Source organism: Ochotona princeps, chromosome 26 (genome assembly GCF_030435755.1).
Source record: "Ochotona princeps isolate mOchPri1 chromosome 26, mOchPri1.hap1, whole genome shotgun sequence".
NCBI classification, from domain to species: Eukaryota; Metazoa; Chordata; class Mammalia; order Lagomorpha; family Ochotonidae; genus Ochotona; species Ochotona princeps.
Genome location: NC_080857.1, coordinates 30,480,491 through 31,010,645, shown reverse-complemented (window position 1 = coordinate 31,010,645; position 530,155 = coordinate 30,480,491). Strand labels below are relative to the sequence as shown.

The window sequence follows — 530,155 nt, the reverse complement described above, 5'->3', positions numbered from 1 at the left end:
TACCAAAGCAAGCCTTTTAATTTCTACTTGCACTAACAGTTGGATGTTTCCTTGTATATGTGCTCAGTGACTGTCTAGGATGATGAGGCGGAATGCTGAGCAGGATGCTCTGGCCCTCGGGCCTGGAAGCAGGTGCTGAGCCTGCTGTGCGTGCACACTGGCTGTCTTGGTCCCAGCGTATATGTGAGCGGGGGGTCACTGTCTTTCATAGATCCGTATTGAATTTCACGATGAGATGGTCGTGGTCCACTCTGGTAGAACGGGTGCCTTCCCTCGAATATCCTGAAATGGTTGGTTCTGAGTCACCAGGGATCCCCTAATTGCAGTCCCGGGGGGGGGGGCAGGATGGCCTTTTAGCATTTATTCTCTTGCAGCTTTTTTAACCGCAATGCAACTGGGACCAGGATCCTGCCTTCCTGCGTGAAACCCGACTCCTCCGCAGTTGCGATTCCGTGGGGTCTTCCTGTCTGGCTCCAATGATGGTTCAATCCCTCTCCTCGGTCATTCATCTTCATCTGCCCTGCAGACAGCGCTGTGTCCAGGGCTCAGCTCTGGCCCCTACAATGTCCCAGGGTCATGGCTGCAGCAGCCTCATGGCTCCTGAAATTACATTGTCAGCCTATGCCTTATCCTTTGAGCTTTGATTCTCGTGTTCAGCAGAGTGCAAAACATCTGGATGGGAAGTCTCAGAGATGATGGAAACCAAATTAAAAAAAAAAAAAAAATCTTCAGTCCCAACTCAGGACCGCTTCTCCCATTCTTACCCAGATGACCCACTTTGCCTCCCAAGCCATGGAATCATTTTTTCTGCCTTGGCATTTTTTCCCTCTCCCGCGATATCCTCAACCCACCCTCCATTATGAACTATTAACACACAAATCTTGGTGCTCCAGCTACTGAGCTCAGGAAGTGACTGGCAGCAGATGGGAGGCAGCGGCTGCTGGGCTCCATGTGCAGATCTGGAATGTAGGGCCCGCCAGAGCTGCAGGGGCGGCTCAGAAGCCCTACAAAAATCACCTGGACTCCAACTTTCAGCAGTCACAAAAAGGGACTGACTCATTCTAGATCAATGTCTAGATGACTTTCCCAAGTCTTACCAACAAGGTGATCAGAGCTGGGACCTAAGCACTTGCCTTTCTGAGAGGCCAGGCAGCATAACGAGTCCTTTTAGCATACAGTCAACAGCTTTTTTTTTTTAAAAAAGATTTATTTTTATTACAAAGTCAGATATACAGAGAGGAGGAGAGACAGAGAGGAAGATCTTCCGTCCGATGATTCACTCCCCAAGTGAGCCGCAGTGGGCCGGTGCGCGCCGATCCGATGCCGGGAACCTGGAACCTCTTCCAGGTCTCCCACGCAGGTGCAGGGTCCCAATGCATTGGGCAGTCCTGAACTGCTTTCCCAGGCCACAAGCAGGGAGCTGGATGGGAAGTGGAGCTGCTGGGATTAGAACCGGCGCCCATATGGGATCCCAGGGCGTTCAAGGCAAGGACTTTAGCCACTAGGCCACGCCGCCGGGCCCACTCAACAGCTTTTAAAAGAATTAATTAGTTGACTAATTAATTATACTCGAGAGGCACAGAGAGAATGAGAGAGGTGGAGGCTGTTTCCTGTCTTCTTCAGGTTCACTTACACTCAGCGTTCTGGTCCTCTTCTCCTTGGGGAGGTCCTCTGACCAAGGTCACACTGATACCAGACTAAACTTCTTAAAATCCTGCGGATTTTTACTCCTGCTGTTCAATGCTGCATGGCAGGACAGGTCTTAATTCCTATGCAGAAATAAGCTCCTACAGTCTGAGCCTTGCTTTCCCAGCGGCCATCCCACTCTCTCCAAACCCACCTGCCGCGTCTCGCAGGTGTCCCAACTGGTCCTGCATCCCAACTGGTGCCTGAGACCCCCGGGGTCTTGGGCTGGCCCCTCATCGTCTCCCACTGGTTGTGGAAGCAACCAGCCTTCCTGGGCAGCCACAGCCTCTGCTCTGTGTCTGCCTCTCTCACACTAGGTGTGTATTCATGTCACCCAAATGAAACACGGGAAAGAGCTGTTAACCAGCGTTGTGCCTCGGTTGCCGCACCTCAAGGAACCTGACTTCCTTAGGCTAGCAGTTTGAGCCTGCTGCCACCAGGCTGCAAACGTTTATTTCCTTCTCCTCAACTCCTCGCTCCTACTTCCTGCCTTGAACACCGTATTTTCCCACAAGGCAGCTGTAATTACTCCAATTCTCTGCAGCTGAGCTGCCCAGTCACAGCATCATTCAGACCAGGACTCACCGCTCGCTGCCCAGTCCACCTTCAAGCTCCGGCGCGAAGGAAGAGCGCAGTCACGTGACTCACAAGAGCGGCTCTCACTTCAGACAGGAAGTGGCGTTCTTGCTTCCGTTGGTTCTGACTGGCCAGATGTGGTCACGTGGTCCGCCCACAGTGCATGCGCGCTGATGTAGGGAGGGTACGTGCTGAGCAGGACAGCGTGGTAGACCTTTCGTGGGGCTAGTTTCCTGCAGGTCAAAGGTAGGATACTTTTACTAGTTGGAATGCGCCTGAAGGGTGTGTCCCGCATGGGGTCACCTGAGTGCTCCATGGGCCCTGCTTTTGTCCTGGCTGTGTCTGGGAGCGATGATGGAGCCTGTGGCCTGAATGGTAAGTGTCGGTGGAGGGCTTGGAGACGTCCCCTGCTGCTCCGGGCACGGAGCCCCAAGACAGCATGGGCGTGTGTGAAGGGAACCAGCTTGCAGAGTGGGACCGGGGCTGGAGCGGGGACACCACGCGACCCGCCCAAACTCGGTTGGATTTCCTCCTAAGTGCCTCTAGGCCACCCGGTTAAATATTATTATTATTATGTTTATTTTATTTTTATTGAAAAATCAGATATACAGAGAGGAGGACAGAGAGGAAGATCTTCTATCTGTTGATTCACTCCCCAAGTGGCCAGAATGACTAGAGTTGAGCTGATCCAAAGCCAGGAGCCAGGAGTCTCTTCAGGGTCTCCCATGTGGGTGCAGGGTCCCAAGGCTTTGGGCCATCCTCGACTGCTTTCCCAGGCCACAAGCAGGGAGCTGGATGGGAAGTGGTGCCGCCAGGAATAGAAACGGCGTGTTAGAGGAGGACTTTAGCTACCGCACTGGGCCCCCGCTTAAATTATTTAAAACTCTAAGTGTAATTGATGCTGCATTGACTACTGGGTACAATGGAAGTAAGAGTGAAAAATGCATTTTAATTGAGTTATTAAGTGGACTACTTTGGAAAACTTGGTGAGAGCAAGTTGACTAAAAATCGACTGACAAATTAGATGTTCCTGATAGAAGTGTAGGAGAAAGGGGCAGGAGAGGATTAAAAAAATAGAACAAAAAAAATCAGATTGGAATTGTTACAGATGTGTCTTTTGCAGCAAGGCCACTGGAGGGCCTTGATCGAAATTCACAAGATCAGCAAATACGAGTTTTAAGTTAAAATGGCTATGTTTGCACGTGTATTTTTAAGCGATTCCCCCCTTTTTCTTATTTTAATGAATCAGTCAACCAGGGGTCAATATCAAACAAGATGTGGTCACATCATATTGGGGCCACAGGTCTCTGTTGGTAGATGGTTGATTGACTTAGCACTGCAATTTCCTGGAACACTTCTGGTTCGACAGCATGTTTCTGGCTAGTCATTAGTGTCTCTGGAGTGGTCGGTACTCTTGTGTGCTTTTGTCTCCTCTGATATAGTGAAGGCCCCCCCAGAAATCCTCCCCAGGCAAGGGCTGGGGTGCAGCCTCCGCTCTGACCATTTCTCCCCTTGCACACTGTCTTTGTGGGTCACCAGGAGAGATGTTGATTTGTTTGCAGGTGTGTGGGCCCCATGATCACTTGTAGGTGAAGATCCACATTAATGCTGGGTAGATGGAAGAAAATCGACATGATAGTCTCTTCTATGTTGTCTTAAGGGAAAAGAGATGTTTCTCTTTGAGTGGGAATGAGTAGATTTCTCTCATTCTCGTGTGACCATGAGAGCTGTTGGGGGAACTGTAAGCCTGCCAGCAGCCTGGTGGGAAACTCATGTGTCTATAGTGCAGGACAAGCTGACCACACCAGAGGAACTCCGTTTTCATTTTTTAAATAATAAATTTATTTTTGCTGATGTTTATATAATTGAGAGGGACACACGCCCATGTGGACAACCAATTAGGATGGTGAGGAATGGGTGAAAGTAGATGAAACAACTGCCTCCAATATCCTTTCTTCTTATGGTGTCTGGAGAAAATGGAGAGAGAAGGGGAGAGGGCCGCTCCCAGCAGTTCAGTTGCGTTAGTACCCAGGAATGGGGGAAGGCTACCCGATGTCATCCCGGGGTCTCCGACGTGGAGCGTTTTCCAAGAATGCTGCTTATGAGGTTCTGAAAGTTTTGAGATGCTGTTGATTTTGTTGCTCCGAGGTTGGGGAAATCCTTCCAGCATCCTTTGCTGACCGTTCACGTTAGAGTCTCGATTCGCCCAGATACTCTTCCAGGAGAGCTGTCCAATTTGTTCTGCCCTCCACGGTTCTAAATGTTCTCTGCAGACCTCAATGAACTGGTTGTCATGTCCCCACGAGCATCTGGGCATGTCGTTTACTACACAGGTCTTAGCAACTGTGGAAACCCAATTCTGACACATGCATTTTATGGTCAGACCACATATCCTGTGATTTTTACTGTGGTTGGAATTCTGAGTCACCAGGTCAGCTCTGTCCCCAACCCCATCTCATGCAAATCAATGCAGGCTGTGGCCCAGCCTAACCCTGCCCAATGCACACTTGGCCCTCATGTATACCAGCAGGAACTGCAGCCTGGTCAGAGCGACCCCTGATAACCCTCACTAGGTCTGCCCCCATGCTTGCTCCTACACATGCCAGTATGTGCAGCAAACTACTCCAGTGTGTCCCACATCCCATTCAGCTTTCATACGCATCAATGGGCATTGGAGCCTAGCTCAACCCGACCTACTCCAGTATCCAGGCCACACTCACGCCAGAGGGTGCCACCACCTGTCTAGCCAAGCCCGACTCCAGCCCTGGTTCTCATGATCACCAGTGGGAGTTGTAGCCCATCAGAGAGGGGCCCACAGTTTTCCTACTGGGCTCACTCCCAGCCCCTGATCTTGTATTTTCCATGTGGTTCTGCAGTCTAGAGTGCCAGGACTTGCCCCCAGTCCCAGCACTTGCCAGCTGATGCTGCAGCAAAATCCAACCAGCAGGCACTTACTCTGGCTCATGCATGCATTAGTGAGTACAGTCAGTTAGCCCAGCCTTGCTTTCCTCCTAAACTAGCTCACATGTGGGCCAGTGGGTATTTAGTCATGCCTGGTGTGGTCTGCCCCTAGTCCCAGCTCTCACATTCACCAGCAGGAGCAGTGACCTAGCAGAGGAGCTGTGTGGGGAGCTGTTTCAAGTGTGCTGGTGAAAGCCACAGCCCAGACTGGCATGTACCAGTGGTTGCTGCAGCCTGACTTGCCGGGTCTTCCCCCAGTTCCAGCGCATGCTGGTATGTGCCACCTAACCCAGGCCAGCCAGTGCCCAGTCCCGGCCCTAATGTGAACTGGCTGGTTTTGTTGCCCAACCAGCCTGTCCTGGTTCCCATATCTGCTAGGGGGTATCATGAACTGAGCCAGCCTGGCCCACCCCCAGACCTAACCTACACATATGACGGTGGGTACTGTAACCTGGTTTGGTCTGGGTTGCTCCTTGCCTTGGTTCTTGCGCTCACGTGCAGGTACTGCATCCTGACAGAGGAGTTCCCCAAGCTCCTCTATCAGGTCTCCTCCCAATGACAGATCTTGCACACACTGGTGGATCCTTGGACCAGGTTGACTTGGCCTACCTCCTATCCTGGCACATCCCAGACCCTGTCCACACCCATGCCGAGGAACATTGCAGCCATGTCCAGCCAGTTTGCCACCCCCATTCCAGCTCTTGTGCTTGCTAGTGGAAACTGCAGCTCAGTGGGGGCATCCCTTTAGCTCCCTGACCAAGCTTGCTCCCAGACAATGATCTTGCACATGCCAGTGGTTGCTCTGGCTTAATCCATCACCCAGTTTGGCCTTTGCCATCAGATAATGCTGCCTGACCTGGCCTGCCCACCGCCCCCCACCCCCCAGTCCCAACTCTTGGTGGTGAGTGCTTCAGGCTTGCCTTCCCAGCCTGTCCCTACCCTGGCTCTCATGCAAACCAGTGGGTGTGATAGCCTAGCACAGCATGGCCCACATCCAATCCTGGCTCCTGCATATGCCAGTGTGCTATAATTTGGTCTGGCCCTACCTGGTCTGCCCCCTACAAAGCCAACCTACACACTAACTGACAAGTGAAACAGCCCTACCCAACCTGGTCAACACCCAGCCCTGACTCACATGCTTGCCACTGGGAGTGATGGCCCACCAGGGGGGTTTCCCAAGTTCACCCGCCAGGCCCATTCCCAGACCCAGATCTCACACATGCCAGTGGGTGCTAGGCCTTACCTAGCAGTCTGCCCCATAGTGGTGGCCTTTGTGTGTGCTGGTGGATGTTGCTGCTCACCCTGCGCCACATCCATTTCTTGGGTGTGCTTGTGGGTGCTACAGCCTGGACCAGCCTGGTCTGTGCCTAACCCCAATAAACCATGAGTGTTGGCGAGTTCTGTGGTCATGCCTGGCTCAGCCCATCGAGCAAGCCAGTTGGTATGGCAGTCCCTTAGGGATGAGTTTAGGATCCCTCACAGAATCCGCTCTCAGATCCAGTTCTCTCGTGAGTTGGTTAATGTTGTGGCCCAGCCTAACATGGTCTACCCACTGACCCAACACTCAATGGAAGGTACTGTGGTGAAGTCCTGCAAGACAGCCCTCTGAGCCATGGCTTTTGTGTGCACTAGTAGTCGATGGTTGATACCAACAATGCCAGCTCAGGTCTCCCACATGGGCGGGTGTATTGGTTTGGCCCTGAAAGGTCCTCAAGTTTCCCTCCTCTTAACCACCCAGTCTCAGCCCCCTCGTTTACCTGTAAGTGCTATAGCCTAGTTGGTGGAAGTTCCCCCAAATTCACTCATCTGTCACATTGTCCCTCAGCAGTCCTCCCTCCCAAGCCTCTCCAGACCTGTTTCCCTGAGCAACCCACAGCCCCCCACGGCTGGTCCTCTGGTGGTGTGCCGTGCCAGCCTGGGGCCCTGCCTGCCCACCCAGGGCCCATACACACTCATGTGTGGGTCTCCATACGTACCCTGTCTGTTGGCATGCTGGTGTCTGCTCCATATATCGTAAAAAAAAAAGTAGCAGACATGACTATACTGTGCTGGTACACTGGTATAGTTAACATAAATTTGGCATTAACCAGGCTCAGGATGCCTGCCTGTTATAAACTGTTTTTCTCCCAGCAGTGTAACATTTGCCTAGGTACAATGCAACCTAGGCCATTGCCTATAGCTGGGTCCCTTTTCATACTTTAATTGTGTTTTGAGAGTCAATTTCTGTGAAATAAATCAATAGGGGGAAACTTTGCCTGAAGAGGTGAAATTAACCCAAGGGCAGTCCAAAAAGTTCTTTAAAAAATTGTCATTAGAAGATACACTTATTTTCATGCAAAAAGTTTTTGAAATCCATGCATTTTTTCATAATTAGCATAAACTTATGGAAGATCCCCCTCATAGGCATGGGCTTGAAAAAAAATTCTTTGCACCCAAATACCATGTCTTTGAATGCCATTTTCTTCACATCTTTTGTGGTACCGTTGTATTTTCCCCAACCCTCCACTCCTTTAGAAACCTTTTGTACCTTCCTCATGACCCTTACAGTCATCTGTGTGCTCCCAGATGCCCTATTGCTAGAGTGTGAAGTCAAGGTTAGTCTCTGTCTTTGATTCTCCAAATGGTGTATAACGGAGAATGTTAGTACCGACAGGTGTGGAATTAGTGAAGGAATGAATGGACCGCGTGGAGGTGTGGAGGAGTACCAAGACAGAGGAGACTGGGCTTCAGTTTCCAAAGCATGCTTAAAAATCAGGGGAAGAAAACTTTTGTGCTTTCTTATAACCCATCCCTGGGATAGGACAAGGTCAGACCCCTGAGCTCTTGTCCACAGTTCATCCTTCAATCATAGCGCAGTGCTAAGGAATGGCTCAGCACCTGCTGGGTCACAGCACAGTGCTAAGGAATGGCTCAGCACCTGCTGGGTCACAGCACAGTGCTAAGGAATGGCTCAGCACCTGCTGGGTCACAGCGCAGTGCTAAGGAATGGCTCAGCAGCTGGCAGGAAGAAGCAAAGAACAATGCTACCTTTGTTTTATGTGAAATACTATTGACTTTCTATAGAGCAAAGGAAAAAAGATACCCTGATTAAGTGGGGACTTTTTGTGATATGAGAGCTTAAAAATGATATTTATTTATTTTCTTCTATTTTACAAGAGCAGTCTGGGCTTGTTGAAGGTAATCTGGAGAATTTAAAAATTAGTTTATCATCTCACCACCCCAGATCACTACAATTAACTGCTTGATATTAACTATCTCAACACCTTTTTTTTTCTGTATGCTGTTTGATTTCATAATCACAACCACATGATAATGTAGCTTCATGTTTTTCCCTGCTTCAGCTCTCAACAGTTTGAGCAGTTCTTGCACCATTTTGTATTCCTTGGAAATGTAATCTAACTGCTCCATGGGGTTTTATCAGCAGCACACACTGTAAGGCATTTGACAATTCTAAATTCAGATATTGTGAGTGGATACTTCCATTCAAAACAAAATGCTTGCTGTATGCACTTTTTTTTTTTCTTTTTAGCAGACAGGGTGTTTTGGTCCTTAAAATCTCATGAAGTCTACCTCTTTCCTTTTCCTTCTTATCTTTTGAGGCAGCTACTTTCTCCTTCTTCTTTTAGTTCTTCTTCTCCTCCTCCTCCTCTGTTTACTTTGAATCATTTCAGTAGCATGCTTATTTCACTACATCTCAAACCTTAGCTACAGCTATTGCCTTCTTTCCATGGCCAATGATCATCTAGCTCTTGTTCATTGCCACTGTCTTCTGCTCCGGCCCTATAACACAAGGGTACTTCAAAAAGTCATGGAAAATAGAATTAAAAGTTACGTTTCTTTTGGTGTAAAACTTATGGAGATATGGGCATTTTTTTGTACTGTGCATTTTTGGTGAGCCTTTTTTGTTTTAAAGATTTATTATTATTGGAAAGCCGGATATTATTATTGGAAAGCCGGATATTATTATTGGAAAGCCGGAGGAGAGACAGAGAGGAAGATCTTCCATCTGATGATTCACTCCCCAAGTGAGCTTAACGGGCCGGTGCGCGCCGATCCGAAGCCGGGAACCAGGAACCTCTTCTGGGTCTCCCACGCGGGTGCAGGGTCCCAAGGCTTTGGACCGTCCTCAACTGCTTTCCCAGGCCACAAGCAGGGAGCTGGATGGGAAGTGGAGCTGCCGGGATTAGAACCGGCGCCCATATGGGATCCCGGGGCGCATTCAAGGTGAGGACTTTAGCCGCTAGGCCACGCTGCCGGGCCCTTTGGTGAGCCTTTTAAAGACTACTTCCCATCTCTGCTTTCTCCACAGTTCAGCTCATTGACATACAACATTTACATTATTGTGTGCCTCTGTTGTAGTCATCTTGGACTGCTATAATAAAATTTCACTGACGGAGTGGCTTATTTCTCACAGATCTAGAGGTTTGGAAGTTTTAGATAAGGGGGCTGGTTGAGTCAGTTCTTGGTAAGGGATCTTTAAAAAAAGTTTTACTCATTTCTTTGAAAAGCAGAGTGATAGAGAGAGGGACTGACAGAGAGAGACAGACAGATATAGCTTCCATCCACTGGTTTACTCTCTAGATGGCTACAAGACCAAGTCTGGACCAGGAAAAAGCCAAGATCCAGGCATCCTATCCCAGTTTCCCAAATGACGGGGGCTCAGCCGCTTACTTAGGCTGTTTCCTGCTTTCCCAGGTGTCTCCAGCTGGGAGTTGGGTTGGAAGTGGAGCAGTGGGAGACCCACACTGGCTCTCTGATATGGGTGGCCAGCACCACCTGGGTTGGCTTAAGCCATTGGTCCACTGATGAGGGCTTTCTTCCTGATTTACAGAAAGCTTCCTTTTTGCTGTGCCTTCATGTGGTGGAGAGAGGTTGTTTTCATGTAGTTTTTTCTTCTTACAAGGATACACATCTTATCATGGGGGTTCCACCTTCGTGATCTCTCAGCCCAATTAGCTCTCACCTCTAAATACCAACACCCTGGGAGTTAGGGCTTCAACCACCTTTCTCTTCTGCACCTCTTGGCTTTGATGGGGTAGAAATTGCCTAGAATTTTGTACAGCTAAGGAGGAGACAAGGAGCAGCTAGATGCTGTAGCCATGTTGCTTCTAGTTAGCAGGTAGGTCACCGAAAAAATGGATGAAGGCTACAGTAGCTCTTGGAATTGCACCCCTCTTGCCCCCTTTTTACCACTTAAGAGGATGGCTACTACTTGATTTTTACTTTTCCGGGGTCATACAGAATGTCTCTTTGATCAGGTTCATATGGAACTATGCAGGAAGGGCATCCTGTGGGATGGTCATGAATTGTGCCTCTGGCTGTGAGGGAGGAAGTTCTTGGGGCTGCTTGTGGGCTGTACCTGAGTCCTGGGCTGGTTGTGGGCTGAACCTGTGGCTGTGCGGGAGGAGTCCTGGGCTGATGGTGGGCTGTACCTGTGGCTGTGTGAGAGGAGTCCTGGGCTGATGGTGGGCTGTACCTGGGGACTGTTGCCTGTTACTGGGCTGTTGAAGGAGGGCATTCTGTGGACTTTTCCTGGGATGGTCTCTGCATTGAGTGAGTCCTTTTGCTTTTTTTTTTTTTTTTTTTTAAATAAGACCATTTGTTGGTGTCTATTTTTTATTTTGAGCAGCTCCCAGGAACGATTAGGGAGTAGGAGTTCAGAGACAGTACATGGCTGCTTTTGAGGTCCTGAGTGTCCGTAACGTCTTCCTCTTAATTTGTGGTTTCAGGGAGTGAGAATATAGGGTGAGTTATGTTCTGAAGTACTCAGGCTTTTCATGTTGAAGTTGAGAAGCTCAGAGCCACTCTGGTTCTTAGTTCTTGGTTCTGATTCTTGGTCTTTGTATTTATGTTCCTCCTGCAGACTCTTTTCTTGAGTTTTGGCCCCAAACTTCTGGAATTTTATATTGACATACTGCAGCTTGATTCTATTTTCCCACTGTTTGGGCACTTGTCAGACCTCATATCATTGACAACTTCTTCTCTTTTTTTGATCTTTCCTCTCTCCCTTTTTAAAGTAAAAGATTGATCTATTTTTTATTCAAAAGGCATACTTTATAGATCGAGAAGGGAAGACACAGAGAGATCTTTCATCTCTGGTTCACTGCCCAAATGGCCACAGTGGCTAGAGCTGAGCTGAAGCCAGGAGCTTCCCCTGGGTTTCCCACACAAATGCAAGGACTTCCAGAACTTGAGTCATTCTCTGTTGCTTTCCCAGGTGTAACAGGGAGCTGTATTGGAAGTGGAGCAGCCAGGACTTGAACTCCACATGGGGTGTCACTGCGTGCAGGTGGAGGATTAGCTTCTGCACCACCGTGCTGCCCCCTTCTCTCTTTTGAATATTTAATTTTTTTTCTCAAAGACATAGAGATAGACCGACAGTTATCATTCATCTACCAGTTGATTATTGCCTATAGAAGCTGAGATGGAGCCAGGCTGCAGTTGGAGGCTAGGAATTCAACGTGGTCTCCCTCACAGGTGGCAGGCTTCCAACAACTTCAACCATCATTACTGCCTCCAGGGTGTGTGTTAGCAGTAAGCTGGGCTGGAAAAGGAGGAGCCACTCTGCTACGCGATGTGAGCATCCCAAGTCAAGTCCTGATGCGCCAAACCCTTGCCTCTCGCTCTCTCTTTTTTGCTTTCTTTCCTCTCTTTCCCCTCCCCATTTTTTTTCTTTGAAACTTGCTTGGATTTATGTTTACCTGTCTGAGTCAGATTTTTACAGATACAGAAGAGACCTGAGTGTTGGTAATTTGTAAAGAAGAAACATCTATTTAGCTCATGATCCTGGAGGCCTGGAGTCTGAGAGCATGGGGCCAGCTTCTTCTTGGCTCCTGGTGTGGGCCTCACCAGGAAAGTAGAAGGCAAGTGAGAAAAGTAAAAGAAAAAATTCGAAAAATGCAGTATCCCTTCAGAAGACCTTTGACCCATGACCTCTACACCTCCCTGTAACCCACCTCTCAGAGAAATTAGGATTCTCTCTAAACATAGAACTGGCTATAAGTTTTTTTTTATTTCTGTGATATTTTAAAGAGTAATTTTGGAGGGGGGTAGTGATTTAAAAGGCAGAATATAGTGAGAAGAAGAAAGATAAGGAATCTTCCATCTACTGATTTACTTACCAAATGGCTGCAGGGGCCAGGGCGAGGCCAGGCCAAAGCCAGAAGCCCAGAGCTGGGAGCTTCTTCTGAGTCTTGAACTTGAGCCACTTTGCTCTGCTTTCTCAGATGCATTAGTAGAGAGCTGGTTAGAAGTGCAGCAGCCAGGGCTTGAACCTGTACCCATATGGGATACCAGAATAGCAGGCATAATCTCAGCTGCGCCACAATGTTGCAAATCAGCCCCACCCCAATTTATTTTTGATGTTTTTTTTTTTTTTTGGTGGTTGTTCTCTTGTCATTCTTTCAACACAATATTATGTTGTTGTCTTCCTTTCTGAGATGTAGCACCCCCTCTTCTGGAGGCTATTAATAATAGTGTCTTTCAGCCACTCGCTTCTGTTTTTGATGTCTGGTTTTGTCTCTGTAGTTCACATTTCAAGTTTTTCTAAGGTATCTGGTTATATCTAACCATATGGTCGTGTTGAAGAGTGGGAGATTATAAATATAAAAATCTCTGAGACTTATGGCCTTTGGGCTATATATTTTTTTATGATTATTTATTTATTTATTTTATTCATTAATTACATTGTATTATGTGTCACAGTTTCATAGGTACTGGGATTCTCCCCACCCCTCCCCAAACTTTGGGCTATATTTTATGATGACAAAGCAGAATCACTTGCTTGGGAACTTAGAATTTTCAGTGTCCCCGTGAGCTTGTCAATTTTCCCCAAGGAGGATCTCTCAGTCTTCTGGAGGGCACAAACTTGACCGCCGCGGTGCCCAGGGCTGCCTGGGAGAAAGCAACCGGAAGTTCTTACACTGACAGTGTTTCTACTGCCACTCTGCTTCTATTTATTTTTAATTGTTTTTTAAAATATTTGTTCATTTTTATTGGAAGGGCAGAGTTATAGACAGAAGGAGAGACAGAGAGAAAGCTCTTCCATCCGCTAGTTCATTCCCCAGGTAGCTGCAAATGGCCAGAGCTGATCCAACCCAAAGCCAGGTATCTGGGGTTTATGCCAGGTATCACACACAGGTGCAGGGTCCCAAGGCTTTGGGCCATTCTCTGCTGCTTTCCCAGGCCACATGCAGGGAGCTGGATGGGAAGTGGGGCAGCCAGAACATGAACTGGCACCCATCTGGGATCCTGGCACTAGAAAGTAAGGGTTTAGCCATTGAGCCATCACACTGAGCCCTGCCACTCTCTATCTTTCAACGCCCTGGTCCTGCCCAGTACCTGATACCCCTCAGTTCCAAGAACCTCTGCAGAATAAAGTTTGCTTCACCTGCCATTCCCTTGCCCTCCGCCCAGCCCCCCCACCAAGCCCTGGGTTTCCAGGCAGGAGGAATGAGGAGAAGATAGGGATGTTAGTTGCTTTGCTGGTCTTCTTTCCAACGCTGCCTTGAATAAACAAATCACACAGCACGCTCCTGTTGTCAGCCCCACCTGCACCAGGCACACCATTGCCTCAAGGTGCCACCTCACAGACATCTGGGAGTTCTGCAGGGCAAGTGGCACTGTGCCCTGGTCTTTGTGAGGCTGCTGAATGACTCACCACTCACTGCTTGCGTGCCTGCACGGTGCCTGTCACGCTGTTAGGGTTGCCTTGTCGCTCACGCTTTTTGTCCCAGTTTTGAGGGGGTCCATTTTGGTGACATTTGGGAGGAAACAAAAGCGTGCAATCAGGTCATATCTTTCACAGCTACTGCTCATCTGACATGGTACTTGAAGAGTCATCCTTGGAGAAACAGATTCCATCCAGGGGTGGATTTAGCTTGAAGAGGGCCCAGGGCTCAGGCTTCCTAGAGAAGCCTGGTGGCTTTTCTGGGCAGGGCCCCTATACCCCTTCAATTCCCTTTAGTAGCGAGGATCTTTATATGCTTGGGGGAGAGTTGCTATCACCTGCCAGGGCTTTTGAGGAAGGCTGAGTGGTGGGAAGGTTCCTGCTCACTGTAGGTGCAGTGGAACAGGTCTGACCTCATTTCCTTCCTGGCCCAGTTGGCATGATCCGCAGCAAGCAGCCCGTCTTTGACAACACTCGCAGCTCACCAGTGTCTCGCAGTTTCTCTACCTCAAATGTCAAGTTCCTTACTTGTGCAAACAATCACTTATCAAGGACATCCTCCTGTTTGTCTGCTCGCTGTCAGCCAGGAGGTGAACCTCTGCAGAGACGGCCCCTGAGCTGCTCAGCAGTGAGGGCTTAGTCACTCTCTTCCATTCTTACATTTACATCTTCCCCCGACCTCTGTGCCTTTTATTGTCTTTTAAACAGTTTTTCTTTGTAATATTGCTTACACAGATGGATTCATGCCCATGTGGGCCTCTGATCAGGATGTGAGGGTAAGGTAGGGAGGAAGGTGGTGGGAATGTTTCTTCTTTTTTTTTTTTCTCTCCTGCAATTACTGTATCAGCAGCCAAGGATGGAAGACGGTCCTTTGATGATAGCCTGCAGACCCCAATGTGGGGAAGAGTTTTCTGAGGGTGTTACTTGAGTGGTCTTGGTAGCCCTGAAACTTGTTGGTTTCCTTGCTCCAGGACTGAAAGAAATCTCGTTTGTTTGTTTTTTTAATTGGAAAGGCAGATATATACAGAGAGGAGGAGAGACAGAGAGGAAGATCTTTCATCTGATGATTCACTCCCCAAGTGGCTGCAACAGCCGGAGCTGAGCCAATTTGAAGTCAGGAGTCAGGAGCCTCTTCTGGGTCTCCTACGCGGGTACAGGGATCCCAAGGCTTTGGGCCATCCTCAACTGCTTTCCCAGGCCGCAAGCATGCTGCTGGATGGGAAGTAGGACTGCCGGGATTAGAACCAGTGTCCACATGGGATTCCAGTACATTCAAGGCAAGGACCTTGAGTGCTAGGCTATTACATTGGGCCCGAAAGAAATCTTTCCAAAGTCTGTTAGTTGACCAAGTCCACCTTACTGCATCCATAGACCCAGAAACGTGCTACAATTCTTGGTCAGGAGAGTGGTCTATTCCCTTCTGCTTTCCATCCTCTGATGAGGCACTCAACATGCATGGCTGACCTGGATGAGCTGGCTGTCGCGTCACCATGTGCATCTGATCATACTGTCTATAGCACAGGCATTAGCAGCCTACAAGGCCTGGTCCTGACACTTGCACTCCAAGATCAGATCACACGTCTTGTGATTTTTCCTGTGGCCAGGGTTGGAGTCCAGAGGTTTGGTTGGGGAGTCCTCCGAGAAACCTTGCTTGGGTGAACTCAAACTTGACTCTATGTGTACCAGCCAGTGCAGGGTCAGGTTCAGTCTTCACCTGCACCAGCCAAGGTACATACTGGAGGATGCAGCTCCCTGGTCAGTTCTGCCCCTAGCCCCATCTGTCATGTGAACTAATGCGTACTGTGGCCTAACCTAGCCGAGCCCAAAACAGGCCTGGTCTTCACACACACCAGTGGGTGCTGCAGCTTAATCAGAACAACCTTTAATAAGCCCTACCAGCCTGACCCCAGCCCTGGATTTTGTATATGCTGGCATGCGCAATGGCATAACCCAATCTGCCCTGCATCCCATTTGGCTCTCATGCACACCCATGGGTGTCCCAGTTTACTTCAACCCAACCAATGCCAGACCTGGCTCATGCATGTGTTGACAGGTGCTGTTACCTTGACCAACCTAGACTGCCTCCAGCCCTGGCTCTCGTACTGACCAGAGGGAGCTGGAAGTAAACAGGGGAGTGCACACAATTTCCCTAGCAGGCCCACACCCAGTTCTGGATCTTATGCCTCTCAGGGGTTATTGTGGTCCAGCCTGAATGACTTGCACCCAATCCTGGCATTTGCCAGTGGGTGCTGCAGCCTAGCCCAGCTTGGCCTGCCTACAGACTGGCCTGTCTCCAGTTCTAGGTCTCATACTCATTAGTAGAAGTAGCAGCTCAGCAAGGGAGTCCGTAAAGTTCCTCTGCCAGGACACTTCAAACTTTTGGTCTTGTGTGTGTGCCAATGGGTGCTGTGGCCCAAAATGACATGTCCTGTCTGCAGTCTTGGCATTTGCCAGCAGGTACTACAACCTGGCTCAGCCTGGTTTGTCCCCAGGCCCAGCTCTCACCAACAGGTGCAGCAGCTTAGCTCAGTCTGGCCCACCTCCAGCTTCCATGTAAACTGGTGGGTGTTGGGGTTCAATCTGTACCCCATCCTGGCTCTTGCTCATTCCAGTATGTGTTGTGGATTGGCTCAGATAGTTCTGCCCCCAGACCCAGCTCACATTATGCTGACAGGTGCTGCAGCCAAGCCTGGCCTGGCTTGGCCTGACCCCAACCTTGGCTCTTGCACTCACAAGCAGGACCTTCATCTTAGCAGGGAAGTTCCCCCAAGTTCTCCTATCATGTTTGCTCCCAACCCCAGTTCTAACATGTGCTGGCAGGTGCCGTGGCCCTGTCTGGCAATGGTCTATCCTCAGTCCTAGCCTTTGCATGTGCTGGCTTGTGGTACAGCCAGCCCAGTGTCCTTCCAACCCTGGCTTCCATGAGTGTCAGGTGAGTTTCATGATCCAGCCTGGCTCAATTTGTTACCACTTACAGTCCTCTGCACCAACTGGTGGTTGGTGTAGTTCCACAGAGGTGAGATCATTAGTCCCCTCCAGAATCTTTCCCAGATCCAGTTCTCTTGCATTTTGGGGAGTGCTGCAGCCCAGCCTGGACATGGCCCACCCCCTGCTCTGACATGCATGGATGGGTAACTGTGGCCTAGCCCAGCCAGGCATGTCTTTAAACTGCAGCTTTTGTGTGTGATGGTGGGTAGCAGGTTGGTGGGTGGCCCAGCCCAGGTCTCCCACATGGGCAGGTACCTTGGCCTGACTCAGACATGTCCTCTGGTTATACCTTCTAAACCACTACATCTCAGCTCCCTCAACTACTTTCAAGTGTCCCAGTCCATGGAAGACTCCAGGAATCCTTCCTTCTCTGTCACACATATCCCCAAATGCTCCCATTCTAATACATTGCTAGGCTCCTTCCCTGGGCAGTCTGCAGTTCCTCTCCTGACCCCACCTGCTTCGGGGTCAGAGTGGCATGCCCCAGCCTGCTGTTACCTGTTACCTACCTCACAAATGTAAGAACATGGAATTGGCAGCTACACTGCCACACTGGTATAATTAACACACATTTGGCATCAACTAGGCCCAGAATGCATGCCAGCTATTGGCTGCATTCCTCCCAGCAGTGTACATTTGCCTAAGTACAATCAACCTAGAGCGTTGCCTACAGCTGCCTATAGCTGGGTTCCAGTCATTCTTAATGGCTTTTATCTCTTCCAATTTTGGGGTTGTTACTGAAGTTTGTTCTCCACTCTTGAACAACGGTGGAGATACTACACTCCTCAGTTTACCAGATAACGCCACAAAGTCAATTAGAATTCAAGTATCTTTAGGGCAAACTTTAACATTTATCTAGGGACCAGCAAGCATTTGGATTCTACAAGTACCTTCATTTATTTAGCGATAGACAAACACACTCTCAGGCATACACATGCACGCCCTCCCATCTGGTGCGTCACTCCTGTGACAGCTGGGCCAGGCCAGAGCCAGCAGTTGGGAACACAGCCCCGTTCTTCAACATGGATGACAGAGTCTTGGTGACTTGAGCCATCGCTGTTGCGCCCTGGAGCCTGCGTTAGCTCTCAGTCAGAACCGAGAGACAGAACCAGACATTTGGCTCCTGTAACATGGTATGGGATGCAAGCATCTTAACCACTTGGCTAAATGTCCAACCCAATCACTTATTTTTTTTTAATAAGCCATTGGAATAAATTTTTTTTCTCAAACCAGATAAGGTCACTTACATGTCAAATCAATTTTACTTTTAGTGTGGCTGCTCAAGCAGCTGTTGCTTCGGAAAAACAGAGGTTGGGAATCACCAAGGTCTAAATGGGAACACGGTGAGAGGGGCATGCCATGATGAAGATCTTGCAGCAGTGCCCACAGCCTGCTGTGGACATTCCCGGCCTGTGCTCCTGGGAGGGCCAGTCTGTGAGTTATACTTCACTGTCACGGTGGGCCTCTTTCCTTGGCACCTGTGGTTTACATCCATGAAACGCAAGGGCAGGCACTCATTGCCTGAGGAGCATCCTTATGATACACAAAAACAGAACCATGCTTTTGAGCCATCTTCTGTTAGGCACCACCACTGGGACAAAACAGAGATAACCTTTATTCTTCTGGACAGTTCCCAGTAGTCAGAGCCCAGAGTTACAAGCTACGTGTTTGTGATAGGCTCTCCCAGCGCCCTGGGCCCGTTCCTGCCTTCTCTGAAGACTTTGTGTTGCACTGTCCTAACAGGGCTCAGGAATTAGGAGTGGGAGATGAGCCAGACATTGGGCTCATCAGGGGACGCAGCTGGGCAGTTGCTTAATGCCTTTGGTGCACACACTCCACTGCTGGGAACAGAGAGTACTAGGAGGGCTGTGAGGGAAACCACAGTTAATGTGCAGCAGCATACGGAATGCATTTCTAGAAATATCGTCATGGTTATCCTAACTGAATGGCAGGAGGCATCTTCTTCCCAGCCTTCTCCCACCTTCCCTTGCGACCTTGAAATCTCTCTCCTAGGGGTGAGCTGGATTTCCTAACTCCTTGACTCCAGATCTGACCATATGGTTTGCTTTGCCCTATGGTATGTGGTGCTATGTGGTTTGGTGGTGCATCCCAAGTCTGAGTGTGGGATGCAAGGAGTATTCTGTGTTTAGCCTGTGGACCAAGAAGATCACTAGCTCTCCTGCAGGGTGGGAGCAGGGGAGACACATGGTCAGGGCTGGACCTCACCTGCAGCTCAGAGCCAAGCCCAGCTGGCCAGTTACCTCCTAGTCAGGGGACACCTGAATAACCCATATAGATGAGGGAGCAGACGCTTGCGTTGAGCTCCGAACTGTGGGATGGATTTTTATTTTGACCATTGTGACAGTCAGTGAAAGACACAATAGGAACATTAGTTAAAGTTTATGAACTATTGTGGAGGGGATAAAAAAAAAATAGAACTCAGTTCCCCTGATTCTCATGGAAGTACAAGAGTACAAGGAGGAACCTGGTCCAGGTGTGTGATTCAGGGCAGGTGTACAAGGGATGTATGTGGCAGTTCTGAGCCTGCTGAGAGCGGAACTATTTTTGCGAAGCCCTCAGTTTGCTCAACATTTAATTCTCTTGACCGTGTTCTTCCTAGTCCTTCTTTCACCTGCCTAGAAATGCTTTGTCTTGCCCTTTGATTCACACTCAGTGGTAATCCTGCCTTTCTCTGCCTGGCAAAGCCTCTTACTGCAAATTTCAGATCCTGGGGGTGCTGTGTCCATCCATTGATGCTTGAATGTGTCATTGTTTTTGTTTTTGAAAGGAGAAAATGAAGAAAAGAGAGATAACTCCCATTGGCTGCTTCACTCCTCAAATGACCACAGTGGCCTGAACTGGACCATGATGAAGCCAGGAGCCGGAATCTCAATCCAGATCTCCCGCACTGGTGGCAGAGATCCAATCGTTTGGTCCCTAAGTACCGCCACTCAAGGTCTGTGTTAGTCGGAATCTGGAATCAGGAGTCAAACCCAGATGCTCCCATGTGGACACGAGCATCTTCATGACTGTCTTAACCAGTAGGCCAAATGCTACTCCCTCTGTGTGTGTGTGTGTGTGTGTGTGTAAGTGTGTGTAAGTGTGTGTAAGTCATGGAATGTGAGTAGCTGAGTGATTTAAGCTCTGGTAGAAACCTGAGAGCCCATCGCCTTGACTCTGCAGTAGAGTCTGCCTCTACTGTTAGCTTTAGACATGAGGAAAGAAGGGAGACTAAAACGACAGCCTTGGGAATCCCAGAATGGCATTGGGAGGACCTCATCCCTGACCTGGTCTCTTCCACTTCTGGCCTTTAGCCACAGCAGCTTCTTGGGGGCCGATTTAGAGAAAGCCTTGTTGGAAGTACAGGGAGGCGTCTGAGCTGATCCCTTGCAGGGTGTCATTGGGGCTGCCTGTTTTTCCTTACTCTTTCTGGGGCACTTTATGCTGCAGAGCCTGTATGTAGAGCTGGTGGCTGTTTTGGCACATCCTTCTATCGTCTGTGCACACATGTGGCCGTTGGCTGCTGGCAGACTGTGTTCACACTGGATTTTGGCAGTTTGCTAGCGCAACCGCATGGACAGTCATTGCTTCCTGGGACCAGAGGCCAAAGGAAGGGTGTGTGGCTCTCCTTTAAGCCCACCCCTGGAGGCTGCTGCAGTGGTGCATCAGGCTACGCCTCCATCTGCAACATTGGCATTCCATATGGAACATTCCCAGCTGCTCCACTATTCTTAAAGATTTTATTTTTACTGGACAATCAGATATACAGAGAGGAGGAGAGACAGAGGAAGATCTTCCATCCGATGATTTACTCCTCAAACAGCTGCAATGGCTGGAGCTGAGCCGATCGGAAGCCAGGAGCCTGGAGCTTCTTCCGGGTCTCCCACATGACTTACAGGTGCAGAGTCCCAAGGCTTTGGGCCATCTTCAACTGCTTTCCCAGGCCACAAGCAGGAAGCTGGATGGGCAATGGGGCTACCTGGGTTATAGGATCAGGGCTGGACCTCACCTGCATATGGGATCCCAGTGCGTGCAAGGCGAGGACTTAAGCTACTAGGCTATCGCGCCGGGCCCTGCTCCACTTTTGATCCAGCTTCCAAGATGGTCTGGAAAAGCAGCAAAGGGTGGCTTAGGTCCTTGCATCCTTGTGGGAGACCCAGAAGAAGCTCCAGCATCCTGGTTCCGGGGTTTGGACCCGCCTCCCTTTCTCTCTGTAACTCTGCCTTTCAAGTAACACAAATGTATCTTAAACAAACAAACAACAACAACAAAAATAAAACTGCACCCCTCTTTAGGGTTTTGCATGAAAGTTCTTCCTGTTCTGTTTGTACTCATATCACCCTTCGAAACAGTGCACTGGGTTTTGCCCAAGGTGGTGCAAGTGGTGACCGAAGTGGAAAGAATTTTAGTTACAATATCAGGAAATGCATTCTCGTCTTTCCCATTTCAGAGTTCCCACTAAGGGATGTTGGTGTTGTTCAGAAAAGAACTTTTGCAATAGGAACTGTTTTCACAAAGTCAGACTATGGCTTGGACTGAGAATCAACAGAGAACAGGCTTAGATAGTGGCGTCAGAGTGAGATCTCACACAGAATGAGTTCAGGCCCAGGCTCAGCGTAGCATCCAACAGAGTCATGCATCAGACCTTGGCCTAGATGAGAACCAACAGAGAATGCAATAAAGCCGTGGTTCAGAGGGAGAATGAATACAAGAAGGAGATCAGGCCGTGGGTCTTCAAGCGGTAAAACAGAACGGGACCTATCAGCAATAACTGAACATGCAGTGTTGCCCTGAGTGAGCCAGGGGAGGCTTCTGGAATGGAGCAGAACCTTAGGTGCTCTCCCAAGGAATGTCATTGGCAAGTAGAATCAGGTTGAAGATTCTTAAAGCAGAATGGAAGCTGCTTGCAACATGGCTTAGGGGAGGTTTTATCTCCTTGCCCGGCTGTCAGCCTAGGTTCCCCGCCTTTACTGGTACTTCAGCCCCAGTGCACGTTCCATTCTGCACCTCCAAGGGTCTTTCCCAACACAAAAAAAAGGCCTGCCACCCGCCTGATTAAATCTCTTCAAAGGCTCCCCGTTGCTCTGACAGCCAAATTCTTCCCTTTGCTTGCAAAACTTAGCCTGGTCTGACCCAGTGCTTGTCCTTCCAGCCAACACCACTGGTTCTTGCTAGTATGTGTTCTTTGGTTTGATCATGTTTTTCCCCTCATCCACCCCAAGTTCCAGGAGGAGAGTAAGGTTTTAATCATCACTGGCTATGTCCCAAGCACCAGGACAGGGTTAACATGCCACTTGGACTCCATCAAGGTTGACTGAGTAACGGAAAGGGGACTTCAGCAGCAAATGCACTCAGAACATGCGACTGTTGTCGTACAAGCGAATGTTCTAGATCAGACCGTGATCGCAGGAAGAATGCTGGATGCATCGTAGGTATAAGCCGTATTCTATGCCTGGATTCAAACCCCCATGACAGTCAGGTTGCACAGCCTCTGTTAAACTGCACAGTGCCGCTGCGCCTTGGTTTCCACATTTGAAAGATGGAGATGGTGGTGTCTTGATTCAGGCTAATGGTTTGAGTAGCATGTGTGTGTGCTGTGGGTTCTGCTGTGTTGTATGTCTAAGGACTGATGTGGTGAATTTTGAACACTGCCCAACTTTTGAATGGGATAGATTTTTGTTACTGAGGAAAGAATTTGAGGGGCTGTTTCTGCCAGGGCCCACACCTGCATCCTGGGAACAGTTGAAGTGGGACATTCTGACAGTTTCGATAGTGGGAAGGGCTCACCTGCTTGTCCTGCACCTGCAGGGCAGCTTGTCTGGGGCACCTGCCCTGCCTCCGGGGACCACAGCATCATGTTCTCTTAGAATAGTCTTTCTGTGGTGAGACTCACGGCAAGTACACTTTGGTTGTATACAGTTTAGAGCGCATTTTGAGTTTTCACTCAACAATTTTTACCAATATGCAGTTTCTACTGGGGTTCATCTCTTACTTTTTAAAAAAGTTGTTTCTTTCTCTCTCATCCATCCGTTCATTTCCTTCAGAACTATCTAGAAAATAACACGATTGTGTTTGGCTTACTCAATCCACATTATAATAAAAGGAAGATAACATAAAGAATTAGCCTACTCAGGGGCCCTGAGCTTTGTTCCTATTCAAACTTTGATTCAAGTGCTTCAAGTGGTTCTTAAGTCCTTTAAATCGGCACAGTTTCTGTGCCCTGAGGGGCCGAGCTCTGAGCGTGCCCTGCTCCAAGTGAGCCGAGGTGCTGGGCTCAGAGCACAGGTGCAAAGCTTGGAAGACAGCAGAGTGGGGTCGGATTAGGGGACAGTGTGTTGAAAGAATGATGATGTTTGAACAGAAAGCCATTTGGGACATGTTTTTACACTAACTTTTCCTCTGATACGTTTACTTTCTTTCATGAGTTCTCCCCCGTTAACCTTGGGAAGGATGGTTCTGATGGGAGGCATGGCATGTTAGAAAGACGGGCGGCCTTGTAAAGAACAAAGATGCCCGTGAGCAGTGAGCACAGGCACAGTAAACACCAGGGACACTTGCCAGCGCTGGGGAAAGATTGGTCATTAAGTGGAACGTGGAAGACAAGCCCCTGCAGGACTGCACGATAACCCTTCCTCCAGTCTGTGAAACAGGCCGAGATCAAACAGAAGGGCCAGGGTTAGAATTACCTAGATCAGCCCCTCCGATTGTACTCCAGCAGAGGAAGTCAAATAGTGCTTATAGAAATCAGGGCTATTTTTAGAAAACACAAAAAAGCCTTCAGAGTCATGAACTGTAGACTAAACAACGGTTGTTAGATGACCTTGGTTTCAGACGGCAGAGAGAGAATACCACAAGGCCATGAGAGACACAACCCAACAATGACAGTGACTGTAATCTAACAATGAGGAATTGATAAACCAATGTGAAGGACATGGCAGGTGTTCAGGGAGCCTGGCTGAGTCCTTGCCAATGAGAGGACTAAAGTCATAACAGTGAACATTTTTGGGTTTAACGGTTATGGTTTGCAAGCAACTGTAGCCAGTAAGAAGCATTTCACAGAGGGGAGACCTTGGCTTTCCAGGGGCTAGTAGTTTGTGGGGTACTGTGGTTTGGGTGCATCTTGTACAATTCATTAGTTGGACATTCAGTCATGTGTTGGTGACATTTACAGGTGGGATTGTTGGGAGGGAATTAGAATGAAATGAGGTCATGAGTGTGGAGCCCCTGTGATGGTTGTAGTGGCTTAGTAGGAAGGAGACCTGCGGTTCAAGTTTGTTTTAATTTGCCATGCATTGCCTGTACAGTATGTGATCCAGCCCAACCCTGTAATGGGGTTGTCAACCCTGCTTTTGACCTCTCAGACTCCAAGACTGCAAACTAAACTTTTCTTGTAAGTTCCCTTGTCTGAGGTATCTTGTTAGAGCAGCAGAAAATGGACTGAACAAGGAGAACAGGGAGGCAGAATTGTGGAGGTTGGAGCAGGAAGACCATGCTTGTCTGTCAAGGGAGAAGCAGTGAGCAGGGAGATGACAGCCCAGCCTGAATCTTCCCATCTCAGAGGGCACCCGCAGAGCCACACGGACAAGGTGTGCTGCTTCTGGATGCAGCATTCATTTTTTAAAACACATTTTTAGGCAAAATAGGGCAGAATGGGATTGGTGGGAGCCCTCATTGAGCTGGAACTGTGCAGAGGGCTGTGTTGCGTTCTGGACTGTGGCCAGTTGGTGAGTGTTACCAAGGGAGCAGCAACACCCATCCTCAACATGTCTCTGTGTGAAAAGTGCTGGCAAAGAAGGACTTTACCTGGCATGGACAGACCTTTGCAGGGTCGGAGGAGGACAACGGGCGGGAGAAGTGGCAGGAGGGTGTTAGAGAGGCAGCAGAGAGCAGAGCTGTGCAGAACTGGCTCTTGATCAGCTCTCGCCAGTCCTGCAAACCCAGGAGCAAGCCATGACCAGAACCTTGAATTCAACGCTGGCATCATCAGGGATCCCTCAGGAAGGAGGAGAAGATGCAGACAATTGGGTGTTTGGAAATGTGAGCCAAAGCCTTGAAGGATAATTTCCCCTTCCATGCAAAGACATGACTTTCACCTTCCAGCAGGAGAGAGAAATGCTCTGGGGGTAGAAATGACCCTGGAACCAGGCAGGAGTGCAGCCTACCCCCAGCTGTGGCATGCGCTCTTACACAAGCTCCCTTTGACCTGCAGAGCTTACACAATTTGCAAGCTTTCTGGAGAATGTGCCTCTGAGCCATGGCCCCAGCTTGTCTGTTATGTCTGGCAGTCAGTGGGCACTGCAGAGCCCTGCCCTGCGGCCATCGACACAGCTGCTGCACGTCTGAACCCCGGGGTGGTGGAGGAGGATGGGGCCCCAGGGCAGGAGCCCAGCAGCACAGGGAGGTGACAGCCTTTGGGTCTGCCAGGACACCAACGCCCCATTCAGGGAGCAGACTCTCTGACACCAGCTATGTTCTCAGCTCTAAACAACCTTGTAAACACAGGCAGTGGTCTCCCTGTGGTGTTGTCTGCCCTTGGCACCACTCTGCCCACAGCTGTGTACCCAGTGTCATGAAAATGGTGTCCCCCCGGGGGAACCAGCTACTCGGGAGGAGGATTTTCTAAATGTGCAAATGGGTCTCCTTTGCACTTAAAAGAATGTGAAAAACATGTATTCTTTTTGATGGAAACTTTGTGATTTGTTGAAAATCTTTTGTGAATTACTAAGCCTATGTAACGTAGCTCAGCTCATCACTCCACACACGCAACCATCCACCGCAGCGTTAGGTCAACAGTGATGCCTGGGGCTAACGGGGCTTAAGGAGCTGAGGCACCCTTCAGGGGGAGATGCTATACTCCAGGGCCAGAAACACAACCTAGAAAGCAGAAGCATGCGAGTTTTGAAACTTTTTTTCCCTGATTCTATCAGTCATACATATTCACTGTAGGAAACTAATATGTATTAAATGATGAAAGAAAACGGAAATAATGCAAGTGAGACTTAAAATACGTTGTGCTGCTTATTGTGACAGTCACTATTTGCTAATGGCAATGAGTACAGCTGTGCAAAGATTCCTGGACCAGTGTCATCTGTCGTGCGATCATCCCGTGTGAGCTCTGGTCTAGTCCTGGCTGCTCCGTTTCTTCCATACAGCTCCCTGCTAATGCACCTGGTCCAGTATCTACCTATGTGGGCTCCTGGCTTCAGTATCTCCCAGCCCTGACCATTGAGGACATTTGAGGAGTGAATCAGTAGTTGTAACAAAACCTCTCTCTGCTTCCCTCCCTCTCTCTGTCTCTGAGCTCTCCCTATCTTTGTAACTATGCTTCTCAAATAAAAAGATGCTTTCAAGAAGTCTGTGTCTGGGGTGGTCACTGCGGTGCAGTGGGTTGAGGCCACCTCTTGGGATCTCCTATCACAGTGCTTGCAGTCAATTCCCGTTTCTTCCTGCTAATGTTCCTGGTTCCAGTACTTAGATTCCTGTTACATACAGTGGGAGACTCAGATGGAGTTCCTGGCTCCTGGCTTTGGCTAAGCCACTCTTGGCTTCTGGGGTATTTGGGGAGGAAACTGGTAGAGGAAAGACCCTTCTCCCTCTTTCTGCGTGTGTTCCTTCCTTTCTGTTAGTCTTCCTTTCAAATAAAGAAATCATTTTTCAAAAACCTTAGTTTTTGCTGAATGGTGCTGATCTTGACCTTGAGGTAATGGGCCTTTATTTTGTGACTTCTGCTTTTATCTGGGTGAAATGAATTTATAAAACTTTTTTTTTTTTTTTAAGTTTGTTCAATGAAAACAAAATTGAGGGCTTGGGATCAGCACTGTGGTAAGTCAGGTTAACCTTTCGCCTGCCTTGCTGGCATTCCATAAGCACTGGTATGAGTCACCAGCCACTAACCCCAGGTGTAGCACTGCAGACTATGGCACACAGGCCTTTTCCTGCTTTCCCAGGCACCAGGGGCAGAATCACAGCATCCTCACAGGGAAGGTGGCCATGGTATTGGGAAGCCTGCCCACCCTTCCAAGAAGTATATCAAGATGAGCTGGAAAGGGAAGCAAGCATTCCACAAAAATCGAGGATGAGGGTTTGACGGGGAGGCCAGGTGAGTTTGTCTTCAGGACTTGGATGGACAGACCTCCTGGCCCCATGGCAGCTGCTGGGGGCTTCTGAGCCAGGTTGGATTCAGTGCTTGGGGCCCTAGCCTCAGCCACCGCTGCCAAGCGGTGGGCAAATCCTGGGCTTTCCTGGGTCCCAGAGTTTTCTCCCTTCACAGCAAATACACTGTGAGGGGAACTAAGCAGCCTGGGTCCCTGGCCTGGCCCACAGTCACCATCATGAGGGGGCCAGATGAGTTCATCATTGGGGCTTGGGTGGAAGGGCTTCCTGGCAGGATGGCGACTGCTGGGGACATCTGAGCCAGGTCGGACTCAATGTTTGATGCCCAAGCCCCAGCCTCTGCTGCCAAGTGGCTGGCGAATTCAGGGCTTGTGGACGGCCGCAGTGCCAACGGGTCACAGGCTTTGCCCTATGGCCACCTGGCAGTGAGCTCTGGGCTCTTGAGGTGGTAGAATTACTGCTTAGAGACATCGATGGATAAGGCCACTGTACATGTACATCAGGAACAAATCCTGAGGGACTCTCAATGACAAGTCCACTGTACTTGCAAGTAAGTGAGGGAACTGAGACCTGGTGGTTTGGAGGGGAGAGACTGGAAGATCTATATGGGTTAGACTGATACACTAGCCTGCATAGAAGTCCTGAGTAGGGTTTGTTATCATGGAACATTGCTGACCATTATATGCCGGTCCACGTGAAAGCTAGGGTTGGGGACCTGTCTAGCAGGGCTAGATCCCAGTACCAGACTGATTGTTGGAACAGGGGATGAGTCACATTAGGCAGGGTTATGACCCTAACCAGCATGCAAGAGAACCAGGTCTGGTGGTATTATCTCTGGGGGAATATATGGGCCAAATACTGTGGAAATACAAGTCCTGCTGGTTAGCTCAGGAGTTGGGATGATAATGGGCTGAGTTAGATGTGACCATGGAACATGCCAGCACTCATAGGTACAGGGACCGAGAATAGTCTGGGCAGATCCATGCTGCAGCATGCGCATGTGCATCGCAAAACAGGGTGTGGGGGGGCCAGGCTTACCAGCTCGTACAAGACCAAGGAGGAAGGGCAGGCTATGCCAGGCAAGGGCCTAGCACCCACTGGCATACATGAGCTCTGGGAGTCGGCCAAGTGGGGGAACGTGGGAAACTCCCGTAGTGGGTCATAGCTCCTGCTGATGAACACGTGGTCCAGGCCTGGGGGTTGGACAAGCTGGGCAAGGTAGCTCCAACTGATGGCAAATGTATGGGTTGGTTTTGGAAGGGGGCGGATCAGGCAAGGCCGAGCAAACCTTAGCTCACTGGCAAGTGCAGAAACCAGGTTGGAGCACATGTCATGCCGGGCTAAGCTATCATACCTACTGGTTTACATGAGCCAAGGATGGGAGCAGACTGAGCAGGGCCAGGTTGCAGCACCTGCCAGTGAGAGTTGGGAATGGAGGCAGGCCGGGTCGCGCCAGGCAACAGCATCCAAAGGCAAAGAAAGGCCAAGACGGGGGAGGAACTATGCGAAGTCAGGTCAGAGCAACCACTGGTACATGCAAGATCTATGGCTGGGCTTGAATGCCCTGGGATCCCATATGGGCGCCGGTTCTAAACCCAGCGGCCCTGTTTCCCATCCAGATCCCTGCTTGTGGCCTGGGAAGGCAGTTGAGGACAGCCCAAAGCATTGGGACCCTGCACCCGCGTGGGAGACCCGGAAGAGGTTCCTGGTTCCCGGCTTTGGATCAGCACGGCACCAGCCATTACGGTCACTTGGGGAATGAATCATCCGACGGAAGAGCTTCCTCTCTGTGTCTCCTCCTCTCTGTATATCTGACTTTGTAATAAAAATAAATAAATCTTTAAAAAAAAAAAAGATCTATGGCTGGGAACAGGCCAGGTTGAGGAGCTATGGAAAGCCTCAGTTGGGATTTGGTTTTCACTGGTGAGTGTGAAGAGTGACGGTCAGAGTAGGGGCTGCTATCTGGTCTAGACATGGTTGCAGTGTCCCTTGGCACAAGTGTGGACTGGGTCTGGGGTGTGCCAGACTGGGCTAGACTCCAGCATCCACTAGTGCTCGTGAGAACCAGGGTAGGTACAGGACAAGCTCGGCTAGGTTTATGTTTCTGCTGAGCCAGCTGTGTCTGAGTGTGGACCAGGCTTGGCTGGGCTGTAAAACCCAACAGTGGAAACCAGACAGGCCACTTGTCCTGCTAGGACAGGAGGTGGACTAAGTAGGACTGGCTCATGGACCCACCGATAGGCATGAGATCTGGCACTGGGAGAGGTTCTGATGGAGGAGCCTGATGAACTCCTCTGTCCGGACACAGTCCCTGCAGGTGAGCGCAAGAACCACAATAGGGAGCAGCCCAGACTAGGCCAGGGAATGGTACTTACTGGCATACGTTTGGCACAGGTCGGGGGTAAACCAGGCTGGGTGAGTTCATATCTGAGCACCAGAATCTGAGCACCAGAATGGACTGTGGTTTGGGCCAGATTGGGTCGCAACACAACCCAGCCCACATGAGGGCCAGGACTAGGACCGGCTGGGCTAGGCTAGGCTGCAACTCCTACCAGTGAGAGCTGGAATTGGGGGTGGGCTGGGCCTGACCAGGCTACAGCACCCATTGACTAATGTCGAGGGGAGACGGGCCATGCCAGATTGGGCTGCAGTACCCAACCAACACATGTGTGACTAAGGGGGGGGGTGCTGGTAGGGGGCCTGCAAGGGGATCCCCTGCTGTACCATCTCTCCCACTGGAAAGCTTGAGTTGGGATGGGGGCAGACCAGGCCGGGCAGGGCTGTAACACCTATTAGCCTCATGTAAGCTGGATTAGAGAAATGCCAGGCTGGTTTGACTGTTTCTTCTGGTGCATGCATAAGTCAGAGTGGGTGTGAGTTAGCTGGGCTTTGCCACAGCATAGCTGGCAGATGCTACCACAGAGGGCAAATTCTATCAAGGTAAACTGCAGAACCACCTGGAGAGTGCAAGATCCGGGAATGGGACTGGACCCATTAGAAAAACAGTGGGCACCTCCCTCTTGGGTTGCTACTCTCACTAGTGAGCATGAGAACCAGGACTGGGGTAGGCATGGCTAGACAGAGAGTGACACCTGCGACATGTGTGGGCTGGATAGTGGGGCTGGTTGGGTTGAACTAGGCTTCAATGCCCATTGACATGTATGTGAGCTGAATGGGAAGTGGGACAGACTGGACCAGTCTACTGTTCATACTGGCAAGCATGGGAACCAGGGCAGGGGGTGGGCCTGGTGGGGGTTATTTTGGGTCGCTCCGACTAGGCTGTAGCTCCCACTGGTGCACAGTGAAGACCGAGTGTGTGGTAGGCAGGATTGGGCTGGGCTGAAGCACCCATTGGTTTGTGTAGGAGACAGGGCTGGAGACAGAACTGACCCAGCAATTGCAGCTGCCAGCATGTACATAAACTGATTGGGGAGACAGACTGAACCGGACCCTGTATTGGCAAGCACACAGAAGACTCAGGTCTAGGATCAAGTTTCTTTGGGGATCTCCCCAACTGAATTGCTGGCCTCAGAACCCCAACATTGGAGGAAATTGCAGAGCAGTGGACAGCATATCCAGGTGCACATGGAGGACATGGCAGCACATTAGAGTCTGCAGAGAACACCTGGTACCACAACAGCAGAAGGAGGACAGAGCACATTAGTCAACTACCCCAGCCAAGTTTTGGCAGTGAATATTTGGGCAAACAGAGACTCTAAGGTGGACTAAGTCAACGAGTGGATTCTGGAGAGATTTCATCATGCTTGGAGTGGCAAGACTGGCAGTAATTCAGAACTGTTGAACTCTTGAAACCTCTTGAGCAGGACCCTCAGAGCATGGCCCACATCGGGCACCCAGGAACGATGTCGGATGGTTGCACCTTGGGTGCAGAGGTGTTTGAGAGGCTGGATGTGGCTTCTTTCCTTATCTTCTACTTCCCCCAGATACAGGAAGGAAAAAAAGAATGTGGAAATGGTGATTTCACCCACCTTCATATAGCCCTTGACCTTTATTACCCTAATCAACTATGTAAAAATCATCAAAAATAAAAACAATAATTTAAAAAAAATTGAGGAAGAGGGCCTGGTGTAGTAACTTAGTGGCTAAAATCTTCACCTTGCATGTGCCGGGATCCCATGTGAGCACTGCTTTGTGTCCCAGCAACCCCAGTTCCCACCCAGCTCCCTGCTTGTGGCCTGGGATAGTAGCCAAGGATGGCCCAAAACCTTGGGACCCTGCACCTACGTGGGAGACCCGGAAGAAACTCTTGGCTTCTGGCTTCAGATGGGCTCAACTCCAGCTATTGCAGCCACTTGGGGAGTGAATCATTGGATGGAAGATCTTCCTCTCTGTCTCTGCTCCTCTCTGGAAATCTGCTTTTCCAATAAAAATAAATAAATCTTTTTTTAAAAAATGAGGACAAAGGTGAGCCTCGGTGAAGCCCCTCTTGAATGTAGGACACACCTACAGGCCAGCAGCAGGAATAAATGTGACCATGCCCAGGAGCCCGGACCTTTGCATGGGTTTCAATTGCCAGTTCCTGCCACCTGGTGTTGGTCTTCACATCTGACCACTGACAGGTAAACTGGAGAAGATGAGCATAGATGGGGCATGCCCCCTCATGAGGATGGGCCCTGGCACTATTTTGCTCATCTGTCACCCTTCCAGGATGGCAGGCTACAGCCTTGGGCACAGGCACCCAGGGGGACATAGACACTGTGGGGCCAGGAAGGAACAATTAGAACTTCAGCTGACACTTTGTCTCTAAAATATTTCATTTTTCATTTTCTTTTATTGTGGCAACTTACGTATAGATAACACAGAGTTTGGTATTTTAATTTAATGCTTAGAAGTGTTTAATTCAGTGTCAGTAATTACATGCATAATGTTGTGAAACCATCACTATTATTTCCAAAACATGTCATCACCCCAGGCAGAACCTTTGTATCCGTTGAGCAATGACTGCCTGTCCCCCGCCTATTTCCTGGTCTTTAGAAACACGTGTCTATTCTTTGTCTGTAGGAGTTGGACCATTCTAGATGGTTCATATAAACAGAATTATTCAGTATCTGTCTTTTTGTGATCAGCCTGTTTTACATGGTGTTCAGTGTTCCTCCATGTTGTAGCACGTATCAGAATTTCTTTCCTTTTTAAGACCAAACAATATTCCATTGTCTAAGTGTACCATACTTTGTTTTCCCATTCTTTCACTGATGGACACGTGGAGCGGTTTCCAGTTCTATGAGCAGTGCTTTCGTCTGCATCTGCAGAGGTCTGCTCGTGCGCCTGCCTTGCTCCCCCATGGCATCAGGCCGCACAGCCCCATCGGGAGTGACCCTGGGAAGTCTCGGAGGTGGCGGAAGGAGCCCTCCTCCTCCCGCCTTCCCTGCAGCTGGCTGCTGTTTCCTCTTACTGGACCAGGACCTGCGGCATCCCCGTGCCCATCCTAGCTCCTTTCATCGGTGTCCTGGTCTGCAGGGCAGGTGCTATGCAGACGCTGTCAGTCTGCATGACAGCCTCTTACGTTGCTCACTGGGCATGTTGTTTTGAACAGGTGCATTTGCTGACAGGGTTCTGGTGACTATCTCTGCTGGTGGGGCCTGTCCACTCAGCCAGCGTATTGCTGAGAGCCCACCGGTGGATGCGGGTAACAAGTTTGTATTTCTCTTGACCTCTTTGTGCAGACAGCATCGCCTACCCGTGACTTGGGTCTACTGGATGTCTTGCTGGTGCGCGCAAGTTTTCAAATCAGCCTGGATTCAGGCTGTGTGAAGCCGAGCCTTGGCCTGTCATTCCACCCCTGACGTCAAACCCACCAGCGCAACAGGGGCTCAAGCTTTCTTGCCCTATCTCATGCGCTGACGTTCCTTGGAGTCCTCATTTCTTCAGAATGCCCTGTTTTCCCTCTGACCACATTATAGTGCACTCTTTACAGTTCTTTAAGTTTCTGTTTGAAGTGAATTTCAGAACATGACTAAAGCATATTTTTAAAAATGAAAGGGAGTGGCTATTTTAAATTTTTTAAGTTATGAAGTGTGCTATAACCCCTCAAACGTGGCATTGCATATCGTAGTATCTAGCATGGAACCTGGTGTGATGTGGGTATGCAGTCAATATTAGCTGAATGAATGCGTGAATGAAGGGGCTCTGCTCTCTGATGGGGAGGGTCTCCTGCAGGAGAAGAGGGAGAAAGTGGTTCCTTGCAGTGGTTCCTCTTGCCAGGCAGTTTGTGGAAAAGAATGTTCGTTTGATGTCTTTTTCTACGCACATCAAAGGTGAGCCTTTCAACACCTGCACTGGACTTTCTGAGTCATTTTGGGGTTTTGGTTTATGTTACCAATTTTTCTTATCCAGAATCTATGTTTTGACAGTTTTTTAAAGTCTTCTCTAATCTCGATGTTCTGCCTTGTAATATGCTTTAACTAGTAGAGATACACTAGGTATGTGTGTGCCTATTCATACGAATGAATACAGTATGTGTGGATCAGACATGTGTGCCTTTCGTCTCACTGCCTCTTTGTGACGCCAGAGAGCTAGCATCCAGGAAAGGCCTTTGTGGCTAAGTCATTGCTGTGACTGCTACACAGTGAGACCCACGGGTCCTTGTCTTTGGCTGCTCCTGCTGCAATGCTAGATTATGCACTGTATGAAACAGATCTTTATTGCTTGTAGTTCTGCAAGTGGGGAGTTCAAGGTCAAGACATGAACAGATTCACTGTCTGGTCAGGGCCAGTTGCTCGTGGATGAGGGCTTCTTGCTGCCTATTCATCTGACGGAGGGGGCGCAGGCTGCCCTCCCATGGCAGGAGCCAAAGAGGCTAACAGGCTTCTGGGAGGCCCTTTGTAAGGGAACTGATCACCCCAAGCGGCCCCCATCTGAACTCTGTGGCCTGACAATGAAGTTTCTTTTCATCTTCTTCTTCTTTTTTGTTAAAGATTTATTTATTTATTTTTTATTGCAAAGTCAGATATACAGAGAGGAGGAGAGACAGAGAGGAAGATCCACCATCCGATGATCCACTCCCCAAGTGACTGCAATAGCTGGAGCTGAGCCGATCCGAAGCCAGGATCCTGGAGCTTCTTCCAGGTCTCCCACGTGGGTGCAGGGTCCCAAGGCCTTGAGCCATCCTCTATTGCCCTCCCAGGCCACAAGCAGGGATCTGGATGGGAAGTGGGGCCGCCGGGATTAGAACTGGTGCCCATATGGGATCCTGGTGTGTTCACGGAGAGGACTTTAGCCGCTAGGCCACCCCACTGGACTTGGGATTGAAGTTTCAACATGGCGGTGTGGGGGACACACTCAGATGGTAGCTGTCCCAACACTCCTGCTGCCTCGGCCAAACTCTGACCACAAGGCAGGGTTTCCTAGCGGGCTCTGCCATAGTGGGGCATCTCTGTGTGTGAAGAGGGATACAGAGCTCCCAGGACACCCTCTGGTGCTTTCCACAGCCTGGTGGGACCAGATGCGTGCAGAGCCACTGAGGCAGTGCTGTTGGCCTGGTAACCTGGGCCCTGCCCTGGGCTGGGAACCCACATGGGCTGTGCAGGCTCTGCATGGGACAGTCTGGTTGCATAAAGCAGCCAATTTTAGTGCCATCCCTCCCCCACTGCGCCCCAGTTAACAGAAGCCTCCCCGACACAGGTTTTCTCCAACAACCTTGCTTTTTATTTCTGCTAAATTTCTTTTAACATGAAAGTTGTACCCACTTACAACACGCCCCCCCCCCCCCCACACACATCCGTTTCACTGTCTTTGACCTTCTGCCAAAACCCTTCTTGATGCTCAGCCACCCTCCTCATTTCCTTACCGTCTGTGCATTCTTGCTGCTTAAGCCCCTAAGGTTACATAAACAGTGCTTTAAATTTATCTTCTCTCACCTTCTGCAAGGCTTTGTTGCAGGTTCATTAGGGACTTCCTCTGGGCGTAATTACGACGCTGCCCACCTTCCCTGATTTTGTTAAACATGCCATAGATCTTCTGAGATTTCTTTCACTTTTAAAGTTATGACCTGTCTGCCTGCACATCCATCTTGTTGATTCTGTTTCAAGACATTTGCCACAGTAAGCCTCTGTGTAAATGCCTTTTCTGGCTCCGCACATTTCAGGAAGGTGAAATAGGACAAAGGATCAGCGCTCAGAGAGCAGACAGAGCCAAGACAGCCGTTGTCGGGGCCCTGTCTTGTAAAACTGTCAGGGGTGTGTGTGTGTGTGTGTGTGGAGAGAGAGAGAGAGAGAGAGACTTCCGTAGATGCTGTCACCTTTGTATCATAAGAGTATTCACCTTTGGCCCATCAAGGCTTTCCTGCACCTGCAAGTGACCCATTTCCTCCTTCCTTTCTTCCCTCCTTCCTCCTTTTTTCCTTTCTTCCCTCCCTTCCCTTTCTTTGTTTCCCATGATACAGTTTCCTATACCTACAGATGTGTAGGTTTGGGATTCACACTCCACCTCCCCTTCCTCCCTCCTCATTCCCTTGCCCCACTATTTCAGCAACAATCACAAGACCACTGTTTCGCTATTTAGTGTATCATGGCATTGTAACTTCAGACAACGAAAGGAAGTCCAGCATCCTATTGTCAACGTAGATTTAACAGTTTCATTGGGGGAGCTCTCCTTTTATTCGGGAGTAGAGATCCAGACTGCAACCTATCTTCACGTCTCCATTATTCACTTCCTCAGGGTGAATATATGTATATATGTATATATGTTCACCTATCTATCTGTTGGTTTTGTATTTTGCATGAAGGTTGCCTTGTATCAGAGAGAACATAGGATATTTGTCCTTTGAGACTGCCTTATTTCACTGAGCATAATGGTCCCAAGTTGGGATCATTTTGTTGCAAATGGTGGAATTTCATTCTTTTCAATGGTGAGTAGTATTCCATGGAGTAGATGTTCCCCAATTTCTTTATCCATTCCTCTTTCAACAGGTCTCTGAGTTGTTTCATATTTTTTGCTATTGTGGATTGTGTTGTTGTAAATATAGGATTACAGGTAACTTTCTCAAATGCAGATTTCACTTCCTTAAGCTATAAGGATAACTAACTGATAGCTTACATCAACTTTCACTTGTCTTAAGACAATTATACTGACTTTCATAGTGGCTGTCCTATCTTACATTCCCATCAACAGTGAAGTAGGTGCTGTTAGTAGAATTCTTCTTTTAACATTTATTTTTTGTTTTTGATGATATTTGCATAGTTGATCAAGGTGGGAAGGGTAAAGGATTAGGGAAAACTGGAATGAAACCATTATTTCCAATTTTCTTTTTCTTCTTCCTGTATCTGAGGGAACGGGAGAGACAAAGGCAGAAGCATCTTCCAGTCTCCCAATGGCCTCAGTACCCAGGGATGGAGAAGGCCACCTGATGTCATCCCAGCACCCCCAACATGGAGCACGCTCAAAGGTTCTGCTTAATTGGTTTAGGTAGTTCTGAAATGCTATTGATCTTGCCAATGAAAGATGAGGAAATGCTTCCAAGGTCCACTGGCTGATATAATCCACCTTAGAGTCTCTAGGTGCCCAAGCATTGCTGTCAGTGCTTGGCTATGGTAGCTGACCAATTTATTCTGCTCTCCTTTCTCTGCTATGACACCAGATGTGCTCTGCAGGCTCTAATGGACTGCCATATCCTCCATGTGCATCTGAGTATGCTGTCCACTGTTCTAACTTTTCCACTGAGGAGGCTCAGCTTGGATACATGTATTCCACAGTCAAACCACAGATACTGCAATTCTCCCCATGGTTGGAGTCCAGTGGTTCAGTTGGGGAGATCTGCAGAGAAACCTCGTTTGAGGTGATCCCAGACCTGAGTCTTGTTTGTGCTTGTCAGTACAGGGTCTGGCTCAGTTTGTCACCCACATCAACATATGTACATACAACATGAAATTGCTGGATCAGTTCTGTCTCCAACCCCATCTCTTACGCAAACCAATGGATACTATGGCCCTGCCCAACCCTGCCCAACACACACTAGCCCTCACATACACCAGTGGGAACTGCAGCCTGGTTGGAGAGACCCACAATAGCCCCCACCCAGCCTGCCCTAAGCCCTGTTTCCTGTGCTTGCTAGTATGAACAGTAGATTGGTCCCGTCTGTTCCATATCCCGTTCAGCTCTCATACATGTCAACGGGCATTGAAGCTTTGTTCAACCTAACCTGTCCCAATATCCAGCCCACACTCATGCCGGTAGGTGCCACTGCTTGTGGCCCGCCCCTGGTTCTCATGCTCACCAGTGGACACTGCAGCCCACTAGTTCCCTACTGTTCCCACTCCCAATCTCACACTTTCCATGTGGTTCTGCGGTCTAGCGTGGCAGGGTTGCCTCCCATCCCAGCATTTGCCAGCTGGTACTGCAGCAAATCCTAACCTGCCTGCATCTATTCTGGTTCATGCATGCACCAGTGGGTACAGTCGGTTAGCCCAGCCTGGTTCTCCCCCTGATCCAGCTCACATGTAGGCTAACAAGTGTTGTAACTCTGCTTGGCCTAGTCTGCCCCCAGTCCCAGTTCTCACGCTCACCGGTGGGAGCAGTGGCCTAGCTGGGGAGCACACTCAGACCCCCCACCAGGCTCATGCCCCTGCCCGTGGGTCTCATGTGTTCTGGGGGTGCTGCAGCCCAGTCTGGCATGGCCTTACCTTGTAACCTGACCTGGCAGGTTACAAACCTGACCTGGCCCGGCCTACACCCAGTACCAACTCATGTTGTTGGGTACTGCAGCATAACCCCGTCGAGCCAGCCCCCAGCCCCAGCCCTAATGTGAACAGGCAGATATTGCAGCCTGCCCTGACGCATCCTGCACCCCATCCTGGTTCTCAGATCTGCCAGTGGGTGTATGAATTGGCCTAGCTTGACCCACTCACAGGCTTGACTCCCATGTATACCAGCGGGTACTGTAACCAGGCCTGGTCTACGCTGCACCAACCTCGGTTCTTGTACTCACCTGCAAGGACTGCTTCCTGACAGAGGAGTTCCCCAGTTTCCTACTAGTAGAGGATATTGTGCACACTGGTGGGCCTTAAGCCCAGGATGACTTAGTCCATCTTCTGTCCTGGCAGAAACAGTGGCCTTGCCAACTGGCCTACACCCATTGTAGCCCTTACTGCTTGGTGCTACAGCCCAGTCACACCTGATCTATGCCTAGATACAGCTCTTGCATGGTTCAATAGATGTTAAGACCTAGCCTGACCCATCCCACACCCACCCTGGCTTTCATTAGCCCCAGTGGGTATTGAAGTCTATCCCAGTCAGCCGTATCCCAGACACACATCCATGCCAAGGGATACTGCAGTCATGTCCAGCCCAGATTGTTGCCCCCAATCTGGCTCTCATGCTTACCAATAAGAACCACAACCCAATTAAGGCTTTCCCAGCCTGTTCCCAGCCACAGATCTTGTGTGTGCCAATGGTTGCTCCAACCCAATTTGGCATAGCCTATCCCCTGTTTTGGCCTTTGCCATTGGATACTTCAGCCTGTTCTGTCCTGACCCATCCCCAGTCCCAACTCTCGCTGGCGGGTGCTGCAGCCCAGGCCTGCCCAGTCTACTCCCACCCCTGGCTCATCACTGGTAATTGTGATAGCCTAGGCTGGCATGACCCGCACTCCAGCCTGACTCTTGCACATGCGGATGTGCTAAGATTTGGCTTAGCCCTGTCTGACCTGTTCCCCCTCCAGAACCAAACCACACACTTGCTGATGGATGGAGCTACTTTGCTCAATCTGACTAATAACCAGGCCTGAATCGTAGCTCACCAGCAGGAGCTACAGCCCATCAGGGGAGTTTCCCAAGTTCCCCTTCCAGGCCTGCTCCCAGACCCAGATCTTACATGTGCCATTGGGTGCTAGGCCCTTACCTGGTGTAGTCTGCCTCCTTTGTCCTAGCCTTTGTATGAGCTGGTGGATGTTGCTGCCTGGCCTCCGCACGCCCTGTTTTTGAGTGTGCCTATGCATGCTGTGGCCTGAACCAACCCAGTCTGTACCCAACCCAACTCATGAGCATCAGAGGGTTCCATGGTCATGTGTAGCTCAGCCCATCACTACCCAAGCTCTTAAGCAAACCAGTGCACATTGCAGGGGTGGGCCCATGTATGCCCCACAGATTCTGCCCCTAAATCTGATTCTCTAGCATGCTGCTTATTGTCATGGCCCGTCCCCTGTTCTGACTCTCCCTGGCAGGTACTGTAATCTAGTCTGGCCAGGTAGGCCCCAGCCGTAGCTTTAGAGTGTGTTGGTGATTGTTACTCAGTGGTGATCCATGCTAATTAAGCCATTTCAGATCTCCCACATGGGCTGGTGCATCAGTTTGACCCTTAAAGGTCCTCCTGTTCCCCCTCCAATTATTCAGTCTCAGTCCCCTCGCTTACCTGCAAGTAGAGTGACTTTGTCGATGGAAGACCCTCAGAAGTCCTTCCTCACTTGCAACACACTCCTTCAGTGGTCCTCCCTCCAACACATCCCCTTAACCCCATTTCTTGAGCAATCCAGTCCCTGCACCCAGGAGTGTATGGCTTCCCCAGCCAAGTTTTCCAGTGTGGTGGTGTGCTGGCCTGGAACTCTACTTGCCTGTTAGTGTGCCAAGCTCCTGGCATGTGTGCTGGCCTGTTACCTTATCCCTCTGCCCACTCAAGGTCCTAGCTTATTCAGTTTCCCAAGCTCAGGGAGAAGAGCTTTCTCTGTCCTTACTTAGTTCCAACTTTGGATCCCCACCCTCTCTTGCAACGACCATCAGGGTCGCTCCTGAGCCCCCCACCCCAAAACACACAGACAAACACACACACACACACACACACACACACACACACACAAGAATAGATAGAGAACAACAAGGAAAGCTTAGAACCAGACAGGAAACGGTCAGCGTGGACTCACACATACCTTACTAGGTAGGACACAAAGATTAGTTACTCCTCACTAAGGTATTGAAGATTTCTCTGCACACCCTTTCTAAAACTGTTTTGCACTTCAACTGTTGACATATGCCTTGTTAGAGTTATAAGCCAGGGGCCCGGTGGCGTCGCCTAGCGGCTAAAGAGTTATAAGCCAGTTTAGACTATTCTAAAATCTGCCAAGTTCAGCAAAATTATGCTTCAACACTGGAAACTGCTAAATACTAAGATGAAAATAGACATGAGACAGCTGAATAGTACCCTATAGCCATTTTAAGGTATATAGAAGCCGGTTCTGAGTATAAACTAAAATTGAAATGGCTATGAAGTAGTCACAGGATGTGGTTAAGGACTTGCATTTTTTAACATATTTGTTACTCAATACCATGTCAATTAATTCCATAATGTTGTAAATCGTTGTTGATGTTTTAAAAAAAAAACAGTTTCCCAAGCTCGATCCACCAGCACGTTGAGGCAACATGTTAACCTGTGGCTTTCCCCTCCCGTTCCTGGGACCAGATGCTGCTGCCTTGGCTTAAGCCCCCAACTCCCCACATGCCTTGGCTGGTTCTATTGCCTAGGTCCCCTTCAAGCACATATCCTGGGGCCCCATGAGTACACAGACCTGTGGCAGGTGCATTGGCAGACAGTAGAGTTTGAATGTAGGCCCCTCTCACTGGAATTAGGTGCATCTCAGCATGGTTTCTATTTATGTGTCCCTGAAAGCATTTTTGGGCATTTTTTTCATATGTCTATGAGCCATTTGAATTTGTTCTTTTGAAAAATGCATGTTCATTTCGATTGCCTGTTCCTCACAGGGTTATTTGTTTTGCAGTTATTGAGTTTCTGAAGCTCTTTGTAAATTCTGTAGATTAGTCCCCTGTCTGTTTTGTAGTGTGCAACCCACTCTGTTGGTTGCTTCTTTGTTGACCGTTTCCTTGCCGTCAGAAGCTTCTTAGTTTGATGGAGTCTCATTTGTTTATTTTGGCTTTGACTGTGCGCTTGGTGACTTTCCTAAGAAGTCTATATATTGTAGAGTGCTTCCTATGTTTGATGGATTCTGGGTGGATAGTTAAGTCCTTTATAGATTTAGAGCTGATTTTTGTATAAAGCTTGGGATTTTGTGTAAGGTTGGGATTCCATTAAATCTAGATTTGGAGAGAATTGCCATGTTTCTAATACTGAATATTTTGATCTGTAGATATGGTATTGCTTTGCTCTGGTTTAGGTAGTTTTCAACTTCCTCACTAATGACTTTATTCTGGAGGGCTTCACATGTTCCTTATTAGAATTGTCCCTATTTTCGATGTTCTTATGTCTCTGAACTTTTGCATCTCATACTTCTAATTTCAAGTATTTTTTTTTAGTTTCTTACAGTATACAGAAATGCTATTGACTTCTATTTAACTTTTCTTGAACTCAGTTATTGATTCTAAGTTTACCTGTTTTTTTAACTTCTGCATTTATTGCACTGGCTAAGATCTCTGGATCAGTGGGAAACAGAAGCATTAATAGACAACTTTCTTTTCTTGATACCCCTTTCTTTTCTTTTTTTTTTTAAAGATTTATTATTATTATTGGAAAGCTGGATATACAGAGAGGAGGAGAGACAGAGAGGAAGATCTTCCGTCCGATGTTTCACTCCCCAAGTGAGCCGCAACGGGCCGATGTGCGCCGATCCGATGCCGGGAACCTGGAACCTCTTCTGGGTCTCCCACGCGGGTGCAGGGTCCCAATGCATTGGGCCGGCCTCGACTGCTTTCCCAGGCCACAAGCAGGGAGCTGGATGGGAAGTGGAGCTGCCGGGATTAGAACCGACGCCCATATGGGATCCCGGGGCTTTCAAGGTGAGGACTTTAGCCGCTAGGCCACGCCGCCGGGCCCGATACCCCTTTCTTTAAAAAAATATTTTAAATTGCTTCTTTGAGGGGCAGAGAGACAAAGGGAGTTGCCATCTGTTCGCTTGTGCCCTTAATATCCCATTTGTTGGTACTAGGTTGGGGCTCAGTGGGGAGCAGGGAACTCAACCCAGTGATTCCTATTTTGAGAGGAAAACTTTCTACATCTCATCCTCTGGTATTATGTTTACTAAAGATAGCTGCCTTTTATTTGTTCTTTGTATTTCTAGGTTGCTGAGGACTTTAAGAACATATCGTTAGTGGATGTTGAACATTATCACAAAGTGTCCTGCGTGTGTTGTGTTGAGCTGTTTCTGTGACATTGTCTCCCTCTTTCTGTAAATGTGAATTCTTTTTTTTTTAATTTTGATATTTATTGTACAATTCTGTATAGTCTGGGATTTCTCCCCGCCCCCCCAGTTTCCACCCCTGACTGATTTTTCCCATAATGTCGTAACTCTTCATAAGGAGTTACAATTCCGTCAATCTGTTATTGAAGTGTTCCCCGACATCGCTGCTACAGACAATGTCAGACAGTCCATCATCCTATTGTCTAGATATATCCAACACTTTCATTGGGAATCCATCTTTTATTTGGTAGCAGATTGTTTTTTATAACGTTAGATCTAGCTTGGATGAACAAATGCAAATTTCTTGTGATATTTTTGCTTTGTTGGATTCGATTGTATTTTGGTCAAGGGTCCTAAGATCCTCATGAGCGAAACTGTTTATCTTACTTTCTCATAATGTCCTATCCTTGTCTAAGTTTGATTCACATTTATGCTTCATTCATTAAGTAGCTTATCTCTTTTCTTAGTGTCTGAGTAAAGTGCCCTAGGAAAGCAAGTTACTTGGTTCCAAAGCATTGAAAAGGTCATTTTATTGTCTTTCACATTTTTAAAACATTTATGTATTCTTGTTGGAAAGGCGGATATATAGAGAGGAGGAGAGACAGAGAGGAAGATCTTCCGTCCAATGCTTTACTCCCTAAGTGACCGCAATAGCCGGAGCTGAGCCAATCTGAAACCAGGAGCCAGGAGCTCTTCTGGCTCTACCACGTAGGTGCAGGGTCCCAAGGTTTTGGGCTGTCCTCAACTGCTCTTCCAGACACACGCAGGGAGCTGGATGGGAACTGGGGTTCCTGGGACACAAACTAGTGCTCATATGGGATCCCGGCGTGTGCAAGGCGAGGACCTTAACCACTACGCTATCGTGCCAGGCGCTGTCTTTCACATTTTATGATTTATGTTGAGAAGTCTGATGGCAAATGCTTAAAGGTAACCTTTGTTATATTTTCAGGTGTATTATGCTATTTTTCTTTGTTTTCTGTTATTTTATTATGTAGTTACCTATTCTAGTCAGTTAGGTATCTTGGATGTATGTGCTGGAATATTATATTAGTTTTAATGAATTTTCAACCATTCTTTGTTTTTATTTGAGAGGTACAAAGTCAAGCAGAGGGGTGAAGAGAGCGAGGGGAAGAGAGAAAAAGAGAGCATGAATGAACCTCTCCAACCCCTGGCTCATACGCCCAAAGCCCACAACTCCTGAAGGCGACGGCCAGGAACTCAATCCAGGTGTCTCATGTGGAAGGAAGGAACCTAATTCTTGAACTATCTTCTCTGCCTCCCAGGGTCTGCATTAGCAAAGAGCTAAGTTTGGACTGGAATCAGGAATTGAACTCTACTATGGGATGTAGGCATCTTTAAAAAATATATTTGAAAAGTGGAATGATGGGAGATGGATTGATGAATCAGTCAACCAATCTTTGATCTGGTGGTTCGCTTCCCAAGTGTCCACAATAGCTAGGGGCTGGGCCAGGCATGTGCCTTTGGGTGCTGCTGCCCAGGCTGACATGGCTGACCCCAGTCTTGGCACTCACCAGTGGGTACTGCTATCTAGCTCAACTGGCTTACACCCACTCTGGCTCTCACTGGTGGGTGCTACAGCTTAGCCCAGCCTGGCACACCTGTAAACCTGGCTCTTGTATAACCCAGCAGATGCCATGACCTAGCGGGTGTCTACATCCATTCTGACTTTATGGGTATCAGCAGGTGTTACAGCCCAGCCCAGACATGCATGCTGAAGGGTGCTATAGCCTTGCCCAGTCCATCCCATCCTCTGCCCTGGCTATCGCACTTCCCAGTGGGAGCTACAGCCCAATAGTGGAGTCCCCAGAATTTCCCTACCAGGCCCTGAATTCCCAGCCCTGGGTCTTGTGTGTGCTTCAACTCAGGCTGGCATGGTCCACACCCTATTATGGCTCTCATGTATCTCAATGGATGCTAAAGCCAGGCACAACCCTATTTGTTCCAAGACCTGGCTCACACAAATGCTGATGTGTGCTGTAGTCTTACCTGGCCTGGCCTGCCCCCAACCCTAGCTCCCATACTTTCCAGAGGGAGCTGCAGACTAGTAGGACAGTTCTTCAAGTTCCCCTACCAGGCCTGCTGCCAGCCCTGGATCCCACATGTTTCAGTGGGGGCAATGACCCTGCTTGGCATGGGCTGCCCTCAGTCCCAGTCGTTGAATGTGCCAATGGGTGCTGCAGCCTGGCCACGCCTGGCTTCTTCCCAGTCCCAGCCACTGTGCGTGTTGGGTATGTTCCTGTCAGGTGAATTCCACGGTCCATTTTGTCTTGACCTGTCACCATCTCCAGCTCTTCATATAAACCAATGGGTACTGCAGGCCCACAGACTTGAGTCTACAGAATCTGTCCCCAGATTCTGTTCTCTCACATTTTTGATGGGTGTTGTGGCCCAACCTGACATGGCCCAATCCTTGCTCTGACACTCATAGCCAGGCATGATCCCCAACTCCAGCTTTTACAAATGCCAGTGGGCTTATTTATCTCTGCCCAGGTCTCCCATGTGGGCAGTGCCTTGACCTGACCCAGACATGCCCATTGGTTTCCGCTCTAAACAACTCCATCTCAGCTCCCTCACCTACCTATGAGTGCAGTGGCCCAATCTGTGGAAGACCCCAGAAGTCATTCCTTCCTTGTCAAACATGTCTTTAGCGGCTCTCATACCAGTACGTCCCCAGACTCCTTCCTTGGGCAGTCTTCAGTCCCCCACTCCAACCTTGGGGCCAGGGTGGCATGTCCTAGCCTGTAGCTCCCTGCCTTCCTTACTCATCCTTAAAACGAATAAAGAATAAGCAACAATGCTGGTATACTTGTATAGTTCACACAACTTTGACATTAGCCAGGCCCAGAGTGTTGTTAGTTACTGGTTGCTTTTCTTCTAGCAGTGTAACACTTGCCTAGGTACAAGACAACCTAGGTAATTGCCTATAGCTTGGGACCTTTTACTATCTTTTATGACTGGTTTTATACCCATTTATCTACCTCTGAGAATTTTCTAAGTGATTTCCTCTTATTTGTCTTCTATTTCATAAATTCTTTCTTCAGAAGTGTCCATTCTTTTGTTAAACTTAATCATTTGGTGTCATATTTTGTTATCTTTAGTACAGTTACTTTGTGTGCATATGGGAGTTTATATTTCATGTTTATTTTAGGGTTTTATTTTAATTTTCCAGTATGTATAACATCTGTGGGTTTATTTGTACAATGCATTGGTTTTGCTATTATTTTAAATGGGGCAACTCCTTTTTGATTTAATTTTGATTTGGTGAAAAACATTGTATTTGTGTAAGAGCAATTTGAGACCTTGAGGTTATCTTGCTTCTGGGAAATGTTTCCTTTATTTTGTCATGCTTTTGGGATCCCCATCGTCCAGCTGTAGGGTCTGAGACTTTCTGGATTTCCCAGAGGATGAGAAGTGGTTGGAGGCTTTGTGAAAGCTGGCTTAATCCTCCCTCTCCTTGATGGCTAAGTCTCATTCCAAAAACTTTGTGGGAGGGCTGCTGTCTGGACCCGGTCCTTTAAAGGTCTCTTTGACCTTTCTTTAGCTGCTCTGGCCAGGAGCAGCTGTAGAGGCTGAACCTGATCATCTGAATTTTGACATTTTCCTGGAATTTAGTCTCATAATCCCTGATTATGTGGTTCATTTCCTAATGTCTCCAAACATGCCTTAAAAATAGTTCATGTAAGAGTTTCAAGATGGAAAAATAGAGTGAGGACAGTTGCATATATTGGGATTTAATGGCAAAGGCTCTGGGTATGGACAACAGTGAGCTGCACACGTGTTAAGCAAAGAGAAAGTGTACTTCTGGCTCAGTGCATTGCACTGATCCCACCAGGAAAGCAATACCGCTCAGCACCCCAGAGCTTGCATCTAAACCTAATTGCCAGCAGGTTTTGGAAAGAAAAGGAAAGAAAAGCAGTACCACTGGTTGACCTAGATCAAAGTTGGCATCTCCCTAATCCTGGGTACTTCTGGAAGCAGGAGAAAGGATGAGCAGACAACGGTGCGGCCACGGCACAGGATCATGGAAGGGTGGAGAGTGGTGAACCAGGAGATAGGGCTGCAGAGACTGTGGTAGAAGTGCAATATGGGAGCCTGGGACTAAAACTTGCTGGAGGGAGTAGCACAAGTGATGACAAAGAACCAGGCGCTGAGCACGATCAGTAACATCTACTGGTAGACCTATGGACAATACAGAATGCACGTTTTTTTTTTTTTTCATTAGTACATGGAACCTTCTCCAGGACTGATCATATTATAGGCCACAAAACAAGCCTCAGCAAAAATTTTAAAATTCGAGTCATACCATGCATCGTCTCAGACCATCACGGAGTGAAACTGGGGACCAACAAGTCAAAATACCCCAGAAGATATGTAAATATTTATAGACTGCTAAATGAACAAGGGTTTACAGAAGAAATCAAAGAGGAAATAAAAAATTGCTTGAAAGAAGTGAAACCATCAATACAACATATCAAAACTTACGAGACAGGCCCAGAGTGGAAGCCCAGTGACTAAGGTCCTCACCTTGCAAGTGCTGGGATCCTACGTGGGCTCCAGTTCTAATCCCAGTGGCCCCACTTTCCATTTGGCTAACTCCCTGCTTGTGGCGTGAGAAAGCAGTTGAGTATGGCCCAAGGCCTTGGAACCTTGCAACTGTGTGGGAGACCTGGAAGAGGCTCTGGGCTCCTTGCTTCTGGCTTCAGATTGGCGCAGCTCTGGCCGTTGCAGCCCCTTGGGGAGTGAATCAACAGACAGAAGCTCTTCCTCTCTGACTCTCCTCTCTGTGTATCTGACTTTCCAATAAAAATAAAATAAATCTAAAAGCCTTATGGGGGGCCCGGCAGCGTGGCCTAGCGGCTAAAGTCCTCGCCTTGAAAGCCCCAGGATCCCATATGGGCGTCGGTTCTAATCCCGGCAGCTCCACTTCCCATCCAGCTCCCTGCTTGTGGCCTGGGAAAGCAGTTGAGGACGGCCCAATGCATTGGGACCCTGCACCCGCGTGGGAGGGCCTGGAGGAGGTTCCTGGTTCCTGGCATCGGATTGGCACGTACCGGCCCATTGCGGCTCACTTGGGGAGTGAATCATCGGACGGAAGATCTTCCTCTCTGTCTCTCCTCCTCTGTGTATATCTGGCTGTAATAAAATGAATAAATCTTTTTTTAAAAAAAGCCTTATGGGACAATATCAAGGCAGTGTTAAGAGAAAAGTTCAGTTCAATCAATGCTTACATCAAGAAATTAGAAAACACCAAATGAATGGGTTAACCATACATCTGAAGGAGCTAGAAAAACACTAGCAAAGTAATATCAAGATTGGCAGGGAACAAAAATAATCAAAATAGGGAAGGAAATAAACCAAATAGAGATCAAAAGAACAACATAAAGATCAATGAAGCAATTAGCTGGTTCTTTGATAAAATCAACAACATAGATTTCCCAATAGCCCAAATAATCAAAAAAGGAGGGAGCAGATACAAATTGGAGATAAAGGGAACACAATAAAGATAGCTTGGACATACATAGAACCATCAGAAACTATTATATGCAGCTATTTGTAACAAATCTGAGAACTAGGAGAAACGGATAGATATTTGGACCCTTACAATCTACCCAAATTGAATCATGAAGCAATTAATAATCTATAACCAGGACAAAGACTGAATCAGCAATTAAACCCCTCCCAACAAAGAAAAGTCCAGGACCAGGTTATTTTACTGCTGAATTCTATCAAATGGTTCAGGAAGAACTTACCCCAATCCTCCACAAGCTATTCCAAGCAATAGAAACAGCAGTAATCCTCCTAAACTCTTTCTATGAAGTCAATATCACCTTAAAACCAAGCCACATAGACACAAAAGAGAAGGAAAACAACAGACCAATGTCTCTGATGAACACAGATGCAAAAATCCTCAACCAAACTTTAGCCAACAGATCCCATAATACATCAGACGGATCAATTAGTAGGGTAGTTGGGATTTATCTCTGGCACAAAGGGATGATTTTTTAATGCAGATCAATAACTGTGATACATCCCAACAATAACCTGAAGACTAAAAACCATACAATCATCCCATTAGATGCAGAGAAGACATTTGATCATGCTAAAAACCATAAGCAAGATAGGCATAGAAGTAACATTCTACAACACAATCACAGTAATATACAAAAAACCCAACACCAGCATCATACTGAACAGGGGAAAACTGGAAGCCTCCCCATAAGATTTGGAGTCCAGCAATGATGTAAAAACAAAAACAAAAACCAAAAAACCAAAAATCTGTCACCTCTGCTCTACTCTTGACGTAGTACTGGGGTTCCTAACCAGAGCTATCAGGCAAGAAAAAGAAATTAAAGGAATTAAAAGTGAAAATGGGGCCCGGCGGCGTGGCCTAGTGGCTAAAGTCCTCGCCTTGAATGCGCCCTGGGATCCCATATGGGCGCCGGTTCTAATCCCGGGAGCTCCACTTCCCATCCAGCTCCCTGCTTGTGGCCTGGGAAAGCAGTTGAGGACAGCCCAAGGATTTGGGACACTGCACCCACGTGGGAGGACCTGGAAGAGGTTCCAGGCTCCTGGCTTCGGACCGGCGCGCATCGGCCCGTTGCAGCTCACTTGGGGAGTGAATCATCAGATGGAAGATCTTCCTCTCTGTCTCTCCTCCTCTCTGTATATCTGACTTTGTAATAAAAATAAATCTTTAAAAAAAAATAAAATAAAAAGTGAAAATGAGGAAGTTAAATTATCCAGGCACACAGACAATATGATTCTAGACATAGGAGAACCAGAAGACTCAATCAAGAGACTTTTGGAACTCTTAAGAGAGTTTGGCAGGGTGGAAGGGTACAAAATCAATGAACATTAAATTTATAGCCCCAGTATACACAAACAACAGTCCCCTCTAAAGTAGTGGAGAAGAATCTTTTTAAAAATAATTTTAAAAATTCTATTTTTGATGTTTACATAGTTGATTAGGATGAGAAGGGTTGAGGATTATGGGAAAGTGGATGAGATCATTGTTTCCAAATTTTCTTCTTCCTCCTGTGTCTGGGGTAAGGGGAGAGAGATAAAGGCAGACACTGCACCCAGCCTATCAATCACTTCAGTACCTGGGGATGAGGAAGGCCACCCGATGTCATTCCAGAATCTCGACAAGGAGCATGCCCCAAAGGTTCTGCCTAAGTGGTTTCAGGAGTTCTGAAATGCTGTGGATCTTGCCAATCCAAGGGGAGAAAGTCCTTCCGAAGTCCATTGGCTGACATAGTTGACTTCAGAGTTTCCACTTACTGAGATATTTGCTGTCAGTGCTTGGCTGTTGTAGTTGACCAATTTATTCTGTCTTCCTTCCTCTGCTATGGTGTCAGATGTCTTCTGCAGGCCACAGTAGACTGCCATATTCTTGTGCATCAGGGCCTGCCATTCACTGCTCCATCTTAACCATTGAGGAGGCACAGTTCTGACACACGCACTCCAGGTCAGTCCACAGATCCTGTGGTTCTCCCCACGGTTGGAATTTTAAGTTCAATGGTTCAGTTGAGGGGATCCCCAAAGAAACCTTGCTGAGGGGGCATGGTGCAACAGCCTTGTGGCTAAAGTCGTCACTTTGCATGCACCAAGAACCCATATGGGTGCCGGTTCATGTCCCAGCTGCCCCACTTGCCATCCAGCTCCCTGCCTGTGGACTGGGAAAGCAACCATGGTCCAAAGCCTGGCAACCTGTACCCACATGGGAGACCCAGAGGAAGCTCCTGGTTCTTGGCTTCGGATTGGTTGAATTCTGGCCATTGTGACCACATGGGGAGTAAATCCGTGGATGAAAAATTTTTCTTTCTGTCTCTCTGTGAATTTGACTTTCCAATAAAAGTAAATAAATCTTAACAACAACAAAAAAGACTTGTCTCATGCGTGCTTGCCAATTTGGTGTCCAGTTCAGTCAATCACCCAAATCAGGTTATGCACACACTGGTAGTTGTGATTGCCGGGTCAGTTCTGTCTCCAGCCACATTTCTTATGCAAAATAATGGATGCTGTAGCCCAGCCCAACCCTGCCCAGCACACTCTCAGATCTTATGCACACCAGCAGAAACCACAGCCTACAACCTAACCTATCCCACTATCCAGCCCACACTCATGTTGCTAGGTGCCACTGTCTATCTAGCCGGGCCTGTCCCTAGCCCTGGTTCTCATGCTCACTAGTGGGAGCTGCAGTCCATTAGAGAGTTTCCCTGTTGGGCCCACTCTCAATCTCAGATCTTGCACTGACCATGTGGTTCTGCATTCTAGCATGACAGGGGTTGCCCCCATACCAGCACTTGCTAGCTGATGCTGCAGCAAATCCTAACCCACCTGCACCTATTCTGGCTCATGCATGCACCAGTGGTTCAGCCCAACCTGATTCTCCCCTTGACCCAGCTCACATACAGGCAAACAGGTTTTATAGCCCTGCCCAACCTGGACTACCCCCAGTTCCAATTCTTATGCTCACCAGTGGGAGAAGTGGCACAGCAGGAGAGCTTCCCATGGCCCTCCTACTGTGTTAGCACCTTCCATCCCCCAGATCTCAAGTGTGTTGGTGGTTGCTGTGGCCCAATCTGGCATGGCAAACCTCACCTTGACATTTGCTGGTCGGTACTGTAGCCTGCCTAGCCCAGCCTGCCTCCCGGTCCTGGCTTTAATGTGAACTGGTTGATGTTATGGCCTGATCCATCCTGTCCTGAACCCCATCCTGGTTCTCAGATTTGCCAATGGGTGTTACTGCACTGGCCCACCTTGCCTGCCCTCAGATCTGATTCACATGTATACTACATCAAACCAAGAAGCATCTGACAGCAAAGAAAATGATCAACAAAGTGAAGAAGCAACCAACACAATGGGAGAAAATCTATGCACACTACACAACAGATAGGGGACTCTACTATCCAGGATTTACAAAGAGCTTCAGAAACTCAGGGACAGCACAACAAACAATCCTGTGAAGAAATGCATGAAGGAAATGAAAATACATTTTTCAAAAGGACAAATTCAAATGGTTAATAGACATATTAAAAAAAATGCACAGGCTCCCTAGCTTTCAGGGAAACAGACAAAAACCATTTTGAGCTCCACCAAACTCCAGTGAGATGGGCCTATATTCAGCACCTACTTCACTGGTGGTTAGAGTCTAAGCTAGCAAGTCATCATGGAAGTCAGTATGAAAAGTGCCAAGACAACTGAAAGTTGATATGTTGTTATCACCTAACTATCTCAGTATATCTAAAGGAAGTGAAATCTGCATTTGAGAAAGTTACCTGTAATCCTATATTTACAACAACACAATCCACAATAGCAAAAATATGAAACAACTCAGAGACCTGTTGAACGAGGAATGGATAAAGAAATTGGGGAACATCTACTCCATGGAATACTACTCACCATTGAAAAGAATGAAATTCCACCATTTGCAACAAAATGATCCCAACTTGGGACCATTATGCTCAGTGAAATAAGGCAGTCTCAAAGGACAAATATCCTATGTTCTCTCTGATACAAGGCAACCTTCATGCAAAATACAAAACCAACAGATAGATAGGTGAACATATATACATATATACATATATTCACCCTGAGGAAGTGAATAATGGAGACGTGAAGATAGGTTGCAGTCTGGATCTCTACTCCCGAATAAAAGGAGAGCTCCCCCAATGAAACTGTTAAATCCGCGTTGACAATAGGATGCTGGACTTCCTTTCGTTGTCTGAAGTTACAATGCCATGATACAGTAAATAGCGAAACAGTGGTCTTGTGATTGTTGCTGAAATAGTGGGGCAGGGGAATGAGGAGGGAGGAAGAGGAGGTGGAGTGTGAGTCCCTATACCTATAAAGCTGCATCATGGAAGAAAAAGAAGGGAAGGGGAGGGGAGGGGAGGAGAGGGGAAGGGAAGGGAAGGGAAGGGAGCCTTTCCCTGCGAGCATTCAACCAACAGAGCTGTAGTCCAGCAAGTGAAGGGCCTTCGTAGCAGCATCAAAGTGTGGGAGCTGGACAGCATTTCCTCACCAGCCCCAGTGCAAGGCCTGCGTGGTAGGGCAGGGTTGGCAAGTGGAAGAGAGAGCTGATACAGTCAGATGTAACAAGGAGGGCTCTCTTGGGGGAAGGAGAATAAATACAAGTGGAGAGGGTGAGAGGAAACCCAGAAAGTGAGAAGGAGAATGGGGTGATGAGGTCCTCCGGCACAGGCAGCACCGTGGGGACAGTAAATTATTTTGGCAATTATTTTACACTCACCTGGAAAATCAGGTCAAAGCAGCCGCAAGCACACGGAGGTCCAAGTCTTTATGTGCATCACATGGATGACCGGGGCCTTGCTGTGCAGTCTGTAGGCTGTTGCCAGGGGGTCGTGGAGTAGATCCTGCCTGTCTAGGGTCCCCCATCCTGATAGAGCAGTTGCACGGAAGTGGCCTGAGCCTCAGAAGCCTGTTGTGCTCTGCTTACTCTTTGGAGATGTTCACATTCCTCTTTCCGTAACAATTGTGAAAAGTGAAACCCATCCTTCGGTAATGGGAATCGCTGGAGGCTGCCGTCCCTAACACATCCCCCTGGCTGCCTCCTTCATGTTCTGTGTGGGCTGAAGAAACCATGAAGAAACACACATCTCCAGGACAGGGCCAAGTCATATAGTTTCTCTTTTCTTTTTTTTTTTTTAGAGAGATTTATTTTATTTTATTTTCATTGGAAATCAGATATACAAAAAGGAGGGGAGACAGACTAGAAGATCTTCTGTCCATTGATTCACTCCCCAAGTGACCACAATGGGTAGAGCTGTGCTGATCCAAAGCCAGGAGTCCAAGCAGGTGCAGGGTCTCAAGGCTTTGGGCCATCCTGGACTGCTTTCCCAAACCACAAGCAGGGAGCTGGATAGGAAGTGGGTCTGCCGGGATTAGAACCAGTACCCATATGGGATCCCCCAGAGCTGTGCTGATCCAAAGCCAAGAGTCCAGGCCGGTGCAGGGTCCCAAGGCTTTGGGCCGTCCTTGACTGCTTTCCCAGGCCACAAGCAGGGAGCTGGGTGGGAAGTGGGGCCGCTGGGATTAGAACTGGTGCCCATATGGGATCCCGGTGTGTGCTAGACTATTACTTTAGCCACCAGGCTACCACACTGGGCCCTGAGTCATCTATGTTTTCCATGATGTATTTGTCGCTGGACCATGGAAACACATCCAGAGCAGGTTCATGAACCTGAAAACAGCCCGAGCTGTCTCATTCTTAGACTATGGTGATGCTTCTCCTGTTTCCGTTTGAAGGAAGCTTTGTGTTTATGGCATTAAGTGTGCCGTTTGTGAAGAGCGTGGGGAAGAGGGAGAACTGTGTTTCCTCAAGAACCCACAAGGCAGGAATTTCAAGCACTGATGTTTTTCAGTCTGAGATATGTGGGCCTTGGCTGGGGAAAAGCAAGCTCTTCCGACCTGTTTGCAGGCTGGTCCTGAAGTTGATGGGCCAGGGGAATGTACAGTTGCTCCTCAGCCAGCCGTGCTGGGGGCGGTTTAGTGGCTGCTGAATTCACAGAAGGGCTGGGGAAGACACCTGCTCTGGAGGGTGGGGTCTCCGCTGTGTCTTCCTGATTCCGTTTCTTTTCCGTTCTTGCCTCCCCTTCCCCTGGCCTTGTTTGAGCTCCCGTGCTCCCAGGAGCTGTGCCTGGGTATATTTTTAGTGTGCTGTTTTCTCTGGCACACAGTTGTCTCAGTGGGGGTAGTTCAGAGAATATTCATGGTGTGCCCTTCTCAATTCCTCCTGCTTCGAGAAACCCTTCGAAACCTCTGCAAGAGCCTCTCACTGTCCCCCACAGCTCCTCCCGGCCTCCACCCCCCTGGTACTTGCCTTGAGCAATGAACACCTCTGTGGTCAGGTTGGCTGCAAAAGATCTTTCCCTTGGCATCCGAGGACACAGATGTGATGAAGGTTCTTTCCCTCGTGATTTCATAAGCTCCGTATGATCTGATTAAATTGCTTTTCCTATTTATTTCCATCAGTGTCATCAGACTCTCATTACCCAGGTACTCACATCAGCTCCTCACATCTGAGCGATTGCTTCCCTTCTCTGTTAAGTGTTTTTGGAGCCTGAGGATCTATGGAGCATTTAAATAAAAATCTTTAAATCGTATTAATGCAACAGTCATTGTCAGAAAAATATACTGAGACTTCAGCTTTTTCTCTTTGGAACCATTTTTCACTTATAATGAACCACAAAGCCAAGAGTATTGGGCCAAGAGTATTGTTTTGGCCATTAATAGCTTCTGCTGTCTTCCATGCTGTTCTTTTTTTTTTTTTTTAATATTTTATTATTTTTTATTGGAAACCCGGATATACAGAGAGGAGGAGAGACAGAGAGGAAGATCTTCCATCCGATGTTTCACTCCCCAAGTGAGCCGCAACGGGCCGATACGCGCCGATCCGATGCCAAGACCAGGAACCTCCTCCAGGTCTCCCACGCGGGTGCAGGGTCCCAAAGCTTTGGGCCGTCCTCGACTGCTTTCCCAGGCCACAAGCAGGGAGCTGGATGGGAAGTGGAGCTGCCAGGATTAGAACCGGCGCCCATATGGGATCCTGGGGCTTTCAAGGCGAGGACTTTAGCCGCTAGGCCATGCCGCCGGGCCCTTCCATGCTGTTCTTGTGTGTGTGAGAGAGAGAGAGAGAGAGAGAAAGAGAGAGAGAGAGAGAGAGAGAGAGAGAGAGAGAGAGAGAGAGAGAGAGAGATGTCAGCAGTGTGAGTTCCAGCCACAAGCCTGCTACTACGGCTATCGGTCCTTGGGGTATGGTGAATGGTGTGTAGTGTTTAATGAATTGAAGTTGTAATGTCCTTTATGTAAAATGTACACTTGATCTTAAAGACAAAAATTTAAAAAAATAGAATATCTCAGTTTTATAATTGATTGCACGTTGAATTAATGCCTTTATATGCAAAGCTAAATTAAACATGTTAAAATTAATTTAAATCTGCTTCTTTTAACCTTTTTTTTTAAAGATTTATTTATTTTTATTGGAAAGGCGGATATACAGAGAGGAGAGACAGAGAGGAAGATCTTCCATCAGTTGGTTCACTCCCCAAGTGGCCGCAATGGCTGGAGCTGAGCCAATCCAAAGCCAGGAGCCAGGAGGCTCTTCCAGGTCTCCTATGTGGGTGCAGGGCCCAAAGGCTTTGGGCCATCCTTGACTACTTTCCCAGGCCACAGGCAGGGAGCTGGATGGGAAGTGGAGCTGCCAGGATTAGAACCGGCACCCATATGGAGTCCCAGCGCGTGCAAGGCGAGGACCTTAACCACTACGCTAATTGCGCCGGGCCCTCTTTTAACTTTCTTAATGTGATTACTTGAAAATGAAATTCTATCAGTGGCTCATGTATTTCAACTGGACAGTGTTGGTGTCCTAATTCATTTTATGTTGCTATAACAGAATACTGCAGACTGGGAAATCTATAAATTATATTGCTAATCATTCTGAAAGATGGGAAGTTCATTATTAAGATACAGGCATGTGGTGGGGCCCTGAGTCATCCTGTGGTAGAAGGGTGAATGAGCAATAGAGGCCCAGATTCATTTTTATAATTAACTACTGTGGACACAATGCATACTCGGGGCATTGACACTGAGCCACATGTCAGCCCTGATGCAGTGAGATTAAATTTTCCACATGTGAACTGCGGGCGCTCCCTCAAACCATAGCAGCTGGTATAGGTAGCACACTCCCTGCCTAAAACCAAGACAAGTGACATTCTGTCTTTAGGCATCCAGCACTTGGCTGCAATTAACATCTTACATACAGCGGCACCAATCTGTGTTTTGGCAATCCTAGAAAAATGTTACTTAGATGTCGTGACTATTATAGACTCATTCACACTACAAAAAAAGAGACCATCTTTAGTTTATTGCATATTGGGATATGTGCAGCCTGCATGTAGAGATAATTATTACACATGAAATATGGCTTGGCAGGTAGGAGCAGGTTGTGGATACAGTGTCATAGTTTGAATGTTAGTTTGAGTGTCCCCCATAGACCTGTGTGTGAAGGTTTCGTTTCTAAAGTCTTAGGTTATTGTCTGATGGGGTAAGGGTGGAGATTTAATCTTCTTAGGGTGTCTGAAGGTGGGCCTTTAGGAAGTGATTAGATTACCCTGGTTGCTGGGGAAGGACCTCCGTGGTAGAATCCTGGTGGCTTTGTGAAGAGAGAAGCTAGGATATGGATAGGCTACTCCCTCTCTGCTTCCCGTCTTGCCATGTGGCCATCCTCTACATGCGTTCTGCCATCCACTGCCTGCCTCAGGTGCCAGATCCATGGAGCCATAGTTCTTGCACTGAAACCCTCCAAAATTGTAGAGTAGAAACAAAATTCCTTGTGTCCTAAGCAGCTCATGTCAGGACCTTGCTTGGAGTGATGGAAAACAGTCTTAGACATCTTTCTCTGCTCTGGTTTTTGTGTTATTTGTCTCATGGGCCCACACTGTTTCCAGCCTTTTCCGTTCTGTTCTGAAATGTTTACTTCCTAATGCAAGGACTTTGAGTCCCTTGAATTGCTCAACAAGAGAACTTAAAATAGAACATCTTCAACACATTTCTGTGACGAGCTCTGTTTTTCAGCAGCACGGGCTCCAAGGGGCTGAACTCTACCCACGCTGCTCTCGGTGGAAAATCTCTGTTGGTTTAGCAAGTGGCCTGATTCTCTCTGCATCAGACCCAACCTGAAAACTCACTACGGCCTCCAGTTTTTCATTCTTTCTTGCCTTCCCTGAGTTGAGGTTTTACATGAAGCCTCACACCTCATCCTAGCTCTCGGTGAGAGAACACTGATGCATGAGTTGGAAAAGGCTCCTCTGTTGGTGCAGAGAAATCTCTGATGTTCTTCTGTGTTGCCTGTGAAACATCCATCCACACCCAGCAGCAGGTCTCCCAAGTGACCAAGCTGTGCAACTCGTTAGAGTCTCTCCAATTGCTGAGCTTTCTTACCAGTGCTGTGACCCACACTGAGGTGGAGGTAATTCTACAAGAGTCCACAAGGTGTCCAGGTACACACAGTATTACCTAAGTGTCTCAGGTCAGGCAAGCATTTGGTAGATCTTAACATCGAAGTGATGTTACTAAGGGGGAGAGGGGTAAACTGGGTAAAAACTGTGTTTTCAAATTTAAAAAGAAAAATATATAGCTCACAGACTAAGATAGTCATGTCTGATTGTAATCGCTCAAGAAAACTTAATGCTTGTGGTTTTTCTGTTCTTTTGTTTGCATCTGAAACTTCCAGGAAAAGTGCGTATGAACAGCTTCTGAGTAGCTTGAGACAGCAGAGACAAACTTTGTGAGCCGAGCTGGCTAGAGGCGTTCTGCTGGATTCTTCAGCACCCCAGAGCTGCTTGTTGTCTGGGCCAGGATTCAATTGCTGAATGAGAAGTGGAGTTGATGTTCAGCCCAAATAACTTCCTAACAGATTGTTCGGCCCTTTGGTCTTTTTTTTTTTTTTTTAATGTGGGGCACCTGATATACAGAATGATGTGGAGGGATGTGTTCATTCACTTTTGGGTTTTATTTCAGCGTTGAACTTTTTTGTTGTTCCTTAGAGACTGACACAGAAATGGACAGGTGAAATCCTAGTTGCTGGTTCACTCCCCAAATGATCAGGGCTGGGCGCTCAATCGAGGCGTCCTCTCTGCGTGGCTAGGTCCCAGCTGTTTGAGCCATCACGTCTACTTCCCAGGGTACACATTGGCAAGGAGCTACAATCTGGAGCTGGAGCTGGGACCCATACCTAGCCACTCTGCTGCAGGATGCAAGAGACCACTCTCCCTTCCACCCCCACAATGCCAGGGTTGAATTTTAGTCAGATATACTGAGAGGAGGAGAGACAGAGAGGAAGTGGAACTGCCGGGACAAGAACCAGCGGCCATATGGGACCAAGGCGAGGACCCCAGCCACCAGGCCACGCTGTCTAGCCCCGACAAACCAATTCTTAATTCCAAATGTTCTCTGGGCAAAAATGGCAAAATGCAGAAAAATCTCCAAGGTTTTTTCTAGAGCCATTTCCGTGTGCTAGTTCTCACTCCTTGTGCATGTGCTGTGACAGAGGTGATCCAGTGTCGTATGACTTCCTGCAGGTGTTTGTACCTGCATTGACAAGAGAGGTGGAACAGACACAAAGTAGGGGGGGTTATCTGGACCCAGGTGGTGAGGTTCATTTGACACACTGTGTTTATCCATTGTGAAATCTGCTAATAGCCCTGGAGTGCCAGATCCAGCCAAGGTTTTCCTGGCAAAGAAGCAAATGGCCCCTCAGTGAAACAGTTCATTTCATGCTTGTTTTGCAGTCCAGAGGTGACTTGGGGTTCCTTACGCAGAAAGCGCAGGAGATGAGGGCTCTGCTGGGCTCCTCCATGGGTTTCCAGCATGGGGGTGGGCTGGACAGAGAGCCTGAGCAACCAGGCATTGGGGCGCTGGGTGCCAGTCTGGGACATTTCAGGGTGCTTAGGCTGTTCCTGGTGATCAGGGTTACTCTGGGGGCCTCAGTGTCACCTCATAGTGTATTGTCTGCTCATGGGATGTTTTCCATTCAGGTCAGTGCCTCCAACTCTAAATAGTCACCCATCCCGAAGCTTTGGTCAGGAAGAGCCACTGTCATTCCTGCTGTTTGAGAGGCCGTGGCCAGGTGTGAGGGGTGCTGCTGGTTCCCTGCCTTCTCATTTGCAGTTCTCAAGAACAACTAGAACGTGTTGGAAATCTTCTAGAAAGGGAGGGGCTAAAATGTGGGAGTGTTTAGAGCATGTCTCTATCACCTCCCCACCCCGGTCCCATTTTTCAGCGTCTTCTCCCTAACTGGAGGCCACTTGTTGCCAGGGCAAGTCAGGAGACACCATGGCTCATGTCTGGGATCACATGAGGTCTCAGAGCTCCTTCCAGGACCCATGTCCCCTATCTGCCATCCCCAGGAGGCACTGATGCAGCATTTTCCACCTGAGACTGGGCCCAAGGCCACTGTAGCTTCTCGTGCAACAGTTTGGGGAATGTTTTTTGGGCTGTGGTCTCTGCAACCCCAACTGGAACATCTTTGTTCTCATTCTCAGAGAGCAAAACTATGCGCAGCGTGTGGGGAATGCCAGCGTCGCCGGGGAGACACCCAGCACCCCATCTCCATGCCTCTGTGGAGTTCACCTGCTGCTGAGTGAGATGATCTGTTGTTACCGCCAAACTACGCCAGCCAAACTTCAAAATCTAGGGACGTACATGCCTTCCCGCCTCTCCTGAGGGCAACCTGTGTGGATTTGCCCACTCCTTGCCTCGCATCTTTCTTTTCTTAATTGGAGTATAATTTACATAAAATCAAGCACCCAGATGTCAGGAAATGGTTGAGTTTGGACAAATACATTCACTCGTGTAACCTCTCTCACAGTCAGCATGGAGCATGTTGCTGGTCTGTGGGTTGCCTTGGGCCCCACCCCACAGGCATCCACACTTCAATGCCCGTCACCATGGCTTTGTTCTTATTATTCAATTGTCACATGTATTTCACAGTCAGGAAGCACTTGTGAAGTTTACCCATGTTGTCCTGAGCTTCGGTAGTCTTTTTTTTTTTTTTTTTTAAGATTTATTTATTTGAAAAGCAGAGTTACAGAGAGATGGAGACAGAGAGGAAAGGAGGGGGAGAGAAGAAGGGAGGGAGGGAGAGAGAGAGATGGAGAGAGAGAGAGAGAAAATCCATTCAGTAGTTCATTCCCACGTTGCCTGAATGACGAGTGTTGGGCCAGACAGAAACCAGGAGCCAGGAGCTTCTTCTGGTTCTCCCATGTGGGTGCAGATGCCCAAGCTCTTAGAAGGAAGGTAAAGGAACTTCCCGAATGCCTGTAACCTGGTTCAGGAACCTTGGAGTCCATATCTGGCCTCTCACATGAGCAGGGAGGGGTCTAAACAGTTAAGCATAGCTGGCTGCCTTCCGGGAGGTTTGAAATCAGAAGTGGAGTCAGGACTCCGGAATAGGGTCCCATGTGGGATGCCAGCACCCCAAGTGACAGCGGTTGTGGCAAATGACCAAATATCAGTAGTGTTTTTGGACTTACGTCTCATGCATGCCCAAGGAACTGCTGTATTTTTTTCTCCCTTGATGGCGGAGAAGTGGTTTTCTGATCAGGTGGATCTGCGACCATCGCGTGGACACTTTGCTCATGTTGGACGCATAGGAGGGATGGTGCTGGCTTCTGGTGTAGAGGTACGGTTACTTGCACAAGTTACTGCTGCACTTCCGCAAAGTGTTTTGTACTGCTCTGAATTCTCGCCGGAGGTGTAGAACAGTTCTGGTCACCCCACAACCTTGCTGCTACTTGGCGCAGCCAGTCCTGGTGAGCGTGCAGTGCTGTCTCGTGTTTAAAAAGCATTTCCACAAGGACTTGTTACACTGAGCGCCTTTTCGCTTGATAACTATTAGCCTTCATAAGAGCTCACACTTGCCTCTTTTGAAGAACTGTTCTAAAAAGAGTTTATTGGCAACAGTAGATATTGCTAGCATTTTCTTTCATTTGCTGTCTTGCTTTTTCATTTCCTTAATGTTTATTTATTTTTATTTATTTGAAAGGTGGAGTGACAGACTAAACAGAGAGATCTATTCACTGGTTTATTCTCCAAGGATCTGTAATAGCCAAGGCTAGACCGTGCCAAGCTGGGAGCCTAACACTCCATCCAGTTCTTCTCCCTGGGCGACAGGGAAACAAGTGCTTGAGCTGCTTATTGCCTGCCTGCTAGGTGTGCATTTAGCAGAGCTAGGTCAAAAGCAGGATAAGCAGGGACTCACTGTGGGATTGTGGGGGTCCCAAGTGGCAGGTGACCTGCTGAGCCACAGTTCCTGACCCTGTCATTTTCTAAAGTTTCTTCCTATTATCTTTTACTCTGCAGTTTCAGAAATCCTTGCAGCTCTGATATGATCAGTGATGATAATTTAGCACTATGGTGTTGCTTACAATTCACATTAGTTTTTTTAAATTGAATTTCAGCCTCTTCCCACGTCATGGTCAGAGCTCAAAGTTGGTAGGTAGACTTTGTTGTCTTATGCCTTTGATGGTTGGCTTGGCTGAACTGGTAGAGAAGCTGAACAGATGCTTGCTTTAGTTTCCTGTAGAATTGCAAGTCAGCTTTGTGAGGGTGGCGGACTCTGCTTTGCCAAGCACAGCATCCGAAGGCTAATTGCTTTCAAAACCTGATGCATGTGTTTTGTATCTCAAAGACCCAGGAAAGTGAGGCTGTTGTTCAACTCTCGCTCTTAGCACACAGTAGGTACTTAGCAGACACCACGAGTAGAGTGTGTATGCCCTAGAAGCATATGGGCACTGCCACGTTGAGACCAAAGGCAAGGGACGGCTGGGCTGCAGCATGGCTTGCCTGTGCGACATCACCTTCAGAAGTTGCGTAGAGAAGGGAAGCGCCTGAGCAGGAGAGAATAGATTGCTCTGCTCCTGCTTCTGTCTTTTGGGTTCAATGTTTCTCATCTTTGATTAGAAATCAAGCACTTCCTTATGTGACTTTGATATTGCCCAGTTGTCTTTTGAGATGAGCTTTTAAATACCCATGGTTTCTGGGGGGTTCTGGCACGGCATTTCCAGATGTCCATTTCTGTTCCCACAGTGCTCACCGAAGAGAATGTCATTATGCATAATTAAGCCTCATTCAACCTCTTCAATCAATCTTCTGTGTCCTTCCCAAATCTGCCACTTTCGTCCGTTAAACTAGAGCCATTTATTTTTCAAGCAAGGGGTCAGCATGTTTGTTAATTTGATCTATGGTACTGTGTGAATAATGTAAAGAGAAACCGGATTTCCACATACCCTGTGATGTAAATGACATGATGCCTCAGATCACTGCTAATGGATCTTAGTGATGGATGTGAGCTCTGTCCTTTAACTATGACATTTACAGTAGGGTAATTGCCATCTAATAAATACATGTGCCTGAGAGCAGTGAGCAGATTGCTAAGCCGGGGAACAAAGCTGCGTTTGGCACATGTCCTACATTGAATCCCATAAGAGAATGGAACTCTGGCTGTCCAGTGGCCAAGCAACCGTGGAAGGGACCAAGATGACATCAAGCCTAGAGTCTTGCAGTAGCCTTTTAAGAATGAACAGGCAATGACTTCCATCATGAATAGTTCATGAAATACAGGCCGGTTCATCGTCCCAAGGAGTTAGATACCCACGGCCACTGGATGATCAGGTGAAGTGTGAGCTAAGAGTCCTTCTTGAACTGTGTTCAGGGCAGGTGGCGCAGCTGCTGTCTGTGGGCCTAGGACTACTGTACTGCTGCCTACTGCAGCCATGGAGCTTCTGGCACATGTCAGCTGGCGCTGTGCGTTATTCAGTCCAGCTCATCAGCCCTACAGCTATAGAATAGGGCCTTTGCCTGTGGGGCGACCCCCATCTGAAGAATACAGGAAGACTCTGATCTGTGCATAGAGCCCTGGGCGTGGAGTCTGGGTGGAATGATGGCTCCAAAGTGCAGAGGTGATCCTGGACAAAGCTACCAGGCCCATTTGCACAAGATGGCAGTGTTCTACAGCCTCCCAGGCCTGGTGTGGTCACAGGATGGAGGCAGCTGCAGCTTACAGGCCTGGGCTGGACACAGGGTGGGGGTGTCTGCATCCTTATGGGCTTTATGTGGGTATGGGGTGAGAGTATCTGCCATCTCAGGGGCCTGGTGTGGCCTTGCATACCCAGTGGTTTCCACGATTCTCCCACCTAGCCTCACTCCTTGGCCTTGTCCGCTCACAAGGAGCATGCATCTTTGAGGTTCATTGAATAAATTCTCAGGATTTTTTGCAGTTATAGCTAATGAAAAGTGGGTTATCAGGGGGCCAGCATGGTAGCATATTAGGCTAATCCTTTGCCTGTGGCACCAGCATCCCATATGGATGCTGGTTCATGTCCCGGTTGCTACACTTTGAATCTAGCTTCCTGCTAAGAACCTGGGAAAGCAGCAGAGGATAACCCAAGGTCTTGGGCCTCTGCATCCATGTGGAAGACATGGAAGAAGCTCCTGGCTTCCAGCTTTGGATCAGCACAGCTCTGGCCTTTACAGCATTTAGGAGCTGACGAACAGATGAAAGCATTCTCATTGTGTAACTCTGACTTTCAAGTAAAATAAATGAATGTTTTGGGACCCTGCACCTGCGTGGGAGACCAGGAGGAACTCCCGGTTCCTGACTTCAGATTGGCACAGCTCCCGTTGTTGCGCTCACTTGGGGAGTGAATCATTGAACCGAAGATCTTCCTCTCTGTCTCTCCTCCTCTCTCTATACATTTGACTTTGCAATAGAAATAAATACATCTTTTTTTTAAAAAAAAAAAAACAACATGTATTTATTTAGATATTTCTATTTAAATCATTTTCAAGCCTGAAAGGCAGAGAAGGACAAAGAGAACAGAGATCTTCCATGCTTTGGTTCACTCCCCAAATGTCCACAACAGCTGGGAGTAAGCCAGGCTGAAGCCAGTGTCCTATATCTCAGTCTCCTGTATGGGTGACAGGGACTCAGCTACGTGAGCCATCGTGCTGTCTTCCAAGGTTGACATTAGCAGGAAGCTGGAGTTGGGAGCAGAGCTAGGACTCAACCGTAGTACTCTGACATGGGTTGCAGGTATCTTAAGTGGTACCATAACTTACTGTGACATACACCTTCCACTTCCCAAAGTCTTTTCAGATCCCTGTGAACAGATGAGGCTAAGTTTCCTAAATTACAAAGATAGAGTAAGATCAGCTTGGGTGTTGGGCAGTGGTGGCTTGGCCTGCGTCCTGTGCCTGGGTGAAGGCTGCTCTCCAAGTCTGCAGATGCCAAGAGCCAGGTGCCACCACAAGATAATCCAGTTGCTACACTGGGCCTCAGGGTCCTCACATGCCGCTCAGGCCTCTACTAAGTTTATGAGGTTTTACGATTTTCTCTGAGATTAAAAAAAATTCAGTTATAAATGTAATATGTGCATTACATACTCATTATAGAAAATTTAAATGCTAAGAAAAGTAGAAAAACACCACTCATAGTCCCAGAACCTAAGGAAGTCAGTTTGATATTTTTAGAGCCGGAGGATCCTTTTTTAGTAACGTGATTCTTCAGCCTTACTCTATAGGTAGAAAAACCTGCTTGTCCTCTATATGAGGCCTTTCTTTCTTGAGGGCAGGCTTTCTTGTAAGCTGTGACCTTGGCAGTGGTTTCTGACACCATCAAACCCGCTCAGACATCCCGAAGCCCACACTCCCAAGGCTATCTGCTTTCTCAATGCCTTTGCAGAGCTGGGAGGCTCAGCGGCCCTCCAAGCTGTTGCCTTGGAGCCCGAATTCAAGGAAATGCGGAAGAAGACAGCATCATCAGATGTTTTCACACGTTCTGTCTTCTTCATTCTTTTGTGTTTTTAGACTTCCTTGGAGCTCTTGAGGTGTTGCTGAGCTCATGAGGCAGTGCTCTGGCAAGAGCCACGACTAATGACCACCCGTCTCAGCTTCAGGTCCTAGGGTGCGGGAATCCAGACTGGCTGCCTTGACCACAGGCTCCCGTCACAGACAAAGGCTTTCCAGGATACATGCGTTACCTGTGTATCCTCCTGGGAGGGATAAAAATTTCTGAAACACTGACGTCAACCCTGAGCGTCTGGGAGATTCTGGGGCAATGCAGTGTAGGTTGAACAAGTCTCCTCGCTTTCTCTTTCCTTCCCTCCCTCCTCCCTCGCTCTCTTTCCCCCCCCCTTCCCTCTCTGTCTCATGCCTTCCTTCCCTTCCGCTCTCTCTCTCCTCTCTTTCTCTCACTTCTTCTCTCTCCACCCTCTCCTCTCTCTCTCTCTCTCTCTTCTTTGCTCCTGTCTCTCTGTACATTTCTGTACAGACTCTCCAGCTCAGACAGAATCACCTCTCAAACAACAGCTCGGGGGAATTGTAAGTATGTTCATAAAAATCAACTGTAAGGGAAAGCCAAGTGACTCAATTAACACAGGGGTGATTTCTTTACATACTGTAATATTGTTCTTTTAGGGTTGTCTTATTCATTCCTCTGTGTGTGTGTGTGTGTGTGTGTGTGTCCAAGCAGCCTATAGCTATGGAAATTTCCCAGCCCCTGCTGGATGCACAGTTTCAGGGCAAGGACAGGGAGGCACTGGTGTTTCCTACAGACCCAATCCCTTCATCCTCATACTTCCATTGAGCTGTACCTCAAGCGTTAGTTGATGTCGCCGTAACTAACAAGTGGAATAGTTCCTTAAATACTTATTTGTGTGAAAGGTAGAGTCCCATGGAGAGAGGGAGACAGAGAGCAATCTTTCCTGAGCTCACTTCTGTGATGCTCTCAATAGTCAGGACTGCATGAGGCTGAGCCGGGCGGGACTCAGAAATCCATCCAGTTCCCTCATGTGGGCAACAGGAACCCAAGGGCTTGCGACAACCATCTGCTGCCTTCCCAGGCACACAGGAAGGAAATTACATTGGAAGTAGAGGAGCCGGAATTCTAAACGTCACTCTGATATTGGATCTGGTGTCCCGAGCGGTAGCTTAACCTGTTGTATGCAACATCTACCTGATTAAATGCTAGCATTCAAAAATATTCCTTGGGATAGACATTTGATGATGCAGCTAAGACACCAGTTAGGATGTCTGCATTCCATAAAGAAGTGCCTGAGCTCCAAAGTCTTGGTTCTAGTTCCTTATTCTAATTTCCTGTTAGTGTGCATCCTGAGGGGTGCAGGTGATGGCTCAAGTTTTTGGGTCCCTGCCACTTGCCTGGGTTACCTAAATTGAGTTCCAGGATCCTGTCCTTGGTCTGACCCAGTCTTGGCTGTTGTGGGAATTTGGCAAATGAACCAGTGGAGAGGAACAGTTCTCTCTCTGTTCCCTTCCCTCCTCCCCTCCTTCTGTTTGCTTCTGCCTCGTGAATAAAGAAAAATATTAAAATAAAATATTCCTCAATTCATATTAGGTTTAGATATTATGAACTTTCTACTTCTGTCCTGTGGTGAGGGGATACTATTTGGAGCATTGCAAAGTAGTCTACATTCTCAAAATGTGGACCACTGGCATCTTATCCAAGTCAGTAGTTCCTGGCTCAGTAGGCCTGAAGATAGGCTCCCTTTGGGTGATGCAAACAGAAGCTACACCCCAGCTGAAATACAAGCTGTCTACCCCAGGGGTAGACAATATGTGGCTGCCAGGTGATGTCCCCACCCCTTGTCCAGATAACACCGTCCTTGCAGCCCCCTGCAGAACTGCTGGCCAGGGACACATGGATGATCCTTCTTTCTCAGTCTCCACCTGTCCACTGCTTCCAAAAAGCCCCTAGTCATCAGGAGAGTTTTCCCATATGGTACCCCCAGGTTGGAGAAGGTAAGACACAAAGCCTGGGCGTCCTGGCACAGTGCCATACCTTCTTCCCCAAGCAAATCCTTTCTTACACTGCCCTCTCCCGTGGGCCCAGGTACAGTGCAGTTCTCTCCAACAACTCTTGGAACTGGGGTGGGTACGGTTGCGGGGGTGGAGGGTGTTGGCAACCTCTTGCCTCTGCCTGCCTCAGGGCGACCACCTGTGCAGAGAGATGCTGCCAGTGTGGGCAGCTCACCCACCCACAGTGCTCCTCTTCCAGGCAGTTCTCGGGGAGGAAGGGGTTGCTGTAGATGGGCCTGGGGCACCTGTGCCCTTGTCTCAGGACAGGAGCATCTTCGAAAGGTCTGCTTCTTTCTGTCCTTTGGGCCACCAGCTGAAGTGTCCGGCTCCCGTGCCTGTATGCTAACTTATATCTTCCCCCAAGGGGCCTTGTAGTCACATCCACTCATTGGCCTTGTGCCTGCAGGGTCCCTGAGCGAGACTTGGAGATCTTCCAGCTGAGCTTGTATGACCCCAGGGGCTGGGAAGGCCAGCCTGAGCCACCTACTCCACAGGCTTTTGATCTTGCTTCAAATTACAGGTCAAACCTTTGACTATTTCCTGGCTCTTACTTTTACCAAATGTTCCATGCTGGCTTTTCCTTTTTTTTCTTTTTAGGAGCTACAGGGCATTTTGCCACAGTGGGGCCACAATAGAATGCTTGCTTTTGCTGCAGTCTGTCCTTAGCCACAGGATGCCCTCACCAGACTTAGGAAATGAGTACACGGAAGGCCAAGGTGGCAAGGGCCCCTAATCACTGCCAGCTTGCCAGAAACACCTGCTGTTTGCCACCTCCATATATGCAAGGGGGAAAAAATCCCAAGGAATCTTGCTCAAGCACTACTTACAGAGTTGGCTGGTGAACAAAGACCTTGCACCCTGCTTCAGGCACCCAAATACACACATACACACATACACACACACATGCGTGTCCACACACACTGGAGCCACAGATGCTCAAAGTGGCACTGCAAGTATCTAGCTGATGAAGATATGTATAATTAATGGTGATTCTCATCTTCTTAGCAGCTTGAATTGGAGTAGGCTGGCCAGAGGTGCTAACAGAAATAGTACGTAAATGTCTTAAAGAAATTTTTCCTTTCCTCACCCAGTACAAAAGTGTAGCTTTGGTTTGGAGGTTTGGTGACAAGGTGATAACTGCAGTTGGGCTTATCTTTAGCTTGCTACTGTAGAACTACAGAGTGGCTGTCTTAGCTCCAGCCATCACCTCGTCTCAATGTGGCTAGGTTGAGCTTCGACGGGAAGAAACCCTTTGCATTCTCAGTGCTAAACATGCTGCCTGTTGACATTGTACTACTTAATCCTAGGGTGGCTCTGAAAGGCACCAATATTACTCCTGTTGTTATTATTACTTTCTATTTTATTATATACTTATTGGAAAGGCATATTTATAGAGAGAAAGAGAGGCAGAGATAAAGACTTCCCATCCACTGGATCACTCCCCAAATGGCTGCTTTGGCTGGATCTGAGCTGATCCAAAGCCAGGAGCCAGGAACCCCTTCTGGGTCTCCCATGTGGGTGCTGGGTCCCAAGGCTTTGGGCCATTCTCTGCTACTTTCCCAGGCCATAAGCAGGGAGCCGATGTTGATTCCATTTTAGACATGAAGAAAGCTTAGACTAAGAGCTGGTGAAGTGGTACGGCTTGTATTTGAGCCTAACTGTCCTGTTGTAAAGTCTATAACAAGTTAAGTGCATTCTAATGGAAAGGCAGAGAGAGTGCTGTGGAAGTCCTTTATTTATTGATTGATTTTCATTGTTCATGATATAGTTCCTAGGCTCAGGGGTTTCTCCTCTCCCCCACTGTCTTCCCCTATATTACAACAGTAGAGTCTTTCAGCAATCGTCACAAGTCCATCATTTTGCTATTTAAGTGTATCATAACACTATAGGTATAGACAATGGTAGAAAGTCCAGCATCATGTTGTCAAGATATATTTAACAGTTTTATTGGGAGTCCATCTACTATTGGGGAATAGAGGTGCATTGTATCTTCACTTTTCCGTATGCTAACCCATGGGGATCCTTTAAAAGTAAGGATTCCAGGGCCGTGTAATGGCACAGCTAGTTAAGCAACCATCCGCAACACTGGCGTCAAAATGGTTTCTAGTTCAAGGCCAGCTTCAGTTCTGATCCAGCTTTTTGCTAATGCATCTCAAGAGGTTGGGCCCCAACAACTATGTGGGAGACCCGGACGGAGCTCTAGGCTCCTGATCTCGGACTGGTCCAATCCTGGGCAGTGAACCAACAGCTGGAAGAACTCTCCTTCTCTGTCTATCTGTCTCTGTCTCTCTCTCTCTCTGTTATTCTGAGTTTCAAAAAAAAATCTTCATGGCAGGTGTTGTGTAGTTGATCACTTAACCTTGCAAACAGACAGCTCATATGGGTGCCAACGATGTCTTGGTTGCCCCAGTCTTTGTCTAGCTCCTTGCTAGTGGCCTGGGAAAGGAGCTGGAGGATGGCCCAGGCACTTGGGTCCCTGTCACCAATGTAGGAGACCTGTATGGAGCTCCTGGCTTCTTCCTGGCTCAGTCCTGGCTGTTATGGCCAGAGAGAGAACGAACCAGGGGAGGGAAGATCTCTTCATCTGCCTTTCTTCCTGTATCTCTTTCAAATAAATAAATTTAAAAAAAATGTTTTAAGAATTTTCCTTCTGTTGAAAAAGTAGAGTTTTAAATAGATACATCAAGGCAAATTAAATTAATTTTAGGAGTACAAGCTTCTGGGATGTCAGATGTTTATGTGGGCTAAACGTACCCACAGAACCAAGGTTATTGGAGCACAGGCCCTGGTGATGCGTCTGGGGTTCTGTATGGATTCCTTTAATCAACAATGTTAATCAACGATATACTAAAGGAGACACACACATGATGCTGTAGAGATTACAGAATGCACAAAGAGAGCTTATGAGCTGGGTAACAAAATGATTCTGTCATTAGGTTTTCACAGTCATGAACCTTGGGGCATGCATAAGTAAAATGACATATAACAGATATTTATGTGATAGCTAGCACTTAGATCGAAGCAATGTACTTTAGATGTATGGGTTTGGGCAGTCCTGGCTTTCTCTGAGCTGCATGAGAGGGCCTAGCTGACTACAAAGCAGTCCAGCAAATATTATGGGCCAGGGTTCTTCCAGCTACCATCGGATGGTCTAGTGAAAGATCGCTTGAATGTTCTCTCCAGTCTGTGCTGCTGAAGCTTGTGGTCGGCTGGTCATTTGCAGGTTCATGGAAATGCTCTATTGAAGTCACTTTTGTCTTGAGCCAGCCTTCACTTGTTGGGTTTCATAAAATGAACTTGGGCAGCTTTGGCTCACTTCTATGTGCTTCTGAGAGGAAGGGTCTTTTGGCTGGCACTGCTCTGTGCCTGCGGCTTCCCACATACAATGCCGGTCAGACTCACGTCCATCCAGCCAGACTGCTGTGTTGTATGTTGCTCCAAGTGCAGGGGATTAACCGGAGGTGGGTAGGCCGGTGATGGGTCATAACATAGTGGTCCTCACGATGACTGTGTTAACACCGGTAGAGTCTGACACTGCCAGGGGGAAAAGCGAGTACCTTCATGGGAAGTTTAGACACTGATGTCAGAGAAACATGTGCAGAAGGGAGGATCCAGGGGGTGCTGTGCTGCCTGTGCATTTCAGAAGATGTGGGAGCAGGATACCTGCCCAGGGGTCCTTGCAAGGGATGGCAGTAAAGTCCTTCCCATCCTAAGACATGGCCGTTTCTTTCCACTCTGGTGTTCTGCTTCTGTTGCCTCATTTTGCTAATTCTTGTCTGGGTCAAGCCTTCTCCTGCCCTCACCTTGTCACCAATTCCCTTAGAGACCAAAGCACCACCCGTCTCATTCTCTTACCCTTTGCAGTGTATGGTACTAGCTCTCTTGCCCATATCTGCCGCGTCTCATCTGCTCTGTTTGTTCCTGCTTCCCACAGGATCAATTCTGATTCCATTTACCACTGACCCCAGCTCTCTTTACAGCTGCAAGGTCCCTGGGGTCCCACCCCTCTTGCAGGGACACTCAGACCCTATGGTGCTGGCAATGCTAAGGCCATGTGTTAGGTGCCTTAATTGCAGATCTGAGAGCAGGGGTTGAGGCTGTGGCAAGGCTGCTGGAAGCACACAAAGTGATGACATCAGAGCTGAGCCAGAGGAGTCACCAGAGGAGAGGGAGGGCACACTGGGATTCCTCAGCAGCACGGATATCGACCAGGGACTACACATCCGTGTCTCAGTCTCCAAATTGAGGCACAGAACGGAAAGCCTTGTGTTTAGCCCAGACAGCTCAGCACGCTGCAGAGGCACATAGCACACATCACAGAGGCAAAGTCAGAGGGAATGCGGAAAGGCTGATTCTGATGTTTCTGAGGTTGTGGGAGAGGCAAGTTGGGAAGAGGGGGCTTGCTCAGCAAAAGGTGCAGGGTGAGGGGGACACTGCCAGTGGCACCTGATGAAGTTCCTGATGTACTTTTCTGGGTAACATTATGCTTTAACGCGTAGGGGGAAAGAAGTAGCCACTTTTGTTCTGCTGTGTCTAATTACTTCTCTCTAGCCTTGAGGAATTAAAGCAATTATTCATCCTGAAAATAACCATGGGAGGCAACAACTCCCGAGACTAATGGTTGTGTAACCTTTGAGCATCCTCTGGGTCCTGCTGTCTGCGCTGACTTTCCCCGGGGGCGGCAGAGGAGCCACTCAATCATCATGCTGTCAACAGGACAAAGCCCGCCCTGCCTCTGTGGCTTGGAGTCTTTGGAAGCAAAGTGGGGATGCCATTGTGCCCTTCTCTTGGGACATGGGGAAGGTGAGTGTCTATCGAAACGCCAATCACTGAGAATGCCTAGCAGATGTCAGCAGCTCCCCATGAGAGCCAGTGCAACTTCTGCCCTGCCCGCCAAAGTGCCAACAGCCTGGCCTCTGCAATGCCACCTGCTCACGAAGGTAGCTGGGATCATCCTGTATTCCACTCTCCCCTTCATGCCAGTGTTTAATACCCTGACAAATGCAGCTGGGTCAGAAGCTGCCCTGCCCCCTGTGTCTGCCACTACCATCCTGTTTTGATCTCTGTTCAAGCCCTCGACCCCCTCTTCCAGGTTCACAACCCCGCTATTGCATGAAGCGAAGTGGCTGGAGGTGCCACTGTGACCTGAGGCACTCTATACTTCTTCATCCTTTTCCTGGGGGTGCTGTGTGCCAGACTTCTGCTGCTGACGCTGCCCTCCTGCAGGCTTGCTCCAGCATCACTTCCTAATTCATTCCTTGCTGCCCGCCACTGCCCATGCTACCCAGACGTGGGCACCTCCACTGTTCTGCTTCCCTGTCCTTCTGCATGTCCTTGTCTCTAACATGCCATGTCATTTGCTTTTTTTCTCTTTGGCTTATGCTTTCTGACCTGATTTTGCCTCTAGGACGGTGGCTGCCAGTTATGGGGAATGGCCAGTGACTAGAAATGTTTAGGGTCATATTGGATATGGTACTATAGACCCTCGTGGGCAAAGGTGGAGGAGGCAGCTCTGTGATGCAGCCCAACGACCTCCCAACATGATGGTAGAAGGGCAGAGGCCCGACAGTCCTAACGTATACTGTGTGGATTTTCTCTGCTGTTTTCCTCCCAGCTCTACCTACAGGTCCAGGAAAGAGCTCCATGCAATATGGGCTTCCTGTAGATTACCCGAACAAAGACTAGCACATTCGCAACACTTGGAGAGAACTGGCTGCTAGTATTATTGTTTACTGTGAGTTTGTGTAGTTCCCACACCTCAGGTTTTTCAGAAAGTGTTCTGCTTTCTCCTGGGAAGGGTGACAGAATGGGAAGAGTGCTGGAGCTGGAGTTGCTCCCAACTTCAACTTGTCTGAGCCTCTGGTTGGCCCCTGTGAGCTGTGTGCCTCTGCACAGTCACTTAACCTCTCTGAGATGCTGTTCCTTTACTTGCTGAGCCGGGATAATGGGTTGAGTGCAAGGAGCCTAGTCTGTGGCATTTTGGTGAGTCCTATTTCTGCTCACAAGGCACTCCTTCCTTAGGCATCCTGAAGGAGGGAAAACGAACAGGCAGTTTTGTAAAACACATTGCAGCGTCATGCATGGCGCTGAACAGCTATTGCTTTAAAAGTCAGACCTTGTGCTCAAAAGAGTACTACAAGACAAGGACACATAATTACAGAAAATTCCAGAAGACTGGAGATCGTATAAAAGGAGGAGGGTGAGGGATTACACACCAAGAGCACCAGTTTGCAGCTGTGTCAGGGCTGCAAAATGCCTGGTCATTCCCGCAATGAGATTGTGTTCTCAGCAAATGAAACATCAAAAGGCACAGCCAATAGTGCCAACACGCTTTCTTGGAGAGTAGAAACAGCCAGTGGACGACACTCTTCATCATTCACAAGGCTGTTGGATGGGAAGCTGGAGGAAGGATGCCCTACCCGACTGGCACTGAATGGTCTCCTGACATATGGCCCACAGCCTTTGGCAAAGGAGCCATAGCCTCAAAGCTGTAACTTCATGGCCGGTAAGCCACTTGACATCACGCACTTTGTTTCTGAGCATGCTTTGTGGTTCCACCTTTTGGCTCAGTGGGGATTAAAACTGAAAGAGTCTTTTGAGATGTTGATATCAAATAAATGTAAATGTTATTCACTTAGCAACATAATTCACATACTTTCCGTCTTCTTCTTTGGCTCCTCTAGGGAGTCATTATTCTTTCTTTGAACTATGGCTTCATCCAGTTTTTCACTCAAAAATTACTTGCTGAATTCTCTCTTGTGCTGGTAAAAAAAGGCAGACAGTTTCCCTGCCCTCATAAGGCTTACAGTTTAGATACCTGAAATAGTTCAACAGAACTTACAGTGCAAGAGTGTTTCCAAAAGTTCATGGAAAAATAAACGACACGTCTACTTGAAATGAATGCAGAGCCTTTGTGTGTGTGTGAACTTTTGGAAAACTGACATAATTTCAGAATGTTCTCAAGGGGAGAAAGCACGATGTGACTGAGTTTTCATTTCAACAAAGGACTGTTAGGAAGAGTCGACCAGGAAAGGTGTATTTGATGTGTTGGGGATGTCAGGGAGAGGGACTGTATGTTTCAAGGATCCAAAGCAGCAGAGTTTACCGTGTGTCTAGAGCAGAGCAAAGAGGGAGAAGAAGGAGAGGCAAGGGCCAATCAGATGGGCACTGAGGCCTAAGCCGCACAGTGAATTTGTATGTTAAGAAGAATAGACTGTGGTTATTTAAATATGGGAATGAGGTTACTCTGAATTTCCCTGTGAAAACACTGCCTAGCTGTGTGGAGAGAAGGGGGTACGGAGGCGAGAGAGGGCAGAGCAGGGACACCTGCGGGGACTTAGAAAAACAGACTCTACTGATAGAGTAGTCACGTGTTATAACAGAAAGAGAAAAATCAAGAATGCTTCCTGGGTTTCAGATGCAGATTGGCAGGTGACAGGGAGGGTATTCAATTGTGCACAGAGTTCAGCCACATGGGCCAAGGGGCAGCGTTAGCCAAGAGAACGTAGGAGGACGTGCAGGCACACTCACACGTAGCGGGTGATGGAGAAGAAGGAGCAGTCAGGGCAACAGGAGAGGAAAAGATGCAGAGTGGTATTATGGAAGGTTGGTCACAGAGAAAGTTTCAAAGAGAAACGTGTTTGTTTGACTGTAGCTAGAATGTATTATAGCAGAAGCAAATGCAAAGTACCACGGGAATACTGAGGATGTGTGGCTTAAAGTCGGAGGGAGCAGGTGTTTATCTTAGCTTTTGAGACACCCACTTCGCCCACTGAGTGCCCGAGTGTAGTTTCCAGCTTGGGCTTCTGATTTCCTACTGGTGCAGATCATAGGAGAAGCAGTGATGTTCAAATGGCAGTATCTGTACCACCACATAGGAGACCTGGGTTGTGTTCTTTGGCCCTGACCCAACCCCAGCTGTTGCAGGCACCAGTGGATGGGAACTTGCTTTTCTGTCTCTTTTCTCACTTTCTGTATAGTTCCGGTTTTCAAATAATAAATCCATTTCAAAATAAAAATAATGAAAATATGTTGCAAATTCTCTCATATATGTGGGGTACAGTGGTTTATCAATGAACAGTAGAACAGCAGGCGGAAAAGGTGCTTGCATAGTTCTTTACTGGCCAGTACGTGCACTTGAGGGCAGTTCATTCCATGGCCAGCGTGAGCATATCATTTCAAGTCAGTAAATCACTGTCACCCTTGAGACTCCCGCATGACTTCATGACAGAGATGACAAGAGAGCCAGAGTGAGCACTCATTCTCCAGGTTCCATTGAATGGGGCCTTGTACGTTCAGGCATCTGATCAATCAAACATCTGAAGTAGAAGAGAGTGATTCAGAAGTCCCTTGTTTACAGACATCCAGCTTCTTCTTAGAAGGAGTTGGACACCTCTTCTAGAGCCCCACTTTTCTGGTTGCTGCTACTTGAGAGTCTAGCCTGTAAGCTGTGTGAACCATGTGAATGCCACTGGGCCGACATTCACTGGGATCTTATGGATGGCAGAGACTAAAGCAAAGGTTTGAAAAAACTTGTGCCGGGCCCGGCGGCGTGGCCTAGCGGCTGAAGTCCTCGCCTTGAAAACCCTGGGATCCCATATGGGCGCCGGTTCTCATCCCTGCAGCTCCACTTCCCGTCCAGCTCCCTGCTTGTGGCCTGGGAAAGCAGTCGAGGACGGCCCAAAGCTTTGGGACCCTGCACCTGCGTGGGAGACCCGGAAGAGGTTCCAGGTTCCCGGCTTCAGATCGGTGCGCACCGGTCCGTTGCGGCTCACTTGGGGAGTGAATCATCGGATGGAAGATCTTCCTCTCTGTCTCTCCTCCTCTGTGTATATCTGGCTGTAATAAAATGAATAAATCTTAAAAAAAAATCTATGAAAAAACTTGTGCTGTAGATGAGTATGAAGGCATTTGCTGTGAATTCTTTCACTTGTTGAGTGCAGAACAAGTGGGTGGTAACCTCCAACTCCTAGCTTGGATCGCACATCTAGCACCCCAACTTCTAATTGCTACTTGCAGGATTGTCTCCTTTCTTACTTGTGGTAGGACACTGGTAGAACTTAGTCTGTCCTCCTGGAAATTAGAACAAGGCAAATAGTTTGGTCAAACACAAAGGTGTGAGAGACATCAAGAATCTTTGGATGGGCTGATGAGTGATCTTCTTGTCCTATTTGAAGCCCAACTGTAAGAACTGAAAAGGAGTGGCTATTTGATCCAATGTCCGGAAACTAACAGTCAAGGTACTTGAGGAAATAAAAATACGTTAAAAAAAAAAAAAAGAGATAGATCTCCAGAAACTAACCCAAATAGGATTGGGGTATGTGATTTACATGACAAATATTACTAAGGATAGATCATAGAGCTGATTGCAGTAACCAAACTGAAAAATTCAGCAAGGATTCCAGTGGCAGACTAGATCAACTAGAGGAGGTTAGTGGAAGTCACCCAATAAGAGCAGCGAAGCTTGCTTCAAAGGATCATGGGAAGCAGGGCTCGGCAGCGTGGCCTAGTGGCTAAGGTCCTCGCCTTGATCCCATATGGCCGCTGGTTCTAATCCCGGCAGCTCCACCTCCTCTCTGTCTCTCCTCCTCTCAGTACATCTGACTTTGTAATAAAAATAAAATAAATCTTTTAAAAAAAAAAAAAGAATCATGGGAAGCCGACATGCCGACCCGTATATACATATTCAGAAAGAGAAAAGTTAGAGGGAAGAAAAAGAGGGAAGCAAACTTATTCAGTAAATAATGACTTAAAACTTCCCAAACCAAAGAAAAAAAAAAAAAAAGACATGTGGACCCAGACAGCTGAAGCAAAACCTAATCGGATACACATTGTAATCCACTTGTCATAAGTTGAGGACCAAGGGACTATTTTGAAAGTAGCAAGAGAAAATGACTTGTGTAAGGGAACCCTTTGTAAAAGTCATTTTCAGCAAGAATTTTACAGAGCAGAAAGGAGTGACATGACTTATTCAAAGTGCTGAAAGGGGAAAAAGAAAAAACCTGCAGGGGCTGGCGCAGTGGCATAGCAAACTAATCCTGTGTGTGCAGTGTTGACATCCCATTTGTGTCCCAGCTTCTCTACTTCTGGTTCAGTTCCCTGCTTATGGCCTGGGAAGGCAGAGGAAAACAGCCTCTGCACCCACCTAGGAGGCCTGGAGGAGGCTCCTGGCTTCAGACTGGCTCAGCTCTGGCCGCTGTGGCCACTGGGGAGTCAATCAACAGGTGGAAGCCCTCTCACATCGTCTTTCCTTCTCTCTGTAAATCTGCTTTTCAAATAAAAATAAGCAAGTCTCTGAAGAAACCCGGTAACCAAGAATACTGTACTGAGCAAACCTGTCCTTCAAAACTGAAGTCAGATAAAGGCTAGGACCAGCGCAGGCTGGGAGAGCGCCTCATCACCAGGCTTGTTTTGGAAGAAATGCTGAAGGATGTGCTCCAGGTTTAGACAAGAGAACAGCCAGCGCCACAGGAGCACAAGAAGGCATAAAACTCACTGGTAGGGCCCGGCGGCGTGGCCTAGCGGCTAAAGTCCTCGCCTTGAACTGCCATGGGTGCCAGTTCTAATCCCGGCAGCTCCACTTCCCATCCAGCTCCCTGTTTGTGTCCTGGGAAAGCAGTCGAGGACGGGCCAAAGCCTTGGGACCCTGCACCCGCGTGGGAGACCTGGAGGACGTTCCTGGCTCCTGCCTCCAGATCAGCATAGCACCGGCTGTTGCACTCACTTGGGGAATGAATCATCGGACGGAAGATCTTCCTCTCTGTCTCTCCTCCTCTGAGTATATCTGACTTTGTAATAAAAATAAATAAATCTTTAAAAAAAAAAACTCACTGGCAAAGGTAAATACATGGACAAAAGTATAATACTTAATAAAATAATAATTCAAGTGAAAAGACATTAGTATTTAAAATAAGTAAATTGCATGGATGGCTATGCAACATAAACAGATATAAATTGTAATATCCTATAACGTGGAGGGAGAAGAGGCAAAAGTGAGTATAAATTGTGATCATTTTAAAATAGAATGCTAATAATAGATATTTTACTTAAGTGCTACGTAAAGAAATACCTGTGGAAATTCTGACAAAAACAAATAGAGGAAATAATTGCCATTAATTAAATTTATGTACACAAAAAGGACTACAGTAGAAAGAAACAGGGATACGAATAACTACACGACAAGCAGAAAGCAGTAAACGGAAGCACATCAGTAAATCCTGCCATAATATTTCAGTGTAAATGGACTGAACAAAGAATGGCTACTCGGATGGAAAACCAAGGCACAGCTATATGCTGTCAACAAGAGCCTCACTGTAGATTGAAGGACACAGAAGAGCTGCAAGTGAGAAAATGGTAACCAAAAGAAAGCAAGTGGAACTATACGTATACCCGATAAGTAGAAATTTTTTTAAAACAAACTTGTTCCTGGAGACAAGGGAAGTCATTATATAGCGATAAAAGAGTCAGTTCAATAGGAAGATAGGACAATTGCAAATATTGACAGATTTAAAAGGAGAAATTTACAAAACAGTAATAGTGAGGCAGTCCTGCATTTCCTTCCAATAATGGGTTGATAAACAATAAGCAATGCTCCAGTGTAACAATGTAGGCCGAATGAACATAAGAGGCATGCACAAAACTTTTTGCTTAACAGCAGAGTAATCCTTGTTCCCTTTCCATGCTTGGAGATCAAGAGTTAATCCAAAACCAGTTTGGGAGCAGCAGGTGAGCTCACAGCTGGCTTCTCTCAGCTTCTACATACACCTCATTACCCTCCTGTGGGGCACCACTGTGCTGTTCGCACAGCCAGACCTGCAGCCATCCTTCTGGCTGATGGAGCCTGGAAATCTCCAGCACTCTGCCCGGGCTCCAGGCACTGCTCCCATGGAAGAGTTAGAAACTAAACATAGGTGCCTCTAAGTTAGACTTGTTGGCTATGATCTGGTGCTAGAATCTCACATCATTGGTGCTGCTTTGCAGCTGGATGAACAGTGAAATGGTTTTGCTAGTACTGTTTGCATCCTAGCAGTTGTTAAGAATAAAGCAGAACCTCATAAGGAAATTTACCCCCATGTCATCCAGGAACCAACCTTACATGAACTGAGATCTACTGCACAGCAGCTGGGCCTTGACAAAGCCCTTAGGGTTCCCAAGACTTCTGGTGTTGTTACTTGATTGTAAGCATCACCCAGAAGTACTGATGATAACTTATTACCTGATTCACACAAGTTTTTTCTTTATTGAGTACCAACCCATGAAACAGTTAAGTTGGACCTTAGTAAATGGAAATTAATTTGAACTGGGGAAAAAAAAACCCTTAAGAAATTCAATAATATTAAAATTGCATCAAGTGTATTTTCTAACCATAATGGAATCAGTTTAGAATTAATAACAGAAATAAAATAAGAAAATAAACAACATACTTTTGAGTAACCATTAAGTCATAGACGGTATCAAAGGCCAGTTGACGAATACGTCTTAGAATTAAAAATGAAATACGGCATATCACAACTTACAAGACACAACAAAAACATTGCTGAGAGGAAAGTTCAGAGTGTGCAACACCTATATCAAAGAAGCAGAAAGTTCGTCTGATTGTTACTAGAAAAAGAACACCAACTAAGCTCCAAACTGGAAGAGGAAAGAAATAATAAAGATCAGAGCTGAGATAAATCAAGCAATGGGAAAATATCAACAGGGAGTTGTTTTTTTAAGAAGATAAAATCAGCAAATACTTACCTAGACTAAAGAAAAATAAACACGGAATAAGTGAAAGGCTCCTATACAATCAGATATGAAAGAGGAGACATTCCATTGGGAGGCCTGGAAATCAAAGCACCTGGGATAATTACGAACAACTATATGCCAACACATTAGTTAACACAGAGAAAGTGCTTAAATTCCTGCAAACTTGGGATCAGCCAAAACTAAATCAGAAGGAAAGGAAGTCTGAGAAGCTCTTAAGGGAAGTGAAGCAGTATTAAAACCCCAACAGAGAAAACTCCAGCAACACAGAGCTATGAAGACGAATTTAACCATTCACAGAATAATTAAAAGTTAACGTCAATCCTCAGTTTACTCTTCCAAATAACCAGAAGAAGAGGAAATATTTCCAAACTAAATTTAGGAGGCCAGCAGTCACCCCAATACCAGTGCAAAAGACCCAACATGAAAAGAAACCACAAGAAAATAACTTTGATGAACACAGTGATAGCATCGGTCAAATACTAGTAAGCTAATCCAACAGCGTTTACAAACTGTGATCAAGCGAGATCTAGCCCGGCAATGCAAGCTTGGTTCAACAATTGATCAATGTAACACCTGGCGTTACCAGAATAAAAGATAAAAATAGAATCATCATTTCAATTCTCACACACCAAAACAAAACAAAACAAACCCTTTCCAAAGCTCAACATCCATTCATGATGAAAATCAAATTCCTCTAGATTAGTTAGCAAAAGCCTACAAGTAGTGTTGGGAAAGCCAAGAGATTTTCTCCTGAGAATCTAGTATGAGGCAAGAATGTGGTGTCCCACCACATCCTTCTAGCACAGTACTGCACATCATAGCTAAAGTGATGGGACCAGAAAAAGAAATAAAAGGCATCTAGAGTGGAAAGGAAGAAACAAGATTAGTTGTAGAAGACATGATCGGAGAGTGAGAAAAATCCTACATAACCCTTAAAAACTGCCAGAACGAATTCAGTGAAATTTCAGGAAATCAATATGCAAAACTCAGTAGCATTCTTTTACACCAACAATGAAATACCTGAAGAGAAAACTGAAAATCAATTTCATTCACAATCACAGAAGAAGGTACTTAGGAACAGATAGATCTAAGGATTGGGGGCTAGGGGGAACCCTGCAGGTTGAACAGATATCCTGTCTTCACAGATCGGAAGAATTAGTGCTGTTAAAATGTCCAAGCTACCCAAAGCAATCTACAGACTCAATGCAATCCCTGTCAAAATTCCGATGGCAGGGCCCGACATTGCTTCAGGTAAAACCAGTAATGCCAGCATCCCATATAGGTTCCTGTCCATGTCCTGGTTCTTCCACTTCCAATCCAGTTCCGTACTGATGGCCTAGGAAAAGCAGTGGAAGATGGACCAAGTGGGTGAGCCCTTGCCAGACACGTGGAAGACCTGGACAAACTCCCTGGCCCAACCCTGGCCTTTGTGGCCATTTGGGAAGCCAACTAGCAGACAGAAGAGTTTCTTTCTCTTTCTAATAAATAATGAAATTAAAAAAGTAATAATTTAAAAGGCATTTTTGACAAAATTCTAATTGCTTTTTTCACAAAAGTGTAAAAAAACGTGGAAATCAAACTACAAAGATTTTGAGCATCTAAGACAATCTGGAGAGAAAGTTGGATGCATCGCATTTCTTTTCCTTTTTTTTTTTTTTAAGTATTTATTTAGGGCCCGGCACGATGACTCAGTAGCTAAATCCTCTCCTTGCAAGTGCCAGGATCCTGCATGGGTGCTGGTTCATGTCCTAGCTGCTCCAGTCTCAATCCAGCGCCCTGCTTGTGGTCTGGGAAGGCAGTTGAAGACGGCTCAACGCCTTGGAACCCTGCACCCATGTGGGAGACCCAGAAGAAACTCCTGACTCCTGGCTTTGGATTGGCTCAGCTCTAGCTGTTGCGATCACCTGGGGAGTGAACCAGCGGATGGAAGATCTTTCTCTCGGTCTCTCTTCTCTTCTCTGTAAATCTGACTTTCTTAAAACAAATAAATAAATAAGTAAAAAAAATCAAAAGTGTAGCAGTGAGATCACATTTAGACCCATGAGGTAGAGAGCTGAGAAATAAATTCAAACATGTATTAAAAGGGTTTATCAATTATCAACACAAATAATTTTCAACAAGGGGAAAGAACAGTCCGTTCCCAGAATTGGTGTTGGTAAAACAGTATATTCACATGCAAAAGAATGAAATTGGGTGATGAGCATGAAAATGTAGAATGCCTCTCTAAGGCACCAAGTCCAGTGCCTGTGTTGCGGTACAGTGGGTTAAGCTGCCAGGCTTGCCATGCTGTGGTAATTGGAACTCTGGTTTGAGTCCCAGCTTCCCTCTTCCATCCACACGGGAGGTGAAAATGGAGCTTCGGCCCAGCCATCTGCAGAGTGAGCCAGCAGATGGAAGATCTTTCTCACTCTCTCTGTCCTTGCCTCTGACTATGTCACTTTGCCTTTCAAATAAATTAAGAAAAATTTTAAAAAATATTTGAGTTTCTTTCCTTTGGGTATATGCCCAGAAGAGGGATTCCTGTATGTTACACCATATGTAAAAGGGAACTCAAAATGGATTAAATATTTAAACATAAGACCAAAAACTGTTAAACTCCTAAAAGAAAGCACGAAGAATAAGATCCTTGACACTGGTCTCGGTAATGACTGTTTTTGGATATTACACAAAAGCCACAGCAACAAATGCAAAAATAAGCATATGGGATTGCATTAAACTAAAAGCTTCTACACGGCAAGGAAAACAATCAACAAAATTAAAAAGCATCCTATAAAATGGAAGAAGACATTTTAAAATCTGATTGTGGTGAATATCCAAAATATATAAGGAATTTATACAATGGAATAGCAAAGAACTCTGCAAATACCTCAGTTGATAAGTGGCCAAGTGATGGAATAGAGATTTTTTTCCCCTTCAGAATACATACAGGTGAACAGCAGGGATACGGAAAGGTGTTGGACATCACTGACATTAGGAAATGCAACTCAAAATTATGATGAGATTATTAAAATTGCATTTTTATTTATTTTTAAAATTTTTTAAAATTATTTTAGAAATTAAAAAAAAATGATTGAAAGGTGTATTGTTACAGAGAGAGGAGAGACAGAGGAGTCTTCAGTCCATTGGTTTACTGACCAAATGACTACAATGGCTGTGTCTGGGCCTGGCCAAAGCTCAGTGCAGGAGCTTTTTCCAGGTCGTGGGTGCAGGGCTCCAAGGGTTTGGGGCATCTTCTACTGTTTTCCCTGGCCATAAGCACTTCTGGATCAGAAATGGAGTAGCAGTGCCTACATGGCTGCTGGCACTGCAGGCGAAGAATTCGCTTGCCAAGTCCCTGCACCAGCTCCTTTAATGAGATCTTTAACACCTGTTTATGACTGCTATCAAAAAGATAGGAGAGACTAAGTGTTGGTGAGAATGTGAAGAAAAAAGACCCCACGTGATCCAGCAATTCCTCTTTTGTGGTTTGTATCTAAAGGAAATCAAAGATCTGTATCCCCATGTTTATTGCATCGCTATTTACCACAGTGGCAATGTGGAAGCAACCATGTGGCCACTAACAGATGAATGGATAAGAATATTGATTCATATTTATCAATTGATGTCTATCTATCTATTATTTATCTAATTCACCATTTAGAAAGAAGTAAACCCTGCCATTTGCTAATGCAGATGACACTGGGGACATTATGCCAAGAGAAGTAAGTCATATTATTCCTGTATGTTATCACATCAGGGAACGGTGAGGTAGGCCAGATCAGAAAAATGAGATTTGGAGTAAAGAGTGCAAAGCTTTGGTTACATGTGATGAGTAAGTCTAGAGATCTGCTATAAAGCTTGGGGACTACAGCTAGTAAGTATTGAGCAGTTTAACTTTGTTAAAAAACTAGATTTTAATGATTCGCACCATGTACAAAAAGCTAACTGTAAACATATGGAGGCAATAATTAACTTGAGTACAGCAATCAGTTCATGGTGCCAATGTATATAGAAACATGTTTATTTATTAAATATATCCTGTTTCAATAAAAATATTTTGAAAACAAATGAAAAACGTTTTTGGTTTGGGCTCATGGGGAATCAGATGATGCCATTAATGTGATCTGGTCCCAACCAACAGAAGGGACTTGGGAAATTTCAGGGGGGGCGTGGACCCCAAAGCATGGCATCTGAGGAAGGGGATCTGCTTGTCTTGATCTAAGGGCACTGCCAGCTGGCACAGGGACTTGAAGAATGCTTCACAGAAGGAGTGATATACTATATTAATGGCCCAGACAAATTGGCCCTAACCCTAACCCAACTGGCACCGGGACTTGAAGAATGCTTCACAGAAGGAGTGAAATACTACATTAATGGCCCAGACAAATTGGCCCTAACCCTAACCCAACTGGCACCGGGACTTGAAGAATGCCTCACAGAAGGAGTAAGTGCATGGGAAGTCATCACTGCAGGCATCTTTGAATAGTCTCACTTCATCCTGCGCATTCCCAACACTGTGACCCTGCCTTCCCAAGGAGAACGCCAGAAGTCTTGCAGCCACTTACCCATTGCAGTCATGGGTCACGGAAGTGACTAGGTTATGACTTTGATTTGGAAACAAACCCCAAACGGGAGTCTCAGGGAATCGTCTCTGGGTGGGAGGAAGACTGGGTTGTGGAGCCAGTGACCACGGGTGTGCCCTTCTGTCAATCTCTATAGCTATGATGTGGGGCTAAGAAGAATACAGCTGGGATCCGGCACGGTGGCCTAGCGACTAAAGTCCTCCCCTTGAACATGTCGGGATCCCATATGGGCGCCAGTTCTAATTCAGGCACTCCACTTCCCATCCAGCTCCCTGATTGTGGCCTGAGAAGGCAGTTGAGGACGGCCCAAAGCCTTGGGACTCTGCACCTGGTGGGAGACTTGGAGGAAGTTCCTGGCTCCTGGCTTCGGATCGGCGCAGCACCGGCCATTGCGATCACTTGGGGAGTGAATCATCAGATGGAAGATCTTCCTCTCTGTCTCTCTTCCTCTCTGTACATCTGACTTTCCAATAAAAATAAATAAATCTTTTTTTTTTTAAAAAGACACTCATCAGGACACTCATGACCACTTGTGACAGAGCCAGGAGCTGCCCTTGGCTACCCTTCATGACTGTAAGGAATTATGCCAGGAGCTGCCCTTGGTCACCCCTCATGGACATGCATGATCATGGCAGGAGCTGCCCTTGGCCACCCCTCATGATTGTAAGGAATTATGCCAGGAGCTGCTCTTGGTCACCCCTCATGACCATGCGTGACAGAGCCAGGAGCTGCTCTTGGTCACCCCTCGTGGACATGCATGATCATGGCAGGAGCTGCCCTTGGCCACCCCTCATGACCATGCGCGACCATGCCAGGAGCTGCCCTTGGCCACCCCTCATGACCATGCATGACCATGCCAGGTGCTGCCCTTGGTCACCCCTTGTGACCATGTGTGACCATACCAGGAGCTGCTGCGGCTGGCCACTCCTACTCTTCTGACATTCTGTTATTGACATGTCAGTTTTCCACCTTGTCCTGTATGCTGCAACCTCAAGGCATGGGATCTGATTCTTTGACCTCTGTAGATTCATAACGGGTGCAAAACATTTTCCTAAACGTTTATTTATTTTATTAGAAAGCTTTATAGAGAGAAGGCGATACAGAGGTAAACATATTCTGCCCACTGGTTCACTCTCCAAGTGGCCACAATGACTGGAGCTGAGCCTATCTAAAGCCAGGAGCTTCTCCCGGGTCTCCCACACAGATGCAGCATCCCGAAGCTTTGGGCTGTTCTTGACTGCTTTCCCAGGACACAGGCAGGGGGAGCTGGATGGGAAGTGGAACAGCCAGGACACAAAGCCCATATGGGATTCTAGCACTTGCAAGGTGAGGATTTAGCCACTGAACTAGCAAAGCAGGCCTTCTGTACTCCTTTTTGAGGAATAAACTTTGTCTGGGCCATTAATGTAATATATCAAGTAAAGCTACCTGTTCTGCCTGCATCCCGTGTGGGTGCCAGTTCAAATCCCAGCTGCTTCACTTCTGAATCTTATTGCTGCAAATGAATATGGTGTGTATCCCTGGCTCGGGCACAAGCTTCTCAATTATTTTTGCATGTGGGCACTTATGTGGGTAGTTACTTGTAGCATCTCACATGGGAGCATAGGTTGGAGTTCTGGCTACTGTACTTCCAGTCCAGCTTCTTGCTCATGTGCCTAGGAAGGCCACCTGCAATGGCCCCTGCCACTCCACAATATGGAGCTCCTGGCTTCTGGCCCAGACCTGGTTGTTTGGACAGTTTGGAGAAGGAGCACACAGATAGAAGATTCCTTTCACCCTCACTTTCCCTCTCTGTCCCTCTGTCTATGTTCTTTGCCTTTCAAATAAGTAGATAAATCTTTTGAAAAGTTGCTTGTTTCGTTCAAAAAGTTTGGAAAGTCCTGCAGGTTTTTCATATCAAGCATTTCCATGACCTTTTTGAGATTTCCCCATACACAGAGACTTCAACGCTTGGTGCATCCGGATAAGCTTCTCTTTGGAGTCCCTGATCCACACACACCTCCTGGACTATCCTTGCACGCCCGTGGAGCTGACTTTGTGAAGTTTTTCCATCCTGTTGTCCACATTAGCTGCCTAGGTGACAGTCTCAGCGTCGTGTGTCTCTATCTTTGGCCTGATCTCGTCACTTAGCTTTTCTCATTTTCCCCAACAGCTTTTTCAGAACAGTTTTGATTTCCTAAGCATCTCTCTTCCATGCCAGACCTCCCCATCCCCACAACATCCTTCCCTTGTTTAACAGACAGTTTAACTATCAGTGAAAGGACTGTCAGGGGCCTAGTGTGGTAACCTAGTGGCTAAAGTCCTCACCTTGCACATGCTGGAATCCTATATGGGAGCCGGTTCTAACCCTGGCAGCCCCACGTCCCATCCAACTCCCTGCTTGTGGCCTGGGAAATCAGTTGAGGACGGCCCAAAACCTTGGGACCCTGCACCCTCGTGGAAGATCCAGAAGAATCTCCTGGCTCCTGGCTTCAGATGAGCTCAGCTCTAGCCGTTGCAGTCACTTGGGGAGTGAATCAGTGGACGGAAGATCTTCCTCTCTGTCTCTCCTCTTTGTCTATCTGCCTTTTCAATAAAAACAAATCTTAAACAGAAAGAACTGGCAATGTGGGTGTTTCTGAGTGACCTACATTTCACTGGTTAGCCCTGACTTTAATGGTCTCTGACCTCCTCCCCTGCTGTTTGCGGGTCTCCAAGCCTGTAGATTGCCAGAGGTTTCTTTTTTTTTTTTTTTTAAAGATTTATTTTTATTTTTATTACAAAGTCAGATATACTGAGAGGAGGAGAGAGAGAGAGGAAGTGGAGCTGTCGAGATTAGAACCAGCGGCCATATGGGATCAAGGCGAGGACCTTAGCCACTAGGCCACGCTGCCAAGCCCAGATTTCCAGAGGTTTCTACAATGGGAATTGACTCAGGAGTTGGTAGTGACACCTTCATTCTGTAGGACTCGAAAAGTGCACATCTCTTCAGAGGTGAGGGGGGCCCAGTGGACTTGGTCGGATGGTGCTGAGTGAGGTCCAGGTCCAAATTAAGCTGACGCTAGTGAGAAGGTTAAGTTTGACCCAAGAGGGTATCCCTAATGCTGAGTCTTATGAGGGTGCCCATGGGCCCTGGGCAGTCGGAGCGCAGAGCCATCAGCCAGGCCCCTTCTGTCACCGTACGTGGTCCTCAGCCAGTGAGGCCAGATCTCTGGAGCATAAGGAGACTCCAGCACGCTGCAGTGTGCAAAGGCACTGTGAGTGTTAACCATGGGGAAAAGTGCTTTCAGGAACTTCCCGATGCTTCCCACAAAGTAGCAGCTTTGTCCTCCAGATTGCCGTGGATGCTTTTATTCTGTGTCCCCGTGAGGCGTGAGACCTGGCCAGCAGGGACACAGGTGTGGGGGACGCAGGAGTTGGCAGCGATGAGAATGAGGCTGGCAGGAGCTGTTTGCCGCTTGGCTGTGAGGGATTTGGGCAGCACCGTGACGGAGGGGCCGCTCTGCACAGTGGAGGCCGTTTCTGCTCTCCACTGCTCGTGGTCGTAAAGCATGCAGGGAATGCGCCATCTGCGCCTGTTTGTGAGTGGCCAGTTCCGTGGCATCGTTATTGCTGTGCAACTATACCACCGCCCAGCTGCAGAATCCCTTTCATCTCACTGTGCTGGAACTCCACGCCCTTGAACTCTAACTCCCTTCCTCAGCCCCTAGCAACCACCCTTCTGGCATTCACCCCTGTTAAGGTTGGACACTGGTGTAAGTGGAATTGTACCGCATCTTGTTGTGTCTGACTTATTTCTCTGAGTAGAATGCCTCCAGGGTTCATCTAGGCTTTTGCACGTGTCAGAAATCCATGCCTTTTGAAGGGCCGAGTGTTACATATTATTTCTCCACTCATCTGTCCACAGGCACTTGGTTGCTCCCGCTGCTGGCTGCTGCCATTGAGGCTGCTGTGAGCATGCTGTACGTGTTGTGTCGGACTCGTCGGGGTCTGATTTTAAAGGTGTGTGTTTATTCCTGCCGCCAGTGGAGTTCCTGGAGCTCTTGAACACAGGGACCTAGTATTTTTTGATGATCAAGTGCCAAACACTGTGTGAAGCCTTTTACATGGGTGATCTCACCGATTTCTCCAAACAGCCCAAGAGGCAGGATATCTCATTCCCTTATAGAGATATGCTTAGAGGCCCCGAGGTACAAAGTGGCAGGTTCTGGTTGCCAAGCAAGACAGGCTAAGCCAAGACCAGGCTACACAGACTTCCATGCCTATCAAGGCAGGCTCTTGGGACCTTATTTAGAGTGCAAGATGTATTCCAGCAGGTCCAGACCTGTGGCTCTGAATTTCACTGCCAGCTGGGACTAGGCTGTGAGCGCTATGGGTCCTGGATGGCTGAGTTACTGACTTGGCCAGGCTTCTCTCACATCTTTTGTCTTGCCACAGAGGGTCCAAGAAAGGGGTTTTTGATTTAACCAGGAGCTGTATGTTAGACACATACCACACGTCATGTTTACCTCCACCTCCCAAAGCTGTATGGAGAGATTCACCCATATTTCCCCCCAAACAGCCCTGTCACATGGTCATGCCAAGTTCCTCCAGCACGAGCAATAACATTTTCCATCAGATAAAGGAAGAATTGCCACTTGATTGGTTGAATAGTTTTTAAAGAAGCTCTTTGAATGCACCTGCATCTTCAGAGAGCAAGTTGGTACGGTGACTCCTGGAAGATAAACTAGTGAACTGGAAAATACAAACTGTCCCTGGGCCAGAAAGAGCCCTCTTGTTTTTCCCTTTTGGGCCCCTGAAGACAACGGGAGGTGTGCCTTCCTGCTGGAGTGGCCTTGTGACACAGCACATCAGGGGCTCCTCAGCAAGGGGTTGCCCTCTCTGCCACCTCAGTCTGCCTTCCTTGAAGTACCTTGTCGAACATTGTCACCACCACCCAGGAGGGGCCATCCTCTTCATCACACAGATGAGGAAACAGGCACTGAGAGGTCAGGTCAGTTTTGCTTTTCTGGAAAGTCCTGGTCTTGCATCTCTTCAGTGCAGGACTCTCCCCTATATATAACGTCCTTGAAGGGCCCGAGGTGCTTCCACTGCTGGGCAGCATGGTACAATGATCAAAGCCTCACAGGGTCAAGTCTTCACACTAAAACCCTCCGTGCTATCTGAGGCGAGGTGTGGCACTCTTTGGGTCTTGGACACAGTTCTTCATCTTTAAAATGATAATCCCCAATTGGCACTGGAGATGGGGTGTCAGCACAAGGGGAGCTGTCATAAGAACCACATGTGGATTTTTTGGTGGCTCACTTGATTTATTTTAAATAGTGAGTACTATGTGTTTATTTGAGGATTAGACAGAGAGGTACAGAGAGACATATTGGCAGGTAGAACTTTGGCAGATGTAGATCTCCCATTGGTTGGCTCAGTCTACAAGGCTCGCCTGAGCCAGAGGCAGGAGCTGGGAACCCAATCCGTGCTTCCACATGGCTTGCAGGAGCAGACACCTGCTGTCTCCCAGGGTGTGCATTAGCAGGAAGCTGCAATCTTGAATGAGAGCCAGGCTCTCTGATGAGGGATGCGAATGTCCCAACCAGCATCTTGGCTATAAGGATAAACACCTGCTCCCGTGTGACTCTGAGTGCACTGAGTGAAACAGGTGAGCTGCCGCAGCCCACGTGGGAGTATCTGGGTTTGATTTCAGCTCCAGCTCCTGACTCCAGCTTCCTGATAACACAGACCCTGGGAGACAACAGTGATGGCTCAAGTAGCTGAGTTCCTGCCACCAGGTGGAAGATTCTAGTTGAATTGTTAGCTCCTGCCTCTGGCCCCAGCCACACCTCAACTATTGTGGGCATTCAGGAAGTGCTCTAGGTGACAGGAGAGCATTCTGTCTGTCTCTCTCCACCCGTGTTTCTCTGTCTTTTAAACAAACAAACAACTATTATTATTAAGAAAAAGGGGGAATGATAGATTCAGGTGTGGGCTTGGTGTTGGGCAAACTGGTGTGTGAATTCCCACTTTGTGTGGTAGATTCTGTTTCCTCCTGGGTGAAGTCACGTGTGATGTTAGTCCAGGACCCTGGAAGACAGACGAGTGCCTGTAAAGCACGACCCACAGCACGGTGACTGCTCTGCAGGAACTGTGACTAATCCTGGTGCACCGTCCTCCTCCATTCTCCACTTTCACAGTGGCTGGTGATCAACCACAGTCTGAAAGCATTAAATGAAAGTTCCAGAGAAATGCAGCTCAGCGCGAGTTGTGTCATGAAATCTTGTGCCATCCCACCTGGGGTGTGATTCACCCTTTTGCCAGTCATTTCCACGCTGTGTGAGTTACTTATGGTCAGTCACCTGGCAACCATGGCAGTGATCACACACACTGCTGTGGTATCTCTATGCTCTGCTCAAGGAACCTTTGGTAACTACACCGTGTCACCAAACCTATGCCATTCACCTCTCACTTCATCTTGCATTGGGACCTCTGCATCACTTCACCTTGTCCCAGGAAGAGAGGTGAACGCAGGGCAACGAGAGAGGGAGAGATGGCGTCCACATAACTTTTATTACAGCACTGTTTTGTTGTAACCGTTCTGTTTTACTGTGAGTTGTTAATCTCTTATTGTGGGCTACATTGTGAATTAAGCTTTATCCTAAACATGTATGTGTAGAAAAAAATCAGTGCATGCAATGCGCAGTAGTAGTTGCTTTCTCTGGCATACCTGGGGATCTCAGATATGATGGGATAACTGTGGTTGCATCATTGTTAGACTTGTGAGAGATGCTCATGGGACAGGTGCATTTACAGATTCTGAGGTGGTCCTTAGGAGAGCAGGGGAGATTCATTTAGAGACTGAATCCAGAAGGAAAGGATCAGGGAAGAGAAATCTCTGCTGATGGTAGGGTTTTAGAATCCAGAATCAGAGCCCGTTGAGGTATAGGCAACACATCAGCAATGGAAATCAGATATCTCCTCTGATAAAGTTATTTTGGTAGCATGACCTGTTAGCTGCACTTGCCACGATGAAAGGGGTCCGATGTCCTCTGGTCAGAACCCTGAATGCGAATCTGGGCTACAAGGAGGCAGGATGGGATGAGGGAGGGAGGGAACAGAGAAATACACATCCCACCTCCAAGCAGGTCAAGGCTTAGGACTTAACCATTTTTAAGGTACAATGGTACAACTACCCCCAGGGAATCAAAATGAAGAAACTGAAGTGATGGATTTAAGGGCACAGACTAAATGCTGTAAATATAGGATTACACATCCCCTTCTCATGTGCATTTTTTCATTTCCTTTGGGTATGTTCCTAGGAGCAGGATAGCTGGGTAATGTTGGGTCATGCTTAAATAACCGATTGATGGAATTATAACTCCTCATGAAGGACTATACTATTGTAACAATATGGGGAAAATCAGTCAGGGGGTGGGAATTTGAGGGGGGAATCCCAGACTCTATGGAATTGTATCATAAAATCCAAAGTAAAAAATAAATTAAAAAGGATGGATGGGGATCAGGGGATATTTGGGAACATAATGGGCTCAGCTGATTGACATGTTGCAAGGTGGTGGCCCTTTTTGTTTTTTGTCTTGGTTGTTTACAGTGGAGTGTCCAGTTCCAGGCTAGGTCTTGTGATTGCAGCCATTTCCCTGACCTGGTGTGTGTCCGTTAAAACATAATTCTGATTAGTTTCAAGTCTAGCAACTAGCTTTTGTCAGAAAGTGAAGAAGCTAAGGAAAATGTCTTGATACATCACAATAAAGACAGTGGGAGAAAAATGAGGCAATAAGAAAGTTTAACACACATATCTGCGAACCAGAGGCTCATGGCTCAAAGGAAGGGTTCTAACGAGGTGAGCCTGCTGCTATCCTTATCCGACAAAGCTCAACTTTGGCTGTGTAGTCAGCATTGATAGGCACAGCAGCAAAGATTTAGGTCAGTCACCTAATACCATCCAGCTGACCAGTTAAAGAACTGACAACAGTGAAATGGCAGAGTAGGAGAAGGAGTGGGGACTGGAGGAAGGGGACTGAATCCTTGTAATTTCAGGTGTGTGCCTCGGGTTCAGAGGCAAGACATGGAGAGCAGTATGTGTGAGCAGGAAGAACAAGGCCAGGTAAGGAGGAAGGGGGTCTAAGGTGGGAAGGTGTGTTAAGGCTGCTGCTCCCTCAAGGGCTCTGCCCTCTCCTTCAGTTCTTTCATTACCTTGTACCCATAGTTTGATCAAAATAAAAACTCAGAAAAACCAAATACCAATAGTATTCACATAGTTATTATGTGCCACACAGTGTTAAACAGATAAAAGACACAGTGGTAGTAAAAATCAGAGGAGGAAAGGGATATTTTGTTGTAGAAATGGGGTCAAGATGACAAGATAAGGACAGCTTACAGCTCAAACGAGAGCAGACGCACACCAGGTGTCTTGGAAAAGGCAGGAGCAGGTGGTGCTGGCGGAGTAAGGAATGGCCCACATCCAGGGATGCCGTGTGCTGCTCTAGAGGGTTGTAGACCCCGTCAGCCCAATTTTGCATCCAGAAGGTGATTGTGTCAATGCCTGAATGAAAGCCTGGATGACCTGGAGGCCTGTTCAGGCTCCAGCAGGACACTCGACTACCCTCAGTAGACTGGGGTAAATCTGTCTGCAGTTCCTAAAGATCACACCAAAAAGTTGAAATATGGGCAGAGCAGCCACACCCACCCACCGCTCAATGTCAGAAATGGCACTTATATAACTGAGGCGCCAGCAATGTGACACAACAAGTTAAGCCCCAGCCTGTGATGCTAACATCTAATCTGAGTATCTGCTGGAGACCTGGCTGCTTCACTTCCGGTCCACTTTCTTGCTGATGTGTCCGGGAAGGCAGTAGAAATTGACCCAGGTCCTTAGGCCACCTGTGCTCATGAGGGACATCCGGATGGAGCTCGGGGTTTGGGTTTTGGCCTGCCATAGCCCTGGATCTTATGTCCATTTGGGAAGTGACCCAGCAAATGGAATTGTTTCTTTCTCTCTCTCTCTCATTCTCTCTAACTTTGCCAATCAAATAAATAAATCAATAAAATATAAATAAATAAACACTAAAGCATTGCATTTGTTAAAGAGGTCATCCTCTTTAAAAACCCAAAACAATTCAAATGAAACATTTCAGAATGTCTCTCAAGAAGAAAGTTTCTGCCAAGTTCCCCAAACACAACAATCATTTCCTCGGAAGCACTGGGAGTTGCTGCTTCCTCAGTGTAACTCTAGTGATTAGCCCTCACACTGTTGAAGATGTGGAGCAACTTCCTAGAGGTCCATCACCTGTCAGAAAGAGTCGGGTAGAGCCAGAGGGTGAGCTGGGATGAAGGCATCTGTCAGCTGAGTGTGCAAGGTGTTCCACCTCCCTCCTCCCCGTGACCCCCTCCTGCTCAGCCGCTTCAGGACATCATTGCAGAAAACGTGGCAGGAAGCAGACGATAATGAGAGCTAAGTGCTTGCTGAGAGGACGAAAGGAGCATTCCAGTAAATTATTTAAGGCATCACTTTGCTAGGAGCAAAGCCATTTGGGGAAAGGGATTGACAGGTTGAAGCACAGCAGGAGGTTTTCTTGTTACAGGGAAGGAGTCACCCAGCCAGGAAATGGTTCTGCGAGAGAGCGATGCAGTAAGATCAAGACTTAAGGAAGAAGAAAATGAACATTTATTGAGCACCAGCTGTGTGCAGACATTGTGCCAGCTTGGACACACAGTGTTCAGCTGTCCGCTTCCGTGGCCATGGATAGCTGCAGTGATAGCTAAGACAGGTGGCTTGGTTCTCACCACACTGCTGTCTTAATGAAGGAATGATCTGATAGTGAGTGATATTCAATATTGTGTAGCACATGGTGGAAACTAACTGCCCACCAGACACACCCACCCCCCCCCAGCTTTGAAACAAGCACACAGGAGGTGCTGGGGCTGTTCAGTATCACAAATGAAGACTTGGGGACCACTGGCTGTAAAATTAAGTGAGCCATCAACTTAGCTCGAGAAATGCACTGTGGGCTGTCTATTTGGCTAGTTAGGGCACCTGCTTACCCCCCTGGGCTTGAGACTTGGCACTGCTCTCAGTCAGCTTCCTGCTAAGGAAGCAGTGATGGCTCAAGCAGTTGATTTCTGCCACTTACACGGGAAGCCTTGCTTTGGCCCACCCCAGTTCTGGATATTGGAGGCACTTGAGGAGTGGACCAGTGGATGGGAGCTCGCTGTTTCTGTGTCTCTGCTTCTCAAATAAATGAATTAAAAAATTTAAAAGAAACACTGTCATGCTGGTCAGGATTCTATCTTGTACAAGATCACCACCAAGGTCATGGCACATCTGGCAAGTCTCCTAACAGTCTTTAAATAGAGTGCTGCCTGCGCATTCATAACTTCCTATACGGGGAGCATCTTCTGTTGTCAGCTTAGCCTTCATATGGATTATCCAATTCCTCAGTCTCTGCCACAACACCACACATTGCTCCTGTTGGTGTTTTGTGGGCCATTTTCTTCTAGCTGCCGAAGATGGAGCCCAAAGGACCATGAGGGGACCCAACCAGGATAAGCTTAGGACATAGTGGACAGAAAGGCTAGTGGAGCAAGTCAAGTTAAGTGTTCTCCTCTGGGGATTGATGAATGCTAAGAAGGAGACTGCCTGTACTTTGTCACGTCCAGCATCAGTGGATGAGATGTCATGCCTCTGCTGTGTGGTTATCTCCAGCTGGGACAAACCAATGCCATTTCTTTCTTTATCTTCACTCAGATATTCCATGTGATCATTCTGACAGAGTTCATAGGATCTTAGGAAAACAGGATGAAAGAAACTGAGCTCCAGCCAAAAACCTATTTCAACCTAAAGTCTTTGCCTCTCTTTTTTTCTAGAGCAACAGGAGATTTAATCCACAGAAATAATTTATGAAGTCCCATGTTTTTTCATCAGTCAGTCATTTGGTGGACATATTGTTCATAACACAATACCAGGAGGAAGTCCGGGTCAGGCTGTCAGCACAGCCTCAGAGGTGAGCCTGAGTCGGAGCAGCAGTAGCCTGGAAGAATGGAGTTGCAGAGGAGAAAAGCCACAGACTGTGGAGAGAAGGACTTCTTCTACCCTCCACCCCAGCCACAGGTGACATGCTAGGACACCCATGCCTTCTGTGCGGTGTTACAGATGCCTGGCCAGGACAGATGAGACCCTGGATAAGCCATGGTGCTAGCCCCAGCCACCCACAGCACATCAGAAAGCTGACCCATTGCCGTACTCTTCTTCCAAAGCATGCCTGCTTTGATCTGAGAACATTCAGGAAAGGGAAGTCTCAGAACCAGACATCTGCTTAGCAAAATGAACACTGCATAAAGTCCCAGGGACAAGGCCCAGTGATGGGTGATGTCTCAGGCAAACCCTGCTGAGCCACAAGCCCCTTTGCTACTTGCCGTTTTCACCTCCTTGGATGCACCTGGATGTCTGTGTGTGCCTTCCACACCATCCCCACCCCCCATTGGGAAATTTGAAAGTAGAGAGAGAAAGATAGACACATACAAGACACATGTATACACATACACACACACACATCCTACAGAGCTCTTATCCACTGGTTCACACCCCAAATGTCTGCTAAGGGCTAGGATGGACCACTCAGTCCATATGGGTGATCTCCCACAAAGGTGACTGAATCCCAATCACTTAGAGGCATCATTGCAATTTCCCGGGATCTACATTAGCAGGAAGCTGGAATTGGGAGCCAAGTCATGAACTGAACTCTGGTAGTCCCATATGAGACGTGAATATCTTTCCAGTATCTTTACCAGGCTAAACCCCGAGCCCCTTTCTGCTTCCCCTACAAGTCCCTTTTATTGCTTCCTTTTCCTCTCCTTGCTGCATTACAAAGTTTGGGGACATTGCTCCAAAGCTCTCTGTGAGAGCACTGATGGGAAACACCTGGAGTTCTTCAGCATCCAGGGAGAGGAAGGACCGGGGGACGGAATGCTCAGACACAGGCAGTTCTGGCCTGTTTGTGTCAGGATGCCTCTGATGGTTCAGGCTACCCAGTTCTCACTGAACACCACTTACACATGTGACTGCTTCAGAGAACTCACGCTTACTTAATGCCTGCTCTGCGGGGCACTGTGTACTTCCTGTGCCAGGAGGGAGGGATGTTATTTTGGTGGCAGTCCTAGCCTCAGCACGCTGCCTCATCTTGCTCAGTCAGTCACTTGGTGGACATATCTACTGTAACATTTTATTTTGTTTGAGAGGTGGAAAAAGGTGGAGAATGAGAAAGAGATAGATAGAGAGAGAGAGAGCTGTCTGTGAGGAGACAGTGTGAGAAAAAGCCAAAAGGAAAGACAACAAGGCAAGGGTTCACCATTCAGTGTTCCTACCATGGGGGGTCTGAATGGTACTCTAATTGGACACACAGCTAGGATGGAGTTTGTGTGACATCTTCTAGGAGAGTTTCATGGTGTCTCCACGTGGAGCTCTGTGTACACATGCTCACCACGGCATCTTCTTCTTGATGACGCGGGGGCTCAGGTGTTTCACTCAGCAGCATACTGGACTGGCATGGAAGAGGGTGGAATTAAGCTCAGGGCCAAGGACAGAAGTTGTGGACAAATCTTCCAGTTCTTTTATTCCTATCTGACTTTCTGTCCCTCCCTGCCCCCGTGTCAGCCGGAACCCAACTTTATGAGCCATCACCACCCCTCTCAGGTTGCACACGCTCAGGTGGTTGAAACCGGGTGTTTGAGTGGGGTCTCAAATGCAGGTGTTCTGATATGGGACACAGTCAAACCACGGGACATCCTGACCACTGCCTCCTCAGAATGTCTGCTGAGTGAAGGCATGGGCGCTGAGCTGTTATAAATCACGTTGGGCTATGTGACTGAAATGTGTAACAGCTGTGAAGTGCCCACAGGTAACACAGGCCACAGCCTGACAACCTAAGAAGACAGGGATAAGATGAGGACGCCAACTCTGACTTTAACTGTAAATGCGAATTTAATTCAGGACCTTAATGGCATTTTAAAATAGCTTTTGTACTTAATTATAGATAACTTAGGTAAGTATAGGCAAGCAATTACTTAAAGACACACAGACACAGGAAATTCACCAACACTAATAGGTTTTTAATGACCGGTTATTTATTGCATTGCTAGTTTAATTAAATTGCTTCCTTAAAATATAACTCATTGTTGATTAATAAAAATATTTTCTATTATGTGATACGAATGTTTATGCTTGCTATCCCATCCTACTTTACAGGTGGAATAAGACTTAATAAATGTGTGTGCAAATTATGTTTAGCCTGCATGATAGAGATTCAACTGCGTACACCCTGATGCAATTAAGTGAACTGAAAAGGACAGTTGGTCAATTTTCTTTCATCAAGAGCTTCGTCTGGGAATGATCTTTACATTTTCTTGTGATCCCTATGTTTTTTTCCATCAGAAAATGTGCCTTTGATCTTGACGTCTGCCCCCATGTGCAGAAATTGAGCCTACCCATCTTCCTCAGTTGTGTGCCAAATGCTACCTGGAACAGGCTCTGAAGACAGGCTGGCCAGGGTCTCTCTTGTCAGCTCCAGGTGAGTGGAAGCACCCTTCACCTTCTCATCTCTTCCTAGGTCTCACTTGGGAGGAAATGTCAGGAGTTAGATCGGGGTGCTGGGGTCTGACATACACAGGCATGTTGTACAGAAGCGCAACAGGGAGTGCCTGGGCTCCGTTCTTCGGGGACACTGGGGGCGCGGTATTGTCTGCCTTCCTGGCAAACAGAAACCGTGAAGGCACACAAAGCTAAGGGGTGGCTTTATCACAGAAGCCAGCAGCACTGTAACTGATCCTGCCTGAATACTTAGGCTGGAAAGCTCACTGTACACTTAGGGGACAGGCTTCTAACTGGGGCCCCAGAACCACCATTCATTGTCATGAATAGAAATCCTGCCTTAGTTCTGTCATGAACAGCAGTTCACAGCTCACTGTTTATAAGCAGAGCCATGCTTCCAAAGATGTCTGGTTGTTGATAGTTGAAATGCGGCTTTATTATGGGAGTACAAGGACTAGGAATTAGATTGAACACCCATTGCACAGCTGGACATTTGAGTATCAGGCAGGGACAAAAGTTGAGCATATGGCTGAAGCCAGATGGCAGTGATCATTGCACCTGTGAAACATACAGGCTCCATCAAACTCTGCCCCATGTCAAGTCTCTCATCTTAACGTTTCAGAGAGAGCCCATCTCTAGTTGAAAAGTCTCTGTTTGGCAGATGGGATAATCCCAAAGAGACAGGACTACAGCAATATTTTCCATCTCGTGTGTTCTGAAACTTCACCTTCGTCCCTCAAGGTGGGGAGCCTAGGTCCCCTCCTCTGTGCAAGGGTCTCTTCCGTGACCAGCTTGGTGAGAATACAGGGAATGGTTTCTGGGCTGAAACTGGGCAAGGTGGTGAGTCTTCCACCTAGCTCACTCTGTAGGTGTGAGTGACAGCCCCATCTAGCATCAAGCCGTGTCAGTGACCAGGCCTGGTGTCCTCCAGATGACCCAGTTTTCAGCCTGCAGGCTCTTCTCACTGGATGCTGTCCCAATGCTTCAGGTTGCTACGTTTTGGGGTCATTTTCACGGAGCAGGAGATAACTACAGTATCTCATTCTGACCTTCTCAGACAGACACAGCCTTATACAAATATCCCTGTCCTGGGTGTCTTAAAGCAAGCCCCGCAGCCGACTTTCCATGAAGCCCACCAGATGACTTTCTAGCAGAAAGCAAACAAAAAGTCATGATTGCAAATATTTGGAGAACCTTGTAGGTAAGGGGTCAGATCCATTCCTGGACAAGGGAAAGCAGGAAAGAATTCAGGGAGAACTTCCCATCTTGCAGGATCTTTATTGAACCAGGCTGCTATTTGAGGGGAGGAGGTGGCAGCTATGGTGTCATCCATGGAGGTGTCCATCCATAGCAATCCAACCTGAGCTACGTGGCCTCCTTACTGCAAGGATGGTGGCATTTAAGTGTTAGGGCTAGGGCCTGTGTTGTGGCACCCTGCAAAGCTGGCATTCCATATCTGATTGACTGAGATCAGGCTGCTCTGTTTTGGATTCAGCTCCCTGTTCATGTGTTTGGGAAGGTAGTGAACAATGGCCCAATTTCTTGGGTTTCTGACACTCACATAGGAGACACAGTTGGAGTTCTGACTTTGGCCAGGCCCAGCCCCTACTGTTGCTACCATTTGGGAAGTGAACCAATAGATGGAAGACCTCTCTCCCTCTCTCCCTCTCTCTCCCTCTTCCTCATTCTCTCTCTCCCTCCTTCTCCTCTCTCTTTCTTTATCTTTGTCTTTCTCTCTCTCTCCTTGCCTCCCTCTCACATATTTTTTTTATTTCCTTTCCTCTTTTCTCTCTTCCTTTTTCGTCTTTACCTTTGCCATTCAAACAAATAAAATAAATTTTGAAGGAAGGAAAGTCAGGACTAAATGAGGGAGGGAGATCCTAAATTTTATGTTGTAATTCTTTTTGTCTTTGAGTATCCATTAAGTTTTTCTTGGAAGGCACAGGTGCAGAGGGGACTCTGTCTTAGCTTCTCCAGAAATGTCTGAGGTCCTTCTGCTGCTGTTGGTTCTGAGTTACGTCTGGGTATGACGCCCATAGAAGCCTGCGGAAATGTAACGTCGAGTTAGGAAAGTCTTATGTTTAACCATAGAGGGAATGAAAACAAGTCTCGCGAGAGTCAGCATTCTAATCAAACAAACACCATCATGTCCATGAAAAGACCTCATTTCTCTTCCATGTGAGATGAATTATTCTACTTTAGCTCTGTAGCTTTCCTAAAGCATTTCACATTTTTCTGGAAAACACATCAGTATTGGTTATAATTGACAATCTTTGCTTGTATGATTTAGGATGTATTTCTGCCAAGACATGAATTCAGATATTAGATATTATTCAATGTCAATTATGCTCTGATTATTCTGGAAGCTTTTTTATATTCAATTTTCATTCATTCTGCTTGTTGTAATTTAAATAAGGGATTTTTCTTTATTGTGTTAAGTGTATTATCAATGCAGCGCTTTAGCTTAATAGCTGTACTGAGCATACTAGTTTATTTTCCAAGATCTTGAGACAAACTCAAATCAAGTATGTCTCCAAGTTGGAAGGCAGAATTTCTTATAATTCTTCTGAAAACCGTGAAAGAAAATATAGATAACCGCAGGATTATTTTTAATGCCACATAAGAATCTGTGGTATTTTTGTCATAGTGCTATGGAAACCGCAGTGAGTAACGAGGGGCTAGCTATTCCTCTGAGTAAAAAAGCACTTTGCTTTAGAGTGGAGGAACCTGTAAATGCTTATCACCATCTCAGGGGCCTCAAAGACACATAACGGAGTTGCTGGAGCAAGTTCACATCCAGGGTATTCAGGAGGCCTGTCCCAGTGCAGATCTCTGTCTTGGGGGTCTCCCTCTGTGTTGTTCTACAGTAAGGAGAGCTAGGGATGGGATCATCCATCTGAGGTCCTCGTGGTCTTCCTATAGGCTGGCATTCAAAGCCACCTGAAAGGGCAGATCCTCATGCTCACTCATCCCTACCCACTCTGCCAGGGGCCTGGGCTCATCCCCTTGAACGAGTAGTGCCATAGTGAATGATCAGGGACTGCTCTGCTGGTCCTTGACAGGCAGGGTGAGGCACCCCAGGTAGCCCTGGCATACTGAGCTCTTGCCCCAGGAGGTTGGATGGGGTGGCCTCCCAGCCTCTAAGCCATGCTCAGTTATCTCAGCACCTGGTTCCCTGGACATCAGCCCAACCTGCTCTTCTCTTTGGGTGAGTGATTACATGGCATACTCTCAAGCTCCTTAGGGAAGGGTGGAGGAAACTGCCTCTGTGCTGTACGTGCCAAGAGGTGTGGATGCAGTGGGTTTTGTTAAGTCACAAAAACGACCATCCCTTGGCAGTGCATGCCAATCTCTCCCTCATGTCTAAGGCTAAATGGAACACTGCAGTGCTTCCTCCAGGGCCACAGAAGCCATGTTCCTAGGTGCATTGCAGCTGACGTATAGGGTAAAGACACTGGGTGTCTAGGGCAGGTTAAAATTCTGCTGGACCAGAATCTGGAATTCTCACAGAAAGAAACACAGCTGAGCCTGTGGTGCAGGGGAAACTCCTTCACTCCTGCTCAGATGTCTGCATTGCCAATACCTAGAGTGACTGTTTGTGGTATTTATTTTATGCGCCTCAGAACCTTCCTATACTGCCCTGGCTGCCATGGAAACGACTTGCATGCAGAGAGCTCTGTCACATTTGTAAGGCATTTTGTAACCTGCAGATGGAGTGCTTGGAGCAGGTGACTGATGACGCCCCTTTCCAATCTTAGCCAGTGGGAAAGGCTCTTCCTGGTTTGCAAGCAATTTTCCTCTCTCACCACCAGAAAATAAGCCCCAGATTCGCTCTCCACCAAGCATTCCAGTGTCTCAAACTTCTGTCTAAAATAAGACCCTCTGCATGTCCCTGTCAGGCCCCGGGTGTCTATGGTATTTTCTGCTGGCTTTCCTCTGGAATCTAATCCGTGACTCAATACGTCTATACTTTTTGGTGTGTCCATGCAGTAAGTGTCTACTGAGTGCTGTTTGTGGCGCACTCACAGGTGGAGAGGACAGAGCTAGAATCCGGAACTTACGGCATTCAGATTCGGGAAGGGAGACGAAGCAGATATGTTCTGTTGGTGGGAAGGATGAAGTCAAAGTGAAGAGAACAGATACTCACCAGGAGTGCACCTGTGAAGGGGTTGAAGCACAGCATCCCCTCTCCCTGTTTGGTGCCCTGCCCAGTGCTGTGGATTCTCAGAGGCAGATGCAAAGAGATGGATTGGAGGGCAAGTGTTCATGAAAGACAGGATCCAGGAAACCTTAGCAGGTGCATGCAGAGGGACACAGAGCAAGGACAACAGCCCATCGGGGGATCCAGGGACTGCAGTGTAGAGGGTGGTGAGGTAAATGTAGAGGTAAGAGAAGCTGTGATGGCCTCACTACCCATACAGTGTCTCACTGAAGTCCCATAAGCAAGGTAAGGTTGGTTTAATTTACCACATTTCACCCTGAGTCTTAGGCAACACAAGAACCAACCCTGAGAGAAATGGAATTGATCCTGCCTGGTCATCACATGACTGGGAGATCAGAGAAGACTGCATGGAAGAGTTGGCATTCAAGGGGAGCCAAGGATGCATGTAGCTGTCCTGAGGCTGTCAGCAATGGCCCAGAGCTAGGAATACTCTCTCATCCTTGTTTCCCAAGGATACAGATGAGGCAGGTGGCTTGAGTTCTTCCCTCCCTACCCCCACCTCTTTATTTATTTGAGAGGCAGAGAAACACACACACACACACACACACACACAGAGCTCCCACCGATGATTCACTCACCAAACGCCCTCAACAGCTGGGTCTGAGCCAGGTAAGAGTTGAGAGCCAGGAATTCCACCCAGGTCTCCCACGTGGATGGCAGGAATCCAATCACCTGAACTGTCACTATGCCTTTTAGAAAAGCTGGAGTCAGGATCTGGAGTTGTGTGTCAAAGGCAGGTGCTCCAATGGGGACGTCAGTATCTTAACCAGCATCTCAACTACGAGGCCAAACACCCTGCCTCATGCATTTGTTTTTTTTCTGACTCCTTGGCCACTGTTCAGCTTTCCTGGGCCTCCCCTGAAGTGTGGTGCTTCCTACCCTGAGAAAGCTTTCCTTTCTCCATTAGTGGAAGCACCCCCTTCCCAGAGTCCTCCCTCTGCTGTGAGCCGATGACCCTCCATGAGTGGGAGACCTCCTCCCAGAGTCCTCCCTCTGCTGTGAGCCGATGGCCCTCCACAAGTGGAAGACCTCCTCCAAGTCCTCCCTCTGCTGTGAGCCGATGGCCCAACACGAGTGGGAGACCTCCTCCCTGAGTCGTCCCTCTACTGTGAGCCGATGACCCTCCACGAGTGGGAGATCTCCTCCCCTGAGTCCTCCCTCTGCTGTGAGCTGATGACCCTCCATGAGTGGAAGACCTCCTCCGAGTCCTCCCTCTGCTGTGAACCGATGACCCTACACAAGTGGGAGATCTCCTCTCCTGAGTCCTCCCTCTGCTGTGAGCCGATGACCCTCCACGAGTGGGAGATCTCCTCCCAGAGTCCTCCCTCTGCTTTGAGCCGATGGCCCTCCACGAGTGGAAGACCTCCTCCCGTGAGTCCTCCCTCTGCTGTAAGGTGATGGTTCCAATTCTCCATGTTTACCTCTGGTCCTACGCATGAACTCCAGGAGTTAGGGGACAGGACATGCACTCTGTAGACAAATCCTGACCATCTCCTTTAGTAGCTGTGTGACCTGAGGCGGCTACCTAGCTACTGCGTGCCTCAGTTTCCCCACTTGTCAGATGGCGGTGCCATGTTAAAGCCTCACTCACGGGGGCTGTGCAGGGGCTGTGTGGAGAGGGTCAGCTGTGCCTGCAGCTGGTTCTTCCTCCGTGTGTGCACTCCTGTTCTGCGGCATCCCCTCTGCCCTCAGGATGCCTGCATCTCAAGGCAGGTGTGAGGACTTTGCTGGTGTAGAACTGGTGGTCACTCCACGGGTATTGGATGAATCTTGTGCATGTGACTGAAACCAAGGCCCTTTGAGCCCAATTGCAAACTCGCAGATTATTTTCAAGTTTGATTTCTGTTATTTATGGGAAAATACACAAAGCATAGAATTAGTCGTGTTAACCATTGTGAAGTGTACAGTTCAATGGGGTTCAGTACATTTGTACTGTTGCCACCCTGTGGTATTTTTTTTTAAAGATTTATTTATTTATTTATTTACTTATAAGAGTGTGTGTGTGTGAGAGAGAAAGATCTTCCATATATTGAATCCTTTCTCAACGGCTGCAATAGCCAGGAGCCAGGAATTCCAGCCTGATCTTCAATGGGTGGCAGGGGTCCAAGTACTGGACTATCTTCTTCTATCTTCCCAGACACCATTAGCAAGGAACTCCATTGAAACCAGTGTGAATCAGACACTGATACTCTAAGGCTTTGAAAGTGATAAGTTAACCTTTTTTTTTTTTTTTTTAATCTATTTTATTATATTGTTGTTGACAATCCCAGAAGGAAGCAGGCCCCGCACCCAGGCATGTCCGGGTCCAGCCCGCCATGAGCCATGAGCACTCCCAGGGCTGCTCTATAAAACTATCCTCACACAAGGCCCCGGCTTGACTTCGTAGGGCATCTGCGCAGCACCGCCAACTTTCCTAGTGCTCCTGCCATCAAGTCTTCTCTGATGGCTTTGTCACCTAAACCCTGCACATCCCCTCGGGCTGCCCTGGGGCCTATTCCTCTTCAGCCCAGGCACGCCTAATCCCCACGAGGCAACACATTTCTGTCACTGGCCAGACTTCACACCTCCTGAAGCTGGGCTTGAGCTCTCTTCCTGCTGCTTTCCTGGCCAAGGACAGCTTCTGCCATTGCCATGTCATGATGGCATAAGCAGTGTTACCACGTAATACCAGTCTGCAATGCTTGATTGCTTTTTTACAAGGAAGCACAGTAGAAAGTCAAGATTCAGCTGCCTAAAAGCATTCCATATGCTCTTTAACCGTCTTGGAATGACTCTATAAGCTCAGGTTAGTCTGATGTTACAGCTGCTCATCAAACATCTGCTCTGCTGACGGTGTTTCTTCGTGGAATTTGATGACCAATAACACACAGTCTTTGCCCTTGAGGAGCTTGTGGGTTGCTAGGGGCTAAAAGAACATTAAAAATAGAGGAGGCTAGTGCCATGGCATATCAGGCTAAACCTACACCTGCAGTACCAGCATCCCATATGGGTGCAAGTTGAAATTCCAGCTGCTCTACTTCTAATCCAGCTCGTTGGAAAGGCAGCAAAGGATGGCACCCATAGGGGAGACCCAGAGGAATTCCTGGCTCTTGGCTTTGGACCCATCCAGGTCTGGTTGTTGTGGCCATTTGGGGGAATGAAACAGCATGTGGAAGACCTCTCTCTTATTGAAAAAAATTAATAAAGTCAGCTCATGAAAGACATGGGGAATACAGAATCAAATGATTCCAAAGAGAAGTCAGGAAGGCTTCCTGGAGGAAGCAGTCTAAGATGGATGAGGCAGATAGTGTTTATACTTAGAGGTGCACAGCATGGCGCAGGCCTAGAAAGTGTGGAAGGTAGAGAGGCGTCTCTGCCTGTAGTGGCGCTGGGCTTCAGGGAGCAGGTGCAGCCTCATCATGTGGGACTGGGGGCAGGAGCAGGGGTTGAGCACACATGAGCCACACTCCAGTGGAGGTCACAAGGCAGCTGGGGGCAGCGTAGAGGACACCCAGAGGGTTCCACTCTTGCCAGAAAACTGCCAAAACCACAGTGAGGTGCGGGGTAGATGTGGGGATGGGGTGATCTTAGACGCAGGCTCCTGAGGTGTAGTAGGCTCCATGGTGTGGTAGATCAAGGCTTCACCTTGCAGCCCCAGCATCCTATATGGGCTCTGGTTCATGCTGTAGTTGCTCCACTTCCAATCCAGCCCTCTGCTCACGGCCTGGGGAAGTAGTGGCTCCCGGGTTCAGATGGGCTCAACTCTGACCAGTGCAGCTTAGAAGGAGTGAACCGACAGATGGGAGACTTTCTCTGCCCTTGGCTCCTTTCTCCCCAGTGCTTGATGTAGAACACACAAAAGAAATGATGAATGAATGGCGCTCTGAGTCCTTCCAGCTTATAGGCCAAGGAATCCAATCTTCAATGTGATTGTAAGTAGAGAGATAATGGTCCCATACTGAAGGGCCATGTGTGTCAGTTAGGGTTTCTGGTTCCAAACAACAGAAACTAGCTCTGGCTGGTTTTGAACAGGAAAGGAACTGGCCCAGAGTCAGCAGGACCATAGGTCAATAGGGCGGTTGGCAGTGCAGTGGAGGCCACAGCTCGGGCTCCCCATCACAGTTATATCCAGGCGCCTGGGGCCCAGAAAGCCTGCATTCGCCCAGGATGTTGCTATATTCAACAAGCGGGCACTGGGTTGTGGGTATTGCCGCTGGGCACCTGCCTTCCTCCCTCTCCTCTCAGAGTGTGGTGGACAAGGGGACATCTTTGGATAGCTTGAGCTTGAGTCAGATGCCTGTACCTTGGGTGGGAAAACAAACATCAGATTATCACCATGTGGAGAACCTGCCAGGTCCAAGGAGTTCAAATCTGGGGCAGCCAGAAAGTTGACGCTCAGTCACCCCATCTTGATTCCTTGGCGCCTTCTCTGCTCCTTCATCCACAATTCACGTGCAAGGTCTCCAGGCATTCTACCACTGTGCCATTAATTTCTGATACCTGGAATTGGAATTAATGTTGCAAATGAAGCCTGATAAGCCCTAGGTGCAATGAGGTTATTTCTTTCCAGACCCAACCGCTTCTCTTCCATGAAGGCATCTTAAGATTTCATCACTTTTCTAGGCAGCCATAATACACTGGTGACTCACTTTGGCTCCCAGCGCACTTGTGGTTGACTGAATTCCCCAGGTCTTTCGCTATGAATGGCTGTTAAGCCAGATCCTCTGTCCTTGACTTACATAATTGGCTTATTGAACATGTGCAAATATAACTGAGTAACATGAAACTGCAGTTGTAATACTTCAACTATTTCGATCACACCCTTAAATTCCCTCACATTGTAGAACATCACACTTGGTTATTCCAGCCAGAAACTGATTGCAAGCTGGTGGCCTGTGGGCCAATTTGGCACACATTTATTTTGTTTGGCCAGTGGGTTTTTCTTTGAAACTGACTTGGACACCAGGAGACGTCGTGCAGAAAGTGGGACTCACAACTTCTCTTGCAATGGTCGGAAGATGGAGCAGGGCTTAGTTGTGGCTGAGTAAAAGCTCCTTCTGAAGGTACAGACACTCCCTTCCTCTCAGCTGCTTTAGCCGACCCCTGCCCAGGGCTTCAGTTCTGCAGGGGCTGGAGGGACTCAGTGGGGACAAGGCAGGGTTGAGGGCTCGTGTGTGAACTCTTACTTGGTTTGCTGTGTGTGTGCCACCAGGGCTGCTGGGGGCAGAACTATGCTTCTGTGCTTTGGTGTTGGCACCTGGCACTCCGAAGGGCATGCCCCTCCTGCTGCCGTGCACTGTTGGGTTTCAAATGCTGCTGCTGCTTCTGTGGCAAGGGCAACGCTGGGGCAGGGCTTGGTGATAGGAATATGGGATTTGTAGCCCAAGACAGCATGAGATGAGACTGTGGTCGGGGCTGATGGTGTTGGAGCCTTGACCACGTTTTCTGTCCTGTGGGCTGGGAAGCAGAGGCAGCTGGTGCCGGACAGAGGAGGAATGAATCACTATGGGAAGTCGCAGAGGGCAAGTCTCATTGCACGCTCTGTGTGCCCAGGGCACAGTTCTTAGCCTTAGTCCTGGCTCCCTTGCCACTGACACCCTCAAGCCCTGCCAGCAGCAGCCCTCCTCTCTGGGAGCACTCACTGTGCCCGAGGGGCTCCCTTTCCCACTCCGGCCTCCCCTGAGAATGGGCCTTGGGATGGGGTGCAGTGGCTCAGTGTGCCTGAGCAGCCAGGCAGCTCAGGGATGCCTCCCTCTCACACTGCTGCCGTGTGTGTGTGTGTGTGTGTGTGTGTGTGTGTGTGCGCGCGGGTGGAGGAGGGAACACCCCCACACCGGGCGGAAGGCTGGGAGAGCCACCTGCAGTTATTGGGAGCAGAATGTCCAGTGTAAAGTGAGCTCATGATGTGCGAACTGAGTTCCTGAGATTTGGTTTCCGGTGATCACTATGCCAGGCCGCTGAGGCCTTCCTGAACAAACAGGTGTCCAGGATATCCAGGACCTACTAGTCCTGGGCACTGCCCTTGGCTTTGAGGCGATTCGGTGCAGACACATAGCTTATAAAGGCCTATAATCCAATGGCCTATGATGACCCTGTGCTAGGTCCTGGGGATTCTAACAATGAAACCTGAGCCCTAATGGCTACATAAGTATGAGCTGCATCTTTCTCACCAGCAAAACAGGAGATCGAACAATAATTTCACCAGGCCTTTAGAAAATTGAGCAGAATGACACATAAGTGTCATAAGCAGATGGAGCCGTCTCCTTGGGGGAAACAAAAGAAGTTCCATTTCACTTCTCAAACCACAGAATGGCTCGCGGCTTGTCCTGGCAGGAAGCGTCCCGCCCGTGGCGTGCCGCGCCGCGCCGGGGACACGGAGCGGCCACGAGAGGGCAGCGCGCGGCAGGGAATCTGCGTCGCCGACCCCAGCCCACCAGCAAACTTCCCTGCGGCTCCCGGGCCTCCCGTACGTACTTCCGTTGCTCTGACGCTCGCAGAAGCCGGGGCGTCAGGAACCAGAGCGCCAATTCCCCCGCCTCTGCGTCTCCTGAGGAGAAACTGGAGCGGGGTTCGTGACACCGCGCCGGGCAGGCGCTGCGCCGCCAAGGGCGCGGCGCGGTACGGAGCAGGGGGCCGGCGAAAGGCTGCGGGCGCGGCGGGCAGCGGCGCCAACCTTGGACCTGAGACTCTGGCGAAGGCGGGCTCCCCCCACCCCGGGGAGGAGCCGGAGCAGCAGGCCCCCAGGGCGTCCCGGCCAACCAGAGCTCCCTCCTTGCCAGACTCACGGCTGTCCCCACACCCACACCCGCAGCTCCAGGGCTGTCACTTATGCGCCCTGCCTGGAGCGAAGACGGGGCCGGGAGTGCCCGGGTGGCTCGTCGGGGAGGATGCCCGGGCGTCGGCTGTGTGACGGAGCTGCCAGCCGGCCACGGCGAAGGCAGCAGTCGGGATAAAGCTGCCCAAACTTTCGTCCTTAGCTGCATTGGAAGAAGCGTCCCTCTCTGAGGCCCAGAGGAGATCCCCAGGAAGACTGGGGCGCCGGGAGGTGACTGCGCCCCGTGTGCGTAGGAGGCGTCCTCTGGAGTCCCGGAGGTGGCCGAAGAGGCGAGGGCAATCTCAGGCGTGCGCCCAGGCAAAGGGAAGTCCAGCGGGTGCGGCGCCTTCTTCCTTCCCTTGGCTCTACTGCGACCGTGACCTCCGAGGAGCCCCCCGCACACTTGCTCGGCCAAGGAAGAGGAGCGGTCCGGCTGACCGGGTGTGGGCAGCGACTCGCGGGCAGGCCGGAGGCGCATGGAGGCGCCGCGGAGGCGGCGCGGCTGGCCAGCGGCGCGGGGGAGCGCGCACGCCGCGCCCCGGCCTCCCCGGGGACCTGGCCGGCCACTGTGTTTGCTTCCTTGGGCTGGGCTATTTGCGGCTTGCTATTACCCGGAGCGCGGAGCCCGCTGAGCGTACGCCTGACGCGTGGCGGGACAGGTGTAGCCTGCAGCCTCAGGAGCCGCACTCAGAAGGACTGGGCGGGCTCGGCCGGCCCGGAGTTGGCTTTTGGCTCAAGGAACTCCAGTCCCCGCCACGCAGGCCGAGTGGCCTGGCACTTGGGGCTGCCAGTCGGGTCTAGGGAAGCCGCGGCGGTCCCCCCCCCCCCCGGGCACGGTCTTGATGCCCGTTGCCCGCGGCGGGCCCCGGGCCGGTTCCAGGACCTAGCCGCGCGCGGTCCGCTCCCGGCGCCTCCTTCATGCTGCTCGGAGCGTCCTGGTTGTGTGCGTCCAAGGCGGCCGCCGCTGCTGCGCAGAGCGAGGGCGACGAGGACAGCCCAGGCGAGCGGCGGCGGCGGCGGGCAGCGGCCGCGGGCGAGAACATGGACGAGTCGTCTCTGCTGGACCTGCTGGAATGCTCCGTGTGCCTGGAGCGCCTGGACACCACGGCCAAGGTGCTGCCGTGCCAGCACACCTTCTGCCGTCGCTGCCTGGAGAGCATCGTGTGCTCGCGACACGAGCTGCGATGCCCTGAATGTCGCATCCTGGTGGGTTGCGGCGTGGACGAGCTGCCGGCCAACATCTTGCTGGTGCGCCTCCTGGACGGCATCCGCCAGCGGCCGCGCGCGGGCGTGAGTCCTGGCAGCAGCCCGCCCGCGCGCCCTGGCTCCAGTCCCAGTGCGGCCCCGGTGCTTGCCGGCGGGGGTGCGGCCGGCAGCGTCCCGGGCTCCCCAGTTTTCCTCCCCGGGGCTGCAGGAAATGCCACAGCCGGCTTGTGCGAACTGATGAGCAGCAGGAGCGCGCCCGGGGCCAAGGTAGGTGTGGGCTTCACGGCTGTTTGGTGTGTGCAATGTGAGTGCGCTAGGGTTTCGGTGGGGCGGTGACGCGGGAGCCAAGGAGACAGGACCTGCTTCTTCGCCTTCAGTTTCAGTTTTCTGGTATCCGTGTGCCCACAGTTGTTCAATTCTCCCTCAGTCCTGGCTGCTGCTGCTCCGTGACGGGTAGCTGGACCTGTCCTTCTGTGCGTTCACTTCCCGCCGTCGTCCCGTGGGCAGACTTGAGCATCCTTGGCCGTGGTACTGCCCAGCCCGCTCCCCTGTGCTGTGTGATGCCTTTGCCTGGCCCCATCAGCCTCACCCATTGCACCGTCTGGAGGAGACTTCGTGCTGAACGTTTTCCGGTTCTGAGGGGGGGGCTTCTTGTATGTGATCTGGGAGGAGAAGCCAGAGAACCTGCGGGACCTGTGCAGAGGAATGCGGGTAGCAAACGCCTTGTAGCAGCTGGGAAGGCGTTGACTCCGAGGCCCCAGGATGTGGCCCAGTGCTTCCAGAAGTTGGCAGGGGCAGTCACTAGGTCCATGGACTTCTCTTGGGCTCTTGGCAGGGATGCAGTTCCGCTTGAGATGATGATGATGATGATGATGATGATGATTGCAGCTTCCTTGTACAGACTTAACTGTGTCAGTTTTAGGCACAAGGCCTTCCCTAGAGAGCCTCAGCTCTTGGGTTTCCAAAGCTTGTTACCTGTCTTCTCACACACCCTCTGCCACCTTGGGAGCTGTTACAGGGAGGAGGGTGGCCTTTGGGTGCAGGTTGAAGGGAGAAACTATTAATGTTTTCCAATCACTGTATATGGAATGCACTTCAAAGAAGGAAAAAGAAGTTGTTGCGCTATCGGAATCTTTGTTTTAGAAAACACGACCTTATTCCTCTAGTTGTGACCATTTAAAGAGTTGATGGTGCATAGTATTTGCACTGTGTATAATTCTGCAATGGTGGGAAGATTCTAGCATTTGAATCACTCGGTCCTACAAGATCTCTAGAACTCGAAGCATTGGCTGTTGAGCTTGAGTGAAATGTCAGGTTGTGCTGAGTTTCTTTCCCCCTGCCCCCCATTGACGGGCAAGAAGAGTCAAGGAATTCTCAAGTAGAGGTCACTGCTGAGAGCGAATTTTGACATTGGCCTTAGCTGTGATCGACGCCAGCTACAATCCCAGTTAGAGATGTTCAAGGTTTTTCTTTCTGTCCTTGTTTCTCTTTTCTAAGTTATTAGAACTGTGTTAGTTATTAAACGGGTTGCCTCCTCCTGCTCCAAGAAGTGTGTGGCTTCTGGATTGTGCTTCTGGGGCGACGCTGGGATGTTTGGATGACAGTGTGTGCACAGGTCTCCTGAGAGAAGTGTGTCGACAGGGAGGCCAGGAGGTGGCCCCAGATGTGGTCCCAGATGTGGGAAAGGCCGTAGCTTCAGGCAGCTCTTGGAACACTGGTGTGTATTTCCAGTGGCTGGGAGGTTGTAATATCAACGATGAGCCTTAATAATGGGGAGTTGGCGTTTTGTTGACTGGGTTTTGAGACTCTTACTGGACTTTCTCTGTTGACAAATTGTGTCATGGCCATGTCTTTCTTCATTTTTTTCAGAACCTGATTTCTCTCTTTCCCCTGTGTTAACTTAGCATAACACCAGTGTTTCTTCGCAGGCCCGCCTCAGAGGAGAGCATTCATTTCTAGAAAGAGTCCAGATTAAATCAAGCCTTGTGGGATAGAGATTAGGGCATCCTTCATCATCAGAGTACTTGGATCTCATTACTGTCCCAGGACTCCAACTTCCTGCTGATTCCCTGGGAGGCAGCCTGCCACCTGCTGAGAGAGCTCAGTGTGAATATTTGGGGAATGAAGCAGTAGATTGGGAGTGTGTGTGTGTGTGTGTGTGTTTCTAGTAAATATAAATCTAGTCTTATGGTCAGTTTCAGAGTGGAACAAGTAATAATATCCAGCTTTTCATCAACCCGTTTCTCAGTCATGGGAGTCTTCTTGGTCAGCCAGAAGTTCCTTGTGCTGTAATCCTGCGTCATGTCCTGGTTCAGTCCCTGGGCAGACAGGGATGGGCAGGGAAGGGGGAAAGAGAAGGGTTGTAACAGAGTGTGGTCCATTAAGCAGCCTTAACCGTTTGGTAATTTCAGCTGACAGTTACTTCCAAATATGTTTTTGGGTACTTTGCTGTCCATTGGAATTGCACTGCCTGCTGGCAAACCTGGATGCTATATATTTCTGCTTGGTATTTAATGGACAGATACTCCTTTTAAATGTCATATGTGCCTTAATAGCAGGTGAATTACACATATGGTGATATATTTTCCTACTTTCTTTTGGCCAGCTGGTGTATGTAAGCTTTTTAGGTATGTATATGCAATTATTCGCTTTGCTTATTTACTTTGTAAATTAGTTAGACACTGAGACTGCCTGTTGTCTAACCTGTGTTGATGCTGGGTTTTCACTTGCAGGTCATAACTGCTTTCAGAGCTCTTTCATGGCCTCTGTTGGTCGGGGTTTGTCTATTACCAGTGTGCTTCGAGTCCAGTTACCTGTTTTTTGAAGCTGCCTAGCTCTGCTTCCACGTGAGCCATTTGATACAAGGGTTTTTTGTTTTATCATTTATTTGAAAATCATAGAAATGATGAGAGAGAGAGAGAGAGAGAGAGAGAGAGAGAGAGAGAGAGAGAGAGAAATTTCATCTGTTGGTTCACCCCTTAGATAGCCAAGGTGGAGCCAAGCTGAATCCAGGAGCCAGGAGTTTCTTTAGGGTCTCCCATAGGAGTGTTTTGGGCAATCTTGTGTTGCTTTTCCCAGACCATTAGCAGGGAGCTGAATTGTAAGTGGAACAGCCAGAATATGAATCAGCACCTATAGGGATGCTGGCATTGCAGGTGTGTGCTTTCGCTGTAGTGTCATAACATGGGCCCCAAGATAAGATGCTTTTTGGAGACACATAATTATGCTGCCCCTGGAAATGCTATACCAAGTTATAGGTATCCATTAGGACTGTGAATCTCTACATTTGCCCTTTGGCAAACTGTATTATCTGTAGCTTTGTGAAGAAATCCTTTAAGAAATATTATTTTAATGGTAGCATCCAAACCTTTATAATTGCTAACGTGTGTTAAATTCCTCAGCCTGACTCTTCTGTGTTGTTTTCACCGGTTTTGCAAGGGAAACCCTTAAAAATAACATGGATGGATTTGTTTCAGGATAACTTGTCTTGTTAAAAGAACTTGTGGTTCCAAACTGAGTAATCCAAAGAGTGCTTTTTATATGGAAGATTTAGGGACTCAGATATAAGGCAATTCCACTTTGGGCTGAATGATGCTGTTGTAAGTACCCCTTGCCTCTTCTGTGGGCATCTGCAGAATGGCCTCAAACCTCGGGGGTGCTGGGTCCTGTCTTGTTCTGGGGTTCCCGGTATGCAGTTGACGTTGGACGGGGGAGACACCTTCCCTTGCCTTGCAGGAGGTGCCTGTGGGCTGGCGGATGTCAGTCTAGACTTTGGGGGTGGCTGGTGCTAGGAGGAAGTGTCTTTTCACAAATGAGGGAGCTGTAGAGAGCACCTGTGGTGCCTTCAATAGTAAAACAGTAGGCAAGAGGGCCTCGTTCACTTGTTTGTATCGTGTTACTGAAAGTGCCATGAGATGTGCTTATGTTGGACCCATTTGAGATTATTTTCTGTGTCTTGCAGTGTGACTGGGACATGGTAATGGAAAAATGGGAAAAGTTGGAGAGTTGTGAAGGTCCCAGCTTTGGAGTATTTTATCCAATGGGCACACTCATGATTGATTCTTTCCCCGTGGTTTGGATGTTGGGTGTTCAAGTTGTCTTTCTGGCTTTACTGCAGCTGCCGTTTGTGATATCCTATTCGTTTCTTTCAGAGTGAGAACTGAGAGGCTTTTGAAGAATTCAGAGGAGCACTATCCTTGTAGATTTTAAATCATTCCTTCCTGGAAGGGTTTCATGTCCTTGTTCACACCTGATTGGAGTGTTTTAGAGCAGTCTGCCTTATTACATTTTCTGTAAGCAAATTTTTGCGCTCAAGCTTCCTTGTTTACATAACATTTAATTAAACTACATATTTGCCAGTGTGAGTGCAAGATGATGGATTCCTGACCAGCATCGTCTACACTCCCCGCTGGGAGTGGACAGCTTATCCCTGCCAGTTTGCAGCTTCTGAGTAAGGGCTCCTTAGGCTGCCTTGCTAGCTTAGGCCAGTTTAGAGTTTGTCTGTGGTTTCTGGAAGCTTCTTATTGTGTTCTTTGGTTCCTGAAGGTGAGATTTTCACACGCTAGGTCCAGTGATGTGTTCATGCTTGGCATACTGGCTAATACAATGACGATATTGAGGCCCAAGACACTGTGCAGATTGGAAGCCAGTAAGGGGTCAAGGATGTGCGTCCCCTCCTCCTGAACCCCTCTGCCCTTCTGTTCCTGCTGGCTATCTTGTGGCCACAGTGGGGTCTTAGATGTGGTTTAAAGGCCAGCTCTTGGCAGGCGCCTATAGAAAGCAAGACAGATCACAGAACAGTACGTGATCAGCTGAGGTGACGGCTGATTCACATGAAGGCCTTTTCTATAGGCTGTGGCTGGTAGAAACGGCACTTTTGACTCTTCTCAACAACACTGGGCTTCGGGCCCGGCGCCGTGGCCTAGCGGCTAAAAGTGCTCGCCTTGAACGCACCGGGATCCCATATGGGCGCCGGTTCTAGTCCCGGCAGCTCCACTTCCCATCCAGCTCCCTGCTTGTGGCCTGGGAAAGCAGTCGAGGATGGCCCAAAGCTCTGGGACACTGCACCCGTGTGGGAAACCTGGAAGAGTTCCTGGTTCCTGGCTTCAGATCGGCGTGCACCGGCCCTTTGTGGCTCACTTGGGGAGTGAACCATCGGATGGAAGATCTTCCTCTCTGTCTCTCCTCCTCTCTGTATATCCAGCTTTCCAATAATAATAAATCTTTAAAAAAAAACACAACAACACTGGGCTTCCATTGGCAGCCAGTTACTCAAAATCCGAATTGTCATGTATTGAGTGCCTACTGGATACACCATCTGCATGATGGAATGTTTGCTGCATGCTAGGGCTGAGTTAGAGGATTTGATTGTCTTGTCTGTCCATTCCAGCTCAGTCAGGTAGCTGCTTACAGAGGCAGCACAATTGAACCCCTTTTCAGCCATGGCTTGCTGCTGGCTGAGTGGCAGGCAGCCATATCAGAAGATGTGTGCAGTGTGTCCACAGAGTGAGAGGCTCCGCTCTGTCTCCAGGGGCCTGTGCTTGTCCACCTGCTCTGTACTCTCAGTCCCACGCTCAAGTCTCAGGTAGAGGCAGTGGCTTCAGGTGCCCTCCTGGTGATAACCAGAGGCAAAGGGATCAGAGCCTCTTCCCTTCCTGCGTCTTCAGGGCAGCCTGTGACCTGCCACCACTGTTCTGCCAGCCTGGGGGGCCAGTGCTGCCCCAGCTGCCACCCTGGAGCTTCCCCTCGGGACCCGCAGAGTCCCATGAGGAAAAGGATGGAGTGGAATGTGCTGGGCAGCTGAGGATAGCACAAGACTGTGCAGTCCCAGCTTGCCACTTGCTGTGCGCAATGAGTGCATGGATTCCTTCTGTCGAGCCTTCCGATCTGTGAATGAGGGGCTCTCTCTGCCTCATGGGATCTAGGAAGTGACATATGCAGTGAATAGCACACCTGATTGATTTTCAGGATAGCCTGCCACAAACAGGAAAATTTCTAAGTCTCTTAGACCCAATAGGGAGCTCTTTGCATGACTATCTGTTGGTGGTTTCTGTTGTATGTCAGATCCCCAGTTAAGGAAGGTTGTATGTATATGTACATGTACTGTGTGTGTGTGTGTGTGTGTGAGAGAGAGAGAGAGAGAGAGAGAGAGAGAGAGAGAGAGAGATGCCAAGCCATTGCTGTGTGATAGAGACTGGGTTGTCAGGTGTCCATAGGCATCCAAGCTGAGTGGTGGCCTGAGTTGGTCACACTTTGTAAATTGCTCCAGGTCTTATGCTTGGTAATGGAGGCAGTTACAAGCTGCATCCAAGTGAAACAAAATATCCGCCCTGTAATCTGCCTTGAGAAAGAAAGCAAGGGACATGATTTGGCGGGACAGTCCCAGTCTTGCAGGCACTCCTGTGCTGCCTTGGCCCTGGAGGGGCAGGGTGCCTGGAAGCTAGCTGCTCCAAGCAGTAGAACTGAGCCATGTCCTAATTGATCTTGCTGGGGCTTCAAGCAGCCTTGCTACCTGCCTGCCAGAGCGTGACGGAATTAGATCTCCAGTATGCTGTTGTAGTCCGTGTACACCTGATTGCTGTCTGTATTTAATCTCTCTTGTAGTGCGTGTTTTTCAACATGCATGTTTGAGCTAGCACTTCAGAAGCAGTTGGTGAGGGGCCAGTGCTCCTGAGAGCATCCCTTGAAGAGGTTAGGGCCAGATTTTCGTCATTCACCTTACTCAGGAGATCTTTCGAGGTGATGAATGAGAGTGGCATGCTTGACACGTATCCTGTTGGGCTTTAATTGGTCCTAAGAGAGTGTCAAGCTGAGCTGTTGGCAGTGGTGACTGTTTTGCAAGTCACGCTAGAGTACTGCAACATGGGCCCGCGGAGTGATGCTTGAGTGAGAGTGTTTGGGAGAGGGCCTGGTTAGATTTCACTGTAGGCTGCCCCTGCCTCCCTACAGCTCCAACTTGGCCCTCGCTGGTGGCTTGTGCCATTTAGAGCTGCAGCTGTCCCTTGGGAGGCCTGGAGGTGCCTCTGAGAGAAGGGTGACATTTCCTGTAGGGCCACACTTCCATTGTGCTGTTTGCTAATACAGTGGTCATTTGCAAACAGGAGGGTATTAGAGTATTTGCATTTCTGCTTAATGGAATGTGTACATAGCGCTCACATGAGTTTACTTGAGTTTCAAGGAATTGCAATTCACTGCAGGAATTTGGAGCAGTGGAAGCGATGAGAGAACTTAAAGACACGCTCACTCCAGGGCAGAAGTGGATGAGGTGAAGCTCTGAGAGCCAGAGCAGAGTCAAGGGCGTCAATGCTGTTCCAACAGGGACCTGACCAGGCACACGAGGAGGCCCAGCCCGACCAGTGGTGCTATTTCAGGACATGGCGTGTGGATACCTCCCTCCTTCCCTTGACACAGGGCAGAGTTACTGCTATGTGCCAGGCACTCAGATTGGCACTGGGGTACCTGGGATAAAAATTACACTTTTTTTTTATAACAAAATGTCTGTTTTTTTAAAAATGTAATTGTGTGACCAGATTTGCTGCAAAGAAAAACATGTCTATATTCTTTTTTTTTAAAAAAAACTACTCAACTCTTTAATTTTAATTTAATGCTTTTTTCTTTTTTAAAATAGATTTATTTATTTTTATTGAAAAGTCAGATTTACAGAGAGGCGAAGAGACAGAGAGGAAGATTTTCTGATTGATGATTCACTCTCCAAATCACCGTAATGGCTAGAGCTGAGCTGATCTGAAGTCAGGAGCCAGGAGCTCTTCCGGGTCTCCCAAACGGGTGCAGGATCCCAAGGCTTTGGGTCGTCCTTGTCTGCTTTGCCAGGCCGTAAGCAGGGAGCAGGATAGGAAATGGGGCTGCTGGGATATGAACCAGCACCCATATGGAATTCCAATGCAAGGAAGGTGAGGACTTCAGCCACTAGGTTACCATGCTGGGCTCTTAACACTTTTCAAGGGACAGCTCCAAACCCTGGTGCAAGGCATGTTGTACAGTGAGCCCCATATATCCATCACCCAGCTCAGCACTTAGAGGTGAATGGCTCATCTTTGGCACCTGTATCTTGTTTTGCTTTGAGAGTTCTCCCGATCTGCTGGTTTGGTCTCTAGATGCCCGAAATGGCCAGGGCTGGGCCTGACCCAATCAGTTCAGCCATCACCGCTGCCTGCCAGGTTTGCGTGAGCACAAAGCTTGAGTCAGGAGTGTCAGGTGGCTGTGGAATCAGGGACTATGTTTCAGGATACAGGTATCTTTTTTTTTTTTTAAGATTTATTTTTTATTTTTATTGGAAAGGCGGATATACAGAGAGGAGGAGAGACAGAGAAGAAGATCTTCCATCCGATGGTTCACTCCCCAAGTGACTGCAACAGCTGGAGCTGAGCCAATCTGAAGCCAGGAGCCAGGAGCTCCTCTGGGTCTCCCACGTGGATGCAGGGTCCCAAGGCTTTGGGTCATCCATGACTGCCTTCCCAGGCCACAAGCAGGGAGCTGGATGGGAAGGAGGGCCGCCGGGATAAGAACCAGTGCCCATATGGAATCCTGGCACGTTCAAGGTGAGAACCTTAACCACTATGCTATCGTGCCAGGCCCAGGATACAGGTATCTTAACGGCTGGGACAAACATTGGATAAGGAATCATCATTGTGATTTGGGGCTCAGGGGGTCGGCATCTGGTCTTACCTGTTAGCTTTTCTTCCGTTGTCTGTTTTTGCCAGTGTGAGGACTTTGCGTCTTCTGCCCTTTCGTTTGGGACGTTGACGCCTTGCGTTGTAACACATATGCTGTTCGTTTCTTGATGTCAGCAGCAGCTTGGCTGTGCAGGTGGCAGTTTTTAGAGAAGGCATCTGCCTGTGGCTGATTCTTTTTGTTTGAGAGAGAGAAAGGTAGAGAGAAGCGAGGGGAGGGAGAAGAAGGGGAGGGAAGGAGCAATCTTCCATTTGTTCACGCCTCAGATGCCTGCAACAGCCAGAGAGCTGGGATAGACTCAAGTGTGGAGTCTGCACATGTGTGCAGTGCAGGTGTCTCGCGTTGGGGCAGTTTTCAGTATTTTCCCTGGTGCATTAGCAAGGAATTGAAATTCGAAGTGGAACCCCCAGGACTTGAACTGACCCTCATGTGGAATGTCAGTGTTCTGAACGGTGGCTTCGCTTGCTGTCCTATAATGCTGTCTACTCACTGCCGGTTCTTGAGGTGCCATGTTGATTGGGACTATTAGCACTTAGCTTAGAATGATGGCAGTCAGGCGTGTATGTCCGGCACATTTTTTTTTGGAAGCTCCTTCTAATTTTTGGAAGTAATTTTTCAGCATTACAACCACCTTCTGTGAGAAGTACTTGGATTTATCATTTGCGAGCCAGGATACTGAACAGAAAACTGTATTTGAATGAGTCCAGAGATTCTGAAGACAAGGAAGGCACCTGACGATGGCCAACACTTGTCCGTGAGTGGCTAGAGGTTGACTGAACTCATCCACCATGTCAGTCGTGATCTGCAAAGCCAAGCTGCTTCATTCTCTGCAGCTTTGCCTGCCAGTGTTGTTGCTTGGTTTGATGGGTCAAAGAATTCCTCTGTTACTAGCTGTTCAGAAAATCTCAACAGGGGCTCATCTTGAGGTGTTGCCAGTGTGGGTTCTTTCCCATGGGTTCCTGGACAGCCACGTGGAGTTATTTGTATGTCGGTATTTCTAAAGATATATATAGAGAAGCAGGTGGTGCTTCAGGCTTGCACACGGAACAAATGATGGCTCAGAGTTCAGTTGTCAGAGAGCTCAGGCACTGTGGTAATTGAGACTTCCAGGTTATTGCACAGGAGAGCTTGGAGCTCTGTGACCGGAAGACATTGAGCATGTGCTGAGTAGTGTAGGAGTTACTGTGTTGTGTTGAACTGGCTCTTCTCATCTGAATGCTGCCGATCCATTCCAGCTTCTCTTTCTGTCCCCAGGGACTCCTTTTTTCATGTGAGGGAGTGAGGGATCTGGCCTCCTCTTCCTGAGTGAGTATGAGAGCCACATGGGGATGTATCTGCCACACACGCGCACAGTGAGAGGCGGTCATGTGGCCAGGGTGGGGAGCTCTCAGCGGAGGGCTTCTCCTGAAGACTGGCCCATTTTTTTTTTTTTTTTCAGCTTGTAGTTTGGTTTTGTTTTGGCTGCTCACTTAATTATAAGCATCCTGTTAGTTAGGCACTGGGGTACATGTTGGTCCGTTGCTTAAAACCTCGCAAGAGATCAATGCCTTTCATGGATCTGACAATTTAGAAGATGCTGCCAGTGTTGCTGCTGCAGCAAAAGAAGGGAAATGGTGAGTCATGGCCCAGTAGCAGATGCGGCCTCCCCTGGTGGCAGTCAGGGTCGGTGACCCTGGTCAGTCACTCGCTGTGCTTAGCTAGCTGTGCATGGTGAGCTGTGGCCCAGCCCATGGCCTTCCCTGGTGGCAGTCAGAGTTGATGACTTTGAACAGCTCACTTACGGTGCTTATCTAGCTGCGAAGGGTGAGCCATGGCCCAGGAGCAGCCAGCGGCCTCCCCTGGTGGCAGTCAGGGTCGGTGACCCTGGTCAGTCACTCGCTGTGCTTAGCTAGTTGCATCCACACACTTACTGTTTGTGGATAAACCACTGGATTTCTTAACTCTTTATCATTATCCTGCAGATTCCATAGCTTAGCAAACTACACCCTGTTTTCCCTCCTAAGGCTCACCAAGAGGTAATTAAAACCAGGTGTGCCCAGGGTGGCTGCAGCAGAGCCGAAGGACACTGCTGGGTGTGGCTTGCTCTGGGTTCCTATCCCCCTGGTGGAGAAAGCTGAGGAGACCAGCCTTGTCCTGCTGAGCTCACTGTGCCCGTCAGCTGCTGCTGTCACTAGCTAGGATTGCCTGGGCTGTCTGTGCCCTCAGCATGTAGAGAATGAAAAGTTGGCACAGAGGCAATCTCTGTGCCCCATTTGGGGGGACTTGTCTCAGGTCACAGAAGGGAATGTCCTGTTAAAACCATTTTCCCTTCCTTTAAAAAATACAGTTTTTGCGGTTTCTCAGTTTGGACAAGCTAAGCTTTTAATAAACAGAGTAATAAGATAATTTGGAGTCTTTGTGTCCCAGCTTTTCACAGGATGTGACTGCTGTCGGGTCCTTTGGAGGACACGCACCTGGGGGTGAGCCTCACTGTGGAGAGAGGGCGCCTGGTGTGTGTCTCAGCAGGCTACACACAGTGGCTCAGGGCTCTGCTTTGCAGGTGACTTCTGCCAGAGGCCAGTGTCTGTTCCATGGCAATTTGAGGTCTAGAGTTGTGTGGAGGGGGGCCCAGGTCCGAAGGGGCGGCGTCTCTGCTGCGTAATGAATGAGGGTCTGTGTACTGCCTAAGGTGCAGACTGCTCGACGGAAGTATGGCTACACACAGGGGTGCTGATGACCATGTGCCCACCTGATCCACATGCCGAAGCTGGGGAAGAGGATGGGCTGGTGGTGGGCTCCTCATTGAGGCCCAGGATGGGCTCCTCCTCCTCCTGTTCTTGCAGGCCCCCAGCATAATCATGGACTACTGGCATGTGTTTTGTGAAGCCTGCACCTCGGGGTGCCTGGCCAGGCCTCGCTGTCTCACGCCAGGTTTCACTCGGCCTCTGCGATTCTGCTCACGATGCTGTAACAAACTGATGTTCTGTTGCCTGCAAAGTCTGCCATTTCCTGCTTTCAAGAGGCACATTTGTGCACCTGCTGGGGGTTAACATCCAGTGGAGTGTGGTAGGTCCTGATCGTGACCCTGCACTCTGACTCCTGATCTGACAGTTTTCCACTTAATGCCCTCACTGCTCTTACCCACCCCATGGGTGACTCAAGCTGTCCATCTGCTGCTGTGAAGAGGTGGACACTCCCTGGTCATCCTGACAACCAGTCCTCCTTTGGCGGAGGACATGGGCTGTCCCATGGAGTTTGCGTGAGTGTAGGCAGCGAAGGGATGGTTTTATGTTTGGACTTGGCACTTGCTGACCCCCTTTCGGTCAATTTCATTCAGGGGGGAAATGTTGGACGCAACCCACCCTGCTCGCCCATGCCTGGGTCTCCCCACTCAGTGCAGGTACTGGTCTCAACCTGACCTCCTCAAGCTATGCTCTTTCCCCTTGCTTCCCTCCTGTGGCAGGTGGATTTGTTACTGCTTTGTTGAGCTGTTTGAGTCGGTAGCATCAAGCATTCTGGAGGTAACAGCTAACGAATGCGCCTCTGGCTTTCTCAGTGACTAGCAGGGTTCCAGCCATGTGTGGCCACCCTGCCTGCCATGCAGGGTTCAGGGAAGGGGCTGCACTGTTTCCCAGTACCCTGGACAGGGTATAGAACTGAACCTTGCAGATTAAGAAACCCAGGTCCAGCCAATAGGCTGCATGGTCAGGGGAGGTTGGACTGTGCTTGGAGATAACTGCCTGTCCTAGGAGGACGGGTAAGCCTTCAGAGTCATCTGCTGGCAGGAGAAAGTGAGAGTTACTTCCTGTCCCCAGGAAGACACCTCCTGAAGGTGCCAGTTGCAGGGGGAAGTAGGAAGGAAGCTTGGGAAGCAGGCCACACTGCCTCCCCTCTGCAACCTCTCCAGCTGGCACCTGCTGTGCCGGTGTCACCCCAACTTCTGTGTTGTCTGCACAGTGCTCACAGCCTTTGTTCTAATGCCCTGCCTGGCTGTCTGCTGGGAAAACCACTGTCTGTTGGGTGTGATCATCTCAGTGGTGCCCACTGACCCCCCCCCTCCTGGAACTGCAGGCCCCTTTGCGTGCATTCTTGGTGGTTCTGTGACCAGGGGTCCTGTCCATTCCCATCCTCTTTGCCAGCTGTCCCATCTCCTGCCCAGACCCTTTCCGCTGGGGCTCTTCCCAGGAGCAGGTGTATCTCCTGGCCTTCTGTTTTCTTCCTACAGATTTTGTGCATATTATGCTGCGGTCTGGAATGCGGTCTTTGTGGTGCTAACATCACACTGGGGTCATCCCCCCAGATGTGGACTCAGAGCTGTGTCCCCTGACTTCCCTGCGCTACCCCGGTTTTCAGGCAGAGTGTGCTGAGTATGAGAATCAGCAGTGAGGGAAGGGCGCCGCACAGGGCTGGGATGTGTTGACCAATGGGTGCCAGTGATGTGCACTAATGGAGAGAAGCAGGCTTAGACACAACTTATTTTTGTTTAATTTTTTGAGATGTAGGAGCTGAGGTGGGGAGAGGAGGCGGGACATTGACAGAGATGCTCGCAACATCTAGTCACTCCTCCGATGCTTCCAGGACTGGAATGGGCTAAAGCCAGGAGCCAGTAAATCAATCCAGGTCTCCTGGGTGGCAGAATTCAACTGCTTGAGTCATCACTGCTGCCTGTGAGTGTATTGGCAGGAGCTGTCTGTCTACTAGGTACCACTGTGGGCTCTGGGTGTCTTAACGGAAGTCTTACTTGCTTGGCCAAACACCTGCCCCACATAAGGCTCTGCTCAGTAGGCTGGGGCCATGTTGGAGCTTTGCTCGTTTCTCTGGCGGGAGGATGGTCTTTGCCAGGTCACCCCACGAGGCTCCACATTCTAGAGACACGGACAGAACAATCAGCCAGCTTGTCCAGGGAGGTTGTTCTCTGGGGCTGCGGAAGCCGTGTGTTTAGACCGGTCAGTGCTGTGAGCTGTCCAACTATGTGGGGAAAGGCAGCTATTGCTGGCAATGTTTCGCTTTCTGGGCTCGGTGGCAAAAATTCTGTTTCTGAAAGGTGTTTGAAGTGGTAGTGCCCGTGGGACACTCTAGCTGAGTTCCCAGGGCTTCTAGCTGGTGTCCAGGCTGTAGAAGGTGACCTGGTATAGAGGACAGGGAGAAGTAAGTCGCACCCACTGGGTGCTTCTGTGGGACCCGGGATCTGGAGAAGTCAGAGGTGGACTACAGCTGTAATAGGAATAAATTCTGGAGACCCTAAGCATCTACAGCCTGGTGTGCAGACTGTGGGAAGTAGTTAATGGGATTATTTGCCTTGTCACCGGACTTCATTTTTTTCTCACACACACAGAGGTGACTGTGTGGGGCACAGCTCAATGGTGGTAATTATTTCACAATGTCTATCAAATAATCATGTTGTCCCTGTCTAATTATCTATGTATCATTAAACATTACAAAATAGACATACCCCTTATTTATCAGCTGCTGCTTGAGATGGCTGCATGTCTTAGTAGGTTCAATCCTGGCTCCGCTTCTGAAGTCAGCTTCCTGCTAATACACATGTCTTAAGAAGCAGCAGGTGACAGGTTAGCTTTGGGTACCTGCTCCCAGATTGGGAGACCTGTATAGAATGCCCAGGCTCCTGGCTCTGGCCTGGCCCAGCCCCACCCCAATTTTTGTTTGTGTTTGGCAGTGAACTTGCAGATAGAAGATCTCTGTCTCTTGGCTTTTCATATCAATAATATAAATAAATATCTTGATAAAAAAAAATAGCTCACCAGACTGGCCCAAGGCATAGAAGAACAGACTACATATTCCTGTAATGTTCCTTCACCCATCATTTCAACAGTTTCCTTATTTCCTGTGTAGCTTAGATGCTCGCACTCAGGCTGAGAGGGCCCGAGGATTTATGAGATGGAAGAAGGCTGAATAGAGTGAACATCAGAAACATGCAGCATCTTATGCTTGGAAGCCAGTGTTGGGAAAAATTACTTTATTGATTTTTTTCACCCCAGATAACAAGTGTGCAAAACACAGCTTATTAGATGTCCTGGACTGATAGGATCATCGGGTACCCAAAAATGTTAAGAGAGACATAGGTGCCTGCTTTGGCCCGGTTTGGACTGTCCTGAGACCCAGTTTTAGCTCCTGGTTGGGAACTGTTTTCTCACCTGTTTTTTTTTTTTTTTTGGTCTCGATTTATTTATTGCGATACAGTAACGATACTTCCATTTTGTAGATAAGTGAACTGAGATACAGGAACATAGCATAACTTTTAGAAGGAATTATTTCCCATAGGTTAGATGTTGCAATTCTTTTTTTTTACATGTATTTTTTATTGCATTTCATTTTATAACAGTGTTTCTTGGGCTCTGATGTTCCCCCATCCCCTCCCCGCCCCACCCCACCCCCCATGGTGGATTGCTCCACCTTATTGTAGCATTACAGGTCAAATCTTATCTTGCTTCTTTCAGTGCAAGCATGTACCATGCATAGAGTCCAGTACCTTATTGTCCAGTTCAATTCAGCAGTTTCTTGGGGAGACCAACTCTGGTCTGAAGACATAGCTGGCAGAATATCATTCCAACCAATTAAATGCCATAACATAACATCAACAACCGTTTCCAACGTTATGGGGTTAATTAACATTGTATTGACTGACTGATATGTTAGATGATGCGAGTTCTTAACCACATCCTGAGACTACTTCATTAACATTTCAATTATAGTTTGTATACAACTGGCTTCTATCTACCTTAAATTGGCTATAGGATACCTTTCAGCTATCTCATGTCTATGTTCATTTTAGTATTTAGCAGTTTATTGTGTTGAAGCATGATTTTTACTGAACTTGGCAGATTTTAGGGTAGTCTAAACTGGCTTATACCTTTAGCAAGGCATGTGACACCCGTTGAGGCATAAAACACTGTTGGGAGGGGTGTGCAGAGAAATCCTCCATACCCTAGTTAGGGGTAGTTTATTTTCGTGTCCTACCTAGTCAGGTAAGTGTCTCACCTGTTTTAATAAGTCAGGTGCTGAGCTAGGACCTGCAATACAGGTGAGTGAAGATGCAGACTGCAGAACGAAGAGATAGGCTGGAGTAACAGGACTGGTTAAAGGGAGGCAGTCACACCTGCTCTTGTTCTTGGGGCTTGACACAGGTGAGCTCTGGCCTGGGCCCATGCACTGCTGATCTCTGGTCAGCAGAGATGTGCACTGGCTCAAGGCTGGAACAGGTGGAGTGTGAGAACTCAGGGCTCCTTGGGCCAGATGGGCTGTCTGGAGAAGCTGATAGGGGAGTGATGAGCATTCAGGGTCTTACCTAACATTGACCCTCTGTGGGCCTTGAGCTGTCTTACATTGGCTCTGTCTCTGTTCTCATGTTTGATGATTTCTGTCTCTTGAAGGGGGCGATGAAATCCTACCGTTCTGTTTCTGTGAGATGACACCTGCTGGCTCCAGACCTGGCATGTCCTTCCCAACCATGCTTATCTCCGTTCACTTGTGCCCATGGCCTGGATGGTGGTCCACAAATGCTGTTTGGTTATTAGTCATCCCTTGGTTTCCCTATGGCCAGGCTTCAGGCCAGGTTGGAAGTTCCAGGGTGCTGCTCCTTCCCACCCCACTGCCACCTGGCATTATAAATCCTGTGCCTCTCTCATTCTTCCGTGGTTTTTGGCTTATTGCTTATGGAAAACTATCAACTTAACTCTGTATCTTTCCATTCTTGAAGCATGGGTGTCTTCCTCTGAGTGTACGATGTTGTGGGCAAGCCCTTTATGACCCATGATAGTGTGACCCTGCTTCCTACACTCGCTGCCAGATGGTCCCCCGGAGGCATGCACCTTTATCTATGCTGTTAGCCATACATGGCCGCACTCTCCTCTCTGTGTACCTTCCTGTATTCTCCTGGAATGTGTACTTAACTTCTTGGTTGTGATCATTTTCTGGGTCTTGGGCTTTTCCACCTGTGCACAAAGAATGTGAGTTGCCTGTGTCATGCATGAAGCTTGTCCCCTGCATGATGGAGTGCGTGTCCTGTTGCGGTGTTAGTCTGTTGGTTCTCACAGGTTCAAGACTCAGTCTGCTTCTACAGACTGTGCAGCCAGGCAGGGACAGGCAGGCTGGGGGAGGAATAGGGCTTCTCAGGGCTATGAGAGGGTATAGAGCCAGAACTGGGCTCACACCTCCCTCTCCATGTGCCTGAGATAAACGTCTGTGCGCCAGGATGGCTGGGGTCCACAAAAACTCTCAAGATACCCTCTCCCCAGGACTTCCTTGGTCCCAACTCCACCTCCAGCCAGTCAGAGGGTCCACACCACAGCTGGCTGATGACTGCTTTCCAGGGTCCCACCATGTCAGGCTGGGCCCTAGAGGAAGGACGTGGGGCTTGGTTTGGGTTCTGCAGCTGGTCCGCAGGTGAGAACCTGCTAGGTAGTCCTTTTTTCCCAGTGTGGATGTCATGCTTCCCTAGTGCCTTGGCCCTCCACTTCCTGCTTCTTCTGGTTTCCTGTCAGGTCTCTAGCACCCTCTCTGGACAGCCTCCACCCTAGCACTTAGCTCCCGGAGCTTTCCCCGGTGCCTCATCTTGCACTGCCACAGCCTCTTAGGCTTTCTCTTAAGCAGAGGCTCTCATCTCTCCACAGCTCTCTGAATTTGTTGTTTCCTGCACATTCCTTTTTTCCTGTGGGGACCTGGACTGAGGAGGAAGGGAGGGAGAGGAAGAGGGAGAAGGAGAAAGAGAGGGAAGGATGGAGGGAGATGGAGGAAGAGAGAGAAAGAGGTTCCTGACTGAATCTTCCGGTTAGTGACCAGATACCCGTAAGAGCCAGAGCTGGGCCAGGCTGAAGCCAGGAGCCTGAAACTCCTTCTGGGTCTCCTGTTGCAGCTGGTAGGAGCTCATGCACCCTGACCGTCACTGCTACACCAATGGGAAGTAGGAACTGGGAGTGGAGCTGGAACTCCAGGCCGTCAGTTATCACATGTGACCGTCCGGAGTAGCATCTGAACAAGGGCTACAAATCCTGCCCATGAGTTTCTTTTCTTTTTCCAAAAGAGAGATATTGGCTGGCAGCTTCTAGAGGTGTCTGGAAGAAATACCCGGAATGTCACGTCCCTGGAGTCACAGCCTACAGCAGCCCCCAAGGTGGGCTCTTGAAGGAAGTGAGCACAGGGCAGCCAGCTCCGCCCCTCCCTGTCAGGGGCACATCAGATGCTCTGGGGGATCTGGATTTGGCTGGGAATGAGTGGTCTTTGTGCCTCTGGGGCCTGGGGTGGTTCCTAAATAATTGCTCCAGTGTGCTGCTGTGCACCGGGAAACACTAGCTCTGTGTATATTTGTTATTTCCCATCGGCTGTGTGGTCAACAGTTCTGATAAGGAGCCAACACTCGGCTGAATTATTTCGTAGCACTAAATGGAAAGCTAAACATAGTACTGTCAATGGTTCAAAAGCGACTCCTTGTCCGTTATTCAGGAGGGCATGTCATGGTCTCTCATTGCTTGCTGCTGACTCCCAGTCCTCTAACAGATGATTTATTTGTCCCATAGCCTTTCTGGTATATTTCCCTGCCTCTCTATCCTGAGTACTGGGTTTTGTTGTTTGAATTTCTCAAGTAAATAATCACACACACACACACACACACACACGTGTATATACATATGTATCTACACATTTTGAGTTTTTATAATTTTATGCTGGTAAATTGGTTCTTCCCTTTGAGTTACAGTTAAGGGGACTCGCTGATTTTGGCTCATCTTTGTTTGGTTTACTTCACTGGACCCCTCAGCTAGACTGCGTGGTGGGGAATGCTGGGGAAGGTGATTGTCACATGGTGGCAGGCACCCGATCAGAGCCCCTCCTGCCAGTGCATCCAGCTGCAAGCCCTTGTGCGGGCACCGTTTGCTGCTCTGCTGGGATGGGACTTGATGCGTTGTCACTGCAGGTGGAATGCTGGCTGTCCCCCATTGTGTGGTTGGACCCTGCTCCTGGTGCAGGTGTGTGCTAAGAGGCTCAGGGACACATGTCCACGCCGGTGCCAGCACCAGGGCCGGAGTCTTTTGTGTCACATTCTAGAGCTCATTCACAAGGCAAAATGTGAAGATTTCTTGTGAAGCCAGTTTGTGTTTTTTGGGCGCATTGGCCTCGATGCCACAGTTGTAAACTGTGCGCATATTTCTGCACGTGCAGGCTGGCACTTTTAGGGAATGAAAGAAAGTCTCAGTAATTGGCTCTGGGGAATATTATTGCTGACTGGTGCCATTTTGATGAGTAATAGAGCCCATTAGATCACAGTAAAATTCACAATTATGTATAATTAAAGATGGCATTAGTCAGGCAGAAGCCACAGCGTTTAAAAATGTGAAAGGGATCATTTCTAATGTGGAAAAGTATGCTCCTGACAGCAGAAGCAGAGCGTGGAGGGGTCTGGGCCCTGAGGTTGCCAGGCTGGGGCACAGGGAGGGTGCCATCGCTGCCTTTCAAGTTGCTCAGGTGTTTGTAGTGAAAGCAACCATGGCAGTTTATAAAAAACGTATTTTAGGTGAATTCACAGCATGTGCCGGAGTTCTGATTGGTGGTTTTTGTCAAAAAAAAAAAAAAAAAAAAAAAAAAAAAGGAATCCCCTCTGTTTTATTCTTTGTGGCTGGGAGTCTCTATTTCCCAGTGTGCATTTTCTGGCTTTCATCCTGCCCTCCCCCTCCCTGTCCTTTTCCACTTGTTGGGCTCTGGGAAGGGCCGGGAGCCCTGTAGCTCCCTTCTTGGCCAAGCAGTCTTCAGCCCGTGCTAACCTGATTTTGCTCAGACTTCTCAGGTGAGATCCTGGGAAGTCTGCCTGCTCAGAGAGGGGCTGCAGCAGCTCCTGGGAACTCTGCCTGCTGGGAGAGGGGCTGCAGCAGCTCCCCAGGCTCAGTAGTAAGCATCTTCTGGGTTTGGTTTGAGCTCCTACACTCTGTTTAATCAGGAGTCAAGTGTCTGGCAGACAACTTCAGTTATTAATAACATTGTTATTAATATTCATATTGACAGTCATTTGCACTTCTAAACCCCTTTTCATCTCAAAGGTTACCAGGGCTTTTCATGAGCCACAGATGAATGGCTTCAAAGGAAGGCAAAGGCACTGGCTTCTCTCCTGTAGCTTTAAGTGTGTCAGGACAGCTTGGCTGGGCCCTGTCACTGGTCCTACATGGTGCAGTGGGAGGAGCACTGGGTGATCCCTCAGTGCCAGTGCCTTCGCTAAGATGTGGTGGGGGCTCCTGTGGTTTCTCCTAGTGTTAGATAGTGAAGTCTGTCCTCATGGCACCTACGTTCAGTCCAGGGTATCAAGGGGATTGGGTCACAGCACTGATTCAAATGCAGTTGAGTGAGTCTAGATTTTTCTTTTTAAGATTTACTTATTTGAAAGGCATTGTGATAGAGAAGGAGGAAGGGAAGGAGGGAGTAAAGAAAAGAGAGAGAGAAGAGAGAATCTTTTGTCCACTGGTTCATTTCCCAACAGTTGGGATTGGGTTAAGCTAAGACCAGGAGCCAGGAGCTCTCTCTTGGTCTCTCCTTGTGGGTGGCAGGGGCTCAAGTCTTTGGGTTGTTTTCCCAGGTACAAGTCAGCAAGCTGAATGAGAAGCAGAGCAGTAGGGTCTTGAACCAGCACTCCCACAGAGGACACAACGATCCATGCTGACCACCTAACCTTCGGCACCACAACATTGGCCATTGGGCGTGTTTGTGCTTTGTGTGTGTGTTCTAATTAGACTTAAACTAACATTAAAAGTTATTGAGCTTTCACAGTCCTGTCTTTGTAATCTCATTGCAAGGTCACAATCATCTTTTTTTTTCTTTTAAAATATGTATTTGTTTATTTGAGAGGCAGAATGGCAAAGAGAGGGGATTGATCTTCTACCTGCTGGTTCAGCAGCCAGGACTTGGGCCAGTAAAATCCGGGAGCTAGAAACATTCTACAGCAATCTGCAAAGGGGTGATTAACTTGTTCTGGTGTAGCATGGTTGGACCTTTGGGAGCTGGGAAGCTTGGTGGAGCAGAGGCAACTTCATGGAATCCCGTTCCCGACTTGCAAAGAAGTGTAAGGGTTGTGAGAGATATACCTGGAGCCAGAACTGCACCTGTGAGGTGAGTAGGGCTTGGCCAGGCGAAGAAGGGATGTTGAGCAAGTTCCCAAAAGGCAGAAGAACCAAAAGGAAGTGCTGGGGTCATCTGTGAGGGATCCTGAGTAGCCAAGCCAGGTGGTGCAAGGCCGTCCCAGGGGTGCTAGCCTTTAGGCTCATGGCAGGTGAGGCCACATTATTGATGAGCCTGACACTGGTCTCTCGTTCATTCACTTACAAGAAATTCGTTAGAAAAATAGTTTCTTGGGGTGGACATTTTGGTGTAGTAGGTTAAGTTGCTGCCTGTTTGTGTCTAGGCTGCTATACTCCTGTGTGGCTCCCTAGTCACGTGCCTAGAAAAGCAGCAGCAGATGGAGTGCATGCGTGGATACCTGCCACCTGTGTGGGACACCTGGCTGGAATTCCAGGTTCTGGCTTCGGTCTGTCCCAGCCCCCCACCATTGTGTCTGCTTGGGCAGTGAAGCAGCAGATTGAAGATGGCACTCTCTCCGTCCTATTTTTTTCTGTCACTCTCCCTTTCAAATACATAAAAGCAAATCTTATATAAAAATGATTGCTTACATACACAAGGTTTTCACCCCATTAGTGCAACCAGTCCTTGTAACAATAGTTGTAAATAGGTGGTATGATTATCTTAGTTTTGCTTGATAAGAAAATAAAGCCCAGTGAATGGAGCAGTTCCTCACACAGCTCGGGGCTCTGGGGCTAAGGCCTGGGCAGTGATTTCCCCTTTTGTGGAGTGGTACATGACCCTCGCTTCATAGAATAGGAAACTGAGGTGCACAATAGGATTAGAATTCAATTCTGAATTTCTTAACTAGGTTGTCCAGGTTAGGGGAGACATTACATTGTGGTATTTTACTATATTGTAAGTAGAAAAAAATCACACGCAAGTCATGGGGAGGGTTCCATGGTTAAACAACACAAGGGGAAGCTGTGTGTTTGCAGGTGCTGAGGGAGGTGGGAGAGGAACAGGAAGACAGGGCTGGTTTGTGGGGTGCCGTGTGTCAGGATCAGTGGGACACAGCCCTGTACCAAGGAGGGGGTGTCCTTGGGGCCTTGTGTTTGCTGGGTGCTTGACACTGTATAGGCAGTGACTGATGGATACTGTGTGCAGAGGGGCTGGATCCTCCAAAAGGATCCGTGCTGTCTCTTTTCCCGAGGCTGTCTCCCGTGGTGCCTCTACTTGCCAGCTGGGCCTCCCTCCTTATGACTGAGGGTTGACGTCAGCCCAGATGTGTGCGAGCTCTACATTTGTGTCCATGGAGACAGACTGGATACAGACTGTTTTCCTCCCTGGAAATCTGTGCCTGCCTGTCTTAAAAAAAAAAAAATCCACGAAAAGCTCACAGTTTAACAGGTGTGCAAATAAGCTGTCCTCTGATGGTTTGAATTTATAATTTTATACTCTGAAACGACGCTGTCCGGTAGGCGCAGAAATCAAGCGAATAAAAATTTTCTGGTAGTCACACTGCAAAAGCAAAAAGGAACAGGTGGAATTAAATTTAATAACGCTCTTCGGGATGCTCTCTCTGAAGGTCCATGTCTCTTAGGGTTATGGCTAAAGCCTGTGAATGGGCTGTGTTGCCCTCCGAAGTCTGAAGCCAGTGTGCTTCTCTCACTGTAACATATTTCGCTTTGGCCTCATGCCATTTCCAGTTGCAGCTCCCACATGGGGCCACCTGCTCCGAGAGAGCCATGGTGAAGTTCTGATGCCAGAATTCTTTACGTGACTGGTGAAGATCTGTCCTCTGTAAGGTTTTTTTTTTTTTTTTTTTTTTTTTTGCAGAAGGTTTGTCAGCTACAGCGTGGAGTTGCCTCTGGTTTCCCACGTGCCATCATGGATAGAATCTGCAAACAACTGCAGGAAATTTTGGCTTGAACTTAACGCAGTAACAACCTTCAGGGCTTGGAAAACACACGCTGAGAAATCGGTCTGAAACTCAGAATGAGCATATTTTTCATACCCAGCTGATTATTTAAACTTCCTGATGGCAAGTTATTACTTTCCGACAAGTCTCACCAGCAGTCTATTTTCAGTGGCCTTGATGGACACAGAATCTAATTTTGTTTTGGAAGGGAATGAAATTCAGAATCTAGATTTACATTGCTTCTGGAAAAATGCTTGGTGTCTTAGACATAAATGATTACCAGCCCGTTACCTGCCAGGCTGTTCATTTTCTGGGGTGACAGACAAGTACCTGTTGTAATGGGCAGTGTGTTTTCCTCTTGTCATGGATTATGTCTTTATAGCTGGGGAATGGGAGTTGGTGGTCTACCTTCTTCCTGGTGGTTTTGGCATATATGCATGTCATGCTTTTGTTAGCTGACACGCACAGTAAACTGAGTAAATAATTCTGGGCTCAGATCTCAAGTTGAGAGCAAGTATGTAATAGTCTTGTTCCGGGCCCCTGACGTGCCTGCGGCAGCTTTATGGTGTTCTCTGAGAGAGGGCTAATTTACTGGAAACAGCCAAGTGTTTGAAAGTTCACCGCATGGAAATTGGATTTTTGCCTTTTATTATTTACATTGTATATTATCAGATTTATATTTAAGACTGTGGGGATTATCATGCTCTTTAAACGACATTACTTAATAAAGAGAGCAATGGACCTTGCTCATGATTGGAAATTCAATTAGCGTGTTCCCAGCTGGAGTGGGCCTGGGACGTCTCCTTGTGTGCTTTGCTAGGCCTGGTAGCCGCTGGTGATTGTCATCTTCGCAGTGCATTGGCCCTGTGCAAATGTGACTCTTAGTATGCCATGCCACGCTGAGCCTCCAATTCAGGCTCCGGGTACCCTGGTTAAAGCATTCACCTGTGGGCTGAAGGCTACCCGAGGGGAGGCAGTGCCAGATAGCCATTGCTGTTGTCGTACAACTGGGTTAAAGTGCGTTTTGATGGGCAGAAACAGACCCTGGCTATCAACAAGTGACAAGTGACTTGCGTCATCAAGATGCTGTTGGCAGAACACCTGCTCCCAACAGACTGTGAGAATGAGTTGGGGTGCAAGTTTGCAGTGAGACAGAAGTATAATGATGTCTAAAGCCTTGCACTTGGTGTTGGGACCTGAACTTACTGGTGAGTGAGCCTGGAGAAGTACGTTCATTTCTGATCTCAGAAGCTGAGTTCACCCTTAGTGCTAACAAAATCTATTACTGAGAAAGAGCTGCATGTGTAGGTGTTTCCTAATTTCTTAATGACTTTTTTCTCCTGCTGATGTTTGGAAAGGCAGTTATTCTGCTTTGCCTGAAGTTTGGGCAGATTGGCTGCACTGTGTTAAGGCCCAGAATAAGGGCAGGTAGGACTCAGTTGACGCAGCTGGTTATGTGTCGTGGGGCTAGGCACCAAGTCTGTGTGTTTGGAAGCTGCTGCTATGGATGGACATGCCCAGCAAAAAATAAAGCCACCCAGAAAACTTTATTTCAGCCATTGGGAATGAATCTTGACCTGGCCCCCATCTGATGGATTTCTCGTTTTTTCGCACTCTGTTTCCATCCTAAAGTAAGCCCTGTCTTCGTTCATTTTGTGTTGATGTGGCAAAATCCTGAGGCTGGCAGTGTTGTAAGAGGTCTACTGTGGCTTATGGCCATGAAGGCTGTGGAGTCTAGGCTCAAACTGTCCTGTCTGGTGAGGTTTTCCTGCAGCAGCAAAGGGCAATGCACGGGGAGGTGCTTTCAGCAGAGAGCAAACGCGTGGCTGTCTTCTGTTCATGACCACCTGCTCTGATATGTCCCCAGGAATCCCTCGCAAGGGTGGAGCCTGTGTGAGCCAGTCACCTCTCTCTAGGCCCTCCTCAATGCACTTCCAGCACATGAACCTCTGGTGGACAAGCCACGGGCAAATGCGCTGTGATCTGCTGCAGGCCTCCCCCGACCGCCACCCCAGCACACTGGGAAGGCCACAGTAGACCTGCTGTGTTATCTGTGCAGGTGAAACGCTAGTATAGGGTTACACAGAATTTGTGACTTAGCCACTTGGAATTCAACTAAGTGTGGGCAGTGCAAAGCCAAACTTTGATCATCTGTGTTTAATGATGGTTTTTTTTTTTTTTAAAGATTTTATTGTTATTGGAAAGCCGGATATACAGAGAGGAAGATCTTCCATGTGTTGTTTCACTCCCCAAGTGAGCCGCAACGGGCCGGTGCGCGCCGATCTGATGCTGGGAACCTGGAACCTCTTCTGGGTCTCCCACGCGGGTGCAGGGTCCCAAAGCCTTGGGCCGTCCTCAACTGCTTTCCCAGGCCACAAGCAGGGAGCTGGATGGGAAGTGGAGCTGCCAGGATTAGAACCGGCGCCCATATGGGATCCTGGGGCTTTCAAGGCAAGGACTTTAGCTGCTAGGCCACGCCGCCGGGCCCAATGATGGTTTTTAAAGAAACAAACAAAACTGTCTTACAGAACTTTTGTCTTGTCTCAGTGAGGGTTCAGCATGCATGAGGTTCAGCCAGTAGGTGTACCTGAACCTGGAACTCACGTGGCACCTGTTGTCCTTTGTTGGGTGATCTGATGGAGCAGAAGTGGGGGAAATGTGGGGGGATATAGGGATAGCCCCCGTTCTGCAGCCTAGGGAGGTTGTGCAGCCTGTCGCAGGGGCAGCCGTGTTGGGGAAGCTGCCAGGCAGGGCGTGCAGATGGGAGAGAACCTCCCTTAGCACCAGTGCCTTTGCCCTCCAGCACTGAGGAGGGGAGTTATGCTAATTAGACTGCTGGAATGGGACCGCTTGCCATTCTCCAGGGGCAGGGTCTACATGGCCATCTGAGCTGGTTTTGGTTTTCTTTTGTAGGGAAACTATGGCTCCTTCATTTATAATTGGAAGTTGGTTGTGTCCAGAATTCCAGCTGAAAGCGGTAGTATGTATGCCCTTCTCTCTGTCCTAGCCTTGCTTGCTTCCAGAAGGAGTCCTTTGGTTTTTGGTTGTGCTGGCCAGTATTTGGACAGGGTATGGCTCAGGAGAGGTGGGGGTGCCCGCTAAGTTTTGCAGTGTGCATGTGGTTTGGGAAGGTGGCTGGCCTCCTGTATCTGTGGCCTGAAGTGGCTGTGCACTTTGCGTTCTGGCTTTGGCCTTCGCTGAGTCCAGCTGGCTGTTCCTCTTTCTGCCTCGGCTCTGGATTGCTGGAAGGAAGTTCTTCTGGAGCAGAGTCAGGTTGAGCTTCCTCGGGTGGTTTGAAAGAGCACTGGATCTTCAAAGCATTCCTTGTAACAATAAAGCTCTCTCAGTCCTGCAGCACACATGGGTTGATAGTCAGCTTTCCTTGGAGCTGTTTTTTTTCTCTTGGATTCTAAGTACACACCAGACCAGTGTGTACTTTTGCTTTACTTCCTGGAAGCTGGGCCGTGTCCTCCTGGCTGTGGGGGTGAGGGGCTGATGAGCTGCGTACAGGTGTCTTATAAACTGCAAAGGCTGTGCTAGTTGGGTAGCATCCTAAGCCGCATGTATCTTGCATGTGTGCCTATGCCATTGCTCTATTTTAAGCGATGATCAAGTTTTGAAGTTGTGTCTTTGATGACATGTCTTTAGCTAATTTGTGATTCATTTCAGGCAGCATCTGGTTTGCTGCTAAATCCTGAGTTATAACATTGCTTCCTTGGGGACTTTGAGAGGGCCTCCAGCAGCACTAAAATGTATAGCAGGACGTGTGTGTGTGTGTGTGTGTGTGTGTGTGTGTGTGTGTGTGTATGATGGAAACAGAGTGACAGTTAAGATATACATGCTTGGGCCCGGGATGATAGCCTGGCAGCTAAAGTCCTCACCTTGCATGCTCTGGGATCCCATATGGGTGCTGGTTCTAATCCTGGCGGCCCCACTTCCCATTCAGTTCCCTGCTTGTGGCTTGGGAAAGCAGTTGAGGATGGCCCAAAGCCTTGGGGTCTTGCATCCGTGTGGGAGACGCAGAGGAGGCTCTGGGCCCCTGACTTCAGATCGGCATAGCTCCGGCTGTTTCGGCCACTTGGGGAGTGAATCATCTGATGGAAGATCTTCCTCTCTGGCTCTCCTCCTCTCTGTATATCTGACTTTGCGGTAAAAATAACTTTTAAACTTAAAAAAAAAAAGATACACATTCCCTTCAGTTTAGAAGTCTTATGTTAACTAGTTTGCTGACATCATTCTAAAATGGGCTGAGGGAGGATGCTGGGCGATATGCCTCTGGGAGGGTCCTATCCACCCACAGTGCGCTGGGCTGGGTGGGCAGCAGGGCTGCCTACATCAGGTATCCTAACTGCCCGAGGGTGAGAGGGGTGTGCCTGAGGGAAGATGGTATAGGCTCTTGGGCTGTGGCTCCTGTACAAAGAACTCTGAAAGGCAGAGAATAGCAACCGTAAGAGAAGCTATCTGAGGCTTCTGCCGTGCCTGACTTCTCTGTCTCTGCGTCAGATCATGATCTCTGCCAGCCGGGCTCATTCTCAGAGCCACAGTTACAGCACCAGGCAAAGGGGCTGTTTGGCGTAGCAGTTAAGACACAGCCGGAAGCCTGGTTTAGACTCTGGCTGCACTCCCAACTCCAGCTTCCTGTTCATGTGCATCCCGGGAGACAGCAGGTGATGCTCAAGTAGGTGGGCTTCTACCATCTCATAGCATGGGGGTACCACACAGCCTAGAGGGGACCCTCGGATGGATTGTGATCTACTGTAGTGGGTGGAGTTTCTGACACATGAATTTGGTCTGGCTCAGCCCCTAATGGCTGTGGCATTTGTGGAATGAACCAGTAAATGAAAATCTCTCTTTGCCTTTCCAAAAAAACATAACAAACAAACAAACCAAACCAAAACAAAACCAACCCCCCAAAGCCTACACTGTAAATACCACAGAGGTGAAGGGTCAGCTGAGAGGTGAAGCAAGCTCCCCTTTGAGTCACACCTTTGTCTGCAGTGTTCAGCGAGTTTGGGGGTTCTGGCCATGCTAAGAGCATGAGATAGGGCCAAAGATTGTCTGCAGGCACCTGCCCGGTGGGAACATGGTGTGTGCCATGTGATGCTTAATGCCTAGCACGTGCCTATAGGGTCTTCCCTGCTCAGGCCCCTCCCCTGCTGGTATGTCAGGACCCAGAGGCCACAGGGGTGCTGACTCAGTATGGCTGGAAGATACAGCAACTGAGGAAAGTACCACTTGTTTGCTTCTATACATGCTTCGACACCAAAGTCAACTTGGAAAGACCATGGACAGTTGCCAGGAGAATGACTTTATAAAGGGATTTCCAATGGTTTGTAGGAAAATGGAATTAAAAGGCATGCTTATTTTAGTAAAAAGAAAAGTTTGAAAGTCATGCATACCTTTTTCATAAAAGTTGACAGAAAATGCACACTGTGAAAAATGTATGATTGGATTTCAGTTATCTTGGGACACCTAAATAAACTTACCTTTTAGTTCCATTTTTCCATGATCTGAAGCCCTATTGCATATGTGTGTGCCAAGATACAGCTTCCTTGGAAAGTCTCAGCAGAGACAATGGATGTAGAATGACTCCGGCCAGCTCTGGTCTAATTGCAACGCTGGACCACCGAGGGCTTACATGAGCTCCTGGGCCACTTCCCCGTTGTCCCTCTTAGGGCTGTGCTAGCCCTTCAGCAGAGAAAAGAGTGGTTTGTCCCCCGACCACATCCTTTGCCCTCTGATACCTCAGGTCAGAGACTTTATAGATAATGCCCAGCGAAAACCACCTGCTCCTTAAAACAACCTGATGGCAAGGACTATAGGAGGACTAAAATCATTATCACCCTCTCTGGCTGATAGGATATCCTGACTGAGAAAAAGTCTCTGAGCTGTTTGTACTGATAGTCAGGGGCTTAACACCAGCTCCAGGTGCAGTGGCCAGTCCTGCCTATTGTGGCGGCTTTTGCACTGGAGAAGAAGGAGTTTCTCCTCTTGAAGTGGTGTGTCCTCCAGGCACTGGAATGATCCTGGCCATTGCTCTGCCTTCTCCCCAGACACGTGTTTTCTGTGCTGTCTCTGGTCTCTTACCAAGTATTTGTGGTCGGTGCAGATATAAATGAAGGAATGCAGTTGGAATGTGATGGATGGGTTGAGCTGATTGCATTTTTTTTGTCACGTGAGTGTTTTTACTCCTTGGTGTTCTTCCCTGCCCTGCACATCCTCCATGTAGTGTCACTTGCTAACAAAGATTCTTCAGAATCTTTGAGTAAAAGAGGCCAGCTCTCCTCTCCTGGGTGTAAAATCCTTGGTTCAGGACAGCGCGCAGACACCATTTGTGGTGTGGTGTGGTGTGGTGTGTGTGTGTGTGATGAGAGAGAGAGAGAGAGAGAGAGAGAGAGAGAGAGAGAGTGTTCTGTAGCTCTCTTGTGCATCCTGGCTGTCTTCACTCTTCTGCCCATTCTGGATGCTCTTTTGAATTCTGCCAGACAATGACGTGTTTAACTGGGTTCCTGGGAGGGGAAAAAGAAGAGCACTGGTTTGTGGGATATGCCAGTTTCCCAGGTATAAATATTATCATCGTGGGAGTGTTTCCAAACTTGTTTCAAAACTGGCTTGCAAAACCTTTTGGATTTGACAGTCAGCTAGCAAACTGGTCAGGGCTGGTCAAGAGAAGGTCAGAGCTGACCGTCGAACCAGGTCATGAGCTGCCAGCTTGAACTTTTCTCCATGTTTGGGACTCGCACTGCAAATTCCGTTCAGGACAGACACCATAACTGGACCGTTGCAAAGAAACACAATTGAGAAGTCGCAGCTGTTTTTCTTTTCGAAGTCTGTCTCTGTGTCACGCTCTCCTCTGAATGGTTTCCATCCCTGTTGGCATTGGCAGGGTTCTCCTTCCTGCTGGGTATTCCTGGGTGTTCTCATCTCTCCTTTAACAAGGGCAGTCAGACTCAAGGTCATTGACTTGGGACTGAAGTCAAACTGTCACCCTGAGAACAGCGAGGACAGATCTGATTCCTCACTCTGACCTTCCCACTTGTGCCCCAGGCGTGGGGCCCCATGCCCTCCACACTTCCAAACCCTAGCAGGAGAGAGTGTCATGACTGGATAGGGAAGCAGCCCAGGGCACCCATCGACCCTCCTGCAAGTTTGAGTGGTAGGGGCACATGTCAACTTTTTGTTATTGTAACAAAATACCAGATGCTACCAGATTTAAGAGGAAAGGTTTATTTTTAGATTTTAAAGAAGATTTATTTATTTATTATTAGAAAGTCAGATTTGCAGAGAGAAGAAGAGACAGAGAGAAAGATCTTCTGTCTATTGGTTCACTCCCCAAATGGCCACAATGGCCTGAGCTGAACCAGTTCAAAGCCAGGAGCCAAGAGCTTCTGCTGGGTCTCCCATGCGGGCACAGGGTCTCAGACTTTGGGACGTCCTTGACTGCTTTCCCAGGCCACAGGCAGGGAGCTGGATGGGAAGTGGAGCAGCTGGGACGTGAACCGGCGACCATATGGGATCCTGGCGCATACAAGGCGAGGATTTTAGCCACTAGGCTACGGCGCTGGGTCCAAGAGGAAAGGCTTATTAGTTTGTCTTTCTGGATGTTCACAGCCTAAGATCAGCCAAGACCAACTGAGTCAGCCTCTGAATCTGGCTTTCTTTTTGGCAGGGTCATGAGGGGGTGTCGGGCATCACATAACAGGATACAGGGAGCACCATCTTATAAGGCACCAGGACAGTCATGTGTCATGGGGCCTCCACCCTAATGACCCGTTCCATCCAGTTGTTTTCCAGAAGGTCCACCTCTGGACACCACAACTGCATGAGAACTGGAGATCAAATCCTCTGACTTTGGGGGAATAGCTATTTCAGTGAAAGCACAGCATGAGAAAAAGCCCTAAGACACAGGCTGGCAGATGACAGCCTGGGGGAGTTGGGGGTGCAGGTGTGCCCACAGTCACCATACATTGTGATACAATTGGCAGTTCTGATGGTGCCAGGTGGCCCGCAGAGCCTACGTCATGCACTCCTTGGCCGTTGATCAAAAGACCGCAGACCTCTGCTCTCAAGTGGCAACTCTGCATCCTGACGACTTGGGTGGAGGAGTTACCCTTGGGGCTGATCTGGCAGGTCCCCCATGGCCTGATGACTCACTGGGACAGGGTGTTTTTGCTGCCCTGACTTTCCCAGATTAGAGTCTGTCTTTTCCTAGGTATACATGGTTGTGATCAGCAAGTTTATTTCAGTATCTGTGGACTTGGGCGAGACACTCACATGTCCTGGGCACCTATGCATGACTGTGCTGCCTGATCTTGACAGTTAAGCTTGTGTTTAGAGTCTTCCTGTAGCTGCGTCTCCCTCCCTCTGTGTGCTTCACCATGGGTTATCCATTTTCCCGTTTGATGGGAAGTTGCAGCTGACTTCCGGTTCAGTATTGTAGACTGCCTCCATGAAGTCAGTGCCTTCCTAGCCTGGAGCACCTGCAGGGGCTGAGCTTGGAAGAGGATCTCCTTCCTTGGCATCCTTGTCCTGAGCTCCAGGCTGGAAGGCAGAGGTGCCCTTTCTTGTTATGGCCCCCCTCTCTCTGTCCAATGCTGTCACCATGCTGTCGGGAACAACCTCATTCCAAGGACATGTTGTGATAAACTTCCAGCGAGGGAGTGAAGAGAATATCCTAACCACAGACTTGAGGGAAAGGAAGAGAAAGAACATTCTATCAGCTCTTCTCCAAAATGGTGCGGTTTTCTGCGTTATCTGGTCAGTGGTGTGGACTCCAGTGTCCAGAGTCACTTTTTAATGCAGATTGAGGCTCCCCTTTCTGGAAGGCTAGGGACCGGAAGTGTTTCTGACATTGAATTTTTCAATATTTGCATAGACATAATGAGATATCTTGGGGATGAGGCCCAAAACCAAACATAATGTTCATTTATATTTCACATAAAAGCTAAGTCAAAAGTTTCTAAAAAATAATAGAGTTAAAAGAGGATTATGGAGAGTACTTAACACAGTGATTAAGACCCTGCTTGATATACCCACAACTCCTCTAGAGGCCTTGAGACACCTGCATCCCCTCTCAGAACCTTGAGACACCCGGGTCCCCTCTCAGAGCCTTGAGACACCCGGGTCCCCTCTCAGAGAGCCTTGAGACACCCGGGTCCCCTCTCAGAGAGCCTTGAGACACCCGGGTCCCCTCTCAGAGCCTTGAGACAGCCGGGTCCCCTCTCAGAGAGCCTTGAGACACCTGGGTCCCCTCTCAGAGAGCCTTGAGACACCCGGGTCCCCTCTCAGAGAGTCTTGAGACACCCGGGTCCCCTCTCAGAGTCTTGAGACACCCGGGTCCCCTCTCAGAGAGCCTTGGGACACCCGGGTCCCCTCTCAGAGAGTCTTGAGACACCCGGGTTCCCTCTCAGAGAGGCTTGAGACAGCCGGGTCCCCTCTCAGAGAGCCTGGGTTCAAGTCCTGGCTGCTTTCCCCACTCCTGCTTATCTGCTGTGCACTCTGAGGCAGCAAGTATTGGCTCTAATACTGGGGTCCCTGTTATTCTTGTGGGAGATCTGGGTTGGGGTCCCAGCTGTAACTGCTCCTTGCATTTGGAGAAGGAACTAGTGGATGGCAGCTCTGTTTCGGTTTTTCTTCCTTTCATACAAATCAAATAAATATTTTAATATTATTTTAACGTAAACATTTCTGAAATCCATGTATGGCTTTTTACATTGCATTTTCCTGATTTTTTTGGAGGAGTTCTTGTACACCTATCCTCCTAGCCTGAGGTGGACACTATTTTAAGAGTCTCTGGCTTTTGTTGTGACCCATTTCATTTTCACTTGGTACTGTGTGATTTTCCAAAAGCTTTTGGATTTTGTGCATTTTGGATTTCAGATTTTCAGATTTGAAAAGCTGTGAGCATAAAACTGTATACTGAAACACAAAACTATGTGTTACATGCAAACTATGCTCCTATGCATTATACTCTTAATTAAAAGTATATCCAGGGCTTAAAACAAAAATGACTGTGTTTATATAGGCAGCATGGGGCTTTTGTATGTCTGCCCTTTTGTAAAATGCTGACCCCTGCCTCTAGCTTCCAGCAAGCAGGAAGCTGGATCAGCACTGTAAAATAATCATTATAATTTAAAAAATTAAAAAATAGAATGAGGACAACTTGACAACTTCCTACAGGCAAACCATGGAGGCTAGTGGGGATCAGACATTGAATTAATAGCAGAATTAGCTTAAATAGTTCTTACAAATTCTTTCCGCTATGGTTCCTGGCATATAGACTTCTGCTATCGCATTGTTTTTCAGCACCAGAGTAGCCCACATTTGAAAGGCGGGAGTTTGTAGCCGCTGCATGGCTACCACTTCATGTAGCTACATAGGAGAAAATGCAGCTGTTGGATCTGTGAGACTAAGATGATCTCTGTGCGTTTGCAGCTGGAACATGGCCTGAATGATGGCTGGTACCTGGGCCTTATTTGGAGAACTGTGGGAAGGCTTGCCTGTCAGGGGGTGGTGATCGATGTGGTGTGAGTTCATCCTGCAAGGGTTCTGTGTGCAAACTGAATATCCACCAGGAGATTTAAAGAGGGTAAAAACTTAATCCGAGTATGGTATTTAGGGTTGTGGCCTTTGGGGGTGGTGGTTAGGGTTAGATATGGGGAATCAATCAGTAGTGGCTCTGTCTCTTGCCATGGGATAGCTGATGGTTCCTTGCAACTCTGCTGGTAAGAAAGCCACCATAAGATGCAGCCCTTGAAGCTCCTGAGCCATGAATGAAGCACTCCCTTTTTTCGATGGAGTTGTGCAGCCCTGTGATTTGTTACAGAAGTCTAAACAGGGCATGCAAGTGGCCACAGTACTCAGCCAAGAGCTGGCTCTTTTAGTCATGATTGGTCTCCTGTCTTACTCTGAACCTCTCCAGTACATGGTTGCTCCCCTGTCTCACTCAGCATTGGAATCCTCCAATTGGCTGTCAGCTTCAGTCCCGGTAGGGAGATAAGGAGCTGTTACATTGATCAAAGAAGCATCTGTTAGGTGGGTGAACTTACAACACAAGGTGATCCCACCATGCTGGGGCTGGAAAAGAAGCCTATAGGGGCAGTTTCTGTAAGACTTTGATTTCCTAAGAAACAGCATGCTGCACGCCCAGAGAGCACAGGCTCCTGGGGATGCTTCGAGAGCCTTCCTGTCTGGATTAAAGTATTTGCTTTTAGGGAGTTGGACCACAACCAAGACTGTGATTTGCAAACATTTCATCACCTGGACTAGTTCAGTACCTTTCTGGAAGGATCCAGTCTACCTGCTGGAGAATCTGGCTGTAAGAGATGGTGTCCCTGTTCTAGTTCTGCCTTGGCGGGGGGCAGTCTCTGCTGCTGTCTTTTAGGGTGCAGCTATAAGGAGTGAGGTGAGTAGGATGATAGGACTGCAAGAGCCTTCTGACATAGCTCGATTTCTGGGCTTGGGCTATGGGATTCTCTGTCCACAGGGGATTGTTGAAGTCTGTTTCCTTCTGAAACTGGCAGCGTGTAGCTATCCAGAGTGGGGCGTGGACTGTTCCAACGTCTGAAGCCTCAGATGGTGGTGGCTGGGGGGAATCCCCTTTGATTGTTGGTACAGGTGCATGCAAGAGTCTGAGGATGTCATGTTGCCCAGGCTCTCTGCTTGATTAGGGTGTAGGTGGTAGTAGTTATTCCAGATGCAGAGTTCTCTGAGGCCCAACTCTAGGCCCAGGTATATGGAAGTAACTTGAAAACATATGTCAGTGGGGGCTCATGTTGTGACATAGTGGGTAATTCTGTCACCTGTGCTGTCAGCATCCTGCATGGTTTGTGTCCCTGCTGCTCTACTTCCATTTCAGCTCCATGTAAATGATCAAGGAAGGGCGGTGGAAGATGGCCCACGTGTTTGGACCCCTGCCACCTACGTGTGAGACCGGGATGAAGTTTCTAGCTCTCAGTTTTGGTCTAGTTCAGTCCTGGCCATAATGTCTACCTTGGGAGTGAACCAGCAGATAGAAGATCCCCACCCTTGTCCTTCTCTTGCTCTGTAACTGACTTTTGCATACATAATAAATAAATATTGAAAAAAAAAAGAAGCCCAAGGCAGTGAAGACACTACCCAGCAGACCTCCCTGCAAACAGGTGATGGAAGAGCCACAGCTGCTCTCTGTGGCTCTGGGCACGTTCCTGGGGCTGGGAGCTGGATCTGCGAAGGTGGGTGCTCTCTCCTGGAAAGACCTACCCCATCTTTACATTTCCAAATAAAGCTGTCAGCATGGTACACGTTGGATCTGGCCACCTGAGACGTCTTTAAATGCTGCTCAGTAGAGCTGGCTCTGGATCCTGTGTGTAGGTGTCTGTTTGGACGGGAAATATGAGGGTTCAGAAGCAAGCCCCCATCTCTTGGGTTTGTGGTGGTGTGTCCTGGCATCATAGCCTTTCTCACTTGTCTTCTTCACATGGCAGCTGTGTTTTTCAGTTGTGAGAACGTGTTTTCCACTCACGTGGTGGGCGTGGTTTTTGGAAACAGGTGATGGTGCTGCTGCATGCCGATGGGGTCTCTGCTATGTCCAGGACACCTCAGCCAAAACTAATTTTGATCCTTTCCCCTTGGGTTTGGCAGTCTGAGCCATCACCTGTGCTGTGCGACCTGGAGACAAGGCAGCTTGGCATGTATTTGCCGAATAGGACTGAGGAATGGCATGAGGGGCCACCAACAAGACGACTCTTAGAGGAGTCAGTACTGTCTGTGGAGCAGCATTGTCAATGGGTTAGATTTCCAGGATCTGTGTAAATGCACCATCTAATGATACCCAGGTTGATTTTCTAAGCAATTAAAGCACTAACTCTGGAACAAACAGCGTTGGGCTGTCTCCAAGAGTTGGAGATGACTTGGCACATCCTTGGGTTTACAGGGAGGCAGGCATGTTGTTATTTTGGCTAAGAGATGCTATCATGCAACTTTTCTGGAATGTTGCCCTTGTCTGTGCTGTAATGGTGGTGGTGATTTGATCGTGATGGGGGGAACTCAGCCTTGCCCCTGGAGGTGGACAGGTTGTCCTGTGGATAGAAGAGTGGCTTCTGGAAGTGTCTGCTCTGCTCAGTGCTGACTTTTCTGCTCGTCTGTTTTTGGCTTCCTCTAAGGCAGGGATGGGGGACTTTGCTTCTGCTGAGGATCATCCAGATACTTATTTACTTTCAAAGATTTAGTTTGTAAAACTCAGTGTTAGCCCCAGAGAGATGGAAGAAGGGAGAACAGAGACAGAGGAGCGAGAGTGAGCGGGTGAGAGAGAGTGAGAGAGAGAGAACAAACTTCTTGCAGTTTTATTGCCCCTGAGTGGTTGCAATGACTGTGGCTGGTTCAGGAGCTGCATCCGGGTCTCCCATGTGGACAGCAGGGACCGAAGCACTTGGGTCATCTTCTGCTACTTTTCCCAGGCCATTAGCTGGGAGCTGGATCAGAAGCAAAGTCATAGGTGGTGGCTTTACCTGCTATGCCACACAGTGACTGTTTTGATGGCCATCGTGTCGTGGCCAAAAAGGTTTTCCAGAAACTGCAATTCACGTGTGTTTAGTAGTCTCATGAGGATATAAGTTGTCTGAATGTTATCATGTTATGTGTACCTGTTCCACCACGGACTCTTCCTTAGCCACAGATATGTGGGTACTATTTTCTAAAGGTTCATCCTGTTCCAAGTCTGCAGTAACTATCTGTCCATTAAGTACAATTCACTGGGTACCCATCTGGTCTCTGAGGAAGCTGACAGTTGCTAGGGGTGGGATTCCCAAGGGGACTGAGAGGGGGCAGTTTCTTCCCCTTGGAAGATGCTCTTAAGTTACCTAGTAGAGTTCTCAGAGCACCAAAGAGGCATAGAATGCTGCCTGCAGGGAGCTGCTCCTGGGCTTGGTGGTTGGGATGCACACGAACACACACAGGTGCTTCCCAAGAACACTGGGGCTGCTTGGACCTGCTGGGGGAACCTGAGGGCCATCTGGGTCAGGCACCTGGGGATCCTGTGACCTCGTTTGACTCATGAAAGTTTTGGTTTGTGCAGCCACTTGCTGTTTGCTTTGTCTTCATCCAGATAAATCCTGGAGTTTAGCAGTTCATGTGTGTGCACAAACACATACGCACACCAAAAGGCTTGTGGAAAATAAAATAAGTTTTTTTCTTGTTTGTTTGTTTTGGTGCAGAGTGTTTTGCAATGCACTCCTAGTACTTCGGCCTAGTACTGCGGTTATGCACACTTCCCATGATCCTTGTGAAGATTCCTGTGGCAGAATATACTTTTATTTCCTATGTATGTCTCTAGTCTGGTAAAAATTACAAGCTTTGAATGTCTTCATACTCAATCCTGTGATTTGTGCTTGGTGAGGATGCATGTTTGCAGAAAGTTAGCTGTGTAGAGACTTGAAGGGCTCTTCCTACTGAGTGATTTTCTCCTGCCCCACACCTCATTTCTGCTTGTCTGTCTCTCTTCCAAGAACACTGGCTGCTTGACTCACTGGGACTGCTTAGGTGGCCGTGTGTGCCCACGGCAGCACCGCCAAGCACAGGAGAGGCCATTTCCTTCTCACTGCCTTGGATCTGTGCAGAGCCGTATCGGAGACGTTCCTGTGGAGGAGTGAGGCCTGGGCATGTTTAGTCTGGGCCTTTGGGAGACTGATCGCTGTGGTTAATGCCTTCCGGAGGCTCAGTGGGGACGGGCCCTGTGCCTGACTTAGGGAGGATGGTGGGGGAGTGCGTTCCCTGCTGGCATCCACCCTGTGTGTTGGAAAGATGTGTCCTTGAGAATCTCATTCTGTGTTCACTTGTAGTACACAAATAGGCAGGGGACCGAGGCCAGGCCTCACCCATATGCTGGTGCTGAAAGTGTTGATTTTCAGTGTAGTTGTCCCTGCTTCCCAGGGTCAGGTAGCGCTGGCACCCACACTTCACTGGGGCCTGTTGGGTGACTTGCTTTGGACTAGTGGGGGAAAATCGATTTGTGCCTCATCCTTCAGTTCTTGCAAGTGACCCAGGGCGGAGTGGTGGAGCCACTCAGAGCTGACTGGAAAGGCAGCTGAGAGCTGGCAGGTAGCGCCAGGTTCATGTCAACCCTGCTGTGTGTGTGGTTTTTGCTGCCCTGGGTCCCAAGATGTGTCTATGAGAAGGAGCCATGTGTCAGGGGCACCTTCGCTGGTGTGTCTCTTCTGCGCAGCACCTCTCATGGGCCCTGAGATTCAGACAGTCCCCTCCCAGCTCCTTGTGCACTTGGCTACCTGAACTTCCTCCTTGTCTGTGCTGCTTATCTCTTCCTGTGACCGAGATGGAACTTAATAACATTGCCTATACTTGTCGAGATACTACACTGCTCTTCAGTTGGTGTTATGAAGGAAGACACCTCTTCCGTGGGCTGCCTCCCTCCTCCCTTCCATTCATAGGTTCACTACTTTTGTTGGTGTATTTAATCAGCTCACCCCTTGCTTGGCTCATGGCGGGGATCACTTGCTTGTTTTTTAACTTGAGAGAAAGAGACAGATGGATAGACAGACAGAAAAGCTCCCATTCACTGGTTCATTACTCAGTTGTCCACAATGACCAGGGCTGCATTGCAGCTGGAGCCAGGAGCCAGGAATACATTGAGGTTTCCTTTGTGGATGACAGGAACCCAGTTTGTTGAGCCATCCCCTGTTGCCTCCCAGGGTCTGCACTGACAGGAAGCTGGAGCTAAGAGGTGAAGTCGGGAATTGAACCCAGATTCTCTAGCATGGGATGGGGCCCTCTTAACTGCTGAGCTAATGGCCCTCTTGTTAGGGGAGATTGTTTGGACTCCATCATGGCCCTCACATGCTCAGGGCTCTTTATTTCCCCACCTTTTACCTGGAATGGTGTGGCATGGCTGCCCAGGTGAGCTCTGGTACAGACTGGACCTCTTCTGTCCCTTGAAGAGGACAAACCTTACATGCGCTATGGAAATGTAGCTTTAGGGGAACGTTTCTCTTAAGTTTTCACAATAGACATGTCTTGCTTTTAACTTAGGTTTTAGCTCTGTTTTTCTTTGTGGAAATTGAATATAGATGGAGCCACAGTTTTTAGGATTCTGAAATTACAGAGTAGGAAGAACCTCAAGGATGGTCTAGTTGAAAGCCTGTAATGTAGATGAGAACTGACACCACTGCCTTCAGGTTCCCACCAGTCACTGGGTGTCCTATGTTTTTCCAGCTTCATTCGAGCCACACTGAGCTGGGCATCTGTGGTGGGGCCATTTCACGTAAGATGGGTTGTTCTGCTTTGGGGTACTTCACTTCCTGTATGGTTACATTATACAAAGTTTCAAAGTTGCAGACCAGGGTTGGCACACTTTGCCTGTGGACATCAGTGTTACTTGGGCTGGCCCTGGGCTTCTGCAGTGGGGTTGGGTGGTTGCAGCAAAGATGACTGGGCCGTCTTACCAACCCCTGTGAAAAATCTTTAGCTGGTGGGTGTGGACAGGAGGCTGTGACAAGGTGGTCCCTGTTGCTCTTTGAAGAACTCGAGGCAGCTGGACTTGGCTTTGGTTCCAGGTGCAGTTGGTTGTGATCCCATGTCAGGCTCTGACTGAAAGCTTGCAGTGGAGGCTGGAAAACCATTGTTGTCCTTGATACTCAGGCTGGGCTATTCCCCTGTGCTGTATTGTTGTGGAATGTTCTCGGTAGGAAAGCAGGATCCGGTGTGGGACCGTGCCTAACCCTTTAGAGCAGATGTCTGCTTTTGGCCATGGGCCCTGAGGGGTGAGACTGTCACAGCAGTGGCCGGCAAGGCCGTGTACTCCAATGGTCGGCTCCTGTGGTCACCTCACATGGTTCTAGGTGCCCTTGACACAGCAAGGTGGCACTGTGGGCAGAAGCTGCCTCTAGAGGCTTCTAGCCCCTTGGAGTCTGAGAAGTTAGCCCTGTGTGTTTCACAGCCATTTCACTCTTACAAGAATGAAGTCTAGATGTGCAGTTACTGTGACAAGGAAACCTGGCAGAGAAAGGTCAGATTGCCTTGGGTGGGCCAGAGTCGGGGAGAGCACAGAGATCTGGGGACCTTTCCTGTGTACCAGGCAGAGTGCTGGGTATTTCTATTCACGTTACATCTTCCTTTACAGGATATCTTGGTATTTGGTAGCAGAAGTTTGCACCTCATAGCTGGGATATTGGTGGGGGCAGAGTGGGCCATGTTCATTTGTGCTGTGGATAGACTCAGTGTGGGCCTTGCACGGTCCTTGGATCTGGCCTGTGGCCTCGGTGGCACAACACAGGGCAGCTCAAATTCCCTTGAGGGATAGCAGTGTTTATGTGGAGGTCATAGGTGCTTTAGTGTGTTTGATTAGGTATAGGAAGATGAATGCTTAATAAATGCAATTCATTGGGAAGGTAGAAAGACGGGTCCTGCATTGAGGTGGCATCTGGGGGGGAGGTGAGAGCTGTGTCCTATCGTGAAGGGCAAGTGCCGAGAGACGATCCTGTGGCACTAGCTGGTAGAAGGTGGGCAGCTTGTCCCTGCCCCTCTCAACAGACTTTGGTTTGCCTTTTGTCTGGACTCCTCCGACACTGATGTCATCTAATGGGGACATTCCTTCCAGTTGTCTAAAATGGTATATTTAGTGAGTGGTTTAGACCTCATTACTCGATTATATTTAGGTTTCCTTGAATAGCTTTTACTTGAGTCTGGCAACCAAGACCCATGTTTTAAATGAAGCCCATGCTCTATGCTTACGGTTTTTGCATCCTCAGGTTCAACTAATCACAGACCAAAATATTCCCAAAACATGTTGCATGTTTGATGACTTTTTCTTGTGATTATTCACCCAACAATACAATGTACCTACTATCACATAACATTCAGGTTGCTTTGGGTATTATACACACACTTTACCATGTAAGGGCATCCTCAGGGTTGAGAATCTGTGGGAGGTCCTGGAATCAGTCCCAGGCAGATATCAAGGGCTGACTTTGTTGGGAGATGGCCTTTGGATAATACACTCATGACTGCTTGTGGCCCTGCGCAGTACGTCCTGCAGAAGCCTGAAGCCTGCTCACTGTTCAGACAGGAAAATGGGTCCATCCTTTTCACGGCCACTTCTGAGTTGAGTGCATCTCACACCTGAAATCACATCCCTTCTTGTTCTGGCACTCTAAGCTCTGCACAGTTGTATCTTGATGAAGTGCATTTTTTAAAAGATTAATTTATTTTTATTGGAAAGGCAGATTTTCAGAGAGGAGAGACATAGAAAGATCTGACTGCTGGTTTACTCCGCAAGTGGTCACAATGGCTGGAGCTGGATCAATCTGAAGCCAGGAGCTAGGTGCTTCCTTCAGGGTGCCCACATGCAGGATCCTAAGGGTTTGGGTCATCCTCTGTCCTATCCAGCTCCTTGCTCCTAAGTGAAACTCCTGGAACATGAACCAGCACCCATATGGAATCCTGGTGCATGCAAGGTGAGGATTTAGCCACTGAGCCATGGCACTTGGCCCATAGGGTGTGCATTTTGTGCCACATTTGTGGATTTGCAGAATTTTAGTTTACTAGAATGTACATGCTAGTGAAGTTTAGCATCCTTGGCACGTGTTTAGCCAGGAAGCATCATGAATTGGCTAGAGGTTCGCATATTCAGTTGTTTATTCAATGAGATGAGCCCTAGCTCCCTTTAAGTCACAGTTCCTAGGTTGATGATCAGCAAATCCAAAATCTTACATTATTGCTTTGGCTTATATATTAGATCTGAGGAGAACTGTTTTAAAAGTGTTCATCATCAGTAAAATGGCACAATTAGGGTTTTCTTCACTAAAAGACAGTCTGAAGTCAGGGACAACTTGTTTTTTTTACCCAATTTAGTTTGTAATGCCAGTAGTAAAAAAGTTTTAATTCGAATTTTAGTTTTGTATCTTAATTGTCTGTTGTATAAATAGATTCATTCCTGCACACCCAGGAGTCCTTTGACAATCTTATGATCAGGGCCCGGTGGCGTGGCCTAGCAGCTAAAGTCCTTGCCTTGAACACCCCGGGATCCCATATGGGCGCCGGTTCTAATCCCGGCAGCTCCACTTCCCATCCAGCTCCCTGCTTGTGGCCTGGGAGGACAGTCGAGGACGGCCCAAAGCTTTGGAACCCTGCACCCGCATGGGAGACCTGGAGGAGGTTCCAGGTTCCCGGCATCGGATCGGCGCAGCACTGGCCTGTTGCGGCTCACTTGGGGAGTGAATCATCGGATGGAAGATCTTCCTCTCTGTCTCTCCTCCTCTCTGTATATCTGACTTTGTAATAAAAAAAATATAAATCTTTTAAAAAAAAGAAAATCTTATGATCATACTTTTTTTATTTGGTCATATTCATAAAAGCAAATCAGAGGCAAGCAGAAAAGACACATGAGGTCATATTGTCTTCAAAGTTTTACTTTCATCGCTGACTCTCCCGTGCGCATGGCGTCTGGTTGTCTGTTGCTTTTGGTTAGCAGACAGGAACAACTCCGTTAGCCTGAATTTCTAGGTGTTGGCTCTTTGCTTGGCACAGTCCATACACTAGTAGGGGCAAGCGACTTGTGATGCCTGAGTCAAGTAGTGATGATGGAGGCCCATGAAAAGGGCACAGAGAAGAGGAAGCCAGTTAAACAAAAGGTTATTTCAGCAAGGGCCTCCCTGAGGAAGGCAGGTGGAGATTAGTAGAGGAAGTGCTCCCAAGTACAAGGGACACCATGTGCATGGACTGTGATTGCTCCCCATCTCTTTACCAAATGACCCAGGGATGCAGACGCTGGAAGGGAGACTGGTCCATGAGTGGAGTCTGGCTTGGCCAGGAACCATGTGTCACGGGTGACAAGGCCCAGTTGAGTGGCGTAACGGCAGGTGTTGTGAATTTAGGGGAAAAAGCTGCTAGTGAGGAAGGATCTGTTGGTGTGGAGATTGTGGTCCTAGGTGGGCATGATGCTTGACAAGGATTGTGTAAGTGGGAAGAGAAGACACCATGTGGGTCACCTTCCCAGCCCCAGTGTTGGGGAGGAACCTCCTGGTGGTGGTGTTGGGGTTCACCATCTACCTGTTGACTTGGTGGAAGTTACTTCAGATATTCTGACCCTGAGGCACTAAGCCGTGTCTGCTGGGCATGGATACTCCCCTGAAGCTACCTCTCTGCCCTTGTCCCTGAGACATCTTTTCTCCCAGACAGTCTTGCCCTCGGGTAGGGGCTAAGGGGTTTGTTTCCTCCTGGGTGATGGAGGCTGGAGCACCTTGGTTATTCGACAGGGACATAGGAGGCTCACCCCCGACTGGGGCAGAGAGGGAGCACAGAGGAAGCTGATTCACTTTCATGTCTACCCTGAGGGATGCGAGAAGTAGAAGAGCTGTCAGCATTGTCAGCCAGGCCCCACCCCAGCATGAGCTCACAAGACCTGAATTTTCAGGCTTGGCTTGTCATATGCCACAGGGTCCCATGGATGGATGTGGTAGCTGCAACGCCCCTTCTATTTGGAACCAGAGTTTTAACTTTTTGTGGGTTATGTGGCTACAGCTTGTCCTCCGGTGTACAATCCCTCTAAGGTCAGATTCCATGATCTTGAGGAGGAACAAAGATCCCAAAGGATGTGGAGTGTGGTGATGACCACATGGGGATCCTACTTGGGTGGTCCAGGGATGGAGAATCCTTGAAATAGCTGAAGACAGAAACACCAGGAGGAAAATGTCCGGGTTGGCTTCACTTGATCCTCTTGTATGTTTTGGAGGTAAGGAACGTCAGTGTTGATTGGGCATTTGGGTGATTTGTTTTGACTCTGCCTGATGATGTGCAAGTCAGGAGTGAGGAAGTATTTCCTTCCTTGAGGTGGTATTTCATTACTAAGTCAAGAGCAAGTAGGAATGTTTCTTTAACCCAAGGTAGGCCTCTGTTTTAAAGCAAAGTTCCTAACGGCAGGGCTCTCATTAGATTGCTTGGCTTGTCTTCAAAATCATCTGACATAATCAGAAAAACAGCAGACCTAACCCTAAATCTCTTCTCCTAATTGCTCAAGTGTAGTTCCTGTTCAAGGTGTGATGCTCTAACACCCAGCCAACCTCAGCCAACTGCACCGCAGATCTCCCATGAGTACCAGCCTACCAAGTAAACTGCTCGGATGTGTTTAGGACATTGCCAAGCTGTTGCCTATAACTTTTTTGGAACGTATTCACACGTTTTCATGGTCCCCTTTGTAATAGTTTTTGGAGCCTTTGAATGGGAGCCTCTAGACTAGTTGGTAGGGCCTCAGAGAACAAAACTGCCTCTCCCACACCTGACGTGATAAGGATGACGCAGCTGTGTCCGTGGGCCTCTCTAATTGGTTTTCTGTCTTATGTGAGCCCTGGCTGGTCTCCTCTAATGATTCTAGAGTTGGCACATTGATATCCTCAGGGATTATTCCCAGCATTGCTGCCTATTATTTTATCAGCTTTTGGAGCCAGGACCTTTGGCATCCAATGTGATACAGATCAGAATACGAAGAGCCTGTGGACAGGGAGGGAGGCAGGGCTGTCAACTGATGGGTCGGCTCTTCTTGCTATTCCCCACCCCCTAGAACTTTGTTCTGTGCTGTTCACTCAGTCTAATTAACATCTTAAATTGGTGTATTATGTGGTTCTGGAAACTGTTTATTAAATTTCATAGGTGTCCCTGGCAGCACAAAATGTTTAATGAGCAAAATAAGTGTGTTACAGTGAAATAAATATGTCCATATTCATCGAATTAATAAGTGAATTAAATGATGACTTGAAGGAAACCTCCTGAGTATTAGGGACCATGTCTTCAATGCGAGTGTGTGTGTGTGTAGATTTACGAGGAAAGAAAAGTCTTGTTTTTTTGTTGTAGACTGCAATAATACTTTGCATTTTTTTTTTTTAAACAAGAATGAGAGTCTACACAAACTGCGATTCAGACCCGTTGAGCTTCAGAAGGGCCTGTGTAATGCTGTGGCAGCTGGAAGGAAGCAAGTAGGATGTGCTGTGTCTCCGACCAGGGACATAGATATCTTGCAGCTGTGTGGAAATTGAGACGATCAGAATTAGGCTCTACTTCCTCCTCTGACAGGCGGCCTTTTTTATCTTCTGATTCTGGGGATGATGGCCAGGGACTAGGAGGAGGTCGTAAAAAGAGGTACTCTGTAGATTCTGGGGGCTGTTGGGAGCGAGTCCAAACTTCTGGTTTCAGTTGAAGAAGCAGACTGCTAGAGGCCAGGCTTTTTCCAGGCGGAGCCCGAGAGCTCTCGTCTGCCAGCCCAAGGACCTCTTGGTGGGTGCACTGTGGCATCTCTTATCCTTGGGTGTTCCATGTAGGATGAAAAAACGGGGGGCCTGAACAAGTTCCCTATGAAAGTAATATGATTATTTTTTTAAAAAAGATTTATTATTATTGGAAAGCCGGATATACAGAGAGGAGGAGAGACACAGAGGAAGATCTTCCATCCGATGATTCACTCCCCAGGTGAGCTGCAACGGGCCGGTGCGCGCCGATCTGATGCCAGAGACAGAGAGGAAGATCTTCCATCCGATGGTTCACTCCCCAAGTGAGCCGCAACAGGCCGGTGTGCGCTGATCTGATGCCGGGAACCTGGAACCTCCTCCAGGTCTCCCACGTGGGTGCAGGGTTCCAAAGCTTTGGGCCGTCCTCGACTGCTTTCCCAGGCCACAAGCAGGGAGCTGGATGGGAAGTGGAGCTGCCGGGATTAGAACCGGCGCCCATATGGGATCCCGGGGTGTTCAAGGTGAGGACTTCAGCCGCTAGGCCACGCCGTTAAACCAGCCCAAACACTAGAGCATTCTAGCCCAAAGGCTAGGTTCTTTCAGTGGCAAGAAACAGGCACTTGCACATCCCTGGGAAGCATCCCCTGAGTGAGGACCCAGGCTCTACTGAATCAGTGGGTCTTGGAAAGGGCAGTCTGCAGGGTAACTGGTTATCTCTGGCCTGCTTGTCATATGGACTCCCCACCACCAGCCAGCCTCCTTCTCCACTGGTCCTGCCTCTCTGCCTGTCTGGGCTTGTGCCTCTTGTCTTGCCACAGTGTCTGCTCCAGCACTGCCGCCTTACTCGCTTTGGCAGAGTATGTTGATGACTGACCCTTTCCTGTTTCCTGATCCTTGGTTCCCCTAAGGGACAATCTGTTTGGCTTAGGGTATCTTTTTAAAGCAGGTGTGGCCTTTAGCCAGCCAATGAATGGGTTCTTCTAGATGACTTTTCCCTAGCCCAGTCAGCTGACAGTGCAGTCACATGGGCTTTGGGGTTGAGTTCAGGTCGAGTTGGGTGGGAGAGACCACCATGTTTAGAGCAGTATGATGAAATGTATCAGGCAGGATTCCCTCATATGTTGTGTGTACTCAGAAACAGGCTTATCAGGTGGATAAAGTCCTAATCCTGTCGGGCTCCCTATTTTTCTGTTCTTGGCAAAGCCCGTTGTCTGGGTTGGTGACCTTAGCAGACATGTATGTCAGTGTGAGGTGGTGGGGAGGGAGTGGTGGAGCCACAGGCCCTTCTAGCCCACAGTTTCCAGTATTGGATTTCCTTGTTAGAATCTTTCTCCCTGCTCCTCCTGCCTGCCCATAAAACTGTTATTTTGGAATAGTTTTTTAGATTTATGGGAAGGTTGAAAAATATTACAGAAAATTCTCGTATGTCCGTTGCCCCGTCTGCTCTGGTGGTAACATCTCGCATCACTGTGGTATGTTTGTCAGACCTGGACAGTTAACATTGCCACACACTGTTACACTGAGTTACAGACTTTCTTCTTTGTACCTAGTTCCTTTATGTGTTCCAGGAGCCACTCCAGACTGCCACATTGGCTTTTAGCTTTGTGCAGCTGTGTGTGAAGAAAGAACTACACACACATGCACACCAACACGTGAGAAGCCTGAATGTCGCTTCTCCAATGTGCACCAGATTCCTCTTCATTGAAAGTTGTTCTTTTGCCTTCCCCTCTGGCTTAGAGACCTTTGGAGACACCTGTTGCTAAGCACACTCTCCAAGCCACTCTCCAGGCCACTGGCCAGGGCCACCCTCCAAGGCCACCCTCCAGGGTCATCCTTCAGGCCACCCTCCAGGCCACCCTCCAGGGTCACCCTCCAGGCTACCCTCCAGGGCCACCATCCAGAGCCACCCTCCAGGGTCACCCTTCAGGCCACCCTCCAGGCCACCCTCCAGGCCACCCTCCAGGGTCACCCTCCAGGGTCACCCTCCAGGCTACCCTCAAGGGCCACCATCCAGAGCCACCCTCCAGGGTCACCCTTCAGGCCACCCTCCAGGGCCACCATCCAGGGCCACCCTCCAGGGCCACCCTCTAAGGCCACCCTCCAGGGCCACCATCCAGAGCCACCCTCCAGGGTCACCCTTTAGGCCACCACCCAGGGCCACCCTCCAAGGCCACCCTCCAGGCCACCGTCCAGGGCTACCCTCCAAGGCCATCCTCCAGGCCACTGTCCAGGGCCACCCTCTAAGGCCACCCTCCAAGGCCACCTTCCAGGCCACCTTCTAGGCCACCCTCCAGGCCACTCTCTGCCCCTTCTTGTTTGTTTTTTCTTCCCCCCCAGAGGAACAGGTGTGGGATCCGCCCCTTCCTGCTCTGAGCTTTATTTCTTTGTGTCTGCTCACACTCCTCCCATGCCATCTTCCACACTGTTCTTGTGTCATGGTGACTTAAGGTCACAGTGTCTCTGGGTTTGCTTATAGGTCTTCCTGCAAGCATATTTTCCTGCTGTGGGGGGATACTGAGAGTGATCACAGGCCAGCTCAATATGTGCAGCTCAGGGACCGAAACATTTTTCCTGTGTGAAGGACTTTGATGTGTTACAGCTTGAATAATTAAAGCAATAAATAACAGAAAGGCAAACTCAACCTGTTATAGCAGGAAGAGACCCCCTAAGATGTCCACACAGTTTTATTATCTCACACAGTCCCTGTTTGCTTCCTACGTGTGTGGGGACAAGGGAGACTTAAAAGTGGCAAGAGAAATAGTTGTTGAATGAGCCAATGACAAGGGTTGAATGTGTGGCCCAGGCATGGCTCCAGTTAGGTTCTGGAACTCCGAGGCCAGGCTGGTGGCTGTATCCTTGTGATTTGCTTTATCTCCGGCTATAAAGTAATTCTCAATTCTAGTGATTTCCCATTTTTGCCAATGAAGATGAAAAAATACTTTATCATATTGGATGTCTGAATTTCTAGGAATACAAATGGAATTACTCAGATGCTCCTAATATTTAATTATAAATATTAAAGTGTAAAATTGCACTAATTATAGCATTTTTATTCTCATATTTCAGAAAATGACTCATTTCAAAAATTTCCCATGAACCTTTTCACGTTAATGTTTGTGCTATCCTAGAATTCCTTTTGGGGTCGCCTAGCAGATCTCTGAGCACATTGTGTGCTATTTGAATGTGCCCTCCAGTTTTATGTGTTGGGAAAGGTCCTTAAAGATATGGTTAGGGTTAAGATATGGCCCTTAAAGATATGGGTCTTTGGGAGTGATTAGGATTAGATGGGACCAGAAGGGTGGAGCTCTTGTGTTAGCATTGGTGGCTTTTTACAAAGTGGAGAGTTGATTCTGTAGTCTCCAGATGTAGGAACTCAGCAATTCTGTGTGTGCTACTCACACTGTGATGTTCAGGTACAGAAACACAAAAGGCATTATTCTTCCACGGGACTAATGTGAGACAATAGCTGCTGTGTCGACTTTCCCAGCAATCTGCAACCCAATCTCAACTTCAAATAAACAAATAAACCTAAAAATTAATTTTTTAGCTTTCTGCTCATGCTGAGCTAAAAGGGTGCAGTTTGTCCCTGAAGACTCATTGTGAACTGGTGTTGTCTCTCACGTTCCATGGAGCACTTGATGATTATGGCTGCTTTGTAGGGCAAAGTCACATTCTCTGTGGGTGGAATCATACTGGCCGCAGGAGTTAATTGCCTGTCCAAGGACCTGCCTTACCTTCTGCTGTCCCAGGGGTATCACTGTGGTACATTGTCACGAGGAATGCAGGCTTTGGAATCTTGTGACGTTGTGTCCTCATCCCCACCAACTGGAGGTGAACCCCCTTTCTGTGGAATGGACACAACCGTCTCGGTTTCAGCGACCAGTTGGGTGGTGCAGCCTGGTTGCTCCCCGGGGTATCATGGTGCACAAGTGGGCATTGTACCCATGCAGCTGATGGTTTCCTGAGACCTCAGGCACCTCTGGGGCCTTCAGGTGTTGCTGCCTCTGACAGTTGTTTGAGCAAATCCACATCTCTTCCAAGGGTGGTCTGAATTTCTACACTTCGCACTAAAAATTCAGTGGGAACTTTGGGATGGTTTAAATCAGCATTAAATGTTCTCATTCCCGCACCCAACTTCAAATGAGCAAGTTCAAGTTCCCGATCATCAAAGCACACAGAGGCTTGAGGTCTCTTAGTAGAATGAAGCTCAGAAAGGTAATTTTTTAGTCAGTGAAAGCAGATAGAATCAGCTGTACTCATAGTGACAGGTGCCGGTGTGGTTGGGTGGAGCACTGGTCCCCAGGATGTCCCAGCTATAAGCTGTGTGTGAGTCCTGTGATGGGGCACATGGAACCACTGCCTAGCCTCAGGCCTGGCCTTCCTGGGTGTTCTCATTACCATTGGGTGCTCTTGCTCCTCCATGAGCATCCCTAGAGAGAGTGAGAACCTGGATGCGATGTGGGACCCACTTGTTTGTGCGTTTCCTTTTCCTGAGTCAGGCCACTGGATGATAAGATGTACTGACAGTGGAGCGTACTCAGCGGGAGCTTGCACCACATCTGGGTGATTCTCCTGATTGGCAGCATTTCTTTCTTGTTGAAATTTCAAGGTCATGTTATTCTCCAACATCTGGAGTAGGAAAAAATTTGATAGGGCTCAGTTACTAGGTAAGAGATTCTCAATTGGTGTGAGTAAAACCTCGTGAAAGAGAAACCATGTGTTTATATTTTCAAAACAACCAAAGATTATTGTAGGGACATTGAGAAGATCAGAGACTGCCATGTTTTCTTTGGGAACCCAAATAAAAACTCACCTTAAATTTGTGATCTGAAGAGGCAAATGAGAAAAGTAAACCCAGGACATGGGTAACACATTTGTTGGGCAGTGGCAGCCCTCACTCAACTGGGGACAGGAAAGAGCTGGGCTGCAGTCCAGGCCAGGACAGCAGGGCCACGCCTGCTTCCCATAATTCGCTGGGCAGTGGTGCTTGGGAGGAAAAGATAGCCTCTTGGAGTGTTGCATCAGAGAGTCCGGGGAAAGTTCCATGAACGTAACACAGGCAAGGTTTTATCATGCGATCGGAGGGGATTAATGTGGCACATTGCTAAATTGGTGATCTCTCTTCCATAGCTTGGTAGACCTGTAATTCCAAGATGCTCCGAAGTCCCTGAAGGGGCTGTGTTCATTTCAGCGTGGACACTGCCTGCAGCTTTGTTCATCACTCTCTTGGGCCCAGCTCACGCTGACTCTCAGCCTGTGCGTGTCCAGTAGTGGCCTGGTCTGGACCGACTGCTGTGAGCACATGCAGTAGCATCCTCCTGGTGGCTTTTCTTCCCTCATCCCTGATAAGTCTGTCTGGTAATTGACCCAGGGTCACAGCCTGTGTTTTACGTCCCTAGGGTGATCGTAACTTCACAAGAAGGCAGGCCCTGTCTTGGTGTCCTTGAAATGCTCCTTTCAGTAATTTTCCTGATGTTTGAAAATGTCATTACCCAGACTTCTTCTTTGCCCTGCAGAAATGAAGATAACTGGAGTGCTTGCTGCAAATGGGAGTTCCTTAGCATTGGCGCAGGTTAGTTCATACGGTGCTGACAGCCGATCTGCAGAGGAGGATGCTCAGGCCCCGAGAGGCTCAGGGACTTAAGGTCACACAGAGCCTGCACTTCGATCCAGGGAACAAGGCTTCAGGGTGTCTGCTCTCCAGCAGTTGTGAGGAGACAGCAGTGTGCAGATCTTCATGTAGAAATTCTTTTGTTGCCTGGGTGGTGGGAGCTTTCAGCAGCACAGCAGCTGCTAGGGGTACCTGAGCCAGGTTGGACTCAGTGCTTAGGGTCCTAACCCCAGCTATTACTGCCAAATGGTGCGTGAGTCTCGGGCTTGCCTGGGTCCGAGAGGTTTCTCCCTTTGTGAAGGGATCTCTCGGGAGCTAGGGTCCATCCCTGACTCCACCTGCTGCCACTATCTTGTGGCAGGAGGGGCCTAGGGGAATTTGACCTCTGGGCTTGGCTGGTGGGACCTTCCTGCAGCGTGGCGACTGCTGGGGGTACTGGAACCAGGTTGGACTCAAAGCTTGGGGCCCTAGCCCCAGCCACCGCTGCCAAGTGATGAGCTAATCCTGGCCTTTGGGCAGCCAGAGTGCCAATTGGCACCAGGTTTTGCCCACTGCCTCCTGGCTGCAAGCTCAGGGGTCTTAGGGGTGTGGAATTGCCGCCTACGGACATCCACTGTGCATGTAGGTGAGGAAGGAATCCTGAGGGACTCCCAATGACAGGGTCACCATACTTGCAGGTAAGTGAGGGGACTGAGACCTGGTGGTTTGGAGGGGAGAGACTGGTAGATCTGTATGGGTCAGGCTGATATAACAGTCTATATGGGAGTCCTGTGTAGGGCTTGTTGTGAAACATTGCTGACCACACGCCGGTCTATGTGAAAGCTAGGGCCGGGGACCTGTCAGCAGGGCTAGATCCAAGTACCTGGCTGAATGTCGGAACAGGGGATGGGTCACATTAGAGACAAAGATACCAGCCAATACCAGATATGGTTGCAGCACATGCCAGTACACATGAGGGTTGGGACTGGATACTGGCTGGGCTTGGCTAGGCTGTAGCCACCACCAGCGTGAGCTGGAATTGGGGGTGGGCTGTGCAAGGCCAGGCTACAGCACCCACTGGCAAATGCCGACGTGAGACGGGCCATGCCAGACTGGGCCACAGCACCCAACCAGCACATGTGAGACAAAGGAGGAAGAGGAAAATTGGTAATGGGGCTGTGATGGGTTCCCATGCTGGATCACCATTCCTACTGGAGAGCGGGAGTTGGGTTGGGGGCATACCAAACTGGGCAGAGCCACAACATCTGTTGGCCTCAGGTGAGCTAGATCAGGGAAAAAGTCGGGCTTGGTTAGCTGTTACTATTGGTGCAAGCATAAGTTAGCGTGGGTGTGGGTTGATTGGGCTTTGCTGCAGAATCAGCTAGCAGATGTTGGCACTGGGGGCTAATTCTGTCAAGCAAAACTGCAGAAACACCTGGGGAGGGCACTGTCTGGGAGTGGGAGTGGGTCCATTAGGGAAACAGTGGGTACCTCCCTCTTGGGTTGCCACTCTGACTGGAGAGCGTGAAAACCAGGACTGGGGCAGGCATAGCTAGACAGAGAGTGACACCCACCGGTATATGTATGGGCTAGATAGTGGGGCAGGTTGGGTTGAACTAGGTTTCAGTGCCCATCAACATGTATGAGAGCTGAATGTGGGATGTGGGACAGGCAGGACCAGCCTACTGTACATACTGGCAAGCATGGGAACCAGGGAAGGGGGAAGGCCTGGTGGAGGTTACTGTGGGTTGCTCCGACTAGGCTGCAGCTCCCACTGGTTTGAGTGAAGGCCGAGTGTGTGGTGGGCAGAATTGGACTGGGCTCCAACACCCATTGGTTTGTGTAGAAGACAGGCTGGAAGCAGAACTGACCCAGCAATTGCAATCACCAGCATATGCTTAAGCTGATTGCAGTGACGGACTGTGCCAGACCCTGTACTGGTTAAGCACACGTAAGAATCAGGTTTGGGATCACCTCAGATGAAGTTTCTTTGGGGATCCCTCCAACTGAAGAGTTGGACTCAGAACCCTGACCATAAAGAGAATTGCAGGTTCCATGGTCTGACCATGGAGTGCGTTGAGTCTGGTCTGAGCCTACTCAGTGGCTCATTTGGAGCAGTGGACAGCATATCCAGTTGCACATGGAGGGCATGGCAGCACACTGGAGTCTGCAGAAAACACCTCATACCACAACAGAGGACAGAGCAACTACCCCAGCCAAGTGTTGGCAGTGAAAATCTGGGCAAATGGAGACTCTAAGTTGGACTATGTCAACCAGTGGATTCTGGAGAGATTTCATTGTGCTTGGAATGGCGAGATTGGCAGCAACTCAGAACTGTTGAACTATCGAAACTGCTTGAGCAGCGCTCTCGGAGCATGGCCCACATCAGGGACTCTGGGATGGTTGGGAGGCTGGCTGTCGCTTCTCCTCTTACCTTCGCCCTTCCCCCAGATACAGGACAGAAAAATGAGAATGTGAAAACAACGGTCTTACCCACTTTCCTGTAGCCCTTGACCCTTTGTATCCTAATCAACTATGTAAAGATCATCAAAACAAAATAATAATAATAATTTAAAAATAATCTTCAAGTTAGGTTATACACATAAAGATTCTCACATTAAAAAAAAAAAAGAAATTCTTTTGTGTTTAACATTTCCAACAACCACTTAAGCAAACAAATGCTCTGCCCTGGCTGCAAATGGATTAAAGACAGTTTGCAGGGAGCAAATGCTTAGCCTGGTAGTTAAGCTGCCCATGTCCCGTGTTGGAGTCTTGGCTCCCTGCTTATGTGCACTGTGGGAAGCGGCAGTGAGGACTCCAGAAGTTGGGTCCCTGTTAACCTACCTGAGAGATCTGGATTGAGTTTCCGGCTCCTGGATCTGGTTCCAGACCATCCAAGGGGACATGGGTCAGTACATTGGCAGATGGGAGCGTGTTTCTGTTTGTCTTGCTGTCTTTAAAGAAAAAAAAAAAAACACTATGTAGAAAAAGCCTATGTTTGGAGTGGAACTTCTTCCTGGGCTGGAGAGCCCTGTGCAGATCTTGCAGGACTTCATCCTGTTAGCTTTTCTCCTAAGAGAGGAGCTCCTGTAGGATTTGGAGGTGAACATTCGTGGGGACTTCTTTGTGTGGATTGAGGAACAAGGAAGGAGAAGGTACCTGCAGACATCATTGTCATGTGTTAAGCCTGCTGGTTTAGCGTTCAGTTCAGAGTTTAGTCTCATTTTTAGTGCACCTGTGATTCTGTGTATTCTTCCATCTTAGAAACTGGACAGAAAGGCAGGAGCCATTTGGTGGGCTGCTCTGGGGATGACCTAGCAGTTGGCACAGCTTCCGGGGGCCTGCTCTCTACACACTGGCCCAGCCACTCACCAATGTTTAGTGGCGGATTTGTCAAGATTTGAATCCCATTCTGCTGGGCATGCTGACCTTTTTAAAATTTTTTTGGTCATTACAAGGTGATTCACAAAGGTGTCAGGTTGCCTTGGCCATCTTAGGTTTGGGATTTGAAATATAAAATTCTTGATATTTACTCAAGACTTTTAGTCTGAATTGACTTGTTTAATCTTTTCTGTTTAGTCTGTATTAATGGAAGTTTTTGGCTTCAGAGTGTGAAAGACAATTGCGGGGCTAAAAGAAGAAAAGGACTGTATAGAGAGCTCCAGATGGTGCCTAAGACAACATACACACCAGAATGCAAGCGTTTGGTTGTTGGTCTTACTTGCAGGCACACATGTGCCTTGCACATGCGGTACATGCGCATTGGGTTAGTCTTCCGAGGCTGTTCATGGTCCTCATAAGGGTGTGTTCCCAGGTCAGTCAGTATAGCCCAAGCTGTCCTCACCCAGGCTTGTTTCCTGCGCAGTCTCCGGGAGGTTGGTCCTGTGTGTGTGTCCTGGGACTCCTCTTAGATAAACCAGTTCTTTGAGGGCAGTATGGGAGCATGTGAAGTTGCAAGACAGGAGAAAAGCTCCTCAAGGCCTGCCCCACGAGGATAGGGGAGGATCGCCACCTGCAGGCCTTGGGAGAACAGACAGAACAGTTGCATACCTGGGTCCCACAGGACTTCCCAGCTGTAGCTTCTCAGGGCAGCCAGGACCCTCCTAATACTTCACTGATGTGTTTAGTTCTGCTTTTGAGAAAAATTCAGGCAAGCAGATCTCCCATGCACTGGTTCACTCCCCAAATGCCCACGAGATCTAGAGCTTGTTCAGGCTTGGAGCCAGGGGCTTGGAATTCAACCCCGGTCTCCAATGTGAGTGTCAGGAACCCAGCTAACTTGGTCCATCTTGAGGTCTACATTGTAGGAATCTGGAGTCAGGAGCCGGATTTGGAAATTGAACTCAGGACCTCCAGTATGGGATGCAGATGGTTTGACTGCAAAGTCAAACTGCTGCCATGCCAGTGCTGATCATGCCATGGGGCCCAGGAACAGAAGGTGCCCTGGAACCTACCCTGTTCGTCCTGTCTTCTCTCCCTCACAGTAGTCACCACCTCCTAGGTTCCATGGAACAGCTGCTAAGCTGGGACTAGGATGCCCTGGGCCTCACTGTGACACAGCAGGTGCTCGGGGCCTCATTCTGACCGTGCCCTGGGCCTCACCATGACACGGCAGGTGCTAGGATGCTCTGGGCCTCCCTCTGACATAGCAGGTGCTAGGATGCCCTGGGCTTTACCTTGACACATCAGGTGCCCTGGGCCTCATTCTGCCCCAGCAGGTGTGATAGGTTGCGTGTCCGGCTCCTGTCCAGAGAGGCAGTGTTCTAGTCCTCTGAATTGTGTTCACAGGGAGAGGCGCAGCTGTGCTGTCCCAGCAGGGTGCTTGTGTCAGTTGGGCCTTGTTGAGATCACTTGACCTGGCACTTTTCATGTGCCTTTAGAGACCCTGGGAGGCGTCGTCACACCAGCAAAGCACATCCACAGGGACAGGAACAAGGAGTCTTATGTCCTCAGTGGTGCTCCAAGTTCAGTTACCCCGGGAAATGTTTGCTACTCTGGGGCATCAGGAGCAGCTGGCTTTAGTTTTGCACCATTTCCTTTGTCTAATAGAAGACATGGAAAGGGTTTTTACAGGTGCACTTTTCTGAAACATGGAAACTTCTTTGAGGGCGGAGGTGACACTGTCTGTAACATCCACCACTGACTGCAGTGCACACTGGAGGGGAACCTGCTCACCCGCAGAGACTTGGAGGTGGCGTCAGGCATCCCGCCCCCAAGAAGGTGCTCGTGTCATTCTGCCTGTGCTGGTTTCCATGAGACCTCCGGACCTTGCTCATGGCCAGGAAATGCCACTCATGGTACCCGGTGAGAGAAAAACCTCAGATGTCTTAGACAGTGAGAGGTGTGGCCAGAGATGACCTGGCATCCCCTGGTTTCAGGAGATCCAAGTCTCAGTCTCCCTCCAACAGCCCCCTTCTTTCCCCTTCCTGCCTCCTTCCCACGCACAAGGACAGAATTGATGTTCACACCCTGTGTCATTGTTCTCCAAGAAACCTGCCTTAGCAAAATAAGAAAGCCTTCTGCTATTTGTATTGGTATTCTAGGTTTGAATTACTCTCCCTCCTTCTCTTTGTGCTGTGCTGTTAACAACCGATCATGGGTTTAAAAGCCTGGTAAGAAGTGGCTCTTACAACTCTGTCTCCATCCTCAGCAGCTCCTCCTGGCTTTGACAGGTTCCCCAGGCTGCTAGAGACAAGAGGATGCTGTCCTGTTCTCCAGCAGTAGGCCCAGGAGAGTGCTCTTTGACTTAATTGCAGAATACTACTGCCTCTAGAAGACTGGGCAGAACTATCCCTTGGTATTTCTGATAAAAAGAAGCCAGCAGAACAAAACTGGGAAGGAAATTTCCAGGTGCTCTTGACATTGGAACTCACTGCTTGAAACTTTTCCTTGTGGGGGTGGAAGGTGGCGATTCTGTGGAATTAGCTTCCACAAAAACTCTTAGACAAGCAAATCGGCATCTTATTTTTATAGGTTGTTGCTGATGGGTTGTAATCTTCCAATGTGTTGATTTTGTTTCCTGTGGAATTGTCTGCCACCTGAGTGAACAGCTTGTTAATGGAGATGGCTAAATTACCAGGCTCCTATTGTACTAATTATGTTGCAGCAGCTTAGTTCAAAATGATATTGTTTTACTTCCACAGCCTACGTGCATTGGAAGTTATCTGCAGATTGTTCAGAGACTAACAAGACCCCAACATTTGCCGAGTGCCTTGTATCTTTTTTTTCTTCTCAGCAGATCCACCCTCTGGGCTGGGATTCCCTATTAGGTGTCACACAAAACAGGGCTGCAATTCATAGTATTTTAGGGTATGTTCAATTCAGAAGATGTTTGATTAAGATTGAACACCTATTGTATGCAAAGTGCTATACCTAGCGAGAAAATATAAATAGTATTGTGCTACTTTGCTCACCAGAAGCAAAATTATTTATGGGGGGAGATAATGCCAGTCATTTGGAGTCAGTTTGTCTTTTCTGAAAAGGGTCAGACACAGGTAAGTGTTTTAGGCATTTCAGTCCATCTGTATGGCTGGGGTGGGAAAGTGGTTTGGACAATATATAAACGAATGGGGAGAATCCACAAAGAGAGGGTGCAGATGAAAGCAGAGAGAGTCCCTGAGCAGCAGGGGGAAGGAGACTGCTGTAGGGAATAAGGACGAACATGCTGTGTGGTTAGGAAAGGGGATGGAGATGCCATCTCCCGAGACTGGTGGGATGGAGGAGGGCTGAGCCCTGTACAAATGGCTGGGTTCTTGGAGGACTCCTGGCGGCGCCGAGGGCCCATGCAGGTGTTGGGCAGCTCGTGCTGTTGTGTCCCCGCCATGAGTCCTGTGTAGAAAGAGGTGGAGTCCAGCATGGCTCAGCGGATGTGGGATATGACTAATCCATGTTGTCTCTTTGTGCCTCTCTGGTCATTCTCAGCAGCTGGCGGTGTGGCTGGGTGCCAGCTGACAGGGAGGGGGAGCCAGCCCCTTCCGGAGGTCTGAACTGGGTTTGGCACTGTCAGCCATGCTATGTGACTGGAGCAGCAGGTGTTTCCAACTTTGTGTGTGTGTGTGTGTGTGTGTAAAACTTACTTTCTGGTGCATATGAGCTATTTCCTTACGGCTAAAACCCATTCAGTTCTGCTACCTTCTGTACCACTGCCCCAGGATGGGGCTGGCACGCAAGGGGTCAGTTGATGGTGCAGGTTGGGGTGTGGATGCTCTAGCCCCCTCCTCCACCCCTCTGTTAGGACAGAAGGACTTCTGTAAAGGGTTTAGGGATATCAGTTCTTGGCAGCCACTTTCCTCATGACACCAGGGCGCAGCTCAGCTCCCTCACCTCCTCATAAGGATCGGCATCTCCATCTGCCTCTTGATGAGCTATTTTTTCCCGCACAGCACCTCTTTGGCCTAGTGCTTACACTGGGAAAAGCTGCACATCTCTGGATCATGTCCCACATGAACGTGGTATGCTTGGGAGGTGCTGAATGTGCCTCCCCCACTCATGTCCATGATCACTGTGTTACCTCATGAGCTGTGCCTGCCCTTGCTTGTGTCCTTGGTTACCAAGTGACCTCATGGGCCATGGCCACTGGGTGGCTGTGCCTCTCCTGCTCCTGTCCTCAGTCACCGAGTGACCTCATGGGCCATGGCCACTGGGTGGCTGTGCCTCTCCTGCTCCTGTCCTCAGTCACCGAGTGACCTCATGGGCCATGGCTACTGGGTGGCTGTGCCTCTCCTGCTCATGTCCATGGTCATCGTGTGACCTCATGTCCATGGTCACCATGTGACCTCATGGGCCATGGCCATTGGGTGCTGCAGAGCTGTGACTGGTGCTTCAGTAACAGATGCTACTCCAGGTGTCTGAGTGGAGGGAAGACAAGCTGGGAGGGTAGAAGCCCTTGCCTGCGACCGGGCTGTAGGATAAGGTGTTCATCCTGGAGTGTCTTTCTCCTGGTGTGACCCGATTTTAGAGGAAGCTTGTGTCATGTGGTGCACAAGTCACTGGAGAGGCAAGATTGGTGTGTGGGGGATGAGAAGTCCCTGTGGTTTTGTTCAAAATAGTCCTCCGGGATTATTTGGACTAGGTTTTTTTAAAGATTTACTTATTTTTATTGGAAAGTCATATATATATATATATATGGAGAGACAGAAAGAGAGACAGAGAAGAAGATCTTCCATCCGATGATTCATACCACAAGTGACCACAATGGCCAGAGCTGTGTCAATCTGAAACCAGGAGCCAGGAACTCTTCCGGGTCTCCCATGTAGGTGCAGGGTCCCAAGGCTTTGAGCCATCCTCTACCATCTCCCAAGGCCACAAGCAGGGAGCCAGATGGGAAGCGGGGCCACTGAGACTAAATCCGGTGCCTATATGGGATCCCAGCACATGCAAGGCGAGGACTTCAGTTACTGGGCCACCACACCAGCCCTAACATGGGTATCTTAACCACTGGGCTAAATGCCCACTTCCGAACACGGGGTTCTTGGTGCTGCCCAGGCTGGTGCCTAGAGGGCAGCTTGGCAGCAAGCAGCAGCCTGTGCCTCCAACGGATACCTTTACTGCTTTGTGGCTTATGTGTCCCCAAGAGAGGTTATTTCTGTTGCGCAGTATCTCAGATGTTGGGGAAATCACAGTCTCATGGAAAGTAATTTGAGATGTTTGGGAGAGCAGGAAAAGGCATTTTACAAAATTCCATTTCTGAGCAGGCATGATTTTCAAAAAGCAGAGCATTTAGAGTATGTGGTGCAGATCATAGACGTGAATTTCCTGATGACTAAGAGGAAAGGCACTTTCATTATTGGAAACTTAATTTCCCTTAGCCTCGAGTTCAGTGGTATAGGCTCGATGACGATGTAGGTGCAGAGTTTTGCTGTTTCTAAGACTGTCAACATCATCCTCAAGTTTGACTTCATCTCTGGCACATGGAGTGGTGTGTGAAATAACAAGATAAACATATCTAGAGACATAAAAGATAATGCAAGAATGCATTCCAGCTGCACAGTAAGGCTGTGGTTTTCAAGGTCTCAAAATCTGGAAATTTACTTCTGTTCCTAGAGCCTGGAGGGCTGCCACACACAGAAGTCACATGAGTGACAGAGGAGCTGAGGCTTTGACAAATAGGGTTGGACATCGTGGTGACGGCCAGTCACCATACACGTATTGAGCACCTGCTCATGTGCCCTGATTTCAAGCATTTTCCGTCTCTGGTAGATACAACCAAGGTGGCTCTCTGTAGCTTAGGGGCCGTTTCATGAAGGAGAAATCTAGGAAGAAGGCTACTGCGCATCTCAGAAAAGCTGTAATGCAGGCCCATTGCTAGATGTCAGTGTGCAAAGAAATGACTCAGCCTGCTAAGGAATAAACAAAGGCAGTTGGTCAAAAGGAGAAGTTCTCACTCAGAACGGTTGGATTTGGGATCCCACATGTCGTGCCAGAGGTCTCATATTTTAAGAGAATGGTAGTGGAGAACAGGAATCGCAACCAATGGTTTGCAAGTCCTTAGGAAGATCAGCTGTGGGAGTGTGTAGCCAGGGTGTACATTTCTCCCATGTATTTGTTTACTTATTTTTGAAGTGGAGGAAGTGGGTATGGAAAAGAGAGAAAGTAAGAACAGCAGTGAAGCAGACACTCCCATATGTTGGCTGACTCTGCAAAGGCCAGCAATAGTCAGGACTGAAGCAAGCTGAAGCCAAGAACTATGGGAACTCAATTCAGGTCTCCCAGGTGGGTGAATAGAAACCCAATTAAGCCGTATTGCACAGTCTGAGGGTCTTCATTAGCAGGAAGTGGGAATCAGGAACCAGAGTTGAGGCTTGTTTGAACCCAGGCACTCTAGGACAGGATACAAGTTTCTGAATTGCTAAATTAAACTTGTGCTCCAATATTTCTTTTCTTCTAATGGCTTTATAAAGATGGCATTCACATAACTGTACAATCTGCATTTCAGTGTTTGTTGTTTAGCACATGCAGCAAACCTGTGCATCTATAATACAGTAAATTTCAGAACATTTTGGTCACCCCCAGTAGAAACTCCTTGCCTTTGCTGTGGCCCCAACTCAGACATGCTGTATGGGCTTTCCCATCTGTGCTTTCGTCTCAGTGGGATTGTACAAGATGCAGCATTATCTGTCTGACTTCTTTCACTCACTGTCCTACGTTGTAGCATGTACCATTCATTACTTTTTTAAGGTCAGACAATACTGAGTAGTAAGGGTGTCCGGTGGTGTTTGTCCTCAGTGGGAAGATGTTGGGTTGTCTCCATCTCTGCTTTTGCTTTGACTGCCTGTGTACAAACATAAATATCTGGCATGCCTACTGAGCTCTAGAACATTCTTTTTCTCACGGTTATAGGGCAGTTAAACAGAGAGGCACATATCTATAGTGCTTAGTATGTTAGAGGAGGCTCCCTGCACAACACTTCATTAAATACCCTCCCCTTGCCCAGGGCATAGTTTTGCTGCTTACCTTGCAGGGTGTGGCAGGTGACAAGCCTGCCCAAGGCAGCAGGTGGACGGGACGCTAGTGAGAGTCCAGCGGACGTGTTGTGTCCTGGAACATCTGTAACTGACTGCCAGAGTTGAGCCTTGGGATGTTGTTTGGGGACAGTTTATTCTGCCTATAAATGTGCCAGATCCCCACATCAGAATGTCATGGTACAAATATCCCCAAGACCCTTGGCTTGTTTTTTATATATTAATTTGTTTTAATTGAAAAGTCAGATTTACAGAGAGAAGGAAAGAGAGAAAGAGATATCCATGTGTCGGTTCACTCCCTAAGTGGCTGTGATGGCCAGAGCTGAGCTGATCTGAAGCCAGGAGCTTCTTTCAGGTCTTCCATGTGGGTGCAGGGTCCCACGGCCTGGGGTCATCCTCTACTGCTTCCCCAGGTCACAAGCAGGGATCTGGAAGGGAAGTAGAACAGCTGGGACATGAGCCGGCACCAGTGTGGGACCCCGGCACATGCAAGGTGAGCGTTTAGTCACTGAGCCATTGCACTGGGCTCAACATTGACTTTACATGTTCACATTCTTATTTATTCTGTTTCCAGCACTCACAGGGTCTCTAAAATAGGCCTGGAGAAGCGTGAGACCTTAGTGCTCATCAGCCTTAAGACACAGGTGGATAGAGGGGAGAATGTTGGGCTTTTCATTTGTGGGAAGATTTTTCTCCAGCTTGACTGTTTACATACAACAGTGCCTTTGTTTGCTCCGTCACTCCACCCTGGCCTGTCAGCAGCCATGTACCATCTACTACTGAGCTCTCTGGTGGCTGATGGCAAATGCAATACAGCCACTTGTCATGGCAGAGTCATGGATGGGTGAGATGTGTGAGGGCTTCCTACCCTATCACCTGTGCAGGACACCGTGTGTGTGTGTGTGTGTGTGTGTGTGTTTACACAATGTACGGGGCTGTTCTGCTACTGGGCTTGTGTGCCAGGCTGTGCCAGATGAGGGGAGAAGAAGCCATTCAGGAAGCATGCAGCCTGCAGGGGCTCTCAGAACTCCCTGCCCCTGCTTGCTGAATGGCCCTGGCTGCTTCCAGGGTCTGCCTCCTACACTTGGGAGCCTGGACATCCGTATCCCCCCCCCCCCACCCCCTGTTCTGGCCATTTGGAAAGCTGTGGGTTTGATTTTGGAAGCCTCTGTGCCTGGGAGATCTTCTTAGTGAAGTTCCTATTCTCACCTAACTGGCACGCACAGCGGCTTCCCTTGGTGCAGCTATTTTTATCCGGTTTTCTGGAAAGCTGCCTCTTTCCCACGGGCAGCTCCTGTCTACGTGCCAGATCACTCCCAGGGAGACTGCGTTGTGTTCCTCTGAACCTATGGCGCTTTGATTTGGACTTCTGATAAGGTGTCTAAGAAGAGCCGCTGGACCTGGTCGTGGCTGTTTGACCAGCTTTTACTACCCGTTGTTTGCTAGCTGATCCTGGCGTGGAGCATGAGCAGTGTTTGGTGGTGGCAGGGTGAGGGGCAGTTCTAAAGTTTCCCCTCTGTATGCCCGTGTTGCTTTACCTGGTCACTGAGCACCTAGCCTGCTGAAAAAAGGCTACTACTGTGAACATTGTGTGAGCCTTCTAGAAACTGACACCAGAACCTTCCACAGGTACAGCACATTTGAAACCTCGAGCACAGCACCCCTGTTTTTCCACAGCGGGAGATCATGTGATGTGAAGACTCATAGAGGGTATCCCAGGTTGCCTGCTCAGGCCTGGGAAGGTGCAGGTGTCACTTGGGGTCACATGGCTGATATAAGTAGAGCAGGGTAGCTCCCAGGAACCCCTGCCACCCTACAGGCTGGGTCAGGGGTGTCTGGAGTAGAGTTAGTTACTGAAGACCATCAGGCCATGTCTGAGGGGCAGGTGGCAGAGACCATTCTACCCTGGCAGCAGCAACTCATCCCGGGCTCCTGCACTACTCATACCCTGTGTGCCTGTTCCCTGTGACTTTCCTGGCTTGGGTCTTGCCCCAAGGACTTACTGTCACTCAGTCCTGGGGCATGCAGCCTCCCACCACACCGAGGCCTGCAGTTCTGCTGATGCCCCGGCAACCTTGCTGGGGAGAGAGAATTACAGTTTTCCTCTAGTCTGAGGAGTGTCGGGGACTAGCTGACATCTGTGTTGAGAAGGCTGTGGGCTTGCTCTGCTTTTATGGGGGTGGGGGGATCCTCGCCTCAAAGCCCCTGTCTGCTGCGGTCACAGGCTGTACTGCGACCCACACATTTGGTTCTAAGTTCCTGTGATAGGGAACCACATGTGTGAGTCCCCCACAGGGTTATGCATTTTGTTGGGAGGAGGAAGAAGCCACAACTCATGTTTGTCAGCCTCCCAGATCGAATTTCCTTATGGCCACATGAGAGCAGGTCTTGACAGGGCAGTAGTGCCACCCCTTATGGTCTGACTTCTGTCCACAGGCAGAGGAGGGCCCAGCTGTACCTCCTCTGGAGAGCCTGGGATGGGTCTGTTACCTGCCCTACAGTACCATGTCTCCCACATGGGGCTTCCCCATGCTTCTGCCCTGGATATAAGCACTTTGTGTGAAATCAGTTAGCCCTCACTGTAGCCCCGTTAGTGGGCACCGCTGTCTTCCACTTTGCGCAGGTGAGTATGTGAAGGTACAGAGGGGCGAGAGACCTGGCCCACATACCAGAGCTGAGAAGAGGGAGAATTTGGTCTTGGGCTCTTGCTGGAGCCCTGAGTGCCACCCAGGAGGCTGGGGCTCCATGTGCTTTCCACCTTCCTGCTGTACAGCCCCCAGGGTTCATCAGGAAAGGGCTGCTTAAGTAGTTTGTTGGCTCTCTGGGATGCAGGAATTGCTTGCTTAGTTTTCGTTCTGGGTGGCATTGCTGTTCTACCTGGCAGTGGGGAAAGGAAAGGACAGCCCTACATGGATTTATTTCAGTCTCACCTCCATCACTGTGCAAGGTCCTTGTGCCCAGGCAAATGTTTCTGCATTAACAGACAGGAGGTTGTGGCTCCCCTGTCCCCAAAGATAACATGTGTCTGTGATCCCCTCAGATACACACAAGTGCTCCTTGATACAGTGCTGTAGTTGGTGCCCAAGCAAGAGGCTGAGTGGAAAAGCCATAGCAAGGGCCTCCATGGGTCTCAGGGAAACCTGCCCGCAGTCCCTGAGGCCATAGAGGGGTGAGGCAATGGCCGCAGAACCACTGGTGGAGAATCTCTGTTATTGAGCACAAGTTATAAGCTTATAATGGCTAGGGAAGGGAAGGGCTGGAGGGCATCTTCTGACAGTCCCCCTACCCAGCAAAGATACTGTGATTGGATAGAAGGCATGTCTATTCCCCTAGACCCTCCAGTCAAGTCAGAGAGCACTTCCCATGCAGGGCTGAAAGCTGTGACTCAGGTCATGGGCAGATAAGCTGTGAGCCATGCCCACCAGGTAGCAGGTAGAGACCCTGGGGAAATCTGCCACACAAGGAGACCCTGTGTTTGGAGTTTAATGCTCTGCACTTGTGTCTTAAAATTTTTATCATCTCATTTTTGCATTGAGTTTTGTGAAATGTGGTGGGGCATGCTACAGCAAGGACAGGTGTGTGTTGTGTATGTGTGTCCTGCCTGCAGCTGAATGGAGCTGAGTTCACATATGGCTTTGTGCTGGCCTGTCCTGTGGAAGCCTGGTATGAAACAACAAATACTTCAGGAGATCAGGAGGCCACAGAACAAAGGCAGAAGCCTTTTCCCTGTGTTTTGCGCAAAGGGCCTCACACTTGCCTTTTGTACTGGGTCCCGAGGGTTATACCCATTTTGCAGCCTCAGTTGTCTAGCAGCTGGGTGAGGCCCAGGGGGTTGGAGAGGCTGAGGGCTTCAGTAGCATAGTGCCTGCAAGTAGGATGCAGCGATTTTCAATACAACTGCCTCTCAGTCCAGCTTCTTCTGCAGCGGCCCATGCAGCTTGGTGAGTGGTCAGGGCATGGTGGAATTTTCTGCTGCTTAGAGAAGCCCGAAGTGTGGAACCAGTGGTCCTGCCTGTTACCTGGGACAGTAAACAACATTGACTGTGCGTATGTGAATGGCAATGGAAACAAACGGCTCCAGCTGCGATTCAGACCCTAGAGACTACAGCAACAGCAGAGTCTGTGCGTGGCAGTGAGATTTATGACCCTGAGGAGTGAATTCTCCATAGCAGTTGCTTTTGTGTCTGTGTGACAGTGTCTAAAACTGAAACAGCTGGAGCCTATGGGGAAGGGGACAGGTGGACTGCCTCTAGACGACCCTACCCACCACAACCTGGAGGAAGACTACCATCTCAGGCTGTTGTGATGGAGTGTACATGGGGTGCCTTGCAAACCACAGACCTCTGGGGGCTGGCAGTTACACACCAAGGGACCAGAATATTTGGTTCCCAGGGAGAGCTCACTTGTAGGTTTGCAGGTGGCTGCCTGTTTGCTGTGTCCTTAAACTGTATCTCTTCCTCTTCCTAAGGGCATGTCATATGCGTGAGACTTCACTCCAGGACCAATGTCACAGGTCCCACCTCCCACTGCTGTCACTGTGGGAATCAGGGCCTCAACACAGACATTTGGAGGAAAATGCACGTAATTCCCTAGCACCCCGGGATGTGGCCCCCTGGGCACATTTCCGACAACATCTGGAAAGGGTCTTAGCTGTCACAACTGGGGATGGTGGCTGGTGTGGTGCTGGTGTTTGAGACCAGAGGAGCTGCTGAATCTCCTGCAGGGCACAGTGGAGTGCCCATCACCGAGAGAGTCAGCAGCGTGCAGGGCAAGAGGGCCTTGTGAGACAGAGGGACTGTGGGCACCCTGCTGTGACTGTCAGCGTGGGGTGTTTCCAGGTCGCCAGAGAGCAGAATGCAAGCAAGAACAGCTTGGAACACTGACATCAGAAGCAGTGTGTGGACCTTGAGATCTGCAGAAAGCGCTTGTCGTTGCGGCCACAGTTCTCACAGGCCCTGGCAGAACTCAACACCACACTCACCCCATGTGGCTTCCTGTGGAGCTCCTCGATCTGTCTCATCGTTCAAGCTCTTTGCCTTCCTCCCTGATGATTCCAGTGCCCCCCCTGGTTCCTGGGCACAGCTCCAAATTTTATTTCCTGTATGTTCCACTCATGTCTTGTGTGGTAGGGGCTTGGAGAGTATGGGACTCCTGGACACCTGTCCTGAATCCCAGGGACCCCAGGGCCTCCTCACACAAATCTCTCTGATGACCCAGGAAGCCCCGGTTGGTCTGATATACACCAATCTCTGGTGCCACTTTCCAGCCCCACAAGTAGGTCCTCTGGTGCTGGCCAAGTGTGAAATGAAAGCACAGAGCCCTCTGTTCAGACAGTAGACAGAGACCTCTTCTCCTGGGGTTTTCTGTTGTCTCTAGTGTTAGCCCTCTGTCCCCCAAGACTCTGCTGGAGAGTGAGTAGCCCAGGCCCATGCCCATCCTTGGCTTGTAAGGGTCATTTTGGCCCAACCCCAGCCTTCCCACACTGCTGCCCAGGCTGCTGTTGGGGACAGATGGCAGCCAAAGCCGTTGGACTGGGGATGCTGAGAAGCTGTCAGTCCAAGGAGGTGGATGGGACCACGTGTGAGCCCAGCCCTGAGCAGCTTGCCCTGCTTTCTCAGCATCCTGCAGGCTGCCCAGTTCACATGTGGAACAGATAGCGCACTGGTTACTCGTCTTTGCTCTGGTCCATCTCCCGCAAGGTGCATGCTCCTCAAACAGCATTTTCATCTTGTCCCTTCTACACTTAAAAGCTCCTTGTGCAGACCGACAACCTGTCAGAGACAATTCCCAGCCCCGCTCTGGTCTTGCACCCAGAGGCCTGTAATCTGTGTCCTGTGAACCTCCGGGGCAAGCCCTTGGCTTCTGGTCTCCATTTCCTGCCTCCTTGCTAAGGCTGTCTCTTCCCACCTCCTAAGAAGGCCACCCTTGCGATGTTGGACGTAGGTCAATTCTCCCACTTTGGAAGTTTTTCACCTTTTCAATGTCCAGATCTCTGAGGGTATGTGTGAGCATCTGCATGGTTCTTTGCACAGCCTGGCTTCCGTTGCATTTGAGTATAACCCGTGAATGAGAGGTTTGTTCACTTATTCCCCAGCGTTGGGAGCAGCTGCTCCTCACTGGTGGTCACGGCCATGGTGACAAAGTAAATAAGCATTGGTGTGAAGTAAGTACTGGGAAACTAATGGGGAAACTCAACCAATCTCTTCCTGTTAACATGTGAACATGGTGTCCTAAGAGAATCATGTTCAGAGTTGCTAAGCCAGCCTGTTACTCCCACCCCCCCAACATGTCTACCATATGGGCTAAACTCCAGGATCAAGGGCATCAAAAGAGGTTTATTGGGATGCACACGTTGAATCAAAGTTCCTTGGCAGGGGAATAAGGTCACAAGTGTGCTTGCCCTTACCTGGTCAGCTGTCTGCGGTGATTGTGGCTCCTCTGTGCAGCCGAGCACACTGAGCCTTTGCGACAGAGTAGCAGAGGCAGAGAACATCCTTCTGCAAAGTCTGTCCGTGGATCACAAGAACCAGCTTGGCTTCTGCATGACCGAGCTGCATTGTGCCCTGACGTGCCCAGCACACCCATGCCTTCTCTGCTGTGGGCACTCAAGTCTGGAACCATTTGACTGCAGAGGTGGTAAAGAAACTCCCCTGAGAGTGTCAGTTTGCTTTCGAGCTGTGAGGAGAATCCCTCACGAGCTGAATTCTGTGCATGGTAGTTCTCGTATTTTCTGCTCCCTGCCCCTTCTGTGGTCACTGGTGAGGATTCTTGCAAAATAGAGACTGTCTCTTGAAGGCACGGATGGTGGAGCCTGTGTCCTGGGAGGACACAGCACTGGGGGGCGCTGTGCAGAGAAGCCACACAGCACCCACCCCTGTGCTGCTGGCAATGCCCTCCTTGCTTAGCCCAGCTCTTAGGATCCCATTCCCAGGGAGGGCCTCTTCTCATTTTTGTTGCAGAGTTCACAGGCTGAACAACTGCCTGGTCTTAGCACGGTTTATAGTCCTAATGGTCAGGTTGGCAAGACCTGGAAGCAGTGAAAACTCCATTGGGATCTCCGTCTTGCGTAACAGCAATCTCGGGGACACGGCCTGCAGAGGGAGGAGGCTCTGGGCTGTAGAAGCTCCGTGCATTTTGGAACACTGTGTCTGTGCTGTCTGCATCTCCCTGGCCCCAGTCCTTCCTGCCCTTGCCCTCATCAGCTGCTGCTGACATAACAGAGATGTGCTCCAAAGACGGACCAGTGGGGAGACAATGAGCCTGTTCATAGGGCTGGAGGAGGACTCTGAAAGAGGCAGACTACATGGCTGTAACCAGGAGACCAGCAGTGGCCTCCCTGGGCAGATGGTGCCACAGTTAATGATGCAAATGTTGAGGAGCTTCCTGGTCATAAGCGCTGCCCTCTGGGGAGATGGTGTTTCCATATCATATCTCCGTCTCTGTCAGGACCAAGCTCCGTAGGCTGCTTCTCTGAGCATCAGTCTCATGCTCCTCCTAGCTCCTGAATGCACCTGCTCACATCCCATAGCCTGCCTTAGGGCCCTGGGACGCTGCCGCCCTCCACCCCATGTTCCCTTGTGATCTCCCCAACATGATGACCAAGATGGCTGTGTGTTCTCTGCATGCCAGCAGCTGTAGATCACCTACTGTGCTTCTGCACCCCAATGGACTGGCATCCTTGTCACATCCTCTCCAGAGTGGTCCCAGCCTTTTTCCTGTGCACATACATCATTTGCTTTCTGCTGTGGGTGCCTTGTGCCCCTTGTCCCATTGAAGGCCTGTGAGCATCTGGAAATCAGTGTTCATTGTGTGTGGTCAGTTCCCCCAAGGCCTTCCTGCATGAGAGGAGGCTCTGAGTATAATCCCTGAAACATGGCACATTCGTGAGAAACTCAGGAGGCTTTTCCTGGATTCACACATCCCACCTGCTGGTTGTCATGAATAGTGCCCTGCATTATCTCTGTTAATTTTGCCACATTTTCTTTCTTTAAAAAGATACTGATTTAAAGGCAGAGTAACAGAGACAGAAAGAAAAAGGCTTTTCATCCACTCTTTACTCCTCAGATGATCCCAATGGTCAATGAGACAGTCAGTGGCCAGGAATTTCATCCTGGTCTCCCATGTGGATGGCAGAGAGCCAAACACTTAGGCCATCTTCTGCTGCTTTGCTGGGCACATTAGCGGGGTGCTAGATCAGAAATGAAGTATCTAGAACTTAAGCCAACAATTGAGCCATCCTTATGGGAGCCGGCATTGCAAGCTTTGGTGTAACCTACATTTCCTTTTGCCTTATGTTTGTCTCTAGGATTCTGTCATGGTTAAACCATGAAGCTTTTCTTGCAGGTTCTCTTTGCTTCATCCCTGCCTAGGTTGGCATAGTCTCCACATAATTAGGTGACTGTCTTGATGCTGTAACCCTGCTGAGTTAGAGAGAACTTTCTGATGTCATCTGTAAAATCTGTAGGAAATACCGTGTCCTGTCTGGGCTCCACTGACTGTCCTTAAAAGTCTTTTGCTGGTTTTGTTAAAGACCAATTCTCTGATTTCTTCTAGTTGTGATGGCTCTTCCTCAGGACTTGCAGTCCACAACAGAAGTGGTCTAGTTCAGCTGTGGGTACAAATACAATGTGCACTCTACCCTGGCCCTCTGTCCTTCAGATGGCTCTACTTGTCCCCACACACTGCAGAATGCCCTGCTGGAACACCACAGTCCTGAGGCAGCAGCCCCCTGAGCTTGTTTTTCAAAGCACAGTCCCTTGAAGACACCGCGCCGGTCCCTTGTGAAATGTCCTACATTCTGTGTTTCTTGGGCTTTTAAGTTGTTTCTTGATTCCCGTGTTTTTCTGTAAACTGGAAGTTAGACTACACCAATAGCTTTATTATGTTCCTGTTATACACTTTTGAAACACTACCTTTTAATTTGTTCCTTAATTTGAGAGAGAAAACTCCCAGCTACCAGTTCAGTTCCAAATGCCTGCAACAGTCAGGGTTGGGCTGGGCCAGAGCTGTGGGAGTAGGACTGGTCTGGGTCTCCCCTGTGCATGGCAGGGGTCCAGCTCTTAAGCCATCACGTCTGCCTCCAAGGATGTGCCTTAGCAAGAATGTTGCTCAAGTCAGGAGACACAGGCAGCAATCAAATCCAGGTGTTGTGATGAGGGACACTAGTCTGTCTGTCTGTCTCTCCTTCCCTTCCTCCCTCCTGTCCATCTTCCCTCACTCCTTCTCTCCCTCCCTCTCTCATATTTATGTATCTCTCTGAAAGGTGAATGGCAAAGAGGGGACAAGAGAGAGCTTGATTCACTTCTTGAAATGACTGCAACAGCTTGTTCTGGATCAAACTGAAGCCTGTTGCCCAGACCTCCGTCCTTATCTTCTGTGCAAGTGGCAGGGGTCTGAGAACTCAGTGCATCATGTGCGGCTTCCAGGTGTGTTGTCAAGGAGCTGGAATGGAGGCAGAGCGGCTGAGACACAACCTCAACTACAGTGTGGGATGCCACCACTGCCAGGGGGCAGCTGCACCTGCTACACCACAATGCCTCCCCCTGGAGGAGGACATTCCAACTGGCATCTCATCTCTAGGCCAGACAGTGCCCCCTTACAGTGCCTTGTGAGGTAGAGCCACTTAGGATGATGCTCACACCAAAAATGCATTCTGTTGTGGAAGAAAGGCCTTGGAGACTGGATCCAGCACAGGATAAAGTGTGAGTCTCTGTCTTGGCTCTGTAGAACTGGGTTCTGTGTGTGTGGCAGGTGGCGTGGGTGGGGACAGGGAGAGAGCAGAGGGAGGGAGATTCCTAAGCCTCCAGCTGAAGTTTTCTCTTCTCTGCCTCCTCTTTTCCATAGAAACCCATTGCAGACTTATGAATTATTTGTTGACATAAAAGAAAAAAACTAGGTGTATTCTTCTCTTGGTTTCATTCCATGTGGGGATTTATCATATTGACTTTCTCAGAAATGTGTCAGGGCCCAAGGGTCAGTGGAGACATACTTACAAGCTGTTTCTCTCCTCTAAGCTGCTCCCTCAGCCCCCAGATGGTCCTCTGGGTGTCAGTGAGCTGTGAGAATGAGTGGGCATCAGGCTGGTGTCTCTCCAGGGAGGCTCTGCTCCCATGTGTGTTATTCTGAGGATTTGGTCGGGGCACTAGGAGCTACTGAACTCTTCTATTTGTGGTCTGCAGCTATTCGGAAAGTTCCCTGAGAGTGTTCTGTTACCTCACTGGTTTTGGTTAGTTCAAGCATCACCATTTTCTTTGTTTCCTAAAACAAGCTGTGTCTTGTGTTCTTCGGAGGCTACTTGAACACGTGGCCACGTGGCAGCTGCCTCGATTCTCATTTTCACAGCCTTGTGAGTTGATTTCACTCAGGGTTGAATTCAGTCCTTGAGGAGCTCTCTAGGTTAGTGTTACCTTGACCCTAGTCAACCTTGGCACACCTTTATTTGGCTGAGTTCCTTGTTTGCAGGAGGTGAGGCTGCTAAATGACCCCTTGGGCGCCCGCGACAGGAGCAGTCCTGGCTCAGTTGGAGGAGCTGGCGCTGGGAGAGGGAGCAGTGGGTTATGAAGGTGATAACTTGGTCCGGAGAAGCAGTGGTACCAGGCGCACACTCATGGTGCTTTATAATTATGCTGTCATCTTGTATAAACAGAGAGATCTGTTTACAGCGGCTCACTTTTATGAGCTACAATTATTACTTCTGGATAATTCTGGTGTATGGTAATCACTAGAATAATGTGTCTGATTAAATAAAGAATTTGTCTCTAATTTATGCCAATTTAAAGATGTCTTCTGTGTTCTCTTTGTCTCTGAGGGAGGGAAGCAGGTTGCTATGGAGACAGCATAAGAAAAAGTGACAAGCAAGGAGGTTTGGCAGTTTCGATTTTGAAAATATTTGTGATGTAGCTAATTATATATGTAATAATGCTGTGCAGCAGCAGGGTCTGCCTTTGGAAGATCTAAGTAGTGGAATTTGACTGTAAAACGGTATTTCCATGAGGAACAGGATTTCGTCATCTTGCTGTCTTTGTGTTCCTAGGTTGTTGGGATTATGGACAGGAACGATGCAATGGAGCCCCCAAACTGTTTCCAGGTTGTAATTGCTGTGAATGTAATGTGCCTCATCCTCATCTAGAAGCTGCAAACCCAATTTCACGTGCAAATAGAAAGTTCGTCTGGAAGATTTGCCTGGGACAGTGTCAAGTAGTTAATGTGCTAAATAGCTGAAGTCGACCAGTTGGCCTCATCGCTTTTTTTGGGTTCAGTTTAAGCAGCACCATTTTCTTTCCATCTCCTGAGAGATTAAACTCTAGCTCCTATTATTTGGGGACTAATTTAACAAATTGACACATGGCTGTTTTCCTCCATCTTCCTTTTCCTGGGCCTCTTGGTTTAGTTTTGCTGTCATTTGGAAATTTTTCTTTCTCTCATACACAGTTGGAAGCCTCCCCTTCCCCATGATAGAATCCTGATGAGTATTAAGAAGTAGAAGAAACTTTTGAGGGGGTCTCGTACAATCTTAACAATTCAGCAATGTGTATGGAGTGTCTGTGCTGTGCACTGAGTCAGATAGGCTCCTGTGCCCAGGGAGTATAAGTTTAGGCTGTACCCAGACGTCCTGTGGCTACCCTGTCTGTGATGCTTGAGTGGCCGCCCAAATGGAGCTGAGGTTTCAGTCTGTAATCCCCAAGACGAGAGCCTCAGGAATGCCTGCCCTTAGGGCAACCAAGCAAATAAAATTTCATCACAAGTGGTCTTTCAGCTCCTCAGAGGAAGCAGAAAGTTGGTGAGGACCTGAGAACACGGCTGGGACTGGCTGTGGCCACAATTTAGCATTCATTCACTTGAGAACTTCCTTTCCCTGATGCTAACATGAAGATCTCTTCCCCAGAAGCACTGAAAGCCTTGTTATTCTCTTAACATGTGATGTATCTAAGCGTGTTTCTTTGAAATAAAAAGAAAAAGGCAGAATGATAGGAGAGAGAGAGAGAGAGAGAGAGAGAGAGAGAGAGAGAGAGAGAGAGAATGAGTATCTTGCATCTGCTGGTTCGTTCATTGAATGATTGAATGGCCTTCACTTGTGGGGACTGGGCCAGGATGATGCCAGGAGCCTGAAGCTCCATCTGGTTCTCCCACATGGGTGGCAGGGACAGAGTACTCGGGCCATCCTTCACTGCCTCCCAAGTTGCACTAGCAGAGAGCTTGGACAGAAGCAGAGTGGCCGGTACTTGAACTTGCATTTTGCTGTGGGATGCCAGCATGAGAAACAGTGGCTTAACCTTCTGTGGCACAAAACCAGCTCCCCTAAGCATGTTGTTGCTGGAACAAGCTTGTACCCTTCCTAGACTTGATAACATGTGCTTCCTCACCTATATGTTCAGTTCCCCTAAGATGCAGGGTATTCACTTTCCATTATTTGAGGAGCCCTATCATTGGAAATATTCCCAAATGGTCTCATTTGCTGCAGATAAATTAGTTTGTGTGAAAACTCCTTTTGGCGGAGGATTTGATTTCTACTGAGACGCGGACATACTCTTGGGTAAATTGCAAGTTGACATCTTAGTGTGGTAGAGCAAGATGGCTACAAGTCTTTGGAGACTCCTGTGTCTGCTAGGACATACTCCCTCCCCTGGACCTGTGACCTTTACGACCAGTAGGGAATGGCAGACCTGATTGTGCCAGTTCCTAGGCCAGGGTCATCAGAGAATGACATCTTGTGATTTGTGTCCCTGAGAGCCCAGCTGCCATGTGAGGAAGCCCAGGCAACTGTGGACATGTCACCATGCAGGAGCCATGGCTCTCAGCTGTGGGGTTGATTCATTAGCCCTGCCGGCAGAACTCCAGCCCCATCTGCTCACCTAGCTTTTGTTGTAGGGGGCAGAGATGGGCTGTGTTCACATTGCATATGCAGTTATTAAAAAACCTCACTTTAGAGGTGCAGAGACAGAGAGTAGACTGCCACCCATTGGCTGACTCTGCAGATGCTCCTAAGAGGTGGGAATGGTCCAGGGAGAAGCTGGGAGCTGGAAACTCAACGCAGGTCTCCTGGGATGGTGTCAGTCAGGAACTCAGCTGCTTGAACGATCACTTACTGCCTCCAGGAAGCTGGAATTGGGAGTTACAGCCTGGGAATGAAAGACAACACTCCATTTGTAGGACACAGTTGTCTGAAATCACATCTTAATCGTTGGGCCGAGCACCTGCCCCTGTTTCAGGACTGTTGAATATAACTGGCCAGTGAAGTTGCAAGTGGGAACCATGTACCTCTGAGTGTTGAGCCCAGGGACGCTCTATTTTGCTCGAGAGTTGGGCTACCAAGAACGGTCATGGTAAGCATTGGATTCCATGGCTGGAGACAGGGTGAGCTGGGCATGTGAGGTTTCTGCAGCTCAGAGCAGATGCCCCAAGCAGGAGGTGCCTGGGTTGGAGTTAGGCCAGGAGAAAGGGAAGGAGGCACTGGGTGAGCTCCTCCCGGGAGGAGGCACAGGAAGGAAGTCAGGCTTCCCAGCCGTTCTCTTTTGCTTGAAGCAAGGAGAAATGCTGTGAGTCAGCTGCTTCCCTGGAAAGAAGTGTTCAACCCTAAAGCATGAGTCACTTCCAAATGTAACTTTGAAACTTAAAAATCTATTTGAAAACTGTAGGTGAGACGCATAAAGCAAACAAGTATACAAACAAATGGACAAACAGACTGCCCGTGCCAGTGTTGTGGCACAGTGCATTACTCTGCATCTCATAGCAGAAGATGGCCCAAGTACTCGTATGGGAGACTGGATGGAGGCCGTAACTCCTGACTTCAGCCTGGTCCAGCTTTCTCTTCTTCTGTAACATGTGACTTCCAGATACATTGAAAAAAAAAAAAAAAGGAAATGAAGGAAGGAAAGAAAATTGAAAACTTCCCAGAGGGAGGGAGGGAAGGAGGGAGGGAGGGAAGGAGGGAAGGAGAGTGGGAGGGAGGGAGGAAGGCTGAAAACTCCCTCAGCCTTGCCATGTGAGTGTATGGTCTGAACCTTATTCATACAGCCAGTCTGAGCCACAGCAGACAATCCCTGGGCCTGTAATTAGGCCTCACGAAGATTCAAATGCATGCCTGGTGCTAGTTCTGTGAAGCAACATCCCATGTGGAAGCCCAGTTCAGATTGTAACTAACCAAGGCAGCCCCTGGCCCTGGTGTCCTGCGATCTGATGGGAAACTGCCCCTCCCTCAAAGATAGCCAATCAGTCCCCAGTTGTCTGGGGTGGGAGGAAGTGGGGAAAAGTGAGGAAGAAAATTCTAGGTCAGGCACCAGAGGTCTGGTGTCCAACAGTTGGTTCAAAGTCAAATAACATCGTAGCCCCGTCTGAGGGACGTATCCTGCCCAGCATCAGGCAAACCATACCCAGCAGGCCATTCACCAACCCGGGCCAGCTAGTGTTGCCTCCCTGTCCCTGTGTCCTCCTAGAACTCTGCGGAACTGGCCCAGCTGCACAGAAGCAGGTGCTTAATGAATTATGTATTGACTGCCATGGAGTTCGTGTGCAGGTTTCTGGGAAGAGGGGGCACAGAGAGGAGGTGATGGGCAGCGAGTCATTTGCATCTGGCTACAAGGATGCCCAGTGACCTGAGCTCATCCCCCTGTCGCTGTGATTGCCCTAGAGTTTTCCTGTTCACTCCCAGAATAATGAACTGTAGGTCTCATTCCTTCCTCCCTCTGCCGTTTCGTTCCTGCTAGATGAGGCTTACTGTTTCCTCTCTGTAATTCCCGTCTCTCCAGGGCCCTGCTGTCACTATTGCGTATAACACCTCTCAACTGTGCATTATCTGTGACTGTAACTAAATGGCTATTTGCTGTGCCTCCAGCTTCATTAATAATATGTTAAACAAAGCCCAGGTGCCTAACCAAGAGGGACAAACCCTGCCCGTCTGACCTCACTTGCCCGCCTCACCATCATGACCTCTGCTGCCTCTTGTTCTTACCCAGGAGCAGCTCTGGCAGTGTGCAGGCCTTATCCAGGGCACACCTCTTTAATTATGTAAGTAATACTTTGTCCAGAGGCTCACAGAAGTCAATGCACGAGTCAAAAGACACATATTCCTTACAGAAGAACAAAACAAAGCAAAATGCACCCAGTGCTGCCCGGAGTCTCCAGGCATTCAGGGGTAGAAAGGCTTGAACAGAGGTGCACAGTGCCCCTCAAATGCCAGCCATGATACTACTGGAAGGGTGGACCAGACCAGCCTGTGCCTAGGGACGCCTCTCTTGCTTGGCTGGGGCAGTAAGATGAGAAAGAATTCCAGGTTTCCTACATAAGATGTCCTTGTGCCCAGGGGTATTCACAGGTGGCGAGGAGGTGGGAACAGCATTTTGAGCAGATGGGAGATACACTGGGTAAAGGCTCCGAGTGAAACCATGGTGTGATCAGGCAGATAGGTCAACTGCATGTTCTTGCTGTAACTAATGAAACATAACTAGGAGTTGGCTCAAAGGATCTCCTTTGGCAGGGACTCGGGGTGTAGGTGGTGGGAATGGCCCTGTTTAGATGGCTATCAGGACCCAGGTTCTGTCACTGGCCTCAATGCACGCTTGGGATAGTAGCAGTACCATAGCCTGGGTTGCACTCAATTAGCACAGGTAGAGCTTTCTGATGAGACAGTGGCTGGTGGTAGCAAAATGGACCAGGGCTCTTTGGACCTCTTTCTTTGAAGCCAAGATTTCCTTTCCAGAAGTGACTATACACTTCCCCATGTGTTGTTGATAGGAGGTGGCTCTAGGAGCTGCAGAGGGCATCTGAGGGAGTGCCAGCCTGCATTTGTCACCCCTGTCTTGGGCACAGGGTGCCACTGTTTGTGCTCTGAGTTTTACCAGCCCTGCAGATTGAGTCTGCACACACAGATTGGGGTCAGGTTGGTGCTGGCTTTAGAGACAGCTTTCCTGAGCCTGGACTCTGCTTGCCTTTCTTTGGGGAGCCTTGGATGACTTGGATTTGAATATGGCATGATATGGGTGGCTGGATGCCTGTGACTGGTTCTAAGGTCATCCTTTTCACCCCCTGGTTTGAGGCCAGGGGAGTCGGAAGCCAATGCAGGCTGATGTAACTGCTGGTAGAGGAGGGCCCTGCCCTTTTTCTGATGAGGAGAAATGATAAGCAGTTTTGGAAAGAGCGCATTTTAAGAAAGATTAATTGATTGATTGATTTGGAAGACAGATTTACAGAGAGAGAGAGAGGTTGTATGGGTGGGAGGGGAAGAGAGCCCATGCTGCTGGTTGGAGGACTGAACCAGGGACAGTAGGCAGTGCTTCTGGTGTGGAAAAAGCCCAAAGAATGAGCAGCCGCTGTGGTGTCCACTCCAAGCTGCCAGTGTTTGCTGGAGCCAGTTGACTGGGTGCTGATTGCTTGTGGATTTGTTGACTGATGGTAACCACACATAGCCATCCATGCAAGGATGGGATTCCAACCAGGTAATCTGAGGAGCCCTGCTGCTGGAGGAGAAACCCCAAGGGGACGTTGGCAGGCTCAGCATCAGTGCAGGGTCACCAGGAAGAGGAAGCAAAGTGAAGCCACCAGGGACGGCCTGTGGTGTTTCCCACATCCAGGTCTTGAATGACTCCTCCTGAGCCAGCATTGTATGAATCACAGGAAAATTGACTTCAGAAATATTGTCCCCAGCTTACCCAACCCAGCTCGGCACTGTGACTCTAGGTCTTGCATTGTCTCGTTTAACTAGCTGCCAAGCTGTCCCCTGTGCCGAGATGACAGGTTCCTTGTGGTGGGGAGTCGGATCCCTAAGCCATCTAATGAGGCGTAGGATCGCCTCTTCCTCATGGCTCCAGCCTCCAGCTCAGGGCAGGAGTTGCCCCTCAGGCAGCTTTGATAGAGTCAGTCCTCCAGAACGTAGCACAATGCCTGAGACAAAGACAGAAACCCAAAGGCAGGCCAGGAAGAAGGTGCAGTGCCTGCCTGCCAGGAACCCACAGATGGGGCCAGGAGGGCTCCAGCAGGGGGCGCTTGCGGGTGGGGCCGCTTAACAGGTACTACCTTAACCTGGGTAACTGGCGGCTCTTCTACTGTGTTGATTAATGCAGGCAAGGCCGTGGCAGTGGGATCAGGACCTTGCATTTGGTGGGGAGAGGGACAAGAAGTGTTCCCCTGCAACGTTCTTGCATCTGTGAGCTAAGAGTGGGGAAAACTGACTGTGACACACAGAATAAACACGAAGCATCTGACCTTGGCAGCCAGCTGCCGTGAGGCAGGCGTTGCAGAGCCCTTTGCTGACCCCAGGCCCTCCTTCCCTTGGCCTGCCTGTCTTCATGACACAGAGATATGGGTTTTCCATTCTTTCCTTTGCACAGTCTTGGCTCTGGGCCCGCCTGGCCCCATCTGTGGGTTCCTGACAGGCAGGCACTGCACCTTCCTCCTGGTCTTGTGTAACTCGCCTCATGGAAAAAGGGGGAGCCCTCACAGCCCGTGGCCCAGATGGTGGCTGAGGGCTCAGGGAGGTGAGGACAATGGTGGGCAGCCAGTGCTCTCGGCCTTGCCCTCTGCAGCTGCCTTGACCATCCCGAGTTTCTTGCGGGCTGGGCTCAGACAGCCGGCGGTGGCTGCCAGACAGGAGTGTGTTGAAACTGCCCGTGACTCTGTAGTCTGTGGCTTGTTTAATTTACCATTGCAGAGCTTCTTCGGAGAAGGGGAAGATGAAGTAGCAAAGGTCACGCAGAAGACTCCATTCCTACAGAGAGAGAGGCTCCAGCAAGGTGGGCTTGAGCAAGGCAGCGCCCGGATACTCAGCGTACAGTGAGCACTAGAGCCCACCAGGTCCCTCTGAAACACGGGGTGGGGAGTGTTCATTTAAATCCTGTGAAATAATTTGTTCTGGTCTAGCCATGACAACCCCAGGTGGGGTGTGAAGTTCAAAAAAAAAAATTTACACCAGGCTGATTTTTGAATTGGTAATTTCATATGGTCAACAAATGATATTATAAATACCCAAGTGACCCTTGGCAGACCTGGGCAAGTCCTGTAGCTTCTGTGAGCACTTGAACTCTCTATCAGGCTGGGAGCCCCCTGTACTTTACTTTTGTGCCCTACAAATACTGTTCAGCCTGGCTTACCAGCTTTCCCAGCCACAGGACTCGGCAGTCATTCACATCGCACAGAGAGCAGGGAAGGACATGCCCCTTGTGGCTTGTTGGGCTTGTTGGGCTTGTTTTTTTTTTTTGTGGCTTAACAGAAAGTGTGGATTTCTTTTGTTTCACCAGAACTTGTCCTTCGTTTGATTTGAAATATGGGCTCCTACGTTGCTGGATGAAATGTTCTAGAAACAGTCTTTGAGTGAAAATGTTATGCCTAACAAAAACGAGCTTCAGTTTCCACTTCCTTTCTGCTACACGAACCGCATGGTGCTGCTGATTAGGCAGACATGGAAGAGTGGATGAAAGAGTGAGCCATTCCAAAGCCTTCTCACCATGAAACCAAACAATACACCTTTTCATCCTTTGGTCAAAACGTGGCCTCCTTACCTCTCCTCGCAGCCAAAGTGTGACACGAAACTGAGCCGTGTGGGCACAGGGCAGGTCCTGCTGGCTGGTGGGGAAGGAGTGGATGGTATTTTCTTACCCTTTCAGTGGCTATACTTTGGCATTTTATTCTGTAATTGAAAGCAAAAATAGGTACTTAATGGGGGCTCCAGCTACATGTGCTGTTTATTTAAGGCTTCTTGGCCTTGCTAAAAATGAATCGAAGGTGATTGGTCAAACACACACACACACACACACTCACACACACAGATTCACATGCTCAAGCCCTGTGATTAATGCAATTAGAAAATATGGGTAGGCAGAGAGGGCATGTACATCAAAGGGAAAAGCGAGGTTGGACAGCCTCAGAGAGGCAGGGAAGAGATTAAGATGAAATACATGCATGATGACTGGGTGTTGCTAACGACAGAAAGGGGAGATTGGTAAGTCCTGAGACCTCAGGTGTCCGCCGTCTACAGGCAGGAGGACATGCAGGGGCTGTCAGAGCAAGAGGGTTGTTTTTATTTGTGTCTTCACAAGAATCCTGGAGCTGACTGCATGCACCGTGGGCGAACTCAGTGACATTCAGAGAGGGAGCAAGTCTCCTTCCCAAAACACGTTGTGTAATTAATGCAGGCTATCCAAGCAAAGCACTGATACGTTTCATCCCCATTTGATAAAATAAGGAACAGTATCATAAAAATAGAAAGAACTGCAACTTCCACTCAGCGTAGTACTAGAAGTTCTAGCCAGAGAAATAAGGCAAGAAAAAAAAAAAAACCCCGAAAGGCTTCCAAACTGGAAAGGAAGAGGAAAAATTGTTTTAGCTCTCAGATGACTTGGTTTTATGCATAAAAAACCTTGAATAATCCTTTAAAAGGTTTTGAGAGCGATAATCGAATTATTCAACAAAGTTGCAGGATATAAAATCAACACAATTCAGGTGTATTTCTGTACACCTGCCATGAACAATCTGAAGATAAAATTTTAATAAAACAAACATCTGTAAGAGCATTGAGAAGAATTACTTAGGAATAAACTTAACCAAAGAAGTGATGGACTTTTTTTTTTAACTGAAGACTATGAAATGTTTTTGATAATAAGAAATGGGAAGTTCAACCTTGGCGGCTCAGGTGACAGCAACCCTCTGTGGTGGTGGCGACCTGCCTGCAGAGAATACCCAAGCTAGGTTGGACCCAATGTCTGGGACTCGGCCCGTGAGCACCATAACCACGTGGTGAGAGAGTCCTAAGCTTTGGGCGGTCAGTATGCCTATTGAGCACCAGGCTCTGCCTGCTGGCTGCCCGGCGGCGAGCTCTAGGGTTTTTAGGGTATGTAATTGCTGCCTAGGAACATCCATGGATAAGGCCAATGTGAGTGTGAGGGATGAACCCTCTGTGACTTCCAGTAATGGGGTTACGGAACTTGCTGACAAGCGTGGGGACTGAGACCTGGTGGCTTGAAGGGGAGAGTATATAAGATCTATTTGGGCCAGACTGATTTACCAGCCCACATGGGAGTCCTGAAATGGGCTGTTAGCATAGAGCATCACTGACTGCCACACACCAGTCCACGTGAAAGCTATGGCTGGGGGTCTGTCTGGCAGGACTAGGTACCAGTACATGACTGAGTGTAGGAACAGGGGATGGGTCACACTTGGCAGGGTCAATACGCTAACCAGCACATGAGAGAACCAGGTCTTAGGGTAGATTCTGTGGGAAAGTGTGGGCCCAACTCTGGAAATACAAATCCTGCTGGTTAACTCACGAGTTGGGGTGGTGATGGGCTGAGCTAGGTGTGACCATGGAACTTGCCATCACTTATGGGTAAATGAACCGACAACAGTCTGGGAAGGTCAAGGCAGCAGCATCTGAATGTGCATCCTAAAATGGGATGTGGGGTGGGTCGAACTACAACTGGAAGAGGGTGGATTGGGCAGGGCTGAGCAAACCTTAACTCACAAGGAAGATCAGAAATCAGGATGGAGCACAGGTCATGCTGAGTTAGGCTCTTACACCGACTGGTCTGCATGAGCCAGGGACACTAGGCCACAGCGTCAAAGGTAAAGGCTGAGACGGGTGAAGGGCTAAGCCAGCTGGGTCAGAGCAACCACTGGCACGCATGTAATCTATGGCTTGGAATAGGCCTGATTGGGGAGCTGCGAGAGTACACCGTTGCTGGGTTGGAGTTCCCACCGGTGAGTGCAGAGGCCAGAGTGGGGACTGTGTTCTGGTCTGGATATGGCTGCAATCTCCCTTGGCACAAGTCTGAACTAGGGTTGGGCACAACTAACCAGGCTAGACTCCAGCACCATCTGGTGCTCTGGAGAACCAGGGTAGATGTAAGATGGACTTGGCTAGGTTTCTGCCCCTACTGAGCCATGTGTGAGCTGTGTCTGGGTGTGGACAAGCCTTGGCTGGGCTGAAACATCCAACAGCAAGAACTGGAATGGGTTGAAGGCCAGTCAGGAAAGGCCACTGTTACTGCCAGGACAGGAGGTGGACTAAGTAGGACTGGCCCATGGACCCACTGGTATGCGCAATATCTGCCATAGGGAAAGATTCTGATGGAGGAGCTTGGGAAACTCCTCCATTGGGACACATTCCCTGCAGGTGAGCACAAGAACCATGATAGGGAGCAACCCAGACCAGGCCAGAGAAAGATACCCACCGGCATACATTTGGCATAGGTCGGGGGGCAGACCAGGCTGAACCAGTTCACATCACACGCTGGCGAATCCGAGCACCAGAATACAGTGTGGGTCGGGCCAGGTTCGGTCGCAATACATACCAGTGCACATTATGGCTCAGCTAGGCTGTAACCCTCACCAGCGTCAGCTGAAATTGGGGGTGGGCCAGGCCCAGCCAGGCTGCAGCACCCACTGGCAATAGCAACCACAGGCTACAGCACCCACAAGGTGAGGTGGGCCATACCGAACTGTGCTTCAGTGCCCAACCAGCACATGTGAGAACCAGGGAAGGGAGGGGGCAAAAATAGTGGCAGGAATGTGGATGGCTCCCCTGCTGGACAGCTACCCCCACTGGCATGGGGGCAGATCAGACCGGGCAGGGCTACAATACCCGTGGGCCACATGTGGGCTAGATCAGGGAAAAGCCAGGCTGGGATGACTGTTTCTACTGGTGCAAGCATAAATTAGAGTGGGTGAGGGTTGGTTGGGCTTTGCTGCAGCATTAGCTGGCAGAGACTGGCAATGGGGGCTAATTCTGTCAAGTTATACTGCAGAACCACCTGGAAAGTGCAAGATCCAGGAGTGGGAGTGGCCCAATAGGGTAATAGTAGGCACCTCCCTCTTGGGTTATTATTACAAAACCAGCACAGGGGCAGGCATGGCTAGACAGAACGGCACCCACCAGTATGTGTGTGGGCAGGATAGTAGGGCAGGTTGGGTTGAACTAGGCTTCAATGCCCATTGACATGTACAAGAGCTAAATGGGATGTGGGACAGACTGAACAAGTCTGCAGTACATACTAGAAAGTATGGGAACCAGGGTAGGAGCAGACCTGGTGGGGATTATGGGGAGTCGCTCTGAGTAGGCTACAGCTCCCACTGGTTTGAGTTTGGGCTGAGCATGAAGTGGGCAGGATCGGGTTGGATTGCAACATCCATTGATTTGTATGGAAGACAGGTTTGGAAGCAGAACTGACCCAGCAAATGCGAACACCAGCATGTGCATAAGCTGACTGGGGCAATGAACTGTGCTGGACTGTGCTGGACCCTGTACTGGCAAGCACACACAAGAATCAGGTCTGGGATCACCCCAGATGAAGTTCCTCCGGGGATCCCTCCAACTGAACTGCTGGTCTCAGAACCACAACCATGAAGAGACTATGTCAGCCAGTGGATTTTGAAGAGATTTCATTGTGCTTGGAACGGTGAGATTGGCAGCAATTCAGAGCTATTGAACTATCAAAACTGCTTGAGCAGGACCCTCGGAGCATGGCCCATGTCAGGGACCTGGGATGGGTGGGAGGCTGGGTGGGACATTTTCCTTTATCTTTCCCCTTAGCCTGGATACAGAAAAAAAAAATATTAATGTGGAAACAATGGTCTTACCCACAAAAAAGAAAGAAATGGAAATGCGTCCCCTTTTTCATGAAGTGGAAGACTTAATATTGCCAACATGACAACAGCACTTAGATATTTTCAGATTCAGTACAATCCCTACGAAAATCCCAATGATGATTTCTATAGAAATAGAAACTAGTATCCCAAATTTAATAGAAGCCTCAAGAGAGATTAAATAGACAAAAGAAGGAACAACGTTGTTAAGGTCATACTTTTTGATTCCAAAATGATTATGACAAAAACAGAGTGTTACTGTTAGGACAGGCACGGAAAGCAGTGGAACAGAAAGAGAACCAAGAAATAAATGCTCATATTGATGATCAAAAAGGGTGTCTACATCATTCAATGAGGAAAGAGCAGACTTTAGCAAATGATGCTCACATAACCGGATGCTGTCACGCAATATAATGAAGTTATGTCCCTTGCCCAACACTTGATACAAAATTAGCTCAAATCACAACTCTAGATGTAAGAGCTAAAATTATAAAACTGTTAGCAGAAAATAAAGGTTGAAATCCTGATGGCCTTTAATTATGCCATAGATGACTATGTCTGTAGCAGCATTATTCACCACCTTTACCGTCAGATAAATGCATAAACAAAGTGTGGTATATACATACAAGGAACACTAGTTTTGCTTAAAATGGAAGGGTATTCTGCTACATGTTACAACATGAGTGAACCTTTCATGCTAATGAAAGAAGCCAATCATGAAAGGACAAATACTGTGCTATTCTACCTAGATGGATTTCCTGGAGTAGTCAGAAATAGGAAGTCGAACAGAGGCTGCCAAGCAGGGGGGCATGGGCAGCCATTGCTTCATGGGTAATGAGCTGCTCCTGGGGAGGATGAACACATTCTGGGAGGTGGCGGTGGTTGCACAGCATGAGACGCTCAACTATATGTGTAAAATGGTAAATTTTGTTAGGTGTATTTTATCATTATATATATGGTTCTCTCTCTCTCTCTCTCTCTCTCTCTCTCTTTCTCTCTCCATGATGTGAAAAGAAATAAGTGATTCCTGAGAAAGGGCATTAACAATGTTTTATAAATACATGATAAAGAAAGAAACCATCCGGTTTGTGGAAAAATTACAAGATGAAATTTTATGTCAGTATGTGTAATTGCTTTCTTTTTAAACATTTTAAAATTTATTTCAGAGACCAAGCAAGTGAGAGAGAGAGAGAGAGAGAGAGAGTTCCCTTCCACTGATATACTCAGTCCAGGTCTCCAGGTCTCCCACATGGATGGCCGGGTCTTAGGACTTGCACAACCACAGTTGCATCCCAGGGTGTGCATGAGCAGGCTGGAATCAGGAGCTGGGGGCATTTATCAAATCCAGCTCTCCAATATGGGACAGGGGCATCGTGAGTCTAATTATAAGGTCAGCCACCTATCCTGTGCTTTCTAGATAGGAGATATCCAGCCAGAGGCTCATGTTGTGTTACTGGGAGCATGATGAGACAATTCCATTTTCTCAGTTGAGGCTCATGGTCTACTTTCATGGATCTGTACTATTGCAAATGACAGCTTTCTCTGGGAAACAGTCCTAGTGGTTCTACCCATGGAGGTGGGTCACACCTCACTTGTGCCAGGGCCTCATGCCCTGTTCCCCAGCATATGGAACAGTCTATAACTCTGACAGGAATGGTACTGCATGGTTTCATCTCTTCTGCTCCTGAAGACCAGTGTATCAGTGAAATTTGCTGGTTTACCTAGCGGTATTTTGGGTGTGCTATAAAACATAACAAAGCACATGAAATAAAGTGCATTTCCCAATTCTCATCTAGCAGCTCTGCTTCTCTGTGAGCACCTGGTGTGTGTGTGTGTGTGTGTGTGTGTGTGTGTGTGTGTGTCCCATGCTGGGCAGGCCAGGTATGACAGAGCTTGGCTCTCTTCCCCAGAGTCTGACTGGGGTGGTTGAGAAGGAGGGCTATGTGAGCACGTCTCCTTTATGGCCATCATAACATGTGAGCCCATTTCCTGGAGAGGCTGTTTCCCCTGTGCTGGGCTTCCCTGAACTTTTAAGACATGTTGGAAACTGAGAGAGGTGGGAGGTGTGGTTGTCACCTTCTGCTACAGCTGGACCTAACTGGGCTGTTTTATCCCACATGCGCTCGCACACCCCAGAACAGAGCCCCACCTATCACTGTGTTTCCACAGTTCTCATCCAGCAGTGAGCAACCTCTGCAGATCTGTCCTCAGTTCGCAGGCAGAACAGTCAGAAGGCCTGAGCAGCAGGAGGCCTCAAGGATGCTGCAAGTGCTGCCAGGCCTGATGAAGTCTTTGCTTCTGGAATTCTCTTGAGGAAGCCCTACGGGAGGGGCATGGCAAATGGAGTCGGCTGCTAGGCCAGTACTGGGAGAAGAAGCTTTCAGGGGTCGTTGTGCGCAGACTCCTGGATGGAATCTTAGAAAAGGGTCAGGGAACTGGACTGTGCTTGATCAGAGGACTCAGTTCGATTCCAGGCAGAGTCAAGGGCTCCTCAGCAGCCCTCATAGTGACCTCTGTGTGCCTTGGCATTGGACATGCCATGCAGACGTCTCTCTGCACTGCAGGGCAGATTCTAACCTGCCCCCCCGGTCTGCTTCAGGCATATAGAAGAAGTCAGCTGGGGCAGATATTTGGCTGAGATGTGGGAAGCTTCCTGGGACACCTGCATCCCATGTTATGCTGCATGCGTTTGAGTCCTAACTCTCCTTCCGGTTTCCTGTTAATGCAGGTCCTGGGAGGCACAGGTGATGTTTGAAATAGTCCTCTCTTCAGCCTGGCATGGATCTGGCTCTTGCAGTCATTCAGGAATAGGAGCTTGCTCTCTGTCTCTCTCCAATAAATAAGTAAATAAATACATGGCTCAACTCACTGCTGCCTGTACTTGGTGAGCCTACTGAAGTGTGTGTGCACACAGCAAGAGTGCGGTTGGAGAGTTTATATTGTGCTTGAGGAGCTATCCAAATTTGTGAAAATTAGACTCCTACTCAGTATAGAAATTAAGACTTGTTTGTTAGTATTGTCATTGATAGTGACACCAAAATTGTATGTCAGAAACTGGGCAAAGAAGATGATTTCAGATGTGGGTCTTTGAAGGCATGCTGGGCTCAATCTGGAAGGATTAAATCAGCATGTATTCCTGATGTGAAAGGAACCGATGGCAGCTTTCAGAACCCAGGACACATCTGAGATGATGGAATGTTCTCTTTCTGCTTTGTCTTGTGTGGGAACCATGAGCTACATGTGACTGTGGAACCCATGCTGGTGACGACTGTGAGTTAGCAACTGGACTTTGAAATTTTATTTCACTTGAGTAACTTAAATAACCTTATATGGCTACCCTAATGCATTATTGATGCATCGTCTTACTTTTGATTTGTTTGGATTTAAATAGGGTCTGGGGGTTCAGAGGACAGACGAAGCAGACAGTGGCTGAAGCAGGACTTGATGACAGCCTAGCCTGGGGAGTTCTCTGAATCAGCTTCTAGTAGCTGGTCGTTCTGATGATGCAACAGCAAACATCAGCCTCAGGTCCTCGTGTGTGAACAAGCATGTGTTTTTTTTTTTCCTAGTGCTGGAACTTTCTTGTCCCATTCTTGGCAATGGGAGATTTGGAGAGCTGTTTTAACACTCAATATTTGGGGACTGTGTGCTGGGTAATCCTCCAATTGTTCTACTCTTCCAGCTGGGTGGAAAGACTTAAGGCTAACCGAGGATGATTTCAAAATGAAGAGTTTCAAGTTCCATTCAGACCTATGATGCCAGCAGGAAGTCTGAGCTGAATGCGTTTTCCCAGAGGTTTTTATATAAAGGAATGTAAAGGTTGATCAAGGGTAGTCACTTAGTTTAGTGCTTACCACATTGGAGTCATTGAGTTCCATACACAGATCTGGCTCCTTACTCCAGCTCCCTGGTGTTGAAAACCCTGGAAGGCAACCCGGATGGCCCAAATGGCTGGGTTGCTGCCCCCCTCATGGGAGACCTATATGGAGCTCCTGAATTCTGGCTTTGTGCCAGCCTTAGCTGTGGTGAGCTGTAGGCAGATGAATGGTGCATGAATCTCTCTCCTTTCTGTGCGTGTATGTGTGTGTGTCTCTGTCTCTGTCTCTTACTGTGTGGGAGTGTGCAAACAAACCAAGCTGACTTCTCCTTGGGGATCAGGAGGGCTTCTCAGCCTGGTCAGAACAGGCCTGAGGCCATGGGGATGTTTCCAGTGTGGGTTAGCCAGCTAAAAATGGCTTGTTAGCTTCTTGTTTAAATTCAGAAAATCAGAGGACACCTTTCCTACAGATTTGACAAACATGAATAGGAACAAGTTTGTGGGTTCATCTCGGACTTGACTTTGGTATTTATTTTTGTAAGTTAGTTTCAGGTTTCTTTTAGAGAGATCCCCTGTTCCAAAACTTTCTGTGGTTGCAGCTAGCCACAGTGAATTACCAAAATAGAATTTTAATATGAGAATAGTATTTTGTCTCAAAGAACAGAACTAAACTTACACAGGTTTTGTACATAATGATAATCTTGTTATTTTCAACTCTGGTTAAATCAGGTTATCATTATAGATGTTAGAAGCAATTGTCCCAAAATTGAAGCTGTTATATGAATCACAGGTTCATAAACCCAGCTGCAAGATTTGCTTGTCAGTATCTGCAGAAGGAGGGTAGAGAAAATGTAACTCTGTGTGTGTGTGTGTGTGTGTGTGTGTGTGTGTGTGTTTGTAATAGTTAATGTAAAGGCAGCCGTGTCAGATCATTAAGCTCATTTTATACTTGACCCTGCCAACTATTTCAAAGCTAAGGTCACTTGTAATTATGCAAGTTGGCTGTTTAGTCTGTGGTATCTGCAGCGCTTGGAGAATCCCAGCCACATGGGGTAAAATGTCTAGATGAGTGTGGTACTTTGCGGTCCTCTGTTGAAGTGGACCCCACTGACCTTGTAAGTCAAACACAAGCTTTAGCAGCAGCCTCTCTTTAAGCCTTTGGTTCTTCATTGTTTTGTCCTGGATCACTGCTTCTTCTTGTGATTTTTCTTGTTCTCCTCCACCCCAGTTCTTCATGGGCAATGCATCTGCTACTTTAGTAGGAGGCACTGTACTGGTTCTTGGGGAATACTCAGATGTGTGTGACATGCTTCCTGTCATTAAGGAGGCTCTGGCTTCGTTAAGAGAAATGGCTGCTGATGGAAAGGAACTGGGGTCTTGACACTTGTGAGAGACAACTGCTCAAATTAGCCAGACCAAGGAAAGAAAAGAAATGATGTAGTGGCTTAGGTAACAAAAGATCAGGACTTGGTTCTTTGCCAGCCCTGGGCCTGCCTCACTTAAGGATGCTCCATGGTGTCTTCTCAGGAGCAAGGATGGTGTTAGGGTCTTTGTGCTGTTTTCTGAGGATTTCTAGAGCAGCTCTAGAACCTGCAAGATTTATTGTGATTGGATGTGGGAGCTGGCTGCTGGGGCAGTCATTGGCTTAGACAAGGTCCCCCAGTTTCCAATGAGTGGAGCCCACCTAGGCTTTGGGAGCTGAGGATGTGGGAGAAGTACCCGAGAGGACAGTGGTGGCTGTTGGCTGAGATTGAGTGAAGGGAGGGAAGGTGAATGACACACATGCATTTCAGGAAGTTACTAAAGTAAGATATTGAAAAAGTCACCGTTAAGTAAAACAACACATGTGACTGGCATTCCGAGAGTGGAGATACTGAAGACATTGGGAACCATCCATGGTGGTGCTCCTGGGTGTGCTTGCCTGGCCATGGCCACTGGCTTCGTGGACCAACTCCCTTCTGCCTGTTGTATTGTCTACTCTTCTGTAAATGCCAGAATTCTGCAGTCACTTGAGTCCAGTGTGAGTCTCCCTTCCACCAGTTGAAATCATCACCTCCTTCCTGGAATTCCCCTCACTCTGGTGACCACTGTTGGCCCTTTAGGGGGCTGGAGGCTCTGGCCTGGATCTCTGTGTGTCTGCAGTCATTGTTATCAGTAGGTTTCCATGTTGGTAACTCTCATTTCTAGAACATCCCACAACACCTGGGAGTCTGAGATTTTTCCACCCATTGATAATGGGCTAGGCAAGAGAGTGGGTTCAACTTTATGTTTTTTTCTTTGTGGGAAGGTGATACCCAGACAAGGACACTGTGGCTGTTTTCTGATACTTACAGATGGTCTCTAACGGCTGAATTATCATTTTGTGGATTACGTTGTTTAGGAAATAGTGAGCCACTTGCACATAATACCGTCAGAAGTACTGTCATAACCTGCAGGAATGTGCTGGTGGCAGGTGTTAAATTTTCCAAGCTTATCCTTCAAGGACTTTGTTGTTTCATTAATAAGCAGGTGCAATAAATTGTGTTGTAGACAGCATCTTTTGTTAATCTGAAAATGTTTGGCGATGAGTGCTCTCTCTCCGCATGTCATCTGCGTTGGAGAACCAACCAGCATCCTCTTCAGGCACTCCAAATAGTACACATACCTTTCACACAAGATGGTGAGGCGTGGGTGATGTCACAATGAGAAATCCTCTACTTCCCCATGGAGACCAATACTAGATTTTACAATTGAGTCTGTCTACCTGCAGATCCTGCAGGAGGAGGGTTCAGTTCTGCTTTAAATTATGCAAGAACTCAGAGCTTCCCATGGTACCCTCCTCACATTGGTCATTTGCCAGAATGTCTCACAGCACTCAGGAAAAGTTATCTTTACTAATTTGTCTTGTTAAGAAAGGATTACAGATGCAGGTGAATGGTCAGATGAAGAGGCACACACGACAAGGTTTGGAAGGCCCCCAAGTGAAGGAGCTCCTGACTAGTGGGGTTGGTCCTGGTATGGCCACAAGGCTACATCATGTGGACATGGTCAGTTATTCACTCAAGTGTTCATCCTGGAGTAGGGACTGGCACTGAGTGTTTGAACTTTCTAGTTGTGACGTGGTGTTTCTGGTAACCAGCTCTATTTGAGAGCCCACCAAGGGTTACCTCCTTAGAAGAAAAGACATTCCTGTCCCCTAAGAAATGCCAAGAGATGAGAGTAGTGTATCAGGAACCGGAGTCACAGATCAAATAGAACAATGGAAGATCTGGCTGGCATCTCTGCTACTCAGAGAGTGGCCAGGGTTTGGGGAGCTCTCTGCCAGAAGCCTGGCACCTTTAAAGTACACTTTTTAGTATGGGCTATTTCTAAATACCGATTTCCCCTATTGTTTTTATTCTAAGCTTTAAAAATTTTGACATTGTACATACATATTTATGGGGCTACTGTGTTTCCTTGTATATGTTGCATAATATCTAAGGGTAAAAATATGGGTAAATACATTTATTCTTTTAGGTATGTAGCATGTCTTTACAGTGAAACCATCTAAAACCCAATCTTTTCAGTTTTCTCAAATAGAGAAATATACAACACAGGAATCTTATTTATGCAATAAAAATTCAAAACTACTCACTGCTGTTTAGATAGAACCTCATATTATCAAATCAAACTTTCTCCTTCCTTCTTTACTTTTCTTTCTCCTCTCTTCCTCTTCAGCTACTGGTAACCACCATCTACATCTCAAAATCCACGTATTAATCAGATTGTGTGATATTTGTCTTTATCTTCTTGGCTTATGCCACTCAGTGTAATAACCACTAGTTCTATCCATGTTGCTGCAAATTACAAAAATTCATCGTTTTTTTTTTTTTTTTATGTCTGAGTAACAGCCCATTGCATTACGTACCACATTTTCTTTTTTTACCCATTGGTGGATGGATACTTCGCTTTTTCCATTCCCCTCCAGTTAACTGCATGCATTGATAAGGAACATTCCAAGCCTTAAGCAATGTCCATAGTCTGTTTATGTATCTTTGGTTTTTCACTAGTGTTTTGTTTGTCTGTTTCGTTCGAGGATTCCATCTGGGACACTGTCTTCTTGGGGTTTTCTGGCTCGCAATAGCTTGTCAGTCTGGCCCTGAGGTGATGGGGGGCAGGTGGACAGTGACCCAGAGTGTGGCGGGGTGATTTGAATAGGAGCTGAGGATTAGGGGGTTTGTCTTTAAAAGGCACACTCCTGAGCAATAACTTACTACGCCAGTTCCTAGACGTAGTAAGAAACTTGCTCCTTGGAGTTGTACCAGAATCAGCAGAGCCTCACCCAGGAAACAAGATATGATTGCAATATCTGCATGTCTTCTGTAACTGCAGTCATACCATTTTTCTTTCCTTTTGAATCTGGCTTATTTCATATAGCATAGATCTTTAATGTCCATCCAAGTTATGGCATGTGCTGGAAGGTCCTGCCTTTAATGAATTAGTTAATTACTTGATTTGAGAATCGGAGAATGAGATGGAAGAAACTTATATGTTCTGGTTCACTCTCTAATTGCCCTTGATGTAGGAGCAGGGAGCCAAGACACAGGAACTCAATCCAGCTTTCCTGTGTGGATAGCAGGAACCCAACAACTTGAGCCATTACAAATGCTCTGCCTTCCAGCGTCAGTAGGAAGATGCAGTAGGGAGCCAGCTGTACAGCTCTGATGATATGGTCGACCTAACCTGGCAATTTGGTTAGTCTCCTGCCTTTTTAAATGCTGATAATCATGCTGTGTATGTATATATTTAATATGGTTATTTTTAGAGGAGACAAAATAGGCCCGCTCAATTTCTCACGCCCCTAGGAGCTGAGTGGCCAATAAGAATCCCTCTCGGGGATTTTTGCCATGTCAGCTAAGGGGCAGGCAGGGAGGAAGGCAGGAAATGTCAGACTCATTCATGGTAGAGTTAGGTTGAACTGTGCAAGACAGAATGGCACTTCGTTATGTGTAATTAATCCTCAGTGTTCTTGAATGCCAACATTTAGACAGAGTGGCAGAGCCGGCTTCTGGGACACACAATTCCTGCTTTCTGCTCTGACTGGGAGGAGGTCTCCAGGGGTTGGCCTCCTCCCCTTCTCCCTCTGCAGGAGCTGGCCAGAGCATCTGTGCAGAGGCCTCGCTGAACTGTCAAGCGCCGTAGTTACTGGTCCAGAGGCTATTTCCTGCTCTAATTATTGCTCTTTGGTCTGTCCCTGAAAGGAACTGGTGGGTGGGGGTGGGAGAGGCAAGCTAATTCGATGACATTTTGACAAGTGTGTTGCAATCAAAAAAGAACTCTCCTGGGAGAAGGTTAATGCAGTTATCACCAGGTTAGCTCTGGCAGCCTCAGACCAAATCTCACCCATACTGCAGTGTGGAGTGCTTGGATTTATTTATTTATTTATTTAGCCAGCCTCAGAAAGATCTACCAAGAGTGCATATCATTATCTGTTCATTGATTTTTCCCATGGGGGTTTATGCCTCGTTTCTTTTTTCGGTGGAGGGGCTCGTCTTGCCACCTGCTAGTTAAGTAGGCTGGCTCCCTACGCTTCAGCTGACATGTGGCTGAGACCTGAATACTAATTTTAACATTAGCCTAAGTAAAAATATAATTAGTATATTTAGTCTGCTTCCAAATGAAGTCTTAACTGTGCTTTCTAAAGACAACTACAAAGCATTTGGGATTTATTTGTTGTGTTAGATCTTCACTTCCTTGCTCTCGTCTTACTAGTTTTTAGTAATGTAGAATTTTCTGTGAGAGCACTTCAGAAAGGTTTGCAGAAAATGGAATTGAATGATCAATTGATTGAATGCAAAAAAATTAAAATCCGTTTATGTGAGTATATGCCATTTAAAAAGCAGCTTTGGTGATATACAACTCACATACCTTATCATTTTCCCACTGAATCTGTGAAAATCAGTGGCTTTCCGTGTGTGCATAGAAACAAAGCCATCACCACATTAAATGCAAGAACATCCAGTCCTTCATGTCACTGAGTCATCCTCCTTTACATGATTGTGTCTGTCCACTTAGACATTCATTGAAGGATGGCCACGGGACTGCTCTATTTGCGTGTAATGTACATTTCTGTTTATATCTCTCTTGGAGGGGGTACCTATGAGTGGAATAGCAAGTTCCTATGGTAAGTCTTTTTCATTGTTAGGACTTGCCAGAGTGATTGCATTGTTTTATACTTGCTCCCCCAAAGGCTGCGAATTTCAATTTCTCCATATCCTTGCCAATATGTACCATTATCTGCCTTATTGATTTTAGCCGTCCGAGTGGAAAGTGATATAGACGAGCTGCTGAATTATAGATATGGTTCAAGTTAGTGCTTTATCGCTTACTACCTGGCTGAATTGCTTTATGTCTCTGAGTCCTAGTTTGCCTTCCTTTAAACAGAGGTAATTATACCATATCTTTGAATGCCTTCAGGATTGGTGCTTCACTCTGCATTATGTTAGATATAATGTGAGCTTTTATCAAAAAAGGAGATGAGTAGGAGGGGACCTCAAAAACTCTGTGGAAAATGGAATTAAAAGATAAGTCTATTTTCACACAAAAGCTCTACATTTCATTTATTTAATAAATAAATATACACATCTGCTAGCTTACTCCACAAAGGCCCACTTTGGTTAGAGCTAGGCCAAACTGAAGTCAGGAACTGAGAATTCAACCCAGGTCTCATATGCCAGGTGGTAGGTACCCAACTACTTGAACGGGCACATACTCGCTGCTTCCTCAAGTGCATATTATCAGAAAGCAGAGCCAGGTTTCCAACTCAGCCACTCCAGTGTGGGGTGCAGGCATCCAACCTAGTACCTCATCTGCCAGGCTAAGGGCCTGCCCCTAAAGTTTGAAATCCATGCATAGGTTTTTCATAATCTGTATTACCACGACTTTTTGAAGAACCTGGAAGTAAGCCCTATCCCTTCCTCCCGGTCTGTCTATTCCTTTTTGAATAGGGTGATTCACCGACCTTATGTTTTTGAGCAGTGTCGGATCATCTTGGCTGAACAATGGAACTTCCTTGATACTTAGAGGATGGCTTAATGCAACCAAGCCTTGGGTTTTATGCCTGGAGTTGAGTTGATAGCACCTGTTTTTATGGCAGTGTAACTTACACCCAGTAGAATGTACATGTGTGAGTTTGCACAGTCGCAGCTGCGTGACATGCAAGCCTGTGGTTTGCCAGCCTGGGACTGCCTTCACACTTGCTTCCCCAGTCTCTGGCAGCCACTTCTTGACCTTCTGTTGCTTAGTCATGCAGTACACAGGATGCTCAATGAATAGGGGCAGGTTGCATGTCACTTTGGAGTCTGGTTTCTCTCAGCATAGCATGTTTTTGTGTCTTTGAATGGCTTGTTCCTTTTTTCTGCTGCATAATACTCTTCTGTTAGGGTGTGCCACACTTTGCATATCTGTTTAATATTGAATAGCATTGGTGTTGCTTCCAGTTTGGAGAAATTGTTAACAAGCCACCATAAACATTCACATAAAGGTTTTCATATACACCTAAGTTTCCATTTCACTTGGATCAATAGTTCCGTGGTCGGATTACTAAATCAAATAGTGATAGTGTGTTTCGTTGTAATAGTAGCCAAGGGTTTTCCTACAACAGATATACCATTTTTTAACTACATTCATTTCATTTTATGACACAGTTTCATAGGCTATGGGATTCTTCCAACTCTTCCCCAAACCCTCCCCCCACGTTGAATTGCTCCACATTGTCACAGTAATACAGATCATAGTCAGTCATGATTCCTTTATTGCGGGCATGCACCATGCAGAGAGTCTAGCATCTTATTGTCCAGATAAATTCAACAATTTTATTGAGAAACCATCGCTGGTCTGAAAGTAGAGCTGGCAGAATATCATCCCCTCCAATGAAAAGCCCCTACACAACTTCAACAATTTACAACATCATGAAGTTACTTGAAATGGTACTGAGTGACCAATATGTTAGAAAATGCAAGTTCTTTTTTTTTTTTAAAGATTTATTCATTTTATTACAGCCAGATATACACAGAGGAAGATTTTCCATCCGATGATTCACTCCCCAAGTGAGCCACAACGGGCCGGTGCGCGCTGATCCGAAGCTGGGAACCAGGAACCTCTTCTGGGTCTCCCATGCGGGTGCAGTGTCCCAAGGCTTTGGGCAGTCCTCGACTGCCCTCCCAGGCCACAAGCAGGGAGCTGGATGGGAAGTGGAGCTGCCGGGATAAGAACTGGCACCCATCTGGGATCCCGGGGCGTTCAAGGTGAGGACTTTAGCTGCTAGGCCACGCCGCCGGGCCCGAAAATGCAAGTTCTTAACCACATCCTATAACTACTTCATTGACATTTCAATTTTAGTTTATACACAACTGGCTGCTATACACCTTGAAATAGTTGCATGGTACTATTCAGCTGTCTTGTGTCTATTTTCATTTATATATTTAGCAGCTTAAAGTATTCAAGTGTGATTTCTACTGAACTACACGAAATTTAGGATAGTCCAAACAGGTTTATACCTCAAACAAACCATATGTTAACAGTTGAGGAGTAGAAGAGTTTTAGGAGGGATGTGCAGAGAAATCTTCAATACCTTAGTGAGGAGTAACTAATCTTTGTATCCTACCTAGTTAGGTATAGGGGAATCCAAACTGACTGTTTCCTGTCTGTTTTAAACTTTCCTTATTGGTCTCTGTTTATCTGATCTAATTTTGGGGTGGGGGTTCCGGAGCGACCCTGATGGTCATTGCAAGAGAGGGTGGGGAGCCAAAGTTGGAACTGAGTTAGGACCAGAGAAAGCTCCCCTCCTGAGTCCCGAAGGAAGTTTACTGTTCTGTTTCTGAGGACTGCTCAGGGCTCCTGGCTGTTGTTCTGATGACATTAGATCCTGTGAGGAAGGATCTGGGCTGCTTCCATCCTGTGTGGGAATTCTGATAGGGAATGGATGACCTCTAAGTTCTTGGCCTGTGAGAGCTCTCCAGTTCCCTGTAATCTCCTTAGCAGCTGGGATATAGCCCTTGGTGCCCTTACTGGTAGTCCTTGGTGAGGATCCAGGAGTCTCCAGGGTTGGGATACAAGCCTCTTCCTGTCCTCCTATACCACTCTGGGGTCCCCCTCTGCTCTGGGCATATGACCTCCAGTTAAAGGGCTGTCAAGGTTGCTCTTGGAACCCATTGTATACCTTTATAGTTTTTGCTTATGTCTAATGCAGGTTCGAGTCTGCTGTCTGTGAGTTTTCTGTTAGACTCTTGATAGGTTATACTTAACATCTTCCTCACACACTCTAAGAAGGTGGAAGATTTCTCTGCTCTCCCTACCCATTACGGAATAACATGAGGTATTAAAAGCCTATCAGGCTTTTCGGTTCTTTGATGTAGATTACAGGAAGTCTGTCTTTCCTTGATTGCTGGTTCATTGGTTACATCACAATATCTTATTGTGTGTGATACAGGCTGTTTGAGTTTGTAATAATATTGCCACTTACAGGTACTATTGTCCAGACTGACATCATTGCATCTTAAATGAAGGCAGACATCTGGTATCTAACCTTTTGGGATCGGCTCATTTCCCTTAGCGTAATGGAAACCAACTATTCATAAAGTATACCACAACAGGTATAGCATGAGATTCTAGGTAATGATAGGCCACTGGGATTCCTGTTACTGATTGGCTGTTAAGGATATGTTCATGTCTTGACATCTGTATGTACTTTTCTGAATGGACTGCAGTCATGTCTGTCTCACTGTAGGTTTGCTGTGAAGAGCACATTAATTGGGGTGGAGGAGTTGGTTAAAGCGAAGCTGCTTCTTTACTGCAGGATTCGTAGCACCTAAACTGTGTGGGCTTTCAGGAGGGAGATAAAATTAGCACTTTTTCTAAGTTTCTTTGACCACATGTTATCATGGATCCGGTGTTTTGTTTTTTTTTTTTTTTTAAGTAGTTCTGGGGAATGATGGGCCAGAGGGCGCAGACCACTCAAGTAGGTGTTCCTGTTTTATGCAAAGCATCATCATGTTGGTGAGACAAGGGTTCATTGTGCTCTAGCATCAAAGAGCCCACACTGACAGTAGCTGAGACACTGATGACTCCTTTTGCATATCTGCCTAAAGTTTCTCTGAGAAGAGAGGAACTCTCATTCTTGCTGATGTCTCCCAGGTCACAGGCTACTGAGAGAAAATTGGCAGGTGGCACACTGGTCACTGTAGGTTCTGCCTGAATGTTGCACTCGCCTCACCTTCATGTCTTTATTGACCAGAGATAGTTCTCCTATGACATCTAACTTCCCAGGGAAATCTGTCTGTGTCAGGTCTCTGGCCAGAGGAGTAAGTAAATATTGCTGAGCAGTCCTACTCATTAGCAGAAGTTCTGAAGGGCCCAGGCAAACGTGGTTGAGTTGTTAGCTGAGTTCCCTGCACCTTATGCTTCATTCTCAGTGTACCCCCAAGTCTGCTTGGCTTGAGGGGACGGTGGCTGAACCTTGGGAAGCTTCACTCTACCGTTTAGGCTGTTTGCCTGTCAGGCTGCCATTGGCCTTGTATCTTGTTGAGTGGAGCTTTGCAACCAGATCAGTGAGACACAGTTTGCGGGGAGAGGGGAGACCATCTAACCTGTGCTTTCCAGATTTGTCATTGCAGGAGAGGCCTCCCTCCAGATGCGTGCTTATGCAGAAAGCCAGCAGTTAAAGAGAAGTGGTCCAAGAATCTTAGCCACATGGTCTTTCTTCTCCCACACTCCTTCCTGTTTCCTCAGGCTATGACCTTTAGGGGCCAAGGCAGATGCTTTTTATGTGTGTTAGGTGACTAACGTGGCCAGGTACAATGCATGAAAGGGCCCTGTTGAGAGTGAATGGACTGTGTGAATGAGACCAGGAAGACAGGTGTATGCGACACATGGGCCACCTGCTCACCTGGTAATGTGTGTTGTTAGCAGTTCCTGGGAGGAGGGCCCCAGCTGGACCTGAAAGGCTCTGTGGATGTGGGCCATGCTGCTGCAGGGACAGGAGGGCCCTGCATGTCTAGCGTGGAAGATTGAAGCAGTGTAGTCCAGGCATCCATGAGGGAGTATGGGCTTTGATGACCGCGTTGGTCAGACTGTTCGTCATTCTCACGGCATCCACACAGTCACCCCGTGAAGGAGTATCCCTTCTCCCCACTGCTTGACCAGGAAGACCCAGTTGCCCAGGAGCAGGTCTCCTATGTGCATTGTCCTTTCTGTAGAGAGCCGTGGGCTGGGTTCACTTTGGCCCACTCTTACAAGCATTAGAAATATTTGGGCTTAAACTTCTCATGATTAATAAAGGGGCTGTTTCAGGGGAGGGTGGTGCTCATCTCTTTCTTTGATGGAAACTGACTATGACTGCAGTGTTACTGTAGTGATCTGCGTTTGGCCCCCTTATTTATTGACTTGAAAAGTAGTTTAAGTAAGGTGCAACTAGGGCTTACAAAGTTTATTGCAAATGGTGAGGGAATCACGCCCACATGGGCCATGTTCAGGGATAGAATGAGCCAGGAAGGGAAAGGCAGGAGAAAAGTTTCTGTCTACCGTTTGCATCCCCAGGAAGAGAGAGAGAGAGTCCTTGGAGGCATGGACTCTGAGAGGTTCGAAAGGGCCATGACTACATGATATTTCCCCCTCTGGTACAAGGTAAGGTGAAGTGTCTGCTGGGAAGGAGTCATTTGATTGACAGTTGGTGGTTAGAATTACATAGGATAGGGCAAGTGTGGTTTCCAACTCATGTCCCTAAGCTAACTGCTTATCTGCCTCAGGTCATTACCTGCACCTGCTATTAATGAGCTACTCTTCTGGGCCTAAAGCGCAGGTGTCTTTCTGCCGGACAAGGCCAGGACTGAGAGGTGCAATGCCTAGACGGTGCCTTGACCTACAAAGATTTCCCTGTGAAGCACTTGTCATGGATGTGAACTGTCTGTGGCTTCCAGGTCTCCTCTTCCGAGATACACCCTGGGCATGGGAAAAAGTCTTCCTGGGTCAGTGCCTGTTGTGGTGTATTCTGTTATGGTTATTTTTTCACATACTCTTAGATGATGGTGAGAGCTTTGTTTAGAAACATGAACCAAGGTACTCAATGCTTTCACCAGAAGCCGTTTCCAAAATGGGAAAAGGTCAAAGCTGAGCAAAGGAGATCCTGAGTGTCTTTCCCCTGCTTGTTGGTTTCTTTATCCTGAAGACAGGTGATGCAGGTGGCTCGTTGGCCCAAGAAAGCAGACCACACAGTTTTAAAGGCCCCCTGAAAGACTGAAATATTGCGATGATCCATGCTTCCAGCCCAGGAGATACGGCTGGAACACAACTCAAGGACAGTTGGGGAGAAGCAACCTCTAGATAAATTTTGATGATCCACAGACCTGGAAAGAAATTCCTGGCTCCTGGCTTTGGATCGGCTCAGCTCCGGCCATTGCGGCCATTTGTGGAGTGGATGGAAGATTTTCCTTTCTGTCTCTCCACCTCTCTGTATATCTGACTTTCTAATAAAACTAAACAAATCTTAAAAAGGATTCAGTGACCCAAGGGTTAACTATATAAAGACAGGCTACAGAAAGACCTGTCCCCAAGCAGCCAGTGAGTGTTTTTTGTCCCCGGGACTGCCTCTCTAGGTGCTGAAGGAAAGCTTGGCCAAAGCCAGCAAGCAGTCTGTTTGGGGCTCTGTCCTGGGTGACATTGCTGCCCCATTGGGCAGACCACTTCTCTGTTCTCTGAGAGGCTACCAAGGCCCTACCCTGTGCTCACAATTGCCCAGAGTTGGGGTGCAGAGCTGACAGCTGAGGGAGTCCCCTCCAGTTAAGCTTTTCTATTTTTTCCTGTATATGGAGAATAAAAAGAAGCTACGTGTGGATGGAATGATGAAAAAGCAATGAAAATAAGGAGGTTTTCTGGGTTTTTGCAGGAGCTCTGATTTCCAGAGCATGCCAGAGCCCAGGGTGCTGTGAGCACTTGAAGGTTCCCCTCCAGATTCCTGCATGGCTGCCATGCCTGGGACCCGGAGAGGTGCTCAGAATGGAGCAGAGAGTCAAAAGCAGAAACACAGTGAATGACAGACTGGCAGCCGTGGTTGCTCACACAGATGCTGTTTTCTTGGACCTCTATGAAGGATGCTTTGATACCTGTCTGGTAATTGGCAGGTGTAGTTTTGCTTTGCTAAGGTTTTCAGTAGGTCATTTCTGAAGTAGTCACTCCTTTAGACAAAAACGAACTGGAAGGAAACATAGGAGGAGTGAATCTCTGGGCCTTTGCACCCTGTGAAGTAAACATTTTCCTCATCAAATGAACTGCACTGTTCTAAAGAGAATTGGGACCTTTGTTTGCTCTTGAAATCTGAATGGGAGATGGGAAGGGACCGGAGTTAATGTACAGGCAACACTGTTTGCAAGCACGTGGCTGATGGCGGGGCCCAGATCTGATCTTCCAGATCAGAGAGGCAAAGGAAGGACGATGGCGTCTGAGAGTACTCTTAGCTGAGTCATAGATTTTTAGGGACAGACTGCTCTGCCAAACACCACAGCTTAACTAGAAGTACCTGGGGAGGAGCTGGTGGCCCTGTGGGGTCTGTGCTCCTGGGCCACCTGCCTTTCAGCTCACAGGAGCCCCACCCAGCAGCAGCACGCTTTGCTCCTGGGATTTCTCATGGTTTCCTTTGAAGCCCGGACAAACTGGAGGTGAGGATTACTCAGCCAGCAGGAGTGCATTGCAGTGAGTCACCCCAGACGTGCTGGGTGCAGTGAGTTTGGCAAGGCAGCCTGCTCACACTCCAGTTCCCAAGGCTCCCTGGCTAATGAGGGCGGCTGCACCTCAGCCAGCAGAGACCACTGGGCTGCTGGCCCAAGTGCTTGTTCTCAACAGGCTTACGTGCATTCAGGGTGTTGTGTCGTGTGGATACTGGATATGCTATGAGGCATCTTTCTCTTAGTGCCCTTAGGAGGCAGGCCCATCCTGTGGTCCTCCAGGGCTCTGGATTATGGACAGAGGGTTTTCCACTGTAGTCTCTTTCTCTAGCCTGTGGCATCTGTAATCTCCGCAGAAAGCCTGAGCATTTCACGCACAGCAGTGAGGATAAGCTGGATTTGTTCTTGCCTTCTCTCCCTCCCAGCTCTCAGTAGTTCCCTGCTTTCTCCTGTCAAACCATTTCCTGCCAAGGACGTTTAGGCATTAATGACATCGTTCATGGGCCACAAAACCAATCAGCTTAAAAACCAGCCTACCGTAGACTGAATTTTGAGTTGTTCTTCAGGTTGCCTTGATAAGGCCTTACATAGATCATGGTCTGGATGTTGCCCATCTAAACCCCTGGAGTTTTCTCTTCCTCTTGTAAGGTCACGGCTTTCTCCTGGACTCCAGACCCCCACCCCAGGAGCTCGTTATAAACAAGCCTGTGCTCCCCTGTCTCCAACAACCCCATACCTCTCCTTTGAGTAAAAAGAATGCTAAGACCCTGAGACCATCAGAGGAAGGGGTCTCTAAAAATATGCAGTTGGCCCAGTGTGGTTTTTGCACCTGTGAATTCGACCAATCATAAAATGGAAGGAACAGGAAAAAACTGCTTCTGCACTTGTAATTATTCCCTAAATGCACACCTGTTTACTTAGCATTTCTATCGGATTAGGAATTACACAGCTTTACGGTGATTTAAAGTTCCCAGTAGCCTTGTGCACACTCCATGCAAACACCACGCTATCTTAGCCAAGGGACTTGAGTGCATCTGTGGAAATGACTTATGTTTAAAATAAGTGACCTTATGGACCCAGTGCAGTTGGTCTAGCTGTTGGGATTTGCTAATTATGGAGATTTGCCCTCTGAATCAGACCACCAAATGTCTAAGGACCCCGAATATCAAACGTTCTCGGCAGACTGAGAATTAGGCAGAAAGCAGACTTCCTGCTGAGATTGTGGGCCACCTTGTTGAGAAAGCGTGCCTGGACAGGTGCGAGGTGTCTTCACTGTCATTTCCTTCCTTTAGTGATTATGGTCTGAACATATCTGAGTACAAAGTTTTGTTAGATTCCTTTTCTAGTTAGATATGTTTATTTACTGGTATTGGTTCCTGTAACTCATGTTTACTTATCCCATTGCCTGAGACCTGGTGATTGTTTTCCAAATCCCTTGTGATCTATTGTTAGAGTAACTTGTATGCTGCTGTTTAGTTAGCTAGTAACTTTTATCCGCCTGCTTGCTCTGCCAAAATCATGGTATAAGTTGTCCAGTAAAATTCAATGAAGTGTGCATTGGTTCATCTTGCCTTTACATCCCCTGGTCCCAATTTCTTCTGGGCACGGATATCACACCTCAAGTTCTGGTCCCCACTAGAGGGACCCTTGACTTTAGCAGCTAAATTCCTCGCGCCAGGATCCCATATGGATGCTGGTTCATATCCTGGCTACACCACTTCCCATCCAACTCCCTGCTTGTGGCCTGGGAAAGCAGTCAAGGACGGCCCAAATCCTTGGGACACTGCACCTGCATGGGAGACCCGGGAGAGGCTCCAAGCTCATGGCTGCAGATTGGCACAGCTCCAGTCATTGTGGCCACTCTGTCTCTTCTCCTCTCCGTATATCTGACTTTCAAATAAAAAAAAACAAAAAAAAAACAAAAAAATGATATATTTATAAAATAAGTGACCTTAGTAATAAAGGTTAAGATCAAGAGAAGTCTCATTGTCTAGTCCATTAATAAAGATTAGTTAACATTCAGTGATGACAAGAAATCAATGAGACAAGTCAGTACTTCTGCCAAGTGCAAGAACAAACTGTTGGAAAGCAGTCTGCCTCAGACCTAAGAATCCAACCAAAACACAAAACCACAGAAGTCAGCCTGAGCCACAAGAGCTTGATAAAGAGACAAAGCACGTTGGGACATTTTAAGTAAAAAAAAAATATATGAAATCGTTCCTGTAGTGCAACCTTTCTCCTGTTTTCAATGCGTATTTTAAAAAATTTACTTATTTACTTTCATATCTTTATTATTATTATTTGATACAGTTCCATAGACTCTGGATTTCTCCCCATCTCTCCTCAAGTCCTCTCCCCTCCACACACTGATTCTCCCCTTATACTAGTACAATAGTATAGTCCTTCTTAAATAGTCATAAGTCCATCATTCTGCTATTTAATTGTGTCCTGACATTGCAGGCATGGACAATGGCAGAGAGTCCAGCATCCTATTGTTAAAATGTATTTACTAGTGTCATTGGGAGTCCATCTATGATTTGTAAATAGAGATGCATACTGCATTGTATCCTCACATCTGGATATGATGGTCTTTATTACACAGTTACTGTACATCCCCTTAAATGAAAAGTCACACAAAAAAATCAACAACAGGAACAAAAATAGAACATTTACAACATCATGAAGTTAAATAAGATGTTACAGAATGACCAATGTGATACTGAAGAAATGAAAAAGAAAATCAAAAATGTTCTTTTTTTTTCCAGTTTTTTTCTTTTCTTTCTTTAAAATTATTTATTATTTTTAATTCATTAATTACATTGTATTATGTGACACAGTTTCATAGGTACTTGGGTTCTCCCCACTGCTCCCCAAACCCTCCCACCATGGTGGATTCCTCCACCTTATTGCATAACCACAGCTCAAGTTCAGTTGAGATTCCCCCATTGCAAGCGTATACCAAACATAGAGTCCAGCATCTTATTGTCCAGTCAAGTTCAACGGCTTCTTAGGTATACCCTTTCTGGTCTGAAGACAGAGCCAGCAGAGTATCATCCCAGTCAATTAAAAGCTCCAACATACCATCAGCAACAATTTACATCGTTATGGAATTAATTGACATAGTAATGAGTAACCAATATGTTAAAAGTAAATGCGAGTTCCTAGCCACCTTCTGTGACCACCTCATTGACATTTCAATTTTAGTTTATACACAACATATAACATTCATAACATAAGATGTTATACATAACATCATATCATCTTAAATTAAGGCAAACATGTGGTATTTAACCTTTTGGGATTGGCTCATTTCCCTTAGCATTATGGTTTCCAGTTTGGCCCATTTGGCCACAAAGAACAGTAATTGCAAAAACATGGAAGCAGCCAAAATGCCCATCAACAGAGGATTGGATAAGAAAGCTATGGTTCATCTACTCCATGGAATACTACTCAGCTATTAAACAAAAATGTTCTTAAAGAAAACAGTGTCACTGTATAACCTAAGTGTCACTAAGGAGATTAATTAGATTTAATTTTTTTTTGAAAAATTGAAAATAAAAACAAAGTATCAAAACCCATGAGATGTAGCAAAAACAGTATTTATAGAGACATTCTTAACATGTGCTTACAAAAAACCAAAATATCTCAAATAAATGATCTAATAATGTGTCTCAAGAACTCATTTATAAAATGAACAGGAAGCAAGAAATGATAAAATCACAGCAAAAATAAATGAAATTGAAACTAAAAACCTACAAATTGCAACAAGAAAGAACCATTTTTTGAGATGAGCAAAGCAGACTTGTAGCCATACTTGCAAAGAAAAGCAAGAGAGAAAAAAACAAGTAAAATTAGAGATAAAAAGAAAACATCCTACGAAACCAGTGAAGTGATCCCGTCTGGCTGAATGGATCCTTTGAGCATTATGTGGTGTCCTTCATCTCTTTTAATATTTTTCATGTCAAAGTCTATGTTATCTAATGTAAGAATGGCTACACCAGCTTGTCTTTCTTTCCTATTATCCTGGAATATCTTTTTGCATCTTTTCACTTTCAGTGTCCGCGTATCTTTGTTGGTGAGATGTGTCTCCTGTAGGCAACAGATAGATGGGTTTTGTTTTTTGACCCAATACTCTAATCTATGATGCTTGACTGATGAATTGAATCCATTTAATTCAGGGTTAATGCTGATAGGTAGTAATTTGGTCCTGTCATTTTAGCAATGGGTTGTTCATGTTTTAAATTTAGTCTTCTATTGTTGTTTTATTGGGATGTTCTCCATGTTTGCCTTTGGTTTTGGTAGGTGCTATTCCTTTTCTCTGCCAACAGGACAACTTTAAATATCATTTGTAGGGCAGTTTTCCAAAGACAGAGCTTTGTTGGGTATGTTATTCTGGGCTGACAAATGTTTCGATTTAGAATCTGGAATATGTCCCTTTGTTCTCTTTTGGCCTGTAAAGTTTCCTGTGAGAGATCAGCTGTGAGTCTGATTGGGGTTCTTCTATAGGTCAATTGAGTTTTTTTTCATGTGCATATTTAAGGATTTTCCCTTATGTTCAACTGAAGAGAGCTTGATTACCATATGTTGTGGCTAAGATCGCTTTTGGTAAACCCTATTGGGAGTTCTGGACCCTTCCTGTATTTTGTTTCTGAATTCTTTCTCCCAAATAAGGGTGTTTTCTTTTACTATTTAATTGAGTATATTTTTTCTTTCATTTTGTTTTTATTATAGTATGTTTGCTTAATTTACAGCAAGCAGAAAATAAGCTGGGTCTTATTTTGATTTGAACACTGATGTTTTAAGGGTTATACACAATATTTGTTTAAAAAAACACATGAAAATACCTTTTTAGAAGCTTATCTAAGAAAGAAAATAGAAAGTTTAACTCCACAGGTTTCCTCTTTTCTAGAACTGCAAACTATTGCTATAGTTTTAAATGTACTTTTTATTGTTTAAATTATAAATCTGGAAAAATCCAAAAAGAATTAAAGGAATTAGCATTAAATGACTACATAGCAGAACATGAACATTAAACTGGAAACAACAAAGAAATGAAAGTTAAAAGTACTATAAATATTGAAAGTTTCTAGAATCAATCCTTCAGACACATTCTGCAGTGTCTAAAACCCATGCTTTTGTTCTTCACAAGCAAGGCCTAGGTGTCTAAAACCAAAATTATAAAAAAATATTCCTCTTAAAAGGAATCATTTTCCTACAGAATTACTTAGATAAGCAAGCAGTCTGAGATTTTAAAAAGCTGGCAGCTGTATTATGAAATGAGACTGGACATGTTACTTTAGTGCCTTAGCATGACCTTTCAGAGAAATACTAAAAATTGCAAGTGGTTAAGGGTATTCCTCATTTGTAGTCAGCGACCCTGATAATCAGAGACGGAAAGATGCCTCTTGCTTAATACTGATCCTTTCCCCAAATTATTCTGCATTTCCTGGCACCGCAGAATCACCTAGAAAATGGGGAGTGTGGTTGAGAATGAGACCTACCTCTTTCCTCACATTGAAAGGTGTGAAGAGCCAGCCTCCTCATGACCAGGGAGGTGGTTTGGATACAGATGCACAGCTGGAGGGCCATAAGCTTCAAAACGAAGTGTGAAACTCTGGGACTTGGACTGTGCTCTTGAATTGGATTTAGATCCTAAGAAAGGTCGGTTTGTGTGTTGGACTCTATCATCGTCGGAATGACTCCTGCCACGGCAAGGTCTTGCTGTTGGTCTACTGTTTCTAGAACTGTAGGATCTTCTCTAGTTGTCATAAAAAGACTGATTCCTTGATTTTCTTTCGTAACTTCGGCTTCTGGAATGTCTATATCTGTCATAAGTATCATAACCTGAAGAACTGTACCTGGTTCTCTCTTTCTTGCCTTTCATCTGGTTTGGTGTCTCCTGGTCCCGCTGTGCAAGCTGTATTTCAGTCTGATGCCACGAATCCATGTTCTGTCCAGCTTATGTAAAGCATCTTGAGCATCAGGAATAGCCTCAAATTGAACATTAGCAAATCTTCTTGGTTGGCAATATTGAAATCAAATGGAAAATACACATCAACTATAGGACCATAGCAACCAAACTCATACTGTGAATCTTCAGACTTGGTGTCATCCGACATGTTGCTAATGAAGGGACACATTTAGAAAGTGCAGGTAGCAGGGCATGGCTCCAGCAAGAGTCTTGGCTGGGGACAGTAATGGGCTCAGCGAATCATTTGCCTGGCACAACCTCACACATGACCTCATACACAGCCCCACTTGAATAGATTTTTAAACCTATGTCTTCCGGAACTTCTGTAACTCTTATATTTGGATGTCCAAATATAAGATGTCCATTAATTCTTTTAATGATGTCCATTAATTCTTGAAGGCTGTTCTTAGCTTGACTCAGTTCCTCTTTTTGATTTTTTGTTGTTTCCACATTGTGGAAAGAAATAGTTCCCAATTCTGAGATTCTTTCTTCTGCCTCATTCATTCTGTTATCGAGAGTTTCTGCTCAATTTTTCATTTGCTCTGTTGTGTCCTTCATTTCTAATAACTGCTTGATTTTGCCTCAGTGTTGCTGTTTTCTGTGTGACATATTCCTTAAATTCCTTGAACTCTTGTATGTGCTTCTTGTTGTTAAGTACCTTTATAGCAAGTTTTTAAAATTCTTTATCCCCATTTCTTCAATATCTTCTTCAGTTAACTCTGGGGTTGACAGAGTCTTTTGCTGCTTTGTGGGGGAGGCGTCCATAATATTGTGTAGAAGATTCCTCTCCTTGGGGCTGGTTTCTAAGCTGTGTTGCCCACTTGTCCACAGGTCGATTTTACTGATGGTGGTTCAGTACCCAGTTCTTCATTGGCATTCACTTGTGCCAATGTCTCCAGTGAGTTTCAGTCCTGGGCTCTTGTGCTAGGTTTTCACCATAGTCTCTATAGCCCTAGCTTCTGGGTCACTACTTTCCACTTGCTGTGATCCTGTGTGTGGCTGAACTGTTGCTTGCACAGCCTTTCTCCTTCTCCCAATTCAAGGAGTTCCCATTGTGAGGGAGACACAATCTGTGGATTGTCAGCAGTGCTGGTCTTGCTGGAATCTGGTTGCTGTTAGGTCTGAGGCCCACATAGACTTGTTTGGGGTGGAACCTGTAGGATGCCAAGTCAGTGCTATTTTCCCTGTGAGACTAGTGTAATACGCAACTGGAAGTGACTTCCCTCCTGGTTTAATGCCTTTGCAGCTTGTAGTTGTTCCTTCAGCCCCACATCTTTTTCTTCAGCACACAAAATGGTGCTCAGGGCGGCACTGGTGTGTTTCTGGGCTGGCTGACTGTGGTGTGGAGGCCACCCAGACCCATTTTGGGTGGAACCTATAGGATGTCAACTTAGTACTGTTTCCCTGTAGGATGAGCACATTAACTTGAACCAGAAGTGAGTTCTCTCCTGGCTCAGCACCTGCACAGCTCACTGCTGTTCCTACAAACCTTCTCCCCGCTGCATCCTTGCCCAGGCCTTTACCTCAGTGCAGAAAATGGCACCCAGTGTGGCACTGGTGGGGGGTCTGAATCTGTGGTCATTAGGTCTGGTAGCCACCCGGACCTCTCTGGGTGGAACCTGTAGGATGCCATGTTGATACTCTTCCCTGTGGGACCAGTGCAATGTGTGAAGCTGGAAATGTGCTCTCTCTCTGTTTAATGGACGGTTTGCTGTTGCTCCTCCAGCCCCAAGATCCTTTTCCTCAGTTCACAAAATGGTACCCAACGTGGCACTGGTATGGGTCTGATCCATGAAATCTACCCTGTTCCAGCACCCACCTTCTTGGGCTCTGTCACTTTGCTTCTGCTTGTGGTCAAATCAAGCAAACCAACAGGATGGGCAGTTCTATGCCTGGGTTTACCTCCTGAGCTCCCAGTGAACTCCCGTTCCCACCTGGCTGCTGATAGAGCTCTGATCACTGATCGTTGATTGCCACTGTGGTATCTGGTCACTGCAAGATTGAACAAGTGAATGAAGAAGTGGGAAAGCAAGTTAGTAAAAGGGTGACTAAGTGAATAAATGGTTGAATGGATGAATGAAGAAGTGAGTGGGTGAGGGAAAGAAGGCTGAGATCACCAGTGGAGTTGGCACCAGCTACAGATGCAGTGGAACAGCCATGTACAGGTACCCCTTTCTGCTCCCCCATGCCCAACTTGTTTGCTTATAGTGGAAGCTTCTACAGTCAATGATGTTCATTAAACATTGTGATGGGTAATTGTCAGCAGAGCGTTTTCTGCTGTGTTGGTCCCAGACTGCCTGAAATTTTGATGAAGGCACTAGTTTTCTTGAACTGAAAATTTAGTGAAACCCTCCGTAGCTGTTTTTATTGTCTCCTTCATACTCTTGGAAGGATGTACTATTTATGGACCAAAAAAAAAAAAAAACAATGGATTCTAACCTGAGCTAAAGTTAAAACATAAAGGGAACATAAAACATTTAAGAAGAACACACAAATCAACTAAACATTATGTAAAATATTCCTTGGGAAAATGTGCATTTTGTACATTTAGGAGATGCTCAGCAAGGCAGTACCTGACTTACAATATACAAACCCTTGGAAGTATTAAGAAAATAAATACTGTGTTAAGTCTTTAGGCAAAACCATCTGTACTGTTATTCACTCTGGAATGTAGTTTTGTCTTCATGATGTGTTGGAATTGTCTCCAAACAAATGCCAAACGTGAGAGAGAGAACTAAATTTATAAGGCCTTAAGTTGTGGAACTATGTTTTTAAGATGAGAGCTCTTTCAAGTAATAACCTTGGAGACTGAGGAAAACTCAAAAATACCAGTTTGTAAATATTGCCACAGTTTTTGAGGCAGACAGGGAAGAAAGCTGGGAGTGGTATCATTGGCAGCATTGAAATTCATGGTTTCTCACTTGAGCAAGGATCTCAGAGCATGCCCCACATCCGGGACTTGGGGTGGGTGGGAAACTGGGTGGGGCTTCTCCCTCAATATCCCCCTTTACCTCAGATACAAAAGGAAACACCTCGCTATAGCCCCTCAACCTTTTTACCGTAATTAACTATGTAAAGATTGTCAACAATATAATTTTAAAAATAAATAAATAAATAAATAAATTTAAAAAAAAGAAATTCATGGTTTCTCAAACCCGAGTCCAGGCCATGTGAAACCCCCATGTCCAGATTTTTGTTCAGTGGGGACCTGGACATGTCTCTCCTTGTTGCTGTCCTTGGGGAAGGCATGGGCTAGGGGATTAGAACAGCTCTCTTGCTGAAGTGGGGTGGTGGGAGATGTCCTTGACTTTCCTGCTATGGCATGGACCATGTCAGGCATGGTCCACATGGGATTCGGCAGTTAGAGCAATGACAAGGTGAGTCTTGGGCTTCAGCCTGCAAGCAGGTATTGGTGTTTCTGGAGGTGGGCGTCAATCTTCCCATCTCTGCTCTAAGATGGAATCCCGTTGACAAGTCTAAAAGTTTTGTTCTGGGCCTCTGCAGAAGGGTCCGAGCCAGAGCTCGGTCTGTCCGGCACTCAGATGAGGGGAGGCCCCCGCAGGCTGTCACACCAGGAGCGCCTCTGCCAGTGCACAGCTGGGTTGCCTGCACGCTCCTGTTGATGTCAGACTCTGTCTCTCTGGTGTCAGCTCAGTGACTCTGAGGTCTTCTGACACAGAACAGGGTAGAGGGTCAAGGTGAGGCCTGGCCCTTTCATCATTCCACCTGTCCCCAGCTTGAGGCCAGCATTGGTCTGCAGATTTCCCTCTTGCTGCTCAAATATCAGTTTCGTTTTCCGTGTAGCGTTTGTGGACTCAGTAATGAGATCCTCCTATTCTGGCAATCGGAATGTGCACATTAGTTCTTCCTGTGTGAAGTGATAATTTTGTCCCAAGTGTCAACTGGGAATCAAAGGTACATTAATTTTGATGTTTCTTAGGCAGCTGTGCCTCTCGAATACCTTAATGAATTTGGACTCTGAGGATACAATTTTAAGGCTCAGTGTATGAAATAACTTAATAGTTTTTTTTTCATATGTGCTTCTTACTCTTGAACAGAGACCAGAGTCATGGAGATTTTCCTTTGAAGTTGTCCACAGTAATGATACTAATCAATTCAGGAAACTTATTGTAAACTGCTGTTTTTGCCGCCCTTCCTCGACTTTCAGATTTTCTGGTTAAGGCTGCTTAACAAGGGGTCTCTCTCTCTTTTCTGCAGTCCCCCAGGTTGAGGACTCTCAGACTTGGAATCCAGGGTGCTTAGCGTCATCCTAGGAAGTGCTTATTGGGCTGAGGAAATGCTCTGAAAACACAGAAATGATGCCACTACAGTAAACGTTGCAGGAAACAGTGTGGTGAAGCGAACAAGAGGCTTCCGTTTCCGTTGTATGGCTAGGACTGTGGTACCATCGGACCGATTTTCCTTTCTTTGAGTCCAATTCTTCGTTTTATGGTGGGATGGAATGCACATTTCAGGCTGTTGGCAGGTGTTAGTCTGCTTGGACTGCTATAACAAGATTCCAGAAGCTGGCTGAGTGGTAAGCAACAGAACTCATTTCTCACTGTTCAGAAGTCTGGGAGTCCATTTCAGAGCACCAAGCATGTTTGCAGCCCGCTCCTGGCTCGTAGGTGGCACCATACATGGCAGAAGCAACAAGGGCACTAATCCCATTCACCAGGGCTCCCCTCAATCATACCACCATACTTCCTTATGCCAACGCACCAGGGACTGCGATTCTAGCCTGTGACTTTTGTGGGAGACCCAACCATTCAGCTAAGAAATAATGCACAAGGTGGGATGGCTGACCTTTACAAATATGAGTGCTCTACTGCTTACGGGTTTGTCTTTCATGGTTCTGTTTTTCATTTTTGGTTGGATTCTTGAGAGATGTTGCATTGAGTCAATTCCTTTTCCTATTCTCACTGAAGTTTTTAGAGGCTTGCTACACATGGATGTCCCTATTTCTGATTTTATCTGAACTATCTGCCTCTGATTTGTGGCCAGACTGTTGCCTTGTCCCATATCTCTTCTCTTGGATTCTCTTGATAAGTTCTTTGGTAAAATAAGACAGATGAAGAGCACTTTTTAAGTGGAAGAAAGGAACCTACCATATGCTCCACACAGATCCTTCTCCAAGTTGCTGTTAAGAGTGTGGTCCTGATATTGGAAGTGCAAGTTCAGGAATGGCTGGTTGAGTGAGAGGCACTTAGTGGGAGTGAGTAATCCTGGGTGGGGGCTGCAGCCAGGGCCCATGAGTTTCTGTGCTGCCCCTCTGGCTTCCTTGGGTTTCTAAGAGTTGGGAGACAGGAGACTTCACTCTACAAAATTTTAAGTCAAATGAGATATAGATGGCAACCTTGTTATTTTACTTATGTCTGGCATCAGTGTTTTTCTATCTTGAAATTCTTCTCCACTCGGAGGAGTATTCTCCAAGGTTTGGATACAGTTGTGTCACGAGTACATCAGGAAAGTGCCTGTTCAGTGGCGAGCATTTTCAGCAACACTGGTTGTGTCTCACCCAGCACCAGTTGCTGGGGCAGAACTGGGGGGAATAGAGATACTTGATGATTCCTGCCAGCCCTAAACTCACATCAGAGCTAAGCATCATGTGTTGTGTTGCGTATGACTCAGTTTTTTAAATGAAGCTATTATGTGTTATAATAAATGTTCATATGCTCAGAAACTTATCAGGTTGAAATATTGGTTGCTATAGTTACTAAAATAAACTGAGTAAAAATGAACCGAGTTTTAAGTGTTGCAGGATGCGAGCAAGATCATACCAGACATGTCTAAGGCTTATTAAGGAGTCTTTATTAACCAAGCTTGGTGATAATAGAGCACAATAGCACATCACAAGTCCATACGTCAACCCAACCGATCATAATCCAACCAATCATAATCTCAAAAGAAACAAATGGTCATTATTCTTAAGTCCATCCATTAAGATGAAGACCTATGTCCCAGATTCCCCAGCAATATAAGTTATCCTAAGAGACATGCAACGAATAACCAGGACACACTTACAAAGAACCTGGACACACTTCCAAAGCTACAGACATTCACCTTTCCCTGGCTTCTCTGCCCACATTCTACTACTGCTTGGCCTCCCCCCTCCTGGAACTCCAGATAGTACACAAAGCAGAAACAACATTATTATAACCATTGCCTCATCGAAGCAGTACATAGGGACCATGCTCAGGGGATTACCTGTCATGGGTCAGCTAAGAGTTGAGGTGCCAGAGTAATGGAAGCATCTGGCCAGAAAGAGAGTGAGAACCCCTGCTTCATGGGCCTTTTAAAGGGGTTTGTGAGGGGAGTGGTTACACGACAATGCAATACCATCCCCTCTCAGTTGATAGGTGAGTCACAGGTGGGCAGGAGCGAATATCTAAGTGTTGTGGGCTAAGGAGTTGATTAGTGCTCGTTTGGATGGGCAGGAACAGGAACTGGGTTTGTAGCTAAAACACCTAGACTAATTGGACTTCCAATATCCTGGGTAATTTAGGACATGGGGGAAGTGGTTGAGGATGGGATTAACATCCCATTGCTATTAGGACTCACTTTAAGGACAGAGGGTAGAGAACACAGCCAAATTTTATTTGCCCACTGTCAATGGGTGCTGGCTATTACTGGCTGCACCCCATAACATAAGGAATCTGGAATTTTATCTTTCTTTTCTTAAATGTAAGTAAAGGAAAACCTTGAACAAAACAACAACAATAATAATAATAATAATAATGTGTTTTCCGGGATAAATTTTAAAAATTTATAGCAAGGCATACATATAGAAAACTTGCTCATCACAACAAAGAAGTTGTGAGCAAGTCATTGGCACTTGTCAAATATAAGTTCTGCATCTGTCATAATAATTCGTGCTTTAGGAAACGTATCTTAATCAAGAATTGGGAAATTCAGGAATTGTGAAACCCTAGAGAATATACACAATAGTGGTTGTATTACATCAGCTCTTGGAATAAATGCAAACGAACGCCACTCTTACAATTTCCACATTAATCTCATTCATTTAGTAATATACAACGCTTGTGTATGTATCCTGCATAGTTTGTTTTGTGAATAAAACTAATGTAGAATTAGATACACCAAAAATACTAAATGCTTAACTCTTTTTGGATATCATTTTAATATTTTGGAAATCAACCATGTGTTTCTTAGTAAGGGGATAGCTTCTAAGGTTCTGGACTAAGTTCTTTTTCTAGTTTTTTTTAGTTTTATTTTTTGTATTTGAGGATGTTTACATAGCTGACCAGGGTGGGAATGATCATAGAGTAGGGAAAAGTGAGTGAGACTGTTTCCAAATTTTCCCTTTCTTCCTCCTGTATCTGAGCGAAGGGGGAGATAAAGGGAGAAGCCACACCCAGGCTCTCAGTTGCCTTAGTACCCGGGGATGGGAAATGGCCACCTAATATCAACCCCAAAGTGCAACGTGCTCCAAGGTTTCTGCTTCCATGGTTCTGGTAGTTTTGAAATACTATCGATCTTACCAATCCAAGGATGAGGAAATCCTTCCAATGTCCATTCCCTGACACAGTCCATCCCAGAGTCTCCGTTCATCCAGATATTTTCTGTCAACACTTAGCTGGGGGTAGTTGACCAATTTGTTCTGCTTTTCTTCCTCCACTATGGTACCAGATTTCCTCTTCAGGCCCCAATGGACTGCCATTTCTTCCCTGTGCGTGAGGGTATGCTGTCCACTGCTCCACCTTAGCCACTGAGGAGGCCCAGTTGTGACACATGCACTCTACAGTGAGACCACAGATCCTCCAATTCTCCCAGTGGTTGGAGTTCTGAGTCCAGCAGTTCTGTTAGAGGGATCCCCAAAGAAACCTCATCTGAGGTGACCCCAATCCTGTCTCTGTGTGTGCCTGTCAGTACAGGGTCCGGCTCAGTCCATCACCCACATCACTGCCCCCCACCCGATGACACTGGTAGTTACAATTGCTAGGCCAATTCTATCTCCAGTCTTGTCTATATTCTTAAATAGACAATATATGCCTCCAAATATAAAAAGAAGTAATGTTGAGCATTTTTTTTATACAGCTCAAAGTATCTCCTCCTGTGATTAATTTTTCTGAGCCTTGTATCTCTTACAAGGCTTGAGGTTTTGCATCTTTCTGGGTTGACCGGCTGCCTCAGTGTTTGTGCTCCCGAAGGTTCTCCTGGACTTTGGACTCCTGGTGTTTGCACTGGGACCCATTCTTCATGAATTTCAAAACATGGAAGGCATTGGCTCAGGCTTCCACTCACATGTTTAGCTTTTGTATTCAATTAAATGACTTCTTTGCTGGGCCTGTTTCCTGTGGGAAGCAAGAATTTTGAAGCAGGAGGCCCTAGGGCTGGCTGCATGGATGTTGGAGTTCATTTGAGGCTGGCTGGGGCAGGAAACAGCCCTGATTGCTACTCATTTCCTCACCTGGATGGTGGTGAATGCCGACTTTCATAATCTTCGTGTTGGACTTGTGTGGGGCAGCACATCCCGGTTCTTATTGGTTTCACAGTCTCTTGGTGAGAACTGTGCTTAGGGCTGCACTTGGAATTTGGGTAAAACTGGTTCTGTCTGGCTCACTTGGAAAGGAATGTTTCTGGAAAATGGAACATAGAACAGGTGATTTTTATATAACCACCAGACCAAGTGATCATGATTTCTGTTGATTTATATGAAAGATTGATTTTTAGGCTAACATAGGAAGATTTATGTGGTACAATTTTAATTTTCTTTTTACATTAAAAAATACAAATTTTATAAGATTCATTTATTTATTTAAAAGACAGAGTTTCAGAGGAAGAAGGAGGGGACAGAGAGATCCTCCATTGAATGGGTCACTCCTCAGGTGGTTGTGATGGCCAGAGCTGAGCCAGGCTGAAGACAGAAGTAAGGAGCTGCATTCAGACCTCCCTCATGGATGTTCGTGATCCGAATGCATGGGTTATCTTCCATTGCTTTCCCGGGTCATGAATAGGGAGCGGCATTGGAAATGGAGCTGCCAAAACATGGATTGGCAGCAGTATGGGATGCTGGTGTCACAGGTGGCAGCATCATTCTGATATCTAGAATTTTTAATGTGCATTATTAGAGTGGCTTAGAGCTCAGACTCTAGAACCAGTAAGACAGTGTTGTATCTACGGTCTAGGATTAGTTATTTGCTTTCTTTGTGTCCCAGTTTCTCTGTCTGTAAAGTAGGGCAGTGTGTTCTTTATTGGGCTGTTGGGAAGGTTAAATGAATTTGTGTGCCCTATAGTACACAGGGTGTTGTCTCACACACCGTGTGAATGCTGCCAGCCTGTGCTGGGATGCAGGTGCGGGTGGCATGACATTCCAGGTGCTGGGTACAATTGGTCAGCTATGTGGAGAACTCAGGATCTGGTTCTCTAAGATGAGGCTGTGTGGATAAGCAATTTCTTGCTTGCTGTTGGCAGTCATCACTGTGCGTTGGCCTCTGCTTTGAAAGGACCCCTTGGTTCATGAGCCTTCGATGAGCAGGTGGTGCGGCTTTGCAGGTAATGTGGAAGGATGGGCACTGCTGCCTCTCAGTATGTTATGTGTGTATGTCAGAATCCTTGAGGGTGGGCTCAGGGAGGCAGGGCTACTTTGTGTTTTGTTCTGGCCTCAAAGTCTAGATAGATCAATGCTCTGGAAGGATGTTAAACACCTGTGTGGAGTGTTGCGTCTGGAAGCCACGAGGAAGCTGTACAAGGCCACCAACCTTGCAAGCTGATGGAGTCACACATTTGCTGTGGATGGGGCAATTTACAAGTGTGCGCCTGTATGCTCACATGAGCCACTCTTGCTCCACGTGCAAGAGGCCTTTCCTTTCCTCGACCCAACATCAGCAGTAGAATGGCTCCTTCAGTCTTCAGGCTGTGCAGAGGGTCCCTCAAGTTAGATTCCAGCCAATGTCGTGCCCTACTTGAATAGAACTTGAGTAGCACTCCATGGAGAACACAGAGCATTGGAGATACAGCGAGTTCCTGGATTGTGTTCATTTTAATGATCAAGACAACAGCCTAGGTGGTGGTGCACCGTGTTAATGTTGACTTGGAATTTTTTTTTATTTAGCATACAGAAGATGCAAAAACTCTCAAATAATTCCATCAAAACAGTCTTGATAGTTGTTCTCACCAGAGATGCTTCGGTAATTATGAAAGTGCTCAATGAAGCAGGCCCAGCTGTTTGGATGCCTTTTAAAGAACTGTTGGGGGAAGCATCTTTCTGAGTTGTTCGAGCAAAGAAACTGTTTACCAGAAAACCCGAAGGGCACCCTGTGGTCCTGACTCACAGTTGCTTTCAGTCAGTACCAGTTGTCCCCTCATCCTGGTTTAATGAGGAGAGCAAATGAAGTTCTCTCTCCTATTGTTTGTGGCTTGTTTGAGTAGAATTTGCAGAAAAAAATAAGACAGTGTTAATTCCCTTGCCTCAGCCCAGAATATCAAGGCATCGTGAAAGAGGAAATCTTGATTTTCTTGCTGTAGCCCATAAGTGTAAACTTTTTTCTGAGTACCCTTCCCAGGGTGTGTTTGTACCCGAAAGTCCATAAATTTCCAGAGTTTCTGTCCTCCCGTCCAACCTTCCCAGTCCTGAATTGCAGATTCAACCAATTGTGGATTCGGAAACGTGTTGCATTTGTTCTGGACATGTACAGATTCATCCTCATCCCATGAAACTATAGCGGAACAACTGTTTGCACAGCATGTACACGGTATTGGGTAGTGTGTCATTCAGAGGTGACTTACAGGCTACAGGAGGATTGTGTAGGTCGTGTGCAAGTGCCATGGCCTTTACAGGAAGGAGCTTGAGCATCTGCAGATTGGGGTAGCCTGCAACCACTCCACTGGGGATCCTGAGGGATGACTGCACTTTCTTATGTCTGACTTCCCCACCTGTCTCTAAGCCCCAGAGTCCGAGCTGCAGGTGCCTGGGGTGCTGGCATCTAGCAGAGGAACCTGCTCACACAGCACTCAGAGATACACCAGAGGGTTAAACTGCTTTTTGTTCATCTGTATTCCATATTGGAGCACTCATTTGAATCCTCGCTTCTTTGCTTCCCACCAGTTCCCTGGCAGTGTGCCTCAGAAGGCAGTGAATTATGGCGCAAGGATGGGGGCCCCTGAACCCCACATGGGAGATCTGTGTGGAGTTCTGATTCCTGGCTTCAGTCTGGCCCTATTCCTGGCTGTTGACACTTGGAAGATGGACCACTCTTTCTCCCACTCACACTCTATCTCGTGGTCTTTGAAATAAAAATAAGTAAATCATGCATTTAAAAAAAGGGAATTCAGAAAGACACTCAGAGTGAGAGACACTGCCAGTTACATGAGGCTATGGTTTTGCCTGGTGCCAGTTCAGCATAATCCTGGGACTGAAGCTGGCTGGTGCTGTTCCGTGGATCCTGGATGAGGGCAGAAGATCTTCTTGGCATGTCAGTTCAAGTGAACTCAGTCTCGGAGATAGAAGCACAGTCCTGATGTTGGCAGCAGTGGAAGTGTCTCAGGCTTGTGAGCCATTCAGACAAGGAGACACGTGCTCCTTCTGCCAGTACCGAGCCTAGGGAGTGACCACAAATCCTTGCAAGGTCTGAGCCAGCCTACAGAAGCTGGCTTCCTGTGCCTACAGAGGAGCTCTCTCCTAAGGTTGTGCTGCAGGTTTCACATTATTTTTTTCCGCTCTACTTTTCATCATCTCTATATTTTCACATCTGCTTTGTGTGGCATCAGCTTTCATTCAGTGGAAGTGAGACTATTGAACTGTTGAGTGAGTGAATCCCTGTAGACAACAGTAAGGGAGGATTTTATTTCAACACAGCTCAGGTGCCAGATAACAGTGTTGTCTCCTGTGTTGCCCTGTCCTGGAGACTGGTGTCAGCCACCTCTCAGCCCTCCCCCCGTCTGACAGTACTTCTGTATGTTTTCTGGGGAGACAGAAGGAGGCTTGGGGAACCTGCAGCTCCACTTGCTGGAAGCTGTGCTGATGGCTTCTACTCTGACAGCCCGACAGCCAATAGGGATGCTTCGTTACTGCTCAGGGCTCCCGTTTTGTTGACTTTCATGCCACCCAGTTTGAGCACCATCTATTTCAGCAGATTCCTCAATCTAGGCAGCCCAAACCCTGAAATTCCTCTTCCTCTCCCCCACCTCTGGCTACCACTCAGCATCTTTGAAAGCGGATGCGGTGGTCATGGTCATGTGGGTCTGTGTGAAGATGAGTCCTCTCTGAGTCCCAGTAGGTGACAGAGAGGCGGTATGTCTTGGTGTCTGCTTTCACACCTGTGGACCTAAGGAAAGGAAATAAGAAAAGAAGCAGCCTCATGGCTATTGTGAAATATGCACGGTAATGTGCTGGGAGGAGGCCGTCCAGGTTTCCATGGCTGAGTCCACAGGTTGTGACTCCCCCTTCACTACCCGCTCCCCGTGCTGGACCACTGAGTCCAGCATGGACTGTGCCTGCCACCAGTACCTGGAGAAAGCTGTCCTGGTTGCCATGATGTGCATTTCAGCAAAGACATTGTCCTTTCCCTGAATCACACAGCTAGAGCTTCCCTACCCATGTTCAACCATGCAAGGGACTTAGCATGTAGAAATGAAAACTAAGAATGTGTGTTTTCTGCTAAGGAAACAATGACCCTGCTTACACGGGGACTTCACTGGAAACTGTTTTCTCACAGAGCCACTGTAAACACGAACAGAGCATGTGGTATTCTTAACAACAGGGAAAGGGCTGTGTTCGGCTCAGTGAGAAGTAGACCAGCCTGGCTTTGTGCCTGACTTCACACTAGTCCTTTTCCCTTTAGGTCAGTACCACACGTGTGCACACACACACACTATGCATGCAGGCGCCTACACTCATGTTCCCTGTGCCCCTGTGCAAGTCCTCGTCACCTTTGCCTGTACACATTCCCATGTCTGTGCACACAGTATACACTTTGCTTTTTGCTGAGAGCAGCAACCATTCTGCCCCACATCTTCTATACTACGACTTACTATCTTACGTAATACTTCTACAACGATACTATCTTATGATCCGGGAGGAGGGGAGAATGTTCTACTCCTCTGCATTAAGTGTTAGGTGCCCAAGGAGCTGGAGGCTAAGACTTTTAACCTCCCCCACTGCACTATGTGATTTACCTTAATTGTGCTTAGCAGGAAGCTTTCCAGGAGCTGGATATGAGCTGGAAGTCTCTGTAGCCTGGCTGAAGATATGAGTGTTTACTGAGAGATCCAACTGTGGTTGACCAGTGTGACAGTCAATCAGGAGGTCTGGTCACCAGCAAAGGGCTCCAGCAGCTGTGGAATGGAGGGAACACAGAATCTAGCTCCTTGGGCTTCTGGCTACCCGCTGGACAAGAGTCCTTAGCACAGCATGTCCTGCTAGGCCATACTGACAAGGTGCACTGTGTGGGTGGCAGGCCTGAGGGGTGCAGAACTCTCTAGTACAGCCTTTGTCAGTAGTTCAGCTAATCAACCAACCAGAGACTCTCCAGGCTAGCTCTGCTGCGAATGTCCATGCATCACTGACCAGCAGTCACCTGCTCCTTGGGGGCCCAGAAGTGGCAGCCAGTGGCTGAACAATGACAGAAAGTTCTGATGTGTTGTCCACACACACAGACAGGATGCTACTTTGGTAGGGTGGCCTGCCCTGCTGCTGGTTCTTGCATTGGCTTGGGATCTTCAGATCAGGGTAGCAATACCTAATCCGTGGTCTGGGTTGAGCTCCTGGGCGAGGCTGCATGCTAGGGGCTGCCCTATTGGTTTTGCACTGGCTGAGTTGTATCTATCAGAATTTTTTTTCCTTGCTGCTTTGTGTTGATTCTGTCCCTGGCATGCCCACAGCACCCTGCCTACCTGGGTGCGCAGTGGAGGATCAGCTGCCTCAGTCTAGGCACTGGGGCCTCATGTTCATCTGGCCTCATCAGAGGATTTCTACAGCATACCTGCTTCTCAGTTGTAGATAATCACTCCACGTGACCACATCCCCATTGTTACCTGCAGAAGGCATGAGGGAAGCACATGGCTCTGGGGGTCTGATGAAGGGGCCATGGGAACAGCCAGGCTGGAAAGGGCCTGGGATGAAGCTGGCTCAGAGGCAAGGACTGTTGTGGGGTAGGGGATTCTGGTGCTTTTCCACCCCACCTCCACAGAGACCACTCACTGAGGCCTACAGGCAGACTGGAACGTTGCTTACATATGCCACACACTGGAATGCCCGTGACCTGGTTCCTTCTGTGTGAAGTCAGGTTTCTGTAGGTCCTTCACACTTAGTGCCACAGAGTTGCAAGGCCTCAGAGCTCATTTCTGAAGGTCATGAAAGGGAGGGCCTGATGTCATCATTTTCGTCCTTGGCCTGCAAGTTCCCAGAGGCTGAGTTGTTTCTTTCTGCCTTGCTGGCTGCAGGCTTTACGTTGAGTGCATGTCCAGATGGGCTCCTCTCAGTGTGGATGTGTCTGGCTCCGTGAGCTCACATCTTTGAATGGCCTCTGGACTGTGGACCTAGGAGGCCTAAGGACCGAGTGTTCTTCTAGCTATCAGACATCATGCTTGGTAACAACAAGTGGCTATGTGACTGGTTTGTGTATTTATCAGACTTTTTTAGAATGCCCTGCTTCCACTTACTAAAAAGAGTTGACTGTAAAGTGGTCTGCCAGGTGGGGTTTGCAGAAGCTGTTTGCGTCTTGTGTTCGTTGTTTCTCATGATTGCATGATTTTCTTTTGTGCTTGATCTAATCTCTGTTTAGCATGGTCCTAGGAGCAATAGGCTATGAGATATCATTCAGCCCAGGCGTGGAAGAAGATGGGCCATCTAGGCTTGTGCAACTGCCCTGTCGGATGTTCACACAATGACTGCCTGATGATGCTCTTCTTAGAACACATGCCTGTCATTGAGGAATGAGTGATTATGTTTATTGGGCCTTTGATCCTGTTTATCCTGAGTTGCTGTGTTGATGCTTTTTCTGCGCAGTCCTTCAATGAGGTCCAGAAAGTGGTTGTGCCACGTGGGTGAGTGACCAAAGCAGGAATCCCCCACACACTTCATTCCGTTCTTCATTCACACAGGAATCCTGAGGGTTTCTGCCTTCTCCCTGTGCTGTTAGGAGGTGCTACTCACCCAGACCATCTGTGTGCACCTGCCAGGAGGAAGGGACAGTTAGGTTGTTCAGCCTGGAGTTGAGGAAACCAGCCTGCTTGCTGGGTTTCATGTCCTTTGCCGGAAATCCATGCTACAAAACACAGACCTTGCTGCTATAGAAATTCAAGGAAGGACAGTGTGAGGAAGAGGGGGACCCCACACTGAACCAAAGGAAAACTCATGACCCTTGGGACCGTGCTGCCAGGACCCAGGCCACAACGCATGGCTGCCTTTCAGAGCTAGTCACGCATGGATTTGGGCAGTCACCCTGAGCCCAGATGACAATTCATCAAGATGACAGGCAGGCATGTGCAGGGCACCTGGGTCTGTGGTTCTGTCTAGCCAGGGCTGTGGCAAGTTGGCTAGTGATTTGGTAGTGGGCAGGGCTGGTGGTCCAGCCCTGTGGGAGGCCTTACATGGGAGTAGCTGCCTAGATCCTTTGCAGTGTTACGTTTGGACCTGCATAGGTACCAGGGCTTTGAGGGGTGTGGAGTGCAGTTTGGACCTGCATAGATGCCAGGGCTTTGAGGGGTGTGGAGTACAGTTTGGACCTGCATAGGTACCAGGGCTTTGAAGGGTGTGGAGTACAGTTTGCATAAGCGTCAGGGCCTTGAGGGGTGTGGAGTGCAGTTTGGACCTGCATAGGTACCAGGCCTTGCATAGGATGCAGGCCACTGATGAGCCGATGTGCTGTCCTCACACACAGTGTGTGTCACTCACGTTGTTTCCAGTCAGAGTGCTGCAGGATGGGAAACTAGAAGATGCCCAGACCCTGATGACTCTATATCTCCTGTAGACTTTCTGCAGCCCAGAACCTGGCTAACTCGCTCACCAGGACACATTGCTTGTACAGTCTTCATAGTTTCGCTAAATGCCACTGACATGTTTCCTACTTGGATGTCACTTTACTGGAACACAGGCAGCACACACTGCCCTCTGTTAGTGAGACTGCCTCCACACAACTGGGTATGCATAGAGAAGATGAGTAATGTCCCATTAGAAAAGTACCAGCTGTTCTGTGTGTGCACATCTAGTCTGATTGGCCTAGGCTGGTCATTTCCAGGTCTTTCTTGGGGACTCCGACAGTGTTTGGGAACTGCCAGCCATCTACCCCCAGTTTGTGGTAGGGGTACTGAGGTCTGAACCATCTTTGTCATGTGGGCTGTTTATTGTCCTGACATGGCTGGCTGTTGGAAAGTACTTGACTATGCAACATTTGATTTCCCTTATCTCAGGAGTGAGTGGGATGCCAGCTGGTGCACTGATGCACCCCATCCTGGCAGGGCCAACAGGAGGCTGCCCTTGGCCTTCTGGGGGTGGGTAGGGTAAAATGGTAATAGATGCTTTTTTCTAACAGAGTCTCATGTAAGGCAAGCTGTCACTGGAGATTCTGCCTGTAAATACCTGAGCCTAGAAAGCAATTGGCTCACTCGTTTTTTGAAGGGGAGAGGGAGAGGTTTTCAGTACCCAGAATTAACACAGGTGCTGTTACAGTGGGATGCCACCCATGCTGACTGTGGCGGTGTGGGGGCTGTCAGCCTCTGCCTTCCTTTGATGTCCAGTGGCGTCTGATGGGGCTTCGGCAGACATTGCAGTGCCCAGAGGGCAGTCTCCTGCATCAGGTCTTGTAGTTCCTGATGGCCTATGGACCTCAGGGCTTACCCCTTCAGAGGTTTGGAAGAGATCCTTGTACACTTGGTGGGCCCTGAACTGGCACTTGAGGTCTGAGGCTGTGCAGTTTTGCTGAGGATCTGGGCAGAGGATTTGCACTTCAGAAGGTAGATTTTTCATGTCCCAAGGCACAAGTCCTTGTCTGACTTGAACACCTGCTGTGGAGGTTGTTGAACTCTTAGCCCTGTGTCCAACCCCATGGGATAGATGAAGAGGCTGGGGTCATCTCTACTTCTCCTCCCCTCTTATCCACGTGGTACAGGTGATGACCCCGACACTGAGCTATCCTTGCAGAGAACCCCAGGAGCAGGACACTGGTGATGTCCAGTCTTCCTGACATTCCAGCCACTAAGCGCTTTGAGAGTGAGGGGATTATGGAAGCAGTTATATCAGGAAAAGCTGGCTTGGAATATACTAATCCTTGGTTCCATCCCTTCTCTTTGTGCAGATAGGAATGTTCTCATAAAGGGAAGCTGGGGGTGCGTGGTGCATTGCTGCAGGCCTCCTCATCTCTGCCATCCTTGGGGTGGTTGAAAAGACTGTCCTGAAACACCTGGTGTATCCTCATGTCTCAGGTGCCTGCCTTCTCCCTGGAAGATCTAGTTCCTTCACACCTGCCACCACCTCACCCTGACAGGGTGAGCCTTGTCATTGCTTTTCAGAACAGAAAAACCGGGGCTGGATGTGGACCAAGAGTCGTTGCTTCCTTGTGAGTTCCTTCTGGAGTTGGGTTTGTTCATGTTTGTCCTGAACAGCAGTGTGCACTCTGACTTGAAGTTGCATGGCGGGGAAGGCAGAGCTCCATGTCTGTACAGCCCCAGCCAAGGGAAAAGAGTGAGGGCTTGGAGAGGGAAGTTGCTTCTCCTGTGTTCAGGCTCTGGCACCTGCCCCTGCCCCTGCCCTATCGCCATGCCTTCGTCTTTGGAGCTCTGAAGCCCAAGTGGCCCTCAAAATTGCCAACCTGCCTTGGCCTGAGCTGTTGTACTCACTCCTTCAGCACCTGCCTTGTCTGTGTAGTCAGCTTTTGTTGTTGGAGGAGGCCTTGTCTTGAGTTTGTAGACTGAGTAGACCAGTCCCACCATGGCAGTGGGGTGCAGTAAAGTGCTGGCTCCATGGGGTCAGGCCACTGCCAGGCCTGTCTTTGCAAGGGCTCCTCCTGTGTGACCTGAGCGGAAACAGCATCCTCCTTTCCAAGGTTGTGGTAACCACTGTGATAGCTCCACCCTGCCTGGTGCTGGTCTCTCCTTGCTCTTCCTGCCTGGAGGAGGCCTTGTGTGCCTCTGCCCATCAGTCACTGTGTAGAAATCCTGAGGAGGACTGAAGCTGCTTACTGCTGTGAGTTCCTCTCTGTGGCCTGCAGGAAGCCCTTAGATGTGCTGGGTGCTGAGACCATACATTCCGATCTGTTCTGCATGGGGCTTTCCCCAGCTTCTGGAAAACCAGAAAAAACCAAAGCCATGGCCAGACAACCTGTACCTCTCCCTCCGCATCTCCCATTTCCAGATGTGCAGTCTGTGAAGGTAACTGCATGGTGTCAGGGCTGATGATGTGCATGTGTTATTGTAAGATCTTGGAGGTGGCTCCAAACCCAAGAAGCACCAGCTGCCAGCTAAACCTCGGGAATGGGTGATGGTGGATTTTCTTCTAGAAATCACAACAGCTCCTCCCCTTAACCCTAGGCTTTCTGTCAATGTTTGTCTCAGCCTTTTGAGGTGAATTATTGTCCCCCACTGTACAGATATGAAACTGAGGCATGGTGGGGGAGCGACAGATTGCTGAGAGTTAGAGAGTAGGGCTGGATCCCAAGTCTGACCGTGGAGCTAGGCCCTTAATCACTGCATGTTTCTCCACTTTGCTGGTGCTTTGTGTCTCCCTGATGTCTCAGTCTTCCTTCCTGCTAAAATCCTTGTAGAAGAGTAGGATTTTATGTGGGGGAGTGGTGCATCAGAGATGGCCCCATGCCTTGCTTTTAGGCACTTTTAACCTGGAAAGCGCAGCCACGTCTTTGGGCTCTGCACCTCTGGAGCAATAGAGCCTCGGCAATTAGGCTGCCAGCCTTTCCTTGTTGTCCTTTAAGAAGGGACATTTAAGAGAGCCATGCATGGAGAACAGTTATACCTTGGGATTGGGAACCAATGTAAGAAGAAGCCACAGCAGCTGTTAACACGCAGCATGTGGGGTATGCTCCAGCTTCTAGGAGGGCTGTGTTGGGAGAACAGGCAAAGTGTCTGTAGCAGGTGGAAGGAAACCTAGCCTTCTCACTGCGGTCTACCTGCACGTGATGGAAGCCTGGAATTCAGGTGGAGGAAGCATACACTGAAATTCTAACAACCGGAGCAGATCCTCCTGGTGAGCCTTGGGAGGCATCACCTTGTGGTGGCAGAAATCGCTCTGGAATGAGGGGCTGCTGCTGACCCATAGCCTGGCCCGGGTTTCAGGGGATACAGTCGTGGCCCCTGCTGTCAGGTGGCCCTGTGCCTTGAGCTGAATGCACAGTTGCACGTCTGCTGATCATAGCTGGAAGTTCTTGACAGGCAGTTGCAGGCCTTTTACTATTGAAAGTGAAAAAATAATTTAACAAAGGAAATTGAGGCATGAAAGTCATTAGTGTGTGGAGCTGTAAGGACAGTGGGTTCTTTGGTGCATTGAGGAGTGCCCAGGTACCCATTGCTGAAGAAATCTCCAAGAGCATGAATGTGTGTGTGTGTGTGTGTGTGTGTGTGTGTGTGTGTTAGAGAGAGAGAGAGGTGGGGGAAAACCCATGCTTAGGAATATGCATGTGGCATGTGTATGTGTTTAGTATGTTCACACATGTGTCGACTGTCTCCATGTGTTGTACATGTATAGATACGCTGCATATACATCACATGTTGCATATGCACACACAGGATGTGTATATGTACATGTGTTGTGTGTGCCTGTGTGATTTCCATATGTGTGTACGTGTGTGCTTGTGTACTTCTGTATGTTACCACGATTCATCCGGTGAATTCTATGTGAGGCTGCTCCAGGATGGAACAGCCTGTTACCCAAGACATGCCAAGTGTGAGGATGTGACAAAGGACACCTGTCTTTGAGGACTGACTGTTCAGAGTGGCTCCAGCCTGTGCCTCCTGGCTGCATGTTTTCTGTCACTCTCCAAAACAGATGGATTCCTTACCTCATGGGTGATGCTGGGGTGCCCAGGCTAGGAACAGACCTGGGACCACCTCAGGTCCTTCACACTGAGCAGAGCAGCTCTGGAGCCAGCCCCTAGAATTGAGCCTAAAGACATCTGCCTGGAGTCCAGGGAGCAGAGGTGCAGCAATGCAGGACAGTGGGTTCAGTGCTTGCCATATGCACACACATGCGAGAGGCAGTCCTGGGAGAATTCGGACACTTCAGTCACACCCGCTAAGTGCATTTCGAGCTATAGACTAGCAATGCAGACCTCACAGTGAGGACCCCAGGCAGCTGGGGTTGATAACACATGTGAGGTTGTTTGTTTACAAATATGACTCTTTGTTGACGTACAAGTGTAATGGCAGAGCCTGCAGCAAGACTTGGACTAAAGTCTTGGTCAGTATTGAACACATCATTCATTACAGTGCCTGAAGCCCTCTGGCTTCTGATGGTGGTTTAGTCTTTGAGCAGCCGGGGAGGCGGGGAGGTGGCTGAGCATGGGTGGAGCTTTTGTCTATTACTTATTTGCATGGCTGTGCTGAGGTTCAGGAATATATATATTTTTTTTAGGAATTTGCTTAAGAAATGCATGTCAGAGCAAAGAATAGAAGCAGACAGAGATTCCTGTAGGGTTTGTGGGAGGGCCACAGTTGGGCAAGAGTTCAAGACCAGCTGGAGAGGTGGTAAGTGTAAGGTTTGTGCAGTGCTGAGCGTGCTGGGAGGAAGGAGCAAGTGGTGGAGTGGAGGTGACCCTGAGAAGGCCTGGTTCCTGTGTGCCCACTTCTCTGCAGAATGTGTTGGATTGATTGCTTGTCCTGAGCTGCTCAAGACCAGGAATGCTGCCAGCCTAGATCCTGGGAGGCAGAACCACATGCTCCTCTTCTTGTCCTCTGTGATTCCTTTATTGCCTCAATGCATGTGGGACAGACAGAACAGGCAGCTGAGATTGGTGTGTTGCAGGGGAAGCCCTGAGGCAGGCCCTGAAGAGGACCTCCAGGTGGGATGAAGTGGGGAGCACTGGAGAGCTCTGTGGGTGCTTATAGCCGGGCAGTATGGCCAAGCACTCCACATGGGCTCTCAAATCTCATGGATGCTGCCATTTCCCGGCTTTCCTCTGATCTTACCTAATCAAAGCAGTGGAGGGAGGGCTCAGTGCCCTTCCGCTGGCATTGACTGGCATTGAGAGACCAGGGGAACAGGGAATGGCGCAAATGGGCAACTTTGTGGTCCTAGTGGAGTGTGCGACGAGGAGCCGTCATTGCTGGAGCCATGTGCTTTGTTTCTTCTCTTCCCTTTGTCTTTGGAGAGAAGCCCAGGCAAGTTTTCTCAACAGTGACTCCAGCTCAGGCCACAAATGGTTCTTCCACCTGTGCAATGCTCTCCCAAGTAAACCCAGGGCATGTGGGTGTTGGGCTGTGCAGGCCTTTGTAGTTTAGGGGGCTCCAAGGCCGTGGTTTTTTTTTTAATATATATTTTTATTATATTATTTATGTATCTGAGGTGAAGGGGGATATTGAGGGAGAATCTCCACCCAGTCTCCCACCCGCCCAAGGTCCCAGATGTGGGGCATGCTGAGATACTTGCTCAAGTGGTCTTAATAGTCTTCCAGTTATGGATTGCTGCCAGTCACATCCCTCCCAGCTCGTTTAGGTCATTGAAGAAGCCACTGATTGTCACAGTCCATCATGGAGTCTTCATTTGCCCAGTATTTCGCTGCCCAACGTTTAGCTGAGGTGGTTGATTGACCTGTTCCGTCCTCCGTCCTCTCCTAGCCAGGGCTCTGAGTCCAGCAGTTCGATTGGGGAGATCACCAAAGAGACTTAGAGGTATTCCCAGATCAGATTCCCGCATGTTCCAGCAAGCACCGGGTCCGGCACAGTCCATCGCCACAATCAGTTGGTGGTTGCAATCGCTGGGCTGGCTCCGTTCTCAGTCCCGACTTGCACTGGAACCAAGGGTGTTGCAGTCCAGCCTGGTTCTGCCCAGCACGCACTCGACTCTTTCATCAACCAGTGGGGTCTGCAGCCCAGTCGGGGCGACCCACAATAACCGCCACCAGGCCCGCCCCTCTTTTAACTGTCCTGGGAAGGGCCGCCATGTTGCAGTCGGATTCCTGGGCTCTCTTTCATGACTGTTGAATGTGATAGAGAATGACTGTCGCCATGTTAGGACCCAGGAGGCTGGGAGCACTGAGGCCCAGCCCCCAGCTCAGTGACGTTTTCAGGAGCATTGCTATATCCTCATCTCTTTCTGGGGTGTTCTTCTTGGGTGACTAAACACTAGTGTTTGCTCATTTCAGTGCCTCAAGTAGTCAGCTCCCCATTTCATCTGGTTTGAAACTGAGTAAATTCTTAGAAGATAGTTGCCCAGTACTTTTGCGTCTTGGGACCTGGAAGCAGAGTTTGAGAAGACCCACTAGTTCCAGTATTATTAATCACGTCGGCCAATGTCCCAGAGAAGAAGAATGTCACTAGTGTGAAGAAGCTGGCTGTAAGAGAAGTCTTGGTTGTACAGAAAATTAATGAAGCCGTGGGAAAGAAAATGAAGTGAACTCTTTAATGGATTAGGGGTTGAAATTGTTGCAGCCTAGATCTGTCTGAAAGTCAGTGAGTCAGCTCCCATTCACAGCTCCTGCCCGCCTCCCTGTAGTCTGCACCTGCTAGGGGATCACCCAGGTTTGCTCATTTCGGGCAGCTTGCAGCTGGGCAGAAGACACATCCAGGGAGGAGACTGAAGGTTAGGCTGGGGACTTGAATTGGGCCCTCATTCAGGTGGGCCACGGTCAATCCTGAATCCTAAATCATGGACGGTACCCTCCCGGGTGCTGGGCCTGGCCTAGGAAAGCAGCCAACTGTGCGGCCGTGGTGCAGGGCAGCTGAAGAGTGGCCATGGATCCTGCTGCAGGATGGGTGAGACTCTATAAGCAGGGGTTTCCTCTTGCTCCTGCAGCTTCATCCAGAAATGCAGGCACATGGACAGGAAGTGTGGTGAGAATTCTGCCCTTTCCTTTGTGATGGACAGCTAAGGTCATGGACTGAGCCAGGACAATCCTGAATGCTTTTCAGGAGGCTGTGGCAGGAAGGCACCTCTGTTGAAACAGAGTTGGTGCTAAGGAGGACCATTGGGGTCCCTAGAGCTTCTTTTCTGAAGGAGTTGTTCCTACTTCCTTTGTGAGGAGTTGTTCCTGTTGTTCCTGCTCCAACTCACTCTCCCCTCCCCTTCCTGGGTATTCTGCTCCTCTGGGACAGCAAAGGCATAAGCGACGGTCACAGTGGCAGGACTGATTGGGGCCACATGGGAAGGAGTTATCTAAGGTTCTTGTGCTCCCTTTTCCCCAAGAAGGCAGAACAAACACCTTAGTGCTCCCTGGGTTGCTTTGTCCTGCTGCTGAATCGCAGTTTGTTTTCTTCAGTTATTTTGGTCACCACATGTTGCCTCTGATGTTGTCTCAGTCATCAGTGAACCCAACTCTATGCCAGTCTTCTTCCCTTCTTTCCTGGAAATTCACGGTCAGAGAGCATGGAGAAGTGGGTACACCCAGCTGAGAAACAGCAGGTGGAGGCACTTGCCTTCCTAACGTTTTGCTAATGAACACCACAAGGTTGGCCAGTTTGAGATGGGAAAACCACAGGAAGCCTAGAGTGAACTGCACCAGAAAGCTCTTGTGTTCGCACCTTTAAGCCCCCCCACCTTGCTTGGTGTGAGGCTTCTCTGGATTTTAGATGCTTTCATCGGGTGATTAACCCCTCCCATGGGTAGCCTAGGTGGATATTAAGAAAGAAAAACAAGACATGAAACACGAAGCAAAAACATTCAGCACTTAGTGTTTGGGAATAAGGGTGAGAAGAGGCTGGTTCAGGACATTTTACCATTTCCTTTCATCAGAGCAGTAGCTGTGCACCCTGGGGAAGGTCCCTGTGGAAAGAAGCCCAAACATAGGAAGCAGCAGTCCCAAGGAGGACCAACCAGGGCTGGCTTTACTGTCTGTCCTTGCCCTGCTTAGCAGGTGGATAGTGTGTGCATGCCACATGCAGTTGCTGGGTGCCTTGTCTTTTACTAGTGATGCCTACTTGGACCAAAAAGAGCTTTTGTTCCCTTGGAGTTCCTGTTGCAAGTGAACAAAGACTGTCAGTCTTCTGTCGTCATGGAGACATGGGCAGAGCTGTTTGTGGGCCTGTGCAGGACACCCTGTGGCGAGGCACCCAGGATCTCAGTGCAGTTGCAGGACTTGCTGGCAGAGGGTGTGTGAGGGGATTGTGAGCTGGAAGAAGCACATCTCAGCCAACCAGCTGCGTGTATAAGTGCCATGTTGCTTTTCCATCTTGCTTCCTTCAAGAGCAGGTGCCGTTCAGGCCCCTCAGCCCTGAGCCTGCCTGCCTTTGGAGGCAGCATCTCCCACCTGCTCTGTGACTTCCAAGCAGCCCTGGGAATGAGAGAAATCACAAAGGAAAAGTAGTTACCTTGGAAAGATTGGTTTAAATTTCACCAATGAGAGCAGAGATCGATAGTCAAAACAGAAGTCATTTCTTGAGTATTTAGGGTCAAAGAACTTTTGATTCTTGCTGGCCATCCAAATAATTTAGAGCAATTTTTAAATGTCCTGTGTGAGAAATGGGGCAGTACCTCCCACAAGCTTCTGAGAATAACACAAGCTTATCTTTAATCTTGCATTACTGGGCAAGGTCAGACTGTGTGTTCCCTTAGACATGGTGGCAGGGCTTTGGGCTGAGTCTTTGCTGGGTCTGCCTAGAAGGATGAGATCCTTGGGCATACGAAGTGTTGGGGGTCACAGTGCTGCTCCCATCTGAGGCTGCCCATGAGTAAGAAAAGGCAGATCTGAGAGCTTGTGAGTCTGCCGAGAGGGAAGGATGATCCATCTCCTGCTCATGAGACATTGTTTAGTGAGTGAATGCAAGGTGCCAGGCATCATGCCTGTACTAGGGTATTTGGCAGGTGGCTACAGAGCTCAGGGTATGAGGAGGATGGCAAACGTCAAATATGGGCAGCTGCTGAAGGTGACAGATGGGTCCTATGACACTGCAGGGTAGAATCTCTTTCAGAAAGCTGTGCTTTTCTTTCACAACTGTTCAGCTGCCTGTGGGGCAGACTATTCACTGAGACCAGGCCTGGTATTAACATGAGTGACCTGTGACTGAGCTACTCAGTGTGAGGCTAGTGGTCTTTGGTTTAAGATTGTCTTGGGGGTGGTAGGGCTGGACTTGGGTTTCATTTGTAGCTTTCTCCATAAAAAATGGGGATACTTGCTGTCTGGCATTGACCGGGTTAAGTCTTGCTGTTATTGTTGTTGTCATCACCACTGTGGTTGTCATATCAAGGAAAATTGCTTGTAGGACTACACCGAAGGTGAGGTATAGCTAGGTCTAGAAATCTGGGCATCTTTACTAGAGAGTTAAAAATTCACCATTCCTGGGAACAGACATTGAGCAGATTTGGAATTTCCAATTTGCAGACCCTCAACATGTTGCAACATTAGATATTCTAAATATCAAAAGCCAGCTGTCGCCATTTTACTCCTACATATACATACACTCCGAACAATTGAGAACAGGTGGCTACATATTCATGTATGAATGTTCATAGCAGCATTATTCACATAGAGGTAGAGGCAACCCAAATGTCCATCAAGTGGATGAAGGATCAAAAATGTGGAGCCACATTCCATAGGCTTTCATCCCCCCATAAGGAATGATGTATGGTACATGCCACAACCTGTATAGACCTCAAGAAGATTTGCTCAGAAAATATCAGTCACAAAAGGTCACGTATTCTATGCTACCATTTATATGCAATCACCAGAATAGGCAAACCCATGGAAACAGAATGCGGATTGGTGGTTGCCTGGAGCCGAGGAGGGAGAAAATGGAGAGGAATTACTTAACAGCTTCAGGGTTTTATTTTGGGGTGATGATTGTGCAATGCTAAGAATGTACTAAATGCCACTGAATTGTTCATATAAAATGGTTCGTTTTATGCTATATGAATTTTACCTCAATAAAAAAGCTACTTCTAAGTCCCCACTTAGAGTGGAGACTTTTCAAGTTCCAGTGACACCTCTTCATATGACTTGGACCTTTACAAATAACGCAGATTGCTCCCTGAGGCCAGCTTACTTCAGACAGCTTTCATTGTTCACATAAATGGGTTTTCCGTTCTTGTCTGGCTTACCACACCTCCAGCCAGGTGTCTAGGTAACCTTTCCTGAAGTTGTACCTAATCCTCAGAAATGTGGTTGTGGGATTTTGCTGCAGTGTGATGCTGAGTGGACAGAGACGTGCGAGGGAGTGGGCCCTCCAGGAGGATTGGTCACAAGACCATCGCTGCTGCATGGATGATGTTGTCTAGCTGCCTGGCCTGGAGTGTGTGGAAGGTGGATGAAGGTGACTGCTCTGGCAGAGCTCAGGATGCGCCATGACTGGCCTGTGGTAGATCACAGCTCTCTGAGTGTTTGCTGATAGAGAGATGAGGTGTACCATGAGCCCCATGAAGTCAACAGACACAGGGAATCGGCCATGGGTCAAAACAGCAGGCTGTCATGCTGATTTGAGGCATTATTTATTTTTTCTAGTGTTGTAGGTTGTTATAACTGCCCAAGATGGCTAGAAATTTTAACAGTAAACATGTAAATCAGCAAAGTGTTAAAACTGATGTGTACTTTCCCCCCTACTCCTCTTTTTGCCCTCCAGCTCGCTGGGTGGTTCCAAGTTCAAGGATTAGTCAAGGTTGTCTGGGTGCTTGATTAGATGAGTCTCTTTTAAAAGGTTCATTCTTCATTTCGCTCTTCGCTGGCCTTCCTTTGCACTCTAGCACAGCCATGCACCCACCTCCCCTTGCTAATGATAGTTTATGGAGCAAGACACTAGTTAGAAGGGTTGGGGGGTGCTGATAATAAGATCTAGCCTTTTACCTTCAAGGTCGATTGGTTTTTTTAAGTCGGCTCTAGGTTTATGGAGAGGAAACTTCATTATAATCCAGCACTATTTAGCTCTGACTGTGGAACAGATTTATAATCCATGTCAATTGCAGCTGGGAGAGGGAAGACAGAACACACCCCCATGTGGTCCCAGTGGCTTGGTGGTTGCATGCTTTGCCCTGTAATGCGGACTATGTATCCTGAGAGGGGCATCCTTCGGATCAGGGTTGGTAGGCCTGCATCGTCCAGGGCTGGGACTCTTAATTTCGTAGAAACAGCCATTCTACTTCACTCTCAAGGAAGGCACCGGTATTCCCCTCACTCCTGCCCTATCACCACCACCATGTGTATCAGTATGAACCTTCCTGGAGCCTCTGGGCCTCTCTTGTTCGAGAAGAATGCTTCAGAGAAAGGTTGCAATGAGAGTAACATGAGATTGGTTGGGGGACTTGATGGCAGAGGTGTATCCCTCTGTCTACCACCAAGGCTTGCGCTGACGACTTGACAGTGACTCAGGCTCAGACCTGTCTCAGGTTGGGACTGTCCACCAGCACCCAGGGGGCCTGAGACCTCATCCAGCCCTTGCTGTGTAGAAGGCCTTGTTAGTGGTTTATTGTATTGTCTGTTAAGTAGACCATCAACTCAAGAAAGCATGCATGCTGTTTGCATTGCTTGAGTATTACGTGTGCCAAGAATACCGTGGCTGCGTGTTCCCAGGGGGACATACTAAGTTACAAAGACATGCCTTTTTGAGAGATGAGTTATACCACTTCCTCTGTGGTTTTGCATCTGAAGAAGTGAGTTTGACTTGTTTACATATCTTATCTCCATTCCTGAGATGATTTGTGGTGACTTATGGAGATGCTCTAGTTAAATGAGGTGAATTCACCCAAATTCACATGAGAAGAAAATGAAATGACCAGAGTGGAGATGGTGGCATGTTGTATCTGAACATGAGGACTTCTTTCTCCCTGTAAGGAGCAGTCAGCACTGGACACCACCTGTCAAACGTCAAGCCTTGTATCATTGCCACACCTGCTGTTCCACAGTTTTCTAGAACTCAGGACTTGAGTAGGAGAGGATAAGGCCTTTAGTGTATCTTCGTGGTGTGGTTGGAGTAAATGTCAGAACTTTAGCTACAGGGATGTCAGGGTTCCGGGCCATTTGGTATTTTCATGCTTGCCCTTGCACGTCTGTGCCGTAGCCTACAGGAGATACTCAGGGCCTTCCTTGTTACTGAGGCTTGCAGATAATGGCTTGATTGGATTTTGAAGTGATCCTAGTATTAGTGTCATTTCAGTCAAAGCCCTTTAGTGACCCTTGAGTATGGAAATCAGCTGCATGTTCTCGATGACTGTGGAGTGTGTAATTCCAGGGAAATTATCTTTTTTGGGGAGCCGTACTTGCGTGTGAGGACGTGCAGCAGCTGCTTGCGTCTCTGAGCAGTCCGTGGAATACCAAGTAATAGACGTGAGCGTTGTTGCAAGTGCCTCGCTGAGACTCAGTGTGTACATTGTCATTATTTATTACCCTGTGTTCCTTGGCAGCAAAGCCCTTGATGCACTGAACCGAGCCGGCAGCTCTTGCCTTGGGTTCTGCTCTCCTGCTCAGGGTGCCTTCTGTCCACAAGAAACCACAGATGTATGGTGTGGCAGCAGGGCTGTTGCCCCCAAGCACAGCTGTTGGATGGTCTTGCGAGTTTTAGAACTACTGGCTCTCTCACATCCTGGAAGTGGAAAAGCAGCAGCTGAGTCCCTTAGATACTTGCCTTGCGAAAATAAGTAGTAAGACCATCTTTTTGTTGGAAGCCATTTCAGTAACCCACCCAAGCTGTTTTCTCTGCAGTCCTCTGTGAGGGGATTCTCATGAGCCCCCAGCTGTGCTGTGCACATGTGGAGCAGACTGGTGCCTGAGAGGTATCAGGTAGTCTCTCTGTTTTCAGCAGTGAGGATATGCTCAAGGGAACACAGTCATATTTTTCCCCCTCTGACTTAGGAATGTTGTCTGCTTGATATAGATGTCCCCAGGGAACAGATGCAGAGTGATGGGTAGTGAGACACCCACTTCCTGAGCTGGAGGAAGGGAGTACCAGCTCTGTGGCTCCTGACTGTTGGACAGCCTGTCTGTCAGCTGTGTCCAGTCCTGCGGCATAACAGCTTCCTACCCCCAGTTGGCAGCACATGGCAGCCAGCGCTGACTGACCGTTCATCCTCACTCATGAGGATTGCTGCCTGATGTGTGCTTGGCTTCCTGCTTGGTAGGCCCCAGGTCTGCTGCGTGTTTGTCTCATTTGGAACAGCAGGCCCATGCTGTCACAGGGAAAGACAAGACCACAGGAAGCAAGGCCCTCTTCACCCAGCTGGAACACATTCTGAACCTTACCTGTGCCTGCTGGTCAAGGCTAGTTGTAGGGCCCCAAGTCAAGGGTGATACCTTAGTCTGTTTTCTGCTGCTACAACAAAAGTTTCTGTGACAAGGTGATTTATGTGGAAAAGAAATGTCCCCAGAGCTCTAAGGGCTGGGAAATTCAAGCTCATAGCACTGGCCTTGGGTGGGGATTGTCTTGCTACATCGCCATGGCAAGAAGGAGCAAACTGCTGGCCTGGATCTTCCTTCCTCTTCTGGCAAAGCTACCAGTGCTGTCCTGGGGGCTCCACCCTCGTGCCCTCATCTGATGCCCCCATCAACACATGACTTTGCGGATGAAGCTTCTAGTGCATGAAATTTGGGAGCACAATCAACCCATGGCATGTAGGTTGCACAGGCATCTGGGTGGGGGTGGGCGTGAGCATTTGCTAAGCAATAATCTCCCCTCGGCACTGTGCAGACTCACCCCATCAGGGATTCTGCCGAGACTGTGAGTTAGGCTTGTTCATCTCCTCATTCCAAAGCCGGCAAGGGTGTGCTTGATTTTAAGGGGATTTTTCTTCTCAGAGGTGAAGCATAAAATAAAGTAGGGTTTCCCAGGTGCTTTAATTTCGTGGAACACCCATTTGCTACCTCTACAATAACTCTTGTGGTCCTGAGCAGCATCCAAGGAACTGTGGCCTGGATCTGTGGGCATCTGGGGGAGAGGCATGCGTGTCACATGCTGATTCACTCGCTAAGAGATGGGCTTGCTTCTGCAGCAGGAGGCCTCACTCCAGCTCTTCCTGCATCTGCTTTGCATTTTCACTGTTAGCCCCCCGTGGAAGGCCTTCACTGGCAGAGAAGTACCAAGGAAGATGTGAGAGCACCGATGATTATGACATATTGGCGGTCAGGCTCTTGCCTGGAGGTGGTGTCAACCAGCGGCCAGCCCTCGTCTTGGCCTTGTGTTGTGTCCTGAGTCTTTCCCTTGCTGGTGATCATGTGGGGTTGGGAAGCTGCTGCATCCCCTCCATCCTCAGCATCCAGGGAGTATACACAAGTACTTGGTCAGTGGGATTTGAAGGATGGGGGTCATTCCTTCTCTGCCCCCTCCCCAACCTTGCCCCAGAAATGTGCTCACACCATTGCTTGTAGCATTTCTTGCTTGTCAGCTTGCTTTCCTCACAAATATTGTACCCTTGGGAACAATTACAGCAGACCATTGCAGACACCAGTCTTCTTGCCAGCCTGGCTTAGAGCCAGACCCAGGAGAAGGACTTGGGAAAGACAGATCCGAAGTGTGGCAGGGCGAGTCCTATTGCAGGGACCAGGGGCTGGGCTCGAGCCTCACTAGGTGGTCTCAGCTCAGGGGATGAGATGATATGGAAACAAAAGCAAATAATGCCCAGGTCACAGTTTTTCTCAGGCTCAGATGCTGCAAGGTAGGAGTGGTAAGGATTTAGGACTTCACATTCTGATACTGGCCCCACTCTTCTGTTTCATCCCACAATACACCATAATTGTTTTTACTGTCTGATTTTCCAGGGTTCTTTCTTGCTGCAGTGCTGTTAGCTGGCATCTGTAATTAATTTTAGAAGCTTTGTAAGCATGTAAAATACAAGCTAGCTGGACAGTGAGGTCAGCAGTAGAATCTTAGCACATTAACCCTGGAGCTAAACTCAAGGCCCTTCGGTTTAACCGCTTCATTTTTCATGCAGATTGCAAGACACTAAGGGGACTTCCCGATGTGTCAGGGTGGTTGGCTGTGGAGGACTCTGGAGTGCTGTATGCTGCCTACTTCTTTTTAAATATTCATTTATTTTTATTGGAAAGTCAGATTTACAGAGAGAAGGAAAGAGAGAGAGATCTTCTGTTCACTGGTTCACTCTCCAAATGGCTGCAACAGAGCTGAGCCAATTTGAGAAAGGAACCAGCAGGTTTCTCCAGGCCTCCCACATAGGTGCAGGTGCCAAAGGTCTTGAGCCATCCTCTGCTGCTTTTCAAGGTCATAAGCAGAGCTGGATCAGAAGTGGAACAGCTGGGATGCGTATTTTCACCCATATGGGATGTTAACACTGCAGATGGAGACTTAGTCTACAGTGCCACTTCTTCCCTCACCTACTCCTATCTGTGTCTCACCCTCACGTGCTCTTGGCTGAGCAGGATGCTCAGGGTTTAGCCATCTGTGCAGTCAGCAAGGGGAAGGGGGGTATTGGAAGACCCTTGCTGTGCTTACTGACGAGGTTGAACTTCAGTTGGGGTGACAGTCAAAACCAGCTCTGATGGGAACCAAAATAAGGTGGGGGTACAATCTCTCAGTTCCTGTAAGGTGTTCCCAAGCCCCAAACACGCCAGTGGGCCAACCTCTCAGTAGCCATTTAGCACCACATGGTGAGTGCCTGCATGGTGTGATTGGGGAAAGAATTAAAATGCCCAGCCCGCATGGGCCGCAAGTCTGTGAATAGAGTTTGTTGTAGATTTCCTTAAGTAAGGAGTTCGCTTCTCTCTTTATGTCCTGCTCTGTGGTCAGTTGTTTTATGTACATTACACATGATTGCACACTGTTTACAATGTTTCTGGAAGTGGGTATATATGAACCTCATTGTAAATGAGGACACTGAAGCCAGGCACTCATAGGTACTTGCTTCAGGTTACGCAGGCGGAAAAGGTGATGCCGAAGGCAATCATATCTTTAATCTGAGCCATGCTGGCGCAGAGCCCTCCCCATGTGCTAAGGTAGGACCAGAAAGTGTGAGAAGGAGCCAGTGTCCAGCTGTCTCCCATGGCATGAGAAATGGCACCCCCCCCCCCCCCCCAGGGACCAGCGTCTGGTCATCTGTTAAGTTGTTTGTCAGGACTTCCACATGTCCTGTTACTGGAGTGTCTGGGGCCAGTGCCTTGCTCCAAGTATTACCATTTCTGCCTTCCTGCCAATGCAGCTCCACAGTGGTAGTGCTGATGACTTAAGCCACAGGGTCCCTGCCACTTGCCTAGGAGACCTGAACTGACCCAGCCGTAGCTGTGTCAAGTCATTTGGGGAGTGGACTAGCAGATAAGTTCTCTGTATCCCCACCCCCACCATTGTTTTCCTCTGTCTTCCAAATGAATAGTTCACAAAAAAATTAAAAGTAGAAGGAAAGGAAGAAATTGCATCCCCATGATTTTTGTGTAGTGAGTGAGTATGGTACATACAATCCTCCGGTAGCCCCACTTCTGTCCTTGGCTGCTGTGTTCTTAGGGGGCACCTATGTGGTGAGTGCAGCTGGCAACAGGCTGTGGTGGTGTTCATCTTGCCCATGCTCTGCCCCATGCCCATTCACCATCATTCCTGGGAGTAGGAGTTGAGAAGAGATGGGCTAGCTATGACTGTGGCTGTCTCAGACCAGGAGTTCCCCTCCCCGAGTCCAGCATGTCAGTGGCACATGAGTTGAATGAGGCTGTTGCTGCTTTGGACTCATGTGTGCTGCTTGGCAGCTACATGCCTGTGAAGGAGTGGGGTGGGGGAGAGGGAAAGGTTTCTACTGCTGTGGAACTGTGGGAAGAGCCTGTGGCATTAGCTCTTGTCCACTCATTGGGAACATGATCTGCTCAATACAAACACAATGTATGTTCAGCGAGCTGCTGCCAAATGTTCCACGTGATCACCCAGGGCCGACCAAGTCTTGGGGTTGAGGTGGGGAGCTGTGTCTGGGCCCTGCCATATGGAATGGTGGCAGACAAAAAAAGCAAAGTTACTCAGACATGCTGTATCACTGAGCCCCCTTAAAGTGAGTCCAGCTGCTCAGTTTCTTTTAGTTATCAAATTGGTGGTTTTACTGCGTGGTTTGATATGTAGAAGAAATGAAGCAGAATGAGCACAGAATAACATCAAGAGATCACGAGCTTTTCTTATGTTCTCTCTCGCCGAGGAATCAGCCAGGCAAGGTGGGCAGGAGGTAAGTTGGGTGGCCCCTGTGGATCCAGGCAGTGGCCTTCATGCCGGATGGTCTCTCCCCGCCTGCCCAGGCCCCTGCTATCATCTGCCATGGAGTTTGTTGGTCTTTCTGCTGTCTGAGATTTATCTCTTTCTGCTTTGGGTGCTGAGGCCTAATGGTTGCAAAACAATTTGCCTGGGAGAAGCCATGAGAACCTGACATTGTGCTTAGGAGTAAATAATATTCCTTGTGTGAAGGGGTGGTCTAATCTATGTTTTCAAAGTCACTGTGTTTGAGTGTTGTATGTCACTTCCAGCCATTAAAGTCAGTGGAGGAAAGAGGCTTGGACAGCTTTCCTTGTCTCTCTGCAGAAGACTGTGATGCCATGGTTACTCTGAGACATGTGGTGGAGGGAAGAGTTCCATCCTCCGGCCTCACAGTTTTGCTCTAAGCCCTTCATTGCATTGTTGATTACCAAATTAGAGTGGCACATGTGGAAAGCATGTCACAGACCCAGTGTCTGCACCGGCTGGGCAGGTGGCAGCTCAGCTCCCACTCTCCCCTTATCATGGCCCTGCAGGAGCCAGTGTCTGAGTGCAATGGACGGAATTGCCCACAAGGAGTCAGGGGCTTTCCCAAGGAGGTCAGACTTGTGTCCCCTCTTGGCTCAATCCCAAGAGGCATGGTCTAACACAGAGCCACAGCCTGGCTCACAGCAGCATCTGTGACCAGGATTGTTGCAATTGGCATTTGTAGGAGTCTCCACAGTGTATCATTCTGGAGTCCCCAAGGCTGTGCAAATAGGGCTTATGTGCCTGAGAGGAGTCATTTGACAAGGTGGGCTACCCAGTGATCCTCAGCTTGTAGGGCATGGCTTACTGCACCATAGGGCATGGGATGCCCTCCCTAGTTCTAGCCACCTCAGCTTGTGCCCATCTGACCCCTAGGGTTTGGGTTGGTCATGTGGATCAGTGTTTGACAGGGTAGACCAGTACCCTCAGGCCCTTGCAGATGCTCTAGTGTCCTGTGGCTGTGCCAGCCTCCACTGACGGGGATGCTAAGCAGAGACTTTCGTCCTGTGTCCACACACAGTGCCTTCTGATCTGTATGTGCATCTGTTTGCTAGTATTTGTCACACATGAATGATTGCAGTGGTGTCAGCCTTGGGGACAGTGGTCCAAAGGTTAAAAAGATGGAACCATGGACAGATTTTTGTGCCCCACGTTTGCATTTTATGTTCCTCCAAAGGATGACTGGTTTCTGCTGGAGTTATTATGTAGCCACTTGGCCTCCGATGTCGGTGGCTCTCACACCTGCCTGGTGTTCGCAGTCACTGCTGAATCCTTCTGCCAAGAGGAGGAGAGCTAGTGTCTGCAGATCAGCAAGATTGCTTCTGCAATGCCAAGTAGAGCTGTGACTAGACAAACACAATTACTTATGGGCATACAAAGATGCTTAGGAACAGGTTGCTACGTGTGTCTGAGAGCACTCCTCTGGCTTCTACTCACATCCTGTAGCCCCACCTGTGCCTGAAGGGTGGGCTGCCTGCATTGCTCATCCCCATCTCTATTGGATTTGTCTAATAGGGTGAAGATGCTAAAGGAAGAATCAGGAGATTGGAGTTTTTCCCTTGCAGCTGCCTCCCTCAACAGAGGTGTCGGCTCCTATCAAGAGACTTTCCCTGTTTGTTTTTTGGTGACCTCTGAACATCTTTTTGTCCCTTTTCATTCCACTGTTGGGTTTAATCCCATACCTTAGACCCTCCCTAGTTCCAGTTCACTACACTAGCTCCTGTCTGTGCAAAAGACTGTGGCAAAAGAGTGGTACAGCTATTGTCTGAAGGGCAGGGTGACCCTTGGGTTAAGCATTTCTGTAGGCCGTGGACTGACTGCTGACACGGGGACTGAGTTGTTCTGATGTAGCATCTCTGCCTTGGTGAAACTGCATCAGTCTCATATCCTCTAGCTGCCATGCTTACTCAAAAGATGAGGCCACATCCTGTGCCTGGTTGGACTTTTATTTTAAAGTAGATCTCACGGCAATGCTTGCATGTTTCAGAATAGGCAAAGGAACCCACATCCCTGGCTCTAGACAAAAGGACTTAAAAATCAAAATGACTGTCATTGGCTGTAATTATTTCTGCATAGCTTTAGTTAGAGTCCCTGAGGGCTTGACTTCCAGGAAAGTGCCCATAGTTCTTACTGTATCAGGAGACAGAAACATTCCTATCGTCAAAAAGCCTATTCACAAAGGAGCCATTTGAATGGGAAGATGCCCATTCTTACAACCCAGGAAGCCAGAGAGTATGCCAGCCTGCAGAGAGGTCCTGGAAGAAGCTTCCTCTCGCCTCTATTGGGCACCTCAAGTGACCTCTGCAACCAGATTTCTGTTGTGTGGATTAAAGCCCTTTCCTCTCCTTTCTGCAGATTTTTCTATCCTGGCTCCTGACAGCACATGCAAGACTTTGCAAGTCAAGGCATTGTCAGCCAAGCAGACTGACTTCCTTTCACTCATTGCCACTCACCAATTTTCTTTTTTTAATTATTATTAATTATTTTGCATTTTGTGACAGTTTCATGGGCTCTGGGAATTCCCCCCCCCCCGGTGGATTCCTCCACCTTGATGCAGTATTACAGTTCAAATTCAATCAAGATTCTTTGCTTGCAAACATATACCAAGCATAGAGTCCAGTTATTTATTGTCCAGATGGGTTGAACAGTTTCTTGGGGAGACCATTTCTGGTCCGAAGTTAGAGCTGGTAGAATATCATCCCAGTCAATTAAGAGTCCCAATATAACATTAACAGCAATTTGCAATATTATGGAATTGACATGGTTTTGAGTAACCAGTATGTTAAAAAAAAAAAAAAAAAAAGCAAGTCCTAACCACAACCTATGATTAGCTCACTGACATTTCAATTTTAGTTTGTATACAGGACCGGCTGCTATATATCTTAAAATGGCTATAAGGTACCATTCAGCTGTCCCATGTCTATTTCATTTTAGAATTTAGCCATTTGTTGTGTTGAAATATAATTTTGCTGATCTTGGCAGATTTTAGGATAATCTAGACTGGCTTGTAACTCTAACAAGATATTTGTCAACATTTAAGGTGCAGAATATTTTTTTGGGGGGGGGTTGTGCAGGAAAATCCTCAACACCATGGTGAGGAGTAACTAATCTTTGTGTCCCACCCAGCGAGGCATGAGCCAATCCACGCCAGCTCTTTCCTGTCAGATTTCAAGCTCTACTTTCTGTTGTTTGTCTATTTATTTTAGGTTTTTTTTTTTTTTTTTTTTTTTTAGTTTGTATGATTGTTTGTTTGCTGTGAGGGGTTTTCGAAGCAATCCCGATTTTCCTTTCTGCTCAATGAAATCGCCCCGAGAGCCTGGAGGTTGCTGTCCCTGGTGCTTGCCTTTAGAACAGGGGTAAGTGGCTATGGTAAGGAACAGCAGATGGCTGGAAAGTTACTGCAGAAGGACTGAAATCACTTTGTTACTCAGTAGCTTCTGGAACTCTCCAGGCCCATGTAGTAGAAAAACAGATGGGCTACTGTAAAGAAAGTGATGCCAGTGTCTGCGGAACACAAGAGATTGCATCTTGACTCCAAACCATAACTATGAATAAATTGACAAATTTATTTGTGGGCTTAACAAGGACACATAAAAAAATCATTGTGGTTGGCAAATGAAAATGACATTGTGTTACATGGGTTCATTTGTCAACTATTCTTGGAATAGGTGTTAAATTATAACCAAGGAACTGGCATTACAAGGCTCAACTGGGATTCTTCAAGCTGTCAAATGAAAATTATTAACTCTCTCTTCCTCTGGCCTGCTTGCATTTTTCTCCAAGAAAGGCCCCTCTCTGAGTTGTCTGGTCTGGAGCGCATGCTCTGTGTGCTATCACATGCTATTGTGACGACAGCCCTGTAATCTTTGCCTCACAGAGATAATTCTTCTAGTTATTGAGTCCCAACTAGACCAGGAGTTCACTTCCTTTGCCTCTACCATGAGGAGACTGAAAAACATATCTGAACTGGAGTGTTTTGTACTCTCTACAGAGAAACAATTGTGTATACAGGAATTTAGTTCTTGCTGGGGCATCTCACAGTTTGACAATCAATGGGTCCAAGTACTGCTTGTCTAACAAGGATCTTTGCTTAGACCTTGGTCTGGGGGAAAATGTAAGCGTCTCGGTGAGTGTGGTCACCACATGTAGCCCTTGGATGACTGGGCTTGTGATGCGTGGGAAACTGTGTTAATATTCTTCTGCTGTATGCCTGCTTGCCTGCTTGCTGTGGGTTCCATAAGCCCTTGTGGTTTCAGTTTGCATGGAAGATGGGAATGGAAGGGCTGTGTGATCAAAACTGGGGGGAACTGGAAAGTGAGTTGAATTTTTCAGATTGGGGTTTGTCTGCCTGTTGTGTTGTGATGATTCTGAAGTTCATTACAGTTTTGTTGAGTTCTTGTTCCCAAGACTTTGGGGTTGTCAGGACCACATTATCTCTCACAATCTTTCCTTTTCAAGACTACTGGGGAACTGACTGTTCAAGGTTGTTTTCTGTGGTCCCAGTGGATGGCTGGGATTCAAGGATAATGACAGAATCCAGCGAGGCCAGTGTTGTAGGTCCCTGCTTTGAGCATCCTTGGGGTAGATGGCAGAGGGGCAGTGCTCCTGCGTGATCCAGGTGGCTCAGGTTCAAGTAGCCTCTCCTGATCTCCAGGCTCATTGGGATATCACTTCTCTTGGGCGAGAAAAAGCAGACTAGGGGGTTGCAGTGAGAATTTTTTTTTTCAGTAATCAAATACATTGCACTCAGGCACACCATAAATGCTTGTTAGATCATGTGAGTGGCAGAGGGAATGAGTGTGATCAAATCTAGACATGCCAAGCCCCCATCCTGTTCTGCCACAGGGAGGGATGCACGTGTGCTCATACAACCCCCACGCATGTGCACACGTGTGCACACATACACCTGACATCTGTTATGTGGAACCCAAGCTGGTTCAGCCGTGTAGCCTAGTTCTCCAGTGCTCAGCCGCCATGCTTCTTGCCATGCCATTCATGCCCCGTCTCTGGTTATCATATTCCCTTACACTAAACTATCCTTTGACCCACTCTCAGCCTATTGTTTTCTCGATAAGCTCGCTTTTTAAGTCTCCTGAGCCTCCTGCATCCTTCCCTGCCACGGTTCCTCCCTCTCTGGTCACCCTGATGTTTGGGAGCAGGGATGCAGATCCCTGCCCTGCGCATTTGCAGTGGGTGCCGTTGTTGCCCCCACAACTGTCCTGGGCATGGCAGTGAGCTTGGGAATCCTTTACGACAGCTCTAGCAGCCACTTCAAACGTCTTTTCCATCCTTGGCCTAGGTTGCCGTGATATCATTGTTTGCCAGGTATGTGTTTCCTGCCTCTTTTGCCCGACGGTAAATTTGTCAAGAATGACTTTTTTTTTCCCTACTGTTTCCATGGAGTGACTGGCAGAATGCTGGATGCGTAGTAGGTGCACAGTAAATACAAACTGGCTGCCTAGTACAGCTGTGGGTCACACGTATCCAGGTCCTACTTCACTTCCCTTGGCCAGACATGCCCAGCACTGGGCATTCAGCAGCTCAAATGGAACGTAGTGGGGACATTCATCCCTTGGGCGTGGGTGAACAGAAGGAGACTACTGAACATAATTCGTTGGGAAAAGCTGTCAGAATATGGAGAATGGCCAGCAAAGTGACAACAGAAGGCTGTCATAGGGTGGGGGGACTGAGAAATTTCAATGTTTTGCATTATGCTGGAGGGGGAGGGACATTGTTTTGTTTCCAATGTTCTGTGTGCAGCTGCTGCTATTGCTTTTGGTTGGCCAGGGCCCATCTGTGAGTCGAGCAATAAGGATGGTACATTTCAGGTTTTGCGACTGCTGGCAGGCTCTCCCAGGCCAGGTGCTGGAGCTACAACTCCTGGGCTCTGTCCAGGCTTGGCCTGGGCTCAATCTGGGCTCGGTCTGGGCTCTGTCCAGGCTTTGTCCAGTCTCCATCGAGGCTCGATTCACTTGGTCCGGGCTCTGTCCAGGCTCTATCCAGTCTCCGTCCAGGTTCAATTCACTTGGTCCGGGCTCTGTCTGGGCTCTGTCAAGGCTTTGTCCAGTCTCCATCCAGGCTCGATTCACTTGGTCCGAGCTCTGTCCGGGCTCTGTCTGGGCTCAGTCTAGGCACTGTCCAGGCTGTGTCCAAGCTCAGTCAGGCTTGGTCTGGGCTCCATCTGGGCTCTGTCCAGGCTCAGTTGGGCTTGGTCTAGACTCTGTCCAGATTTGGTCTAGGCTCCTTCGAAGGGGTGGGGTTCCTCCATCCCAACTCTTTCCTCTTTCCTTCCAAGCTTTTCCTGGCATTTTTGCCTCCAGGTTCAACAGTGAGGCTCCTCCTATCGAGGAACTGCTCCAGGCAGGCTCTCTCTGGGTACCTGCTGGCAGCCATGTCATATCTGATGCCTCCTTTGACTGACAATACATAAATGCACATTTTTAAGTGTTTCCTCCTAATTGAAAGGTTGTTTCTGCCTGCTGCTACTGAAAATATGCAATATATAAATGCGTAGAAGTGATATTTTAAATAGTAAAGCCTGCCTTTTTCATAATCATGAGAAATCCCTTACTAACCTTTTAAGGTTATGCATATGTGTCTGTTTTCCAGATATGGTTGGGACCGTGTTAAACATGAGGCTTTATATCCCTACCTTTGCACTTGATGCTACATTGAATTAGAGTATTTTTAGTTCATCAAAAATTTCTAAAAATGGAATATTTAGTATCTAGGGAATAGATTATTATACATATATTCCAAGATTCATGAAACCATTCACCTATCAAATATTTAGGCTTACTCCAGTTTTTTGGTGTTTTAGATAATTTTCTGCCATGGTTTCCATTTTGGACGGATTTCTTTTTTGCTTTTGCCCACTTTATGTCTTTATTTTTGGTCTGGCTGTGTGTCTTGTCAGGGTGGCTCAGGGGTTTGCTTGACGCCTGTTTGATATTTGAATGGAATCTGTCAGCCACGTTTTAAAGAGCTGACCATGCCTCCAACTAAAGGGAGTGGGTTGAGGGTGCACGAGCAGGCACCAGAGACAGAGCTCTGCAAGGCAGGGTCCTGAGTGGCATCTGTCAGGACATTGACCCATGACTGTACTGCTGTCACGGGAGGCAGGGTTGAGAAAAACACTGCAACGGTCTGAATATGTCCTCCAAGTCAAGTGGTGGAGTCTGTAATGAATCAAGAGGGCTCTGTCCGCAGGAAAGAGTGAATGCTATTGTTGTCTAGACACGGTCAGAAGGCCCTCCACAGGTGTGAGCCTCGGCTTTACACTTAGACACGTAAGAAATCTCTCTCTGCTCTTCCTGAGTCACAGAACTGCAAGCATGCTGTTACAGTAGCAGCAGCGAACTAAAACAGCATGCTGTGAAATCAGCCCCACTATGGAACAAACAAGCAGGGTCACATGGCCACCTGCACATCTGCCCTTCCCTGTTGGTTTTGCATCACAATTTGTAAGCTCCATAAGCATACATTGGTGTGATCAGGGGTTACTAAAATCTGGCAAGAGACTATGTTCCTGCTTTCTCATCCTAAAATCGCCTATACAAAATCAGTGGGATTAAAGCTCTCTGTCATCCAGATGTCGGTGGGTACTTCGGCTTTGTTGGGAGTCAGGAGGAGGAGGGCTGTAGCCCAGGCCCTTCCTGCTTGCCCATGTTAGCTCACACTGAACCCCGAGGCTTGAGTAGCCCTTATGCATGATCAAGGGCCTACAGTCTCCTATTGCCCACCAGAAACAAGCCTGGGCTGGGGTCCAGCATCCAAAGCTTATCACTTGGCCATGTGGCTGGCCATGCCATGACCCTTCTTATCATAATCCCTCTTCTGCCTGTAAACCGACTGTGACATCTCTCCTGGGCCTTCTAGCACAGGGCTGTTTGTGGTTGAGTTTTCCGTTCGGCTCCCCAATGCTATTAAGTTTGTTTTGTTTTTTTTTTAAAGATTTATTTTATTTTCATTACAAAGTCAGATATACTGAGAGGAGGAGAGATAGAGAGGAAGTGGAGCTGCCGGGATTAGAACCAGCGGCCATATGGGATCAAGGCAAGGACCTTAGCCACTAGGCCACACCGCCGAGCCCGCTATTAAGTTTTAATGGTAGAAGATTTGCAAAGCAGTTGGAGTATCTGCAGAGAGAGGAGCACTGCCTGCGTAAGGACTTGGGACTGGGCCATCCCAGTCTCCACACTGCCCTGTCAAGAGCCTTTCCTGACCTCCTTGTCCAGCTGATCCTGTTCTCAGAGGACCCCTCCCGTTAGAGCCTTCTCAGGACTTCAGGTGCTTTGTTCTTGTCCATTATTTCTGACTGTGTTCGAAGCCCATCCCATGTTGGTCGCAACTGTAACCATGTGTCTGAGAACAGAGCTTGGTGATGAAGGTGCCTGAATATATCCCTGCATGTGCCCCTTAAGGAACCTTGTCAGCTGCTGCGGAAGACCACTCTGTGGTGGGCCCTCCAGTCCCTCGTCCTCAGACCCCCAGTGTTGGAAGGCTGCTCTCCCTAAGGTGGGCCCCCAGTCCCTCAGCTTTGGACCCCCAGTGTTGGAAGGCCACTCCCCCTGGGGTGGGCCCCCAGTCCCTCGGGCTTGGACCCCCAGTGTTGGAAGGCCGCTCTCCATGGGAACTGCTGAGAACCATTGCAGGTTTCAGTGTCTTGGTAATGTGCACCCTCCCCACAACAGGGAGCTGAGTGGATTTCTGGTTTTTGCGTGGCCCAACCCTGTCTGTTGCAAGCATTTGGGGAATGCAGCAGAGGATGGAACAGATCTCTCTGTCTGATCTCTTTCTCTTTGCCCTTCAAATAAATAAAAAAAACTTAAGAGAGATTTCCCTGTTTTTGTGACTTTCCCTCATGTGAACTCACGGAAAGACTTGAATTGCAAGGCACCACTTTTGCCCTCTACTTGATGAATCCGCAAGCTAGTTCTGCCTGGGATATTCTAAATAATCAAGGGCATTAAAAAGAAAAAAGAGAATCTTCAAGCAAGGCTTTTCTTTCCAGTCTCTGTTGTCAGCACCAGATGGAGGATGTGGCTGTGGGGTGGGCTAATTTATTTATTGATTAAAATGCTTACAAAACCCAACATGTACAGCCAGGCTGAACATTCAATTAAAAAGCCGGAGATGAGAATTCGGAACTACTGAATGACAAGTAGGATGTGCAGAGCTGGCTCGAAGCGAAGGGGGAAATGATAAGGCTTTAAGCAGGAGAGGGTTTGTTCTATTTATTTTGTCCTTTCTTCTAGAATTGGGAAACCAAAAGGCACTGTGGTCCACAGTGCATGGCTGGTGAGTAATTGAGGAATGAATGAAAGCTTGTGGTTGTTGAGGTGAGTGACTCTTCCATACTGCAAGAAGAAGAATGATGAGTATGTTACCCCAGTCCCAGAAACATGTATCTGTGCACATTCAAGGACAGGCAGGCAATGACCTGGGGGTGTCCTCCAGGGATGGTGCTTTGGGAGATTGTGCCACAGAAGCCCATGTGTGAGGGAAAGATGTGAATGCCGGGCCACAGGGTGCCAGGCACCAGGGGCTGGCCAGGAGTACAGTACAATAGGAGTTCTAGGTGGCAGGAAATCAGTCCTTCTCTGTCTTCCTCTTCCTTCTTCATAGCCCTGTAATTTCCATCATCATGTGTGCCTCCCAGGCCAGAGGCAGTAGGGCACTTTAGGAATGAGTGTTGTCTTTCACAAGCCCACAGCTACCATGGTTCTGTTACAAGACCCCGTATGCCTGTGGGGAGAACGGTCCCTGTTGAGTGAAGGCATTGGAACAGGCTGGCCTGGCTTACCCTGGTTCTGCCACCTGTGGGATGTGAGATCCTGTGGCTTACTTACCTTTGTCAGCCTGGACTTCTCCATATGTGCTTGGGGAAGGTATTCCTGCTTCCCGTGACAGGGAGAATTCAAGAGATCAATATATTAACTTCTTGGGAAATAATCATGGCTGATTCAATACTGTGAGATACCAGCCGGCTTGCATAGGCCTTTGAGTTGTCCAAAGCTGGTGGTCAGCAGGCAGATTGCCCTTTTGCTCCTGGGGAACCAAATTCTTGGGGATCATGCTGGGGTGTTTACATCTCTAGGCAGGAGTAATGTTCTAACATTTACCATCACACGTGGGTTTGTGTGGTGTGCACATGTGTGTATTTGTGATATTTGCATGGTGTTGGGGTTATGTGTGTGTATCTAGCATGTGTAGTGTCTGCATAGGGCTTTCTGTGTGTGTGTGTGTGTGTGTGTGAGAGAGAGAGAGAGAGAGAGAGAGAGAGAGGCTCTCAAAGGGTCTAATTGTGTCTGCTTCCCAATCTCCAAGAGTCAGCAGAACCATATCTTCCTCTGATCATAGGTGTCCTGGGAGAGGACATGTTTGGACACAGTGTGTCAGGAGTAGGAATGTAATGTACCCCAGCCACACACCATGTGTGGCTTCTACCATCCCAGGGCTCTTATGGACTAAGCATCTTCCTTGCATCTGGATCAAGTGATACCATGCTGCTCCTTTGTAGAGAAATTTAGTCCAATACTTGGTCTGTATTTTTTAAAGGATTTATTTATTTTTGTTGAAAAGGCATATCAGATTTACAAAGAGAAGGAGGGACAGAAACAAAGATCTTTCACCTGTTGATGTAATCCCCAAATGGCCACAATGGCTTGGGCAGATTCAATCCGAAGCCAGGAGCTAGGAGCTTCTTCTGTGTCTCCCACATGGATGCAGGGTCCCAAGGCTCTAGGCCTTCACTGCTTTTCTAGGCAACAAGCATGGATCTGGATGAGAAATGGAGCAGGCAGAATATGAACTGGGGACCACATGGCATCCCAGTGCTTTCAAAATGAGGATTTAGCCATTGAGTCATTGTGCCGGGCTCTGAGCCTGAATTTTTTTTAAAGTTATTTATTCATTTGAAAAGCAAAGTTACAGAGGAAAAGAGGAATGAGATGGAGACAGAGTGTGTGCTTTCGTCCACTGGTTCACTCCCCCAAGTGGCTGCAATGACTGGGACTGGGCCAGGTCAAAGCTATGAACCTGGAACTCCATCTGTGCCTCCCACATGGGTGCAGAGGACCAAGCACTTGGGTCCTGCTCTACTGCTTTCCCAGGTGTTTCAACAGGAAGCTGGATCGGAAGTGGAGCAGCTAGGACTCAAATGGGAACTCTTATGGGATGCCAGCGCCCCAGGCAGCAGCTTATGGGATGCCACAGTCTCAGGCAGCAGCTTAGTCTGCTGTACCACAGCGCTGGCCACTGTGTTAGTTTTATAAACAGCCCCTGTCATGTGAATATTTTTTTTTCTGTCCTTCCTAGGAGAATGCTCCATTAACATCATTTTTCTTGTCATCTTCTGAGCCATGTCTTGTTTGAAGAATTTGGACCAGAGACTTTTCCTCAAGGCCATTCCTACCAATATGTACTAATCCCAACATCTCCCTCACCTCTTGACTGGGAGATTCATTTCTCATCAGAAGGCCACACCAATATGGCTCCTGTGTTGTTAGTGTAACTCCCCACCCCCATACTCACAGAAGGGCTATTCTTGACACACTGGACCCTGTACTGGGACACGAATGCACAGCGTCTGAGATGCTCAGGGTGCTGTGCATGGCACAGCCTCTTCTGGAGTATTCTTCCAGTTGACTTTGATAATCAATACAATTTCTTTCTGCGGGATGGACATTGTGACCCAGTGAGTTAAGCTGCCACATCTTGTGTTGGAGGACTGGTTCCAGTTTCTGCTTCCAATCAGACTTCCTGCTAACGTGCTTGGGAGGCTCCTGCCACCCACATGGGCAGTCCAGCTGGAGCTCTTGGTTCCTGGCTTCAGCCTGGCCCAGCTGTCATGTGGTTTTGGAAAGTGATCCAGTAGTGGGAGGATCTCTCTCTCCCTCTCTCTCTCTGCCTTTCTCTGTCACTCTGCCTTTCAAATAAAAATAATTTTAGGAAATATGCGCCTGCACCCTACAGCTCACAGGGGAACAATTGTGTTGTGATGTTGGTGCTCTGTCTCCCTTGGGATCTGGGGGCAGGCCACAGAGAGAGTCCACGGAGCACTCACCTTGGTGCTGGACCTCACTAAGACACACTGGTTTTTGGGATTGGTCATGTCATGGCTTCCCCATAACCCTGCAAGATGTGGTGCTGTGGCACTGTTCAGCTCCAGCTGTTCTTCAGACAGCGCATTTCAGCACTGCCTATCTTGCCATATGCCGCTCGGGCTGAATAAGTGGGAGGGAACAGTCCAGTGATCTCTAGGACGGAAGTGACTCTGATAGCCATTTTTTGAAAGATACAGACACCCCACTGGTTAATTCCCCAGATGCTGACAACAGGCAAGAATGAGCCGGGTTCAAGCCAGGAAACTCAGTGCAGGTCAAAGCCAGGAACTCAGTGCAGATCTGCTACATGGGTGGCAGGGACTAGTGAGCGAGTACTTGAGTTATCACTGCCGCCTTCCAGGCTTCATATTAACAGGACATTAAAATTTGATTGTGAACCAAGAAGCTCCATCCTGGGATGCAAACACCTTGACCAGCATCTTCACTGCTAGTTCAGACACCCATCTCTGACCTGAAGTTTCAAACTGCACGAGAGACAAGAGTTTTGAAGCTAGACGCAGTAGAGCCTGACTGAGGGTGCCCACGGGAAACATGAAGCCCCTCATGTCGTGTGCATGGCTCAGAAAGCTGGGACATCGCAGTCCCCTTGCAGAAGCACTGAGACCAGCATGAGTTTGACCTCGGGTAAGAGCTGTTGACTTTTAAACAGGACTGCTCTCTTTAGCTCCAGCTCTGTTTTCTGGTTAAGATGGCCTTTATTGACTCCTATGTTAGAGCATATCGAAATGATGAAATGTGTTTTAGTAAAAATAATTCCCATGAGTTTGGTGGCCCTGAGGTGCTTCTGCCGTCTGTTGAGCCTCCAGGAAAGACCCTCACTGCTCTGGTATTCCCCATATGTTGCTGGTAGGCTGTGATGTAGAGGTATGTCTGGATTATAAAAAGCTGTACATTTAATGTCTACATCTAGGTCAGTGTGAAACCATTACCACAGCTATGCTGTAAGCATATCCACAACCCAAAGTTTCTTTGTAGCTCTGTTATGATCATTATCATCAGCATCATTGGTAAGAAAGGCTTCTGTATCTTCTGTGCTCCTAACAAGCATAACTACAGATGGTTAGGATGGCTCTACCTAGGAATTTCTGGCTTTTTTGTGGTTAAAAATCGATGCGCGTTTTGTAGAAGTTGTTCTTGGCGTGTAGAGTTTGGGTCTTTCTTGGGGCGGTGCTCTCTGGGGATGCTCCTTTGTCTGAGCGATGGTAGCTGCAGGTGGATTCAGTGCATTCTTAACTCTGTACTTCCAGCTTGCTCAGAGTGGCCCTACCAGTTCTCTGTTCCCTGTTTTATACACCTGCTTCCTCAGTCTGCTTGCCTCTGACCACAGGGTGTGAGTCCACTGGCTAGGGTTTCAGACCAGTTGCCCACTGACACGGCCCTGTTAATACTCACGGGTTCTTTAGGGCAAGTCAAGTTTGAATTTAAAGGAATCAAAATTTGAGAACATTAAGCGTTGGGTTTCTTATCCTCAGTAGCCACTTCACAGTGCTTGGTAGGTAGTGCCCGTGGTGGAGGAGCTGAGGGGAGGGGTTCACCTGCACAGGGGAGGTGGGTAGAGATAATACTTACCCCATCTCTGAGTGTAGCAGCAGAATGGGAAAAAGAGAGCTCAGAGAGAAATGTTGGAGGTGAGGAGGGGCTCAGAGCATCCCCTGGAGAATACTCCACCAGGAAGGAGTCATCTGCTGAGAGCCACCAGTTCCTTCCATTCCTATTTGTAGCTGAAATATAGGTATGTTCACTTGGGCTCACGGCCTCATGTGTCTGGGCAGGTGCTTACCTGTAAGGACCTTCCCAGGCCACGGGCTGCTGCAATTCTCCATCTGAATGTTGCTGGGACTCCTGTAGTGGAATTGCTTCTTGCAGGACTTCTGATGGTTTTGGTAATGTTGATCTACAAGGAGTCCACCAAGGAAGCGTCTTGATTTTCTGGGTCAATTCCCATTGGTGTGGCATGTATACATCTCTTCTCCCCTGCTTTTCACTTGGTTGCTTCTTCCTCTTCAGGTTGGGGGACTCATTGTTTTGTCTATGGTACACTCCTAGGAGGTTGAATTAGACATCTCTCTTCCACCTGCTAACTTGGGTGTGGGTGGTATGATTTTTTTATACCTGCCTCTTTCCATTCAGTTCTTGACATATTCTTGAGAATGTTCAGAATCCAATTCTGTTTCCATTATTTAGGCGTCATGGAAATAGAGGTTTTAGTTTGTAATCCAAGGTTTCCTGCCACGATATGCTCAAGATGAAAAATGAAGGCACAGTCTCAAGGAAAAGGGACACACAATAGACCAGGACTAAAAATGAAGTCCTCCTGTGTTTAGAAGAGCAAAGGCCTAGCCCCACCCAGATTCACCTGCTGCCTGAAGCCAAGGGCACGTAGGGCTGTCTGGGGCAGGAGGAGATGGGGGCTGGAAAACAGCAGAGGTGTGTGGGGGGGATGTAAAGTCACCAAAACTCTGTGGGTGGAATTCTGACTATCATGAACACGAGAAGGCCAGCTGCAAGAGAGCGTGGTCGGGATGAAGCCGGTAGGGCAGGTGAGGAGAAGGCATGACGCACCAGAATTCTGGTCATCCTTTGCCGAGAATGGGGAGATGGGTGTCCTGCTTCTTTCCCTGAGCTTGGCTGGTGGAGTCAAGAGATATATCTTCACAAAGTATATAAGGTTTGAACACAATTTGGCTCCATCACACCTGCAGACTTGAACCCCCAAATCCTAAGTCACCGATACTAAGAGGGTTTTGAGGAGGTAGGGCTAACTAGGAGATTCTCTGTTCAAGGGTGTGGCCTTGTGAGAATTCAGTTACTGATTCTTTTTTTTTTTAAAGATTTATTTATTTTTTATTACAAAGTCAGATATACAGAGAGGAGGAGAGACAGAGAGGAAGATCTTCCATCCGATGATTCACTCCCCAAGTGAGCCACAACGGGCTGATGTGCGCCGATCCAAAGCCGGGAACCTGGAACCTCTTCCGGGTCTCCCACGCGGGTGCAGTGTCCCAATGCATTGGGCCATCCTCGACTGCTTTCCCAGGCCACAAGCAGAGAGCTGGATGGGAAGTGGAGCTACCGGGATTAGAACCGGCGCCCATATGGGATCCCGGTGCGTTCAAGGTGAGGACTTTAGCCGCTAGGCCATGTTGCCGGGCCCTCAGTTACTGATTCTAACCATTCTTGGCTTCCCGGCTTGGTGGACAGTCCTCCCCATGCGCTGGACTGCCATCCATTACCCTCACCAGACTCTAAGCCAGTGGAGCCAGCTAGTGATGGGCTTGAGCCTGTACAATAGAGAGCTCAGCAAACTGCTTCTCTTTGTAAAGATAACTTCTCATTTGTCAGCCGGAGCTGACCGACACAGGGCATTTCTTCAGTTTACTATTTTAGGTATTTATAAACAAAAACCTCCAAAAACCAAAACAATGAGCAAATGTCTCGTTCTAATGGGGATTGTTGAGCAGATTTGTGTGTCTTGATTTGCACTTACCTTTCCCATATTCTCTCAGCTGGATAGAATTCTCTGATGATTTTGTCACGCTTTGGTTAAGAAAAAATAAGCTCCGTCTTTAAATTTCAGATTCAAAATCCCCTCAATTTTTTGCATCTTTTCTGCCTTTTGAAAGAACTGGCATTTTTATGTTTGATGTCTCATTTCTGAAATCCTCTTCCTTTGGCGCAGGAGACAAGGCTATCAACCATCATCTGTCGGGTCCAAGAGGCCTTGGTGGGCTCCCTGGGACCTTCCCAGTGGGAGGATAACTGGGCAAAACTTGGCATGTGGTCCAGCCAAGCTCAGTAACCAGGGCTGCACACATGCCCATCTCCTTTGTGGTTCTCCCCACACCCAGGGCTGAGAGTGCCTGCACAGCAGGACGCAACAATTGTCTGACCTTGAGTCTGTCCCTGCCTTGCCTCCTGCTCCCTTCCCTCAGCCAGCATCTTGTCTGTGGGCTTTGGGACTAGAAGGACATACTCCCCAATCCTCTAGCTTTCCCAGCCTTGTGTTCCCGTGACAGTATCACGAGGCTGTCAAACAGGTGCTTCGCACCTGGCACTGAGATTGTCTGAATTCTCAAGTCCCTCACTCAGTGCCGCCCACAGCTTGCAGCAAGGTAGAGAGATCAGAGAGGAAGCTATTGCAAAGGGCCTGTGGACTCTTGGGGACCAGAGTGAGCCTTTTGACAGCCTGCAGAGGAGGATGCTGGTTCTCTAAGAAGGTTCTTGGCACTGCCCATATATTCTTGGCTGCAGCTGCTGTTCATGTGGTCAGAGCTGAAGGTCTAGATGGCAGCACACCCAGGCAGGCTGTTGTGACTGTGTTCCCAGAGGGCATGTGGCACTTTCCACCCGTTGCTTGTAGTGGGAGGTTATGTATTTTAGGCAGTTCTGTCTGAAAACCCCTGGGGAGTCACAAAGCTGCTAGAGGTGGCCATACAGAGTGGCTGACCCATAGTGTGACTGTGTTCAGTGCCTGAGGCAGGAAGGAGAGAATCCTGCTGGGACCCTTTCAGTGTGCATTGGTGCTCTGAGTGTGGCCTGGAGTGCCCTTCTTTTAGCTGGGCTCAATGGCTCCAGGCCTGACCTCCAGGGGTGACTTCTTGATAGCTCTGCTGCCTCCTAGTGGGCTCCTGGTGCAGCCATTCGGTGTGTATGTGTGGGTTGTGGCTTTTGTCCCATCTCATATGACACTTGCTTCACCCAAGAGCAGCAGGAAGTGGTACCATCTTGTTGAAGAACGCCTGGGATGCTCACTAAGTCAGCAAGGGCGGATCGTCTTTCTGGTGAGATACAGAGTCAGAAACGCCTGTGCCTGGAAGTATCAGAGGTGCATTGGACAGGGAGCCACGAGGACCTTTCCGGTGGGTTTGCCAGCTTGCTGTGGGCTCTTCTGACCTGACCTGGCACTGCCTCGGAAACCTGGGCTCCTGCGGCTATTGCAAGGGTTCCCCATTGTTCCCCCAGCAAGCCCCAGTGGGCCCTCAAAAGTTCAGCTGCTCTGCGCCCTGTGTTCCAGGGAGGGATAGGCTTAGGCGCCCTCTGTGAGCCTTTCTCTGTCTTGGTGTATCTTGTATATTTTTCTTAGGATTAACTACACATGACATGAAATTCATTAGTTTAAGCATGTTGAGATATGCCATTGGGTGACATGTAGCAGATCCACAGCTTGGTACACTCTCAACACCACCTGGTTTGGGACATTTCATCTCCCCAGAAGGAGGCCCTTTGTTAAGCAGTCACTCTCCAGGGCTCCTCAGCCTGGCTTCCTGTCGCAGGAACTTGGCTTATTCTGGGTGGTTCATATAAATGGAGTCTCGTAATACGTGCCTTTTTGTGGCTGGTTTTCAAAGTGTTATCAAGGTTCAACCTTGTTTCCACAATTGTATTTCTTTCTGTGGCAACATCATCCCACCTTGTGGACATACTGCATCGCATCTGTCGGCGGCTGTGTGGGCTGTTTCTACCTATCGTTGTCTATAGAGTTACACTAAATTTTTGCTTCCAGGCATTTCTTGGGATTCATTTTTTGGTTGTTGTTCTTTGGGTTCATTGCTAGAAATGGAATTGCTGATCATATATCCTTTCAAGTTTAACTTACTGAGGAACACCAAACTTTTCTACAACAGTTCTTTAACCGTGCTTTTAACTATGGTAAAGTAGAAGAGGGACTGCATGTTAAATGTGTATGGTGAGGAAGAGAGAGAAGAGGGGATCTGCAAGCCATGCAGCTGCAGAGGCAGGTGCTCTGGTGGCTTCCATGGTGGGTGCTGTTTGTTCTGTTTCTCAGCCTCGTTTATGTAGGCCTGGCTCAGGGAAGCTAGAGGGATGTGACAGCAGGCTGCTGATCTTGCTGGTGCCAACATTCTTGAGCTTGGCATGGAGTTAGAATTTATTTCCCCTTGATGATACCCTAAACCTGCCAAATATACATCCCAAGGGAGGAGGCCTGGCCTGGGTGCTTCCTGATGCTCCTATTGTTAAAAACAGGCAATCCTGTGAACACCGTGGATGAGAACTGTGGGTAAGGAGTCAGTTTTAATTTGTGTGAGGCTCTGGTTCAGTGCCAGCGTACAGTGTGGCATGCTGTGCCCTCCGTCTGAGTGTACATTAGATCCATTAGGCCTCGCAATGACCTTGGCAAGAAGTATTTCCATTATTGTGCTGTGGCACGAGAGGATGCTTATGCCACACAGAGAGAAAGAGCCATGGCCCCACTCTACAGCGAATTCCTGGATCCCAGTTTGTCACCTTAAATATCTCCAGGCAGGTGACAAGGAGGTATTCTTGAGGCTGAGTGAAGAAGATTGATTCTCTGAGCTTGGAGAAGGGAAGATGTCATTTTTCTGAGGATGCCTGAAAGATCTTGCAAGGGTACTTGTGGGGGAAGAGAGCCAGCCACTGCGTGCAGAGGGAGTGGCGTGAGAGAGTAGAGAGAGAGCCTTAAAACTGACTGTGAGAAGTGAACACAGACAATGCTTCGGAGCTTTGCCTGTGACACAGTGTGTTTGGACTTTGTTTTGCAAGATACCACGGAGAGGTGAGAGGTTTTGCAGTGGGAAACAGAGGTGACCAAAAGTTTGGGAACAGAGAGAGGGAAGGGACCGTGAGGATGAGAAGTGGTTGTGTGCCTGGGCCAGCGGGGATTTGGGCACCCCACAGTACTGAAGGGCAGTGACCTGTGCACTAGCTAAACGTGGGGCTCTGTATTCATGGGTGGTACTGAAGCGTGAGTATTTAATGTAGTCTGTTTAACAAAGTAGGAACTTGGAGGCCCGGCGGTGTGGCCTATCGGCTACAGTCCTCGCCTTGAACGCACTGGGATCCCATATGGGCGCCAGTTCTAATCCTGGCAGCTCCACTTCCCTTCCAGCTCCCTGCTTGTGGCCTGGGAAAGCAGTCGAGGATGGCCCAATTCCTTGTGACCCTGCACCCGCGTGGGAGACCTGGAGGAAGTTCCTGGTTCCCAGCTTTGGATCAGCACAGCACCAGCCGTTGCGCTCACTTGGGGAGTGAATCATCAGACGGAAGATCTTCCTCTCTGTCTCTCCTTCTCTCTGTATATCTGACTTTGTAATGCATCTATGCATTTGATATGCTTAGCAAAACACTATATAACATTCCATTCCAAAGCTGGGGATCAAGGGAGCTGGGGGAAGAGCAAGTATGCTGGTCCTGGGCTTTTCTTGCTGAAAATACGCACGGCTCCCAGCTGGGCCGCCAGCACTGTGGGCCTCTGTCCAGGTCTGGGTGGGTTCTGTCAAGTGTGGTAAGAGGGGGTTGGTTCCATGCGGTGGGTGCTGGCCCTCACGGGGAGGGCTGTGGTGTGGGCAGTGTCTGTGTGGTCATCACTGCATGGTGACCTGTAATATAGTCAGTGACATGAAGACTATTTGTCATTTATCTTAGAGAACCGCTCTGCTAAAAAGTGTTGAAGGCAAACATTTGGACCATCAGTTAAGATTCTGCTTGGGATCCACAGCCCATGTCAGGGTTGGAGTCCTTGCTCTGATCCCAGTTCCAGGTTCTGGGAGGCAACAGGTAATGACTTAGGGTGCATGTGTTCCTGACACCCAAGTGGGAGACTTGAATAGAGTTCCTGGCTCCTGGCTTCTTCCTGGCCCAGCCTTAGTAGTGGATATTCAGGGAGGGAACCAATAAGTCTGGCTATCTCGTCTTTCCCCTGCCCTCTCAAAATAATAAACAAATTTGAAAAATAAAAATGTAAATTTTATTTTTTGAACTATTATTATGCTCTGTCCACATGCGTGATCCGCAATCTCCCCATGAAAGTGGCCGTTCTACATGAGGGTTCACCCTGGGTGTTGCACATTCTCAGGGTCTGCACTATGTGTAATGTTGTTAGAGTGTCAGTTGGAGCAATGAAACTACTGCCCCATGCTGGACTGATTGATCCATTCCCACCCTGCTCACCATCAACAACCCCTGGTCCATTGCCTTCTCTGCAGTTCTGCCTTTTCCACAACATCACCCAATTGGAATGGCATGGGACACAGTTGGAATGTCATGGGACACAGTTGGAATGACACAGGTGGAATGGTGTGGTGTCTCGCCCCAGTTATGTGCATGGATGGCCCCTCATGTCTGTTCATGGCTTGTGAGCTCTGTCTTTTTACCATTGTCTCCATGGGTTAACGACCAGTGATAATGAATAAAGCTGCTCTAAACTTACTTGTGTTGGCTTCTGTACATTAAGCCTCAACAAGGAGGCCACCTGCAGACACTGTTGAGGCCCCCACCCCCAAAGCCCATTTCCTATTCTTGCTTTGGATAAGGAGGTGCACGTTCCGTGCATGGATCCAGCTCCAAGCAGGTTGTCAGTGCCTCTGCCAGCCCTCTTTCACTACTCTTAGGTGAGGATGGCCAATCTGCTTTGACTTATCTGAGAAAGAGTTGACTAGAGCATGGAAGACATCAGATGTGTGAACTTCAGCTGGCCCTGTTTTCATACCACAAGTATGACAAAGAGGGAGGAGCAGGGTAAGAGAGATGCCTTTCTGTTGGGGAATGAGCCTATGCCACTGAATGTCTTCGTGGTGTCCTGGTAACATAGGGCACTCTGGACTTACTGACGGAATCTGTGTTCTCAGGTTGGTCTCACAGGAGTCTCAGCTCAAGGAGAGAGGTGTGCAATAAGTCTCTCCTGAGCAGAGCTGCTGTGAGGTCAAGGGGGAAAAAAGTAGAAAGGGTGACAAAGGGTGGCAGGGTTCTCCAAATGTTTCCATTTTGCTGTGTCAGAAATGCCACTCTAGCGGCACGGAGAGTTGAAATCCTTGCCTAATTTCAGATTAAGCAAAACATAAGCAATTGGCGAGTGCCAAGCTTATAAAATTATGCCAGCAAGAGAATCACTTTGCAATCTGATGTGCAGCCCCAGGTATTGGAGCAGGATCCACCCAGTTTCTCCTTCGAGCCTGGTGTTCTGTCTGTGCCAGCCTGTGGCACATGCTTGGGGTTGAGGAGCACCACTGAGTGAGGTGAGTTAGATGGGCTCTCAGAATACTCGTTAGGGATGGAATCACAGTGCAGGTGTGTTGGAATCTGTGGGGCACAGCATGTCAGAGAGCTGTGCTCTGCTCCTGTGGAGTGTGGTTCCAACTCAGGGGTGAACAGAATCCCATGCTGGTGGGAATTGAGTTGGCATGCTGGGCAGCCTTTGTTACATCAGCTCGGCTGTTGAAATCAGCTACCTTGGGAAGTCAAGCATCATGTTTAGGCCCAAACCTGAGGTGCTGACCCGTAACAATCAAGGGCCTAGCCCAAATGAAGCATGTCCACGCAGAGGCAGAAATTCACTCTAAAAGAAAAGAGAGGTAAACTTCCAGAACCCAAACCAACCAGAATCTCTTGCCTCTGTGTATGGAGCTGAGTTCACAGCAGGACTTTCTGGGGAGATGAGCATCTTGTATACTGGGTAAGAAACCAATTAGGATGCCTGTGTCTGTGGTAAAATGGCCAGATTTTATTCCAAGTTCTAATTCTACTTTCCAGGCTCCGATTTTAGCCTGTCCTAGCTTCAGCTGTTGCAGAGTTTTGCAGAATGAACCAGTGGATTGCAGCTCTCTCTGTGTCTCTCAAATAAATCAGTAGATATTTATAAAACAGAAATGTTTTGCTGAGAGCATCCTTCTGTAAAGTGTTGGTCCCAGAATGGACCAAAGCTCTCGCCTGACTTGGATGAAAGACGGGAGTGGGTGTTCATTCCCAGGACAACGCCATACTGTGGTGTGTGTCCTGCCTGAAGCAGCAGCTCTGGGCCAGTAACTGCTCCAAGAATCTGCAGAAGGGGCACTTGTGTCCCCCTTAGAGGGGCTGTGGCTTAAAGTCCTCCCTCAGGGTCTGTTCTTGAGATCACTCTACATATGTAACAGTGGCATTGCAGGATTTGGAAGACCAAGTGTTAAGCTTGCTGTGTGGCTTGGAATTGAGAATGGTTGGTCCCTGTGGCCTCCTGACATGAACTACATTTATTTTCATCCTTTCCCATTGCAGTGATGTTAGCTGGGAAGAAACAGAAGTCTTCAACTCTGGCTGCAGTCTCAGGGCCCAACGCTTCCCTTCCAACCTGTTGGGCTGGAACATGGGCTTGGCACTGCGCTGCGTTGTCATTCCTGCAGGACGGCTCGGGGGTGACGAGTCAGCAGAAATGCAAGTGGGTACACTCCTGTGTGTCATAGGATGGAGGCCCACATGGCAGAAAGCAGGCATCGTGAGGCTCGTGCCAGGGCAGAGTCCCATCCCTGCTCTTCATTCACCATCTTTGTTGCTTTTAAGTATCTACTCTATCTTCCTCACTTTCTCTAAAATGGACTGAGCATGGGCAGGTGCAGCCTGGCTCTTCCCACCTGCCCAGGCCTGGCTGTGGCACTCTTCTTCTTGATCCGGCCAGAGAAGTGATTAGTGTCTGCTTGGCAGTCCATTTGTCCTATGTTTAAGATTTCAACCCCCACACCCTGATAATTTCATTTGGGTCCCTCTGGGTGAATAAGTAGATGTGAGAAGTGGGAGGGATCTGAGTGGGTGATGAGGTGAAGAGTGTTGATCTAGCGGGGAGGCGGGGGGGATCCCCAACAGAATCAGTTTCCATTTGAGGCCTCTCAGAAGCTTCTGCCTTGAAGCTGGGAGTTGACCCTTCATGATCCCTGTCTTAGGGAACCAAGTTCCCACCATGGAATTCATGTGCTCATTTGAGTTTTTCCTGCCAAACTAACCATTTGCATACTACAGGAGTGAGAGGTGCACCTTGGCTGCTGGCCCAGATTTCACAGGTAACTGAGTAGTCTAAACTAAGCCCCTAACCCCTGCAATGAAATGATGTAGGTGAAGTGTTGCAGTGGTTGTTTGGTACTGTCTCAGTGGCCATAGCCCATAGCCCTTGGTCTCCATGAGTTCCGTACTAGCAGATTAAACCAGCTTTGGCAGGAAATATTAAAACAATAAAATTGCGCTCGGAGTGAACACATCCAGACCTTTATCCTCATCATTATTCCCTAAACAATACAGTGTAACAACTGTTTACATGGCACTTACATTGTGTTGGGTATTACATTGTCAGTAATCTACAGATGATTTAATGTCTGCAGGAGGATGTGTGTGAACTGCATGCAGATGCAATACCATTTTATGGAAGGAGCATGAGCTTGCATGGGTTTTGTTCTCTTAGAGTACCCTGAGATTCTGAGGGATGACAGTGTATGGGGTCTGAGGCCTGAGGAGAACCCCACAGCCTCCTGTATCCTACCTTTGACACCTGTCTTTGCTCCACTGCATATGACAAATGGTTGAGCTCTTCCATAGCTTTCCAAAATCAAAATGCCACCTACTCTGGGATGCCAGAGATGCCTACAACTGCTCAGTCCTGTCTGCCCATCCTTAGGGGACTTCACTGTGGCCCTGTCTCCATGCAAACTCTGGCTTGCTGTCTCATCCTCTTGCATGCATTTCTAGTGAGCGTCACAACGCTCTATAAGCCTCAAAGCATAGCAGGTGTTCACTTAATGTCTGTGGAAATCATGGAGTTTGTCTCAGCCCTGTTTTGTGATGCTCACCAGTTTTGGGGACTCTCCAGGCTGCTAGTTCCGATTCCGTTTTGGAGGTCTGCTTGCTGGGCAGAGGGTAGGTGGCTTCCTTCTGTTGTCTGTACAATGGCCCATGGCCTCTCTCTCTCTTTCTCTTGCCCTCATTCACCAACACAGCTTGCAAGCTCTTTGTTATAAACATAATGACCATAAAGCTGTTTCCAGTCACCTATATCTGCATCTCTGTGGCACGTTGCAGCTTCTTCAGAAGTTCTTTATGCCTTCTTTGTCCCCAAATAGAGTTTATGTCGTGTTTTGGATGCTCATTTGTTAGGAGGTGCCAGTGTAGGCCTTTCTCAATCTAATCAGAATGTCTGAACATCTGCCAACGAAGTCAGCAAACACTTCATGGCCACTGGCCATTGCTCCTGTGAACTTGTTGCTATTCCTTCCTATAAAGATGTCAGTCCAGCAGCAGGTGCACTCAGTACACAAGCAGTGACTGGCAAATGGACTCTTTCTGAAGGACAACGATGCTCTCTAGGCACAGTGCCTCACTTGGTGTGTGCGGGCATTAGGGAGGTCAGAGGAGTGGCCAGGTCTCAAGGCCCTGCCGCACTATTTGTCAGCTGTGTTGGCCCTTCTCAGCCACAAAGTTTTGAACTGAAAAGTGAAAGTAATATCGCCTATCATTCAGATTAGCATGTATGTGAGGCACTAAAGCTGTGCACAGGATCTCAAAAATGGCTGTTATTCCTGAACAATTATTCCTGAGAGGGTATTATGAGCAGTGGTGTGTATGGGGAAAGACACATGGCCACACATACACAAGGCACACAGGTGCGTCTCCTCTCAAATGTTGTTTCTGTTTGCTTCGTGTATGTCAGATACGTGTCAGTAAGAGAACTTGAACTTTATATCGTCAGAATCACTTCTCATTAGATTCATCTCATCGAAACGCCGTTCCTTTATTATCTTGCCACTTCATTTAATACATTGGTAGAGCAAATGTGGCATGCAAATCGCCTCTTCCTCCCTCTAGAACATCATCATTCATGGCCGAGGCCTATGTGGATTAGTAACATTTCAAGTGGAAATTAGTGAAGTCAGTGCTTGTAGTTGTTGAGTTTTGATTATTTGCCTAGAGTCTTTTAAACACGATATTGTGCTTTGTTTCCATTTAACAAAGGAAGATGGATGTTGTGGTTGGTGTTTCTGATTAAAATAGAAATTAACAGACACTTGTCAGCACCTAGATGGATCATAGAGATGAGCCCAATCTGTAGATTACAGTTTGTAAAGCCAATGTAAAAGTCTCTGGTCAATATAAGTTGCTGTGTACCAGGCATTGGTGCTGGCTCACTGTCTCACCCTGAAGGGACAGGCAGGCTTCTCAAGGGAGATCTGCTGGCAGCTACTACTAGTTCTGCAGAAACAGCAGTCTGAGGAAGTCTGACTGGCCATGAATGTCCCCAAATTCTGACGCAACGGCAGTGGATTCTTGCTGTTTATCCAAGTCTTGGCTGGTCAGGGCTGTTGTGAAGGGGAAATGAGGCTGTTTGCTGGCTCGTCTGAACTCTGACGGTGATCAATCTTGGTTATTTGCTGCCAAAGCAAAACTGCTTTTCAAGGCACAGATGGCTCTTACTATTCATTTATTCGAGAGACAGAGAAACACTTCCTAAATGCTTACAGTAGTGGGGCAGGGTGAGGCCAGAGCCAGGAGCTGGGATCACACAGTTCAGGTCTTCCACATGGTATGTGAGCCATTGTCTGCTACCTGCCATCTACTGCTTTGGCAGGAAGCTGGAGGCAGGTAATGGAGCCAGGATTCCAACCCAGATGCTCTGTTAGGTACAGTGTTAGGCTGTATGCTGGCTTCAAGAACTCACCTTAACAATTTGAAGATCAAGACAAAGAATGAGAAAGAAAGGATGATAGAGAAAACGGAGAAGGGAATGAGTAGGGGTGAGCAAGAAAGAGGAGACTCCACAGTAATTACCATTCCTTCTTCCTCTCTTCCTTCATGGAACCCTTTCTATGCCACATTTCCTAATGAAGCCATCAAGCCAGATCCTGCATGGTAACCTTGAGGGTAGTCCTGACTTGATGGAGGCAAAGCCAAACCTACCAAAATGTCCCCACGGCAGCCTTGGCAGAGGAAGGTCCGGTGGCAGTCTGCGACACTGCACCCAGGGAGTATACAGGCACTCTTTTCTCAGAGATGAGCTTCTGCCAACCAATAAAATTGTCGGTCTTAAGGAAGCTTGCTTTTCTAAATAAGGCTATAAATAATTGCACAAATCGGGACCCGTGCCGTATAATAGTGTGTGCACTGATTTTGAGAGCTACTGCAAGAATAAATTTGCTGAATGAGTAAATCTGTAGTCACTGCCAGTTGAATGTAAAAGACTGGCCCAGTGCAGAAATAATCTTTTTAAAAGGACTCGTTGACTGAGCACGAAGGGCACCATGTAAGGGACTTGGGATCCATTAAAGGATAGCTCATCCGCTCCCTCTTTCGTTTTTTCCAGCAGGTGAGCATTCAAAGGCGGATGCTGCAACTCAGAAGCAGGCTCTGGTGCCTGCATGTCGCCCCATGTTCGAATAGGGACTGGCAGCTTTATTGCTGTCATCTAAAATGCCATGGGCACATCTTGTAATGCTTAAATGAGGCCAAGAGGTGGCTTTCCCCTGCTGGACTGGAGTTCCATGGCAAAAGAGCAAATGTCCTGAGGGTGTCATTTTGGGAGGTGGGCAGGTCGTTGAGGTTTGTGCAGAGGGAATATGTCACGAAGGGGAAAGTGGTACACTTGCTGTGAAGGAGGCGGGGCTAAAAGACCCCGCTGCTGGTCATCTTGTGGCTGGCGAACCATTAGATGTGGCAGGTCCCTGGGCAGCAGGTGACATGGAAGATAATCTGGAAGAGTCTAGGGGGACTCCAGCTAGCAGCTCCATGTGGCCTCCTCAGTGGAGATTTGTGTGAAAGAGAAATCACAGGTGCACACATGGCAAACCCATGTGTACACACATACATGTCCTGCAGCATGCTCAGTGAGACTTAAAGCAGAAACCAGAGCGCTTTCTCTTCTAGTAGTTCGTAGCATGCTTTCTCTCTCTCTCTCTCTCCCTCTCCCCCCCTCCCCTGGAAGAGTATTCTAGATGATGGCATGTGAGGCACAGAATCTAAGCTCCCTGACAGCATGATGGCATAGTCTGGATGGCTGTCCCCTCCAGAGTTTGTGTGGAGTCTGCGGCATGTGTCGACGGCCTTGAGGGCTGGGGCTTTGGGAGGTGATTAGGAGGAGGCAAGTCAAGCATCACATTCACTGCTCGTGCCATATGCTGCCCCTGTGCTGTCTTTTGACCCTGAGCAGAGTCCCTGCCAGCAGGAAGGAACAGTGGATGCAATTCACATGTTTGAACTTCCAACTGTAAGAACTGTAAGCTGCTTTATCCTCATCTGGTCTCTGGTATTCAGTTCTACTGACAGAACGTACATACACACTGGGCCTGACCAGAATATGATCTGCGTTCCCCCACACGTGCATGGGGTCTGTCCTCCATGGCTCCTTGAAGTGTCCGTGTTCCCCTGCTACCACTGGTGCAAGGATCAGAAGAGGATGCTAGCATAGTTATAGGTGTGAGTGATGGTTAGTGAGGTCTCCATCTCACTGTGGTGACCTTTGCTTGATGTTTAACCTCTCATCAGCCGAGGGATGTTGGGGATGCTCTCATGTGACTGGTGTGGATAGGGCTGTTCTGAAAACCTTGCGACATTTTGTAAGTGCCTGTCGTTATAATCGTGAGAGATGGAGCTGCTGGATCATCTCTTGTTCAAAGAGGTCACATCATTTTCCATTCTCATCAGAAAAATATGGATTGGGTCTCTTATCAGAAATGCTTGGAACCGAAGTGTTCAAATTTCAGAGATTTTTAAAAATTTTGGAATCTTTAATAAACTTTACCAGTTGAGTACCCCTGATGTAAAAACAAGTTTTTGTGTGTGTTGGCATACAGTGTTTTGGATTTTGGATTTAGGTGAGGCCATTAGGAGGAAGTGGGTTGAAATTTGTCCCAATCTTCCCTAACGCTTGTTACCCGTCTTCATGATTGTTGTCATCCTAGAGGCTGTGAAGAGGTTTCGATTTATCTTTTAGATTTAAAAATAATAGTGAAAGTTCAGTCACTTAAAGGAAGGAAAACTGGCTTGATTATCTTCCAACCAATATTAGTAAAGTGTGTATCGGCCATTTGAACATGGTACTGAAGCGCCAGAATTGATTCTTCATTCTGAAATTTCTTGTTAAGAATCTGAGTGCCTTCCTGTAGTAAAACAGATGAAATTGAAGTTACTGAGTCTGCTTCCATCACCACGGACTAGCACTCTTGCACCTGCTACACGGAGTGTGCGTGGCTACACATATGCCGCCACTTGGTCTCCCGGAGGAGTGGAGAGGAGGCGCCCCCCTCCCACCCGCCTGCCCTCCTGCCTTTTCTAAACAAGAGTAACGTAAAACAGAAAATGCAATCACAACATTTGGCAAGGAGAGTGTGTTCTGGGCAGGGCTTCCTTTGGCTTGTGTAAGGAACATTTCTGAAATATGTGTGTGTGGCTTTGTGTCTTGTTTTTGCTAGAGACTTCCAGGGAGCATGCCTGGTTCTTTCCAGGCTCCCGGGGTCAGGGTGGGGTCCCTTGGCCAAGGTTCTTCTGCAGCACTGGGAAACAGCTCAGTGATCTTTAATTTTCTCTGCTGATGGGCGTCACACGCCATCGCTTCACCTGGCATTGCTGGGGTTAGGGAGGTTCAGTTGCACAGAACAGGCTGAGAAACTGTAGAAACAGAGCCAACTCCTACTCCATAGGCTTGCTTGGTTTTCCTTTATGCACATGCTGTGGAGTCTCAGTCCTTTAATAACATCCCATAGAGTGACTACCTAGTTGCTGCTTGAGTCCCCACAGAAGGTTCCAGAACTCACCATTCCCCAAAGCGGGGGCAGCACACTCCTTTCTCTGATTGCTAGGAGTTTTCTTTCCATGTGGATTCCAAGTTCGCTGCTCCATGGCACCCAGTCCTTTGTCCCCGACTGTGTGCCATGCACACTCTGCTTGTGTCTGAGCCGTTCTTTTACATGGTGACCCATTAATTAAAGTCTAGGACATAACCATGCTCCATCAGCTCCTGGTGTCCCAGCCAAGTGTCCTTGTGTGTCCCGCTGACTGTCTTGAGGGTACCACCAGCCTGGAGCAGTGTGGGAACCGTGGCTGCTGCCGCAGCCTGCTCATTACCACTGGACAGAAGTAATTTTCATCGGAAGGTGACCTGTGCTTTTATCCAGGTGCATTCTAACGGTGTTCCAGAGGGAGTTAGAAGTGTGCATAATGTTTGGTTAGGAGTAAGCAGTCTTCATGTTTTAGTGTCAATGATATTTTCCTGATGGAACATAGCAAAAATGCACAGTTTAAACTGTAAGTCTGCAGCGAGCACTGGTTTGAGATCGCTGGCACCCAGAGGCCCCAGACAGTGTCTCCAGACTATGTCTCACCTTGGGGGCTGCCTGCCCGCTTACTGTCTGCCCCAGGTGAAGCTGTTTCAAGACCTACTCTTCTGTGTCCCTGAATGATTTGGGTAATTTCACTTACCTCTGAATAAGGCTTAATAGAACCTTAACAGAGTTAGCCCTGTTGGTCAAGGAGTGCTATTCATTCATTCCTTTGCGCGTTTGTTTGTGTCTGTTTCTGATGCACACGTAGGAATTCCCGCTCACACTCCTGATGAGCAGGCTGTGTCCTGCAGAACAGGGCAGCCGGGTGGCGGCACCACACCAGACACCCGCATCAGACTTTTCTCCCCACACCCTCCCTGACGCTTGTCAGGCATTTTTTAATGTTTGCTAGTATGGTGGCTAAGACAGGGCATTTCACAGTGGTTGAACTTGACTTCTTTGACACGGTGGTGGTGCACAGCTGTGACATCTCTAAGAACTATTCTGTGTCTTGTATGCCAAGCCTGCTTGCATTATCTGTCTCCCTGACAGATCTGTCTGTCTTCAAGGTGGCAAGAATGTCTAGTGTGCATTGCCCTTCCCCAGTGGTTTGGGAGACAGTAATGGTTCAGTCATCCTGGAGTTGAGGCTTGTCTTAAAGGGGAGGCTCCTGGGGGTAACCCTGCCATGGTTTAGCTGCAGTAAATTCCCCAGGAGTTCATCTCCAGAGGCTCAGTTCCCCCATGTGGTGGTGGTAGAGAGGTGTGAGGGCTCTTTTAAGACCTGAGGCCTGGGATGGCTTCGTGGCGTAGTGAGTGAAGTTGCTGCATGTGGTGCCTGCGCCCTGTAAGGGTGCTGGTTCATGTCCTGGCTGCTTCACCAACAATACAGCTCCCTGCTAAGGATGTGGGAAAAACAATGCAATATGGCCGAAGTGTTAGGACCCCTGCTGTCCATGCGACTTGCTTGGAGCTCCTGTTCCTGGCTTCAACCTGGCCCAGAGCCAACACCAGCTGTCCACATCGGGGGAGTGAAATAGCAGATGGAACTTCTCTTGTTCTCTCTCTCTCCCTCTTGCTTGTTCTCTCTCTCTCCCTCTGTAACTCCAACTTTTAAGATAAATAAATAAATCTCAACAAAGAGGATGGTGGTGCTAAGGCCTGGTGGGAGGTGTGTAGATCATGGTGTCTGTACCAGTAGGGGGCATTCATGCTAGTCTTGAGGCCTGGTGGGCTTGTCCCCAAGAGAGTGAGTTGGTAGAGAAAGATTTCCTGAATGTCTCTTTTCTTCATCATAAAGTATCCAGCCTAGGGCATGTGTCCAGAGCCATGGCAGGTGGCCTGAGATGGCCCCCACGCAAGTTCTGACAGGCTGGACCCATTCCTGAGTGCCCCCATCCTCAAGCATGGCTCTGGCTCAACCGTCAGGCTGTTGACATCTTCCTAATACTGCATCCTAGTTTCTGGAAGTGTCGTAAACATTATCTCTGAGTGTGTAGATTGGCTTTTTCCTCTATTTCCAATGCCACTTGATGAATAGAGGTTTTAAAATTTTATGATTGTTCCATTAAGCACTTTTTAAAAGAGTGAGTGCTTGGGCCCGGTGCAGTAGCCTAGCAGCTAAAGTCCTCATCTTGCATGTGCCAGGATCCCATATGGGTGCTGGTCCTAATCCCAGCAGCTCTGCTTCCCATCCGGCTCCCTGCCTGTGGCCTAGGAAGGCAGTTGAGGATGGCCCAAAGCCTTGGGGTCCTGCACTCATGTGGGAGACTTGAAGAAGTTCCTGGTGCTTAGCTTTAGATTGGCACAGCTCTGGCCGTTGCAGCCACTTGGGGTGTGAATCCGCGATAGGAGATCTTCCTCTCTGTCTCTCCTCCTGTCTGTATATCTGACTTTCCAAAACTAACTAACTAAATAAATAAATCTTTAAAAAGTGAGTACCTGCCCCTTCCACCTTCCATCCCCCCCACACATTGTTTTCCTTATATCTTTTCTAAGTAAGTTTTTTATATTTATTTTTTGTCGGATAGTCAGATTTATAGAAAGTAGGAGAGACAGAGGAGAAGATCTTCTATCTGCTGATTCACTTCCCAAGTAGCCACAACAGCCAGAGCTGAGCCAATCCGAAGCCAGGAGCCAGGAGCTCCTTCTGGGTCTCCCAAGGCTTTGGGCCGTCCTCTACTGCTTTATGAGGCCACATGCAGGGAGCCGGAATGGAGATGGAGCAGCCAGGATATAAACCAATCCCCTTATGGGATCTCAGTGTGCGCAAGGTGGGGATATTAGCCACTAGGCTACTGCTCCAGGCTCTGTTTTTCATTGTATTGTAACAATAGTTTAGTCCCTCAGCGACAGTCACAAACCCCTCATTCTATTAATGTGTATCATGACATTATAGGTATAGAGAATAATAGAAAGTCCAACATTCTTCTGGTGTTTATATTTAACAAATCCCCGACCCAAGAAACTGTATCATGAAAAATAATTTAAAAAGAGTCAGTGCTCTGTGTCTTATTTGAAAAACTTAATCTTTCCCCTAAACCTCAAATTAACTTAAAAGTTTTGTAGTTTTGCCTTTCAAATTGGAGGATGTGGAGCTAGAAATCCTTTGTGCATGCCACGAGACAAATGTCCCTCTTTTCCCATCCAGATCATCTGATGTACCAGCACCTGGCTTCTCCCTGTCCCTTGAGGTCCGTGTGTGTGTGTGTGTGTGTGTGTGTGTGTGTGGTCTGATGTACCCGCACCTGGCTCCTCCCTGCCCCTCGAGGTGGCCCGTATGTGTTATCTGATGTACCCGCACCTGGCTCCTCCCTGCCCCTCGAGGTGGCCCGTATGTGTTATCTGATGTACCCACACCTGGCTCCTCCCTGCCCCTCGAGGTGGCACGCACTTACGCTTTTGCTCTGTGCTCTGTTAAGTTCCACTGAGTCTATTTATCTATTCGTGACGTGACTGTACTTTCATAAATACTGCAACTTATTCAAAGATATCTAGGAAAGCAAGGACTTTGATTCTTCCACATGCATTTTGTCAAATACTTCAAAAATCCTGTTGAGATTTACATTGGAAATGAATTTGAACTACACCTCACAGCGAGGGGAAATTGCAGCTTATCTGGCTGTTCTTACTCAAGAATGTGATACTCCTTTTTTATTTCATGTCTTCCAGTTGAGTTTCATAATCTTCTCCATCAATGAGCTCCACAATTTTTGTTTAATTCATTCCTGGTGTCATGTGCAGTGACAACAAAAAAATAAGCGTTTTAAGAATTTCGTATTCTAATGGGCATGTGGATAGTATATAAAAGAGCAGTTGACTTTCATATAACTTGCTTCCTGGTGGTCAGGTCAGCAAGTAATTTCTTCTTATTGTGGATACTTTTAAATATGTACACAGTTGTGGAGGGTCTAGCATAATGGCCCCATGTGTCTAGCATTGACAGTCATCAATATTGTGCCAATCTGGCTCCATTTTCTTGTGTTGGGATCCCTTTTGAAGCACTTTCCAGACGTTTTGTGATTTCACCCCCTTGGACTTCAATACGTGGTTACAACAGATAATGTCTTAGAGAACAGAAAACCGAACCATGCTCCAGGCCTAACACTCAGTCCTGAAAAGTCCCACACTGCTGTCAAGGCCCTGTTCCTTGTTACTTGGAGATAGGGATGGAAGTGCTGCTTTTGCCAGATCCCAAGGGCACGCACTGTTCCAGAACTGTGGTCCAGGCAGGATGCGGACTCCAGGTCCATGCTGCCCCAGGAATAGGGTCCAGGCAGGATGCGGACTCCAGGTCCACGCTGCCCCAGGAATAGGGTCCAGGCAGGATGCGGACTCCAGGTCCACGCTGCCCCAGGAATAGGGTCCAGGCAGGATGCGGACTCCAGGTCCACGCTGCCCCAGGAATAGGGTCCAGGCAGGATGCGGACTCCAGGTCCACGCTGCCCCAGGAATAGGATCCAGGCAGGATGCGGACTCCAGGTCCACGCTGCCCCAGGAATAGGGTCCAGGCAGGATGCAGACTCCAGGTCCATGCTGCCCCAGGAATAGGGTCCAGTTACATCCCAGCTTTCCTTCAAGTTAGGTGTGAGTTTTGATTTGTTCTGGGACAAGCTCTTTAATGAAGGATCTTCTTGGAGAAGTGTTTGATTTTTTAAACTTGTATTTATTAATTTGAAATATTTTCCTGATATCAATCCATGTGTAAATTCCCCTGATAGTCTATAAAATAGCTTTACTGGTTTGGGCGGCCGAGTTACAGTTCCCATCCTCTGGTTCATCCCCCAGCTTCCCACAGTGGCTGAGTCTGGGCAGATCAAGAATGGGAACCAGGAATTCAATCCAGATCTTCCGTGTGAGTGGCAGGAACGCAGGTACATGAGCAGTCACTGCCGTCTTCCAAGGTGTGCCTTAAGGGGAATCTGGATTGGACGTGGAGGCAGTACTCAAATCCAGGCACTCCAATGAATCTTGTGTGTCCTAATCATTGTCTTAACCACTAGGCCAAATGCCCACTCCATAGATGTATTTGCAGCGTTTGGGGATGGAGGCTAAATATGATCCCTGTGATTTATCCGTATGGGAACCAAATATGAAAACTAGTCATTCTGATGTAGAATACAGACATCCTAACTGCTAGGCTAAATGTCTGCTGCTTGCTCCAACATGTCTTTTTATGGTATCAGCTTTTAATTAAGGTCCACCAATGATACTGATCCAGGAGTCGCTCCATTTCTTTCTGTCTCCCACCTCTCTTCCTCACGGCAGTCACATTTGCCTTGCAGAATCCATTCTTTTGGTGGTGTTTGTCCTGCCCCTGCATTCTGGGATTTTCTATAGACTGGTGGTTAAATGTGGAAGTTTGGATAGATCTGTTTGTTCATATGTGTGTTTGTTTTGCCAAGAACATTGCGTAGGTGGGGTGAGAACCTTCTATTTCAGACACTGCGTTTGCTCTTTTTAATCTTACATGTCAGTTATTTCCTTCAGAAGAGCTCTGTAGGAGGCTGTAGAGCTGAAGCCAACAGAAGGGAAGCCCAGACTCTGTTTTCAGCCATGAGGCGGTTGGTGAGGAAACTGCTGTGATCTGCAGGCATGGTCTTCCTCATCCCAGATCCACGCACATGTGAACCAGGATTGTGCTGGGGGAGTAATGCGACGTTATCTCAAGTGGCACACTGAATGGCATCCAATCATGGGATGTCTGAGCTCATCACTGGAGGCCCAATTCCCTTCTTCACGCGCCATACGGGCACCTCAAGCTGCACTCCCTGGGTGGGGGCTGTGGTGACTCTGTGCCCTTTCCTCCCCGCCATGTCTTAGGGAACCTCTGTTGCCTCCATGAGAGGATTGGTTGTGGATCCACAGCCTCCTTAGTCCAAGGACTACAATTTCTTCCACATTTCTTTTGGATGACTCATCTTTTCTTCTTTTTTAAGGCGTATTTAGAGAGAGAAGGAAAGACTGAAAGAAAGATCTATCCACTGTTTCACTCCCTAGATGGTCACAACTGCTGGAACTGAGCTGATCTGTAGCCAGAAGCCAGGAGCTTCTTCTGGGTCTCTAATGTGGGTGTAGGGTCCCAAGGTTTTGAGTCATCCTCCACTGCTTTCACGGGTTGGATGGGAAGTATAGCAGCTGGAAGATGAACCAGCACCCACTCTTTGCAGGTGGAGGATTAGCCAGTTGAGTCATCATGTTGGCCCCCCTCCAAGTTCTTCTACATAGCAAATGGATTGATGGATGACTAAGTGGAGAAGTGATACTTCTTTGAACATAGGTACACAAATATAAGCCATCATTCACACGCTGCAGGAGGACTGTGCGTTCCTTAGTGGGAACCCAGGAGCCCCTCATCTCCATCTCTGGCACCTTGCCAGGAGTGAGCAGTGGGATTCTCCAATAAATACGTGTCAGGTAGAGGTTGTGCAAGTGTTAGTTTGTTGTCGAAATCCCCGTGGAAAGTTTTAAGTGGTGCTTCCTCTGAGCCAGAGACCGGAAGGGTAGCTCGATGCCTCTCCAGCCCAGACAGATGCTCTTTCCAGGAAGACCAGAAAATAAAGCAACAGTAGTTCGCCTCATCACCTGCATCTCAAGTTGTGTTCTGTGAAACTGAAATGCCCCGAGATGAACACAGACTCTGGGCCACCCTGCAGGACCCAGTGCCAAGCAAAATCAGTACTGGCCGGCAAAGGAGTTTCTCATTTGCCATCAAGTGACAGCCATGCAGCCAGCTTTCCCACCCCCTGCTCTTGTTTCCTCTCCCTTATTCCCATCTGTCTGCAGCTTTTACACACTGATTTCAGTGTGGAAGCTGGACCAGAACCACGTTTGCAAGTTCTGCCCATCTGAAGAACTGTCTGCCTAACTGTGGCCTCCCGACTCCTGCTTCATTCTTCTCCTACCCTCCCCACTTTAAATTGGTAATCTCCACCCACTGGGGATTGAGCCCTGCTGTCCATGCTTAGTCCTGGATGTTGGCAGTGTTTCTGAGGCCCCTGTGGTTATCTGTCTCAGCAAAAGACAGAGCATGGGTGATTTTTTTTGCCAGTCTTTCTGCTTTCAAGCCCAGCCTTAGGATCCATGCATATGGATTTGAGTTTACTGTGCAGATGCTGGCCAAAGCAGGCTATCAACAGTAGCAGAAGAGGGACTTGGTGTCTGATCTTGGGCAGGCCTTCCTGGCGTCTCCAGTGTCGGGGTAGAGGCTGACTCATCATCTCCCCTGTGTCACCCAGCTGGGTCTGGGTGACGGCTCCTTCCAGTCCTGTCTGTGGACCAGATAGGACCGTCTCTGAGAACAGCACTTGGGATGCAGCTGCCTCTACCTCCCCCTGCTCTGTAGTTTACCTCTGAGCCTGCAGCAGCTTGCTGTTGCAGTGTGCAGGGCCCAGTGTGCATGGGGCAGGAGCAGCCTCCAGATCCGCTCTGCTGCCACTGAACCTGAATACCCCCAGAATGTGTGGACAGAGCCTGCCCCTGTGCCTACAGCACTGTAAGCTCAGCCCCCCCCCCCCCCCGACCATGCACAGGTCAGTAGGCAGTGATTCTAGCATTACTGTGGGACAGTGTGCTCATCCTTTTGAATTTTCACGGTTGATTAAATGAGTTCTTACAGATGTACTAAAATGTTTTTCCCTCTTAGAATAAATGATCAGAAAGCAGCGGATTCCTTCATATTGTTCTGATGTAGAAACAAACTAAGAGAGTGAAACGTGGGAGGACATAGAGGGCAGGTGCGGGCTGCCTGGCCTGCTCTCACAGTGGTGGGCAGGGCCTGTGGAAGGACACTAGCTGTTCCCCTCCGATTTGGCGCCCTGTGACTGTGGCACTCCCTTGAGCATTTTCTGACAGAGACCTCAGTTCAGGTTCTGGCGTACACTCCAAGTTCAACACTACCTGGTGAAGTTGGGAGGGTGGTGTTAGACAGGTGTAGGCATTCTCCTGCCAGTGGTGGAGAGTTCAGGTTCAGGGTACTAAGCACATCCTGGTTGGACTTACTCATATCGCCTTACTCTGTTGAAATTTGCAAGAAAAAAAAGGAATGTGATAATGCAGTTTAATGCATTAGTTTGACCATCAAATAAAGTTCTTGTGTTGAAACGTGCACGATATAACAAAGCTAGCCGGATTTTTCATTCGCATGGGCCTGAGATGATATCCTGCAGGGCATCAAGTTAGGCAGGTAGCGATGAGGAAGAGTAGGGAGGGTCCAGCCCCTGGACCTCTTCCAATAAAGTTACCTCCTGGTGTAAATAAAGTTTTGTTGCAATGCAGTCACACACGTGTGATTACATATGGCCCAAGGGCCGGAGCTGCTTCAAGGGCAGAGTTGGAGCTTGCAAATCCTAAAGTATCAAAGCTCTTTCCCAAAAATGTTGGCGGACACCTGCCACAGAAGATACACACGAGCCATGCCAGAGGTGGCATCCAGCTGGCACCTGGGGGCTCTGGAAAGGCCTGGTTGGCTCTGTGGGCCTGAGAATCGGCTGTCAGGGAAAAGTTCAGGTTGCCCTGGTCAGATCCCTCACTTCTCAGAGGAGTTTCCAGTCTTGTGCCAGTATTTTTGACTCACTAAAGAGAGAACTGTGCTTAGGTTCCTAGACATGCATGCCTGTATGTGTGACTTGCAGCCCCCTGCTCCGTGTTCTGTCTGCACCCTTTACTAAAGCCTTTACTGGCTGGATGATCTTCAGCAAGACACTCAACCTTTCCTCGATTTGTCTCCTCCCCTCTGCAATGCGGATCATAATCTCCTTATTGTATTTATTTTTACAGTGACTGTAATAATTATGTGAGAATAATATCACACAAATATTACCTGTATCCTCAGGTTGCTATCAAGATTAGGAGAATCAATAATTGGAACATGCTGATGGCATTGCGACAGAGTAGGTTCGGTCTGTTGCTTGTGATGCTGGCATCCCAAGTCAGAGCACTGGTTAGTCCTGGATCCTCTGCTTCTGACCTGGTGCTCTGTCAGGATGGCCCAAGGACTCGGGCCTCTGCCACCTGTAAAAGAGGCTTGGCTTCATCCTGGTCCAACTTTGACCCTTACAGTCATCTAGGGAAAGGACCAAAGAACAAAAGATCATGGTGTCTCCCTTTCTGTGTGTAAAAAAAAGTCTTTTTTTAAAAAAAAAAATTGGAACACACATAGAATCATCTTTGGTAAGAGGTATACATGTCAAATATTAAAGATGGAGCAGCTCCTAGCAGAGTTGGGCACACCACCACAAGCTCCTAAGAAGGTTCTGCTGTCAGGGCACCTCCCAGGCAGGGCACTGCTGTTTGCTTTTTCTCACTACCCACATGCAAAGCCTCTGGATGGTTTATCTAGAGACAAGGGTAACATCTGCCCCCGAATAAAAAGGATGCTGGCATGGCAACAAGCTCTCTGCCTTCCTGTAAGGATGACAGCAGTACCACAAGGCAGCCTCACTTTCCACCTGCTGTGATTCCAGTAAGAGGAACTGGCATGATACTTCTTAATGAGACAGCCAAAGGAAAGGCAAAAAGACGAGGGAGTGTAAGCGACAGCGTGTCCCCTTCAACTTGCCGGAACGGTAGGTGACAGGTCCCCGGAGGCTGCTGTATGTGCTGGTCCCTCCCTCTGCTGCTCAGTGTGTCTGAGTCACCTGCTTCCTGCAGGGCACGGGATGAGAGAGCAGGAGGCAGGAGTGTGGGGGAACCCAGCACCTTTGCCGAGCATTCACTGGGTCAAGGTTCTGTGCCTCATAACTCGTATGCCTTCTCAGGCAGAGCACCTGACTTAGGCCCTCTCAGCATGGCTTGCTTGCATGTCCTGGTCCATCTCTCGGGGCGAATGTCTGTCTTTCCATGGGATAGATGATTATGATGCTACTCCTGCTTGCTCCAAAAAGAACACATCCATGCTCTCTGCTCTCTACCACACCCTTCAGTATCCTTTCATTTCTTCCTCCTTAGTAGAGCTCAAGACTCCTGCCCCTTAAAATAGATACAATGGTGACAGAGGCAGCTCAGCCTCCTGCATCCTACACAGGAGAGCACCTACTCCCTACGTATCTTCCAGAGAAGGTCTTAATCTTTGCCTTGTACCTATTTCCCCATGAAGACCCCAACTGTACCCATCTTATTCTGAGTCCTCACTGAGTTGTTCGGGTCCCTCAGGGTCCTTGTCCGAAAGCTCTGAGGCGTCCCTGGCGTATCTTGGAGCATAGGTGTCGCTGATGTTGCCCTCTAGGTGGTAGCATTGCAAGGTTTCAGCCTATTGCCCCCCAAGGGTGCTCACCACTCGCACTCAGTGCTCCTGACAGTCTCTGGGGTTCAGCTAGGACTGTATTTCCTTACTGTCTCCCCACCGCCACCCCTCCCGGGAACATCAGCTCCTCTGGAATGGGGATTGAAGTTTTGTTTGCTGCAAATCCCTGTGGCCAGGACAGCACCCTACAGCAGTGGGCATTCATTCTGATTGGCTGGAGCCTCAGATGTGCTTCCTGCCTGACAATGCTGTTAAGAAGAAAAGAATGGAAATTAGATAAGACCTGTGGAAATGCTTTGAAATATCTCAAAGGAATATGGAAGGTGCAGTCTGCGTGATGCAAGGAGAAGCACCTTGGGGCCAGAATGGGTGCTATGAGTGGAACTGAGGGCAGATACCTAACACACTGAGCCACCAGAGACCATGACAGAGTATGGAGACACCAGCAAAAGATATAGCACAAAGAGTGCTCATTTCCCTAAGCTTTGAAGATTCTGGCAAGACTAGTCAACTCGTTAGTGTTTTAAGAAGTTAAAATGTATTTAATGTTGTAATCAAAAATCATTTTAAGAAGATTACAAACATGGCCAACCAGGATAAAAGACCCTCCTCATCCTAACCGAACCCAACAGAGGTCATTCCAGGCAGCTGGGAGGATCTCTAGTGCACTTGCCTGGAGATAAGGACAGCCCCAGACTCCGTTTTCACTGCAAGATGGTTTTACAAAGTCAAATTAAGGTGCGAAGACTTTGAGAAGAACATTTTCACAGGTGAAATAGAAATTTGGACATTGACTCAGTGGCCAAAAAATATATCCTGAAGCAAACAGCCACCAGTGAGTTTCTTTGTCCCAACCAAATGCATCTGTGGGCATCTGAGCACCTGCCTGCCACACGTCTGGGCCTCTTAGGGCCCTGTCTAGCCCAGAAGCTGTGCCCTGAGCCAGTCCCCCTGCAGTGGCAGTGATGCCTGTCCTGGGTACCGTTCCCACAACCATGAAGTGCATGCCCTGTGCGTTGTTTAGGAGCGTGTGTTTGCTTTTCTGCAGAGACACTGTGTTAAAGCTTTATTTATGAACTTCACCTCAAGTCTGTAAACGCAACTGTGACATCTATATTCATGATCATTTCTATTATGAGATCGGCAAGGCATTTTGTAAATAAATATCTTGAGTCAAGGATTTCTGTAAATCAATTTGGAAGTAGAACACTCTCATCGGGACCCTCTCCTGCCCCAGCGTGTCCGCCAGTACATGGTACACAGAAGAGCACATGGTCTCACCATCTTCCTCCGTGGGCAGCAGATTACATGATCGATTCAGGACTTGCAGTTTCTGCATTTTCTTTTAAGTTGTTCCTCCTCATCCGCGGTTTAACTTTATGTGGTTTCAATTACCCATAGTCTGAAAAATATTCATGGAAAGTTCTAGAAGCATGCAATCCCGAAGTGTTAAGTTGTGTGTTTTGTGGTGAAATCTTTTGCCATCCATCTCTGTATTGACTCTGTGTGCACTCTGTCATAAACAAAAAATCAGGTATTCCCTGGGGTTCTGACTTGCATGTACCCTCTAGTAAGCAAATTGTGGAAATACCCATACTGACTTTCGGCCACTCACTAGAAGTCCTGACAGATAAGGGGGTTATTATGTGGATCTGAAGCTTTCTGGATCTGGCTTTTAGGTAAGAGGGAGGGAGTGTGTTTTTCTGAGATTGGTAACAAGGTATAAAGATTATACCCCTTAACCCCACCTTGGGAATTTCTAACAAGGAAGAAGCACTCTGGTTCTCTCTCCCCATTTGGAGGTTGCCCCACCTGCTGGGGACCTCAGGATACAGACGCCATTGGTGCGAGGCTTGTGGCATATGTTGGCCGCAATTCCTCTTGTTGCCCTACTCATGGCCCCGCTTCTCTCTGCTGTGTAAATTCTGTGTGCCGGGCCAGATCCTCCTCATCGGTGTATTCTGACACCTTGACCTGTGGCTGCTCGGGCACACTCTGGGTGAGAGGCTGGGCAGGCAGGGGGCAGGCACTAGAGGGGCCATCCTTCTCTTGAGACCACTCTCAGCGTGTCCACTCTTGCCCTGGGAGCACCCAGAGATTTCTGGGGTCCTCAGCACATAGCATAACTCTCCTCTGTGAACAGAACTTCATTTTTTGACAGCTTTGTCCTAGGTTAGCCATTACCTACCTTCACGATGACGCATACTTGGTTAAGGTCTTCGGCTGGTTTTGGTTTGTCTGTGTGTGGTATGTTGTGGGCAACTTCAGTCAATACATCATATGCCACATCCTGGCAGTTCTCCCAATAGGAAATTTCTCAACTCTGACCGGAAACCATTCTGTGGTAGGTACTATGTGCTAAATACTGCTACTACTGACTGATAGACATTAGCATAAAGCTGCACCGCCACCCCATACTCCTGCTGGACTCTAGCCTTTTCTTTGCCTGTACAGCCAAATTCTTAGGGAAACTGAATTTTTTTTTTGGGGGGGGTGAGGTAGAAATTCACACGTTCCTTATCTTCCCCTAACCTTCGTATGTTACATTTTTTTAGCAGTGTCAAAGCAATGATATTGGGACTGGCACTGTAGTACCACACGTTCAAGTCCCCACTGCTCCACTTCAGGTCCAGCTCCTTGCTAATGCCCCTGGGAAAGCTGCAGCAGATGCTGCAGGTACCTGGGCTCCTGTACCCACAAGGGAGATCCACGTGGAGTTTCAGGTCACTGGTTTCAGCCTGCCCCTCCATTGCAGCCGTTTGGAGGAATAAACCAGAGGATGGGAGCTTCTCTTCCTCCGGCCCCAACCCTGTGTGTGTGTGTGTGTGTGTGTGTGTGTGTGTGTGTGTGTGTCTCCTCTCTATGTAACTTTGTCTTCTAAATAAATAAAAAAGAAATAATAAATTGATCTTTACAAGGAAGCAAGTATGATGTGGTCGTGCTGCAGTTAGGTTGAAAGAAGGATCTAGAAGGGACTGTTGACCCCTTCCCACCTCCTGAGGAAGGGCTAAGGCTTCCAACCTTTCCTTTCCATCCCATGACCTCCTGGGTGAAGCCTCAGTTAGGAGGCTGTGCTGGGCATGCTCCCAGTGAGGACAGGAAGGCCCAGCAGGACATGGCTGGTCTCAGGCCCTGGACAGTGCGGTTGTTGGTAGGGAGTCCCTCTTCCCTTGGAGAGAGTGCGGGAGTGTGGAGCCATCAGGTTGAGACTCTTGCTCAAGAGACCCTGTGGCTGCTGTGGACAGGATCAGGTTCGCATCACTAGAATGTGGCTTCCCGGAAAGCGAGAAGTACATAATGCTTCTCCAAACCTCAGGGACAGACAGATCTGGGAAGGGGCTCATACCTTCCTTTTGCTTTCCAATTACCCGTGCTCCCAAGGCTTTCTTGGTGCTTTGGGGGAGGAGGCTGGATAGTGAGATCTCACAAGACCATGGCCTGCCCCCTTTACAGTCTCCATGTCTGCTGAGCCAAAGCGCAAGTGTTGCAGTGTTGCAGTGTGGACCTCATCTAGACTTTGTCATGATTGCTCCAGGCCAGTGAGTGGCTGCTCTCGGCTGCTTTCCACACTTAGAAACGTTCTGCTTTGTTTTGCCTTTTCTGGCCTTGTATGTGGATTCTGCGGAACATCTGTTTGCATTAGCAGTTTATGGTTGTTTTTATAGCACCTTCTTCTTTAAGAGGCAACCTGTTACATATCATCAGTTTTATTTTCTTGACATGACTGGAAAATGCGGAAGGGAAGATTTGACACCCTGAGCTTGGGGAACTAAGGTGCAGTTCCAGAAGTTGCATTGCAGTGCCATTCTTGATGCCCACGTTTGGGCTGTGAGTTCAAGTGCGGCTCTGCTTGCAGCAGACTGCATGCTGCCAGGGTGTTCTGCCACCTGCCTCCGTCCCAGGGTGTCTGGAAACCCTGCACATACCCGACTTCCAGCAAAGAACGGGAGAACAGGTGATTTTGGTTTGTGGCCCATTTTGTCTCCACAGAAAGAGAAGTATGTGACTCTGTCCCCTGAACCTGCTTGCCAGGGGCTACAGGCTCCATGGAACCAAGCTTGGCTCACCAGCTAATCATTGATGCTGGTCCTGAATATTTTTACTTCCCCTCCTTGATGACTTCAGAACCGTAAACTAGAGGACATGGTGGCAGGTCATGTTGAGAAGCAATGTGTGTGTGTGTGTGTGTGTGTGAACACATGTGTGCTGTGCGTACCTACCCCATCCCTGTGCTCTGAGGGAAGGCAGAGGCCTGAAGGAGGCAATCCAGGCTCTAGAGGGATTCTTAGCGATGCCCTGGATATAGGACTGCCCTCCCAGGGCTGGCACTTCTAAAGGCAACTCTCAGAGTCCTGCTTTCATGCTTTTCCAAGCAAATTCTTTTGCTTGTTTCTATGACAGGGCTCACTTCCTGCTTTCAGGTGGGCTAATGTAAAATAGTGCAGTAACATGGGAGTGGTAAGGCTGTCCTGCCTGGAGGCCACCGAGGAGTACCTGCAGGTGCAGAGGAGGTGAGGGGAGCAGGCCATGAGAGAGGTAGGAGGGGACGTCCAGGGGTGCCCTGAATGCCCAAAGGAGATAGGCACCTGTGGGACAGGATGCCTTGCTGGGCTAAAAACTTGATTTGACTCATTCTGGAACACCTTCACGTTCTTGCTGGAAACCTGTTGTAAAGACAGAAGGGGCTTCAAAAAAAGTTTGTGGAAATGGAAGAAAAGACGGATTTTTTTTTGGTGCAAAACATTTGAAGTCTACACATAGGTGAGATCTTATGGAAGTTCATGGAAGATCATTATTATGAAAAAAAGTGGATTTCAGGTTTTGGCATCCAAATCAACACACCTGTTTATTCCATTGTCCATGAACTTTGAGAGTTCTAGCACAGAGGGGAGCAGGTGGCGGTGTCTGAACTGGGGAGTAGACTCTTCCCTTCCTGTATTCAGTGTCAGAAAGACAGTTCCTCCCAGAGACACCAGGTGCTGTCTGCATCTGCTGCCCCACGCAGGGTGGAGGGTCGCTTGTCAGTCTGCAATCCACAGTGCTCAGGACATACACATTTGCCTCCCGGATTTCCTCCTGTTGGTGCTGGGACTTGCTTGCAGCTCTTGCCAGTCTTCTTGACCCTATCAGCAGGAGGAGGGCTGAAGAGATTTGGTTCACACCACGGAGAACTCTGCAGGGAAGTTGACTGCCCTTCCGTGGACTGTATTGTGCATTCAGGGAGGTAATGTGAGGATGCTTGGTAAGGAAGGCTGCAGCTTGCATTGCTACCTACCAGAATCCAGAGTAGAGAATCCAGAGTTAAACATCGCCAAGAATCCTGTGAAACCCTCCCCAGGCACCTTTGTCTTTGAAAGCCAGAACTAGAGAGGCATCGTGGCACTGCACATTAAGCCACAGCCTAAGATGCCAGCATCCAGTCTGAGTATGAGCTCAAGACTTGGCTATTCAATCAGGCTTTTCCACTAATGCACCTGGGAAGGTAGCAGAAAATGGCCCAGAACTTGGACTCTGTACCCACGAGGGAGATCTGGATGGGCTCCTGGCTTTTGACTTGGGCTTCATCCTGCCTTATTACAGCTGTTATACCCATTTGAAGAATGACCCACCAGAAGATCTCTCTCTCTCTCTGCCTTTAAAGTAAAAGAAATATATATAAAAAAAGAACTAGAGATGTTTTTCATGAGAGAACAACCCTAGTGAGGCTGTGCTTAGCCACAGAACAGCAACACCGCAGCCCTAGAGCCCCAGAAAGTTGGTGCTTGTCCTGGTGGAGGCTGGGATAAACAGCTTTGAAAACATGTGGTGCCAACAGCCACAACAATACATGGTCTCGAGTTGCACAGACTTTGAATGTGTGTTCGTCTCATTGGGAGAGTGGGCACAAACTAACAGCCATGCTGCATCCCCTGGTCTGTGCTGATGGCCTGGCTGCACCGGTGTCAGCCTTGAGCAGAGGACCAGGGCACAGTTAGAGCTTGGGAGCCCAGTCAAGGTCTGGCCTCTAGAGGTGCTCCATAAATTTGTGGGTGAGTACACTCATACAGGGAGGGAAGAAATCATGGGAATAATGAGCCAGGGAAGTGAAAGCCAGAACTCTGTGGGTCACTTTTAAAGAGGACAGGGAGGGAAATCCAACCTTCTGTAAAACTGAAACCCAAACCTCTCTGGCCTGCCTTGCAATGCAGTGATAACTTCGTCTTGGATCAGATCCGTAAATGAGAAGACTGAGGAATCATGCCTCTCCAACTACTCTGGAATCAGGAGGTATTGTTAAAAACGCAGTTATAAAATCAACACTCAACATGGACGCAAGTTTGGTTAGGGTTAGGGTTAGGGTTAGCCTTGGGTAAAGCTGCCACATGCGGTGTCAGTGTTCCAAAAGGGGTCCTGGTTGCTCTGCCTCGGATCACCTGGGAAAGCAGTACATAGCTTGAATCTCTGCCATCTCTGAGCAAAGCTTCTGGCTCCTTGCTTCTGGCTGGCTCACCTTTGTCAGTTGTGGCCATCTAGGGAGTGTTCAAACGGGTGCGAGATCTCTGTGTCTCCTCCCTTCACTGTGTAACTCTGCTTTTCAAAATAAATGGATACATCTTGAAGGAAGAGAGAGAAACAGAGAGGAGGGAAAGAAAGAAGAATGTAAACCAGGAAGGAAGGAGGGAAAGGAGGAAGGATGAATACGGATGAGCTTGAGTAGTTGTATTCAGACCTAAGCCCCTGAGTGGGAGTTGATTGGGATGTGGGCTGAGGTGCGAATGCCAACTCTGGGTGTTCGAGCACGTGGGTTGCCTGCTTCTCATGCTGAGTTCTGGCCTCTGTTCTGCGAGGTCATCTGAGGACTCAGGTTCCTTCCCTCTTCTGAGCTGACATAATATTCGTGTGGAAGAAGCTGGCTCATTCCCCGTCAGTGCTGCCATCCAGCCACGGAAGGCAGAAAGAATTTCCTTATAAATGTCATCGTAAAACTTTCAGATTTTGTGTGGATCACTTCCACTCGCATTCCATTGATGAAGTTTTGACTCTTGGCCAGTGCTGCCTGCTAGCAAGCCTGGAAAATGATGACTTTGCTGCTGGGCCTGATCCTGGTCAAAACCTGGCATACTATCACTGACCCACGAGGGCCGTCGGCTGTCCCTGCACACTCACAGACCCTGTCACACTTGTTTTCCTTGCTGTTAGTAACCTGCAAGACCAACTCACCACTCGGAAGAAAATTCTATGCACTAATTTCCCTGACACACATCCAGGATGGGGTTTGGCACAGTAGCCTGATTGCTAAATCCTTACCTTGCATGTGCTGGGATCCCATATGGGCACCGGTTCATGTCCTGGCTGTTCCAGTTCCCATCCAACTCCCTGCCTGTGACCTGGGAGAGCAGTGAAGGATGGCCCAAGGTCTTAGGGTGCTGCACCTGTGTGGCAGAGCCAAGTGAGGTTCCTGGCTTCTGGCTTCGGATCGACTCAGCTCTGTCCCATTGCATCTACTTGTGGAGTGAATTAGTGGATGGAAGATTTTTCTCTGTATCTCCTTCTCTTTGCATATCTGACTTTCCAGTAAGAATAAATAAATCTTTAAAAAAAATCTAAAAAAACATATGCATCCATACTATGCAGGCAGAAAACTGCAGGAAAGAGGCCTCAGACCCACCTATAACTCCGTACCTTGGCCCAGGCCGACCCCTCCAGCTAGTGTGTCTTGTTTCAATCAGTCCTACTAACTGTTAGCTGTTAGGCTCATATCCTGGGGAAAATGGCAGGCCAAGGTCATCCAGCCAGAGGCTCTTTAATCTGTGGATAAACATGCTGGCCCACCTAAATAATTATTGAAGAGTCTTCAAATAGCAAGGTATGACATTTATGTGGAAACAGAATGTATGTGAGGAGGCTACGGTGGACATTTTCAAAAGCAAAGTGAAGCAGTATTCCTCAACCACAGAGGCCAGTCATGAGTGTGGCAAAAGCCCAAGGCTGAACAGTTGTACGTAGACATCCCTGAGATGTAATTTAAAGATGGTCTTTGTGCAAGGCTGTGATTCTGGAAGAGACCTTAGTGCGGGTCCACGCGATCCCCTCCCACACAGTCTCCCAGCTTTATTTGTTTCCTTTGTCGGGGGGCTTGACGGAAGTGCCTGTTTTAATTCTGATCGGTTGTGCACATCCAGTCATTGATGAGTGTGTACCCTGTGGCAGGAGGTGCAGCCAGGAACCACAGTCCTCAGAGTGTCCCTGCTGGTGGGGCTGAAGGTGGAGGACATCCTCTGTCCCCAGCAGAACCATGGTGAGGGTGTGTGTGCTTAAGGTGGCAGCTCTGAATCCTGGGGTCTAAAATAGTAGGGGATCTTGACCCATGCCCTTTGCTGATAGGAGCTGGGCGGGCAGGCCTCATGGGAGCCCGCTTGTCAAGGCCACCATGTGTGAACTTCTGCTGAACCTGGAGACATGTCACAGTGTACATGAGCACCCTGTCCCCCAGGGGCGAGGTGTTAATCCCCAAGGAAGATTTGTGTACTGCATCCAAGTACTGAGCTGTGAAATTGACATTATAAACTGTAATTCGGATGAGGGTTTGTGGGGTGGCTGCTGCTACCTGTCCTGTGAGCAGACCAGAGGTGTGTTCCCTTTCCCCTTTTTATTGCTTTTCTTAATGTCCTGAACCCACATGGCAGTATCTGAATAAATTACCTCCAAATGGGAACTTGTCACAGAGAGGCTGTGGCGAAGGGCTATGTGATCAGAAAGGCAAGCAATTCCACAGAAACCCATTGCTTACTGGGGCTGGTTGCAAGGGTGGCCTTCTCAGAGTTTCTCTCTTTCCATTGCTTTAGTTCCTTCTGCAGACAGAGCGGCCAGTTTCATGAAGGGCACTGATGATGAAAACCTATGGGGTGCCCAGAGGGGCCATTTCCAAATATTTTTCTGACAAGAATCACGCTCTGGCTGTTTCTACACCAACCCCATTTTTCATGGTTTATGCTCTTAAACAGGTTTGCTACCCCTTGGCTCTGCTGTGTCGGATCCTGTCTGGGCTTCAGGCCATACGCTTCCCTTTAGACTCCCCTGCACACCTGCAATTCATGTGGCTCCATTGATACCTCTGAATGCCACTCCCACCGGGCAGCAGGTGACACACCTGCCTTGGTCTCAGCTGCTCTAGGAACAGGACTCAGCGAGCATTCAGTCCCTGGGCTGCGTCTGTCCTGCTTTTCCTGGGGCACCCAGTCTGTTCCGCATCCTCCTCATGGGACCTGGCCCTCTCCCTTCTGCCTCAGTCTCCAGGAGGCCTGTCAGTTTATTGGGGTTACTGTGTTGGGACTTTGTTTTTTGAGTTTTCTCACTCCCTGTTCCAATCCAGGCCTGACTCAGGACTAACCCAGGTTCCTGGGAAGTAACAGCATACACAGATACGCTGGTGCTGGGGATGTCTGGTGAGAATGGTGCAGTCCTGCTCTAAGGAGTCTTAGTTGAGCAGGGGTTGATGTAGGAGGTGGTAATGGGAGAGGTCAACCAGGGTCCTGTGGGGTCAAGAGGGAGAGGGAAGGGCAGAAGAGGCAGCATGGAGCTTCAGCTCCAAGCCCCAGGCTCCAGCCTCTTATTTTCCTTGTAAGCAAGGATGCTGCTGATTGTAGCTGGATAGGCCTGCTTGGGAAACCTCAGCTGCCATCCAGAGGAGCTCAAATGGGAGTGGAGAGGCACAAAGAGCAGCAGCAGGGTAGTGGGTTTAATTCTGTATGGGAATACAGCATAGGTCAGCCTTTGGGACCTAGGTACCCACTATAGGCTGTTGGCACTGGTTTAGGCGGGAGAAGATGAAGGATGGGTAATGGCAGTGAGGTGTCTCTATGACGTCCCTGTGGAAGCCTTAGAAGTCCAGATGCCAGGATTTGAGAAAAAAAAAAGTTGTGGCTAAGGTAAAAGCTGGGGCCTGAGCTAACCAGTCTTTACTCAGCAACTGGGTGGGGTTCTCTGAGCCTGGATGAGGAATATAGCAGGTGGATCTCAGTGGTGAGCTTTGCTGGCATGCACAGATTGATTGTCACGGGCACAGAGGCAGATAGAGCTGGGTCCATAGCACATATAGAACAGCCAGAGAGGCACCTGTGGGCCACAGGTAGGGCATCAAGGACAGGGCCTGTGGCCAATCTGGAGAACCCCTGAGACACAGGGACCCCTGAAACTAGGGATTGCATACCTTCAAGACCCAGGAAGATGTTTGCTTGGCAACTGCTGTGAGTGGTGGCCCACCACCCAACCCTGGAATCAGGGTTGAGAATGTTGACACTTCCTCTCCCTGTCCTGGCCTCATTGGTTAAGACCTGGTTGCACTTACACAATATGGCTGCAAATGGAGCTTGCAGATGGCTTCTGAGCCAATGAATCTAGAGAAATTTGTGGTAGGAGGCCAGAGTTGGAGTCAGGGGACTCTTCTTTCTGAGGAAGCTTGGAGCTCATGTACAAAGAGCTTCAGAGAGCCAGTAGAGGGAGCAAAGCTGGGTGGCAGGGATCTGTCCTTTCTCACTTGATAGCAAGAGCCGCCAAACAGCCATGGAAAACTTGGCACTTGGAATCTGGCTTTTGAGCATTCCCTCTGGTCTCAGGACAGGTGCAGTCTTCTATGATCCATCCAGCCAAGGTCCACTGTCCAGTTGTCCACTGTCCAGTGAGGTCTTTTCTTGCTGTTCCCTTGGAATCTCTCCCCTTGACAACTCTCTAAGCATCCCCATGTGATCTGCAGGGAAAATACTCTCATTGGGGAAAAAAAAGATATTATGTTTAGCTTTTAAACCATTGGCAGACTGGGTTCACACAGAGCATGAAAGCGACTCTGTCTTCTGTCTCTCTACCTGTTAACACTCTGAGTGCAGTAATTCTCTGTTGCTGGGGACTGTGCTCTGTGTTGTAGGATGATGGCCAGCATCCCAAGCCTCTGTCATTCTGCGCTAGTAGCATCTCAGCTCCTGGTTGTGACAACCAACAAAATCTTAAGATCAAATTGTCCCTATCTTGTGAGACTGTGCACTAGGGGCTGCCTGGCTTTGCAGCAGTGATGGTAACCTGCCAGGCAATGGCCTTTCCCAACCATTTGTGAGTATAGCTCTTGGGTTGCCAATTGCCCTTTTACCTCCACTCACTATAGCTGGGGACCTGTTACAATCTATTGTGCTTAAACAACAAAGATATCCAGAAAGACCATTATTGGAAGAAAATAGATTTTTTTTTTCCTTTTGGACTCTGCAATGGAAACTTCTCTGGTACTGATATTTAATTGGTTAGTGGTAGCTGTTTGTCAGTTTGCCAGCCGCTCTGTGTTAACTGCTGTCACTCGACACTGTTGAAACGTAAATACAGAATGATTGAGTTGCCAGCACACTATTGAATCCTCTGCAAAGAGTTTGATGCACTATAGCTTTGGGCGTTTTGTGCCACTGTTGATTGATTCGAATACTAAAGAAATCCTTGGCCTGGGTAGAGGAGGCTTCTGGTAGGAAAATTGGTGGGTGTTGACCCAGGGACAATGGAGTAGCTTTCCTTTAGTTTTCCCCCTGGGAACCTCAGTTTGGTTAGCAGGTGTGGCCACTGTGAAAGCAGGGCAGACCCCTTGTAGCCAACTAGCCCGTGTGCAAAAGGCCAATTAAAGAGGCCCAGGAAGTGAGCACTGACATTGAACCAGGTTTTTGAGTTTTCTGGCAGCTTGTGTTATTGAAGAGCAGAGCATTACCAAGAACTCTGCCTGGGATTGAGTGTGTGCCTCTGGCATCCCAAGGTGGCAGATCACTTTGGCGTGGGCAGGCTAATCTTAGACAATGTAACCCCAATGGTTAAAAAAAAAACCCAACCAACCAAACAAAAAAACAAGGTCTTATTTTATGTCCTCAAAACTGTGGGTTTCCCTATAGCTCATCTGACCTCAGAAGTGCAGCAACTCCCTTGAATACAACGCTGCCCCTGGAGAAGGTGGAACCCCAGTGGAACTTCCTCTGAGAACTGAAAAATGAAATTTGTTTAATATTCCTCTTGTTCCACTACAGGTCAGAAGTGCAGAGAAATTCTCCACCTTCTTAGAATGTTTGAGGAAGACTTTAAGTGTAGCTTATTATTTATAGATAACAAATTCTTAATGGCCTTAGACATTAGAAGAGCCCTGGAAATGTGTGGTGGGATCCAAGAACAACCCTGATACCCTCTTAAAAGGAGGTTGTGTGTACAGAGCAGGAGGGGATCTCAGGGTGAAACAGGAGGATAAGAGGAGGTCTGTATCCTAGTCCCGGAGACTCCCGGAGGGCTCCCAAGTGCTTTTGCCACAGAAGCGATGGATACTTCATCGAGAATTGTCAGTATGGACATTGAGACCGTATCCCGGCTGAGAACTCTGAGGTCACTCATTTCCTACTGGATTTCCCACACAGGATGGTAGCAGCCCAAACCCTTTCATAGGGTCTGGTGACATCAGAACTACAGCCAGGAGCTCTGGATGGTACTCAGAGATAAAAGGGTTGTAAATTTCCTTTTGGACTCAAGCGAGGAGCTTTCTCTGGTCCTCGTCTAGTTTTAGCCTTGGCTCCCAGCCCTCTGTTATACCGACCATCAGGGTTGTTTGTGAGCCCCAAAATTAGTTCAGATAGACAGAGACTAATAAAGGTCAGCTAGTTGATAATCACGCAGCTTGTACCTCGCTGATCAGGCTTCCCATCTGGCTTTTCAGATAGAGAGAGACATAGCTATAGATATAGAAAGACTGGAACAGCCAGGGAAAAGACCAACTAGCCTATAATCACTCAGCCTGTACTTACTGGTCAGGCTCCCTATTTGCTTCCCCTGGATTTTAGTAGGTAGGATGTAGATTCTTCCTGACTCACTGGGTTGTTGGGGATTTCCCTGCTCACCTGCCTAAAACTTTTCTATTCTTCAGTTGTTAAAATGCAAAGTTCTGTAAAACCGTGCTTAATCACTATATACTGGAAAGTTTAAATTGTGGCTTAATTTTCTCCCCCCCAAAATTTTATCAGTTTATGACTGTTAGTGCTAAACAAGATGTAACAGTATAGAAACTTTGATGTTCAGATTGTATTCAGCTGTTATATATATGATGGATGTTAATGTTGATGCTTCCACTGTTCATGTGCCACTCTGATTTAGGTTAAACTCAAAAACATGTTAGCTTGGGAGAAAAGAAAAGGTTTATAGTTGCTGGTTGTGTATATACTGAAATTGAGATGTCAAGGAAGTAATTACAGGATGTGGTTAAGAACTTGCATTTTCTAACATATTGGTCACTCAATACTATGTTAATTAAATTCATGATGTTGTTAATTTCGATGTTTCTTCCTGTTGTTGAAGTTGTGTAGTGACATCTCATTGGAGGAGATGATATTCTACCAGCTCTACTTTCAGACCAAGGATGGTCTCCCAATGAAACTGTTGAATTTATCTGGACAGTAAGATGCTGGACTCTCTGCATGGTCCATGCCCGCAATGAAGGAATCATCACAGGATATGATCTGTACTATTATAACAATATGGAGGAATTCAGTATGGGGGAAGAACTTGGGGAGGGCCTGTGTCATAAAATGATATAAAATTTTAAAAAAGATTATAATGTTACAGGGAAAACAACAACAACAACAACAAAAGAAATTGTATTTCTAAAACAAACTGCTGTGCCCGGCAGAAATATGTGTGTGTGTGGTTTGGTTGAGGTGAAGGTGCAGAAATCTGTGATCAATAACAGAGGGCCTACCACTGGGCGCCATGTCCCTCAAGCAGGTTGTCCTTCATCTGTATGTGGGGCTCTAGTGTCCTAGTGTGTGGAGTGGGTGGTACCAAATGCTGTGCAGGTCTGTCTGCCTGACTTGAAAACCTTGAACATGTCCTGAGTCGCTGTGAGGGGCAGTAGATGAGGTCAAGAAAAGTTCTTTGGATAAAATTACTGGACACCTGGGAGATAGTTATAAACACTGAGAACCTGCCCCCAGTGGAAAGTGATTTAACCCAGAGCTGCAGATCAGAACATTCTGGAGTGCATGCCACCTGAGAGTAGATCTCACTTAATGCTGAAAGATGTGAAGGTTGGGCAGCTCACTGCTTTCAGTATGCCTCAGTTCCCTCATCCTTTGGCTGAGTGAGTGGGTCGTGTGTGACATGCCTGCCCTTTTCATTGGGGCCATGGAGTTTCCAGTCTGCTCCTTCAATGAAGACAGTGGACGCTGCTGAGTCTTCCCACTGCCCAGGAAGTTCCCCAGAAATTCAGAAGGATCACGCCAAGTAACCTTTGATTGTCTTCTTCTGCTTTCAGACGCTATCCCAGCTTACCTACGGCAAAGCCCTCTACAGCTATGAGGGGAAGGAACCTGGAGACCTCAAGTTCAACAAAGGGGACCTCATCATTCTACGGCACAAGGTGGACGAGCACTGGTACCATGGCGAGTTGCGTGGCGCGCAGGGCTTCCTCCCAGCCAGCTACATCCAGTGTGTTTGGCCCTCGTCACAGGCCCCACCCCAGGGCAAGGCACTTTACGATTTTGAGATGAAGGACAGAGATCAAGACAAAGACTGTCTGACCTTCACCAAGGTAAGGCAGGCCCTCTTGGCTGCCCTGCTGGCCGCTGGTCTCTGTGTCTCATGGCTTCAGCTCTTCCCAGCAAGAGCCTGCAGCCAGGCAGCAGCTTCCCGCTGTGTTTGAATCCAGGCCCTTCCATGGGGTACCTCCTCCTCCTGTACCTCCATCAATAGGTACACTGTTGCATCTCCTTCAAGGGTTTTGCTGGATGGTGTGAAGGCTGACATGTGAGCTTGAGATCCTGTGAGCCACCATGTCTCTTCCTGAGTGGATCACGGTTTTAAGCAGTAATTTAAGCAGTAGGAGGGAAGAAAGTGCTCCCCAGACTCCTGGAGCCCCTCAAGAGGTGCTAATATTGGGAAACTGCTACAGAGACCCTGATAGCAGGGGTTCAAGTCAGTTCCTGCCAGCCCTGTGCACCAGGGCAGCATTGGCAGGGTAGACCAGCATGGGCCATGTATGGGGAGCACGGGGACCCTTGGAAGGGGTCGGGCAGTGTTTTCCAGTGCAGTGGTCAGCAGAACTGAGTGGATGGCATGAGCCTTGTTTCCAGCTGCCCAGGCCTTCCCACTGATCAACTGCGCCAGGTACAGTCAATCTGTGCACAGTTTATCTTCACCACTCTCCAAGTGAACCCAGGGCGAGGGGGCGGCTGGAGCCTTGCCTTCTGAGTGTGGTAAGAAACTTGGAGCTGTTAGGTGATTTGCCAGGCAGTGCTCAGCAGCTCCCTCCTTCCTTCCGGTCTTCATCTGCAGTTTCTCTTCCTGCCCTTCTCCTTTCCCTCTCCCCGCTCCACAGTCGTAAATTTTGGCTTGAAACCCCAGCCTCAGAGCCCACGATGTCTCCCTTGTCCCCCCCTTCGGCTTTCTGTCTTCCAAACCAGGGCTTGCCTGTGTCACCACTTCCCTGGGTTCTACGGGAGGACCTGCTCCCCATCTCTGAGCAAATTGGCATGTCTTGTGTGCAGCTGCTATTTATGTCTTGTTCTATTGTTCTGTCTGACAGTGAATAATCTATTTTTCATTCAGAGATTCGACTCTCTTTTCGTGCCTTTCATCAAGGTGTTCTGATGTTAATTCCCATTGTCACCTACTGATTCAGCGACTCCCTCTCCTCCTCCCCTGTCTCTCACCACCTCCCATCCTCCACCTTGCCTCCGCAGCACTATTTTTCAGGCGGACAGAATCTTGCCCTTGTTTGTTTCTCTGCACAGTGAACACCGGGGCATCTACTTTGAGGAGGACACTCCAGGGCCTTCTCTTCTGTCTCATGCTCTTCCTGGCGACCAAGGGCAGAAATCTCTGAGGTCCTATCTGAGTTTTTTTTTTAAAGATTCATTTATTTTTATTGCAAAGTCAGATATACAGAGAGGAGAGACAGAAAAGGAAGATCTTCCGTCCAACGGCCAGCCGGCCTTGACTTCTTTCCCAGGCCACAAGCAGGGAGCTGGATGGGAAGAACCAGAGCCCATATGGGATCCCCGGGCGTTCAAGGCTAGGACTTTAGCCGCTAGGCCACGCCAGCAGGCCCAGTCCTATCTGGGTTTTGCTAACTGCCCTAGACTCCTTTATAGTCCTCCTGTTCTAGCCACTCAGCCAAGGTCCTCCTGCTGGGGTTCAGAGGAGTCTCCCGGGTGAAAGGATAACACAGAGCCCCAGGAGCCGCTGTGTGGGTCCAGCTTCTCTCTGCACAGCACACATCTGCCTTCCCTACCCCGGCCCAAGATGCTGAGTTCACTGGGATTTGGCCTGGGCCCTGCCACCCAGGTGAAGGCCAGAGCACGCTGGGTAAGGGAACAGAGCACCCTCCACACTGCTGTCCCATCCAGCTGTGTACTGTGCTGTGTCCGGGGACCCACAGACTCAGTGGTGCCTGGAGCCTCCCTCTTAGTGGAAGACAGGTGATGGGAAGATCGAGGGAAAGAAGTGTGCCAAAGACTGTTCCAGGGACTGCTGAGCTGTGTAGGGTCACCTCAGGTAGGTGAGGCGTGTACCTATTCAGTGATGGAATTTCACAGGACGCTTTTCCAGGATTCCTTGTGGGAAAGTAGCCCTCTGTCAGGCTTGACCTCATGCTGAAGTTGGCTGTGAGGCATGACTGTGTCTAAGAGGCAGCTTGGCCACACAGAACTCCCTGGAAAGTAGCCCTGGGGTTGAGATTGAGGGACTGAGTGGGTCTGGGCATATCCTGTTGTGGAACCAATTACTGTCCCCAGAGAAGGCCGAGTGGGAAACGTCCTATCACAGCCTATTTAATCAAAGACTTTCCTGTCTGGAATCTGATGGGTTCACATGAGGAATTGGGGACCCTGGGCATGAGCTCAGAGACAGCCTTGTGTGACCCCCCCACTCTGCATGCCTGCTGTCGCCTTTTGCCCTTACGGGCATGGCTGGGGGAAAGGGCCAGCCATCTACAGGCTGTCCTCTGTCTCCAGAGAAGACTTCAAAGGACAAGGGTGATTCCTCGTGGCTCACCCTGCAGGATGTTCTGCTTCTTGTTGCCCACAGTGGGTCCTTTCTCTTGTTCCTCCGTTGGGAATTAACATGGGTGCTTGGCCCACCACACGGGGACTTGTGCACACATTTGTACACATGCTCCCACACACCCATGCTCTCTCTCTTATACACACACACACACATACACACTGCACACACATACGCACTGAGTGGTCCTAACCTCTCCATGGATATTACAACTCAGATGACCAAAGTGATTCTTTTACTTCAGCCTCAATGGCTCTTATCAGCTGGGCTTTGCCCCCCCCACCCCCGAGAGTGTGCTTGCTCTTTGGATGTGTCCCTAGGAAGCACAGGGATCTCTTTGACTCACAAAGGATGTAATTTCACTGTAGTGGGACTGATGGCCTTCAAAAAGGCATGAGATTTTTGTAATTGCGATTGGTTTTGAACAGTCTTGCTAAAAAAAAAAAAAAAATGATTAATCTTATTCTAAAATCAGATTCCTTGTTTTATTTGAGAAGAAAATGAATAATCACTTTTGGTAAAGCTGCTTAAACAATGATGCTTTATAGTTCCTTAGTTGTTCCTGTCATGCGTAGACAAGAAGGCTAAGAGCAGGAAGAGCAGTGTCCCTGGCTTTGAGAAGCACTCCCAAACCTGCCATCCTGGGTCTGGCACAGTGCAGTGGCCTTGCTGCCAGGCCTCATGCCCGGCTGTGTGACATGATGTAGTCACACAGCCTTTGTGGTCCAGGAACAAGAGTCATCTTCAGCTGAGGACACTAAGACCCAGGCTGGGGTTCTGAGGATTATGCGGGATGGTCAGACACCAAGCTGAGGTTCAGCACAAAAGGAGGAGGGGGTGTGTAGGTTCCGTGGCGGCAGCTTCTTCTGTTTCATCTTACTCCCACATTTAGATAATTCCACATTTAGATAGTTGCCATCTAATCCAACCCAATTATGTAATTATAATGTACATTTACCTCGGGTTATGTGTAAGGTGTGAGACACAAACAAATTTCGTGTTTAGACACGAGTGCCTTCCCTGAGCTCTCATTGTGTGTATGCAACTGCTCCAAAATTCAGAATCCCAAGTCCTGCCGGTCTCAAGTCTTTCGAAAAAGGATGCCCTGTGTGTGCTGGTGCAAAGGTTTATTGGGTCCCTACTCTGTATCTTTCCATTTGTGAGGGTGGATGTGCTTGCTGGCTTTAATGGGCCTGGGTCCATTTTAAGAAGCTCTCTGTGAGACTCAGGATCCTAAAAGGCCATGAGAGTTTCCCATGTAGTGCCTGGGTGATTGTGGACTCACTGTTGCATGTACTTGTGGTAGGGACCAAAGAGTCTCCACATGGAGCCCAAATCCCCACCTTGTTTCCACATGGGGGAACCCTGGGCCATGATAGAACAGTCCTCATTCCACACCCATAGAGCCCACTTACAGTCCTCCAGGGTCAAACGGATGCTTTGAGTTGATAAAATCCCTTCTAAAGACACTGCTGACAGTGAGGCAGAGAGGGAGGGAGAATGGGAAGGGGAAATCCCTCAGCCCATGGACTGTATCATGAAAATAAAAAAAAAAAAGACACTGCCATACTGTGTCCTGAGCCAGCCATTCAGATGTTTGTTCTGCTCATGTCACCCTAAGACCCTTGCACATGGTCTTACTCAGCTCTTGGCTGCACTCTGAACTACCGTTTCCCACAAGTGTGACAATTCTCTCTTGTGAATTAATTCAGTCTTAATCCCAGACTATTAACTTCTGATCCAGGGGAACAGGCTTGAGTGGAGAAAAATCAAAGAGAGGCAGAATTTGAGCTCCAGAGTCAAGTAGACATGGATTCAATCAAATTCTGACATTTTTTTGCCCTTATAGTGTGGTGACTTGGAAACATTTACTTAGTCTTTGAGTCTCTGACTTAACTGTAAAATGGTGTAGGTATTAGAATTACATGAGCAAAGGCATTTGAAGAACTGAGCTCAAAATAGTCATTCCAGTAAATATTTGCTATCTGGCTGCTCCTTCCTTCCTGGTTCAGGAACAGTTGCGGTTCCATCAAATCATGCTTTTTAACTTTCATGTCAGCTAAGAATACTCACTGGAAATAAGCTCTTCCTAAGACACTTCCTGCACCTGCATGGACAGCTGAGGCTCCAGGACCAGTCGGCTCTGCTATTATTTTCCTGGTGGTTGAAGAATGCTCAGACTGGCCCAGGCAGAGAAGGCTCTGTTCCTTCTGCTGAGGTCATTGAGCAACCTCCTGGTCCCACTGCATTTCCCATCAGCATCTTTGCTGAGTGGATATAAAGAATGCTTTTGGGACTCAGGAGACTTGGAAACACACTAAGCTCTTTGCTGTCCCCGTGACCCAAGACAGAATAGTCCAGAAAAGCTGGGGATTCCTCCTTTCTGAGCATCCACTCGGGTCTGCTTACTCGGTCAGTCCCTTTCTGGGCTCCCTGCATCATGTATTCCTTCTCCCAGGCTGTAGTCTCCTCTGTGTTCCCACTGTGCCAACATGAAGGAGGAGCTTTCAAAGAAAGTGTTTGACTTGGAGAACAAGGGGAAAGGGGCACATGGGAGTGGACAAGATGGGCTGAATGCCCTTCCCAGCACCTTCCTTTGGTATCTTCGTAGGATTTGGTGAAACTGGACATGCAGTAGTTCTGTTGTGTTGGCAAAGCTGAGCATGTGTCTGTGCTTTGTTGGGAAACACTGTCAGAACCTACAAAAAGCTCTTTTGCTCCAGTTTCAGGCTCCCTTGTCCTGCCACAGCTCCCGGGTCACTGCACATCCCGAGCAGGGAGGCTGTCAACTGTAATGACCTTCAATCCCAGGTCAGCAGCCACCTCTACTCAGGAACAGCCAGTTGTGCCTTACTCTGTTAGGGTTGCTGGCACAATCAGCTCTCCCTGCCATGCCTTGCCTGACCCAGCAACCAGCTCCTTTTAGGACCTTATTTTACCCCTGTCCTGTGGGGCAAAATACTTCATGCTTAGCCATGCTCACTTCCTGGCAGAGTTGCCAGCTCCCAGGGACCTGTGCATCTTCTTTCCATTCCCTGGACACGTCCCTCCCAGTCTCATCTTCCTAAAATACTACTAGACACTGTCCCATGTGATGGGGCTTCCCATACCTTGTATGTCGGGATTCCACTGTTCTAAGATGACACTGTCTCTCTGAGGGCCAGCTGTTGTCCACCCACGGAGGGACAGTGGGTGACCCCTGGAAAGAACATCGAGCAGACACTAGCTATGAGACTGCGTGCCCTCCATGTGGCCTGGGCAAGGTCTTGAAGTTCTGAGTGTCTGTCCTTCCTTATCCAGTCTCCTTGGCCCATTGATACAGGTTCCAGTTTTGTGCCCCAGGGGTCATCGTAGTTCCAGGATAATGTGGTAAGGACTGGGTCTCATCCAGACACACAGGCAAGTCATAGAGTATCATGTGGGCAGTGCCACACAATGAGCAGGTATGACCACCGTGACCTCTCACCTTCTACCTGGGGTCTACTCTGGGTCCAAAGAGTTCCTCCTGAGGCTTCTGGAAATCAGCCTCCGCCTCATTCTGAGTGACTATGACTTCCACAAACCCTGGAGCTTACCCAGGTTCTCTGGAAGTTGGAACTCCGGAGGTCGCCATGGTGTGCAGGACCTGTGGCCGATGCAACGTTTGAGCTTTTCCCATCCTAAGTTTCCCTTCTTTCTGTGAGATGGAATTTTTCTGTGATCAGCTGCCTGGGATGTGGGCTGTCACATTGGAGCTGCAGGTTGGGAAATGGGGGGAGGTTGCAGGCATGGCTGTGGCCTGCAGGCCTAGGAGGTTGAGGTCAGTTCTGGTGGTTGAAGATGCAATGTTCATGTGGTTTCCTTGAGCAGGACTTGTGACCCCTGGGCTGTTCTGGGGCTTTCTGTGTGATGCTGTCACTCAGCTCGTTCAAGTGGTGGAAAAGTGAGGCACTGCGTATTAGATTGTCCAGAGCTGTGAAGGAGATCCTTAAAGCTGTCCGGGGTTGTGGAACTTAAACTTGTCACTCCTGTGACCTTCACCGAGCTGTGCCTTCCTGGAGGTGTCAGAGGCTCGGAGGCTCTGCCCGCTTCCTGCAGTGGCCCCAGTAGGAGCAGTGAGGTTGGCATGTACACCCCAACATAGGCCTTTACGTTTGCCACTCTCCTTTTCCCTGGGTGGAAATCAGAGTGGAGACAGGGGAGGAGGCAGGTGCAGGAATTTAAAATTCGGTTTATAGGGCCGTTGGACTGTGGGGCTGGCCACGCCACCGCAGTCAATCACAGCTCTGTTACCTGCTAAGCCTTGGGGAAAGGCTGTGCTGTTTTTTAATAATCAGTTTTATGATCACAGCCCACTCTTCCTGTCCTTGGGCCCCCTCCTGAGACACCTTTATGTGAAAGACAACCTTGGCCATATGGCGGTGCCATTTGGTGAATTTTCATAACTTGGAAATATCAGGGCATAGGGAAAACAACATATGGAAGTCTGTTAGCCCAAAGCGAGTAGTGAGTTCTTGACATGAAACCTGTAAATGAAATTGAGTTTTGCATGTGAAAGGAAAATGATGTCATGGAAACGAATTTCATTCATACACCCCTTGAATAGCTGCCTTACCGGCCTGCTCTGTCAGTGGTCTCTGCTTTGGTTTATTTGCTTGAGTCATCTCCATCAAGCATGGGTTGATAAAAGCTGCACTGTCCACATCCCGCCCAGAAATGCCCCGGCTGACATGTGAGCCAAAACAGACTTAGCCACAACGTTAGCACCACACCTCACTTGGGTGCCCTGTGGATCTGCAGCCCCTGCCAGGTGGAGCTGTACACATTCCACCTGGTCTTCAGTCCTCTGCACTCTGCTGGGGTTTCCCCATGCTTCCACTATGCGGACAGGTGGCCATCTGCCTTCAGGTGAACTGTCTTGGGAAGAACTAATTTTCTGCCCCAGCCTCAAGATCCTTCCTGGGACACTTAGAGGATGCTTATATGTTTTCGTGGCTCTGTAAGAATAGATTGGCTCTCCCCTGGAATATGTGCTGCACAGTGACTTTGAGTCTTCACTGCTCAACCTGCCCTATGTGGCTTGACATGGAGCCACAGCCCTCTAGTCCCTCTCATTTTCCAGGCTCAGGGGTCCCACTCCCTCCCTTGGCTTGTGGGGCTCCCGCCACCCCATGCTGTCCTATAGATTGGCTTCTCAATACACATCTCTTCCATGACACTTTATGACTGGATTCAGTGTTTCCGATGTCCTGTGACTTGCCTATGCTGGATGGGTCTTTGAAGAAAACTAAGTATAACATAAGATACCGGAGAGTTCACTGATCACAACCGTGCACCTGGATGATTTTCACTGAAGAATCTCTGTATTGTAACCTACCCAGTTAAGGAATGACGTGGCACAGCACTGGTCACCTCCCCTCATTCCTGCGTCAGCTGACACCAGAAATGAACATGTTCTTGAATTCCGATAAATCATGCATGACAGATTTTTGCGTCAAACTTTGTTTGCTCTCAAAATTGTATTCGAGAGCTTGTATCTGTGTTGTTTCAGGGTGCTATAGTTATTCCTTTTTTGGGCTGTGTGATGCTATCAGTGTTTTTTTTTAAACAATGTAGAATTCCTAGAGCAGTTTTTAGGATCACAGCAAAACTTAGATGGAGCATGGAGATCTCCATGTATACCCCCTACCCTCTGACATACAGTTTGCGTGTGATTGACATTCCTCACCAGAACGGTATATTTCTCAATAGTACTTATTATTAATACTTATTAATCGACACGTTGTTGTCAACATTGAGCCCATAATTTACCTTTTTAAAAGTTCACTCATAGGATTAGATATTTACTGGATTTGAACAAAGGTGTGATGTTAATTATTATATATAATAATTAATTATTATTTTTAATAATTAATTATTATATTAATTATTATAGCATCTAACAGTTTTTTTCACTACTCTAAGAATTCCCTGTTCTCTGCCTTCTGCTCACTCCTCCCACCCAGTCCTGACAACCACTGATTTTTTTTTTCACTGCCTTCATTGTTTTACTTTTTTCTAGAAAGTTGGGACAATGTAGTCTGCGGCTCTCTCATTGTCTCTCTCTCTCTTAGTTTTATTTTTGACGATGTTTACATAGTTGAGAAGGATGCATGCCTATGTGGACCACTCATCAGGGTGGGAAGGGTCAAGGATTAGGGGAAAGTGGATGGTACCATTTCCAAGTTTCTTTTTCTTCATGCATCTGGGGGTAGCGGGGAGAGAAAGGGAGCTGCACCTGGCATCCCATGCCAGGGTCCCCAGGAGCCAGCATGCTCCAAGGGTTCTGCTTAAGTGGTTTTGATAGTTTTGAAATGCTGTTGATTTCTTTGCTACAAGGATGAGGAAATCCTTCCAGGGCCTATTGGCTGATGTAGTCCACCCTAGAGTTTCTCAATTTGCCCAGATATTTGCTTTCAACACTTGGCTGGGGTAGTTGACCAATCTGTTCCACTCTCCATCCTCTTCTGTTGTACTAGATGTCCTTGGCCGACCCCAATGGACTGTCATATCCTCCATGTTCACATGGACATGCCGTCCACTGCTCCATCTTAGCCACTGAGGAGGCCTGGTTCTGACACATGCACTCCGCAGTCAGACCACACAATTCCTGCGGTTCTCCCTATGGTTGGAGTTCTGAGCCCAGCAGTTCCATTTGGGAGATCCCCAAAGAATTCTCATCTGAGGTGACTCCAGGCTTGTCTCTTGTGTGTGCTACCCAGTGGGTAGTCCAGCTCAGTCTGCAACCCACATCAGCCTACACACACACTGGTAGTTGCAGTTGTTGGGTCATTTCTGTCTCTAGCTCCATTTCTCACACAAGCCAATGGATGCCGTGGCCCCGCCCAACCCTGCCCACCACACACCCCAAAGCACACCCTTGGGAATTGCAGCCCAGTCAGAGCAAACCCAAATAACCCCTACCAGGTCTGCCCCCAGCTCTGGTTCTTGTGCATGCCAATAAGTATAGAAGACTGGTCCAGTCTGTCCCACATCCAGTTTTGCTTTTGCACACACCAATGGAAACTGTAGCCTGGCTCAGCCCAACCAACCCCACTACCCAGCCCAAACTTATGCTTACAAGTACAAGTCCAGCCAGGTCCACCCCCAGCCCTGGTTCAAATGCTCACTGGGGAGAGCTGCAGCCCAGCAGAGAGGTACCCACAGTTTCCCTAGTAGGCCCACTCCCAGTCCTGGACCTTGCACTTTCCAGGTGGTTCTGCAGTCTAGCTTGACAGGACTTGCCCCCAGTCCCAGCACTAGCCAGCTGATGCTGCAGCAAAGCCAGACCAGCCTGCACTTGCTGTGACTCATATATGTACCAGTCTGACTTTTCCCCTAAACCTGTTCACATGGTTTTTGTAGCCCAGCCTAGCCTGATTTGCTCCCAATCCCAGCAGGAGTGTGGCCCAGCAGGGGACCCCTTCCTGCCCCCTACTGCCCCCCCTCCCAACCCCCAGTCTTACATGTGGTAAAATCTGTGGCTCAGTCTGGCCTGGCCCATCTCACCTCAGCATTTACTAGCAGGTGTTTTAGCCTGGCCTAGCTCAGTGTGCCCACATTCATACTGGTGGGTACTGAAGCCTAGGTCACCCTAGAGGGCCGCTGATCCTGACCCTAATATAAACTGGCTGGTGTTATGCTCCAGCCAGCCCACATTGCACCCTTGCCCTGGTTCTCAGATCTGCCAGCAGATTTTATGAACTGGCCCAGCCTGGCCTGTTCCCAGAAATGAGTAATACACATACCAGCAGACACTGTAACCTGGCCTGGTCTGAGCTGCTCCCAGCCTTGGTTCTCGCGCTCACCTGCAGGCACTTTGTCCTGACAGAGGATTTTCCCCAAGCTCCTTTATCAGGTAATCTCCCCCTGGCAGATCTCATGCACACCGGTGGGTCTTTGCCCCAGTGTAACTTGGCCCACTTCCTGTCCTTACAGGAACAGTGACCCTGCTCAAATGGCTCACACCCATTGCAGTCCTTACTGTCGGGTGCTGTAACCAGCCACACCTGATCCACGTGCAGACCTAGCTCTCGTCCTATACACACCCTGCCTGTCACGAGCACCAGTTGCTGTCTAGCCCAGTCTGGCACACTCCAGACCCAATCTACACCCATGTCAAGAAACACTGCAGTCATGTCCAGATCAGTGCACCACCCCCAGCCAACTCACACTCACCAGTAGGAACCATAACTCAGCTAAGCCATCCCCTGGCTTGGTCTTTACTGTTGGATGTTGCATCCCATCCCGACCTGGCTGGCACCCAGTCCCAACTCTCCCTAGTAGGTGCTGCAGCCTAGCCCTGCATACTCGACCCTCATCCTGGTAGGTGTGATAGCCTATCTCAGCATGTCCTGTACTCCAGCCTGGCTCCTGTACATACCAGTGTGCTAAGATTTGAATAAGCCCTGTCTGGTCCACTCCCTCACAAGAACCTATCCACACACTTGCTGACAGGTGGAGCTGCCTTGACTGGCCTAACCAAAACCAAAGCTTGAATCATATACTCACCAGCAGGAGCAATGACCCACCAGGCGAATTTCCCAAGTTCCCCCATCAGGCCCACTCCCAGACGCAAATCTCAAATGTGGCAGTGGTTGCTAGACCCTTACCCGACATAGTCTGCCCTCTCTGTCTCAGCCTTTGCATAAACTGGTGAATGTTGTGGCACGGCCCACCCCCATACCCCATTCTTTGGTGTACCTGTGGGTGCTGCAGCCTGAACCAGCCTGGCCTGTTCCCAACCCCAGGACCCATGAGTGTCAGAGGGTTCTGTGGTCATACCTAGCTCAGCCTATCACTACCCCCAACTCTTGAATAAACCAGTGGACATTGCAGTTCCACAGGAATGAACCCCACATTCCCCCCACAGAATTTGCCCTCAGACTTGGTTCTCTCACATGCTGGTCATTGTCCCTGCCCAGCCTAACATTACCCATCCCCTGTTATGATAGTCACTGGCAGGTACTGTGATCTAACCCTGCCAGGTAGGCCCCCAGCCCTAACTTCAGTGTGTGCTGGTGGGTGGTGGTCAGTGGTGGTCAATACTAAGTAGCCTAGCTCAGGTCTCCCTTGTAGACAGATGCATTTTGGTCTCAGTTCCCTCTGTACCTACAAGTACGGTGACCTTGTTGATGGAAGTCCCTCAGGAGTAATTCCTCACCTGTACCACACTGCCTCAGCAGTCCTCATTCCCACACATTGCCTTACCCTTTTCCGGAGCAATCCACAGTCCCTGCACTTGGGAGCACATGGGTTCCTCAGACCAGTCTTCCAAAGTTCAGTCTTCCAGTTGGGTGGTATTCTGGCTTGGAGTTCTGCCCGCCCACTAGGGTCCCAAGCTTCTGGCATATGCGCTGGTCTGGGACCCTACTTCTCCATCTATGCAAGATCCAAGCACATTGAAAGTTCCTCAAGGCTGGTCTTCCATCACACCATGCCAGCATGCTAAGCCATGGACTCCCCTCCCATCTTCCCACCCTGTCTGGGACCAAGCATATGGGGAAATCTCCAGAGTCACTCTGCCTGCCTGGGCACTAGCCCACAGATCCCCCACTCCCCTATTCCCCAAGCTCTCTGCAAGCCTGTATCCCCAGGTCCTCATGAGCCCGCCCATGCTAGCGCAAGCAATCTGTGGCTTTTTTAGGTTGGTTTCTTCCACTTAGTATTCAAGTATTGTCATAACCTGGCAGTTATGTACTGTGGTTAGCCTATCCACGTACTAGAGGACATTGCGACTGCTTCCAAGCTTTGGTAATTACAAATAAATCTGCTCTACAATCCATGTGCAGGTTTTGGAGTAAACAAAGCTTTTCAAATCCTTTGGGTAAGTATCCAGGAATGCGGTTGTAGCATTGTTCTAAGAAGCTGCTGAATTAGTTTCTAAATAGGCTAACCATTTTGCATTCCTACCAACCACAATGGAAGTTCCTAATGACCTATATTTGCACCAGCGCTTGCTGTTGGCAGTGTTCCAGTTCTCAGCCAGCCAGATGAGCATGTAATAGTGTCTTCTTGTTGTTTTAATTTGCATTTCCCTGATGACATATGATGTGGAACGTATTTCATACTTATTTGCCATCTGCCTATCTTCTTTGCTAAGGTTCCTGTTAATTGGCACATTTTAAAATCAATTTACTCAGTGTTGAATTTTCAGAGTCGGTTGTCCATTTTGCACAACACTCCATCATAGTGGTCTTTGGCAAATAATTTCTTTCACTCTCTGGCTTATCTTCCCATGCTCCTGTAACTTGCAAAGGTTGTTAATCTCCAGTTTATCAGTTCTTACTTTTATGGTCTTGTATACAAGACCAAGGTCATCTATATTTTCTCATGCCATATCATCAAGAAAGTTTATAGGTTGTATTTTCTATTCATACTTGTAATCCACTTTGAATTTTTGTAAACTTTATAAAGTCTGTGAATAGATTCGTTTTTGTGCACCTGAGCATCCAGTTTTTCAGCACCATTTGTTGAAATTTTTATCTTTGTTTCACAGAATTGCTTTTACTCCATTGTCAAAGCTGAGTTGACTGCTTGCATGTGACTTTCCAGATATTCTGCTCGATTCTACTGATTCATTGATTGTTCTGCCAATATCACACTGTCTTCCTTTATGTAGCTTTACAATGAGCCTTGAAGTGGCTGATCAGTCTTTGTTGTTATCGTCCAATATTGTGTTGATTATTCTGAGTCTTATGCCTCTCCAAATAAACTGTAGGAGCTTTGGTTCCTATCCACATGATAACTTGCTTGCAATTGGTTTGGTTTGCATTGAACCAGACTGGAAATCACCGACATAGTGAATATGAGCTTAAAATGTCTGTTTACTTTAGTTCTTTGATTTCTTTCATCAGGGTCTTATAATTTTCCCTGTATAGTTCTTGCACTTATTTTGTTATATTTCCACCCAGGTAGTTCATTTGGGGGAGCATTGATGTAAATGAACATGTTTTAACTTCAAATTCCATTTGTTCATTGCTGGTACATAAGAAAGTAACCAACTTTTGCATAGTAACCTTTTGTCCAGCAACCTTACTAGAATCACGTATTGGTTCCAGAAGTTCTTTAGTCTGTCCTTTCAGGTTTCGTCCGTAGACAATCATGCCATCTTCAAATAGGCTTTATTTCTTCTTTCTCAGTCCGTACATTGTCCTCTTCTTCTTGTCCTAGTACATATTTATGATTTCCAGTGTGATGTTGAAAAGCAGTGGTGAGAAACAATATCCTTTCCTTGTTCTTGATCTTAACATGAAAGTTTCAAGTTTATTATCAGTAAGGATGATGTTTGCTTTAGGGTTCTTGTTGATATTCTTTTTCAGATTGAGCAAGTTCTCTGTAGCGTACTGGGGAGCTTTTTCATTAGTAAGTATTGGATTTTCTTAAATGCTTTTTCTGTATGGATTAATATGAGCATATGATTTAAATCCATAAAAGTTCATTCATATTTTTTGAGGATTTTTCATCTGTATAGGTTTACAATTTTATTATGGTATCTTCGCCTGGTTTGGGCAGTGGGATACTTCTGGCCTCAGAATGAGTTCAGAGCATCGCTGTGGTTCTGGAGCAGAGGTGTTAGGAACGTGGTCTAATAGATGTGCCTACTCAGCTTGCGCTCTTCTTCGACACTTGTGCCCAAAAATTGTTCCATTTCATCTGGCTTTTCAGATTTGGATGCATAGACTTGTCCATGGTATGTCATAATTAGCATTCTTAGAAGAAAATTCTTCTAAGAATTATGTTAAAGATTTAAAAAAAAAAAACCTTGATTGACGCAAAGTAACTATATATATATATATCTCCGGGATCCCATGTGGCATTTCAATACATGTACGCAATGTTTAGTGACCAGATCTGCATTAGTGTCCAGCCCAGCATTTCTACCATCTCAGACATGTATCATTCAAATCTTCTCTGCTTGCTATTTTGAAATATTCAATTCATGATTATCCTTTACAAAAAATATTGATTGACAGAGGCCCAGAACAATGGCTCAGTTGGCTTATCCTCTGCCTCCAAGGACCGGGATCCAATATGGGTGCTGGTTTGTGTCCCAGCTGTTCCACTTCCCATCAAGTTCCCTGCTTGTGGCCTAGGAAAGCAATGGAAGTTGACCCTAATCTTTGGGACCCTGTGCCTACGTGGGAGGCCTAGGAGAGCTCCTGACTCCTGGCTTCAGATTGGCTCAGTTTTGGCCATTGTGGTCCTTTGGATGGAGGATCTTTCTCTTTGTCTCTCCTTCTCTCTGGAAGTCTGCCCTTCCAAGCAAAATAAATTTTAAAAAAAGATTGGTTGGTTGTTTTGAAGTGCAGAGTGAAAGAGAGAGGAAGAGACACAGGGTTCTTCCATCTGCCTCACTATCTCCATCCCCAGTGGCTGCCAGAGCAAACTTTGTTACTGTTTTTTAGTAAATAACATGGTCTGAGAACAAATATTATATGACTTCTGTTCTTTTAAAATAAAGTGGCGTGAATATCATCTACTGTAGGTGGATCAGATAGTCTCCCAGGCATCTGGCAGGTGGACCAATGCATAGAACAGTGACCTCTGTCTCTCTCTTTTCAAATAAACTGAAAAAAATTATTTTCATGACTGCGTTGTTTTTCTTTTTCCGGAATATCAGTTGCATCTCTTCTGGATTCCTTTTAATGGTTATCCTTAGGCAATACACGTTTACAACCAATCCAAGGCTATTTTCAAATAATGCTATACTTCTTCACAGTAGTGGAAATAAATTATCATAACAAAATCACCCTCTCATCTTTGCGTGATTGTTGCCGTTACTTTCCATTGTGTGTGTGTGTATACCTACATACATGAAGGACCAGAGGGATACATACAAATACATTGGACAGATCACAGACAAGAATGCATAATCAATTACATTGTCTCTGTTATTTTGAATGAATGCTAGGATTAAAGAATAAGAAAATAAATTTTGGTTTTTGTCATGGCCTTCTCTGATGCACTTCCTTTCTCATGCAGATCTGCCTTTCTGAGCGGCATTGCTTTCTTTCTCTCTAAAGAACTTGTTCCACGTTCCTTGCCTGTGGCCCTCCTGGCAATATTCCTCCATTCCTGCTTCTCTGTGAGTCTTCATTTCCCCCAACAGGGCCTCTGGGTTGGTGGGGTTTGCTTTCAGTCCTTCCTTTTGAACCCCTGTGTCTTCTCATTTGCTTATTCTGAGAAGTAAAATGAAATTCTCATTTTCGCTTTTTTAGAAGTAGACTGGTAATTTCTTTTTCTTCTTTTAGGATTTTAGCTTTCAGTTTCTGTATTTTTAAAATAAAATGCATAGATGCAATTTTCTGGCATTCACTCAGCTTGCTATCCTCTGAACTTTCAGGATCTGTTACACAGTATCTGACACTAATTTGGAGAAATCCCCAGTTGTAATTATTTCAAGTACTTTCATTTTTTTTTTTTTTCCCTTCTGGCAACTCCACTACATGTACAGTTATCCCACAGTCTCTGTATTCTGTCCTGGGTGTTTTTTCTCCTTTGGTTTTCTGGTTTTTTGGGGTTTTTTTTTCCCTCTGTGTCTTTGATTCTTAGTTTTGGGGTTTCTTTTGAGATATCCTCAAGCTTGAAGCTTTTTTTGCTCACCCATGCGGAGTCTCCTAATGAGCCTATCAAAGGCATTCTTTATTTCTGCTACAGTGCTTTTGATCTCTAGCATTTCTTCTTGATTCCTTCTTAGAATTTCCATCTCTCCGCTGACATGGCGTGTCTGTTCTTGCATGCTGTCTGCTTTATTCATGAAAGCCCTTAGCATAGTCGCATAATGGGTTTAAATTCCCTGTCCGTTAACTCTAACATCAGTTGCCATGTCTGAATCCATTTCCTTTTTTTCTTCCAACTGTGTTTTGTGACTTTTAATATGTGAAAGTTTTTCTTAATAAGATGCGATGTTCTGTGTTAAAAGAACAGACATAAATACAGCTTTAATAATGGTGGTGGTCAAGTGTGGGTAGGCATGGTGGGTGATTATAGGACCATAGGTTCTATAAGCAGATCTTAAGTTTCTTAGTGCCCCACCTCCTTACTGGAGCCAGGAATGCTAGAGGTGGTAGAGTTGGACATTCCATTCCCCAGGTCAGTGCCTGCAATGGCTGGAAGCAAAGTCTGGAGCTGGGAATCAATCCAGGCCCCCATGTGGGTGGCTGGGCCTCAGCGCGATAGGCCATCACGCTTCATTAGCGATGGATGGTTCTACATTGGCAGGAAGTTGAATCAGGAACTGGAGCCAAGAATTGAACCCAAATAGTCTGATACAGGACATGGGCATCTAAACTGGAGTCTTAACTGCCAAATTTCCCCCAACCCCAACACAGACAAGTCTTCACTGCCAAACAACTCCCCCCCGACCCCAACACAGACAACACCATCAGCACCGATTTTCTTAAATACTGTAAGGTTAACTGAAAATATAGAGTGTCCTTCAGAAGCACAAAAAAACCTTAGGCCTCTTTGCTGTCTTCCTCATATTCACTTTCTGGTTTATAAGACAATTGTGTTATGAAACGAATTAGTGTTTATGATAGAATATTTGGATATAGAAAAGAGCACAGACAATGAAAACAAAGGTGCCCAATTTCTTCTCTCTCTGCTGGAATAATTTCCTTTTATTCTGGCACTTGCATTTTCAGACTTTTCCTAGATGTTTTTATACCTGTTTTGTGCTTTTAACATCGAAAAGTAGGATAGTGTTGGTGAAGCCAATGATGAAAGATCTACTTAATGAATACTTTTGCCATTGAAAAATAACTCATAAATCTACAAGGTGGGTTGTGGTGCATTCATTCAGTAGAATCATTTGAATGTAACAGTTGAAGAGACGAAAATATACCTAACCCATGGCACTGGCCCAACAAGGAAACGCTGGATGGCCTGCCTCAATGTGTATGCTCACTCCAAATGAGTCTACACCTACACCCTGCATACTGGCTGCCTTTGTGGGATGGATATAACATTTGTCCTTGCTAGTTTGGCAGGCGAAGTGGAGAAAAAGTGAAATCTTTTTGCTTAAAATTGTGCATCTCTAATTAGCAATAAAGTGTGGAAGTTTTAAGTGTGCTAGATGTCAATTTGCTTCTGTTTTCCGCGAGTGCCCTGAGTTTTGCCCTGTCTACTATTCTTTTTGGGTATTTGTCTCTTTTTCTGCCACTGTTCTTTTTTTTTTAAATATTTATTTATTTTTATTGGAAAAGTAGAAACACCGAGAGAAGGAGATACAGAGAGAAAGATCCTTTGTCTGCTGGATCACTGAGCCAATCTGAAGCAAGGAGCCAGGAGCTTCTTTCAGGTCTCCCATGCATGTGTGCAGGGTCCCCAGGCCTTGGGTGACCCTTGACTGCCCTCCCAGGCCACAAGCAGGGAGCTGGGTGGGAGCTGGAGCAGCCGGGACAGAAACCGTTGCCCACATAGGATCCGAGCACATGCAAGGAGAGGACTCTAGTCACTAGGATACTGCACTGGGCCCACCACTGTTCTTTTTTGTATAGTGCAGCTATTGGATCCTTGTCTCTATAGCGCTTACAAGTACTTTGCCACTTTGGTTTTTGTTTCTGCCAGCGTAACGCAGAGGAATTCGTTTTTCTGTAGCCAATGTTTTTTAAAAAGGTTATTTGTTTGAAACGCAGAGAAATGGAGAGAAGAAGAGATTACGAAGAGCAACAGGATAGAAAGATCGCTCTTCCATCCGTTGGCCAACTCCCTAAATAGCTGCAACAACCAGAGCTGGTCAGGTTAAACTCAGTAGCTTGAGACTCCATCCTGGTCTCAGTATGGGTGGCAGGAGCCCAGGTATTTGAGCCATCTTCCACTGTCTTCCCAGGAGCATTAGCAGGAAGCTGGATCAGAAGCTACAGAGCTGTGTTCCAGAGTGGGGTCCTGGCATCGCAAGTCATGGTGTAACCCACTCTGCTGCAACACCAGCCCTGGGGGCAATTCTTCATGGTCATCCTTTGAAATACCTTCCCTAGCTCAATATTTAGCTTCGATTCATATTTTGTTTTCTTAAACGTTTAACCTTTCTTCTAACATTTATGCCTTTAATCCTTAAGGAATTAAGCAGAATAGAAAACTTTATTTTTGAAACTGTTCGTCAATTTTAATTACATATTCTGGCATTACTGCTAGTAAATGGGAAATGCAGTGGTTTAATTTATTTTAAAAGTGACAAACTTTCTCAAATTTTGAGTTGCCACTCTGCTTTTTAGGTAGATCATCCTATACCAGAATTTATACTTCCTAGTTCACTTCTTTGACTCTGACTTCTAGGACAGCCTTAAATAACAGTATAGTTTTCTTTTTATCTTTCCTTTTTTCATTTTGGTTTTACAAACGTGGCTTCTTTTTTTGTTGTCTACTGCTGTTGCCAAAACTCAGGGCCGTGGGAAGCCTTTGGTTTCCTTGCCTTTTGAGTTCTCAGTGAAATCAGAGGCTCCCATTGGCCGACGTGGTCTGGGATGGCCCTGGCTTGGTTCTCCTTGGTTGTGAACAGAGGAGGTGAGCACAGAGTTCTGGGGTGTTCTGTAAACATCCCAGCCCCCTTGTTGACTGCAGTTAGTCCCCCACTGGGATGCTAAGGGCTACCAGAAAAGCCTCTGTGTTCTCCTGGCTGAACATCTGCTGGGATGCCACCCTGCTAAGTTAGCCTGCAGAGGTCTGAGAACTGGCGGCTTACCTTCTGTAGAATGTCTAGTGTGTTACCTGGCTAATAGCATCAACTGGAAACTGAGGTGCCATCACATGGTGCCTAACAATGGACTCTGGTTTTCAGAGGTGTATTGCTAGATGATGTCAAAACGTGTACTTAGCACCCGCCTGGGCAGTATGGCAGACACAAGGGACAGCTCTTGCTTCTAGGGCACAGTGGACAGAGAACACAAGCTTAAGTTGAGCAGAAGAGAAAAGGAAACAGTCATGAGCGGTAAGCACAGGATTTGTGATGCTGCTGCCCACGCACCATGGCAGACTGCTTCACAGTCAGGAGAATGTGCAGGATGTTAACTGCATGACACAGTAGCGTAGATGGTGGTATGATTATCAGGAATCGCACGGCACCTGCTTGTGTGTACTGCACTCTTTCATGACTGGCAGCAGAATAGGTGTGTGTGTGTGTTCGTGTGTGTTAGCACCCCCACATACATGAGGGTGTCCTGTAACTGGACCTGGCCACGGTGTCGCAGCTACAGGAACCTCACAGCTCTGTCTTCGGGGGGCTCACTGGTGACTTTAACTGTTACTTAATACTCAACTGTATTCCGGAGATATAGATGAGTTTGCTGTTCAAGGAATGTTTTGAAAGCTGGGGTGCTGGGGGAGGAGAAGCAGGGGAGACAGGGGGTGTGACTGACTGTCTCACACCTGGAGACCCTGGAGGAGTCCTCCCGCAGAAGGCTGCTTGTTGCTTCTCCCTCTGCGAGTCCCCTTGAAGGACATACCAGCTCCCATCTGACCTCAGCTTAGAATGAGGTTTTGGGGGATGTCCATATAATGCCTGCAAAACCATTTTTTCTGGCCCTGGCAAGGCAACCACAGGTGGGACTCAAAATTTAGTAATTCTATAGCAGACTGATTTTTGAGTTGGCCAATTTTGTCTGGTAGACAGGTGATGTAATAAGTATCCCATAGGTCCCTGGCAGAAAGATTCCCAGTTCTGCCTTAAATGTGGACAGCTTCCCTGGTCATTTCCTGAAGTTAACAGCCTGGACGAGGCTGTGGTTCTATCTGGCTCATCTTTTATTGTTGTTATTATTATTATTATTATTATTATTATTATTATTATTATTAGAAAGGCAGATGTACAGAGAGGAGGAGAGACAGAGAGGAAGATCTTCCATCCGATGTTTCACTCCCCAAGTGAGCCGCAACGGGCCGGTGCGCGCCGATCCAATGCCGGGAACCAGGAACCTCTTCCGGGTATCCCACACGGGTGCAGGGTCCCAAAGCTTTGGGCCGTCCTTGACTGCTTTCCCAGGCCACAAGCAGGGAGCTGGATGGGAAGTGGAGCTGCCGGGATTAGAACCGGCGCCCATATGGGATCCCGGGGTGTTCAAGGTGAGGACTTTAGCCGCTAGGCCATGTTGCCAGGCCCTCTGACTCATCTTAAGAAGGGTTGTCCCGAGGGGCCACCTGAGCCCCCAGCTCTTAGCAAGTTGGATGACAGTTCAGGTGATGCCTAATGACAAACGATAGAGGGGATATAATCAGCAGATGGAGTCTGGGGCTGCATGGAAAGTTCTGGCTGTGGAAGGAAGGATGGTTCTTAGAGGAGGACAACGCCTGTCACAGACCCCTGGGAGACCCCCGTTTTCCTCAGAGTGTGACCCTGTGTCCCTGTGTCCCCGCAGGACTCCCTGTCCCTGGATGCTATGCGGCTATTGTCTCCTGTTCCCCAGGGCCCCTCTCTAATCACCTCCTGCCAGTCTCCAACTCCTACCAGCCCGACTCCTTACACACCAGATCCTTGACCTAGGGTTCCTGGCACCTGCAAGGATGTTGAGTAGCTCCTTCCTTGCTGGTGGCATGTCTCCAAGCCCTGCACCGCTGGCCAGCTCCTCTGCCCCCTCTGTCACAGGATCATCTTTTATCCTCCCATCTGTTTCCATTTGTGCAGCTAGATTTGGTATTGTTTGCTATGCCATAGAATTTAAGAGGCTTCTTAGGAGCTGTATGTACTGAAGATACTGAATGAAGATAATTGGATTGGGCCACTCTTCATTTTCTGATGGAATCCGAAACCTAAAAATATTTTATACTGAGCTAAATTTGTTTTTATTTCACTGAACAAATAACAGGGGCATGAGTTTTAAAGCACTATCTATATTGTAGGTTGCCAGGCTTTCCTGTTTGGAAGTCTTTGCATTCATCATCAAAGCATCAGAGAGAGGGACCCAATGGACGACAGAAATCTGAACACCCACCCTGGTTGGCAGCACCCCTTTGAGTCTGTCTGGAGGCCCTGCAATACTAACCAGTCCCTTCTTTTCTTCTTTTTTTTTTTTTTTTTTTTGTTTATCGCTGTTATCTGTGTGTGCCTGGAAATCTCAGGATGAAATTTTGACCGTGATCCGAAGAGTGGATGATAACTGGGCAGAAGGAATGCTAGGGGACAAGATTGGGATCTTCCCCCTACTCTATGTGGAGGTAAGTACATCAAGGCCCTGGCACTGGACCTGGCCTGGCCTTGGCCTCCTCTTGATGTGGACTGGGCCCTGATATTCCTCTGTGCTGAGGCCTAGGCGATAAATGCCATCTACAAACACACAGAGGTCTCCTGACCAGGGCTCGCTCCACCTGGTGTACAAAGGACGCTGACCAGGATGAACTGGCCTAGCCATGTCCCAGGCTGCCTCTAGCCACATGCTGCTGGCCAAGTCTGTGCTCTGTTCACGCCCTTTCTAGCTCTGCCTGCTGCTTGGGCCCTGGTGCCCATCCCAGAGCTGCCTCCTTGTTCTTTTATACTGTCAGTTCTTAAACACTCTATTCTGGCCATCCCTGTGCCATACCTGTGGGCACATCTCATAGACACCTGCCTGTTCAGTGGCCTGTCCTTGCTGGAGCCACAGCTTTCCCTGCCCTGGGGTCCACTTGGGGAACACAGAGCAGAGTACGCTTGGCCTTGAGGAATTCCAGTTCAATGGACAGGACCACAACTACACACACACACACACGCAGGACGAGGTCTTCGTTCCCTGTGTCTAGTCTCAGAAAGGCAGAATAAACTCTCCTTGTTTTGGACAAGAGAAAGATTGGGTCACATAGAATGCCTCCTTCCTGCACTTGTGAGGGCCAAGATGCTGCCTTGGAGGTGAGAATGTATTGGTGGGATTGTGTGTGAAGGGTTGTGTCATTTAGAGGCCCAGCTCCTTTTCCATGAGGCTACAGGAGAGCCTGCCTGGTGTCTTCCTCAGACCTGGTCCTCTGCTATCCTTGAGAACAGAGCTTGTCTCTCTCAGGCCAAGGCACCCCAAAGGGCAGGACCGTGAGCCAGCAGTGAGCCAGCTGTGAGTGGGGAAGTGTGGCCTGGGCTTCAGAGGAGGACCCCGCTGGACCCATGTCACCTTGCATTCGATGTAAAGCCTCTGGTCTGGACTGGCGACTTCATGAACCTCTCTTTTCCCCTCAATAAGGGCATAACCTGGACTCCCTGTGCTTCCATCTCAATAGACCTGAGCCCGGGCACCTGGTACCTGTGGCAGTCAGGACCCCAAATCTACTGGTGCTGGCAGCCTGGAACTGCAGAAAAGAATGTTCTGAGTAGGGGGATGGAGCAGACAAAAGGGGGCTTGGTTCAAGAAGTGAGGACCAAGCTTAATAGAGGCACTGGTGTCTGGGCAGGCAGTTCCAGAATTATGGATGTATCTATCCAAGCTTAGTATGATTAGGTGATGTTGAGAAAATGTTGATTCCATTTATGTATGCCAGGAAAAATAATGGTAACAAAACCTAAAATCTGGATTTAACTGCATGATGCTTGCTAGTAACGTATCCCAAAGAGGCCTGAGTGAGCGTTCACAAGTGCTTCCCGTTTGAGAGTCTGTGTCCCCAGCACAGTAACTGCCATGTGCGTTGTCTGCAGTGTCGCTCCGAGCTGCAGTCTTGAACTCACTGTGCACATTGAACAGTGTCTCATCGTTGCTTTGTTTCTCATAGACTAAAAACTTTTTTGAACTCGGACGTGTAAATGAGCTGCTGAAGTGTTTGGTGAGAACTAATGGGCACCTAGCAGCTTTTTTGGAACGGAGAAGCTCTGAAGTCATTTTCAGTCTGCCTTGTTCCCTGATAGTCTCCAGCTGTGAACATCTTGTTCCTGAATGGATTTGCCATCTTTCATGCTCATTATTTCTGCAACGTTGTCGTGGTGCTTTAGCCCCTATCTGAAATGTACAGTAGGCTTTTGTGAGGGAAAACGTACTGTATGTGCAGATGGCTAAACTACATTGAAATGGTGAATTCATTAGGAAAATTGAAGAGGCTGAGAAGTCCCAGTAGAAGGCCCCATACCGGTGGAAGAACCAGAAGACCCATAGGCTTGACTCAGTTCAAGCCTGGAAGTTCAATGAAACCAGTTCAAGGCCAAAGACCCAAGAGCTCAGATAAACTGCTGAAGTAGTCCTGGCTTGCCCTGGTTGGACTGCCTGGAGTCTTCTGTCGACCACAGGAGGAAGAAAGTATCTTGGCTCCAGGCAAGACAGGGGAAATAATTTTTCTCCTTTCTTGTGCTCAGTCCTCTGCTGATCGGATGGTATCTGCCACTTGGAGTAGGGGTCTTCTCCACCCAACCCACTGCCCCTGGCAAAACCACAGCCATGCGAGGGGCAACGCTTGCCAGCTTTCTCAGTGTCCCTTAATGCAGTCAGCTTAGCACCTAAAATTAATCATCCCAGGGTATAACTTGTTAACCAGGTCTGTGAGAGAGGTGTCACAGCAGTGAATTTCCTGTGAGCTTCCTCTGACCCTGGCTTGTAACCATGGCCAAGGTGGTCAGGTGTGAGGTCCCACAGAGGGACCACCCAGTATCATCAGTTCCCCCCTTTCCCAGGACTTCATTAGCCTCCCCTGTGCATGTCTGGAAATGAGGCAACAGGAAAGAAAACAGGGCTCTGATTGTCTGCCCAGCTCTACCCCCATGGAACCTTCAGGCTCCCAGCTGCCACCCGAGGACATTGAACTTAGAGTAGCAAGGACAAATGGATTTTCTCCCTCCAGACAGTGCCCTGTGGTGGAGGGATAGGGGAATCATGTCAGAGATTCACAGGTAGACACAGCCCATGTGTGTAGCCCAGCATCCCAGAACGAAAAGTGTGGTTATTGTAGCCATTGGCACCTGGATACAAGTGCCTCCTGGGGTGATGGGACACCCACTGCTCCCCACTGAATTCTTAGCAGCTCAGTGAGGAGGACAGGGCCTTTGAGCCGACAGGGAACTCTTCTTAGATAAGGACATACATACTAGTTTCCACTCCCTCTTTGGCTATTCTATGTCTCATTTTAAAAATTGATTTGAAAGAGAGAGTAACAGAAGAAGAAAGGGACATCTTCTCCATTCACTGATGCCCAAACCAGGCAAGACTGGGCCAGGCTGAAACCCAGAGCCAGGAACTCCACCTAGGACTCACATGGAAGTGGTACAGGCCCAAGTGCTGAAGTATCACAAGTGGAGTAGAGACTCATCTTCCAGGATGTGATGTGGGCATCCCAATAAGTGTCTCACCCCGTGGTGCGCCCACACCCATCCCCCTCTCCACTTGTAATAGCCAATTCTGATAAAGTGCTGGCAGCCATCTGCCCTGGCATTGACCCAAACTGCTTGTTTCCTAGGTTCCCTTTAGAGCTCAGAGGTCGAGGCAGTGTATGGGACTAGGGTCTAAAAGGGGTGACGTGGACACTGTTTAGTCATTGAGGAGCCACAAACACCTCAGATGTCAGGTAGCACTCCTGCCTGTATACAATTGTAAGACCCGTGGTAGGCAGCTGCATCCCACATGCCCATGCCACTGCCCCCCATGCCTTTCCCAGGACTGGATGTCTGCTGCTGTGGGCATTTGTAGACAGCTGCATCTCCCATGCCTGTCCCAGGACTGGGTGGCTGCTGTGGGCATTGACAGGCAGCTGCACTCTTCAGTTTTTCCTGCAGATGGGTCTTCTTTACAAGAAAGCATGATTTGAAAACGCATGCTATGAGAAAATCAAGTTGGCAGAATAGGGTAAGGACACATTTAAACAAATGGAGAAACATTAGCCAATGTGAAGCAGAGAGGGCACATTCCAGGAAAATAGGAGAGGACAGAAATGATGGCAGAGGAGCACCTGAAGATTGACAGACACAGGAAAGCATCAGAAACAATGGTGTGCTGTTGCATTGACCAGATACCCCAGTGACCTTCAGCGAGCAGTGATCTGAACTCTATTGGCCAACAGAGCTCCACCAGCAACCAGGTGGGAAGGGGCATTCACCAGGAGTTCAGGAGGTGAACCCAGACAAAGACCTGCCCATCCTGCTGGTCTGTTTGATTTGACCAGAAGCAGAAACAGAGCGGCAGGTCCCAGATGGCAGTGCAGGAACAACATGGCATCCTGCAGATAAGTCCAATCTCCTAGAAGCAAATGGGTGCCATTTTGTCTAGAGAGGCAAAGACTGTGGATAGTACTGCACATGCACTGAGCTGGGAGTGAACTCATTTCTGGCACAGCGAACTGCAACAACATGGCATCCTGCAGATAAGTCCAGGTCGCCCTCAGACCTGATGGCCAGCAGATCAAGAACTCCACAAGTGGCACATCAGGCACCATTTTGTATGGTGTGGCAAAGGCTTTCAGACTGCAGAATAGTGAGCTGCACTTGTGCTGAGCTGGGAGTGAACTCACTGAGCTCAGTGCATTTCAGTGGTCCAACAGAGATAATAATATCGACTTTTACATCATATGGGTCAAAATAGGTCTATGTGGCTCTCAAATGTAACAGTCAACAAGTCCCAGCAAAATCAGCACCACCAACAACCTAGCCATACAGGACACCTGATATCTCCCTAATCCTGGGAACTGCTCTAACAGGAAGTGGGAGAAAGATTGTACAGACAACAGTGTAGCTTCAGCATGATATCACAGGAACTGGGGCTACAGAGAACATGGTGGAAATCTAACATAAGAACCCAGACCTGGAACTCGCTGGAGGGAGTGGCACAAGTGACTGCAAACAAAGAGCCATGTACCAACTGCAATAAGTAAAATCGAACTGTAGAACCTGTGGGTGACAGAGCTTAGAAACCTGCCCCAAAGAGAAGAATCTATGTCCAAGTACATAATACAATGTACATAGTCCATAGGCCAAGTACAATGACCAAGAGCAAAAAAAGAGACAGAGGCACAATGAATGTTACTGAAGACTCCCCTGCAAAGGAGCAAAAGCCTTTGCCAACTTTAGAGTTAACTGAGGAAGACATCGAGAAAATGGGGGATACAGAATTCAAAACACTTGTTATAAAGCTTCTTATCAACAGCGAGAAACTAAAGCAGGCATTCAAGGAATTTAAGATATATGTCACACAGGAAATGAATCGAATGAAAGCTGATGTATCAGACATGAAGAATACAGTGGAGCAAATTAAAAGTACAATGGAGAGTCTCCAAAATAGAATGGAGGAAGCAGAAGGAAGAATCTCAAAATTAGAAGATATTTCCTGTCACCAGGGGGTGGGGGGACAACAAACAAAAAACTGGAAGCAGAACTGGATCAAGTTTTAAAAAAGCATTCAGGAATTGAAATACACTATTACAAGGCCAAATATAAACGTTCTGGGAGTCATAGAAGGTGCAGAAAGAGAAGCTGGGTTTAAAAATGCATTTAATAAAATAATAAGGGGAAGTTTCCCTAATCTAAAGAAAGAATTGGGAAACAACATCCAGGAGGGGCACAGAACCCCCAACAGGGTTGACCAAAAGCGATCTTCACCATGACACATGATAATCAAACTCTCTTCAATCAAACATATAAGGAAAAGATCCTTAAATGTGCTTGTGAAAAAAATCAATTGACATGTATAGGAATGCCAGTTAAAATCACAGGAGATCTCTCACAGGAATCTCTACTGGCCAGAAGAGAATGGAGAGACATATTCCAATTCTAAAAGCAAAAAAATTTTCGGTCCAGGATAATGTACCCAGAAAAGCTTTCCTTTGTCTTTAAAAATGAAATAAAATTCTTCCATAATATAGAAAAGTTAAAAGAATATGCCTCTTCCAAACATGCCCTACAAATGATACTTAAAGATGTTCTCTTGACAGAGAAGAGGAGTAGCACGCATCAAAACCAAAGGCAAAGGTGAAAAACATCCCAATAAAATAACAACATGAAACTAAATCAATGAACAACACCGTTGCTCAAATGACAGGACCAAGTTATCACCCATTCATATTAACCCTGAATGTAAATGGTTTAAATTCATCAATTAAATGTCATGGATAAGTGGTCTGTGTTTAAAAAAAAAAAAAACACCTATTTATTGCCTACAGAAGACATATCTCACCAACATTCATGGATTTTGGTTTTTTAAATTTAGTTTCATCTCTTGAAAACACTTTCTCATTTAATTCTTCACTGACTCATAGATCATGCAGTAGCATCAGTTTCTTCAAGAAGGTTCTTGATTTTCATTTCTTCAGAGACACATTAGTCATTCAGTAGCATGTTGTTTAACTTCAATAGCATTTTAAATTTCTTTTGTTCCTGTTGTTGGTTTTGTTTTGTGGCTTTTCATTTAAGGGCATGTATAGTATCTGTGTAATGGAGATTATCATATCCAGATGTGAGGATACAATGCAGTATACACCTCTACTTCCAGATCAAAGATGGACTTCCAATGAAACTGTTTACTCTATCTTGACTATAGGATGCTGGAATCTGTCATCGTCATTGCCTGCAATGATAGAAATATGACTGTGTATGAAGGGCTATGCTACAGTAATAATATAGGGAACTCAGCGAGGGGGGAGGGAATTGGGGAGAGGATAAGGAAAATCCAAAGGTTATGGGAATGTGGGAATGTATCGTAGAATGATAAAAATAATAATGTTTTTTAAAAGGAGATCTCTGCTACTTCTGAAGGAGAGGGAACCAGTTGCAAAAGGCAGTGGACAGGAGAGGATCTTATACCCTGGTCGATGGGGAAAGAGAGACTGCCCCTCTGGGGATGTCAAGAGAGGCTTCTGCAGGAATCTGTCCTTAACCCATGGTTTGTCCATTGCACACAGACTTGCCCTGCCTCTGAACATAGAGAAGTGTTCCAGTGTACCTGCCTGTAGATTCTTTCCTGGGGACTCTTTTAGACTATGGCTCTACTAATTCATTTTTCTTCTGTTCATAGTATGTATCCTACTGCTTCTGATATGTTGGGTGTTTCCTGCTTGGGTACTGATTTCTAAGATCTTACCTCTTGGGGAGTTGAGCGTCTACAACCATCCCAATCTTAGTTCTGAGATGCTACTTGGTCACTTGTTTGCAAGGCTCAGAAGCTGTGTGACTAAGGACCAGGGCAGTCTGTCCCACAAGGCTGATCATTCCTGCTGCGGCCCTTCTACTTGGGGCATCTGCTCTGGAAGATGGGAACCACACAAACATTATCCTTCTGGTGCGTCTTTCTCAGTCCTGGGTGGGTTCCTCATTTAGATGTCCTGATGGTGTTTCAGCTGAAAGACTTCTGGGTACTTTGCAGAATGCAAGGACTCATGCTGTGGTCTCCTTCCTGTCGGGTAACAGGCAGGCAGATGTTAGCACATATTCCTTCGTCTCTGCAGCCTGGAAGCCCAGGCTGGTAAGAGAGCTCACTGCCCGGCCAATGGCTGTCCTGTGCTTCCTGATGTACCCTGCTTGGAAACTGTCATAGCTTTGTGTGAGATGCAGAGAGATAGCAGAGACAGATGGAAATACACACACACACACACACACACACACACACACACACACTGGATTATTCCACTGATTCCCTCCTGGCTCAGAGTTCATGAGTTCTATCTCCCAACAGGGATTTGCCACAGTGAACACCCAAGGCCAGGAAGAAAAAGCATGATTTGCTGCGTCTCCCTGTGTGGCCTTTTGTGGTCACTTCCTGTGTTTGGGAGTACAGGAGGGACGGAGTGCATGCTGCCATGGCCAGAACACCTTCAGGATTCCGTTACATATTCAGATGGTGCCTTGCATCTGAAGGCTTCCTGCAGCCAGGCTGTGGCACCAATTACGGCAAACAAGAAAGGCAGCTGATTCCAGCCTTATCGTGTTCCTGCTAAACCCATTCAGAGAAATTCAAAGCTACTCCCTGTTGCTTTTATGGCTTTGAAATCCCACAAAGAGAGAGCAATTAAGAGTTTCATTTTGAAGTTCCTAAGACCTCTCTTTTGTAGGAAGCAAAGACGAAGCTGTGGGGACACCAAGCATGGTTCCCAGGTGTCTGCTTGTCAATCATTGTCCCTCTTATTGCTCGATGACGCCCCTGTGTCCCCCCACAGAGCCCACTCTGGGTCTCTGGGGAACCATTCCAATGAAGGCCTGTAAGCTTCTATTTGCCACAGGCTTAGACCCAGTTCTGGTCCCTCAGACACAAGCAGCCCCTCTCCTCCATCACAGCCCTGGGGTTGGGGTTCTGGTGGCTCTGGGAAAGCAAATTACAGCTTCATGCATCTCTTAGATTCCAGCTATAAAATTGGAACAGAGTGCCTGCCACTGCCTATGCCTTTGTCACCAGCTGGGAAGGCAATGGATGGCTTCCCTTGGTTTGAGTTTCTGCTGTGGGCTTAGCTCTTGGCTGAAAGAGCAGGTTTCCATTGCTGTAGAATGCCCCCTCCCTGTCCACTGGGCTGTTCCTCATGCACTTGTTTATACATTTCTTGTGCTAGACCCTGGGGATGCACAGTGGGGCAAAGTCTTAGAGGCTGTATTATTGTGGGAGGAGACAGAAAGAAAGGAAGTCATGTTCTCGGTGTGTCATGTTCGCAGTGGGGTGGGGCAGAAGGATGACGGACAGGAGGGCCTGCAGGTGTCACTGTCACACTCAGAACCCTCTGAGGAACCCAACTTCAGGTGAACAGGGGCTTCTGGCCATGGCCCAAGCTTGGCAGTGGTTGATAGATGAGGAAGCCAGGATCACAGGCAGGCTGGACATGATGGAGGTAAGATGGGGCCAGGACAGTGGGGGGGGGAGGGGGCGTGCATTTTCATGGACCCTGAGGGTCATTCCAAGGAGCTGGGCATTTGCTCCAAGTCTCTCTCCTGGGTCCCTTCCAGGTCCCTTGCCTCCTCAGTGCCATGACATCTGTCTATGAGCCTGCTGGCTTGCCCTGGTCACATGCCTTAGGCCTGCCTGTTTGCTTCTAGGCGCACTTTGATGGTGAGAAATGAATGTAGAGGGCCCAGCGCAGTGGCCTAGAGGCTAAAGTCTTCCTCTTGAACATGCCAGGACCCATATGGGCACCAGTTCTAATCCCGGCAGCTCCATTTTCCATCTAGCTCCCTGCTTGTGGCCTAGGAAAATAGTTGAGGATGGCCCAAAACCTTGGGATCCTGCACCCACGTGGGAGACCTGGAGGAAGTTCCTGGTTCCTGGCTTCGGATCGGCACAGCACTGGCTGTTGCACACATTTGGGGAGTGAACCATCGGACGAAAGATCTTCCACTCTGTCTCTCCTCCTCTCAATATATCTGACTTTGCAATAAAAATAAATAAATCTTAAAAAAAAAAATGAATGTAGAGACTCCTAGACTGAGACTTTGCAGGTGATTGTGACAGGAAACTCACAGGTCTGGAGACCCTGGACTGCAGACAGCAAGCCTCAGGGCAGTTCCCTCTGAGCAGAGTCCCAGCAGCCTCTGCCTGTCCTGCCACCAAGGCTTGGTTCTCACACAGTGCAGACTGCTTTCCACGGACATCTTGGTTACCTCACTCCTACCTCACTGCTCTGAAAGCCCTCAGGACCACTCCCCATAGTCCTCACTGAGAGTCTACTCAGTGCTGCCCCTCCATGCATGCCTGGCCTGCTGACTGCTCCATCATGCTGACTTCTGCACTTTCTGTAGGTGGTCCCTTCTGCGCTGGTATCTGATGGTAGAGTAGAGGGCTGGTCCAGACCACGCTGGCTCCTGACTCTGGGCACGCTCCTTACCCCAGTTCCCTGATCTGTGGAAGGGGGCAGTAATTACACCTCCCTGGTAAGGTTCGTGGTGAGTCACTGAGATAAGCCCAGAACACAGTGCAGCCCTAGGTTAGAAGGGATCGTGCCCTGGGCTGTCATGTGGGATCTTGTGCAAACAGCATCCTGTAAGCCACCTCCTCTTAGTCACTTGGTAGGGTACATAAAAGGCTCCTGGGTATTATCGCAAACATTCTTTTTCGTGCTTGAACATTGCTTATGAGGCTAGAATACAAATAAGGAAAGAGAACTTCAGTACTCCTCAGGGAAGCAATCGGAAATGCATGTGAGTTTCATGTGGTGTGAAGGAAAACAGATACTTGTGCCAGGCAGAGGAGGCTGTCTGCAATAGCCAAGCTTGATCTTGAATGGCCAAGAGGAAGGGTGCCTCCCACACCCAGGACCTAGCCTCAGAGCCCCCAGGCATCCCTGCTTCAATGTAGCCCCCTGCTCAGGCTGGGGTCGCCTCCCATGGTGTCAGGAACAGGTTGGTGAACCCTATGGCTGAGGAAAATGCTGAGTCCAGGGGCAGGAGGCTACCCTTATGCTTCTGGAAACCTCTGTGTAGTTAAATGGTCCTTGAAGCTCTGCTCTTGGTTATGCTGCAGGTGTTCACCTGTTGCAAATCCTGTAAATTTGGGAAAAGAGTATCTGATTGTTCTAGGGGGTAAGTTGTAACAATTCTGGGATCCAGCTAGGAATAATATGGGTCCCAGGGAAAGGTCAGTGTTATGACAGGTGCCTCTCAGAGGAACATAACAGACTTGGAAGCAGAGGAATTGTCTAGTTCTTCCCGCCCATCATGGCTCCTGTGGCCCACCCTGGAGAGAGGTTGGAGGCTGGATGAGAGCTGAGATAATGAGTAAGGATCCCAGGGCTTGTAGCTTATTCCCTAGTCATAGAGGCCGAGCCAGTGATACTCCCTGCAGTTCACTTAGAAACTCCATCTACCACAGCCAGTGGAGGCAGAACCGAAGACACAGGACCAGCAGGATGCTAGGCTGATGTAGAAGCCTGCCCTGGGAGTCTTCCTCCTCTGGTAAAAGATAGAGACAGCTGCCATGATGTAGTTAGATTATACTTCTGCCTCTGGTGCCAGTATTCCCTATGGGTGCCTTTTCAAGTCCTGGCTGGTCCACTTCCAATCCAGCTCCCTGCTAATATGCCTGGGAAAGCAGAAGAATATGGGCCTGCATCCATGAGGGACACGCAAAAGAAGCTCCTGGCTCCTGCTTCCTTCCTCCTGGCTCCAGATCGGCCTAGTTCTGGCTGTTGCAATCCCTTGGAGGATGCACCAGTTGATAGAAGATCTCTCCCTCTGTCTCTGCTTCCCTCTATAAACCTGCCTTTCAAATACAAAACAAAACCTTAAAAACAATATCATGGCCAAGGTGTCAGAGCTTGTAAACTCACTTGTACACTCAGCGTCCAGATCTTTTCCTGTCTGCTTCTATAAGGCAAACATAGTCCTGAAAAATGGCTCAGCAGACACCCAATGCCCTAGAAGCACTTGATTTGTAAATCCAGCCAGCTTTGACCCTGGCCTGTGGGGGTTTGCCCCTCTGCTCCGCAGTCCCGCTTGGCCTGTGGCACTCTACTTTGCTTCATTGGCATCCCCTTTTGGCCGCTCCTCCCTGGCCATGTGGTGGCAGCCCCCATGGGAGCATGGTTTCGAGGAAGTTCCCTGACAGCCCTGGAAGTTCCCGGGTGTCTGCTCGCCCAGACAGCAGCTGTCACCCAGGCACTGAACCGAGCCTTTGCTGGACCTCGCCTGGAACTGAGTACACCTAAATAACACCTGTATTCTCAGGAAGCCGAAAACCAGCCAGTGGCTTTATTGCTCTTCTTCCTTTGTGCAAAATGGAAAGAATAGACTTGCCACATGCAGGAAGCCTCCTTGGAGGCAGACAGACGCCCAGCCTCATCTGCTCTTTCATTTTTAATGAATTTGTATGATTACAAAAATAATACCTGGCCACTATTCAAAATAGAGAAGTTCGGAAGAGTGTAAAGAAGAAAATTAAAATCACCCATAATCCCACAAGTAAATATGAATGGATGTGTAGGAAAAGGATGAAATGAGATGCTGTCAGCATATTATTCTATTTTCTTTATTTTTTCCATGCATAAATTTACATGCATTTTGGATAAGTTGGGATTTTAGTTTTCTATCTTGCTTCTCATTTAATTATGAAGATTTTCCACTGATGTGACTGCAATGCCTTCACAGTACCTGTGTCTCACAGACTTTGCTCAGCACAGAGGTCAAGAGCTTGCTACATCCCCTGCCACTGCAATGCCTCTCATGGCCCCCCAACACACAGGGCAGCCCACCTCTCATGGCCCCCCATCACTCAGTGCAGCCCGTCTCTCATGGCCCCCCATCACTCAGGGCGGCCCACCTCTCATGGCCCCCCGTCTTTCAGGGCAGCCAGTCTCTCATAGCCCCCCATCACTCAGGGCAGCCCACCTCTCATGGCCCCCCAACACTCAGGGCAGCCAGTCTCATGCCCATCGCCACCCCCCTTCACACTCCCATCTTTCAGGGCAGCCAAGGCTCCCCAGAGGCACAGAAGCCAGCTCCATCCCTATCTCAGCCTGCCAGCAAAGCCCACTTTGGCCCATGGGTCTGCTCCAGCCACTGGGCATCCCTTCCTCTCTCTGTTGGTCAGGTCACTCTGCCACCATAGGGCCCTAAGCATACCGTTCTGCCTTCTGTGCCTCTCCCAGATGCTGGTGGGCTCCAGCCTCTCTGCCATCCTGCCAGCTCTCCCTAGGCCAGCCTTGCTTCTCATCTTTCTTTTGCTCTAAGTACATCCCTCCACCTAACACCTGCTACAGAATAAAACAGAGATTTGTTTCTTGTCTGATCTCCATCTTAGTCTACCTGGACTGCCCCTCGTGTGGGTCTCCGGCACTCTCCTGCTCCGCTTCTACGGTTGCTTGCCCTTTGTGCAATCTGTAATTCCAAGGGCAGGGGTTTTATCCAGTTTAAAAGCTCTTTAATAGCATGTTCAGAACAAATGGTTGGTGGGTGAATGGGAGAATATCCAGATGTTACCGGCAGCAGCTGGTACTAATGTCCACAGAAAGCTAATGCCTTGGGTTATTAACAGGCCTGTCAGGTACTGCAGGGCACACTGGCACAAAACATGTTCAGAGTAGTATCTGTTCACTACGGCATCTTAGCTCCTGTGGTAGAAGCTGGGACAGGGCGGGTGCTCCATCCCTAGCTGTTGTCTAGATGGCATGTCCACAGATAGATCCTTGGCTGCTGCCTTCTTGGCCTGCAGCTCCCAACCTCTTCTCTCAGATATTGGATCCAAGCCCCATCCCTCTGTGTGACCGATGCTTTGAGAAGGCTGTTCCTCCTCACTGGTTCAGGACCAAGGGCCCAGAGGTGGACTTGCGCTCCCTGCTATCAGGTTTCTGAGCTGCCTGGAACCTGCACCATGCTGTCCTTCCTTTCATGGTAGATCTGCTCTGCTCCTTCGCTTCTGCTTTGCCAGTATCATTCCTTCTTCTTTTATAATTCCTTCTACGGCCATTCAGTTCAAAGTCCCCTCATCAGACCCTGTGGTTTCTGGCTCTGTCTTGGACCAAGTGCCACAATCCTAGGCTGGGCTCAAGCTCCCTGTAGATGAATGAGTCTTCCATACCTGCCTGGTCTCTGCCATTGGGTGTAACCGGAATGCCAGAACTGACTCTAATTAAAGAACTGTTTCGTGGAGCTGTGTTTGTAATGGGTAGAAGAAACTTTTGTTCTAACATTTCTAGTTGGTTCTATGTTTAGAACAAAGGGTAGTTGCAGAAGAAAATCACATCTCAGCTGATCAAGTTGATAGGACAAAGTCTAGGGAAGACATTACTAAGGTGGAGGGTGAGGGACAGCAACACAGAATGACAAAGCCCCAACCATGACCTATGATAGAATACCTGAAACTAGGTGATATAAGAATAGAGGTTTATGTAGCTCATTAAGCTGGAGCCTGGGCTGTCCTGGAGCATGGCCCTGGCCATCACTGAAGACATTTTCATGCATGGGAATGGGGTATGGGCATATTGGTTTCTCATAAAAGAAGTGTTCTGGAACTCATCAAGAAAGGATAGCTTCCCCACACTGGGGGCTTTGTCCTCAAGTCCAAGTCTGCGGAACAGCTGCAGTATCTAAGGTTCTCCAGGGTCCTCACACTTGCCTGAGCTTTAGCAAGTCATGGTCTCCAGGATTATGCCATCAGGGGTGGGAGTTTGTGTCACCCAGTAGGCCCCATATGTGGGTGCACATTTGGATGTCAAGATAGATGTCCATGCTGTTCCTCTCCAGGCTGTTCCAACGAGAAAAATACAGGTCAAAAATGCAGAGGCCAGCAGTGTGGCTGTGACAGTAGCCTGCTGTTACAGCAGCAAAGATGAGGAAAGAGATAACCCAACAATGCTGGGTGTGGAGGATCCTGCAGGACACCTTGCTTGCCTGGTGCAAAACTGTTGGGGATGCAGGAACGGCAGGTGAAGTGTTGAGTGTGGCAGGAGCGTGCCTGCTTCTCATGCAGGGTATCCCAATAGCTGTGTTTACTGGGAGTTGTTGGCTGGCACTTTTGGTACTGCCCCGGGCTTTGGATTGTTACAGCAGAAGGGAGGGAGGATGGCTAGCCACCTCCAGAGGTACAGGATTTGACTTGTGTTTGGTGTGACACGGGGGCACTGTCAGAGTGCTGGCAAGCAGTGCTCGTAGCTGTTCTGACTGCCGGTGACGGTTGTCATGGACATGGTCCCCCCCATCTGTTTTGGATGAGGACACTCTGATGGATGTGGGCATACGTGGATGTCCTGTATCTGAAAGGGGATGTCTGTTAGGCTTAGTGAAGTAAGCCAGTCCCCAAAGGACAAATACCCTATAGTATTTCTGATAGAAGGCAGCCAGTACTCAAAGTGCATATGTAGGAACTGTACAAGGGAGACTAGTATACCAGGAAGTAAAGGTACTAAATAGTATGAGCCTCTACTCATGAATGAAAGTAGGACTCCCATTGAAACTTACCATCTATTTTTACTTTACAATACTAGGTTTTCTCCCTTGGCCTATCCTTACCATGTCATGACACATTTAAATATTAGAAAGTTAAACGTGTAACTTATACTAAGGCAGAACACTATTGTGATACCAAGGGACACATGACAAATGGGGGTGGTGTTATCAGGGGAGGAAAGAAGTGGTGGGAAACAGAGGAACCTCTATGCCTATTAAACTGTATTGTGGAAAACATTAAATAAAACTTTAAAAAAGAAGGGGGAGGTTTGAACTCCACAGAACCAGAGAGCCAAGAGAGGCGCTCCAGGGCTGTTTCTTTATGGAGGAGGGACATTATCTTAGCCCAGCCTTGGCCACCATCATGTTCTTTCTACATGGGATGGCGTTCCAAGGGGAGGTGTGGGACGGCTGTGTTTGGAACAAGCTCTGATGGGAACTGAAACTGTTGTGCTGAGTGTTTCCTGCTCTCTGTCATCCCTTGGGCCCTGAAGACTGGTGGTAAAACGCAGGAGTCCAGGAGGCTCATCCTTAGCCTCGGAGGTGGGGCTTGAACGTGTGAAGGGCTGTGATGGGGAACAGACACCTTTGCACCTGAACAGAAACACATGAATAAGGCCATAAGAGTGAAACAGCTGAGTGTGGCTGGAGAAAGCATTTCAAGGGAAAGAATCCCATGTTCTACAGGCTGGTGTGCATTCGTATAACCTTGCTCTAAAGGGAAGGTGTTTGTCATGGAAACACAGATAGTGGTGCTGCTGGACCAGGCTCAAGGCATTGGGACTTCAGCGGCCATTACCTGATGAGCAGGTGGGGAGTCCAGCTCTTCTCTTGCTATACATCTGTGTAGGACTTGGTCCTTTCTAACCCATGCAGGTGTCCTCAGCTGCCAACGTTAGGAATAGGTGTGAGTGAGACCCAGTGTCTCCTTCACCTGGCACAGGACTGAGGACTTTCCAGACCAGTCTGTGAGGGAAGCAGGAAGAGGCTCATGGGTGTAGGGGGCTACCCGGCCTCCAGCCCCACTAAAGGCTCAACAGACAGCGAGCCCCCATGCAAGGGGGTAGGCAGAGCCTGGATCTGTGCCACCTGCCAGGTCTTTCCTTGGTGACTTTTCCACCTTTGTGAATTCCCTGAGTCTGCCCCTTTTCCCTCCTGAGCCCATTTTCCCCCAGAAAGACTGGCAGCTGCCTTTAGTGGCCCTGTGGAGACCAGGTGGCCCCAGACCAGGGCTGTGGAACCCACAGAGTTTCATTTTTGGGGGGAGAGAAAACAAGTAGTGTGTGCACCTTCCTGATGGGCTCTGTGTTCCCCAGGGGCCAGCTGGCAGTTCCTCCATCTCCCCCACTGCTCGTAAAAAGAGGAGGGGTCAGACACCTCCCATTAATGATTTTTTTTTAAGTTTTTACAATTGTTGTTTCCTATAATGCAATATTTTCAGTGTAGGGATTCTCCTTGTCCATTCTCTCCCTTCCCCACTGTCTTCCCCCACTTTATTACAATAGCATAGTCCCTTCAGCAACAGGCACAAGTCCAACATGCTGCTATTCAAGTGTAACGTGGCATTTGATACACAGTGGTATCAAATTGTCAAGGTATATTGAACTGTTTCTTTGGGAGTCCTTTTGTTCAGGAGTAGAAATGCCTACTGCAGTATATATTCACCTTCTGGTATACTAGGCTCCATTATAACTTTTATGAGAATATATGTACATGAGTGTTTACCTATATATCTGATTTATATTTTTGCATAAAGTTTGCCTTGGCTCAGAGAGAACATATGATATTGTGCCTTGGGAATTGGCTTATTTCACAGAGCATAGTGGTCTCCAGTTGGGGCTACTTTGTTATGAATGATGGAATTTCACTCATTTTAATGGCTGTATAGTATTCCATGCAGTAGATGTATGGTAGATGTTTCATTTCCACACCTTTGCTATGTGGATGGTGCTGCTATGAATATAGAAATGCAAGTCACATTTTCATATGTAGATTTTGCCCCCTTTGGATATATTCCTAGGAGTGGGATAGCTGGGTCATATGGCCAAGTCTCACTGTGACCTGATCAATGTTTAGATCAATTGTCTGAACACTCTCCATGCTGACTTGCGTAGTGACTGTAGTGACTGCACTAGTCTGTACTCCTGCTGGTGGCAGTTTGTTGAACCCATTTGTGATGCGGATCCCGGCTGACTGTAACTTCCCAGTCATCCCCAGTGCTCCCTCTGCCTTATTCTTTCAGCTGCTGCTGATTCCCCTGTAGGTAGGAAGTTAAGGCTGAGCCAAGTGCAGCCTGCCAAGAAAGGGCTCCATCTTACAATGTAAATGGAGAAGTCCCCGCAGGTTTGTCGGGGGAGGATACTGTTGCTCCTAGATGGTTGAGTTCACGCATCCTGAAGCTTCACTAACCAAGTTTCACTAACCAAGCTCTGGGCCCTTTTGCCCAACAACTGGTATAGGCAGATTCAGGTACTACACACCCCTGGGGAAAAAAGCCTGAGGCTGGCTGCCCTGGAGCTTTCATTCCCTGGAGTCTCTTTCCCTTCAGCACAAACTCATGTTCATCTCACCTTGTCTACTGAGCACATCAGGGTCAAGATTTTGTCAGGAGCAAGCATTTTATTGCAAAACAGTACTTGAATGCAAAAGGTGGAGCCGTGGGCACAGGTCCCTTTGTAAAAGGAGAATATGGCAGCACATTGGATGCTATAGCAGAAGAACAGAACTAACTGGACAACTACCCCAAACGAACGATGACAGCAAAAAATCTCGGTGAATGGAGCCAATGGACGTTGGGAGGGTGACATCATTCTCGGGTCAGTGAAATCGGCAGCATTTCAGAACTATCCAAACCACTTGGACAGAACCCTTGGCATATGTACACACTGAGACTCTAGGTTGATATGAAACGGTGGTTCCTCGTCCCTAGATACTGGGACGTGTGGGAAGTCAGGAGTGGTTTCCCCCTTTGTCTCTCCCCTTCCCCCCAGGAACAACAAGAAGAACTAGCAAATTTGGAAGCAATGGCTTCACCTAAATTTCCCTTAACCTTGATGCTTCCCACCCTGATCACCAGGTAATCATTATTAAAAAAATGAAATTTATTAAAAAAAGCAAGCATTTGGTCTTTGGAAGAACAAGTGGGGCTTTAGGGAAGGAATTCTATAATAAGTCCTTGCCGAATCATTTGAAATAATACACAGATGATTCATAAAGTTTGTAGAAATGAAATTAAATATAATTTTCGTACATAAATGATCAAACCCTGCCTATGACGAGTCTTCAAAGCATTCACAGGAAATACATCTTAGGAAAAACTACGTAGGGACTTCAAATGTCTTATATCAAAATAAACTGATTTTTAACTAGTGCATCTGGACCCTCAATACAGATGCCCAGCACTGTTTTTTTTTTTTTTTTTTAAGATTTTATTATTATTGGAAAGCCGGATATACAGAGAGGAGGAGAGACAGAGAGGAAGATCTTCCATCCGATGTTTCACTCCCCAAGCGAGCCGCAATGGGCCGGTGCGCGCCAATCCGATGCCGGGAACCTGGAACCTCTTCCGGGTATCCCACAAGGGTGCAGGGTCCCAAAGCTTTGGGCGGTCCTCGACTGCTTTCTCAGGCCACAAGCAGGGAGCAGGATGGGAAGTGGAGCAGCAGGGATTAGAACCGGTGCCCATATGGGATCCCGGGGCTTTCAAGGCGAGGACTTTAGCCGCTAGGCCATGCTGCCGGACCCGATGCCCAGCACTGTTGCAGGTAGGCAGTGAACCGGGGCATGGTGAGTGCAGGGCCAGCCATGCCTCGCAAGGGCTCAGCCTCTGTTCCCCTCTCCTCTCAGGTCCCTCCTCCTCCCTAGAAGTTAAAGCCATTGAGAAAGATAGGGGCCAACAGGTGGCCAGCGCCTGGAATACTCCTGTCTCTCTCAGGGCTCCTGGGCTCTGAGCTGCTCCAGAAACCATGTCCATAAAATCTGCTGATTTTACTCCAGCTCAGCTCCATTCTCACTGCACCACCGTCCCTGCTGTTGGAAACAGCTGAGCCATGGGAACGCATCATCATTCTGTAACTGGCAGCGGGAGCGTGTGATAGTTCCTTAATGAAGGTTCCTTTTTCCCTTTTGCTCAGCTCAACGACTCTGCCAAGCAGCTCATTGAGATGGACAAGCCATGCCTGGCCGCTGCATCGAGCTGCAACACCTCCTTGTCCTCTGATACCGGTGCTGCGGCCAGCGTGACCCCGGGTCCCACCGTAAGCAGCTCAGGGGCGGTCAGTGCCTTTCAGCGACGTGTGGACAGCAAGAAGAATACCAAGAAACGTCACTCCTTCACCGCACTCAGCGTCACACACAAGTCCTCGCAGGCTGCCAGCCACAGGCACTCCATGGAGATCAGTGCCCCGGTGCTGATCAGCTCCAGCGACCCCCGAGCCGCAGCCAGGATCGGCGACCTTGCTCATCTGTCCTGTGCTGCTCAGGTAAGGTCATATGGCCAGGATTGGTGCCCCTGGTTTCTCCATGCCCAGCATCTGCAGGTCTTGGCAGGCAGGTAGGAGACCATTCTGGAAGTACATTTGAGGCTCACTGGGTTTTCCTCCTCACTGCCTGGGCTCAGGGTTGCCTTGAAGACTTGGCAAATGTGTCAGCAGTGCCCACCATTGCAGAAGGTGCCGTGCTGGTTTCTGCGGGGCTGTATACCTCCTCTGCTAGTGACCCAATCAGCAGCCTTGCTCCACCTGCCCTACAGGGGCATCACACGTGTCCTAGATGTGCGTCATAGCAAGCGCACCAGTCAGTGGACAAAACTGGGAGAATATCAATGAGCAATTGGCCGAGAAAAGCAATCTTTGCACTATTATAATGGACTCAGCTACTGTACCAAGAAAATTGTCTCTAAGAAGCAGCTGAGCTTGTAGAGAAGCTGTATTTGAATTGGATGTGCCCAGGCAGCCTAAATACACCCACTATACACACATAAATCTGGGCACATCCACACATGCATGTACACCTCAAGTTTCTGGAAAGTGGAGTTAAAAAAAAAAAGTGCATTCTTCTGGGGGCCAGTGTTGTGACATAGCATGTAAAACCACTGCCTGGGGAGAAAGCCCCCCATGTGGACACAGATTTGTGTCCTGACTCATCCATTGCCTATCCAACCCCCTGCTAATAGTCTTGGAAAAATAAAGGAATATGGCTAAAGCTTTTGGGTAGGGACCACCCATGTGGGAGATGGGGGTGAAACTCCAGGCCACTGGCTTCAGCCTAGCCCAACCCTGGCTGTACAGCCATCTTGGGAGCGAACCAACCGAGGGAATATCTGTCTGTCTTTATCTCTCTCTCTCTCTCTTTTTGTAACTAATGAATTAATTTCAGAAACAGATTTATTTTGTGGCCAAACAATTTTTAAATCCATGGACAGTTTTCTCATAATACACATCTGCCATGAACTTTTGGAGACCACTTATATCCATGGTTTTCATTTTTTCACACCAAAATGAACATATCTTTTAATTCATTTTCCAGCTTTTTGAAGTACCTGGCTGTAACTTCACACATGTGTGCTCATTCACACTCACATGTATCTGTTGATACATACAGTGCACTGACATACCCAGTGTATGCCCTAGGTGCATACTGTGCATACCCCATGTGCAGCTGGCATGCATACATGCACACAGAGACACACATATGCAGGCACATAATCTGTGTATGTGTATATACACATGTGTGTGTGTACTGGGTGCCCATGCCTGCCCACAGATGCACATGTACACTTACATAAACCTAGGTAATGTGCTTGGACCCACAACTTGGAAGGCACACAGTCAACTGTGGCCCTCTGTATATTGGCTTTTATGAACAACATGTAGACTCCCTGGATCTCAGTCTGTCCCCCGAGAACATGTGCTTTTAGGGGTTAAACTGGCAGTAGTTCCCTACAAGGTCATGTTCCTTCTTTACTTAAACCACGTGGAAGGGCTGAGTGAGCCAGAGAAACAGCAGAGATGTAGGCACTGTTGTCACGGTCATGGCAAGCTGTGGGACACTTGTCCTCAAGGATAGCCAGGTGGAGTGGCTCCAGCTCAGCGCTCAGGACCCTGCTTGGTAATCTGCTAACCCTTGGGTGATGGGAACAGCTGAATGTTGAGCTACGAAACAAACTCAGTCCAGAAGGTAGTTATAGGTGGGTAGACAAAATCCATAAGAAGGGAGCGGGGAACAGGAGCCTGGCACTGTCCGCACTCAGGTCTTTCATGTTCTTCCTTGTGGAACAGTGACAGCCACTCTCACTGCACTCAGGCACTCCTACCAGCAGAGGGAGGGAGCGGAAGAGGGAGGGGAGAACCTACTTCTAGTCCCAGCCAGCGTGGCCTTGTGGGCTGCCAGGCAGTGTCTTCCCTGACACTCTCAAAGCTTGCCATCCCTCAATACTTCCAAAGGGGTCCTGTGGAACTGTGGTCATCAGCTTGAGCACTGTCCTGTCCACAGAGGGCCTGAGGTGTCTTCTCTGGCACTTCCTTCAGGCCCTAAGACGTGGGCTCAGCACATGTGGGTGCAGGATTTAGTCTTCACTTCTATCATCTCCTCATCAGCATTCATCTTCCCATTACCATCTGTGGTGCCCAGTGAGGAGCTTTCCCCAGTTTATAGTCCCCTAAAGAGGGCCCAGAAGGGTTACCTGCCCCAAATCATACTCTGCTTTCAGCAGAGCTCAGAGGCCAGCTCAGTTCCTCGTGAACAGTGGAGTAGCAACCCTGAGTTGACTGCGTGGAAAGGATTGCCGGGGGAGGGGAGAAGGAAAGACGCTGTTCAGGCCCATGCCATGATTACAGATTCAGATGTCTGCTTCCTGAGATCATTGGATTAGATTGGGAAATGGTTGCAATCATGGCTTACGGGCGGTCGAGACCCGTTCTGTGAACTGCATGGCCAGACAGTATTGTCACTGTGCAAATACATACACCAAGTGCACTTTGAGCAGTGGTGGTAAGCCACTTGGCAAAGTCTCTTCATGCCACCAGGAGACGCCATAAACTCGAGTTTATTTCATAGCAGTCATCTTTTTAAGGAAAATAGGCTATCCTAAAATAACAACAGAGTGTTGTTAAGCCAATCGTTAGTACATAAACTCATAATGTATTCCTGTACTCTCATGAGTATCATATATCAAAAGTAACTGCATTTGGTATATTTTCATATGATGGTGGCATGGTAGGTGTGTGTCAAACATACATGCGAGAACTACAGTACACTGCCAGCCTCATGGCCACAGGATCATGAAAACAGCACCTCTGTATTCCAACCCACTCTCAGACAACATGGTCCATCTCTGACCAAAGCCTTGTTAAGCAACACATGCTTCCCTGACACTTACAGTTTAGAAGAATTTCCTCACAACCCAAATAAGAAACCCAACAAGTGACAGAAGTAGTTGCTAGACTGCCTGTACCCAGTGCTGGGACTCTGTGTGAGTTGGTGACAGGCAGTCCCACTCTTGGAGCCATGAAGCAAGAGACCTGTTTCTCATTGTGCATGTGACTCATGGGCAGCCGACAGCTGGCTCTGCTGCAGTGTCTCAGCCAGCGCTCACAGGTTGAGTCCAGCCCTCAGTGCTGCTAATTGACCTCACATACATTCTCCCATGCCCTTCTCACTCACTGGAGCTGTCTTGAGGCCAATCATAGGTGCTGAAACAGAGACTGTAAGACTTGGTGTGCAAGCTGTGTGTGTGTGTGTGTCTCAGGGGAAAGCACCCCTACCTTAGCATGTCTAAGTCAATGGGCGTCTTTTCACTCTTTCTACCTCCGAGCTCCCTCCTAGACCCCGCACAGCAGGCAAACCTTGTGGCCTCCCTCTGCTATGGGATCCTTCATGTAAAACACTTGCTGAGCCCCAGGCAAGATGGGATGAGGTAGAAACGCGGTAGTCAGTGCTATGGACCCCAGAGCTTTTGTGTAGTAGGGGAAGCACTGCTGACCCTGGTTCATTAACTACAGCCTGCCTGCCTTGAAGTGAATGGGGACTGGAGGAGGAGGAGGATGCAACTGCTGTGACCAATCTCTAGGTTTTCCTTTACCCAAGTCCCGTATCTCTTTGTTGCTGAACACAGAGGTGGGAAATGTTAGTTATTTAAAACACTTCAAGTTCTTACAGTTCTTACCTTATTATGCAGAGCTAATTCCCGCAGCCTGGTTCTTTTACCATGAGCTGAAAACACTGGACGCAGTGAGGTACTTTAGGAGGTTTATTCCAGCAGGGCAGTAACGGGACGGAGGTGGTGGGAGACGAGAAAGGGAGAGAGAAGAAGGGGGGAGGCCAGAAGGAGAAGAGAGAGAGCGGAGCCTCACCTAGGGGGTTCTTCTATGCCATTCGGGTGAGCCTGCAAGGTGAGGGGATTGGGAGGGATTGAGGGCAGGCCCCAAGGGATTGGTGCCTGGAATTGTTACAAACTGATTGCCTAAGGATGATTGGTAAGTGGGTAGGGTTGGGAAAGGGGCTGGGAGATATTGGGGGTGGAATTCTTAGGTGAAGTGCCGGGTTACATCTGATTGGTGGACAGGTAGACTGGTGCGAATTTTGTGAGCTGTAAGGAGCAGGAAATGGTGCCGGGTCCAGGGTAGGATATTCAAATCACTCCTTACAGGAAATATGGACAGGTCCTGTTCTTTGCAGGACAGCACACAGAGGAAGAGCAACACTTTTAAAATGGAGGCCAGAGGAGGTCTGTGTTGTTGTAGCTAACCGTGTGGGTACACTCACCTGGACTGCGTGTTTCGTGGCATTAGCTTTGCACAGCCCTGGAGGCTACAGGCATTTGGAGAATGAACCAGTAGATGGGAGACTAACTCTCTTGCTCGTCTTGCTCTCTCTCTTTTTGTCTCTTTTTCTCTCCTGATTGCCTCCCTTTCAAATAAATGCACATAGGCTCTATGTGGCTGGGCCGCCTGCAAAGGGAGAGTGCCCTCACAGGCACTATTGCAGGAGCCGCTGCAAGCTGACAACCACTCCAGCTAGAAACAGTTCCTTTACCAGGCCTTGCCTGCCTCTGAGATTTGAAAAGCCTCATGACTTCCAGATCAGTTCTTCAGTAAACAACCCCGTGAGATTAGGGAAATGTCCTTTCAAATCAAAGAGAGGGGAAGTGTTGAAATGCAGTGGGAGGGACATCAAAAAGCCAGTACTTTTCAAGTGTCTCCTTGATGGAGGCGTCAATTAAAAGACACATAGGAAGCTCCCAGTTATCTTTAAGGTACATCACCACCTGCTTGTCTCCAGGTGCGGAACAGACAGATGAACCAAGTGAAGGAAATGCTGAGGCGAGAGTTGTGGGGGCTGACGCAGGACCTGGCTGCCCTGAGCCTGGCATGCCAAGGCGGCTTGTCTGTTAGCTGCTCACGGGTGTGCTAGCTCCAACATTCACCTGCTTAGCCTAAGCTGTCTGTAGTGTCCAGCCTTGGCACTATTTTTAGCTACACGGTTATGAGTGTAATTATATGCACTATAAGGAAATTTCAAAAGGAAAGTACTAGGTAAACCACAGAGGAATAAAAAAAAAAAAAAAAGGTGTAAGGATATTACCCAAGAGCTGTCTTCTGCAATCTGGAAGTAGCTGTGGCTCTGTGGCTTTGGAGTGCGGACAGAGTGCTGATGTGGTAAGCTGGCATCATGTCGGTCTAGTGCCAAGCTCTTGCTGTCATGACGGAATAGGAGCTGCAGAGCGTACACTGGCAGATGAGCTGCTGGTCCTCTCACTTCTTTGGTGGCTCCGTCATTAAAGCTATTCTATCTTGTGGTGTTTGCAGGCGGCTTCCTCGTGGGTATTCCCTTAGCGTCCGGAACCGTGAGGTCCACTGGGAGGTGGAAACATGATCTGTTCCTGACACAGGGAGGGCTGGGAATAGCAGAAGGAAAAATTGAAGAAATCAGACAGGAATGGCCACCGGAGAGTTCAACCTCCTCTGGAATTATCCCTGTCTCCTCAGAGCTCTTGTGAGAAGGCACAGGTTGTTCCACCACAGTAAGGTGGGAGGAAGTTAAGAACCATTGCAGCAGCTGCCCTGACCCCATGTGCCTTCCTACAGGCCAGCTGATGTGCCCTGCCTGACACAGAGAGGCCCATTTTTTTGTATGCCTGACATGGAGCCTGCTTACAGGGATTCTTGGGTAGCTGGCTAGCTGGCCAAGATGAATGGACACAGTGAATTAGAATTGAATGATATTTGTGTCCTGGCTGCTCCATTTCCCATCCAACTCCCTGCTTGTGGCCTGGGAAAGCAGCAGAGGATGGTTCAAAGCCTTGGGACCCTGCACCCATGTGAGAGACCCAGAGGAGACTCCTGACTCCTGGTTCCTGGCTTTAGATTGGCCCAGTTCTGGCAGTGGTACCACCTGGGGCAGTGAACCAGTAGAGGGAAGATCTTTCTGTCTCTCCTTCTCTCTGTATATCCACCTTTCCATAGAGAAAAGAAAAGAGAATAGAAAAAAAAAAAAGAAAAGAATATGGAAAAATTAAACCAAAGGCTTTCTCAAAACACTTTGGGTAGTTTGAAGGCAGGGCAGACATGTCATTGACTGTGAATAAATACTATCCATTCCGTACAAACTCAGAAGAAAGCGTCTCTAGTCTCACATACTCATAGGGAATTGTTCCACTGTAGTAATCAGGCACCTACCTTCCTACCACCCAAGATCATCTTGACACTTGTAAGAGGAAAAGAAAGTTAAGAGGGTAAAGCTATGAGTAGAAACCACTGATGACTCTTCTGTTTGAGAGAGAGAGAGAGAGAGGGAGAGAGAGAGAGATGTGGTTCACTCCTCAAAATGCCCATAATAGCCAAACCTGAGCCAGTGTAAAGCCAAGGTCTGGGAATTCAGTCTTGGTCTCCCTCATGGGTAATAGGGACTTGAGCCATCGTATCCTTCCTCTCAAGATGTGTGTTAGCTTGAAACTGGAACTGAGAGCAAAGCCAGGAATGGAACCTTACACTCTGATATGGGATGCAGGTACTCAAGTGATAGCCTAACCCCTCAGCCAAGCTACACCGTACCTAAGATTCTCCTTGGGATAAAAGAAGGCTCCAGGACCAAAGCTGTTGGTGTAGAGTTGGAACTTGTGAAACCCCGGATGGACTGAGAAATAGACCCTGGAACTCCATGACACGCCTCCCCTTTCCTGTTTGATATTCTGAGGATTTCTCTCTTCAAAGTGAACTGATTAGTGGATGCCACCTACCCACATCCCACCTACTACGTGTTGGGAATTCTCCTTAGAAACATCATGGGATGCCATGTAAACCTTTGGTTGCAAGTGTGGCTTGTTGGTCCCCCTTATCTATCCAGGAAGGTAAGAGCAGATAATGAAGGTTTGTTTTCTCAGGGTCAGCTGCTGCAGAAGTCACTGACAAACATTTCCTGGGTCAGAATCAGAGGATATATTTTAGGTTTGCAAAAGCCCTGTGGCCTCAGTCACAGCTACCCAGGACTGCCCTTGTGGTGTCAAAGCAACCAGACAGTGAGAATGAGGGGGACATGGCTGGCTGCCAATCAAACTTAATCCAAAAAGTAGAAGCAGGGACAGTAACACCACACCAGATCTGGCCATGGGCCCTCACGCAAGAATCCTGGAGCCTCGGATCTAATTTGAATTGCCTGGGGAGGGGGAGAAATTGACTAGTGGGTAGTGGAGGGGACAAGGAGGAGAGAAGGGGCATTGGACCACCTTTGCAGGTGAAGGGCAGTTGTTTGCTGTCACAATTGAGAGCAGTGGAAGCTAGGTAGATATATGGTGCTCTGGCTTCACCTCCCTGGCCAGGCCTCCAGGGATCCTGCCGGCCCTTTGGCTACCTAAGGTGCTGGCTGTTGTATAGGACCAAGCTAAAGAACCAGGCCTTTTCTCTTATTTTGATGTTTTCTCTGGGAAGCAGGTTCATAAAGATCTGATTTACACTGGATGTGAATGGAGTGGTAGCAAGTGATGAATAAAACATGTTCATTTCATTGCTGCTCGAAGTAATGACAGTAATTTCTGGACTGGTATTAGCAATTAAAATGAGGAGACATTTCTTCTTAGGGTCTTCGTCGATACCATGGAGTCAGAAGCAGCGGCTCAGGGCGCTGTGCCACCTGCCAGCCCACACACCGCCTGTTTTGCTCTGATTAATCCCAATAGGAAACAGTATGGCCTGCTTTCCAGCAGCTGTGTGGAGCCTCTAGGATATGGCAACAACCCAAGGGTTTATACGCGACTAGAAGTGTCAGCACAGCAGCAGATCGTCCACCCTGGGGTGCTGGTGTTCCCTACAGCCAGTCATGGTCACAGCACAGCCCACTCTCCCCAGCTGGCAGCTCCAGCGCTGGATGCAAGCTCTCTTCCATGGAGAGGAGCCAGAGGGCCCCAGAGCCAAGGCCCTCACCTTGCTTCAGAGCTGGCACAGGCAGGCTGAGCCCTGGATTCCGCCCCATCCATGTACAGCGTGGGGCACAGTAGAAGGGGGGCTGCTTGCCACCTTTTCCCATTATTATTCGTCACCATGGTATACATTGTCGGTTGAGGGGTCCTCACTGACCTGTGCCCCTACTGGCTGACTCTGAGCGTCTGGGGCTGTTTTGGAGCAATAAGCTGGAGGGATCGCTGCACAAATGTTTCATTGGGTTTGTGAGAACACAAACTACAGGATCCCATTGGATTAGCCAGCTCTTCTAGAACCCCGGGCTTGTTTACCTGCCTGGCCAACTTCTGGCTCATGTCTGCTTTGTGAAGTAGATGCAAAGGAGGAGAATGCAAACCTGCTTCACTCTAGTCCAAGGCTTCCCAGTGAGTGGGCTGACAGACCCAGTTCCATCATGGACAAGGCTGCACTTCCTCCGAGTTGGAGCACAGATCCCCACCAGCTGATCTTGGCTGTCTGTCCCAGGATTGTGTTCCTGAAGATTTGCATTCCTGAGCAGCTGGAGACCCCTGCTCCTTACTGATGTTTAGCACTGTCCAGCTCCCTGACCCCTGCCAAGTCCTCACTAGTCCCCGAAGGCCCCGAATCATACAAAATGAAGCCGTTACAAATCAGAGCTGTCTCAGAGAGGCAGCACACAGTTAGAGAGGAAATGAGCTTGCCTCAGGGCCTAAAGGGCCTGTGGAATGTTGCCAGAGCCAGTGCCAGGGTACCCGGTGTACTGAACTCACACTGGCTGCATCTGAGTCATAGGCTTCTTATCTCCCATATTCCACATGCTGCACAAGAACTCAGAGCTCGCAGGAGAGACGATCCCTCTATGGGGTGTGATGCTGCTCCCAGGCAGTGCTGGGCCCAGAAGGCTCAGCAAGAGCCTTGTGCTGGTCCGTGTACACGGGAGGTTCTGATCAAATACTCTGAGGAGGGGGTCCTTTTATCTACAACACCTGGTAGGGGTCTGTGGCAGCCACTGACTCTCAGGTTGCGTGGTGAGCTATGGCACCGAACTTGGCCACAATGTCAGATACTATCATTATCTTATATTTTGGGGATGTGTTCTAAGACCCCAAGTGGATGCCCAAATCCATTAATAGAAGCAAACCCTGAATTAGCTATGTTTTTTTCTATAATGCATTCCTGTGACATACTTTATCAATTAGGAACACTAAGAATAGAACAGTCATAATAATGGTGCCATAGTAAAAGCTGTATGAATGTTGTCTCTCTCTGTCATTACCGTGTGCTCACCTTTCTTCTTGGGATGATGTGAAGTAATGACAGGATGAAGCGAGGTGGATGGCATAGGTCCTATGATACAGAACTAGGCTACTGCGCAAAGGTTCTGTGAAGACAACATTGAGGTGCCACAGCAGGTGACCCTGTCACTGGAAGGCTGCCAGGGACTAGCAGGTGGCTAGCTTATGCAGCTTGTATGCCCTGGACAAGAGAGAGATCAATGTCCTGAGAGATTGTGTTATGCCAGTCAGAACAATGAGCTACTTAAAACTTAACAAATTGTTTCTGGAATTTTCCCCTTAATATTTTCAGACTGCAGGTAACCATGGACAGCCAAACATGGAAAACAAAATTGCAGATAAGGGGGTCCCATGCTTCTACAATATGGCCCCTCCACATGGGCTGCTGCATCTCAGCCCTGCCATGGCTGTGAAATGCACACATTTGCTTTGTGGCACTGTTAGATCAGGTTTCCACTAAACACAGCCTTCAGGATGACATGCCCTCGGCTGTCCTCAGGTAGAGTCAGTGTATCAGTAACCAGTGCCCAGACCCCTCAAGGAACCCTGTGGGTGCTCCTGCTGTTGAGCCCCCAGGTGCCCTGACTGGATCTCCCAGTCCCCTGCTCAGAGGGGGCTTGATGCTTGACTCTCCCAGGGGAGTTGCATGCAGGCAAAGATGGTCTCACGCTTTGGGTGCCTTCCGGCCAAGCCTGCTTTTCCAGCCAAGCCTTCTTCCTCTGCTTAGCAGACAGAAATCAATCTTTTCTAACCCTCTTGGCCAAATTCATCAGTCCCTCTATTAAATTATGACTGGAATGGCTCAAGGACGCCGGGGAGGAGCAAGTCTCTGGTGGTGTTAGTGCCAAACAGGCTGTGTGCAGTCCCTGTCCAGGCTTTTTGGATGCCTTGCTCAGGAGGTGCTCGGTTGGCTTCCTTCAGTTTGCTTTGGGAGAGTTTAGTTGAATAGCAGGATTGTTAATGAAAGCAGCTTTGTGGGACTGGTTGGAGTTGATTGTCTTGCTCCCACTCTTCAGCTAACTGTCCAATCACTGTGCCCTGATGCAAAGCTGAGGTGCCTGTCCAGTCAGAGCACTGGCTCTGTCCCAGGCTGCAGGAGCACGCACCCTCCCCCAGGCTGCAGGCACACACACCTCTGTCCCAGGCTGCAAGGCACACACACCTGTCCCTCATGCTGCAGGCACACACACCCCTCCCCCAGGCTGCAGGCACACACACCTCTGTCCCAGGCTGCAGGCACACACACCTCTGTCCCAGGCTGCAGGCACGCACACCTCTGTCCCAGGCTGCAGGCACACATATGCCTCTCCCAGGCTGCAGGCACACACACCTCTGTCCCAGGCTGCAGGCACACACACCTCTGTCCCAGGCTGCAGGCACACACACCTCTGTCCCAGGCTGCAGGCACACACACCTCTGTCCCAGGCTGCAGGCACACACACCTCTGTCCCAGGCTGCAGGCACACACACCTCTGTCCCAGGCTGCAGGCACGCACACCCCTCCCCCCTGCTGCAGGCACACATACGCCTCTCCCAGGCTGCAGGCACACACACCTCTGTCCCAGGCTGCAGGCACACACACCTCTGTCCCAGGCTGCAGGCACGCACACCCCTCTCCCAGGCTGCAGGCACACACACCTCTGTCCCAGGCTGCAGGCACGCACACCCCTCCCCCATGCTGCAGGCACGCACACCCCTCCCCCATGCTGCAGGCACACATACCCCTCCCCCAGGCTGCAGGCACACACACCTCTGTCCCAGCTCCTGTCGTTCATTCTCCAGGGAGGTGGCCCTGTGGGATCAGGAAGACATGGACTTGCCCTTCACCAGAGCTATAAATAATTTGAAAATCAACCTTGGATACTTCTGTGAAAATGTTCTAGAAGCCATTATCACTTGATATGTAAGTGATATAAAATCATCAATACCACTTGGCACATATATTTCTAGTCTTTGAGCCATAAAAATACCTGCTTTCCTCCCCATCTGGTGGATCCAGTACAGCCTGTCACGCCCATCAGAGCCCTGTGCTGTGGGACATCTGGGTTGCTTGGCGGCTCAAGATTTTCGTGTTATAAATAGTGCTGCAGCAAAAGCCTTGTCAGTACTGCTGCTCTGATTTGTTAGATTATTTTAGGATTCATTCTTAGCAAGAAACTGCTGGGTCTACAGGATAGTCTTTCCTCTCACTCCCACAGAGTGAAGTTCCAAGGAGTGAGATTTGGAGCTGATTGCATACGGGACTCCTGTGGCCTGAAAGTTCCCTTCCCTAGTCTATAAACCAGGCAGCACACTGCACACCCCTGTAGGTTCTCAGGAGCTACAGCCAGGGGGGACTTGGACCCACATCTTTCTGAGGTACTAATTTAGGATGGAGGCTGTGACTGACCAGCCCACCCTTGGGATGAGGGCTTTTCCTGCAGGAGCACACCAGTGTCATCTGTATCCCAGAGGACTGATGAATGAGAGCCAGCCCATCAGGTAGCAGGGGCTATCAGCACCAGTCCACATGCTGCAGGCTGGCCAACCCTAGCCCTAACCTTTCCCCAGCCTGCAGCCTGACTGAGCACAGCTCCTACCACCTGGGACTCTTCCCTGGACACCATGTGTCTGCGTTTGCTGCTCTTCCTCGGCTGCCCAGCTGGTCTCCTCACCTTGCGCAGCAGCCTTTGGAGACCCTGCCTCCGTGTCGACTCCCACCTGCTTACAGAGTCATGGGAAGGCCTGTCTTGGTGCTCAGGTTTGGCTCTTGTGAGTCCCTCATGTTCGGAGTGATCTTATCTCTCAATGGCGACTACCCTGGGCCATGAGAGCTGGTGGGCCTGAGCCTCCCATCTGGGAGCCTGAGTCTCTGATTCATACATCTGTCCAGTATTTCAGTTGTTTCACGTGGCAGGGGCATGGGAGTGCAGTTCTGGCGACTCCTTTGCAATTGGAGCAGAAGCCTTCCTGGAAAGGAGAGAGCTAGGGTTCACGGACCCTGACCAGTCTCAGGGTCTGACATCCTCAGGCCCACCCACCAGAGAGCTGAGCTGTGAGGCTACGTGGCCTTGTAGATAAGCTGTACGCACAAGATCCGACTCATGTATGTCCCTCCTAGCCCATCTGCCTCACACTCAGCGTGCCCACATCTCCAGCACTCCAAGCTCAGTGTGCCCGAGACCAGCCTGGGTGTCCTCCCCTGGACCTTCAGACAGCGTCTCTGCCTGCTGTTCTGCTGAGAATTCAGATCTCCAAGACAGCAGATGCATGTTGCTGTCGGCCACTGAGTCTCTGCACTTTGTTGCCAACAGCAGAGACACACAGGCACAGGACGGCCCCAGTGCCGGGTCTGGTCTTGCGCGTGCCCTGTGTGTCTGTCGTCTAGCTTCCCCACACCTAAGCTTCCTCATTTTGTTTAAATGGATGCTTGACATAAAAATACCCATTGGCAGGCATGCAGTGGGACTGGGGGACTCCTCAGTGTTTGGTCAGCTCTGCACGAGGAGCGCCATGTCACTGTAGCTGCTACAGTACCCTAAATCCTCAGACTCTCTCCCTCGTCCAGCGGCTGAGCCTCCCGCTGGTGCATGGAAACCTGCAGGTCTGGGCCTGCGACTCCCTGTCTCCTGTGCCCCTCCCCGGTCATCACTGGACCCTGCAGTGAGGGCTAGAACGTTTCATATGGCCTGGCCTCCTGGCTGTGTTCTGCCTCCTGCGTGGCCCTGGCTGTGTCAGTAACCTTTGAAAACCACCAGCTCCCTCCTCTCATGAGTATTGGGGATGCCAGGGGGGCAGTCCTTGGTGACTTGGAGTTTCCATGGAGACAGTAGGGGGTGCCTGTCATCTCTGTCTGCCTCTTCCAGAGCCAGGTGGAGTTTGTGAGTTGGAAGTGGCTTCGGCTGCCATTTATGGGCCTTAGTCAGGAAGGTGTGTGGCCATGCAGAGCAAGATGGATCAGCAGGTGGTCCTCAGCCTTGGCGCCCATTAGCTGAAAAGTATGAGATAGCCCTTCACCAACTCACTTAGCTTAAGGTCAGGGGTGAGGCCAGTCAAATCCATGGCTGAGTGCCTGCCTGCTGCCTTCCTGGTGCCTTCTAGCCTCCCGCCTTGGGGATATCTGCTCTTAGTGGTGCCTACGCACCTGAGGACCCACAGATGTGCCTTTCCGAGCCAGAGCATTGAATAGCTTCCCAAGATACCAGCAGCCTAATCAATTGCCTCTAGTGTCCGCCGAGATCCTTCTCCTACACCTTGGGTCCAGAAGGGATCCTCAAGACAGGGAGAAAACGCTGGCCTCTCCCCCATGCACCCTGAATTCCCCTCTGTGCTGGCTCCCTGGGTTTGTGATGCTTGCTGTTCCACAAGCTGCATGACTTGAAGCACAGGAAGTTACTCTCCTAACTTCCGGCAGCCCTGAGTGCATCACTTCAGTGTCTGTCTTCATCGTCACACATCCTTCCTTCCCATCTGTGTGTCTCTGTTCTCCTTCTCTGTATCTCAGAAAGACAGTCCTGAGGTCCGGGTCTTGCTCTAATAAAAAAAAAAAAATCCTGACCTCATTGTGTATGTGCCCAGAAGCCAGCATTCTTAGGTACTGAGGGCCAGGGCTTTGTCATGTCCTCACGATGCAGCCTGTATGCAATGACTGTGAAGAGGAAGATGGGAGGATGAGAGAACTGGGTGGAAGGGTATCTGGGCAACAACACGGCTAGGTCTGAGGGTTATGTGTGCAGGAATGTCCCTGGGCAAGACCAACGTGTACCCACAATCCTCTGCCTTAACCTCCTTGATCTTAGTATGCACCTGCTGCTTAGCAAGTGTCCTCATGAGGACCCCTTGAGGCCTTGTGTCTGAATGGGAAGTGCTCAGTAGACCCTGGTCACCCCACAGTCTTTCACTGTCCACTGCCAATGAACCAGTTTTATTGTGAGGGCAATCTTAGTTTCTGTAGAAACTGTCTTGTAATGAGTTCGTGTTCTTTATCACAAAAGGCTTTAGTTAGGTTTTCTTTAACAGAATAATTCAAGTTCTAAGAACAAAGCCAGGCCTCCCATGGTGCTGGTACGGTGGGGTCAGGCCACTGCTGTCCACTGCTGTCACATGGACAGACCCTCATCTTCTCACTGCTGTGTCTTGTCTGTTTTCAGGATTCCTCCTTGGCCGGACCTGCCCCCACAGCCGTCCCGCGAGCTGCCACTGTGGCCGGAGAGCAGGGCATACCTCCCAAAGTCCAGCTTCCCCTCAACGTGTGAGCTGCTCTGGGTTTGTTGGGTCCCACACCCCCCTGTCCCTCTTTCACCCTATGTGGCATCTATTGTGCTTCTTCATTGGACCAGTTATATACATTGAGAGGAGAGAAAGACAGCCAAAAGTTTAGGAGATTCTTGTATTAATTCTAGAGGCAGATTTGTGTTCACTCTTCAAACGCCCACAGTGGCCAGGGCCAGGACCGAGAGCAGGTCTTCTACATGGGTGATGAGAACCCCACTATGTGTTTGTCCCACCATCACCGCCTGCCAAGGTCGGCATTAACAGGCAGCTGGAACAAGGAGTTGGAAATGGGTATGAAACCCAGATACTCTGCTATGAGACACAGACACCTTCACAAGCTTCATAACCACTGGGCTCCACACATGCCCCTAGCAAACTTGATTATGTCAGTGACCCTAGGACATTGATTATAAGCAAAAAGAATCGGCATAGTCATGCCTGCAGGCCGTTGGCTGGTCAGGAAAGAACAAGCCATACCACAGAGCAGAGGCCCCTGAGGAGGTCTGGGGAGGGCAGGTGGCGACTGGACCAGTGAGGGCCAGAAGAGCTGGGAGTGGATGCTAGCCATGGACTGCTCAGAAGTACTCAGCCTGATCCCTCCTGGGACTGCCAGCTGCATGCCATCCCCAAATACAGCCAGACGAATCCTCTCCGGGAAGGGAGATACATATCCTGTTTAAACAATCTGCTCTCTTGAATGACGGCTGTTTAGAAATACCCATTTAGACTGCTCTCTGCTTGCACTTAGCATGGGTTCAGGCACCTGAACACGTATCTGGAGTGAAGCATACGGCTTTGGCAGTCAGCATAGCAAACACAGAAAGTTCTACAGGCCCTAAGCAGGGCACTCAGGTCCAACTGAAGAATGAAGTGTATTTCCAGTTTAAAAATGCCAAAAGTAATTTACAAAAGTAATTTGCTGAGCCTTATAAGGGGTTCCTACAAGTAGCTAGGCTCTCTGGTACATGCTTGCCTTGTCTTTAAACCAGATCAACACGTAAGCCTGTGCCTGGTGCTGGCTTGGAAAGCTCTGCTCTGACTAACCAATCTGGAGGAAATGTGTAACTTACTCAGTGTTGACTCAGCTTCCTGAGTGGACCGCAGCAATGTTCCAGATGTCTTCAGGTTAAAATTCAAATTTTCACCAGCACTAAGCTGGGGTACAGTCAGCCTATGTCTGCTTTCACAAGTTTTGCACCCATGATTCTGCGTTTGTGGGTTTCCTTGGATCAAACCAGCTATGAATAGAAAATACTGAAAATGAAATTTCATGAAGTTCCATAAAAGCAAAACTTGTGGTGCACACCCAGTACTCATTTAATGTGCACAAATGAAGCAATGTGTGGGCTCTCTATTAGGCATTGCAAGCCACTGGTACTGATGAAAGCCTGCAGAAGGTGAACCCACATTTTATGCAAACACCATGTCTGTAGGGGAGCTGAGCATCGCTGGATTTCAGTGTCCACAGTGGCCCTGGGCCCAATGCTTGTGAGTTCTGAGGGACAGTCATCTACCATACCCCTGGATCAGTTCAAGCAGCTACTTCACAGTTGTCCCCAAGGGGACACTCCAACGGGGATGGACATGGGACAGGGTATTGGACTTGCTCCTCTTGGGGAACTGGGTGGAGGATGCCAAAGATCTCCAAGGAAGGAGATGTACCTTTGCAGAGGGATGCCTGATGTGCTGCCCAGGTGGAAGGCAGGGTGCGGGCCAGGGCGGGAGACACTGAGCACCTCAAAGGCGATGCTCACACATGTCCAGGCTCTGGCAGCTGCCACCTGCTCCTTGAGGGCCAACAGTGTCCCCTCCCTGGGTACTGATGGGCACATGGGCTGCTCTGCCTTGGAACCTGAGTTGTGAAGAGCCTAAAGATGTTTTGGGGGACTTAGCTATGGACAGACCTTCAAGCTTTGCGTGGCTGTTTGATTTGGTCTTGTTGTATCCCTTGCCTCCCTGCCCTGGGAACGAGGCTGCTTTACCTCCTCATCAACGTTACATTTCCCGCCTTACCCAGGCTGCTCTGTTGGCTGATTTTCCTAAGGCTAAGGAAAGGGATTCAAGCCAGGTGTGCCATAAGGGTATCAAGGAGTTGGGTGGGAAAATGTCCCCAGGCATCAGCTGTGTTGAGTTAGTTTACACGTTACTTAGCTTTACTAAGCAGCAGACACTCTCTGGGTGAGACCTCACATCTTACATGCATGATCTGTTTTTGAAAGCATGACCTGTGAAATCATTGCATTCCTTATGTTATTCTCTGGGGTGAAAAGCTGAAGTTAACCTCATCTGTTTATTAGGTAAAGCACTAGTCTGGACTATTCGCTCATCCTCCTTGAAAGCTCTGAGCTCTGAGTCCTGTGGGTACCCAGGCAAGATCGGGATTGTTACCCTGGCTGTTCTTCCCAAAGCAGAATCTGCTAAGTCACGTTCAAAGGTCTGAACTTGAACATGAGAGGAACAGCTTACAAAAACAACCTCAGCAATCATTGCTGATGGGTGCTGATGCAGGGTTGGGGAAGTGTTGTTGTGGGACTCAAGGCCCAGATGTTGGAGCCCACGTGGATGTCAGTGCAGGAGTAACTCCAACAGACCCTTGCCCCAAATCCTCATTGTCAGACGGCTTAGACCTCTCCAGCCAAGCTGTGTGCCTGAACCCTGAAGCCTGGCATTGCAAAGGCCTTGCATGGCTTGGTCAGCAGAATTCTAACACAAACCTGGTTTCCATGGTACAGACATGCTCAGGGGTTTGTGGCCCCAATATGCAGAAGGAGGGTCTCTGTTCTCTCAATAGCTCTCACTAGCATACGTCGGCAGAGACACGCACTGCCACTGCTCTGGGACGTCCCCTCTGGGCCCTGAGCACATCCAGCTGACTTGCTAGTGCATGTCCCAGGCTGGAGGTGCACTGCGGGTCATGCCCTGGCCAGCCCAGAGTTGAAGGTTCACAAGTGCTCTGGATGCCGAAGCCTAAGGTTGGAATTCCCATCTCTATACTGCCGTTTGCTTCCTGGAGCCCACAGCTGGGCAGGAGGGGCCTGAGGAAGCTGGGCTTCTCCGTGGCAGAGCAGCACTGAAGGACTGAGGAAGGAGCACCCCTAGTCTCGTGGAGTCTCCTGGGAGCTCTGCCTGTCCTCAGATGCTGCTTAGGGAGGAAAAGTGGAGTCTACTTCCTGGTAGCTGGGGCTTCCTATTTGATTCCAGGGCCAGGGTGTGTAACTCTTCAGTTGTGGGAAAACCAAGACCTCCAAGATCCTGCAGGGAACCCAGGAGTTCTGGGTAAGCAAAGAAAGCAGAGCCCCCAGGAACCACAGCTTCAGGTACTCAGGTAGCAGCAAGCATCCCTGGATATGGTTGGGCCATGCTGGTCACATGAAATGGCTCTCTATCGCTCTGTCACAAGCAGGTAACCCTGCTAGAGATCCTAGTGCCATCTTGTCATGAAGACAAAAGGCTCCCTTACCACCCTCAAGGACAGTGGGGCCCCCAAATCCCTGGGAGAGGATGGTGAACAAGCCAGGCCCCCATTCAGGACAAGGCAGCCCCTACACAATTGAGACAACCCACTCTGCCACACGGCAGTGGGTCATGCACTGAAGCCGCGTTGGGATCCAGAAGGCAGCCCTGAGGTTTGGAGGTCTGGGGTGTGCTCTCAGGACCTTGCATCAGGGAGACAGCTCCTGAGATGTGACGGATCCTCTGGGGTTCTGGGACTCAGTCTCCCAAGGGACACCAAATGCAGGGCTGGCCTCAGCTGCCCTTGAGGCGGGTCATAGACCTGGGTGGTACAGTACCCCAAGTGGTGTCACAGTGAGCAAGCCGCGGCCATTGCCCTGAGTGGAGAACCAGGTGGCTGGATACGGCTAGGTCTATTCTGTGGTGAGGCATCGGCTTTAGAATGCAGCAGAAGGGCCTGGGGCTTGTTGGTACAGGCTGCTGCGTCTCTCTGGCAGGTCTAGGCCCCAAAATCTGCCATCCTTCCAACTCTGGGCCACGCTGATGCTGCCTTTCCCAGAGCACTCCTGGGGGGGTCCCTCCCCCATGGCAGCCATTGCAAATGCTCAGTTCCCAAACTGGCTTCACAGCCACACACTTCAGCTTCCTTCTGCTGTGAGTTCCACACACCTTGGAGTACCCCCCTCTCTACCTGGGAAGCCTAGAAAATCGGGAGAGCCCCTACCTCCTGCCCCAGGAGGCCTGAGTGGCCTGTGCCAGCTGGGTGGGAAGGGCAGAGGTTTGGCCATACCACAGTATCCCAGATTCTCCCAGGATTTTTTGGCAGAACTTGTACCCACAGTCATCTCAAAGCTCCTGTACCTGCTACAGCTCTTTCAGAGGATTCTACCTGGCCTTCTAACCAAAAGGGGGAAATGTCTGCTCTTTAGCCCTGGCATCGCTCCAGCTGTCTGCACTCCATTGGAGCAGGGATTTCCTCTAAGTCCAAGACACTCTTGCCGCACCCAGGGTCACCCAGTAGACAGCGTTGCAACAGTCTGCAGGTGGACACAGTTGTTTCCAGCCTGAGCTGGGTGGTAGGCTGGCAAGGAGGACAGAAGCGGGACTCCTTGTAGGCTTGGAAAGAATCTTTTACTTATTTCAGGAGAGTCATGAGCAAGCCTTTAGCTAGAGGAGAAGGGGGAGGGGAGAAGCTGATGACAACGCTAAAATACTTTGATTTACTCCTATTAGAAAGGAAGAGAAATCTGTAGATAATACCAGGGAATGATATTGCTGTAAAACTAAGTGAGCAACATGGGTGAACAAAGGCTGGCTCAGGCCCTTCTGGCAGGCTGCCTGTGACAGCAAACCATGCCACACTGGCACCATCACCAGCCTGGCCAGCCAGAGCAATGTCCCAAGGTGCCAGGCAAAGAGGACAAAGGGCTGATGCCTGGCCTCTGGCTTGGTGCCCAGCACACACCTGCAGGGGCACAGCTTTCCCTCAACCACCTACTCAGAAGGGGCATCTTCTCCTGCATGCAGAATGCAAGATGATGATGAAGACTCCTGGCACCAACCCATCCAAGTCTCATCTCCGCTAAGGTACTTTTAGAAGCACCCTGCATGAGACGTGATCTCTGCGTGTGCCAGACTGCCTGGTGGCCCGGATGCAATGGATGCAACTAGAGTCCATGGAGGCATGGGTGGAGGCTCTCAGGCCCTTTGAAGCAAACAGAGAACAGGAGCTGGGAGGATGAAGACTGTTTTGCTTGCAGGAGTCGCTGGCTCGCCAGGTTCCAACACATGGGCCCCATGTGGGGTCCTGTGGATGTGGTCCAAACCAGACAAGGCACATGACAGCCAAGAGGCGCTAGTGCGTCTGTCACTTGGAAAGCCACCAGATGAGGGGAGCAGCTGCAGAGACCCTGGTGAGGAGGAGCAGAGGCATTCATGAGGCGCAAGTCACTCTCCCAGCATGGCGCACCAAGTGCTCTCTCTTGAGTTACTCAGAAAGAAAGCTGTAAAATGACACACTCCCCACCAGGGGCTGGGCCCCACCTAGCATGGGCTGCTGCCAGAGCCACAGACGCCACACCAGGAGAACAACCAGGCTGAGCCCATCTGCTTCTGGTTTTCCCTCGGAAACACCCGAAGGGGGGAAAAAAAATAAGAGGAATGAGATTTTTCAAGGTGAGGTCAGACTTGTTTGCATTCTGGTTCCCCCGGCAACATGCACCTAGAGGCTGAAATGGACACACTGAGCCAGAGAAAGGCTTCCTCCTTTAGACAGAGCAAATTCCAAGCTGCAGATGAAAAGCCTGAGTGTGGAAGTGCCTGGAACAAATGCCTACAGCACCTCCTCATGCAGTGATCCTCACAGGCACCCCTTTGATCCTGAGCCAGCCTTGCCCCAGGCCAGGCTCTTTGGGACTTGCACATTCCCTAGCCCCTGTTGGCAGCTCCCACTGGGTAGACAAGGACAGACTCTTGGTCTGTTAGAGGATTAGCTTCCCTAGCTGTGAAACCTCAGAATGCCTTTGGCACATACACAAAACTGCGTGTCTGTCACAAGGCAGACATTGGTTTCTGTCCTGCCTCCTCTGATGGCTGCGCACCTGGGATGGGGCACAGCAGCGTGTGGCTGAGGCCTCAGGAAAGGACAAAGAGTTGGGGACAGCACTTGAAGAAGGTGTGTGCACCATCTCTGTGGCGGCTGGCACCTCCCCTGCTGGCTGGCATTAATGCCCGGGCACTGACAACTTACCCAAAACTTCCAGTAGGTGGAGAGTAATGAGCCAGGGACTGAAGTTATGGACACCAGGGTGGAAATTTAACATAAGAACTCGCTGGAGGGAATAATAAAAGTGACTGGAAACAAAGAGCCATGTACCAACTGCAATAAGTAAAATCGAACTGTAGACCTGTGGGTGACAGAGCTTAGAAACCTGCCCCAAAGAGAAGAATCTGATAACCAGAAGTACAATGACCAAGAGCAAAAGAAGAGACAGAGGCACAATGAATGTTACTGAAGACTCCCCTGCAAAGGAGCAAAAGCCTTTGCCGACTTCAGAGTTAACTAAGGAAGACATCGAGAAAATGGGGGATACAGAATTCAAAACACTTGTTATAAAGCTTCTTATCAACAGCGAGAAACTAAAGCAGGCATTCAAGGAATTTAAGATATATGTCACACAGGAAATGAATCGAATGAAAGCTGATGTATCAGACATGAAGAATACAGTGGAGCAAATTAAAAGTACAATGGAGAGTCTCCAAAATAGAATGAAGGAAGCAGAAGGAAGAATCTCAAAATTAGAAGATATTTCCTGTCACCAGGGGGTGGGGGGACAACAAACAAAAAGCTGGAAGCAGACCTGTGTCAAATTAAAAGTATTGAAGAATTGGAAGACACTAAGGCCAAATGTAAGACTTATGGGAGTCCCAGAAGGTACAGAAAGAGGGACTGAGAATAGAGATATATTCAATAAAATAATAAGGGAAAATGTCCCTAATCTAAAGAAAGAATTGGAAAACAACATCCAGGAGGGGCACAGAAAAGGGTTGACCAAAAGCGATCTTCACCACAACCCATGATTATCAAGCTCTCTTCAATCAAACATATAAGGAAAAGATCCTTAAATATGCACATGAAAAAGATCAGCTGAAATATAAAGGAATGCCAATTAAACTCACAGGAGATCTCTCACAGGAAACTCTAGAGGCCAGAAGAGAATGGAGAGACATATTCCAGATTCTAAAAGCAAAAAATTGTCTGCCCAGGATAATGTACCCAGAAAAGCTTTCCTTTGTCTTTAAGAATGAAATAAAATTCTTCCATAATATAGAAAAGTTAAAAGAATATGCCTCTTCCAAACCTGCCCTACAAATGATATGTAAAGATGTTCTCTTGACAGAAAAGAGGAATAGCATCCACCAAAACCAAAGGAAAATGCAAAGAACATTCCAGTAAAATGATAACAAAAGACTAAATCAATGAACAACCCATTGCCAAAATGATTGAACCAAATTGCCTCCTATTTATATTAACCCTGAATTTATATTAACTCCTATTTATATTAACCCTATTTATATTAACCCTATTTGTATTAACCCTGAATGTAACTGGCTTAAACTCATAAATCAAATGTCATAAATTAGTAGACTGGATTAAAAAAAAACAAATCTATTTGTTGCCTACAAGAGACACATTTTGCCACCAAAGATCAGCGGAAACTACCTCTCATGAATTTTAATGTCGTTTTTTATTTGTTTGTGTCACCTCTTTAAAAACACTTTGTCATTAAATTCTTCAGTGACATGTAGATCATAGAGTAGCACCGTTTTCTTCACAGAGGTTCTTTGATTTTCTTATTTCTTTTTTTAACAAATTATTTTATTTTAATGTAAAGTCAGATTTACAGAGAAAAGTAAGAGTCAGAGAGGAACATCTTCCATCCGATGATTCACTCCCCAATGGCCGGAGATGAGCCAATCCGAAGCCAGGAGCCAGAAGCTTCTGCCATGTCTCCTATGTGCGTACAGGGTCCCAAGGCTTTGGGCCATTCTCAACTGCTTTCCCAGGCCACTCTCAGGGAGCTGGATGGGAAGCAGGGCTGCTGGGTTTAGAACCAGTGCCCATGTGGGATCCCGGTGTTTTCAAGGTGAGGATTTTAGCCACTAGGCTACAACACCTGGCCGTTTCTTTTTCATTTCTTCAGTGGCACATTAGTCATTCAGTAACATGTTCTTTAACTTCATGGTATTGTACATTTCTTTCTTTTTTTTTCTGTTGTTGATTTTGTTTTGTGGCTTTTCATTTAAGGGGATGTACAGTAACCGTGTAATGGAGGCTATCATATCCAGATGTGAGGTTACAATGCAGTATGCATCTCTACTTCTACATCAAAGATGGACTCTCAATGAAACTCTTTACTCTATCTTGACAATAGGATGCTGGAGTCTGCCAATGTCATGCCCGCAGTGATGGACATATGACTATTTATGAGGAGTTATACAATTGTAACAATATATGGGAACTCAGTACTGGGGGAGAATGGATTTGGTGAGGGTAAAGGAAATTCCAGGGCCTATGGAACTGTATCATAAAATAATAACAATACTAAAAGTAGTAGAACAAAAAAGCAATAAAGAGTGATACGTTTGAAAAACAGTGATAGAGAAGGGGAGAGAGAAAGAGAAATCTTCCATCCTCTGGTCTACTTTCCCAAATAGCTGCGCTGGCCAGGTCTTAAAAAAAAGGTTTAGGGCCTGGTGCTGTAACCTAGTGGCTTAAGTCCTCGCCTTGTACACGCCAAGATCTCACGTGGGTGCCAGTTCTAATCCTAGCAGCCCCGCTTCCCATCCATCTACCTGCTTCTGGCCTGGGAGAGCAGTTGGGAGCGAGCCAAAGCCTTGGGACCCTGCACCCACATGGGAGACCCAGAAGAGGCACTGGGTTTCTGGCTTCAGTTTGGCTCAGCTCTAATGTGGCCACTTGGGGAGTGAATCAATTGACAGAAAATCCTCCTCTCTGTCTCTCCTGCTCTCTGTATATCTGCCTTTCCAATAAAAATAAAACAAATCTTAAAAATATATATATTTCTATAGGAAAGGCAGATTTACAGAGAGAAGGAAAAACAGAAAGATCTTCCATCCACTGGTTCACTCCCCAAGTGGCTGCAATGGCCAAAGATGAACCAATCTGAAGCCAGGAGCCTGGATCCTCTTCTGGGTCTCTCACTTGGTTGTAGGATCCCAAGGCTATATGGGCCATCCTCTACTGCTTTCCCAGGCCACAAGCAGGGAGCTGAATAGGAAGTGGAGCTGCCGGGATTAGAACCAGTGCCCATATGGGATCCCGCTGCATTCAAGGCAAGGACTTCAGCCACTGTGCCATCACACTGGGCCCATCTAGGTGTTGTGGGTGCTTTTCCAGGCACTACAGCAGGGATCTGAATTGTAAGCAAAGAATCCAAGACTTGCACCAGCACTCCAGGTGTGGTATGCAGGCACCACAGGCAGCAGACCAATATTCTGAGTCACAATACTGGCCCCCAAATCTTTTATTTCAAACCTGAACAACACAACTCTGTAGTTCCTACACTGAGGAATGAGATGTGCCTGGGCTTGGAGCTGATGTTACTGCTTTTTGCCAGCACTCTCATTCTGGGACAGGCAAATTGGTCAGTAGATGTTGGGCCAAGATCACCTCTTGGTTTTCTGTTTTCCTGGCTTTTTTTATTTCATGAGAAACTATGCCAGTGTTTATTTAAAAATTAAAAAACGGCATTTTGAAAGAACATTTTTCTAGTTTAAAGTCTTTAAGCTGACTTGAAATGCACCCTCCCCACCCATCCCATATAAAGAAGTCGGGTTCTTATGATAGGGAAGGGTGGGAACTCCTTTTCTGTGCCAGGAAGTATTCATAAAGTTCTTGTCCTGTTAAATACCATGGAGATCCCAGAATGTTAAGTGGAAGACAATCAGCTCATTAGCCAAGTGTAGTTATCTTTCAGTTGGGTAGTGCCTACTGCCAAGTTCAAGGACATGGACATCGAACCGCTCCACTGTGGCCGTGTATCGCAGTACCGACCCTTGCTTCCTAATGTCTAGAGTGTGGGTTCCCAGCTGCTGACACCACTGGGCCTCATGTGGCCAGGTCCATGTTGAGGACACTTCTGCTCAGCTCTCCCAGGGTCCACGTTCTGGAGTCCCTGCAGGGTCAGCTCTTCAGCTCAAGAGGACACGGCTGCCCATGACCCCTGAGACGCCACGGGTGTGTGGCCAGAGGTTGAGAGGAGAGCATGCAGGAGGACAGGAGTTCAGCTCCCTCAGATCAGTCCAGCTTGGGCTTTCACGTGAAAGGATCCACTTGTAAGAGTTTCCCACAGACAGTGGCGCTCAGGAGAGGCGTGTCAGTAGGGGTGGCGGGAAGGACTGTGGGAGCTGTGACGTTTTGCTGTGACACCTGCCCTCTCGTGGACTTTCACCTGAGGTCACATGTGCACAGGGGAAACTGCAGAGTGCTGCAGTGGGATGCAGACGGGGGTCCTTGACCCACCTACAGGTGCACATGGCCAGCAGCCTGGGTCAGCCCAAAGGAATTGACCTATCCTGGTCAGTTGCCTGGCCAGTTCCTGGATAAACCACAGCCCCTGGCATGTGAGTCACACTTGAGCCCGTACCAGCTGGCACTCTGTGTCCTCAGAGCCAGAGCTTGTCCTGTTATCGTAAAAGGACATGTGTCCATTCTGCTGCCTTGAGAGCAGGCACATGATGCTGTGTGTTGCTCTTCCCATCTTCCCCCACCGCCACCCAGCAGATTCCAGCTCTTCCTTCTCCCTGCCACCTTCAGCCACCCCAGCCTGGCTAGGTGGAAGGCATTGCCTTCTTCCATGGCATCTGGGCGACACAGGGCTCACTACTTCCCTGGCGGAATAGTAGATTTCATGCAACCTTCGCTTGTGTGGCAATTCCCCTGCTGCCCTCCGAGGGGGCGACTATACCCTGTGTTCCCTTTACTCGTCAGTGGTCATTTGGGTTGCACTGACAACCAGGGTCAGCTGGCCAAGAGGAGAAAGGCTGGTAGCAGTAAGTGCCTCTCTGAGGGCCCACAATGTTCCTGATGGCCAGTACTTCCCTTTTCCAACAGGGAGAGAAACAGAGGTGGAAGACCCGCTCGTACCCCCAAGCGGGCTGTCTCAAGCAGCAGTAGAGGGCCTTGTGCACTCAGTAGGAGGCTGCTGTCAGCTGTCGCAGGCTTATTTTAAGGCCTGGTTAGTCTACCCAGGACTCTCCTGCATAGGGGTATTTCTCCGGGAGCTTCCTTTCCTCTCTGGGCCATAGCGTGTGCTCCATTTCTGTTCTCTCTTATGAAGAACTCCCCCACCCCACCCCGGATGCTGTGGGGAGTCTGTTGCATGCAACCCTCTAGGAACCTGGGCTCTGGACTGCTCATTGGAAGCACAGGCAACCCACTGGGAGTGGGATCCACCACGTGGATGGAGCTCCTTTCAAATTCCTGTGCAAGACGTTCTGATCTGACATCCACAATGCTACCTTAACTGAGCCTTGGGAGCAGATGTAGTTATGCGACTCACTTCTCTGGTCAGTTCCAAGCTAGCCATTCCCCAGAGCAGCTCTATGCCTATTTTTCAGCGCGTGGACCCCCGTGAGGTGCTGTTCTGGCATCATTAGGTGTATTCTGAAAGGTGCTGCCACAGAACAGGGCTAAGAGGCACAGTTTCTAAACCCAGGTCAGGAACTTAATCTGTCTTCTCTTGTCTACAAGTTAAGGCTTACCAAGAAACAGAAGTCACATCATTAGTCGTGGTACAAATCTTACCAAAAATGCACCAAGAATTCCAACACTAGACACCTTTTCTTCAGAAGGGGCCTCAGGTTTCTTCTTGCTCAAACTGATGGAATGGGGCCTGGTTTGATTCAGTGACAAGAGTTTAGCCATACACCTGCTTAGCTCATATTCCATTTTCCCTGAAGCTTTATTCTGCTCAGAGCATCAGACCTTAGACAGTGTGAACAACAGGAGAAAAAGAGAAAAAAGAAGAAGAGGGCCCGGCGTGATAGTCTAGCAGTTAAAGCCCCGCCTTGAACGCGCCAGGATCCCATATGGGCCCCGGTTCTAATCCCGGCAGCTCCACTTCCCATCCAGCTCTCTGCCTGTGGCCTGGGAAAGCAGTCGAGGAAGGCCCAAAGCCTTGGGTTACTGCACCCGCATAGGAGACCCGGAGGGAAGTTCCTGGCTCCTGGCTTCAAATCAGCACAGCACAGGCCATTGCGGCCACTTGGGGAATGAATCATCAGACAGATCTTCTTCTCTGTCTCTCCTCCTCTCTGTACATCTGCCTTTCCAATGAAATAAATAAATCTTAGAAGAAGAACAGGAGGAACAACAAAAATCTGAGATTCTGAGCTGCAGTCGCCAAGGTCCAGCTCTGAGTCCCTGGAGGGTCCTGAACTCACTACCTCACTGAGTTGCTTCCCCACTGTCAGGAGGAGTCCTGGCAGTGGAGTGACTGCCCAACCCCTGCAACAACCCATCGAGCTTCTCAGTAGACCCAGGCTGCCCTGGGATCTCCTCAGCTTTGCAAGTGCCAAGAGCGTGTTTGCCTGCCACCTGTGTCCAGGGTCTGCTATAGGAGTGAGTAGGGTGAGGGTCTGAGGCTTCTCGAGGTGATACAGCCCCCACAGAGAGCACACGGGCTCTTCAGGTTGGCTCCACCCCAATACGTGCTCTTATTGCCCTCTGCCCGCAGGCACCTGGCGCTCTATGCCTACAAGCCCCAGAAGAACGACGAGCTGGAGCTGCGCAAGGGCGAGATGTACCGGGTGCTGGAGAAGTGCCAGGATGGCTGGTTCAAGGGGGCATCCCTGCGGACCGGGCTCTCTGGGGTGTTCCCCGGCAACTACGTGACGCCCGTCTCGAGGTGAGGTCCTGGGCTGACATGGAGGAAGGCCCTGCAACCCTAACACTGACAGCTCTTCTTGGCAGACAGTCCCCCTCCTAGTGGAGTTGGCATAGCCTGCCTTGCTGGCTGCTGGCTGCTGGCTGCTGGGAGAACATGAATGGGAATAAGGGGTGCTGGGCTCTGAGCAGGGATGGGAAGGTCCCCAGAGTGTTGTCTGCAGTATGCAAGCTGGTGTGTGCAGGGTGTGTACTCTTGTGCATGTGTGTGTGGCAGACGTGTGTGTACAGTGTATATACCACATCAGTATGTGTGACATGTGTTGTGTGAGTGTGTGTAGATGGCATTCGTGTGTATAAAGTGTGCTGTGTGTGCCTGTGGACATATATGTATGTATGGAATATGGCTACAGTGTATGTGAACATGTATATGTAGGCAACGGGGGTGCAGTTGTCCACTGTATGTTGTCATATACATGTTGCATATGATACAGAGATGTACCCATAGTATATATGCAAAGCAAAAATGACACATTCACAAAAGTAACCAGTGCTTTCATATATTTTATAAATCTCTATTTTATAAATATCACCTTACCGATGTGGAATTATCTCAGGATTTTTTTTTCACTAGTTTTTTTCACCAGTTTCAATCGAAACAGCCTTAATCATGGACTGCCCAGGCAGGCACAGCAGGAATTAAACAGAAGACGTGGCCCCTGGGTTTCTACCACCCTTGGAGCAAGACTGAGGCAGAGTAAACCTCCCCCAGACTTGGTCCTGCTCACTGGACTGACCAGTGTTTGTCATGGTTACTTAGGAGATAGTAGAGGAGGGTGCCCCCCCAGCCAGTGCTGCTTGCACTGTGCCCTACTTCAGAAGCTAACTGCCAAGAGCCTTGGGGGAACACACAGGGACGCTGCTGGTGATGGGAGCTGTCCACAGGCACCTGGGCTGCTTAATGGCTGTTCGCTGGGGTCTTCAGGATGTGTGAGAACGTAAACCTGCCCTTCCACATGGTGCTCATGGCCTGCCCCTTCCCCATGGTGCTCGTGGGCTGCCCCTTCCCCATGGCACTAGTGGGCTCTCCTTCCCCATGGCGCTCGTGGGCTCTTCTTCCCCGTGCTGGTGTCATGGGCTAGCTTTTTCAATCTGAAGTGTAGCTTGATGGTGAAGCTGCCCACCTCCCTGAGTGCTCAGAGGCATACAAGTGTAGATGACTGATACCAAGGCAGGGTACATTCACACCAGGCCATGGTGGGGCTTTGGGACATGACCAGAGTACCTCAGCCTGGCTCCTGCAACTGTATCCCTTATCCAACACAGTCAAGACCCCTGGCTGGACACTAGGCTTGGGCGGGGGGGAACTGGGACTGCCTGCATGCCCTATCAAATCCACACTGTCCACCTCCCGCCCCCTCTGCCTGTTGAGTTCAGTCTGACATGTCCTTCAATGCTATGTCTGCTTGCTGTGGGAAGTCTTGCCTAGTCACACCGTTCTGTGTTGTGTGCTCAGAATGCTGGCTCCGCCTGCCACGTGTCCTGAAGGGCCTGCCAGCATGTGCTAATCAATGGTCAGTTCTAGATGTGTGGAGACCCCTCACCTGCCAGCTCCTGGCCAGAGTCCATGTGTCCAGCATTGTAACCCTGGCTGCATGCATGCCATTTGCTTCTATGAGATGTGGCCGATTAAATGAGTAAAATCTGATAGTTCTGGTCCAAAGCTGACCTCAAGGGCCACCTACCCGTGTCGCCAGGGTTGGTACTATAGGGAGGGTTCCGGTTAATATTGTGGAGCTCCTGAGGTCACCCGTGCTGCCTGGCTGCACCCCTGCTCACGTACCTTATCAGTTGTTCATGTCTTCTGCCAGGTGTGGCTTCTGAAGAAACTCAGTGCTAGAGGAGAAGCCAGCATCACTGTGCATCTAACCTTGGTAACTGTGCTATTGTGAGGTTACCAGTTCCCCCAGAGAAGAAATCAGCAGGTGCCCCCTGTCAGTACCTCCCAGGTTCAGCTTCCCCAATCCATAAATATAAGTAAAGAAGTATTTATTTCCGTCTTAAAGAAGAGGGAAAAAGACAGGGACCTCCCATGCTGATTCATGCTCTGGATGGCCGCAAGACCCTCAGCTGGGACTCAAGTCGGAAGCTAGAAACTCAACCCACGTCTCCCACACGGGTGATAGAAAACCTATTACAGGAGCCATCAGTGTTGCCTTTGAGGGGGTGTGTTAGCGGAGACCTGGAGTCAGGAGCCAGAGCCTAGGCTTAAATCCAATGTGGTATATGGGCATCTTGAGTGCTAGGCCAGGTGCCTGTATCCATCTTCAAAAATTATCTCCTGAGGCGGAAGAGAGTTCAACAGGAAGTAAGTGCCATTTAATGGTTCCTGCCTGTGGCTGGCCTGCCCCCGAGCAGCTCTGAGAGCTAAGGAAAGATGGTACTGCCCTCGTGGTTCCCTTGGCTTTCCCCACAACCATCGTGTAGGAGCCCCCATTGGACACTGCCCCTTGAATCTCCCCTGTTGGAAGTCCTAGTCCAGTAGAGAGTGGCCAGCAGAGCTGTAACTGTTATTGTCTCAGGCGTGAGCTCCAGCGGACAGGACAGGAGATTACCCAGCTCCTGACAAAAGGAGGCCACCCTTGTCTCCTGGAGACAGAGCCTACAGAAGGTTCCTTGTCCCCAGCTCTGCTGTGCGTTGCACCCCAAAAGCCAGGACATAGATTTGGTGCAAGTACACGTGGAGGCTAACCATCCCTCTTCCTAGCTGATACATTGGTTCCTCATATAAAACTGATTTCAGCTGGAAGCTCCAAGGGTGAAGGGATACTCATTTCTGGTGTGAAACTGCAAGTTCCTCGACATCCCTTGTGAAGAATTCTCACTGGCTTGGCCCTTTCCTGTAGCTGGCAGAAGCAAGATGGTGCCAGGTGCAGAGGGAAACTGGCCTGGCCGTGGGTCTAGGGGCTCAGCTGTGTGACCGAGACATCCACTCTTCCTGCCAGTGTGGAGACACACAGCTCTGTTAAAGCAAAACACGTGCCCTGCTCCAAACATTGGATTGTTTGGAAGTATTCCTGTGCTTCATTTGCTCTTTCCTGAATGTTCACCTTGAATGTTGGCCTTCATGAAGCCTTTTGTGGAGAAAACCCCTCAGTGCAGCTCAACTGGGCATTGTCCACTCCAGGCACTGCCCTGGTACTGTGTTGGGATTTTGTCCTGGGGAGATTTGGTTGTTTCTCAGAGCCCACAGGTAAGAGTGGCTTTGCCAGCACCTGAGTGATGTGAGTTTATCTAAGCCTTATTACCAACTTGATTTTGTTTCACTTCCCTAGGGTTTCTGGAGGAGGGGCTGGGCCTCCCCGGAATAATGGGGTCGGAGGGTCTCCACTGGCCAAAGGGATGACTACAACCATGCACCCTGGTGGGGGAAGCCTGAGCAGTCCAGCCATTGCCAGCAGGCCTGCCCTGCCCCTCACCTCGCCACAGACCCATGCCCAGCATCAAGCAGCTTCCTTGTCCACCGGCACCTGTCAGCAACACATGACCCAGCCAACGGTCAGCCAGGCCCGGAATACCATCCCAACAGGTATGGATGCAATCTACCAGAAGATGAGCAAGGGGGTTTGTGGAATGAAATCAGGAGGCATATTTTGGCCCAGGTCTCAAGCAAGCCATGCAAGGGTGAGTTGTATATGCTTACAATCTCAGGTGTCTGTGGTTCTCTGGGAAGCATTCTGGCAGCTGAAAGGACAGTTCACACCACCCTTGTTCATACCTGCCCTCAATCTGGTAACCGGATGGCCACATGGATCCTCTTATACCAGCACGCAGGGTCTCCCAGCGAGGCAGCATCTCCCACATGAGCTGGTTTTGTACAAAGACCCCAGGGTTCCCTGCATAAAAATGATCTGAGCCTGGAAAGACTGATGGCTTTTGGTCCTACACCTTGTGGCATCATTTTCAATTAATAGGGTGATTGATCATCAATTGATAGGTTGGCTGTCAATCAATAGGCTGATACAAAACAGACACAGCACATGCTCATGCTGCTGTCCATTTCTCTTTGTGGTTCAATCCTGGGGGCATCACCTCAGCCACTTCATCTAGCACCATCATTTCCAGGCCCTCTGTTTAGACACTGACAGTAGAATTGTGCTGCGACTGTCATCTTTGACTTTGGGACTTAAGCACCCATGTGAGTTGAAAGCTAAGTCCCATTCAAAGATAAACCCATCTGGGAGCTCAGCTGGGGCTGGAGAGCATAGCTGAGGTCCAAACCACAGGCTGGTCCAGGAACTTGCTATAGAACCTTCCAACACCGTAGAGCTGGCCACATCACCACCAGAGTAGGAGGGCAGGACATGGAGCCCTTCTATCATGGTAGCCCTGACCTCCTGAAGCCAGCTCTGTCTTTCTCTGCACCTCAAAAAGCACCAAGGAGCATAGGTTCTTTGGAGCAGTGAGAAGCATTGTTTGTTAAATGAGTTGGCCAAAGACAAGCCTGGGCAATGTCTGCTGTGGAGCTGAGGCCGTTCCTAGTAAGGCCGAGGCTGTGTTTTCTCCCAAGTCACTACTGATGGGGTTAAGGGCATGAGAGGATGCTGCGCGTGCCCTCTCCAAGCTCCTCCTGTCTACCTATGTGACGTGCCAAAGTCGGCCTGCACGGTCATGTGCCAGCACAATTGTGGCATAAGTGGATGAGACAGAACTGTTGGCAAACCTGAATGTGATGTAATTTAACATAAATGTTTTATAATCTAGTCCATTCCAGCCGGTGTCTGGGGCTGTCAGGAAAGGGATGCAGCTGAACTGGGAGAGGTGAGGGTGCTGGTGGAGGGAGGGTCCAGGTATGGCACCTCCCATCCCAGGATGATGTGTGAGGACTTCCTGGCAGGCCATTTCCTATGCACTGCATACATTGTAGCTGTTCTCATTAATCATGTTAGAGAAGGAGAGTAGTCTGTGATTGAGTCTATCATATCAACAGATATTGCCATGAGAGGAGATGTTGCCGTAAGAGGACAACAGTTTACTGAATATCCCCAGGGGGCAGTGTGCAGCACAGCTGGTGTTTGGCACCTTGGGTGCAGAGGAGCCGGGCAGGGCCAGCCTGGCCCTATGGGGCTTGCAGTCATAGCACAGGGCACCAAGCTAGTGAGGAGACAGATTGGGCCTGACTGGGAGATAGCTGAGTAGAAGACCCAGAAAGACTAGAATCCAGGTCCACTTCACAGGCTCTTGGACTGGTGAGCTGCACTGGGGACAATGACAGCCCGGCCTGGGAGATACCACAGGGGCCCTGATTCTTTGAGGAAAAGTGATGACATGGTTTTGAGAGATGTGGGTGTAATGGCTGTGTCTACCTGGCTGATGGGGTGTTAAGACAATGAATTAAGAATCCCAGTCATTACAATAGAAGGCAACTCTGGCTTGCCCAGCCTGGTCTGTAGATAGGGGATAGACCCACGGACCTGTCAGGCAATAGATGGTACTGTGCCTGCTTCCATTCAGCAGATAAACTGAAGAGGTGCCCCGTGGAGCTCTTTGGTCGTAGGAGGCATGCAAGTGTTGGGAAAATGCCCTTCCTCGGGGGCTATAGGGGTAGGCTTTGGATTCTTGTGTCTGGCTTCATGCAGAGCAGTGTCCATATGCTGTAATGGTGGGATTAGCATGGGAGCAGCCGTGCGGGTGGTCTGAGCACTGCCCTGGTTATACAGTCTGCAAGACTAACTAACTCTTCCATCTTGGAGGTTCCCCAAGAGCCAACTCATGTTTCAGATAGATCTCTTTGGCTTAAACGAGCCAAGAATGAGTTCTGGGTTTATGCACACCTGGCTGACAGGACTCTGGGTAATAGTCCATTCCTGTACACTCCAAGAATTCTGGAGAAATGTTGTCCCACCCATCATTTAGCTCATTGGTATGAGATGACCTGCTGGTGTTTGTGGTAGCTGGAGCCTACCACAAATAGCTGGAACCTACCACCATAGCTGCCTATGGTGACAGCTATGGTGGTGTTTGTGGTAGCCAGGTGATTGGGTGATCTACACCATCACCAGTGGTGTGACAGGAGACATTGTCTTGACCCCAAAGCACCAGAAGCCAAGCCCCAGAGCACCCTCTGATCCTAAACACCTCATACAGCAGGCCCAGTGTGCCCCGTGGCGGGGGACAGCTGAGCAACCCATGCCCGGTGGTCAGTGGACACCCCAGCAAGGCCACCCCACCTTGTCTGAACAGTAGCCAGCCTGATGACTTTTCTCCTCCAAGCTGTGCTAGAAACATTCCAAATGAGAGAAAAATATGTAGCCCTGATAGTTACATCTCCCCCTAAACAATAACAAGCAGCATCAAAAGAAATTGGTGTGGCTGGGAGCAGTACAGCACAGGCCTCAGTTGTCCATCACCATAGTAACCAGGGTGGTGTGATGAGCATTCTCTGCCTTCAGTTAAATTTTATATTTGGAGAGAGGATAACTAAACAGCTCCCCCAGGACACCGCAGCCCTGTGCCTGTCCCCACACTGTTGCTGTCACAGTTAGGTTACTGAATCCTGTCAGGAAATTGAATGCCACTGGATTCCCACAGCATTTTCCACTTAATTCTGCATTTACAGAGAGAAAAAACACTGCTGACAGTATAAGCAATGGCTTGTTCACTGCAGTAATTGCCCATTTCAGCAGACCCCAGCCCTGGCAGTCAGGAGGTATTTCGACAATGTTCTCATCTCTAGCCAAAGTCAGGCAGTTTGACAAAGACTTAATTGCATTGGCCTTAGCATCCAATATGATTTGTTCTACATGATTAATGGTACTCTGTTCTGCCAGAGCAGAGACCCCCTGTATGGAGCCAGTGTTCCAGGCATCCCCATGTCAGTGATTGGCAGGGCAGGAGCCCTGCACAGTCTTGTTTTCATCAACCAAGCAGTACGAAGAATGAGCTGGCTGTCGGTGAAACAGTCTGTGAGAGCCAGGGAGATGAAAGCAACCAGACAATCCCTGTGTATGACCCAGTTAGTGAGAAAGGTGAGAACGCAGGGTGCTGTGATGGTGTCTGCATAGCACAGGTACAGCGTGAAGAGAAGATTTCTCAGTCTGTATAGAGAGGGAGGAAGGAGAGGGGGTGATGAGGAGGAACTCGAGGAAGGATACTGACTGGGATCCTCAAGTGTGAAACGAAGATCAGACAAAGCAGAAAGTAGGCTCCAGGCCAAAGAACCAGCAAGGGCAAAGGCATGGAGCTGAGAAGGCCATGGTCCCTGTCTTGTGAGTAAAACAGAGGCATGGAGGGACAGGTCCTTCTGTGTTGATAACCATTGGCATTGAAGCTGCAAAGTTGGTGGAACTCAGCGTATAGCAGGGTGGAGCATCCTATCAGAAGGAGGCTGCCTGAAGAATCCCAAGGCCAGTGGAGACAAGTACATTTGGAAACAGCAGGAAAAAAATAAATTACATGAAGTTAAAAAGCAAGGCAGGAATGGGAAACCTGTTTTTTCCAAAGGGAATTTGGATATTTATATCATCATAGGCCTTACAAAATGTCCATGAAATATATCATCCTGGTGCAGATTTACTGAACATTAAGTCACACCTGCAGTTGTCCTAGAAGGGCCGGGCCGAATGATTTTGTGGGTCTTCCGTGGCCTGTAGGCCAGATGCTCCCCACCATTGCTTTGGACCACGTGAAGGAATTGAGATTTTCATCCAGAGGACAATGGAACATAGTCAAGGGTCAGGTGTTAGTGTTCAGAAGATGGAGCTGAGTCTTCCTGAGGGACAAGGAGAGGCAATGGAACAAGAGTGTGTTAGAGAATAGTTTTTGAGACATAGACATCAGGCAACCAAAGATAGTGATACCTGAGGAGGTTGTAGGCTGCAGGATAGGAGGGACCGGGAGGCCCAGCACATTCCCGGACATGGAATAAAGAGGAGACTGCAGGACACAGCAGAGGAGAGAGATGTTCCAAAAGAAAATCTAGAGGCTACAGAGCATCCCCCCAGAAGATGAGCTGAGAACTAATCAGCATATGCCTATGAGAAAAGATTAGCATTAGCAGAAAAAGTGCCTGCTTTCACCAGCCAGACTGGGAAACAAAAACAAGTAGACCCAAACCAAAAGCACAGAACATTGAATAGTGCACACTAAAGGCCATGTCTTGGTCCATAGGAATGTTATCCCCAGGCAGAGCACTGCTTCAGTTCCCCACTGAATCTTAAAAGCAAAATTCAATGCTTGTGTCTCAGAACAAACTCAAGAATATGTTTAGTAATAAAAGCAAGCCAGCTCCAGCAACATAGAAGTCATAATACCGGTATCCAGTAAAATTTATCAGGCATGCAAAAAAACAGGAAGATATGTTCCACTATAATAAAGAGATCTTTCAATGTAAATAAGACATGAAGACAGATATTATAATTGCATTGCCTGTATTCAGAAAAGTAAATACAGGCATAGAGGAGTTATTGAAAAATCCAAATCACACTTCTACAAATAAGAAACAGTATGTTAGACCAACAGTGCATTAGGTTTGGTTAATGGAAGATGAGACATTGCTCAAGACAAGTAATAGTGAACTTGAAAATACAACAATAGCATCTATGAAAAATGAAGTGGATAGAAAAGAACCTGTACCAGCAATGGGATAACCACATATAGAAATATGAAATAAAATTTCCACCTTTCACCATCGACAAAAACCAAATCTGTTGGGATCGAGGACCTAAATATACACTCAGAAACCAACAAACTAACTTCAGTGAGAATGGCCTATATGGAGAAATCTAGTAACACCTGCTGGTGAGTGTGGGGGTAAAGGTACCCTACTCCACTGCTGGTGGGATTGTAGACTTATGCAGCCACCGTGGAAGTCAGTATGGAGAGGGCTCAGGCTGCTGAAAATCCATCTGTCACATGACCGAGCAGCAATCCCACACCTGGCAATATATTCAAAAGAAGTAATACCTACATATAAGAAAGCAACCTCTGAGCCTACGTTTATAGCAGTACAATCCATAATTGCAAAGACTTTGAAACAACCCAGATGCCCGTTGGAAAGAGGAATGGATAAAGAAACTGTAGTACATCTACTCTATGCAATACTACTTAGCCAATGAAAGGAAGGAAGTTCTACCACTTTCGACAAAGTAATCCCAACTGGAAGCCATTATGTTTAGTGAAATAAGCCAACCCCCAAAGGACAAATAACATATGTTGTCTCCTATATAATCCAATTTGCACGCAAAATACAAAATAAGGGGAGATATAAGGTAACAAATATTCAATTATATCCTCGTAAGTGAGCAGGGCAGTGGAGACTATGTACCAGGAAACAAAGATATGCTGTAGTATGCATCTCTCTTCCTGGATAAAGAAAGGACCATGTCCCCAATGAAACTGCGGCGTCCTTGACAACAAGATACCAGACTCCCTACCATTGCCTATACCTGCAGTGTCATGACACATGTAAGTGGCAGGGTGGTGGAGCTGTGACTGCAGCTGTAGAATATGGGGAAAATCAGGATGGGGGAAGGGAGAAGAAGGGGAGAAGCCCTATACCTACAAAACGGTATAATGGAAAACAAAAGTAAATTTGGAAAAAATAATTTGAAAGAAAGAATATTATTAAGGATTAAAAAATAAATCAATTCATTAAGGATGCATAACAATTCTAACTATTTATGGACCATAATAACAGAGCCTCCAAATACACCAGCAGTCACAGATAAAATGGTAAGGAGAAACAGACAAACCAATCATTATAGTCAGAGACTGCAGCACCTCAAAAGTTGATGAGGGAGTGACAGAAACTTGGCAAAAATATCAAACACTAATGCAGTATTATCACCAACTTGATATAACTCACATTTCTGGAACATTCCATCTTAAAACATCAGCGTACATGCTGTTTTTTGAGAGGACACAGCACTCAGCAAGATAGACCACATTCGCAACCACAATGGTGTTGACTTATGTGTTGATAACACAAATGATAGTTCACAACATAGTCCATCATCACCTGTACATCAAAGAATACATGGAAAGAGGCATTAGCATTTTCAGCTAAATGAATGAAAATGAAAGCCTATTGAAAAATTTTAGATGGCACTAAAGCAACAGTAAATACCCCCACTGAAAAACACAGATAAGTGTGAGATCAATAGCTTCTGCTTTCCAAGAAGAAAGTGGAGCTAGCTTGGTGCAATGACTCAGTGGCTGAAATCCCCGTGTTGCAGGCATTGGGAGCCAGTGTGGGCTCTGGTTTGTATCCCAGCTGCTCCACTTCCCTTCCAGCTCCCTGCTTGTGGCCTGGGAAAGCAGTTAAGAACAACCCAAAGCCTTGGAATCCTGTACCCACATGGAAGACCCAGAAGAAACTCCTGACTCCTGACTTCAGATTGGCTCAGCTCTGGCCATTGCGGCCACTTGGGGAGTAAACCAGCAGATAAAAATCTTTCCCTCTGTTTCTCCTGCTGTTTGTAAATCTGCCTTTCAAATAAAAATAAATCCTAAAAAAAAAAAATAAAAGAAAGAAAAAGAAAAGAGAGCAAGTGAGTCACAAAGGGAGTATAAAAGGTCAATAAAACAGGGAAAATTACTGAAACTGCAGAAGACCAGAGATGAAATTGGTCAACCTCTTGATGAATATACTAAAAAAGAAAAACACATTATCAGTAAGAGGAGTAAGAAAAGTGATGCACTGTAGCTTTTACAAGTTAATTAAGGATGATTCTGATAAATGCTTCACGCTAACAGATTTGAGCAATTAGATGACACGGATCCATGAAAGATAGTGAACTTGAGAAAAAGGAATGAAGTGAGGGGGAATCCAAAACCATCTCTGGAATCGGTATATTTAAGATCTAAAACGAAAAGAAGGAAAATCATACATGAACTAAAAGCGAAAAGGGAAAAATAAACAAACCATTACAAAGTCAAGGGGCTCCATCATTGTGGTACAGCACCCATGATGACAGCATCCCATCTCTAAGTGCCGGGTTGAGTCCTGGCACTCCACTAATTCATCTGGGAAAGCAGCAGGGGTTGGGCCAAAAACATGTTCTCTTGCTGTCCACATGAGAGACCTCAGTGAAATTCTGGGCTCCTTTGTGACAGTTTGGGGAATGAGCTATGAACTAGTGGAGGAGATTCTCTCTGTCTCTCTGTCTCTGTCTCTCTCTGACTTTCAAATACATAAAGTACATCTTCAAAATAAAAGTGGATGGCTATGAATAACAAACAATCCAGAAAAAAAATCCAATCTGCAGTTTCAGAGAAGAGAAATAGAAGATCCGTGAATAGAGAGAGATATACTTTGCAAATGAGAAGACATAACGTCATTGATATGTTTTGTTCTTAAAATATTCACTCAGAGATACAATGGAATGACATTCAAGAGCCCACTCCATTGTTTTTAGAAATCGGAAGTTTGGCTCTCAGTCATATAAGCTTGCAAAGATTCCAGAATAGACCAAAACAACTTTGAAAAAGAATAAGATTGAAAGACTAACATTGAGTTGGAGATAGGTGCCATGATTTAGCTGCACTTGGAGTGTCTGGATTTGAAACCCGCGCTCAATTTCAGCTTCTGACATGCGCTCCCTGGGAAGCAGCCGGTCATAGCTCAGGTAGTTGGATTTCTGACATTCACACGGGAGAGCTGGATTCAGTTCCTGGCTTCTGGACATTTAGGGAATAAACCAGCACATGGGACCTCTCTCTTCCCACCTCAAATAAATAATATAATCAATTAAATGAATGCAAAGCCTCTATAGGTCACATGAACTCAAGACTGGACGCAGTTGAGGATATAACTAATGGAACTGGAAATTCATATTAAAAAATTTACACTGAACAAATAAAACTGACAGAGCAGTGTAAATGTGCAGGGTTGAGTGTAGAGCTCCAAGCTACTTCTACCCAGGCTTTCAGAAACGGAAAATAGGGCACTATGGGAGGAGTAAATTCACTGGGTGAGTACTTGGAGTTCTCCAGAATGGGGAAGGTCTCCACCTAGAAAGTACAGACTGTGTCAATAGGAAAATAACCCTGAGTCCAACCCTTAAGTAGTTACCCATCGAATCAAGGCTACAGAGGCTAAGGAAAATATTAGCAGAGTTGCCAGAGAATAAACAGATGATTTACAAAGAAATAAACAGAAATGCCAGAAAGAGCCAATGTGAATGCAATTTTTAAAACCCTAGGTATAAAGAGAAATGGGAAAAGCAAGTCTGTTTAAAAGAGACAGAGACACAACAAGTGAAGCAGACTTAACTTCGTAAGCAAATTATGGAGTCAAAGCTAATAGAAGCTTTAATTCACGAGAGCAAGGGATTGGTCTGGTGGAGCCCTGTGCCCTTGGAACTGGTAGGAGGGGTGGGTCACTAAGGGGCAGCTTGGCCTGCAGTGATAACTGCGGAAATGAGGAAAAGAAAAAGCTGATGGGAAGTAGGTCACTCATTCATCCCACTATTTGTAAACACCTGTTGGAGGCAGACAGGACTTCCAAATGCTGCAGACAGAGCTTAAAGAATGCAGATATTGGGCCCGGCAGCGTGGCCTAGAGGCTAAAGTCCTTGCCTTGAATGCACCGGGATCCCATATGGGCCCCGGTTCTAATCCAGGCAGCTCCACTTCCCATCCAGCTCCCTGCTTGTGGCCTGGGAAAGCAGTCAAGGATGGCCCAAAGCCTTGGGACCCTGCACCCGCGTGGGAGACCTAGAAGAAGTTCCTGACTCCTGGCTTCGAATCGGTGCAGGACCGGCCGTTGTGCTCACTTGGGGAGTGAACCAGAGGATAGAAGATCTTCCTCTCTGTCTCTCCTCCTCTCTGTATATCTGACTTTATGAAAATAAAATTTATGAAAATAAAATAAATCTTTAAAAAAAAAGCATACAGACATCCCCAAATGTAATGCAGAGAAAGTAGCAAAGGGTTGGGACTGGAATGGCCTGGAAGACGACAGGAGTCTGGAATTCTGTCAGCCACTGTCATGAGCGGGGTGTCTCTTATGCATGGAGTATTAGCTCAGTGTCCCAGTGACTCAACTCTGAGGAATCTACAGTGGTACCTTGGCTGGAATTCCCTTCCACTCATTAAAAAGCTGGAGTGCCTACTACATGCTAGATCCCTTCCCAGGAATGTAGGATGAATTAAGTCAGTGTGTTAACTGTAGCGCTCATGGTACAGGGTGGCATATTTCACAGAGGCTATGACAAATCCACAGGAAATTAGAGGCTGGTTACACAGACTGGCAAGAGGAGCCAAGAGCCCTGGAGGACTTGATCTTTGAGGGAGGTTGAAGCTGCGTAGAAGCAAGCACACCATGAGGCCAGCTTGTGGGACATTATCTCTAGAAGGAGGGGTAAGCTGAGTCCTAATTCTGGAGGGGCTACCACATCACTCTGGAGGGACATGTGGTCAGCAGTGAGGACAGGCAATCTGAGTCTCTCAGGTGGAAGGTTCTAGCAAGACCCAGAGCCCAGGGTGGCTACAAAAAATATAAGAAGTGTACTTCAAAAGTCTGGAAAAAATAGATGAAAGAATCCACTATCCTGCTGGTGTGGGTCCTGGGCGGCTCCGGTGGCTGGGGCTCAGCCAACCACAAGGAAGCCTGGAGTGAGTTCCCAAGCCACACCTTCCATCTGACCCAGCAGCAGCCATTGCAAGCCTTGGGGAAGTGAACCAAAGGATAGGAAGTTGCTTCTCTCTGCCTTTCAAATACGTAAATACGCAATGTTAAAAAAAAGAAAAGTTAATTGTGATGCGAAAGTGTTTGAAACTCATCCATAGATTTTTTTTCATAATACATGTTCTTTATAAATCCTTGGTATTGCAAGATGAGGTTGGGGGCAGTAGCTTGGTGGCAGGGTTAGATCTTTCTGGAACATTTTCTCTTCAAATGCCTGTGGTTTGACAAAGTGAGGTTGCAGCCACATGGAGATGAATAAGGGGTGGCACAGACTGCATTTCAAAGAAAGGAACAATTGCTGTTGTTACACTGGTGGGCTGGTGGGCTGAGGTGAGGCAGATAAGTCACTCCAGGAGTTGCCACTGGAACCTTCTCCTGTGCAACTGTCTGCCCCGCTCTCCCTAACCCTGAGCCCAACCCCTAACCCTAATCCATGAAATGTGGATCCAGGTCCATAACGACGTAAATGCTCTGTGTTGCCCACCCATCTGAATATTTGCATTCTTTTTTGTTTTATTTTTTTAATCCTTATTTTCCTTTTATAGTTTTGTAGGTACAGGGCTTCCCTCCTTTCCTGCCTCCTACTTCTCCTGTCCCCATTGATCCCTGTATCTCACAATAATATCCTTCAGCCATAGTCTCAACTCCAGCCTTTTGCTCTTTATGAGTGTCATGATGTTGTAGGGACTCTGGTATCTTGTTGAGAAGGTGTATCGATTCAACAGTAGAGATGCATACTGCAACTTTTCATTCATTGCTGGTAACTGTCCTTTCCATTACTTCATTCATTTATGAGATTACAAGTGTATGTTTGCTTACCTTTGAATCTTTTCATTTTGTAATTTGAATGAAAGTTGTTTTATATCAGAAAGAATGTATTTTTTCTTTCCTTTTAGGAATGGCTTATTTCACTAAGTATAATGGCTCCCAGTTGGGATCACTTTGTTGCCAGTAGTAGAACTTCATTCCTGTTAATGGCTGAGTAGTATTCCCCAGAAATGTAGCTTCTTAGTTTGATTTAGTCCCATTTGTTTATTTTGGCTTTGACTACCTGTGCTTTTGATGACTTTGCTAGGAAGTGTTTGCCTTTGCCTATATCTTGGAGAGTGTTTCCTATGTTTTCTTCTAATAGTTGGATGGTTTCTGGACATAGATTTAGATCCTTGATCCCTTCAGATTTGATATTTGTATATAGTGAAAGATATGGGGCTTATTTGTTACTTCTTCATGTGGCTATCCCATTGTCCCAAGAACATTTGTTCAAGAGACCAACCTTTTTCCTGGGTTATTTTTAGGTCTCTTGTTGAAGATTTGTTGTTGTACATGTGTGGGCTGACTTCTGGAGTTTCTATTCTGTTCCATTGATCTTTGTTTCAGTACCAGTACCAGACTGTTTTGATTACCACTGCCCTGTGATAACGTCTTAAGATCTTGAAGATCTTAAGATTCTTCCAGCTTTAATTTTCTTCAGGATAGCTTTGGTTATTTGTGGTCTCCTGTGTTTCCAGATGAGTATTTTGCATCATTTTTTCCAGCTCTGAGAAGAATGTTGGGATTTTCATTGGGATCACATTGAATCTGTAATAACTTTTGGTAACTTGGACAGTTGGATGACGTTGATTCTACCAAACCAGGACCATAGTAAATTCCTCCATCTCTTAATGTATTCTATTTCTACATTTTTAAAAATGTTTTATGATTTTCCCCGTGGAGGTCTTACGCATGCTTGGTTAGGTTTATTTCAAAGTATTTAAGGCTCTTCTTCGCTGTTTTTAAAGGGGCTGTTGTTACTAGTTCTTTCTCAGCAAAGGAATTGTTTGTGTACACTAGGGCCATCAGTTTAGATTCATTTATTTTGTATTCTACTACCTTGTTAAATTTCATCCTGAGTTCTAGAAGTCTCTATTGAGTCTTTTCATTCTGCTCTGTATGGGATCATATTGTCTGAAAACAAAGATGATTTTAATTCCTCATTTCCAATTTAATTTCTTTTTCTTGCCTAATAGCTCTAGGAAGGACTTCCAGTATTATGTTGAATAGCAGTGGTGATAATGAACACTCCTTTCTCATTCCAGATATTAGTGGGAAAGCTTCCAATCTTTCCACATTCAGTAGGATACTGGAATTGGGTTTCTCATAAATTGTTTTGATTGTGTTGTAGAGTGTTCCTTCTATTCCTATCTTGCTTAGGGGTTTTAGCATAAAGCGTTGTTGAATTTTACCAAATGCCTTCTCTGCATCTGTTGCGATGATCTTTATTCTTGAATTTGTGGATTCTTCAATAAATTTGATATTTATTGATCTGCATATTTTAAATCACCCCTGCATACTAGGAATAAATCCCATTTTTCCAGGTGAATGAGCTGTCTGATGTATTGTTGAATTCTCTTGCTTTGTATTTTGTTGAGAATTTTTGCATCTGTGTTCATCAGGGATATCAGTCTGTAGTTCTCTTTGTTGTGTCTCTTATTTTGGTATTAGGATGATGTTGGTTTCCTAGAAGGAGTGCCTCCGTTTCTATTGTTTTCAATAGATTGTAGAGAATCTGGGTCTGTCCTTAGAATGTTTGGTAGAACGCAGCAATGAAGGAGTATGATCTTGGGCTTTTCTTTGTTGGGAAGGATTTAATTGCCTAGTCGATCTTGGTGTTGGTTATAGGTCTGTAGAGATTTTCTATTACTTCACAGTTCAGTTTTGGAAAATGGTATGTGTCCAAGAGTCTATCCATTTCTTGAAAGTCTTCTGATTTGTTAGTATATAGTTACTTGGAGTAGTTGCTGATGTGTGTATACCTAAGGTATTTATTGTTACATTCCATTTTCATCTCTGACTCAACTGATTTATGTCCTTTCCATCTTTTTTTAATCAGTTGGGCTAGAACCAGTTCTGGTTCATTGATTTCGTATATCATTCTTTTAGTCTCTCCTTAGTTTATTTCCTCCCTTATTTTGATTATTTCCTTTTTCCTGTTTTTCTAACTCCTTCAGATGTCTGATTATCTCATTTTCTGGTTCCCTTCTGATGTAGGCACCTATTGTGATAAATTTGCCTCTTAGCACTACTCTGGTGTTACCCCACAAGTTTTGGTAAGTTGTGTTGAAGTCTTCATTCTTTCAAGGATTTTCTTCTTTGATTTCTTCTCTAGTCCATTGTTCATTCAGTAGCATATTATTTCGCTTCCAAGTATTTGCATATTTTCTGGAGTATTTTGACTTACTAGTCTCTAGTTTTGCTCCATGGTGGTCTGAGAAGATGCATAGGATGATTTCTGTTTTTCTAAATTTGCTGAGGCTCGTTTTGTAAGCTATAATGTGACTGATCAACCTTGGACAAGGTCCCACATGCAGATGAAAAAGGTATATTCAGTGTGCATAGGTTGAAAGGTTCTGTAGATACCAATTAGATCTGTTTGTTCTATTGTCTGGGTGAGATCTATTGCTTCCTTGCTGAGTTTTTTCTCCTCAATCTGTTGATGTTAGTGGGGTATTAAGGTCCCCCACTATTATTGTATTGGGGTCCATATTTCCTCTTAGTTCTTTGAAAGGTTGTTTCATGTAGCCAGGTGGCCTGGCATTTGATGTGTATAGATTTATTATCATTGTTTCTTCTCACTGGATGAATCCCTTTATCATTATATGGTATTCATCTTCATCTCTTTTCATGCTTTTCACATTAAATAGCTATTTCCATCCTTCCACTTTCACTTCTGTGTCTCCTGTAAGCAACAGATAGATGGGTCTTATTTTTTTAGACAGTCTAATCTATGTCTTTTGACTGATGAGTTTAAACCATTTGTGTTTTGACATAATATTATGGACAGGTAAGGATTTGGTCCTGTCATTTTTGCATTGGGTTTCTCTTTGTCAAATGTTGGCTTCTTTTGTGGTTTTATTGTGTAGAGTGTACACCTTGGCAATCTTTGGGGGTAGATAATTTTCTTCTTTTCTGTCTTCAGCACATTTTTGAATAACATTTATAGGGCTGTTCTAGTGGCAGTGAAGTCTGTCAGTTGTATTGGCACAGTAAGTATTTTATTTCATTTTCACACACAAATATGAGAGCTTTGCTGGATTTATTTTTCTTTCAGTTTTTTGACTTATAAAATGTCACTCTTCTGCAGCTTGAAGAGTTTCCTCTGAGAACTCAGCAGTGATTCTGATTGCTTTTCCCTTATATTTTATCTGATCCTTCTATAGTGCCTGTTTTAGTCCCATGCCCTCAGGAACTCCTATAACCCTTATAGCTTATTTTTCCATGGTGTCGTTCAATTCTTGTTTGGTTTTCTTAGCTTTATTCAGTTCCCCTTCCATAGTTCTGATTGCTTCTTTGTCCTCAAATAAGGCATTTTAACAAATATTTATTTTGTTTATTGGAAAGGCAGATTTACATAAAGACCTTCCATCTCCTGGTTCACTCCCCAAGTGGCTACAACAGCTGGAGCTGAGCCGATCCAAAGCCAGGAGGTAGGAGCTAGGAGCTTCCTACAGGTTTCCCATGCAGGTGCAGAGTCCCAAGGCTTTGGGCCATCCTCTACTGCTTTCCTAGGCCACAAGCAGGGAGCTGGATGGGAAGTGAAGCAGCCAGGGTATAAACCAGTGCCCATATGGTATCCTGGCTCACACAAGGCAAGGATTTAGCTGATGAGTCATCACACCAGACCCTGAATAAGGCATCTTCTGATTCTGAAATTCTTTCTTCTTCCTTGCTCATTCTATTGGTGAGGCTTTCTGTTGTTTTTTTAATTTTTGTGTTGTATTCTTCAGTTCAAGTATTTCAATTAAAACCCATTTTATAGCTTGTTATGTGCACCATGATATATTCCTTAAATTCTTGACTTTGTTTATCACTGTTTCTCTAGAGTTTTATCATGACATTTTTGAATTCCTTGTCCAGAACATCCTCAATGTCTTCATTCTGTAACTCTAAGATGGAGGTCTTTTGCTCATTTGCAAGGAAACAGTGATTTCCTCATTTGTATTGCTTGTGGTCTCCTGTTTCCCCTGCCCATTGCCTTCAGATCTGTGTGTCTTCTCAAACAATTTCTGTCTTTACGTTGTGTCTGTCACTCCCCAGTTCGTGGGTAGATTGTACTGTTCCCATTCTCAATCTGGAATGATGCTTGGGCTTTTGTGCTGGTTGCTCCATGGACTTCAGCCTCATCCTGCACAGTCAGTGCCGACCCAGTTGCCTCTCTTTTAGCCCTGGCTGTTCGAGGCTGTGTCCAGGCTTTCATTTGCCTAGCCTGACTCTCACTTGCAGTTTCAGCAGCACCTGGCACCAGGGAGGTTATTACTGCTACTTTAAATTGTGTTTTTTCTTTTCAATCTTTTCTTCTTCTACCCTAATTGGGAATTGGGAAACTACTGCTCTTGGGTACAAATAAGTCATGCCTGCTTTACCTCAACTGGTCTCTGGGTGATTAGGGAGACTTCTTGGAAATCTTGGAAAAATCAGTTCCCCTTTTCTTTTCTTTTAGTGGAGGGGGAGGGGGAGAAGGGAAAGCAAGGGATTCCTTGGACTTCTAAGCAGAATTCCTTTTATTTGTTGCTACCTGGTGGCAGAGTCTCCTGCTCCTCCGTGACTTCCCCCAAGGCACTAGGCATACTACAGGGTCATTGTTCTAATACTGTGTACGCTGGGATAGGGACTGAGGTGGGCACCAGGGTGGCCATAGAACCATGGAGCTGCATGCCCAGTCGAGCAATGCCCCACACTATCTCACACTACCCACAGCTCTTGGAGTAGCAAGGTCATTCAGGTCAGCAGCTTTGTTCCTTCCCAGCAGTTCTCTGATTCCCTCCCACGATGCTCCTGACTGCTCAAGCATGCCTCTGCTCTGTCCCCGCCACTGGTGTGGATACTGCCAGCTGCAAGGAGTACTTGTCTTTATCAAACAGCCTTCACTTCCCCATCCTGCCTTGCTCACACTCTGGGTGTTGGAATCTGAGCCTCAGGGTCCTAATGTCTCCCAGTGCGAAGTGTTTGGGCTTCTCTGTGTCTTACTCACCAGGATTTGTGTAACTGACTCGATCCAGTCTTTGCCCCTGGGTTTCAGTGCCCACCTCTCAGGTGATCCTGGTATCTATGAGAGTTTAGGCTGTGAATCTTCTGGATGTGGAGTGGACTCACCTGTTGTTTCCTGGACCCTTCACTCAACTGATTTGCTCCCCAGCGGTTCGCCCCTCAATGATATGGCTGTCCCTATCTGGGAATGACGAATAGGCAGCTTGTGGAATTCCACTTGGTTTTGCCTCCCTTTATGGGGATCATTGCTTTGTCCTATGGCTTTTTTTTTTTTCTGTAAGAGCTAATTCCATCAAGCAACACTGCATGTTGCTGAATTGCATATTTTTTATATTTTTTTTTTATTAATTATTTTGCATTATGTGACAGTTTCATAGGCTCTGGGAATCCCCCCCACCCCTCCCCTTCCCCTCCCCCCTGGTGGATTCCTCTACCTTGATGCAGTATTACAGTTCAAATTCAATCAAGATTCTTTCCTTGCAAACATATACCAAGCATGGAGTCCAGCTACTTATTGTCCAGATGGGTTGAACAGTTTCTTGGGGAGACCATTTCTGGTCCGAAGTTAGAGCTGGTAGAATATCATCTCAGTCAATTAAGAGTCCCAATATAACATCAACAGCAATTTGCAATATTATGGAATTGACATGGTTTTGAGTAACCAGTATGTTAAAAAAAAAAAAAAAAAAGCAAATCCTAACCACAACCTATGATTAGCTCATTGACATCTCAATTTTAGTTTATATACAGGACCGGACCGGCTGCTATACACCTTAAAATGGCTATAGGGTACCATTCAGCTGTCTCATGTCTATTTCATTTTAGTATTTAGCCATTTGTTGCCATGGTGTTGAGGATTTTCCTGCACACCCCCCCCCCAAAAATGTTCTGCACCTTAAATGTCAACAAATATCTTGTTAGAGTTACAAGCCAGTCTAGATTATCCCAAAATCTGCCAAGATGTCCTATGGTTTTTGCCACATGCTGCCTTTTTGGAAGACTCCCACAGGTGTCCTCCTGCTCCAGTTTCCTTTTGTTGGCTCCAGATCTACTAGGCTTTTGTCCATGGGTTGTGGTGCCTTCCTGTAGCTCGCTTGTGCTCACCTACCTCTTGGGCCTCAAGCTGCAGCCCAGGGCATTTTCAGCAGCTTTCCCCCGTCCGCACAGCTCCTGTGTGTCTTGAGCTGCTGCCTTAGTGTGGCACTCACTTAGTGTGGCACTCCCTTAGTGTGGCAGTTTTCCTTCTTTGTACAGCACCTGCTTTTCTCCTGCTGCTCTCTACTCATGGCAACACTTCCATTCCCTGATTAATCATCTTGTCTTCTCTGAATACTTGCATTATCTCCCCCCCCGCCAAAAAAAAAAATAATAATAATAATCCACCAATCCGCCAGCTTCTAGAAGCCTTGGGCTTCCTGAATCCCAATGAATCCATATCCAGAGTCAGATCTCACAGTATTCTCATCAGTACTGCAAAGAAGGCTCCGCTTGCAGGTGGAAGGCTTATGCGTGGTGCATTTCTGCCCATGCCCATGATGTGCCATCAGCATGTATGAGTGTGTTATATATTGAAGGGGTGTTTGGGAGGCAGAACCATGTCAAACTGCTGCATGTGAGTGCCCACTGAGAGCCAGCTGGAGTCTGCATCTGAGTGCCCACTGCTGCACTCTTCCTGCTTTGTTTCATCTAGTCAGCGAAGAGGAGATTCTTTTAAATCATAAACACGGAATTGTGGCAAGGTTAATTTTGACACGGCGCTGTGTTTACAGGGAACTTTGTCTTTTCGGATGGAAGCGTTTTGCAACTGTGATGCCTTTGCATTCCCAGCATCTGCCAACAAGCAGTTTTGCCAGCAGAAAGTCATGGGCTCAGTTGTGAAGCACCTGTTTTGAAAATCCAGAAACTCTGGCACTCTGACGTACAGATGCAGCTGCACCTGCCGGCAGAACACAGTAGAGACGGGGACAGCTTCTCCTGCTGTCTGGACCAGGATAGAAGTCCACTGTGTTCAATCTTCTTGCAGTCCTACCTTGGGCCCTTGTTCAGCGAGGTCATATACCCAATGTGGGGACCAGGAACTGCATGGTTGGTTCTGGGGTCAAAACCAAAAAGAGCTGAGCTCTCTTCTGTAAACTGCTTACCTGCAACGATACTTAATGATTGCAGAGTTCCCCCAAGAATTATTTTGGGCAGCTTAACCCACACACTGTTAAAACTTTTCCCAAGTGTCCACATCTAAGTGTGTTCTCTGCCAGCCCTGACAACTTCCTGCTAATGTCCTCTGGGAGATAATGTTGATGGCTCAAGCCTTGGGGGTCTGCACTCATGTGAGAGACTGGATTGAGTTCTTGGCTTCTGGCTTTGGCTAGGTCCAATCCCAACCCCAGCCATAGATGACATTTGAGAAATGTGTCTCTGTCTCTCAAATAATTAATGAGTGAATAAACTCTTAAAAATGTGCTGAATGCATTGATTTGTCACAGTAGAAAAAGCTAGGTAGAAGATTTCACGAAAGACTTGGAACAAGGCTATGTTTATAGCAACCTTGGAAAAACTGTTGGCTGCCTGAGATGGGGATTACTTTGGGGGTTGGGGTAGGGTTTCCTGCTAGCTTGAGCTTTGGAAAAACGAAAATACAGATTTCTTGACTTCGGTGTCTCCCCCTTTGCAGGAGTAGGACCATGAGCATGCCAGGCCTGGGCCAACTTCACCAAAAGGTTCTGAGCAGTGAGAGGATGATCCTGACATGATCAGGCCAATGGGCAGCAGGCAAGGTGCACACTAACCTTTCAACCACTCTCTCCAAACCTATTCCAGCTGCCCACTCCTCAGCACAAGGTCAAGAGCGACCGACTGCCACCGTGTCACCCCTTCGCACCCCAAACTCTCCTTCCCGCCTGCCTGCCACCAGCCTCAGGCCCCGCTCCAACGTGTCCCCACAGCATGGCCACCAGCCCCCAGTGCAAGTGTGCTCCCGGCCAACCATCCCTCTGTCGTCAGCAGCCTCAGCCATCACACCTCCCAACGTCAGTGCGGCCAACCTAAACGGGGAGGCCGGCAGCGGCCTGTCCACAGGAAGCCCCACCAACACAGCTTGCAAACCAGATGAAAAGAAAAATGAAAAGGTAAGTGGGACCCTCCCGGGCCTGAGCCTGAGCCTGAGCCCGAGCCTGGGCCTGCTGTGTATGTTAGCCTTTTGGCCCTGAATGCCAGTGGCGTTGGGTACAATCTAGGCTCAGGGATAGGCTCTTAGATGTAGCAGGTATGTGACCGAGACGGAGGCCCCAGCAAAAAGAAAAAAAAAAAAAGCCATGGGAGTGGAGTTAGACAAATGTTATGGTTTACTTTGACCAATGCCAACCCAAGGACTTGTCACTGAAAGTGTCTCTTCCCCAGGATCCCATAGTTCCACCTGTTGAAAATCAAGCATTGTAATATACCTGTTTTGTTAAAATAAGATGCTTCTCGCCTGTGCCAGGCCATAGTCACAACAAATCAAGAGATCTGTGCATGGAGTATGAACAGCACCCCTTGCTTCAGTGAGTCACCTTTCAGCAGTCCGCCGCCTGCCCGTCTGTCTGACGCAGGCACACAACCTTAAGGAGAATGCTGACCCAGCAGTTGTCGGGGACAGCAAGCTTAGCTGCTCGGAGGACCGTGAAGGAAGTTGGACAGATTTCATAAATGAAATAAAAGAAAGTCTGAGTCCCTAAGGGCTGTCCAGCTTGTCTCGTGGCTAGACCATGGTCTAACCAGGATTAGAATCTAGGTTTTTTTGCGTCAGCATTGCCTAGCTGAAATTTAAAGCAAGGCACCAATCCAATTTGAAATTTTCTAGGAGCCACATTTTTCATGCAACATGAATTTTAAAATAATATTAAACAGTGAAATTCATTTTAATAACATGTTCCATTAACCCCAATGTCCAAAGCATTATGGTTTCAACATGTAAATTATGCAATGACTGCTGGTGAGGTAAGTTACTTCTTGTTACAGGAATTTTTTGGAAGCCAATTGAAATGTGGCAAGTGTTTTCCAGTGTTCCCAGCTCACATGCAGGTGGCTGGATTGGCCAACATCTGCTTGCTGGCTTTGCTATGTGAATGGTTCAATGGTCCGCTTCTTGGCTTGACCACGTTCTGTGACTTAAAATCTTTCCATAGGAAATGTATTGTTGAATGAAGATACATTTTCCAATGTCTGGGCAGGTATCCTGATATTGGTGGTGTGTTTGAGGTAGGGGCAGCCTTTCCCATTCCCCCATTTCTCTGGGGAGACCCCAGACCATTGCCTGAACTCAGCAGGAGCCTGAGGATGGCGACACTCCATTCTGCAGGCCTCTAAGCAGGGGCCAGGGCCTCAGTACCTCTGTCTCATCCCTCCAAAGCTGCCTCTCCAAGATGTGCAGGAGTGCCAGGCGACATGAGGACATGGGAGCCATAAAGTTCTGCAAACACTCCTGGCTCTACACTCCCAAATGTCCCTTCTCTGCTTTGGTATGATGCCCACTGACGGTTTCTGAGGAACAGCGACGTTCAATACCATTGCCCTCCTGAGTGTGCCACTGATGGGGAACCGCCAGACTGCTTCTCACCTGCTGGACTGTGAGACACGGAGCAGAGCTGTACTTCCACTGGAGGCTTCTGCTGTGTTATTAATCCTCGCATGGCAGCAAGGACCTGCTGTGTCTCGGGGACACCCTTGGGAAACCTTGGAGGGAATCCCCTGCCTGCTTGGAAGGCTGCAGACCCCCTGCTGCTCTGCTGAGATGTTCTGGCCAATGGTAGACTGACCCAGGGCAATCTGCAAGGCACTGTGTGTGAAAGGGAAAATGAACCATGCCTGCCTGGCACTTCATCCTCTCAGCGCCAAACACACAGCGATGCACCCCATACTCTCAAAACTTACTCATTAATAGTTCTCCCTTTTATGTTCCCAGTTGGGTTGTGCCTAATTGATAGCAAGGTGCAAAGCACCCACAGTGCCATTTATAGTCAGCACCTATTGAGTCTCACTGTGCCAAAGCAAATGAGGCTATGTGGTCCCAGCTGGAGTCAAGCCGAGGTCTAGGAATTCGGACCTAAGTTGGAGGCCAGCCTTCCACTCCCCACCCAGTACTACAGCTGGACAGATGTTACCGACCTAGAGAACACAGCCCTCAGTTGTGGGTCTGTCTTTCAAAGAGGTATGTGGATATACATTCGGCACTCTTTTTAGGTACTTGGCAGTGTTCTCTGGATGTTTCTGTGGTTGACTTTTCTCTGGGAAAAGACAGAGAACATCCCGCTCTGCTGTCCATTAAAGTTCCACAGTGCCTAACTCTGCTGAAATTCCATCCAGGCACTCTTAAGCCCGTGTGAAAGACCAGGCGTGCCTGAGGGGTGCCTTGTGCCTGAGGTGGAGTAAGAAGACTTTTTCTAGGGAACATATGACATCTCCATGGTTACCTATTGTACAAGGGAAGTCCTCAGGATGCTGGAGCTAAGCCGTTACACCCGCCAGGTTTGGGTCTTCAAGTGGGTGTCAAACACACCTAGGTCAGCAATAGACGAGGGCAGGGCTTTCAACAGAAATGGTGCTAAGTGGGGTAGATATCCTGAAACATTTTCTTCAAGAGTTTTACTAGGACATAGATGAAGCATGCTTTACCTGAACAGCTGTAGACGCAAGCACAGTCAAGGCCATGGCCTCCAAGAGGTGGAAGTGATCCAGCCGGAGCTGAAGTAGGTAGTCAAGAACACTGTGGCAGAGTTTTGCAGGGGGTTAGGCGGGGATTTTGCTTGTTGACATTCTGAGGACCAAATAATTCCCACAACTGCTTGTTCTGAGAGATTTGAGAAAGTTAGCCAAAGTTTTGGGAGAAAAACATCCTGGAAGGCCTCCCTAGAGAGTCCTCCTTCAGCGTAACAATGTCTCATCAAATAAGTGCCATTTTTTGATTTTCACGGGAAGTCTTTGGGAATCCAGTGTATAGTCCTGACTCGGCTCCTTCTGACTTCTTTTGGTATGTGTTTATTTTTATTTGAAAGGAAGGACAAAAGAGAAGGAGAGAGACTGAAAGATGCTCCCAACGCTGATTCACTTCCAGACAGGGCCGGGAGAGGTCAAACCCATCCTGATCTCTCAGGTGAGAGGCCTGAGCCACCACCTGCTGTTTTAGAGATGCCTTACTGAGCTGGAAGGAAAGGGGAAGCAGAGTAAGACCCCAGCACTCTGACCTGGGATGCAGGTATTCTAAGGCAGTGCCTCTACCATAGTGATTACCAAGGCAGTCACCATAGCGACCACCTAACCTCAAACAGTCTTTCAAGGACTCCTTGATTTCCATCTGTGAAGTAAAAAGCACCAGTTAATTTCCCAGGCCAATCAGGGGTGAACTCAATGTCTGTTGCTGCTCACAACAGAGTCTGCATCTTGATGGAGTTAATGTTCAATCTTTTGTTTTCGTCTTGTAGTTCTATTTTTATAGGAAGGGCTTGAGGTCCTCTGACATATTTCTGAGGCTTCTATAAAAGGTAAAAAAAGGAATTTGATTTTGAAATTTGTACACACTTAGCACCAAATTGAGGGATATAAGCTACTCGAAAGTGAACTCTGGTTGAGGCAGCCTATTTTTGGCATGATACATCTAAACCACGGGAGGTTCCATTTCTGGTGAGTTTTCCCCCTGTGTCTACCAATAAATATAAATAGAAAATAATTTTTAGGTGCTATCACATGGTATAAAGTGTTAAACTTCTACCTGCAACACCGGCAGCCCATCTGGGTGCTGGTTCACATCCCAGCTGTTCTACTTCCAATTCATCTCCTTTCTAAAGTGGCAGAAGGTGGCTCAAGTGTTGGGCCCTTGTACTCATGTGGAAAACCCAGATGAAGGTCCTGGCTCCTGGCTCCTTGCTATTGAAGCCATTTGAGTGAACCAGTGGATGGAAACTCTCTCTCTTTGTTGCTCTGTCTCGTTCTCTGGCCTCCAAATAAATAATAAAAAAAATCTTTTATAAAATGGTGGGGATTTTAGCCACTAGGCTACTGCGTTGGGCCCAATTAAAAATAATTTTTATGGTTCCAGTTTTGTATTTGCTATTAGAGCAATGGAGTGAACAAAAAATTTATTTTAGTCAGAAACAGGGCTTCAACTACAAGGTAGCAAAGCAAAATTCATTTTCAAGTAAACTTTGGAAATGGAAAAGGATTTGCGAGTCACATATCAGATGTGTGGGGATTCTGGCACCCACCTAGGACAATATCTATTAACTCTTTAGGGTTGAACTTCCCGTTCAGGTACCCTGTGACTTCCTTAGCATGAGGACTTGCCCTGGTACCCTGTGACTCCCCACTCAGCATGGGGACTTGCCATGGGACCCTGTGACTCCCCACTCAGCATGCAGAGGGTGATTGCACAGCTGGGTGCTAATGTGGATCACAGACTGGATGAGCCACGGCACACTGGGCATGCTTGATATTCCCTCATCATGTTTGTATTTGTATTTTGTTGTTCTGTAAAATCCTACCTCTTTACCACCTTCCTGTCCGGGTGACCAAGCTCAGACTGCTCATATAGATGTGGGATATTTCTTAGATGCCCAGGTAAGCTCAGCTGGTGGAGTTGATTCAAAAGAAAAACATCCTCCCACCCTCCCACCACACCAGATGGCAGTGCCCACATTTGGGATCTAACTGGCTGTTTTTCCCGGGAGCAGATGATGTCAGCATGATGAGACATTGCAGAACTTGGGGGTGCTTTCCATCTTGTTTACATAATTGAGAGCATGCCAAGAAAGAACAGCAGGAGAGTTGTTTGTGTCGGTTTGGGTTTGTCGTGTTTTGTTCAGGTACTCAGTGAGAGGAGGTGGCATTCTGTCCCCTCTGTGAGGTGCAACAACTTCATATCAACCTGTCTGTCTAGGATGAAGTCACTCTTGAGATGCACTTGTCTTTTCCTTGCCTGATATTTTATGTCCCTGGTAATACTTTCCAGGCTATGTCTCAATAAATTGCAAGGCACATTTGAAAATAGCGTGAGAATGAACCTCGTTAATCTTTTCAGGGGATTCACATTTGATCTGTGTCTCGAATTTGCTTAATAAGTCAGCTTGATGAAAGTGTTACTGCTCTAGGATCTAAAGCCCAGCAGCAATGACTACGCCAGCTGCATCTGCTGCCCTGTAACTCTGATCTGTTCTTTCCTCATGTTAATATCCCAGTACAAATCCCTTAGACTCCAAAGAAGCAGATTGGTGGATAATAAGGGTAGATGATGGATAGAGACCCGTAGGAATGCAGACGACTTCTTTGTCTTAAGGAAAGGGTCCATGAGATTGTAGAGGCTGCTGAAGCCGTACTGTGCAGGGCAGAGCAGGCCAGCAACGCTGGAACCCACACAGGAAGGCTCTGATCGATCTGCCGACCCTGCACTGCCTGGGTAAAGTCTACCACGTTGCTAAAGCACATGCTTTCATCTCTTTTACTCCAAGTCAACTGATTGTGGTATTTAATCACATCTACAAAGTAATAAACCCTCTAGATTAGCGTTTGACTGGACAACTGGGGCACGCAGCTTAGCCAAGTTGGCACACTCACTGTCACAGTCTACCATTTCTCAACGCGGCGCCTCCCTAGACAGTGCTGAAATTTCTAAATAAAGGCAAAAGCAACATCAAGCTTCTGCTTAATGTGACACAGTGGAATACAACTGAAAGCGTCATGATGCTTTCTCCAAGCGAGAGTGCAAGAACAGTCTGCCTGGTGCTCACTCTTCCGTTTGATGTCCCATAACTTAGACGTCATCATGTCAAGTCAGTACATCTTACACTACATAATATACAGATGAGAGAAGAAAGAGAACATAGATATTGGTTAATATATACACAAACATATTTAAAACATAACAAGGAAATGCTCATCACCCTCATGGTCTTGTGGCTGTAACTGGTCACAGGATCACGGCTGTGTGGTGACAACCCGTTTCTACACCCGAGTCGGTGTCCTTTCCCTTTAGGAGAACACTCAGCTGGCGGGGACCCGAATCTTCATTGCTAAGGGCCTAGGCCATCTCTGGTTGTGCTGGCTTAGGGTTCTAGTTTCCAAAGACCTTAATGACAGGGTCCAGCAATACCGAGAGAGATCTGATGGGTCTGCTGAAGTCCAGGTTCCGAGTACCCCTAGGTGCTGAGCACCATGTTGCTCAGTCAGCACTGTAGCTCCCTGCACTGCCTGTTGACTCAGAGGTGTGGTGACCCCAGTGAAACCAGGCAGCAGGCTGGCTCATGTTCTGAGGACAGCAAGCGTTAGCAATCTTAATGAGTGGGTTCCTCCTCCCATGTCCACAGCTGATTCCTGAACCACAGCAGGCATGCTCTCCTCCTGCAGGGACCCGACCGAAGCCTTGGTTGTCTCCCTGCTTGGATGAAGTGATTTCCATCTGTAGGTTTCTTTGGAAAAATTCAGAAGGTATGTGTACTTGGCACACCTGACGAAATCGTAATGTGTTTACATCTTCTTGTTCTATTCCAGAAGTCCGTAGAGGAACACCAGGTCCTACTGAGATTCAGCTTGTGTATATTTCCTTTACTCAACATGTTCTGGCAGCACCGTACACAGCAAACAAGCCAAAGGCCTGTTGGAAATCCGAGTGCAAAGCAGAATGGTCTGAGTGAGGCCCCATTACACACCCAGACAGGTCCCTGAGCAGGCTGTCTCCGGTTCTCACCTCTGTGCAGCCTCCCTTTAGGGCTAATGTCCTTTGAAACAGCTTCAGAGTAATTAATGCCGTGTGCATTCTGCAGGCTGTGTAGGGCCATGCTGCTTTACTGAACATGTGATGGTGTCGGGATGAAGCGTCATGCGTTTTTCCAGCTTCTTTGATGCTAAATTCAAAATCATACGTGGAGAATGGACATCTTAGCATTCTAATGTTTCCACATTTAAAAGCACTGGCGTTACTTTGTCTACACTCAGCAGTAGTCTTCCTGGGAAAGGGGGCTTCTTGCCTAGGCTGATGAGGGCCCCTAGAGGTCTGGTCCTCATTCCTGGATGGAGCTGGGATCTGGGAGCTGACTCTGGGCCCTGCCTGAGCAGGAGTGTGGCCTCCCTTGTGAGCAGCTGCGTGCAGGAGTTGTGGCTGTTGGTCAAGTGCAGTTGTTGACATCACACTCAGAATGAGGGGCGGGGGGCATGCTGGGACACCCTTCGGCACTCAGTGCTGGGTCCAGGACAAACCAGTCCCAAGTGACATGGCCACATGAGGGAGCAGAGCAGCAGATGAGGAGGAAACAGACTCTCATAAAAATGTCTGCAATGAGGCAGAGGAGCCCTGGCACTCACCAAGGCTCTCGGGGGAGAGGAGGGGAGGGGAGGGCCAGAGGGAGAGGGATATGGTCACGTGTGCTCAGACCACCATCTCATCACCACGCCCAGGTCAGCTCCCCTACCTTTTTTTTTTTTTTTGAAAAACTGGAAAATATTTAATAAGCAAACTGTGCAAACACTGAGATACAGAGCTGTGAACTTAGCAGTGCTTGTCAAAACTAAATCAAACACATGATGTCTGCCTCGCATTGTCTTCCTTCTGACAGCCCAAGGGACCCATTGTTTTGTGGGTTCCAAGGATGGCGAGCATGACGGGGACTGGGTGCAGATGGTCTCTGTTCCTTCACGTCTGCCCTGGCCCACATTTTAGCTGAGTGGACCAGAAGGCTGCTGGTGTTAGCTGGCCCAGACTGGAGTTGACTGGAGGGCCATGCTTGTGTGTGTGTGTGGTAGGTGACGCCAGTTGTTGCTTGGAGCCCCCACCAGGCTCGGTATCAGGACCGTGTTTCCTTTGGCAGTGCTCCTACGGTGCTCCCTGCTCTTAGCCGGGGGGCTATTAGCCAGGGACAGGCGTGTTCCCTGAGGTTTGGAGCTTCGGAGAACATCTCTGCCTGTGGTTGAAGCTGGGCTGCTACAGTGGCCTGGAGAATGTTGTCATCCTGCTGTTGCTCTGCAGGTCTCTGAAGGTGTGGGGGATTAATGGCTGGCTCTTTGGAACAGCCAGCCATGCCATCGTTCCTTGACCAGACTTGCACTCAGAGGAAGTGATGCCAACTGCACAGGCATCCCTCGGGAAGAGCTCTCTGTAGCTGCTGGGGGCTGGGCTACTGCATGCTGGCCCTCGGCTGCCAGCCTGCCTGTTGCTCGGTACTGAGACAGGAGCCCAGAGCCATGAGGTGTTGGCCATGTCATGAGGCTGATGAGTACAGTCATGTGTCATTGATGATGGGGCACATGCTGTCTAGCTATGTTGTTTGACACAGTTCTGGCTCCTCGGACCCCCTACAACAGTTGGCGTATCTTGGCTCCGGCATCATAACAGTCCTCTCTGTCTTTTATCGGGACCAGAGGTGGGCACCAGCTGGCCCACAGGCCTTGTAAGGCCCACAGGATCATTAGTCTGGCCCCGCCAAGGTGCCCACCATGAGCAGGACTGTTCAGTCTGCAGCAGGCTGATTTTGTATGGCCTACAGATACATTAATAGCCATATGGTCCTTGACAGGAAAAAGACCCCAGTCCCTGCTCTAGACAGTTTTTCATGACACTGTTCGCACAATCTGAATCATCAGAGGATGACTCAAGGCAAGAGAGAGCCAGAGGTGCGAGAGTCCTTGCTCCCTGGGCCCCCCAGCAGCCTGGGAAGCCCAGAGGAGGGAAGTGACTTGTGGAGTGAGCTTACACACACTGAGATGCAGTAGTGTCACGAGGTCATGTAACGTGGGACCAGCATCATTTCTGCAATCTGTTGACCACATTATGGACGAGGGAGTTGGGGCCTGGAGCTCAAGATCAGACAGCTAATAAGTGATAGGGACTCCCAGCTCCATCTGTCCCCCAGGTCATTCCGGGGTGCTGTGCCTCCCACACTCGTCCTGCTGCACATGTTCAGTTTATGAAGCTCCCTCTGGCTCAGCAACACTGCGTTGTTCCTGAGGGGCACTGTGAGCCCCTCTGCCTCCAGGCTGTGTTGTGCTGGCTGGACATCCCCCAGCTCCTGGGCATGCATCATGAGCTTAGCTGTGATTCTGAGGATAGCTGGCTGCTATCTTTAAAGGAGCAGGATGCCCTCCAACTGCTGCTTCTCATGTCCTCGGCTCCCTGTTCACAATGTCTGGTGCAGTGCTGCAGGCAGAAAAGCAACCAAGTGACCAAGGCTTCATGCCAGGAAAAGAAAAAACAAACAAATAACACAACGTGTTGCAGGGAGCATCTTTTCCATCAGAAACAGAAGCCAGTGCAAGTCCTGGATAGTATAGGCTGCTGCTGCCTCCCATTCGCCACTGTGTCATGAGCCAAGCTTCCTTATCTTTGGCCTCTTGCCAGCACAATATTCTTAAAGATGCTTTTTAACGTTTAGAACACCCAGTAGCACAATGCACAATTCCTGTCTCTTTAAAGGTTATGAAAACTTCCTCTCTATTCATTATAGCTCTTCCTTTCCTCTGTCCTTCCTGGAAATGCATTACATGCTTCTATTTTTGTAAAGCTTTCTCTATTTCAGAAGCTGTGTTTTCAGGCATAATTGGAGACAAGCCTTTTCCCATTAAAATTCTCAGTGCTCGTCCCATTATGTTCAAAGCAACAGCTTGAAATTTTCTGCTTTTTGTTTCCTCTTTCAAATGAAGAGCTACCTGTTTGCTGTCCTAAGTCAAATGATGTGGAAGTAAACCTCAGCCTGCCTGGGATCCTGCCCAACTTGGAAGCTGACATCAGGAGGCAGGAGGGACCCTGGGATTGCCAGCAGGGTGCTCCTCTGTTGCTGAGGGTCAGCCTGTGATCTGAGTGGCTTCAGCAAGGGTCACCATTCTCCGTGCTCGGGTCACAGCTGTGACTGGAACCTGCAGAGTGGAGATGTGTGACTGTTTCGTCTTTTCTTCTCAATGCTTCTGAATTTCCACCCTGCCTTCTGATGCTGAGAAATTCCTGTTAGCCATCAGGTGTACTACAGGTTTGGAATTCTGTTCATTGAAGCTTTCCTGGGTTCCCAGATTACATGTTGAAAACTTGTTTGTTTTTACCATGCCCGGTGTTTGGCGTGTACTCAGCCAAAGCAAACTGATTTTCAAACTGTGCAGAAAAGCATCAGGGCAGTAAATCTGTTGAAGAGAAGTGTTGCCGTGGCCTCCTTCTTTATTGTGTAATGAACTGAATCGCATCCCTACAAATTTTAATGTTGCTTTCGGCGAATCCAATTCTGTTCCCTTTGGCTCCTTGTAGTTTCGGAAACAATAGTCCGTAACTTATGCTTGAACTTTCACTGGCAATGGATCTTCATGTAAGCTTGCACGTTTTTAGACTAATGTTCTGTAAAGCAATTAAGGCCCCTAGGGGAACCTCCCTCTCAATATTTGCCAAAGAATTCTTATTTTACATTAGTGTGTCACAGTTTTCCTCTGGCCTGCAGCGTAAATGAACACCTTCCTAAGTGCCTTTTTGAATGTTGGATTTCCAGGTGCTGGTTCTTTGGCAGTGCAGTGAGTGTGAATGCGAGCAGGCGCACACACTGGTTTTCCTGAATTCTCACTTCTTTCACAGGCTGATGTTTGAGTACAAAGGTAGTTCCAAAAGTTCATGGAAAACGAAGATAAATATGTTTGTTTTGTTGCAATTTAGTGAAACTCATGCGTAGGTTTGTTGTGTGTGTGTGTGCATGTGTGTGTGTGTATGTTTTGGAGTACACGCTTTTCATGAACTTTTCCAAGTCTGGTGTGGCTGGCCCTGGTTGCTGACCGCGCATCCCCCCTCAGGTGCCTGGCCACGTTTTCTGTTTGCAATAGCCACGTGGTCCTGTCTCCTGAGCCCCTGCACACTCATCGTCACCTGGCCTGTCACCGTGCTCCTGGGGGAGAAGGCGCCTCCCCTGGCAGCTGGCCAGCAGCTCAGCCCCACAGAGTCCCAAGGAGCACTGCAGGGCTGCCCTTTAAAACTCAGTCTGGTCCTCTGCGCATGGCCCCCTGGGAGGTTCTGGTAGCCCTTGGTGTTGCTGTGGAAGAGCTGGAGGGCCCTGTGACTGCATGCTGTCGCCAGACAAGGATGTCAATCTCATGCTATTCTTACTGGGAATAACTAGCTAGGTTCCCCGTATTTGGCCAAGAATGTAATATTTAAAGATGAGTGGAGAAAACTGATGCAGAGAACAACATATTCACCAAGTATCAGGAGACAACTATTACAGTTTTTCAAGTGCTCTTTTGCTGTCTCCACATCCTCCCAGGTTGCAGAGCAGGAAACGAGTGGTGTCAGAAGCGGTGACGCTAGTGACCCACCCCCAGGGCCTGCTACAGTCTTGCCCGTTCATTCAGAGTGCTTAGCTGTTAGTGGGACATGTGACAAAGGATGGGAGCCAGGTGGCTGATGGGATTGTGGGGGGCAGCCTTCCCAGCAGGGATCTCCCAGCTGGCAACAGCCTCGTCATCCACATTAAATGAGCAACACACCTTTCTGCACAGGTGTGCCTCCGAGACAAGACCTAGCACAGCAAACAGTCCACACTGCTGGTTCCCCTGGCGAGGCTACACTGACTGAACTTTAGCCATCCAGAGGTGTCAGCGGGGTAAAAGTGACCCAGCCCCAGGAGCAGGGAGTGCTAGCTATGGAAAGAGGGGCAGAACACCACTGGGGAATCAGGGACAGGGATGCCAAATTCTCCTCATCAGGCCCATGAAGGACCAGTCTTGGTCTCGGGAGAAACCCAGCAAATCCATCTTTCCTTAATACACATTCTTGGTCAGCCTAAGTTGCATCATGTGAACTCTTAGCTTCCCATGGAGCTGCTCCCAAGCTCATGTGTGAGCCTATGCTGGCCAAGCACAAAGTGCCCCTTGGCCAGTCCTTAGCTGCTTCACCAGGGACCACTCAGGGAATGCTGGGAATGTCCATCATCAGCCCTGCTGTTACTTGTCTGTACAAATGAAGTTATAAATGTAATCAATCCTGTTTAATCCTGGAGAATTAAGAAAGATTACCCATCCCCGTTACCAGCCTCTCATCTTTCCAAAACTTTGAGCTGGCAGTGAGCCAGCAGGGTCTTGCACAATGTGTGGTGCCCTGCAGGGGGCATTTGTTCATGGGCCAGATTACACCACCTACCCAAACCCACTGTAGAGGAACCATGAGAGAGCTAGTACTGAACAGAATTCATCTGACGAACAGATGTTGGGCGCCATGTTCAGCCCTGATGCTGTGGTGAACAGTGGCAGCAGGGCAGCCTCTCACAGCTGGTGTTCCAATAAGGAACTTGAAGGGGGTGGGGCAACCTGGCCCTTCTGCAGTGCCAAGACACTAAGGAGGGCAGGGAGGGCATATGACAGACACCTACCTCACCAGGCGTGGAAGAGGGCCAGTGTATTCAGGGCCTCCTGTGGGCTCAGACTGGATACCCAGGCAGGCCTGGCTTCCCGTGGCCTCTGCTGTTCCCCTGTGCACCGTGGTTCCCAGCCTTGGCACGGATAACATTTGGAATCATACAGCTCTTAGCCATGGGGTGCTGCCCATGCATTGGGTGTTGGAAAGTGCTCAGCAGTGTCTCTGGCTTCTGCCCATAGCTGCTGGTGACACCCCCCCCCCGAATTGTGGCAATGCAGAATGTCTCCAGATGTTGCGCCCATCCCAGTGAGATTCTCTGCTACAGGCCACGTGGGAATGTTGTTCTCCAACTCAGGTTCTGCAGTTCTTTCTTCTCTGACCTGTGCAAGCACCAACCATTGGACTCACCATGTCCCTTTGTCCAAGGCTGCCTGCCACAGCTGCATTGCCAACCTGACTGTCCCTTCTCTCTCCCACCTCTGTGGAGCCCACTCACTCAGCATTGAGCCCCATTCCTCTTCTTGCTCTTTGTAAGATCCCAAAGTGCATTCCTGGGAACATGGACCCTTCAGTTGGGCTGCTAAAAAAATCCCTCTGGAAAAACTGGCAGAGGGACTGCCTCGCATTAAGTTGCCAGAAAATCAAGGGCTCCAACTAGGTGTGTGTCCAATGATCGCTCTGGGTTTCCTTCCACTTTCTGTGTGACTTCCAGGGTCTAGCATGTTTTCTTGGAGGGAACTTGGAGCTGAGACAGGTCGTGGGCCGCAGGTGCAGTCAAGAAGTGCTGCAGCCCCCATGCCAGCATAAACACTGGCAGAAGAGGTAGAATTGGGAAGAAGGACAGGCCAGCTTGACAGAGCCCCACTCCTGGTGGGGCGAGTGAGGTGAAGCAGCACTGGAGATTCCAGAGGCCACCACAACCAGGGAATGCATTTTTTCCTCTCACATGTGGATTTGCTCAGCCTGTGAGCAGGCAGTTCTGTAAGCACCTTTGATGTGATCATTGCAGACCACGACCGAGGGAGCTGAGCATCACCCCGTCCACTCACGGATGCCAGAACTCAGCATCAGAGAGAAGCTGCACACTGAGCACTGGCCTGGCAGTCCAGGATCACTGCCCACGGCCCCTGCCTGGGCTGGTCTCACCCGTCAGCCAGAGTTAGGAAGGCCTCCGGAGCATGCTCCAACTGCACACCACAGGAGGCCTGTCCCTTTGGAGTAGGAAGGGCCTGAGGAAGTCTGTGAAACTCCTAGAACTGCTATTCCCTAGAGACAGATCTTCCCGGGGCAGGACGGACGGATGAGACGTGGGGATGAGGAGTGGGCCAGAGCAGGGTCCGGACGATGCCAGAGTAACATGGGGAAGCAGGCTTATGGTTGCTGCACCAGATGTTTGGGTTCACACAGTGGTTGTGTATACGAGGAGCCATGCCCAAGTGCCAGCATGCCCAAGCTGCCTATGGAGGAAGTGTTTTACCAGGGTATTTCCCAGTGAAAGATGCAGGCAGAGTGTGCCCAGAGCCAGGCTCCTCCCACTCTCCTCTGCTGTTGGTGTGTTCTCTGCTTAGGAACGAGTAACCTCCCAAGAACATCTGTGATGCACACATCATACACACGTGTGCATTGACACCGCCAGGTGCACACAATGTGCAGACACGTGCATCAGCAAGTCCTGGCTGGCACAGTCATGTAGAAGATGCTGCCCAGAGTTTCCATGTGACTGCCCTGGAGGCTCAGGCTTTCACAGCAACAACCCAGGGAGGAGGCAGCTCATCTCAGGAAGCCCAGATGCGACCCAGGGACACGAGGGCTCTTTTCAGAAGAGCGTGGCCCCTGCAACAGGAACAAGCTTTCCATCCTGCAGAGACCACTTAGGGGAATTAAGTGAGCAAACAGGGATGCTGTCAGCTGCTGGTTCTTCTGCCCACGTGGGCCAGGGCTCACATTGGAGGAACCACACACTACCAGCATCGCTTGGCCAGTGTGGACCACTTGAAGGGTTTTCTGGAGAAGACGAGGAAGGGAAAGGAGTTGGGCAGCCTTCGAGGGTCACTTTGCTTTCTTCCTCCTGCCAGCTTGCAAGGTGATGATTCCTTTTCCAAGTGGCATGAGCTCACAGCCACGGCTTCCAAGAGTTAACACGGATTTCACCTGTGTCTCTCCAGAAAGAGAAGAAGGGCGGACTACTGAAGCTGCTAGCCGGCGCCTCCACCAAGAAGAAGCCACGCTCCCCAACGTCTGTCTCTCCGACCCACGACTCCCAGGTGGCCATGGACGTCGTCCTCCAGGGTGCGATGGGCCCTGAAGTGTCCTCGCTGTCCATCCACGGCAGGGCTGGGTCCTGCCCCATAGAGAGCGAGATGCGAGGAGCCATGGGGCTAGAGCCGCTACACAGGAAGGCTGGATCCTTGGATCTCAACTTCTCTTCATCCCCTTCCCACCAGGCACCTCTTTCCATGGCTGCCATCCGCCCCGAGCCCAAGCCATTGCCCAGTGAGAGGTAAGGTGGGGTGTGGCCTGCAGCCTGGGTGGCTGCGCTTCGGGGCCCCTGGCAGCCGAGCCACCTGCAGCGGATAGAGACAGTGGGGTTTCTCTGAGGACCAGTTTACCAGATGCTCTTGCCAACCCAACCTCCCTACCCCCAGGTTCCCAGAGCTTGGTGGCAAGTATCAGGGCCAGGGTGTGGTCCATATATTGACCCAACAGGTTCCTACTGGTGAACCAGTGAGGAATGTGTGGGCAAGTTTTTCAGAACTGATATGGTTCCAGGAGCAAGTGTGAGAGCTCTGGTCAGAGGCACTGTGTTCTGCCAAGTGTGGGGTTCCCAGGAGTGGGCCCCAGGGCTGAGTCCCCCTTGAACAGGTGCCCCACCTTCTTGGTGTCTTGCATTCTGACATCCTTGCATTGTATCTCCTCACCCAATGCTGGCTGCCAGTGTATGTATTGTGTTAAGTTGAACCATATGAAATGAATGACTTTCAACCATTTTTTACACAAGGTGACAGCCTGCGATAGTCTGGTAGCTGAGTCGAGCTGGGAGGTGTGGCACACCTGGGCTGATGCCGCAGGGCAGCAGGTGCCCAAGAGTCCCATGTCAGGAGGGCCAGAGGTGCTCACCTCCTCGCAGGAGGCATCTGAGGGCAGTCCAGCCTCAGAGGCTCTCAGATGCAGGCTCCGAGGAATGCCAGGGGAGGCGATGGGTGTTGAGGCAGGAGAATGGGAAGATTCTAGCCATGTCAAGTCTCAGCACTGCTTGAGTAAGAAAAACATGAGCATTTTCCTGGAAAAGAAATCTCAGCAATGTTGCCAGAATCCTTTTGCCCAGAGTGCGGTGCTATGCAAGTAACACAGGAGGTGTTACATGTGCCTGCTAAGCTCCTGGACCCATTTCTGGGACCACTCCCCTAGCGCAAGTAAGACAGAAGATAGGCTCCAACCTCAGTGCCTGCTAAGCTCCTGGACCCCTTCCTGGGGCCACTCCCCTAGCGCAAGTAAGACAGAAGGTAGGCCCCAACCTCAGTGCCTGCTAAGCTCCTGGACCCCTTCGTGGGGCCACTCGCCTAGCGCAAGTAAGACAGAAGGTAGGCCCCAACCTCAGTGCCTGCTAGGCTCCTGGACCCCTTCCTGGGACTAAGGTAAGGTTCCATACAAGTGGGGCGGCATCTACTTCCTGTCAAGGACCAGGTACAGGTGCTATGCTGTTCCATGGCAGCTGTCAGCTCTGCCTTTGTAATGGAAGATAACAGAGCTGTGCGTCCACAGATGGCCTGGATACTCTACTAGGGGATATCGAACTTAGGTTTCCTAATATTTTATTATGTTTTGAAACCTTCTGGTCTCTTTTTCAACCATTTTTAAGTGTGCCAGGTTTCTTAGCTCTTATGTGGCACCGTTAACCACAGACCACAGCCTGAGAAGCTCCATCTAGAGGAGGCTTTTGAGTGAGCCTGCAGTGGCCATGAGGTCCAAGGTCCCGCAGAGGTGCTGTGGGCCAGCAGTCACCAGTGACAGGGAAAGCTGGCACTTATGCTCTTGGAATCACAGTAGCTGACATCTACTGTGGCAGGGATGAGTGCCAACAGCTGAGACAGGAGCCAGTGCCAGCATCCGCAGCAGCCTTGCCCAACCCCAGCGTGTTCCCTGCAGCCTCCTCCCAAGTGTTGGCTGCTTCAGCATCCTCACTTTATAGATGAGGAAGCAGTTTCCATAAAAAGTTAGCTAGCTTGCTCAAGATCACACAGTGAGGTGGCAGCCAAGCCAGAGATGCAACCAAGGGATTTGGATCCTCTGAACAGCCTCACTTCGTGGGGCACAAGGTCAAGAGCCCCAAAACACTCCTAAAGGCCCAGGATGGGGGCCATGTGGCTTGAGAATATTGTGGAGCACATCACAGTCCTGCCAGGTGCAATGCCTGCTCCTGAACCCTACACACACAAACACATGCACATATACACACATGCATACACACATGTACATCCACACGTGCACATATACATACATGCACACGCATGACACAGAAGAAGCCCTGGGGGGAGACAGGGTTGCCGTGCACTACCTAGAAGTCTGCCATTCTTCAGAGCCAACAGGCCAACTCTGTGCCTTAGGATGAGAGGCCGCCATGGCTGGCACTGGTGGCACAGAGGCAGAGAGCTACTGGCCTGGCCCACACTGGAGAGGTTCCCTTAGGAGAAGGGTGAAGGAGGAGAACATGCATGTGTGTGTGGTGTGTATGAGTTTGTATGTATGTATGTATGTGTGGTATGCATGGCTTTGTGTGTGTGTGGCTTGTGATATGCATTATTGTGTGTGGCGTGTATGTATGTACATATGTGTGTGTATATGTGATGTGTCCATGACTTAGTATGTTTGTGGTGTGTGGTGTGCATGGCTTTGTGTATGTGTGTATGTGGTGTGCATGGCTGTGTGTGTGGTGTGCTTGCCTTTGTGTGTGTGTGTGTGTACATGGCTGTGTGTGTGTACATGGCTGTGTGTGTGTACATGCTGTGTGTGTACATGGCTGTGTGTGTAAGCTCATGTGTATGTGTAGTACATGCCCACGTATTTGCTTGTGTTCCTGTATGGTGCATCGGTATGTGAGTGTGGTATGAATGTGTGATGTTGTATGTGCCCATCTGTAAGGTGGACAGGAGTCCCACCTCTCCCTGGACAGCAGTGCAGTGCACCTAGACTCTGCAGGGTGGCGGACCTGCTGCTAATTTGGATGGGCTGTGACACGTTCCATACTCTTCTCCAGCCATGGAGAGCACACTCCCTGTGTCCCCTCCATTTTTATTTTCAAAACAGGGCTCCCACACTCTCCATAAAAGGCCGTGCAAACCTATGCTCTGAAAAGCTGTTGGTGTCTCTGACTGGCAGCTCCCAGCATCACTGCCTTTATCCAAGTATGCTATCTCATCAAGAACAATTGTACCCAGAGACTCTGTTCCCACTTCATCCCCTCACTTCCTGCAGAACTCACTGAAAAGGAGATTTTCAAGCATAGCCTAGAACTAAACTGCTAGTCAGGTCCCCAGACAGAACCCGCCCTTATCCCAGGCAGTCATAGGCTGCTGGTGTCCATGGGAACCCAGTTAGGTTGGAGCTGAAGCCGTGACAGGGCCATGCAGAGAAAGCACTGGGGAATGGCCACCATGCCAGCAAAGGTGAGAGTCGCTGATGGCAGAATCCCTACATATTCACCTGAATGCCAGACATTCAAAAGGAGCCTGGGCTGTTGTGAGCTCCGTGTGGTTACTGAGATGGGGTTGCTGGTAAGAGGGCAGCTGGGGGCAGTCAGAGTTGAAGTTCCCATCCCATAGTATGGAGAATGAGCCACTGGCTGCAGGTGCCATGGGATTGCTGTCTGGCATTGCTCAGCCATTTCTACACACAGACCATCTTGGGACCAACTGGGGAAGGCAGAAAGCACAGCTCTTCTTACCACTATAGGGAGGAAGTCTGGGTGAAGGTACTACAGAAGGCACGTCAAGGCAGTTGCTTCCCACAGCCCATGGTAACAACCTGTAGGAACCAAGTCCCCAGTGTAGTGGACAAGCCAGAGGGCCAGTTACCAGTAACTTCCAAAGGCAGTTAAATCTAAGCCACCTAACATACTCTTGAAAGGATACACAGAGCTAAATTTCTGGAAGCTGCTTGGGGGATTCACAGCAGACTGTGGTTATGGAATACAGACATCATGCGTCATGCGTCATCAAATTAAAACCATCTACTGGCCTCATCTGACTAGTAGGGCTGGCAGTGGTCAGACCTAGCTGGGGCCAGCTCCTCCTTGGGTGCCTACCTGCCTGTTGTTGTATGTCCCTGATGTGGCAGAGTGGCCAGGAGAACATGGATGCATCCGTCACCCATCAGTCATTTCACCCTAAGTTTCTTCATCTCTTGAGTCCCAGTACCCACATAGGTTAATTGATAGATTAATACCTCAAAAAGTATGAGTTCACAGTATATATGACATATATATGTCATGTATACATACATGTATATACGCATACATATATATGTCATATATGTATATGTGTATATGTATATATGTATATATATATATGTCATATATACTGTGACCTACTTAATGCAAGTAGGATGATGATGGTTATGAAGCTCCAAATCTGCCCTGACCCCATGCATCTCTAGCAATCCTTTTGTCTTTAGATTGATTTATTTGACAATCAGAAGATCAGAGAGCAGGATAGAGGGAGAGCTTCTATCCATGGGTTCACTCCCAAATGGCCTTAAGGGCCAGATCTGTGCCAGGAATTCCATCCTGGTCTCTCACGTGACTGACAGGGGCCTAAGTACCTGGACCATCCTCCATTGCTTTCCCGTGCCCATTAGTAGGGAGACTGATAAGAAGTGAAGCAGCTAGAATGTGAAGTGGCCCTGATACAGTATGCCAGCACCATCAAAGGTGGCAGCTTATCCACAATGCAGGCTTAATCATTCCCTAGGTCTCATTGGGCTGTAAGTCATTAGGCTCTATTAGGATTTAGAAATGCCTAGCTTTGATCCCATCATGTGTTGTAGTAGCCAGAATTGTGACCCCTAAAGTTTCCTATGCCTTTACATATGAAACTTACATGGCAAAGCAGGATCAGGGAGCAGGTTGAATTAAGCTTGCGCTCGGCTGACCTTCACAGGGGAGAGATGGTCCTGAGATCTCCATAGGGACCCAGGACAGAACCAGAGGCTCCTTACAGCAGAAGGGATGGTCAGAATGATGGGCTCTAGAAAGGACTTGAATTGCTCTTGGCATGTTTGAGGAAGAGGAAGGGGCTCCGGGGAAGGATGGTGAGCAAACCTCTAGGTACCAGAAAAGGCAGGGGGGCAAATTCCCTCAGGAACCTGCAGACAGAACCGGACACCTCGATTTTAGCCAAAGGAAGCTATTTCACAAGTAACAGGTGTGTGTGCGTGTCACTGTGTGTGGTCGTGTGTGAGGCAGCTAACAATCCTGGCTTGGAGTGGTGGTTCTAGGTAGGTGGTTTGAATTTACCATTTACAAAGTCTCTCACTTTCACTTCCCTGTTCAGCAAATTGCATTTATTATTATAACGAAAGGATCTCATTAGATAGGTGGCCATAGCTGTAAGCAGAATTAAGTATCCTCAGGAGGTTTAAGGTAGGTTAGGCTGAATGTACCAAATGCATTTTTGACTGGCAGGATTTACTTGGAAAGATTCATTTTATTTGAACGGCAGAATAACAAAGGAGAGTGGAGCGAGGACTTGTACCAGTTCACCTCCCGCCCCCGCCACATGGCCACAATAGCTGGGACTCCACCTGGGTCTCGACCCATGGGAGGGGCAGCATCCCAGGCGTTTCCACTGCCTTCCCCAGTGTGTTAGCTGGAGCTAAAACAGCGCAGCCTCGACTCAAACCAGCATCCATACATGAGATGCCAGCGTTGCAGGCGGCAGCTTAACTCACTCTGCAAGGTTTTCAACTTACAGAGAATTTATCGGAACGTAGCTCCATCCAAAGAAGCATTTGTACATGTCTTCCGGTCAAAACCAACTTCCTAACAGAACACCACATCCCATCAAGGCAGGAACTCATTTGCCCTTGACCATGGCTAAGCAAATGATCTGACAAAGGAACCTCGGGAAGGGCCTTGTGTAGACCGGGCCTCAGCACAAAGTGACTTACATATGCAGCTGTCACAATTCATCCTGATCCTGATGGCTTGGATGAGTGAGCCTCACGGCTGTCTGCATTACAACGTGGCTGACTCGAAGGGGCAGGGCCGCTCGCTGATTTATGGCACCACAGTCCTGACCTGGGCGTAGTGGCCATCCTCAGCTGTTCACAGAGCCTGCGTGTCTAGGACTGAGAGTCGGTGGCTTGCGTGAGCAGGAAGAACAGCTCATAGTCTTGGAATGATCTGGACAGAAACACTGAATGCTTGTCTCCTGTAAATTCAGTCCATATCCATCTGAGCACATTAAATCACTGAATTGCTCAGAAGCACCAAATTACGTCTTTCTAACAAATTACAGTTTTAGAGCTGCTTGTTTGTTTCACATCTGGCAGTTGAGGCAAAAGCCAAAACTTTCATTCAACATCTGAGATGACTCCTGCCCTTCCCCAGCCTTTCCTTTGGGGAAGAGAGGGAAGGAGCAGATGCTGGGAGAGGAAGTAGAGGATGGCAGAAAGCCACAGGTAGGCTGGCCGCTGGTCCTGTGGACCCACACAGCCTCGGTGCTAGACGGGTGGGAGTGGGGTGTCTGGTGACCTAGGCATTCAACTTCACGGTCTGCTGGCTGTATCCCAACAGCATCTGTCCTCCCTTAAGGTGGTCCTGGCAGTGGCACCCTCCACCCTCCCATCCTCCACACCCCTGGGAGCCAGCATCTGGCTCGCTGTAGACGGCAGCAGGAACAGATGCAACCTTCCCACACCTGCAGACATTCCAGGGCTCTTAGACTTGGCTGCTCCTCCGGGCTGGGACTTGGGTGGGGGTCTGTCTTTCTCAGATCTCTCAGGAATATAATAAACACTGCACATCCACCAAGTCAGCTTCAGGAGCCCCTTCTCAATGCTTCCTGCTCTCACCCTCCTGAAGTGAGCTGGGGCCAGGTGCCACGGGCTGTGAGCTCCCTCTGGGCAGGTCTTGGCTTTCTCTGGACATCAGTGCTAACCTAGCACTGATCTGAAGCTGCCAAGAAGCTGTGTGTGCATGGTCCCAGGCCAAATGGGACCCAGGCTGAGGAAGGGTCAAAGTCCCCTTTGCATGAGGTTTGTAGAGGATTCTTTTTCCTGACCTGTCCCCCAGAGTCTGTCAGATAGTGATCCTGAAGTCTGTGGGCTATACTCAAAGAGATGCTGGCTTGGGGTCTCTTTCACTTTGTTGTATAATGTTCTCTTTTCTCAAAGCCCTGAATCCCTCTGTTCTGGTACTCTGGATGCTGAATCCCCTGGAGAACCCCTCAGAGTCAGTGCTGGGGACACCTGTGGGTCGAGGGGCAGGGGAGTGGCAGAGATGGCTCCCAACCTAGCAGGCGGGCCAGCACGCAGGGCCCAAGCGCTGCCAGGGCAGGAGGCAGTCACGGGGCTGGATTCCTCATGGGTGCCTACTGCAGACTTGGACTCTCAGGAAGTAGCCCCTATGATGGCTCCCAAGTCCTGGGGACCCACTCCCATGGGTGCCAGCTCTCTTGGAATCTCTGCAGCTGTCTTCAGGACGCCTGTCTTCAGGGTTTGGTGCCAATCTAATTCTGGGACTCGATGCTCCCTTAGGGCATGTGGGAGACACAGAATCCAGGCTGTAGATGAGGGCGCTGGGCTTGACAGGTCAGGCAGGTCCCACAGCTGAGGGACCCCAAATGCAGGCCCTACGACAGCTGGCTCAGTGCTATAGGCTGCAAGCAGTCTACAGGGCAGACTCCCTCCGTCTACTCAAATACAACACATCAGGTACCCGACTCCTGTCCCTTGCTGTTGCTCAGGAGTGGCCATCAGGGTGACTGAGAGTGAGAAGCAAGATGAACCATGGCCTTCCATGCTCTGAGAGAGGAATAGATAAACGGCAACAGAGGCATTGAGCAGGAGGCATATCCTGGGGTAAGCATGGCTGCTGTGGGCCTGTTCCTCACCCTCTGAGTCTGGGGTGACTGTGTGTGCAGACATTAATGCATAGAGGCATAACTGGACTCTCAGGATAACAGGACAGTACACAGTCCCTCAGTACCCATGAAGGACAGGTTCCAACAATCCCGCACCACAGACACCAAAACCACGGACACTCAAGTGCCTTACAGCAAATCCTGCAGAATTTGCACAGAGCCTCCCCACTTCCTTGGGACATCCAGTACACTATGGATACCATGCCGACTGCTTAGGCATAATGCCGGGGCCAGGACTGTGCATGATCAGTCCACACATTATTCTCGAGGAGCATTTGGCGTTCGTGGTTGGTTGGATAGAGGATGGAAAACTGATGAGATGAACCTGAGGTGACCTGAATGGAGCTGCTGTTTCGGCACCAGGGAGGAGTCGCTTCGAGGGTGGTGGTGAGCATGAGTGGGTGCAGAACCGCAGAAGATTGGAACGGGATGCTTACCACATGCCCCTGAGCTTGCTGGCCGATGCCTGTGGGGCCTGGGCAGAAGGGCCCCATGTTGCTGTGGGAGGGGGGCAGGTATGGGGAACTCTTTGGGCAGCCCTGAGGTTTGCTAGGTAGCATCCTCCCAGGGATGGTCTTGGAGCTGTGTTAGGGTGTGTGTGTGTGTGTGTGTGTGTGTGTGTGTGTGTGTTGGTGCACCATGAGTGCTGTTCGGCCTGGGGTCACCCTGAACTTCCGTGCCCCAGGCCAGCTGCTGCAGAAGGTCACCCCCTGGCCTCTATCCTGGGAGCAGCTGCCTTAGCTCAGAGGGGGTCCTCAGGCCTGTGCCCCCCAGGGCCAAGGGGCAGAGGCTGCAGCCAGAAAAGGCCTCCTCTGGATTCTTAGGATTGTTGGAGTACATTTAAAAAAAAAAATAACTTTTTCTAAACAGTATTCAAATACCTTTCACATGCCATGTAGGGCCCAGACACCTGAGAGGTGGTAGCACAGGAAACAGGCCTGCTTCTCACTCAAGCCCTGGAGCTAAAGGACTGCCAGCTGGGGTAGGCTAATGCAGTGGCCATGGCTGGGGTGTGCGGGTTGGGGACAGGATCTGTGTCAAAGTCCACACTGTGGAAAATGGCTTTTTAATGCTCTTAAATAAAATATGAAACTGTTAGACGGGGCGGAAAGGAAGGGCAGGGGGCCTTGCAGGCCGAGCTCACGCTCCCTCCTCCACCCCGTCTGCTTCCCCCCCGTCCAGATACCGTGTCGTGGTCTCCTACCCACCACAGAGCGAGGCAGAGATTGAGCTGAAGGAAGGGGACGTTGTCTTTGTGCACAAGAAGCGAGAAGACGGCTGGTACAAGGGGACCCTGCAGCGCAACGGGCGCACCGGCCTCTTCCCTGGAAGCTTCGTGGAGAGTTTCTGAGCCGTTGAGCCTCTGCACCCCACCGCCCCAAGAGGAGGCCTCTCAGGAGGAGGCTGCAGCATGGGGATGGGGGGCCGCTGCCTTGGTCAGAGGGCCCCAGGTGTCCTTTGAGGTACCTGACAGGTGGCACTCTGGACTGGGGCTGGGTTGGGGCATGGGGGCCATGCCTTCTCCCACACCCAGCACTGAGGGGGAATTGTGGGTTGTCACACAAATGCTCACTTCTCCATGTGGGCTACAAGAGAAGTACAGGGGCAGGTGCCCCAGCGGGACTGGCAGGTGTAGATTCACAAGGGGGCACAAACTCGCAAGGTAAGCTGGGTCCCAGAGCCTTAGGGGACATCTTCCCAGGCTGACCTGGGCCTGAGCATCCCTGTTGGTCTCTATATACCTCAGTCACCTGCCACACGGTCGCTTGGCAGGCTGTGCACAAGGGTCCCTGGGAGGTGAGGCATCTGTGGGTGGCCAGAGCACATTCTCTGTGTGGCTTTGTCTCGTGCCAGGATTATGAGCAACACTTTTGTTTTGCCACCGCTGTCCCTCGCATTGTTTCTTTCTTACAACATCTTTTTAGCATAAAGCTGTTAGACTTTCTATATTTCTAATAGGTCAGACATTGCCTATTTTCATACATCTGGTGCTGCCTTTTTGTAAAACTAATAACGACTCGGTTGAGCTTGAAAGAAACATGTCTGCAGCAACATCGAAGGGTCAGGGCTTTCACATCTACCATATGAATTCCAGGACTCACTGGGAAGCTGTGTCCTCAGCATGCTGGCGCTGGCGGGCACTCTGGAGGCAGAAGCCAGCCTGTGTGGGTGGCTGAGAGCTGGAACCAGCCCGTTCCTTGAAGCCCTCACCAAAACCCTGGACTCCGTCCAGACCTGGAAACAGGTCAAGGCTGGGCAGCTCTCATTGCCCTGCTGTGAGGCAGGAAAAAGATCCCAAGGGTCAACCCAACCTGGGGAGGCAGGGTCCTCTCGTATGGCTTCCGAGAGAATAATGAATGAGCAGTCTTCCCTCAAAATGTGCCAGCTTTTTTTTTTTTTTATTTGCCTCATTTCAGATCCTTACCTTACAAAGTTCCCCTTCTTTTCCACAGCAGTAGCACAGGTGTCATCTGCTGGGGACCAGCGTAGGACCTGGATGTGGAGGTGACACTGCCGAGTTGTAGGACCCAGGGCCAAGCAGCGGGAGGGGCAGGAAGCAGCCGCCTTGACCTGCGGCAGGTGCATCCGTGTACCCTGGGATGCCGGCTCCCTACACCAGCCAGGCAGGTTTTAAGAGTACATCCTGGTCACCCTCTCTCCACGTGTATCTTCACAAAAGCCCCTCAGGCTTAAATTAGGCTGAGCAAATTAGCCTTTGACAAAGTCAGATGTTGCTGGCTTTCAGGGATGCAAAAATTGCAGAAACAGCACAGGCTCTTGGCCCACGTGAAGCCTCTGGGACAAGTTCCTGATTCCCAGCCCCTTCACCTGGGGACGTAGCTGGGTCCTTGACTCACTGCCTGGTGCCACGCTGGGGGCTCCCACGCCTTGTCTTTCTCCGGATGATAACAGATGCAGTCAGGTTGAGACCTCTATACTGGGCAAAGACGAAGCCCCTCGCTTCAACGGAGATGCCCTGAGCACCAAAGCAGTGACAGCTGGAAGATGTCACCATCATTAAATTCGTTGCCCACCATGCATGGAACACCCATGCAGTTTTTGAATTCCTGTTGTCACCAGAGGTGCCTGGATCAGGACCCTGAGTGCAACATGTGCTAGCCAGTAAAACCAGAGCTAACTCAGGTCTCCAATCAGAGAAAGTCTTTCTGTGTCGAACGAGGCCAGCAGCCAAGCAGCAGGGAAGTGCACGTGGTGCTCTGTGTAGGACTGTGTTCACAACCCTGTCCTGGGGGCGGCTGGGGTCCACCTGGCCCAGCACCCCTGCCTCGTGGGAGAGGTGGCACCGACAGTAAGGTACTTTCCCCGAGACAAGGTCCAGGGTGGGCATGGATGCCACCTCGGGAAGGGGAAATACAACCAGGGGCCCAGTCAGTACCAGTACCTGCTCTACGACAGGAGCCATGCAGCCAAGAGCAGGAAAATGAACCTGTGGCCAGGCATTGACAAGAGTTTTTGGAATAAGTTCAAGGCCTTCAACCTTTGGGGCAGAGCAGGAAGAGCATCCGCCCTTTCTCTTGAGCCACGAAGGGCACTCAGCCTGGGGCTTCCCAGAGGACACTGGTACCCTCTCGGAACCCTCGTGCCGCACCTGGTTTCACAGTGCACACGACTGAACCAACAGGGCATTTGACGGGCAAGGGAATTTGCTCTGAGCAGGGCACAAAATCCACAGATGTGACCTGGGTCTTCTTGGACCCAGGAGACAGGACAGGCAGGCCTGCAGAGACGAGGTGGCAGGGAGGATGGTGGGCAAGAGGCACAGACGCGGTGTGAGGCTGGCACTCCTAACCCCTGCCCACAGACTGAGAAACCCTTTGTAATTTGCACAGTTCACACACACACACCCCAATGTTTCTGTTATACACAAATGTCAGTGTGTGGTTTTAGAAGAGTTGACAGTGATGACAAACTCCAATGCCTGTGTTTCTGAGTCTTTAAATAAAATTGAATGTGGAGAGGTCTTGTGTCTGTGTAAGGAGGGCAGTGGGGTGGGAGCTGAGGCTGTGGAATCTGAACAGAAAGACCTGCCCTGGAGCAGGAGCAGAGCTGGGGTCCATCGCCCACTTACCCACGGCCAGCCTACAGGCTCCCATGCCTGCAACCTGCTGTTCCCACGTGGCAACGGAAGGTGCATGTGCCGGGATGGTGGATTGTGGCCGTCAGTGAAGCCAGATGCCATACCCACACCAGACGTCTGCCAGTTGGGCAGTGGGAATCCAGCCAAAGGTGAGGGGTTAGCCCTGTGGCAGAGAGGGTCTCAAGCCTCAAGTCTCTGCCAGGGGCTCATTGGCCTGGAAGGACAGAAGAATCTTCTACAGATGGAGCCCCTTCCTTCCCTGCACCTACTCTGGCTGCTGGCCCTGCCCCTGTCTCTGGCTGTGGAGGTGTCCTGCGTATAGGCACACTCCTGTCCTCTGGAGTATCATATGGGGTCCATGGAATCCATCCCACTCCAGAAAGCTGCACCAGATGAACTGGCCTCTGGCTAACAGCCAAGCCCATCAGGGGCAGTGTTTCCTAAAATAAGCTGTATGACCCCATGAAAAAGAACTGAGCTTCTGTAAGATTAAACAGCATGGAGCTAAGAAGGAGGACCAGCATTGAGGTAGGAAGGCACACCCTACCTCACTCCATTCTCCGTCCCCAACAAGGCCATGTGGGGGACGCTTGGATTTTGTTCTTACTGGGGAAGCCCCCAGGGTTAGAAGAGGCTAAGGGAACTGCCTCCTAGGCCACAGAGTTGAAGAGGCTCCCTGCCTGAGACTCAGATCTGCCTGTCCAACTCTAAAACCACTAAACCTATGCCCCTGTCTTAGGGTTTAATCCTGCCAGCAGGCCCTGAGGTCACTGAATTGAGGCAACGGTTTTCTTCAGTCGAAAGAACCACTGGAGACAAGCTGGTGAGGAATGTCCATGTATTCAACACAAATTCCAGGGTTTTGAAGGTTACGGAAGGGGAGGGCAGGAGGGCATCTACTGGCAGTCCCCCCACTCGTCAAAGACACTGTGACTGGCTAGACAACACTTCCGTTTCCCTTGACCTTCTGGTCGTGTTCCACATGGAGACCAGGAAGCTGTGCCTAGGGCCATCAAGGCAGGTAAGGTCTAAGCCATGCTCACCAGGTAGCAGGCAGAGCCCTTGGAGCAATCTCCCACACCCCTACGTCAGGGGAAACATGGGCCGTGCCCATCATTGTCTGGAAAAGACACTTGGAAGGTGCCCAGTGCATCTTCCAGACGGGGATCTAACTGCCTAAATGATACAGTGACCCTTCAGGTGCCATCTTGTGCTCAAGTCACACATGCCACCCTCCAGTCTGAATCACTCCCTATTCACCCACGGTCCCTTCTCAGCCAGACAGAGAGCAAAGCCCGTGCATGGACCACCTTGCTCTGTGCCTCATGGGACTCCTTGCTCAGCGCCAGCAGCCCTGGCTTGGGGAGCAAGGCACTGATGAGCAGGACCTGGGAGCAGTTCTGCTCACACGAAAGCAGGGTGAGGTTTCACACCAGATGGTTGCGATCACTTGGGCCAATGCATGTGTTAAGTGTCCAGTAAACACTCACTCCTGCATGCTCAGTTCATGTGAGGGCTTCACGCATGTCTCATTTTCATTTTCACATCGGCCTGATGAAGCAGAAACTGTGATCATCCTATCTCACAGATGGGGAGATAGGCTGAGAACAGTTAACTAGCTCTCCTAAGGTGGTAGAAGAAGAGAAATAGCTGAAATTTGAAACCAGACCGTCCAAGAAGTCCTAGGACTGACACTGTGATACACACAGGATACTGACACCAGTATCCTCTACCAAGGGTGTCAGTTGAAGTCCCAGATACTCCACTTCCAATCACACCTCTTTGCTAACTTGCCTGGGAAAGCATCAGAAGCTAGCCTAAATACTTGGGTCCCTGTCACACATGCGGGAGACCTGGCTGTAGTTTTGGGCTCCTGGAGTTGACCTGGCCCAGCCCTGACCATTGAAGCCATTTGAGGAGTGAACCAGCAGATGAGGATTCTCCTTGGCTCTCCCTGTCTTTCACTCTGCCTTTCAAATCAATCAAATAAATATTAGAACAGAACTAGTCCTCCGCTCACAACCAATTCTCAGCCCAGGGAGACTTGGCTTCCTGGCGTTGACACTGCTGCCCCCTTTCTCTTCCTGTGTGCAGGGACACCTTTCTCTAAGATGCCTTTACAGTCTCAACAGGTCTCAGCTGTCCCTCTGTGCCCTTTGAGGACAGTGCCCTAGGTCAACAACTCCTTGGGCAAAAAAAAAAACAGAGCCCCCCACCCCCTGCCACCCACCTGTGGATGTGCCTCGCTGCTCAGAGCTGCAGGATCGGGTAGCCTTGTCCTCATAGCCAGGCTGGGGGGACCTGCTCGCCCTGACTAGAACAGCAGACATGTGTGATGAGGCAAGACAAACCTACTTCATAGACGTGTATTGACCATTAATGGGGCAATCTGAGGCCTTCTGGGGCCTGTGCTGGTTCGGTCTTCCCAAAGCTGCTGTGAGACCATAGCTAGGAAGATAGACAAGTCAGTGCAGATTGGAAGCTTCAGGCTTGGTGCTCTCTGGGCTTGTTGAAGTCCTCCTAGCCTGGGTATATTGCTAAGAATGGCATTGGAGGTAGTGGAGGAAGCCAGCTGTGATGTGACAGGACCACCCTGGACCCCAGTACCCATCTCTTCGCTGTCCTGATCCTCCACCTTGGCCATACGTCGAAACCCACCAAGAAGCTTTCAGCTGCTCTGGGCTGGGTCCCTGTCTGAGGTTGTGACTCAGTGGGTCTGGAGTGGAGGTCTCCCTGGGTGCCCATGGTGCAGCTAGAAGTGCCACTGCCGTTAAGAGGTCAGGACACTCCCGCCCGTGTGCCCCTTCCCAGATGACCTCAGCGAGTCACGGCACGAGTTCTTCAAGGCTGAGGCATGCTGTGCAGCTCCATGGTTCTCCAAGGCTTTGTTTCCTGCAGACAGTCTGGGAAGACTGAGCCAGAAATGCCGGGATCCAGTCTTATTTCTGAAACAGTACGGCAGATGGGGAAACACATGGGGAGCTGCTAGCTGGGCTGACATGCTGTGGGGTCCGTCTTTACCTGGAGCTGTAGCCATTTTGTGCTGACGCACAGCTGTGGCTGCAACTGCACATCTTGTTTTTCTAATTCGCTGGAATCCTTGGACATACCTACTAACAAGGAACGTTCAGGACAGAACAGGAATGGAAAGGAGCAACTGTGCCACTTTTCACAGTTTCCAGCTTTGTAGTGAGAATGTTTCTAAGCTTTGTAGTGAGAATGTGTCTAAGGGTTGGGTACACAACATCCTTTGTGTGCCACTCCCAGACGAGAGTAGCTATTGTTTTCTGAGGCAATTTAATTGACTATCTCGTTGAGATTTGTAAACTTCCCCTGTGCATAAGACTTTACTCACGGCAACTGTGCAGGTGAGCAGAGAGGCTCAGGGAGGCTCAGAGACCTCCTTGGGGATTCTCACGCTCCAAACCAGTCATCTGGAGCCAGTACATCAGTACCCAGGGATGGGAATACTTGATGTCATCTTGGAAATCCCAGCATGGAGAAGGATGTTCTGAAGGTATTGCTTGAGTGGTCTTGAGAATTCCTAGGTGCTGTTGATTTCATTGCTCCAAGGTTGAGAAAACCCTTCCAAGGTCCAGTGGCTGATAGTGTCCGCCCAAGTGCATCTACTCACCCAGACGTGGCTGCCAAAGCTTGGCCAGGAGAGTTGTCCAACCAACCTGTTTTGTTCCCCATCTTCTTACATGGCATTTGATGTCCTCTGTAGGCCCAAATCAGCTGGCCGTCATGTCCTCCTTACACAGCTGGCATGCTGTTCACTGGATAAGCACCAGCACCCGAGGAGACCCAGTTCCAATACATGCAATCCAAAGTCAGAACACAAATCCTATGGTTCTTGCCATGGCTGGAGTTTTGTGTTCAGTGGTTCTGGCTGGGGTATCCTCCTAGAAATATCACCTAGGGTGACCCCAGACCTGACTCTTGCATGTGGCAGCCAATACAAGATGGTACTGTACTGGTGATTATAATTGCCTGGTTAGTTCCATCCTCAACTCCATATCCCACGCAAACCTTCGGGTGTTGCAGCCGAGCCAAGCCCAGCCTGCCACAGACCTGACCCTTACACACACCAGTGGGAACTGCAGCCTATTTGGGGTGAACCACAATAAACCTGTCCCTAGCCCGAGTTCCTGCACAGGCCAGTATGTACAGCAGACTAGGCCAGTCCGTCCCACATCCCATTCAGGCTCTTGTATACACCTATGGCTATTGCAGCTTAGCTCAGTCCATCCTACCCCACAAATCAGTCCACATGTGTGCTGACAGGTGCTGTAGCCTTTTCCAGCCTAGCTTGCCCCCAGCCCTGGCTCTCATGCACACCAGTAGGAGCTGCAGCCTTTCATAGGGGTACCCACAAAATCCCTACTAGGCCTGGTCCCAGTCCAAGATCTTGCACTTTCCAGGGAATATTGCAATCCAATCCAGTCTGACATGACTTACACTCTGCCCTAGCACTTGCCAGAAAATTCTGCCACAAACCCCAATCAGTTGGCATTTATCCTGGCCCTTGCATGTGCCAGCTGATGCAGTGGCTTGGCCTAGTTCAACTCTCCCCCCTGGAACCCAGCCCACAAGCAGGCTGATGGTTATTGCTGCCCTGCCAGGGTCTATTACAGCCTGGTCTCCCCCAAGTCCCACCTCTCATATTCACCAGTGGGAACAGTGGCCCAGCAGGGTAAGCCCTGCATCACCCCCACGAAGTTGGTTCACTATCAGCCTGGGGTCTTGTGTATACCAATGTGTGCTGCCTATCTTACCTCTGCATTTGCCAGCGGGTATTGCTACCTGGCTCTGCCTGGTCTGCCTTCAGTCCCAGTTCGTGGTGGGGGTGCCATAGCCTAGTCCAGGCAAGCCAGCACCCAGTCCTTGCCCAAATGTGAACTGGCAGGTGTTATATCCCAACCTAGCCTGGTCTGTACCCCCTCCTGACTCTCGTGCCTGCCAGTGGGTGTTACAGACTAGACCAGCCTGGCTTGCCCCCAGACCTGACCCACATGCATGCCAACAGGGACTGTAGACTGGACTGGACTGCCCCCATTCTTGGTTTTCATGCTCAACAGTCATGGCTGCATCTTAACAGGGGAGTTCCACAGGCTCCCCTATCAAGGCAGCGCCCAGTCACAGATCTTGTGCACAATGGTGAGGGTTTGGTTAGTCTGATCTTCGCTGGTGAGTACTTGCAGCCTTGCCAAACCAGTCCACACCTGTTCTGGCTCTCACTGGTAGGAGCTACAGCCCAGCCCAGCCCTGCCTGGTTCACTCCTAGACCTGGCTCTCATGTTGATCAGTGGGTGCTGTGACACAGCTCAGCCTGTCCCATAACCACTCTAACTGTTGCAAGTGCTAGTATATGCTAGAGCCTATCCCAGTCTGGCACATCCCCAGAGCCAGTCCACACACATGCCAAGGGATGCTCAGCCCAATCTGTCCCCATTTCTGGCTCTTGCACTAACCAGTGGAAACTGCAGCCCAAGAGGAGCATATCCTTAGCTCCCCTACCACAGCCACTCCCAGCCACGGTTCTTGTGCATGCTAGTGGTTGCTCCAGCCCAGCCTGGCATGGCCTAACCCTTGTTGTGGCCTTTGCCATTGGATGCTGCAGCCTACTTATTTCCAATCCCCTCTTGCTGGTGGGTGTTCCATCTTAGGCTTTCTTACCCTACTCCCATCCACAGCTCTCATGCAAACTGGTGGATGTGATAGCCTGGCCTGGCATGTCCCACACCCTGTCCTGGTTCCTGTGCATGTCAGTATGCTAGGGTTTGACCTTGCCTTGCCCAAACTACCTCACTCACCCCCCAGCCAGCCCACACACCTGCCAACAAGTGGTGCAGCCTTACATATCCTTGCCCACATCCAGCCCTGACTCTCAAGCTCACCAGGGGACCTAAGCCCACTAGCGGAGTTCCCAAAGTTCCCCCCACCAGGCCAAATCTCAGACCCAGATCTCACACATGTCAGTGGGTGCTAGGTCCCTCCCTGGAGTAGTCTGCTCCCCAGTCTTGGCTTTTATGTGTGCTGTTGGGGGTTGTGGCCTGGTCCACCCCACACCCAATTCTCAGGTGCACTTGCAGGTACTACAACCTGGACCAGCCTGGCCTGATCCCAACCTCAGTTCCACTTATGAGTGTCAATGAGTTCTGTGGTCATGCCTGGGTCAGTCCATCACCAACCCAGCTCCCGAGCAAACCAGCGGGTACTGCCAAAAACTGCAGCAACGCCAAAAATCCCTCACAGAATCTGCCTCTGCACATGGTGTGTCAGTTAGTGTCATGACCCAGCCTAACATGGCCGGTACACAATGGCAGGTACTGTGGTATAGCCTTGCCAGGCAGCACCCCCTCCTAGCCTTAGCTTTTGTGTGTGCTGGTGGGCAGTGTTGATATCAAGTAGCCCAGCTTAGGTCTCCCACATCGGTGGATGCATTGTTCTGACCCAGAAAGCACTTCCAATTTCTGTCCTCCAAACCACCTGATCTCAGCCCTCTCGTTTAGCTGCAAGTACAGTGGCTTGATTGGTGGAAGTTCCCCAGTAGTCATTCCTCACCTGTACAGTTCTCCTTCAATGGTCCTCCTTCCCTCACATCTGCTTATTCCCTACCCTGAGCAACGCACAGCCACCATGCCCACAAATGCATATGTCCCCAAACTCCGTTTTTGGTAGTGTGGCATGCTGACCTGAGGCTCTGTCCACCAGCCAGGGGACTGTGCACACAGATGCGTAGGTCCTCAGGCCCTGTCTGCTAGCATGCAGGTGGCTGCCAGCTTGCTGGCATTTGTCCCCCAACATATTTTTTTAAAAATATAGAATAGCATGCTGGTATAGTTAACACAAATTTGGCATTAACCAGGCCCGTAATGCCTGCCAGCTATTAGCTGCATTTCTCCTAGTATCTGCCTAGGTGCAAAGCAACCTAGATCTGGTATTTATTTATTTCTTAAAACTATGTGGCTGTACAATGATCTCAAATAGAAAATTTTTAAAAGAAGCATTGGCTGAGTTTACGAAAAACGATGAAACGAGCCAATGGGGGCTAAGCACTTTGTTGCAGCATGTGGAAGGTGCCAGAGAGACAGTGGGGTTGCTCCCTCTCCCCAGAGCAGAGCAGAACCCCCAGCTGGGCAGGCAGGCCCACTGAGCAGCAGGCAGCCATGGCAGGGGGTGACTGCTAGTTGCAGGCTGCCCTTGACGTGAGGGTGACCAAGCCCCACTGACTGGTGATCCCTCTCCCCAGGATGGATGAGAACATCACTGGCAACACAGGGTTCCAGATTTGCTTGAGCGTGTTGTACAGCCAGGGCGGGGCTGTCTCAGGCCATTCCTGAAAGTGTCCAGTAGCATCAAGGCACCTGCAGTCCAAGTGGCAGGAGCCCTCAACTGCTGCAGGCTTGCTTCAGAGTGTTCGCTCTCGCTGGCTTGTATTTAGTTCTGCCCCCTGTTATCCGAGTCTTGACATTTTTGAGTAATCAAAAGGAATTCCTGGCTGGGAGCCTCCTTTCCAACCCAAGGGAAATGAGAGGTGTCCCTTAAGCAGATGCTAGCGGCGGCTTTGCTCCTAAGGGATCCCGCTTTAGACACTTTCATTACAGATTTAATCAGCTCATTACCTAAGTACCTCTTATTAGGACCTGTTGTAGTAGGTGTGAATTGAAGCCGTGTCCTCCGCGATTACTCTTCTGCAGGGCTGGGTAGGGGGGCAGCTGGACCTCTCCCTTGAGCTCCTGATACCTGGAGTCTTGACTGACCCATGCACAGGTCCCCTGACAGCAATGGCCATCATCAGCCTGGCAACAGCCAGTTGGGACATCCATCAATGCCACAGTGTCAGCATCCTCGGGTAGACAGAGTGGGATTCAAGTCCCACTCGTGACCCTGCACTGCCGGGCATGGACACCCAGGTCTGTGTCAAGATGTGGCCCTTCACCTCCTGCTGTAGTTGATCTGCAGCTCTGGGGCCCTGCACTATTCCACGCTCTCCCACTGACCTGCTGCTAACTGCTGACTCCATCTCCTCCAGCCTCGAGGAGGGTCTCCTCTGAGGGCAGCCCCCGTGGGCATCCCCACGCAGAACACCACTGTGGTGTGCTCTTGGGTTCTGAGCGCTGCACTCTGCTCTGGGGCCTAGGTGCCAAGCTCAGCTCATGCCCTCTGAGAGGGCTCAGATCCTTGCTGCACACATAACTTCTAAACACACCAAGAAACCAACATACCCAGCCCCACTGCAGCTGCCTCCCCGGAGACTCATTCCCAGTCGTGCGGCTGTGTGTTCAGCAGCACACCCAAGAAGATTCCATAATGCCCTCTTTCCACTCAGATGGAGGCTCCGGGCAGGTGCAGGGAGGAGCTACTGCATGCAAGCGGGTCAGAGGTTGAGTCCTAACCTTGGTGGCTCTCAGAGTTTGGACAAGATATGCCAGAAGCCTTCTGCTGGTCACAGTCATGTCTCTCTGGGAAACCTGCTCAATGACATCATCACAAATGTAAACAGAAAGGGCCACCCAAAGTGCAGAACGACTGCCCGCAATAATACAGAAGTGCTAAGGACATGCTCGCCCCTGGGATGTGCTGGGAAGCCTGGCTGGGAATGTGCTGGGAAGCCGGGCACTGTCCAGTGGTGAGGCTCATGACACTGTGTGTGATCCCATGAGAGAATGTCCCAGCCCATGTGAGCTGAGTGGGCAACTGCTGAAGACCCGCAGTGCAGTGTTAATCTGGGGGGACTCTGTGTTAACTTCCACTTCTTTCCTTCTTGTCCACATTTTCTGTCAAGAGGAATTCCCTGATCTACAAGTTCTTACTTAATCCCAAAGTCAGAGGCTTCATAACCTCCTGTGATGGCGACAAGCACGACCAACCAGGCCATGCAGAACCCCTAGCGTCCTCGTCCCTGCAGCTCACACGATCGGCCGTAGCTTTGTTGTCAGAGGGTGAGTTCAGTCAGGGAGGCTGTGTTCCTCTCCTGTGAGGCCCCTGGGCTGACGGTGGGCCAATGACACGGAAACCCTACAGCCGAGCGCAGCAGTGCAGCCGCGCGTGGCATAGATGGCCACGAGACAGCCATGCTGCGGCCATGCGGCCCCGCGGCTCGGTATGACTGCTCCCCCGGGCACCTGCCTGCACAGCCCCTTTCTTCCCCACCTTTGCCTGGGAGGATGCCCTGTCTGACTCCAGGAACTTCTGCTGCTGCCTTGTGACATTAGTCTGCTGGGGACACACTGCCTGACCGACAGCTAATAGCACAAAACAATTGCACCCACACGGAGACCCACAGGGTACCGGCAGGGGCACCCCAGGAGCCCAGCAGCACTCCTGCCCCAGGAGCAGATGACAGTGGGTGTTTGAAGCCACCCACTGAGTTCCAGAGCAGTCTGTTCTCAAGCCCATAGACTCAATCTGACCCCACAATCCTGCCCTCGGTGTGAGCCAAGGTTTGACCTCTGTCTGCTTTGACAGTGGGGACAGTGGGCGCATGGCAAGCCGGCACACATGTGTGAGTAAGCCAGACTCAGGGTGGCAAGCCGCACAGCCTCACTTGCAGTTCTGCCTTTGCTGCCCCTGGCCCTTGTTGGAAATCTCTTCAGTGCCAGCTCATCGTAATCCTTAGCAACTCAATGCATTTTGAGAAATAACCCAGCATCAACAGGAGCTGAGCCGGTAAAGGCAAAGCGATGAGGCCTACATTCACGTTCTTCCGTTGTTGTTGTCCTAAAAGTTAATTCCTTGGGAAAAGTTTCAGATGTGTTTTGAGCTGTGGCTGCACCTCTTAGTGAAATTCTAGTCAACCCACTGAACTCACAGCTTTCTGCCTTGCTTGCTTAAGGTCAATGGCAAGAATCAATATTCACGGTGTTTCTGTGTTGTGGCTTTGCTGCCTCTTTTCCCTGCACTGGGGAGCTGTGCCAGGGAGGAGGCCCAGATTTGCTGAGTTGTTCCTGCCACTGTTTTGGCCTCCAGTTGACAGGATGCCCGGCACAATGATGCCACACCACATGATCGTGTTTGCCGCAGGACACAGCACCAGCCCTGCCTACTGTTTCCTTGACTTAATTTCTACCTTGCTTTGTTTGTTTTCTTGGTTAAATGGGGAGCCAGCTCAATCTTATATGTCTTACACAGGACATATTGACACACAAATAAAATCAGTTAGTGGCCAGCTTTGGGGATGCGTTGTCATGCTGAGCCTTCTATGTGCTGGCTTGTGTCCTGTGGAGCGACATAAAGCAGGGCTTCCAAGATGCACTTTCTGCACCACAGCCTGAGACTGCACCGGAGTCATGGTGACCATGACCCCAGTGATGGTGATGGGTAAGCTGGGACCACTAAACTAACCTCTGCCCCAAATCCCTCACCTGCCACATGGGGACCTTTGAACAAAATGCATAGCCTCTCTGAGCCTCAGCCTTGTTTTGTAAGATTTAGTTATTTTTTCATTGGAAGTCAGACTTCATCATTACAGAGAAAGGCATAAGTAGATAGAGAAATAGATCTTCAATCAACTGGTTCATTCCACCAAATGACCCACCATGGCCAGGGTTGGGTCACTCCAAAGCCAGGAGCCTGGACCTCCTTCCTTGTCTCCCATGAGTGTATAGGGAACCAAGGCCTTGGGCTACCATCTGCTGCTTTCCCAGGTCATTAGGAGGGAGTTGGTTCTGATGTGGAGTAGCCAGGACACGAACTGATGCCCATATGGGATCCTGGAACCACAGGTGGAGGATTAGCTTGCCATGACACCATACCACGACATGCCCCTCTCCAAGTATGAGCTTTTATTTGTGAAGAGGACAGCATACAACATGGAGACACATGGGCTCACTGAGTCCAGTGAAATAGACAATCCAGAGACTCTGAGCAGGTGTATGTGGCAGGCAGCCCAAGGCCACTGGCTCTCGTGGGTGAGCCTGGCAACCCCTGCAGGGCTGGGAGCCACAGGTGTCTACCCACAGCAGCCCTCTGACCAACCCTCAAGGGACCTCTTCAGGGTGACAAAGAAGCTGTCTGCTTGCCCCTTTCGCATTCATCCCCCTTTCAGAGCTGGGGTTCTGAGACACGCAGTTCCTTCTCTGGCTGCAGATCATGTTGTGGATCTTGCGAGTACGTTGGCGGGGGTTGGGGATGGGGATGCTGGCAGTATTGCTGGCACCAGGATGCTGGGATTTCGGAGCAAGCCAGTGCTGGCACTCAGGGCCCCATGGTGGCATGCATAGTGAGACCTTGGCAAGCCTCAGGACAGAGGCCCATCCACCTCAGATGCCAAGACAAGCTCCAGGGACTACTGGGCACTGCTAATGCCCACCTGCTAACTCCTACCTGGGCCTCCATCTCCAGCTCTTGCTGCTGGGATACATCCTGGCTCCTGGGTCCAAGCTCCACTTTCCCTTCTACCTTCAGTCCTTCCGGGTCTCGTTTTCCTGCCACTGTCATTGGAAGCACGAAGAAGGAGCTGTTTTTCTGTTGTTCCTTATTCTCTGAGCGGAGTCAGACACAGTGATGTGAAGTCTCTGAACACACGTTCCCTGTCCCGTGTGTGGGGAGGCAACCAACCGCAGGGGCTCACACAGACCAGCCGCTGTTCGTCCCTCCTCCCCGGCGTCCCTCCCAGCCTGTCCCCATGGATATCTCTGACGCAAGCAGCGTGCAGCTGGGAACCTGCACCCGGGGAGCGCCAGGTGAAGTTCAGTGCTGCCTGTGTACAGATTCGCTTCCCCTCTTTGCTGTCTTGGCAGGGCTGGATCTGACCTCTGGGACCTCAGCCTGGAGGCTCAGCATTCCTGTTGTTGAGCATTGACACCACAGCTGCCTCTGCTGGCCTGGGGCCTGGCGCAAAGCACCAGCCTCCGACAGGTTCCCCTTCTGGCTCAGCGCTGACCTCCTGGCAGAACAAGGCTTGGAGAAAGTGTAGCTTGGCCCTCTCCTGGTCCTGATGCAGAGGGCTTGGCACACAGCAGCTGAGAGGGTCCTTTTCCGGTTCTGGTTCCCAAATGCGTGGTCTGTCCCCCCCTGCTGGAGACAGCCTGGACTCTTCAGCCTTCACTCCTGGCGTGACAAGCTCCCATTCTACCTCGTGCTGGGCTGTTTCCTCTAGGGAGCCCTCCCTGATAGTCTCAAGGGGGTCTTCCCCAGTAAGGACGTGAGTTGCAAGACAAGAGCTTCCCCAAGGCTTGGGCTGGACCTTGTGCATTTGCTGGTGGTTTCTCTGGGACTTAGTATTCTGTGGTCTCAAATGCCACAGTTTGCTTTTTTGGCTCTACAGCCAAATGACTTTGTGAGAGACACCAGGTTTCGGGGAACTCCTGCCAGCAAGCCTCAAGGTCACCGGGGGATGAGGCAATGATGCTGTTCAGCCACAAGAACCACTGGAGACAAACTGGTAAGGGGTGTCTGTTTATTGTGAAGGTATTACAAGCTTATGAAGAAGAAGGAAGGAGTAGGGCAAGAGGACATTTCCTGACAGTCCCCTCACCCAACAATGACACTGTTACTGGCTAGAAGGTCCATCTGTTCCTATAGACCTGTCACGTCACAGGTCACAGGTCATGTTCTGCAGGCAGGGTTAGAAGCAGTGCCTAAGGTCATGGGTAGGTGAGCTGTGAGCCATACTTTCCAGGAAACAGAGAGAGACCCAGGGGCGATCTCCCACAACCAGGGCCTGCCTTTGTCAACTGGAGCTGTCCTGGGAAAGCTGGGGCCAAACCATGCCACAGTCTCCTTCCATGGCCGTCACAGGACTCAATCTGGGAGGACAGAGGGATTCTTACTTTGTAATTCTGGGGCCCAGGGTGATAGCCTAGTGGCTAAAGTCCTTGCTTTGCATGCGCCGGGATCCCAAATGGGACAAGCTGCTCCACTTCCCATGCAGCTCCCAGCTTGTGGCCTAGGAAGGCAGTGCAGAATGGTCCAGAGCCTTGGGACCCTGCACATGCATGGGAGACCCGGAAGAAGCTCTAGGCTCCTGGCTTTGGATTGGCTCAGCTCCAGCCTTTTTGGCCACTTGGGGAATGAACCAGTAGGTGGAAGATCTTTCTCTCTGTATCGCCTTTAAATAAATCTTTAAAAAACGGACTCACTGGAATGTCTACATACGGCAATGTAATACTAAAAAACAAACAACAACAACAAAACAGTAATTCTGGGGCCAGTGCTTAGGAATGGCAAGTTAGGCTGCCGTCCACAACACTACATCCCACGTGGGTGCCAGTTTAGATTTTGGCTGATTCCCTGCCACTAGGCCTGGGAGAGTAGCAGAAGTTGTTTCCAGGGCTTGGGCCCCTGTGCCTAGGGGAGAGACCATGATGGAGTTCCTGGTTCCTGGTTTTAACCTGGCCCGGCCAGGGCCTTTAGAACCATTTGGGGGGTAGTGGGTGAATTCGTGGATGCAAGATTTCCGTCTCTCCCTCTCTCTAACAGCCCAACTTTCAAATAAAATAAATCTAATTTTTAAAAGGGAAACAGGAGAGGTAATTCTGGCTACTTGGAGGAGATGGGCCAGAGTGGAGTGCCATGACACCCGGGAGGATGGTGAGGAACTCTTATACTAGGAGAACAGGAGGTAGAAGGGAAACGCCCTGCAGACACAGAACAATGAATCACACATGCTGGTCCCTACAATCTGTGTGTCCCGTCATAAGGGGGGTCAGCAATTCCAGCCAGTTCCTGGAGAAGTGAGGTGCCATATTGAGCTCCCAAGGGGCCAGGTCACCATGAGGATCCTTGGGCGTGAAAGGAGGAGGTGAGAGAGGCGTGCAGAGGGTCCATTGGCCACCCCTAACCCCTAACCTCAGCCCCACACCCCAGCTGGAAGACTCAAGCCTCTGGGACTATTGTTGGTCCTAATTTGCCTCAGCAGCCATGAGATGCATGGGCCGTGCTGTGAGCTCCACCTGCTTTGCCCCGGAGCTGTGCTGGGCCTGGAGGCGATCCTGGGACCTAAGATGAACCTTGGTAAGCCAGAGTTACCCAGGGGCACAGGGTCCTGGACTGAAGCCAGGAAAATTAGGAGCAGGTAGGGTTCCTCCTATATGGTGTCGCAGTTTCTCCAAAGACCCGGGCATCCTGAAGGGCAAGCCCTGGACAGGACCCCAGGCCAGTGCACACTGAGTTTCACTCCCCCAGAGCTCAACTCAAGCGTGGTGGCCGGGGGGGGAGGGGCGGGCACAGGCACTTTTCAGCGGTACCCACTCCCCTACCCCATCATCAGCTGGGTTGTTTTGCCTCCCCGAGGCATAGAAACTTCTCGCCTCATCCTGTGTTCTTCCGCGGCCTGTTGTCTACCCTACCTGTGTACCTGAGAGCCCCAGCCTTTCAGCAGTTGGGACAACAGTCTTCTTTTAGAACAGAAAAATCGATAGTTCTTACTCGTTCGAGGCTGATGCTTCTGCTCTGGGTTGGATGTGACAAAGGAACAGACATTGCCTAAGGAAGAAGCACATGCGGTTGCCACCCAGATGAAAAGGCACTGGGTCTGACCTCCTACCTGCTAGATGGAAAATGGGGACCCCACCCCAGGGAGGGACCTCAGCCACAAGAATACACCTGGGCAAGAGAAAAAGACTGTACCCCTCCGGAAGCCACACGAACCAGGCAGAGCACGGCCATGTCGTGGACCCTCCCAGCTGCATGAGGCCAAGGACGTGAGGACAGATTTGCACAGGTCTCTATGTAGAAGCCTAAATGAAGAGAGCAGGGTGGGGAACAATAATAGTGATTCCTAGGAAAGCTGCAAGTTAAGAATGATGCACTACTATCGTCCTACTTTTTAAATTACTGCATAGCAATGATGCTGATATCGCTTCATTGGATTATTTATAAGCTTGTTGCTTATATGTAGTCCAGCTGGACTGTGCTTTTTACTTCAAAAATTTTTTCAAAAGTGAACGCTAAAAAGAAAACAGTGTAAGCATTGAATGTACAAGTGCCTTTAGTTTTGTGCAAGAAATACTAGAATGGGAGCATGCTTTATTGGAAAGGCAGATATACAGACAAAAAAAAAAAAAAAACCAGAGAGATGGAGAGAAAAATCTCTCTCTGCTCGTTTACTACTCAAGTGTGTGAAACAGCCAGAGCTAAGATGATCCACAGCCAGGAGCCAGGCGCTTCTTCTGGGTCCCAAGGCTTTGAGCTGTCTGAAATAGACTCTGCTCTCCCAGGCCACAAGCACGGAGCTGGGTGGGAAATGGAGCAGCCAGGACAGGAACCAGTGCCCATATGGGATCCTGGTGGTTGCAAGGCGAGGATTTAGCCACTGAGTATAACATGTTGGGTCCTGGAATGGGGAGATTTTGACAAAATTTGTTGAAGAACAGAGGTAGGGGCTGTCTGAGTAGAGGTGGCCGTGAAATTTCACGCACACATTACACGTGATGTTTATATTCCAACCACATGAATATCTTACACATGGAAACCTAATCGTTGAGTTCAAAAGCAAATGATCTATTTCATCTGGAAACACAAGAAATCACAAATAGCCAAATCTATCCTGAAGAATAGAAATCAAGCTGGAGAAATAATTCCAGACCTCAAGACATACTACAGAGCAGTGGTCATCAAAACAGTCTGGTACTGGTACAGAAACAGAGAAGAAGATCAGTAGAACAGAATAGAAACACCAATGGTAGCCCACACATGTACAGTCAAATCATCTCTGACAAGAAAACTGAAAACGATCCAGAGAAAAAGCCTGGTCTGTTCGACAAATGCTTTTGGGACAACTGGATAGCAGCTTGCAGAATTAAGAAGCAAGACCCACACCTGTCACGTTATGCAAAAATCAGTTCTAAATGGATCAAGGACCTGAATCTGCACACAGAAACCATCAAACTATTCAACAAAAACATAGGAAGCACTGTCCAAGATATAGGAAAGATGCCCAAAGCACAGGCAAAGCCAAAATAAACAAATGGGACTTTATCAAACTAAAAAGCTTCCGTACAGCAAAGGAAACAATTAACAAAGTGAAGAAGCAACTAACAGAATGGGAGACCATTTTTGCACACTACACAAGTAATAGGTAAATAATATCCAGGCTTTACAAAGAGCTTCAGAAACCCAGGGACAGGTAAAAAGAAAAAAGAAAAAAAAAAGAAAGAAAGGAAAAACTCTGTGCAGAAATGGGCGAAAGAAACGAATGGATATTTTCCAAAAGAACAGATTCAAATGACTAATAGACACATGAAAAGATGCTCAGGCTCCCTAGCCATAACAGAGATACAAATGAAAACCACTTTGAGGTACCACCTAACTCCAGTGAGACTGGCCTACATTCAGAACTCAACTAACAACACCTGCTGGCGTGGATGTGCGGAGAGAGGTACCCTCCTTCACTGCTGGTGGGAGTGTAGACTAGTACAACCACTATGGAAATCAGTATGGAGAGTGCTTAGAGAATTGCAAATAAACCTGCCATTTGACCCAGCTATCCCACTCCTAGGAATATATCCAAAGGAAATGAAAAATGCATATGAGAAGGGAATCTGTAATTCTGTATTTATATAGCAGCACAATCTACAATAGCAAAGACATGAAAACAACCCAGATGTGCGTCCAAAGAGAAGTGGTTAAAGAAACTGTGGTACATCTACTCCATGGAATATTGCTCAACCATTAAAAAGAAAGCTTATACCATTTGCAACCAGATGGCCCCAAGTAGACACCATTATGCTCAGTAAAATAAGTTAATCCCAAAAGCACAAATTCCGTATGTTCTCTCTGATATAAGACAGCCTTCATGCGAATTGTAAGATCAATAACCCTTTCCATACCATTTTGTTGCATTCCATGTGTTTTGATGTTTCTGTTTTTATTTTCATTTGTCCCAAATAGTTTCTTTTCTCTAGTCGAATTCGTTGCTGGCTCATGGATCACACAGTGCCATCATTTTACCCGAGAGGCTACTGTATTCCCTTTTTTATTTCTTCACCCATGCGTTGGTTCTTCAGTGGCATGTTTTTCAACAACATGGTGCTATAAATGTTTTGTTTAAACTTCATGCCTGTTGTTGACTTTGTCTCGTGGCTTCTCATTTAAGGGAATATGTAGTGATGGTGTAATAGGACCACAATATTCAGATACGAAGACACAATGCAATATGCATACCTATTTCTAAATCAAAGATGGACTCCTAGTGAAACTGTTGGACATATCTAGACAATAAGACATTGTCTGTACCAGTAATGTCAGGGCACACTAACCAGCAGGCTGATGAACTTATGACTGCTTATGAAGGATTATATTATTACAAGAACATGGGTCAGTGCTGAAACTGTGTGGGGGCCTGGCCGGGTTTGGTTGCGATAAAAAAAAAAAAAAAAAAAAAAAAAAAAAAAAAAAAAAAAAGTACAAAACACAAAATGCCAAGGTGAAATGGCCTGTGCTAGTAGGGAATGCAACACCCGACCAGCACTCCTCCCACTGGTTTAGGTGAGGGATGAGAGTGTGATGGGCAGAGCCGGGGAGAGATGCGATACTCATTGGTTCCAATAGAGGTCGGGGCTCAGAAGAGAACCAACCCAGGGGTTAAAACCATCAGCTGATCGGAGTGATGGACGGTGGCGGGCACTGTGCTTACTAGTAGTACATGTAGGAGCCTGGACTGGGAATGCCTCAAAGTTTTTTTTAGGGGGATTCCCCTGAACAAAATGGAGGAATCAAAGCATTAATCAAAAAAAGATGGAAAATGGAGTAGATGAATCAACCACCTCAGCTTTATGCTTGCAGCGGAAAACTGGACAAGGGGAAACCCTAAGACGGACTATGTCAATCAGTGGACTCTGCCCCAGCCTCATCATACCTGGACTGTTGCTGATGATATGTTGGAGCTTCTAATTGATCGAGGTGACACTCAGCTGGCTCTGCCTACAAACCTGAGAGGGCCTCCCTAAGAGATCGTTGAACTTGAACTGGACAAGTGGGATGCTGGACTCTGTATGGTGTAAACTTTTAATTAGGGAATCTCAACGGAACTTGAACTGTGGTTATGCATCAAGGTGAAGGAATTCATGATGGGGGAAGGGTTTGGGGTGAAGGGGGGGGGAATCCCAGTACCTATGAAATTGTGTCATGTAATGCAATGTAATTAATGAATAAATGAATATTAAAAGAAAAAAAAAAAAAGAACATGGGTCAAATCAGTCAGGGGGCGGGAATTTGGGTAGGTAGGAAAATTCCAGACCCTATGGAATATGTAGCATAAAATTCAAAATGAAACAAAAAGCAAATGATCTATTTTTGAAGTCAAACATCATCGCCCCATTGGCTTCTTGCTTCCCTCTCTTCCCTCATCCTGTTCAACGGAGATCGCTAGGTCCAATGTTCACCCTCCACAGACATTCCACAAGCAGGGCCCAGGTTCCCTGGGTTGCTGGTGTAGAAGCTGCCAGGCCATCGGCTGAGAGGGAGCGAGGGTGGAAAGGTGAGGGCTGGATCTTCAGAACAAGGACAGTGAGAAATGAATCCTCAGATACAAAATGAAAAAATGCCCAAGTGTAGAGATGGGGGAAAGGGAGACCCCCAGGTCCTGCCCACAGCTGCTCCCAGCCCATGGCCTACGTATGCTGGAGCCCTCCACCTAGTAGGCAGCCTGTGACCCCAGGGAGGGAGCAGGAGGCAGAGTCAGGCATTCTGAGCCGCTGGCCTGGTGCCTCTCTGTCTTTGATCTCAAAGGCACAACCTGGTGCCGGCTCTCACATGGGACCATGTCCCCCTGCACATGCGCTCTGCTTTTGATGTCAGCCCTTGCAAGTAGCCAAGACGTGCTCTTAGCCCCTGTAGAGACCCCACATTTAGCGTTGCACTCCGGTTGTTCCTCTCTGATGACAGCTGCCCTCCTGAAAGGCAGGCCTGACAGACTGTACTCCATGACTGAATTATTAAAATCACTGCCAATCCAATATTCTGTCCTGAACTCAGCCCTGTAAGTGTCTCTTAAATTAGCCCAATGGCCCTGGTGGATGTAAATCTGTCTGGGTGTGACTTTCCAGTTGCTCACTGCGAGCATGACGGATTTATGATTTTGTAAATTAACTCATCAAAGGAGCTAGATTTTAATAAAATCTTCCACGTGGCCAAGTGAAATTATGATCTGTCTGAAGGAGGGTTCTCTGACAACACATGGCTGGGGCTCTGCCAGGGGAAACAGCTCTGCCACAGGCATCTGTCACCAACACCACATCTGCCAGTTACCCAGAGCTGTGGGCACAGGCACACAGAGCAGAGGCAGGATCAAGGTCGCAGCCATCTCAAGGAACACAGCCTTGAGCCATGACTCAACTCGAGGAACTGTAAACCTTAAACCAGCAATCGATTGCTGTTGACTGAAGGTCACTTGCAACATGACTAGGGTTCTTCCAGAAGGATGCTGAGGCTATAACGGAAGTACGTGGCAAGTCTGGTGGCTCACCAAGGAGTCACTGAAGGACACGGTTGTGGGGCCTCCGGAAGGGTTTGAGGTGACCCAGCAGGGCCCTCTTGGATACAGGGACTGGAATCGGCCCTGACCATTTAACAGGCCCTTACAGGATGGATGGAAGACCCATCCACCACAAGGGAGAAGGTGTCCCTCCTGTGACAGGCAAGTCTGCTTCCCAGGGACCAACACTGGTAGCTTAGCGATTAAAACCTCTGCCTGCAGTGCTGGCATCCAATACCAGTACTGATTTCAGTACCAGCTGCTTTGCCTCTGATCCAGCTCTCTGCTAATATGCCTGGGAAAGCAGTGGGGACTGGACCTCAAGGAGTTGGGTTCCCGTACCTGGAAGAAGCTCCTGGCTGCTGGCTTCAGCCCAGCCCGGAAGCCATTTGGGGAGTGAACCAGTGAACCAGTGGATTGAAGTTGTGTCTTTCTGTTTCTCTTCCATCTTTTGATTCTTTCAAGTCAATAAATCTTTAAAAAACAAAACAAAACAAAAACCCCACAAGTCATATACCTGTAAAGGCACCCAAGGGCATCAATCCACTGAATTGCAAAAGAGCTATTTTATTCTTTTTATTATTATTATTTTTATTTATTTATTTTTATTATTATTATTGGAAAGCCGGATATACAGAGAGGAGGAGAGACAGAGAGGAAGATCTTCTGTCCGATGATTCACTCCCCAAGTGAGCCGCAACGGGCCGGTATGCGCCGATCCGATGCCGGGAACCAGGAACCTCCTCCAGGTCTCCCACGCGGGTGCAGGGTCCCAAAGCTTTGGGCCGTCCTCCACTGCTTTCCCAGGCCACAAGCAGGGAGCTGGATGTGAAGTGGAGCTGCCGGGATTAGAACCGGTGCCCATATGGGATCCCGGGGCTTTCAAGGCGAGGACTTTAGCCGCTAGGCCACGCCGCAGGGCCCGAGAGCTATTTTATTCTTTAGTCTCCAAGTCTGATAAGATTTACAAAGTAGGTAAAAGTGGAGTTGCTGCTCCTGAAACAGCAGTGGTCCCATGTGGCCGTGTGTGTGTGTGCGCGAGCTCAGCCGCCACAGGATTCCGCACTTATAATGGGTTCCAGTGGAGCACAACTGGAAAGCGCTGGGATGGAAGAGCCCTCAGCCTTGGGTGTGCTGGGTTCTTCGTAGGTCTCCCAGGCAAGTGCAGCTTGTCAAAAGCATTGACAAGCTGTCACCTGTGTAGGGTGTGACATTGTGCTAAACTCCTGGAGGGTTTTTGTAAGGATGCTTAGACTTCAAAATATGACACAAATGGGTAGGTCAAAACTAAATCCTGGAAGAGGCATTTGGCCCAGGGCTTAAGATACGGCCATAAAATATCCCCATTCCACGTCCTTCGGCATGCCTGGGTTGCAGTTCCAGCCTCCTGGCAATGCGGAGCCTGGAAGCAGTGGGTGCTGGAGTTAAGTAAGTTTCCCCACCACCTTGATTCAGTTCCTCATCGTCTCCATATGTGTGTCAAACAAACAAATAAATACTTTTTTTAAAAAGCGAAGTTTTATCCGTTCGGTGGTCACACTCACACCTGCGTCCTAGCCTCAGTCTTACCACATGCTTGGCGTGCCACAGAATTTGAACCGGGGCCAGCTCTCTCAGGGCTGTCCGTGAGACAGTCATCAGAGCCATGCCAGCACTCACAGCCTCCCTAGGGCTCCACCACCCCACTGTCTGCATGGCATCCCCTGCCGCTGGAGGTGCTGCTGAATGGAGCTTGGCGTGGTCTTCCACAGTGTAGTCAGAGCTGTGTCCTCCCCGCCTCTGTGAGAACAGAATGGCCCTGCAGCTGAAGCACAGCTCACACTCCCTGGGCAGGAGGAGGAGGAGGGCAGGGCTTGGGCATGGTGCCAGGGCTCCCATGCCTGCGTCCTGCAGGCTGAGAGTGGATGTCCACACACAGCCCCAGAGGGGGAAGGGGCTCCTCTCGGTCCCTGAGGGATTGCGCTGGGGGAGCAGCAGGCTTCCCTTAATCCCCCACTCATGGTGGTCTTCCTGTCATCATCCCGAGTATTTTCCAATCTCCAGCAGACACCGTGTACTCCGATGCTCTAAGGAGCAGCCATCTCTCCCGGGCTTGGGGACAGAGCAGCACCAGACCTTGCCCCGTGATGAGAGCCAGTCCCTGACATAGCAGGAATGGGGTCTGTCCTCCCACCTCATCTAACATGGAAGCTGCACTGCCCGCAGGACAGTAAGTCTGGAGGAAGGGAAGGAAGTGGGTCATGCTTTTCCCAGAGCAACCATAACAAAACGTCACCGACAAACTTTTGTGTTCTCACTGTCCTCGAAGACAGAAGGACAATATTTAGGACTTGGCAGGCTTGGCGTCCCCCAGGGCTCTTTCCTTGGCTGGCAGGTGGACTCCTTGCTGTGCCATCACATGGCCATCTTCCTGTGTGCAGGCACTCTGGTGTCCCTCAGTGGGCTGAACACGGTCCCTGGGAGTCACACTCATGCCACAGAGGGGAATATTTAAAGCACTGAATGACAAAGATGCCAGTGAGGCAACTTGCCAGGGCAAGTGATTTGTAGAATTAAAGACAAAACAGAGACACTGACAGGAAAAAAAAACTGAAATATTAATTGCTGGCATACCTGGATTAAGAAATTGGTGAAGGGAAGGTTTATAGAATGAAGAAAGAGGATATTCGAGAAAAGACAGATCTACACACAAAGTATTATAGAACCCTGGAAATAATAGAAGTGCTTTCTCACGTTTATAAACGGCTGCTGGGATGGCATTTGGTCTGGTGGTCAACACATCAGCTGAGTGGCTGGTGGTGTTGGGGCTGGCACTGCAGCATAGCAAGCTAAGGTGCCACCTGCAGAGCCACCGTCCGACTCTAGACCCAACTGAGCCACTTCTGATGCGGCTCCCTGCTAGCGCATCTGGGTAAACAAGATGACCCGACTCACGTGAGAAACCTGGAAGCAGCTCCTGGCTCCTGGACTCAGCCCGGCCCGGCCCTGGTTGTTGCGGTCATTTGGGGAGTGAACCAGCAGATGGAAGATCTCTCATTCTGTCTCCTCTCACCCCTTCTGTCTCTCTCTCTCCTTCTCTGTTATTCTACATTTAAAACATTAAATAAGCTTTATTAAAAAGGCCCATGTCCCAAGTTAGAGTGATTTAACCCTAAAGGGTTATTAGTAAGTGTAGCCCTATTTCTGGCTCCTGACCCCAGCATTCCTATTAATGGAGGGCAGCAGGATGGCTCACATGGTTGGGTTCCTGCAAGTCACATGGGAGATGCAGGTCGGGTCCCTGGCTCCTGGCTTTGGCATCAGCTGGCAGATGTCACAAGCATTTGAGGAATAGATGGCAACCTTTAAGCTCTCTCTAAATACCTGTGCAAACACTTTCAAAAAGTAAAAAGCCAAACCAAAATGTATTACGGACTTTATAATGTATGTATAAGTAATAGGTACAAAACATAGCATAAAAGCAGAGAATAGTGGATTGGAAATGGAAACTGTACTAATAAAAATATTTATAAAATACATGAATTGGTATAATATTTATATTTATTTAAATTGATTAATTATCACGCAATAAAGATAGACACTGTAAAATTGTAAGCAATCGTACAATTTCAAAATGAAAAGGTATGCCCCTAACCTGATGAATGCCGTAAAACAGAAGTAAGAGACTGATAGAATTATGACTCCGTATGAAGGACTACACCATTGTAGTAAAATGGGAAAATCTGTCAGGGGTGGGAGTTTGGGAGGGAATCCCAGCCTATACAAAATTGTACCACATAATTCAAAATTCAAAATAAAAATATATTTTAAAAAAGAAAAGAAATATTACATTCATTATTAACATGTCACTGTTTCAGGTCATGATACTGTCGAAATGACAGATTTGGAGAAGAGACCAAGGCTTTCCTGTCAACCATCCCCAGGAATATTCCATGAGTCTTTGTAGTGCTTTTCAAAAGGACTCAGATAGTTTCTGAACAAATACCAGTGATTGATGAAATCCCTGTATGTCTTAGATGGCGTGACCCACTGTGATGCTCGGGGATGCCTTACACACCCCTCCCCCGCCCCAGAAATCCCCACAAGACCGCCATCACTCAGAGACAGCCACCCCGACATCCCAGGCGAGGCGGATGGCTCCATGTGACCCAACGTGGAGATTTAGCAGCACCTGCTGGCGGGATCGTAAACAGTCGGATCTGAAAAGGAAAGTCTGGCACCACAGATTTATTTTTTGTTGTTAAATGGGAAGTCATTCACATGTTAAACAGACTAAATGGACTGTTGTTAAGAATAAGCTCCTGAAAGCACACTGTCCCAAGCTGGAGCAGCAGCAGCTGCTGATGCTGCCCTGAGGGACAGCCCACGTGCCAGCGCCAGCCACGTGGAGAGCGGCAGGACATACACGGGTCCTGGCTACTGTGCTTCTACCCTTAAAACGGATGTTAGCGACTCCTTTTTCCTACTGGAGAACAGTCAAGTTTCACTTGCATTTGCTAGAAACTTCGGTGTGGACATTCCTGGGCAATATGGACTGAGCCAGGGGCTGTGGAGATAGTCGGTGGAATGGGTAGCATGGGTGCTGGGCCATCTGCTCCACTACATGGTGGGCTCATATGCTTTTTTTTACGGCGCAATTTTAAAAAATAACGTAAGAATAGAAACCTAACAGTGAGAGTGACATAGCATTGCAGGGGATAGGAACTCACTTATTTCATGTCAATAGCCAGTGTAGACAGCCTTTGCTGCAATCCCTGGGTCACTGGAAAGGTCCTGAGAAGTGCTTTTGTACAATTTCTCCATCTCCCGATATTCCTGGGATGCCAACCATTCACACTTGGGGTTTGAAGATGCCTCATTATTTAAGCATCTGTTTGTAAAGCGGCTCTCTCCTCCTATTTGGGGTGACACCCAATACTTTCACAAATACTAAAGGAGAAATTGGGAATAATCACGAAAGTGAGGTCAAGCCCTGGAAGTATTGCACAATGTCTGGGAGGAAGCAAGCTGCCCGCGCCTAGCACTTCCCTGCATTGTGCAAGTCAAGTTCGCACTGGGAGCCAGAGCTTGCGGGGTGTCCTGGACAGCGCAAATAGCGCAAGCCGAGGTGCACTGGGAGCCAGGGCTCACCGGGTGTCCTGGACAGCGCAAGCCAAGACACACTGGGAGCCAGAGCTCCGTGGGGTGTCCTGGACAGCGCAAGCCAAGGCACACTGGGAGCCAGAGCTCGTGGGGTGTCCTGGACAGTGCAAGCCAAGGCGCACTGGGAGCCAGAGCTCGCGGGGTGTCCTGGACAGCGCAAATAGCGCAAGCCGAGGTGCACTGGGAGCCAGAGCTCACCGGGTGTCCTGGACAGCGCAAGCCAAGGCGCACTGGGAGCCAGAGCTCTTGGAGTGTCCTGGACAGCGCAAGCAGAGGCGCACTGGGAGCCAGATTTCACGGGGTGTCCTGGACAGTGCAAGCTGAGGCGCACTTGGTGGCAGAGCTCTTGGAGTGTCCTGGACAGCACAAGCCAAGGCGCACTGGGAGCCAGAGCTCGTGGGGTGTCCTGGACAGCGCAAGCCAAGGCGCACTGGGAGCCAGAGCTCGTGGGGTATCCTGGACAGCGCAAGCCAAGGCGCACTGGGAGCCAGAGCTCGCGGGTGTCCTGGACAGCGCAAGCCAAGGCGCACTGGGAGCCAGAGCTCGTGGGGTGTCCTGGACAAGCTCCTAGCCTGTGTTCTCACCTGTCTGTGAAGATCTGAAACCCGGGGCACCTGGGCAGGAACATCGGAGGCAACAGTGATTGGATGCTGCCCATCAAAGAGGGCAGGTTTTGTGGGTTACGGTGTGGGGATCTTGCTCTGCTTCCCTCTCACCTGAACATTAAAGTATAACACATGGCAGACAGGTGTACAGCTAAGTGAGCAGCAACAATTTGCACAGAACCATTAGCAGCACCAAGATTCAGAAGTGTGTCTGCAGCTGGACGCTCAGCTGACCCTCCAGGCACTTGCCTGCTGGAATAACCAAGGGTTGGATCTGTTGTAGGCAGGCTGGCATGGCTCAGTACCCAGTGGTTATACCGAGCCAGGTGGTTTGTTTGTGTGGTTGGATTTCCACTTCTGGATTTGGGCTTAGAAAACACGAGTTCAGGTGCCTGCTGCTTGTGTTGGCTGTGTCTACAGAGGAAGGAATCAAAGGCTTCAATGATGCTGTATGGACCTCAGCCGAGACGCAAGAACATCTTCAAACCCAATGTGGGCCTTGATGGTGGACCATAATCTTGAGATACCTAACAAAGATGAGTGGTTGCAAGGGCTGGGAGCATCCACATCAGGACAGCCAATGGTGGAACGTGACCTTGAGACACTTAAGAAGAGTGGCAGCAAGGGCCTGAGTGTCACATCAGGACAGTCAAAAAGGCAGGAGGTGCAACTAGACCAAGGAGACAATTTATGGGGAAGAGATTCGTTACACAGGGAGAACAGAATTAGGCGCCTTCTGTTACGCTTGGCAGAGCAGGATGCTGGCCTGTGACAGAGTGAAGGTGGATCCAGGATGGCTCATCCAGGTCTTATCTCCTCAGGAATGTCTGGAATGCCCTACAGGAACCACTGTGAGTGCCCTGCACTATGGGTCACTTTCTATAGGACACTAGCATGCAAAAACCAAGGAGCTGCTGCCTTCTCTCATGCCCAGCACCCAAGGTGCATCAAAGCCCAGTGCTGTATACCCTGGATGGCCATTTCCCACAAGTGGTCACTCCTCCATGTGGGAGTGGTCCCAGGCTTTCTCCCACTAGGGAGCAGTCCCTCTCTTAATCATCTTGGAACAGGTTCAGCCACCAACCCCTACCTAAGGAAGAAACACCGTTCTTACAATGTTAGGTTCCACAACTTTGCTACACTGTTAACTTTTATACCGTCAGCAGCCTCATTTGGACTAAGAACTAGCACAAATTTATCACCTCTGAATACTGTTTTATTTCTTCCTTTCCAATCCATCTATATTATTGTGTTGCATCCCCCTATGGTGTACAACTCTCCAGTAAAATGTTGAAGAATGCAATGACATGATGTGAAAGCCCAGACAATAAAAATGGTGACAGTAAGGCATGATCTCCTGAAACATTTCTGAGATCTAACAAGGTCTTTAACCTTATGTTCTCAGAAACTCCCAAAAGGGGAGTGAGAGTACTTATGGTGAGGCAGTATCAATCCAGGATGGGAGGACCTTGCTTTTCTTTTTCAGCTCATGCAGTAAGCCGACTGCCCCAGGTTGATTTCTGTCCGTGGGATTGGACAGAAATGACTAGACAGGCTATGACTCTTACTGATTGGATTGTCTAAAAGAGTATGATGCTTTAACTGATAGGGTGTCTGTGTTTTGGCCATAACAGTTGACTGGATCATTTATATTTTGCACTGATGCTAAGCTAGGTTGACTGAATGACTGATGCCATGTGCCAGTACTCTCTTAGTTGACTGAACCTCTCAATATGGCTGACCAGGGCTGGCAGTGGCACGGCAGAGGCCCATCAGTCAGCACTGGCGAGCTTCTAACGTCTGCCTCTGACTCATTGTTGGGCTAGTTGAACAGAGCACCCAGTTTTAAGCATGGAGTTTTAACCCTGCAGTTGTGGGAACCTTTCTCTAGGCATGCACGCAGAAATCTGCTCTTCACATCTCTCCTGTCGGATTAGCTTTTGATCTGCCTGTGCCACCATGTATACAACTATACTTCAACCTCCCAAGTGGGATTTGGACTTTTTTTCTTTACAGGAATTTAGAATTGTGTTCTCATTTGAACTGTCTTCCTTACCTCTTCTTTTTTCTTTTCTTTCTTCCTTCCATTTGAAAACATTTATTTTTATTGGAAAGACAGATCTACAGAGAGGAGAGACAGAGGGATTTTCCATTTGCTGGTTCACTCCCCAAGTGGCTGCAACAGCCAGAGCTGAGCTGATCAGAATCCAGGAGCCAGGAGCTCTAGGTATTCCATGTGGTGGCAAGGTCCCAAGGTTTTGGGTGATCCTTGGCTGTCTCCCCAGGCCACAAGCAGGGAGCTACATGACAAGTGGAGCAGCTGGGGCACCAATGGCACCCATATGGGCGGCCTGTGTTTGGAGGGAGAGGATCAGCCAATTGAGCCTTTGTGACAGGCCCCCAGGTTTTCTTAATATAGAGAAAAGCCACATGTTAGTTTTTGGTTACACTCTGCATGCATCTTTTTTCATCTTCTTGTACTTTTGTGAACAAAGATGGGGGTTTTTTAGACTGCTCCAAGATGCATATAGCTTCTAGAAGGCTGTCCCTGAAAAGCTACAGCCTGTAACGGATGTAATCACTGACGTGTGTGGGTTCGGACCTGCCATGTTACTATGTGCTCTCTGGATGGCACACCTGCCTGCTGTTCTGTGCCTTTCCCTTTCCCTCACCGTTTTCTATTAGGCCACCTGCCCATCTCCTGGCCTGGATGTAGTTCACCACGCCTCGTGCCTACCAAGGGTGCAAGCTGACTTACCGGACTGACACAGGTTTTCTTCTTCCAAGTCACCAGAAGTCCGCAGCTTCGCTTAACTCACTTGTTCGCCTGTGTCTTTCTGTATCAGTATTATTTATTCATTTGAGATGGAGGAGAGAGAGACAGACGGACAGACTTTGGAGGAATAGCAGCACTTGCAAGGTCAAATCTCTCAATGTTTCCCCTGCTCATCAGATGGGGTTACCTACTCTTTCTATAGTCAGTCACTATGTACTTTAAACCCGCGTCCCCTTGCCATGCCTTCTCTGCTGTCTAACCACCCTTAGTTACTTCCAAACACACAAGATTTTACTGAAAATATGCTAGTGCTGCACCTGTACTGTCCTCCTCCCTTCACACTGTCGTCTCCCAATCCCTCAGGATGCGCTCGCCTGGCTCTATGCCTTCCTGTGCTCTGAGGGAGATGCGGGCACTTTCTGAGTATAGCACACACCCATCCACGCGTCCAGTCACCCTGGCATGACTTTCATGACGCCATGGAGGTCTCAATCACGCCTCTGACCCCGTTCCCAAGTGCAATATTAGAATGGAACATAACCTGAGTTAATTTACAAAATGACAATAACCCCGTAATGTTTATCCTTTCTGTTGCCTTGAAACTCAAAATATTGGTCTATAAGAGGATGTATAGTGGCTGTGTAATGGAGACTGTACTATCTAGTAACATGTTACTTAACTTCATAGCATTGTAAATTTCTATTTTTCTTTCTATTGTTGATTTTGTATCATGACTTTTCATTGAAGATGTACAGAGGCTGTGAAATGGAGACTAACATTCAGATGTGAGGATGTAGTGTGGTATGCATTTCTGCTTCCAGACAAAGATGGACTTACAATGAAACTGTTTACTATATCTTGACAATAGGATTCTGGACTCTCTGCTATTGTCCATGCCTGCAATGATGGACATATGACTGAGTATGAAGCTGAGTATGAAGAACTATATGCTAGTAATGATACAGAGGAACTGGGGGGGGAGAGAATTGGGGAGGGGATAAGGGGATATGCAGCTGTATCATAAAATGATAATAATAATAATAAAATGTAAAAATAAATATTGGTCTATGTAAAAGATCTTTTAAGAAATGAGTTATATACAAAGACAGATAACTGTTAGGGACAATTTTCTTAAATAAGCTTAATGGAGAAAAATTTTAAACATGACTTTTTTTTGTTCCCAGGTAATTTATTAAGATAAGCATTCGTATACCATTAATACGCTCATTTTCTAACCTTGTGCTCAAACATAAATTATCTTTGCACTATGCTATGAATTTGGCCTTCTCTTTTTAAAGCAATGTGTTTTAGATTTATTTATTTGAAAGACAGAGAGGGACACGACAGAGAACTTTAACCTCTGGTTCACTTCCCAAATGTCTCCAGCACTGAAGCCTGCGCCAGGCCAAAGCCAGGGTTTATAACTTGGATCTCCACGTGAGTGGCAGGGACCCCAACACTTGAGCCACCAGGGGATGCCTGCATGCTGTGAATTTCAGCTGAAAACCTAGAATTAAGAGTGTTTGTTAACAAAAACTGTGCTATGAAGTAAAAGACTTCATTTCATAATTTGTGCAACTTCATGGAAAAAAACACTGCTCAGAATCTCACATAAACTAAGCAAAATCTTTTTCTGAAAACACTCATAAAACACCTCTGTGTCCTAACATGATCTACACCTAAATCACCTAAAACAATGCTGCTCAAATATTTCAGATGACAGGCTCACAAAAGGGACGGTTAAAGCAATTTAGACGCATTTTAACAAATACGTGGACATTTTATTTGTTGAGTAAATGTCAGATTTAGAATGTTCAAATACAAAAATGAAGATTTATATTTGTATACAAATGTTAAGCAAACAGAAAGCGTTAAAATGTTCTGAAAAATCTACCAAGGTAACAGATGCAAATATGCTTGAAATATGATAGCTCAAAAGTTTCTCTTTAATATTCAGATGCTCATATCCATTTTCTTAAAAAGTATTTTTAATAAAACAACTAAACATTCTTTCTCCCTTGGGAAACAGTTCTGTAGAACGACCTACCACAGCCTGGGGAGTGCCACACAGCCAGGTTCAAAGGCACTTCATCAGCATCTCGATGTCTTCACCTCATCGCATCAGTACCCTGACCACAACAAGGACTCCCAAAGCATACATGCTCAGCACGGACAAAACGTTTAGTAGGATATTAACAACTGGGTAACTGTATCAAAAATTCAAAAAGTCCTATAAAACTATTCTGATTAGAATCTTAACTCTATAATACATTCTAAAACATATCTTCAATATTTTTGCACATAGTATAAACAGAATACAGTTAGTCTTGGCATATAATAAAGTTAGATATCCAAATATTAATTGGTCCTGTATTTTTAACAGCACTGATGCTCCTCTTTGGTGCGGTGCACTGCAAACTGATAATAACTTGGCAGCAGAAAAAGAGATCTAGATCAACTACAAAACACAAATGAGACATTTCTGACAGTGGTGACTATGTAAGTAGCATCATCTACACACACTGTAGCTTTCCTGCTGACCTCCTAATGTATTGACCTAATTAATACTTGACAGCATCTTTTCATAAATGTCGGTTAACTGAGGCTATCCACCAGTAACAGAGTGCCAAAGCAAACAAACACTGCGAGAAAACCCAAGCGTGCTCACAACTCTTTAATGACCTAGGCTTGTGATGATCTTCTGTGCTCTGCTGTCTCCGTGTTACATATAATTGGAGCTGGAAAGAAGGAAAGATCTCTGGATTAGTACAATAAAAAAAACCACAGAGGAAACAAAAATGACTAGAATCATCGGCTTTATCAATGTCACAGAAAGACCAGATATATAATATTTACTTGGAAAAGCAATAGAAAAAGCCAAAGGCATCAAACCATGTTTTCTTGAGGCTCAATTACTCTAGGCTCTCAAAAAAAAAAAAAAAAAAAAAAAAAAAAAACTATGGCTTGGCCTCAATTTTGTAGGAGGTAGGTTTATCAAGGAGTGTGAGGTGACCAAAACAAAAGCAAAACCAAAAAAACCCAGGGACTCGAATTTTGAGCAATAATGGGTTAGTAAGAAAGGACGAGAAGGTAGGAGCTCCCCTCTGCTCTGTTGTCCCCAGCATGCTGAAAGGCAGTAATCAATGATAATATATCTTCTGAAATTCAATGTTGGAATAAAATGTAGCTATTATACTGTATTAATCCTTTTTTGAAGAAATATCTGTGTGACTGTTTAGTATGAGGCAGTCAGCCTTAGATTCTGGAGGACAGACAGAACAAGGAAGAACATAAAGACCCCGACTGCTGTGGCGTCTACACTGCACAGGCACGGGGGTGGCTGGCTAAAGGAGCGTCGGCACGCACAGTCCCGAGGGCTGGGCCTGCCACGGGCCATCCAAGGTGGGACTCTAGACTCGGCAAGCCGATAGCAGGCGAATGTTTAAGCCCATAATTTTTTATGTCCCTCACTTGTTATCAATTTCCACAAGGCCTACAATGGGGGAAAAAAAAAGGTTTACCATTCTTGTATGAAAAGATCCTAGTATAAAAGTACAGTATTCTGAATCTGTTGGGTTTGAGACAGAAGGACTGAGACAGTGGAGTAGCAGGAACAGGGCAGGAAGGCAGACAGAGGCACTGGCAACAGCGAACCACAAGGACATTTTAACGAGAGACGAAACGTGCAGCAAAGTTCACAGGTCAATCATGAGAAGGGAAAAGCAACACTTTTTCTCAAACTTGGGTAACTTGGATTTGAACACATACCCACACCTACAAGCGTTGAGATTATCCCAGTGCCGCTCAGGGCCGCCCCCCTGCACTGAAGCCCTCTCTACCTTCCTCTGCGTCTTTATGTCCACCATTGGTTTCACAAGCTCTGACATCAAAGCACAGGAGTTCGAATCGATAGACTGGTTCCCTTATCAAAATAAAAATTCTTACACAGTCATTATCAATAGAATTTGCTAAACAACACAAAGTGAGCCTAAGGATCACATTTCTGTTTTTAATAAAACATTCTATGACGTCCACAGGGCCCCAATAAGTGCACACCTCCCATGTAAGGGCTCCTGGCAGGTCAGCAGGCGTCAGCTGTGCCCTCGTGCCAGAGCTGGGCCCGGCAGGGGGAGCGCCCAATCCCGCCTCCTGCAGTGAGCAGACCTTCCTGCATTGTCATGCGTTTCGATTTTGCTCACTGATTCATTCATTCTTACAAACAGCTGCCGCACATCTGGGACATGCTGGATGCCGCCCCAGAGGCTGGGCACGGCGGCAAAGAGGCACCCAGGTCCCTGCTGTTGGGGAGCTGCAGGAGGTGGTGTGGCACAGGTCAGGGTGTGGCACGGCCAGGGCCGGGAGGGCCGTGCTTGGTGGCAGGAGGGGAGGGGGGGCCTCAGGACAGGCAGGTGGGGGTTCTTACTTCTTTCGATCTCTGTCTTTCTTCAAGTTGCTACCTGATGCCATAAAGCACTGGTTTTGGTAGATCTCGGAGGTGGCTTTCCTTTTAGAGAAAGCAATTATTTCTTCTTCCAAAGATCTTCTCTTCTCTTCAAGCTTCATTCTCTCTTCTTGGTGAACTCTTTTAAGCTGCTCAAATTTGGCCTGCAGCTGTGAAACAGAAGTGCAATTCCTGCTGCTGTCACATTGTGGCAGTGCGCACACACACACACACACACACACACACACACGCAGAAGCAGGCAGCTTTAATTTTTACGTGAGTTTCCGCACAAAACTATTTGAGTTGGCACATAGTTTTTTTTTTTTCTTAAGATTTATTTTATTTTTATTACAAAGTCAGATGTACTGAGAGGAGGAGAGATAGAGAGGAAGTGGAGCTGCCGGGATTAGAACCAGCAGCCATATGGGATCAAGGCGAGGACCCTAGCCACTAGGCCACGCTGCTGAGCCCAAAACCCATAGTTTTTAAAGCAACTGAACAAAACTCAATTTTTAAAATACTTTATCTTTTCTTAGGTTTTATTTGCTCTTTATACTTTCCCCACAAAGTCCATGCTCAATGAAAATAAAGGACAGGAAATACAGAAGGGAATTCTTAAAATTCCAAATAAAAAGAACATGTGCAATGACGGTTACTGAAAACTCCACTGGACAGTAGGGTGAATTTATGTCAAGAACCACAAGAAGCAAATTCAAGAATACGTTCTGATGTACCTCAGTTACCTGCCTAGAAAGAGGACATCAACTTTACAAAGACAAAAGGTATCCTGGGGCCAGCACAATGCTGATATCCCATATGGATGCCAGTGTGGGCCCCACTGCTCCACTCCTAATCCTAATCCAGCTCCTTGGTAGAAGCCGGAGAGAGCAGCAGAACACGGCCCGAGCGCTCCTGTCCCTGAACGCACACAGGAGACTCGGAGGAAGCCCTAGCTATTCCAGCCACCGGGCAGTGAACTAGTACAGGGAAGATTTCTCTGTTTCTGTTCCACCCTGCTTCTCTCTCTAACTCTCCCTTTAGATGAACAAACAGAACAAAACAGGTGTCCTGCCCATTCCCTACAATGCCTTCTTATGCCTGCAGACAGCACAGGAAGGATCAAGATGACCAAGACTTACTGTCAGAGATGGGCCTAACAACGTACTTCACACTGTCAATGTGGCACAGCAGAAATTTTCAGGAAACATCAGTCACTGGGCGCTCAGCCTGCCCTAAGAACTCCCCTAAGTCTGTCCCCAGTGCTCCGGCACACATGGGGAATCTTCTCAGGACAGCACTGGACGAGCTAACCTGCCATCTCTGTGTTCACCGCACCAGGCACAGCTCGTGCAGAAACTAGTAAGAAGATGAGCCGCCTGAAATTCTAAATATGAGATCAAAGAATCAAGGCAGAAAGAGGCAGGTAGTTGAACCTGGTTTAACTGTGGTTTACCTAAAGAACCACCACCACCAAAAACACCTAGAGATTTGATCAGATTTTTTATGAAATCAGTCATAGGCTATGCCTGCCAACCACACAAAAATCTAGAATCTAGAACAACAAAGATGATGCCTTTAAATTGTTTTTCCCTGGTCCAGTTAGATAAACCTGAAGTTAGTATTTTCAGCTGAGGGCAGCAAGCTAGAAGAGCTATTATATACTAGCTGGGGAATATGTCACTAAAAGTCAGAGGCTGAGAGTACAAACTTTAACCAAGAGGCTGACTCAAATAGTTCAGTCCTTGTCCCCACGTGGGAGACACAGACTGGCCCAGTCCTGGCCACGGTAGTCCTTTGGGGAAATGAAGATAGAGAGAGAAATACTAATTTTAAAACACTGTATGTTCCAAACATAGAGCAATAAGCTGTGCTCTGAGCCAGTGAGGTCCCAGTACAAGCCTTCGGTTGAGCCAGAAAATGGGCATTCCAACCCGAGACTGTTTTATTCCAGAGGACATTTTTTCGGGAAGCATCGGTTCCTTAGAAAGACTGTGTATATGTGTGTGTGAGGGCGGGCCTCCTGTGCTTGTGAGGCACATCAGTGATGTAAAAGCAAAGGCACAGCTCGCAGTGAGAACCCCTCTGCTGTTGGGGGGAGGAACGTGGTGGGCGCAAAGCTGGGAAGATGCTACACACTTCATGTACGTGTTCACACATCTACACATCCCACACCATCCACCAGGCTGACTGAGACTCCTGGCAAACCGAAAGAGGAAATGCATTTGAAAATGGGACTAGGTGAGACTACGCATGCCTACCAACTTTCCTAAGTGTATTTTACTTCAAAATACAATACAAAAATTCAAATTAGGAACAGAGTAGATCATTACTTTTACAAAGTCATCTCCTGTGGGGTTCAATCAATAACGAGTGCTACAAGGATATCTGAAATTTAAAAATCTGCAATGTGAAATTAAAGGGAATTCTTTGGGAACGCATCCGACCAAGTGCGTCTATAATAACACTTGTATGCTCTCGCAGGAACTCTTGGACAGTCGGTGATGCCCACCGCCATGTGGCCCTTCAGTCCTCATGCAGTTAGCTCTACTGACAACACTGACTCAAACACGACTAAAACTTCTGCTGGAAGTTCAATGTGATGCCTTCTTCTGCCATGGTATTCAGACAACATTTCTACGCCCAGGCAGCCTGAGCTCAAACGTGAAGACAAGACGCTTCACTGCTTTCCCAGCTGCCCAATTTCACGGCAGACAGCCCAACAACTCTCAGTAAAAGTTCCTCCAAGCCCTAACCAGAGCTTTTTCACTTATGGTATATTTAAAACATCTTAGTTACCTAGCTTATTTTAAGTGTTTGTAGATGATGTTAAATGAAACAGTAGTTACTCGGAAGGCCAAGGTTTTCACTTGATGCCCATCATGACCTGTTTTTACCTCTACATTCAGATTTGACCTTTTGAAAGGACAAGCATCTCCCGCACGACCAGCACGCCCAGAAGGCGGACCCCCGGGGTCGGTGGGACTTGCCTCCTTCTCCGCCTCCTTCAGGATCGCCTCTTTCTCCTTCACGCGCTGCACAAACATCTGCTTCATCTCCTCCTCCTTCCTCTGCCGCTCATCCTGCAACTCGTGTCTTTTGGCTTCATAGGTCTCCTGTAGACTGAAGAGTTATCTGTGTTACGTTCAAGTTATAACCGATCATGTCACAAACATGCAAAAATGCACACATCTCACACAACACCTCACATAACAGGCACCGGCATTTTCTGGCCTACAGCAACCTAAAACATGCAATTTCCTGCCACATGAGAGGAAAAGCGGCCGGGCCTACAGCAAGCACAGAGTCTTGCAATTCTGAAATAGCTGATTTACCACGTTCTTCACAAGCAATATCCCCATTCAACCCAAATGTGTTCCTTTTTCAATCCTTGTTACCTAGCATCACAGAGTCTGACGGCACCCTTGCCCTACTGACCCTTCTCATCACCACAGCACCTGCCGTATCTAGTCACCATTCTCATCACATTGGCACCCTTGTCCTATCCACCATTCTCATCACCGAAGCTGACCTCCTCCACAGTCTCGGGGCTTCCAGCCCTTCCTTTTTCTACTCTGTTCTTAGTACTGTTAGATTTTAAAAGATTTATTTTATTTTCATTTGCCAGGAACAGTAATAGAGAGGGAGAGACAGCAGGGGCTCTTCCATCCACGCATTCACTCCCCAAACAGCTACAGCTGAGCTGATCTGAGGGCGTTGCTGTAATTGGTATAACATCTCAAACTGATCAATCATGTTATGATAAAAACATCTTTAGCGACGTAAGGCAATGACGCACAGCTAAAGCATACAATAGTACAATTGAGCCCACAATGTCTCCAAACATCCTGTTATGTGCCCACCTTTGTCCTGAAGTTTGCCCTAATATAAGTAATGTTTTCCCTAAGAAACAGTTTGATACTATCTTGGAACAGATGGCAATCATGGAGGTAGAAGGAATTTGTTTACCATGCGCCTCGAACTGTTATAACACATGAAATGACGTATTTTGGTTTCTCACCACGGAAAGCAGAAAGTACATGTGGCATCTTCTAAAGGGAGACAAATGTGAAACTCCCTGAAAATGGCTTAAAATTTCTACCTTATATTGGCACTCATATTTAGGGAAAGAAAACAGTTTATAAAGATAAAGGAAGTTTCTTGTAAAGGCCCTCTGTAGATTGGCTGAGTTGCCTTGATCCCATTCACTGCCTTTTAACAAAAGAACAAAAAAACAATTGAATCAGCACTGGGTGAAGGTGGTGGTAATTAATGCATGATTGATTATAAGATTTAATAAAGAATCTATTTTATATGCTTTTATAAATTCGTTTCATTTATGATCTTTCCTTTTAACTCTGTACTCTTGATATTTTAGGCAGTATTGGTTAGCTTGTGTTTAGTGAAAACTGATTTTTGATAGAAGTAACCCACTTGTCACTACATAACCACATGCGCTGCCAACCGTGGAGTTCCTGGCTTCAGCCAGGTCACTGCAGGTTTGAATGAGTAATAGCTTGCTGAAAATATTTTCTCTGAAATAAAATAATAATAATGTTGTCAGGATTGATTTTGTAATCATCCTTTTATAAAAACATGAAACAATTGGATGTTGTGCAAAAGCTAGTGATGATTTGTGTATAAATAAAGAAGGCACCTTTTCTGAGTTGTCCATTATGAGCATCCTGCCGTAATGGTCCATGCCTCCTCTACCTCTCCTTCTTACCTCCTCTTCTTATCGTCTTGCCGATCCACGCATCCTCTGCAAGCTCCGAGTCAACCAGAGCTGGTCTCCAGTAGTGAGCTTACAGAAAAGGCTGCTCTCTGGTTCTCTGCATGGCTAGCTTCCCCAGGAAACCCCCTCACCTGATGGGCTGGTTCTCAGGGCCCACGTCGGTAAAGCCCAGCTCCTCCAGCTTGCAGCGCCTATACAGCTCGTAGTGCCGGGTGTGTGTCTGCTCCCGCAGGTCCTCCATGTTTGTACAAATGAGCATTTCTCGCAGCTTTACGAAGTCACAGTGGTTCTCATTTTCCACTAGCCAAAAGACACAACAACAATACTGGGTTTTAAATGAAAACACATGTGAGAGAACAAAGAATGAAATGATTGGCCTAATTAGCTGCAACCATTATCTTATGCAAGTAATCAAAACAGACAATATTAATTAACAGTTGAGAAGATTTGCCTTCAACTTAGTAGCCAATAGATAAGCAAGAGAGTGTGAAGAAATGCATCCTTTTATGTTATAATATGATCCAGTTACCTTTTGTTAGTAGTTTAGAAACCACTTCAGGACATGTCTTATAGAGTTTAACAAAAAGAGCACATAATGCTATTTTTTGCAAAACAGTATATTTTACAAATACCATCTATGCATGCTACAGCTTAGATACTTATAATACAACATTCATGTTCCTGTGTTAGACACTTCCTGAAATTAGTAGATCCACTTACGGTCCTTCCTCTGTGTCTACGGTGACCAGAGGACTACAAATGACCAACGGTCAAGTACAATGATCACTTTTATATATTTTTTGCACATTTAAATATTTTTTCAATTTTTCCTCAACTATGTGTCAATAAAAAAGGGGGTGTTACCAGCATGTACAAGCCAGTGGTAGTGAGGGTACTCTTCTTCCATTAATTAGCGTCACAAAAATTAAATGAACCAGGTAGTACTCATTATAATGAGAAAATAGTGGATTTAACTTTTTAAATTGGCTCACAGGTGTTTGGAACCTTTAACCCACAAAATATATAAATTCACAAAATGCTCTATTCTACTCTGTCCTTAAGTGGGTCAGTTTAGTGTTCAGTCGGTGCTTCGCATCTTCTGACATTGACACCACCGAGGGTGGCACCATGCACCAGGGAGGCTCTTCCTCCACACACGTAGTTATGCAAGACACACTCAGTCCTCTGACATTCAAGCTAACGCCCAAATAGGCATCACTTGGAAGAACGCATGACGGGCAATTCTAGATTCTCAGACCACACATAGACCTCTAGCCATCACTCGTCTGTCTCTTACCTTGCACAATACCCCAGGGGTACTGACGAGCTTTGACCATCTTATTGCCAACTTTGACTTCATCCATACTTCCTACAACAGCAAAAGGCAAATGTCCCTGAAACAGAACCATAGTTTGAGTTACATGTCATACCAATGTGGTAAAAGACTGTTTCCAAAGACAATCAGCAGTAGTGTATTAGTTAACAAATTGATTAAGATCAAAATATTATGCTATGTCCCAGATTTGAAAGTTGGCAGTGAATCTGTGCTGACGGTCCTACAGGAGTCACTGTGAAACTCTATCATCCTTGTCTGAGTGTCCCTCACATGCCAGGTACTATCCTACTGCGGAGAGAAGAAAAACAGAGACTAAATGTGGGCCAATTCCCTCAACATGATCTTTACACAAAGCAAGTTACAGACAGCTGGAAGTCCTTCAGAAAATTCAAGACACTGCTTAGCCAGTCTATTTGTTGATCTCTGCCTTTCAAATAAACAGGGCTTGGCACTGTGGCACAGTGCGTTAAGCTACCTCCTGTGACACAGGCATCCAGTGTGGGTGGCAGTTCGTGTTCTGGCTGCCCCAACTTCCTATCAAGCTCCCTATTACTAAAGGCCTGGGAAAAGCAGCTGAAGATGGCTCAATTGTGTGAGTCTCTGCCACCCACACAGGAGACGTGGAGGAAGCTGCAGGCTTCTGGTTATACTTAGCTCTACTCTGGCCATCGTGGCCACCGGCCTCTCTATATATTCTTTTTTAGAAAAAAATTTAAAAATTTAAATGTAAGTTAAGTTTGGTGTATTGTAATATTATAGGGGGAATCAGTGGGTAGGGAGGGAACTTGGGAAGGGGTAAGGGGAATCCCAGATCCTATGGAATTGAATCATAAAAAATGAAAAATGAAAAATTTGAAATCCATGCAGTTTTATCATAATAGGCATTTTTTTGTGAAGTTTTTGAATGCCTTTGTATGCATGGATTTCAGAGTTTTTGTAGCAAAACAAACTTATCTTTTAATTTCACTTACACACCAACTTTCTGAAGTACTCTGGCATGTATAACCAAAATATAACAACATTTTGTGAGTAGACAGACATGCAGTACTGTTACTATAGTACTAGTTAGTACTATAGTGTTAGTAATAGTATCATGTTACAGTATAGTAGTGTTAGTCCCAAACTAGTGCTACTACAGGCACCGAGAAGAGATATCACAGGCAGCAAGAAGATACAAGGCCTGGTGGACCAGAAGGGCAGCATAAAGTGTGGTCAAGTAGAGATGGGAGTTTAGGTCTCAGGAGCGGAAAGCCACATGTACCTGTATGGAATTCTATCCTCCTGTCCATAGAAGTGCCCCCTTTCCCAGGAGGCATCTGTTTCATCTGGGACCTAGGTGACTTTACGCCGATGGAGGAACCATCCTCATCCCTGACAGCACCGAGGAAGCCAACAGCGGGGTGCTCTCTTCCAACTTCAGCTCTAAGTGCTACACAGATGCCTCGGGGGCCTTCTCTCCTCGCCCTGATAGCAGCTCCCTTTCGGCAATCCTGTGCCCGCTCATAACGTGTGTCTCTCCATGAGTGGCAGTCTCCACTCACAAGTGTATATGCATTCACTGTCTCATCTTTTTAATAAACTTTGTTATAACTTTTGCACTTCACATTGTGCCTGCTCTCAGAATGCCTGTCTTTTGAAAAGACAAGAGCCTGGAGAAAAAAAAAATCCATACGCTCAAGCCCACATCACTGGTCCAGAAAAGAGAAGGTTTTAAACAAAATGCTAAGTTAAGGGACAGGGGGAAGATCTGACTGTACTACTTATCTAAAATTTAATAATTGCCATTAGTTTATGAATTGTGTCTTTATGAAAAAATCATTCCAGCTGAGCACAAGAGATAAAATTCGATGTGAAGACAGCTTGTGCTTACAGGAAATAGCAGTGTCCACTACATGACTCGGATCTGTACAGACTGAGTTTAGGTTTATTAATATAAGCAATGTGAAAACTCAGCAACGGAAAAGGACAGAATCAGAATGAGCACGGATTGAGCATCATTGTAAGGCACCTTGCTAAGTGACTTCCATCTCGTAACAACTCCTAGAACAGGTGCAATGTGCTAATTTTGAAGTGAACAGTTTCAGGAAGGTTAGTAACTTCAACAGAACATACAAGTCAGCTTGGCTTGAAAAACTCAGGAATCTTTAAAATATAACCAGATATTTAAAAAAACTGCTAGCTTAAGAAAGCAAACTAAGGAATTGGATTATCTTTAATAACATTAACATAAAAGTTAGGCAACGTATTATTTTTGTAAAAAAATATATTTTTAAAAGTCATTTAAGTATCTTTAAAAAATATTCAACAGGCATTTGAGAGACAGAGACAGACACAGGTCTACATGACACTGTAAGGGAAGACGAGCACATATACCAGCTTGAGATCTCTAAGATGGAAGATTCTAAAACGTTCCAAGCAAAGCTACGTAGTTTCCTCATGTTGTTAAAAACAGGATGCAAGGTCATTTTCTAGAGCAATCGTCCCCATGAAAGGCATCTCCCAGTTTCATGAATGTATCACTTTGTTTAGGTGAAAGAATAAAGGAAAAAAGGTGCCTAAATAGATTCTCATTAGACTTTTTCCAACACACACACACACATTTTTAATTCTGGACTTTTAGCAGCCACTTTACACACACACTGATTTTATTTTCACATGTAAATCGGAAGCACCAACATGCAGTTATGAGCTCACATTCATTGCAGCATTGACTTTGGCAATGGTGTCATCATCTGTTGGAAACTGGTAGATCTGGACGCCATTGCTGACTAGTTCACTCATGAGCTTGATCTTAAACTTCTGCAATTCTGTCTTAGAAATTGCATCTGCTTTGGCAATCACTGGTATAATGTTCACCTATTAAGCACAAAGAGAAAAACAAAATAACATAATAGAGGGCTTGTTTTTTGAACCCTGCAATCATCCCCCTCAACAAAACAAAACAAAACAAAACAAAACAAAACAAAACAAAACAAAACAAACCCCATTCAGGCTCTGACAGTAAATGTTCTTAACCTAGATGAAGGGGTTGGCAAACTGTATACACTGTATTGTTTCATAAAAAGATTATTGGGGCATCACCCTGTCTATACACTGTAGTACTGCCTCTGGTTGTTTTCACACTATAACAGAGACAGTGATTGCCAGGACACTCTTGCATTCTGAACCCTGTGTTGGAAAATAGCAGTCACTATTAGGAAAGCTGCATTTCTCATATCACCCTAGGGTACAAAGCCTGTGGTCTTTTTGTTTTGTTTTGTTTGTATTAGACAGTAAGTATTCTGACTTGTTTTTTTAAGATCTATTTATCTGAAAGGCAGAGTAAGAGAGAGATCTATTTATTGGTCTACTTGCCAAATGGCTGCAAAGGCCAGGGCTGAGCCGGGCTGAAGCCAGGCATCAGTAGCTTTATGTGCCTTCCACGCGCGGTCTGGACCCCAGCACGTGGGCCACTTTCTGCTGCTCTCCCAGGTGTACTGGTAGGAAGGTGGATCAGAAGTGGAGCCGCAAGGATTTGAGACATTGCCCACGTGGGCAGTGGGCACTGCAGGTGATGGCTTAAATGGCTAAGCTAAGACTCCAACCTCAGTAAGCAGCCTTTATTCATCTTTAACACAAATACCAAAATCTGGAGCAAGTTAATATAGATAATATTTTTTTTCTTACAGTTCTACGAATTATACATGGCACTTGGCTAATTTAAAAAACAGGTGTTCTTGGAACAGTCCGATTTTTTTTCTTCTTTACCATGCAAAGAAACATTAGAACTTAATCTCGTGCGGGCTGCTACAGTGGCTCAGCTAGCTAATCCTCTGCCTTCAAGCACCAGCACCCTGTTTGGGTGCCAGTTCGTGTCCCAGCTGTTCTACTTCCTATCCAGCTCCCTTCTTATGTCTTGCGAAAGCAGTGGAGAATGGCTTAATGCCTTGGGATCCTGCATCCATATGGGAGACCTGGAAGAAGCTCCTGGCTCCTGACTTTGGATTGGCTCAGCTTTAGCTGTTGCAGGTATTTTGGGGAGTGAACCCACAGATGGAAGATTTTTGGGTCTCTCCTTCTCTCTGTAAATCTGCCTTTCAAATAAAAATACATAAATATTTAAAAAGAGAACTTAATCTCTGTGAACAAAGTTCTCTCTTGAGTGTCATAAATTCAATATAATTCAGTCTCAAATAAATTCAATATCAAATGTAAATACAAAAATTCTGACATATAAGTCAAACACTAAATAGGGAGCTGAATCTTATTTTAATGTTTCTGTTTCGTATTCACCTTCTTAACTCCAAACTTCACTCCCTTGGAAAATAAGCTAAGGTGGAAACCTATCAGATGTCTTAAAATAGAGTAAAAGTTATAATACAGACACATATTATAAGGCTATTTTAAGCACGCAAGATAAATAACAAAGCATGCAACAGTGACTATTTTCCTAAACGCACCTTGCTGTCTAAGTTCTTCATGGTCAAGAGGTCGAGTGTCTTGAGTGAGTGCCCCGTGGGAGAGATGAAATAAAGGCAGACGTGGATGCGTGAATCATGGTAGTTGAAGAGAGAACGCTTAATTTTCAACTCTTCCTGGAGATAGGCTTCAAACTGTGCATCTATGTAGTCAACTATTGGTTGGTAGCTGAAAAAAATATGTAAATATTCAGTATAACATATCTATGCTACCTTAATAAGATACTCATCCAAGGCTACAGGTGGAAGCCTATTATTTTCAGCAAGAAATAGTCGGCAGCTATGCTAAGTAGGTCAATTTAGAGACAAAATATAATGCACAGAATATACACACAGAAAGGTAATACTTCAAGCTCAGTAGGGCCATCTGTATGTGAAATAGTATTGACTCTACATCCATTCATTCCCACGTCCACTCAACACTTTGGGTTTCTTTATGACCAAGTTCCAAACTTGTAAGACTGCTCTAACTAATGAGAACACTCTGGAGTACTAGTGACTTTAGTGATATTTAAGTCAAAATCCATGACTTCAAGGCTCATATCAGACTTGTAAGGTAGGGAAAGCACTGACAGATGAAGGGCACCTACTGGCAAAAGCATCAGATTAATGATGCTGACATGGTTTTATTTTCACTGAGCTGTGACAAACGAAAGGCCAATGGCAACATCTGCTAGGAGCTCTTGCTTAGGTCACTCCTCTTCAAAACATCATCTTTGCCCTGGATGTTCGAGCCTATTTCTCTAGAAACCAAACACTCCATGTGCACACTAGTGTGCCAGTGCTGTCAGATTAAACACAACACCCCATTCCACTGTGCCGAACGCTGCCTACGCAACTTATTTTTTCACTCTAAACTACATGAAACAAAAATAGGTTTGGAGTGGCAACCACAGCAAAGACCTCCTCGAATTCCCTGGACAACAACGTGACTATATCTTTAGCTTTCCCCATCCCACCAACACAGCAGCGCCTTATCCAGCTGAGGAGATCTATGAGTGTGCACAGAATCCCATTCTGCCACAAAGCTGCCTGAATGGCCTTGAGGGTCACCACCTCTCAGCATACCTTGTTCTCCCTCTCTAGAAGACAAACAAAAAGGTAAGGGCAAAGACAGCACTTTCCCCTTGCAGGTGTTATGTAAGAACTGGCACCAAACCTTTATAACAGAACATGATATACAATATAAGGGCTCAACCCATTATCGTTGTGATTATTAGGAATACCGGTGATTCCCTCTCCAACTTATAATAAAAGCTAATCTGTAAGCAAACATTACACTAAAATTTCAAACAACTTTTATGGATGACCCATATTTTTATTTTACTTTTATTTATGACCTGTTAAAATGGGCGATATGACTTATTACATAAACTAAATAACCATAAGTGTCCCTCTACCTGAATGCATTGCCTTCTACTTTTCAGAAATGGAAACCATATGCAATTTTTGCTAAGTTTTGATTTGATACTAGGAATTCTTCCATGATAGTTTCCCCCATATTTTCATTTCCGATAAACAGCGGTCCCATTCTCTGGATGAAAAAAATATTTAAAATATGAAAATCACACCCTTAAAAACATCAGTGGGCCTATAAGGCGGCAAGGAATTAACCAGGCCAAAATAGAAGAGAACATAAAACCAGAAAGGTCAGCAGAGGGCTAGGACCGGTTAACAAATGACGAGGTAAAGGTCAAATCTGCTGCCAGACTTACTTTGTAAGTCTTCACTGATACATGTAGTCTGTGGCCGCTCTCCTGCTACAATGGCAGAGTCAAGCGATGCAGAGAAACCACAGGCCCTCCCGAGCTTAGTACCTGACCCTGTGCATAAGTGTTTGCTGATATCTGCACTAAGACCAGCAGTTATCCTGAAGACCACTCACCTGGCAAAAGCAAATGAACACCCATGGTGGGAACATGGCGGCACCTACTGAGAAACCCCCTTTCCTCTCACACTGAACTGAGATCCTAAGCCCGTAAGCCTCAGGGAAATCAAAGATAAACCAAGAGTCTGAGAAGGGCAAACATGGAAAAACACAAGAAACCTAAGAGGAAAGGAGCAGAGTTGACGCTTGACCACTAATGAGCACAGTGTCACTCTTGAACATGTCTATAAGAGGCACGAGTTGACGCTCCCTCCCTGAATCGGGGAATGCTGAACCAGGAATCAAGTAGCTTTAGGGATCCCAGTGTTAATCCCAGAGGGCGTAGCATAAGCTAATCCAACATGTTCAAAAAAGAGCTCCTTGCTTTCATCCTCAAGCATCTCAGCAACCAACTTTTTAAAATTTTTTTTTTTAAGATTTATTTTTATTGGGAAGTCAGATCTACACAGAGAAGGAGAGGAGAGACAGAAAGATCGTCCATCCTCTGGTTCACTCCCCAAGTGGCCTCAGTGGCTGGAGCTGAGCTGATCTGAAGCCAGGAGCCAGAGCTTCTTTCAGGTCTCCCTCCTGAGGGACAGAACGTAAAAAGAACACACAGACGCTTTGCAGATCCGCAGAGGGGTCTCTCCAGGCACTGCTGAAGCACTGAGGGCCCCCACAGCACAGCCACGGAGCCACAGCCACATCCGGTTATTAAATCAGACCCATGGGATTACAGATATGTTGGCAGCGAAACACTGGACAAAGGGAGACTCTGCGATGGACTATGTCAATCAGTAGATTATTCAACAGCCTCATCGTGTCTGGAGTGGCGAGATTGGCAGCAATGCATAACTGGTGAACTACTGGGACCACCTGAGCAAGGATCTCAGAGCATGCCCTACACACGGGACCTGGGTGGGTGGGAGACTGGGTGGGGCTTCTCCTCAATATTCCCTTCAGCCCTTGTAACTTTTTACCCTAATCAACAATGTAAAGATTGTCAAAATATATTTAAAAAAAGAGAGAGAGAAAATAACTCAAAAGGACTTGGGAAGAAATTTAATTCACAGCAATGGCTCCTCTCAGGAGAGAAATGAGACCAGGCCAGATGGCTAAAGAGAATTCCCATTGATGGGTACTGTTAGATATTTTCATAGACACATATGAATTACCTTCAGATACGAGAGAATACAATCTAGTAAACAGATAAGTGGGAATAAGCAAGTTGTAATTAGGGAGTAATTTACACAGAAATTTATACCCATTTTTCATTTTATAATACAACGAAACTTATTTAGCAGGTGCACAACATGTGTACGAGCAGTTAAGACGCCAGCAGCCCTCATCAGAGTGCCCGGCTTTGATGTCCGGCTCTGGTTCCTAACCCTCCGTCGTGCCAAGGCACAGCCTAGCAGCCCAGTGACTGGTCAAACACGGACGCTATGTCCAGCTCAACCCAGCTGTAGCTGCTGCAGCAACATGAGGAATAAACCAGCACATGAGTATGGGTGCTCTCAGCCTTTCTTTCCAAACAATACCCCCCAAAAATTGAAGTAAAAAACAGCAACAACAAAAACCCCTTCATCTAAATACATGTTAATTATGTTTAATTCACTCCAAGCGAATATCCACCTTACAGGGGTTACTAATACTTAAAGCAAGACTAGTCCACTTCTAAAAGCCTCACACAAACAGTTCCTCAAGGGAGAATGTGATGTTGACAAGGTTGTTCTCTACTGTCTGTCATGGAAATGGCCAATCTGGGGGTAAAAATGTCCCCTCCAGGAAATGAAACAGAAGCTTAAAAAGGAAAATGGAATTAAACAATGTTAATTTTAGTACAAAGTTTTCGAAGTTCACGTGTAGGTATTTCCTAACATGCCCCTTCCTCACTGTGAGGATTCCCTACTTCACATCACTGTTTTATCCAATGTACTTCCCCCTTTCAAAGCTTAAAGGTGACAGAGCATCTAACATCAGCCTGTGTAATACATATGAGAAATGCTGGCCAATAATAATATAAGGCAAAATGTAAGATTTTAAAGGCAGATCAGATTTATGGAGAGATAGAAAGATCTTCCATCTGCTGGTTCATTCCCCAAACGGCTGCAATGGCTGGAGCTGAGCTGATCCAAAGCTAGGAGCCAGAGCTTCTTCCAGGTCTCCCACAAGCTGCAGGGTCCCAAGGCTTTGGGCCGTCTCCTGCTGCTCTCTCAGGCCCCAAGTAGAGAGCTGGAAGGGAAGTGGAGTAGCCAGGACACAAACTGGCACCCAGATGGGATCCAGGAGCATACAAGGTAAAGATTAAGCCATTGAGCCATCGTGCTGAACCTGTAAAAATATAAGTTAGAATTTCACTATGAAAACTATCCTAGAGGGTAGCTTAACAGTTGCTTGCTTCCATATCCCAGGAGTACCTGGGTTCAGTTCCCAGCTGCCAATCCTGGGATGTACTGGGTGACTGTTCTGGTACCTGAGTTCCTACCATCCACGAGGGAGGCCTGGATTCAGTTTCTGATCCCAGGTTCCTGCTGCCCCGTGACCACTGCCAGCATTTTTGTGTCAATCAGCAGACAGGAACTCTAGTTGTCTATCTGCCTTTCCAATAAATTTTTAAAAATAAAGTTATCTCATAAAAAAAGAGAGAAATAAGCCTCCTAAATCTTCCCTATAAAGCTGAATGATGTAACTACCTTTTTAGTTAGAAATTACAAAAAAAATTAAAATCCATGGTGATTTTATATGTGTATACATGTGTCTTAGATTTGTTTCCTTCAGCAAGTTTTGCCTGGAAATTAGTACCAATCAGTTAATACACACTGAATTTGCATACCCGGAAATAACTGGTGTTTTTGCCGAAATAAAGCAATTCAAATTATTATGAAGAAATCAGACGGGTGACAGAAAAAAATATTAATAAAAACAAAATACTGATTAGTTTATTTTTTGGTAAAGATTTCTTTATTTGAAATCCAGAGATAGAGAGAGGGACAGAGAGAAAGAGCAGTCTTCCATCTGCTGGTTTACTCTTGCAATGGCTACAAAAGCTGGGGCTGGGCCAGGTCAAAACTAACAGCCTCGGTTCCATCCGGTCTCCCACACAGATGCAGGGTCCCAAGCACCTGGCACACCTTCCACTCCTTTTCCAGGTCTGTGAGCAGGGAGATGAATCAGAAGTGAAGCAGCTGTGAACTGGCTTGTATGCTCTGCACAGACCGCAGCTTCAACTGCTATACCACAACACATGCTATTTCATTATCAAAAAACTGATGGTGACCGAGAAAATATGAATTACCATATTACAAAATCAAGTCATAGCTCATGGGACAAGTAGGCAAATCTCTTGAAATGATAAAATTTTGTTAGTAGAAAAAAACACATACCTTTCTTCTTTATTTATCTGGTCACCAAATCCGACTGTATTCACAATGGTCAACTTCAATCGAACGTTACTTTCCTGGAGTTCATACGTCTGAGCCTTAAGTTTAACATGTGGGTAAAAATGTGAGGATTCGCAGTCTTCAAAATTCGTGTTGAACAACGTGTCGATCAGCGTTGACTTTCCGATTCCAGTCTCCCCTGAAAGAGGCAGAAGTATCTTGTCATAGACACACGCGGCGGCCCCCAGGGTGCTGTCCCCAAGCACAGACACCGCACAGGCCAGGCTGGCCATCAGACATTCATGCCTAGGCTGGTTAGCAGAGTGCAGACTTGAGTGTGCCTGCTAAGCTGCTCAAGCAGAACTCTGGAGACAGCACTGAAGTGGTTAAAGGCTTAAAGCTGAGAAAAACAAAACAGGCATTGAAGAAGAGGAAAACTCCGAGACCCCAATCTCAGGCCGTCGCACTTACGGCCAGAATGCAGTGGAAAGCAGTAAGGGGATTAGTTCTGAGCAAGATCGGCCCTTACCCACACACAGAATATTAAAACAGAAGCCTTGCTGAATGGATCTGTTGACCAGCTGATCAGGCAAACTCTCAAAGCCAACATGGCCAGACATAGTCAAGGAACGCACATTGTCTCTTTTCTAAAGGAAAACAAAAATAATACAAATGGTTCCACTGAAACAGATTACAAACACAGTTAAAAGTATAAATAAGGTCATCAAAGAAGTTAAAAATTTTGAAATCATTACACCCAAATCACTGTTTGTGAGAAATGTGCCCGACTCAAAATTTGTATTTCTTTTTTAAAAGTATATTTCTTTTCATACAATGAATGTTCATCGCTATTTATACCAGTAAATATTTGATATCAAAAAAACAAGAAAGTATCCATGTAAATTATGGAATAGTCACTCACAAAATACAAAACTTAAAGTCATTAAATGCTTAAGTTTTTAATAACTCTCAAAATTCTTAAAGTGCAAATAAAAAATACATAACTATGCACAGTTCTCTTTTCTAGGAATGGCAGAAGAACACATGTTAAGCTTACCTCCTCACTGCTAACAACTACAAGTCACTGGAACGACACCACAAGAGACATACACTGGGAAGAATGAAACTCTCCAGGGAAAGGAATCCACCAGGGTAGATGCGCATTTACCCAGCTGTCTACCAAGACCTCCCCAGGTAGGGGGAGACAGAACAGTCAGAACGAATGGTGTTACCAGGTGGTAAGAAGCCAACTATAGTTTGGCCAGGCAGATGGCTGAAAATTAAGGGAGAAAATTTCACAAAGAAGAATAAGTTCAAAAACTGCAAACGGACCCAGCGAGGTAGCCTAGTAGCTCTAGTCCAGGGATCCCATATGGCCGCCAATTCTAATCTGGCAGCCCCGCTTTCCATCCAGCTCCCTGCTTGTGGCCTGGGAAAGCAGGAGAGGACGGCCCAAAGCCTTGGGACCCTGCACCCGCGTGGGAGACCTGGAAGGACCTTCTGGCTCTTGGCTTTGTCACTTCTGAAATGAATCAACGGATGAAGATCTTCCTCTCTGCCTTTCCTCTTTTCTTTATATCTGACTTTCCAATAAAACAAAATAAACCTTTTTTTTTTTAAAGATTTATTCATTTTATTACAGCCAGATATACAGAGAGGAGGAGAGAGAGAGAGGAAGATATTCCGTCTGATGATTCACTCCCCAAGTGAGCCGCAACGGCCAGTTCTGTGCCGATCCGAAGCCGGGAACCAGGAACCTCTTCCGGGTCTCCCACGCGGATGCAGGGTCCCAAAGCCTTGGGCCGTCCTCGACTGCTTTCCCAGGCCACAAGCAGGGAGCTGGATGGGAAGTGGAGCTGCCGGGATTAGAACCGGCGCCCATATGGGATCCCGGCATGTTCAAGGCGAGGACTTTAGCCTCTAGGCCACGCCGCCGGGCCGCAAAATAAATCTTTTTTAAAAAGCTCCAGGGCGTGGGGGATCCTGCAGGGCTTGGGTCTCCTGTCTCAGGTCCCAGGGTCCACCTACTAGGTGAGTGCCTGTTCAGGAATCCCAGGGCTGGGGGATCCAGCAGGGCTTGGGTCTCCTGTCTCAGGTCCCAGGGTCCACCTACTAGGTGAGTGCCTGTTCAGGAATCCCAGGGCTGGGGGATCCAGCAGTGCTTGGGTCTCCTGTCTCAGGTCCCAGGGTCCACCTACTAGGTGAGTGCCTGTTCAGGAATCCCAGGGCTGGGGGATCCAGCAGGGCTTGGGTCTCCTGTCTCAGGTCCCAGGGTCCACCTACTAGGTGAGTGCCTGTTCAGGAATCCCAGGGCTGGGGGATCCAGCAGGGTTTGGGTCTCCTGTCTCAGGTCCCAGGGTCCACCTACTAGGTGAGTGCCTGTTCAGGAATCCCAGGGCTGGGGGATCCAGCAGGGCTTGGGGTGCCTGGCCTGGGTCCTTGGATTCACCTGCAAGAACATGTCCTACTTAATGAAAAAGATGGAACAGTGGATATAAGCCCTGTGGTAAAAGAATATGGCAGCTCATTTGGTTCTGTAGCAAAAAAAAAAAAAAAACAAAAACAGAACTAACTGGACAACTATCCCAAACAAGCAATGACAACAAAAAATCTCGGTGAAAGGAGTCAGTGGACACTGGGAGGGTGACATCATCCTCAGGTCGGTGAAATCGACAGCATTTCAGAACCATCCAAACCACCTGGACAGAACCCTCGGAACATGTCCACACTGAACTCTGGGCTGATATCAGGTGGTGGTTCATCATCCCTCGGTACTGGGACGTGTGGCAAGTTGTGAGTGGTTCTGCCCTTTGTCTCTCCCCTTCCCCCCAGAAACAATAATAGAAACTTTGGAAGCAATGAGTACACCCAATTTTCCCTAAACCTCAATTCTTTCTATCCTGGATCCACCATGTAATCATTATAAAAAAGTAAAATTTATTTAAAAAAAAAGAAAAAAAAACCCTGCAAACACAATACTCTCAAATCCACAGCTAACCCCTGAACCAGGCAGGTACAGTGGGAAGCAAAGATGGGGTGGGGGAGATGCGAGTTGAGAGGAGCCAATCAGATAATTCAAGAATGTCATTTTAGAAAGACAAGTAGAGCTTAGATTTTAACTTTGTAAATCTGAAAAAGGGGTGTGGGAGGGGCAAACTCATGCTTTAGTCCTTGATGGAACCAGTTTTAGGAGTAAGGGCCACAGCCCAGAATGACAAATGTTCCCTAACACAGAAACGGACTTGCCCTGACAAAGTTCATAACCAAGGTTCCTCACAAGAAGAATGCAGCACCTCTACATCTGCAATGCAATAACAATGAATGCATTAGGAAATAATGTATTAATTATGGTCAAGGCAAAAAACACACACTCACAGGAACCACATGCTGAGTAGTACATGTGGATGTCACACAACTATGTTACATATGCTGAGGAATCCGTAGGGAAAAAGGAGATGTAAGGCTGACAAGACAAGGAATTACAGAAGGTAAGAACAAAGTTCTCAGACAACAAAAGGAATTTTTAGGATGGTAAAATGAAGCATCCAAGAGAAAAAAAAAATTCAACTGAATAGTAACTGACAGTTTGCCAAACAGTGGAGGAGAACTTAGCTGTTTTCTAGGAGCCTTTTGACATGTCAAGTCACTCTTCTGCCTCAGCCCGCTGTGACCAGGAAGTCCTCGGGTCCCTTCAAGGTCACAGGAGCGTACAGAACATTGGCTGCAGGAGACGGACACCAAAGCTGGTGAAGAGACCGCTGGATACCCGCCACTAACATGGCTAGACTGAAAAACGCTGACAATGTCAAGCACACGTGATGATGAAGAATAATTGTAATGATTGTAAATTTGTGTGAACGCAAAACAGAACAGTCCTTTGGAACTAGCTGGGTAGTTTCCTCATGAAGTTCAACACACATTGTTATAAATCAGCAAACCTCCCCCTTGCAGGTGCCAAAGGTAAATGCACATGAGGCTTTACACACAGATGCCCATGGAGGCTTTACTCCTGGCGGCCAATAAACAGTGTAAGGATAAACAAACTGTGCTACAGTCAAGGGAATATTAAGCTGTTGACACACTGCCATAACACAGGTAAATTTCAAACAGTAAGTATCCAAACAGCGATTCATTTTCAGAAAACATAAACATCTATATCTGAATATACTCTTACATATGAGATAGACAAAATGTCTCCAGGCGAAGTGACAATCTACTAAGAGTGCCTGCTGGGAAGCAGACTTCGAAGACTGGGTGAGGAAGACACTTTCTGCTGAACATGGAAACTAGAATCTGAGATGGCCTCCGAGGCTGTCAGCTCTGGGTGTTCACAGATCTGGTTATTCAGCCAGATATTAACCTACATGTTCCCGGGAAAAGATTTGCAGATATGATTAAGGCTCGAATTCTTCTATCTATAAGGGAGACTTTTCTGGGTAGGATTCACCTAATGAAAACGAGAATAACCTTCAGTGCTGACAGCAACCCCCAGCTAGCCAGGAACTGAATTCTGCCAACAACCTGGCACAGCAGGAAGGGAGACCTCCAGACAACAGACCATAGCAAAGATGCCAGGGGAGCTGCCCCTAGCTCTCCAACCTGCTGAAACTAGGAAACAGGCGCTGGGCCGGCTGCTGTGGTGCAGTGGGCAAAGCTCTCCGGGCCTGCGCTGCTGGCATCCCACAAAGGTGCAGGGTTCATGCCAAGGCTGCTCCACTTCCATTCCGGCTTCCTGCTCACAGCCGGGGAAAGGAGTGTACGAGGCCCCTGCACCCGTATGGAAAATCTAACGAAAGTTCTTGATCAGCCCAGATCCTGCCACTGCAGCCATCAAGGGAGTGAACCAGCAGATGGAAGATCTTTAACCTTGCCTTTCCAATAAAGAAATCGTCAAAACCAAAAATGTACTCTTTTTAAATAGCTAAATTTGTGACAGTTAACAGGAAGCCAGTAGCATACAGATTCTATTATGGTGTTGCCAAGCCCATAGTAGTCATGTAAGCACGCTATCTTTACACTTTAATAAGAGCGTGACAAGCACCACACCCCCTGCCCTCGTGGTGCTCCAGAATGAAACGACACTTGTTGCACAGGCAGCGGACAGTGTGGGTAAGAGGCCCACAGCCCATCTCCGAGGGCCTGCGTTCACGTCTGGGCTCCGGTTAGTCCTGAAATCCCTGGGTCCCTACCTCCCACACGGCAAATCCAGAGCAAGTTCTGGGACACCAGTTCAGCCCGGAACAGCCTGGCTCTTGTGGGCTAGTGTTTTATTTGAGGAATAAACCAGCACTTGGAAGATATCTTTCTCTTTCTGCCTTTTAAAGGAATTAAATAATAAGTGAAAGGAAATCTGTTAGAATTTTTCTGATAGTTGGACTACACGATCTCTATGATTCCTTATAGTTGCTATATTTATAACATTTTTTATATTTATGTTTCGCCATTAGGCTATCATTCTGGGCCTTCCTTCCGGTTCTAAAACTTAAAAAAAAAAATCAACGAATAGAAATAGAAGAAACATTAAAAAATGAGGGTATAGGGCCCAGACCAGTAGCCTAGTGGCTAAAGTCCCCACCGTGCATGCCTGGGATCCCATACGGGTGCCAATTGGTATCCCAGCTGTTCTGCTTCCCTTCCAGCTCCCTGCTTGTGGCCTGGGAAAGCAGCAGAGGATGGCACAAAGCCTTGGGATCTTGTACCCTTGTGGGAGACCCAGAAGAAACTTCTGGTTCCTGGCTTTGGATTGGCTCAGCTCTGGCTGTTGCGGCTACTTGGGGAGTGAACCAGCAGATGGAAGATCTTTCTGTCTTTCCTTTACTCTGTAAATTTGACTTTCCAATAAAAACAAATACATTTTTAAATAAGGCTATGGTCCCCAAGATTTAATGCAGCAGAGGGGCCAATGGAAAAGGAGACCAACTAATGTCCTCTCAGGGGACTGGCGGCTAAGGATTACTAATGACGCTGACTCCGCAAAGCCCTGTCATGGAAATTAAACAAGTCTGTGGTGTGATTAAATTATCTATTATCAGTGGGAAGAAAGCAATGAGGCATTCTGTGGGTCAAAGCGGGACTATGAGCACACAAGGAAAGAAGAGTGAGAGGCAGGAGCAGACTAATTGCAGGATCATAGAACGAAAGGAAATCATTTTACTGAACTATTTGTTTGCATTTGCGCATCTCTTTTTTATTAAAATTCACACACCTTTCACCAAATTTAATTTGCTACTCCTTTTAGCATAGTCTTTAATGAGAATTAGTAAAAACAGTCCCTGGTATCCAGGATACTCAGAAAGGCAAGTTCCAGGGGCCTGGGTAGCATCAGGGCTAATCTCACGCAGGAAGGTGTCAGGCTCGCACCACCACGTTCTGCAGTGCCCAGTGAAAGCAGCGCTAGTCTTTCCAGGGAAGGCCACTGAGGCACCTGGGAGCTTTATTTGTTGTATGCTGCAAGCAACATCAATGTCAAAAGGGAAATAGAAAGTTTATGTCAAATTAGGACAGGAACATCCTAGACATGAAGTAACCACCATCCTTTCCATTGCTAATTTTCACTTCAATGAACAGAAAGCTAATTCACATTCAAGGTAAGAACCAACAGAAGGTTGTTGTCACAATAGTCTGCTGGTTCTATGGGAAGTGACTTTGCACCCATAAAGCCTTTACGATGGAATCGACTTAGAGCCAGACTCACTCTCTGCTCATCCTCGGCTCCTTGTGAAGGCATGCAGGGTGTTTTCATGGCCACGTGAGACTGAAAGTGCTGGAAAAGACAAACACAGACAAGAAAGCAATCATTATGCTATCCTAAAAGCCTGCAGTTATTACCACGTCTCGAAGTATAACCCATATTACCAGTTCATGTTTAGTATTACGGCTTTCTGATTACATAAACAATACATAATATTCAACATTACAGTAATGCATTGATACCCATTCATACACATTTTACTTCAGGAAACTCCACCTACAAGCAGGAGGGAAAAAGCACTACTTTGACTTCACCTAGGAGCACCAGCCCTGATAGACACACTCTAGAGGAAGTGGTATTAGACAGCGACCGTCACCTGGAATCTCCGGGCACACGGTCCCTTCCTACCTGCTAACCAGCTGCTCAAATGCCCACAGCAGCTGCAGCCGGCCGGCCCGGATGGGGAAAGGGGCCTGGAACTTCACCAGTGGCTCCCAGATATGTGGTTGACCCCCAAGTCCTTAGCTCACCATTCCTGTCTTTCCGGAATTAACAGAAAGTTGGATCAGACACAGAACACGCAGGATTCATCCATCACTCCAATGTGGGAAGCAGGGATTCCCAGTGATGAATTAACACACTGTGCCACAATACGCACTCTGCCACAACACCTAATCTTAACTATTTCTAAGTATACGGTTGAACTGTGCTGAATATGTGCACATCGCTGTGTAACCAATATTCCCACTCGCTTCCTCTTTCAAGGATGAAATTCTTTATGGATTGAATACACGCTTCCTATCACTCCCTGCTCCCCCGCCCCAGTACTACCACACTAACTCCGACCTCCCAGAATGGGGAGTCCCTGAGAGTGATTTACCCAGGATCACATAACTGAGGGGAACTTGGTTGGAATTCAGCTCCGATTCTGCAAAGCGAGGTCCTTGTTCCATCCGGACCTTTCTTCGGGTCTGCAGGGTGGGCTGTGTGGTGTGTATGATTAGGGACAAGGCCTGGGGCGCAGTACTAGCGGCACAGACGGGATGTTGGGGAGGTTCCTGTCTGCTGAAGAAGTCCATGAAAGTGAAATCACTTTCTTTATGACAGTTTACAACAAACCTGTAACTCTGTAACACACAGGGACAGCCCCTTACTAAATTTTCTGGGTTGAATAAAGAACTGGATAAGGCTATTTGTCTCCTGTTTTATCCTGCCTTCCCTATGTCACAGGTTCAGGAATATTAAATGTTTAAGTTTAATGACTTTGCAGGCTTTGGCTCTACCTATATATATATCTATTTTTTTTTTTAATTTATTCTACCTATACTTTTATAAAGGATATAGTGTATTGATTTGAGAGAGAGTGCATGCAAAAGATCTTTCATCCACCGGTTCACTCCCCAAATGCCTGTAACGGCCGGGGCTTAGCCAGGCCAAAGCCCGGAGCCTAGAAGTACATTTGGTTCTCCCATGAGAGCAGCTAAGTCTAAAAGCAGCACTCCAACATGGGATGGCAGCAGCCCAGGTGCCAGCTTAGCCTGCTGCACAATACTCTTACTGCCTCAAGCATGTGGGTAGGTAGGACACTATGGTTTTACAGTGTCCCAAGGGCCAGGTTAGGCATATGAGCCACCGGGCCATCAGCAGAACAGGCTGTCCTGTCCTGTACAGGAGACTAGGACCCATGGAAGGTAGGATGGGAAGAGGACTAAATGCTGGGGTGGCACCCATCTTCCCTGGTGTGAATCCTGAGCGCTCCAAGTGTCATCCGACCCTATCCAGGGCTGGAGATCTATGTTTGATCTTAGTAACAGAACATCACGTGCAGCACAAACAGCACTATGATGGCCAAGCAGGGATCTGCTACCTCCCAGTACAGGTTTTCGAGTCCCTGCAGAAGGCTGGATAGGCTGTAATTGACAGAGAAAGCCACTTCTTCCTGGACAAGGGGCAAGTGCACCAGGCCCGTGAGTGCTGGCTCCAATACACCTCCACAGCTATGGGGATGCTAACCCGGCAACATCCCAGAACTCTACCCTAGGACATTCCTTCTTGAGTAGCTCTCAGTGTCCAGTCCACTCCATCTGGACCTCCTCCCCTGCTGGATTCCATCATTCCTTTCCAATGTGTACAAGCACAAAAAGCAATATTTGAAGGGCATTATTTATATACTCTTTTCACTTCACATTTCAGTTGTATTGAGGTGTCTAGAGAAGAAGGAACATTCATTTGGCCAAGTTTCCTTCCTTTGCAAAAGGATATACATACTTGTCACTTCTGAGGCTTTGTGGGAATTAAATGAACAGATATAATTTTAAACAAAACAATGCATCACTAACCATATAGTAGTGATCCACATTGTTTTGAATCAGCATATCTGTATTCTATGGTTTGAATGCCCTCTTTCAAGCTTATGTTGAGATGCAATGGTTATTATCTCAGCCAAAAACTTTGCTTCGTGAATGGAACAAGGACATTCTTACAGGACCTGGTCAGTTACTGCAGAAGTGGAATCCTGATGCAGGGACAAGTCAGCCCCACGGCTGGTCTCACACACTCCACTCTGTGAGGGATCCCTGCCTGCCTGGCCTAGGTGGGAGGTCGTGTTCCCAGGGGAACCCCTGACAATGGTTTCGGCTAACCGAGCCCTCAACCTGGCCTGTTCACTGGTCATACAGGCGAGGGCGGTGGGTTGCATCACTTTCTCTTCTGTCCTTGGACGAGCTGTGCTGGCACTTCCTTGATAAGCAACTCTGAGCAGTCAGGTGCGGTCCATGTTATCTGCCAGCCTACCTGCCAAGCACAAGTGTTGTACATGACCTATGACACGGAGGGTTCAAAGAGATAGACACGACTTCTAGCCAATTACAGTGCCGTTGCTGGGTGGGAGGACATCAGGATATGCCCTTCTGCGTTCGCCTTTCTTAGCCTATATAAGTTTGTGCATGCACTACAATAAACAGACATGCTTGATCAGACTGTCTCTGGTGGTTCTTGCTGCTGAAGAACAGCGAAGAACACCATCGCCTCACCCCCTCTGTGGTCGCAGGGACCTGTTGGTCAGGAAAGCCCCAAGAGAAACAGTAAGAAAGCTCTCACCAGAGAGCGCTGCCAAGCCTTGGGACTTCCCAGACTCTTGTAATGCTTAAAAAGGCTGTGGTAATTTACCCCAAATTTGACAAGCCCAGAAGCTATAAACACGGGTATGATCTGATTGCAAAGTTACGCTCCCTCTACTGTCCCAAGTTGTAAATCAAACATGCATTCACAGTTTGCTAAACAGGGGATGACAGGAGAGAAGTACAGGAAAACCTTGCTAATTTCACACACTGGTACCTGAATGCAGCACATATATTGAGGGCATGTGTTCTATTAACATGGCTGATCATATTAACAGATGTGTGTGGGGCTCCTCCGTTTACATCTAGGGCAGCAGCCATTATGCTGCTCCGTGTTTCTCCATGCTGCTGAGCATATGCACACAATGTGGTGGGACCAATATTTCGAACTCCTCCTCTTGCAAGACTAAAACCCTCTACTCATCAGGATGCACATCTGCTTCATATTTTTCTATGGTTTAGTCTTTTACCGTATTCTCTATAGCATAGCACATGTGGCTTTGTCTACAATGACAATGAACTGTACCACTCCCACAGCTCTGCCCACAAATACGATTAAAGGGAGGCCCTTACAGCCAGGTTCCTTTCTCACTTTAAAGCACATATGTGTACACACAAACACCAGGATGCACCACGGTTACAACATACCCTTCTCTGGCACAGTTGCACAGGGTTTTCAAATCCTAAATAAATAAATGAACACATTTAACATTCAATGATTCTTCTCAGTTGAAAGATGCCCTCAGGGCCCGGCGTGATAGCCTAGCAGATAAAGTTCTCGCCTTGAATGCGCCCTGGGATCCCACAGGGGCGCTGGTTCTAATCCCTGCAGCCCCAATTCCCATCCAGCTGCCTGCCTGTGGCCTGGGAATGCAGTTGAGGACCGCCCAAAGCTTTGGGACTCCTGTAGGAGACCTGAAGGAGGTTCCTGGTTCCTGGCTTTGGATTGGCTCTAAAGCACCAGCCATTGCGGTCACTTGGGGGAATGAATCGTCGGACGGAAGATCTTCTTGTCTGTCTCTCCTCCTCTCTGCATTTCTGCCTTTCCAATAAAAATTAATAAATCTTAAAAAAAAAAGATGCCCTTACATAAACAAAAGGACACCAAAAAGTATTGCTGATGAACATAAAAGTACTGATGATGTTTTTACAATGTGAAAACCTGAAGTTTTAGTTTACATTTAAAAAAAATTTTAATATTATTTATGTAATTAAGAGATATGCACACCCATGTGGGTCTCTGATCAATGGGGAGGGTCGACGTGTGGAGGAAGGTGGGTGGGACAAATGTTTCAGGTTTTGTGTGTGTGTGTGTGTGTGTTCGTGGGGGTGGGGGGCGCTAGGAAAGGGACCACTTCTTGCTGCCAAACTACATCAGTACCTGGGGATGGAGGACGGTCATTTGATGACACCATAGAGATCCCGAAATGTGGGAAGAATGTTGCAAGGGTGTTATTTGAGGGTTTTGATAGTTCTGAGAAGCTGCTGGCTTCATTGCTGCAGGGTTGAAAACAATCTTTCCAAACTCTATTGGCTGACCAAGTCCACCTGAGTGCTTTCACAGTGCAAAGCTTGGCCAGGAGAGCTGTCCACCTGTTTTGCTTTCCATCCTCTGACGAGACACTGGACGTCTTCTGCTCACCTAGATGAGCTGGCTCTCGTGTTCTCTATCTGCTTCCAAGTATGCTGTCACCTGCACAGGCTGCAGCAACTGAGGAGGCCCAGTTCCGATACATGAACTCCAAGGTTGGAACACACATCCTGTTTCCCTTTGACCAGGGTTTCAGTCCACTGGTCTAGCTGGAAAATCCCCCAAGAAATGTTTCTGGGGTGATGTCAGACTTGGCTCTTATACACCAGCAAGTGCAGGGTCAGGCTCAGTCCATCACCTGCACCAGCCAACACACATACCGGGGATGCAGCTGCCTGGTCAGTTCCACACCCAGTCCAACCTCTCATGCAAAATGGACTCCTGCTGCAGCTTAGTCCAGCCCCAGTGCACCACAGGTCCAGTCCTCACGTACATCTGTGGATATTATGGCCTGGTTGTGGTGATCCCCCAAACCCCACACTAGGCCCACGCTCAGCCCTGAGTTTTGTGTATGCCGGCATGTGCTACAGTATAGCTCAGGCCTTGTCCAGCCTGGCCCGCCCCAGTCTTAGTTTCCATGTTCACCAGCAGCAGTTGCAGCCTAGCAAAGTAGTGTTCACAGTTGCCCTAGCATGCCCATTCCCATCCATGGATGTTGCGCTTGCTAGGGGGTACTGTGGTACAGCCTGCTATGACTCACAGTCCTGGCACTTGCCAGTAGGTGCTACAGCCTAGCCCAACTGACTCACACTCTTTCTGGCTCACACATGCCAGTGGGTGCAGCAGGCTGGCCCAGTATGTTCTGCCCCCAGACCCAGCTCGTATGCTGGCTAATGGGTACTACAGCCCCGCCTGGACCAGCCCACCAGACCCAGCTCTCATACCCACTAGCAGAAGCAGCAGCTTAGTTGGGGAGTATCTGAAGCTCCCTAACCAGGCCTACTCCCAGCCCCGTTCCAGCAAGTGCTGTGGCCCAGTCTGGCATGGCCCATCCCCAGTCTTGGTATTCACCAGCAGGTGCTACAGTCTGATTCAGCCCAGCATGCCCTAGTCCCAGTTCTCACCAGTGGCTACAACAGCCTAGTCCAGCCTGGCCAACCCTCAGCCCCGGCCCTCATGTGAACTGGTGGGTGTTGTAGCCCAAACCAGCCTGATCTATACCCCCTCGTTCTTGCTTATGCCAGTGTGTTTTACAGACTGGCCAAGCCCAATCTGCCAAAAACCTGGCCCACATCTCTGTTGACAGGAGCTGTAGCTTGGCCTGACCTTGCCTGTCCCCAACCCTGGCTCCTGTGCCCAACAGTGGAAGTTGCAGCCTAGTTTCCCTGAGTTTCTCAGGGTCCTGTACCAGGCCTACTCCCAGCTCCAGATCTTGCATGTGCCAGTGGGTGTTGTGGCCCAGCCTGACAATGGTCTGCCCCGAGTCCTGGCACTCACTGATGGGCACTGTATTCTAGACCCATTCTGGCTCTCACTGGTGGGTATTATAGCCAGCCCAGCCTGGCCCATCCCCAGGCCTAACTTTTGTTGAACCAGTGGGTGCTAGGTGTAGCCCAGTGTATCCTGCATCCATTCTGGACACCCAGCAGGTACTGTGGGTCTATCCCAGTCTGCCCAGCCCAACATGCATGCTGACTGGTGCTGTAGCTCTGCCCTGCTGTGGCTCTGTGCCTGTCCCCATCTCAGCTCTTGCTGGCACAGGCTGCAGCCTACCCAGCCTAGAGCAGCCCACAGTCTGTCCTGGCTTTTGTGCATGCCAGCAGTGCTCTAGTTGGCCCAGCCTGACCTGCCCCCAGCTATGGCTCTTGTGCTCCCCACAGGAGCTGCACCTGGCAGGGTTCCTCAACCAAGCCTGTTCCAGCCCAAGGTATCACGTGTGCCAGCAGGTGCGGAAGCCCCAGTTCCCGTGAGTACTGGTGAGTTCAATCTGGTTCAGCCATCACCACTGCCAGCTCTGGTAAACTCATGGGTGCTGCACTCCCAGAGACGAGCCCACACGTCCCCTAAAGAACCTTCTCCTGGATCCAGTTCTAGCATTCTCTGAACCAGCCTGACATGGCTCACCCCCTGCAGGTGGGTGCTGCAGCCTACCCAAGACAGGCATGCCCCCTAGCCCCAGCTTTTGCGTGCACCAGCAAGCAATGCTACTTAGCCCAGCCCAGGTCTCACATGGGTGGGTGTCTCTGCCTGACCCAGATATGTCCCTCCTCCCCACTAGAAAACCTCGTCTTAGCTATCTTAGCCTACCTGCAAGAGCAGTAGTCTGGTCTGTAAAATCCCCCACTTCTCACTTTGTCACACACGCCCTAGGCGACCCCCACTCCAACATGTCCCCATAGCCCCTTTCCCAAGCAAGCTACAGCCTCCCCACCACACTGCGCAGCAGGGCACTTTGTGCCTGGGGGCTGGGGTGGCATGTCTAGATTTAGCGTCCCCCACATTCTGTTGCATTGTGCTGCACGGTTGGCATGCCGAGTTCCTCACATATCTTAAAATTGTGATAGTAAAAAATAGAAGAGGTAACTATGCTAGCACACTGGTATAATATAATGAACTGGTACAATGGCATTAACCAGGCCCAGAATGCCCACCAGCTATTGGTTGACATTCTCACAGCAGTGTAACACTTGCCCAAGTACAGGGCAACCTAGGCAGTTGCCTTCACCCTCCACTCCAAGTCAATGTGTAGCACATTAAGTTGGTATCAAGTCACAGGTGAGCGATACCACAAATGAACACTGGCAGTCATGAGAATCTGGAACAGGAGGAGAACCCTGAGAGCAAGAACTGACTCAACCAAGAGGCACAGCAGCGGGTTCACTGAAGGGAGTGAAAAACAAACAAGTTAACATCAAACAACCCAAGCACCGCAGGAGGCAGAACTGCAGCAGAACTTCCCATCCTGGGAAAGTGAACAGTGAGAGTAAGAGTCTGCTGTTAGTAACAGGTTAAGGAACACATGAGTGGCAGACTGGCTAAACAGAAAACGTCTGTCTAGGACCCTGTGGAGAGCCTGCCATTAGACAAACTGAGTACGGAGCAATCCGGGTTACTACTCTCAGTAATACAGCGTTTAATATTCTCAACTGGTGCTCCTTGTCTAGTCAAACTTCCAAAACAAGTTTTATACTAGAAACCCTGTTTACTAAATTCGTAGGACATTGCTGAAGATAAAATAAGATAAGCAACAGACTGCCACATAGCATTAAGAAACCTTCAATTGAAAAGAAAAATCTGTAAGAGGAATTACAGCCTGGTCCACCACAGATCATGTTTCCGTATTCAAATGACCACATGGGACACCGGGCTGGAGGACAGTGAATACGTTTCAGACAGCCAGGAACTGTTAACAGGCCATCAAGGTCTGGTTTCAAAAGGCGACAACCACCTCAACTTGCTCACTGATCACTGCCGAGTTGATATTCTTGTAGCTTGTATTTCAAATACATACGTCAATCACACAAAATATCAAATACATACGTCAATCACACAAAATATGTATCTCCACACACACACACACTTCTAGAGGAAAAACCTACCAGTGACGGAACTCCTCGTGAAATCTACCACATATTTGAAAATAAATGTATTTAAAGACTCACAGAAGTGCCATGACACATGAGCAGCTGCAGTAAGCTGAGGTTCTCCCTGGGGGCTGTGGGCAGGGCAGTGCAGGAGCCGGTGTGTGATCTGCACTGTCAGAGGCCAAGCCCTGCTCTCTCTGCCCACGCAGGGAAGCACCGCGGGTCTTCTCTGAGAGGATCCAGCACACAGCTTCCCTTACTCTGCTGGCAGTTCTGTCCGAAGACGCCTCCCAGTCTCCCTGCGGGCTTAATAACCAGCTTCACAGTGGTAAAAAAAAAAAAAAAATTCAACCTACTTCCTGGGTTTCAGCAAGGCAGGGGTATTCAGCTTACAGCAATACTTTAAAAGAGTCATAACGTCATTTTATACAATATTCAGGTCAAAGAAGCTTTAAAACAGAGGCAATAACAATTAGCTGAAATTCTCTATTTAAAAAAAAGGTAATGAAGTACAATCCAGCCAAAAATGGAAGAATTTAGTTGATTCACTAAGCCTGGGAAGCACAAGGCAGGATACCTTGTGCTGTGTGTTCCTGGGTGGGGCCACTGCAGAGCAAATATCAAAACACTACCTCCTAGGCCCGGCGGCGTGGCCTAGCGGCTAAAGTCCTCACCTTGAAAGCCCCGGGATCCCATATGGGCGCCGGTTCTAATCCCAGCAGCTCCACTTCCCATCCAGCTCCCTGCTTGTGGCCTGGGAAAGCAGTCAAGGACGGCCCAAGGCTTTGGGACCCTGCACCCATGTGGGAGACCCGGAGGAGGTTCCTGGTTCCCGGCTTCGGATTGGCACGCACCGGCCCGTTGCGGCTCACTTGGGGAGTGAAACATCGGATGGAAGATCTTCCTCTCTGTCTCTCCTCCTCTCTGTATATCTGACTGTAATAAAATAAATAAATCTTTAAAAAAAAAAAAAACACTACCTCCTTCGTAACATAACTCCTACATAGGCAGAAGTTAAAGAGCAACTGCAATATTTAATATTTAATATTCAGTCTTAGAAGGTCATCAAGATGGGGAAATTCTTTACAGTGGTTCACATAAAACAAGAGTCTCAAGTTTAACAAAAGCTTGCAGTGTTAACATGGCTGTTGAAAACACAACGCAGTCTGGGATGGTCCTGAAGACGGTGATATAGGGTCAGGAGAGGTTGAAACTGACAGCGTTTAGCTAGGGTGAAGCACAGAGGGCAGATTCCAGGAAATAGGAGAGAGCAGGCCAATGGCAGAGGGTTACCTGGAGACCAGCAGGGACAATGGAGCAGTTTTGCAGTGACCAGATAGCTCAGTGATGCTTGGCCACTGGAGCTCTACCAGTGATCAGCGGGAAGCGGAGTTCTAACTGCCCATCTTGCTGATTTGTTTGATCCGACCACAAAGACACAGCAGCAGACTCCAAGTGGGTGGTGTGAACAGAGTGGATTTCACGGCCCAGACCCCCAACCAGTGCCAAACTGGGCATGCATTATACCAGAAGCTAACTTACCTCTAGTTCAGCAAATTGCAAGGAAAAACAGTACCGACTTGGCATCCTGCAGATTCTACCCAAAATATGTCTGGGTGACCCCAAACCCATTAGGCCAGCAGGCCCAGATCCACACCAGTGCCACAGAGGGAGTCATTTTGTGTACAGAAGAAAAGGCTGTGGGGTGGGAGAAATAGAAAGTTGTGCATGTGCTGAGCCAGGAAAGAATTCACTTCTGGTTTAACACATTAAACTGACCTCACAGGAAATATAGTACCGATCTGGCATCCTATAGGTTCCACACAAAATACATCTGGATGACCCTCAGACCCTACGGTCAACCAAAATAGATTCCGGCAAGACCAGCACTACCTAACCGGAACTGCAATGACTAACAGCAAAAGGCACAATGAATATTACTGAAACCTCCCCAACAAAGGAGCAAAAGCCTTTGTCAACCTCAGAGTTAACTGAGGCAGACACTGAGCAAACGGGGTTAAAGAATTTTAAAAATGTGTTATACAGCTTATCAACGAGAAGCACATAAAAGAGTTTGGGGAATTTAAGGAATATGCCACACAGGAAATAGCAACACAGAAACAAAATCAGCTGAATTATTAGAAATGAAGGACACAATGCAGCTAATTAAAAATTCAGTGGAAAGCCTCCATAATAAAATGAGTTAGGCAGAAGAAAGAATCTCAGAATTGGAAGATATTTCTTACTCCAATCTTCCACACGCTATTCCAAACAACAGAAAGGGAGGCAATTCTTCCAAACTCTTTATATGAATCCAATATCATCTTAATTCAAAAGCCAGACAGAGATAAAACAGAAAAAGAGAACTCTAGACCAGTATCCCTGATGAACACAGACACAAAGATCCTCAACAAAATACTAGTCATCAAGTTCCAACAATATATCAGACAGATCATTCACCCAGACCAGGTGGGATTTATACCTGGCATGCAGGGGTGGTTTAACATTTGCCAATCAATAAATCTGATACAGCACATCAACAAACTGAAAAATAAAACCATATGATCTAAATAGAAGCAGACCAGGCATTTGACAAAATCTAACACCACTTCATGCTGAAAACCGTAAGCAAGATAGAAATAGAAGGAACATTCTATAACACAATCAATGCAAAATACAAAAAAAAACCAATGCCCAGCATCCCACTAAACAGGGAAAGACTGGAAGCTTTTCCACTAAGATCTGGAACTACACAAGGATGTCCACTGTTACCACTACTATTCAACATAGCATTAGCAGTCCTTGCCAGAGCTACTATGCAAGAAAATGGAATTAAAGGTATTCAAATTGGAAATGAGGACTAACAATGACCCCTCTGTGCAGATGACATGATTCTCTACATAGGAGAACCAAAAGACTCAATCAAGAAACTGCTGGAATTCATTAGAGAATTTGGCAGGGTAGCAGGCTACAAAATTAATGAACATAAATCAATGGCACAGGTATACACAAAAGCTCCATGGCTGAGAAAGAAACTGTAAATATAGTCACCTTTAAAACAGCAGGGAAGAATCTTAAACAATTTTTGAACAAACCTAATCAAAGATGTGGAAGACCTCTAGGATGAAAAGTATAAAACATGAATAAAAGAAATACAAGAAGACATTTAAAAATGAAGAAACCTACCGTGTTACTGGACTGGCAGATGAACATCATCAAAATGTTCATAATTCCAAAAATAATACACAGATTTAATGTCATCCCAATCAAACTCCCAACAACATTCTTCTCAGAAATAGAAAAGATGATACAAAAGTTCATCTGGAAACACAAGAGACCATGAATAGCCAACACTATCCTGAAGAATAAATATCAAGTTGGAGGAATCACAATTTCAGACCTCAAAACCTACTATAGGACAGTGGTCATTAAAACAGTCTGGTACTGGTACAGAAACACAGAAGATGAATGGAGCAGAATAGCAACACCAGAATGGAGCCCACACATGCACAGCCAATTCAGCTTGGACAAGAGCACTGAAAATAATCCAGGGAAGCAGCCTGGTCTCTTCAACAAATGCTGTTGGGACAACTGCATTGCAGCCTGTAGGGGTTACCTTATACAACCCCCACTTGTCACCTTACACAAAAGTCAGCTCTAAATGGATCAAGGACCTAAATCTGCACCCAGAAGCCATCAAGCTATCAGGGGAAAACATAGGAAGCACACTCCAAGAAATAGGAATGGGGAAAGACTTCTTGGAGAAGATGCCAAAGCACAGGTAGCTGAAGACAAACAAATGGGAATACATCAAACTAAGAAGCTTCTGACGGCAAAGGACATGATCAGCAAAGAGAAGCAGCAGCCAGCAGAATGGGAGAAAATCTTTGCACGACTACACAAGCAATAGGGAACTAACAGCCAACATTTACAAAGAGCCTCAGAAACTACACGACAGCAAAACAAACAAGCCTGTGAGGAAGAAAATGAGTGATTACGTCATTTTCACTAGACATATTAAAGAATGCTCAGGCTCCCTATGTCAGGGAGATACAGATGAAAATCACATGGAGGTTTCACCTAACTCCAGTGAGGCTGGCCTACATTCAGAACTCTAATAAAACCTGTTAGTATGGATATGGACAGAAAGGTACCCTCCCCTTCACTGTGGACATCAGTATAGAGAATGCTAAGAGAACTGAGGTTTAATCTGCCAGCTATTCTATTGGAAATATATCTAAAGCAAATGAAATCTGCAGAAGAGAAGGAGATCTGTAAATCCTACATTTACAGCAGCACAATCTACAATAGCAAAGACATGGAAGCAACCCAGATGCCTGTCCAAAGAGGAGTGGATAAAGAAACAGTGCTACATCTATTCCATAGAATACTGCTCAGCCATTAAACAGGACAAAATCAGACCATTTGCAGCCAAATGGTCCCAACTAGAGACCATCGTGCTTAGCGAAGTCAGTCAATCCCCAAAAGTCAAATACCATTTGTTCTCTTTGATACAAGGCAGCCTGCATGCAAAAGACAAGATCAATAAAGATGCAGGTAAACATGCATGTACACAGTTATCTAAACTGTAAAGTAGCTTATCATATTGAGATGTGAAGACACAATGCAGTATGCATCTCTACTTCCAAATCAAAGATGGACTCGCAATGAAATATATCTTGACAATAGGTGCTGGACTCTGTCATTCTCCATACATACAATGTCAGGATACTCTTAAATAGCAGAAATGGATTTATGATTGTATCTGAAGGGTTGCGTTATTGTAATAAACTAGGGGAAATACATTGGGGGAGGATGAAGGAAATCCCAGAGTCTATGCAACAGTATGAGAAAATTATTAATTAAAAGTTATAACACAATCTTACTCCACCCTTCAATCAGAATAAATATTAAATTAGAAAATGCTTCTTATAGGAAAAGATAGTGTTTTTAATTTGTTATTTATGATTTGTTTGTTTAGACACAGAGCTAACTCCTGTCTACTTGCTAACTCCAGCTGCCTACAGTAGCTGAGGCTGGTACAGATCAACATTCATAGCCAGGGGTGCACCCTGGGTCTCCCAAGCAGGTGCCACCACACACTCCCTCCATGGGTCATGTGAGCAGGAAGCTGCGCCTGGATTCAGAACCAGCCTCCGAACCCAGGTACTGCCAAGGCAGCATCTTACACACTCTACCCACCATTTAGTAACACTGCAATGGTGCTTGCTTCATCAGCACACAGGCTAAAATTGGGAGAAGATTAGCATGGCTCCTGTGCAAGGATGACAAATTCTTGAAGCATTTCTTATTTTAAAATAAATGCTCATCTTTTGGCAGCCTGGGAGATGCCCTCAGTCTGACTGCAACACTCGTTGCAGCAACCAGCAACAACTTGTTCTTCGGCTAGAAGGCTAGAAGGCGGTCAGTGAGCTCGCTTCAGCGCACATATACTAAGACTAGAAGGCGGTCAGTGATAGCCCCAACTGTGTTGCAGCCTTTATGAACTACAAGACTCCACGACAGGGCAGTCTGCCCAGACTATGTTGGATCTTCAGCACTCTCCTTCCCACACAGTCATCAGTAACAGGGCTTTCCCACCATGTCCGACTTCCTCCCTCTTTAATTTTCACTCCCCACCCTCACTTCCAGAAAAATCTCTTCATGGCTAGCTCCACCTCTTCATTGTTAACTTTCAGGATGATGCCAACTGACAGATCTGAACATGCATCAATTATGCTATGCATCTGCTAAGTTCCTAGAATGTAATTTCTGGTCCAAGGCAGAAACACTGCTGAACTAGCCTTCAAAACAGGCCACTAGCATTTCATTATATACTCCTTAAAAATATATCACTAATTTTCAAATACTTTATCAATTCGATAGGCAAAAGCTGGTATGTCAACACGACTGCAGTATTTTGAACATTTTTTTCAAGTTCCTGGCCATCTCTAGTGTATTTTTGGAAATCATTAGTTGATGTTTTCCCTTCATTTACCTATTATGATACACCTTTTCTGCTTCTAACACCTTTTCTGTTACTAAACAAGAGCTCCTGGGTATAGCCTTCTGCTTGTCATTGTATTATAAATACATGTTCCTGACCTATCACTAACATTTTTCAGTTTTCAGAGCCTAATCTATCAATGTGCTCTGTCTTAAGTAAAGCTCAGAATATGCTTCTACACCCTAAGGTTAGCAAAATGCATCCAAGTATTCCCCAGGTACTCTTACGGTTTTCACGTCTTAGGTTTGGTAAGTGCACTGTGAATCAAAGAAACTGGACTTGTTCCAACAGTGACTGCCTGCTGCGTTGTCCTCAGCTGATGAACAACAGAATACCAACATCTGCAGCCCGTGGACATCCCAGGAGAAGAGCAGGGGCCATGGATAGACGAGGGACGCAAGTGGCTGGAGGGTGGGAGATGCCTCACCCATGAGGAGTGGGCCGCCCAGGAAGGGCTGGTGTGGCTGTGAGCCCTGAAGGGCCCAAACAGCAGCAGCCACAGCAGCGAGGTCACTTAGACTGTCCTGCACTAAACGGAAAGTGGTAATAATCAAGTCTTGTTCAATGCCATTGCATTTCTGTAATATCTGACAAACAATAAGGAGGAGGTATGTGATGCGGTAAAGGATGAAGTTACGGAAATTGCACCTACAGAGTGTACCTTGTACCACAGAGTTGTTGTACCTTGGGTGTGTGAAGACTTTGTGGGATCAATTTCCTAGATTTATTTAGATGAAAAGTCCGGCCAGAGTTCTGGAAACACCAGGTTTCAAGTTCTTGTGCGTACTTTGGATCCCTCAAAGAGCTTCTGTTTAAGTTACTCAAATCTTAGTCAAGTGCATAATTAACCCAGCATAGGTTTACATAACACACACACACACACACACACACACACACACACATACACACTGGTAATTTGCATTTCTCTTAATGTTTCCTCTGATACTCTAAGACAAATTCTTACTGAGTAGCAGTCAAGCCTTGCTCACTATGCCAGTAATACCTAGTTCATAACGTTAAAAAAAAGTTATACCACACTTACTGGTACCAGGCTGGAGTTTACAAAGTCTCAGTTCAACTTTTCATGGCAGAAAAATATAAATCTTCAAAGAGAATGAATCAACTCTGCACACTTTAAGGACCAACAGACACAGGCAATGGGATTATAATGGTAAAATACAATAATCATGACAATTAACACAAACAGATATATGATATTAAGTGGCCAAAGAATATCACTTTTAATGCTTATTTGTTGAGAGACAAAAAACAAAAACAAACATAAAATACCAACTCATTCCTAGTTGCTAGTACATGTCCCAACACCAGGACCCAGGAATAGTGAATTCTATTCTTCCATTGGACGGCAATATCCCAGTTAAACCGCCACTGCCGCCGCCAGGGGTCTGCACTGTAGAGAAGCTGGGACCGAGAGCAGGAGCCAGCATGTCAGTGTGGGACAGTTAGGCTAAACACCCGGTCCCAAAGGAACTTAACACATGTTAACATCATGAGTACAAGTAACAATTATTTATGCATATGAGCAAGCACAAATGGAGTCTGATTTTGGGCATGGGTGTGGGGAGGGGATGCGGATGAGAAATATTTCTCTTTCCTTTATATGACCACTAATTTTAACATTTATGTGAATTTAACAGACTAATGCAGGAAAAAAATCTTTCTCAAACGCTACAAAGATTCATTTATTCAACACAGATACGCACTCAGAATCTTCTGGATGCCACGCATTGTCCCAGGCACTGGGGATGCCTAACAACAGTTCTTCTGCTCTGGTAGGGCAAGGAGGGTAAAACTCATGACCAAGCACATGCTGTCCTACAGAATAAATGCAACGCAGGAAAACAAGGCAGGAAACCTGGACAGAGGTGGAGTAGCAGGAGGCAGAGTGGATGTCATTCTGTGTAAGGTGGTTCACGAAGGCCTCACTGGAAACGTGACAGTTCAGCGAAGTCCCTACAGAAGTCACAGGACAGACAAAGGGAACGTCTGAAAGACAAGCACTCCAGAAGAGGAAATATGCAACTGAAAAGGTCCTAGGGCAGGTGTGTTACAAGTGTTTGTGTGAGGCACAGCAAGATGGCCAGTGTGGCTGCAGCAGGAGGGCAGAAAGGAGAAACCAGGGAGAGGTCAGGGAGGAATGGGGCAACAGAGCAAGCAGGGTTCGTACAGTTTATTCTAGGAACTTGTCTTTGAAAGACTCCAAGAGCGAATGGACTGTCTTAGCAGCTATGCTGAGGGGAGACTGAAAAGTTATTAAGCCAGAAACAAGGCCGGCTGAAGGCACTGCATTAACCCAGGAAAGTCTGTGGAGCATCTTAGGAGCAGGAGAGAAGATGCCCAATTCTGGGTCTGCTTTGGCCCGGGGAAGTAGGGAAGATGGAATTTCCTTTATTGGAATTGGCAGACAGGAGGGGGAAGATCAAGAGTGGGTTTCAGGGCATATAATGGTGACAATGCCTCCCCACACCAACGTGCGGGTTCTCAGCATCAGCACGTAACTGGGTAAAGCTGAGAGTACAGAGGTATCTGATTAGAGGACAAAAAAACAAAACAAACAAATGAAAAAAAAAACCCAAAACTTTAAATTTTTACTTGAGAGGCAGAGAGAGGGAAAAGAGTTCCTACCTGCTAGCTTACGATAGCAGACTAGGTCAGGATGAAATACGGAAGCCAGAACAATCAGTTCCCATGAAGGTGACTGGAACTCAATCCCTTGAGCCATTACCACTGCCTCAGGGGTTTGCACTGACAGGAAGCTGGAATTGGGAGAAGAGCCAGGTATTGAACCCAGGTACTCCAATATGGGTCTCAGGCATTTTAATCCCTAGGCCAAAAACACCCATCTGAAGGTGGGAACTCTGAACTCATGATAATGGTCAGTACTGAGTCCCCCACTGCATGAGGAAATCAAAAGAATTGAGCCTGGGGAAACTCCAACATTCCAAGAGCCTGAGCATCACAACCAATCAGGACAAACACGCAGCGTCCCGGAAGGCAGGTAAGGAGGTGTTCCGTAGAGTGTCGTCATATTCATGCTCACATGCTTTGTCACCAAACGACTGCAGAGCTGTACTGCAGCACACAACTGAAAATATTTACTATTCCACCCTTTAAAGGAACCATCTGCCAACCCTGCATCTAGATAGGGAGAATGGGAACAGCGTTTCCTGAGCTCAATGGCCATACAGTTAGTAGAGCGTCACTTCGGTCATACTTAGTTGTCAGGGTCCCAGACTTCAGTCCAGGTGTAGCGTGCTGTATTAGGTTCAGAGGTGATTCAGGCAGGGCCAAGACAGGCTTTTAGGTCAGGCAAAGGGACTAATCAGGACAGAGAGTCTGATGGCCTGCTCCCTGGTGGGGGATATGGCCAGGGTCACTGCCTCATGGCAGGGTGACCAAGTGAGGGAAATGGCCACCAAGAGTATACAGCACTGGGCTGCATCTTAGGTGTGGGGGATGGGAGAAGGCAGCAGGGCCTCCGTTTGAGCACAGGTGCGAGCTGTAGTGTAGGGTACTCACTGTAGGATCCCCTAAATGCTCAATGGAAGTGTCAGCTTGACGTTAGTAGAGAAGCAGTCACTTCTGCTCTGCAACCTAACACTACGCCCAGAGAAGAAGCTGGAGCTGGAACACACAGGGAAATGATGACAATGGCTACAATGATGGATCAAAGCTGGGCAAACCCAGAAAGAGGTCAGGAAGGATATAGCAAAAAGTAGTAACATCAATAGATCGGGCCAGACCAGGGGGGCTTGGAGTGGGTCAGGAGCCAAGAGGCCAGGGTGGGGGGTATGTCAGAGAGGAACGTCTGAGATGATGGTGGCTGCAGACCCTAACTGTGACAAGGACAAGGTAGTAACTAGAAACATGAGTGACTAAATAGCACAGGAAATGCAAAATATTGAAGGAGAGTGTTAGAGTGTTGGTATAATGTTAGTATGTTAGTATGTTAGAATATTAGCGTTAGGCGATATTAGGCCCTTTGCAGCAAGGAGCCGCTACTTCGCTAGGTCAGGAGGCACCTGAACTGCGGGAAAACTCCACTGTAGCGATAAATCTGTCCTTCAGTCCTCTGTAGCTTTATGTATCAACTAACCGGGGTGCAGGAAGGCAGGGGCGCAGTCCTCGGGTCCCAGGCACTGGAGGAGCCATAAAGATAAGGGTGCCAGGATGGGATGAGCCGTGGGACCGGAGTAGACTGCTTGCACTCGGGAGCCATAAAAGTCTAAAGTTGTTAATTTTAAGTTGACGTTGATGCATGTTATAGCCAAAAGGGCCTATATAATCTCGAGCCTTATGTTGGGGGCTGGGGAGGATCTGACCTCTACTTGGCTGGCCTGCATGCTCCAAGTACGGTTTGACTCCAGCATGCTGGCACAATAAACTCTGCTTTTTGCATCACCAGCGAGACTGTCGTTTTCTGGGGGTTGACTAGCTCGCACCCTAACGTCCGGGGGGGCTCTAGCCCAGACTCTAACAAGAGAAAGTGAAAAGAACGAGCAGGCAAGCGCTGTGGTGTATGATTTAGTTGCAAACTCACGTAGGAGTGTCAGCTTCAGAGATCTAAGCTGACGGTCCTAAGATGGTGGAAAACTAATCCAACTATGAGTTGGAACCTCTACAAAATGATTAAGATGAACTTTTGTCATCATTGCGCACCTCAGGATTGAATTTTGATGGTTTTTACAAACAGAGGAAGACACGGCGATCACAGATCAGTAAGAAGCACATAGGCACACACACTCCCTGTCTCTTGCCAATCATACTCTGTGCCTCCTGGGAACTCTGCCAGTAAAGACAGCTAGTTTTTCATAGCTTTAACTAAAATACCTGAGAGGTGGCGCCTAGGAGGGAAAGAGCTTCATTTTGGCTCATGGTTTTGCAGGTTCACAGTCCAAGTTTGGGCAGTCCTATGTGGTGTCTAATGAGGACACGTGTGAGGTAAAACATACGCAGAGGTCACATGGCAAGACAGCAACCAGAGAGAATCTAGGCTGAACTTGGTTTACAGAACCAAACCTCTTAGAAGAACTATCTTAGGATGGCATGACCCAATGAGCTAAACACATCCTATTGGACCCATCCTAGAAGTCATAATTAGATCAAATCTCCAAGTTTAATGCATCAGCCATTAACATTGATCCATTAACCATTAACCTCAAACTTTGGGGAGCAAGCTCCCAGTACATGTACCTGTGGATAATACAAACCATTATCCAAAGCATATCAAATGCCATCACCAGAGACCAAATCAACCGGGCCTGTCCATTCTCTCACTCTGAACCTCTGGAACTTGAGCCAGAAAACACTGCTTTTTTTTTTTTTTTTTTTAAATAAAGCCACCTGCCTGACATATTTCCTTATAGCAATGAGCTGACAACTAAAGCAGGAGACTGCAAGATTCATCTATGTGGATAATGAGATCACTCAGGATTCTGGCAGTGCTAATGATAGGGTATTCTGGGTGGACAACAGTCACGCCATCCATACAGGGTAGGCTGGATGTCAGAGCAGTGAAAATAAAGCACAATAGCTAAGTTTTGGATAAGGATCTGAACGTGACCATGAGAAGTCTGGTGGTCAACTATCCCACCTCCAGGCTCTGCTACAAGTGCAGTATATCAGTGACATTAAGTTTGAAAACACAGATGTCATATACCCGCTCTGGGAAAAGTTTAGACAGTGTAAAATTAGATACTTCTGTATTCTGACTAAAATCACAAATACCTAAGGAGGCTTGAGCAACAAGAAGCAGTAAACAAAAGCTTCTGGGAAGTAATGGAACTAGACCCAAGTAACAGATCATTGAAAATGGACCCATTTACCCTTCCTTCATCCACACTGGCCAGTGCCGACTGTCGGGCTCGGGTCTATCTGCCCCCTCCTGGAGAGGTGACCCTCACCAAGGTCCAACAGGATTCGACCCCATCTCTATCTCTTCAGCTTCACTCATCTCCTAACATCCTTTTCTTGGGGAGGAGAAAGGGACTCATTTCAGACCTGGCAAGGCACCATCGTACCCAAGCCCTTTGGAACTGGCATTCCCCGTGCCTGGATGCCCTTTCTACCCTTATCCCATAAACAGGTTCCTCCTCTCAGGAAACTACAGAGTAAAAACAAGTAGTTAAATAAGCATTGGGGAAGACAGTAGCAGAATAGAGCGCAGTCAAGGTGCAGCTAGGGGGTAAACTTTCAGGAAATAACCAAAAGGAAAGTCAATAGACGAAAGGCCATCTTTTTTGTTATTGGTGCAGTTAAAGTTAGACTTCCATATGCAAAGCACATGAAACAAGTGCAAAACTCAACTCATTTACATACACAAAATCAACTAAAACAGATCACAGAGCCTGTAAAAACTTAGAAGGTAAAACTGACACCAAGCTAAGCAAAAACTTCTCAACTCTAACAGCATAAGCATGGCCTATAAATGACAAAAAAAAAAAAAAAAAAAAAAAACCCACCTTATGGAGTGGAGTTAAATTTAAACCATGCCTGCTCTTGGGCCTGGGTGATAGCCTAGCAGCTAAAGTCCTCACCTTGCATGCACTGGGAACCCATATGGGCTCCAGTTCTAATCCCAGCAGCCCACCTTCCCATTCAGCTCCCTGCTTGTGGCCTAGGAAAGCTTCAACAATGGGCCAAAGCCCTGGGACCCTGCACCTGTGTGGGAGACCCGGAAGAAGCTCCTGGCTCCTGGCTTCGGATTGGCTTAGCTCTGGCCATTGTGGCCGCTTGGGGAGTGAATCAACAGACAGAAGATGATCTTCTCTGTCTCTCCTCCTCTCTGTGTATCTGCCTTTCCAATAAAAATAAATAAATCTTAAAAATAAAAAACAAACACATCTGCTCTTTAAACAATACCAAGAACAGGTAAGACATAGATTATGTTATTTGCCTAATGAAGCCTTACATAAGAAACATGCTTTTTAAAGACATATTTATATTTGAAAGATAATTTACAGAGAGGTGAGAGACCTTTCATACGTGGGTTCATTCTCCCAATGGCCAGAGTTGAGCCGAACTGAGGCCAGGATCCAAGAGCTTCTTCCAACTCTCCCACATGGGTACAGGGCCCAAGGACGTGAGCCCAGGAGCAGGGATGTGCAGGATCAGAGCAGCAACTGGGACACAAATCAGTGCCCAAGTGGGATGCCGGCACTGCAGGCAGGCAATCAGCCTGTTGATGCGCTGGCCCCAGAAATACATTTCTAAAAAGTCATGTAACTCACTAGTTAGACAAAATCCCAACTAAAAACTGGGGAAAGAGTGTGCGGTTAGCCTAAGGTTAAGATTTACATCCACAACCCCGAGCAGAACACCTGGGTTTAGCACCCAGCTTCCGATCACTACAGACCCTGGGAAGCAGTGATGCTGGCACGCGCGGCATCACTAACATGGAAGCCTGAATGGGATTCCGAGCTCCTAGCTTCAGCTCTGCCCGTAATCAGCACAGGGGAGTGTTCTCTCGGCCTTTCAAATCGATTAACATTTGTTTCCCTTGGGGAAACATCTGAACAGATAATTCAAAGATAGCAAGTAAGCAGGAGACAAGGTGCTCCATGCTATTGGTCAGCAAAGCACAATGGGACCTTGCTGTCACACAGCAGGACGTCAAAGAGCTGAAAACTGACATTACACATGAAAACTATTTTGGAAAAACCATTTGGCAGTTCCTTTTCCTTTTCTTCTTCTTCTTCTTTTTTTCTTGAAAGGCAGAGTTATAGCAACAAGGAGAGGGTGGGAGAGAGGGAGGGGGAAGTGAGGGGGGGCGAGAAAGCAAATTTATATCCACTGGTTCACTCCCAAGATGGCCACAGCAGCTGCAGCTTGGGCCATCTTCCAGTGATTTCCCAGGTAAGCTAGCAGGGGAAGTGGAACTGACATGTCTCAGATCAGTGCCCCAACGGTCTGTCCGTATCAGGCTGAGGTTTAACTTGCTATGCCACGTGAGGCCCTGCCACTTTCTTATTAGGTTACACATACACTTCCTGTACTACCTGGCAATGCTGCTACTAACTGCTGACCAAGTGAAAGAAACTTACATTCACGTAACAGTCTCTAAGTGAATAAGGCTAGAAGTTTGGTTCATTTATGCCAAAACCTGCAAACAGTCTAAATATTCATCAAGTGAAGGTAGGCTAAGTAAATTACACTAAGGCACGAGGATCGTCACATGCTCGGGACAGTCCCAAACAATTAAAAGGAATATGCAAAACAGGGTGACTCTCAAAAGCATTCCACTCAGCAGAAGGCAGCTCAAGGTTACAGTGATTCTACACGGGGCACCAAGGCAGAACCGGGTGGGAAACTGACCAGCACCAGAGGGATGGCAAGAATGACTGCACACACATCGGAACTGGTGAATAATGAAATTGATCTAGTGCTTGACTGCAGTTATGAAACTGTATGTGCTCATCAAAATTCAGAACTAGTTATCTAAAAAAAAGGTTATTTCATATAGATTACAGGGGTTTTTGTCTAGTGACCAAGATAGCCATATCCTGCGTTACAGCACTGGTTTCCAGCCCTGCACATATTCCCTATTCCAGTTTCCTGATAAGGCAGGAAGGCAGCAGGTAACAGAGCCCCTGCTGCCCACGCGGGAGGACCGAGCCCCTGCTGCCCGCGCGGGAGGACCGAGCCCCTGCTGCCCACGCGGAAGGACCGAGCCCTGCTGCCCATGTCGGAGGCTTGACCTGAGTTCCTGACTCACAATCTGGCCTGCCCCGGATCCAGACATTACAGGCTTTTATGGAGTAAACTCGTGGATGGGAGCTTTCTCTCTCCCTCTCCCAAACAAAATAAACTCAAAAAAATGTTTAAATCCCGTTAAAAAATGTCTGTCTGTAAGGTAAGTAATCAATACATGGGAAGGCAATAGCTAACAAAAACAAATTTGAATATTTGAGGGTAGACTCAATGATTACTATCATCATCTTTGATCTGCAATTACTTAAAAAACAAATACGAGATGAAATTAAAATGTTTTCTTTAAATTACAGGTGAAACTGAGATGTTCAAATTGTCTTAGAATCTCTTGGCAGTCAGTGCTATGTGAAACCATCAGCACTTGAAAAACTTCTCATACAAAAGGTCCTGTTTCTACATGACAATCGGCCTGTCCAAACGGGGCAGTGTTAGCATGACGTCAGTGTAAATGGAGGGCTTAAGAAGGTGGTTAGAATGAACTGTCTGTGGCAGCAACAGATAACAAAACGCTTGGACACTAAGGCATTGCCAAAGCCATGCGTGAGGGCCTGGGGCGAGGAGGTACATGACAACATAAACCAAACAACAGATATTTTGTGAACCAAATAGGAGACAAACAGATGGGTCCAAATGGATGGAGCTAACACGGGTGACTCAGCTCCCGGGCTGAGAGGATGACATGCGGTAATGAACGTTTGGCACAGAGCATGTCCTCAAGCAAACTCAATCTTACCTGAAAAAAAAAAATTAGGATCTATTTTGCTGGCGAGGAACAAACTCAGCAATCAACTTCTGTAAGGTCACATTCAAAATGTATACTCTTAGTGGTTTTACTACTGAGAAAATTTCCATCTACCTAAATGGAAAGGCAGTTATTTCAAACAGCGACTCCTACCCTTGCCAAAGCTTCAAGCTTGGCTGCCTATTTCGTGACACGTAGGTTCAGGGAGCTGTGTAGAACATTCAGGCTAGCCTTGGTTTCTGACATGCTCAGTTAACTGTAAAGATCCCAGCTTCCACTCTGCATCAGTCAGTGTGCTGCAATAAACGGAAAGCCAAGCGCAGTGGGGCAGGTGCTGTAGCACAGCAGATGGAGCTGCTGTCTGAGACACGGGCATCCCATGTGGGATCCGTCTTCATGCTAAGGCTTCCTGAGAGGCAGCAGGAATTCCAAGTACTCGGGTTCCTGCTCCAGCTTGTGAGAAGCCAGACGGAGGCCCAGAACATCAGACTGGTCCATCCCTGAGCTTCGGGAAGCAAGCCAGTGGATGGAAGATGCGCTCTGTCCCTGGGGTGCTCTGCCTCAACGGCAGATGCAGTGGATGCAAATTAACATTTAAACATTTTTTAAAAGAAAGTTCAAGGGTCCGGCATGGTGGCCTAGCAGTTAAAGTCCTCACCTTGAATGCCCCGGGATCCCATGTGGGCGCCAGTTCTAATCCCGGCAGCTCCACTTCCCATCCAGCTCCCTGCTTGTGGCCTCGGACAGCAGTCGAGGATGGCCCAAGGCTTTGGGACCCTGTACCCGCGTGGGAGACCCAGAAGAGGTTCCTGGTTCCTGGCTTCGGATTGGCACAGAACCAGCCATTGCGCTCCCTTCGGGAGTGAATCATCAGACAGAAGATCTTCCTCTCTGTCTCTCCTCCTCTCTGTATATCTGACTTTGTAATAAAATAAATAAATCTTTAAAAAATAAAAAAATTTTAAAAAGCCAATTCAAAATATGTCCAACCAACACTTGACTGAATATATGCACCGTGACGTACTTAGAAATACATTCAATTCCATTTTCCTGCAAATCATCACAGTTTCCTATTAACTAAGATGATATTTTGACTTTTAGCTTTTGGTGTAAACATCCAGCAACAAATGATTCAATTGACTATATCTGGGAGACCCAGATTTTATTGCTCAGCATTGAATTCCTACCATTAGAAAGAACTAAAATCAAATTTTAACTATTTCGTAAATTAATTTGATTTAAAAATAAAAAAACAACTTGTTATTTATTTAACTTTATTCATTTTATTTTGAAGTTTATGGTACAATTATGTAGGGTCTGGGTTCCCCCCCCACCCAAATTTCCAACCCAACTGATTTTCCCTATATTGTTACAATAGCATAGTCCTTCCTAACAAGGTGCAATTCCATCAGTCTTTTACGTGTGCCCCGACATTTCCGGTACAGACAATGGCAGACAGTCCAGCATCCCATCGTCTAGATACATCCAACAGTTTCATTGGGAGTCCACCTTTGAGGTGGAAGTAAGGATGCATATTGCATTGTATCTTCACATCTGGATAAGATAGTCTCTATTTAATTTTAAAGATTTATTCATTTGAAAGGCAGAGTCACAGACAGGGAGGGAGAGGGGGTTGGAGACGGTGAGAGAGGTCTTCTATCTACTGGCTCACTCCCTAAATGCGACAATAGAATTGGGCCACACAGAAGCCAGGCACTAGGACCTCCATCCACGTCCCCCGTGTGGGTGTCAGGGGCCCAAGTACGTGGGCCATCCTCATCTGCTTTCCCAGACACATTAGCAAGTCCTGACACAGATTCACTGAAGTAGAGCCATTTCGTCTTTTCCCATCTCTTTTCTGTGTCCAGCCTACATGAGCCCCTTCCCTTGATTACCGAGGAGTCACCAGCTCTTAGGAAAACGATCTCATGACTGATCTACCCCTAGACAGCTGCATTTTAATAAAAGACTTAATAAAGTGGATTTATGCCAGGCAGTACAAATGGGAAAATGCCGAGGATTACAATAGCTTTTGCAAAGCCCTGAATCACTGACCAGCAATTTGTACATGAGGACAACTGCTCACCTATGTATCTAGGACTAGCTTAGCCAACAGCTCCTCTCAAAGCTTCCTTATAATACCAGCAGCTGTTTATACTGAACAGTTACAACTAAGGTAGCAATAAACTCTCTACTTCGCAGTTCACTGCTCCTGGCCCTCACACACACACACACACACGCTAGGGACCTTCCTGCCCCCTTAAGTAGGATCCACAGGCAGCAAAGGATGAAATCTGGTTCTTAAGAGAAGGCAATGGAGGAGTTGCAGAAGTCGCCTTCTTGGACCTTCTCTTCGGTCAGCCATGCATCACGTGGTCCTAGCTTGCCTGAAAACCATCTGGAGGGACTGGGAGGCCACCATCATTGGTGCAGACCGGCAAGGCCAAGCCAGTGGGCCATCTCTTTTCCCCACCCTGAGTCTGCTGATTACTCAGGATGTGTATTTTATTTTATTTCACCTTCTGGCATTTTCTTCATGCACATTTATATTAGTCAAGTCTGATATCCCCAAAAAATCATCCTATACCTCCTATATAATCACATCTTCTTGCAAGAAGCATTTCTGCAAAACATCCTTTGTGAACTAGCTACTTGGTTCCTGCGCAGTCTCTACAAAACTGCCACATACCTTATATCTACCAGTTGTCTCAGGGATAAGTATCAAAGTAATTAGGATGCTTGAAATGGATCAAGACACCACAGCAGCTTTAAATGGAAGGTGGGAGGCTGCGGCGTCTTTCCGCCTCTCCATCTTCTCTGTTCACTTCCTCTTCCTTCCAGGCTCCACACATCTCCCCTCCGACAGAAAGCAGGAGGAACCTAAAGCTTCACTTTCCCCCACCCTCATTTCAAGACCCTCTCACACTCTGCTTGGTTTGTCCTCCCTTTCCAAAGATCAACACTGAGTACTCTTTCAGAAACTTTACCCACTGATTCATAAATCCCACAATCACAAATATTTTAGTGCCTGTAAAAGCAGAATGAAACAGATACAGAATTCCAGAATTCCCAGTACAGTTAGTTCTTGAGAATATAGTAACTACACTCAAGAAATCAAAACTTCAACAGAGAGAGAGACAACCGGCACTGTTCCAAAACAGCCAGTACTTAAGACTTGTCCAACTGGGGAAAAGTTTGCTTGTTTTTTTATATTTCAAAATTTATTTTCACTTTCTTTAAAGGCATAGAGAGACAAACAGAAATCTCCCATCCATTGGTTCACTCCTCCAATGTCACTGACAGCCAGTGCTGAGCCAGGCTACAGCTGGAAGCCCAGAACACCCAGATGGGGAAAAGGACCAAAATCCCCCATGGTCAGCTGCTGCCTCACCCAGTGCGCATCAGCAGGAAGCGGGCAGAGAAGGAAATGCTCACGCCCAGGTAAAACTAGCAGCCTCACCTGTCTGACAGCAAGGTCTGTGAGTCACTAAAGAAACAGCATACATCTGCCGCCATGTCATGTCCATCCAAATAAACAGAAAAATAGGTGCCAAAATATAACTCCGGATTTCAAGATTAGGGACCAAAAATTCACCTTTAGATATGTCCTAAATTAATCTAGGATGTAATGAACTATTACTTTTATCTCAATTGCTTCAGATAAATTCTGACAAAACACTGGATTTTTGTTTTTGAGAAACACGAGTATGAATAATTGCCAAAAATAAAATTTGAAAGAGAAGGAGCTTTGGAAAAAAAGATACATATTTATTTTAAAAAAACAATGCTAACAAATTTTAAGCGCTATATCCCAGGAGACTAAATAATGATGTTTGCTTTCTTAGTTTTCTAAGTGAGAGTTTTAAATCCCTCAGTTATGCGTTTGAGACTATGAGAAACATGAGATTCCTATCCCATAATCTTCAGATTAGTGTGGAACAAATCCTAAAGAAAGTCACATAAAAATTTTAAAATACAGCATTACCTAAATCAAACTTCCTATCAGATAAAATCAGAAGACAATATGAGAATTATAGATGTCCTTGAAAAATCCTGGAGAATGAAGTATTTTGTTTCTGGAAGACCAGGTTTGTACATCTTAGAGAGGGGAAATCCCTAGCTGAAGCTAAAAACTTAAGACCACCATTCTTAAGACCACCACCAAAATTAATCAACCAATTACTCAACGGAGACAAATACTTGGCATCTGGGACTGTTGTATGATGACAATCTGTCCAGAAATAACCTGAAAGCATTTATCATTTATCTGTTTAACATTCAGCAAGAATCAAATGATCCAAGGTGAACCCAGTTGCCAAATAAAGTCTGCAGCACCTGCCCTCAAAGGCAGGTGCCCCTGGATAGAGAAGGTACATGGTAAAGATTGCTCTTCCTGCAGACAAATCATCTAATTCAAAAGAAAAAAAAAAAAAACAGAGCTCACTAAAATTACTCATACAAAACATTAAGTAACAACACAAAAGCTTGCGGGGCAGCATGACTAAGTGCCAAATGACAGTCTGACCAGCCAAGGGGCTGGGGCCCCCTGGCAGCACGGGGTCTTTCATCACACAGTAATGAGTGGAGAGGCAGAGCCCACAGAGGCACCAAGGTGTTAATTAACACTAGGACATGAAAGCAAAGAACCAAGGATCTTGACTTGAAGACACAAAGTAAAACCACCAAGAAAAGGTCAAAACACACACACACACACACACTCAAAAACAACTGAGAAGGAAAGAGGAGTGTTGCAGAAAAAACAGGAAAGGACACGCAGGGACAACAATGGCAAAGCTTCGGACAGGACTTCAAGATAATCTCAGGAGAATTACGGGGACAGGAAAACAGCACATTGTTCTCAACATTATTGTAAGATCCACTATCACCACCAGCAGTAATTAGCCAGCCAACACCTAGATCCTGATACGCAGGCAGTTCACAGGAAGGGGAACTCTGGAGGCACTCCTTGGGCAAGGCGCGAACCCTCAGTTTTTGAGTCCTCTTCTATCTAAAAACTGTTAAAATCGCATGGTGCAGCAGATTAAATGACTACCTATGATGTGGGTCAGCAAAAATATAGCCCTTGACTGAAGTGTGACACCTTACAGAAAAACCATTTCCAAATGGATCGTAGGGTTAAGGCTAAAACAGTCTATGCAACTGTCAGGGGAAGATGGCATCTCCAGGATGCAGAGTTAGGCAAAGCCTTCAACTTGATACCACATGCACAATCTGTAAAAGGGAAACTTGATAAACTTCAAAATGTAAAACTTTTGCCTTGCAAAAGACAAACTACAGACTGCGAAAAAAACATTTACAAGCCACGTATCACAAAAGGACTCACATCTAACCAGGATACATTCAAATTCTAACTAGGAAACATTCAGACAATTATTTATCTAAAACAGGATTTTATTGCCTAGTGGCAAGAAATGAAACATTTCCCAAAAGAGGGACATACATACACAAACAGGCACAAGAAAGGATCTCTAACATTTATCCTTAGGGAAACGCTAATTAAAATTCTAATGAAGGACTGCTCCACACCCACCTTAAGGACCAAATCAGAAATCTGACAACACCAAATGCTGACAGAGATGTGGAGGAACTGGAACTGGTTACTCTAGCTGCTCCGGGAAGCAGTTTGGTGCTTCCAAAGGCAAACGTTCAGGCGGCACTGGATGCAGCACCTGTATTCCTAGAGCGCGGAAGCCTTGGGCTTACACTACGTTACAGCAGCATCATTCATAATACCCCGAAACTGCACCTGACCTCCCCATCCTGCAAACAGGGCGTGGTCCATCCAGACCACAGAATACTACTCTGCCAACTACGGACATCTGCAAGAGACTGCAAGCTCTTCATACAACTTCCGCCCGCCCCGCCCCAGTGGGGGAAAAAAAGGCCAAAAAGATTACGTACTGATCATGTAACTGCCTGGGAATGACAAAATTACAGAAATGAAAACTCAGTGGCTGACTGCTGGAAGTGATGGAGGGGACTGGAGAAATGAGCGGGTGTGGCCCCACACGTGGCACCCCTGGGTGGACAGAAGCATCCTTCATCTCCATCGCATCAGTGTCAACAGCTGCTGCGATCCACACAGTGTTAAAGACACTGAGGGAAACCGAGTCAGGCGCACAGAGGACCTCACCTACTGTTCCTCAACCACAGTGAAATCTGCAAGGGTCTCGGGAGAAACAGTTTAATGAGAATACAAAGATGACCTCAAGCACGTTAAGAACAGGCCTTTTACCAAAACGCCACATCAAAATTCTCATGGCACTGGTCTCATGGCACCGTGCGTGGGCACGTTAGCATGCCATGAGTGTGGGCTTCCCGACCTCTGTCATGCAGCAGAGGACAGCCCAGGGGACACATGCCCTGCACCCATGACTGTCCCAGCTGCCGACTTGTGCCACCTGTTACGGGACTACACCGGGAGACGGCCCAGAGACTAGATGCCCTGCGCCCATGACTAAAACAAAGCAGCTCCTGGGCCCGGCGGCACGGCCTAGCGGCTAAAGTCCTCACCTTGAACGCCCCAGGATCCCATATGGGCACCGGTTCTAATCCCGGCAGCTCCACTTCCCATCCTGCTCCCTGCTTGTGGCCTGGGAAAGCAGTCGAGGACGGCCCAAAGCTTTGGGACCCTGCACCCGCGTGGGAGACCCGAAAGAGGTTCCTGGTTCCCAGCATCGGATCGGTGCGTACTGGCCCATTGCGGCTCACTTGGGGAGTGAATCATCGGATGGAAGATCTTCCTCTCTGTCTCTCCTCCTCTCTGTATATCCGGCTTTCCAATAATAATAAAATCTTTAAAAACAAACAAACAAACAAAAAATAAACAAACAAAAAACAAAGCAGCTCCTGACGCTGGACCAGCCACTTGGGGAGTGAACCAGTGAAGGGAAGACCTCCTTTTTTCGCTATAACTCTGCTTTTTTATTTATAACTCATGAACTAACTAAGTCTTAAAAAAGAAAATCGCCTTCTGCTGCCTTCTGTTGCTACAGACTGAACTCTCCGAGCAGTAGGCCGCCCGAGCCGGGCTTCTGAAGTGCACTGGGCTTCAGGGATTGCAACCACGGGCTCAAAGGAATGTTTTCAAAGACAGGAATTCACCAGGTCGCTGAACACCAAGACTCTGGAAAGCGAATGAACTTGCACACGCTTTATCAAGTACGGGGGGGGGGGGCATGCTGTGGCATAGCACGGTAAGCCACCATGGGCATCCCATCTGGGCCATGGTTAGGGTCCCTGCCCTCCTCACTTCATACAGCTCCCCGCTAACGCCCTGGGACCCCAGAGTGAAACTCCTGACTTTCTTCTGGCTGTCGAGTCCCTTTGGAGAGCGGAACAGCAGACAGAAGATCTCTCCGTTTCAAGGTAACTCTGCCTTTCAAATAAATAAATCTTTCTAGAAAGTTAAATAATAGTAATTTAAAGAAAACCTGACGTGACCATACTTTGAGGTTATCAAACAAGATAAACAGATGAAGGTAAGTGCAAAAGCGAGGAGAACCCTGGAGCATGTACACAGGACACCAAGGAGTGCAATGGAGGCGGCCAGGACAGCCCAGCCCAGCTGCCAGGGGGGAAAAAATGGGGAGGGCAGAGCTCGCCCCGGGAGCAGGGAACAGCCGAGGAGGGCAGAGCTCGCCCCGGGAGCAGGCGGGAAGACCCGGGGAGGGCAGCGCTCGCCCCGGGAGCAGGCGGGAAGCGAGCAGGGAGGGCAGCGCTCGCCCCGGGAGCAGGCGGGAAGACCCGGGGAGGGCAGCGCTCGCCCCGGGAGCAGGCGGGAAGACCCGGGGAGGGCAGCGCTCGCCCCGGGAGCAGGCGGGAAGAGCGCAGGGAGGGCAGCGCTCGCCCCGGGAGCAGGCGGGAAGCGCGCAGGGAGCCCACGATCACCAGTGCCCAGATCCGCTCCGGGCGCTGGACCCTCTCCGCCGCTGCGCGCTCGGCCGCCGGTCACAGCCCGGGAGGCGGGCAGAGCCGCTGCGGGCCGCCCCCCGGGGCTCGGTGCCCTGGGACGCCGGGGCTCGGTGCCCGGTGCCCGGGACCGGACGAGGGACTCACCTGGGGCCGCGCCACCTGAGGGGAGGCCATGGTCGCGGCGGGGGCGCACGGCAGCCTGGTCGGGGCGGGAGGGCGGCTCTAACGGGCGGGGCGCGGGGCGGGGCGGCTAACGGGCGGGCGGCCTCCGCGGGGCAGGGCGTGGCCGGCACGGCAGCGCCCATCGGCCCTGGTTGGTTGGACGCCAGGCGGCCGGGAGCGGGGCGGGGGGGGAGCCGGAGCGGGGCGGCCGCGACCGGGAGCGAGTCGGAACGTGAGGAGCAAGACGTCAGGAGTCCAGGCGGGAACGGAGGCCGGAAGTGGGCGGGACCGCCGTGGTGGTGGTGGGGCGCCCGGCTCGCAGCAACCCCACTCCCCGTGCGCGCGGCCGGAAGTGGGCGTGGCGAGGGGCGTGGCGCGGTGGGCGTGGCCGGCCTCGTCAGGCGGTGTCCTGCCCGGCCTGCCCGGCCTCGCCCGGCCTCGGCTCGCTCCCCGCCATGGGGCCTGGCTGAGTGGCCGCCGATGGAGACCCCGGTGGCGCCGAGCTCCGAGGCGGAGCCGGGGCCCGAGGAGGTGCTGCGCTTTTTGGCGGAGCGTGGGGGCCGGGCCCGGCAGGCTGAGCTGGTGCAGCACTTCAGGGGCGCCCTGGGCGGCGAGGCGGAGCAGCGCGCCCGCGCCCGCGCCCGCTTCAAGGAGGTGGTCAACACCGTGGCCGTGGTGCGCACCGATCCTGCCGACGGCACCAAGTACGTGCACCTCAAGAGGAAGCTGTGTCCCGGGCCGCCTCCCCAAGTGGAGGGGACCCCGGCGCCCCCTGGGAACGCGCTGTACGGCGTGAACCCCTGCGAGGGCCAGCTGTCCCCCTCACCCGCCGGGAACCCGCCCCGCGTCCAAGTGACCGCGCCGGCGCCCGAAGAGGCCATCGACAGCCCAGCCGAGCCGGGGGAGATCGGGGAGAACGGCGACTTCTGTGGGGCGGCATCCCCCGAAGACGTCCCCAGCGTCCAGGAGATTGAAGCGAGCGAGGCGCCTCCCGGACATGGCCGCGAACCTGGCCATGGCGCGTCCTTGGTCACCGGTGGCCACGGCGGGACCCCGAGAAAGACCTCGCAGAGCGACGGCCACCCGCTGGCCGGGGCGTTGGACCCCGCTCTCGGTGAGAACCTGGAGCGTCCGACCAGCCACTGCGAGGAGGCGGGGAGCGAGCGCAGCCCCCCTGGAGGATCCCACACCCCGCGGCCTGCCCGCCAGAACGTCCGAGACCTCGTGGTGGGCAGCTCCCCGCAGCTGAGAAGGAGCACCTCCGGGCCGGGGCGCAGCAGAAGCGCGGGCGACTCGGACAGCGCTTCCCTGGCGTCGTCCTCTGCCGAGGAAGAGAGCAGTGGCGGCGGTGGGGGCTCCGTGACGCTGGACCCCCTGGAGCACGCTTGGATGCTCTCGGCTTCCGAAGGCAAGTGGGACAGCTTGGAAGGGCTGCTGGCCTGCGAACCTGGCCTCCTGGCCAAGCGGGACTTCATCACTGGTTTCACTTGCCTGCACTGGGCCGCCAAGCACGGCCGGCAGGAGCTGCTAGCCATGCTGGTCAATTTTGCCAACAAGCACCAGCTGCCGGTGAACATCAACGCCAGGACCAGCGGGGGCTACACCGCCCTGCACTTGGCGGCCATGCACGGGCACGTGGAGGTGGTGAAGCTGCTGGTGGGCGCTTATGACGCCGACGTGGACATCAGGGATTACAGCGGCAGGAAGGCTTCCCAGTACTTGAGCCAGAGCATCGCGGAGGAGATCAAGAGCCTGGTGGGGGCCCTGGACGACCTGGAAGGGGAGAGCGCTGGCAGCGGCGTCGGGGGGCGCTGGAGGCTGTCCAGGATGCTCCCATCGCACCTCATCACCTATAGGCTCTCGCACGTCCTGGAGGATGGAGGCGACCACCACCACCACCATCACCACCACCACCACCACCTGCCAGAGGGCTGGGCTGGAGGCAAAGCAAAAGACCCCGGGCGCAAAGCCTCGGGGAGCTCCAGTGGACGGCTAAAACCACCCAGACTCAACAAAATCCGCTTCCGAACCCAGATTATCCACACTACACCCTCCTTCAGGGACCCGGAGCAGCCACTGGAGGAAGGAGAGGAGGAGGAGGACCGACCTCTCAAGGGTCACTCCTCCTCGTTCAAATTGAGACCTAAATCCAATGTATTTGGGTAAAAGGAATTTCCCGGAGACTTTCTAAGGTTGGTTTTTCTGCAGGAGTGGAATGCTCTGTGTGGATAAGAACAGCCCAGGAAGACTGAGTGAGGCTCAATAGTGCCTTGGTGAGGGGTTGGACCGCCTTGTGCGGCTAGCATCCTGGGAGAAGCGGGTCTGCAAGAATTCCTTACTGCCGCGCCACACCTGCCCTCTTCTCCCCTACCCCTCTGCCTTCCTCTCCCCTATCCCCCTGCCCTCTTATCCCTACCCCTCTGCCCTCCTCTCCCCTACCCCTCTGCCCTCCTCTCCCCTACCCCTCTGCCCTCTTCTCCCCTACCCTCTGCCCTCTTCTCCCCTACCCTCTGCCCTCTTATCCCCTACCCTCTGCCCTCCTCTCCCCTACCCTCTGCCCTCTTATCCCTACCCCTCTGCCCTCTTCTCCCCTACCCCTCTGCCTCCTCTCCCCTACCCTCTGCCCTCTTCTCCCCTACCCCTCTGCCCTCCTCTCCCCTATCCCTCTGCCCTCTTCTCTCCTACCCCTCTGCCCTCCTCTCCCCTACCCCTCTGCCCTCCTCTCCCCTACCCTCTGCCCTCTTATCCCCTACACCTCTGCCCTGCTTCTCCTCTCCCGCTTGCCCATTTCTGAGTACCAGAGATGAATTTAGATTTGAGGGACAGCCAATAACTTAGACTTCCCTTGCTTTAACCATTCCTGGATGCCATACAAAATACATTGCACTTCTTTAACGTATTTTTTTAAAAAGTGGTTACTCTTCCAAGAGCAACAAAAAAATCTTTTTTAATTCAAATTGTAGTGAATCTGGTAGTATTTGTGAGAACAAAGCTACGTGCTGCTCTGTTTTGTTTTTCCACTCATTGCATTTGAGTTTTGAGGTACTACTGAGGGCCAGATGAGAGCTGAAATGCAGAAGTAGCAATTACAGAATAATGTGAATAACCATAGGAATCCTGTTGGTCACCTGTTTGTAAGTGGCAGTTCAGTTTTTTTTTTTCCCATTTGAATCACTGAGCAGCAGTGCACTGGAATTGTGGGATGGTTTCCAACGTGCTAACATCACTACACTCAGTGTTAAGGTACGGTAGTAATGATGACACAAATTTAGACTTTATAAACATACTCCGCCACCTAAGGTACTTGTAAATTTGGTCTCATTCTGATTCTGTCTGATTTTACTGTTGTAGAAGTCTAAACTTGCTACCTTTTTTATCCTGGGGAATCGCCAAACATTGGTTCTACTTGGCACAACTGCATTTCACGGTGCTTAGGTTCAGATTACCTACAGAAACTGTTCCTGATCGAGACAATTAGTGAGGAGTGGGACAAATAGCAGTGGGCCGAGGCTTGTGTGGAGTGAGCTTTACATCGGCTTCATGGTTCTCGTGTAAGGGACAGTTTTAATTTTATTAATACATTAGTAGTCTCTGTGGCTTACAGCAACCTTTTGCAAATTTCAAACGCTTAATCCTATTTTCCCAGGATTCCTTAAATCTATTAGACACTTACAGCGTAGTTCCTGAAATGCTGGGGGCCACCCAGTTACTAATGGCACTTTATGAAAGGGAGGAGAAGAGATGGGACTATCTCTATGTTTAAATGCTGCTAGCTGTTGAATCTACATACAAATTTAAGGCTTAGGTGCCATTCTTCATTTATGTTAGAATGACGAGCTTTATTACCGTGTCGAAGTTTAACTTGTATACATGTTAAATCTGTCTGTAACAAGACTGAAAGCAACTTTTGTGAAGGACTCAGTATGGACAAAGCTAAGTCCTAAAATTGCTGACACTTCAGTAGCTACAGCGTGCAGGGCAGAGGAATGAGCTGACAGCCTGCAGTGTGATTGAAGCTGTGCGTGGATCTCACAGAGCTGTAGCATTTCTAGTTCTTGGACATCAGGTTTTCTGGAACATAGATGTGCAAAGTGTGCTACATCTCTCTCTAGATGGCAACTCAATTTGTTTAGAGACCATTGAAAAGTGCTCATGTAAAATATATAGGAACATTTACCCATCTGTGTGAGTTTACTTTTGTGTCAGGCTTATGGAGGTGGACCATTTATTTACATTTGAGCAGGACTTTTTCTCCATACATGTAAGTGGAAAACTAATTTTGTATAATTTAAAAATACGTTCCTTGAGAGTGAAAAAGCTATCTTTGTTTTCTGAATCTATACATGTTACCTGTATCTAGTGCAGAATAAGCTATAACTTTCCATTGAGGAGTCCTAAATTTTGCAGACATTAAAGACAAAATAACCACAAAGAACAGACATTTCAGAACCATCCAGGTCAATGTTAATCTCTTAGCAATCTATGCTAATAACCAATTACACCAAATCTGTAGTGCTAGGTCATTAGAGATTGAATCAGGACATCATTTAACTTGCTTTTCACAGGAAAGCTTTCGATGTTTTCTGGTAAAATATCACTTGAAATTTCCATAAGTCATTCCTGAGGGACAGTACCATTAGCATTCTGACATTATGTCAGTATGCAATAAATACAATATTTTCAGCCACATAACTCCACATTCCTCTTATGTTTCAACTTCCAGTTGAAATGATAGAAAATATTGTTTGTGTGATATTTGTGAAGCTGTGCCTACCACGAATGGAAATACATATGCCAACTACTTTGACACTTATTAATGAAGCTATGCGGTTAAAAACATTCCCATGTGTAAATAAATACATCTTAAAGACAAACCCCAACATGTCCATGTTTCTAATAGGTACACTTGAAACCAGTGAATATTTGTCACCATTCACGTTAATGGTACACAAACGCAGCTCACTTGTATAACTTGAAAACTTGGTACTTTTCTTCCCTTCATGTCTAAGATGCCTTGTCTCTCGTCTTTTAAGTGAAAATTGGGGAGTTTGTAAAATCTGTGAAGTTCCTCTGTCAAAATAAAAGATGGATGCTAGACTTTTTCTCTGTTGTCTAAATTTCTTTGGTCGTTTCACTTTTTATTACATATACGGTGTTTTACAGTTCATAAAATTCTTTTGAAGTCCCATTTTTAAAATTCTTCTGTTTAAAACCCTAAGATTAGGGCCCCAGGGACTGCTGACTTACAGACAACACAGTGACAGGCAGTCCCTGTGGAGGGGCACACAGTACCTGGTGGTTAGATTCTAAGGTCAAGTACTTTCCCAGGACGTTGTCTTTCTTACACTTCAAATTGCCAAATGTTTTGGCTAAGCTGATGTAGTTTGGCAGTAGTGATGGAGGAATCCACTTGGAAAGAATGTCTCTGTCTCCACTTCTACCTTAAAAGAAAAAAACAAGCAATTATATAACCCTTACCCAGGCCCAGCATAGGTAAGGGGAGGCCTTTTTTCATTTTCTTCAATTTCCATCAAGTTTTGGGTGCTAACTCAGTTCCTCCCCAAGTTCTGCCTCTAAACTATAATTTAGCCAGTTTCAACCCTGCCAAGTAGTGTAGGAAAGTGGGAATCCTGTGCAATTAATTGTCCACTATTAGGTCCCATTGTAATTACTCCTGGGATTTTGGCTATTAATAATAAACCTTAAAAGTAAGTTTTAGTGTAATTGAAAGACTAGATATATGGTTTGTGTTTTTTTTTTTTAATTGCAAAGTCAGATACATAGAGAGGAGAAGAGACCGAGAGGAAGATCTTCTGTCCAATGATTCACTCCCCAAGTTACTGCAACGGCCAGAGCTACACTGATCCAAAGCCAGGAGCCAGGCATTTCCTCCAGGTCTCCCACACGGGTGCATAGTCCCAAGGCTTTGGGCCGTCCTCGACTGCTTTCCCAGGCTATAAAACAGAACTGGATGGGAAGCGGGGCTGCCGGGATTAGAACCAGCACCCATATGGGATCCTGGCGCTTTCAAGGCGAGGACTTTAGCCGCTAGGCCATTGCACTGGGCTCCATAGTTTGTAATTTTTGAGTGACTTCTTTATTTAGAAATAAATGATTTTTAAAAAATAGTAAATGAATTAAAAAGATTCACAGCAGACCAGCTTTGTGGGTCAGACCTCTGCCTTGCCCGCTCCTCTACTGATCGCATCCCTGCTAATGGCCTGGAAAAAAAATGGCACAAGATGGCCTGCCACACACAGGAGACTCCTGGAAAGAGTTGCCGGTTCCTGTCCTTGACCTGGCCCAGCCCTCATTGTGACCAATCAGTGGATGGAAGATGTGTCTCTCCCCCTCTCCTTGTAACTTAAACTTAAGTAAATAAATATTAGAAAGAATTCATTGACTTATCTTTGAGATGCTTTTGAACATTTTTCTAGTGAAAAGTTAACTTTATTTTGCTAAAGAAAGCTTTTTTGGAGTTTCATATATGGTTAATTCCAACATCGAATGTGTTTGGAATTATTGAAAACTTCTTTCACTGATGAGTCACATCTTCATAAAATGTCTAGAAGTTTGGAAAATGATTCCGACAGGAACTTGTTTCACTATATATAGCTAGGTTCTTTTTTTTAATATCACGTGTGCTTTCTTGCCATAAAGAATAGCACCCTCATGGGCCCAGCGGCGTGGCCTAGCGGCTGAAGTACTCACCTTGAACGCCCCGGGGATCCCATATGGGCGCCGGTTCTAATCCCAGCAGCTCCACTTCCCATCCAGCTCCCTGCTTGTGGCCTGGGAAAGCAGTCGAGGACGGCCCAATGCATTGGGACCCTGCACCCGCGTGGGAGACCTGGAAGAGGTTCCAGGTTCCCGGCATCGGATCGGCGCAGCACCGCCCGTTGCGGCTCACTTGGGGAGTGAATCATCGGATGGAAGATCTTCCTCTCTGTCTCTCCTCCTCTCTGTATATCTGGCTGTAATAAAATGAATAAATCTTTAAAAAAAAAAAAAAAGAATAGCACCTTCATGCAGGTCACCATTTCTTTTTCTCCTTAATCTTGCCTTTAACTGTCAGATTTATCTTAGCAGGTGATTTCCCCATTCTGTCCTATAAACTGTCAGTTTCTAGAACATTCATCCAGCAGATGAATGGTCTCTCTGTTCCTCCCCTTTTGCTTTTCAAATAAATGGCATAAATCTTTTTAAAACCTTAATGGAAAATGAAATCGAAGAGTCAGCTTGTTTTGCAGCCAAAAAAAATGAAATCCTTATATGTTTTCTTCATATTGTACATTTTTCCATAAATATGTTGAAGTTATCTTAAACAATGCTTGTTTATTCTTGAAGCCCCAAAGAGCAAATACATCATTGGTTTAGCATGGAAAGCTTTGTAATGATCATTGAAACATGCTATGAGATAGAGCAAGCTTGAAAAAAAGGGGTCGCAAGTTCCTTGAGAAATTGGAATAAATCATTTGAAAGCAGTGTTGCAACAAATTCTGACTCAGGAAACTTTTGGGTTATAGATATTCCAATGGAAACGCAACAGCCAGCAGTGGCCTGACTTTGATCTAAGCTAACCAAGAGGGTCAAGTAAAATCCTATGTTTTCATTCGTGTTTTATGCAGCTTCATGCTGTCCTGGCCAGCTGCATTCAGGAGGAGGTTGTTTGCCTGAGATCAGTAGGTCAATGCCAACGCAGCTTTCTGAGTCTGCCCTGAGATGATAAACATAGCTATGGATTTTTTTTTTTAGTTGTGTAAAAAAAAAAAAGAAAAAAAAAAGCTAATTACTTCCAGAAAGCTTGTAGTTTGTATATTTAGGCTCTTTATTAAAAGTAAGCCACTTAATTCTCATGGCAACCTTCCCTCTTTCTGATACTTCTGTTCTATGGTTGGAAATTAAGATTCAGAAACCCATCTAGCTGCTGCTTGCCCAAAACAGCTGGTCCATTTTCCTTGAATTTTTAGATTTTTTTTGAGAGGCAGAGAAAGAAGATGTGTTCCCATCCTCTGGTAGTCCCCCAATGCCCTCAGTGGTAGGGTAGGGGGTCGGGGCCGGTACCAGGAGCTGGGAACCCAATTGAGGTCTTTCCCATGGATGGCAGGAGTCCAGCTACTGGCGTCATCACCACTGTTAGGAGCTGCATGGGCAGAAAGGAAGTTAGAATCAGGAACTAGAGACAGGCCTTGTACTAGGGGATCCCTTAGCAGAAAACACTCTGCCCATAGCTAGTTTTCAGCAGTGCTGGCTTTGAACACAAGCATCTTGGTTCACGGGTTGTAGAAAACATTAGACTAAGTTGCTTCTTGGAGTCTGAGAAAGTCAGCTGACCAAAACTTAAAGATCAAGCGATGTTGAAAACTCACGGAACTGCTGCTGATTAAGACAAATGATGGCAGTTATCCACTAGTGTCGCTGAACAGAAATAGAACTAGGACTGGATTTTTGAGTTCTTAATATCTTCAGCCTCATCTGGGATAAAATTAATTTAGCTCAGGAATGCATACCCCTTAGTTTAGGATGGTGGAGTTGTCAAATTGTGTGTAGTATGGTTCTGTTTCTTTATTTAGGCTTACCTGCCTTCCCAACTGCCCCTAACTACCTGTATTTGAGTACTTAACGTCTTAACGGAAGTGCTTAGGCCAAGGCCACAAAAGGCGGTGCAGAGAAAACCCTGCAACACAACATCCATTTTCTCTACCTTGTAAATTGCAAACCCACTAAACTGAGTTATGGTAATATGCTTTGTGATAAGCAGATTACCTTTGCTTTATTATAAAGATGTTATGTTGTTACAAATCTTTTTAAAAACCTTATGTGTTTGAAAGGTAGAGTTGTAGAGAGACAAAGGAGCGAACAGAAAGAGATATTCCATCTGTTGATTGTCTCCCCAAGTGGCTGTGATGGCCAACATTGGGCCAGTCTGCAGCCAGGAGCTAGGAGGTTCTTCCTGGTCTCCCACATAGATGCAGGGGCCCGAACACTAAGGCCATTTTCTGCTGTTTTCCTAAGCACATTAGCAAGGACCTGAATTGGAGGTGAAGTGGCAGGACTCGAACTGGCAATGCATATGGGATGTTGACACTGCAGGCATCAGCTTGATCCGTTATACCACAGAGCCAGCCCCATGAATGACTGTCAATTCATCCATCAACTGCAGAATATTTAGATAATTTATCAATACTATCACCATGCTCAGAAACATACTGCGAAGGGCATTTCAAAAGGCTCATGGAAAAAGTCAATCAAAAGATAATTTCAGTACAAAAGAATTTTGAAACCCTTGCCTGGTTTTCTCATGAAGTTCATTTTTTTATGAACTTTTTTCCCCATAATACGATTTTGTAGGTGTAATGAGTCTCCTCTCCACCTCCCCTTTCTCCCCCACCCCATCACTATTTTTTCCTACATTATTAACAACACTATAGTTCTTCAGCAACAGTCACAAGTCCAATATTTTGCTAGTTACATGTATCATGGCACAGTAGGTGTAGACAATGAAAGAAAGCCTAGTATCATATTGTCGGGGCATACTTAACAGCTTCTTTGGAAACCTCCTTTTGTTCAGGAGTAGAGATGAATACTGCAATGTATCTTCATTTTCCCATATGCTTGTCTCAATTAGACAGTTCATCTATGAGAATATATGTATTTACAATTTTACTTATATATCTATTTGTTTCATATTTAGAGTGCATGTTGCTTTGTATCAGAGAGAATCAGGATATTAGCTAATTATTTGCAAAAGATTCTTAAACATCAGTTAGTAGCTACTCCTTTGATACTCAATTAACTATGTATATAATTCAAATGAATAAAAATGCCTTACTTCAATTTATTAACTGGCTTTGCACTAAAAATGCAGTGTGGAAACAGAGGTGTGAAAAGTGAACGTCTCTTCTTATATTCCCCAGCATGAATAACAGTAACGATTTCTTCTACGTTTTGGGATATCAGACCTTTCTCTAAATGGAGCTGGCCTCTTTCCTTATTTTGGAAATAAAACAGGAAATAGTGTGGGAGGAGAGCTGATATTTAAATTATCACGTAGAAGACACCAATCAGACTGACTCTGTGGCACAGCAAGTAAAGCTGCCACTTGGGACACCAACAGCCTGTTGCAGAGTAATAGTTTGAATCCTGGCTACTGCGCTTTGTTTTTTTTTTTTTAAGATTTATTTTTATTACAAAGTCAGATATACAGAGAGGAGGAGAGGCAGAGGAAGATCTTCCATCCGATGATTCATTCCCCAAGTGACCGCAACGGCTGGCGCTATGCCAATCCGAAGCCAGGAGCCAGGACTTTCTTCTGGGCTTTCCACGTGGGTGCAGAATCCCAAAGCTTTCGGGCCTGCCTCTCTGTCTCTCTGTCTCTCTGTCTCTCTGTCTCTCTCTCACATACGCAGAGAGAGAGAGAGCGAGAGAGAGAATCTTCCACCTGCAGGTACATTTCCCAAATGCCTTACTGGGCCAGGCTAAAGCCAAGAATCAAGGAATTCCATTTCTATTCCAGTCTCCTTCAGGAGCGGCAAGGAACCTGGTGCTTGAGTCATTGTCTGCTGCTTCCCAGGCAGATCAGCATGGAGCTGGAAGCTAGATGGCAGCGAAGTAGCCAGGACTCCAACTGGCACTTGAGTATGGGATGCAGGTGTCCCCAACTGTGGCTTCACCTGCTGAGCCATGTTATCTACTCCCAGGTCTAACTTACGTGTTTGAAAACGTGTATATGATTCATCCACACTGTTGCTTATAGACTGACTGCTCATTCATGTAGACATTATGTATCATACTTTTATCCCTGCTGCTGTTTAAAAGGTCAGTTGAGTGATTCATTTGCTGGATATTATGAGTAACATTCCAACAAAAGACATTTGGTGAATACAGAGATGAGAGTGCTACGTGGGCATTGGGGGCATACATCTGACTTTAGACCTGGGGAAGAAGTTTCTGCTGTTCCATCTTTGAGATTACCCTAGTGGAGGCAGCTCCAGGGACTACCTCTGTGGGAATGTTCCCAAAGAAAATCCTCAAGTCCAGGCCCCACAATAGCCTCTATGCCACATGCAGAGCTGTTCCAGACACCTTCAGGAGGGCAGGATATTCCTTCCTCTGTTTCTGTCACAAGCAACTGGTCAGTCATAATGAACAGCAGATTAACATGCTCCCGGCATGGTCAGGTTCAACAGGCTAATTTCAGTCTCTGTCATTTCTACCCTCACTTGTTCTCCCACCCTTTCCCAGCTGCAGGTGTTCTCTGTGGAAGATTATCCTTGGATCTCTGCCTGCTTGGCCTATGTGAGAGGTCATGAGGACATGGCACACCATAGGCCCGGGAGAACTCCCTGGCAATGGTCTTGGCACACGGAGACCTCAGCCTGACCTGATCCCTGCCTATACAGGTGAGTGCGGTGACCTGTACCCAGTTTCTCTTTTCTGTCCTTTGATGAGCTGTGCTGGGGCTTGCTTGATAAGCCACTCTGAGATGTCAGGTGCGGTCCACGTTGCCTGCCAGCCTATGTGTTGAACATGACCTATGGCATCCCTGCCAGCCATGTGTGTTGTATGTGACCTGTGACTTCAGAGAGATAGACACGCCTTCTTAGTCAATTGCAGTGCCGTTGTTGGGTGGGAGGGCTGTTGGGAAGATGCCCTTCTGCCCTCCCCCTTTCTCAGTCTGTATAAGTTTGTGCTTACATTACAAGAAATGGACGTGCTTGATCAGACTGTGTGTGGTGATTCTTGCTGCTGAGCACCACCTGCCATAACCCCTCGGTGGTCATGGGGCCTGCTGGTCAGGAAACCCTGGAGAGTTTTCCTGATACTCTCATTCTTTTCTGCTTGTTCTGTGGTTTTCTCAACAGTTTTAAGGCATCTTATCCACTTGAGGGTGTGTTACTCTTTCATGGTGCGTCTTACGTAGCAATTTAATCCACATTTAAACAGTAGCATTTTTCAACTTTATAAAAAATACTCCGGTAAATTCCAGCCATTATTCCTTTCTCTCTCAAGGAAGCTGATTTCTATAACCAAGCATCTTCTGGCAAGTTGATGACAATAATTTTAAAAGCATCCAGGTTACATGTAAAATACTATTGAATTCATAAAGTACTACTAGGCAGCCTCCAGGAAGTACCAATATTATTTGATCTAAACTATGAAAGAGAGAGAGAGAGAGAGAGAGAGAGGCCTGTATATGGTACCACAGCTGCTGCCCATGATACCAGCATTCCATAATGTGCTGGTTTGCTTTCCAGCTGCTCAGCTTCGGATGAAGGGACCAGAAAACGGCCCAAGTGCTTGTGTCCCTGCAATCCTTGTGGGAGATCTGGTAGGAGTTCCTGGCTTCTGGCTTTGGCAAGATCAAATCTACCCTGTCTTTCATACACCAGGAAGCACCTAGAGGCAACCTCTATATTAGAGCCTGAAGAAATGAATCAGCCAGTTCTAATCTGTTCATCCTGTCTGTCCTGCCATGCCTCTCCTGTAGAAATAACAAAAAGAGGTCTCGCCTAAGCCTTTCCCTTGCTGCCTCCTGACCAGGTGTCATACTTCCCAGGTAGCCCTGGACAGCAGTAGTGTATAAGAAACACTGCCGTCCTGAGCCTGTTCTCGGTCTCCTCTTGCCATCGTATGTAACTGACCGTCTCAGAAAAGAAGACAGAAAACAAGGACCAGGCAAGACTTGGAGACAACAGTGAAGGCTATGTAGTGTAAGTTTCCAGGATTAAAATCTTGAGGAACCAATACTGGAAATATTCCCAGTGTTGGGAATTGACGATGACACAGATGTGACACTGTCGCTGTACGCCTGTAGATGACCTCTCTTTGAGCTCTTGGTGTTTTGCACAAAGCGGCGCAGATGGGGCATGAGTCATGCGCTGGCAGAGTTAGGACATGGGCCCACAACTCGTTGCCTCCAATCTACAAAGCAGACAATTCACACTTCTCATAGTGAGATATTGAAAAAATAAGTAAGCCAAGTATAAAGTTATTAGCGTATTGACAACATCTGACATATTGTAACTTTAAGGTGGGAAATCCTAATTTGTTCTAAGATCACACCACCAATAGAAGGTTTGAAAATCAAGAGTAATTGAGAGAAGCTACAAGTTCACTTGCGTGTCTCAAGATCATTGTTGAATAAGGAAGAACCCATCTGGTCTTTGTCCTGGGTTCCTGGCATTAGTAATTGCTAAGCTGTAGGACTGTCTTTGCCATGCTAACAAGGAGGCTTGCAGTCTGCTTCCACAAGGGGAATACTCACCAGGAAGACAAGCCAGGTGATTGGAGGGATAACAACTTAAAACTGCCTGGCCTTTGAAGAAGGGGGAAAAAAAACAGAAATTAGGATCAATCACAGAATCTAAGATGATGAACTCTGGAAAACAAGACACTGGGAAGATCAGAGGCGCTTCCTGCTTGCTGAACACTTTGGGGGTGACGTGCCCTCCCCTGTTCTATGACGGGCACAGAAGTTGAGTTCTGCTAGTCATCCTGTTGAATTACTAAGGCTGAGGTGCTCCAGGGAATCTCCAGATTTGTAGCCAATCAGTCTAGCATGCCATCGGGCCCCTTTGAGACTTGTAACTGACTTCTGAAGACTAAAGCTTTGCTCCTAACCCAGGGCACCTGAGCATCAGAACAGAGAGGTATAGATGGGTGGATAGAAACAGAATATCATAGAATCTACTCAATGCTTTATGTACAACATGAAATTCACAATGATAATTTAGTCATTTGCCTTCAAATTCTTTTCAGCATCAAAATCTGATCAATTACCATACATGTTTTTTTATTATTTTTTATTGTTTTCAAGCTCTGTGGAAATTTGCATGGTGGAGGTTATCTTAGGTAGGGTTCTGACAGTTGGTTGGAAATTTTATAAAAAGTTTGGAACGAAGATGTAATTTTCAAAGGATAGACAGGATTCAGGGAACTGGCAGATGAAACTTCTGGATCCTAGATTTGGCCTGGCTCAACCTTGACCATTTTGGCTACTTGGGGAGTAAACCAGCAACTCTTTTCAAATAAATAAATCAACATTAAAGTAAAGAAGCCAAAGAGCATACGATTCAAAAAGTCAACAAAAGGTTTGTTTCCTCATGAAAGCTCAAGTTGGTTCTGTTTAATCCCCAGAAGAACCTGTAAATGGAAGAGCTAGTATCGGAGAAATGCTATGACGTTAACAGGAATGCTGTGGCACAAAAGGAAATGAATTAGCTTGTCACTTCAGCTGGGATTTGCAGCTAGTCATCTTTACACCGAGCCTTCAAATTTGGGCGTGCTCTCTGCTGAACTTCCTATCATGATATGTAATTAAATTTGTCCACCTGTTTAGTTTTCTGCTTCACTGTGAGCTTTTTGAGGACATTGATTTTCTTGTATTCTTTTCTGAATACCCGGCACAAAAATGTGAGCATGTTGGTGCCGGTGTAGTGACGGAGCAGGCTAATCCCATATGGGTGCAGGCTCATGTCCCTGCTGTTTTTCACTTCCAGTCTAGCACCCTGCTTATTATCTGGGAAAGCAGCAGAGGATGGCTAAAGTCCTTCTGCACCCATCTGGGGGACCCAGAGAAAGTTCCTGGCTTCAGATCAGCTCGGTTTCTGCCATTGTAGCCATTTGAGGAATGAACCAGTGGATGAAGACCTCTGTTTCTTTTCTGTAAATCTGTCTTTTAAATAAAATAAATCCTTTTTTAAAAAGTAAGCGTGTGTCGAAAAACCATTACAAATTGTATAAGAACTGCAAGGAGGAGTTATAAGGCTTTAAACTAAGGAGATGATTAGGAGTCACACAAGTTAATATGCTCATTTGTTTAATACACTCTTTTTCTTGTGTAAATTTTATTTTTGATAATTTTTACATATTTGATTAGGGTGTGAAGGTTCAAGGGCTGGAGGAAAGTGGGTGAGAACATTGTTTTCACATTCTCTTCTTTCTTTCTTTCCTGTATCTTGGGAAAGGGGACAGATAAGGGGAGAAGGCACACCCAGCCTCCCAACCATCCAAGGGTCCCCGATGTGGGGCATGCTCCTAGGGTCCTGCTCAAGTGGTTTTGATAGTTCAACAGTTCTGTATTGTTGCCAATCTTGCCACTCCAATCCTGATGAAATCCCTCCAGACTCTCCTGGCTGAACATAGTCCACCTTAGAGTTCCTGTTTGCCCAGGTATTCACTGCCAACACGTGGCCGGGGTAGCTGATCAATCCGTTCCGTCCTACGTCCTCTCTTACGGTACCAGGTGTCCTCTGCAGACCTCAGTGTTCTGCCATATCCTCTGTGTGCTTCTGGGTATGCTGTCCACTGCTCCATCTGAGCCACTGAAGAGGTCCAGCTCTGACACATGCATTCCATGGTCAAACCATGGAACTTGCAATTTTCTCCATGGGTTGAGTTCTGAGTCCAGTGGTTCAGCTGGGAGGATTCCCAAAGGAACTTCATCTGAGGTGATCCCTGACCTGATTCTTGTGTGTGCATGCCAATACAGGGTCTGGTACAGTCCATCGCCCACATCGGCCTTTGTGCACACTGGTGGTTGCAATTGCTGGGTCAGTTGCTTCCAGCCCTGTCTTCTATGCAAACTAATGGGTGTTGCAGTCTAGTCTGATACTGCCCGCCACATACTTGACCCCCTCCACCCCAAGCAAACCAGGAGGAGTTTGTAGCCTAGTAGGAGTGACCCACAATAACCCCCACCAGTCCTGCTCCTGCCCCGTGCCCTGGTTCCTGTTCTTGCCAGTATGTACTCAGACTGCTCCAGTCTGTCCCACATCTCATTCAGCTCTCATATATGCCAATGAGCGTTAAAGCCTAGTTCAAACCAACCAGCCTGGCTATCAAGCCCAAACAAGTGCCAGCAGGTGCCACTCTCTGTCTAGCCATGCCTGTCCTGGTCCTGGTTCTCATGATCATTAATCAGAGTGGCAACCCAAGAGGGAGGTGCCCACTGTGTCCCTAATGGGCTCACTCTCACTCCTGAATCTTGCACTCTCCAGGTGGTACTGAAGTTGGGTTCAACAGAGTTTGCCCCCTGTGCTAGCATCTGCCAGCTAATGCTGCAGCAAAACCCAGTCAACCCACACCCACTCTGGCTTATGGTATATACCAGTAAGTAAAGTCCACCTAGCCTGACTTGTCCCTGATTCAGCTTATGTACAGACCAACAGATGTTGTACCTCTGCCCTGTATGGTCTGCCCCCATCCCAGTTCTCACGCTCACCAGTTGGAATAGTGGCTCAACAGAGGGAGCTCCCTGCACCCACCCCCCAACCTCACCGGGTTCTCCTGCTCTCCCCCAGGTCTCATGTATGCTGGTTGGGCACTGCAGCCCAGTCTGTTATGACTTGCCTCACCTCGGTGTTTGCTAGTGGGTGCTGAAGCCTGGCTGGGCCTGATCCACCCCCAATTCAAGCTCACACTGATCGGGGGTACAGCCTCATGTGAACTGGCTGGTACTGCAGCCTGACCTGGCATGACCCACAAACCATTCTCTCAGATTTGCCAGCAGGTGATATGATTTGCCAATCTGTCTTGCCCCTGACCTGAGCCAAAGATAAGCCTATCGGTACCATAACCTGGCCTGATCTGCGCTGCTCCCTTTCTTGGTTCTCACACTCACCTGCAGGGACTATGTCCCAACAGAGGAGTTTCCCAAGCAACCTCTCCCAATGTCAGATCTTGCACACACCCGTGGGTCCATGGACCAGCCTTTCTTAGTTCACCTCCTGTCCTAACAGGCACATTGGCCTTCCCTGACTGCCCCTCACCCATTCTGGTTTTACTGTTGGGTGCTACAGCCTAGCCTAGCCTAGTCTAGTCCACATCCAGACATAGCTGATGCATGGCTCAGCAGGGGCAGACACCTAGCCCAGCCCGTTTTACACTCATCTGGGTTCTCACGATCACTAGTTGGTGCTGGAGTCTAGCCCAATCTTGCACTCCCCAGACTCAGTCCACATTTGTGCAAAGGGATCATGCAGCCATGTCCAGACCAGACCACAGCCCCCACTCTTACCCTGTACTTACCAGGGGGACCCATAACCCAGCCAGGGTATCACCTTAGCTCTCCAACTAGGCATGATCCCAGCCACAAATCATGTGTCTGCCAGTGGTTGCTCTGACTCAGCTTGGCACAGCCTCTTCCTTGTCTTGGCCCTTGCCTTCGGAAGCTGTAGCCTGGCCTAGCCCAGCTGGCCCCTAGTCCCAGCTCTCACTGACAGATGCTGCAACCTGGCCTTGCTCAGTCTACTCTCCTCCCTGGCTCATGCAAATCAGTAGGTATGGCAGCCTAGCCAAGCTTGACCTGCACTCCATCCTGGTTTCCGCACTCACCAATGGGCTATGGTTTGCTTGGCCTTGCCTGTTCCACCCCCTTCCAAAACCAACTCACACAGTTGCTGACTGATGGAGCAACCCTACCCAGTCCGCCCAATACCCAGGCCTGAACCACATGCTCATCAGCGGAAACTATGATCCACTAGGGGCGTTTCCCAAGTTTCCCCGTGTGGGCCACTCCCAAACCCAGATCTCATGAATGTTATTGGGTGCTTGGCCCTTACATGGCATGGCCTACCCCATCTGTCCCAGTCTTTGTATGAGTTGGTGCTGCCTGGCCCATCCCACACCCTGTTTCACCCCACACTCTGTTTTAGGGTACTCATGCAGGTGCTATAGTTGGACCTGCCCCACTTGTTCTCAGTCTCAGCAACAGTGAGCCTCGGTGAATTACATGGTTACACCTGGCTCAGCCCATCACCATCCCAACTCTCAGGATAACCAGCAGAACTTGTGGTCCCATAACATTGGGCCCACTTGTCCCCTACAGAATCCACTCCTAGACCTGGTTCTCTTGCTTGCTAGTTGGTGTTACGGCCCAGTCTAATGTGACCCATTCCCTGATCCAAGACTCACTGTCAGGTACTGGGATCTAGAGCTGCTAGACAGGCCCACAGCCATAGCTTGCATGTGTGCTGGCATGTGGTGGTCAGCCATGTTCCATGCTAACAAGCCTAACCCAGGACTCCCATGTGGGTTGATGTATCAGTCTGACCCATAAAGATCTTCAGTTCTCTCCCCTCCAAACCACCAGGTCTCAGTCCCCTTGCATACCTGTAAGTACAGTGGCTTTGTCGTTGAGTGTCCCTCAGGATTCATTCCTCACCTACATGTACAGTGGCCTTATCTATGGATGTCCCTAGGCAGTAATTCCATACCCCTAAGACCCTAGAACTTGCAGCCGGGCAGCCAGAGTGCCAACCGGTACCAGACTTGACCCTCTGGCAGCCTATAAGCCCAGGACCCTCCCCTCAGCTAGCAATGGTGGATGGGGAGCCAGGATCCCCAGCAGGAAGCCTGGGTTGCCACAGGTTCCCCCAGCCACAGCCACATGGCTGAGAGAGTAAGGTACCTGCTCCGCTGCTCAGGCTCAGGCTTACCTGGGTTCCTGTGTGTTACACCTTTACTGCATTTATTGAAATATCATACTGAAGCCAATAAATAAGTAAAATTATTATGTGTCAAGCAAAAACAGGAATTTTACAAAAATTAAGAAATAAGAGACTACAGGTTGACTAAGGATATTTCAGAAATAATTAAGGAGAATGTTTTATGAATGAAATGCAAAATAATTTAAAACAAATACACACTTACTGGGCAGGCTTAACATCTCAGAAGGGAGAAAAAACTGGATGTTATATTTGTAGAAATTCTCTAATACATAACTCAGAAAGGCTTTTTTAAAAAAGATTTATTTATTTTATTACAAAGTCAGATATACAGAGAGGAGGAGAGACAGAGAGGAAGATCTTCTGTCTGATGATTCACCCCCCAAGTGAGCACAACGGCCAGTTCTGTGCCGATCCGAAGCCAGGAACCAGGAACCTCTTCCAGGTCTCCCACATGGGTGCAGGGTCTCAAGGCATTGGGCCGTCCTCAACTGCTTTCCCAGGTCACAAGCAGGGAGCTGGATGGGAAGTGGAGCTGCCAGGATTAGAACCGGCGCCCATATGGGATCCCGGGGCGTTCAAGGCAATGACTTTAGCCGTTAAGCCATGCCACCAGGTCCGAGACTTTTTTTTTTTTAAGTGTAAAAAAAAGTTAGGACCGGGGCTTGGCAGCGTGGCCTAGTGGCTAAGGTCCTCGCCTTGATCCCATATGGCCACTGGTTCTAATCCCGGCAGCTCCACTTCCTCTCTATCTCTCCTCCTCTCAGTATATCTGACTTTGTAATAAAAATAAAATAAAATAAATCTTAAAAAAAAAAAAAAAGTTAGGACCAACCATACAATAAAATAGATTAAAAAAAAAAGTTAGGACAGGTGTTTGGCCCAGCAGTTAAAAGGTCAGCACCCTAATATCATGGTACCTGGATTTGGTACCAGCTACAGCTTTTGACTCCAGTTTATTGCTAATGCAGAGGCTGGGCTGGCAAGAACTGGGTTTCTGTCATTCACGTGGGAGATGTAGCCCAGCTGTGTCATTTGTAGGCATTTGGGAAGTGGATCAGGAACTGGGAGCTCTCTGCCTTTCTCTTTTTCTCAGCTTTCAAATTTTTGAAAAAAGTTAAGACACACCATTGATAGGATGAGATCAAACATACATTGGAGCTCCAGATTGATGTGGGACTTATGTATTACTCTCCTTTTAAAAAAGGGGGGAGAAAAGAAAGAAAAAGAAAAGAAACCAGAGAGCTTCTGGAATATCATCAGATATCAGTACAGCTGGCACCTTCATCTTCAGCCTGCAGAACTGGGAGAGATCCATTTCTGTGGCTCGGAGGCCTCAGGCTGTGGTCTGTTGGTACAGCAGCCCTGTGAACTAAGCAGCTCATGTTTCCTCTCTACCCTCATTGGGAAGAACACAGGATATACGTTTCCCACTGAAAAGAATATAATTTCCGATATCATGTCTTGAAAAGAACACAATATTGCTATGAGACTCTGTGCCTTGTGTGTAACCTGAATAAAGTGGGACATCTGACAGCTCTAAATGGAGGGGCTAGCTAGAATATATTGGCATGTAGTCTTCGAAATTCCCAATATAGGGAGGAGGCTTTTGCCGTAAAGATTAAGACAGCTGCCTGCTCTATCAGAGTGTCTGGGTTTGATTACTGGCCTCAGACACAAGATTTGTGCGTCCCGGGAGGCAGCAGCTTACATGGGCAGATGTTTTTGCCACTCACATGGGACGCTAGGATTGACTCAGTGTCAACCCTGGTCTAATCCCAGATGTTGCAGGCCCTGGGGGGAAATGAACCAGCAGTTTGACATGCTCTTTCTCAATCATATTTTTAAAATGCTAAGGTGATAAAAGACAGAAAGACTGAGACTGTTCCAGATTGAAGGAGATCCAATAATATGATGACCAAATGCCACACATGACTCAGATTTTATTACAAACAACACTGAGATCACAGGAAAAATCTGCGTAAGGCCTGTAGATTCTGTGTGTTGTGTTGAAGCTGATTTCCTGATTTTGACCATTGTTCTATGATTATTTAAGAGAATGGCCTTGCTTCTCAGAAATCCGTACTAATTATCTGGGATAAAGAGCATGGCAAAATGTCAACATTTGGGAGAGCAAAATGAAAGATGCATTGGAATATTTTTTTGTGCTAGTTTAAAACTGAAAACAAAGCTATGATCTAGGTAAAACATTAACTCCTTAGAAGGAAGTTGAGGTCAGTTAAAGAAAAGACAAGCCAGGTCTGTCTGGGAATAGTTTGACAAGGAGATGGAACTTTCTCTATTTTTGTATTCCATGAAAGTAAGTTCAGGATCCACATGGCTGGCCAGGTGTGCTTGCTTGTCTTGCGCTGATAGGAGTCTGTTTGCGCTTCCTGAAGGAGATCTCTAGGATGGATCTGAGCCATTTGCAGAAGCATAACAGTCATCTTATTGTGGCCCTTCTCTGTGACCTCTTCCCTTTGACGACTTAAAAATACATGTCTATCAAATATATTTGATGTATTTCTGATGCCCCAAGTAATATATTGATCAAGAATACTTTGCACAATAATCCAGAAAAATCTCTTTAGTATAGCGTAAGCACGCCTACCATTAGGCAATTTTCCAGCTTTATCTCACTTCCTCCACAGGTTTGAATGCAGGAGAAAAGGCAATGCTTGTAAGACTTTATGAATCCCCTGCCAATCCCCTGGGATAATGTTTTCAGGAATGGAGATTAGAGATTTTTTTTTGCCACCTCCAGTAGGGTTCTGATCACGATCTAAAAACAAAGCCTGACATTGGGTAAATCATTGTACCAGAGAGCATCTAGAAGAGATGACCCATGGATCTTCTGGACTGTGTTCTCTGGCAGGGGGATCCTTGCTTACTGCTTAGGACGCTTCATGCTGCCCCATCTTTATTCACAATGAGTCAAGCCTGCAACACTTTCTCGTTTGCAGCTGTTCATTCATATTTCTCAAGTGCGCCTCTGTACCTTTTAAGTTAGGAAATGGATCATATTCAGTGGCAGATTTAAGCACTGGGCCAATCAGTGCTAAGGCAACAAGGCAGAGACCCTGGGCACCAGGGAGGTGTGGAAAGCTGGGACACACAGGCCCGGGGACCACCGCCACCAAGGCAGTGGTCCCCAGGCCTAATGAATTGTCCCGGGAGTTGGGGGTTGTGGATGCATGGGTTGGGGGGAACCCCTGAAGAAGTACATTACAGATGAGGAATGACTTCTGGGAGACTTCTAGGGACCAGCCCACAGCAATTGCAGGAAATTGACAGCCCTGAGACTAGGTGGTTTGAGGGACAATTCTATGTCAGACCAGGACACCTGCCTATGTGGTAAGACCTGAGTTTGCATTGATCACAGACTACTTACACAAATGAAAGTTAGGGCTGGGGGCCTGCCTAGCAGGACTGGCCCGCAGTACCCATGAGTGTTGTGGGCCATCACACTAAGCTACATGTGAGAGAACCGGGTCTGGGGGGTGGGGGATCCAAGGGAGCTTGGGAACTCCTTGGTCAGGACGCATTCCCTACGGGTGAATGCAAGAGTTGAGGCAGGCAGCAGTCCAGACCAGGCCAGATTACAATATGCGCTGGGATACACGTGGAAGCCAGAATTAGGACAGAACCAGAAGTTGGACAGAAGCACTTCAATGTGGGAAACAGGCATCTTAATCCCTAACCAACCGCTTGCTCCCCCCAACTTTTTTACATCTTTGGGTGCACCTTGTTCTTGTTTCCCGAAGTTTTCTGGATACTTTGATAACATTCCTGTGGCCTCATTAAAATTGTTTCACTTTTCCATACTATTTCCTATCCACTGATAACTAATTCTACACAATAGATTACATTTAAGTTCCTTAAAAAAAAAAAAAAAAAAAAAAAAAAAGAAGAAAAAGAAAAAAAACCCCCAAAACTTCCTATCTTATCGCAACAAGCGTACAGCTCACCCATGAGCACCCCCTGGATCTCTGCCTGCTACCTGGTGGGAGTAGCTCACTGCTTACCTGCCAATGACCTGAGGCACAGCTTCCAGCCCTGTGAGCGAATGTGACCTCTGACGTGACTGGAGGGTCTAGGGGAATAGACGTGCCTTCCAGCCAATGACAGTGATTCCAGCCCTGTGAGCGAATGTGACCTCTGACGTGACTGAAGGGTCTAGGGGAATAGACGTGCCTTCTAGCCAATGACAGTGATTCCAGCCCTGGGAGCGAATGTGACCTCTGACGTGACTGGAGGGTCTAGGGGAATAGACGTGCCTTCTAGCCAATGACAGTGATTCCAGCCCTGGGAGCGAATGTGACCTCTGACGTGACTGAAGGGTCTAGGGGAATAGACGTGCCTTCTAGCCAATGACTGTGATTCCAGTATGTCCTCCACACCTCCCCTTCCTTACTCTTTATAAACTTGTAACTTGTGTCCAATAAGCCGAGATCCTGCACCAGATCATCCCTGGTGCTT

At 48.0% G+C, this 530,155-nt stretch overlaps 3 protein-coding genes and 2 pseudogenes across 3 annotated transcripts; 3 read left to right on the top strand and 2 right to left on the bottom strand.

Annotated features, from left to right (window-relative positions):
• Window positions 1–108,372: 108,372 nt before the first annotated feature.
• Window positions 108,373–417,961, top strand: SH3RF3 (SH3 domain containing ring finger 3). The gene is made up of 10 exons (XM_058655460.1): window positions 108,373–109,906; window positions 302,978–303,253; window positions 324,799–324,894; window positions 343,588–343,935; window positions 358,292–358,392; window positions 371,129–371,299; window positions 374,613–374,866; window positions 393,809–394,116; window positions 408,491–408,825; window positions 417,647–417,961. Exons 1-10 carry the CDS (start codon window positions 109,352–109,354, stop codon window positions 417,813–417,815), a joined length of 2,613 nt encoding a protein of 870 aa, XP_058511443.1. The 5' UTR covers window positions 108,373–109,351; the 3' UTR covers window positions 417,816–417,961.
• Window positions 216,102–216,732, bottom strand: LOC105942466 (serine/arginine-rich splicing factor 10-like; annotated as a pseudogene).
• Window positions 417,962–452,928: 34,967 nt separating the features above from the next.
• Window positions 452,929–507,329, bottom strand: SEPTIN10 (septin 10). The gene is made up of 10 exons (XM_058655444.1): window positions 507,210–507,329; window positions 475,421–475,489; window positions 469,256–469,373; window positions 468,730–468,925; window positions 463,459–463,645; window positions 461,714–461,875; window positions 458,981–459,077; window positions 457,815–457,983; window positions 455,939–456,071; window positions 452,929–453,120 (listed from the first exon to the last, which is right to left on the bottom strand). Exons 1-10 carry the CDS (start codon window positions 507,237–507,239, stop codon window positions 452,929–452,931), a joined length of 1,353 nt encoding a protein of 450 aa, XP_058511427.1. The 5' UTR covers window positions 507,240–507,329.
• LOC118759837 (U6 spliceosomal RNA) lies at window positions 488,874–488,967 on the top strand (annotated as a pseudogene).
• A 251-nt stretch (window positions 507,330–507,580) lies between the features above and the next one.
• Window positions 507,581–509,708, top strand: SOWAHC (sosondowah ankyrin repeat domain family member C). Its single transcript, XM_058655244.1, has one exon. It carries the CDS (start codon window positions 507,708–507,710, stop codon window positions 509,391–509,393), a length of 1,686 nt encoding a protein of 561 aa, XP_058511227.1. The 5' UTR covers window positions 507,581–507,707; the 3' UTR covers window positions 509,394–509,708.
• Window positions 509,709–530,155: the final 20,447 nt, after the last annotated feature.

Excerpts from the sequence above, each read along its gene's own strand:
- SH3RF3 (XM_058655460.1), top strand. The coding sequence starts at position 109,352 with ATGCTGCTCGGAGCGTCCTGGTTGTGTGCGTCCAAGGCGGCCGCCGCT. Across the intron at positions 303,254-324,798 it reads ACTGTCTGACCTTCACCAAG|GATGAAATTTTGACCGTGAT; the intron begins GTAAGGCAGGCC and ends TGGAAATCTCAG. Across the intron at positions 408,826-417,646 it reads AAGCCATTGCCCAGTGAGAG|ATACCGTGTCGTGGTCTCCT; the intron begins GTAAGGTGGGGT and ends CCCCCCGTCCAG.
- SEPTIN10 (XM_058655444.1), bottom strand. The coding sequence starts at position 507,239 with ATGGCCTCCCCTCAGGTGGCGCGGCCCCAG. Across the intron at positions 456,072-457,814 it reads CCTGAGAACCAGCCCATCAG|TCTACAGGAGACCTATGAAG; the intron begins GTGAGGGGGTTT and ends ATAACTCTTCAG. Across the intron at positions 453,121-455,938 it reads TGAAGGAGGCGGAGAAGGAG|CTGCAGGCCAAATTTGAGCA; the intron begins GCAAGTCCCACC and ends TCTGTTTCACAG.
- SOWAHC (XM_058655244.1), top strand. The coding sequence starts at position 507,708 with ATGGAGACCCCGGTGGCGCCGAGCTCCGAGGCGGAGCCGGGGCCCGAG.